Here is a 537,392-nt window from a genome sequence, read left to right on the forward strand (position 1 = left end):
GGGATTACAGGCATGAGCCACCACACCCGGCTAAGTTTTTGTATTTTTAGTAGAGATGGGGTTTTGCTATGTTGGCCAGGCTGGTCTCTAACTCCTGTCCTCAAGTGATCCACTTGCCTTGGCCTCCCAAAGTGCTGTGATTACAAGCGTGAGCCACTGCACCTGGCCTACACATCCTTTATATCAGAAAAATGTATAACAAACACATATTCTTTTTTCCAGAGAGCTGGCTGTTAAACATTTACCGGCACCCCACAGCTCCCCATCCACCTTCACCTTATGTTGACTGCCCTATCAGTTTTAATTTCTGTCTAGGTTCCCTCTCCTCAGTTCTGATCACACTTCATATTCCAGGCCATTGCCTTTACAGCAACACTTCAATGTCAATGCGATTGCATTTGGCAAAAGATCATGTGCGTGTCTTGGCTCTGCACAGCATCCTTCCCCGGGCTTGACTAGGCTGCAGTGACCCCCCAGGTCTCTGGCTGAGTTCCTATCACTGGAGAGAGCTCTTCCAAGACTCAGCCATTGCTTCCAAGTGTTGGGCTCTAGAATTTTTGACTAAATTTTAAAATAGTTGTACAAATGTCATATCATATTTTTTCCCCAGAAGGAGCTGCCAACTGTATATTCTCTAGCCTTGGGAATTCTTATGTTTGATGCTTTAACTTTTTGAGAATGCTGAGTTCTGAACAGTGCGTGATGAGTTTGCCTTATATGAGTGTTTTTGAGATTGAGCAGAGTCTGCTTAGCCCACATATGCAAATACTTGCTGGTGTGAAGTGGTAATTTATAAGACCATTTTTTTCCCACTGGGCCAATATGGCTTTGTCAAATTATTCCAACAGTGAAGTCTCATGGGCCATGGTAAGAAATAATTTCTCTACTGACCACAGTTGAGAAATCCTAAAGAAATGACGAAGATGGGCAGGAATAATCAGAGTTATCTCAATAGCCTCCTCCTCTGCATTAAATTTAGCAAAGATCATTGCTTTAGACAACCCAAACCTCTTTATTTGATTCTTTTTACACAGATTGATTTCCAAGATCATACATCCTCATGCTCAGCCCCAGAAAACTGATTGCGTTGGTGTTTTTAGAATTAATTTATGGGCCTCTAGGGGCCTTCAACACTGTCTCCTTTGCTCAGGTAACACAGGAACTGGCTGAGATTTTGCAGCAGACAGATGTTGTCTGGAACATAAAACAAAATGTCTATGCTACAAAACAAACGCAAGGTTTGAACAAACAGAGCATACATTATTTTTACCATATGCACAGCATGGGGGAATGAGGTAGCTTCATCTAGCTTTGGACCAGAAGCATTTTATTTTTTATTTTTATTTTTATTTTCATTTTTTTTTTTTTTGAGACAGAGTCTTACTCTGTCGTCTAGGCTGGAGTGCAGTGGTGCGATCTCGGCTCACTGCAACCTCCCCTCCCGGGTTCAAGCAATTCTCCCTGCCTCAGCCTCCTGAGTAGCTGGGATTATAGGCATGCGCCACCATGCCTGGATAATTTTTATATTTTTAGTAGAGATGGGCTTTCGCCATGTTGGCCAGGCTGGTCTCGAACTCCTGACCTTAGGTGATCCACCTGCCTCAGCCTCCCAAATTGTTGGGATAACAGATGTGAGCCACTGTGCCCAGCCAGCATTTTATTTTTGTTTGAAATTATTATATTAGCTCAGAATCATTTACTTTTCAAGAATAGTGTATATGAATCACCTTAGAGATCAATTTGGAGCATAATTGAACATTTTGAATACATTCATGCCCCTTAGAGATACTTGGTAGATACGAATTTAACTCCCTTTTTCCCTCAATCTAAAATTTCATAGAGAACCTGAAGACCAGAAGGAGGGTAAAGTGTTGCTAATTTTTATCTTGTCTTAGTGATTGAACTAAGATGAACAAAACTCAAAATGCACCACAAGCTGTAAGATAAATACCTGGGAGAATAGAGTTTCAAAAAGAGAATTCTTGCAACAGTGTCATCAAGAAAATTAGCCTGATTGTAAATATTACCTATTGAATCCGTCCTTATGTAACTTTGTTAATCACACAAAGAGCCACACATCCATATTCAGAAGCTAAAAAGAGAAAACAGCATATGGCTGACAAAAGGCGTGTACCCAGTGCAAGATTTTTCAAAGAGCACGTTCCCAGCAAACACAATGTCCTGCTAGCAGTTCCAAAAGTCTTAAAGTAAGGCATCCTGGGGTCCAGGGCCAGGGAGCTGCAGGGGTGGACCCTCCACCTGCCTTGGCTCTCCAGGGTGGGAGGCCGCTGGCCTCTTTCCAACTTGCCCTGAATTCTTGCATCTTCCCTCGTTGCTTAGCTCCACTCAGCGTAGAGGTGGCTAACCCCAGGACCTGCTGACGCTTGTCAAATACGTCACTACCTATTATCCATTCTCATGAGGGAGAAATTTCCAGCACTTATTGCAGGGATAGGAAGTTAACAAACTGGCAGGTGAATGAACCTGCTGATTATGTGCTAAAAATCAGTATTTTTTGTTCCTCTTCTCGCATTTCTCATCTTATACTGACATGATACAAGGGTATGTCAGGGAATGGGTTTTCTGCCACTTCTCTGCCAGTTACAAACTGTGATTCAGAATCTGTCCCCTACACATATGAGAGCTCAGTTTCCTCTTTTGTGAAATGAAGAGGTAGGATTAAAGGATCCCTGGGGACCATCCCAGCTCTAACAACTCAGGAACTGGGGCTGCACCTCACACCTTAGAGGAGAATTCCTTTAGGGGGATTAAAAGCAGCCCAGACATGTGGTCTCTACAGTAAGAACAATGAAAATGCTCATTTCAGAACCCGAACCCCCCTCCTGATGAATTTTCACTCTCCTGTCAGGCCAGCACACAGCATTTTCATAGGGGCCCTTCCTCCCTAGAGCACCTTCACTCCCTCATCCAATTACGTTTGCTTCATATCTAAGTTCAATTAAAATAATTAAAGCAGCTAGCAGATAGTTGATGAGGAGGAAAGACATGGAAAATTTCCTGGAAGAATTCTTTAAGGGGTAATATAAAAGACCAAGGACTGTGGAAAGTAGAATTTTTCTTACTGGGATTCCCCAGTCTGGGAGCCCATGCACTTCCCAGAGGTTTCCCGTGATTTTTATGGGTGCCACAAGGAAATTAACCAAGCAAGGATGCCCAGTTACTTCTCTATGCAAACGAAGAGCAGCTCATGCAAAAATAGCCATACCCCACTGTTCCAGTTATCCATGGCTGCCTAGAAAGCTAACCCAAAATATACTGGCTTCCAACAGCAACCTTTTATTTTATTTCCCAATTATGTGTATCAGGAATTCAGTCTGAGCATGGCTGGGCGATTTGTCCATTCTACATGTCAGCCACAGAGGTCATTTAGTAACTGCTGGATGAACTGGTCTGGAGAGCCCAAGATAGCTCATCCTGTGTGTCTGCTGCCTTTCCGGGGATGGCTGAAAGGCTGAGCTCACCTGGAGCACCCGGGCCCTGGTGGCTTAACTCTAATAGTCAAATCCTATTTGAATTTTCTCTTTGCTACTTAGCCCAACCTCTCCCTACTTCTCCTCATTTTTGTTTTTGTATTTATAATAAATATTTTGATGTCTATCCTAGTCTGCTTGGGCTGTATAACAAAAGTAGTATATCATGGGGGACGTAACAGCAAACATCTATTTCTCACAGTACTGGAGGTTGAGAAGTCCAAGATCAGGGTGCCAGCAGATTTGGTGTTTAATTTGAGCTTACCTCCAGGTTTGCATCCTCACATATTTCAGAGAAAGATCATCTCTCTAGTCTCTTCTTTATGAGGGCACTAATGTCATCTCATCAGAAGACTCTGCTCTTATGCCCAAAGGCCCCAGCTCCTAATACTGTCACACTGGGGATTAGGCTCCAACATGTGAATGAGGGGCAGATGGTACAAACATTCAGGCCACAGCAGGTGTTCTTTTTATCACAAAGTACTACATGCTTACTGTAGAGAATTAAAAATAAAGAAAATACAAGGAAGAAAATGACTCATACTGCCACAATCTAGAAATAACCACAAGTAACGTCTTTCCATTCTTTCTTCTGTGTTCATGTATTTAGATTTCAAGTTTAGATGATATTTAGTTCATGTCTTGCTTTTAAAATAAACAGTCAATGACTATTTTCTTAAGTGATCAAATATCCCTTGCAAATACTGTCATCATTATTATTATTATTATTTTGAGATAGGGTCTTGCTGTGCCATCCAGGCTGGAGTGCAGTGGCACCAGCATGGCTCACCACAGCCTTGAACTCCTAGGCTGAAGTGTTTTCTCCGCCTCAGCCTCCTGAGTAGCTGGAACTATAGGTGCATGTCACCATACCCAATTAGTTATTTAAATTTTTAGTAGAGACAAGGTCTTGCTATGTTGCTGGTGCTGAACTCCTGGACTGGTGCTGAACTCCTGGACTCAAGCGATCCTCCTGCCTCAACCTCCCAAAAAGCTGGGATTACAGGCATGAGCCATCATGCCCAGCTGCAAATGTTATTTTTTAATGCTCACATACTACTTCATTACATGGAGTGCCATAATTTATTTATCAGTTTCCTAATTGTAGTACACTTAGATTGTTTACAAGTGCTGGCTTGGGTAAGTAATACTCTGAACACTTACACATCAAATTTTGTTCACATTTTAAATTATTTCTTTAAGGGAGATTCTGATAAGTAGAATTCCTGGATGAATCCTCCCACCTTGAAAGTCTTCCTTCTTTTGACTTGTGAGTCACTTTTCCTCCAGGATCCTATTATCTTAGATAAATGCTTCCTAACATAAGCCTTCATGTTTTCTTCTGCATATGGCTGGTTGTTAAAGCCATGAAACCTGGTAAGATGTGCCAAGAGGGTTTAAAACTCTAAAAAAAGCAATAAAAAGATGGTTTTCAAATGGCAAAAATGTGTTTATAATAAACCCAAAGAAGTAAACACAAAAGTTAGTAAAGACTAAAAGTTCAATAAAATGTCTGGTTATGAGAGCTATCTCCAAATTTCAGTTCCATACCAAAAAAAGAAAATATAATTAAAATATGATGATGTTTTTAAAAGCAGGCAAAAATATAAAATGCTTGGGAACTGACCTAATGCAACTGGAGCAAAATACCATGTTCCTTAAAGGAGAGAGAAATACAGTAAACATGATAATTCTCTCCAGTTACATGTCAGAGTTTTAACACTATTCCAGTTAAAATTCTAATAGCTTACTTTATCGAACTTAATATAATAAATCTAAAATTCATTCAGAAAAATAAGGAGAATATTGATGCAAAGAACAGTGAGATACAACTAGCTTTACCTGAAATTGATTTTATTATAATGCTGAAGTTGGCAAAATGATATGACTGGTGAACATTTTGTAAGTAATGGAAGTACTTGCAAAGAAAAGCTCTCGGGGGTCATTTTTGACAAACTCAGATCAGGAGACAGCCTATTCTATTTGTCCCTGTTAAATGAGAAAACATGTTATTTCATGATCTGGAAAGTTCTGGATATTGTCATACCTCTGGGTCCTGGGGAGGCACAGCTACTCACTTTCAGGCAAGTGGGGTATGTACAAAATGGATAAAAACCTTCCTGCGGACCTTCCCTCTGGTGATGGGGAATCCTGTTTAACTCAGGTAGCAGCATCTAAAGCAGTGTTGGTGACTAGCTCAGTGTCTGAGGCTTTGAGTTCCAAGATAAAGTGGCCGCTATCCCCCAGGAAAAGGTGGAGATTAGCAAAGAGGTTTGTAGAACAACATTTCTTAGGAGCTCAGGAAGGTAGAAAACAGGGATCTGTCTGTGGGTAACAAGTGGGCCTCAGAGGAAAGTCACGCAACTGCAGTCCAAGTTCACAATGTTTCTACATTATGCCTCTTAAGACATTTCAGGGGTAACCATGAACCTCAAGGACAACTCTGGTGGTAGAGCTATGGCTGGAAGAGGAGCTGGCCATCACTAACCAAGACCGTCAAAGAAGCCACAGGCCTACCAGTTGTCTTCCTGGAGAATTTGAGGGCAGGTGAGTGCCAGGTTTTTGGGAACCAGGTTGGATCACACCCAAGTTGATCCCAGCAATAACCTGTGTCTACCAGAGGGCAGAACATCACTCTATCTATTTTCTTTACTGTTTCAAAAGGGAGAGAAAAGTGGAGAAAATACACTCTATACCCTTCCCTATCATAACAGACATCTTTAAAAAAGGAACAGCTTCACCTGTAATCATAGCACATATTTTAGGAGACCTACATTTCTTTAAGTGTCAGATGTATTCTTAACACTGTGTGTGCAAACACATTTTTATAAGAGGGCATTTTCTTTTAAATACACACAGAAGAGCTGACTATATAAGGGAACGCTACGGTGAAACCATTTGTAAAGCAAATAATCACTTCCTGAATAAATCTGTCTCTAAGTCTGTATTTTCATATTTTATATCAGATTTGACTAAAGGAAGTGCTCTCTACAAATGTATCCTCTGTTCAAATTAGAATTTATCTGTATCCATGCAACCTTCAGAATATAATTTCCATAATAAGTCACCAAATGCATATGACAGTCCAACTCCATCAATAACTTTAGCTCTTTTTTGCCTTTTATTTATACTTTAGAAGATACAGGTATCTGTCTTGGTTAGTCCAGGCTGCTATAACAAAGTACCACAGTCTGGGTGGCTTAAAACAACAGAAAATTATTTCTTACAGTTCTAGAGGCTGGGAAGTCCAAAACCAGGTGCCAGCATGGTTGGTTTCTTGTGACGGCCACTTTTCAAGTTACAGACTGCCAATTTCTTGTTGGATCCTCACATAGCAAGAAAGAGAATTAACAGAGCTCTTGGGGGTCATTTTCATAAGGGCACTAATCCCATTCGTGAGGGTTTTACCCTCATGTCCTAATCACCTCCCAAAGGCCCCACCTCCTAATACCATCACCTTGGCAGTCAGGACTTCAAGATATGAGTTATAGGGAATGTAAGCATTCAGTCTATAGTAATATCTTATTATACAGAGAGGTATGTTTTGCTTCTTTGTAAAACCTTAGGACTTCATCCACAAAAGAAGGATGCAAATGGCCATTAATATGTGAAAAGAAGCTCAGTCTCACTAGTAATCAGAAAATGCAAATTAGCCAAAACCATGTACCATTTTTACTCATCATACTAGCAAGATATTCATAATATCCAATATTGAACAAGCTATGCAGAAAGTGTATAAATTGTAACAGACTTTTTTTGGAGGACAATTTGATAGTATTGGTAAATGTTTTAAATACACATACCTTCTGACCCAGCAATTTCACTTCTATGAATTTTCCCTACAAACATGCTTGTGCGGGTGCACAAAGATGCACGTATAAGCATGTTCATTCTGGCACAGTTTGCAAAAACAAAAAAGCTGGGGCAACAAACATGTCTCATAGTAGAAAACTGGTTAAGGAAATAATGTCCAGGCTGGGCACGGGGGCTCATGCTTGTAATCCTAGCACTTTGGTAGGCCGAGGTGGGCGGATCCCTTGAGGCCAGAAGTTTGAGACCAGCCTGCCCAACATGACAAAACCCTATCTCTACTAAAAACACAAAAATTAGCTGGGCATGATGGCACATGCCTGTAGTCCCAGCTACTTGAGAGGCTGAGGCACAAGAATCACTTGAACCCGGGAGGCAGAGGTTGCAGTGAACCAAGATTATGCCACTGCACTGCAGCCTGGGTGATGCAGTGAGCCTCTGTCTCAAATAATAATAATAATAAATTATATCCATGCTACAGAATACTATCCAAAAGTTATAAAGAACATGATAAAGGCAAATGTACTGATATGCCAAGATTTTCAGGACACAGTTTTTTTAAAAAAGCAGGTTGCAAAGCAATGTTTATAGTCTATCTGGTTTATCAAAAAAAGAATGAAAAATCAAAACACTAAAATTATATAAGAAATACAGGCAGGGCGCAGTGGCTCACGCCTGTAATCCTAGCACTTTGAGAGGCTTAGGCCAGTGGATCACTTGAAGTAAGGAGTTTGAGACCAGCCTAGCCAACATGGCAAAACCCCATCTCTACTAAAAATACAAAAATTAGCCAGGCATGGTGGCATGTGCCTGTAATCCCAGCAACTCAGGAGGCTGAGGCACGAGAATCACTTTAACCTGCGAGGTGGAGGTTGCAGTGAGCTGAGATCATGCCACTGCATTCTAACCTGGGCAACAGAGTGAGACTCCATCTCAAAAAAAATAAAAATTAAAAAAAGAAAGAAATACAGGTGATGGACAGATAGATACAGTTAAATGTAAACACATATTAAGAGGCTGATAGGAATATGTCTTAAAATGCGAAGTGGTTAACCTTTGAAGACTGAGTGGAATGAAAAAAGCAGAACTATACTTTTTAATTCCATCTTTTATGTTGCTTGATTTCTCACAAAGGGCCTATATTTATGTCACAGTATATAATTGCATAAATTTTAATTTATATAAAATTTAGGACATTTGTTATATAATATGTAAAAGGGAAAAAAATCACTACTAAAATACATGCTAGGTGATATACATACTAGGTGGAAAATACTAGAAACCCTCTCCTTGCACCAGATTCTTTCTCATTATTGTAGGAAAGCTAATCTTCAGTTCTGGGAACCTTGCAGGAATTCTGTGCACTAAAGTTCCCAGGGAAAGAGAATGCTCTTTTTCATCTTTACTGTTCCATTACCTTAAGAAAAATGAGCCCCAGAGGATTGTACTCTTGCATACCTGGGGAGGCTTCCTGCCAACTGAGCAGGGTTTCCAGGTAAGAAAGGGCATTGGCTGGATGTAGGAGAGGGCAGAGAGCTTCTCTCTACTAGAACCCTCAAATGGTGTTGGGGAAACTGTTCAGTAGGCTGGACATGGGTTAAAGAGAGAATCATTGACCTTTTTTACTTCTTCATCCCCCTTTCCAACTTCCTTCCTACTTTGCAGTCCATCGATTTCCAACTTCTCCCTGTTCTTTCCCATGCCTAGTTTTCTCACAAACTCAAAGTGAAAGCCTTGCCCAGCCAAGCCTTGCGCTTGAGGACCTACCTTCCCCACCCTCCCCTCCATCATTTTTCTTCCCTCATTTACTACTAGTGTAAAGGGATTTCCTATCAGGGTGCTTTAGCTAATCTAACAAGCCAATTCATGCTTAGATGTATGGATTTGAGCAGAGACAGCCTCCCGTACCTCTACCTCCATATTTACTTAAGAATCACATTTGGCTGCCCATCAACGGTAGATTGAATAAAGAAAATGTGGTACATATACAACATGGAATACTATGCAGCCATAAAAAGAACAAAATCATGTTCTTTGCAGCAACATGAATACAGCTGAAGGACATTATCCTAAGAGAATTAATGTAGAAAAGGAAAACCAAGCTGGGCATTGTGGCTCAAGCCTGTTATCCCAGCACTGTGGGAGGCCAAGGCAGGCAGATCACTTGAGGTCAGGAGTTCGAGACTAGCCTGGTCGACTTGGTGAAACCCCTTCTCTACTAAAAATACAAAAATTAGCCAGGCATGGTGGCACGTGCTTGTAATCCCAGCCACTAGGGAGTCTGAGGCAGGAGAATCGCTTGAACCCGAGAGGTGGAGGTTGCAGTGAGCCGAGATTGCACCACTGCACTCCACCTGGGTGACAGAGTGAGACTCTATCTCAAAAAAAAAAAAAAAAAAAAAAAAAGAAACAGGAAACCAAATATTGCATATTCTCACTTATAAGTGGGAGGTAAACATTGGGTACACACGGGCATAAATACGGGAACGATAGACCCTGGGGACTACTAGAGGGAGGAAAGAAAGGCAGGTGGGGGCAAAAGTTGAAAAACTATTAGATACTATGCTCACTACCTGGGCAATGGAGTCAACCATAACCCAAACTTCAGCATCGTGCAATATACCCATGTAACAAACCTGCACATGCACCCTGGAATCTAAAATAAGTTGAAATTATTAAAAAAAAAAAAAGACACCCTTGGCATTAAGGTATTGGAAACATGGAGAGTGAGAATCTAAAGCAATAGACCTGCCCCACATGCCGGAATTGGGGTGTTCTCTGGGATGACCTGGCTATCCCTGAGATCCTGTCGGAGAAGGAGAGAATCTGCTCCACCTTTCAAGTCATGTGATAGCAGAAAGACCACTTTCCAAGGACCAAACTCACAACCAAGTTCCTGCATTTCAAGGTCAAGTCTTTTTTCTTGGGGCACATCAGTCTCATCACTTCTTCAATGAAGAGGATTAGGCCAGATAATCACCTCTAGCTCTTATGTCTCATCATTTTATTATTTTTTTAATCTTTTTTTCTTCCTGACAGCATAGGAAAGATCATTTAGCCATTAGACCGTTTAGCATAGGAAAGACCATTTGCTGTGGGAGGGAGTATAGTGTGATGGTTAACTACCTAGGTTCAAATCCCATCCCTTCCCTTACTAGCTATGTGTCTTGGGCAGGTTCTTTGACCTCTCTGAATTTCAGCTGCCCCATCTATATAATGCAGCTAAGAAAGTCATCCACTTCCTGAAACTGTGGAGAGCTGAAAGACAGAAGGAACGCATCGCAGCATCTAGAACCAAAGAAAATCTCTGTGCTCTTGGATACAGCAGTAAGGATACACATCTCAGGATTGAATCATTTTAAATAGTTATACTTAGATAATATTTCACCATTAATAAAAGCATGCACACAAGCCCAAGCTCATTAGATTCCTTAAATAACACTTTGAGGATGTGGGCAGGCATGAGCATCTCCATGACATGAGTAAGACAACCAAAGCTCAGGGTGTTAGCTAGTGTCAAATGCTGGGAGGTTGTGAAGTTAGAACACAGAAATGTCATTCATTGTTCATTTATTCAAAACATGTGAGGGCCCACTGTCTGTTGGACAGTGTGCTACATATAGGAGTAGAAAGATGAGTAAGGCCAGGTTACAGGAGGAGGTAACAGCTTTCCATGGCAGATCTACAAGGGTAAGCCTGTTACAGTGCAAGAGCTGGACTTTGGAATCACCTGTCCCCTGCCTGAATCCTGGATCCAGCACTTAGTAGGGTATTACTGGGGCAAGTTACTAACAGCTCACTGCCTCAGTTTCCCCATCTTTAAGGTGCAGACATGATGTTTACTTGAGGCTCAGCAATGCAAGAGTGTTGTGAGACAATTTTGCTTGTTGACATGCAAAAGTACTTCCCAACAATATCATCATGATGAATTCACCATCGTCCAGGTTAGAGTCTTCAGCATGGAAATCTTCAATCCCTGGTTTTCTCGGCAGTGTGAGGTCCAGTTCTTAGGGGAGTCCTCATAATTAGCCAATCCTATGGAGACTGATGGTGAACTTCCTTGGTAACTCATAATTCATGATGACAAATAAAATGACATATATCTAAAAATACTCAAGTCCATGATGAAGAGTGCATGGTCCCCCACAGGCAAACCAAAACTAAAAACAAATGAGCTACGGGAACTGAGTGCTTAATGGCATCAGATCTATTTACTAAATATGTTTATCTCCACAATAGAGAAGTTGCTTCCCAGTGGCACACCCAGATGCTTCATGGAAGGACACAACTCTGGGGTGGTGCTGGGTTCAGACTGGCATGGTATCCACACTTCTCCTGATGCTAGCTTTCTCTAGGCCCTCTGTTAACTCGTCCCGCTTCTGATGGACACATTTTTTTCCCCTTTGCTATGTCAACACCATCACTATGATCTCATCCATCAGTTATATTACTAAGCAAGAAAAGAGACTGTGTCTTCTAAACAATTCAAATCAGACCTGGTACCTCTTCCACACAACAGTTCCTTAGGTGTTTCTGCAAACTCTAAGAGTGCATTCAGATGATGACCTTTCCCCATCACCCCCCTAGGAGGCAGAAACACTGAACAGAAGCTACCAAAGTGGCCAGACATGGTCCAAAGCTTTCACAGCTGGGAGTTCTGAGAGTTGGAGCAGAGACTTTGCAGCCAGGGGAGATGATATATTAACATATATCTGAGTATTGATATATTTGAATTTTTCGAATCCCAGAATGTAAAGGGTTCACTATGCGTTTGCATTCCCTCTTCCATGTATAAAACCAGATCTGCCCAAGATAATATTTATTTTAACACATCATTTGGTAATATCTGTTCCATTTCATTATCTATGTTGAATGAAAAGGTTATGTCATTTGGACTTGAGCCTGAGCAGAGAGCGCCCTGTCATTATAAGGCTGTAAAAACAACCTCCTCTTCCTCCTCTCCACGCTGTGTTCCCTGGACATCTACCTGTTCCAGGTTTAAGTTCTGGGGTAGGTCAGTGACATCTGAGAAGAGAGACTTCAGGGTGCCTCTTTCCCTCTTGTTAAGCAGAGCATGGTATAAATACCTCAGCAGCATTCTGGACTAAAGCTCTGTCAAAACAACTGCTACTGAGTAGTTTAATTTGTGAAAGGAAATCTTATTTGGAAAAATAAAGTTCTTAGTTCCTTGCAATATTCTTACACTGCGGTAGGGCTCAGAAGGCTGGAGAAAGCACTTCGAGATCTAAAACCCAGCCCCGTTATTAGTAATTCACTTGCTTTAGGACATGTGGGAGATAATGCGTTCCTTGGCTTTTGGGTCCAGGTAGGCAGCTCTGCCAGCAACAACTTGGAAACACTTTGGAGCTGAGTGCTTTGTGGGCTGTGGCAGGGTGGTAAGGAGGCTGCCCTCCTGCCGAAGCTGCGAGGGCAGTTGGAAAGGCGCTTCTTTTGTCTGGTAAAAGCAAATTTCCAGGCTTAGCTAAGCATGTTGTGCAACCTAGCCCCACTGAATGCCTATGGGAATGCTCTAAGATGCCCAGTGAGCATTTCTTTATGCAACAGTCCATTTTCATTTTCAACGTAAGACTCTTTTGAGCCCAGTTCTTGTATCTAAAGGTCATATGGTGTCAGGGCCATGAGGTTGGGTGGGGCCTATGGGTCACAGGTTAAAATCTAGAGTGGGTTCCGGTGCACTCTCAGTATATTCTATGCCAGACTATGGAAATGAACCCTCTACAACAGGAGACACCATTACTTAGTAAATGCACATGTAAAATAATCAGATAATCTGTGAGTCATCAACATTTATTCAATTGTTAGTGGTAATAGAGAAGAACAATACCATAACTCACTTATTTTGGACACTAAGGTATCCAACAAACACTTTTCATTAGTTGATTATTATACAAATCAGTGGCTGATAATAGAAATTCACTCATCATTTATCTTTAGGCTAGGATTGCATGATGTGATAGCCTCCCACAGTTGGCGTGCCTTCTTTTTTTTGAGACAAAGTTTCACTCTGTCGCCCAGGCTGGAGTGCAATGGCACAATCTTGGCTCACTGCAACCTCTGCCTCCTGGGTTCTCCTGCCTCAGCCTCCCGAGTAGCTGGGATTACAGGCATGTGCCACCATGCCTGGCTAATTTTTTGTATTTTTAGTGCAGATGGGGTTTCACCATGTTGGCCAGGCTGGTCTCAAACTCCTGACCTCAAGTGATCCACCTGCTTCAGCCTCCCAAAGTGTTGGGATTACAGGCATGAGCCACCATGCCTGGCTGGTATGCTCTTTTAAAAAAAATTTTTATTTTTAATTTTTGCAGGTACATAGTAGGTGTATATATTTATGGGGTGCATAGATGTTTTGATACAGGCATGCAATGCATAATAACCTCATCATGGAAGATGGGGCATCCATCCCCTCAAGCATTTATCCTTTGTGTTGTCCAGGCTGGAGTGCAGTGGCGTGATCTTGGCTCACTGCAACCTCCGCCTCCCAGGTTCAAGCGATTCTCCTACCTCAGCCTTCCGAGTAGCTGGGATTACAGGCGCGTGCCACCATGCCTGGCTAATTTTTTGTATTTCTAGTAGAGACAGGGTTTCACCGTGTTAGCCAGGATAGTCTCTATCTCCTGACTTCATGATCTGCCTGATTCAGCCTCCCGAAGTGCTGGGATTACAGGCATGAACCACTGACCCGGCTGGTGTGCCCTTTTAAAAAGTATTTTGCTCAGGCTGTTGCTGAATGAGCTCGCATTTCTCAGGATGGTACACACAAATTAATGGCATAGAAAAGTGGCCAGGAAGTGTGCTGCATCTGAAGAGGAATCGAGTTTGAGAGTAACCTTTCTACAGCATGTGTTGTACAAAGTCCTCATGGCTCCACCCGGGGGATGCTCAGAGAGCCCTTCTCCGCACAACATTTCTTAGACTGCCTTCCTGCCAATACCCCAGGGCAGAAGCAGCTGGTTTTTTCACCCATTCAGCCTGCATTATTGTAGCACTTTGATTCCAAAACACAAAAAAAGTCTTTCACATATTTCTTTTTATTGATTCCCCCAACAAGCAAGTAAAAGATGTGAAGTCACATATCACTGTCCATCAAGAGACAGTGGTCACTGATTAATGGATCAGTCCAAGGCCAGTGCTGTCCACGTGTCTATCCATGCCCCCCCTTGAAGGGCAGGATTGAAATCATGCTCCTCTAGTTTTTAGACATCTAGCCAGAGGAGGGAAGAGGGCCCAGAACCTTAACATTCAACTCAGACTTCACCAGGACCATGGGAAGCCCAAGCCCTTCTGAGAAGCTTCCCTGAGCCCTTTGACCTCCCTGATGTCTCCTTTTCATGGTCTCCTACTGCACTTAGTACTCTGCACCCCTTCTCAGATGGTGACTTCAGTCTCATCCTGTTCTGTACCGTTTTCACGAGTGTTTGTCTTCATTCAGCCATGGGATACAACGTTAGATTGGGTGGTCAGACCTTTCTGAAGGGTTGACATTGGGTTGATCCTTCAGTGATTAATATCACCAATTGGGATCCTTAGGAAACAGACTCTGGAATGGAGATTAGCACACAGGAGGTTCTCAGGGAGTGCTTGTGGGATCAGCGCCCGTGGAATGGAGAAGAAGGAAGTGGCATTGGGCAGAGGGAGAAGTTGAGCCATAAAGGCCTCAGCCAACCCCGCAGGGGGCTCTGGAGCTGAGATAGCCTTTAAGAGTTGCCCTGAGTTGAGGCAAGGGGACAGGCACATGCCCATGAGATAATCAGTCACTGGATGGTGGCTCCTCCAAAAAGGAAGCATGACCTTGGGAGGGGCATCTCTCTTTGGCAGAGGCAATGCCAGAAGGCGGCTCACAGCTGAGGGCTGTCTACCGGCAACACTTTGAGCATCTGGGGGAACAAGTTCTTCATTTCTGCAGAGGAATCTCAGCACTGTGATATAGCAACCACAGCAACGAAACACAAACGTATAAAGGAAAAGTATTCCAGGTAGAGGAAACAGCAAATACAAAAGCCCTATGTTGGGACAAAAGGAACTTTCCATCCACCCTCTGAAGGTTTGCTCTCTGAAATAGACTTGATTTTAGACAGATGAACAGGAGAAAAGACATACAAATTTATTAACATGCAAGTGCACATAAGCCACACAACGTATGAAACTCAAAGAATGGCCAGATGTTTGAAGTTTAAATATCTTCTTCACAGGGGAGAGGGAAGGGAGGATATAGGCAATTTTAGAGGAAGAGCAAATGATTTTTAGGGGAGATGAATGGGCTTGAATAATAGGCAATAGCGTGGGCTCTGGCTATGGAGTCTACTCTAGTCTTTCTTCCTGCAAAGATATCCGGTTGATGAGATATCTGGGGAAGGAATTCCCAATAATTGGATATCTTCTGGAGGATCTGGCATTTAGGTAGATAGGGGAACTTTAGGGAGAACCTCCTATCCCTACCATATTTGCTGCTTCTCAGACGCACTCAATTTGAAGTCCAAAGTGGTATATTTGACATATTTTGGGGTATCTATTTTTGTCTTTTTTTTTTCATTTAGGAAGAGGGTCTTGCTCTGTTGCCCAGGCTGGAGTGCAGTGGCCCCATAACAACTCACTGCAGCTTCAAATTCCCAGGCTCAAGCAATCCTCCCGCATCAGCCTCCCAAAGTGCTGGGATTACAGGCATGAGCCACCGCACCTGGCCTGGGGTATCATTTTCTAAACCCCAACACTACAACAAGAGTCAGCTTGGCATGTGCAAGCAATGGGAAGAAAAAATACAAATCCATCAATAGGAATGTCATAAAAGGGAATGAAGAGAAGGCAGGAGCTGATTGTCCGTGAGTTCAGTATTTATTCTAGTAGCAGTGGGGAGTTTTTTGGGGGGTTTTAAGCTGAAGAGTAACAGGATTTATTTATACTTTCAAAGATTGCCGTGGCTGCTATATGTGGGCCATAGAGGTGAGTGTACAGCGGGGAGACAGCAAGGCACAGTTGTAGCAGTCACGGTATGAGGCTACAGTAACTTGGATGAGGGTTATAGTGGTGAAGCTGATGAGGAGTGGCTGAATTCAGGATTTATCTTAGGGGATAGAGCCAATAGGACTTGCTGATGGGTTGAATGTAGGATATGAGAGGGAAAGAGAACTAAAGATTACTCCTAGGTTTGTAGCCTGCCCAACTGGGGAGCTGGCTGGAGCATTAGCTAAGATGGGGAAAACTGGGAAAGAAAGAGTCCGGGTGTGGGTATGTGTGGAACGGAAGGAAGATAGAGGGGAAAAGAAGGGTTCAGGATTGTTTTGAACATGGGAAGTCTGAGATTCCTGTCTTAGTTTTTGTTCCCAGAGACAAATTCTGAGACAAGAGTTTGACTGCCAGTTTATTTCAATAGTTTATTGCATTTATTGTTATGCAAACAATATGGCAATAAACTTGGATCCTTGGAGGGATCCAAGGAAACACAGATTGGGTGATGTGGAAGTAAGACAGAGTAAAGAGAGCAGGCAACAAGGGGTGACTTTATTTAAAAAGACACCAGTGTATATACCAGTGGAGCTTAATACTGCTGGAGAACTCTGGGAAACAGTATAGAGCATGTGCCTAACAGTGGTTCCCTGGGAAATGTAAGGAGGCTGGGGTAATTATCAACCACTCCTGTCAGTGCTCCGGGATTAATTGATTCCTTGGGGTGATTGATTCCTTGGCACTTCTGCCATGTAGGCTGGAGCACAGCAGGCTCTGACAGCCAGAGGACATCCCAGGCAAAGAGGCAGGGCCTGGCAACTAGGAGGCAGGGCCTGGCAACTAGAAGCCAGGCTGGTGGGCACTGAGATGGCAAGGGCTGAAGGGATACTGGTGGGCAAGAAGAGTTTCATAGTCAAGGCCTGATTAGGACACCAGATAACACAAGGAGAGGGGCTGGTATTCAGGGAGGTCAAGTGCAAGGGCCAATATCACAGTTCAGTCTGGAGTCACAAGGAAAAGACAAGCAGTAGGTGAGGCAGCAGTTAGATCAGAGTGATGCCCATGGACAGAGCTTATGGGCACTGGCACATCTTTTGAAGACCCTGCGTCAATATTAAGAGTGGGCATCTCCGGTTCTAGAATCTCAGTGGATTGATTGAGATTGGGTGCATCATCCAAGGATGTCAGAGTTGCTTCTGCGGGGAACTTGCCTAAAGACTGATTAGGTGACTTTTCGAGGCTGCCTACAAACCTGAGCTTCTATGAGTTCCTCTTTTACAAATGCAGAAATTGTGGTGCAAGAAAGATATGAAAAACCCTTAGACTCTAAAAGTGTGCTGATGCCCCTAGCTAAAGAACACTGCACACATGAAAGTTCATCTCAGTGACTTTTTCCACAAAGGAAGTGTGAATATTTTATCAATATTCATGAAAAATAATTTTGTAAGGTAAGCATGTCAAAATATGTCAAACCCGAAGGTCACATTTTCCAGAATTCTTTTTGTCCCATATTATGTTTCAATGCAGCATCATCTTTCTGTCCAGCATAAGTGCCCCAGGCAATGGTAATCATTTCATTACTTAATTGAAGTCCTAATAATATTAGGATCTACTGTCAAATGTGGTCCTGTCTTCATTACAACCATAAATAAATGGAAGTGTTGGACTTTTCCTACAAGAATAGTTGAATTTAACTTCTCAATCTTTTTCTTTTTCTTTCTTTCTTTCTTTCTCTTTCTTTCTTTTTTTTTGAGATAGAGTCTTGCTCTGTCACCTAGGCTGGGGTGCAGTGGCATTATCTCAGCTCACTGCAACCTCTGCCTCCTGGATTAAAGTGATTCTCCTGCCTCAGCCTTCTGAGTAGCTGGGACTACAGGCATGTGCCACCACACCCAGCTAATTTTTGTGTTTTTAGTAGAGATGGGGCTTTTCTATGTTGGCCAGGCTGGTCTTGAACTCCTGAGTTCAGGCGATCTGCCCACATTGGCCTCCCAAAGCTTTGGGATTACACGTGTGAGCCACCGTGCCCGGCCAAACTTCTCAATGTTTCATTTCCCACCCCAGGTCATCCTACCTTTTTGAGCTGGTAACCAAATTCAAGGCATGAAGGTTTTTTAACCAAAAAGAGCAAAAACTTTGCAATTTAAATATAATCAGCCTCTCATTTGGGAGATACTCTGCAAACATCTTCATGACACTCTGGGACAGCCGCTATTGTCCTCTTGGCTGCAATCCCTACACTTAGCAATTCATACTTGTGTCCTTTCATGGTTGTTTGGCTTAGCTTTACTCTTAAAAATTGTTTATGGGCCAGGCACGGTGGCTCATGCCTATAATCCCAGCAGCTTGGGAGGCCAAGGCAGGAGGACCACTTGAGCCCAGGAGTTTGAGACCAGCCTGGGCAACACAGTGAGACCCTGTATCTACAAAAAAAATTGAAATAATTAGCTAGGCATGGAGGCGCATGCCTGTAATCTAACTACTTGGGAGGCTGAGACAGGAGAATCACTTGAGCTCAGGAGGTTGAGGCTACAGTGAACTATGATCATGCCACTGCACTCCAGCCTGGACAACAGAGAAAGACCCTGTCTTTGAAAGAAAAAAAAAAAGTGTTTATGATCCTCCCCAAATAGACTCCATCCTTTCATTTCTCACTGAACTCCCAGACAGAGGTTCTTAACCTGAAGCTCATGAGTCCTGCGAATTTATGAAACAGCTCCAAAGACTCCACAGATACCTCGAAATTATAGAAAATTTGATCTAGCTTTGCATTTGAGCCTCTCCAGGGTAAAAGTCTTTCTACAGCTTCTCAAAGGAATAGGTAACCTAAAACCAGGCAAAACAAAACAAACAAACAAAAAACACCCCAAAACTTTGCTGTTTTAAAATCCCCATTTTAAAAAAGGTTATGTAAAAATAATTTTTCTTTTTTCATTTTGTTTTCCTCTTTAAACCAGCTCTCCAGAGCCTCAGCCAGGCTGCCTCATCATCAAATCATTCTGAAATAGCTTCCACAAACCTTCCCCTTGTATTCATACCAAATAGCTCTCAGCTATACTCCAAACCCATGCAATGAGGCAGAAAATTACATCCCTCCCCCTCTGATTCTTAAAGTGGTTAATTTTTTTCCTGGAATGGACATTATTAAGATTTCAAATTTGTTCTCATTGCTTTATAAACTGTAACCATCGATCCAGCTCTAATAAAGTTGTCCCAGTGAGTTAATCATGCTAGGGAACAGAAAAACTCAGGGACAATCAGAATCACAGCCAGAAGGGGGCAATCTTTCTCACGTCATACCTAAGACTGCAGCTCCTGTCAGGCTGCGTGTTCATGTGCAAGGCACCACAGGCCCCGTGGTGCCTGCTCACCAGCTCATCTTGGTGCCAGCTCACCAGGTCACGTGCTGACTTTACCAGTACATGTATGCTAATTAGTTATCATCCAATTGTTTGCCTTCCTAAAGGAATGAGGGCATCATCTCCTAGAATTTGTCTTCTAAGCTCTTCTCTTGACCCCGGAAAGAAATAGCGGATGTCATTGTTTTAGGGTGTTTCATTTTTGGAACACGAATTGCAGATGGGTTCGTAGTTGGCCAAGAGGAGCCAGGCCAAGAAGTTTGGCTATTTTGTCAAAGGCAATGACAAGCCACTGAAGGTTTTAAGCAGAAAAGAATTACAGATTTGCATTTGAGAAGTATCAGTTTGGAGAACAAATTAGGGAGGCATAAGATTTGGAGGCACAGAAGCCAGGCAGAAGGCTGTTTTTCAGGCTAGAAAAGTGGTAGTCTGTTGTAGGTTATATGCAATAGATTTGGAGAGAATGGGTTAGATGCAGGGATGTTTATGAAATGGGAATTGACTGGCTTACTCTGGAGGGGATGCGAAGGGAGGCAGAAAGGAGTCACAGATGACATCTTTATTTGTAGATTGGGTTGGGGTAGATGGTGGTGTCAATTAATGAGATAGGAAAACTAGAGAAGGAGCGGTTTATTTATGGGGGAAAAAAGATATGAGGAATTGAACTTGGGACATGCTGATCTGGAGGTGCCTAGAAAACCATTCAAGAAAAAGTGTCCTACAGACAATTGGAGATGCAAAGCTTGGAGCTAGGGGAGAGGTCTGGGCTAGAAACACAGGCCCATCCCCTCCATGGAGATGGTAATTGACATCATAAGAGTGAAGATTACTCAGGGGTAGGGATGATGAAGACAGAACAGGGTCCGGGAGGGAACGCTGAGGAAGACCAATATGAAGACATGGATGAACAAAGAGGGGACTAGAAAGAAGTCAGCATGGGACTGGAAAGAAGTCAGCAGAAAGATGTGTTATCACACAGGTGAGCCTTGAGGACATTACACTAAGTGAAAAGCCAGGCCAGTCACAAAAGGATAAATACTGTATGAGTCCACTCATAGGAGGCATCTAGAACAGTCAAACTCATAGAAAGTAGAGGCCAGTTGCGGCGGCTCATGCCTGTAATCCCAGCACTTTGGGAGATCAAGATTGAGAATCACTTGAGGCCAAGAGTTCAAGACCAGCCTAGGCAACATAGTGAGACCCCCATCTCTGCCAAAAACAAAAACTAAAAACCTTAGCCAGGTGTAGTAGTGCATGCCTGTAGTCTCAGCTACTCAGGAAGCTGAGGCAGGAGGATTGCTTGAGGCAGGAGGATTGTTTGAGGTTGCAGTGAACTGTGATCACACCACTGCACTTCAGCATGAGCAACACAGGGAGACCCAGTCTTGGAAAAAAGAAACAGAAAGTAGAATGGTGGCTGCCAGAGGCTGGGGGCAGCAGGGAATGGGGTATTGAGTTTCAATTTTGCAAGATAAAAAGAGTTCTGGAGACACATGGTGGTGATGGGTTATGGACACACAGCAGTGGGGATGTATGGAATGCCACTGGTCTGTGCACTTAAAGACGGTTATGATAATAAGTTTTATGTTTTGTGTATTTTACAACCTTTTAAAGATAAAAAGTGTGTGCTATTGTGGGAGCCAAGATAACAGAGCATTTAGGGGGATGCAGTGTAGTCAGGAAGCATGCCAAAAGGCCAAGTGTGATTAGAACTAAAACATGTTTATTTATTAATACTTTACCAATGTGGTGACCACTAATGTTCTTTGAAAAAGTAGTTTTGTAGGCATGGGGAGACAGAAGTCAGGTTTCTATGGATTATAGACTAGAGGATTTCGAGTCAAGTTGGCCTTGGAAGTTCAGGACTTAAGGTCCTCTTCTTTGCTGCAACATAACAAAACATAAAAACATATAAAAACAAATGAAAATATAAAAACAAGCAAAAATATAAAAATAGGCCAGTATAAATAGCACATACACACTTGCTGCAATAAAGCCAAGCTACAAAGGGTTTCCTGACTGCTCTTAAATATTCTCAACAGCATTATGGGGCAGTATTTCCTTGTCCTCAATACAAGACCTGGGCCTGTGGTGAAGTCAACTGTGAAAGGGGAGTGAGAGGAAATGAGAGAGGGAGAGGGAGAGAGAGGGAGAGAGAGAGAGAGAGAGGGAGAAATAAGCCAAAATTCTAAAACATATAAAAACAATTAAGAAAGGCATCCAACAAAATCAACAGTCAAAAGATAAATTCATTCTACATGATTGCAGTAATAAAATATTATTAAACTATTTTAAAAATATATATATTTTTAAGATCTACAGAGTAATAAATGAAGAACTTACATACCTAATAGAAATTTTAGCAGGCAATAAAAGGAATAATGAAGAGAATTGTGAAAGGAAATAACAAGAAATATTTGAAGAGAAGATGGCTGAGAATGTTCCATCACCACAAATAAGTCCTTAGATCAAAAGTATTCTCCCCATGCCAGAAGGTTAAATAAAAATAAAACCACACCTAGAAATAACATAATGAAACAGCTGAATAAAAATTCCAGAGAGAAAATCTTAGAAGCTACCAGAGAGAAATAGCAGTCAGACTAGCTAAAAGGGAATAGGAATTAAACAGCCCCATATGTTTCTCATCAGCAATAACAGAAGCTAGAAGACCATGAGGTGGTGTCTTCAAAGTGTTGAGGGTAATATAAATGATTTTTCAAGTTATTATTCAAGAAGGAGGACAAAACTAAGACAGCAGGAATGCAGCAGCCACCAACATTCCCTATTAAAGGAGGCACCTCAGCAGAGAACGTTGTGAACCCAAAATAACAGTGTGGGAAACAACACACAATTGTGTAGACAGACATCAATAAAATAGTTCAGAAAATCATTGTTTTAAAATTTATCTTTCAGGTTTTAAAAAGGTGGAATTAAAACTCTAGAAACAATTACAAATATGTATAAGAAGGTTCATAGCAATTTTATTCATAGTGGCTAAAACCCAGAAACAAGACAGGTGTATATTAATAGGTGAATGGAAAAATAACTTGTGATATATTCATACAATAAAATATTACTTAGCAAAAAGTATACAAAAAGACTGATAGGTGAATTAATATGAACAAATTTTGCAGAAATGCTGAATGAAAAAAGCCAGACCTAAAAGTGCACATCAATACTCCATTATTTCATTTATACAAAGTTCAAGAACAGGCAAAATGAATTCATGGTGTCAACACAAGGGTTATACTTAGAAGGGGAATATTTGTTGGGATGGATTACAGGAAGTCTGTGGAGTAACATAAATGTTGTATATCCTGGATTACAGGAAATCTGTGGAGTAATGTAAATGTTGTATATCCTTTTATTTATTTATTTTTTCTTTTTGGGAGACAGGGTCTCATTTAGAATGGAGTGCAGTGGCATGATCACAGCTTACTGCAACCTCGATCTCCTGAGTTCAAATGACTCTCTGGCCTCAGTCTCCCAAGTAGTTGGGACTACAGGCATGTGCCACCTCGCCTGGCTAATTATTATTATTTTAAAATTTTCTGTAGAGACAGCGTCTTGCTATGTTGCCCAGGCTGGCTTCAAACTCTTGGATTCAAGTGTTCCTCCCACTTTGGCCTTCCAACTTGCTGGGATTACAGGCGTGCCCAGCCTGTACCTTGATTTTTATAGTTCATTGAGCTGTATGCTGAATATTTATGCACTTTATTTTATGTAAATTGTAGCTGACTTTTTAAAAAACCTGCCAGCATTATAAAAATTGTGGGAGAAATAATGGGTACAGTCAGTAAAAGTTGTACAATTGATCATTTTAAACTCATGATCCCTAATAATCAAATAGTGGGAAGTAATTATGATGAAAGAGCTAATGATGTAAGGAGGAGAAGAAAATGCAAACAAACAAACAAACAAACCTTTCACTTTCATTCATATCTTCAGAAGATAAGAAAGGATGTTGTGTATGTGAAGCAAGGTCATGGATGCTAAACATAAACAACATTTTGAAAACAACAAAAAAAGAATTGTTAGAAATTAAAAATATAATTTTAAAAACTTCAAGCAAAGTATTGGAGAATAAAATAAAAGTCATTTCCTGGAAATCAGAAAAAAAGGACAAAGACAAAAATAGGGAAAAATATAACAAAATTAGAGGATCCATTTAAGAGATCTAACATCTGAATTAGGCATTCTTAACCTGGGGTCCCGAGACTCCTAAAACGTCTGTGGAATGAGTTCATTCATAAACCCATATGGTAAAATAATACATCTTTATTTTCCCTAACCTCTAACAAATATATAATATTTCCTCTTTTAAATGTCCAGGCAGCCATGTGTGGTAGCTCATGCTTATAATACCAACACTTTGGGAGGCTGAGGTGGAAGGATCCCTTGAGCCCAGGAGTTCAAGACCACCCTGGGCAACATAGCAAGACCTCATCTCTACAAAACATAAAAACATTAGTCAGGCGTGGTGCTGTCCTTGTAGTCCCAGGTACTTGGGAGCCTGAAGTGGAAGGGTCACTTGAGCCCAGGAGTTCAAGGCTGCAGTGAGCTAAAATGCCACCACTGCACTTCAGCCTGGGAGACAGAGCAAGACCCTGTCTCTAAACAATAAATAAAAATAAGTAAGCTGGGCGCAGTTGGTCATGCCTGTAATCCCAGCACTTTGGGAGGCCAAGGAGTGTAGATCACTTGAGGTCAGAAGTTTGAAACCAGCCTGGCCAACGTGGTGAAACCCCATCTCTACTAAAAATAAGCCAGGTTTGGTAGCATATGCCTGTAATCCCAGCTACTTGGGAGACTGAGGCAGGAGAATCGCTTGAACCCGGGGCAGGGGAGGTTGCAGTGAGCCGAGATCTCACCATTGCACTCCAGCCTAGACGACAGAATGAGACTCCATCTTAAAAAACAAAAACAAACAAACAAACAAAACAGTAAGTAAATATGTAAGCAACAAAGCACAACTTTACTGCAACTTTGTCACCAATAGAAATCATAGGTATTTTACAATCATATTGCAGTTGTTACAGATATCTTAAAATTAGTTTGCATTCAACTTTATTTAAAAATGGTAGTTTATTAAATTTGCTATTGTCTTATTATTTAAAAACATATATAACTATAATGAATTTATTTCTTTTTTATTTTTATTTTTAAAAATTTATTTCTTAATGTTGTGTCAACTGTACTTCAAAAGAAAGTGTTTGTCTTTGTAATCCTATGCATTTTATTTTGTGCATCTAAGAATATTATTGTGAGAAGGGGCTCATGATACAAAAACAAGAGCATTTGATCTGAAAAATATAAGTTCCAGAAGGAAAGTAAGCTCTCAGAGACAACTAATTTAAAAAATGAAAGAAGAAAAATATTTTTAGACTGAAGAATATGAATTTCCAGATTGAATGGGGCTGCCCTGTGCTCAGCACAATAAATGAGAAAGATCCACCTCAAGAGCTAGAATCGTGAACTTGCAGTACCTGTGTGATCAAGTAAAGACCCCAGAAATCTTCCAAAGAGGAAACAAAGTGATATATAAAGCACTGGGAAACATGAGGCCATCAGACTTCTCCTCGGCAGTATTGGAAGTCAGAAGACAATGAAGCAAAGCCTCTGAAATTCTAAAGGAAATAATTTCCAATTCAGAATTTTATATGCAGCCAAATTATCTATCTTAATTGAAAGTGAGTGTTGTTAACAGAAAAACTTCAGCAGAATAAAATTTAAAAGAGTTTAATTGAGCAAAGAACAATTCGCAAACTGGGCAGCCTCCGGAGCCAGGGTGAGCTCAGAGACTCCAGCACAGCCACGTAGTGGAAGAAGATTTATAGACGGAAAAAAGGAAAGTGAATTACAGAAAAAGGAAGTGAGGTACAGAAACAGCCAGGCTGGTTACAGCTCGATGTTTGCCTTACTTGGACATGGTTTGAATAGCTGGCCACATTTGATTGGCCAAAACTCAATGATTGGCACAAAAGTAGATTACAGTCTGTTTACACTTACAGTTAGGCTATAGATCACCACGTATGGAGAAACCTTTAGGCTGAATTTAAAATACGTAAGAAGGCAGTTTTAGTCTAAACTTGATTTAACACTGTAGAATAAAAAAAATTTCAGATAATCCAGGAGTCAGGAAATATGTCTCTTGTGAAAACATTGAAGCTTTTGCCCCAGCAAAATGAAAGAAGAAATCACAAAAGTGCAGACATGGGATTCAGCAAATGGGTAATCCAACATGGGGAAGAAGAGAAACAAATTCCCAGGGTTATGGTGAAGGGTTGTACCAGATCAACATCTGTACAGCAGACCTAGAGCGCAGGCAAGAGGATGGAGGATGTGTACAAAACAAATGCAAGTGATCATTTATTTGATGTGTTTCAACATATTGGGAGATTTCATCCCTGGAAGAAATTTGAGGATAAACAGCTACTTTTAAAATAAAACAAGGCTGGGTGTGGTGGCTCATGCCTGTAATCCCAGCACTTTGGGAGGCCGAGGCAGATGGATCACAATTTCAGGAGTTCAAGACCAGCCTGGCCAAGATGGTGAAACCCTGTCTCTACTAAAAATACTAAATTTAGCTGGGCGTGGTGGCAGGTGCCTGTAATCCCAGGAACTCAGGAGGCTGAGGCAGAGAATTACTTGAACCCGGGAGGTGGAGGTTGCAGTGAGCCAAGATCACTCCACTGCACTCCAGCCTGAGCAACAGAGTGAGACTGTCTCTAAATAAATAAATAAATCAAACAAACCAAAAAAAATGAGAAAAAATTGAAAGTTGTAGTTTTAAAAATAATTTAGAAATATGGAGGTTAAATACCCAAAGAAACAGCTAGAAGAGTGATTGATTATTACCTTTGGGAGAATGGAATAGAACAAGATTTCTCAACTTTGCTGCTATCAATATTTTAAAGTGGATAAATCTTTGTAGTTGGGGGGCTGTCCTATCTTTGGCCTCTGTCCATCATATGGCAGTATGTCCCCTACTCCCAGTCGTGACAATCAAAAATGTCTCCAGACATTACAAATGTCCGGGCAGGGGATTGGGGAAGGCAAAATCACCCCTGGTTGAGAACTATTAGAAAAGGAGATAAGGAAGAGGAGTGTTTTGGTTATAAGCCTACTTGATTCTTTAAGTTATGTTCATGTACCACTGTGATAAAACTAAAAATTAAATTTAAAGTCAATAGCATTCACAGAGATTAATGATAATTGATTAGAAAATATAATTTTAAGATAATACTGTTGACAATAGCAACAAAACTGTAAGGTACCTCAGAATAAATCTCGAACAAAAATGAACAAGACCATAATGAAAAGAATTATGCCCATCATTAACTGAAACAAGAAAGCCTGAATCAGTGAAGATGTGGTGTGTTCATGTATGAGAAGACAGAACTTCATAAAGAAGGATACTTTTCCAAACTCAATTATATATTAAATTGAGTTCTAATAATAATTTCCACAGGATTTTTGCTGGATTTGACAAGCCAAATTTAAAAATTCATAAGAAAGAGAAAAGCGTCAGGAATATGGAACTAATGAAAGGGAATAGAGAGATGATTTCACTCATATGGGGAACTTGGTCAGCAGCAGAGGTGGAATTACAAATCCTTGGAGAACGGATAGCCTGTTCAATAAATGGCCTGGGAGAATCAGCTATCCATATAAAAAAGTAAAGTGGGGTCCCTATCATATACAGAAATCAATTCCAGCTATATCAAAAGCCTAAATCTGAAAAGCAAATTGTAGATAAAGATATAGGAGAATATCTTAAGAGACAAAAACACCCAGCCTGGCCAACATGGTGAAACCCCATGTCTACCAAAAATACAAAAATTAGCTGGGCAGGGTGGCACATGCCTGTAGTCCCAGCTACTCAGGAGGCTAAGGCACGAGAATCGCTTGAACCCAGGAGGTGAAGGTTGCAGTGAGCTGAGATCACACCACTGCACTCCAGCCTGGGTGACAGAGTGAGACTCAGTCTCAAAAAAAAAAAAAAAAAAAAAGAAAAGAAAAAAGAAACAAAAACACAAATTTTAATGGAAATTATCTGTAAATTTGACTAATTTGAAATTTTAAATTTCTTATAACCAAGGACACCAAACATAACATAGAAAAGACAAGGTGCAGCCAGGAGAGGTGGCTCCCACCTGTAATCCCAGCACTTTGGGAGGCTGAGGCGGGCGGATCACCTGAGGTCAGGAGTTCGAGAACAGCCTGGCCAACATGGTGAAACCTTGTCTCTACTAAAAAAAAAAAAAAAAAATACAAAAATTAGCCAGGCATGGTGGCATGCACCTGTAATCCCAGCTACTCCAGAGGCTGAGGCAGGAGACTCGCTTGAACCCGGGAGGCAGAGGTTGCAGTGAGCTGAGACTGAGCCACTACACTCAGTTTGGGCGACAGAGTGAGACTAGTCTCAGAAAAAAGAAAAAGAAAAGATAAGGTGCTCTGAAAGAAGACACCTGAATGCATAGAAGTGACACAGGGTTATTATTCAGTATATTTAAGAACTTTTACCAATCAATAAGATAAGGATAAACTTAATTGAAAAGAAGGTAAAGGAGTAAGCAAGTAATTCTAAAAACAGGAAATGTGCGTAGTCAGTAAGCATATGGAATGGTGCTTATTCTCATTGGTCAACAGGAAAAAGCAAATTAAAATACCAGTAATCTACCATTTCATACTTATCAGAGCCTTGATTTTGTTTTGATATTAATTATCTCTCCTAGTCTCAGATAAATCATGGTTCTGGGAAAGATTTTCTCATGCAAAAAAAAAAAAAAAAAAAAAAATAGATATCCAGGCTGGGGTTTCATGCTAAAAAAAAAAAGAATAAATAAATAAAAAAGATATCCAGGCCGGGCTCAGTGGCTCATGCCTATTATCCTAGCACTTTGGAAGGCTGAGGCGGGTGGATCACCTGAAGTCAGGAGTTCGAGACCAGCCTGGCCAACATGGTGAAACCCTGCATCTACTAAAAGTACAAAAATTAGCTGGGTGTCGTGGTAGGCACCTGTAATCCCAGCTACTCGGGAGGCTGAGATGGGAGAATTGCTTGAACCTGGGAGGCGGAGGTTGCAATGAGCCAAGATTGTGCCACTGCACTCCAGCCGGGGCAACAGAGCAAGACTCCCTCTAAAAAAAATTAAAAATAAAAAAACAGATATCTAGTGATATGGTTTGGGTCTGTGTCCCTGCCCAAATCTCGTGTCAAATTGTGTTCCCCAGTGTTGGAGGTGGGGCCTGGTGGGAGGTTACTGGATCATGGGGGCAGATTTCCCCCTTGCTGTTCTCGTGAGAGTGAGTGAGTTCTCACAAGATCTGGTTGTTTAAAAGTGTGTAGCACCTCCCTGCTTTCTCTTTCCCTCCTGCTCCAGCTGTGTAGGATGTGCCAGCTTCCCCTCAACTTCCAGAATGATTCTAAGTTTCCTGAGGCCTCCCCAGTCATGCTTCCTGGTGGGCCTGTGGAATCATGAGCCAATTAAACCTCTTTTCTCCAAAAATTGCCCAGTCTCAGGTATTTCTGTACAGCAGTGCAAGAGCAAACTAATACGTCCAGGGAAGTAACAGTTTTGTACATGTTCAGGTCTCACAGTGTTGCCTGGAACTATAGCAGCCATCTTATGAGTGTGGGTAGAGTGGGTTTGAAGTGAAGACACTGACGATGAGATAGAAGAACTGTGGAAGAAACGTGGTCCTTAATGACATCGTTCAGCTTCGGAATTAACCAGGCCTGGGACTGCCCAACAAGATTGCATGTGTTGCAGGTGTGTGTGTGTGTGTGAGAGAGAGAGAGAGAGAGAAAGAGAGAAACAAGAAACAATTTCCTCTTTGTTGAAGACATTTTGAGTTGGGTTTTCTAATACCACAAGGCATTGTTTAAAGCAACATTTCTTTCTTTTCTTTTTTTTTTTTTTTTTTTTGAGACAGAGTTTTGCTCTGTCACCCAGGCTGGAGTGCAGTGGCGCGATCTCCACTCACTGCAAGCTCCACCTCCCGGGTTCACGCCATTCTCCTGCCTCAGCCTCCCAAGTAGCTGGGACTACAGGCGCCCGCCACCATGCCTGGCTAATTTTTTGTATTTTTAGTAGAGACGGGGTTTCACCGTATTAGCCAGGATGGTCTCGATCTTCTGACCTTGTGATCCGCCCACCTCGGCCTCCCAAAGTGCTGTGATTACAGGCGTGAGCCACCGCGCCCAGCCCCCTAAATCAACATTTCTAATACCACACGGCAACGTTTTAATCATCCTAAGTGTTCCTGATGCTACACTGTGAACTGCTCAAGATAAGGAAAGCACCTTGTTCATCATTATTCTCTGCACTTCACACAGTGCTCAGCAGATGCTAAAAAATTATTTATTGAATAAAGGAGAGAATGCTCAGACTGGCTCTAGAAAATATTGTAAAGTAAGTGAATTTTCTTGGTATTTCTTTCTTGGTCCCCTCTTCTCCTTCATCACTCCACACCCACATCCTCCCACCACACCCACAAGGGCCCCGCAAATTCTTCTCATGCAAAATGACAGGAGAAAAAAATCTTCCTTCTTTCTCTATGCCCCTTATTAAAAACACACCTCTTTTATTCCCATTCCCTTAGCCCCATTCATTGCAAAGTTAATATTGCTAATTTAATAACACCAAAATTAATTTCTTAGATTCCTTGTGAGATCACATTTCCATTTTTGCAGCTACCTGCAAAACCCCTCAACCAAACAAGAAGCCCATGGTGGGCAGATGGAACTCAATGGCAAAGTGAGTGGGTGAGATGTTGAGGGGTTTCAGGGTCTTCTTCTAGCACCTCCTAGCATCCACCATAGAGGCAATCTTGCCTCTCACTGGCCGCCTTCCTATAGAACCCATCCCAGCTGAAGCTCATGAACCAGGGAGTGACACAGGCATCTCCACCAGAACCAGGTGGAGGAGGGAGTCAGGCAGCACTCACACTGCACCCAGGGGTGGAACGCTAGTATGTGAAGAGAGGAACATGAAATCCATTATTCACCGCAACTGGGCCAGCATTTGAACTGTGGCTAGCCTGTTGCCCAACTCCAGGTGGCGCCACTCACGGGGAGTTTTATTTCTAGAAGAGCCCTTCCCAGAAAACAGGGCATGTACGGTGCCCGCTGGAGTTGTGTGAGGATACCCTACTAGTTTGGATTCAACAAACAATTGAGATGAACATGGTGCCTAGAGACAATCTCTCTTCTGTTGGTAAGTGGGCGAACTCTCCGGAACCTTCCAATGCAGCCTCTTGCCCAACAGTCTTTTTGTGGTGTGGCAGTAGAGAAATGAAAGCCATACAGGTGGAGAGCAGAGACCAGAGGCAGGAAACATCCCTCTAAGGCAGTGTTCTCAGCCTGGCTGCATACTGGAATCACCTGGGAAGCCTTCAAAAATACTGGTGCCTGGATGTGATGTAATTGGTCTGGGGTGGGGTTGGGGGCAGCCTGGCCAGCCAGGATCTTGACACACTCTCAGGTGCACCAGTGAGTGGCTAGCGTTACCTCCACTGTTCCAAGTCTACTTCAGTAGGCACCCCAACTCCCACCTACCCCAAACCTTGTCTTGCACCAGAAGTGTTTTTACTGTCACGTGAGTTTATGCTTTTTAATACTTCATGCTCATTAGTGAATCTAGTAGATAACAAGCACTCCTGTAGCACAAATTAATGCTGTTTGTCCATTTTTTGACAGGAAGAAACCCAGCACTGAGAATGTAGGTGTTTATGTTTGGGATTTATAGCGTGCCTTTCTTCTTTGGTGGTTATTTTGATTCTTAAAGTGAAAATGTTCTTTCTGCCTATTCCCTGAGGACAGAGCAAGAAGATAAGAATTTGAGTACTGTAAAAGGATATGGTAAACACTGAAAAGGACTTTGAAAGTTGAAATTGTTAAACATTGAAATGGATTATCTTAGGAAAGTGTGGATCTTATTTTGTAGGGACCTTTATTTGGTATAGTTTCAGCTGTGCATATTTAAGGCAAGAGAATTAACAAAACAATCGCGTAAATTTTTCCAAATCTGTGACTTGAAGGATGCTACATACAGCTTCCACTGCCCTTCGCGTTTCTCTCTGAAACACATTTAGTAAGCAGAAGTCCATATGCATGTGTATGTGTATTCACATAGGCCTGGATGTGCTTTTAATCCCGCAAGTATAGCTATCTACAGTGAATTCAGCATCTTTTCCTCAGGATGATGCCTTTACATCATGGGTGTCCAACCTTTTATGTTTCAAAACAGATTAACAAAATCCTAGCAGGGCACAGTGGTTCATACTTGTAATCCCAGCACTTTGGGAGGCCGAGGCAGGCAGCTCACTTGAGCTCAGGAGTTCGAGACTAGCCTGGGCAACATGGCAAAACACAGTCTCTATGAAAAATACAAAAAATTAGCTGGGCATTGTGGCGTGCGCCTGTGGTCCCAGCTACTCGGGAGGCTGAGGTGGAAGGATCCCTTGAGCCTGGGAGGCGGAGGTTGCAGTGAGCAGAGATCATGCAACTGCACTTCAGCCTGGGTGACAGAGTGAGACCCCATCTCAAAAAAAAAAAAAAAAGAAAAGAAAAGAAAAACAACCGAAATCCTGTACAAACTGCACACAACAGATACATTTAATTGAGTTAATTTTTATGTATAATAAAGGCAACCAATAAATAGATTAAGGCTGGTTTGATGAACATGAAACACCTTATCTTTTTCTTCAAAAATAATGACAAACTTACTAAAAGTTGCAAAAAGTAAAATAGCATAGAGAATTCTGGTATATCCTTTACTCAGATTTGCTTATTGTAAACATTTTACTCACTTGCTTTAGCATTTGTGTGCACTGTGTGTGTGTCTTTCTCTACACACACAAAGAGTATTTTTCGAAGGATTTGTGACTAGGTTACATATGTCATGACCGTTTACCCCTAAATACTTCAGTGTGTATTTCCTAAAGGTAGAGATATTTTATTATGTGACCATAGTACAGTTACTAACTTGATAAATTTACATTGATTTAATAGTCTACCATCCTTGTTCCAATTCTGTCAGTTAACCTAATATGTCCTTTATGACATTTCCCCACTCCACTATAGGATCCATTCTGGAGCCAGTTATTTCATTTCATTTTTATGTCTCTTCAGCCTCCTTTTGTCTGGAGCATTTCCATAGTCTGTCTGTCTCTTATGCCATTAACATCTTTAAAGAATATAGTCCTCCCTCTGCCTCTCTCTCTTTTTTTTTTTCTTAAAAAAAGAACATTCAATTTTTATTTTATTATTTAGTTAATTTATGTATTATTATTTATTTATTTTGAGATAGGATATTGCTCTCTCCCAGGCTGGAGCGCAGTGGCATGAACATGGCTTACTGTAGCCATGACCTTCCCAGCTCAAGTGATCCTCCCACCTCAGCCTCCCAAGTCACTGGGACTGCAGGCATGTGCCACCACACCCAGCTACTTTTTCTATTTCCTGTAGAGATGGGGTCTCAGTATGTTGCCCAGGCTGATCTCAAACTCCTGGGCTCAAGTGATCCTCTTGCCTCAGCCTCCCAAAGTGCTGGGATTACAGGTGTAAGCCACCAAGCCCGGCTGACTTTTTTTCTGCAATAGGACAGTCTTCACCGTGTGTTTGTCTGTTGTTTGCTTCCGTGTGATGAGGTTAAGGTTCTGTACCCTCAGCCAGAATGCACAGGTGCTGTGGGGTCCTTCTCAGAGCATCACATCTTGAGGTACATCTGATGCCCTCATCGGATGCCTGTCTGCCCCTTGTTGGGAATGTTAATTTTGAGCACTCGGTCTAGGTGTTTCCTAATTTTTCCATTATAGAATGACTGCTTTCTTCCTCCCCTTGTAAGTAAGATGCTATCTCTGGGGAGAAACTTTAAGACTATACAAACACTCTGCTCCTCATCAAGATGTCCACCTAGACTTAGCATCCATTCATGATTCTCACCTGTTCCAATTTTTACCTAACATTTGCAAAATGAGGATGTTTTAGCTCCAGCACCCTTTCCACATTTATCAGTTCGTCTGTAGCCCTGATAAACAAGACAGCCCTCCCTCATCGCCTGTCTGTCTGCCTATCTATCTATCTATCTATCTATCTAAATTCATGAATTCGTATTTTTAAATCATTTGTACATGATTTTCATGCTAAATCATTTTGGTGCTCAGATTGTACCAGCTTTGGCTAGGGGAGCCCCTTCAAACTGGCTCACATGTCCCCCTGCTCTGCCTCATCCTTGATTGGAGCATTTCCTTACATTATGGCCTAGAGGACTATCTCAGGCCAGTACTGCCCTTAAACCCAGGCGAGCTCCTGGTCCAGCATCTCAGGAGACTGAGTGCTTTAAAACCACAATCCTCATAATTTTCAAAGTCCTCCTCTGGCTCCTGGCACTCACCAGGGCCAGCAGTTTCACCTGGTTAGGGTGCCCTGTCTCCCCTTTGGGGTACTTCTCTAACTTCACTCTCTCCTCTCCTTATTTCTTTCATGGGGTCACTCAAGATTGGGCAACCAGAATGTGCTGACACGCTTATTTGGGGTGATTCTCATTCATTTGGACCCAGGATTCATTCAGAGATTTGGGCTACCTGCTGTCTTGGCTCTTGGACTTGAGCCCCTATGTGCCTGGGGATCAGGACCCACCCGTCCATGTTCTGCTCTACAGCACGTGGGCCTCACCATTTCAGCCAAGGGCTGGTGAGACCCTTGCTCTGTTCTCAGAGTTGGCCAAACTGCAAGGCCTAGGGGAAAAGTCTTATAAGGCTGCCCTCACTTCTGACACTATTTGCAAGTTTAGGGTGTCCTAAAACCACCCTCAGTTCTAATGATTCACTAAAAGGGCTCACCAAACTTATTGAAAGCCGTTATACTCGGTTGTGGTTTATAAAGAGGAAAAGGCACAGATTATCATCAGCCAAGGGGAGCGACATGCAGGCGTCATCTGGGAGGGGTTTGAATGCAGAGCCCTGGCTGTCCCCTCCCCATGGAGTCATGGACAGTGCTGCCTTCCCTTGGCCGCAGTGTGTGCCAATAAAGACTGAGAATTTCCAGCCACGGAGACTCGCCCTGGGCCTTGGGTGCCCACAGCTTTTACTGGGGCTCGTGCCTATAAGACTGACCTTTAGTCTCCAGCTTTTCCCAGAGGTCAGGCTAATACGTTTAGTCTACGTTTAGTCTCCAGTCCCTCCAGAGATTAGGACTGATATGGAGAAGCCCAAAGTCTCTCTCATAAATTACATATTTGGACTGTCTGGCAGTCAAAGCACCCAGGCAAACACAAATACTCCCTTCGGGCAGGACGTTCCAGGGTGATCCTGGAGATCACTTCCCAGTAGCTGACGGCAAAGGCCAGATTTCAACTTGGGTAAGGTCAATTCTCCTTCCATTCTGTCCTCTCTTGCCGTCTGGTAAGTCTGAAGCTGTCATAGAAGAGAGATCGGCATTTCCTGCATAAGTGACACTGCCCTTCTCACACCACCCATGAGCCTCTCGTGTTTCCTTCGTGCTGTTGGTGGTCTCTGCAAGGCAAGGGTGCAGCCAATATTGAAAGAGTGCAAAGTCCAGGAATGCAGTGATTCAGGCCTACGGAGGTCAAGAAAAGACATGGTTGGAAGACAAGCCATTCTACTTTTAGGCTATAAAAGTCAGATGGTAAATTTAACATGTGCAGAATGCAAGTAGTAGTTTACATTTTTCTGCATCCTTTAGGCATTTGAGAACATCATCAACAAAGCACAGAACAACTTTTGATTGAGTCACTGGAAGCCAACATTCATAGGTGGCTCAGTGGATGATACAACATCCAATGTGAGTAAATGGTACCAGGGAACTGCAGAGGCAAGAGCTCTATCGTTTCAATACTAACAGGATATGAAGAACCATGGCATTATGAGTAGTAAGAGTTGCTCCCTTTTCTCTGGTACAAATTTAGCCAAGGATGGCACTTTTGACAATACAGAACTCGAAGAGACAGTGCCTGGACCCTAGGAAGGATCTTCATGGGTACAGTTTGAACAATGAACGTAGGTAGGAAGCTCTTCTCTGTCAGTCTAAAGACATTACTATCCCTTACCTGATCTCATGAATTTTGCAATACATTTTTAATCAAATATTTTATATAGACAGAGAGTTTACAGAAACTATTTGCATGGTGTCCCACACATGTGGGGGTAGCTGCATTCTTGACCCATCTTGTACTCCAGTCCTGGAATCAGGCTTTTCTCCATGACGCCTAGTTCGTGCTATCAGAGACCAACCTCTAGGTATTGGGCGAACTTGGTGAACACAAAACTTTGAACTTAGGAGTCATAGTTAATATGACCACATGATCATTGTGGTCTTATATCATTGTCTGTAATGAATAATTGTCATTTTGGGCAGTCTAGCATGTGACCTTCTCTTCCTCCTGCTAGTACCGCAGCTGCTGTGGGGTGTCCCTGTTGTGTACAGTTAGAGGTAGGTGGTGACTCTATCACTATGGGAATGAACGGGGCTACATGCTCCTTCTCCTTACTGTAACAGACTGTCTAACAGACTCTCCTCACTCTAACAGCCATAGCCAATTGGTAGCTTTCCCTTAGGAATTTCAGGGTTGAGCCAGTATCACAGAAATGTGGGTGACAGGAGGTGAACCCAGTGGCAATCGTGTGCAGTAGAATTGTTGCTTGTGTTCCTACTGCCTCACCCTCTGAGCCCGTTTGGTTTCTGACCATTTCCCGAGATTCTTTTCATCTACTACCTGTTGATTTTCTAAGCCCCCAGTATTAATGCAATAAATGTCCAAAATCTTTTTGCGTAAGACAGTACTGGTTTTGTTCCTTAAAACAATGAATCCTATCTGAATCAGCATACTGTTTATTTCTGGGTTTTGGTTTTCGTTTTCGTTTTGGTTCTGTCTTTGCTGTTTGGTATCAAGAATATCTCTATTCACTTAGTTGAATGTTTGCAAGTGGTAATAATTTAACAGCTTGTCTTGCAATCTCAGGATGTACTTCAAGTCCTCCCGAAGCTTAAGAGTAGAGTTATAGGAAATTTCCATTTCAAAGTCAAAGCACGTAGAGTATCTACCAACAGCTCAGAATCCTTAACTAGTGATTGTTTAATTTTGAGGGTGTTAATAAACAGCTTTCCCAGCCACTTAAAATTTTTTCTGTTTTTAGAAAATACTTTCCAAATACATCTTATAACAATACGAAATGTTCCATGGCATAAATAAAAATAAGTTCAAAAATCTCATTGCTCATTTCTGACACATGTATTCAAAGTTTCAAAACAGCCATGTTTATTTTGCTTTGCAAAAGAAACTTTAATTAAGTTAATTTAAACCAAAAGAAGTTTTAAACAAAATGAAGGGATAAACTTCATGTCATTTTCCTCATTGGTGCATTATCTGCATTTGTAAGCATAGTAATAAAGAGACTGAGGTCAGCACCAAACAGATTAGCCTTTTGGCACAGGTAACACATTGCAGTCTCCATTATTTATGTACATTTGTATGCGTCACATTGTCGTATATATGTATGTGTTTTTACAGTTCTAAAAAATAGTTATTAAAAAAATGGAAAAGGCCGGGTGCGGTGGTTCACACCTGTAATCCCAGCACTTTGGGAGACCGAGGTGGGCGGATCACCTGAGGTCAAGAGTTTGAGACTAGCCTGGCCAACTTGGTGAAACCCTGTCTCTACTAAAAATACAAAAATTAGCCAGGCATGGTTGTGGGTGCCTGTAATCCCAGCTATTCAGGAGGCTGAGGCAGGAGAATCACTTGAGCCTGGGAGGCAGAGGTTGCAGTGAGCAGAGATTGTGCCACTGCACTCCAGCCTGGGTGACAAGAGTGAAACTCCGTCTCAAAAAAAAAAAAAAAAACAGAAAAACAAACAAACAAAAAACAAATAAAATTAAAATTAAAATTAAAATAAATTATAAAATGGAAAAAATAATATTTGAATTATTGGCTTCCATGCAGAATCCTTAAAAATCTGCTGGAAACCACATCCCTGCTGGTAATGTTCTGCTTCTCCTGTTTAATTTTTTAAATTGTGCTATTCTAGGCTTGGAGAAAGTCCCACTTCCTTGCTGACATCTTCTCTATGCCCAGGCTAGAGGGAGCCTTCTCTCTTTAATAATCTCTTAAAGTGATTATTTTCCTTTCATGGCAGAAAAAGAGGCAAGACATGCCCTTCTCTGACTGTTCATCATTTTGACTTGTGATGTGTTTATTTTACTTTATTATCAACTACGTATATGCCTTGTTTTCCCAAATTAAAATGCATTTTATGCTCCTCAAAGGCATGAGCCAGGCCCTATACAAATATTTGCCACTTGATCGGTATTAAATTCTACCTTTGCCTTTCAGACCCATTTTTATCTACTTAATACTGTGTTTTCCAAACATGTCTCCTGCTACCTTTTACCAATTTTGCCTTCTCTTCATACCACGTGTGCTATTTTTACTAGACACCTTTTTATTGCAAATAAACTCATTTTTTAATCTAAATTAATTCATTTAAAAGGAAGCTTTCAATAAATGGAAAACCAATATTGTTTGCCACAGATGCAAGGTAACACAAAAATCAATATATTAAAAAATAAGCACAACAACACTGTTACTTATTGAACTCTAGCCAGCTACTGTTGCCTTTGGTGTTTGGGCCTAAGGGAAAAAGGGAGATCAGAGAGTGTTACAGAAATTCTTCCTTAGCTAATCAGAGAGGTTTGGAAAGAGCATTGGAAAGGGAATACCTTTCTTTCTCAGCATGGGATTCAATGTTATCTGCATTATCCACACCTAACTCAGACTGCCCTGGTATTATGGGTGGCAGATACTCAATGAAAAGCACTCAGAGAAGATGAGCTCTCGGAGCCTGAGAAACCTGTCCTCTACTCAGCATTCTTGCTTTGCGCATCTACACAACTCATTCTCCAAGAGCTTCCCTGCTCTCCCTTGCATATATCATCATGATCTGGGCCTTATTTTTCTTTTCTTTTCTTTTCTTTTTTCTCAGCTCACTGCAACCTCCAACTCCCTGGTTCAAGCCATTCTCCTGCCTCAGCCTCCCGAGTAGGTGGGACTACAGGTGCACGCCAACACGCCTGGCTAATTTTTGTATTTTTAGTAGAGATGGGGTTTCACCATGTCGGCCAGGGTGGTCTCCATCTCCTGACCTTGTGATCCACCCACCTCGGCCTCCCAAAGTGCTGGGATTACAGGCATGGGCCACCGTGCCCCGTCACTTTTCTTATCTACAAAATAAGAGAATTCTACTGGATGCCCTTTCCAGTGGCTTCCAGCCCTGACCTTATCAGGGTCTGTAATCACAAGATCATTGGGGTTAAGCATTCCAGACCCCTGTTTACCACTAACCATCCAGCATTAGATCACTTGCCAGTGTTCATCACTGAAGCTGGATTGGTGGCTCATTCTTCTAATCCCAGCTACTCAGGAGGCTGAGGCAGGAGGATCGCTTGATCCTAGGAGTTTGAAGCTGCAGTGAGCTATGATCATAAATGTCACCCTCCAGCCTGGGTAACAGAAACAGTATTCAGCACTGACTCACTCATTTTCACCGTGGAAGATAACACTATCCTGTCCTTTCCTGAAGGACCAAAGTTAAACACCAGAGAGATCCTTTTTCCTTATGACAGGCAAAGTGCTCAGGGAATATAGTGAGGTTTGAGCTTGGCTCTACCCCCAGAATTGCCACTGTTCTCCCAAGTACCAATGACTTCTGACACTCTGCACATTTAATTTCCATAAAGGGAAGGGAATCACAGACAAGCTAAATATATTTTAGCGTGTAATCCCAGTTTAAGTTAGTTAAACGGCAACTGAGCTATAAAATTTTGCTGAAATCATTAGAGAGATATATATATATATATTTTGAGACAGAGTCTCACTCTGTTGTCCAGGTTGGAGTGCAGTGGCATGATCACAGCTCACTGCCACCTCCACCTACCATGCTCAAGCGATCCTCCCACCTCTGCCTCCTGAGTAGCTGGGACTACAGGTGAGTGCCACCAATTCCAGCTAGTTTGTCTTTTTTTGTATTTTTTATAGCAACAGGGTTTCTCCATGTTGCCCAGGTTGGTCTTGAACTCCTGGGCTCAAGCCATTTGTCGGCCCTGGCCTGCCAAAGTGCTAGCATTACAGGTGAGAGCCACCACACCTGTCCACCAGAAATAATTTTTAAAAAACAGAATGTTAGGGACCAGTAGGATGAGTGGGAGTAAGAATATGTGGATTGTATTGCTGCTGGTCCTCCCCACTTCTGGCAACATGAACTTCTCGAAGTGCCAGCTTCCTTATCCTTCCTTGAGGGATTTGGGCTTTGCTAGAAGATTTTCATTTTCTCTCCTAGCAATTACCTTAAATATTTACAGAAACTCTTGGATCTGAGAAAAAAACTTAGGAATCAAATTTGTATTTGGTCCTGAAACCACTAAGTAATACAAAATGCAAATAGGAGTTAAGATTTGGAAACTGGCCTTTATAGAGCACTTCAAAAAAAATCTTATGGGATTTACATTTTAAAAATGAGAATTTCTTATAAAATGAGAGAATAGTCAGGCACAGTGGCTCACACCTATCATCCCAGCACTTTGGGAAGCCAAAGGGGGGAGGATCACTTGAGCCCAGGTGTTCAAGACCAGCCTAGGCAACATAGACCTTGTCTCTATAATTTTTTTAAAAAAAAAAAGAAAAATGAGAGAATATATACTTCTTCAACATGATTCATATTAATATATAAAGTTATCATTTTAATGTAATGTTATTTCCAAACAAATATCTCATATTTCATTCCAAGCAATATTAATGATAAAAATGTTTGCCTGCAAATATGTATTGAAAAACCATTGACTGACAAAATATTGACAACATATAATACTTAATTAAGCCTGTAAGCTTGTTTGAGAATGTGTCATATTTCAAAACTGAACAGTTAGGCCAAGTCACCTGGTGAGTCTTTTGTTTCTTTAAAATTCAGCCATGATACAAGGGTTACCTACAGAATTTAGAGACAAACTCCAAAACTAGCATGCTCATCATCCTAGGAACATTGTCATGTTTCAGCAAGAAGCAAACCCCTGGAACTCTTACACTAAACAAGCTTCTGGTGACAGGTGAAGCTGGGGTTTCTCTTTAGCCACTCCTACCATTATGGGAGCTGCAAGTCCAGGCTTGTACTGGCGAATCTCATGTTACAATCATTATTCAAGAAGGTGGTTAGAAAAGAGCAGAGAGTATGGTTTTATCTAAGTAAAATTTGTTCCTGCACAGGAACAACCTCAGGTCCACCTAAGAAATGAAACAGCCATTTTTTTTTCAACAGACTTTTCTTTTTTGTGTGAACCCAAACTAAGACAATCCTCTGTTCTTTCTTGTAGCCATCAAGCCAATTAATTAGAGCCAAAAAACTGATAAGAACTCTGTGTACTTTCTCTCCACTTGAAGGAAACCATACAAAAATATGTACAATTCACTCAGACCAGCGGTGGGTAGAAATTTCTTTGCTCTCTGTATACCAACAAGGTTTGCTAAGCAAACTAATAAGGTAAACAGCACAGAGGAAGGAGAAGGGGAAGAAATATTAACTACTACGAGAAGCAACTTTTAACCACTTTAAAGCACGTTCAAACCATCTACTTCCTTAAGAAATCACTAGCACACCGATGTCTTTGTTCATTAAAGGAGATGAATTATGGAATTATTATTCTAATTACTAAAGAACTCTTCCCTTTACCAAAAATTTATGCAAAGTTCCTAGAGAGACATGACATTTGAATGGAATTCAAGTTATCAACTTTGAGCTATACACAATGGATGGTGAATCTAGTTTAGATACTGAGTGACAGGCTCATACATTTTAGATGAGATGGCAAATTGCCATTCGGGATATTAAAAAGCTTCTAGAAATGATACAATGTCTGGGATTTCCTTCAAAGTAATCTGGTGGGAAGGAGAGGTGGAAAGAAGGGGATATTTAAAGATAAATAAGATTGGCCATGAGTTGATCAACACTGAAGCTGATGATGAATACTTGAGGGCTCATTATACTATACTCGATATTTCTAAAAATTGTCCACAAGAAAACATTTAGAAATGAAAGAAAGAATGAAAGAAAGAAAGAAAGAAAGAGAAAAGAAAAGAAAGAAGGAAGGAAGGAAGGAAGAAAGAAAGATGAAAGAGAAAGAAAGAAAGAAAGAAAGAAAAAGAAATAAGGAGAAGGAAAAAGAAAGAAAGAGAAAGAAAAAGAAAGAAAGAGACTGAGAACCATGGCTCATGCCCATAATCCTAGCACTTTGGGAGGCCAAGGTGGGAGGATCCCTTGGAGCCAAGAGTTTGAGACCAGCCTCAGCAATGTAGTGAGACCTTGTCTCTATCAAAAAAATAAATAAATAAAATTTAAAATTAGGCAGGTGTGGTGATGTGCACCTTTAGTGCCAGCTACTTGGGAGGTGAGGTAGGAGGATCACTTTTCCAGGCTGCAGTGAGCTGTGATTGTGCTACTGCTCTTCAGCCTGGGTGACAGAGCAAGACCTTGTCTCTGAAAAGGAAAGGAAGGAAAATAACCCACAGAGGGCAAATAGACAAGTGGTCAGGAAACTGGTAGGGATTGCAGGGATGCAGGCAGTGCTATGGCTAAAGGGAAAGCTCGGGGAAGAGGGAGTAGAAGGCCAGCAGGGCAGGTGTGGGCCTGTCTGGGGTCCTCTCCTTGTGTTGCAGCTTGCATTTTTGTCTCTCCATAGCAGCAGGAAGGAACAGAAAATGCCTGCCAGAGCCTGCCCTGGGTCAAATTCTGATGAAGGCAAAAGCTGCCTGCAGTGCTCCCAATATGCTCAGCCTCTGCCTCTACCTCCCCACCAGCAATGCCGTGTTTTCCTCCACGCACACCTCGAGCACACCGCTTTATCAAACCCCATTCAGAAACACTCTGTGTTCCCAGCACTGATGTTTTTAAAAAACGGTGACAGTGACTTCCTCATTTGCATTTCGTGTTTATGACCTTCTCCTGTTGGCTTGACATATAGACATGGGGCACGGTAGGAAGGCAGATTAGAGCAGTGCTGATATTACAATGAGAGAGCAAAGACGAAGAAGAGATCGCATTCAGCTTCTGGCATTTAAAAGAGGATTTTGCCCAGAGATCTAGTGTGACAAGCCAGCTTTGTTGAGATTTAAAAGCTATGTAATTATGATTCACAGTTTCTTTTTATCTCCTCCCAGAGACTATCAAGAGCCAGGCCTGGCCACCTGCACTGTGGAGTTTTAGGTTAGAGATGGCCCCATTCAGCCCAGGGGAATGCAGGAGAACAAAGGAGCCAGGCAAATGCAGAGGGGAAGGCAGGCACTCAGGTTCTCATCTTCCCTCCCTGCCCCCTCAAGGAGTCAGTTGGAGGCAGCTTTGGAAATATCTACAAATGTGCTAAAAAGCTGGAAGGCAGAGAGGCATCTGTCCTGCCTCCTGTCCATGGCTCTAGGCTGCCTCTCTCCACCAAGTTGGAGGTAGCTCCATCAAAGTGGAAGCAGCAGTACAATAGGACTAAGCAGATGTAGGAAGGATGGCGTTCCACGTGGTGAACCTGGAAGGTCCCACCTGTATCTGAGGCTTTAGGGAACTCAGAAGACAGCTGGCATGAGGCTCAGTGGCTGGCCACAGGCCTTGCAATGGCCAGGGGTGAGGGGACCTCCTAGCCAAGGTCAGGTGGAGGAGGCAGCAGAAACTCAGCCAGGTCCATGGTGAAGGTAAAAGGAGAAGTTAGGCTTGGCTGAATCATAGGCATCAAGCAACCAGCCTGGATGAAGCTGAGACAGCAGTGGGTCAGTTCCCAGAGCCGTGATGGCCAGCAGACAGGCAGAAGCAGGGGAGCAAGGAGCAGAGGCTGGGGGAGTTGGGGGGTTCCACCCATATCCACCTCCTTTCCCCAGCACCTCAAGGGTTTCTGATCCAAACATGAAGTACCTTCTTGGAAAGAAAAAGAAGGGAGAGGGAGGAGAGCAAGGGGGATGGAAGAGAAGACAAAGGAGGAAAGGGAAATGGAAGAGAGAAAGGAATGTTTCTGTGATGCTCATCATTTTTATATAAAGAAGCTGTTACAATTATTGCATCATACTTAGATCAACAGATTAATCTGGAGCTGTTAATTTTTTCTGTTATGCAGTAAGTGGGTCTCTTGAGGAAGACCGTACATGTTACATTTTATCTGAACATCTGGGTGTAGCTTCGGTGACTTTGGGATCCTGCACATAGATTTTCTGTGAATTTGAGTGCAGTTGTTGGCCCTTGCAGACATTTCAGCTTTTATAACTGAGGAAAGAACAGCTGTGACCCCTGGGGCCCCAGACACCCTGCTCTTGCTAACTATCTCCTCTGGGGTACAGGGTGCTGTGTCTCACCGTTACAGCCCCCCAGGAATAGACTAACTACCCACCACACATGCCACTGATGCAACTCTAGCATCCCCTTTGTCTGGATCTCACCTACTGACCCTTCATCCTCAATGGATGTAAAGGCTCCCCCTTACAGTGACCATGTCACAGCTAACATGGACTGCCACCTGCAAAGTGTCAGTCATAGGACCAAATGCTTTGTAACATCATCATCATCACTTTTAATCCTCACATTTACCTTAGGTACCAATAATATCAACATTTTCCAAATGGGGAAATTAAGGCTTAGAGAATTTAAACAGCTTGACCCCAAGTAGGAAGTGACAGAGCTGGGCTTTGAACCCAGGTCATTCGGCTTTAGATCCCATAACTGTTAGCAGCTTCCACAGGCTATGCTGCCACTAGGCCAACTTGGGGCTTAGGTCAGCCAGTGGCTCTGTCTTCCTGTGCTTGGAACCCAGGCTCGGGCAGCCCCTTTGTCCAGGAACACGACCTGCTGCCCACCCAGCTGCTCTCTTGTCCCACAGCACTTGTTGTGGAGGTCCCTGCACGGCCTTCCATGATACCCCTTCTTCTTCACCTCACATGCGTCACTCAGACCTCTGACATCACCTCCTTGTTGGTAGAGCTTTCTGTGACTCCTCATGGCAGCAAGTCATTCCCTCCTGCATGTTCCCTTGCCACTGAGCCTGTAGGCAGTGCATTTCCCATGGAAACATAATGGCATATTTATAGGCCAGTCACCTGAGCTGAACTAGGAGCTCCTCGCGGGCAGGTGAATGCCATCTTCATCTGTGAGTTTCTAGACTGGAGAGGATGCGGCAGAAACCATGGGCTGCTTTGCTTAAGGCTCATCCAACCCCTGACCAGCTTATCTTTCAGTACAGCAGAGGCCAAGAAGCAGAAAATGACAGGTGAAGCCAGGTCCCCATGTGTAATTTAGTTCCTGCCAATCAAATGCATTCGTGCGAGACTGATTACAGACTGAGCTTTGATGGGCAAAAGGCAAGGGGCAAGGCATTCATTTTGCTGGAGTGGATCTTGGTTTTTAAACTGTCACAGCAATCTCCTCAGTCAGACAGATCTATATAATGTGTAGTCTATTTATATTTGTAATGAAAACAAAGAATAAATGTAATAAAACTGCCCTCTTAAAGGTTGTTTGTTAATAACCTCCAAGACTCAATTTCAATTTCCATCCACTTGGCCTGTTAACCATGACTCTCTCACTTTTTCAAAGATACTAGGCTTTGCATTGCCTCATATTTAGATCAGAAATTCTTTTAAATTTGTCAAGGATTCCAGCTGTTAGAAAGAGAGTGGGAAACAGCAATGGAGAAAGACAATGTAATCAAAAGGAAGGATTACTGCTGGGCAGCAAAATCCAAAAATGTCCACTGAAAGATTGGGCATGGTTGCTTATGCCTGTAATCCCAGCATTTCAGAGGCCGAGGTGGGAGGATCACTTGAGGCCAGAAGTTTGAGACCAGCATGGGCAACATAGGGAGACATTGTCTCTACAACAAAAACTAAAGAGCTAGCTGGACATAGTGGCACACGCCTGTAGTCCCAGCTACATGGGAGGCTGAGACAGAAGGATTGCTTGAGCCCAAGAGGTCAAGACTACAGTGAGCTATGATCTTGCCACTTGCATTCCAGCCTGGAAGACTGAATGATATCATGTCTCAAAAAAAAAAAAAAAAAGAAAAGAAAAGAAAAAGAAATCCACTGAATCCCTCAAATCAAACCAAAGAGGCAGGAATCCAGGCTTGTATGCAGCACTCAGCCTTATCTTTTACTTGTATATTCTTTATTACGTATCTCTCCACTTCTAGGATTCTGTGCATCTACAATATCTCTGATGTACCAGAAAACTGTAAAATGCACCAGGAAAGCCCCTTTGGGGAGCAGAGTGAAGAGTGAGTAGGAAGCCCTGGTAGAATTTTACCAGCGAGGCAAAGGGAGGCTCAGTGATTGATTGCAGATCTAGTGAGTTGGCAGCCAAACCTCAGGCAAGTCTCCTGACACCTGCTCCATTGTTCCTTTACTGTGTTCTTTATAATTGAATTCTCAGTAAGAGTTGACAATGGCCATAGCAGGTACACCAGAACCAAAAAGCTGAGTCTCATGAAATCCTGCCCAGCTCCAGGAGCAGTCAGATGGGGACTGGGAATGATAGAGGATGAAAAGTTTTTCATCACAAGGGTTTTGGTGCATCGTGATGGGCAGTGGTGCGGAGGACGCATCAACAGTTGAACAAAACTTAGTTTAAGAATTGTGTAGGCTGAAAGTGATTGGTCCTTGACAGTGCTTTACCCACTGCTAAAAATAAAGTCTTAATTTTGAGGTGGTGCCAACAGTTTGCTCCACTAGGATGGCAGGGAGCTTCCTTTGGTTTAAATATTTACTTTGCATTTTCAGCATCACTCTCAGCCTTACTGTAGCAGGCAACAACTTAGTGGGTGTTTGAAGATGACAATGCCCCACGCTCAGCCCTTCTTTAGCGTTAATGGACAAGAGCAAGCTGTATGGCTTCTTAAATAAAACAGCAGCCTTCTGTGACCTCTCTTTTCTCAGGCAGCACCAACTCAATTATTCACTCAGAACTGCAAGGAACATTTCAGACTTTATTCAAGTATTCATCATCCACCCCCACCCCCACAAATGATATAAAGGGAAAATAATCAAAGACATTTAAATAATCACAATTTTTAAAAGTATAAAGCAGAACAGACAGTTTTATTTTAGATCTTAAGTGAAAGTGGATTAAGGTTTTCCTTAGAAAACATCTATTGGAGAATTTCAGATGAATTTCAGTTTTGCCACCTGGTGTCGAATCCTGCTTTTTAAACCTTGTCTCTGCAGAGTCACCCCTTTTTCTCCAGTCCCACTCTCACTGCTATTGGTCTGACCCTGTATGTCTGTGATTGGATAGACAGCAACTGTCCCTAGGAAAGGCGTAGCATGGGAAAGTGTGGATGTCTCAGTGTCCCTCCTGAGATTCACTCTATGACAACGACTGCATAGCCACCATCATGGCCAAACCGCACCCATCCTGCAACACCCAGCCTCTTTCCAGGCCCTCCTGTCAGCACTGGGGCTGCCCGTTCTCCGTTCATGGCTTCCCCATTGCCTGGGTCTTTGCTCCAAGGTCTTTGCTTTTCTTACCAAGGGCTTTGCTTTTCTTAGGTGCATCTACATTTTAAAAGCAGGATTCTTATCCAAAGGAATAAAAGGGAACTATCCAGAAATGTATTGAATTATAGAAGTAATGAGTTGGTATAAAAACAAAAGTTCAAATGTTGTAGGAGGCTCTTGTATAAAAATAAAATGCCCTCCTCCCTTTGCCCCTCCCAGTCTCACACCTTAGGCAGCTATTAATACTTTTGACCATTTTTTTTGTTTGTTTTTGACCTGCCCATGGAGCTGGGCAGGATTTCATGAGACTCAGCTTTTTGGTTCTGGGGCACCTGCTATGGCCATTGTCAACTCTTACTGAGAAGTCAATTATAAAGAACACAGTAAAGGAACAATGGAGCAGGTGTCAGGAGACTTGCCTGAGGTTTGGCTGCCAACTCACTAGATCTCCAATCAATCACTGAGCCTCCCTTTATACATATCCCTTATACAATATCATAATTGTATAATATAAATATAAGTAATAACTCTAAATAATATGATATGCCCTATTTCTTGATTTCTCTCTTTAAATAGTATCTATCCACTTTTTACCATGAAACTGAAGAGTTTGGTTCATCTTCTCCCTTTTCCTTCCCTCGTTAAATTTTTGTTTATTATATTTTTATCTCTAGGTCCTTCTATGAGTCAACTATAAAAATAAATAAAGACCAATCACATGAGAAAAGCAAAGGCTATTTATTCTGAGCTTGCTGTAGCAAGGGAGTCAGCCACCCACCGTCACTTACATTTTGGCAGAGACTCAAAGGCAGGCAGAGGAGTAGGAAAGCTTTAGATTAGAGAATAAGAAAGGCTTCAGCTACGGTCGGATTGAAGGCTGCTGGCATGTGGAAGCTATAGGTGGACTAAGTAGAAGTAGGGTATCCTATGTGATTAGTTAGGGGTGCGTATTTGGCTTCCTCTGGTTGGTCCTAAGTTGGAAGCAGGGATAAAAATTTGGGAAGCTGTCAGTTATTAAACAAGTCCTGGCCATTTGGGGCTGACTTAGGCTGGCTGGGTTGTTTATGGTAGAAAAGGGCATTGGTTTCCTAGGCAGGTTGCTGCAGATTGTGGGTCAAAGTTCATCTACATATACATGGCCTGGCCATTGCCTGCTTGGATATTCAGTCTCTCACAACTTCATAACTTTAAACAATAGAGTTAAACTTCTATTTCGTGATCTTCCAAATGTAAACAGTGTTTCTTTCTCCCCATTCTGTAAGATGCCCACCCCCACCACCAGCTGATCTCCCTCCCTCTACCTCCCAGCTTCTTCTAGCCATACCATTATTTTTATGTATGAAAAGTTGTAATCATACTATCCCTTTGGCATGTGTAAATATTCCATCATGTGTCTATAGGTCAATTTTGAAAAGCAAGAGCCAGTAAGCAGCATTTACAATATCATAATTGTATACTATAAACATAAGTAATAACAATTTTTTAAATTTTATTTTATTTTAAGTTCTGGGACACACATGCAGGACCTGCGGGTTTGTTACATAGGTAAATGTTTCACGGTGGCTTGCTGCACCTATCAACCCATCACCTAGGCATTAAGCCCTGCATGTGTTAGTAATAAGATAATTAAATGATGTAAGTATGATTTACTAGTTGAAAAAAGTAATGAGATTTCATCCATAATTGAACTTAGTGAAAGTAATTTTATGTCTGTAAGCCTGTACCACTGGAAGTATAATATTTTAAACATCAGTGTAAAATTGGTTCTCCTTTATTATACATTTTTTTTCTCAAAGGCCTACATGTCAGATAAACTTTCTTGGTCTTGAATATCTGAAAATGTCAGTGTTTCTATTTCACATCTGATTGACAGTCTGGCTGGATACTTAATTCTAAGTTCCAGGTGTATGACTTTGAAGACATTGCTTAGTTGACATCTACTATCCAACATTGTGGATCAAGTCATCTGATATCAATCTGATTTTCATTTTTTTATAAGTAATTCATGTTTTTCTTTCTAGAAGCTCTCAGGATTGTCTTTTTATCCTGTTATTCTCGAATTTCAAGTGGATGTATCCTATGGACTAAATATTTGTGTCCACCAACCTCACCCCAAGTTCACATGTGGGAACCCTAATGCCCAATGGGACACAATTTGGACATAGTATTTGGGAGGTAATTAGGTCTTGCAGGTAGAGTCCTCCTTAGCGGATTAAGGCCCTTATTAGAAAAGACGTCAGAGAGCTTGCTCCCCTGCTCTCTGCCGTCTGCCATGTGAGGAATCAGCGAGAAGGCAACTGTCTATGAACTAGAAGGAAGGCCTTCGCCAGGAGCTGACCATGCTGGCACCCTAAGCTCAGACTTCAAGAACTGTGAGAAATACATGTTTGTTTTTTAAGCCACCCAGTCTTTGGTATTCAATTATAGCCTCCCAAATTGGCAAAGACAAGATGTCTAGGAAATTAATTTGGATAAAGCCCTGAAATCCTCCTACCAGTTATTCCACCTGTGACTGAGGTTGGCTCTCTCACCAGCATTGCTATAATCTCTTCCCCTCAGACAAGGAATCTTCAGATATTAATTGGCAAGCTTGTCTTCTAACCCCACGCTTCGACTATGCCAATCCTATTTTAAGTAACTCTTTGAGAGACAGCTTGTTATATCAGAAGGAGAACCCTGTGTGATCTTGAGGGAAGGTTATTCAACCTCCCAAAACCTCAATTTTATTATCCATTGGATCAGCAGTCCCAACCTTTTTGGCACCAGGGCCTGGTTTTGTGGAAGACAATTTTTCCACCGATGGGATGGCAAGGGAATAATGGTTCGTGGATGAAACTGTTCCAACTCAGATCATCAGGCTTTAAGTTAGATTCTCATGAGGAGCACGTAACCTAGATTCCTCGCATGTGCAGTTCACAATAGGGTTCGAGCTCCTATGAGACTCTAATGCTGCTGCTGATCTCTCAGGAGGCAGAGCTCAGGCGGTAATGCTTGCTCACCCCACTGCTCACCTCCTGCTATGCAGACAGGTTCCTAACAGACCACGGACCAGGGGCTGGAACTCCTGTGTTAGATGGACATAACAGTACTACCTCTTAAGATGTTTGTGAAGCATAAATTAGAGTAAAATTTGAATACAACTCACCTACCACAAATGATGGGAATTATTAGGAGCTAACGAAGTGAGACAACAAATATATATATATATAAAGATTGTAACTGTGGTGTGTGTGTGTGTGTGTGTGTGTGTAATAAATGTTTGTAAACTACCATCATATAACCATTCCCCAAAAATGTACTTATAAGAAGAAAACCTGGCCTTCTCCCTACATAAATGGAAGAAAACTTAAATACAGCATTTTTAAAGTGTAGAAGAAGCTTATTAGGGTGGTTTTCAAAAACATAAATGAGGCCAGGCTTGGTGGCTCATGCTTGAAATCCCAGCATTTTGGGAGGCCAAGATGGGAGGATTGCTTGAGCCCAGGAGGTCAAGGCGGCTGTGAGCCATGATAGCACCACTGCACTCCAGCCTGGGTAACGAAGCAAGACTGTCTCAAACACACACACACACACACACAAAGATTGTGGAGCTCCAAAGTAGATATAAATGGACAACAGAACCACATAAAGGCTAAGCTGCAGAAACTACTCTTTGGGCCAAGTGTGAGCAGATAGTGTCTGGGAGGGTGTGTGGATCCTCTCTGGGAAAAAACAAGTGCAAGAAGATGAGGGAAGGGGGTGTTGAGAAAGAAAGTGGCCTGGGAGAGCAATAACAACTTCTAAGCTGACAACAGCTAAGATAGGGAACATAGCATGTTTGTGTATGCATGTGTGTGTGTGTTTATCAGTATGTCCCAGGCCATGTCAAGGGAGGAGAGAAAGAAAATAGCAATGAAAGGAGAATGCAGTAAAATAAATGATGGCGGATAAAATATGAAATAGATTTGGTGTTTTTGAAACATCATCAACAAAAAAAAATGACTAGTTGCCTCTAAACATTTTGTGTAAAGGAACATTTTCAGGCCAGGCACAGTGGTCCAAGCCTGTAATCTCAACAATTTGAGAGGCTGAGGTGGGCAGATCACCTGAGGTCAGGAGTTCGAGACCAACCTGGCCAACATGGTGAAACCCCATCTCTACTAAAAATACAAAATTAGCCAGGCGTGGTGGCACATGCCTGTAATCCTAGCTACTTGGGAGACTGAGGCAGGAGAATCGCTTGAATCTGGGAGGCAGAGGTTGCAATGAACCGAGATCACACCACTGCACTCCAGCCTGGGCAACAGAGTGAGACTGTCAAAAAAAAAAAAAAAGGAACATTTTCAGCATATACAGAATTATAGAAAACAGTTCACCGCATATATTCACCACTCAGCTTCAAAAACTATCAACTCACGTCCTGTGTCAGCCATCATCCAATATTTGGTCTTTTGTGACTGGTTTCTTTTACTTAATTTAATGTTATTGAGGTTCATCCATATCGTAGCTTGTATCTGCATTTTATTCCATTTTAATTGGTGAATAGTATTCCATTGTATGGAGCTACCAAATTCTGTTTATCCATTCATCACTTGATAGATCTTGATAGATCTTTGGGCTGCGCCTGGTGTTTGGCTATTGTGAATAATGCTGCTATGCACATTCATGTCTAAGTCTTTCCTGTGGACATATGTTTTCATTTCTCTTGGGTGGATTTTTTGGGTGGATTCTTGGGTAGATTTGTTGAGTATGTTTGTGTTTAACATTTCAACAAGCTGTCACGCTGTTTTCCAAAGTGACTGTACTCTTCAATATTCCTGCCAGCCATCTATGAGGGTTGTAGTTTCTCTCTGTGCACTTTGCATTCTCTCTTTTATTGTAGCCATCCTAGAGCATGCAAAGTGGTATCTCCATGTGGTTTTAATTTTCATGTTTCTAATAACCAATGATGTTGAGCGTATCTTAATGTGCTGATTAGCCATTCCTAGGCTGTCCTTGGTGAAATGTTCACTCAAGGATTTGGGCCATTTTAATTGGGTTGATTGTCTTCTTATTGAGTTATAGAAGTTCTTTTTAGATTCTTGATACAAGTCCTTTGTCAGATATATGATTTGCAAATATTTTCTCCCAGCCAGCGGTCCATTTTCTTCATATTTTTTGAAGTCATAGTTTTTAAATTTATTCAACTTAAATTTATCAATTTTTTTATGGCTCATGCTTGTAATGCTGAATCCAAGGATCCTTTGCCTAAAGCAAAGTCACAAAGATTTCCTCCTATGTTTTTTCTAGAATTTTTTACTTTTAGCTTTTACATTTTGGGCTATTATCCTTTGTGTATGATGGAGGTACTTTTTTGTTGTTGTTGTTGGCATATGGATATATAATTATGCCATTTGCTGAAAAGAAATCCCATGGAAATGTTTTGACACCTTTGTCAAAAATCAATCAACCATAAATGCCACAAATGCAAGGATTTATTTCCAGACTCTAATCTGTTTCATTGACCTATTTGTCTGTCTTTACATAAATACCACACTGTCTTAATTAACAGGACTTTGTAGTAACTTTTGAAATGGGGCAGTATAGCCGGGCACGGTGGGTCAAGCCTGTAATCCCAGCACTTTGGGAGGCCGAGGCGGGCAGATCATGAGGTCAGGAGTTCAAGATCAGCGTGGCCAATACGGTGAAACGCTGTCTCTACTAAAAATACAAAAATTAGCCAGGCGTGGTGGCAGACACCTGTAATCTCAGCTACTCGGGAGGCTGAGGCAGGAGAATTGTTTGAACCCGGGAGGCAGAGGTTGCAGTGAGCCGAGATCACGCCATTGCACTCCAGCCTGGGCAACAGAGCAAGATTCCGACTCAAAAAAAAAGAAAAAAGAAATAGAGTACTAGAAGTCCTCTAATATTTTTTTTTTCCAAAATTGTTGTTTTGTGATAAAGTGATCATTTATACCAGAATTTCAACTTGCTTTTAAAATTTGGATGCCTTCTCTGAGACAAGCACTGTGTCTATCATGATTGTAATTCAGTCTATTACCTCAGGCAGAGACATGCATGTTCACAAATAGCACAACCCTGGTTCAGCCCTAAAGTTCAAGTGCGCACAAGTCATACATACGAGATGCCATGGCAGACAGGGCTAAGAACAACTCAATCTGCTGGAGTTCGTTTCAGGAGACTTCACATAGGAGACGGTGGCTGAGAGGGGCCTTGAAAAATGGGTCAGCTTCATTAAGATGAGCTGAAGAAACTGATCCAGGGCTGAGAAGGAAATGGGTAGAGGTAGCAGGGCTTGAAAGCAGATCAGAGAGGGGTAATTTTGGAGAAGTGGCTAGAGGGAGAGCACAAGGCTGGAAAAGTGAGGTGCGCACCTCAGGCTCAGAAACCTCAGGCAATATTTGGAGCAGCTGAGGGAAGCAGGGGCCCAGGGGGGTGAAAAGGCAGCCAGGTCATTTTCCTGCTCTATGCAAAGGATACAGTCTTGCCAGGTGCAGTGGCTCATGCTTATAATCCCAGCACTTTGGAAGACTGAGGTGGGAGGATTGCTTGAGCCCAGGAGTTCAAGACCAGCCTGGGCAACGTAGTAAGACTCCATCTCTACAAAAAAATAAGAAAATTCACCAGGTATAGTGGCACATGCCTGTAGTCCCAGCTACTTGGGAGGCTGAGGCAGGAGGATCTCTTGAGCCCAAGATTTGGAGGCTGCAGTGAGCTATGATCACCTCACTGCACTCCAGTCTGGGTGACAGGGTGAGACACTGTCAAAAAAAAAAACAAACAAACAAACAAAAAAAACCCACAGTCTTTGCCCCTAACCCTGTTCAATCCTCTCAAAGAACACACTATTCTGGTAGGAAGGGTATGAGGAGGGAGTGTGAGCCACCCACACAAATCTTCTGCTCCTACAGGAAGAATAAATAAAATCCTACCGATGTGAGTCACCAATACCATCTTCAGCCATAAATGACAAAGCATTTTTATTGTTCTTTACCCTGCATGCTTGAAACCTGGAAGGTCTGAGGATTAACACGAGCCACTGTCCTGCCTGAGCAGAGGATGATCTTTGCACCACCCTGGCAACTCCTGTTAAAGCCTCAAAGCTTATGCCCTTTTCTTGCTCCTTTTCCAAGTTGGATGGGTATTTTTAAAAACTTGCCTTTGCCTCTAGAGCCTTCCTATCAACCACTGGTATGGGCCAAAATGACCACCATAAATGTGATGTCTCCTTTTTTGCTAAATTTTCAGACTCTAATCTAAAATGGAATTGATTTGTGTAATGTCTGAACCCTTGAGACTATTTCTGCTTGGAATGGAAATTGACTCCATTCATGTTTCAGGAATGGCAGGCTCCTAGAAATCCAACAGCGTCTTCATCATAGATTCCTGCCAACATTGTTCTGCCTAATAAATACGAACCCAGGCACTGGAGACCATTGATCCCCATTTCAGCCTTCTGAGAGTCTCAGAACATATGCACAAGCAAAGCACCAACAACCTGGTGGCTCTGGGTGCATTGTGTTGAGAAGGGATTTGAGTGAGATGTGTAGGGAGAGGAAGTGGGGCAATGCCAGAGAAATCCTTTCTCCATTTTTATCAGATGTGCTACCTTTTGCTCCCTTGGAGATTCTAAGTAGATATAGTTAAGAATTTTTGAGTGTCAAGAGTTATTGATACACATGGTCAATTGGCCAACACACAGCCATGCCAACCTCTCTCTCTCATGAGTGACATCCTGTAGCAAAGCTGAAAAAGTGAGATCCTTCCTTACCAAGCCTTCCTTGCAGCTGAAGACAGCTATGTGACCCAGTTCTAGCCAATGAGATATAAGAAGAAGGGTGACAGAATCTTTTGCAAAAATGTTTTCTTTACAGATGAAAGAAAAGAGGCATTTGAGGAAAAGTTATTTTATTGTTAGTTCGTGCCCCTCTCCCACTACTTCCTGTCTCGGAATTCTGTTGCAATGTCTGAAGCTGTAGTAGCCATTCTGTAATCATGAGGCCTCAAGCACAAAGATGAAAAACCAGCACACAGAAGATGGTGGAGGAGGAAAGATAGAAAGAGCCCCACTCTTTGACGCCATCCCTGAGCTGCTAGTCCTGCGCTGGTCTGGATTCCTCCAGACTTCTTGTTTGGTCAAATAACAAGATGCCATCATTGTTTAAGCCATGGTTAACAGAGTTTTCTATGGCTGGCAGCCAAATATGTTCAAGATAGTGTAGATTCTACTACTTTCTCTCCCCTAACCTCTGGAAGTTGCCTTTACTTACACTAAAATGTACAGAACTCTCCTGGTTCCTGCCCAGAAAATCAATTTAGTAAAAAGAGTGGCTGGACTTCCAGTAAAATGCCGTAGCAATAGATGACTATTAGATGGATGATGATATAGTGATGGTAGTGGGAAGGGCAGGTGCATGGCTCAGGGCCTCTGTGTGATAAGCAGCCCCTGCCTTGCCCTGACTGCTTCATGAGAGATACAGGAAGACCAGTATTTTCTTTTTCTTGGTTCCTGTCTGGTTAATGAGTGGGTTTAATAGTGACTACCCAGAAACATATACCCCATGCAGAGCTGAAGATCAATATTACTAGAGGGAAGGGAAGAGGAGTGAAGAAGGAAGGGAGGAGACAAGGCAAGTAGGAAGGACAGGGGGAGGGAGGAAGGAAGGTGATAGATTCAATACAAAATTGAAGATATGGGGGACAGCAGGGGATAGAAGAGTTCCGGAGTAACAAACAATACCAGGATTAAAATCAGAAGCTGAGGAGCAAAATTTGGTTGATGTGGTAGTTGAAAGTAGCCACATGAAGGGGCAGGAGGGCTGTCTGAAGTGAAATTTGTCCTGCGGGGTTTGAGGATGAGAATAAAACAATGTCTTTTTTTTTTTTTTTTTTAAACAGAGTCTTGCTCTGTCACCCAAGCTGGAGTGCAGTGACATAATCACAGCTCACTGCAACCTCTGCCTCCCAGGTTTAATCAATTCTCGTGCCTCAGCCTCCCAAGTAGCTGGGATTACAGGCATGCACCACCACGCCCAGCTAATTTTTGTATTTTTAGTAGAGATGGAGTTTTGCCACGTTGGCCAGGCTGGTCTTGAACTCCTGACCTCAGGTGATCCGCCCACCTCAGCATCCCAGAGTGCTGGGATTACAGGTGTGAGCCACTGTGCCCAGCCTAAAACAGTGTCTTGGAAATTAGTTCACAAAATCTTATTTCTTCAGGGTTCAAGGGCTTTGAAGACAAAAGCTCTAGCTTGTTTGGGAATAAGGCAGGCAGAACCAGAGGAAACAAATACCCTAAGAGAAAGTCAGCAGGCAAAATCTAAGCTCAGGAAGGAGCAGCAGTCCAGGAGAGCAAGTGCCTGCGAGGTGCACAGCTAGCAGGGTGTCCCCCAGAGTCTCAGCCATAGTGCCTCCCCCACCTGTGTTTGGAGGGTGAATGGGTGGGTAATAGTGCAGCACCAGGAAAGGCAAAGTGCAAGCGGAGTTACAAACAATGAGGTCAATGATTCGGAGCTAAGGAGAAGACACTGAAAAGTAAAATAGCATTAACTGTGTCAGCGGCAGGCCAAGAGGGAGCTTTGGGGAGGGAGCCTGGCACTTCAATAGTCCCCATCACTTTGTTTTTGTTTTTTTGTTTTTTGTTTTTTTTTGAGACAGCGTTTTGCTCTGTCACCCAGGCTGGAGTGCAGTGGCGCAATCTCAGCTCACTGCAACCTCTGCCTCCTGAATTCAAGCGATTCTCATGCCTCAGCCTCCCGTGTAGCTGAGACTACAGGCACCCACAACCAAGCCCAACTAATTTTTGTATTTTTAGTAGAGGCGGGGTTTCACCATGTTAGCCAGGCTGGTCTCAAACTCCTGACCTCCTGACCTCAGGTGATCTGCCCTCCTCAGTCTCCCAAAGTGCTGTGATTACAGGCATGAGCCACCATGCCTGGCCACTTTGTTTTGATATGGACAATTGATTGATGTCTCATGTCATGTAAGATGATCTATATATTCAGTGTCCAACCTTGAGGCACAGCTGGTTTTCTTGGAGCAACCTGTATTCCAACCTGTATGCCAGAGCTTCCATAACAAAACTCCACAGACTGGATGGCTTAAACAACAGAAATAAACTTTCTCACTGTTCTGGAGGCTGCAAGTTCAAGAGTAAGGTGTCAGCCAGTTTGGTTTCTTCTGAGATCACTCTCCTTGGCTTGCAGATGACCACTTTCTTGCTGTGTCCTCACATGCTCTTTCCTCTGTGCACACACATGTCTGTGTCCTAACTTTTTCTTCTTACAAGGTCACCAGTTGTGTTGGACCAGTTGAGGTCACCATGTGACCTCATTTTACCTTAATGACCTCTGGAAAAGCCCTATCTACAAACCTAGTCACATTCTGAGGTAGTGGGGGTCAGGAATTCAACATGTGAACTGGGGCAGGACACAATTCAACCCGTAACACCCCTGTAACAAATTGCCACAAACAGTGTCTTAAAGCAACACAAATTATTCTCTTACAGTCCTGGAGAACTGTATTAGTCTGTTTTCATGCTGCTGATAAAGACATACCCAAGACTGGGCAATTTACGAAAGAAAGAGGTTTATTGGACTTACAGTTCCATATGGCTGGGGAGGCCTTACAATCATGGCAGAAGGCAAAAAGGAGCAAGTCACATCTTACATGGATGGCGGCAGGGAAAGAAAGAGAGCTTGTGCAGGGAAACTCTCATTTTTAAAACCATCAGATCTTGTGAGACTTACTCACTATCAGGAGAACAGCACAGGAAAGACCCACCCTCATGATTCATTTATCTCTCACTGCATCCTTCCCACAATTATGGAATTATGGGAGCTACAAGATGAGATTTGGGTGGGGACACAGAGCCGAACCATATCAAGGACAGATGTCCAAAATCAGTTTCACCGAGCCAAAATCAAGGTGTCAGCAGGGCTGCATTGCTTCTGCAGGCTCTCAGGGAGATCTGCTTCCTGGATTTTTCCAGCTTTGAGAAGCCTCCTGCATTATTTGGCCTGGGATCCTTCCTCCATTTTTTAAGCCAGCAGTGGTTGGTCAAGTTTTTCTCACTCCATGTTACTCTAACACTCCTATTCTGTAGTCAAATCTCCCTCTGCCTCTCTCATTTAAGGACACTTGTAAATACATTTAAGGCCCACCCAGAGAACCCAACATAATCTGCCCACCTCAAAATCCATAATTTAATCCCATCAGCAAACTCCTTTTTGCCATAAAATAACATATTCACAAATTCTGAGGATTCAGAAATGAACACTTTTGGAGGCCATTATTCAGCCTATCATGTGTCATAAATCCACATCTGCCCCCAACACCCCACAGCCAATCTACTTCCTTCCCCTAAGGACCATCCACACCTTCCAAAGCTGCCACTGGCTATGTTCTTGTGGACTGACCCAAATGAGGACCTTCAGAACGTGGCAGCCAAAGAGATCATGTTTAAAGCAGAGAGGTGTGGGTCCAATGACTCGGATGTTTCATTAAACCTCATTTGGCACTGTGCACACTGTAGCTGTACCCCTGAGTTAGCCTGGTGACACCAGAGCTGGTGTCACTGGTGCTTTCCCAATCACAAAGACAAGAATCTGATGAGTGTGTGTCATGTTCTGGGGGAGTGGGGCTGAGACTAGTTAATAAACTCGATTCCTCTAGTTCTGTAATCCCCATACACCTTGCAAATTAAGTGGTTTAAGGAACTCCTTTAGGTCCCTGGAGCCCACTAAATGGAACTCTCCTGAGGACCCCAGCAATTAAAAAGTAATGAGGAAAAACAGTGAGGACAGGGGGGTTTGCTTGTCCCTAAAGAATCAGTCACTCAGCTCAGCAGTCGAGCAGTCACAATGGAACACCAAGAATGTAGCACTTTGCTGAGTCAGCATCCGCAAATCTGAGCTGAGTTGCTTCTCCAGCAAAGACCAGTTCCCAGGGTCCATCCATCCACACACTTGTTTCAGGCCCTCATTCCTAGGTGTGCCCAGGACCAAGGGCAAACCACGTGGAATGATCCTATATGCATTTTTATGTTGATGAAATTGGGTGAAAATGAGAGAAGACTGGGAGATGCTGAAGGTAGAGGAATAGGCCCGTTTGCTTTTCTTTGATGATAAAGAACTTTTGAAACCAAATGTATATATATAACCCCCCCCGTATTTTTTAAAAAGTCTCACCTAAGAGATACCTATGATCTTTTTCTATTTTAAAATATTTTAAGCATTCAGAAAATTTTAGAGAATTGATTATTAAACACAGGTACATTCAGTCCAGCTGTCAAACCTTAACATTTTTGCCATATATAATTCATATATCTCTTCTTTTTAATAAATAAAATATAACAGAAGATTTTTAGAGTAGTTAAACTATTCTATATGATCCTATACTAATGGATACATGTCATGATGCATTTGCCAAAACCCATTGAATGTATGACACTAAGACTGAATGCTAATGTGAATTATGGACTTTGGATGATAATGACGAGTCAGTGTAGATTCATCAGTTACAACAAATGCACTACTCTGGGGCAGGATGTAGATAGTAGAGAAGGCTGTGAGTACATGGGGGCAGGGAATATATGGGAAATCTCTGTACCTTCTACTCAATTGTTCCGTGAACCTAAAAATACTCAAAAATAAACTTTATTTAAAATATACATATAGACCAGTCATCGTGGCTCACACCTATAATTCGAGCACTTTGGGAGGCCAAGGCAGGTGGATCACTTGATCTCAGGAGTTGGAGGCTGCAGTAAGCTAAGATCATGCCACTGCACTCCAGCCTGGGCAACAGAGTGAGGCCCTTTTTCAAAAAAAAAAATAATAAGATAAAATAAAATTATATATATATATGTTTATATAGTACACACACACACATAAGACAGTTGAAGTACCTTATGTACCTTTCTATAATATATTCCCCCAGAAGTATTTGAATTTGAGGTTTATTATCCCATTTTTGTCTTTATAATTTTATCTTATGTATAAATATCTCTAAAGAATTAATTGTATATATAGTTTTGCATATTGTTAACTTTGTTTCAATGGCATACTGTGTGTATTCCTCTAAAACTCACTTTTATTGTTCAAAATTTGAAATGTAATAATGTTGATTTTTTCGTTTATCTTTAACAGTGATACAGCAAACAGTGATACAGTACTTCACTGTATGACAAAACAACAGCTTATTTATCCACGTACCTATTGAGAGAAATCTAGCTTGTTTCTAGCTTTTGTGCTATCGCCAACCACGCTGCAAATAACAATGTTGTACATTTCTGCTTATGCTCTTAGGTGCTAGCTTCTCCGACATAGACTCTTAGGAGTGGAAATGCTGGGTTGTAGGAAATGCACATCTTCATCATTAAAGATGTGACCAAACTCCTTTTCAAAGTGATTGTACCAATTTACAGTCCCACTACCAGTACATGATAATCACCATTGCTCCACCAATTCACCGACACTTGATGTTGGCATTCATTTTACTATTTGCCAATCTGTTCAAAATAGAATGGCAGTTGGTTTTAACAACCATTACGTTGGGTATCAGTGAGAGTGAGCATCATTGCATGTATGTATTGGCCATTCATGTTTCTTCTGTGAATTTCCTGTTCTTGTCCTTCGACCATTTTTCCCCATTGGGTTGTTTTCCTTTTTCTTATTGATTTGTAGGAGTTCTTTATATAATTTGGATATTAATCCTGTATTAATTACATTCATTTTAAATATTGTATTCTATTTTAAGGCTTGTCTCTTAATTTTATTGGTCCTTTGTTGCACAGAAGCTTTATCTTTTTATGCATTGAATTTTATCAGCATTTAAAATGTTTATTTATTTATTTATTTTTAATAATAGAGGTGGGGGTCTTACTATATTGTCCAGGCTGATTTTGAACGTCTGGCCTCAAGTGATCATCTTGCCTCAGCCTCCCAAAGGGCTGGGATTACAGGCATGAGCCACCTCGCCCAGCCATGTTTATATTTTTTAAGGATTATTTAAGAAAGCCCTCTTGGTTAGCATATCTTAATGATGTTCTTTTAATTTTGAAATGATTTTTACTTTTTTCATTTAGATGTTAATCTCCTTGGATTGATTTTGGTGTAGGGTTAGGGACCTAATTGTATTACTTTCCTTAAGGAAAACCAACAGTCTCAGCATCATTTATTAATTTTAAAAAATATTTCTCCAGTACTCTTTATTAATTTTTTAAAATCTCCCAATTACTTTAATGCACTGTCTCTGCCATTTATCAAGTGGCCAGAGCGAGCCTATTTCCATGCTGATTCTGTTCCGTTGGTCTATTTGCCCGTCCCTGCCATCACGTCTTCTATTTATTGCTGTGGCTTTTTAGCTGATAGAGCAAATCTCTCTACCTTGTTCTTCTACATCTGTCTTTCTTTTTTTGACCCTTGCTTTTCCAAATAAATTTTGGAGTTGGTTTGTTAAGTTCCAGAGAGAGAAAAATTCTCTGTTGGGATTTTAAAATTAATTTGGGGAAATTTATCAATAAATTGGGGGAAATGTGATACCTGTACAATACTGAGTCTTTGCCATACTATCTTACTCTTTAATTTTAAATTTTCTTTTTATTAACATGAGTCCATAATCCTTATCTGAAGCTCTTAGGGTAAGTGTGTTTCAGAATTCGAAATTTTCAGATTTAAAAAAGGCAAAAGGCAATATTATCTCTGTATAATATGTTACATATTATCTCCCAGTGTCAATGCTATTTACAATTTTCCTCTTATTTTGTTTGAGCACATTCTCAGGTATAGTGCTGTGCAATAGAAGTTCTTCAGTGATAGAAATGTTCTATATTTGCACAATCAAATCAATGCTCAGGCTGGGCACAGCGCTCACACCTGTAATCCCAACACTCTTGGAGGCCCAGGTGGGTGAATCATTTGAGCTTAGAAGTTCGAGATCAGCCTGACCAAAATGGTGAAACCCCATCTCTGCTAAAAATACAAAAATTAGCTGGGCATGGTGGCATGCACATGTAATCCCAGCTACTCTGGAGACTGAGGCACGAGAATCTCTTGAACACAGGAGGTGGAGGCTGCAGTGAGCCAAGATCTCACCACTACACTCCAACCTGGGCAACAGAGCAAGGCTGTCTCAAAACATAAACATAAACATAAAAATAAAAATTGATGCTCACTAGCCACATATGGCTATGGAGCATTTGAAATGTGGGTAATGTAACTAAGGAATAAAATTTTAAATTGTATTGAACTGTAATAAATGTAAATTTAAATAAGCATCTGTGGCAAATGCCTACCATATTAGACAGCACAGCACTAGTAGTTTCCAGAGAAAGGGTTCATGGGAGGGAATGTTTTGAGTCCTTACACTCCAAAAATACATTTTTTCTACCCTCACACTTAATTGATGGTTTGGCTGAGAATAAAATTCTAGGTTAAAAAATAATTTTACCTTAAAATTGTGAAGGTATTGCTTCATATCTCCCTAGCTTCCAGTATTGCTTTTTGCTTTTTTTTTTTTTTTTGACAGGGTCTCTGTCACCCCCAGGCTGGAGTACAATGGTGTGATCACAGCTGGCTGCAGCCAGGAACTCTTGGGCTCAAGTGATCCTCCTGCCTCAGCCACTGGAGTAGCTAGGACCACACCACAGGTGCATGCCACCACACTCAGCTAACTTTTCTAATTTTTCTGTAGAGATGGGGATCTTGCTATGTTGCCCAGGCTGATCTCAAACTCCTGGGCTCAAACATATCTCCCACCTTGGCCTCCTAGAGTGCTGGGATTACAAGCATAAGCCACTGTGCCCCGCCTAGTATTACTTTTGAGAAGTCAAAAGAACATCCTAATTCCCTGTTTCAGGATTGTGATCTGCTTTTGCCCTCTGAAAGTTTTAAGGTTTTATCTTTGTCCCAAGTATTTTTGGGCTTCCTGAAGCCATGCTTTGTTGTGGGTTTATTCTTATTCAGTGTCCAGGGCATTTGGTGGGCCTTTTCAATCTGGAAATTCATATCCTTCAGTTCTGAGAAATTTCCTTGAATTATCTCATTGATTATTTCTTTCCTTTGTTATTTTCTGTTCTCTTTCTCTAGAACTTCTGTTATTCAAATGGTGGACATTCTGTACCAATCTTCTAATTTTCTTATATTTTTCTCCTCTTTCCATCTATTTGTTTTTACTCTGCTTCCTGGCAAATTTTTCAGGTATATTTTCCCAGACTTTCTATTGAGTCTTAAATTTGTGTCTTCATATTTTTAATTTCTAACTGGTATTATTTTTGTTCCCCAAGAGCTCTCTTTTTATAACATTTTTTCTTATTTCATGGTTGCAATATTTTCTTACCTCTCTAAGAATATTGGTAGATTTTTAAATGTTTTCTCTACCTGTTTCCTCCTTTTCTGTTCATCTGCATTGGTGTCTATACATCTAGCTTGAGGCTTTCCTTGACAGCTGGTAATCCTTGGTTGTCAACTCATATACATAAGAGTTGGGCAAGGAAATGTTCTTAGAAAGCTCTGAGTATGTGTCTGGGGTTTGTCACCCATTAACCTCAATGTGGAATGATCTGGCTAAACCATTTAGTTGGGAAACCTGATGTCATCTGTATCTTTAGGTGTTTCCTCCTTGCCTGTTGAGATTCTTCACAGCCGATGGTTCCAATCTCCTGCCAGGGAGGCATTGGCCTGGCCGCCATTTTTCTGTTACTCCAGAGAAGAATGTGGACAGAAGGTTTCAGCATCCAGTGTATACGGCTTACTAAGTCCTCCCTCCCCTTTCCAGTTCGACACTTCTGTACTTCCTCCAGAGACTATCTTCAGTGGAAAAACCTTGAATCTTCTGCCAGAGTGAGGGGATCATAGGGGAAGATCTATGGATCTGATTGCTTTTTTTTTCTTTTCCTTTTGAGACAGGCTGTCACTTTGTTGCCCAGGCTGGAGTGTGGTGATGCAACCATGGCTCACTGCAGCCTCCACCTCCTAGGCTCAAGCAATCCTCCCATCTCACCCTCCTGAGTTCCTAGGACCACAGGCATATGCCATCATGCCTGGACAATTTTTTAAACTTTTTTGTAGAGATGGAGTCTCACCAACTTGCCCAGGTTGGTCTCAAGCTGCTGGGCTCAAGTGATCCTGCGACCTCGGCCTCTCAAAGTGCTGGGATTACAGGTGTGAGCCACCATGCCTGGACACTGATTTTTAAACAGCCTTTCAGATAAACCTCCTTACTTTAGCAATCTTTTTTTATTCCATATCATCAAAGGTGCCTGATGCCACCAATTTTGGGGTCATTGGGTCATTTCTTCTGTGTTACAGATCAGGTCTCAATTTTCTCCACTGCCAGCTTTGAATTCAGTTTTTTGTTTTGTTTTGAGACAGTCTTTCTCTGTTGCCCAGGCTGGAGGGCAGTGGCACGATCTTGGCTCACTGCAACCTCCACCTCCCAGGTTCAAGAGTGAATTCAGTTTTTTTGGCTCTGCTAAGCCGCTTTATAAGCATTTCTCCAATTTTCAAAATTTGGAAATTTTTATCTTCTGTTGTTATCTGTTATCTTCTCTTCAATGCTCTTCATCCTTATGGGTTTATGTCTTCAGAAAACAGTCTCTTTATTGCCATTTTTGTGAAGTTTTGAGAGGAAGAAAAAGTCAATGCATTTGTTTCCCATTTTGTAAATGCCAGATGGCAAACCAGTTTCCTTTCTTCCTCCGCCCTGCAAAATTGGCTGATTCCAAAGCACAGCGTCTTTAAATGCACAAACATTATTATTAAACAGCTACAATGGGTCAGTCCTGTGCTTGTCACTAATCAGGGACAAATGAATAGACATTGAATAAAAGGTTGCTGCCACATGAAAGTTCTAAAGCAAGACATTTAAGCTGACTGTCTGGAGTCTCCTGGCTCCTGAGGTCCCCCTGACTCCTGTCCACTATCCTATGTGGCCATGATTAGCTCTTCTGGGATAGCAGCCTGTTCCAGATTCTAGGCTGGTAGGGATCAAACACATTTGATCTAAATCTTATGAGCACTCTGCTCTGACCAAGTGCTCCAATGAAAAAGTATAGACTTTTAATTCTTGCTCACCACAAATATTTCCCACAAACATCAAATGAAAGAAAAGGGCAGAAGCAAAGTATGTTAAATATAAGTCTATTGAGTCACTCTCATTAGTCACCCTGTTTTGTTTTGTTTTTTTCATTTAAAACCCTATTGAAGTGAACTGAGTCGTTCTTAACCAAGGTAAGCCATAGGGTCCTAAGGACCCATTGTGTGTAATTCATATGAAATATTGACGATTCACTTGTTGAAATGGCATATTCAATGTGATATAAAATATAAATGAATCTGAAACTAGATGGATTGCTGCAGACTGTAGGCCACTCTGAATGGGTGCTTTTTGTCTGAAGTTTATTTTTAATATATTTTACTATATATCAAGCAGTATTTAAGCACTTTACGAATATTGTACTACCTGATTCAATCTCTGTAACATTATGAGAGAAGTACAACCAGTATCCTCATTTTACATATTTAAAAAACCAGGCCCAGAAAGGTTAAGTAACTGCTCAAGGTCACACAATTAGTAAAAGAAAGAGCTGGCTGGGTGCAGTGGCTCATGCCTGTAATCCCAGCACTTTAGGAGGCTGTGAGATGTGAGGCTCACTTGAGGCCAGGAGTTTGAGACCAGGCTGGGCAACGTAGAGAGACCCTGTCTCTACAAAATAATTTAAAAATCAGCTGGGCATGGTTGCACATGTGTGTAGTCTCAGCTTCTCAGGAGGCTGAGGTGGGAGGATCGCCTGAGCCCAGGAATTGGAAGCTGCAGTGAGTCATGATCATGCCACTGCACTCCAGCCAGATGATAGAGACCCTGTCTCTATAAAATAAAATAAAATAAAATAAAATAAAATAAAATAAAATAAAATGAAAGAGCTGAGATTCAAACCTTAGCAGTCTAACTCCAAAGCCTAGAAATGTATGGACTCTTATGTGCATTACTCTAAGCTAATAGTTCTCAACTGGGGACAATTTTGTCCCCCAGGGAATCTTTGGCAATGTCTGGAGAAATTTTTGGTTGTCACAACTTGGGGGAGGGGATTCTGCTTGCATCTAGTGGGTAGATACCAGAAATGCTGCTAAACATCCTATAATGCCCAGGATAGTTCCCCACAACAAAGTGTCTGGCCCAAATGTCAGTAGCGCCAAGGATGGGAGAGCATGCTTGTGTGCTAGTCACTGATGCTCTTCTCCCAGTTTTACAAGTTCTTCCTCCAGGCATATGGTATAATTTGCATTTCTTAAAGTTGGTGTAGGCATATATCTTGCTTTGGCCAATGTAAAGTTGCCGCACTTCTAGACAAAAATTTTAAAAGCCAGGGCATAACACCATGTATCCTTTTTTTTACTTTGGTCACTTTGGAAGTCTTAGAAATACAGAGATGAGACTTCCCTCTGCCTTCGTCCTTGTGTGAGGATAAAGCAGAACAGAACCTTAAGAATGACCCATGACAGAAGCTTCCTGAACTATAAATACTGTTTGTACTAATAGTTTTAAACCATTGAGATTTGGAATTGTTTCTGCAGCATAACTCAGGCTACCCCAACTGATGAGGACTCCATCCTCATATAAGTACATCTGTCCCTGTCTCATGTAACCTGACTGAGGTCTTTCTACTCATTTCCCAGGTTCCTCACAAAGGTGAATGATTTCCTGCTGTAAAGCCTGTGAGGCATCATTTTTCCAATTAGGAGTGTTGCTTTGTCATTGGACTGCATATATCTAGATACCATGATGATAATGGACTTGCTTCCCTTTTAATTTCATGGTAAGCCTCTGACAGAAGTTGCATAGTAGTTGTTGTCATAACAACCATGCAACTCAGATTTTCCAAATTAAAGCACACACTTGCTAGTCTCACTATACCTCAACTAGCTCTGGTGAGGTCAGAATTATTAACATCATCAAACCTAGGATTACATGAACCTTAAATCCCGGGAGGTGTGGGCAGCCATTAGTCACAGTATTCAACTTTATTCACAAATTTTCTTGATACTTAAGAAATCTAAGTGTTCTGGCTGGTTGCAGTAGCTCATGCCTGTAATCCCAGCACTTTGGGAGGCCAAGGCGGGTGGATTGCCTGAGGTCAGGAGTTCGAGACCGGCCTGGCCAACATGGTAAAACCCTATCTCTATTAAAAATACAAAAAATTTAACCAGGTATGGTGACACACCTGTAATCCCAACTACTCGGGAGGCTGAGGCAGGGAAATGGCTTGAACCTGGGAGGTGGAGGTTGCAGTGAGCCAAGATTGCACCACTGCACTCCAGCCTGGGTGACAGGGCAAGACTCTATCTCAAAAAAAAAAAAAAAAAAAGAAAGAAAGAAAGGAAACCTAAGTGTTCTGACTTTACAATTTGTAGACCTTACTTCATATATCAAATTATTCTACCTAGTGATGAACTGGAATTTCACTGGAATTTCACCCAGTATGATTGATGTGATATGAATTTATGGCAAGCTGACAACATAAATTAATAAATAATCCACGTAACAGTTTATTGTTTCAACTAATGAAAAATCTGGATACTCAATGTAAAATGTATCTAGATTATAAAATTGATATCAAATGGATATACAAGATTTGTGGAATGCAGTAGCCATGGAGAGATAGCCGAAGAAAAAGACCATTGCTACTACCGCTCCATGGAAAAAAAAGCTTCTGCCAGGAGTATCTCATTAAGGTCCTTAAAATGCCAGTCTTCTCCTCCCTCCAACCTCTACATAATTTTGTCATACTGTTCTTCTAGTTTGAAATGCCATCTTGTCTCCTCTCCTCTCACCCAAATCCAGCAAATCCCTCCTTAATGTCAACTTCACATTTCTCCTCTTCTGTGAAGCCTTCTAAGCCAATACTACAACCTTTCCTTTCTTAGCATTTATAATATGGACCATGTATTTTACACTGGACTGTAAGTTCTTTAAGGGAAGAGGTCTTTGCATACAAATCTTTAATTTCCACACAGCAAGATAACTTATATTCATTCATTCAACAGATTGAGCATTTATATACTGAGTTAGACCCAGCCTGACAAAGGCACTGACATGGAGGAGCTCATGGTCTAATGGGGATAACAGGTATGGAGATGCATAAATACATTATGGCAAGTATATAAAAGAGCTAAGGCTGTCTTGTGGCTGCCTGAATTTTACTTGTGTTCCATGCATGGTTCTGTTGGATCAAGGTGGGAAGAGCATACAAAGTATGGGACACACAGGGAAGCCTGACACACATAACTAAGGGGTCCTGAAGCCAAAAAGCAAGAGCTGATCAGTGTCAAGACGATAAAAGCCATCATCAAAAGTCACAGAAAGTCAAGGAAATACACCAGGAAAGGCAGGTCAAGGTGGAAGCAGGTCTGGGAGCTTACCTATACCTGTTCCAGTTACCGTGGCTGCATAACAAATTACTTTCAAAATTTAGTGACTTCAAACAATAAATTTAATTTTGCTCATGAGTCTGCAATTCAGACATGGCTTAGTGGGGGTAGCTTGTCTCTGCTCTGCTCAACGTCATATGAGAGGATTTGAAGGCTGGGAACTGGAATCATCTGAAGGCCCATTTACAAGCCTAGTGGTTGATGCTGCAGAGACTCAAACAGCTGGGGGCTAGAACAGCTTGGACTCCTGGAGCTGTCTCTTTGTCGCAATGTGGCCTTTCCAGTGTGGTCTCTCCAGCATGGCACCATCAGGGTAGCCAGGTGTTTTGGTTCCCTATTACTGCGCAGCAAATCACCATAAACTCAGTGGCTTAAACCATGCACACTCATGTCACAGGTCCCATGGGTCAAGCATAAGCCATATCTTTTTTTTTTTTTTTTTTTTTGAGACAGAGTCTCACTCTGTTGCCCAGGCTGGAGTGCAGTGGCACGATCTCGGCTCACTCCGCCTCCTGGGTTCAGGCCATTCTCCTGCCTCAGCCTCCCAAGTAGCTGGGACTACTGGCACCCGCCACCATGCCCAGCTAATTTTTTTGTATTTTTTAGTAGAGACAGGGTTTCACTGTGTTAGCCAGGATGGTCTCAATCTCCTGACCTCGTCATCCGCCCACCTCGGCCTCCCAAAGTGCTGGGATTACAGGCATGAGCCACCACACCCGGCCAGCTTAAGCCATATCTTTTAACTGGATCTTCTGCTTAGGATCTCACAAGGCTGCCATTAAGGTATTGGCTGGGCTGCATTCTCATTTGGAGACTCAAATGGGGGAAACCTGCTTCTAAGCTTTTTCTGGTGTTTGGCAGAATTCATTTCCTTGTGTTGTAAGAGTGAAAGGCCCAGCTTTTGGCTGGTTGTCAGCATGCTCAGCTTCTGCCCAGATTCAAGGGAATGGACTACAGATCTCACCTTTCAGTGGAAGGCGTATCCATCATGATACAGGAAAAGCATATGGGAGTGGGAATCTACTGGTTTAGTTACCTCTGGAAAAGACAATCAGTCACTGTTTGCCCTTTGGCCACAACAATTCACATCACTCCCACATACAAAATACATTTATTTCCTCTCCCTCCATCTTTGATTTGTCTACCAAGATATGGTTCAAGGGAGTGCTACTATAAGTCAAGTGGAAAAGTTTTACTACTACAATCTGGGAGAAAACACTTCAAAAAGAGGATTTTTCACCTGAGTTGAATTCAGTTAGTGCTATATAGGAAGGAGTTTGTTAAACGGGTGATATTCACTTTAACACCATTGTTTCTAAGGTCTGGTATTGCTCTCTGCTTTATTTGTGTCTGTTTTATCTCCCTGACAAGACTATACACTTTTAGAAAATAGAGACACTGTATTTTGTGTCTTCTGTACTCCTTGAGTAGTGCTAGTCCCAAGGGAGAGACTCAGCTCATTCCTACAAAATACATAAATTCCCTGAGGCCCCAGTATATAAATTACTGCCAATCCTTGGAAAAGTCTAACTTGAAAAGGCCTCTATTTACCAAGTCCATGAATCACAACAGCCCTGTACATCAAGAAATGCAGTGTGATTTTTGAGGTGTCTGTATGTCCAATGAAATTTCTTCCTTTTTGAATGTCTCCACAAGGAGTAGAAGGAAAAAAGACAAACATAACAAGGAATTTGACTGTGCTCACACAACATTTGGATAGCTGAGGGGAAGGTTTAGTCTTGCAAAATGTCTTCAAGGGCCTCCTTCCTCCCATCCCACCCCATCCCCAGTGGAGATAATTTGTAGTTTGAGGCGTTGAGCTGGTGAGGTGACTTAAAGAACAATTCCATTTCTTCATTGTATAGAAATATCTTAAAAGGGATGTTTAGAGTCTTAGATATCTTTAAAGAAGATTTCAAATAAAAGCTAACCAACCCTGAGCAGAGCTTTGATGAAAAAATTTTCCCAGCTGCCTTAGTGGCTTACGCCTGTAATCCCAGCACTTTAGGAGGCTAAGACAGGAGGATTGCTTGAGCCCAGGAGTTTGATATAAGCCTGGGCAACATGGCAGAACCCCATCTCTACAAAAAATACAAAAATTAATGAGGTGTGGTAGTGTGCATCTATAGTCCCAGCTACTCGGGAGGCTGAGGTGGGAGGATCACTTGAGCCCAGGAGGTCAAGGCTGCAGTGAGCCAAGGTAGCACGGCTGCACTCCATCCAGCCTGGGTGACAGAGCAAGATCTTGTCTCAAAAAAAAGTTTTTTTCCTCAATGCATCCTACCTTCTCACTTGTGTTATTTTTTTTAAAACTCACCTCTCCCCAAAGTCACCTCTTCCCAGACCATTCCAAAATACCCTTCTGGCTGGACGCAGTGGCTCACACCTGTAATCCCAGAATTTCGGAAGTTCGAGGTGGGAGGATTGCTTGAGGCCAGGAGCCTGGCCAACGTAGTGAGATCCTGTCTCTACAAAGAAAAAAAAATAAAGTTAGCCAGGCTTGGTGGTGCACACCTGTGGTCCTAGCTACTCCTGAGGCTGAGACAAGAGGATTGCTTCATCCCAGGAGTTCAAGGCTGCAGTGAGCTATGATTGCACCACTGTACTCCAACTGGGGCAACAGAGTAAGATTCCATCTCTAAAACAAAAACCAAAACAATCAAAATACTCTCCTGTATTTAACCATAAGTTCTCTTCTTTCTTCCTCTTAAATATGTACAATCTACAGTAAGGAAAGAACTTGAATTTTATTCAGGTGAAAGTGGGAATGACTGCAAATTGCCCAAAGCTAGATTCTCAAACTCAAGAGTGTCTAAGAATCATCTAGGCAGCTTGGTAAAAATCACAGGTCCCTGACCCTACCCCAAACCCCTGAAGGAGAATGTGTGCATGAAGGAGCTGAGGAATATGTGTTTGTTGTTGTTGTTGTTGTTTTTGAGATGGAGTCTCGCTCTGTTGCCCAGGCTGGAGTGCAGTGGCACGATATCAGCTCACTGCAACCTCCACCTCCTTGGTTCAAGTGATTCTCCTGCCTCAGCCTCCCGAGTAGCTTGGATTACAGGTGTGCAACACCACATTCAGCTAATTTTTGTATTTTTAGTAGAAACAGGTTTCACCATGTTGGCCAGGCTGGTTTCAAACTCCTGACCTCAAGTGATCTGCCTGCCTTGGCCTCCCAAAGTGCAGGGATTACAGGCGTGAGCCACAGCACCCAACCAGGAAAATGTGTTTTTAATGAGCACTGATCTAGAGGCAGTCTTGTTCTCTGTGTTTTCTCAGGGTCACCACTAAGTCTGAGGGGAGCAGCTTCCAATGCTCGCATAGCTAATTTTCTTTTCCCTCCTCCACACCCCAAGTTTGCCTATGAGAAGAACAGAAAACAAAGGGTAGAACTAATTGACAAGGATCCTTCCTGCTCTAACATCTATGATTCTTTTAATTATATCTGCCCACAATTCCCAGATGTTCATAGTCTCCCCAAAAGAAGGGATTTTTCTCTTGAAACCAAGCTAGACAGCTGCAAATATGTTCTAAATTTCACAGGCCCTGTTCCCTATGGAAACACTTCTGATTAAACCCAATTCCCAATTAGAATTAAAATTTAGCATTAGAGATTGAAATGAAAACTAAAGAGGGTGATCTCAAAGCTGCTAATTTTTCTTCCCTCCCAGGGTCCTTAACACCATTGCGGTTTTGCTAATAACATAAGGATGTAGTAGTATCCTTTACTAATAACATCATCTTAAATCCTGGGTAATCTTGGCCCTATAAGCGTCCAGCGGATAAAAACACTTTTCACTTCCCCTGTGGTCAATAGCTTCTGTGCTGTCCACTATAGACCCATGTGTTATAGCTCCTGGACAATCTCATTGACAGCACTGACCTCAATGGATCTGACTGTTTCCTATTAGTCCTGTGGTACAACAGCTCATTCATTCATTCACTGTGCCAATTATTCAAAGGATGATGACGGAAGGCTGGAATAGCAGATACGTCTCTGTTCTTCAGGAGTTCATAAGTTCTCTATCCGTAAGGATAGGGGGCATGGTTGGGGACCCACTCCTTTCATCATGGGTAAAGATCGGGGACAAATGAGAAAGGAAAACCAGCTTCAAGAAATTCATTAACTGTTTCCATTTATTATATGGATCATTAGTACTAAAATAGACTTAGAGCATCAATCTCATCATTTTGCAGATGATGAAACTGAGACTCAGAGAGATGGAGTAATTTGCCCAATATTACACAGCACGTGTCTGCAGCCTCCTAATTCAGGACTCCTTCTGCTATAGCAACAGGCTAACAGAAGCCAATAATTGGCTTATATTTTCCAGCTGTTTTCATCAAAATCTTCCTGGTTACCCAAAGGGAAAAATGGCTTTCTATATTTTGTGGTAGGTCATTCTAGAAAAGAAAGATGCTAATCATCACCAACCATAAAACAAGAAAGTAATAAGCCTTCCAGATTATCTCTTCCAACCATTCTCCTATAGATCTGGACCATGAGGCCTAGAGGGCTGGAGCTTCAGCTCTCAAGGCTATGTGGCAGAGGCAGAGAGATTGGAATCCAGGATCCCAGTCCCTAGCAAATGACCACTACCACACTGCTGCATCTCTGAAAAATATATCTTGGTGTTGACCCAAATTATATTTTAAAACTTTGTCACATTTTTTAAATGTCTGTGTGTGTATGCCAGTGATTGCACAATCAATGCTGTGCTTTGATCTGTCACACTTCGGTCCTTAGTGCTGGTACATATCTCAATGGTGACAGGAGGGACATTCAAGGAAAAAATGACTCAAAGATGCTTTAAAGTTTCCTAAGAAGATGCTCTATATATGAATCCCTTTAGCATTATTTCAGAACTCAAGAACCTTTAGCAGATTTCATATTTAATATAATGTCACCACTAGTTCAAAATCTATATATAATAAGATAGAAAAGGGCACCACCAGTGCTGAAAATGTCACATTGAAGAGAACAATGAAGAACACACAACCATCTACAGCCTTCTCACTCAGCACAGTCAGGAACCAACAGCACTGGCACCACCAGGAGCTTGTTGGAAATGCAAAATCTTGGGTTCACCCCAGACCTGCTGAATCAAATCTTTATTTTCACAAGATCCCGGGGGACTTGCATGCAGGTAAGGTTTGAGAAGCACAGGTCTAAGGTATTTCTCTATCAATGAATGGAGCAATGGGTAGAGCAGATGAGAGGCCCAGAAACTTGGAGTTCTGGTGTTCCTTGCATGGCCGTTGAAAACTGTCCCTAACCTCTCTGGGTAGCAGCTTCCTCAAGTATAAACTGAGGCTCTGGTTGAAAAGGCTGTTGTCATAAGCTGCTGGCACAGAGCTTTTTTCAGTCCCAATTGTGTAGGACAGCTTGTGTGATGAGAATTGAATGACATGCATATCACACATTTGGTATACTCAATGAACGCTATTAATAAAATTGTGAATCACAAATGTTACTCCCAGCTCAGCGAAGAAAAGGTATGCATGTCATGATTCATTGAATGGGGCAGCCTACATCTACTTTGCCTCCTGAGAATATCCTGAGCGTCAGGCCAGTGTTGGCTTCGCAGGAATCCTGACTCAGGTTTTGAAAGCAAAATTGTTGCTGTTAAAAAGGTGACATGGGATTTTTCTGTTTCCTCATTACATTGTTTTAGTTTCTCCCTGCCTGAAGCTTCTTTAATCTGTAGGCTTTGGGCACCACCTTTAAAGTTTTGACTCACATTATCTATCCCAAAGTAAATAATGACTAAAGTGGTGGCAAAGTCAACACATTCTTTGAAAGACAATGAATCTGGGTGTTGAATGAAATCAGACGCCAGGAATATATACATTATTGTTACAATGCTATTACACAACAGGCCTTAGAAGAACTCCCTTTCTCCAGGTAACAACTACCCCCATACCAGTTACTCTGGGTGAGGAAAGGCATCTATGTTTGCCAAGGACTAAGGAATATTTGACTTCATGAATCAATAACTATTCTCAAAGCTGCTATTGACCTCTGATCTGCAAATCTGTCAGCAAAGAGAGATTATGGTAACTATACTGCTAGTAAAATGCAAACCTGTTGGTTAAACATTTGCTGAAAGCCCTGCTAGTGACCCCTGTTAACGTGAACCAAATTTGGCCACGTGTTCTTGCAATGTTCTGGAACATCAGAGAAAAATAACTGCATGACCCAACACAACTTATCTCCTAGAGAGCTAAGAGATTTCTCTGGGCCAGAAGCGTTGGCAGGGATCATTCCTTTCTCAGTCTCTCTCTTCTACCACTGGGCCCGAGGTAGTGGGATCTGTTAGGAGGTTTTTGAATAATAATGACTGTTCTTAATCCTTCTGAAGATTCTCAAAATTAATTTCTTCTCAAGAGTGCTTCTACCCCATACAAAGAAAAGGTGCAAGAATGTTTTTTCTTATTCCTTCATCTCCCTCAATGCCTATCATAGTGTTTGGCACACAGTAGGTCTTAAATACTTTAAAAATGAACAAAGTGTTCTTTCCACTGTGCTCCACCTATACATTGTACAACCGTCTACTTGAACACTTACCATACTGAATTATGTGGTTTATTTATATGGTTATTTCACTTTTTTATTTTTATTTTTTGAAATAGATTCTTGCTCTGTCACCCACACTGGAGTGCAGTGGCACGATTATAGATCACTGTAATTGCAAACTCCTGGGCTTAAGTGATCCTCCCACCTCAGCCTCCCAAAGTGTTGGGATTACAGGTATGAGCCACCATGCCCAGACAGCTATTAACCTTTCTGTGTTATGTCTTTCAAAAGAAAGATTATTTGTCCTATTCATCATTGTTTCTCCATCACTTGTTACAGAACCCAAGGGTTGTGGGCTTGGTTCATCCTTTCTGAGGAAGTGGGGTAGCAGATGATAGCAAGATAACCCTGGTTTATAAATACCTTAGTGATGGACTTAACAATCTCTTCTTTAAAAATATAAGTGCGATAAGACCTTGACTAAAAGAGTAAGGTTCAGAATTTCCTCATAAAAGGTTCAGCTACACGTTAAAAGGAGAATTGGATTCCAAAGTTTAAAGTGATTTTATGAAAGACTTTATTAATATTTTCTGTGTTCACTGAAGGAAAATGAGCAGCTGAGAGCGTACTAAATAAGAAGATACCAATGATGCATTACACATCTTTAATTAGTACTAATGCATGCTATGTAATTAATCCAATTTAGCATCCCTTCTCCACTAGAAACATCTCTCTTCCCTGCAGTCTCCACAGAATGGTATAAATGTGTCCTGATTTACTGCAAATAAGGTGTTTCACTTCCTCACAGTGGTTCCCTGTCATGCAAATGCTTGCTACTTTCTGTTCTTATGAGCTGGGGCTGGTACCCTGGGTCACCTACAGAAGACCCAGATGATTTGGGGTAACTTTGGTTTCCTCTAGTTGGCCTAGCTCAGAAGACATTTCTCAAGTTCCTTTTCCAAGATTATGCAGATTCAACTCCATCCCTGCTAACTTAAAAGTCCAACTACAGAGGCCACCTGTTCCCTACTCATATCTCAGCTCCTACCTCGTAATAGACACCAGAGTACACTCCAACTTCTGGCCTCATTTTCCTTCAATATAGTTAGCCCCACATAAATGCCCTTCTTTATTTTCTACCACTAGTTCCCATTCTAAGAGTTGTAAATGATCTCAGCTCAAATTGCCCCTCTTTTGTAATATTTCAAGTTGGGCTATTAACCAACCACCATCCCTTGTTCTCTAAAACCCAGGCAATATAACATGACAGTTGATGATATAGTGAATTGCTCATTTGACCAGAGACTTGAGATAATACAGTATACAAAGTTGAGCAGAGACTATCTTTTGGATATAGTAGTTTAAAAAATCACTTCCATGCTTCAGAATGAAAAGCAATGTGCATATTGCGTTACATACTCTGCTAAGTTAAAAAAGAAGATGAAATTCCCTTTTCCACCCCAAAACGTATTCAGGAAGGATGAGAAAAGAACAAAAATGACTATAGAAGAAGACAATGGCAGAGTCTAGATCGAGGACTAAAATTGGCTATAATCAATCTCACATGAAACAAAAACGAATGTATGTTAATTGTTTCTTAGGAGCATGACATTTTGGAGAAAAATCTGGAAATCTGACCTTTGGCAGAAAAGATGAAAAACTGATCTAACACCATTTTTCTTTGAGAAAAGCTCTTCTCTACACTATATCTGAAGAGCAAAACTTGAACTCGTCTATGTCAGGGCCAGGGCTGTGACTAGCCATATAATATTTCTGTGGGAATTTTTTTTTAAAAAATTGCTTTCTTTCCTCCAGCCACATGCAACCCCTCACCAGGCATGTGGCCTGCTAAATTGAATACAAGCCACATTTTAGCCCCTTTATCCCCTCAGCCAAAAACCTTTGAGCAGTGACTAAACTGCACCATCTTTCATAACAACCCTCATTAACATCCTACTCAAATTCTTTCAATGGTTTGTTACTGCTCTCAAGGTAAAATTCAGGTTTCATATTGCAGCCCCAATCTCACTCTCCTCTCTTCTGGAACTCTGATAGACAAATGTGAGACTTTTTAATTCTGTCTTTTGTATCTTGTTATGCCCCTTTTATATTTTTCATCTCATGTGCTGCATTCTGCATAATTTCTCCAGCCCTGTCTTCCAGTTCATTAATTCTCTCATCAGCCGTGCCTAATTTAAAACCCACTGAGTTTTAAATTTCAATCATTTAATTTTTTATCTCTGTAAATTCCAATTTTAAAATCTGCTGTATCATTTTTATTATTTTCTATACCCTGAAAATATTTTCCAGCTTGTCTATTTGTTTGTTTATCTGTTTCTGAAGTAGTAGGCTTAGTATTGTAAGAAATATTTTTTTTTCCTTTTTTTTCTTTTCTTTGAGACAGGATCTTGCTCTGTTGCTCAGGCTGAAGTGCAGTGGCATGATCACAACTCACTGCAACCTCAACCTCCCTGGACTCAAGTGATCCTCCCACCTCAGCCTCATGAGTAGCTGGGACTACAGGGGAGCACCACCATGCCCAGCTAATTTTTTAGTTTTCTGTAGAGAGAGGGTTTCACCAATGTTGCCCAGGCTGGTATCAAACTTCTGGGCTCAAGCAATCCACTCGCCTTTGACTTCCAAAGTGCTGGGATTACAGGCATGAGTCACCATGCCTGGCCTTAGGTAATTTCAATATCTAAAATTTTGTGGGTCTGTTCTGCTGTGGGTTTCTTGTTTTTCTTTTTAGTGTTTATTCATTCATTAATTAATTACTGTGAGCTATGCATTTTCCTTAGAAAATTATTTGAGGGAATTGCTTGAGGCCTCAGATGAAGGTGGGGTTCTCTGATATTTACATTTGCTTCTGTCAGGTTCCTGAAACTATTACCACTCTGGGACAACTCTAAAATAAGTTTATAGCTTGAGGTTTTCTGGACTGCCTGGGTGATGTGAATTTGGGCTGCAAACCCACGAGAAGACTTGTTTTCCATTATAGTGTCCTTGGGCCAGAGGATTGATTCCTCCTGATGTGCTCAGGTCCAAGAAGACTTTCCTGGAAGGCAAGGCTATTTCTGGTTCATCATTAAACATGAAAGGTATAGTCCTTTAAGACCTCAAGGTTGTGTGTGGAAGATCTTAGATTATTTGCTTGAGCAAACCCTGGGCTTTGTTTTTTGTGCTCCTTCATCCAAGGGACCTTGACAACTGAAGTTCAGTTTCAGAAAGCACTCTCCATGCTCTATATATTTTGGAGGGTTTCTCCCTTTATGTGGATTTTTTTTAATTTTCATAATTGAGATTTTATTGGTTGAGGATCAGTACAGACATTTCAATTTGTACACAATTCTTAACATACGTAACAAAATTCTAAAAAGCCATGTATTGTAATTAATTCTTTTTTAAAGTTATTCCAGTGACTTTCCAGCTTAAAATTTGGAAGCAAATTTTCCTTAAGAGGCTATCAAGTACCGGTATCTTCACATGTTGGTCAGCTGTTACATACGGCCCACCTGAATAGCACATACGGCCACAACTGAATAGCACGTACACTACATATTCATATTTGTAATCTTTCACAGCACAGTAACAAAGTTATCAGGAAAACAGGACTACCACAACCAAAGATGTTACAGAGTGCACACAATTCTGACAGGGAGAGCCATGATCAGAGTGGTTTTCTTTAGGAAACAATTCTACTAAAAAACAACATGGGAATAGAAGTAATTTAAAATGTTCAAGACATTAAATGCAGGACTGACTCCATATTGCCATTTAATATGCTTTGTATTATAGGATATAAAAACTAACCCCACATCTATGGAACGTTAAGCTGACACCCGAGACAGTCAGAGCCTCCCATAATTCAATATCCCACACTATTTTCTGGTTGTACCAAAAAATAAACAACCAGCAAATGATTTCAACTCTTAAAAAAAAGCATTTACACTTAAAAAATGGGATGAAGTGGAATTTCCTCCTTCTTAAAAATGTTTCGGCCAGGCGCGGTGGCTCACGCCTGTAATCCCAGCACTTTGGGAGGCCGAGGCAGGCGGATCACCTAAGGTCTGGAGTTTGAGACCAGCCTGACCAATATGGAGAAATCCCGTCTCTACAAAAAATACAAAATTAGCTGGGCGTGGTGGCGCATGCCTGTAATCCCAGCTACTCCGGAGGCTGAGGCAGGAGAATGGCTTGAACCCGGCAGGCGGAGGTTGCTGTGAGCCGAGATCGCACCATTGCACTCCGGCCTGGGCAACAAGAGTGAAACTCCATCTCAAAAAAAAAAAAAAGTTTCTAGAGCTACTAAACTACTTGCATTTACAAAACAGTTGATAAAAATATTCCTCTGGATTGTACAAGAAGGGAGACAGGGACCACTGATAAGACATGGTATATGGTATTAATCAGACTTGGCTTCTTTCTCTCCTGCTTCATTAGAGGCCGGACTCTCCTCAGTTTTCGTTTCCCTGTTTTCTGCAGGTAAATCTTCTTTAGTTTCTTGGTTAGCCACTTCGGCCTGTTTTCCCTTTGCTGCCCTTTTCCCTTTTGTCTGCACTTTTTTGTCTGAAGATTTATCCTTCGCTGCTGCCTTTTTCGGCTTTGCTTCCACTTTTGCAGGAGGTTTAGCTGACAACCGCGCTGCTCTCCTCTTGGGCTCTTCCTTGGCGGCCCCCACCCCCTTTATGTAGATTTTTAAACTAACTCAATAATGCTAGCTGGGCCTGGCACAGTGGCTCATGCCTGTAATCCCAGCAGTTTGGGAGGCCGAGGTGGGCAGATCACCTGAAGTCAGGAGTTTGAGACCAACCTGGCCAACATGGTGAAACCCCATCTCTACTAAAAATACAAAAATTAGCCAGGTGTAGTGGTGGATGCCTGTAATCCCAACTACTCGGGAGGCTGAGGCAGGAGAATCGCTTGAACCCGGGAGGCGGTGATTACAGTGAGCCAAGATCGTGCCACTATACTCCAGCCTGGACGACAGAGCGATACTCCTTCTCAAAAAGAAAGAAAGAAAAAGAAAAGAAAATAATAAAATAAATGCTAGCTGCAATTATTTCTACTATCTTTTTTTGGTTACTCACGAAAATAGTCTACTTTTAAAAAGCACGGGATAAAAAAAGAGGGGGCTAGAGACTATCTGGAACAGTAAAGTATGTCGATGTTTTAGCTTTTCTTTTTTCTGAAAATGTGTGTGATGTGTTTAGATGAGAACCAGAAAAAGGCTTTTCACTGTGTCTGTACAGTTATTCTTTTCATTCCATGGGGTGTTACTTTAGCACTTAACTAGAGAAAATGTACACACAGTTATAGAAAGAGCTCAGGGCTCCTCATAGCCCATCAGATTCCACCATTTGATTTACACTGAGTGAAATGGAGTATAAACATTTATAAAAGTCACCAGAGCAAAGGAATAAAGTGTCCTGAGGAGCACCAGGAAAGGAATCAACGTTTTAGACTGGAAATATGCTCACCAAGTATCTGGGGAGTAAAATGCAAACCACAGTATGTGCAGTTTGGAAATATTGTATTTGTTTTATACATCAGCCTTTACACAGGTCTCCCAAACTCGCAGACCTAGGCTTTAGTTGATTTCCACTCATACAGGCCTTACTCATCATCATTTCAAATGTTGCCATCACTATATATATTACCATCTTCCACTATGGCTCATATATCATGCTGCCTGGATCAGGGATGTTGTAGAAGTGAGTTTGCTCCTCCAGTGGATTTCAGGCCAACTTTTCCTATCTCATGTCTAAAGCCAAAAAAAAGAAATAATGTTATAAAAATGGGTAACACTTCCCTATACTGATGCTGCAGTATGGTGGTTATACACATGAAAGAAAAAAAGCTGCAATGAAACAAAACAAAAAAAAATGAAAACCTGTTTTGTTCCTAGTGGGATAATGCCCCTGTGCTGTGTCAGCCAGCCATGGCATAACTGCCAATGTGCTGTCAGTCACATCTGCAGGGAGAAAGAGCAAGCCTGTGTTTATTTGCATGACTTGGTTATTTTTTAAGTCTCCCCAGGTTATTGTAACATGCTGGAAAGGCTGAGAACTGCTAACATAAACTCTCATTATTGTGGAGTAAATTTTAATAGCCCTTAGACTTGACAAATCACGTTTCTAGCTGATAATAGGAGAGATATTATTATCCCCAACTTACAGATAGCGAAGCCAAGGCTCAAATTATTTAAAGGCCTATTAGGGCTTAAGATTAATCACTGCTTAAGTACCAAATGAAATAAATGCCTTTGAGGAGAGCACACTTCCTCAACTTTTCCTTCATCTTAAATAAAGGACCCTGGAATCAGATATGCCTAGAATAGGGAAGGACTTCAGTTGTAATGAGGAAACTGGGAATCAGAGAGCCAGAGCTTATCTTGCCCATCTCTATGTTCCCTGCACTCCCTCATCCATGAACTCAATAAATATTTGATAAACTAAATGAAATGAGGTGACCAAGGTCACACAGCCCCCACACCTAGCTTCCAGTCTCCAATGGCGCTATACCTGCTCCATACCTGCTCCCCCTGCAGAGGTTATCTGTCCCTGTGTAGCTGTGGAGAACACACCTCTTACCTTGTGTGGGTGAGTCAAGGTTTCAAATGGTCTGTCTCTTTCTTCCCAAAGTACACTTGTTTTGCTTTTCCAGCATGTGCAATGATTTTTTTTATTCCAAAACTATGGTAGCTGTCCACGACAGAAATACCTGTCGCTAAGTCAGGGTCTAGAGTCCCCAAACATCACCCTCTCCTTCCATTATAACACTTTTTAAATGTATAAGAAAAGCAAGCTGGCTCATACCTGTAATCCCAGAACTTTGGGAGGCTAAGGTGAGAAGATCGCTTGAGCCCAGGAGTTCGAGGCCAGCCTGGGCAACATAGCAAGACCTCATCTCTACAAAAATATCAAAAAATTAGCTGAGCATGATGGTGCATGCCTGTAGTCCCAGCTACTCAGGAGGCTGGGTGGGAGAATAGCTTGAGCCCAGCAGATTGAGGCTGCAGGAAGCCAGGATTGCACCGCTGCACTCCAGCCTGGGCAACAGAGTGAGACCCTGGCTCTAAAATAAACAAATAAATGAAAATTAAAAAAAAAAAAAAAGTAAAGAAAGTTCATAAATGCTCTTGGTTTTGTGCAGGAATTGTTTACTCATTCACACGGGGACCTGTCACTGCACCAGTTACAAAAAGCCATGACCCGGAATATCTCTGAGGTTTTCTCATGTACCGTCAACTTTCTGGTTTCTTATGAGTTGTGCTTCTCCCCAGGTTTCACATGTTATTCTGTTTCTCCAGCCCTGTCTGTGGACAATGTTATCTCTCATTCACACTTTTGGGCCCTTAGGCACTGTGCAACCTCAACCACTGCCTCCTCCCATACCTGCCACTGCATTCATCCCCAACCCGGTCCACCTAGTTCACCTCGGAAGGTGGTGGGAGTGAAGCTGGCCTGGGGTTTTCACTGTGGTAGACTGGGGGGGGTGGGGGTCTCTGCAATTTGGGCCACAGAAAGAGTGAGGGATGGGGCAGACGGAGACCAAAGATGAGGAGAGAGACGGAGACTGTTTCCTGAGCTGTGAGGAGCTGCCTGGACTTTGGGAATGTAAGAAGAGCTAGAATATTCTGTTGCTGTTGTCCTTGAGTGCAGTGCCCTGGGTCGGGGAGCCATGGGGAGGTCATAGGTCTGGATGACCATGCCACCATCAACTAGAGAAGAGCCAGCCTATCAAGGAACCCAAAAGAAAGTGGATTAGCAGGCTGTGCAGACAGACCAGTCTTGAAGAGAGGGAGGTCTCTCAACACTGAGATGGCATTCACAGGCAGTGCGTGTCCCGTCACTCACCCTCCAACGCAAACTCCCAGAAGATGACCACTGCCTTGGTGCTGGGCACACGAGCTCAGAATGTATGGGGGATGTATGTGGCATGGAGTGCAGACACTCTATTGTATAGACTCGGAGACAAAAACAATCACGGTGTGGACTGCATTAGGAGTAGGGAGTCAGGCTTGCTTGGGTTCTAATCCTGGCCATGTGACCTCGAGCTAGCTCCTAAATTTCTCCAGGCCTCAGTTTCCTTCTCTGTAAAATACTGCCTACTGTAGGCCGGGCGCAGTGGCTCATGCCTGTAGTCCCAGCACTTTGGGAGACCGAGGCAGGCAGATCACGAGGTCAGGAGTTTGAGACCAGCTTGGCCAACATAGTGAAACCCCGTCTCTACTAAAAATACAAAAAATTAGCTAGACGTGGTGGCGGGCACTTGTAATCCCAGCTACTTGGGAGGCTGAGGCAGGAGAATCACTTGAAGCCGGGAGGCGGAGGTTGCAGTGAGCCGAGATCGTGCCTCTGCACTCCAGCCCCAGGGACAGTGTGAGACTCCATCTCAAAAAAAAAAAAAAAAAAAAAAAAAACAACAACAACAAACTGCCTACTGTAGAGGGTGATTGCTGCTGCTACGATTTTATACAAAAATATATTAAATTCCCCAGGTATAGATTTTTGTATTTGGTACTAAGATAAACAAAAGAGATTTACCAAAAAAAACACATTCTGTGCATGTAACAAATACTCACATGTACCCCATAAATAAGTAAAATATTATATATCAATTAAAAAAAGACAAAGTACGTGTTCTTTCACTGGCATTTTGTTATCTGGAAATCCATAATAGAATATGAAGATATTTACTATTAACTATAACCCTTAAGAATACTTTCTGCCAGGTGTGTTGTCTCATGCCTCTAATCCCAGCACTTTGGGAGGCCAAGGTAATAGGATCACTTGAGATCAGGAGTTCAAGAGCAGCCTGGTCAACATAGTGAGACCCCATCTCTACAAAAAATTTAAAAAATTAGCCAGGCATGGTGGCACATGCCTGTAGTCTCAGCTACTCAGGAGGCTAAGGTGGGAGGATCACTTGAGCCCAGGAGGTCAAAGTTGCAGTGAGGCATAATTGCACGACTGCATGCCAGCCTGGGTAACAGAGCAAAGCCCTATCTCAAAAAAACACAAAAAACAAAAAAAAAACTTTCTGAATTGTCAATATAAAGAGTAATGTATTCAGTATAATTTACTAAGGGTTATATTTCTACTGAATTCTCATTTTTAGAAAATTAATAATTTGAATGTGTTTTCTAATGTCTTTCTGCTCATCTAAGTGTTTAATTAACCAGAAAGTCAAATTTTGGAGCTGTGCTGAAGCATTCATAGTTGCACATGTGATATCATGTCCTAAATAAGTAAAAAATTGAGTGGGAGCAAGAAATGGTGTCAGACCAGGGATTCTGGTCATCTCCCTGGAAGACTTACTGTGTGCTGTGGCTTTGTGACTGACGGGTTGTGTGTACGTATGTGTGAGTTGCTTAAGCTAGGATTCAGGAGATACTAATAAAATCCATTCAAAATGACCTTACAGTTACTAAATTTTAGAAGTAAGAGCTAAAACCCATAAATTTCAGGCACAATGGAGACTAATAAAATTTTGTAATATTTTTTATTTTACTACTTCAAAACACCCTTTACTAACATGAGCTAATTAATCCTAAAATGACCCCTACATGAAGTTTACTATTATGATCTCTATTTCCTGCTGGGAGAGTGGAAGATAGAGTGATTAAATGATATATTTAATTAGGATTCAGGGATTTTTTATACTAGTCCACAATTTTAACTAACAATAAGAAAATTATTTCGGTTTAAAAAAAGTTGTCGAATAACCTTTTTGACCATTATTATCTCAGAATGACCTGATCATAAAAAGAATTCTAGCGTTTTCTTGTCTTAATAAAAAACTGTTGTCATGGAAATATTTCAGATCCCTCCATCCTCCAATTGGCTGGATCTGAACAGTACACAAACAAGCAGATTAACTGAGGCTCAGTGAAGTCTTTTACGGTGGAAGTAAGGTCTGGAACCAGCTGTATTACAAGCCTTTCCAAAGTCCATCTCCCGGGATAGGGAAGAGAGAATAAAAGAACTCTGTTGGAGGCTCGGCTGCACTCTCTAACAATGGCTTCTTATCCCAACTGACTAAGTTCTCTCACTCTATCTAAATCAAATACACTAAATCAATTACTGCTTCTTGTGCAGAAGTCTTATCTATTTTGATTGGCAAATAAAAATGAAGTTGTTTACTAGGAAAGCTGTGGTATGACAACATTTTCCAGGCAGTTTGGGCCTGGGGTTTGCATTTAATTTAATCAAGTGAATTTGTGAACTGATAGTGCCATTCATTTCAGTCAGGTTGGGGGACCTGACCAATGCATGATTTTATATTTACAACAAAAATATTCTCCTTCATTCCTTCAATACAGGAACTCTGCATCAAATCGCTTTCCGTGAATTTGTTTCCATGCAGTGGTGTGGAAGAGCAATTATAAAATTAATTCAGAGCAGGAATGTTTTATATCCTGAATGAAGAAGAAAGGGGAGATTGGAGGTGCTACCTTAATGTGTGCCTGGATCCATCATTCCTGAACATGCTGCTGTTTTATTTCATTCTGATGTGGTGTTTCTCCCAGCTCCTAAGCTCCTTTTGGCATATATCTTTTTGCAGAACTGGAAAAAACTTGAAATGAGAAAAAATGAGTTGTGGCTGTTTTTTGTTTTGGGTTTTGTTTTGGTAGAAATGAGGTTTTAGCATATTTCCCAAGCTAGTCTGGAACTCCTGAGCTCAAGGGATCCGCCGGCCTCAGCCTCCCAAAGCACTGGGATTACAGGCATGAGCCACCACACCCAGCCTAAGAAATGGGTTTTGTTTTGAGATTTCCACAACCACGCTAGAAGTGGCTGACATCCTGGGAGTGAGTGTGGAAACTTCAAGATTGGCTTTTGAGACCCTGAGTCTATGACGTGTATCCGGTGCTTCTTATGTTTCAATGCTCGCTTGTGTGGGAAGACAAGATATGAGACAAAAAGACACACATAGCTGCAGGCACACACATACATGTGTATACATATTGCTGGTTTAGAAGGCCTTGAGCCTTTGGGAGACTGAGGCCAGAGGATCACTTGAGCCCAGGAGTTTGAAACCAGCTTGTGCAACATAGTGAAATCCAATCTTTACAAAAAATCATTTAAAAATTAGCTGGGCAAGGTGGTGCACAGCTGTTGTCCCAGCTACTTGTGAGGCTAAGGTAGGGGGATCTCTTGAGCCTGGGAGATGGAGGCTGCAGTGATCTATGATCACGCCACTGCACTACAGCCTAGGCAAGATCTTGGTTTTTTTTTTTTTAAAAAAAAGAAGAAAGCAGCCTGGAGTAACATAGGAAAAGGGTTATATTAATTCTTCAAGAGAGAGACAAGGACAGTTTGTCTAAACTTGGAGCACTTATAACTAATACGATAAATCATTCATATAATTTCCTTTATAATGCTGGAGTTGAAGAACTAGAACAAATTGCTCATCTTATGAGGCAGGCTGGTGGTGAATCAAGCCAGTATTCTGCCAGCAGCATGAAGGGGGTATGTCATGGGACGTCATAATTACCCTCATGCTAAAACCTCAAAAGGTTAAAGGGCCCTAAGTGAAATCTCCAACACCTTGTGGCTCTTAATAAGTGTTTGCTGTAATGATAAATGATAAAAGCTCTCTCTAAATCTGTTGCTCACTGACTTAGCTAAACTTTTCCTAATTTATTTTTATGCTGAGGCTTTTATCTGGGACTAAGTTTCATAAGCTTGCAGTCCGTGGTGTAAAGTATAAAATGATTTATTTTAAGCTTCTTCAAAGGATGTTCTCAAATTTGGGCATTCCAGAATTTAATGAACAGACGGCCTGTCCCTCATCTGTGTTTATGATTGGATAGGCTTGCTTTATTTTAACCTGATAAACCTGGAGACTCATCATTTTCAAGGGTTAGTCTCATGTGAAAACATATCTATATCAAGCTTTTACACAATGCAGTTATTACATTTTGGGGAATGTGGTTGTATGTGCATTACTAAGTATATCCTAAAGTCTACTGAGTATTTGGAATTTATAGATACAGTCAGCCTTCAGAAATATCATCTAATTTATTCACATATCCACTTTGTGAGGCAGGAAAAGATAGGCTTATGTGAGTATCTTCATTTTCCTTACTGAAGTGGGAAATTCATCCTGGAGGAAGGATCTACATGAGAGAGACATTCATTGCCTCCAAGTGAGTATCTTTGAGTCATAGAAGAGTTATTTGCCTTGAGGGGCCTTATATTGACTGAGAAAGGGGGGTGGGGGGATGAGGCATGCTGACTTGAAGCAAGACAAAGACAATAAGCTCATTTACTTTCGTGATCTTCAGGCCTGTTTTGCTGCCGAGAGAGTACATCAGAATACTGTTTGGAAGCCCCCTTAATAAATGCAAACTGGATCAGAATTTCAGAATGACATTTGCACACATCAGTTGCCAACATAATATTCACTTATTGCATGATAATTTAATAGGTGACTCCTATGTACAAGGCAGAAGCTCTAAGCCGGGGCAGCAGTGGGAAACTTAATCTCCACAGTCCCTGCCTCCTGGAGCTTACACACTGGTGTTCCAGGGCAAAACAAAAACTAGTATATATATGCAGCTTAATCTCTACGCAAAGGGGTTCTTCTTTAATGACTGCCAGTTTGCCCCTGTAATCCCAGCAATTTGGGAAGCCAAGCCAGGAGGATCACTGAGGCCAGCAGTTTGAGACCAGCCTGGGCAACATAATTAGTGAGACCCCTGCCTCTACAAAATATATATATTTTTTAAATTAGCAAAGTATGTTGGCTCATGCCTGTTGTCTCGGCTACTCAGGAGATTGAGGTAGGAGGATTACTTGAATCCAGGAGTTTGAGAGCAGCTTTGTCAACATAGCGACTCTCTAGCTCTACAAAAAATTTAAAAAATTAGCCAGGCATGGTGGTGCACACCTGTAGTCTCAGGTGGGAGGATCGCTTGAGCCCAGGAGGTTGAGGCTGCAGTGAACTGAGATCATGCCACTACACTGAAGCCTGGGTGACATAGTGAGATCCTGTCCCATAAAAGGACAGAAAAAAAAAAAAAAAAAAACCCTGCCCCTCTGTGGTCTGATCTAAGGCCAACCCATTCCCTTAACAATCTCAATTGGGAGATCCTGGGAGAGAAGAAGAGGTGGGGCCAGCAGGGCATGTGTTTATACCATGTGGCTAAATGCTGCCTCTCCCACACTCTCTCCTCGAACTCTACTCTTCATTTTTCTACTGGCAAACAAGACCAAGGACATCTCGAGTAACTCCTTGAGTCCATTAGAGCAGGCCAGAAGAGCTCAGAATCCAGGATTCCACGAGCACATGATCACGGAGGGTGGGTGGGGAAGCTATATCTGTGTTTCCTCTTTTGAGAAACTAAAGGAATTGTGATAAGAGATGAACCAGGACACTGTCAATAGCGTAAGGGAGAAAGGTACAAAGAGAAGATAAAAATCACGGGAATTTTTGTGGGGGATAAGGAAGGAGAAGTATCTAGAAGGATTCCTTGCTTTCCATACAACTATAAAATAATGGAACTGATTCATAAGGAAACAGGTTTTGGGTATGGAAAATGCTTGATTTATTCTGGCTATGTTTGCATTCACATGGAAATGTCTAATGAATGTTGATATATGAGTCTGGAGCTTCTAAGAAAACTTGAGCTGGAGATTACAAATTGGAGATCTCATACTTCTTCCTTCTCCCTACCGAACTTCTATGATACCAGCCATTTATGGTTTTTTTTCTATCTCAGTGGCCACTGCTTTTCATTTTCTTTCATGAATGCATCTTCTAACACCTTCATTTACATATTCTTCAGGCACCAAAACCCTTCAAACCCATCTATCCAAAAGTAAACCAAATCATCCTCCACACCACTCCCAGGCCACTACTACTAGCCATCTACTGCTTCCATGCTCCCTGTCTCAAGAACGACATAATTATCTGCTTAGCCAGCAGATCCAGAAAACTGGAAAGGGTCCTCATTCTTCCTTCTCTCTTGTCTCCAACTAGCTCTTTACTCTTGAGAGGCTACCACTCAGGTTACCTTTCAGATATTTCCTCCTCTTTCTGGATCTTTTATAGCAACCTTAGTTCAAAGTCCTTACCTGGGTCACTGCATCAGTCTATTGCTTTCACTGTCTTCAGCAGTGATCTTTCTAAAATGCAAATAGAATCTTATCACACTGATATTGCCTTCTTAGGTAGGTCATTCCCATGTGGTGGTAAAGATGACCACCAGTAACACTAGTCTTGCAACCTATGTCATCATCTTTGGAACCTCAGTGGAAAAACCAAGCCATTTAAACTGTATTCCAGTAAAAAGTCCAGCGTATGACTCTTACTGACCCACTTGGGTCATGTGCCCATTCCTGAACCCATCACTGTGGCTGGGGGTCTGGAGCTCTGATTGGCCATCCTTGGGTCCAGTACCTTTCTTGAGGGAATGGAGTCAGCCCCATCCAAATCAAATGGATGGAGAGAGAGGAAGGGTTGTCTCCCTCTAAATAAAGAGCAATCTGGCTATAGAAGGAATAATGAATGAAGGGTGGGCCCAAATCACAGATGTTTCAAAAATCTTTTATTTCAGTTTTAAGAAAACCATTTCCTACATGTCTACCCTAATAGAGTCACATATGGCTCCTAAATTAGGCTTCTCATTCAGACTCTATGTCTCTGATTATGCTACTTGTTCTGTCTGGAGTTCATTTGGGGGATAGGTGGGTGGGAGAGAGAGGATAATTTCAGTTGAGGACATACTGAATTTGAGATATCCAGGAGTGGCTATGTGGTCAGTTAGATAGATACATACACACTGACTTGGAGGTCTGGGACAGAGATATATATTTCAGAGTCTTTGGTGAAGAGATAGTGGTTAAAGGCAGAAGAGAGAAGATTCTCACAGGAGATATATAAAAGGTAGGAAGAGAGAAGAATCTAGCAATGAGGTCCTCAGAGTTCATTGGACAGAGGAGAAGAGTCTATGATGGAAACTGAATAGAAGAAGCCAAAAGGGTAGAAGGGAAAGCAGGCAAGTGTGGCATCAGTGAGTGTAGGGAATACAATAGAAAGTTTCCAAAGAAAAGAGATATCTGTGGTGGATACCATTAAGAAAACAAATCAAATAAATAGTAAAAAGCATCCCTTGGCTGAAGTGGCATATATATCTTCATTGAAGTTAATGAAAGAAATGTCAGTGGAGTATGAGAACGAGACTGGAGGCCTGAAGGGATAAATGGTAGTGAGGAAGTGTAGACAGCAAGTGTAGACATTCGATCGTGAAGAGAAGAAGCAAAATAAGGTGATTATTAGAAGAGGATGTGAAGTCCAAAGAGGGCTTTTTACAATTTATTTTTTTAGGTTGGAAGTACATATCTTTGTTTTTACTTTTTTAAAACTTAATCTTTGCAAATTAGGGAGGCACAGCCTTCCGTGTGAAATTAAGGTGAGTTCCCAGGTTAGAAGAACATTTGAATGCTGATGGAAAGGATCCAGTGGGCAAGAGAGAGGATGCCTGGGAGAGAATGTGTTCTAGGCTTCCTTGGAATGACTAATCTCTAATAGGAAAAGGACAAAAAAGGAAAGAGGAGGACAGGGTGTGGATGAGGATGCTTTCTGGGTGTGTCTGTGGAGATCTGTGTGAAGGTTTCTGTTTTCTCCTGGAACTAGGAAGCAGAGTGAACCGTTGAGAGTGCAGAGAAGGGGAGGGAGCTGAGGACAATGGAAGCCCAGGTGAAGTTGGTGCCTGGGAACTCAAAGTGGGTGGAAACTGCTGAAATCCTTTACTTTCTTCAGTGAGTCTCAGCTATGCAGATTCAAGCTTGGATAAAGCAGAAACAGTAGAGGACAGAGGGAAGGGCTGTTTGGGAGTAATTTCAAGAGAAAGACTGGAACGTGAGACTGTGGTATGAAAGCTGGACAAGAAAGGTGGTGAAGTTAAAACCAAGAGGTCTCAAAATTAGGAGAAAATGGAGGGGATTGTGCTTTTGATGAAATCAAAGACCATGTAACACTGGTTGGGCCATGAGGAGTCTGTGGTGAGTAAGCTGAGTTTGGGCCAGGCACAGTGGCTCATGCCTGTAATCCCAGCACTTTGGGAGGCCGAGGCAGGCGGATCACAAGGTCAGAAGGTTGAGACCAGTCTGGCCAACATACTGAAACTCCGTTTCTACTAAAAATACAAAAAATTAGCCAGATGTGGTGGTGTGCACCTGTAATCTCAGCTACTCAGGAGGCTGAGGCAGAAGAATCGCATGAATCGGGGAGGCGGAGGTTGCAGTGAGCTGAGATTGTGCCATTGCACTCCAGCCTGGGCGACAGTGTGAGACTCTGTCTCTAAATAAATAAATAAATAAATAAATCCCTGAGTTTGAAGGTAGGGCAGTTTGGAGTGTTGATAAGGTCCAGGGCATAGAGAAAGAGAGAGAAGGTCACTAAATATGAGGTCAAGGACCCGAGAAGCCAGGAAGGTGGGTAGGAATCTGGGCAACTGTTCATTATACCATAGGTGGATTCTGTGCCAGAAGTTGAGGTCGATAGAACCTCATGGTGAACCAAGTACCAGTTTTCACTCAGTATAGCTGTGTTGAGGGAGGGGGATCTGTGGATGCCAGTGGCAAGAAAGAAAAAGCATACATAACATGAGTCTCCAAGAAGTACTTTACAGTGTCAAACAAACTTTAATGATAAAATTAAAGAAAGGAAATGAATTTTCAACGCGCTGCAGTTTTAATATAGGGTAATCAATGCTATAAAATAACAGACAATTTCTGATTAAAAACATTTTTTTAGAAACAAGTGTTCTAGCCTGGAGTGCAGTGGCTATTCACAGGCTAAATCATAGCACTCTGTAGCCTGAAACTCCTGGGCTCAAGTGACCCTTCTACTTCAGCCTCCCAAGTAGCTGGGACTACAGGTGCACATCACCACACTTGGATAAGATATCTGAGTTTTTAAAAAGTATGTGAGTGTGCATGATTATGAGAAATTTCTGCTATCAAAAAGCATAGGAGTTTTGCTGGGCACAGTTGTTCACACCTGCAATCCCAGCACTTTTTGAGGCTGAGGCAGGTGGATTACTTGAGCTCAGGAGTTCGAGACCAGCCTGGGCAACATTGTGAGACCCCCATCTCTACTAAAACACCAAAAATTAGCCAGACATGGTGGCATGTGCCTGGAGTCCCAGCTACTCAGGAGGCTGAGGCAGGAGAATCTCTTGAACCTGGGAGGAGGAGGTTCCAGTGAGCCAAGATGGCACCACTGCACTCCAGCCTGGGTGACAGAGGGTGATTCTGTCTCAAAAAACAAGCAAACAAAAAATAGGAGTTTTGTTTGTTGCATATTAATTCGAGTTGAGGCTTCAATTAGCAGATCTTGGGGACCATACAGAATAAGAGGCCATTAGCTAGCAGGGCTTACTGGAATGATCTATGAAAAGGTAACAAGGCCATTTCCCCAGGCTCAGTTTCAACCATGGGAAACAGAAGATGTCTCTAGCCATGATCCAAAGATGTCTGGTTTTAGGATAAAGGGAAAGAGAGGAGGAGGTATTATATTTGTAACAATTTATAGCAGTAGTTGGTCTTAGAAGTCTTCATGCTGAAACAGGTGGGGAGAATGTATTATTATAGAAGCCTTCATATTGGCTGGGCATGATGGCTCATACCTGTAATCCCAGTGCTTCGGGAGGCCAAGGCCAGAGGATCATTTGAGGCCAGGAGTTCAAGACCAGCTTGAGCAACATAGTGAGACCCTGTCTCTCTCTTTTTTTATTTTTTAAAAAAAAAAAGAAGTTTTCATACTGAAACAGGTGGAACCCTCCAGAAAAATCAGACTTTCTTAGCCATCACAGCCTTTTGGTGCCCAGAAATTTGCTTTCATTTGGATGCTTTTGCCCATCTTCAAAAATTCTAAGATTGAGCAGGTGGCCTGGGTGGACAAGGCCAGTGGAAGCGTCTCTGCCTCTCCCAAAATGCTTCTAAGGCCATTACTCTCCTTCCAATAAGCAATACTCGCTGCTTCCTGGCAGATCTTCATTACAGCTGGCCCCAGGGAATTCCAGAGGCAACCATGCTGGGGAAAGCAAAGGCTGAGCTCCCTGGGCATGAAACAGCACTGAAAGCTTTTTGTCCTAGTACAGGCGTGAGTCCTGATGTTTTTATTGCACCTTTACAGTTCAGAATTCACTTTCTAGAACTCCTGCTTTGTTTCCTGAGGATGGACTTCAGATTCCCTTAAAATCTAGTAGATACATTGGAAAACACAAAGCAAATTATAATGCAGCCCCTAAATTAATTCGATATATTGCTATGAGTCATTGGATATGAAGGATTAAGAAACATTGACAGCTTCTTCCATCTGATACCCTGAGATAAGGAGGCTCATGGTGCCTAATATCTTACATATTTTATGTAGAATGTGATATCTGGACAAATGCAATAATCTCTTCCTATTGTCTCATTCTCAGGGGTCTCATCCCGGACTGGGCATCTGTTGCCCTTGTGTGTTCAGTGCCCTCATTTTATCTGGAGACCTTTTCTTTCCTCATGCTATATGGTCCCTGTGGGGCTGTCAGCTACTCTACCCTGTTCTCTTCTCCCCTGTGCACAGGGGTGGGCCTGTGACCCAGTCTACACCTTCCTTGTTTGGTAGAATAGTCTGGGAGGAACCAGTTCTTCCCAGCACCCCCTGCTTTATTAAGGTGTAATTGACAAAAACTAGGTTTTGTTTAGTTCTTTTTTTTTTTTTTTCAAGGAGTGGGTGTAGCTTGGGATGCAAGCAGTCTCCTTATTTACTATATAGAAAGAACCAGACTGCAGAATGAAGCCAAGCAGAAACACACAGAGCTGAGAGACAGAGTCCTAATGATATCAGCTGTACTTCTAGACTCAGCCATGCTTTTCCACTTGTATACAAATGGTAGCCCAGGATAAACATGGTTCTGCACTTTGCTTTTTAAAAATTATTATTTAACTTGATATACCCTCAAGATTACTCCACATCAGTGTAGAGGGAACGTCCTCATGGAGTTACACAGTGCTTCACTGTCTGGCTATACCAATAATTGATTCAACTACTTCTCTATTATTGGTGAGCATTTAGGATTGTTTCCAATCTTTTGATATTTCAAATGCACATGTCACTTCATATTTTGCCAGTGCAGATAGTCTTAGACGTGGGATTGCTGGATTAATGAGGAAATACCAGTGTAATTTCCTAGACACAGACAAATGTCTCCTCACAGGGGTTGCTTTGCATTCTCACCAGTGATGTGTCTTGTTTCCCCCATGAATTTGCCAACTAAGTATGTTGTCAAACCTTTGGCTTTTTTTAATCTCCTGTATTTTAATCCTGTTCTCTTAAGTTTTGCCCTTCTTGAAAAGGCAGAGAAGCGGCTCAGCTCCAGCCATAGTACCACCATGATAAGACGGGAGCACTCCCCGGGAATATGTTCAAGAGACATTGGTGAACAGAATCTAGAGTCTATGGAGGAATAATCTCTGTTGGGATCAAATTTTGACATAGTCAGTGATACTGAAAGAATAGTTCATAGAACTAGAAGATTATTATTCCGAAAGGGGTAGGAGTGGAGGGCGGACAGTGAGCATGATGGGGGTTGCATTGGGGGATGGGCGCTGGAAAAATTGTAAGGAAAAACATAGGATGTTTGTTTGCCACTATTAGCTGAAGGAGTTGGTTTTGTTATCTCAACTGCGAACTCATAAATTGTGAAGCCGCTACTGATCATTAAAGAGAATTTCCACTATGTGAATCCCCTTTCTCTTTTCCAATATGCACCCCCACCCACCCCTGGCACACACACAGCAGAAAGCGAATTCAACATTGTTGGAGACATCTTTGGAATTGCTAGTTGAGTCATTTAATAACTTTTTCTGGGTCTTCCTGCTTTCAAACAAACCATAAATGTAGAGAAAATCATCTAGAAGCATGCTTTGAAATTTCATTAGTGGAGTACTAAAAGAGTTCTAAAATGAGAAGACACATTGGTCACTTTTTAAATTAAGTAGAGAGTTTTCAGACTACTAAAGACATTGTTATTTTAAAAATAAATAATCACTAAACTTGTCAACATTGTTTATTAAAGCCGCTGTTTTAGAATGTCTACCCTAGAGTTGAAGGACATCATTTATTTTGCTTTTTGGAAAATAAAAATGCAAAGAAAGTAGAAAAAAAACCCAAATCATTTCCCTTATCTTGCAAAAATTGAACTCAAATAATTGAGCATTTCTGTGGCATCTAGAAAAGTATAGACTAAAATTTGCCATCACACTTCTTGTAATTGGTTGAATAATGGCCTCCAAAGATATCCAGGTCTTCATCCTTGGAACCTGTGAATGTTATTATGTGGCAAAGGAGAGTTTGTATATGTAATTAAAGATCTTGAGGTGACAGGGTATCCTAGATTATGTGGGTGGATTCCAAATATAATCACGTGTCCTTATTAGAAGGAGGCAGAAAGAGATTTGACTGTAGACAGAAGAAAGAAGGTGATAGCATGACCTCAGCAGAGAGAGGGCTCTGAAGATGGTACCAGCTTTAAGGTGCAGGGAGGGGCTGTTAGCCAGGGAATACAAGGAACCCAGCTCTAGAAGGCAAGGACACTGACTCTCCCCTCCAGAGAGGGCCTTGTACCTTGGCCTGGTGACATTAATTTTGACCTTCTGGGCTCCGGATGTGCAAAAGAAAAAAGTTCTGTTCTTTTATGCCACCAAATGTGTGGTAATATGTTACAGGGGCCAGCCATATGAACCAATTAATGCTTTTCCCAATATCTAGGAAACAGGAACTTGATGTTTGATTTTAAAGTTCAGTACATGTGTTAATGGGGATGAAGTAGAATGTAAACGTATGATAAAAAAATAAGAAGAAGAACAAAAAAAACACACAAATTTTAGGCCAGACACTGTGGCTAACACCTATAATCCCAGCACTTTGGGAGGCTGAGGCGGGTGGATCACTTGACGTCAGGAGTTGGAGGTCAGCCTGGCCAACATGGTCAAAACCCATCTCTACTAAAAATACAAAAATTAGCCAGGCGTGGTGGTGCATGCCTGTAGTCTCAGCTACTTGGGAGGCTGAGGCGGGAGAATCGCTTGAATCCAGGAGGCAAAGGTTGCAGTGAGCCAAGATCATGCCACTGCACTCCAGCCTGGGCAACAGGGTGAGACTCTGTCTAAAAAAAAAAAACAACCAACCAACAAAAAACAAATTTGGCTGTGCTTCTTTTAGGAAAAAAGACTTAACTGCATTAAATCTCAAATGCATCATTAGTAAAGAGCGGCAACTGAGTTTCCTTGGCTGGCATTGTGGTGATCTAGCTATACTGAAGGGTCTCCCTGTTATAAGCCAACCCAATTTTTTAAATGTGTTGCTAGGCTTGCAGTTCATAAGGGAATTCATCCCTTAAGGTCCCATATATTAGTCAGCTATGGCTGTGATAATGATGTACAGCAAAAATCTCAAAATCTCAATGTCTACAACAGTAAGCATTTATTTCTAATTTGCATTGCATGTTGGCAGCTGTTAAGCGGGATAACCCTGCTCCAGGCTCCAGGTCAGGTTCAGGTCTGTTTCATGGTGGTTCTCATTGATACTTAAGGAGCAATGCTCATCTAGGATGTGATGTTCTCATCGTGGAGGGCAGGAGCACAAAAGAGGTCGCAGAATCTGGCAAACCTCTTATGATGTCTGTTTTGAAGTGGCCACACTGCCATTTCTGCTAAGATTCTATTGGCCAAAGTAGGTGCAATATCACTGGGGCAGGGACATTTTACTGGGGGTGAGGAAGTAAATATTTGCCAAATAGTAATATGGTCTATCATACTCCTCTAACCTGAAAAAAGTTAGCTAAAACCAAAGAATGATGCAGTAAAGCAGCAAGTAAATGCTATTAATATATCAATATTGCAGTTGAAGGGAGACTAACCCTTTGGCTGGTGGCTGAACCTGAGACTTCTGCACTAAATTGAGACTCTTAAATGGGGCTAAAGTGGTCCTAGAGTGGTAGAGTCCCCTGCTTCTTAGCAGAAATAAACACAAATCCATTTTGGATTCCCATAGACTAAGACTAACCAAATAAAATCGCAACCAAATGAATTCCCAATCAATACACATGGAATGAAGTTACTATGAGTAAGAGTCAGCAGAAACAATGGAAGACACACCCCAAGCTTTTAGATACGAGAATTAACAAAATATAAAATAATTAGTTATGAAATGTTTAATGAAATAAAATTTGGAGACATAAAATAAGAAACTCAAGAATTGAGAGGCTGATTTGAAAAAGAATTAAATAAAACTTTTATTTATTTATAATTCATTAATTAAATTTTTTGAGACACTCAGGCTAGAGTGTAGTGGTGTGATCATAGCTCAGACAACCTCAAACTCCCGCGCTCAAATGATCCTCCTGCCTCAGCCTTCTGAGTAGCTGGGACTATAGGCATGCACCACCACACCTGGCTAAAAACCTTTAGATACAATTACCGAGTCTAATTGTTGTATTAAAAAAACTCAACTGATGGGCCAAACAGAAGATTAGACTAAACTAAATATTTATTTAGCAAAGTAGACGAGAGGTTTGAAGAAATCACCCAGAGTGCAGCAGACAGGGAAACAGAATATGAAAAAAGTTAAGAGATACAGAGAATAGAATGAGAATATCTAACATATAATTAATTGGAGCCCTAGAAGAACAGAATATAGACAATGGAGAAAACAGGATATATGAATAGATTAGTAGCTGAGCATTTTCCAGAAATAAGATTTAAATCTGAGATAGAAAAAACACAAAGTACATTAGGCAGGATGGAGAAAAGGAAAGCCACACGTAGACAAATTATGGAAAGTTTAGAACACTGAAAACAAAAAGCAGCTAAAGATAAGGCAAATGACTTAAAAGGGACAATAATTAGACTAAGAGCTTACTGTTTATCATCAACAATGGAAGCCAGAAATCAGAGGGATAACATCTTCAGAGTGCTGAGAATTAAGCAACATTATACCTGGGATAAGACTACCCTTTTTTTTTTTTTTCTGAAGGGTTGTTCTGTCCCGAAGAACTCTCCCAAAATAAACTGATTATAAACCTGAGACTTCAGAGTAATAGGGGTTGGGTAAAACCAATCAAGGACACTAATCACATTAAGAACATTTATTTACATCCAGCCACGTTCCACAACAGCTTTGAGTCTATTTCTAATATATAATTTCACCCTCTCTCATGGATGTGGATAGACATTTTCAGGTAAACAAAAACTGCAAGTTTATTACCAGTGGACCTTTACTAAAGGAATTTAAAAGGATGTTCCTAGGAAGAAGGAAAATGATTCCAAAGGAACATCTAAGAAGCAACAAGGAATCCTTAGAAAAGAAACGGCAAAACATTTTGGTAATGCTAGAAGAACTTGTATAATATAATAATAATATCTAATATGGTGGTTTTAAAAAAAAGACAGGAGCCAGGCAGGGTGGCTCACACCTGTAATCCCAAAATTTTGGGAGGCTGAAGCAGGAGGATTGCTTGAAGCCAGGAGTTTGAGACCAGCCTGGGCAACATAGCAAGACCTTGTCTCTACAAAATTTTTCTTAAAAATAAAGAAAAAACTAAAAAAAAAAAGACAGAGCAAGACTGGTCCTTGATCAAAATAGTTTTTTAAGCTTCATGTTCAGATAGGGGATTAAGATATGAACTTCTGGTTTGTTACATTAGGCATTGTTAAAAAAAAAAAACTTCAGGCATATTAAATTTAACAGATTTTAACTGAGCAAAGAACAGTTTGAGAATCCAGCAACACTGCGCTTCCCTGGAACGAGAATAGGTTCAGAGACCCTGATGCTGCTGTGTGGCCAAAGATGGTTTATGGACAGAAAATGGGAAGTGACTTACAGAAAACAGAAGTGAGGTACAGAAATAGCTGAATTGGTTACTGCTCAGTGTTTGCCTTATTTGAACACAATTTGAAGAGTTGGCCTCTTTGATTGGCCGAAAGTCAGTGATTGATACAAGAGTAAGTTACAGTCTGTTTACACCTCTAGTTAGGTTATAGTTCATTTTGTATGAAGAAACCTTTAGGCTGTTAAACTTAATTTAACAGCATGCATGTAAAATGTCAAGTGTAACCGGTAAAAGAACAGAAATGCAGTGATTAACATCCCAACCCATCCCAAGTGAGGAAATAAATGCAGTAAGAAAACAAAGAACACTATCATTACTCAATCAGAAGACTAATTAAAAGGCATGAAAAAGTACGTAGTAAAAATGTGAAAACAAAGCCAGGTATTTTAGAAATGATGATTTTTAAAAGGTAAATCGCTATTAGTAATAAACTAATAAACTATATTTTATTAGTTTTAGAGCTCTAGAATAAATAGCACATAGTTATTCAAAATGTATTTAAAAAGCTTAGCTATTGATATGATTTGGATGTTTGTCCCCTCCAAATCTCTTGTTGAAATGTGATTTGCAATGTTGGAGGTGGGGCCTGTTGGGAGGTGACTGGATCATGACGGCAGGTCCCTCATGAACGGCTTAGCACCATCCCCTTGGTGATGAGTGAGTTCTAGCTCAGTTAGTTCATGTGAGATCTGGTTGTTTAAAAGTGTGTGGCACCTCCCAACCCACTCTTGCTCTCTCTCTCACCATGTGAAGTGATGGCTGCCCATCGCCTTCCACCAATGATTGTGAGCTTCCTGAGGCCTCCCCAGAAGCAAATGCCAGCACCATGCTTCCTGTACAGCCCACAGAACCATGAGCCCATTAAACCTCTTTTCTTTATAAATTACCCAGCCTCAGGTCTTTCTTTTCTTTCTTTCCCTTCTTTCTCTTCCTTTCTTTTTCTTTCTTTTTTCAGGGTCTGGCCTCTTTTGCCCAGACTGGAGTGCAGTGGTGCGATCTTGGCACACCTCAGCCTCAACCTCCCAGGCTCAAGAGATCCTCCTGCCTCAGCTCCTTGAGTAGCTGAGACTACAGGCACAAGCCACCAGGCCCAGCTAATTCTTGTATTTTTTGTTTTTAGAGATGAGGTCTCACTTTGTTGCCCAGCTGGTCTCGAACTCCTGGACTCAAGGGATCTCTCCACCTCAGCCTCCCAAAGTGTTGGGATTACAGGTGTGAGCCACTGTGCTTGGCCTCAGGCATTTCTTCATTAATAGCATTGCAAGAATGGCCTAATATAGCTATTTTTATACAAAAAGATGAGCTATTTACAAGACATTCTTTGCTACCCACCTCTATATTTGTCAGAAATTTGAAGCATAATATAGCTTTCTTACATGATCATAAAGGCTTAAATTTGTTACATTTCTGTGTGTCAAGGAATGGTGCTGGGTTCCAAGATGATGCCAGTTTTTACAGGTTCGTGGCCATCTTCAAAATGTCTGCTTAATAGGTCTTCTTTTTAAAGAAGACAAATCATCACTGAAAATTGAAGAGAAAAATTGAGTGTTATTTATATGAAACTTAAACATGTGACATTATGTATTCTTCTTCTTTGGGTACTTCCCAGATGTGATTATGATCTACATAGTTTTGCTAAGACAATTCAATAATTTGTAAAGAGGCTTAGCATTAAAATGTTGCCTATTTGTGATTACCCATTGTACTTTAAAATTGTTCCTGCTAATTTTTCATTTCTAATGATCCAAGTGAAGAGTATTTGCCAAACACCCACAGTATCAAATCTAAGATGCTAAAGGCAGCCTGCAAAGGGAACAAAGGGAAATGAATTCTAGAGGAGACTCTACAAGTTAAGGTTCTATGTAATTGTTGGGTAGATGCAAAACGGACTGGAGGAAACATTGCTTTTGATACACACCTGCTGAATAGTTTCTTTTAAGGGTTGTCCTCCTTCACCCCCAAAGAAATTGGATTACTAGGCCAGGCACGGTGGCTCATGCCTGTAATCCCAGCACTTTGGGAGGCCGAGGCGGGCGGATCACGAGGTCAGGAGATTGAGACCTTCCTGACTAACACGGTGAAACCCCATCTCTACTAAAAATACAAAAATTAGCCAGGCATGGTGGCGGTCTCCTGTAGTCCCACCTGCTTGGGAGGCTGAGGCAGGAGAATGGCGTGAACCCAGGAGGCAGAGCTTGCAGTGAGCCGAGATCATGCCACTGCACTCCAGCCTGGGCAGCAGAGCGAGACTCCATCTCAAAAAAAAAAAAAAAAAAAAAAAAAAAAGAAATTGGATTACTAATCTGAGACTTCAGAGTAGATGATGGGTAAACTGATTGATGATGCTAGTCTCCTAAGTATGTTTGTTTACATTCTACCTCACTCCACAAAAGATTTGAGTGTATTTATAACACGTAATTTCCTCTAAGTTGAAAAAAAAAAAAAGAATGAAAAAACAGAGTGGTGGAAAATATATACAGAAAAGGAATATAGGCTGGGCTCAGTAGCTCATGCCTGTAATCCTAACACTTTGGGAGGCCAAGGCGGGAGGATCACTTGAAGCCTAGAATTCGAGACCAGCCTGGGCAAGGGAAACCCCATCTCTACAAAAAATAAAAAACCTTAGCCAGGTACAGTGGTGTGCTCCTGTAGTCCCAGCTACTTGGGAGGCTGAGGTGGGAGGATCACTTGAGTCCTGGAGTTTGAGGGTACAGTGTGCTGTGATCACGCCACTGTTCTCCAGTCTGGACAACAGAGCAAGACCTTGTCTCTCGGGGAAAAAGGAAAAGAAAAAAGAAAAAAAAAAGAATAGTAATATAAATCTAGGCCAGATGTCTCTAAACTTGGCAGTGGTGCATTAGGATCACCTGGGGAACTTTTAAAGCTCCTGATGCCCACGTGGCACCCTGTACTAATTAAATCATAATGCCTGGGAGTGGGAGGCAGAGAGGAGTAGTAGTAAAAGTTCCCAAATGTTTCTATGTATAGCAAAATTTGGAAACTAAGCTGATGTTCTCAGCCTTAAATGCACATTAGCATCACCTGGGAGGCTGTTGCAACTACTGATGTCAGAATCCATTAAATCGTAGTCTCTGATGCTGGTTACTGGGCACTTAGTCTATTTGAAAGCTCCCCAGGTGATTGCAATGTACATGCAGAGTAGAGAACCAGAGCACTGGGGGAAAGTTGGTATATAGTTACAAAAGGGATTTTTTTTTTTTTTTAATGGGTTCTTTTATGGCTTAAGACCATGAAACTGGTTCTGAGATTCCTGGTGGCCAAAGCAGATAGAAAAACACAGTCAGTTTTAATAATTTTGGTCATCTGCCATGCAAAAGCTTACCAGTTTCTTGAAAGCAAAAGAGCTTTTCTTCATAGATCTGAAATAAATGTCTAGTAGATTAGTCTTCTCACAGAGGATGTTGATGTCATGGATCACGATTTTATAAACACCCCACAATAAGTGACATATGGCAAGTTGCATATTATAGTTCCTAATAACTATCCCTCAGGGAAAGACAAGGACATGACCCCGAGTGCAGGGCTATAGGCTGTTGCGGTGGGTGTGTGGGAGTAGATGATAAAGGACAGGAAGAGAAATTGCCACACCCCTTTACAGTTTCCAGATAACATAGCTTTACCCAAAGGCGAAGTCTGGAATTGTGTACCTCCAGGATGTGGAAGGCATGTCCTGTGTAATTAGAAATTATAATTTTCTATCAGCATATTTTAAGAATTATTTATTTATGTATTTATTTATTTAGAGACACAGGGTCTTGCTCTGTCATCCAGGCTGGAGTGCAGTGGCACGATCATAGCTCATTGTAACCTTGAACTTCTGGGCTCAAGTGAACCTCTAGCCTCAGCCTCCTGAGTAGCTAGGACTATGGGCCCGTGCCACCACACCTGGCTAATTTTTTAATTTTTTTTTTTTTTTTTGTAGAGACAGGGGTCTTGCTATATTGCCCAGGCTGGTCTCGAACTCCTGGCCTCAAATGATCCTCCTGCCTCTGCCTCCCAAAATGCTAGCATTATTATTCAATTCCTTTATAATATAAACTGTACAAATTTTACAAAGGCTTGGCTAGTGAGGGTAGGTAGAGAAGCACTGACTCCTATCCATGAGTGTCACAGGCTAGGGGAAGGGCATCTGAGAATGCGTGTGTGTGTGTGTGTGTGAGAGAGAGAGAGTGTGCACGTGTACCTTTTGTTTATCAAAAGACTTTAGGGTTTTTTTTTTGGGGGGGGGGACGGAGTCTCGCTCTGTGGTCCAGGCTGGAGTGCAGTGGCACAGTCTCGGCTCACTGCAACCTCCGCCTCCCAGGTTCAAGGGATTCTTATGCCTCAGCCTCCTCGAGTAGCTGGGATTACAGGCGCCCGCCACCACGCCCGGGTAATTTTTGTATTTTTAGTAGAGATGGAGTTTCACCATACTGCCCAGGCTGGTCTTGAACTCCCGATCTTATGATCCGCCCGCCTCAGCCTCCCAAAGTGCTGGGATTACAGGTGTGAGCCACCGTGCCCGGCCTAAAGACTCGAGGTTTGAAAGGGTTGAAAAACCTCAGTATTGAAAGAGTGGACAGAAATCTGACTTTTAAATAGTCCTCCATAAATAGTTCTCATTGGGGGTTTTGTGGCCTGTAAGTACTGTGGACCTGATGGCTCAAGACTTCTAGAGAAGGCTTCTGAGTAGGATGTTGACTCCATGGGGCTAAGTCGTCAAAGGAAACCCATTCTACGGCACAAGTTTTAAGCCAGTCATGCTGCGGGGAGGCAAAGGAGAGCTTAAGGTAGCATGAGTGGGCTCTTTTGAAAACGAACTAGCAGACCGAACAGCAGATATTTAGTTATGTAGCTGGCAACGAGGAATATGATTCTTTCAGGTCACGCGAGTTCTCTCTTAACTTCCTTGAATGAAAATCCTAAATGCATCCTGGTAATACCCAAGTAGGCACTTTGACGTTTCCTTTTCAAAGGCAAATGGAATGTTCTGCGTCTGTTTTCTTTTTGAACTCACAACTGCACTTAACATCTAAATTTAAGGAAAGGCTTCCGAAAAAGTCTACTGACGAATTTCTTTCACTTATTTAAAGTAGTCTCTTGCAGTCCTATAAATCGGAAGGATTAAATGAACTGCTTGCTAGAGAAACAGTAGCTGGGAGGTGGGAAGAATCCTACGGTGGCTAATAAGACGTCTCGATCATTTGCATATGCAAAGAATAACCTTAAGCTTGAGTTTGATATTTCACGTTGCGGCTCACAAATGAACTGCCTTTTATTCAAAGAACCATGCTGTCTGTTTTCGCATGGGTGGGTGTGTACTCGGGGCGGGCGCTATGTTGGTTTTGTTCCCTGCAAGGTTGACACAGGCAATGGCGACTTGCGGCCACACTGGGGCAGCCTCTCCTCGGCTGGCAGCCGGGCCGGGCGGCTCGCTCCCGGGAGCTGACAATGTAGCCAAGTCCTGCTCGCCGGGGCCGCAAAGAATTTAAAGGGGTCTAGAAACATCCATCTTTTCCCCTTTTCACAGTTAACAACGAGCTCAGGGCTCTTGGTAAAAAGACCACCGGGAGGAAGAAACGCTCAGGGCGTTTTTGTTATTGTTCGCAAAATCCTCTATCGCCCCCAAACGTCCAGCCCGCCCCCTCCCTAAAGCGGAGGGAACCCGGGAGAGGAGGGAGGGTCGGCGGCGCCAGCCAAGCGCGCCAGTACACGCCCCTGCGGGCCCACCCCGCGGCCGGGTGACCCCTGCCGCGCCGCGCTGGAGGCCGCGGGCCGGGGTAGGCGTGGGGCTGAACTCCACCACCCCCACAGCCCGCGGCCCGCTCCCCAGCCCGGCCTGTGATTGGCTTGGGGGGCGCGTGCGCCCGCCCCGGCGAGCGGGGACGGTCCCCTCGCGGCGCCGGTGGGAGGAGGCGGAGGAGGGGGCGGAGAGAGCGGGGGCCCGGACGGCGCTAGCGAGGAGGCTGGCGAGCTGGGTCCCCGGTAGTGCAGAGGAGGCTCGGAGAGGGGCGGAGAGGGGCGGCGAGCGGCGGGGTGGGAGGGAGGCGCGGGTCGCGGGGAGGGAAAGCCCGGCCGGGTCTGCGCCGCCGCCGCGCGCAGGGAGAGGCGCCGGGGCTGCCGCCCGGTGCTCGGCGCGCTCTCGGGAGCCGCCGGCCCGCTGGTCCCGCAGCCTTCCGGGAGGAAGCGGCGCCGGCAGCGGCCGGGGCGCGCTCTCGGGCAACCTCACCTGCCGGCGCCCGGCCGCTTCCCCGGCAGGGCGTGCGCAGGGTAGGGTGCGGGACCGGGAGGACCTGGAGGCAGAGGGGAGAACCGGCCGTCCGCGCCGCAGCACAGCCGCTGGGAGCGCCTCGGACCCCGCGCGGGGCGCCGGCTCCATGGCGACCGGGCTCGGGGAGCCGGTCTATGGACTTTCCGAAGACGAGGTGAGTGGCACCCCCTTCCTGCCCGGGACTCCCCGGGGAGTTCCTGTCCCGCGCCGGCAGGGGGAGGGGAAAGGGGCCGTCCCTGGGGTGCTCGTGCCCAGCGTCTGCAGGGGAGCCCCAAAGCGGGAGCGCCCCGGAGCGGGATCGAGGGGAGCTTGGGTCCTTCCGCACCCCCCACCCTCCTCAAGCCGAGCTCATTGTTTGTAAATAAAGCGGCGCGACGCCCTTGGAGCTGGGGGTTCACTCCGCAGCTCCTCGCTTTTGGGAGGAGAGGGAGGGGGCACGCGTGCCTGTCTTCCCTCTTCCTCTCCAAGCAGCGTCTCCCGGGGCTGTTGGGCAACTTTCCGCCTCTCGCCCCTGCAGCCCGGGAGTCCATGATGCATGTCACGTCTGGGTCGCGCGGCTGGAGACCCGGGACTGCGGAGAAGCCGGATCGTTTCCCCCTGGAACTTTCTCTCTCATGATTGTGTGGATCAGCAGGCGCTCAGAAGCCTGTGCGTGCTTATCCCGGCGGGAATGGGGGACACGCTGCGCGTGTCCCTCCCCTCGTTTTGCAAAGTCTACGGCCAGGATTGTGGATTTCCGAGCCTCGGTGGGGGAGGTGTTCAAGGCTGGTGGCAGGTGCTCCTGGAAACTTGGGGAGGAAGCTTGCAGCCCTGCCATTTTTTCCTCCCGAGGATTCAAAGCCCGGCACCTCCGGGGTGGGTGGGGAGAGGAAAGCTTAATTGATCTCTTTTATTAATAAAGCGAAAGAATAAGCCACGCCTCCCAGGCGGTCGGTTTCACTGGAAAGGGCTTTGTTTTTACCTTCTCTCTCTCTTCTGTGTCTCCCACTCCCCCCATTTGAAACAATCCTGCTAAATCACTGCCTAGTCCTCTCTCGACCAGCCACGCTCGGCTCTTATTGGTATGTTGCTCTGCCAAAAAGGGGGGTGGGACGCTTGTCGCGGGCGCGGCGTGACAGGCAGGCTGGATGGAGCAGGTAGAAGTGGTTTGCCATCTGGCCGGGTGCGCGCTCAGGTCTGGCTCCCCTTTCGAGAGGTGAATTTACAACCCAAGAAGCATTACTCAGCAGGGAGGTATTTCCTATCCTGGTTGTGCATTTCATGAAAAGTTGATGCCTGGAAATTCAGGCGTTCTCGATTTCTCTTTCTTCCCCTCCCTCCTTTCTTTTCAGAGGTTCCCTCTTTCTCTCGTGATGGGGGTGGGGTTGGAAGAAAGGCTATTATCTGAGACAGGCTCGCGTTATGGCTCCGCTTTCTGCAGCTCTCTTACCCTGGCATGGTGTGTGTGTGCCTGTGTGCTACGTAAGTGTGGAATGAAAGGTATTTTGGGGTGGGAAGGGTGTTTGGGGTATGAATTTTTTTCTTAGCGGTGCTAGGCAAAGCTTGATGTATTTATTTGATCAAAGAATGATCACAGTGCAAATAATATGTGATTTGTGTGTTTATTTTGCCCCGCTGTGCTTTTGTAAAATAATTTCCCGTTTTGTGTAACTACCTGGGGATAGGTGAAAGTAGCATTGTTTCATTGACCCAGGGGGATTCTCCTCTCCCTCCTAGCTTCTCTCTTTGAGGAGCTTTCCCTTGCATCCTCTACTTCTCCATTTAATTAGTGGCAGTAGAGGGCAGGCCCTGAGTTGCAGAGACACGGACATTCCTAAACAAAGGGGCTGCTTTGGTTGACGTATTGTGGGGGGTGGGGGGTGAGGACAGCTGCATTTCATTCTAGGTTCTTTTAAAAAATGTTTTAATAACATGATTGTTTGTAAAAGCTCCCCCGAAAAAACGATTTTAAGAGTGTTTTGGGAAGTGCAACTGGATAAATGAAACACGTTAATGTCACTGTTGTTTGTGCTTTATTTACATTGGCAGTGAGTGTCAGAATCTACCTAGAGCACATCTTGCCACTTTTGTCCACAGGAGTCACTACTAATCATCATAACTGGTGTCTAGTGTGAAAGTGAAGCTTGGAATGTAAACAGAGTCCGAGTGTGTGTTGGCATGTGACTGGATTCACTCCTGCATGTTGCTAGAAGGGAATTTGGGGCTGTATAGGAAATAGCAAGAGGTGATGAAGACACCTTTTATTATCTATTTATTGCCATGTCGCTGGTAGTATTTAGTTCCACACACATTGTATTTCACAAGATGAGTCTCATCCGTCTTGCTTTTTCAACTTTCTCCTACCAGTGAAAAAATAAGCCAGGGCAGTTTTGATGACTTCACATTTCATTGGTATTTGTTTTTCATGGGCAGTTTCATGCTGTCAGGTTGCCCTTCAGAGAATCAGGGAATGCCTCGTAGAATATTAACGACAAATTGTTGAATTTGCACAGCTTGTTTTGTCTCCCTGAATTAGTATGTGTAAGAAAAACCAATGGAAGATTTTAGCAGGCTCTGAAAGTAGAATGCCCGCTGAAGCAAACGGCAGGGTTGTTCTTCCAAGGCGTATTAAATATGGGTACACTTCAGTTTGCAGACTTGGTGTGCTGCAGAATATCACATATGAAGATATTTTGACCGCTATTTAGAAGAGTGACCTCATAAACCTTTTAGCAAAGTAGACACACATACCTACCACATTTCTTAAAAGTAGATTTGTATTTTGATTTGAGATTGATGAAAAGCATGGTATGTTTGGAGTGCACTTAGTTATGTCCCATCTCATAAAGACTGTTGAGCTCTCTGCACTGCTGATGATGAAGCTTTGCATGAACCCAGAAAACGGGGATGCCAAAGCAGAGGGCTTAGGTGCTGTTCCTTGCATCATCAGCAGAGGTCTGTCCACTTTGTAGAAGGTAAGGGGTTGAGATGTGGGCTTTGCTTGTGTGAATGTATGTGCTATTTAATTTTTGCTGTGTGTTTCAGGCGGAGGTTTCTCTGGTGAGTTATAATTCGTATTTACCCTGATTTAAATCATGTCACTTTAGGTAGCCAGATTCAAAACCATCAGATGAAGGACTTTTGGTGTTAGAGGGATTAGCATTTAACAAAACTGATTCATGGCCCAAGATCAGATTTGGTTTGGAATCAGAACACTTTGGACTAGTTTCTGCATCTGGCTTGAGTCCTTGTGGATTTTATTTATTTATTTATTTATTTTTGGCAATCTGTAGTGCATTTTGGCATAGTTTACTTATGAATGTTACCGCTAACTTTCTGAAGTCTTTTATTCCATTTTAGAAAGGTATCATTTATTGAAAAGATTTTTCTACTGAACAAAATACTGGGATTGAATGGCAGCTTTTTATCACATTAGATATGACATTAAGTAATTTTGTTAGTAGTTAAAATGAAGCAAATGGCATAGAAATGAGGGCCAGGCTGACATAGGATAAATGGCACCTTCTCTCCTTATCCTGTACAAACATGGATAGTTGGCTACTTTTGAATGCCTCTTCTATACCAATGGTAAAAATCCGGCTTAATTGGGGCCACATTCTAGCCTAGTCCACAATCAGTGGCTTGCATTATGTCCTTTGAGATGTGGCAGATCTGCTTATAGGTGCCGGTCACCACAGCTCCCTGCTGGCTTGGGGGTCTTTCTACTCATTTGCATATAATTATCTACTTCTTAATCAACCATTAAGGTTAACTTTTGGCATGGATCCTGTATGTTTTTCACTTTAAGATGCTGTCACTTTTAAGATGCGCCATGAGAGCAAAGTGCTCAGCCTTGTGCACATACTATGTCATTTAATTCTCATGAGAACTGTGTGAGGTAGGCTGTGATTTACAGATGAGGAATGAAAGCTCAAAGAGGTTACGTGACCTGCATAAGGACACAAAACAAGTTAAGTTATGGAGCCAGGTATTTTGAATAGAAAGGCCTAGTTTTTAACATGCTGAATAATCTTCCCTTTCTGACAAATGCCTTGAAAGGTCTTAATATCTAGATTATTTAAGATAGTGTAAGAGAAATAAACACCACTGGTTGCAAACTGATGGCTGCTGGGCCAGATTTGACCAGGAACCCTGCTTAATGTGGTCTCTAGAGTGTTTTAAAGCTTGGAAATTTCATGAAAATGGTAAAAATCTGGCTTAATTGGGGCCACATTCTAATCTAGTTACAGTCAGTGGCTGGCATTATGTCTTTTGAGATGTGGCAGCTAGTTGTGCTATGGTTGCAGTCACCACTACTTTGTTGTCTTAGGGGTCTTTCTACTCGTTTACATGTAATTATCCACTTCATAACAAACCTTTAAGGTTAACCTTTGGCGTGGATACCATATTTCTTTCACTTTAAGATGCTGTCACTTTTAAGATTTGCCATTATTTCATGTACGAGGAAGAAAAAATTGCTGTCAAGTTATGACATACTGTCCATCTTATGAAGCATCCTTATTTCAGAGAAGTTGAAATATGAGAACAAGGATGTTTTAGAATTGATGAATTACAGTGACTAGAAACCTGGGAAAACTCCATGCCATCAATTTCAATATCCCCAATCATTCAGTACTTTTAAGTCAACGAGTAGTCAGATTTCTGCTTTTCTGTGTTTGAGAAAAGTGCTAGGAAAAGAGAAGTGCTCTTAAATAGGTATTAGCAAAGAAGGAACTGGGGGCCTAGATGATAACCAACTGGATAGCCATCTGTAAGTGATTAAGAATAGTTGTTAGTTTTAAAAAAGTGGCTTGTGTGTATTTTCAAGAGATTACTTGGGAAACCCTATGTGCCATCTTTGCAGCTGTGCAAAATGGTGAGGACAAGATTGCTTTCAAAAATTGTGGTTTAGATTTTGCTTGGATCTCAAGGTGAATGCTGACAGGCCGTTTTCTGAAGAGAGGGAAGGCTTGCCCAGTCATGCCAAGTCCAGGTGCCTGTGTCAGGCCTAGATGCTGGATGGTAGACTGCATACCCAGGACATATAGGTAATGTTTGAGAAACAAATGTTAAAAGGAGCTAGTTTTCATGGTGACATTTAAAATCAGTTTTTAGAATTCATGAATATAACGTGTTGTTTTAAAATTTGATTATAGGGACCGGGTGCAGTGATCACTCCTGTAATCCTAGCATTTTGGGAGGCTGAGGCAGGTGAATCACTTGAGTTCAGGAGTTTGAGGCCAGGCTGGGCAACATGGTGAAACCCCGTCTCTACAAAAAATAGAAAAGTTAGCCAAACATGGCGGCACGTGCCTGTAGTCCCAGCTACTTGGGAGGCTGAGGTGGAAGGATCACTTAAACCCGGAGGCAGAGGTTGCAGTGAGCCAAGATCATGCCACTGCACTCTAGCCTGGGCGACAGAGTGAGACCCTGTCTCCAAAAAAAAAAAAAAAAAAAAAAAAAAGACTAATGAAAAGAATTTATTTTCTGCAAGGATGTAGTGTCTGTGGAATTTGTAGACATTGACATTTTAATTTTCATTATATTTAGTTTTATTAAATCAGAATGTTATGATTGTTTATTTCATTATTGAACATCAGTTTCCTTAATTTAAGGAATAAAAATAATTTTGCTCAGGCCAGACATAGTGTCTCACATCTGTAATCCCAGCACGTTGGAGGCCAAGACTGGTGGATTACTTGAGGTCAGGAGTTTGAGACCAGCCTGGCCAACATGGTGAAACCCTGTCTCTACAAAAAAAAAAAAAAAAAAAAAAAATAATTAATTAATTAATTAAAAAAAGAAAAAAAAATTAGCTGAGTGTGGTGGTGGACACCTGTAATCCCAGCTACTCTGGAGGCTGAGGCAGAATAGCTTGAACCCTGGAGGCAGAGATTGCAGTGAGCCGAGATCGCACCACTGCACTCCAGACTGGATGACAGAGTGAGACACTGTCACAATAATAACAGGCTGGGGCAGTGGCTCATGCCTGTAATCCCAGCACTTTGGGAGGCTGAGGCTGGAGGATCACCTGAGGTCAGGAGTTTGAGACCAGCCTGGCCAACATGGTGAAACTCTGTCTTTACTAAAAATACAAAAATTAGCTGGGCTTGGTGGCAGGCAACTGTAATCCCAGTTACTTGGGAGGCTGAGGCAGGAGAATTGCTTGAACCTGGGAGGCAGAGGTTGCAGTGAGACAAGTTTGGGCCATTGCAGTCCAGCCTGGGCAACAAGAGCAAAACTAAAAATAAAAAATAAAAAAAGAATAGTAATAGTTTTGCTCAAAGGGTGAGGACAGTGACAAATGGTGATCCTCAGATGACTGTAGTTTCTTTACCATTACAGAATGCAATTCAAATGAAAACCATTGCATGGTACTCAGGCGTTTCTTCAATGCAGTGTGTGCCCACATCACCAGGAAGCTTACTTGGGAAAGTTTGTTTTGGGATTCTGGAGTACCCCAAGAAAAATGAATAATCTTGGGGGGCCGAGGTGGACAGATTGCTTGAGCCCAGGAGTTTGAGACCAGCCTGGGCAACGTGGTGAAACCCCACCTCTACAAAAAATACAAAAACTTAGCTGCGTGTGGTGGCACGCACCTGTGGTCCCGGCTGCTGGGGAGGCTGAGGTGGGAGGATGGCTTGAGCCTAGGAGGTTGAGGCTGCAGTGAGCCATGATCATGCCACTGCACTCCAGCCTGGGTGACAGAGCAAGACACTGTCTCAGAAAACAAAGGCAAACAAATAAAGATCACCCCAAAGAAGAACTCCCAACATATTAAGTCATTACCCTTCAAATGGATGAATTGTGTTGTGTATGAATTACATCTGAATAAAACTGTTTAAAAATATTAAGAACGATTGAGTGTGACATTATTGCAGCAGTACATTGGAGTTTCTGCTAAATTACTTTTGCATTCATTTCAAAAGGAAGCAACTATGCCCATTGCTAATTTAATAACCTGTTTGCTTGTGCAGTGTTTAAAATGGCATCATGAAAACATGGCAATGTGTGATAGATTAAGAGCCAATTAAATTTTTTATTTTGAGTTACAAGATCTGTATTAAACAGATTTTATTGTTGCCCTTGAATTTCCAGTCTTAGATGAGTAGCAGCCGTGAAAAAAAGAGATCCTAACTTAAGAGTGTTCAAGCTTTTTGATGTTGCAGGTATTTGAATAAGTGGGTCTGTCTTACTGAAATATTTGTTAACTAGCAATAAAGCAAACTATATGTTGATCTTTTGGTAGTCCATGCTAAGGAGGATTAGAATAATATATAAATAATATAATGGTAATAAGTATTAGGGCAGGAGGATTAAAGAAGGGTAGGAGAAGTGTGACAAAATGTTACTTTCTGTTTTTACATTGTTTCTCTTCCAGGTCACAAATGTATTTCAAATGTATTTCATTTTCAGACTATAGGTGGCAATGTTTGTGCTGTTCACTGTTTAATGTTACTGTTGGCTTGGGTGTTGCTTGTTGCTGGAATATGGAAATGAGAGCATAATTTAGAGTTGAGAATAAAAAAAAAAACTAGATTGAGAAAACTAGAAACTAGATTTAGATTTAGTAGAGACTTTCTAAATAGTCCTAGTTCTGCTGTGTAGACCCTTCTGTAACTTTCTGTTACTGACTCTGAGAAGGAGCTGATAATTATCACAACTACTGGTGTTTGATTAGTAGAGACATTCTTGATCCCTGATGCAAGACTGTGGCTGAAGTTTTAGCAGGGCGTTTGGTGGTTGGCAGTGTGAAGATCTGGGCCTCTTGTTTCATGAATAATAGAATCTCACTGTGGTTGTAATATTTTGTTTTGAACCCGAGTGCTGATTATTGTAATGCCTTTAGGTGAGAAAAGCCTTATTATATAAGTGTATCTGGGATAACTAGCTAAAATTTGACACTCCAGTCAACTTTTTGTCCCTGACTTAAGTCCTGCATTGATTCAAAATGCACCAAGTTAAATGGCAAGGCTCTCAGATTCCCTTGCTGTCATCAAATTCAGTGTTTGGTGACTTCTTGGCAGGCAGACATCTACCAAGAGATTTTGTATTCTTTTTATACCTCCTATTCACTGAAAGAAAAGGGCCATTCAAAAGTGAGTTTTTCTTTTTTTTTTTTTAAGTTTAAAAAGCTGTGATGTGGCTGCCCATGGTGTCTCATGCCTATAATCCTAGCACTTTGGGAGGCCAAGGCAGGCAGATCACTTCAGGCCAGGAGTTCAAGACCAGCCTGACCAACATGGCAAAACCCTGTTTCTACTAAAAATACAAAAATTAGCTGGGCGTCATGGCATGCCCCTGTAATCCCAGCTACTTGGGAGCCTGAAGCAGGAGAATCACTTGAACCTGGGAGATGGAGGTTGTGGTGAGCCGAGATTGCACCTCTGCACTCCAGCCTGGGTGACAGAGTGAGACTCTGTCTCAAAAAAAAGCTGTGATGTGAAATCTGTCCTGTGAAGGTGGAACTTGGAAGGGCTTGTAAGGATGGTGGTCCCATGAAGAGAATGAACAAACCGAGGGAACTGTCCTCTTGCTGGTTTGGGTGATGTCCCATCACCTGTCACTTTGTTTGGGCTGCAGTGGACCAATGGTTTCCCAGGCACACTGAAGTGACATGTAGATGGATTGCTTGAGTGGCTCCGGCGTGTTTCCACCTCCTGTCTACCAGGCAGAGACTGTGTTCCCTGTTTTGAGGGGACCCAGAGGTGCAGTGACAAGGGCCTGATTTGTATCTCCACCCCCTGGTCTTGCCTGTGTTAACAATTTTTTTTTTCTTTCCAGATGGAGTCTCACTCTGTCACCCAGGCTGGAGTGCAGTGGTGTGATCTCAGCTCACTGCAAGCTCTGCCTCCCGGGTTCACGCCATTCACCTGCCTCAGCCTCCCAAGTAGCTGGGACTATAGGTGCCCACCACCGTGCCTGGCTAATTTTTTTGTATTTTTAGTAGAGACGGGGTTTCACCATGTTAGGCAGGATGGTCTCGAACTCCTGACCTTGTGATCTTCCCGCCTCAGCCTCCCAAAGTGCTGGGATTACAGGCGTGAGCCACCATGCCCAGCCAACAATTTTTACATTCTAATTAATTTCCAGTTTCCAACCTGACTCAAGGCTTAGCTCTTGGTCTCCTTGGGTGCAATTTTGGATCATGTCTTATAATGTGTATTTAAAAGCGTGTTGTAAAGCTGGAATTCCCATTGTGTGTAAATGCTGAGATTGTTGTAATAGTGAGAAGTGCACTTGGGAACCATGGCCAACACTTCCCTAGCTGACCGGAGGTTGCACTGAGTTGCCCCCGTTGAACATCTGTTATGAATGAATGTTGGAAAATGCAAAGCCAATCTTTTTTTTTTTTTTACCTGACCTATGTGATGTTAAGTTTTAGTTTTATGTTTTGGCAAGTGAGTGTTGGATGTCACTAATGTGAGGAGGCCGGTGAGGGCAGACTTTGGGTCAGAGGTAATGTAGGAGATGAAGACCCTTTCTATTAATTTTTCTTGTTTAATTGAAGATGTTCGTGTTGAATGGGTTTTATTTACATGTGTAAGTTCTTTTTTTCTTAATGCTGGAAGTTACTTTGGTTTTTCAGAAAATGCAAGTAACCCTAAACTATTTAGAGAATTACTTTGCTTAGTAAGCACTCAGTACTATTTAGTAATGGGGAAAAAATGTGTTTGTGTCCCACAGTGTGACAGGCTCCACAGACTTACTTATGAATCTCCTAACTACCCTGAGAACCTGAAGAATGGGACTTTGTGGAGAGTCTTCTGCTTTCTTTGCTAGTCTCTATTTTTCCTTCTCAGTTATTAAGTGAGTTGTCTTTGGGTGTCCTCATCATGCTGACTTCATCTTGCCCAGTTTGTTTTGGGTAGAGGAAGGAGTGCAAGGTTAAAAGAAAAAGCAAAGCCTGTACAACATGGTGAGACCCCATGCCTGTGGTCCCAGCTACTTGAGAGGCCCAGGTGGAAAGATCATTTGAGCACCGGAGTTCAGGGCTGCGGTGAGTAATGATCACCGCACTCCAGTCTGGGCAACAGAATGAGACCTCATTTCAAAAGAAAAAGAAAAAGCAAGACTGAATCAGTTCACTTCGTATTATCCTTCTTGCTCTCATTCCTTTTGTGCTTCATGCATTGTGTGTGACAATTGGATGCAGCCGTAATTATTGTCAGTAACTTGGTTTTTAAGCTTCATACTGTATTTCCTCCTCACTTGTTAACACTAGAAGATAAATGAACTTGGCTCTTGGATTGAACTACATCTACAAGGAGCTGAACTTCCCATGTTGACTTTGAATTCTAGAGTATGCTTATGCTGATTCTTGAGAAATTGGTATGTGCTGTGCCTTTGGAATTGATACCTTAATTTTCAGTGAATATTATTGGTATTATTATTAAAGAGAACACTTTAAGCCAGGAGTAAGAGCTTTTCCTCTTTTTGAGAAGTGAGGTATAGAAGAGTATACTGCAGCTGTGGGAGTGATGGGTGGGGTGGGGCAGTGTTGAAGAATATTTAATACCATGAAGATGTCCCCAGTATAATATTAAATAGAAAAAGTAGGTTATAAGACATTGGATCCAGTAGAATCCTATTGTGGGTAAAAGTGTTTATATGTAGAGAAAATGACTAGGGGCTGGGCACAGTGGCTCACGCCTGTAATCTGAACCACTTTGGGAGATAGAGGTGGGAGGATCACTTGAACCCAGGAGTTCAAGACCAGCCTGGGCAACATAGTGAGACTCTGTCTCTATAAAACAAGAAAAAAGAAAAACTGACTAGGGATATATTCCAGCATGTTAGTGGAGGTTATCTTTGAGCAAAGGGGATTATAGGTAATTTTTTATTGTCTTGTGTTTTGCTTACATGTATTTTCTATATTTCTACAATAAACTTTTTTTTTCTTAATATAAAAGTAAGTTTAAAAGTGAGTTTAAAAATCCCTGAAAGGCATGTACTTCAAGCTTCAAGTGAAAGTTATAGTACTTGTTCAGCACAAATACTGATACAGTGTTTGTTCAGTGGAACACTTATTTAGGGTCTGCCTTGTGTTTTGTATCCAAGGAATTACAAGGTCATTTTCATGTTGGGAGCTCACCACTACGTTGGGAGTTGGAGAGATACAGCAAGGATTATTTTAAGGAAAAAATGACTGGTAAATTGTATTTTTTTTTCCTCACTTGCAGTTTGCAAAATAGGTGTTTCATTTCTCTCCACTGTGGACACTTGAAGTTTGAATTTCCATCCTTCTGTGCACTCCAGTTGCGTGAAAGTAATGTACATTGCTAGTTGTGTTTTGGGTTCTCTGAAATTTTTTGTGTGTGCTATGGAAATTGTCTCTTGTGATCAGACTCAAAGCCATTTCTCCTTATTTTTGTTTCCTTAGGGTTTGAGTTAGAGACCTTTTCATTACCCTATAAGATGTTGAAGAGTTTTAGATTTCAAAGTGATAGCTATGCATAGCTGTACTCACTTGTGAGCCGTCAGCTCTTCATTGTTTCTTTCTTTTTTTTTTTTTTTTTTTTTTTTTTTTACATTTTTTTTTTCTTTTATTATTATTATTATTATTATTATACTTTAGGTTTTATGGTACATGTGCACAATGTGCAGGTAAGTTACATATGTATACATGTGCCATGCTGGTACGCTGCACCCACCAACTCGTCATCTAGCATTAGGTATATCTCCCAATGCTATCCCTCCCCCCTCCCCCCACCCCACAACAGTCCCCAGAGTGTGATGTTCCCCTTCCTGTGTCCATGTGTTCTCATTGTTCAATTCCCACCTATGAGTGAGAATATGCGGTGTTTGGTTTTTTGTTCTTGCGATAGTTTACTGAGAATGATGATTTCCAATTTCATCCATGTCCCTACAAAGGACGTGAACTCATCATTTTTTATGGCTGCATAGTATTCCATGGTGTATATGTGCCACATTTTCTTAATCCAGTCTATCATTGTTGGACATTTGGGTTGGTTCCAAGTCTTTGCTATTGTGAATAATGCCGCAATAAACATACGTGTGCATGTGTCTTTATAGCAGCATGATTTATAGTCCTTTGGGTATATACCCAGTAATGGGATGGCTGGGTCGAATGGAATTTCTAGTTCTAGATCCCTGAGGAATCGCCACACTGACTTCCACAATGGTTGAACTAGTTTACAGTCCCACCAACAGTGTAAAAGTGTTCCTATTTCTCCACATCCTCTCCAGCACCTGTTGTTTCCTGACTTTTTAATGATTGCCATTCTAACTGGTGTGAGATGGTATCTCATTGTGGTTTTGATTTGCATTTCTCTGATAGCCAGTGATGGTGAGCATTTTTTCATGTGTTTTTTGGCTGCATCAATGTCTTCTTTTGAGAAGTGTCTGTTCATGTCCTTTGCCCACTTTTTGATGGGGTTGTTTGTTTTTTTCTTGTAAATTTGTTGGAGTTCATTGTAGATTCTGGATATTAGCCCTTTGTCAGATGAGTAGGTTGCGAAAATTTTCTCCCATTTTGTAGGTTGCCTGTTCACTCTGATGGTAGTTTCTTTTGCTGTGCAGAAGCTCTTGAGTTTAATTAGATCCCATTTGTCAATTTTGGCTTTTGTTGCCATTGCTTTTGGTGTTTTAGACATGAAGTCCTTGCCCATGCCTATGTCCTGAATGGTAATGCCTAGGTTTTCTTCTAGGGTTTTTATGGTTTTAGGTCTAACATTTAAGTCTTCAACTGACTTGTAATATCCAGCCACCGTTGGGTGTGACCTAGAGTATATCTCTTCCCAAACAGAAGGGTGGAGTTGACAAACACCGTGTTACTTTTAATCAGAGACTTGTCCTTGTCCCCCTTCCCCCAGCCTTTTAATAATTCTGAATTCATGTTGCAGTTGATATGTGTTTAAAGTGTTGGTAGGTTTCTTGTACTCACACCATCCTCCTCCACTCCCCTCACCCCCAAAAAGTGACAGCTGACAGTTGATGGCGTCTTAGAATTGTGAGGCTTGAGTTGGTCCGTCTCAATTAGTGTTTTATGGTGGCCCATAAATTGTGAAAGATAATTGATGGTTGTCATGGGAACTAGTTGTGTTTTTCAGCTATGATGTCTCAATTAGGAAATGTTCACCTAGACAGTAAGGAAATGGGCCAGCTCAGGGATGTCTTCAGGAACCAGGTTCATTGTTTTTTCTGCTTTCCCTTCTGCAGCCTGGCTCTTTCCAGGGCTTCTTGGTCCTAGGCTGGCTGTCACTGACAGAGCTATGCCTTTTTTTATTTTTTTTACTTTTTTTCAAGACAGTCTCGCTCTGTCGCCCAAGCAAGAGTGCAGTGACACCATCTTGGTTCACTGCAACCTCTGCCTCCTGGATTTAAGCGATTCTCCTGCCCCAGCCTCCCGAGTAGCTGGGACTACAGGCATGTACCACCACACCCAGCTAATTTTTTTATTTTTAATGGAGATGGGGTCTCACCATGTTGGCCAGGCTGGTCTTGAGCTCCTGACCTCAAGTGATCTACCTGCCTCTGCCTCCCAAAGTGCTGGGACTACAGGTGTGAGCCACTGTGCCCAGCCATAGCTACACCCTCTTTTTTTTTTTTTTTTTAAAACTATGTACTTGTAAAGGAAAGAGAATAGCCTCCTCTGCCTTAAATCTTCCCTGTGTCTCAGGGCCTACAGAGGCTGAGGTCTGTTCATCCTGCAACCAGTCACCATGGCAAGGAGGAGATTGAATTACCTTTTTTTCCTTACCTCTTGCGGTGGGGGTAAAGTCAGGTATGGCGACCCTGCATTCCACACCTTGGATAATCCGTCCATCTTCAGAAATGCCCCTGGCTTCGTGAAACGCACATGCTTCCTTTCTCCAGTGAGGCAACCCGAATATGCATCTAAATATTGCAAGGATCTCTGGGTAATATTACACCTGAAAGGAGGTTTTTTTTTTTTTTTTTTAATTATCTGGTGATTTATCACTAAATAGGCTATGTCTCTCAAAACATTGAACCTACAATGGGCCAGAAAGAACAGGATGACTACAATGAAACTTCTATTTGGAGAAAGGGAAAATAAGACACTCACAGGGGGGTAGCTGGCTGAACAGGAACAGCTGGGAGCATTTGCTTTGGTCAGCCGGTCTGGCAGCTTGCCTCTGCTGAAGTCCGTCCAGGGTGAGACTCTCCCTTGGTCATTGTCCTCTGTAGCTGCACCTGGATGGGGTAGGCACTGGCAAAGCTCCTTTTCTTGGGTGCTACTTGGCATTAGTCTGGGGCTTCAGGATTGGTTGTCTTGGGGTTGAATAGCCACAGGCTTGTTCCAGCCTTACTGAGAATGTCTTTGGCAAAACTGCTCCCAGGAAAACTCAGGCTCTGAGCTTTGTGTCTAGTCAATTCCATGGGCTGGTAATGGCAGCTGGTGATCTTACCTAGGTGAGGTCTCTGGTTCTGGGAATTCCTGGGTCTTAACAGTAAGTCCCACAGCCCTGCTAATCCCCACCACATCTGCCTTGAGGCAATTTAAAAATAGCCTAGAATGAAGAGGCGTACAGTTTGGGTCTAACAGACGACAGGGGCAGTTTAACCCACTCTGCTTTTGCTCTCTGGTGTATCAAGAATGAGCAAATTCCCCACACTGGGATTGTGGACTCTGAGTACCCACTTCCCTTCACTCAGCCATTCCAATTTCTTAAAGCAATTTTTTAAAAATGGTGGTAAGGCCGGCCATGGTGGCTGACGCCTGTAATCCCAGCACTTTGGGAGTCCGAGGCAGGTGGATCACGAGGTCAGGAGGTGGAGACGATCCTGGCCAACATGGTGAAACCCCGTCTCTACTAAAAATACAAAAATTAGCTGGGTGTGGTGGCACGTGCCTGTAATCCCAGCTACTCGGGAGGCTAAGGCAGGAGAATCACTTGAACCTGAGAGGCGGAGATTGCAGTGAGCCAAGATTGCGCCACTGCACTCCAGCCTGGCGACAGAGCAAGACTCCATCTCAAAAAGGCGGTAAAATACACATGACAAAATTGACTCTCTTAGCCACATTAAAGTGTATGGTTTGGTGGCATTATTACATGCATGCACACTGTTGGGCAGCCATAACCCCCGTCTAGCCATGGAACTCTTTCATCCTGCAAAACTGGAAATGTCGTACTCGTGAACCAGTACCTCCCCATTCCCAGCCATTCCAGTTTCTTGTAGCACATCCTCTCTTTGATACAAAATCTTTGATAGGGTTTTGATTGCACGCAACAGCAGTTGAATCTGATGAATTCAACAGAGAAGGAATTAACTGAAGGAATTTGGGATAGCACTGGAGTACTTGTCACACTGGAGTGACAGGCCTGGACAGGGGTCAAGGACCAATGAAGCCTGGGCATCCAGAATCACAGCTGTTAGTGTGTTTTATTATTTTTATTTAAGAGTCAGCTCAGAGGTCACTGTTCAAAGCTGGGCACTCTGTGTCTCCAACTATCCCTCTTCACATCCCAGACTCAATAGCACCTTCCTGCATAGTTACTTCTACTGAATACTTCACTGACAGCAATGAAGGATTGTTTGTTTATGTGCCTGTCTCATATAGATTAGGTACCTCTTCAGAGCCACAGCCACATCCCAATGATTTATCTCCAGTCCCAAGCACCGAATCAGACCCCTTGACTGTTTACTCCTTTCAGGTGATGATCTCAGGTTAGACAATCATGAGGTCAGTTGGTCAAAGCAAAAACATCTTTTTAAATGTCTTTTTGAATTCTAATTTGTTTATGCAATATAGATTACTCCTCTTATTTTCTTTTTCTTTTTTTTTTTCCTTAAGAGATGGGATCTCAGTATGTTGGCCAGGCTGGCTTCTAACTCCTGGGCTCAGCGGTTTCTCCCACCTTGGTTTCCTAAAGTTCGGGGATGACATGTGTGAGCCACCACACTCAGCCCCTCCTCCTATTTTCTAGTCTGTATCATTACTGAGAATTTTACTCTTTATTCTCTTTCCTCAAATTCTAAGTGAAAAGACTTCTCTCTAGGCCCCAAGAGAGGCAAATGTCTTCCACAGAAGAAGGTCGCAGACCCATGTTTGATTGCTTTATAACATATTTTCCCCCCAGAGGCTCTTAAAAGGACAAAGAACGTGTTGAAACTGCCCCTGTCAATACCAGAGCATCTGCTTGAAACCAGTGTTTCTTTTGTGACTCCAGGATCCATGCTTCCTGGCTAAGAAGGGCAGTGTCCTCTTTGCCCAGGTGTTAAACCACAACACACCTGGAAAACTGAGATGTCGCTCCTCCCCTGGAGTGACAGCAGTGTTAGGAAGTTTGGAATCTGCCAACCCACCTCATCCTGTCCGTGAAGTTGTCACTTGGCTAGGTGTTGATGTAAATGTGCTGCAGAAACAAACTCACCTCTTGTGGGACATGGTGACTCTGGTTAGTAACAATGTATTCTTCAAAATTGCCAAGACAGTAGATTTTAAATGTTCTTCGTATGCAAACTTGGTAAGTATGTGGGGTAATGCATAGGTTAACTAGCTCGAATTAACCATTCCACAGTGTGTACATATTTCAAAATAACATGTACATGATAAACAGATACAATTTTCATCAGTTAAAATAAACATTTAGAAAAATTAACATAAATCCTCCCAATAGCCCTTTGAGGTAGGTGCTGTCATTTTATAGGTGGGGAAACTGAGGTACAAGGAGGTTAAATAACTTGCCCAGGGTCACAGAACTACTTAGTAAGTGGCTGAGCCAGGACTTGAACAAGCAGTCCGGTTGTAGACACCCTGAGTGGAACCATCACGCTGTGGTGTGTCCGGGAGTGCTTCAGGCAGGGGTTGGTTGGGAGTGGGGTTGGGATGGGGAAGGCACAGCTGAGGCCAGACCGTAAAAGCCAAAGGAAGAAGTGGCTGGATGTGAACAGCTTTGTGGGCCTCATCAAGGAGCTGGGACTATATTGTTTGAGGCACCTTGAGAAACCTGTTGAGATCTGGGCTTTTCTTATTAATTAGTCAGTATGTTGCCCAGACTGGTCTCAAACCCCTGGCCTCAGGTAATCCTCCCATCTCAGCCTTCTGAGTCGCTGGGATTACAGGTGCAAGCCGTTGGGCCTGGCAATCTGGGCTTTTCTAAAGCTCACCGTGCAGCTTTGGGGAGATTGGATTTGAGTTGGACAACCCTAGGCAGTTGCAAAGCTGTCCAGGCAGAAATGGTGGTGATGACGGTGAAAATGAGCCAGGGGATATGGCAGGAGGTATTTAGGAGGCAGATTCCATTGGATTTGGTCACTGATTGATTAGGTACAAAAAAAGGGAGGTGTCTGGAATAATCCCTAGGTTTCTTCAGACGACTAGGTAGATGGGAGGAGGGGAAGAAGCCTATCTCTATTAAATACTTAGTACAGTGGCTGTAAACTGGGGCCTGTCTTGCACCCTTCCTTCTCCCGTAAGGGACATTTGGCAATGCCTGGAGACTTTTTTGAGACGGAGTTTTGCTCTTGTTGCGCAGGCTGGAGTGCAATGGTGTGATCTCAGCTCACTACAACCTCCGCCTCCTGGGTTCAAGCGATTCTCCTGCCTCAGCCTCATGAGTAGCTGGGGTTACAGGTGCCTGCCACCACACCCAGCTAATTGTTGTATTTTTTAATAGAAATGAGGTTTCACCACGTTCGTCAAGCTGGTCTCAAACTCCTGACGTCAAGTGATCCACCGGTCTCAGCCTCCCAAAGTGCTGGGATTACAGGCGTGAGCCACTGTGCCCATCCGCCTGGAGACATTTTTGATTGTCACAACTTAGGAGATGCCTCTGACATCTAGAAGGTGGAGGCCAGAGATGCAGCAGAACATCTTACACGGCACAGTACAGCTCCCACAACGATCATCTTGCCCCAAATGCTGCCGAGGTTGAGAAACCCTGCTGTAGTGTAGTATCAGTTTTACATGGTTATCTAATTGGATCCATGAGCCAGTCATGTTAGATCATAAATATGATTTTTCCTGTTTTTCAGATAAAAAACTGAGACTTAAACAGGATGGGTCACTTGGCCAAAGCTCTGCAGCTAGTAAGTGTTAGAGCCAGAATTTGAACGCAAGTCTTCCAGATGTCAAAATCTACTCCTTCTGTTTACCCTGCTGCTTCGTGTCTCACAGTGATGCCAAGGGAGATGCACATTGGACTGTGGGTTTTTTTTTTTTCTTTCTGTCATGGTGGTTCCAGACTAGAGGAGGCAGGAAGGAAGGTGGTTATTTATAGTCAGCTGTGCATAGGATCGATTTTTTTCAATCCTGAAGGACTTGCAGCAGGTAGTTCAAAGAAATCTCCTTTAGACATTGGCTTTCCCTTGCAGTTATAAATATGGGAACATTTACCATCTTTTGCTTTAAAATATACTGTTATAATTAAGATAAGGTAAAATGCAAAACTTACAACTTAAAAACTTTATTCCCTGTGCATATGAACTATGGCAAGCTTCTCAAATTAATTACTATCCCTTTGGGAAGGGATAAGAGGCAAAAGGGAATTTGGAAGATCGTGTAGGACCACTGTGGATTTAGAGGTAGCTGAACTATTAAAAATATTTTGATTTGCTAGAGGTAAGGAGCCCTTTTGAGAATTAGTTTGTTTTAGTCGAGAATGATTAGAGGGCTAAAATGATATATAGCTCTAAATAGGAAGGTTTCTAATTCTTTTGGCTACTGTCCACTTTTACTGGTTATTGTCCAGTTCTGGGAAGACTCTGCATGTATGTAGCAGCCTCCCTCGGCTATCCATGATATTAGAGCTCTAGGGACAGAGTTCTCCCAGTTGAACTCTTCTTAATGTCTCATTATTGGTATTTTCAAAGTTAAATGTGTATTTTAAGATAGTCTTTGGATGGTGTTCCAAAGAAGGCTGCTTTGTTGAGATTGAGATATTTGTTTTGCAGTTGTGGTTTCTCTTTGTAAAAAGAAGTCTTTGTGTCAGTCCCAGGTCTTATTTTTCGCTTGATCACCCAGTACATGGGTGCACTTGGTCTGTTGGGACGATCTGGTGAGTGTGAGGTCTCTGTACTTCACCTGTGGAGTCTGTTGTCCTGAAAGGTGCTGGCTCAGGTGGTGGTGCTTTGAGGGGAACTTGTTTGCTGCACTTTCCAGTCTGCTGGAAAATAGATGCTTAGAGGGGCATTTCAGGGTGGAATCTGATCATGGAGTTTGGTAAGCAAACAGGGCCTCAAGCTTTATGTTGTGAGAGAGAAATACTGAGTTTATGTTTTAATTATGGCACAGACTAATACAAAATCGGATGAAAAATGGAGAAAAAGAGAGCTTAAAACTTTGCTGTTTGTTGCTGTCATCTAAATGTAGTTGGTAGCCAGCCTAGATGGGACTACAGCATGGCACTAAAGCGCGGCTGCTGCTTTTCAGATCCCATGTTCATATTCACATGTGTACAGCATGAAAGTACCAATAGAAAATTTTGACAAAGTAATTGAAGGGTTAGGCCCGGCACGATGGCTCACGCCTGTAATCCCAGCACTTTGGGAGGCCCAGGCAGGCGGATCACGAGGTCAGGAGATCAAGACCATCTTGGCTAACATGGTGAAACCCCGTCTCTGCTAAAAATATAAAAAATTAGCCGGGCCTTGTGATGGGCGCCTGTAGTCCCAGCTACTCAGGAGGCTGAGGCAGGAAAATGGCATGAACCCGGGAGGCGGAGCTTGCAGTGAGCCGAGATTGCGCCACTGCACTCCAGCCTGGGCGACAGAGCGAGACTCCATCTCAAAAAAAAAAAAAAAAAAAAAAATCAAAGGGTTGATAATTTTATTTATTTATTTTTATTTCTATTTTTTTGAGACAGTATCTCACTCTGTTGCCCAGGCTAGAGTGCAGTGGCGTTATCATGGTTCACTGCAGCCTTGGCCTCCCAAGTCCAAGCGATCCTCCCACCACAGCCTCCCAAGCAGCTGGGACTACAGGCACTTGCCACCATGCCCGGCTAATTTTTTATTTTTGTTTTTTGTAGAGACAAGTTCGTGCTGTGTTGCCCAGGCTGGTCTCGAATTCCTGGGCTCAGGCAGTCATCCTGCCTCAGCTTCCCAAATTCCTGGATTTATTGTCATGAGCTACCACACCTGGCCAGGGTCAGTAAGTTAAAAGATACCTTCTAAACTCAGCCCAATATTGAAGAGTAAACATAAAAATACATGTTTTGTCTATTGTACTGTTACTGTTACTCAATGCTTAACTAATTGTGCTTATGTTTTTTTCTTCGCCAAAATTTCTCTTCAAGGAGCATGTTATTCTAATATTGCTTTTCTTGGGAAGAACAATTAGTCATGAGATAGTACAGCTTTTTTTTTTTTTTTTTTTTTGAGACAGATTCTCACTCTGTCGCCCAGGCTGGAGTGCAGTGGCATGATCTCGGCTCACTGCAACCTCCACCTCCCGGGTTCAAGCGATTCTCCTGCCTCAGCCTCCTGAGTAGCTGGGACTACAGGCACTCGCCACCATGCCTGGCTAATTTTTGTATTTTTCATAGAGATGGGGTTTCACCATATTGGCCAAGCTTGTCTTGAACTCCTGACCTTGTAATCCGCCTGCCTCGGCCTCCCAAAGTGCTGGGATTACAGGCGTGAGCCACTGCGCCCAGCCATAGTGCAGTATTTTTAAGCTTGGGTAAGGTAGACCGCCTTTAGAGAAAAAACATCAGTGAGAAGCCATGTTGCCTTATTTTTACTATAATGTTTCTTTTTTTTTTTTTTTTTTTGAGATGGAGTCTCGCTCTGTCGTCCAGGCTGGAGTGCAGTGGTGCGATCTCGGCTCACTGCAAGCTTCGCCTCCCAGGTTCACGCCATTCTCCTGCCTCAGCCTCCTGAGTAGCTGGGACTACAGGCGCCCGCCACCACGCCCAGCTAATTTTTTATATTTTTAGTAGAGACGGGGTTTCACCGTGTTAGCCAGGATGGTCTCGATCTCCTGACCTCGTGATCCACCCGTCTCGGCCTCCCAAAGTGCTGGGATTACAGGCGTGAGCCACCATGCCTGGCCCAATGTTTCTTAAAATACATCCAAACTTAAAAAGATGTTTATAGCTGGTATATCACCATAGCCATCACTATAACACTGTAACATGCAAATTTGTTACAAATCTAATTCTCAAATGAATACCATTCAAATTAATAGCATGATTTTAATGTGACAGGTGATGCTATTTTATTAAAACTCTATCTATCATCTGTGCTCAGGAAGTCGTGGCTGCTAGGGTAAGTTTTCCTTTCCTAACCAATTATGTGCCAGTTGGTGGTAACATAACACCGTTTTCATTTCCTTTATTCAGACTTCTTTTGTACTATGTATTAGAGCATGAACACATCTTTGACCTAAAGTTATGTTAGCTGGAGACACAGCAGAACTACTGTTGTCATCTTGATCCTGAATACAAGGACTGATCGAAGCCCCAGAAATCATGGGGAAGTACTCATTTACATAAAGTGGTCATGTAGATGATCTAAAATATGTCCATTAGTGTATTAAGATCATAACTGCCTAAAGCTTCCTGTGCCAGGAGTGGTCTTAGCTCTCAAAGAAATCATAGTCTGGCCGGGCATGATGACTTATCCCTCTCATCTCAGCACTTTGGGAGGCGAAAGGATTGCTTGAGGCCAGGAGTTTGAGACCAGCCTGGGCAACATAGCTTGATCCCATTTCTTAAAAAATGGAAGTGATATCCATGGAGGGAAACCTTCCTGCTGTAGTGGAGCCTCTTGAGATGGCACATGTATTTTGCTCACAGGTGCTATCAATACATAGCTCTGATTCTTCAGAATATAAATGACTATCACCTGACCCCAATACTGTATCTGTATTGAGATTGTTCATTATATCTAAAACATCTTGTGCATTTTTTGCTGTTTAATCATGCACAGACCTTGTCTTTACTTTCAAAGACAGTTTGGTACTGAAAATTGCTCTGGTAAATTAACACTATTTAATCTCTGCTCTTTCCAATCTTTAGCAGTGTTTTTTTCATTGTCACCATCAGATGACCTTGCTGAGCTTCCAAGTGGCAATTGCTTTTGTTGCATTTTTTAAAGGCAAACAAAAATCAATTATTATTGGCTCTAGAGTGCCTGGCGAGGTGGAGCTCAGTTCTTTGTGCATTGCGCACTGTGCTGCTGGTGTCTCAGCTGCCGTGCTTATGGTTGCATTACTTTCCCATCTAGCTTTGGTATTCTTGCCTTTAAAAATTTCTTTTTCCATTTGCTTTTCTTAGCCAGCGATGACAGTAAAATAAGGAACGACCTATTTATTGTTTTAAGAGATACGCTGGATGGTGCCCAGGCAGATGAGCAGTGCCATTCAAGGTAGCCTCTTGGTAGACTGCATTTACTCTTAATCGGGTGCCTGTGGGTCAGTGCATTTCTTGGTCATCCTTACTCTGTCAAAGCTGCCTTGTTAGCCAGGCTACTAGCCATACTAGTCTCATTACCTTACGATAACACCTCATTCAAATGGCCTTAACGAAGTTGAACACTTATCTTAGTCACTATGGTTGGCTTTGAACCTTTTCTAGAAGTTAAGTTTATTCCCTGGGAAAAAACATGTTTGCCATCACACAGAGTGCTAGGTGTACTGGGAACCCGGCTTCAAAGGCAACTACTCCAGTAGGGAAGGTTGAGGAGGGTATTGAATGATAGCTCACTGCTTAAATAAGTGTTTAGAGTCCCAAGGTGTATGTAATGGCATATGAAATGCCTAGTGTTTAAAGAATATTCAGAAATAATCAGTCATACTCTTTAATATTCATATCTCATAGAGTTAGCATCAGGAAGGAAACTTGGTAGATTAAATAAAATAGCAGAAATTACTGCTGAATTTTTGTACAATAGAAATGTATGCACATTTTTCTCCCCTAGTAGTCACTTAAGTTGCATATCCATTTCCTGTTACATCTCATGACATTTTTTGGGTAAACTGTCTTTGGAAGCGTCCATTTGCATAGAAGTTAGGTGGTTCTGAGTTTAACTTTGGACACATTTCTAGGCACAAGGAAATTAAATAACTGGCTGAGTGAGAGTGATCTCATTGAATGCTGAGGCTTGTTTGGGAATTGGGTTTATTTTTGTGAAATTTGTAAATTTAGATCCACTCTGTATTAGTCTTTTTTTTTTTTTTTTTTTTTTTTTTTTTTCCGACGGAGTCTCTCTCTTTCACCCAGGCTGAAGTGCAGTGGCATGATCTCAGCTTACTGCCACCATGCCAGGCTAACTTTTGTATTTTTAGTAGAGACGGGGTTTCAACCATGTTGGCCAGGCTGGTCTTGAACGCCTGACCTCATGTTCCACTCACCTCGGCCTCCCAAACTGCTAGGATTACAAGCATGAGCCATCGCGCCTGGCCAAGTCTGTTTTTACACTCCTATAAAGACATACATGAGACTGCGTAATTTATAAAGAAAAGAGGTTTAATTGGCTCACGGTTCTGCTTCTGGGGAGGCCTCAGGAAACTTACAGTCATGAGGGAAGGTGAAGAGGAAGCAAGCATGTCTTACATGGAAGAATCAGGAGGAAGAGGGGTGGGGTGCCACATATTTTTAAATAACCAAACACAGACTCACTATCACGAGAGCAACACTGAGGGGCAAAATCCACCCCCATCATCTCATCTCCTTGTACCAGGCCCCTCCTCCAACACTGGGGATTACAATTCCGCATGAGATTTGGGTTGGGACACAAATCTAAACCATATAACCCTCATACACACATATTGTAATTCAGAATTTGTCATTTTAAAAATAATTTTTTAATATTAGCTTATCAATTTAAATGTTTCCAGCCCCGAACTCTCAAAGTGAACTTTAATGAGTGTTGATTTTTGCCAAGAAAGATCAACAGCAGAAGAAAGGAGAAGTATAACAAAACTTAGCTCCACAGGAGCAAACTGGAGAATTGGAGTACTGGTTTATGATTTTGATCAGTTAAGCAGAATGCAGTCGTAGTTTAAACAAGACTGGATAAAAGTCCAAATGCAAATACCATCCTTACAAGTGTTTGAATTTAATTTTGTCAACGTACATACATATATCTAGTACCATAGTGACCTCAGGCTTTGAAGAATGAAAAGCAAAAGGAATGATTTAGAGTCCTGATCCAACCACTCAGCTAGCTGATATCCTTTTGCTATTTTCATTTAAGGGGTTATCAGGGAATGAGCTAATTTGACATTTTCTGCTTAAAGCAATGGTTGGGGCTGGGTTGGGGTGGAGAGAGCTGCTCTAAGGAGGTGGTATGGGGGGCCTACGAGGACACACTTGGGTTACCTGGTACATCTGCAGTTCCCATGGAATTGGGTCTCACAACTGAGAAATGGAAGTGTGAGCTAGGAAGAGGAGTAGCTTAAAGGGGACTTTGCCACACTTTTAGTGCTTCTGTAGCTGCACACATGTTGTTCTTTGTAATGTATGATTTGTGTCCCAGTGGAGCACTTGAGGAGTGGGAGCTGGAGAAAGGAATGTTGTACAGTGTCGTGCAAATGTGGGTGAGATGAGGTGATCTGGGAAGCTGGCAGTCTTAGTTGGCCCAGGAATGCCAGGACCTGAGATGACAGCTGCTGGTGGCAGCGGGGAATGCAGGTGTATCTGTGTCGAAGTTGGGAATTGGACTTTGAAGGGCGGGGACTTCCAGAAGGTGAAATGGGATTGCACTGTTTGGGAGTAGGGGTACAGATTTTTTTGTTTGCTTTTGAGATAAGGTCTCCCTCTGTCACCCAGGCTGGAGTGCAGCTGTGTGATCATAGCTCATTGCAGCCTCAACCTCCTAGGCTCAAGCAATCCTCCTTCCTCAGCCTCCTGAGTAGCTGGGACTACCGACATGTGCCACTACACTCAGTGATTTTTTTTTTTCTTAGAGATGAGGTATTGCTATGTTGCCCAGACTGATCTTGAACTCCTAGAATTCTTTTTTTTTTTTTTTTTTTTTTTTTTTGAGACAGAGTCTTGCTCTGTTGTCCAGGCTGGAGTGCAGTGGCGCGATCTTGGCTCATTGCAAGCTTTGCCTCCCGGGTTCAAGCCATTCTCCTGCCTCAGCCTCCCGAGCAGCTGGGACTACAGGCGCCTGCCACCACGCCCGACTAATTTTTTGTATTTTTAGTAGAGACGGGGTTTCACCGTGTTAGCCAGGATGGTCTCGATCTCCTGACCCCGTGATCCACCCGCCTCGGCCTCCCAAAGTGCTGGGATTACAGGCGTGAGCCACCGCTCCCGGCCAAACTCCTAGAATTCTTAAACATTAAGGACAGAAACATCTCTGTTCTAAATCATGATTTGCTTTTAGTCTCAGCAGATGGAAAAATGATTTACTTGCAAAGTGAGAGAGCTAGATGAGGAAGGAAAGAATATGATTTTTACCACTCAGAGAAAAAAGTGAGCATTTCTCTACTGTCTTGGGTTGGTTATTTTCCATTGATTCAAAATTGCTCTGCAGGAGACATAGGAGAGGCTTGAGAGATGTCAGTGGGTGGCCATGGCCCAGCCTTGACCCTGAGTGGGTGGGAATACTCTGTTAATGGGGCAAAGCGGACCCTCCAGGTCCTTCATGCTCCTTTTGAAAAGAAGGGTTCCTGGCCAGACACCGTGGCTTACGCCTGTAATCCCAGCACTTTGGGAGGCTGAGGCAGGCAGATCATTTGAGGTCAGGAGTTCAAGATCAGCCTGGCCAACATGGCAAAACCCCGTCTCTACTAAAAATATAAAAATTAGCCGGGTTTGATGATGTGCACCTGTAGTCCCAGCTACTCCAGAGGCTGAGGCACGAGAATCGCTTGAACCTGGGAGGTGGAGGTTGCAGTGAGCCAAGACTGCACCTCGGTGCTCCAGCCTGGGTGACAGAGCGAGACTCTGTCTCCAAAAAAAAAAAAGGAAAGAAAATATATGTTTCCCTGTGGTTCCCTGTTATACCCTCTTCTCTTGAATAGTTCATCAGAAGGGACAACCAGCTCCTCATGCCCTTCCTCAGCAAGTGTCAGCAGTGTGTGAGTGCAGTTGATAAAGCTTGATTTCCACAACTCTGCAAGTAGCTGAGCTCTACCAGTGTTAGAACTGAAATTGAGGTTATCTCACCAGGAACCAACTTTCAGATGTTGAAGCCAGTAGAAATTTAGTAATGTGGGAAACTGATAACTAAAAGTATTCCAGGTTCTAATTATTTTGTCAGCTCAGTTTTAGGGAGCAGTCCTAGGGATTCCCCTGGAAGAAAGTTTGGCTGGATAGAGGGCAGTGATTGTGAATTTTCTAGATCCTTTGTGGACTGCTTCTGTTGTTAAAAAAGCAGCAGTCTCTCAGCACACCAATGGGAAGTGTTAATGCTGTAACTGAGTGACACTGATACTGAGTTTAAAGTAATTGTAAATATCCCACTGAAATTTCACTCCCAAGTACAGATTAGGGCCTTGGAATTCTGGATAGTGGATTAAGGACATCTGAAAATCTGCTTCATAAAAGCAATGAGAACATTGGCAAAACCTATTTATTTCAAGTTTTTCAGGACCATGGAAATTAGTTAAAGATTTATAGCAATCTGAGGAATGATTGTTTAAGAAAACACTGGGATCTCAGTAGGAACAGTGAACCTTGTGTTTTAACCTACTGCAATCCCATTCCCCGCCCCTGACCGCCTCCTTGGTGGCCTTGAAAACCAGCCGCCTCGCAGCCATGGCCGCTGTGAAACTCAGAAGTCTGTGAAACCACTGGAAGGGACAGAACAGAACTGGAGCTCTTCAAGGACCATCCTCAAAGAAATGTCACAATTCGATCATTTGGCAGCTTGCTTAAAAGGGCCTTTCTGAGGGCTTTGTCTTTGTTTCACCCAACACAGCTCAGCTCACATTGTGCAAACAGCTCTACCCACTGAGCATTTGTTGAAAACAATCAGTGGTAGTTGTTTAATCACAGCTGTCTGAGGTGGTGTTGCTAATTGAGGCCAAGTGGCTGACCAAAAAAATTTTATTTTTAATTAAAAAAAAAATTTATTTTTTTGAGACAGGGTCTCTGTCACCTAGGCTGGAGTGCAGTGGTGTAATCGTGACTCACTGCAGCCTCAACCTCCTGAGTTTAAGTGATTGATCGTCCCACCTCAGCTTCCCAAGTAGGTGGGACCATAGATATGTGCCACCATGCCCAGCTAATCTTTTAATTTTTTTTGTAGAGATGGAGTCTCCCTATGTTACCCAGGCTCAAACAGTTTTTTTAAAATGGAGAATGAAATGTTCCCTGAGGACTTCAAAAAGCTCCAACATATTCCTGGGAATCTAGAAGGCTCTGAGCATCCTGAGAAGGCTCTACATTCTCTGCTGTGGCTGATCTTGAGGCTTTATGCAAGCCTCAAGGAAGACTAAAGTAGAATTATAAACCATTCAGCAGAGTGTTGAAGGCATGCCCCAATACCCACACCCACACACCCTCTCACCTACCCACCCACCCACCCTTAGTAAAGGCTGGAAAATTTATTAGTTCAAGGCATGTAAGGAAATCTCTGTCCAGTTACTAGCGAACCACTAAACTAAGAGTCTTCAGTGGCCATACATGGCAAGCAAAAAACAAAACAAACAGACTTTATAGAATTAGTTCCTGAAAATCACTAATCAGCAACAAAACAAACCCTGGGATGCGGGAAGAATTTGATTTTTAGAATTGATACATTGTATTACATAAAATTTCTAGTCTTTGACAAAAATTAGAAGCTATCTGAAGAAACAGGAAGATATGTCCCATATACAGGTTAAAAACAAAAAAATACACACCTCAGTTTCTGCCTAGTTTCTAGGATAGAAACTGTCCTTGATGAAGCGCAGATGTTGGGCATACATAAAACTTAAGTCACTATGAAAGTTATGTTCAAATAACTGTAGGAAAGCATGTCTAAAGAATCACGTGAAAATATGCTTGTGAGGTTGAAGCCAGGAGGATTGCTTGAGCCTGGGAGTTTGAAGCTGCAGTGAGCATGGCCACTGTACTCCAGTCTGGGTGACAGAGCAAGACTCTGTCTCTTAAAAAAAAATTGGGTGACCAAACAGAGAATGGGAATAAAGAAGTAGAGATTATTAAAAAAAGAGCCAATAGAAATTCTGGAGTCATAAACTCTAGTAACTGAAATGAAGAATTCACTGGAGGGGCTTAGCAGGTATGAACTGGCAGAAGAATCAGTGAACTGGAAGACAGGTCATTTGAGATAGTTCAGTCTGAACAGCAAAAATAAAAGAATAGAAAAATGAACAAAGCCTTAGAGACCTGTGTAACATCATCAACCATACCCATAATTGGAGTCCCAGAAGAGGGAAGATGTAAAGGGAAAAAGAAGGTATACTGTGAATAGTTGTGTATTTGTTCTCATGCCGCTAATAAAGACATACCTGGGACTGAGTAATTTATAAAGGAAAGAGGTTTAATTGACTTACAGTTTCACATGGCTGGGGAGGCCTCGCAACCATGGCAGAAGGCGAATGAGGTGCAAAGTCATGTCTTACATGGCAGCAGGCAAGAATAGGAGTTGTGCCGGGGAACTCCCATTTATAAAACCATCAGATCTCATGAGACTTATTCACTAGCATGAAAACAGTATGGGAGAAACTGCCCTCATGATTCAGTTATCTCCACCTTATCCTGCCCTTGACATGTGGGGATTACAATTCAAGGTGAGATTTGGGTGGGGACACAGAGCCAAACCATATCAAGTTGTACACCAACAAATTAGATAACCTAAATGAATTTATACAAATTCATGTAGATGCAAATGGCCATAACTGACTAAAGAATTTGAAAATCTGAATAGGCCAATAACAGGTAAAGAGATTGAAATAGCAATCAGGAAACCTTCCACCAAAAAATACTGGGTCCACATGGTTTACTGGGTAAATTCACTGGGTGAATTCTACCGAGTATTATTATCAACTCTTTCAAAATTTTATAATTAACCTGATACCAAACTAAAGACATCACAAGAAAACTATGGAACAATATCCCTTATAAATACAGAGGCCAAAATCCTCAGTGCAATGCTAGCTTTCCTCCCATTCTCACTACTTGTATTCTGTCATAAAAAAAGGACTGTACACCATGACAAAGTGGAATTTATCCCAGGGATGAAAACTTGGTTCACCATACCAAAACCACTCAGTGTAATCTTTCATGTTAATAGAATGAAAGACAAAAACCACATGATCATCTCAGTAAATGCAGAAAAATCATTTGATAATATTCAGTACTTTTTCTTGATGAAAACAATCAACTAGTAATAGAAGGAAAATTCTACAATTTGATAAAGACTGTCTATGAAAAACTCACAGTTAACATCATACTTCGTGGTGAAAAATTGCATGCTTTCTCCTAAGATTATGAGTGACACAAGGATAGTCATTCTCACCACTTCTATTTAGCATTGTACTGGAGATTCCATCTGGGGCAATTAGTAAAAATAAAATAGTAATATAAATAAAAGCATTGAGATTGTAATGGAGATTGGAATAGAACTATAACTAGAAAACTATCTGTAGTTACAGTTGACATGATCTTGTATATAGAAAATCCTAAGGCACACACACTCACAAATCTTGAACTAATAATTGAGTTTACAAGCTTGTACATCGAAGAACACTGAAGCATCCAGAAATGAAATTAATAAAACAATTCCATGATACGGTAGTATCAAAAATAATAAAATACTTGGGAATAAGTTTAATAAGTTTATGATTTGTACACAAACTATAAAACACTCTTGAAGGAAAGTAAAGAAGACCTAAAAAACAAAAGAAAGGACATTCCATGTTCACGGATTAGAAGACTTACATTGTTAATATGGCTAATACTCCCCAAATTGAGCTGCATATGGAGTGTAATACCTACAAAATCCCAGCTGGCTTTTCTTTTTTCTCAGAAATTAACAAGTTTATTTTAAAACTCACATGGAAATGCAAGGGACCCAGAATAACCAAAACAACCTTGAAAAAGAACAAAGCTGGAAGACTCACACTTCTCAATTTCAAAGCTTTGCTACAAATCCACAGTTATCAAGACAGTGTGGTACTACTATATGGACAGCCATAGAGATCAATGGAATTGAATTGAGAGTCCAGAAATAGACCGTTACCTTTACAGTCAGTTGTGTTTTTGACAGGGGTGTTAGGACATAAATGGATAAAGAAGATATGGTATATCCACACAGTGGGATATTATTCGGCCATTAAACAACTAAGCTCAGATAAATGCATGGATGAACCTTGAAAACGTATGGTAGGTGAAAGAAGTAAGACACAAAAGGCCACACGTTTATTTGAAAATTCTGGAATAAGCAAATTCAGAGACAAGAAATAGATGAGTATTAATATTTGTTGGAGGCTGGTGGGAGGGGAGAATAGGGTGTGATGGTAATGGGTATAGAGTTTCCTTTGGGGTGATGAAAATTTTCTGTGATTAGCTAATGGTGATAGATGCATAGTTTTGGAGACACATTAAAATCAATGAATTATACATTTCAGAGGGGCAGACTTTATGGTATATGAAATCTCAATAAAACTTATTTAAAAACAATATACAGTTAAGAGCACATCCAGATACACCTAAGGTATTAGTAAAGCGGTGCATTAAGCTGAAATATCTGGCTTGTGCAAACTTGGGGCATTTGTACCTTATGTAGAATTCCAAAATCTGCTTAGGATTTTCCCTGTCCACTGGACTGCCACTGGCAGGGTCTGCTTCCCTGTTCCTGGATTGAGGGAGCAGCATTGGGGCATCCCTCAATTCCTGAATGAGGAAGTTAGTTAAAAGGGCAATGTGAGCTGTAGGGCCACACTCATCTTATCTAACAGGTAAGCCTAAGTTTCCATTGATGGCAGACCTATCAGATGTTTCCTCCCCATTCTCACTACTTGTATTCTGTCATTTTGCTCTTATCCTCCCAAAATCATGCTAAGATATATATATATATATATGTATATATATATATGTGTATATATATGTGTATATATATATGTGTATATATATATGTGTGTATATATATATATGTGTATATATATATATATATATATATATTTTTTTTAAGAAGAGTCTCACTCTGTCCCAGGTTGGAATGCAGTGACATTCCAATTGCAGGTTGCTCACTGCAACCTCTGCCTCCCAGGTTCAAGCAATTCTCCTGCCTCAGCTTCCTGAGTAGCTGGGATTACAGGTGCATGCTACCACGCCTGGCTAATTTTTTGTATTTTTAATAGAGTTGGGGTTTCACCATGTGAGCCAGGATGGTTTCCATCTCCTGACCTTGTGATCCTCCTGCCTCAGCCTCCCAAAGTGCCGGGTTACAGGCGTGAGGCAGTATGTCTGGCCGCTAATAATTTTTAAAATAAGTGACACAATGAAGAACACAGCCATAGAGATGATCTTGGGCAATTTGAGGGTATCAAAAAGTATCTGCCTGATTGATGGCTTGAGACACTAAAAATGAGTAAATGATTACAAAGTAAGGAATGGTAATTTGTTTTGAAGAATAAAACAGATTCTCGTCTCTGGTGGTTGAGGGATACAACTGATGCTGTATATTAAGACAAGAAGATGAAGCCCAAATGGCAGGGAAATGGAAGAGAAGATACAGGGGTATCTAGGCACAGGGTTGGCTGTGAAAGTTTTAATATGTAGAAGATGATAGGCTCAAAGGGAGAGGATGGTGGAAAATACAAAAGAGGCATTGATAATTCAGGAGTGTGGAGTGTGAGAGAAGCTTCTCCATAGGTGAAGAGTTGGGTGGACAGTGGTTGTTAGGTCAAAATAACAATGATAATAACCTAGCCAAATATGTCAGATACCTGTTTGGGTTCATCTTACGCACCATTCTCTTGGGAGGGAGTGTGCTTTGAACAGATCCAATTTATGATGGAGTTTTAGGACCAGAGAGCATTGTAGTAGCAGAGACTTCTTGTCCTAGAGAGCAAAAGGGAAGTCATTTTTTAGTTAGTTAGTTAGTTTGTTTTTTTAGACAGAGTCTTGCTCTGTCGCTTTCGCCTCCCAGATGTTCAAACAGTTCTCCCGCCTCAGCCTCCTGAGTAGCTGGGATTACAGGCGCACACCACCATGCCCGGCTACTTTTTGTATTTTTTTAGTAAAGATGGGGTTTCTCCATGTTGTCCAGGCTGGTCTCGAACTCCTGACCTTGTGATCCACCCTCAGCCCCACAAAGTGCTGGGATTACAGGCGTGAGCCACCGCACCCAGCCTTAATTTGTTTCTGAGGGTTTTGCTCGCTTCATCACCCAGGCTGGAGTGCAGTGGTGTGATCATAGCTCACTGCATCCTCAAACTTCTGGGATCAAGGGATCCTCTCACTTCAGCCTCCTAAAATAATGGGATTACAGGTGTGAGCCACTGCATCTAGCTGGGAAGTACTTTTAAGAGTATTTTTTTCAGGCTGGGTGTGGCGCCTCATGATTGTAATCCAAGCGGTTTGGAAGGCTGAGGCGGGAGGGTCACTTGAGAAAAGGAGTTTGAGACCAGCCTGGGCTAACATAGCAAGACCCCCATCCCGACAAAATTTTTTTTTAAAATTAGCTGGTGGTGGTGGTGCGCACTGGTAGTCCCAGCTACTCGGGAGTGAGGCAGGAAGATTGCTTGAGCCCAAGAAATTGAGGCTGCAGTGAACCATGATTGCACCACTGCACTCCAGCCTGAGTGACAGGGCGAGACCCCTCCAGATGATAGCTGGAGATCATGTTATTTTCTTACTGATTTTCCCCCAGTTTAGCAATACAAAGTGATCGTTAGGTTGGCACAAAGCACGATGGAAAATAACCATTGTTGGCATCAAGAGAAATCTCACACCACTTGATAAATATCGTGAACTAGATTACTAAAGAGTGATTTCCCTGGATTGCTTGAACCAGGGCTCAGTGAAAATGTTGCTGTTTGCTTTTTTTGTGCTCAGGATTTTTTGGTTAATTGAGAAGCCTACAAATATGCAAGCTAGAAGGTGTTGTATTTTGGGGTTAAGTCAGACTGTAGCAGGATGTTAGTAATTTGAGTTGTATAAACTAATCTGGGGAGGCAGGGTGAGTAGTTAATGTCACATGAAGAGCAAACCCTTGACTTCATTCATAATATATAATAGAACACCTTCCTTTCTAAAACTGGGTGCAGTAAAGGATAAAAGAACCTTTAGTAGCTGATGAGAGATTCTGCCTCAGGCTTGGGTCTATTAACCAGAAAAACTGAAACAAAATTAGGCAAGGTGGTAAGTTTTGCTTTCTTTTAGTGGAATATTAGGATATACAGCAAATGGTAGCAGGACCACATTGGGAAAAGGGCCAAAAGACTTTTTAAAAATCTTTTTTGAGGTTTGGATCCATTTTCTTTTATTTTTGGACTTACCTTTGAGTAATGGGTAAACTGAGAGCTCAGTGAGGTGAGCCTGTGTCTTTCAGCGGGCGGGCAGGCTGGAGTTGGAACTCTGTTTCAGTGGTTTTCAAATCCTGCTGATCCTCAGAATGGCTCCAGTTCCCCCACCCCTAATGCTTTATTATGAAAAATTTCAAGCCTGCAGAAAAAGTAAAGAATGTACAGTGAGCACCCATATACCAACCACATGGATTCTACAATGAACATTTTAACATACCTGCTTTTTTTTTTTTTTGAGATGGAGTCTTGCTGTCACCCAGGCTGGAGTGCAGTGGTATGATCTCAGCTCACTGCAACCTCTGCCTCCTGGATTCAAGCAATTCTTCTACCTCAGCCTCCTGAGTAGCTGGGACTACAGGTGCACGCCACTATACCCAGCTAATTTTGTGTATTTTTAGTAGAGACGGGGTTTTGCTAACAGGCCAGGCTGGTCTTGAACTCCTGACCTCAGGTAATCTGCCTGCCTCAGCCTCCCAGAGTGCTGGGATTACAGGCATGAGCCACCATATGCGGCCTCATACCTGCTTTTTATTTGTTGTTTTTTTTTGAGACAGGGTCTCACTTTGTCACTCAGTTTGGAGTGCAGTGGTGTGATCTCTGCAGCCTTGACCTCCTGGACTCAAGTGATCCTCTGGCCTCAGCTTCTTGAGTAGCTGGAGCTACAGGCATGTGCTACCATGCCCAGCTAATTTTTGTATTTTTTATAGAGATGGGCTTATGCCATGTTGCCCAGGCTGGCCTGGAATTCCTGAGTTCAAGCAATCTACCCACCTTGGCCTCCCAAAGTACTGGAATCTCTTTTTTTTGAATACGTTTCAAAGTATGTGATAGACATCGGTACAGTACAGTCCTAAACACTGAGTGTGCGCGTCGTTAACTACAGTTTAATATTTGTTTTGTTTCTGGATCTTTTCCAGGGATTTTTTTCAAGATTAAATTCCAAGCGCCATCATAGAGTTTCTGAGTTAGAAGGATGGGGCAGGCCCAGGAATCAGTACTTTGAAAAGCTCCCAAGTGCTTCCTATGATGCATCGGGTTTGGGATCTTCTGCCCCAGGGAGTGCTTCCTGGTTACTTCATAGCTAATCCTCACCTAAAATGCAGAGGTGGGCGGTTAACTTTAATCTGACCATAGAGCTCCATTTTTGGTTTTCTTGGAATCTTTTGTTTAAAACAGTAGTTCTCAACCAGGGGCAGTTTTGTGCCTCGAGAGACATTGGACAATGTCTGGGATAGTTTGGTTATCACACCAGGGGCATCTAGTGATGAGAGATCAGGGATGCTGCTGAGCATCCTGTAATGCACCGGACAGCCCCACAGGATGGGGAGTTATCTGGACCGAAATGCCAATAGTGCTGAGGCTGAGAAACGTATTTTTTTTTTAGCCTAAAAGAAAATTGCTTGCTCCAGATGACTCCAGACAAACCAAAAATAAAAATAAAAAGTAAAAAATAAAATGACAACATGAAATGAATTTTTAAGAGCCAAATGAGACCTTTAGAGACAATCTCATCACTGCCTACCTGGTTTCCGTCAAATACAGATTTATGCTCCAGAAAGTACCTAATTTATTAAAATAAGCTGATTTCTAAAAGCTTGTTAGGTGGTCAGTAATCTCAAACTTTGAGTGAATTTACTTGAAAAGGTAATGTTGCTGGTGGCCTTTAGCTTCTTTTAATATATCTTAAATATTATATCAAAGATAAATAGAACATGATGCTTTGGGATGAATGTAATGAATGAAAAGCAGGATTCTTTTGCAGGTAGCTGTGTTCCAGGCCCTGTCTTGCAGGGTGGCAGGGATGTGCTGAGCTGGGTGAGGGGGGGCCGCAGAGGGCTTCTCTCAGTAGTTGCTCCGTGTAGAATTTTCTGAGTGTCTTGGGAGAATGGGGGCATTTTTCACGAAGGTCTCACTTGACTCCACAATGAATGGCTTTACCTGTCTCTTGATTAAGATGCATTTCTAGTAATGCTCTGACTACTTAGTCCACGTTTTACCAGTTTTTAGGAAAACAATATGTACAATGGAACAGAAAGACAGCTTAAAAAAATAAAGGGCAGGTCTTTTCTTGAGGTGAAAGTGATGTGGGGAGCCAGTGGGTGACAGGATTTGCTCTGGCCCTCCGAGGGAGGAGGAAAATGAAGGTGAAAAGTGGTATTGGTCAGTCCATTTCCTGCTTGGTTGATTTCAGGGACCTGATGAGACAATATGGTGGTGAAAACAGACTGCTGGATTGCAATGGGTGGAGCTGGGCTTAGTCTCTGTATGGGTGTCAGTTCACTTCACACCTGTCATTGAGGAAAAATAATACCTGTATGGCTGTTGGAAGATTAAATGAGACTATGAACGGGAACTGTGTGGATAAAATGTACCAGGCACTCCCAGTGCCAGAAGGTGTTCTTGTTACTTCTGGGTGTGGCGATGTGCGAAGACACCCGTGCCTGCGGGGTGTGTGTGAGCTGCAGATAACCAGCAGGTCCTGCTGATGAGGCAACCTTCTTGGGAGTCTTGGCTCAGTTCCGGGGTTTAATTATGATGTATCCTTGGGCAAGTGGCTTAATGTCTCTGATTGTAATTTCCTTCATTTTTTCATATCTAAAATGAAAGAGGTACTTGGATATTCCTAAGGGTTCATCTTTAGGATTCTGTACTTCTGGTGTGGAGCTTTCTGGAAAAAGGCTTCTGGGAATCTGAAATGGCAGAAGTGATAGGCATGGTAACAGCAGTGTGCATACGCTTCCTCAGTAGTTTTAGGTAACAAACACTCACAGTGTACTTACTGCCCCTGAGATCTTAAAAAGTCTCACTTTCAACTTTCACAACACCCTATAACTTAGGTAACTGCTATTATCCCTGGTATGCAGATGGGGAAACTGAGCCTCAGAGAGGTTGGTGATTTGCCCCAAGTCATAGCTGGGAAGTGGCAGACCTCGATGGGATGCAGGCACCCTGCCCTCTGGGCTCTGAACGCTTGGCCACCTCCCCGCATGCACCACATGGGCTGTGGAGTTGGAGGCATTTGTGGGCTTCAAGAATGAAGAATTGGTGGGGAGTGTGTGTGAGGAACTGGAGGGATCATTTCCCTGGGACTGGGATTGTGGAGGTTTTGATTTTGCTTTTCCCTTTTTAAACTGGGTGAGGTATGAGCATGGGAACTCTGTATGGAATGTGTCATTGGAGAGGGACAGCAGGGACAATGAAGGTAGTCCCCAAGAAAGTATGAGGAACTGGCATTCAGTGCTCATGCAGAATTCTCTTTGTTTTAATAATAATACAAATCATAACATTAATGTTATTTTTAGAGGCAGAGTCTCACTCTGTTGCCCAGGCTGGGGGGCAGTGGCACAATCATAGCTCACTGTAGCCTTGAACTCCTGGGCTCAAGCCATCCTCTCACCTCCCTCAGCCTCCTGAGTAGTTGCCATGCGTAACACCATGCCTTGCTAAGTTTTAAATTTTTTGTAGAGACCGGGTCTCACTGTCTTGCCCAGGCTGGTCTCGAACTCCTGGCCTCAAGCAGTCTTCCCACCACAGCCTCCCAAAGTGCTGGGATTAAAGGTGTGAGCCACCGCACCCTGCCTAGGATTCTCTGTAGATGGGGAGCCCACCTGGGTGAGAGGCCAGACACCTGGCTCCGGCATATGCACAGCAGTTTCACATGAGCGTCTCTTACTCAGGTTTCAGAGTTCTGGTAAAAGCTTTAGGTTTGACATCCACCCTTTGAGGTTTTTGGTTCTCACATGTTTGATAACCTGAAGCTTGTGGGTTTGATACGGGCAGTAAAGTGGGATTATTTCTGTTAGAGATCCTTATTCCCTAGAGACTTTTCTGGTCTGGAAAGGTGAGAGGCTATATATTCATTAGCTGGAACCACCATGTGGATCATTTGTTGGAAAAACTCTTGGGAAGAAGACAGATATTGCTATAGAGAGCGGGGCCAGATGAGCGAGAAGGCAAATGTACTTCATTCCTGTACCTGCAGGCTTATTAGGGACGGATGCCCCCAGGCTGGAATGTGTAGCTTCACTTGACTGCTCTAAATAAGGAGCAAGAGGGTGGTGTGCGTGTTAACCATCAAGATTAAGCAAGCAAGAAAAAGACAAAAGAAAGCCATCATTTAGTAACTGGTGGAGTGAGTTGGAGCCTGGGAGCTGCCCCGAGACAACAGTTGATCTTCCTCAAACCCTAGCAGGAAGTGAGGGCAACAGTTCCCCAAAGCAGCCCCTTCAAGCTCTTAAAGAAAGCAGTTTCACTGGGAGTGGGGAGAGGTAGAATTGGGAGGTGGTAGAGGGCTGGGGGTATGAAATGTGAGGGGCAGAGTCCTCAGCATCGGAGCTCCAGAAATAAAAAGTTGTCTGGGTCTTTGAAAGGCTCCTATATGATAATGTTACAGTAACAGTGTTCTCTGCTACTTTCAATGAATAAAAAACCTAGGGTTTCTCAGCTATATTGTGCGTTAAGGGACATTTGTGGTCTAGTTTTGGCACTTCCATTTCTGTTTGGGAACATGCATTCCAAGTTTTAGACAACTAGCTTCCAAATGAAATTTTGGAACACCACCTATTTTTTTTTTTTTTTTTGAGATGAAGTCATGCTCTGTCGCCCAGGCTGGAGTGCAGCGGTGCCATCTCGGCTCACTGCAAGCTCTGCCTCCTGGGTTCGTGTCATTCTCCTGCCTCAGCCTCCCGAGCAGCTGGGACTACAGGTGCCTGCCACCACGCCTAATTTTTTGTATTTTTAGTAGAGACGGGGTTTCACCGTGTTAGCCAGGAAGGTCTCGATCTCCTGACCTCGTGATCCACCTGCCTTGGCCTCCCAAAGTGCTAGGATTACAGGTGTGAGCCACCTCGCCCAGCTGGAACACCACCCATTTTTTAAAGCAGAGAATTTATTGTTATTTGCAGAAAAGGACGTTTGAACACTTTAGGAAATCTGGATGCTGGAATTAACTCGGTCAAAACAAAGCAAAACACACAGAATCTCATATCTTTTCCTGCCCTGATGCTGAACTGCAGCCTTGATTTATGTTTTGTTTTTCCACTTTTGTTTCTGAACCTATGTGGTACAGGCTGAACCCTTGTCCCTGCTTCAGAGCACTTACCTTAATTATTGTAGAAAAAAATTAAGAGTTGGCTGACTCTGTTCTGAACTTTCTGGTTTTTTTCCAGGCAGTTTCTCCATAACAAATGCGTTTTGCATAGAATTGAAATTGCCTATTTACCTCAATGACACCATCCTAATAGTTGGTGGTAACTACCTAATCTAATAATCTCTCATTGTGTGTGATAGGGCTATTTATTGTATTTAGAGTGAAATAATGCATTTTTTTTTCATTTTAGAAAGGAATGGTACAGGAAATGATTGTAATCCAGGACTAAATATACAGTTTGCAGTCTTTGTATTCTAATTGCTTTCTAATGAATATATAGATTATATATATATATATATATTTTTTTTTGAGATGGAGTCTTCCTCTTGTCGCCCAGACTGGAGTGCAATGGCACGATCTCAGCTCACTTCAACCCCCGCCTCCCGGGTTCAAGCAATTCTCCTGCCTCAGCCTCCCAAGTAGCTGGGATTACAGGAGACTGCCACAATGCCCGGCTAATTTTTGTATTTTTAGTAGAGACGGGGTTTCACCATGTTGGCCAGGCTGGGCTCGAACTTCTGACCTCGTGATCCACCTGCCTCTGCCTCCCAAAGTGTTGGGATTACAGGCCTTCTAATAAATATTCTTTTACACATCGAGGTAGTACTGTTTATGCATTTTGTATGCTGCCTCTTAAATCTGTAAGCATTTTCTTTTTTTTTCAAGTCCCATCTACTTGAGCGTCTGAGGCAGGAGAATTGCTTGAACCTGGGAAGCGGAGGTTGCAGTGAGTGGAGGTTGCAGTGAGCTGAGATCACACCACTGCCCTCTGGCCTGGGTGACAAGAGCAAGACTCCATCTCAAAAAAAAAAAAAAAAAAAAAAAGCTTTGGTAAATATTGTACATGATTGCAAAGCGTCCCATCGTGTGGATGTTCACTTAGTTATTTGATACATATTTTTGTGTTCTTGGGCTGTTTCTGATATTTCTGTATTACAAATAAGGTGATGGGAAGCAGTTTTATTCATCAATCATTCTTTTTAAATGTCCCTTCCTATCAGTTTCTGTTAATCAGTCAAAAGCATATACATTCTTAGCAGGAACTTAAATTCTTAGTAGGGATTTTAACAGGTTAAGATTTCTAAGGGTGGAGAGGGTACCTGTTTTGTTAACCTGTGGCTTAATATCAGTTAATACCAGTAAAGGCTCAATAAATGTTTATTGACTGAATGAACAGAAAAGATCAGTGATCATAAAGAATTGCCCAGTTAGTGGTATATATACGAGAAGTGCTGCAGTGGTTCACACTAACATGATAGTAACTAATTGTGTAATGATTTGGCACGAGGTACTGATCTAAATGATTTATACATTGTTGCATGGGATTTTGGAAGGGGAGGGAGTATACCTCTAAATTAGTTCATGCTATGGGATGGAAGTAAGACTTTAAATTTAGGTGGGCTCAAAAAACAGAAACAAACCAGGGGCCGGGTACAGTGGCTCACACCTGTAATCCCAGCACTTTGGGAGTCTGAGGCGGGTGGATCACGAGGTCAGGAGATCGAGACCATCCTGGCTAACACAGTGAAACCTCGTCTCTACTAAAAAATACAAAAAAATTAGCTGGGCGTGGTGGCAGGTGCCTGTAGTCCCAGCTACTCAGGAGGCTGAGGCAGGAGAATGGCATGAACTCGGGAGGCGGAGCTTGCAGTGAGCAGAGATTGCACCACTGCACTCCAGCCTGGGCAACAGAGCGAGACTCCGTCTCAAAAAACAAACAACAACAACAACAACAACAACAAAAACAGAAAAAAATCAAATGTTTGTCAGCTGATGAGTGGATAAACAAAATGTGGTATATCCATACAATGGAATGCTATGCTATGCTGCCATAAAAGGGCATGAAACATTCATACATGTTGCAATATGGATGAACCTGCCACTCAAGTAGCTGGGACTACAGACGTGTTCCACCATGCCCAGCTAATTTTTGTGTTCTTAGTAGAGATGGGGTTTCACCATGTTGACCGGGCTGATCTTGAACTCCTGACCTCAGGTGATCCACCTGCCTCAGTCCCTCAAAGTGCTAGGATTACAGGCGTGAGCCAGTGCGCCCGGCCCAAAGCTTTTTTTTAAGAAAAGAAAATGCTTATAGATTTAAGAGGCAGCATACAAAATGCATAAACCTGGAAAACATTATGGGAACTGAACGAATCCAGGCACAAAAGACCACATATTGTGTGATTCCACATATTCCACATATTGTGTGATTATATGGTATGTTTGGAACAGGCAAATCCACAGAGATGGAAAGTAGATTAGTGGTTGCATAGGGCTGGAAGAGGAAGGAAACAAGGACTAACTGCTGATGGGTACAGGACTTTTTTTTCCTCAAGTGATGAAATATTCTTAGATTATGAGGATGCTTGTACGACTCTGTGGATATACTCAAAACTATTTAATTGTATACTGTAAATGGGTAAATTGTGTATAAATTATATCTAAATAAAACCATGAAAAATTGGATGAGGTTTAGCATTGTAGAAGGAAAGATGGGGGTGGTACCGTGTTAGTTTTTTAGGCCTGCCATAGCAAAACACCACACACTGGGTGGCTTAAACAATAGCCATTTATTTTCTCACAGTTCTGGAGACTAGAAGTCCAAAATCAAGGTGTCAGCAGGTTTGGTTTTCCCTGAAGCCTCTCTCCTTGGCTTGCAGATGGCCACCTGGCCACCTTCTCACTATGTCTTGTGGGTTTTGTTTGTTTGTTTGTTTTGTTTTGTTTTTTTGAGACATGGTCTTCCTCTGTCACCTAGGCTGGAATGCAGTGGTATGATCGTGGCTCATTGCAGCCTCAACTTCCTGGGCTCAAGAGATCCTCCCACCCCAGCCTCCAGAGTAGCTGGGACTACAGGTGTGTGCCCCAATGCCTAGCTAAGTTTTGTAATTTTGGTAGAGACTGGGTCTTCCTATGTTGCCCAGCCTGGTCTTGAATTCCCGGGCTCAAGTGATCTTCCCACCTCAGCCCCCCAACATGTTAGGATTGCAGGTGTGAGCCACTGTGCCCAGCCTTGTCTTGTCTTTGGGCACAAATATCCACTGGTGTCTCATTGCGTGTCCACATTCCCTCATCAGCCGTATTGGATTAGAGCCCAGCGTAATGGCCTCATTTTAACTTAATCACTTCTTTAAAGTCCTGGTCTCCAAATACAGTCCCATTCTGAGGTACCAAAGGTTAAGGCTCCAATGTGAATTCTGGGGGAACATGGTCCAACCCAATGAGAACAATGGTTATCTGTTGGGAGTGAGGACTGATATGAGTGGAGATGCATCGGTAAAGATGCGTGGGCCACAGATGTGACGCAGCAGGAGGTGTGCACAGAGGTATGGGATGGGGTCAGTGTGGAGGGCCATGTGCCAGGCAGCAGTGTGGACTTGGTCCTCTACTCAGTGTAGGGGGATCATTCTGGGGGCTGAACCGAGGGTGACACTGTAAAACCATGCTTCAGGAAAATTCATCTCTGTGCCCTGCAGGATGGACTGAGGAGGGAAGAGGCTGAGGGAAATGAGTGTGCAAGATAATGAGGCTATCCCACGGAAAGTAAAAGGATTGGAGGCCTTGCAAAAGCAAAGCGAACCCAAGCTTCAGAATGGAGGCATCTGAGATGATGTCACAGTTTTGAACCTTATTTGTAGAAGAAAGAGGGTGAAATGGGGAAATTAGATAAATGAAAATATAGGTCCCATTGTTGGTAAGATACATGAAGTGTCATTGATTCTGTATTTAGTGTGCTTTTCTTTATTTTAAACAGCTTTCATAGCTCACTTCCAAACTATATTTTTGCAACCAATTCTTTTTCCTCTCTATTAAAAGGAGAATCTTTTATTTTACACTAATTAACTGCTGATTCTCCTAAGAGAGTTTTCAGGAACCTAAACCTCAGAGTTAGATGGAGACAAGTGTCTTTGTTAATCATTTATGTGAGGTCAGATTGTACAATTTGTAACAGATTTTACAGCTGGTTCCTTGATTAAGGGATGGGTAGGATTCCTACTAATTATTATTTTGAGTTTTACTTTGTTTTTAACCATTGAAACTTGGGGGATGTACTCTTTGGTTTGGGTAGATTTTACTTATAGATATTGAAGTTTGAGTTGTTGAATTTCATACATATTTTATTTTGACTTTTATTCCTTTAAAACATTTGACTCTAACTCCATTGAGCTCTGTAGAACATCTGTTATCCAGATCTTTTGCCAGAATATAGAGCCTTGATTGGACACCTTGCCAGCTAATTTAAAGCTTCCCGAGATGCAGAATACTGTGTAAAATGTCCTACCTGTTGTGTCAGAAGGGAGAAAATAAGACGAGATTTTCATATTTGCTTGTAGATCCATAAGAAACTTGGGAAGAATTCCTAAGAAACTAGCAGTAGTGGTTCCCTGCAGGGTGGGGGCTCTGGATGTGGGGGTGGCAGGGGATGGGAGAGACTGGCAGGTTGAGGAGCAGGGTGAGAGGGATGTTTTTATGGTGTACATTCTGATATATATATTTTGAACTATTTGAATGTATTAGTCATGTAGGAAAACAAACCTTTACTTTCCAAAAATATTAGGGAAAAACTTTCAAGTCTCTCGTTTTTAGCCTTTTTGTTGTTCTGATATTTCCACACAGGACAGACGGTAACATGCCTGATATATTTTAAGTACAAGCAAGGCTGTAAGTTGCCTTACTTGATTTTCTTCACTATTTTCTATTCAAAAAAGTATTTTTGAATCCAAGGGAATTAGAGGAATAATCTTGAAATGATAATGTTTTGGGGGAAAAGTATATTATTAATATATTAGTTATCTAATGTTGTGTAACAAATTGCCTCAAAATTTAGCATATGAAAACAATAAGCATTCATTATGTCACACATTTGTTCTTTCTTTTCAGTGAAAGTTAACCTGTTTCCATCTGAATAGATTTCTCACTCTGTATCCTGCCAGTAATCATTTTGTACTGTTTCTGTGCCTTTCAGTCCAAGAGTCCAACCTGATGAGGTTCTGCTTGTGTAATTCTTTTAAAACCATTGTGGATGTCCTATAAATCTCACTGGAGTTTACTTTTTAAACATTGGACTTCTGTGGAGACTGCTGAGGGACAACACTCTTACTTCGTAGGGCCTTTGGTTTGCCAGAATTGTTCTCTGAGCCATTGCTTTGGATTTTTTCCTGACTTCTTAACAAAGGATTTTATAGGTAGGACCTTCAACACTCTGGAAATTGCCTTAGCTACATCAGCCATCTCCTTAGGTACATTTTCCATCTCCCACATTGTAGCAGGCAACAGGATTGCTAAACTTTCCATCAGGAAATAACAAAGATCTCCTTTTCCAGTTTCCAGTAACATTTTCCTCTCTACACCATCATCCACAGCCTCCTGAAAGGCCCTCCAGGTTCTAGCTTTTCCAGGGCTCTTCAGGGGTTTTCTAACTCTCTTTTTACAGTCTTTCCAGCTCCTGCCCATTGCCACATTCCAAAGTCACTCACACATTTTAGGAAGTTTTCTTTTTTTCTTTTAGCAAGCATACCAATTCCAGTTACCAGAATCTGTTAGTTTTTGTTATATGTTGCTGCAGTACAGATTGCCTCAAAGCTTAGTGGCTGAAAACAAGGAACATTACTGGCCAGGCACAGTGGCTCATGTCTGTAATCCCAGCACTTTGAGAGGCCGAGGTGGGTGGATCACCTGAGGTTGGGAGTTCGAGACCATCCTGACCAACATGGAGAAACCCCATCTCTACTAAAAATACAAAATTAGCCGGGTGTGGTGGCACATGCCTGTAATCCCAGCTACTCGGGAGGCTGAGGCAGGAGAATCTCTTGAACCTGGGAGGCGGAGGTTGCGGTGAGCCGAGATCGCACCATTGCACTCCAGCCTGGACAACAAGAGTGAAACTCCATTTCAAAACAAACAAACAAACCAAACAAAAATGAACATTTACTGTCATACACACTTCCTGGGGGTCAGGGATCCCAGAGTGTCTCCGCTGGGTCAGTATGTCTCAGGGTCTCCTGAGGCTGCAGTCATTATGCCCGCTAGGGTTTGGGTGGGACTGGAGCACCTGCTTCCAAGTTGCCTCACTCACATACCTGGCAAGTTAGTGCCGTTGCTGGCAGGAAGCCTGCTTTTCTTGCCAGGTGGACTTCTCTGAGGGATGCATGAATGCCTTCACTACAGGGCAGCTGACTTCACTCAGGACACATGATTCAGGAGACCAGGGGAAAGCTGCAGTGTCATTTTATCACATAATCCCAGAAGTAACACTCTGTCATTTCTGCAGTATCCTGTAGGTTACACGACAGCATTATTCATTGTGAGAGGCGACTACATGAGGGTGAGTCCAGGAGGCAAGAATTATCGGGGGCTATCATGGAGGTTTGATAACATAATTGGTAAGAAATTCAGATACACCTCAGACTTGATTGTGGCATACCAGTGTGTTGTAAAACTTGTGAGAATGGCTTACCTTAGAAAGACAAGCAGTCCATCCAGTGTCTTATTCTTATGTTAAGTTGGGATTGCTATTTTGTTACCCTTGGGCCTCTATATACAAAGCCTCTCATGGTAATAGATCTAAGTGGGTTGAACTTCAGTATTATGTATATGCCCTCTGCTTTTATTAGTAGATTTTACTTTCATGAAAGGAACATATAAACTTCATTATTGCATTTTTGTATAAATGCAGCTGGGGACATGGTTTTATTACTCAATGTCCATTTTGTAAATATTTAGAGAACTTTTTTTTTGCATCATAAATCAGTATAAATAGAAGCTTGGTTTCCGTTGTTGCCCTGGCTATGAGGAAGCTGAGAGTGAAATTTGTCATTCAAGTGTGGCAGTTATGTTGATCTTACTGACTGGCATATTTATATTCTCCTTCACTTGATATTTTGCTATGAGATGTTCCAGTTTACTTGTGGGAAAAAAAGCCAGGTGTTCTTGAACTCAACAAATATTTATTGAATTCCACTTGCTGGCCAGACACCATTCCATGTGCCCCGGATATGGCACTGGACGGATAGATAAGGTCCCCACTCGCTTACAGCTTCCAACCTGGTCGTAAGAAAATACCTTAGCTTTTGCTCCATAATGTGGAAGAATTGGCGTCAGAGAAAACCTAATTCATGTGTATCACCTTTCTACCCATTCAAGTTTTATTTCATAATTTTTTTTTTTTTTTGAGATGGAGTCTTGCTCTGTCACCCAGGCTGGAGTACAGTGGCACAATCTCAGCTCAGTGCAACTTTTGCCTCCTGGGTTCAAGTGATTCTCCTGCCTCAGCCTCCCGAGTAGGTAGGATTACAGGTGCATGCCACCACGCTTGACTAATTTTTTGTATTTTTAGTAGAGATGGGGTTTCATCATGTTGCCCAGCCTGGTCTTGAACTCCTGACCTGAGGTGATCCACCTGCCTTGGACTTCCAAAGTGCTGGGATTACAGGCGTGAACCACCATGCCTGGCCATATTTCATAATTCTATCTTTCCATAGAAAGAATTGGCTGGGGCAAATATAACTAATGTGAGTTACTGATTTCAGAGGAAGCTTTTGGAAGTGGTTGATAGGCACTGAATGGGTTGGAGTGATGAGTGGTTTAAAATAACACTTGAACTTTTGGATTCAAATGGTTTCAAATGCATCTCAGAAAAGTGAAAGGTGAATGGGAGAGCTACATCCATTGAGAGCAAGGGCTCGTCAGCTATGGCTGTGGCTTAAACTAAGCAGATATTCTTTCTGGCATTTCTACAGGCCAGAAACCTAAGATCAAGGTGTCATGAGGGTTGATTTCTCTGAGGCTCCCAGATAGTCATCTTCTCCCTGTGTCTTCATGGGGTCTTTATTCAGTGTCTGTGTCCAAACTTCCTTTTCCTTTTTTTTTTTTTTTTTTTTTTTGAGACGGAGCCTCACTCTGTTGCCCAGGCTGGAGTGCAGTAGTGCTATCTCAGCTCACTGCAACCTCCATCTCCCGAGCTCAAGTGACTCTCCTGCCTCAGCCTCCCGAGTAGCTGGGATTACAGGCATGCGCCACCATGCCTGGCTAATTTTTGTAATTTTAGTAGAGACGGAGTTTCACCATGTTGGTCAGGCTGGTCTTGAACTTCTGACCTCACGATCTGCTCACCTTATCCTCCCAAAGTGCTGGGATTACAGGCATAAGCCACCATGCCCAGCCCAAACTTCCTTTTCTTAGAGGGTGGGCTTTATCTGTGGTTCTTAGTCAGCCTCACCTTCATTCTTCTTCCTTTTGGTGTTACGGTCTTGCTTACTGCTTTGGGGATGGATTTGTTGAAACTATATGTGACTGGTTTAGGGACCCAGTAGGAGGTTTTACTGTAAGTGTAAATTAACATGTGCCTTGGGGGGACCTTAAAAGTTTTTGTCATTGGGCCATGAGATCTGAGTGCAGCTGGTAGAACCTCCTTGTTTTCTTGGGTATGAGAACTCCTGGGCTTTTGTTGGTTCCTTCCGTTTTCTCTGGTGTATTACCGTTTCACATCACAGTGATATTATCCAGATAACACCCATGATTTGTTTTTAATGGAGTTTCTCTCTGTTGCCCAGGCTGGAGTGCAGTGGTGCAATCTTGGCTCACTGCAACCTTCACCTCCTGGTTCAAGCGATTCTCCTGCCTCAGCCTCCCAAATAGCTGGGACTACAGGTTGGTGCCACCACGCCTGGCTAATTTTTGTATTTTTAGTAGAGACGGGGATTCGCCATGTTGGCCAGACTGGTCTTGAATTCCTGACCTCAGTTGATCCACCCACCTTGGCCTCCCAAAGTGCTGGGATTACAGGCGTGAGCCAATGCACCTGGCCACACCTGTGATTTATTTTATTTCATTTGAGATTTCAGACTTTGTCGCTTGTTCTTTCTGTAGAAGTTTTTTCATAGAAGTATGTTGTTTCAAAAGCAACCTTCAAATAGTAGACTTAGCTTGGATGAGAATCTAAAAGTCTTTGAGTCCAACAACCAAGCAGGTCCCCTGTCCAGGAAGTGCCTTATAGCTGATGTTTGAGTATCCCTCCGGATGGGAACTCACTACCTCCTGAAGCACCTTACTTCACCCTTGGCATAGTAACAGAGATTAAAATGTCCTTCCTTAATTTGAGGTGGAATCTGCCTTTTTGTCCATTTTACACACACTAACCTTCCTTCTACCATACAAGCTGAGAGGGAGCCGGGCTGAGCCTGTGTCTCCACAACAACTTTTCTCAGACCTCCTGCTGCCACCTACCATGTACTTGTTCTTCACTGGCTAGGTTCCAGTTGCTCTGTATCTTTCCTAAAGTGTGGTGACCAGAATTTGGCACAGTGAGGGAAGGTTCCAGAGCCCTTTAGTGTTATTGGGGGCACAGAACTTGGGCTTTGGAGTCGCTCAGATCTTGAGTTGATATGCACTTCTTTGTCCTTGGGCAAATGATTGAGCCTTCTTGGACTCTCAGTTCCTCATTAATAAAATGAAGATGAAACGAGATGAGATGGACTGTGCACATTTCCTGATGGGGGCTGGTATGTGCTGGTGCCCAGTGCATAGTGGCTGCTGGCAGAATGGTGAATCGCCAGTACCTGCTCCCTTCACTGAGTGCTTGCTCTGTGCCTGGCACCATTTCTCAGGGCTTTACATTGACTTACTCTTTTGATTTTCACTCCAGCCTAGAGCATAAGTATTTGCTTTATCTCCATCTTATAGATGAGGTATTTGATTCTCAAAACGGTTTCATAGCTTGCCCATGTCTAGCAGCTAGTAAAAGGAGGAGCCAGAGTTTTCATTTAGGTGGGAGTCCTCTAGAACCTGCTTTCTTAACTGCTGTGCTGTGATCTGCACTGTGGCATGAGAGTTTGTCTTAATGTAAATGCACATGTAATAGCATTATTCACATTGCCTGAGACCGTGGAAGTTCCTTTGGCAACCAGATGCCACAGGGGACTCATTTCATGCTTTTAGAAGACTCGAGCCGCTACATGCCCTGGGAACTGTGTTGCTTCCCCACTGGCCCTCACTCTTGCTTTTGTAAGGGATGTCACATTCAGCCATTAAGTGTCATCTCTGGAAGTCATGACTCGGTTATTCCACATATTAGGTTTTCTTTGTAGCTTTGTGTCAACTCCAAGCCAGGTAAATAAGTCCTGGAAGAACCAAGTTACAGATGTGAGTAAAAGAGGGGATGGCAGGGGGCAGAAGTCAGGGCAGGCCCTGTGACTTGCCACCAGCATCCTCCCTTCGGGGGAGGTCCTTTCATCTTGGCGCTAGCTGGAGGAATTGGCAACGTCAGAGATAAAGGTGTAGATGCACCAGCTGAACGTCTTGCTCTGTTTCCCATTTTACGTGTAAGATAGGTGATGGCATGCTGCATTCAGATCCCTATGTGTGTATTTGGGATTTGGGGTGGGGGATTGTGTGTAGAAGGCAGGAAAGATTGCCCAGCAACTCTCATTTGAATTGAGGGTGGAAGCAGTTCTCGGGCACAGTATGCCAAAGCCCAGGGCATCCAAGGGACAGCAGAGATCACAGATGCTGAACGGATGGGGAAGGAGCACTAGGCAGGGCATTTCTGATGAGACTTTGATTTGGGAGGTACGAAAGTTGTATGAGGAATGTTGATAAACTGCTTAGAGTGAATGGAGATGGGTAGGAATCACCGCCATTCACATACTGGCTCTGCAAGCCACTAAGCACAGCTCTGCACCTGCTCTTATGGAGGAGAAGACAAGCAGAAGAGAATGTTCTGATCTAGAAGAGTTCGTGTAAGAGCATGAAGGCAACAGCACTTGAGATGTGGTGCACATGAGCAAAATTTCAGTTTATGTGGAATTTAAGATTCACAGATTAAAAGGTAAAATTCTCTCCCTGGTACCAAAAAAAAAAAAAAAAAAAAAAAAAAAAATCATCCATGTATTCCCTCTCTCTCTCTCTCTCTTTTTTTTTTTTTTTTTTTTTTTTTTTGAGGTGGAGTCTTACTCTGTCCCCCAGGCTGGAGTGCAGTCGTGCGATCTCGGCTCACTGCAAGCTCTGCCTCCCAAGTTCACACCATTCTCCTGCCTCAGCCTCCCGAGTAGCTGGGACTACAGGTGCCCGCCATCACGGCATGGGGTATTCCCTCTCTTGACTGATATTTCAGCAGTATGTGGACAGATTCTTTTTTAAGGTAAATGACCAGGGGCTTGTAATATGAGTGTCACTTAGGCAACAGGACATTTCAATGAAATGGTGATGGAAATAGGTTCTTTTTGTAGATTGTGAACTCTTGGGAGCATGGATTTTGCTAAATATACTGATTTTTAAATTTTTTTGACATCTAGCATGGTGCATTCCACATAGGAGTTTTTCAAGAAGTACTCATTTCACAGGCATCTTGAATGATAGATGTTTGGTCAGAAATGCACAAGACAGTGTATTAATCACTCATTCAGCCTCTCAAGCTATCATAGTTGGTTAGTAATAACATTTCAAAATTATATTTGTCCCTTAGGCTAGCAGAGAATACTATTTAACAGGTTTTTCTTGAAAAGCAGGAGTAGCGAACTAGAGTTGTCTCTAGGTGGGGTAAATAAAACATCTCCCACCCCACCCAAATTAAAGCTGAATACCTTCAATTCACTACTGTGCGCATATTCATGTTTCATGCTGAACGATTCACTTGAAACTTTCTCACGGAAAGAAGTGTGATACATTTGGTGGTAGTCTTATATTTGCTACGTGCTCATGTGTTGTCTGATGATAGAATGCAGCGGTCAAATATTGCACAATTTACGCCAGAGGAGGAGAATTCCCATCAACTCTCCAACCATCATAAATACTTTATTCCACACAATAAGGAAATTGAACTTTTCAGAAGAATGATATAGAACACCTAAAATGGGTTAAACTTGAAGGAATTATACTGTCCATTGTAAAATTGGAGCCACTCTTGAAAAATTGCTGCATGCCCCACTGAATGCTAGAGCAGGACATGCAGTCCCAGCTCCAGGGGCTTCCAGAGTGATTGAGGCAGGGCTGTGGGCTACTTTCCTGAAGGCTGACTCCTTTCTTTCCTCATTACACTGCCACAGATGGTGGCAGATACAGCATGGATTGGCATAAGTCACTCTCCACTACCTGCAGAATAAAGGCCCAATTTCCTAGTGCAGCTTGCAAAGTCCTTCTCATCTGCCACCTTCCTGCCTTTGTGATTTCTCCTCCTGGGACTCCTGCACCCTTTTTTTTTTTTTAATTTTTCTTTTCTTTTTTTTTGAGATAGGGTCTCAATCTGTTGCCCAGGCTGGAGTGTGGTGGCGCAATCATAGCTTATTGCAGGCTTGACCTCCTGGGCTCATATGATCCTCTTGCTACAGCCTCCCAGATAGCTGGGACCACAGGCACACGCCACCCCGCCTGGCTAATTTTTTGTATTTTTTTTATAGAGACGGGATTTCTCCATGTTGCCCAGACTGGTCTCGAGCTCCCGGGCTCAAGCGATCTGCACGCCTCAGCCTCTTACAGTGTTGGGATTACAGGCGTGAGCCACTGCACCCGGCCACTCCTGCACCCTTACCTTTCGCCGCCCTGGCCGGCTGGACGACTGCACCCATTTCACCTGGCATTCTTGTGCCTGACTGTGCTCTAGCCATTTCCTGTGTCTGGAATACCCCCATTCTCCTGTGCTCAGCCCTGTGGACTGTGCTTATTCGTAATCACACCTCAGAGCCCTTCCCCTTCTCCGTGGACTCCACCCCTGCTGTGTAGACGGCCCCAACATCATTTTGCTGAGTGGAGTGCCACTGCAAGGCGTGGCATGGAGGAGCCTGACTGCATAGGTGGCGGCACCTTGAGGGCCTTATGGACCCGGCAGTTGAGGGTATGGGCTAGAAGACAGATGATTCCAAATTACGGCTAAGAAATAGGTAGCCTGTACGGGTTGATTGCCGTGAATGCCTCTAGAAAGCGCACTTTAAAAAAAAAACAAAGAAGGGATTTCCCTGTTCATGGCCTATGAGTTTAAAAACAAGCACCCCATGTCATTAGCCCTTTGCTTACCACTGAGTTGCTGACACATTAGAGGATCTAGATATGTGTCTGAGATTTTGGATGCCTATTGATTGTGTATTCACTTAGACTTTGGTGCTTTTCTAGATGTTTCACAAGTTAAGATGTTGTTAAGAGGTTCTCATTGTTTTATTCCTATGTTCTTTCCTTCCACTCCCAACTCACTCTGATGTCACTCATCTGGGTTCTTCTGCTCCTGCCTGGGCTGCTTGTCCAGTAGTATTTATTGAGCTGCACACTGTGCTTGGCACCCAGGGCCATAGAGGCAGGCAAAGAGGGGGGACATTTATTCAGCAGATTCTTACTGAGGGTATGGGTGCCAGGTGCTCGCTCTGGGAAGGTGCAAATGAAATGGATGATGGCTGAGCCTGAAGAATTCCCGGGGTGAACAGATGGGGGGAAGCCAGTTCGGGCAGAGGGAGCGGCAAAAGCTGCTGCTTAAAGTCGTTGCTCCCACCGCATGAGGAATAATTGGATCTGTCTGCAGCAGAGAGAGGCAGTGAGAGACACACTGAGGCCTGGACAGGCGGATGGGACTGGAATGCAGAGGGGCCTTGCAGGGCTCAGACGGGGCCAAAGGGCAGAGAGGCAGGGCATAGAGAGAAGCTGTGGCCACCTTGCTGGGTCCCATGGAATCCTCGCCCATCGGGGTCGTGGGCATCGATCGACACTGTGGAGCTTGAAATCTCACCAGTTGGAAACATGTCTGCCAGCCCTGTAATCATTTCCATAGTTTCTTCTGGTTCTTTTCATGAATATTTTCCAATATTTTTATTTGAGCATAAATAAAAGGTGTGCCTATATACTTAAATTTCTGCCAGAAAGCTTTGACTTCCATGATCTAGAGCAAGCTTGTGCAACCACAAGCAGGTAACGTGCAGCCCAGGATGGCCTTGAATGTGGCCCAACACAAATTCGTAAGCGTTCTTAAAACATTATGAGCCTTTTGTGTGATTTCTTTTTTTTTTAAACTCATCAGCTGTCATTGGTGTTAGTGTATTTTATGTGTGGCCCAAGACAATTCTTCTTCTTCCAATGTGGCCCAGGGAAGCCAAAAGATTGGACACCCCTGATTTAGAGTTTTAGGACTTAGGTTTTGGGAATGCCAAATGTTTACATGGAAAGGCTCATCCATTAGGATGAGCATGCTTTTCCTCATGAACTCATTGGTAGAACCTAATGTTAGTGTGTGGCTCTTTTCCTTTATTATTTTCTTCTGTACAGGGTACTTTATAACCAATAGCTGTTTCTGAAAATATGGGAAAACTATTTTTGAATATTGAATCAATTACATTTTCAGGGTAGTTTGATAAAAGGCATTCTGTGGTCATCTTTATCTAAAACGAATCCTCCTGGCCTTAGTGTGATTATTTTATTTTATTTTATTTTATTTTATTTATTTTTTATTTTATTTTATTTTATTTTATTTTATCTTATTATTTTAATTTTATTTTACTTTATTTTATTTTATAGACAGAGTCTTGCTCTGTCACCCAGGCTGGAGCACAGTGGTGCAATCTCGGCTCACTGCAACCTCCACCTCCCAGATTCAAGCAATTCTCCTGCCTCAGCTTCCTGAGTAGCTGGGATCACAGGCATGTACCACAATGCCCGGCTAATTTTTGTATTTTTAGTAGAGATGGGGTTTCGCCATGTTGGCCAGGCTAATCTTAAACTCTTGACCTTAGATGATCCACCCACCTCAGCCTCCCAAAGTGCTGGGATTACAGGCATGAGCCACCCCACCTGGCCTTAGTGTGATTTTGTATTTTATGTTATGAGTTTTGTTTTAAAAAAAGAACATCAGTAAGTTCAGAAACCAACTCCATGCTTATTTGCTGTAATGAATTTTTCCGTTACATTGGAAAACCACAGTTCTATCTGCCCAGAAGACCCATACATAAATCACAGAATGCAGTGTGTTGGAATGTGAAATCTTTTCAGCCTTGCAGAATCTTTATCATTGTGCTAAATTGCCATGTTGAAGAATGGCAGGTGGCAGTTAGAACTTATGGCTTTCTATTTATTTTCTATCTATTTTGCATTAGCCAGTTAAGGTTCTGATCTTCAGAGCATTAAAGTCAGTGCTTCATACAATTTCACATCAAACTGTGGCATTGCAAGAGGCAAACGATTTGGAAATCTTCCTTAAATTACAAAAAGAAAAAAAAAGTCAATGCATGAAGATTGTTTTGTTCCCAAGACTTATGACACAGCCCTCCAGTTCTGTGGCTTTTCATTCTGATGGGAAGGAAATGAGACCATTGTAAATGACTGTTCAGAATAATAGTGCCAGCTCCATGCCAAGTGCTGTTAAGAACATGGAGAGAGCATTCGAGTGTTTGCCTCTGAATCTTTGCCCAGGCCATAGTTCGCAGTTGGCCAGCAGGCTGCAAGGGCCATTCCAAGTGGGAGAAGCATTCCATCCCTGGGACAAGTAAACAGAGAACCTAAAACAAACACATGTTTAGTTGAAGTGATACAGCACCAGGCAAAGTGTTCTACTTTTAACGAGTGAAGGACATCAGAAACAAAGGATCAGAGCCCCCACATTGCATTCTCAACTAATTGTAGCACTAAGGCAGGAATCCTTGGCTCTTTAGCTGGAGTGAGTCAGAGAGTATATCATGCCTCATCTAAAGTTTAAAGTTAATTGAGCCCAAGGCCCTTAACTTCTGAATAGACACACACTGTAACCAGATATATAGATGGAGTGGGAAGATGTAAATGGTTTCAAATGCCAGCCTGGTGTAGTTGCATGCTGGAGGGAACTTAAAGGAAACAGTGAGAAGTATTAAAAAACTGTAGTTGACCAGGTATGGTGGCTCATGCTTATAATCCCAGCACTTTGGGAGACTGAGGCTGGAGGATCACTTGAACCCAGGAGTTCAAGACCGGCCTGGACAACATAGCTAGACCCCATCTCTATAAAAAATAAAAAATTAGCTGGACGTGGTAGTGCACCTATAGTCCCAGCAACTTAGGAGGTGGAGGTGGGAGGATCGCTTGAGGCTGGGAGGTCAAGGCTGCAGTGAGCCGTGATCACACCATTGCACTCCAGCCTGAGCGACAGAGTGAGATTCTGTCTCAAAATAGCAACAACAACAAAAACCAAAAGTATAGTTGCAGAGAATGGCTTTCCCTGCTTAGTTTTATCCAGATGACTGTTGGAATAGTGGCGAAGAATCTGACAAGTGGCAGAATGCAGGGCCATGGGAAGGGGGAGAGTTCATGCCTAAGGTCGGCTGAGCAGAGGAGACTTGGAGAACTGAGAGGGGATCCCTCTCCTGTGTTTGTTGGGAGGGACAGAGCCTGTTGCCCAGCCTGCAGGTGTGGGAGGGACCCCTGCAAGAAGTCCCTTTGGTCACCCTCTTCAGGCCCCACATTGCCTGATGAGGTTCAGACTCCCAGGCCTATGAAGGGTAATAAGGCCCGTCTGTTCCTGCCTTCACTTTTCTTCTATCAGTTTCTAAGCACTCTTAACCTCCGGGCCTTTGATCGTGGAGCGCCATGATACGGTGGCGTTGTCCTGAGTGGTTAGAGGTGTGAATTCTCGAGGCCAACTGCCTGGGTTTGAATCCTTGCTTGGCCACCTTCCAGCTGTGTGACCTCTCTATGCCTCAGTTTCCTCATCCATATGATAGGAATAGTGGCAGTACCTATTTCATGGTGTTATTGAGCTGTACAGATGCTAGCTGCTGCCATCATCATTGTCATTTCCTCATATCTTTTAGACCCAAACTCTCACACTTTCCAGAATTATTTCTGGAGCCCCCCAAAAGGAATTGGTCTCTTTTATTCTAGATTCCCTAAGAGGCACAGAAGGATACTAGGGTGAGAAGATAGTGGTGGCTCACAGTCATCACTCTGTACTTACTAGGTTTGAAAATGTATCAAATTGCTGATGTCTCTGAGCACCAGTTTCCCAATGTGTTAAAGAAGGATGGCAATACCCAACCCATCTCACAGGGTTTCGTCAGTAAATGCTAAACCATGTGGTAAGCAAATGTTCTCAGTGAGCACCAGGTCACTATTATTATGTTACTTGTCATGGCAAGTTTTACTTGCCACCTTGTATTATAGTTGTGATGACTTTTTTCTAGCCCCACACTGGGACACATGAAATGACAGAGTTAAATGAACTCATTTGTAGATATTTGAAAATTGTAATAATCTTTGAATATCTGTACCTGTTTGTGTCCAGATTCTGGTTATTTTGACTTCCTTATAGCCCAATGCCTTTTTTTTTTTTTTTTTTTTTGGAGACAAGTTTTTTCTCTTGCACAGGCTGAAGTGCAGTGGTGCCATCATAGCTCACTGCAACCCTGAACTCCTGGGCTCAAGCGAATCCCAGTGCCTTATAAGCAGGCTTCCTCAAGGCCTATTGTCTTATTCATCTGTATTTTCCTTTTAGCATCTAGGTCAGTGCCTTGCTTGTAATGGGCATTTGGCAAATATTTGTTGAATGTATTTATCATTACTTAGTAATAAATACTAAACTATTTTTTAATGGGAAAATAGGCAGGTTTGGGTTCTCATGCACATGACCCACATTTGTCAAATGTCTGCTGTGTACCAGCCAGCAGCTTTCTTCCTGTAGTGCTATTTCCTTTTAGAGTGGGATAGTGATATTTCAGTTCATCTGATGACCATTTAGGCCAATCACGTGTTAATGGGAATTGAATGCATGCATTAAACATAACACCAGCGGGTGCTGTCCACATTAAAACCAGGAGGTCTGCTTCATTGGTTCTTGAGTATATTGAAAGAGTTGGAAATCTGACCTGGGCATTTCAGGTAGACTCTAAGGGGTGTAAGACGGACCTTTGCTTTAGAGACTTAGAATTGATGTGAGTGACTGGCAGGGACTGCTTTAGTGCCCAGACCTTTAGTAGCACACACACAATATAGGAAAACTCTTCAAGGAAAACCAGCCCCAAATAAGAGAGTAGGTAATGTTCTACTTCTCTTGCTTTATTTATATTCTGCTTGCTTTACAGAATAATCTGAGATAGCTAATAATCAAAGTGCAGGCCCCCCAAAATGAAAGTGATTATCATAGAACCAGAAAAGAAGGGATAAAACACTGATTTCAAGGACTCCTGAAGCCAATGGCAGCTCTGAGTTTCCTGGCAGCCAAGACAAAGATAGAAGCATGCTGGGATGATGCATCCTCGGGCTCGGTAAAGGAAGCGCAGGACCTGCCTGCTGCTGTGGGCTCAGGGAAATGGGTGCTGTTTTCCCTGTCTGGAGTGGGGAGGAGCGCTTGTCTGTGGTAGGGTGAGGAGGACCACTTCCTTGGGCTGTCAGTCATTAAGGCCCCTTAACATCATGGCCGATTCTGAAATTACCTCTGAAAGTTGAGATTTATGTTAGACTGTAGCTCTCAAGCCAGTTCCCTTAAAGGCCAGAGTAATGACAGTGTAATTTACTTGCCACATGCTTGAGAGAGACAATTGGTGGTTAAGGGACTTTCCCAAGGTGACAACTTGTTTTAGCAAACAGATCCAGAGGACAGTTCCTTTCCACTGGTCCGTGTATGCCTTTTGAACGCCAAGACCTTATCCTAAACTCAAGTTTCACGAATAGGATTAAAATACTCTTTGGGGACCTTTCTTACGTTGAGAACAGAGGTTGGGCCACAGCTTGGCTAAAGTATTCCAGATCTCTCTTCTGAGCAAGAGATTTTGACTTTTTCATAAACCAGGCTCTCTCTTATAGTGGGCAAGGCCTTAAAAACAAACAAACAAACCTGCAAAACCTGAGGAAACATCTTCCTCCTACGCACTTAGCTGATGCAGGCGTTGATGGAAATGGATATTGGAGTGGGAGGCTCCTTTTAGGGGGCAGAAAAGAAAGAATGTTTTCATTTTTAATTAAAAAAAAATTTTTTTTTGAGACAAGGTCTTGCTCTGCCACCCAGGCTGGAGTGCAGTGGCGTGAATATGGCTCACTGCAGCCTTGACCTCCTTGCTCAAGTGACCCTCTAGCCTTGGCCTCCCGAGTAGCCGGGACGACAGGTGCACACCACCATGTCTGGCTAATTTTTGTATTTTTTGTAGAGATGAGGTCTCGCTGTGTTGCCCAGGCTGATCTCAAAGTCCTGGGCTCAAGGGATCCTCCCTCCTTTGCCTCCCAAAGTGCTGGGATTATAGACGTGAGCCACCGTGCCTGGATGAAAAAGAAATAACTTGATTATGGGTTATGGAAGTTTAGCAGTGGCTTCAAAAAATGTCAGCAGGGAATGGATGTCTTTTTCTTTCAGATGAAATTTCAGTATTCGACTGATACAGCCAACCAGCAGAAGGAAAACTACTAAGTAGAAAGACTTAGATAAGTGGAATCAAACATCTCTGGGCTTAAAAGGAGCATCACTCCTGGCATATTCAGCGTGGCCCAGCTGTGTTTCTCTGAGGGCGATGTCCTCCTCAGGGTCTGTGAATGGCTGAACTCAGAACAAGGCTTTTGCAATCTGCGCCTTCTGAATACAGTTTTTGTTCTGTTGATTTAATTTGCATTTGGTGTCTGGAGTGCCTGGTCATGGAAAGAGCCCGTTCTTTGTTTTGGGTAATGAGGGCTGAGGTTTCCAATAAGTATTTCTCGGTTCTGTCCGTGTCGAGTGTCATTTGAGTAGCAAGTGACTGTTGCTCATTGCACTGGGCCTGCGAGCCTCCATTTGCACATTAGATTTTTGCATACCCTGCAATTAGTAAATTACAGAATGACATCATGAAATAGAAAACTGTATTCCCAGATGGAAATGCTTTCCGTATTCTATGCATTTTTATTCAAAGGCAGATGCATTTGTAAACCTCTTTGGATGGTTGTTCTGCCCTTGTCAGTTACTTCATAGCAAATGTCAACTGTAAACCAAGAGAGAGAATGAACCAGGATGGAGAACTTTTTTTTGTTTAATTGTGTCATGTTGGGTGCTTTTTGGAAAGTGGGTGAATTATTCATGATGAAATGAATGGGGGTATTATTTTAAGTTAGTATAGAAGCAAATGGTTCACAACCCATTTATTAAGACCCTAATGCTGATGTGGCTACCAAGAAGCTTTACCAGCAAGGGCCAATGTGTTGTCTTCCTTGGTTGGTTAGTTTTTCTACATCCACTTAACTCCTAGCCTAATTTTATCTCTTTTTTTCTCTGTTTTTCTTTCCCTAAATGTTTTTTTAAGCTCTGATAAATCATTTTGAATTAAGGTCGGGTATGCATTTCCTTTCTTCTCATCTTCTTCCCCCTCCATGACTGCCTGCATTTGAATACATTTCCATTGTGTGAGAGGCAGTAATGGTACAGAAGGGTGGGGGGTGGTGACTGCTTGGTGAGCTGTGGCTCACATGTCTTCAGAGACACAGGGCCTAGGAAGACTGATTAAAAATCAACTTTTAACTACTATAACGGCTCACTTTCCTGAAACTTGTTATGCTGTAACCCCACCTATTGAAGACATAATCAGAACCAGAAAGTGAACAAAATTGACCCTGGAAATATGTGGCAAAAATTCTGTGCAATAAGTATGATAACACTTTTCTTTCAGTGAATTCTCTCTTAGGGCCCACTCACAGAACCAATTTTGACATCAAATTTTCTTCCTTTTCAAAATACAGTTAACCCTCACCCCCATCTGCAGGTTCTCTCTCTGCAGATTCAACCAACTGCAGATTGAAGATATTCAGAAATTTAGAAAAATGAAAAATAACAATATAACAAAAAGTAATGCAAATAATGCAGTATAACATCTATTTATGTAGCACTTGTGTTGTATTAGGTATTATATGTAATCTAGAGATGATTTAAAGTATATGAGAGGGTGTGTGTAGGTTATATGCAAATCCTATACACCTGAGGATACTAAAATTCACAGAGACTTGAGGATCTGTGAATTTTAGTATCCTCAGGTGTCCTGGGACTACTCCACCATCAATACTGAGGGACAACTGTATATAATATAAAATAAATAAAATATGTACTGTAAAATTGTAATCTTGAAAGTTTGATCCTGTGGCAGTTGCTATTTTCAGGCAGCTCAGCCTTTGTTTGCATGCTCAAAACCAGCTTGTGATTTGGTTTCTAAGATCACGGCTGGCTTATTTTCTGTGCTGGCTTATCATGACAGTGGCTCGGTGTTATGGACACAGTGAGCATTTGGTGTCGATACTCCCAGAATGAACTGAGTAGAATGGACAGGAGACTGACCTTTGTCTATTTGTCTGTGTAGCAGTAATGCCACTAACTTGTTGCAATGCCCTTTATCCTCAAACTATTTGCTATATATAGTAATGCTTAAATTACATATATTATATATAACATATACATATTATATATGTGGATATATATTATATATTATAATTATATATTATAATATTATATATATTATTATATATATTATATATTATATATTTATATTATATATTATATATAATATAATATATTATATATAATATATGTAATATATATATAATATATTATATATAATATATATTATATATAATATATATTATATATATTACATATATTATATATAATTATATATTATAATATTATATATATTATAATATAATTATATATTATAATTATAATTATATATTATAATTATATATTATATATAATTATATATTATATATAGATGGTTCTGACTTTGCACAGTTCTGATATGCATGAATTGCAATTACCATGATTTAAATAATACCAGTTCCCCAACAACTCTAGTCAAATCTCAGTTACCCCCGTGTGTTAATTGAGTAATTGCATGAAGTACACAAGCTTGCTGCTAGTGCTTCAGTATACAACTCACCATGTAAATAACAGATGCATATCAGAATCCGTGGCCAATCACAGCACTTCTTTCAAAGCCCATGGGTGATTGGTCAGTGCACATGTTCCTTAGTTCATGTACAGAGTGTGTAGTTCTGTGGCCTTCTTGGCTATTGGGGATAAACCAGTGTGACATTTTACAAAAATATCAAAAATTGAGAGGGAATTGGTGAACAAAGATAAAAGTGCAGCAAAGAAGCTGAAAGTGATAATGCTAGAAGTGAAACCAAAACCTACATGGAATTATAGAAGAAATAGCTGACTGTGGGAATATTGGCAGTACAGCTGTTGGAGAGACTGCCTGCGCAGTCCGAGGAGGAGAACGCAGGTTTACCCACATAAACAGGGAAAGTGGTTGTGAAGAACAGAATAAAGCTGTCCTAGAGGACATGACTTTGGCAAAACAAACAAACTTCGCATTAAAGGATCTCTCAGAACCATTTCCCAGCATAGAAAATGCAAAGGATGAAATGTATGCTTATTCAAACTTATGGCTCCTAGCAGCACTGTTCACAATAGTGGAAGGGTAGAAACAGCCCAGTTATCCATCAGTGGGTGAATAGATTAACAAATGGATGAATAGATTAAAAAATAGATTGTGGTATATCCACACACTGGAATATTGATTTAAAAAGGGACGAAGTACTGATACCTGCTACAATGCGGATGAACCTCAAAGATACCATGCTAAGTGAAAGAAGCCAGATACAAAGGTCACGTATTATACGGTTCTATTTATATGAACTATCTTGGTAAATCCGTAGAGAAAGAACACAGATTTGTGGTTTGGTTTCTAAGATCACAGCAAGCTTATTTCTAAGATCGGGGCTGGGGTGCTGTAGGGAAATGAGGAACAACTGCTTAATGGATGTGGAGATTCCTTCTGGGGTGACAGAAAATGTTTTGCAACCACATGGACATGGTGGTTGTATGACATTGTGAATGTACTAAATGCGCTTGATTGTTTACTTTAAAATGGTTATGTTATATGAATTTCACCTCGATTTTAAAAATATGACATTTCACCAAGTCATAGAAAAGATGCTTCGCTTGTATACGTTATGTGACAAAAAGATAAGCACTTTTAAACATTTCTTGGTAAGTTTTTTTTTCCAGGGTTTCAAATGGCAATGTGCTGAATATTTCACTATTTTTCACTTCCTTGTACATTTATAACTGACAGTAATAGAGTTTTTAATGCTTTGACAAAATTTTTAAGAAGTCACAGAACAATTGCATTTTTTCCCTTTCATCACTAGCATTGTTTTGTACAGTTTCAGCTTCTATGGACATTTTTATGGTTTCATACTGAGTACTGCCTGTGCACATATATTTCACTACACCCCCCCCACCAACCCCTCCACCCCCCAAACACATCCCATACCCATTACAGCACATTGTTGCAGGGAGGATTCTGAGATGCATCTTCTACAATAGAAAAAGGGGTGCTGGGCTTGCTGTGAAAAAGCAGAGGAAGTTAGAGGTGGGATATTAGCGGTGAAGTTGGTAGAACCTCAGCTACTTCTAGGGAAGAGGGAAGGTAAAGTCAGCAGGTATTAGGGACCAGGGGGAGCCTGTAACTTATAAGGTATGGTAAATATCAGAGCAGCTTGTGGGACTGGCTAGCAGCTGTGTGGCCAGTAGCTGGAAGAACCAGTGGTCTGGACATGTCCTAGTTTCGAGAAATCTGTCGGCAAGGAGAGCGCTAGGACTGAAGGTACGATGCCTGAAGCCCAGAAATTCATAATGGGCTGTGACAGTGCTGTTTCACTTGAGCTCGTTGGATGCTTTCGAGGATTCAATCCATATCTCCCTGTTCTCCCTGCATTTTGACACAGGCCGTGCTTGCATGGCAGTTGGGTTAGTGTATTCCCCTCTCCACCAGAGACTTGGGAGGGTAGGGGAGTGTGCCTTAGTCATTCTCGAGGCTCCTGTGCCTGGCAGTGCCTAGCAACGGCTTAATAAATACTTGTTAATGAACCTAATTATTACGACATTAAGATTTTAATCTAAATTTTCTAAATGACTATGGGAATCTGTTTATTTTTGCTTAGGATCATTGGTAATGTTTTCTGGCCAAAGCTGCTTTTTTGTCTGAGCTGTGTGTTTATTTTTCATTCCCATCTCTTATTTATATTGTGAAAATGATTTAGGAAAAATAGGTATGGCTCATGGTCTGATATCACGAGTCAATGTGTTGTTGTGAAGCCAACTCCACACATAACGGTTCAAGCCCTCTGACTACATCTTAGTTTTACTCCAGATTTTCTCCATCAATGTTGCTTGTATTTTTCAGTGGCACTTTTTGGAAGGAAAGAATACAAAAGCCAGCCCACAAAAGATCACTGGGTGGGGGTCATAGTCTGTGATGGTGACTGAATTATCTGGTAAAGCATATTTTTGCCGTTTCCAGGGGCCAGGCTTCAGCATAATGAGATTCCAGAAATTGTTTTGAAAAAAGAAACCTTAGGTTACCCAGCAGCTAAATGATTACTGCATCAGCTAGCAGCTCCGGAATGGCCATTTGGCCCTGTAGAAAGATCATTCTTGGGCAGGCTGTTGATGTGGAGAGTGAGAGGAGCAGCCGTTCTTTCACTTGAGGCCCCATCTGGGTAGCAGATGGTCCCCAGCTAGGCATGAGCCCTGTATGGGGACATCCGTGCTGCCCAGGATCCTGGGACACTGCCCAGATCAACTGTCAGGCTGGAAGCCTGTGTCCAGAACTGTAGATGGCATTCACTTTGGGTTGTGGAAGTTGGTTTGTACCTACTCTTAAGTCTTGCCACTTCAACTCCAGCTCAGGCTTTTTAACCCTAGTAGAAGCTTTCTTATCTGTAGGTATTTAAGATAAGTTTGAACCTACTGCTCTGTGGGAAGGTACCGAAAAAGCCAAAAGCTGCAGCTGCTGGGGAGCTTACAGGCTCCCCCTTGTTGAGAGTCTCCCGAGTGCTAGGCCCTGTGGGTTTAAGGGAGACCCTGCAGTGGTCAAAAGGCTGCCTGGTGAGGGGGGGCCGGTTCCCATACTTCTCTGATGTGACTTTGGGCAAGCCACTTGCCTCCTGGTGCTTCTCTTTTGTCATCTGTTAAAGGGGCTAGTGAAGGACCCTTCTCATAGGGTTGTTATGAAGATTAAATGAGAGGATGTGGAGAAATAGGAACACTTTTACACTGTTGGTGGGACTGTAAACTAGTTCAACCCTTGTGGAAGTCGGTGTGGCGATTCCTCAGGGATCTAGAACTAGAAATTCCATTTGACCCAGCCATCCCATTACTAGGTATATACCCAAAGGACTATAAATCATGCTGCTATAAAGACACATGCACACGTATGTTTATTGCGGCATTATTCACAATAGCAAAGACTTGGAACCAACCCAAATGTCCAACAATGATAGACTGGATTAAGAAAATGTGGCACATATACACCATGGAATACTATGCAGCCATAAAAAATGATGAGTTCATGTCCTTTGTAGGGACATGGATGAAATTGGAAATCATCATTCTCAGTAAACTATCGCAAGGACAAAAAACCAAACACCACATATTCTCACTCATAGGTGGGAACTGAACAATGAGAACACATGGACACAGGAAGGGGAACATCACACTTCGGGGACTGTTGTGGGGTGGGAGGAGGGGGGAGGGATAGCATTGGGAGATATACCTAATGCTAGATGACGAGTTAGTGGGTGCAGCGCACCAGCATGGCACATGTATACATATGTAACTTACCTGCACATTGCGCACATGTACCGTAAAACCTAAAGTATAATAATAATAATAATAATAATTAAAAAAAGTATGCAGAGTGCTAAGAACAGTGCCTGGCAGATGATTAAAAAAATTGTTACACAAATACAGTACAATAACATTTTTGGTCACATTTAATTCTCAAAGCAATCATGCAGAACGGGCAGTTGTCATACCTATTTTGCATGAGGGACTCAACCACTCGCCCAAAGTCACAGTGCTAGAAAGGACTTGAGCCAGGATCTGAACCTGTCCCCTGAAATGTTCACCTGCTTTGCTTCTTGACACGGCAGGAGAATGATGAGGAAGTGGGTTAGTCTGCTGGGGCTGCTATAACAACTGCAGATGGGGTGGCCAAAACCACAGACATTTATTTATTTTTTTAATATAATCTTGGATGTTGGAAGTCGAAGATCAAAGTATTGACAGGCATGGGTTCTTCTGAGGCCTCCCTCCTTGGCTTGCAATTGGTCACCTTCTTCACATGGTCCTTCTGTGTGTGACTGTGTCCAAATTTCCTTTTTTTTTTTTTTTGTGAAGTATTTATTGATGATTCTTGGGTGTTTCTCGGAGAGGGGGATATGGGAGGGTCATAGGATAATAGTGGAGAGAAGGTCAGGAGATAAACACATGAACAAAGGTCTCTGGTTTTCCTAGGCAGAGGTCCCTGCAGCCTTCTGCAGTGTTTGTGCCCCTGGGTACTTGAGATTAGGGAGTGGTGATGACTCTTAAAGAGCATGCTGCCTTCAAGCATCTGTTTAACAAAGCACATCTTGCACCGCCCTTAATCCATTTAACCCTGAGTTGACACAGCACATGTTTCAGAGAGCACGGGGCTGGGGGAAAGGCCATAGATCAACAGCATCCCAAGGCAGAAGAATTTCTCCTAGTCAGAACAAACTGGAGTCTCCTATGCCCACCTCTTTCTACACAGACACAGCAACAATCTGATCTCTCCTTCCTTTCCCCACACTTCCCCCCCTTCTTTTCAACAAAACCGCCATCGTCCTCATGGCCCGCTCCCGATGGTCGCTGTCTCTCCAGAGCTGTTGGGTACACCTCCCAGATGGGGCGGCCGGGCAGAGGCGCTCCTCACTTCCCAGACAGGGCGGCCGGGCAGAGGCGCTCCTCACTTCCCAGATGGGGCCGCCGGGCAGAGGTGCTCCTCACTTCCCAGACGGGGCGGCCAGGCAGAGATGCTCCTCACTTCCTAGACGGGGTGGCGGCGGGGCAGAGGCTGTAATCTTAGCACTTTAGGAGGCCAAGGCAGGCGGCTGGGCGGTGGAGGTTGTAGTGAGCCGAGATCACGCCACTGCACTCCAGCCTGAGCAACATTGAGCATTGAGTGAGCGAGATTCCGTCTGCAATCCCAGCACCTCAGGAGGCCGAGGCGGGCAGATCACTGGAGGCCAGGAGCTGGAGACCAGCCCAGTCAACAGAGCGAAACCCCCTGTCCACCAAAAATACAAAAACCAGTCAGGCGTGGCGGTGCGCGCCGGCAATCACAGGCACTCGGCAGGCCGAAGCAGGAGAATCACAGGAGCCCGAGGCAGGGGAGGTTGCAGCGAGCCGAGATCACAGCAGTACAGTCCAGCTTTGGCAACAGAGGGAGACCGAAAAAAGAAGGAGAGGGAGACCGAAGAAAGGGGAGAGGGAGAGCCCAAATTTCCTTTTTATAAGGACACAGCCATATTGGATTAGGCCCACCCTCTTGACCTCATCTTAACTTATTTACTCCTTTAAAAACCCTGACTCCTTATACAGTCACACTCCAAGGTACTGGGGATTAGGATTTCAATGTATGAATTTTGGAGGTGAGAGGACACAATTCAGCCAATACCAGTAAATGATTAGTAATCAAACACAGAGATTGAATACCCAGATATTAAGGATTGGAATGAAGCCAGAATTTGTAAGGACTAGAACTGATGGAGGCACGTGCTTGGTCTGGGTGATTTTTGAAAATGATTTTCAGGCCAGGTGAGGTGGCTCATTCCTGTAATCCCAGCACTTTTGGAGGCCGAGGCTGGCAGATCACTTGAGGCCAGGAGTTTGAGACTAGTCTGGGTAACATGGCGAAATCCTGTCTCTACAAAAATTACAAAATATCAGCCAGAAGTGGTGGCTTGTGCCTGTAGGCCCAGCTCCTCTGGAGGCTGAGGTGGGAGGATCACTGGAGCCAGGGAGGTCAAGGCTGCAGTGAGCAAAGATCTGTGCCTCTGCACCCCAAGCTGGACAACAGAGCAAGACCCTGTCTCCAGAAAAAAAAAAAAAAAAAGGCTTTCAGCAGAGTCAGTCATGGACAAAAAGGAAAGGACTTTTTTCCTCCCATGCAGCCTTAACCTCCCAGGCTCATATGATCCTCCCACTCCAGCCTCCCAAGTAATTGGGACTACAGGTACGCATGCCACTATGCCCAGCTAATTTTTTGTGTATTTTTAGTAAAGATGGGGTTTTGCCACCTTGCCTCTGCTGGTTGTGAACTCCTGGGCTCAAGCAATCCTCCTGCCTTAGCCTCCCAAAGTACTGGGATTACAGGCATGAGCCACTGCACCCAGCTGGAAAGGACTTTTTGTGCGGTGAGAGGAGGATCCTCAGGATACGGAGATCTGGGATCCGCAGACCCATTGTGGGATGCACATTGATTTAGTTAGATCTTGAGTAAAGAGATACTGTGTTAGCTGACTGCATGATAAACGTTAGCCTGAGAAATCAGTATGTTATTTTGATAGGCATTTGAGTCATTTATTGAACTAAAAGCTATGGGGTGCCTCATGTACTAGGCACGAAATCACAGTACAGTTCTTATAGGGGGAGAGATCATTTGGGTCTCAGATTCCTAAAAGTAGCTTTTAACTCCAAAATTGTTTTAATCTGTGTTTGTAGAGGAACATCATGAAAATATTTTGAAATTAAACTTCTTAAGTATACCTTAATTTTATATTGTTATTATTTTATCTCATTTTTATTTTTATTTTTTGGGACAAGTTTCACTGTGTCGCCCAGGCTGGAGTGCAGTGGTGCGATCTCAGCTCACTGCAATCTCCGCCTCCTGGGTTCAAGTGATTCTTGTATCTCAGCCTCCTGAGTAGCTGGGATTATAGGCATCCGCCCAGCTAATTTTTGTATTTTTAGTAGAGACAGGGTTTCACCATGTTGGCCAGGCTGGTCTCAAACTCCTGAGCTCAGGTGATCCACCCACCTCGGCCCCCCCAAAGTGTTGCGATTACAGCCATGAGCCACCGTGCCCAGCCTACTGTTATTGTTTTAATTAGCAAATTTTGGTATAATAGAGACTGGATTTTGACTTAAGGCTATCTGGGTTTAAATCCTGGCTCTGTCACTTAATAGCTTTGTCAGATATACCATATGACATAAATAGGCAGAGCTTTCATCTTATCACCTGTGAAAAGTGGATAACTGTACACATCACATTGGGTTGCCTCATGCAGTAATGGATGTGGAGGTTCTGTCCAGCATTGTGTCTTTCCCAGGATAGGCACTTGTGATAATGCTATGCAAGAAAGTAGAAAGTTGAAAGTGGATAGTTAAAAGTGGAGGCAAATTAAGGGACTTCTTAAAATATTTTTATTTAATAGAAAACAATATATAGCAAGAAAATTTGGATCAATTCTTTCATGCATTCAACAATTGAAGTCTGAGAACCAGCCATGGTTAGGTGCTCCGAATTAGAATAAGGCAAGGCCCCTGCCCTCATTGAGCTTCCAGGCAGGCGGGAAGCCCAGGAGGGCGTGATAAGTGCTGCCATTCAGTTGTGTTCAGGTTGTCATGCAGGTATTGAAGAGGGCTACTTTTGGATTTATGCCCGCGGAAGAGTTTCACAGTTTCTGAATTTGTGCCCCAAGATGGGAGCAGGCACTTGCATTAACATTTGAATTAATCACCCAGAGAAGAGTGGAAAAGTTATTTCAGGCAATGGTAACAGCATGTGCAGAAGTCTAGAGGGATGGGAGAGGCCACATGGCATGGTTGGAAAATAGCAGCTCAGGAATCCATTTGCTGTGGGGGTGGTAAGTGGAGGACTAGATTTGTGAAAGGGGACAGATCACACAGGCTTTGGGAACCACTAGAAGTTTTTTTTTTTTTTTTTTTTTTTTTTTTGAGATGGAGTCTCACTCCATCACCCAGGCCGGAGTGCAGTGGCACGATCTCAGCTCACTCAACCTCTGCCCCCTGGGTACAAGCAACCCTCCTGCCTCAGCCTCCCAAGTAGCTGGGATTACAGGTGCCTGCCACCACACCTGGCTAATTTTGTATTTTTAGTGGAGACGGGGTTTCGCCATGTTGGCCAGGCTGGTCTCTAACTCCTGACCTCGTGATCCGCCTGCCTTGGCCTCCCAAAGTGCTAGGATTACAGGCATGAGCCACCACACCTGGCTGACTAGGAGATTTTTAAGCAGGGAAGCGATTTGATGATATTTACGGTTTTAGGAAGACCAAACTGACAGCAGCTTGGAGGCTGATTTGGAAAGGAGGCAGAGTGGAAGGCAGGGTTGTTGAGGGGGAATGTTTTAGAAAGACTTTGTGATGATTCTGCTGAGACTGAGGTTCTGAACTTGGGCTGCCCTGCAGCAGCCCAGGAGGACAGATTGCAGAGCTTTGAGATAGTTCGCATCAAGATGGGTGCATCTGGGGTGGGCATGACTGGGTTTCTAGCTTGGGTGTCCAAGTGGATAAATAGCCTTTCATATGGAGGCTGAGAGCCATGGGAGTCAATCCACATGGGATGGAAGGATGGAGAATGCCAGCTCCTCTTTAAAGACTTGGCCCTGAAGAATAGAGCTTGCAATTTGGTATCTAGGGTGGTCGTTAAGATCGTTCGCACAGGTTTGGGTCTTTAATCTCCAGAATAGAGGGTGGGATGCTCCCTGCTCCATAGAGCCCAGGTCATCATGTGACCACCTGTGACTAATTAGGCAGTGAGCTGATGAGATTCGTGTGGCTCTTGAGCTAAGCATTTGAAGCTAGGGTGAGACTCTCTGGCCCTCATTATCTCAAGCTGTGGTGCTTGGCATGTCCCAGAAGGTAGCCGTGCTGTGGACCTCAGTCCCCGAGGGAGCACTGTGCCACCTCCACCCATGATGGACCTGCCCTGAGAGAGAAGCCTTTGTTTTAGGCTCTTTAAGGTGACATGGGGATTTTGGTGGTGTTTTTCTAGCCTAATCTAGCCCTTCCTGACTCAAGTTTTTGTGTAAGAGACCACACCTTGCTCATTTTCTTTTCCTTAGCTACAAATCAGTTTTGAACTTACTCTTTTTCAGTATATGCCTGTGCATGTGTGTGCCTTTGTGCGCAGGCAGACAAATATAGCTAGGACCAAAAGCATTTCTGCTGTTACCATTATCCCTTTGTCCAAGGTATTTTTTAATGAATTAAATGTCAGAAACACACACGCTTTCTTAAAAAAGCAGCTTTATTGAGATATAATTCACAGACCTTATAATTCACCCATTTACAGTGTATAATTCAATTACTTTTATTATATTCAACGTTGTGCAACCATCATTATGATGTTAATTTTTTTGTTTGTTCCTTTTATTGAGACAGAGTCTCACTGTCGCCCAGGCTGGAATGGAGTGGCACAATCTCGGCTTACTGCAACCTCTGCCTCCTGCGTTCAAGCAATTCTCCTGGCTCAGCCTCCCAAGTAGCTGGGACTACAGGCTCATGCCACTATACCCAGCTAGTTTTTGTATTTTTAGTAGAGACAGGCTTTCATCATATTGGTCAGGCTGGTCTTGAACTCCTGACCTCAGGTGATCCACCTGCCTTGGCCCCCGAAAGTGCTGGGATTACAGGTGTGAGCCACTGTGCCTGGCTGATGTTAATATTTTTATTACCCATAAAAGGAAGCCTGTACGATATAACCATCACCCCCCAATTCTCCCACACATCCCTCTCCACATCCCTAGGCAGCCTCTAAACTACTTTGTGTCTCTACATTTTGCCTATTCTGGACATTTCATGTAAACTGAGTCATGGCATGTATGGTCGTTTGTGACTGGCTTCTTTCAGTTAGTGGAGTGTTTTCCAGGGTCATCAATGTTATAGCAGGTATCAGCACTTCATTCCTTTTTATTGGTCAAATACTAGTCTATTGTATGGGATACATTGCGTTATAAAACCATATGGTTTCTAGAGATGGAAGCCATGCTGACCCCTGGGGAGTTTTGTTTATCCATTTATCAGTTGATGAACATTTGGGTTGTTTCTGCTTTTTGCTGCTATGAACCTCTATGTAGTACATTCTTGTACAGGTTTTGGGTGAATATGTTTTCATTTCTCTTGGGTTTGTACCTAGGAATGGAACTGCCAGATGGTTTTCCAAAGCAGCTCACTATTTGACATTCCCCCCGAGCAGTGTCTGAGGGTTCCAGTGTATCTGCATCCTCAACAACACACATTGTCTGTCCGGTGATAGCCATCCTACTGGGTGTCCCTGTTGTTTTATGTCATTTAACATCAAACTTAGATCACATTTCTGCATTACTGACTTTGCATATACCGTCCCTGACTTGCAACTTATGCTGTCATTAACTTGTGTAGATTTATCCATGTTTGGCTGTTTATGAGAATTTGTCCATGTCAACATGTATGTTTTATAAGGACATTCTTACCTTCCATTAGCAGACCTACATTCTCAATTTAAGATTTGATATTTTTGATATTTTTTGTCAGTTGAATCAACTGACAAGTTTAGTGGCTTAAACTTTCAAGCTTAAACTGAAATGACAATCTTGTTTTAGACCAAAAATTACATCCTATCTCTTCTCTTAATTGAGGAACTTAAGTGGTGGTTCCTATTTGTCTTTACTTTTTATTTATTTATTTATTTTTGCCTACTTCAGTTTGGTTGGTAAACTATCAGATGTATTTTCAGTATGTATATATAAATAGATTTGTTTTTATTTTATTATTATTATTTTTTGAGACAGAGTCTCACTCTGATGCGTAGGCTGGAGTGCAGTGGTGTGATCTCGGTTCACTGCAACCTCCACCTCCTGGGTTCAAGTGATTCTCTTGCCTCAGCCTCCCAAGTAGCTGGAATTACAGGCATGTGCCACCATGCGCAGCTAATTTTTTGTATTTTTAGTAGAGATGGGGTTTCACCACGTTGGCCAAGCTTGTCTTGAACTCCTGAGCTTAGGTGATCTGCCTGCCTTGGCCTCCCAAAGTGCTGGGATTACAGGCATGAGCCACCACGCCTGGCCCATTATATATACATTTTTAATATAATGTGAAACCATGTAGTTTCTACTGTAGACTGAATGTTTGCATCCTAACCCCCAATGGGATGGTATTAGGAGGTGGGGCCTTTGGACGTGATTAGGTCCTGAGGGTAGAGCCCTCATGAATGGGATTAGTGCCCTTATAAGAAGAGGCCAAGTGAGCTTGTTTGCTCCTTCTACCATGTGAGGATACAGCAAAGAAGGTGCTTTCTGTGAACCAGGAAGTGGCCCTAGTCAGACACTGAATCTGCCAGCACCTTGATCTTGGACTTCCCAGCCTCCAGACCTGTGAGAAATAAGTTTCGGTTATTTATAAGCCACGCAGTCTATGATAGTTTGTTAGAGGAACCCAAACTTAAAGGCAGCTTCTAAAGGGGAGCAATGCTGACCTCTCTGTAGTTTACATATTTGGTCAACACACTTTATTGAGTGATGAGTCTGAGTTTCATGCTTGATTGATGATCATTGGTGACAGAGTAGACAAGGTCCCTGCTTCATGGAGTCTGTGGTCTAGTTGGGGCAATAGACCTTTAATGAATCAAGGCAGATGTGATTACAGATTGAACAAGGGCTGTAGAAGGAAAGGGATTTCCAAGAGAGAATGAGGGGCTTCTCAAGTTGAGTTTGACTTTCTCTTTGGTGGGGGATGTGTCAGGAAGGACCTTTTTGAAGCAGGAAAAATCTTCAGCTGAGACCTAAAGGAAGGGGAGGAGCTTGCCTGGGAAGGACCCTGTGGTGGCTGGAGGGGGTTTCCCAGGCGGGGACACTCTGGCAGATTAGAGGAACTGAAATAAAGTCTGTATTGGAGTGCAGAGACTGCCAGAAGAGGGGCCCATAGAGGCCAAAGTAGGAGGGCCGTATGGACAAGCCGATAATTGGGCATTATTCAGGGTGGGATGATATGTCATTGAAGGGTTTTAGCAGAGGGGAGGCATTATCCAAAAAAAAAAAAAAAAAAAAAAAGCAAAACCCACTGTAGTTGCTGTGTGGCAGATGGATTGGGATTGGGGGCGTGGGGTTGGTGGCAAGAATAGACGCAGGGGGACAAGTTATGAACTGAGACTGGGACCTCATGGGTCTTCCTGCCAAGACCCAGATGGCTGGGGGTGGGGGCTGCAGCTGGGGACATGGGCCTTTAGTGCCCACGTTTTCTGTCCTCTGTCCCCTGTGAAGGTATGTGCACCCTCATACCAGCTGCAGGGCACTTTGGCTCGCTTGTGTTGCTGGGAGAGATCTCCTTTAATGTTTTTTTGTGTGTTTTTAAAATATGAACGTAGCCCCTGGTAGAGACAAGGCAGAAACCACTTTTGAGCTTTTAGGGCCATGCATTCTTAAACAACTCTTTGAGTGACCCTTCCTTCATTACAGTTTATCAACTAAATTAGAAAACGTGCTTTCACAAGTTTCTAGTACTTGGGCAAATTTGTTATTTACGCTCAAGATGAAGTGTTGCTTCTAGTGACAGTTTTGCTGTTGGGCAGTATTTGTAGGGTAAAGGTGTTTTTGCTTTTGGAATCTACTGGGAGATTAAAAAATATATATATATATACACACACACACACACACACACACACACACAGGGGATCTCAAACTCTTGGCCTCCAGCAGTCAGGAGATTTTTTAAAACCTTTATCTTTTACCCTCTTGCTTTTTAAAATCCAGTATGTCTTAGTATAGCACTTGACATACATGGGCAGAAGTCATTCTGGAACGTGAAGATGGGAGCATGGACTTTCTGGAGCATCCCAGGTGGGGTTCCTGTGGCTGCTGTAACGCAGGACCACAGACCAGTGGCTGCATACAGCACAGATTTGCTATTATATCTCATAGTCTTGTAGGGTAGAGTCTAACATGGGCTAAACTCAAGGTGTCGCCAGGGCTGTGTTCCTCCTGGAGGCTCTAGGAGAGGATCCCCTTGCCTTTCCCAGTTTCTGCAGGACATCTACCAGCCTCAGCTCATTGTCCCCTCCCTGCATTTGCAAAGCCAGCAGAGTAGCATCTCTGTGGCCATTCCCACATGGTCACATCTCCTCCTGGGATGCTCTCCTGCCTCCCTTTGCACTTTCAGGAGCCCTTGTGATTCCATTGTGTCCATCTGGATAATCCAGGATAATCTCCCTATTTTAAGGTCTGCTGATTAGTAACTTTAATTCCATCTGCAGCCTTAATCCCCCCTTTTCTGTGTAACCTGACCTAGTCACAGGTTCTGGGGATTAGGACTTGGGCATCTTGGGGGACCGTCATTTCACCTGTGGCAGTGGTAGGCTAAACCTTAGACGTCTGATATTGTGAACCTGGCTCGCTGGCCTTTGTCTTCTTGCCGACTCCTATTGGTATTTGCTTGAGATGTTTTTCTTTTCTTTTTCATTCTTTTTTCTTTTCTTTTTTTTTTTTTTTTTTTTTGGTTCTGGGCCCACAGTAGGTGCTTTAGAATCATACAGTCCAGTTGCCTTCTGGGAATCCACTGTAGTAAGTGGTAGAGGTTTTTAAAGCAGTCCTAGGGGAGACGCAATTCCCTGCTTACGTTCAAGTTTTTCAGGAAGACAAGTCTGTTCAGGAAACATAGGAGGTTAGTTGCATTTTCCTCATTGATGCAGGATATTAAAATATTCAGAGGGAACCCAGGAGTCCTCTCAAGATGAGTTTAAATTTCTCATACTTGTAGAAGTTGTTGAGAAATACTGGATTCTAATTTCCAGAACTCTGGTGGGGAAGGAGCCTGTGAACCTGGTCTGAATTGAGAATGGGGATTGAGGAATTTTGGACTTTTGAAAGATTGACTCACTCTCTCCTGTTAGTTCTGTTGAACTGCTGCCTAAATGGAGGGAATGTGCATCCTATCTTGTGTTGTGTGGCAATGCAGTGGGGACACTTGGGACATGAGCCAATCATTGACAGAGGGGAGCACTTCCAGGAATATTATTAATACAGAGTTAGTTTTAACTTCACCTTTTGTGCAAACTTGACATTATAGATCTTGGAATAGGATTATTTTTCCCTTGCTAAGAGGTTAGCAAAATCAGTACAGTGTGTCTATTTGACAGGCCCTAGAAAACACTCTACATTTGTTAACTTTAAATTTGGGTTGGAAATTGATGTTGTTAGAGGAGCAAGGCATGTTTAGGCCTGATGATTTTTGGATAGCTTGACCAAACCCAGTACAGCCAACTTTTCCCCAAAACTACTGTGTCCTTCTCAGTGGTTCCCGTGCCTGTGCAAGGACCCAGCGCACACCCCAGTGTGCCTCTTTGGGCTCTGGCTAACTTAGGCTGACATCCTGATCGAATGCAGTGACCACCTGGTCGTTTGATTACAGTGCTTCTTCCAGACAGCACGCTCAGAATTGCGTTTCTTACTTCCAGTCTTCTTGCCCTGTAAGCATTTTCTGTGAGTCACCAAATCAACCATAAAATCATTTAATTTTATGGAAGTGGAAAATCAGACTTATTAAAATACTGTCTTTTTGTTTTAAAGCTCAGAGGTATAGAGATCCATGAATTTTTTTCCATCTCTTCTCATAATGTGGTTTTGGTTTAGCTGCGGTTCTTCCAGGTGCAGATTTCTGAGCCCTCTGCAGATCTGCTGCATCAGAATTTATGGCTTGGGTCTTAGGAATTTGCAATTTAAAATAACCCCTTCAGGTGCGTCTAATGCAGCCTAAATTTGGGGCCAGCTCATGGGTTGTAAACTGTACTGCCCTATACAATAGTAGCACAGTTCTAGGCTCAAGGGACTCAAGGGTGTCCAGTAAGTACAGTTCACCAGAGAAATAACAAAAGCATTTGCAGAGGGAGACCAGAACATCATCTTTGTTAGTGCAAAGGCTTAACATAGGGGAATGTGGCTTCTATGTCCAGGCCAGTGGGCTTCCTAACACAGAAGATGGAATTAGGCAGACTTAACATCCCCCATGTCCACCCCAGTGAGTGCCAGCATGAGCTTGAGCTGCTCTTCACACTGATGGTCCATCCTTTGGACTGATCTCCTCATGGAGGATACAATACAGCAAGGGGCAGGGGCTTGGCTTGGCACAGCCAGTTCTTTACCCAAACTCCTGCCAACGCTGGCCCTTCTTTCTTACGCTGGTTGGAGTGTGTGAGGGTGGGAGAGGCAGGAGGAATATGCTGGACAGAGCTTCTTCCATCTAGAAGGGAAATTTCAGGAGTAAGAAAGCAGCAGCTCCTAACATACCTAGGAGAAAGCAAGTGCTTAGTAAACAGTTGAGGAATGAACTAAGAATTTTCAGACAGATTTTCCTCTTCTGGAGCATTTGCAGAATCTTCTCTTTGCTCGAGTGCTTTGTTTTTTACAGATTCATTTAAGGTCATGGTTCCAGACACTAATGTAAATCAGCACGTATATTATTGAAGAAGTAGAATACCTCCAGGGCCAGTTGCCTTGGAGCAGGAAAAACAGTTCATCCTCATTACTATCCATAATAATTTATGTTCAAGATAATATACAATCAATTTACTTTTTATCATATTCGAATTTGATTTGAGCACACTTTTGAGTTTGGATGTCAGCCACATTGCTTCTGTGTGTTAATCTTTATTTACGGGAATAAATGGGAAGCAGTCAGCCATTTTTTATTCTTTATTGGGGAACCACATTATAGTGGAAAAGGTAAAATTATAAGCTAATGAGACCAGAGGTCTGTATGTATGAAAACCATCCCCATCGCTTCACAGTTGTCTTTGAACCAGTTTCCCTGGGATTGTTTGAAATGTAGCAAATGTGGCTCACGGTTACCCCAACAGGGCTAGAGCAATAGGAGGAGGTGTGGGCACCTGTATACATTTGTGTTGAAAAAGGTACCCAGGCTATTCTGAGGTCCTTTCCTTCCCCCAGCCTGGTTTCTGGGCCTCCCTGGAGTCTCTCTTTCTGGCACTTGCGTTCTGGAATCGCTTATCAGCCTGGACTCCTTCAGCAGCAGCTGCCACAGTGTCTTTGTAGTCATACCACACACCTATATACTCCATGACATGGAGTATATAGAATGTTTCCCGTCTTCCTTGTCAGTGCTGTCAGGAGAAGCTTCCCCTCTCCTAACCTCTGGGTAGTGGCTGTCTCTGCTTTATTCAGGCATTGCTTTCGTTTTTTAGAACAGCTGCTCCAGTATGCTTAGTGTGAATGACAGCCCAGCAGAAGGAATGGACTTGACGCTGGAGCCTGCACCACGCCACATTTCTTTGTCCCCTCAAGATGATTTAACTAGCTCCCTTCACTTTTCCTTCATGCAATAGCCCCAGAAGCTCGGCTGGCATTGCCAAGTTGTTAGAGTGAACCTTAACCTGTGTATGACTCAGAATTCACATCTGCTGTGTCAGTGAACACACAGATCTCTTTGTGAACACATGGTTATCGAGATGCACATGCTCTTACGTATCCTGCCGGATTCTGGTAAGGCGCTGCTTGCGCAGTAAGCACTTGTCAGGTGCTTATGATGCCTGTGACGTGAGGCTGTGGATGCAGAATTTGTGGTCTGAACATTTATGAGTAGATAAAAATGGAAACTGAAATTGGTGAAGCAGACTTGTGGCTTTTCCTATTTTCTCATCTCATTTATGGACATAACTAGAAGCTCTGCTTCATCAATGATTGTGTTAAAACAATTTGTTTACAAAATCCTATTTATTAAAATAAAAATCTTAAGAACTGCGCTGCTGCTTTTCAGTGCTCGCCACTCTAGGAACCTGTATTCCTCCTCCTCTTCATCCTCCCTTTTCTTTTTTGTTTTGTTGTTGTTGTTGTTTGTGTGTGTGTGTGTCTGTGTGTGTGTGGCGGGGTGGCGGGGGGTGTTGCCAAATCTTTTGCACTGAATCTTTGAAGATGTCCTGAAATACTTATCAAATCACTAGAGCAAAGAGAAGCCCATCTGATTTCTTCATCTCCCAGCTGAGGAAGGACACACTTTTCTCCCTCTCTCCAGTGAAGGCCCCTGTGTCCCAGGGGTGGGGGAGCTGACGTCACACTCAGTGCTGACATTTCTTGTTCCCTGGGTGGGTGCTGATTCCAGATCCTCTTCAGTCCCCCAAGCTGAACTGGGTTTCTCTTGAAGGTCCTAACCTCAGCTCACACCACCTGCTACTACCTTTCTGGGTCTTGGATTTTGTTCTTACCCAGGCCCCGGGGTCATCCTAAAGGCTCTTGATAGCCCTGTGGCTGTGCTTGCTAATACACTGTCCTCATCTTTTGTCAGCGAAGTAAATCCAATAATGTTTCGTTCTCTTTAATCCAAGCCAGTCTTCATTGAAAACGCTTCACTTCTAAGCTCTCAGGCTCTGCAGTCTGCCCTCTCAAACCTTACCCCTCATGCCCCACCTTCCCTTTGTCCCCTTCTTTCCCTTCAGTTCCAGTCATTCTCATGGGGCATGGGGAGTGGAAGCCTGGGAGGGCTTTGCTGAAGTCCAGTTGCCTGCTTAGTTTCCTAAGGGCCAGAGCAATGGGGGAGGTGGGAGAGGTGTAGGCACCTGTATACATTTGTGTTGAAAAAGGTACCCAGGCTATTCTGAGGTCCTTTTCTGCCCCCAGCCTGGTTTCTGGGCCTCCCTGGAGTCTCTCTTTCTGGCATTTGTGTTCTGGAATTGCTTATCAGCCTGGACTCCTTCAGCAGCAGCTGCCACAGTGCCTTTGTAGTCACACTACACACCTTTACCCCGATCCACTGACCTGCTGTCCCGGATGGCCCTGGTGTGTTCTCTCTGTTCCTAGCTGCAGAAATTGCTGGTGAATGTCACCAAGCTAAGCGGTGTAGCTTTATAACAAGTGGATTCAGCTAGCTGGGGCTGGATGACTGAGAGTTTGCAGCCCCTGCTGGACCCTGTGTAACTGTCCATTTCTCCTAGCTATTGGTTTCGCCCAGTGGTTTTCAATTTTGGCTGTACATTAGAATCACCTGGGGGAGGTTTAAAACCCTACCTCTGTCCCCATGCCCTGGGGCTCACACCCAGAAATGCTGACTTCATTGGTCGGGGGCTGGCAGGCCTGGACATTGGCGGTTTGCTTAGAAGCTGCCTGGGTGGTTCTCATAGCAGCCAGGGTCAAGCACCACGGCCTGTTCTTATCTGGCTCCCCAGGCCCCCTTTAATCTCCCTCTGCAGCAGGTTGGCACACATCGCATTGTGAAGCGAGCCATCTGATAATCTTCCTTAATCATCTTTGAAGATCTGCCTGTTGATCCTTTAAGGAAGAAGTCTCCTTGCCAGGACTGGCCTTTCCAGTCTCTGGATCCCTTCTTGCTTTCTCTCTTCAGAACCCATGAAACCTCTCTGGCTGCCTTGACGTCAGCCAGATTGGACTGCCCAAATAGAAAGGTGGAAATCCATGTCGAGGCCAGACAGCAAGGATGGAGAGAGGCAGGGGGTGAAATGAAACGCACCAGGAGGAGTAAAGACAAGGCCTTCCGATGTCAGCCAAGAGCAGGTGTGGATTAGGCAGTCCTAAGTTTGAGTCCTGGTTCTGCTATTCATTGGCCAATTGTATTCTCCCTCCCTCTACGATGAGGTTAATTACAGTTACCTCACTGGGTTTTGTGAGGATGGAATGAGGTAACAAAACATAAAATACTATCAGTACAATGCCCAGCCCATAATGAGTATTCAGCAAATGTTAACCCTTTAAAAAATGTCACGGCCGGGCGCAGTGGCTCGTACCTGTAATCCCAGCACTGTGGGAGGCTGAGGCGGGCGGATCACGAGATCAGGAGATCGAGACCATCCTGGCTAACACAGTGAAACCCCGTCTCTACTAAAAATACAAAAAAATTAGCCAGGCGTGGTGGCGGGAGCCTGTAGTCCCAGCTACTCGGGAGGTTGAGGCAGGAGAATGGCGTGAACCTGGGAGGTGGAGCTTGCAGTGAGCCAAAATTGCACCACTGCACTCCAGCCTGGGTGACAGAGTGAGACTCCATCTCAAAAAAAAAAAAAGTCCCTTTCTACCTTCAAATTCAGGAAAATTTTCTTTAGTCCAACAGATGTAATCCCCCTTTACTCCCCCATCCCCACTAGTATCTTTATGTACTCGGGTGACTATTACCATATTCTGCTTGGACTGTTTTTATAAATTGCAGATAATTTGAAGATATGGACTTAGGTAGGTTTTTAGATTTATAATAATTAAGTGATGTTTTTCTATCAAGTGATGAAAATATCAACAGATATTTGTTAAAATTTAATTTAGCCAAAGGAAGACATGCCGTTTCAGCAATATGATCTAAGTAAAAGTATCTTCTCTTTTTTTTTGGTGGGGAGAAAAGAGAGTAGAATGATATTAGTAAGATAGAGAATTGATGACCAAACTGTAACTGCTAGCATTTTAGTAGAGGACACAACGAAGAAAGGATTCTCACGTGTGTTATTAGGATCTTGGATGAGAGTGGGCTGTTATTTTAACTTTGGCCCCTGTTATTGGAGCAAATTACTCTTTGGGGGCCCTGTTTTCCTCAGGAACTACCTATGGAATTCAGTGAGATGGATTTTAGAACCCTTCTGAATGCTGCTGGTTTGGAGATTCTGTCTGTAGCAAGTTTTGTTCAGTTGTTAATCTTTCTTTCTTTTCTTTCATTCTTTTTTTTTTTTTTTTTTTTTTTGACAGGGTCTGTCTATCACCCAGGCTGGCCAGTGGTGTGGCCCTGGCTCACTGCAGGCTCAAGCGATCCTCCCACTTCAACTGCCCAAGTAGCTGGAACCACAGGCGAGTTCCACTACAGCTGGCTAATTAACAAAAATTTTTTTTGTAGAGATGAGGTCTCACTGTGTTGCCCAGGCTGGTCTCAAACTCCTGGGCTCAAGTCATCATCCTGTGTTGGCTTTCGGAAGTGCTGGGATTGCAGGCATGAGCCACCACACCTGGCCAACTATATGTTTTCTATGTTTTGTATATTTTCTGATTTGTAATGTATTTTAAAATTATCCCAATAATATATGAATGCAATCTTGAAAAATACTCAGCATAGCCTTTAGGCTAAAAAGTGGATGTCTGCCATTTCTCTGCCTTGGCCCATTCCCTTCCCGTGTCTTATTTTCCCTGTTACCAGGTTGGTGTGAAGCCTTTGAGACCTTTCTCTCTGTACACCCGTATATGTGTTTTTTCTATGTTTTTATAGTATTGTTTCATTTAAAAAATAAACTAGGTTTTTGAACTTGAGAAATTTCAGCTCGTTCTGCTCAGAGCTTTGTTTTATTAAAATCAGTGCCTGGGAGTTGCTCAAGTCTTTGGGCTGTGTCGCCCTCTAGTGGTAGCCCTTTGGCTTACAGCTGCCATTCAGCCCTAGGGCTGAGGTGGAAGTGATGGTTTTGTGCCCACAGCCTGATGGCAGGGTTGGCAGTCTTTAATTGCTGACAAGTGTCTAAAACGCAATCTAGGCTGGGTGCTGTGGCTCACGCCTGTAATCCCAGCACTTTGGGAGGCCAAGGCGGGTGGATCACCTGAGGTCAGGAGTTCGAGACCAGTCTGGCCAACACGCTGAAACCCCGTCTCTACTAAAAATACAAAAATTAGCCGGGCATGGTGGCTGTGCCTGTAATTCCAGCTACTCAGGAGGCTGAGGCAGGAGAATCACTTGAACCCAGGAGGCGGAGGTTCCAGCGAGCTGAAATTGCACCATTGCACTCCAGCCTGGGCAACAAGAGCAAAATTCTGTCTAAAATAAAATAAAATAAAATATAAAAATCTAGTGAGCCGTGGAGTGGTGTTTGCCTTGCTACCTCCAGCTTGCCCTTTTTAAGAGACTTAAAATGTGTGGTAACTTTTCAAATGATGTGTATTTAGATACTGCTGAGTTAATGAGGCTGCTGTACGTGGCTGATTTATTGTTTGCGTTCAAAGCAGTTGTCAAGTGGTGTCCACCCATCCCACTGATGGATTTTTTTTTTCTTTTTTCCTTTTTTTTTTTTTTTGAGACAGAGTCTTGCTCTGTTGCCCAGACTGGAGTGCAATGGCATGATCTCAGCTCACTGCAGTGTCTGCCTCCCAAGTTCAAGCGATTCTCCTGCCTCAGCCCCCTGAGTAGCTGGGATTACAGGTGTGTGCCACCACACCTGGCTCATTTTTGTATTTTTAGCAGAGATGGAGTTTCACCATGATGTTCAGGCTAGTCTCGAACTCCTGACCTCAAGTGATCCACCCACCTCAGCCTCCCAGAGTGCTGGGATTGCAGGTGTGAGCCACTGCACCTGGCCCCACTGACTCTTTTTATCTATTATACTGTTCTTGCCTCTGTGCCTTTTGGGTTCCCTGTCATGGCAGCATGCTTACATCCTCCACCGTCTCTGAATGTTCCTGCACCTTCTCTTTCTAATGGAAGCCTGGCTGGCCCTTGAAGACACCACCAACCCTGCTGGTCTCTTCACAGAGTACCCACACAGCAACCTGGCCTGTCCATTCTTAACCTCTTCTGGTTCAGCTGCCTTTCTGTACCTCATTTTAGTGACCCTTTTTAGATCTCGTCCAGGTTAGCCTCCAGAACCCTGATCTCAGGCACCCCACTCTGCGATCTTCCGTTCCTAGCCTTCTCACTTGAAATCGTCTTGGAAATCCTGGGCTTTGCCAATCTGTGGGCCCACCACCTTTTCACACCCTTTTTGGTGCCCGCAGGGGACTTTGCTGTAGCCTGAACCTCATGGTCCCTTCCTGTAAACAGCCAAACTGCTTTGTACTCCCTGAGGAGACCCCAGCCCCAGTTGGACACCCCACTCTGGTTAAACCCACTTTCACAATTATTCCAAAACTGCCAGCTGGACTTGCATCTCTTCAGATCGGCTGTCATCACTCATTGTATCAGGAATCTTATTACACTTTTGCAGCAGTTTCATCGGTTCAGAGAAAACTCTTTCATACCTTCTGCTCATCAGTTCTCCACACCTCCCATCATTCTCCTAGCTGATGACTTTGCTACTTGTCTCATTGAGGAAAGAAGCCATTCGGTCAGTGAGATCCCCTGTCTCGCCTCCGCCTTTCCACCTACTGCCACGGAGGCTTCCCCAGCTCCTGTCTCACTCAGGCCCCTCACCACCCTCAAGGCATCTTCTTCCTGCTTCCCAAGGATGTCACTCCTGCAGTTAACCCTTTTTCCTCCTGCATTATTCGTTTCTTCCTTTCTTCCGCATCCTTCCAAATAGCATAAAAACAGGCCTTATGACGTTTCTCTTTAAAAATGTCCTCACCAGTGCCATGTCCCTCTTGGCCACTGCCCCTGTTGTGCCTCACTCCGTAGAAAGAAGTGACCTGTAGAGACTAGATCCTGCCCTCTCTAGCGCCTGCCTTCCGATTGCCCCTTCCAGTCTGGTAACTGTGCCCGTCCTTTCCTTCTCCAATGACCGAGTGACAAGCTATCCCTTTTGAGAGTGCCAGAGGGTGTTCCCCAGGTGGGAGGCCGGATGTCAGTGCCAGCTGTGCTGTCCTGGGTGAGCCTGTTAGGGACCACATCTGGTCAGACTCGTGTGTGGCCTGCCCTCATCTTCCTCCGCCTGCGGTGCCTTCGAGAGCATTGACTCCACGAAGCCCGATTTCTGTGTGGCACGTTTTCTGCTCCTCCTCAGCTTCCCTGATGGTTCCTCCTTGGTCTCCCTCTAGCTACTCCTCTGCTTCTCCGCCTCCAAGTGCTGCGGGCTCTGGGGTTCTGCCCCACGCTCTGTCTCCCTTCTGTGCTCTGTCTCCATCCAGCCCAAACCTTCCAGCACTCTCTGTAAGTGGAATCTCACCTTGATGCTGCCAGCCCAGCCTCCTCACCTCCGTGCTCCATCTTCAGAGAGTCACCTCTCTGTCTGGCCTTTCCGCTTGAGGACCAAGATGATTCTCAGCCTTAACGTGGCCCACATGGAGCCGCTGCTCTTCCTGCCCAGATCTGCCCTCACCACCACATCCCGCCCACGGTCACTAACGGCACCAGCTCTTACCCGGTTTCTCATTAAAAAAACAAGTGTATCGTCTTCCCTCACATTCTTTATTCAATAATAACCACAAACATTTATTGAGTGCTTGCTATGTGCCTGACACCATTCTAAGCATTTGAAAAAGAGTGTATTAACCTGCATGAGGAAGGCTATTAAAACTTATGTAATTAATTAATTAATGGATGGATGTGTGGATGAATGAATGGCAGGGTCTCACACTGTCACCCAAGCTGGAGTGCAGTAGTACAATCATAGCTCACTGCAGCCTCAGACTCCTGGGTTCAGGCAGTCCTCCCACCTCACCCTTTTGAGTAGCAGGGACTACAGGTGCTTGCCACCAGCTGATTTATTAAAAAACATTTTGAGAGATGGGGTGTCATGATGTTGCCAAAGCTGGTCTCGAACTCATGGCCTCAAGCGATCCTCCCACTTTGACTTATAGAGTGTGGGAATTAGAGGTGTGAGGCATCGCGCCTGGCCTGTAATAACCCATTTTGTGAATGAGAAAGGTCAGGCACAGAGAAGTTAAATAATTTGCTCACAGAAATTTCCTGTGTTGCAGCTGAGATTTAAATCCAAGCAATGTGATTGTAAGCCTGGGCTCTTAACTGTAACACTGTCATCTTCCTCCCACCAGGAGGGGTGTGTGTGTATGTTTTCTGAATCTGACCAGTTGAGTCAGGCTTTCATGTGGTTCTCTCCGACCACCCCCTTCTTCGTTCACCTCCAGTCTTTTGGAACAGTCAGAGCTATGTGTTCATGGTAGAAATGAAATCACATCAGGTCCTCAGTGGCGCATCACATTTAGAACTAAAGCTCACCCTGGCCTCATGCCTCTGAGCCCTTATATGATCTCAAGTCACCACCCCACTGCCAGCCTCTCCACTCTTCTCTGTGCCTCATGCAGCCCAGGAAATATAATGCGGACCACAAATGCCAGCCACCTATGTATGTACGGTAACTTTTCTAGTAGTCCCATTAAAAAGAAAACAGGTGAAATGAATTTTAATGCATTTTAGTTAACTCATGATATCAAAAATATTTCAACATGTAATCAGTATTCACATAAAGATTAATCAAGTATTTAACGGTCTTTTCTTTTGATCTAGGGTCTTGGAAGTTTGACCTACCACCTCTCAATTCAGCCAGCCACATCTGCAGTACTTGGCAGCTGTTTGTGGCTACCTCATGGACAGGGCAGGTCCCGCCACCCGGGCATCCGTCTGCCTGGCGCACACACCAAACGGGTTCCGGTCTGGGGAAGTTGGCATCTGCTGTTGTTCCTTTTGGTCAGAACGCCCTTTCCCTGCATCCTCGCGGGGCTGACTCCCTTTAGCCTTGGAGGGGACCATTGCTCCGAGAGGCCTGAACACTCCGGCTGCAGCTTTCTCCCCAGTCATTGTTGAGATAGAATTCACATCTCTTACAATTCACCCATTTAATGGGTGATGCAATGCAATGGCTTTTAGTATATTCACACACATGTGCAGATATCACCATAGCCAATTTTAGAAAATTTTCTTCAGCCGAAAGAGAAACCTTGTATCCTTTAGCTATGATTTTGTGATTCCCTATTCCCCCGAGCCCCTGGAGAACCCTATCTTTCTGTCTCTGTAGGTGTGCTGATTCTGAATATTTTGCATAAATGGAATCATACTAGGGGGTCTTTTGCTTGGGGCCCCTTTCATGTGGCATGTTTTCATGGCCCGTCCTGTGTGATAGCATGCATCAGTACTTCATTCCTTTTCATGGCAGATAATAGCCCATTGTATGGATAGACCACCTATTTTTTTAAAAAGTCCATTCATCAATTCATGAGCATTTGGTTTGTTTCTACTTTTTGGTAGAATGATGCCGCCATGAACACTTGTGTGCAAGTTTTTGTGTGGACATAGGCTTAGGAGTGGAATAACCATGGAGTTACGGTAACTCTACATTTCAGCATTTGAGAGGCTGCTGGCCTGTTTTTCATCTGCACCATTTGCGTTCCCACCAGCATCGATTGGGAGCTCTAGTCTCTCCATATCCTCCCCCAGCAGTCGGTTACCCTTTTCTGTCGCCTCTGTGGCACTTTCTAAAACATGAAATTAGCTTATTTCTTTGCAGGTGTCTATTGCACCTCCCAGGAATGTCAGTTCCCCGTGGACTCTCACTCTGCCTTGGTCACCCCCACCCCAGCACCCAGGGTGCACCCATGCCCGGCTAATTTTTTTTGTTTGTTTTGTTTTGTTTTGCTTTGCTTTGCTTTGCTTTGTTTTGTTTTGTTTGAGACAGGGTCTCAATCTGTCGCCCAGGCTGGAGTGCAATGGCACGATCTTGGCTCACTGCAACCTCCACCTCCGGGGTTCTAGCGATTCTCCTGCCTCAGCCTCCCGAGTGGCTGGGACTACAGGCATCTGCCACTGCACCCGACTCATTTTTGTATTTTTAGTAGAGATGGGGTTTCACCACATTGGCCAGGCTGGTCTCTAACTCCTGGCCTCAGGTGATCCACCCGCCTCGTCCTCTCAACGTGCTCATTTATTTATTTTAGCATCCCTTGTTGTGCCTGGTTGTAAAGTTCTTCTTATCCCAGGAAACTTAATAGGTCAAAGAACCCTCCCCTTGAGGCAGTTTGGATGGGGCTGGCTGGGAATTGGTATGTCCAGCTGCCCATATTGTGGTCTCTGAGTCAATTATACAGGCATCTCAGCAACTTGAAGTTTTGAGTCCAAAAACAACAGATTCCATACCATAAACAGTGCAGAGTAAATCCTGTCCCTTGTCCCTCTTCCATTGGATACCCTTGTTTATGTTCTCTCTGGCAACTGCCTGTAGCAGGGACGGATGCTGGAAATCCTGGCGGGGCCACGTCTTTCTATGTTTTGTAGGCAGCTATGGCTGAATGGTGCTTGCTGTTTCTGTGTAAATGTTGGGATTTTTAAAAGCCCTTCCCCGCTTAATGCATTGTGGTTGAGCAGCACATTTAAATGCCTGAAGCATAAGATGAAGTCTCTTGGATGTAGAGGGCAGTGGTGGTTTTTATTTTTCCTGGTTGAACTTGGCCTTTGGATTGCTGACTGCGATCTCACTGTACTGTTAATGATTTTCTACCTACAGTAACCTGCTGTGCTGAGCACATCAAATACAGTGCGGTTAGTTCCAAGCTATGAAGCGCCTGTCACGCATGTATAACAGGCAGACCTCATTAGGAGGGGGCCTTGCATAGGGGTCACATTTTCCAGCATTTGTTTTCAAAATGGAAATCCAGATCACACATTTGAGATTAAAATTTAAAAAGCGGCCTGTGCTTTATCGTTTTCCTTAACTTACATGCCTGCTGGTCCAGCCCAGATTGCTGATAGAGGAAGCCCTGAGAAAGTTGCCCAGCCAGTTGCCGGTGCTTCAAGACACAAAGGGCTGACTGAGGCATCCGTGGCTACCCTGGGCTGCTGCTGCTCAGCCTGCTTAGGTCTCGTCTGTTCTCAGTTATCAGTGGTGTGAGAAAAACACAACAGTGGATTCAGAAGGAGAAACCAAGTCATCTGCATTTGGCCTCAGTGTGTTGACTGCCCTGAAATTTGAGTACAGATGTGTTCATGTCCTGGGATTAGATAAAAAGAGAGGAAACACACAGTGTATTCTTATGGTCTGTCATTTCAGTTGGCCATCTCTGCCCCTCTGTTCTGGAAGCTTCTCCACTAAAATAGAGTGCCCAACTTGGTTTTCTACTTACTTTCTGGCCCATCTTGAGTTGGAGGAATCATGTGTTTCAGAACTCTTGCTGGTGGTGGTGGGGGATCAACAAATGATTTCATTAAGCTGTGTGTTCTTAATAAACTTTGGGAAGATTTGTCGCAGAGAAACTCAGATAGGGACCTTGTGATCTCAGCAGTCGTGGGTTTATCTTGTCCACACGCATGGCTTCATTGGGATTTGGTTGGTTGCGATCCAGTGGAACTGTGGCGGTGTTGGGTTCTGTTGGGGTTTGGTTGTGAGCGGAACTGTGGTGTTGGGCTCTGTTGGGGTTTGGTTGTGATCTAGCGGAACTGTGGCAGTGTTGGGCTCTGGAGTTTGGTTGTGATCTAGCGGAACTGTGGCAGCGTTGGGCTCTGTTGGAATTTGGCTGTGCTCTAGCGGAACTGTGGCAGTGTTGGGCTCTGTTGGGGTTTGGCTGTGATCTAGCGGAACTGTGGCGGTGTTGGGCTCTGTTGGGGTTTGGTTGACTGTGATCTAGCGGAACTGTGGCTGTGTTGGGCTCTGTTGGAATTTGGCTATGATATAGCGGAACTGTGGTGGTGTTGGGCTCTGTTGGGGTTTGGTTGACTGTGATCTAGCAGAACTGTGGCGGTGTTGGGCTCTGTTGGGGTTTGGCTGTGATCTAGCAGAACTGTGGCGGTGTTGGGCTCTCGATTTGGTTGGCTGTGATCTAGCGGAACTGTGGCAGTGTTGGGCTCTGGATTTGGTTGGTTGTGATCTAGCGGAACTGTGGCGGTGTTGGGCTCTGTTGGGGTTTGGCTGTGATCTAGCAGAACTGTGGCAGTGTTGGGCTCTGGATTTGGTTGATTGTGATCTAGCGGAACTGTGGCGGTGTTGGGCTCTGGATTTGATTGGTTGTGATCTAGCAGAATGTGGCAGTGTTGGGCTCTGTTGGGATTTGGTTGGTTGTGATCTAGCGGAACTCTGGTGGTGTTGGGCTCTGTTGGGGTTTGGTTCTGATCTAGCGGAACTGTGGCGGTGTTGGGCTCTGTTGGGGTTTGGCTGTGATCTAGCAGAACTGTGGCGGTGTTGGGCTCTGTTGGGGTTTGGCTGTGATCTAGTGAACTGTGGCGGTGTTGGGCTCTGTTGGGGTTTGGCTGTGATCTAGCAAACTGTGGCGGTGTTGGGCTCTGTTGGGGTTTGGCTGTGATCTAGCGGAACTGTGGCGGTGTTGGGCTCTGTTGGGGTTTGGCTGTGATCTAGCGAACTGTGGCGGTGTTGGGCTCTGTTGGGGTTTGGCTGTGATCTAGCGGAACTGTGGAGGTGTTGGGCTCTGTTGGGGTTTGATTGTGATCTAGCGGAACTGTGGCGGTGTTGGGCTCTGTTGGGATTTGGTTGGTTGTGATCTAGCAGAACTGTGGCGGTTTTGGGCTGTGTTGGGGTTTGGTTGGTTGTGATCTAGTGGAACTGTGGTGGTATTGGGCTCTGTTGGGGTTTGGTTGTGATCTAGTGGAACTGTGGTGGTGGATAGCAGGAGCTGCTGCTGCTTGTGCTCTTCAAAGTTGGATTTTGTGTTATTCTGCATGCAGATGCTTCTTGGAATCTTGCGTTGCTGTATGCCTGTATACCTGGAAAGTTGTGGGAAGAACAATGTAGGATTTTGAAACAATTTTCTCAACAAGTTTGATTATTTCATTTGAGACATGTTCTGGTGTAAATATATTCTGAAAAGGTGAGATCAAACATCCACTTTTTACTCTAAAGCAGGTCCCCTTTCCCCTCTCTGCTAGTGCATTCTCTTTCCTTTACAGCTCTTTCTCCTCCTTTCTGAAGCAGAGGAATTAAGCCGAAGTAACTCAGAAAGTGCCAGCGTTAACCCCAGGGGACGGAAACCACAAACCCAGGGCTGAGGGATTGAGTTTTTAAGTTCTGTTATTCTCCATCAGTGCGTTCAGTGTTTTGAACTTACCCTGACTGGTATTATCACTTGAAAGTTGTTGTTATTGTTGTTTTGATGGTAGTAGTGGTGGTTTTTTGCCACCCACAGGAGAGAGGCGATTAGAAGAAAAAGACCAGTGGAGTTTCGTTGGGATTAATTAAATGTGGGGCTGCCACACGGGAATGGATCCAAGGGCTGCTGTATTTAAATAACTTACTTATTTTGCAGAGGTGAATTTAACCTAACATGTACTACAGTGATGGAATAAACCTTTTCCTGTTTGGAATATCACAAAAGGCACTTCAATAATTGCGGATCTTCCTTTGAACCCTCCTATTGTCAGGTGGGGTAGTGGTACGGTTCCTTGTTCCAGAATGCTCTTAGCAAGTTCATTAATCTGTCACATACCCCAGTTTCCTCATTCACAAGGTGGCATAATAATAGAACATAGAGTTGCCATGAAGTTTAATGAGTTAATGAATGTATGATGCTTGGCAAATGGTAGGGGTTCAAGCCAACCCTCGTTGCCTTTCTGAGCTTAGTGGGCCTTGGACCTGCTGAGGACTTTGAACTGAGCATTCCGTGTTATTCTCTTTTTTGTTTTTTTAAGGGGATGAGAGTGTGTGTGATAGAGTTGAGTTCATGACAATATTTTGTTTAAGAAAATTGTCAAAACAGAGTTCAAATGCAATGGATGGAAAGTGATTTTTAACATGTAGGGTAACTAGAGATTTGAGATCAGACAAATCGATTAGGAGATCACCAAACCCAAATAGAGAATGTGAGTTAACTCATACTTAGGAGATGAATGCTGGCTTTGAAGACCATAGCATGCATTCTCAAACCAGATGGAGAGGACTCTTTTCTCTGCAGATTTCAGTTATTCATGGTGTTAAATAGCTTCTCTTCTCTTACTTGCCTGGCATGTGGAACTGAGTAAATTCTGTCAAAAGAACTCACTGAAGGAATGTGTAACAGCTGGGAATTGGATGTCTTTTCAGATTTGGAAGAGCCTGTGTTTTGACTCTGATGGAATTCTTATGGTTTAATATTCTTAAATATTACTGTTTAACATTTCGACGTTTTTGAGGACAGGGATAATTAGAAGAATGCACTTATAAGTTTCTATGCCAACTATTTCCACTGCTCCCCTGTTTACATGGTCCCAGGGTTTATACAGGGCTCTCTGTAGCCCCACAATGAATCTTGCCCCAGTAAGTGGTCTCTCACCTCCCTTCTATAGATGAGGTTGGAGCTCAGAAGAACTTAGAGAAACTTGTGCATAGTTATTATGCCAGATTTAGCAGCTGGAACAGGACTGGAACCTAAATCTTTTTTCTTTAGATAATATGTTCTTTGCATTAATTAGTTTGTGGGTTTTTTTGGGAGGCGAGAAATATGTGTAAATAAGAAGTAAAACTCCTAAATTGCAAGTTGATTTTTTTTCTTAATATAGTAATAAGTATAATGCAGCAAACATATCATTTCCCCTCCATGCTTGCTAGACTGGCTTATGTGCACATCATGATGATAATGAAGGAGCTAACATAGCAAGCACTCACTCTGTGCTCATTCATAAGGTGGCATAATAATAGGACACAGAGTTGCCATGAAGTTTAGTGAGTTAATGAATGTATGGCGCTTGGCAAATGGTAGATGCTCAAGCCAGTCCTAGTTGCCTTTCTGAGCTTAGGAATCATGGAATCATGCTCTAAAAACTTTATGAGTATGAGCTCCCTTCATCCTCATAACAACTCTAGGAGATAGGCGTTACTTTATGTCCATTGTAGGGATGAGAATGTGAGGTATGAAAGGAAGTGAGCTTAATATTCTTTATTTTTATTTTTTATTTTTATTTTTTGAGATGGAGTCTTGCTCACTGGCCCAGGCTGGAGTGCAGAGGCATGATCCTGGCTCACCGCAACCTCCATCTCCTGGGTTTGAGTGATTCTCCTGCCTCAGCCTCTCGAGTAGCTGGGACTACAGGCGCGTGCTACAATGCCCAGCTATTTTTTGTATTTTTAGTAGAGATGGGGTTTCACCATGTTGGCCAGGCTGGTCTCGAACTCCTGGCCTCAGGTGATCTGTCCGCCTCGGGCTCCCAAAGTGCTGGCATTACAGGCATGAGCTACTGCACCTGGCCTAATATTCTTAATTTGGCTGTCGGTTGTCACCCAAATCAATTAAAGCAATTCCATTTCCTAAGTGAAAATCAGAATTTCCTTTCTTTTTTTCCCTTCTATTTTTTCTTTTAATCTCTTTTTTTTTTCTTTTGTCTTCAAGCAATTTTCTTTCTTTCTTTTTTTTTTTTTTTGATATTCAGGGAACCTGAGGCGAATGAAGGGGAGGAACCTGGGAGCTACTGACTGTGATTACAGTGGATATTCACAAAGGAAGACCTTTAGTACAGTGTGAAGTAGTGAGGGTAAGAGTGATAGAGTAGGAGGGATTTAAGTAAAACCTTTCAGGTCTAAGGTCAATGGAAAGCAAAGGAACATTCTAGAAGGACATTAGATTTTCCTTAGAGTGACATTAGAGTTTCTATAATTGGACTATACCCTTTCGTGCCTCAAATCAAGGGTTTCACATTTTCTTTTTTTTTTTTTTTTTGGAATTGCCTGCTCATGTATTTCCATCTCCTTAAAGGCAAGGGCTGGCGGCCTTATGTGGCTGATACTAGCCTCCATGGCATCAGCCTGTCCAGTGGAAGTCCTGAAACAGTACACGATGAATGGATAAATGAATGAACAAATGAAATGAATGAGGGAAGAAATGAATATTGTGCTTCCAGAACAAGGAGAGAAGGGACGATGATGTGGCAAATTGGCCCAACATCTTAAGATCTGTATTGACTTTGGCCTCATGTGGTAGTTTAGTGATACTCTCTTTTACTCAGGGAATGTGCCTTTTAAGCTGTGGTCTGTGGTCAATGTGTGTGCACATCTCTGAGAGTCCTGGCTGTGTTGTGTTTGTGACGGCTCCCATGTGTGGTTTGCCCTTGTATCTAATTGTAAATTACCCTTGACATGTAGGTCACCTGACCGTGTATGGAGAGAGAAAAATCACTTTCTTCTTCTCTACAAGCTATGTGAGTGCAGACTGAAGTTCCCAGTTGTGATCTCAGGCAGCCTGCAGAAACTAACCTTTGGCATACTTGGCCACAGCCAGCTTCTTTCTAGTAAATTCCCACTGGTTCTTGGCTTTTCTTGTAGAATTAACACATTTGCAAAGTTTTCTTCATTGGTATTCCTGGTACGTGGACTGGAATATTCTTCATCCCTTGATTTGTGGGATCGTTTTGTCTTTGGGCCACACTTGTCATGGGAGGAAAGTCACAGCCAGACTGGGTATGGAAAGAATGGAAGTGTGTCTCCTGCAGGGAGAGCCCAGGTTATTGAGACGGTCTTGGCCCGTGTTTCTTGAAGAAGACATTGGGTTTTGTTTTGCTCATTGATGGCCATACCTTGTGTAGTTGGCCAGGAAGCTGAACGCTTGCTCCCCCTTGTGGCTAAATACAGGTAGTTCTGCTGGCAAACCCAGTGGTCAATTACTGCATCTACTAAGGAATAAGAAGATTATAAATGTAAATTCAGCTTGAAACTTTTTGTGGCTTAGAGGTAAAGCAAGAAAATAATTAAGATAACAACTCACATGCTGAGGGTGTTTCATGTGTTATTATTGTGGATGTTAATAACAATTTTGGCTCTCTGTGGGAAGCCATTTCCTTCATTTAATCAGTTGGCAAAGAAAGTACATCAGGGAAGATTGTTCACCCTGAGCCGAGAAAGTGGAGTTTCAAGTAAGAACCCTGCTCCGCGTCCTGCCACTGAGTTGAGAGCATCTGTTTGATTTAGCTACTGATAAAGTGTTTTTAATTACAAATTGTCTGCTTGCTTGGGGACTGACACAAACACTTGTTTTGTTTACAAAGTGCCTTCTCTCCCCAGTGTTGGGTTTGGAGTAGAGCAAGAGTAACACAGAGGTTGCAGTCAGTGTCTTCAAGTGATTTTCATTTTGTTTGATATGCGGGGAACCTGACACTAATGAAAGGGAGGAACCCAGGAGCTACTGACTGTGACTACAGTGGATATTCACAAAAGAAAGACCGTCAGTACAGTTCCAAGTAGTGAGAGGTTGATGGAGTAGGACATATTTAAGTAAAACTTAACAGGTTTAAGGTCAGAGAAAAGTGAAGCAACATTCTAGAAGGAACCAGAAAAGCCGAGCAAGTCAGGCACTGAGATCTTGGGATTGAGAGGAGATGCCGGTTCAGACCCAGCACTGTTCTGGAACTTCCTTTTGGGTACTCTTTTTTTGTTTCATCGACTCCTTTAAAAGGTACAATCCAGAACTGAACGTGTCATTCCACAAGTGGCCCAACCAGTGTTGTATACACTGACTGGACAGGTTTTGCCACTAAAATGGAATAATAGTCTGGTTTTCCTAATTCCAAGAAAGGAAAATCAAGGAATAGATACATTTTTTAAAAAAGCATTTAAAGAATTTCTCCTGTAGACATTATCTTAAACTTTTGGTCCCTGCCATTGTATGTGTATCTTGAATCCAAGGGTAATACGATATGCAGTCTGGCAAAAGCAATCATTTTAAATGATTGAGCAATATTTAGTGACTTTCAAAAAGCAGAGATCACAACTTGGCTACCATAGAAGCTCCACCATGATGGGCGCAGGGTTTCCTCAAGGCTGGAAGTTGTGTTCTGGTTATCTTGTGAGAGAAATGCATCCTGTGTGATTTATGTGGATTCATTTATTCTTATAGGAAATTAGATAAAAACCATACTGTAAGGCCCAACCCATCTAAAAAGACAATAGAAATGAGTTCTGTGTGTTTTTCAGCAGGGCCTCATGGGCACCACTCATAAGTCCAGAATGTCTTGCAAGAACAGGAAGTTTCTGGAGGGCAGTGGAGAAGGGGAGTGAGGGCTCAGCTCCGTGAGGTCGAGGTGGGTGTGAGGACCAGCACCAGTGGGGAGTGGGTCTATTAGCTGGGAAAGGCCCTAAGGGTAAGGAAGAGAAGCTTGTGTTTGAGAGGATAACAGGGAGGAAAAGTCTCCGAGCCCAGAGTGTGTATTCGCTGCCTGCTCTTCGGAGGCAACCGCTTCCACCTCTGTTGACTGATTCTTTCAACTCTTATCCTCCAGTCTCCAAAACCTGATTGTGGTGCAGCTACTTGAATTTTCAAACTTGATTTCCATTTTAGAAGTTAAAGATTTGCTTTTTTTCCACCCACACACCCTGTCCCTACCACATCAAATACAGGTCTCTCATACTGTTGGTCAGCTCCATTTTCTCATACTGTTGGTCAGCTCCGTTTTCCGTGTTGACCTCTGATACTCTGTAAACGCTCATGACACATGAGCTGGGTGGTTCATATACCACCATTACTTTTCCTGCCCAACTTTGTCTTTTTCTTCCTTGTATTTTATTTGTAAAGATTCCCCAGCTCATCCCCAGTTGTGTCAGCCTCTTTTCAGTGTGCTCAGACCCATTAGGTATAAGGCCTGTCTGTGTTCCTGAGGAAGTCTGGCCCAGAGCCATCCAGGTGTTCTGACCTGGGCAAGGGCCCCGGGTCTGCCATCATCCAGCCTGTGCTCTCCTGCCGCCCCACTGAAGACTTCCTTCACCTCTCTTGGATGTTGGGGTTTCTCTTTGACGGCTCCTCTTTTTCTGGGTTTCTGATGTTTTCTGGTTGAGTGGTGCTATTTTGTTCTAACCTATTTTTATTTCATTAAATACATAGGATCCACTAAATGGATTTCATACCCACGGGTTGTATGATTTGCACTTTGAAAGGCACTGGGCTAGATGACCACTTTGAGTGATGCTGAGGCATTGCTGGGTGACTTCCTTCTTTCCTTCTTCCCTCCCCTCCTCCTCTTCCCTCCCCTCCTCCTCTTCCCTCCCCTCCTCCTCTTCCCTCCCCTCCTCCTCTTCCCTCCCCTCCTCCTCTTCCCTCCCCTCCTCCTCTTCCCTCCCCTCCTCCTCTTCCCTCCCCTCCTCCTCTTCCCTCCCCTCCTCCTCTTCCTTCATGAAGCATGTGCACAGGTGCATCCCTGATGTTTGATCAGATATGGCCTGAAAGACAAGCCATTTTAGTTAGTTTTGGATACATTACGAAGTAATGTGGGAAGTAAGCATCCTCACCTGTGTCTCTTCCCTCCTTGGCTGAGGGACAGTGTCCTAATCAGCTCCAGCTGCTATGACAGTACCACAGGCTGGGTGGCTTAAACAAAAAAACATTTAATACTCACAGTTTTGGAGGCTGGGAAGTCCATGATCAAAGTGCTGGCAGATCTGGTCTGGTGGGGACCTGCTTCGTGGTCTGCAGATGGCAGTCACCTTGTTGTATCCTTACATAATGAGAGAGAAAGCAAGCTCCGTTGTGCCTTCTGTAAGAGCACTAATTTCATTCACGAGGGCACCATCCTCATGACCTGATCACCTCGTAAAGGCTCCACCTCCCAGTACCACCGTCTTGGGGATTAGGATTTCAACACATGAATTTTAGGGGGAAACAAACATTCAGTCCCTGACAGGGTTAGGCACTGTGTGGCTGGCAATCACCAGGATGCCTGGAGCCCTGCCAGGACCACTCTGGTTCATTTCAGCCACGCTGGAGGAATCATCCAGCCTAAGGCCCATGCCTGGGCATTCTGGGTCCTCAGTGATTTGCCTTTATTTTACCTAATATAATCCTTCAAACGAAAATGCTCGTACTTATTTTTGATCACTTAATATGCTTGGCCATTTAACAATACAGATTAAACTTGTGTTATTCTGTTAGAAAACCGAGAGATTGTTTCCTATAGGCTTTGACTGCATGCATAGTCTAGGGCTGGACTGAGGAGGAGAGGATAATTTGGCCACAGTAGGATTCCTTATTATCTGTCTCTTCCCTCCTAACCCCTCCCCCGACCCCCGCCCCATACAGGAGACCCTCAGATACATTTCTGTCAGTACCCTCAGTTATATATTTTGGGAGATGTAGTACTTAATGAACTAAAACTCTATTTTGCTGGCAGGGAAAAAGTTGGGCTGATACAATCAAGATAATCCTATCAACTTTAGGATTATTAGGAATGTTGATAATCCTATCAACATTCTATCAACTCTGTAATCAGAAAAATATATTTAAAATAATGCATGTTTATTAAAAATAACCAAACAAAATACAGAAAAAAGCAAAGTAAAAATTGACAAACCCCTAACTGCGGTGTTGGTGGTTAGGGACAGAAGAAGGGTGGAAGATGTCTTTTGTCTGTGTTACATGATTACAACAAAAGTCACTCTTCATTCTGGTAGAGCCACAGAGATCTGGCTGAGTGGAGGCAGCTGTGCCCAAGGAGCCTGACTTCGGATCAGCTGTGTTCATCCTTGCTAACCTCCCAAAGGGAGGAAGCTCAGGAAACCACCGTTGAACCCCCTAAAAGGGGAGGGTGGCTACAGCTGAGCAGATGGGGGCAGGCAGGAGTGGAGAGAGGCGAGGATGGTGAGTCAGGCAGGTGAGATGGGGGCTTTGTAGGTTATGTTAAGGCTCCTAGACTTAGCATTTCGAGCAGGGATGTGACCTGATCAGATTTATATTTTGCTTGCACTGCTGATGGACATTGGTTCAGTGCTCATTGTACTGGAAGGGTCAAGAATAGAGGCAGGGACCCAAATTTAGGGGGCTTCCCAGGGAATCCAGGGGAGAGGTGTTGTGGCCTGGACTAGGCTTGGAACATCCAGAAGGGGACTGGAGCAATGACATACCTATACCTAGTCCCAGAGGGCCCCAATCTAGCTAAGGACAGAGTGTGCAGTCTTGCAGCTGCTGGGCTGATGACATGGTGGGGAGTGTATACCTGGGAAATTCTGGTGCAGAGATGAAGGAAATGCTCAAGGCTCCACCTATGAATTTGCCCCGTGATTAAAATCATACTTCCTAAGGTTTATATAAGCCCTCTGTTTGCCCCACAAAGGGCCACTAGCACAAGGAAATACATAATGTGTTCTCTTGTCATTTTATAAAAATGTAGACTGGTGCTGCCTGCTGTGAAAATGCCAATCAGGTTGCTTCCTTCATAGTAATCAGTGGATTCTTTTGTCCATTTCTGAGTGGAGGATTAGCCCTCTGTTTGCCCCACAAAGGGCCACCAGCACGAGGAAATACATAGTGTGTCCCCTTGTCATTTTACAAAAATGTAGACTGGTGCTGCCTGCTGTGAAAATGCCAATCAGGTTGCTTCCTTTATAGTAATCAGTGGATTCTTTTGTCCATGTCTGAGTGGAGGATTCCTTTCCATAACGTGGTGTATTTTCAGTGTTTCTCTCAGGGGAGGAGTGCCTTTCTGGTGTCATCTGTCCTGTTGGTAGCAGAGTTCTGCTGCTGAATTAAACCTTTGTGTCGGCCTTGGCCACTCGCACAGCTCTGCTGGAGGTAAAGCCGGTGGAGTGGCCTTGTGGCATTTGCTCCGAGTTGTTGCTCATTTTTCTGAGATTATCAGAGGCCTTAGAGGAAGCATTGCGGATTTCATTATGCTCTGATAACTATCATGTTGTCGATTATATGGTTCTGATAGGAGTGATGGGGGATGGTGGGGTTTTGTGAGTTGACAGACGTGGGTCTGAGACCCAGCTCTCCAGTCAGAAGCCGGCGCCAGGCCTGTTTCTCTTCTTCGAGTTTTAGTGTCCTCAGGTGGAGGGGAGGATAATATTAATAACATGTTCCTAATGTGGCTTCACTGGGCTGGCCACGCCATGGGCACCCAGCACGGGGTGGCTGCCTTGGTTTGTGTTAACCATCAGCGAGGTTGGAAAGCTCCCTCCTTACTGGTGTTGGAGGTCATTACCTGGCGGAGGATGTGGTAGATAAAGCACCTTTTATTGTCCCTACACAAGGCAACTATGGGGTAACACAATGTAAGTTATTCAGATTAGAGAAAATATGAACTCTTGCTACAGTGTTACTGCAGACAGGAAAATATGGTTTGTCAGGATGACATTAAAAAAAAGTCATTTTGAGTTACAGAATAAAATCAAACAAAATTCCTTTGATCACCAGGGCTGGGATGGAAATAAGGCAAAATGTTGACTCCTTTGAAAGACAATTTTTTTTTTTTTTTTTAAACTTTGATGATGGTTTACTCTGGTCTAGTCATTCCTACTCCTATTCTGAAAGCAAGCTTCGAATTCCTGATTGTGTACAGGATTGTGTACAAACAATCAGGAATTCATCATTCATATGAAGAAGTTCTGTTTTTCCCTCTAGACTAGTGTCATGAATATTTTTATGTATGTATATGTTATGTGACTAGTGTTAGGAATGCATGTATTATATATGTGCATGCATCTCATTTACATTGAATGTAGCTAAAAGGAATATTTGAAAAGTATCCCTTGCCTGTCTCCAATTTCTACATTGCAAGTTAAAAATGGGAAATAATCTTAGAACCCATGCCTGTGGTTCATAAGCCTGGCTCAGCTCTTGCGTTCCCAGCTACTGTCTGATGAAACTCACAGGAGCTGTGAAAACAACGCTGTTTGTTTTGTGAAAGCCAAGTAGGAGCTTAGGGTCATGGCAAGCTTCAGAGAAATGTGAAGGAGCAGGCACTGTGGGTTTTGTCTACCCCAACCCCCGACCACCATCGCCTTCCAAAATTTTTTTATTTATTTCTTTTTTTCTTTTTTTCTTTTTTTTGATACCGAGTCTCACTCTGTCACCCAGGCTGGAGTGCAGTGGCGCGATCTCAGCTCACTACAAGCTCCGTCTCCCGGGTTCATGCCATTCTCCTGCCTCAGCCTCCTGAGTAGCTGGGACTACAGGTGCCCGCCACCATGCTCAGCTAATTTTTTTGTATTTTTAGTGGAGATGGGATTTCACTGTGTTAGCCAGTATGGTCTCGATCTTTTGACATCGTCATCCACCCGCCTCAGCCTCCCAAAGTGCTGGGATTACAGGCATGAGCCGCCATGCCCAGCCCCAAAATTTCTAATTGAATTTTAACCTTCCACTTTTAAGTTCTGATCCTGATTTATAAAAACCTATGTAATTTTCTTCATCTTTCAGAAGGAATGTCTTGTATCTTCCTATGGGGGTGTTGGGGGAGCTGATATTGACAGAGATCCTCTGATATTTCATAGCCTGGCAAATAGGCTCAAACATGTTCCAGACCTCAGAGGATTGCTGAGGATAGCTTTCTACTTAAGCTAGATAAAAGAAGTTTTGGGAATCTTACCTTGCACTCTGTTTTGTAGAAACAACTGTGTTTAATATATTTCTCATTACTGGCTGAATGACCTGTATGTGTTCAGGAGATCTCTCTATTTTTTACCATTTTAATGCCACATATTTAATGATTATTCAGGCCCAGACTATGAAGACTCTGGAAATGAGAATTTTATTTCCTATCTCCTGTGCTATAACAAAAGCAGCTTAAAAATTGCAGTTTATAGACCTCACCTTTTATCATTTTTTTCAGATGTTTAAATATTAATATTAAGGGTCTTTATCTCAGTTGTTTGTTGTTTATCAAGTCATCAGTATCTGGATGCTGGCAGGGTCCTTAGCAATGGAGGGAGGGAGAGGGGGTCCAGCCTGCATAATTGGATCAGTGTTGAACCTGTCCCACCTGTGGGGAAGAGGCAGCATGCGGAGCAGACAGGTGCCTGTTGCAGGTCAGGAGAGCTGGCCCCAAGTCCTGACTTGGAGGGAAATGGTACATATTGATATCCTTTAGTGCCAGGTACTGGCCTAGCTAGTTTATATGCATCGCTCAAGCCCCCTGGCATCACTGGCATCACTTCAAGGTAGACAACAAAGGGAATGCACATCATATCCCTGTTCACTGGCGTTCACTGGTAGGGAAACTGAGGCTTAATAATGTGCCCAGGTACACACAGCTGATAAGTAACCCTGCACCCTCGATCTCACAGCATGATGTTGGAATCCACCTCATTAGACAGAGCTCAGCTGCCTATTCTCTCAAAAACGTTGAGTTGTATCAGCTACAGTGTCTGTAGTATTCCTAGACATTTCTGTGATTCTCATAAGTGTCTTTGAAAGGGGGCCATTTAGTTTATTTCTGCATTTCTCCCTTATCTGCTGAAATGCCCGCAGGCTCTGGGACAAGCTATAAAACTGTCCGTGTTATGCTGTGTTGCAAACCCGTGCCAGTAATGATGCAGTGCTATTTAAAGATAAGAAAGCAAGCTCACAGAGGGAGAGTGCAGCAGGATGTTTATGTTCCAGAAGCATAAACACATGACCTGTGCCCATCCCGTGTTCTGCGTCCACGTCCCCAGAGAGACCGTGGATGGGATGGTGCAAGAAACCATCAGGAAGCAGAGTTAATCCTTCCTGCGGGTGGTCCCTGTGAAGAAGACACAGCGGCCGGTGGTGTGACAGGCCACAGCTGTCGAAGGAAGGGAGAAGAGAGGGACTGAGGGCCAGCAATAGGGTTTTGCAGCTACATGCTAGGTTGTCTCACATCTAGGAAAGAGAATGTTCATATTATATAGAAATGGGCATTTTCCCTGTGGCCTGATATGAGGTATCCAGAATATTCCTTTAGGTATTATTAAGTCATAGATTTCTGTTTTGATAGAAACAGCAGGTGGTTCAGTTAGTATTTTTGTTGTTGTAATGGTAGCTCAGATCTCTTTTGTTTCTGTTCTCTTTGGCCAAGACAGAAAACATTCTGCCACACACATTGCTTCATGACTCTAGTTATGTATTGAGAGCAGCATTTAAAAAAAAAAAGTCCAATTTAGTCCATTAGGCCATTCTTGCATTGGTGTAAAGAAACACCTGAGACTGGGTAATTTATAAAGAAAAGAAATTTAATTGGCTCTGCACACTGTACCGGATGATACAGGTTACATGATGCTGACATCTGCTCAGCTACTGGGGAGGCCTCAGGAAGCTTCTAGTCGTGGTGGAAGATGAAGGGGGAGCAGGCATCTCACGTGGCCAGAGAAGGAGCAAGGGGTTGCGTCACATACTTTTAAACAACCAGATCTCATGAGAACTCACCATTGCCAGAACAGCACCAAGCCATGAGGGATCCGCCCCCATGACCCAAACACTTCCCACCAAGCCCCACCTCCAACACCGGGGATTATTGTCAACATGAGATTTCGGGGACAAACATCCAAACTATGTCATAGCCTTAAGGGGATCTTACCTCTTTGAAGCATTGTAGAGTTCAGAGAGTAGGACATTCTGTCTACTGTATTTTAAAATACTAAATGTTCTGATTATAAAAGTCAGTCCTGAAAAAAAAAACAAACCTGACACCATAGAAGAAGATAAGGAACAAAATAAAAATTACCCACAGTCTCCCTCGTGTGTACCGCACAGTTCATGTTTTAGTATGTCTACACACCATTTAATGCAGGTGGACAGACTCAGAGGCAGGTGTGCCTTGCTATTGCTATGTCTACAGCACCTGGCAGAGTCCCTGGTACAGCATAACTGCTAAGCAGTTGGGTGCTGAGTAAATATTAATACATGTGCATGTGGTACCAGTCAGGGCCCCACAGAGGGACCTCATGCGAGGAGTTGCTCCACAGGTGTGGAGGATGAAAGAACAAGTTGGGGCCACCCTGAGAGAGCCCAGAGACAAGCTCTGCAGGAAGCAGGCACCACCACCGGGCTGGGTGACCTGAGCCCAGGAGCCCAGAGGACGCCCTCCGCTGCTGATGCTACCTCTGCAGTGGGACGACATCGGACCCCACTGCTGATGCTGGGATGGTGCTTCCCCTCCCCCTGAGGCTCTCCTACCAGGGCCCCCTCTCATCAGGCCCCAGCTGGAAGCCAGCTGGAAAGGGAGTCGGGGAAGTTTCATTTGTAGGGTCCAAGTGCCAAGGGGCAGACAAGGGAAGGGTGGATTAGCAGCTAAGAAGATAGTAAATAACCAGACTACATGACAGTCTGAAGAATCAAATCTGGAATCAAATTATACTTTGCTCTAATGTATTTTACTGTGAATAATATACCATGGGTATCTTCCTTGCATGATAGATACAGCTCCACATAATTTTTCTCAATGAAACGGATTCTGGAGTAGGCAACGTTTTCCTCTTTTGTAAAATACACCAAATTGTGAGGATTGAATGAGATAATGTCAAAGTATTAGTACTTTACCCTAGCTGATTGACAGTATCCAGTGATAGTGATAATAAGGGTAATTACTACTCTAGCCAATTTTATCAAACCTATGGATGTTTAAGGAACTGGGGTTTTTTTTTTTTTTTCTCCCTTGATGAATACTCCTGTAAATACATCTTTGCCTGCTTGTCTGAGTCTTTCTGTGGGTTTTTAGAAGTGGATTACTTGCAACAAAGTCTCCACTACTTAAGGCTCTTTGTATATTTTGTCAAACTGTGCTCTAGAAATACATCAATTTCCAGTCTTGCTTCTCTCAGACCACCTGTCCCTCACATTTTCACCAGTTCTGGGTCTTGTTATTCTTTTTACTCTTTGTCAATCAGGTGATTGAAAAATATACATTTTTTTAAATTAGCATTTATTAGTGAGCTTGAGGATGTTTTTCACAGAGTCACTTGGAAACAGTTCTGCTTCGTGAACAAGACCTTGGGGCCACATACTGGCTTGTTCACCTGGATGCATTTTCTCAGTCTCTCTCAGAATCATTTTTCTCCCTGAAAAATGGGATTAAAAGTATTAATAGTAGTGCCCATCTCACAGAGTCATTGCGAGGATTGAAGAGAGGATGCATAGAGGTATTGAATCAGTGCTGGGCTCTGGTAGATGTTCAGCTAGCCCTAGAGCTTATTAGGCATTTGATGTGCTGATCCTCAGGAAGGTGGGCGGGAGAGACCTGGACACAGAAAAGGAGCTCTGGAGTTGAGGTTTCCAGAGATGAGGCGGTGCGTGGTGGCCCAGTCCAGCATGGCTCTGGATGTGAGCACAACATGGGCAGAGATGTCTGGGGCTCAGGGAGTCATTTGTGGATTGAGGGTGCTATGTGGGTGTGGACCACATGATCCAGGATGATGCGGGATTTGGGCCGGGGAGGAAGATGGCAACCCAGGTTCCATGCCATCTTTAAAGAGGGGATGGTTACTAGGGTGTCCAGCAACCAGCCAAGTGGCCTGTAGATAATAAGGAGGGCTCTTCATGACATGGAGGCTGAGGTGGAAAGTCCCAGAGTAGGGTTCAGCCCTGGCCCTGAAAAGTGCTGGAGAACCTGTAGCCTCCTGGAAGCTGTGCTGTGTGCAGAGCCAAGCTTCAGTGTGACAAGGAATGATGGGAACAATTTGGAGATGGGAACAATTTGGAGAAGAATGAAGACTTGGTGCAGTGGCTAGGGAGGCAGGCAGGGTGAGGATGTGGAAGGGTGCAGAGCTGCTCAAGGTCAGCTTGCTGAGCCTGCGGTGTGGTCACTTGCTCCACACTCAGAAGGGCCCTGTGTTTGATTTAATGCTCTTTTCTCACCATCTTGAAATTCTTGATAATTTTTTGAACAAGGGATCCATGTTTGCGTTGGGCCTGGAAATTACGTCGCTGGTGCTGAGGGGATGTGCAGAGCAGAGGTGGGCGGAGAACTGACGAGAAGGACACGTGGGTAAGGGTGGGATGAGCTGGCCTCAGGACGCCGAGCAGAGCTCATGTAAAGGTGTTGGGCCCAGGATGCGTTCTCAGGCTGGGGTGGGAGGCCTGATGATGGCAGATTTGTCTGGGTTACAAATAGAATATGTAGTAGGGTGGTTCATAGCTTTGTATGTCTGTGTGTGCATTGGTAAGTTTTTATTTTGAAACTAAAATTATTTGAAAATTAGAGAAAGGCTGTGAGAGTGCGGTTGAGCTGGCGTTGGTTCTGGAACAGGATTTCCCAATGCAGGTGGCACTGATAACTATGTGTCTTGGATCATTCTTTGTTGTGGGGGCTGTCCTGTGCCACATGGGATGTTCCCTGCACCTCTGGCCTCTGCCTACTAGATGCTGGGGGCACTTTCCCTGGTGTAATATTAAAAAAATCTCTCCACGTTGCCACATTTGGGGGGCAGAATCACCCCACTCCCCAAATTGAGAAGCAGCGTTATTGGAACACAGTGTCCTGCATTCTGTCTAGCCTCTGCTGCTTAGAGCTACTTGAGCTTGGAGAAGATACTTGTTCTCTCTCCTAAGCTTCACTGTCCCTTTCTGTACATTGTCAGGACGGCTGTTAATACCACTGCTCTGAATGTGCTCAGTTTTGCGTAAACAGCAGCTAATGTTAAAATTTTAATCTCTGCTAATATAAGAGGCATCAAAGTACATGCGAGTTCAGTTTGCATATGGTGAGGAGGGAGACGGCCTCATGTTGTATGTGTATATTTGCCGATTCTGTTTTGTGGGGTAGATTCCTCTTGTCTTTTGTTCAGTTGTCTCATTCTGTTTTCTGTTGGGGCTTTGAATACCCTTTTCATGCCTGTGACCTCTCTTTACTGTGTCTTTTCTTCTCTGCCAGCAAATCTCATCCATTCTTCCGGAGCACCTCACTGTCCCCCGAAGCCCCAGTGACTGCTCTGTCCACAGGGCTTGGTTTCTGTGCCCCGGCTCTGCAATGCAGTGCGGAAGGGGCCGGGCTCGGAATGGGGTTGCTGGTCAGGCCATGTGCCCAGGGGAAGGACACAGGACCCAAGGAGTCCACCCCTCTCTCCCCGCCTTTTTTTTTTTTTTTTTTCGGTCACTGAAATATTTTCTTTCCAATTCTACTAGTCCTGCTAGAGCTGCCATAACAAAATACGCAATTGGTGACTTCAACAACAGAAATTGATTCCACACAGTTCTTTTTTTTTTTTTTTTTTTTTTTTTTTTCTTCTTGAGATGGAGTCTTGCTCTGTCTCCCAGGCAGGAATGCAGTGGTGTGATCTTGGCTCACTGCAACCTCTGCCTCCCAGATTTGAGCAATTCTCCTGCCTCAGCCTCCCAAGTAGCTGAGACTACAGGCACATGCCACTGTGTCTGGCTACTTTTTATATTTTTTGGTAGAGATGGGCTTTCACCATGTTGGTCAGGCTGGTCTCGAACTCCTGACCTCAAGTTATCTGCCTGCCTCAGCCTCCCAAAGTGCTGGGATTACAGGCGTGAGCTACTTCGCCTGGCCATGATCCTGCACAGTTCTGAAGGCCAGAAGCCAAGATCAGGAGACCGGTGAATTGTTTCTCCCGAGGCCTCTGTTCTTGGCTTGCAGGTGGCCCCTTGCTGTGCCCTCACATGGCCTTAGCTCTGCGTACGCCCGAAGCCCCAGTGTCTCTCTGTGTGTCCAAATTTCCTCTTCTTAGAAGGACGCCGGTCATACTGGATTAGGGCCTACCCGTATGACCTCATTTTACCTTAATAACCTCTTTCAAGTTTCTGTCTCCAAGTACAGTCACATTCAGGGGGCTAGAGCCTCAACATAGAAGTTTTGGGAGGGAGACACACTTCTACCCATAACACCAATGTCATATTAAGCTTTGTGGGAGAATAGACCAATATGTGGTAGATTCTAGAATCTTTTCTTAGAAGAAAAGTGAATCTGTATATTTGATACTTTACGATTTCCTTATTTGCTGTAAGCAGTTGGTAAGAATTTCAGTGTCGCTTGGCTGAATGATACACTACTGGTGCCTCCAGACTTATGAGGAGCCTAATATTTTTGTCTTCATTGAAACAATGCAGATCCTGGGTTTTGGAGATGCTCACAGCCAGCTGTCTGATTACATAAACTGAAAGTGGCAGAGAGGAAGCTTTTGCATGGGGAAAACATGAAATATACAAGGGTTCCTTTAAGACAGAGTGTACTTCTGAACGTTTACTGAAGGTGGAGGGCCCTGGACAACTGATGTTATCTTATGTGGCGTTGTCTGGGTCAGATTCATTGCATTTCCTGAAGAGGTAACTCGGCAGTCCTGGGAGAGGCTGGACCTTGGTGTCCAGGTGGCAGGTTCATAAGACACCTGTGATTTGATGTGAGCCGGTCACAGAGAAAGCCATTTCCAGAGAGGAACAACCGTGTAGTCTGCTTTCCTGGGAGTCAAGTTAAAACTGCTCTCCTGTGACCTTGTCACCTGGCAGTGGAAAGTTACCCTTGGCTGCAGCCACAACTTCTGCATACTCTTCAGAACTTGCTCTGCCCTTGAGTTTTCCAGCTTTCCTTTAATGCACTAAACCTTTAATATTGTATTCTCCTAAAGGAGACGTCTCGCATTTGAGCAAGTAACACTCGGTAAGACTTTGCTTGGTGGGGGAGGAGGTTTTACCTTCCTGTGGCATTCTGAAGCTCTGCACATCCACCCATAGCCATGATTGTGTTATATGACCTCAAGATGCTGCAGCTGTTAATTCATCTTTAACATAATTGACCTGATTACTTCTTTCTTGAAGGATTTTGTTCAAACCTCAGGGTTTATTTAGGAACAAGTCTAACCAGGCCTGATTGGTTTTCCTAAGTGGAGATACAGCTTTGGGAAATAAATTAAGAAAATGAATGGATTGAAAATATAGGAACACTGTGACAGTTGTGAATTTTTCTTATTGAGGGGAAAAAAATGGGTATCCGTGAATATTTCTTTTACACTATATAGTGAAAAATGACACTCTACTGTGGATGGTAATTTATTTCTGTGTAATTGCCTGAGTAAGGCTTTTTCTGATATTGAATACTGAGTAGAACTGTTAGGTTATTTTTGGAAGAATTATGGATTTTCTCTTAGATTTTAGAATATTTTGTGTTTGCCTGTTAAGAGAATTTGATGAAGATTTCAATGTAATTAACCAAATAAAATGGCATTCTGTATCCTGGGAAGGGGCGATGTCTTTCAGTTCTAAAGTCAATGCATCATTTACCTCCTGTCTCTCTTGCTGGCTGAGCCATCAACCCTTCTGTTTTTGATCAATGTTGTTGTTATTGTTTTGAGACGGAGTTTCACTCTTGTTGCCTAGGCTGGAGTGCAATCTTGGCCCACCGCAACCTCTGCCTCCCGAGTTCAAGCAATTCTCCTGCCTCAGCCTCCTGAGTAGCTGGGACTACAGGCATGTGCCACCACACCTGGCTAATTTTAGTAGACACGGGGTTTCTCCATGTTGGTCAGGCTGGTCTCGAACTCCCGACCTCAGGTGATCCGCCTGCGTTGGCCTTCCAAAGTGCTAGGATTACAGGCGTGAGCCACCGCACCCGGCCTGTTTTTGATAAATTTTAAACTTCTGGTTTGAAACTTTTGTTTCCTGTGCTTAAAAGGAGACAGTTAAAAGCACTGTGATTTGGACCGACAGAATGTGTTTTAGATGTTAGATAGATCTAACTTTGAATATTTATTTGCAGAGAAGTAGCAGGGAAGACTAGGAATGACTTTTTCTTAGGAGGTGCTATGCATTCCTTCAGGTGACTGACCCCTTTGTGAGCTATAGTGGTCAGTCCCAGGATGGCCCACACTTGTTGGCTGTCTTTGCCATGGTGGCTGTGGTTGGTGGGTACCCAACCAAGGGTTTTCCATACTGGGGGCCTTGATCCAGTGGGAGCGGGTCGTACCATGACCCCCTTCTCCTGTGATCTTGCCTCACTGGCCCAGGTAAATTGGTGGACGTCCTTGACTCCTCCACCTCCAAAAGGACTTTGAACTTTGACACTGTTGGGAGTTTAGGCTACACCTCAACCGGGCAGAGATTGGGACCTAACCTACTTTTAAAAGCCCTCTACAGGGGATTTCATAATTTTCCTGAGTGTTAGGTTCTGGTGACTAACAACCTTGACTTTTTGGAGCCCTTCCTTTGCCAAACATGCATTCCTCAGGTGCTCACTTAAAATGATTCTTCACAATATGCCTATAGACGGGTCTGCCTGGTACAGCATCCTGGAGTGGGGTCAAGGGAAAGAAATGTGCTGCTTCTGCCACAGACAGACCATGCATGGGAAGAAACTATTTGAGAATGGCTCTCTAAGGGACTGGTCGGCCTTGTCTGCCCACTCCCTGTACCTTTCTTTGTTCTGTTTCTTTCTCTTCAGTGTTGGTCCATTTTCCTTTTTTCACTGTTGGGTGTTAGCATGTCATTACTCTTATCTCCATATATTTGGATGTTTCCTGCATCATGGTGAGCTTCAGTAGGTCATGGATGAGTTAGTTGTTCTCATTCCAAAATGTAAATTTCTGGTGTTTAGGAGGTGCTCAATAAAGCTTGAGAAAGATGAAGGTGAGAGCCCAGAACTAGTATAAAAATACGGATACCACCATAGCATGGTAATTAAAGGGGTGATTGTGAAGATGAGGTAGCTGTGCCTGGACGTGTGTGTGTGTGTTGCCTGGAGAAGGCTTACCAGTGGTGCTGGACATATGAGGTCTCAGGGTGTTAATAGTAACTTAATTGACTGAATTTGGAAATAATCTATGGGGTTAGAGAGCAAGGAGGTAGCTGTGTAAGAGGATGGGGTGGTGTGGGCAATGGAGCTCAAGGGCTCAAGGTGCAGGCCTGGACTGATGGCCACCAGGACCACCCCAGTGGCTTCAGGGTCAGGACAGGAAGGGAATGTGATTATTGCAGCAGGTAGTAGGGCAGTATGAGTGTATTATTCATATATGTTTGATGAAATGGAACATCAAATAATATATCCCATAGGATAGAAAGGCACAGTTAGTGAGTTTGGGTTAAAAATTTGATGAGATAAAGTGGTTGTACCTCCTATGAAAACAATTTAATTTCTTATTATGAAAGCATTACTCATGTTCTTCAGAAAAATTAAAAAAAAAAAACAACTCCGTCATTATAGACAATTGTACTCAAGATGAAAACACCCTGTACTGTCACAACCCTGAAGCACCTCTGTTAATGTGTGTTTGTCTTCTCACAGGGTGATTCTTGATCAGAGTTACTGAAACAGCAAGGCTTGGGAACAAGAGGCATGAGAGCAACACTCAGGACCTGTTCAGTTTTCTGCACAGTTCCAGGTGCTCTTCCAGCATTGCTGGCTCCGAGAGAGTCAAATATTCAGAGCTTGCATGCTGGGGAGGAAAGGGGTTAGGGTGGAGATACAGATCTGGGAGATCTACAGATATGGATCATCTGCATTTGGAAATTTTGTTTGCCCTTCTCACACATTTCCATCCAAGTTTTCTTTGGGGAAGAGGGGATCCCTGCAGAGGAGTCCAGTTGCAAAGGTGAAATCTTAAAAATGTATGTAAATAGCATCTTTCATTCCATGATACTTGTTTGTTTGAATAGAACATTGTTAAATTTTATTGTGCTTCAGAATCATCTGGGTGCTTACAAACAGATTGCTGGACTCTGGTTCTGGAGATTCGGATTCTGGAAGTCTGAAGTGGGGCTTGGGAATCTCTATTTCTTCCAGGTTGCCAGGTGATGCTGATGCTGGTAGTCGGGAGTCCGTACTTTGAGACCCACTCTTCTACCTACCAAGACTTCCGAAAAATTGGTACTCTGGGAAGATGCCCTGTGCCAGTCCTGTGGCTTCTTAGGCACCTCTTCCAGCATAGACTCTTGCAGAGAACCTAGTACCTGTCTAGTGTGGGAAATCTCATGACAGGCGTCAACATTCCGTGACGGTTGACAGCCACCTATGGGGTGGCTGATGCCTTTTCTGTGTCTTCAGGGTTTTGAGGGAAGGAGAGTCTAAATGAGTGGTTCCAGGTTGTGGGAAGAGCCTGGCTTTGATGTTCAGACACCTGGCCTCAGGCTGCATCGCCCATACTTCCTGTGGAATGGTTATCATGAGTCTGTTGTCCTGTAGGTGAATCATTGATTCCTATCTCTGCATAACCTCTCATTTGATGACAATTTTTTTTTTTTAAATGACTCTTGGAAACAGAACATGCACTTTGTGGAGGGACCTACAGTACAGCAGAAACTTTGTGGAAGGATACAAAATGTGAGGGACTGTAGTCGAAGAGATCTAAATTGGAAGTGGGAAGAGATTGACATTTTTTTTTTTTTTTTTAAAGACAGAGTCTTGCCCTGTGGCCCAGGCTAGAGTGCAGTGGCACAATTTGGGCTCACTGCAACCTCTGCCTCCCGGGTTCCAGCGATTCTCCTGCCTCAGCCTCCCAAGTAGCTGGGATTACATGCGTGAGCCACCAGGCCCAGCTAATTTTTCTATTTTTAGTAGATATGGGGTTTCACCATGTTGGCCAGGCTGGTCTCGCAAACTCCTGACTTCAGGTGATCCGCTTTGTGTCTCTTAGGGAGCATGTTTGAAACGTCAAAGGAAAACCAAGTCTGTTAGCTTTGTGAAACTTTTTTTTTTTTTTTTTTTTTTTTTTGAGACGGAGTCTCGCTCTGTTGCCCAGGCTGGAGTGCAGTGGTGCAATCTCAGCTCACTGCAAGCTCTGCCTCCTGGGTTCACGCCATTCTCCTGCCTCAGCCTCCCGAGTAGCTGGGACTACAGGCGCCCACAACCACGCCCGGCTAATTTTTTTGGAATTTTTAGTAGAGACGGGGTTTCACTGTGTCAGCCAGGATGGTCTCGATCTCCTGGCCTTGTAATCCGCTAGACTTGGCCTCCAAAGTGCTGGGATTACAGGCCTGAGCCACCGGGATGGCCTGAAATATTGTTAAAACCAAGTACCCTTGTGAAACATTGTTATGAAAACCAAGCACCTTTGTGAAACATTGTTACAAAAACCAAGTACCTTTGTGAAACATTGTTACAAAAACCAAGTACCTTTGTGAAACATTGTTAAAACCAAGTACCAAGTGTGTGGCATTAAAGTCAAACATTAATTTCAAGTTACAGAAAGAAATAGCACTGAGTAGAGGTTGATCGATAAAAAATGAATAAAATATGCAGCAGAAACTCCTTAAAAATAATGTGAGAAATGGACATGTGACATGGGCGTTTAAAAAGTCTGTAAGGCCAAGAAGAGTTTCCTAAAAGGAACACTGTGCCTAGGCACTCCTGGCTTTGCAGGATTCCCTGGTAACCGAGCTCAGGCATCCTGCAGAGTGAGTACTGCTCAGATAGAACCTTCCGCCTCTTTGGGGTAGAATTCAATTTCAAAGAGAGAGAACTGTGGGGTGAGAAAGGAAGACTGGGATCCAAGGGGCCAAACTAGTGACAGTGACTGCTGTCACAAAGGGTGACGAGGACAATACCTGCTGAGCCCAAACCACCCTTTGGACCCAGTGAACCTCAAAAGTTGCTTCCAGTGCAGGAGTAGTTAAGCTCAACTGTTTTACAATATCCAGTTATTTGGCTGGGTGTGATGGCTCACACCCACATTCCCAGCACTTTGGGAGGCCAAAGTGGGTGGATTACCTGAGCTCAGGAGTTCGAGACCAGCCTGGGCAACATGGCAAAACCCCGTCTCTACTAAAATACAAAAAATTAGCCGGGTGTGATGGCAGGCGCCTGTAATCTCAGCTACTTGGGAGGCCGAGGCACGAGAATCGCTTGAACCCAGGAGGCGGAGGTTGTAGTGATCCAAGATACGCCATTGCACTCCAGCCTGAGCGACAAGAGTGAGACTTCATCTCTAAATCAATAAATAAATAGCAAAACAATCCAGTTATTCCTCAAATATTTATGAGTATCTCTTAATGTTTGATACTATTGTGACATGAGAAAAATGTGTTTGTATATGTAAATAGAAAAACAAAAGTAATGTGGAAGCGATTACATCTGTCATTTTGGAACTCCTTCCTCCCATATTAAGTCCATATTATGACAATTCAAAAATAATCAAACTTCATAAGATATTACCTGTGACAGGAATAAGTATTTAAAAATGTATTTTAGATGACCTTTTAGAAATCTAGTCCATGGACACAATCTAGCATCATGCAATTGCCTTCAAAAAGAATATTCTAATGTTCTTGTTTGTTTTCTTTTTCCTCTCAAAGTGTTCTGTTGAAAATAACCCAACATTTGTCATTTTAGTTTTGATATTACTTAGTTATACATCCCTTTTGAAGCAGTACCCACCCACATAGTAATTGCGACTATCTTGTGTTTTGAAAAAAAAAGCGAGACAATTTGACTTTGATAGTTTTAAGTTAAAAAAAAAAAATGCTCCAAGTTAGACTCAGATGAAATCCTTTGATCTTAGGTATTTTATGAGGAAACTGGAAAAAATAATTTCACAAATTTCTATTTTGCTTTATAAAAATTTTATGATTCATAATACAAGGAAAATCCAGTAAGCTAAGGAGTTTTTCAGTTGTTTATCTTGCTAATGAGTTTTTGATATGAGTTATTTCTTTGCAGTAAGGTGGCATGGATGTGTGATGAGGCTGAGCTGAAAAGTTAAATCTCATAATGGACATTTGCACGCTTTAAGGAAGTAAAGCTGTCAAAGCATGATTATGGCCAAGATGAGGCCAGTGGTGTGTTTGTCTCCTAAATGTGAAGCCAGCAATCTCGACGGTTTGTCTGAGGTATGCAGGTGCCTGGTAGATAAATTAGGGTGAGCATCATTCATGGTGTGTGGTCAGCTACAGGCCTTCAGCCACAGGATGACAGAAGGGAAGTGAGGAATCAGGGATGGGTTTGAACTGCGGCGTTGCTTTGGGAGTCTCTAGACATGATCAGTTGCCCATGTACTGTTCTACTTGTCACCCTCAGGATCTACTGTCCTGTGGTTGAAGCCTGCAGCTCTCCCAAGATGGTGGCGCTGGGCTTCCTGACTTCTCGATGTCTAATGAGGCGGTGGAATGCTACTTGCAGCCCCACTGCAGGCCAGGTTTATCTCTCCTCTGTCTTCCCAGCTGGTAATTTGGTTTCTCAGTGCTGTTTTGGTTGCACTTTTGTGGAGGATTCAAGCTGGTCCTTAGCCACTCCTTGAACCGGAAACCTCTTTTACTTTCTTATGTAGTTCTTCCCTTCCTGTTTTTATATCTAAAACTGGTCCAGTGACCAGCCCATTGTAGTGGAAGTGTTGATGTTCTTCCTAAAAGGAATTTTAAACATCTCTTGGAGAGTGGTTTAGCCACCATAAATTGTTTTGGGACTTCGGATATCCCCTTCCCCAAATGCTATCTAGAGATGCTTTAATTTCATTTCAATTGGTTATTGCATCCCTGATATTTTGAAACTGTTGTGAGTAGAAAACATTCTGTTTATGAACAGTCTGCTTTTCACTATGACATAGATGGGAATTGTAATTATTCCTGTGCTTTGTCTTAGAGAAGTTACATACATGCATCAAGTGTTGTGTGATCTTGTGCAGTTCTTCTTAGATTGAGTTTTTGGCGCCTCGTGTGCAGGCCTTCTGAAATCACAACATCCCTGAGTTGGGAAGGAACTTCAGGGGCCATCTGGTTCATTATCCTATCCCCCACCGCCTCCTATGCCCCACATTTCTGGCAGCCTACGAGCCTTTGGTCCCTCCCCAGTGCTACCTGGCCAGCTCTCAGCCTCAGGAGGCCACCTGCCTGTGTTTGACCTGGGTTAATGACCGCCAGTTCCTTTCCCTTAATACGACTCATCTGCTCTCCTGCATGCTTGCTCCTTGGGTGAGAGCTGCCCTCTGCAACCTCATAACGGAAAATGACTAGCCTTCTGCCACCTCCTCCTCCTTCCCATGAAAGAATCTGGTCTTTTCTATCTCTCTATTATTTTTAAAACCAGATTAGGTTGGTAGTGGTGGCTCACACCTGTAAAAATCCCAGCACCTTGGGAGGCAGAGGTGGGCAGATCTCTTGAGCCCCAGGAGTTTGAGACCAACTTGGTCAACATGGGGAAATCTCTACCAAAAAAAATACAGGAAAAAAAAAAATAGCTGGGTATGGTAGCACACACCTGTAGTCCCAGCTACTTGGGAGGCTAAGGTGGGAGGATTGCTTGAGGCTGGGAGGTCAAAGCTGCAGTGAGCCTTAATCACTCCAGTGCACTCCAGCCTGGGCAACAGTGAGACCTTGTCTCAAAAAAAAAAAAAAAAAAAAGAAAAATAAGAAAAAGAAACCAGATTAAACATTCCTAAGTCATTCTTTTTGTGACTTTTGCCTGTTTATTAACTATCCTGGCTACTTAAAATGAATTTTTGAGTTATGAATACATGTAGATGGTTTTAAATTCAAAGAAGTCTCTTTTTTCTCAGTCACTTCCATCCCCAGCCAAACACTTCTTATCCCCAGAGTCAGCCAGTGATACCAGTTTGTTGTGTCCATGCAGTTTGCTTTCTGCATTTACATAAGCAAATATTCGTACATACACACACACCCTTTCTATCTTATGGAAAGGCTAGCATATCCTCCAGAATGTTCTCTCTAGTCTATGAGTCTGTCTTTAATTTTCAAACCTATACATACAGAACACCATCATTCTTTCTTAAGGTTACATAGTGTTCTACAGTATGGAATTTGTCTTATTTACTTAAAGCAAAACCACAACCTCCCTCTTTAATCATGCCCCCTAGGTTTGCACATAATGTTGTCCCAGGGCGGAGTATGATGACATTACTTGCTCTGGACTTTTGGTAACACAGGTGGTTTATACTGTCGTGTTGTTGAGTCATAATGAATTAGAGGTAAAATAAAACCTGAAAGATTTCTTCCCCTGCTCTTGACATTCTCATTGTCATGTTTCTTGCTTCCTGTGTTGTTTCGGGCATCTGAGTGTACATACCACTGTAAAACCCCATCCTGTGGGACTTGGCCCACCACGCAGTCTGATGAGATCTTTCAGGATTCTAATTTAGTCATCTGACATTTTATCCAGTTGTGTAGATCAGCTACAGATTGGATTAGCCTGCCATCAATGTCCTCATCCAGATTTTCCTGGCTCAGAACGTTGCACAGAATGCAGCTAATAATAGGGCCCCATGACATAACCCTCTGACACTTTCCTGGAGTTTTCTGATGATTACACTTTGTGTTTTTAGTTTTGCTTTTATATACACACATATATATATCTCCTCATTCTGTTGCCCAGGCTGGAGTGCAGTGGTGTGATCTCAGCTCACTGCAACCTCCACCTCCTCGGTTCAAGCGATTCTCCTGCCTCAGCCTCCCAGGTAGCTGGGACTACAGGCACATGCCACTGCCCCCGGCTAATTTTTTTGTATTTTTATTATTATTTTGAGAAGGAGTCTTGCTCTGTCACTCAAGCTGGAGTGCAGTGGCATGATCTCAGCTCACTGACACGGCCGCCTCCTGGGTTCATGTGATTCTCCTGCCTCAGCCTCCCAAGTAGCTGGGTTTACAGGCACATGCCACCACCCCCGACTCATTCGTTTTGTATTTTTAGTAGAGATGGGGTTTCGCCATTTTGGCCAGGCTGGTCTCTAACTCCTGACTTTAGGTGATCCGCCCAGCTCAGCCTCCGAAAGTGCTGGGATTACTGGCATGAACCACTGTGTCCGGCCCGATGATTACACTTTGGATAAGAGTTAGCAGTTGGGCGCGGTAACCCACCCAGCCTTACCATTAATTCATCTTCACATGATCATCTTGTTTAGAATAAACAGGAGCATACTATTGGTGTTGCTGGCTGGTTGGCTGAAGTTTACGTACCCTGTGCAGGCAGCATATCTGAAGCTACTAACCTTATCAAAAAAGGAAATAAGTTTGTCTGCATGTCTTATTCTTAGTGAAACTTAGCTGTAGATTATTCTCCTTTTCTAAATGCTCACAAACTATTTAGTAATTCTCTCTACAACTTTGGTTTGGATTGATGTCATATATTCACTTCCCTTAAAATTATTTGAGTGCCCAGCTCTTTGCCGGAGTCTAGGAAGTCCGCATTGAGCAGGATGAGGGATTGCTGTGTGGCTCTCTGGCCAGGAACGGTTGCACATACCCCTTTATCCTTGTCACTCCCTGTGACCTGCCCTGGCTCTGCCCTCTGAGAGCACCATCTCTGGGTGTGACAGCTAATTTTAAAGGCAATGACAGTAAAGGGCAAGAAGAGAGCCATAGGGTACTGTGGAGCTTGTTGGAGGAAGACTTAACTGGTCCAGGAGCCCTGGAAAGACTTCAGATAATGTGATACTTAGGCTGATCCCTAAAGGACAAGTAGGAGATCTGAGCAAAATTAGCAAATTAGTAGTTCTGGTGGAGGAAAGAACTGTCATACGCTCCGTCTGTATAATTTGCAGAATCCTTTCTTTCAGAGTTGGGACTTTTTCCCATCTCTGATCTTTGTAATTCCTCTGAGATGACCAGCAGTTTCTCTCAGTCATTGCAGAGTGTGACAGATGGCAGAATCAGTTGTAGAGCTTGGATATTGGGCCATCCTGATTCCTCAATATTTTAGGGCCTTGGTTCTCCTAGTCACTTTCTTCTAGTGGCCAGTGTTAGTGCAGGGGGCGTCACACTGTAGCTCAAGCGTGGATACTTATTTAGCAAGAACATCATATCTACCCAGGAATGAGAAATAGTTATCTTATGAGGATTGGGCTAGTAGTAGCAAATAAGGTATTGGTAGGAATGAAGCAAGAACTTATCTGTAAATGCATGGCTGAAACATTTGGGAACATCCAGAGTTCCAGTGGAGGTGATCCACAGGAGGCAGGGTTGGGATTTGTTCGCTGTCTGCAGAGGAGAAACCTTGTCAGTTCTGTGGCACTGTCAGGACAGAGCCTGGGAATGGAAGGGGAATGGCAGCCTAGAGCATAGGAAATAGAAGCCCAGAGAGGATTCTGTTTGGCAGTGCCCTTCGAAGGCCTGTCCAGGCTCCGGGAACTCCAGCACCCGGGAGCCAGCAGCAGGAAGTCTCCCTGTTTGCGGAGATGGGCACAGCATGTGTTTGAATAATCAAGCTCAGCCCTGGTTCTGAGTGCATGCTCCCCATGCAGCCTGCTGATTGGTTATAATTTGCCTACAGAGTGAAAATGCTAGTCATTGGTCCTGAGCCCCCAAATCCGTAAAACAGGCCATTTTCTCATTTTAAAATTTACAACTCGTCACTTGTCTTGGGTTTCTTAAGAGTTTTGTCCAGGCCAGGTGTGGTGGCTCACACCTATAATCCCAGCACTTTAGGAGGCTGAGGCAGGCGGATCATTTGAGGCCAGGAGTTTGAGACCAGCCTGGCTGACATGGTGAAACCCCATCTCTACTAAAAATACAAAAATTACCTGGGTGTGGTGGCACAGGCCTGTAATCTCAGCTACTTGGGAGGCTGAGGCAGGAGAATTGCATGAACCTGGGAGGCGGAGGTTGCAGTGACTTGAGATCATGCCACTGCACTCCAGCCTGGGCAACAGAGTGAGACTCTGTCTCAAACAAAAAAAGTAGGAGGGGAGGAGAACTTTGTTCTTGTGTGTCTTTAAGATGCTAGAAGCTATTCTGAGCTTACCTAGTGAGATCCAGATATGAAGCAACAGAACTCACCCCAGAGAATGCCTTCTTGGGGGCCTTTGGCAGCTCCTACCTTGTGAAATCTAGACCTCATCTAGTCCAAACTACACTTCCCATCCAGAAACCCAGACTTGACTTTATTGAGAGAGGTCAGGGTTATGACTGCCATGAAAAAATCTAGAATTTTAGATCCTGAGCTATAATTCTTGGCTTTCAACAGAGTGCCATTGTTTATATGATCATTTTTAGAACTATACACACCCGATAATGCTTGTCTTTGTGATCTTGGTGGAATTTAAAAATGTTTCCTGTCTTATGATTTAGAGATTCAGAACAAAAGAACCATTGATAAGTGGATTCTTTGAAGACCTTTTTATGGGCATTTTACCAGCTATTCTGGTAAAAGGAGAGTTTTTAATTAGTGGAAGAGAGTGACTGTGTCCTTCAAGCTCGAACTCTTCCCAGCTTATTTATTTCATGGGCCCTGCTCAATGACAGCCTCCTCCCCTCCCCATAATCATTGAATTACTGCAGATTCTTGGCATGTGAAGATCAAACATTTTTGATTGAGAGTCACTCTAAAAATCTGTCGACACGTGGAAGAATTTGCATTTTGGCTGAGATGCACACTTGAGTCATGGTAGATGTGAGTCTCCTGGGGGTGAGCATGTCCGTGACTATGAAACTGATCCCAGCCTCCACCCACAAGTGACCCTGAACCCGCCACACCCCATAAACCCACCTGCTTACCCGCCTCTTCTTCAGTGATGGCTTTTATGGGTGAAATGATGGCGGAATAGTGGTATCTGCCAAGAACGTGGGAAAAACACCTCAAGTGCCGTGGCCCTGCTCTATTCACAAGTCAGAGACAGAGGCATCCGATGTCATTGAAAGAAAGAAATGTCATGCCAGCACTTTTAAGGCATGGATCAAAACACCCCTTCACACGCGTGTGGTTCAGTGCAGGCCATGTGGAATCAGCACTGGAATGGACAGAAACCACTTGGGGCCTGAACGCAGTGCCCTTGGCATTGGTCTCCTATAGCGGGAGGGTGTGGTCACGGCTCTCTGCCAGTCCCTCACTCGACAGATGTCCTTGTTAGAAGGCCTCCTTCTTCCCTATGAATCACAGTTGGCTTCTCCCATAGGGCATCCTTGGGGCCTGATGGATCTCCACAGGGCCCCCAGAGGGAGTTTTCTAGGTGGTCGGCCACTACCGTTCCTTCAGCTGTTCTCCTTTAACTGAATTTTAGTTTCTTTTTCCTACCAGCTCTTCCTCGCTGAATATCTTCCAGTTCTCTTACAGGGACTGGGAGCCCTTGTTGGGATTTTCTGTCTCCTTGCTTCCTGAGTACTCTACCTGGTAATGCTGTGCAAGCTTTGCAACCTTGTTAGGATGCCAGCCTGTGCTGGACTCATCAGAGACTCCCAGATCTTTGTCACACTCTATCAAGCCACCTTCCCTACAGTTTATTTGCACAATGATTTTTAAAATGTCTTTGCAAGAATATATTTCTGCACTATTCAGTATTTGCTTTATTAGGCTTCATATTAAGTGCCTATTAATTGATAGGCACTTAATTTGCATGCCAGTCTTTAATATTACAGGTGAAATATTGATGCTAGAGCATGTGGTTATAATGAAGCCTGTATCATTTCCAGACAGTCATTTCCTGTGTCACTGTAACTACTTCGCTGGAGTGACACTGTCGCTGAATTCCATAGTGTTCTCAATTGTTCTCAATTCCATAGTGTTCTCATGTGTTCTCAGTTGTAATTGGGTGAAGTATAGGGGTCCCTCCCCTTCCTCTTTTCCTGCCTTCTTTCTTTCCTTTCACAAGGGGTTATTCAAATCCTGCTGCACTCTTTATTGTGTTAGTGCCCTTAGAGTGGGGTTTTGCTGTAGAACTTTCTGGATTATGGAATTGTTCTCTATCTGCACTGTCTAATACAGTGCCCGCTGGGAATGGGGTGGTGATTGAATACTCAGAATGTAGCTAGTGTGACCAAGGAATGGAATTTTAATTTTAATTGATTTTAATTACGTTTAAACAGCCTCACATGGCTAGTGGATACTTTATTGGACAGTGCAGCCTCAGGGTCTAGTTGAGGAAATAAGACTTAACCTGTGAGAGAGAGAGAGATAAAAAAAAGACTGTATTGCCTCATTACTTAAGTGCCAGAATACATGGTTGGTCTGAAGGCAGTCACATAGCCAGGCCTCCTACACTGGGTGTCTATGTCTGATCTCTCGATACTGAGCTCTGGTTTCTGACTTCTAACTGCCCTGTGGGCCCACTGGGAAGACAACCTCAAATCCAAGAAACCCCTATTCCTTTATTTCCCTTAGCCTAAGACCCACCACTCCTCTTTATTTTCTACCAGCTAATAGCAGCAGCCCCCACTAACAACAAAACTGCAAACTTGAGCGCATTCCTTCTCTCTGGCCCTGTAAAACCAGTCTGTCACCCAGCCACATTCTTCCCCCAGCAGGAGCATTGGAGCCAGTCCCTTGTCCTCCGTGCTTATCTGCCAGATGGTGGAGAAGATCATGTAATTAGCATCCCTGTCCTCTCCCTTTCACGTGCCCTCTGTGCTGTCATCCAGGGTGATGGCACCCCTGAGCCACCACTCATCTGGTTACTGTGTTTGCCCTGCATCCTGCAGAGGATGGAGCCAGGTGCAGGCCACACTCAGTTCTTGCACCTGCCCCTGCTTCCCTGGCACACCAGCTCCTCCCAGGACATCAACTTTCTCTTCTCCTCCCTCCTCTTTTCCATTCTTGAAGGCCTGGCCCAAATGTTCACTCATCCGTGGCTTTCTCCAACTTCCCCACCTTTCTCCCTCTCCCCACCCCTTGTGTGTATGTTAATTTCTTCCTTCTCCAAGTTCCTGAAGAATATTACTCATCACATTATTGAACGTTATTGTTGTGGTTACTCGCCTTATACATAATAGAAAGTAAATCTTGGAGGCTTGAACTCTGTGTGATTGAGTCATTATTCCTTGTATGTTTTCAGCACAGGGCAGGCACTTTGGGTTGAGTCACTGTGTGGACTCAGAGCAATGGGGAATAGATGTTGGATGGGCAGGCACCAATTGGAAGAAAAGAATAGGGTCCCTGTGCAGAGCACAGGCTGTTCTTACAGCAGCAGTGAAGCTGCTTGTGGTGAGCCTTCAGTGGCAGGCCAGGCAGTTTTAATTAGATTCATTTGTTCCTAGGGAGATCTCACCAGAGCAGTGGAGAGGGACATTTTAAGAAGATTGGACTAATATGGTAGCAAGCAAATTTGGATGCAGAGACATTGCCTCACACCACCACCAGCTATACAGAGCATGGCACATAATAGGTACTCAATAGGTTCTGAAAGAATGAACAAATGAGCTTAAGCCAACTGGTGTTGGACCATCCTGCCATTAGCAATAACATGCATTGAGGCTGTGGAGTAGAGAACAGTTGTGAATTTAGAGTTATTTCAGTGGCACATGTAAGTATCTCAGCATCTCTTGATTGTCATTCTTTTTGGATTTTTTTAAAATTTCATACTTATAAATGATCATGTATCTTAAGTTTTCTGAAGTAGCCTTGGTTTCACATTTTGACTGTATTTATTATGGTATCAGGTTCCATATTTCTTAAAAGTAATACTGCTGCTGCACTTATATTGAACAAGTCACCAAGCTCTGTTAATTTTGCCTGAAAAATGCCACTGCTTTGACATGATAGAAAACACAGGCAATAGTCTTTATTTCTCACTGCTGTTTTTTTCGTATTTTGAAGAATCACCCTAATACATAGGAAAATCTCGACTTAGCAAAGAGATAAATGAGACTCTAATTATTGCATTGGGTTTTTCACAATGTATGTTAGTTATCTATTGCTACATAACAAATTAGTTTTAGAGTTAGCAGCTTATAAAGCAACAAATATTTATTATCTCACAGTTTCTGTGGGTCAGTAAATCAAAAGTGGCTTAACTGGGTGGTTCTGACATGTGCCTTTGCACAGTGACTGGCATGTAGCAGGCAAGGGTCTCTTATGAGCGTGAGTCAGGATGTCAGCCAAGGCTGCTGTCATCTGAAGGCTTGACTGGAACAGAAGGACCCATTTCAAAAATGAGTCACTCACATGGCTGGAGGCAAGAGGCCTCAGTTCCTTATCACAGAGATTGCTCCTTGGGGCTGACTGAGTGTCTGCACATCATAGCAACAGCTGGCTTTCCCCAGAGTGAATGATCCAAAAGAGAGGTGGAAGCCTAATGTCTTTATGACCTAATCTCCAAAGTCACACACTGTCACCTCTTCCATATTCTATTAGAAAGGCGTCACTAAATCAGATACCCATGGGAAATTACCCACCTCATGAAGAAAGAAATATCGAGAATTTGTGGACCTGTTTCATAACCACACAGCATCATTTCTTGAAGGTAGAGTCACCTTGAGCATTTAAATTAGGGTTCTGCTCTAGAAGTCTATCCCTTTACTTTTCCCCATTTGTTAACCCTTTTTCTACTTGGCATAATAGCCATTACCCAGTAGAAGTTGAGAGATTTAGGTTGCACAGAATCCCACAATCTTTTCAGAAACTCATATCCTTAGGGTGTCTGCTTGTTGACAGCATTGTAGAATTGAAACTTGACCACGTGTTATGTGTTGGGCTGCCAGTGGTGATCAGATGACGGTGAGTAGTCCGTTGAGTTAGGGCTGTTTGCCTCTGTCGGTGTCATCTGGGTTTGAACTGGACGTGCCGTCCTGGTGGGCTGCTTTCATTTCCACCCTGGGTCTTTGTTCTCACTACTCACGTCTTATGCCTCTGTTCCACCGCTGTGTAAGAGGCAACTGTGCACACACCTTGCCTCTGCCATTGACTGTAAGCTCCTGAGAGAGAGAGAATGTGTCTGGTTCAGTTTTGTGGCCCTCCTTTTTGCTAGCACAATGCATTGAACGTAGCATCATTCTGCATTTTTTTGAGTGTATAATTAGATGGTCAATGTGGAGAACTCAGAGGGATTTTAGGAGGGGGTGGCAGCAATATAAGGTTGTGGGGCCCAACATTAAGAGAGGGAAAGGTGTAGCGGGCAGGCGTTGGTGTGGGGAGGGAGAAAGTGAAGAGGACGCAAACTGGCAAGAGTTGGAAGTGACAGGAAGGTGTGTGGGGCGGGGATGGGATAAGACAGTGTGTGAGATTTTTAAAAAAATGCAGGCAGGGGAGGGATGAGTAGGCAGAGCACCAAGGATTTTTAGACAGTGGAAATACTCTGTATGATACTATAATGGTGGATACATGTCATGTCATTATACATTTATCCAAACTCACGGAGTGTACAACATCAAGAGTGAGCCCTAAGGTAAATGATGGGCTTCAGGTGATTTCGATGTGTGAGTTGTAACAGGGATACTACTCTGGAGCAGGATGTTGATCATGGGGGAGGCTGTGAGTGTGTTGCGGTAGGGGGTACGTAGGAAATCTCCGTGCCTTCTGCTCAATTTTGCTGTGACCCTAAAACGCTCTAAAAAGAGTAGTCTTAAAAATGCATGAAGTAGGATCCTGTCTCAGGACTGGGGCAAGAGCAGGTAGGAATGGAAAGAGTGACTGTGGCTGCTGTGTAGCAGGCACACAATGGGCATGGTCCATATGCTGGCTTAGTTATTTTTTAAAGCAACTAAAGTTAAGTAATATATATATAACTTACATATTTACGTGATCCAAAAAACGTTAGTCATCTGTTTTAATCCAGAGAGTGTTTACCCTAAGCCTGCAAATGTGATGGGTAATAGCTAGAACTAGAAAAGTACTTTAGAATATGGAAGGTAAATACATGAATTAATTTAGGTAAGAGTGACAAAACAGTGGAAGTCTCTGACTTAGAACTTATTGTCCGCTTGGACAGCTGGCGTACGTGATCCTGGGGTCACAGTGGCTCCCTGTGCAGGAAGAACACTATTTCCCAGCTCAGATATCATCTTTTTAGAAGAGTACTTTTTAGGAGAGTAGCTGCCATTGTGGAAAATGAGGATAGAAAATAACAGGTTACCTCCTTAAAACAAACTCATAGGAGAAATGGTAAATTCCAGTATCTTGAGTTTTGAGTTGGAACTTGAAATTTATTTTACCACAAGAACACTGTTGATGGATTATGTATTATATAGACTTTGTGGGTGGCCATGGGAATCTAGTAACTGCTTATGCACAGTTTATATGAGTAGGGCTGCTGGATTTCCAGATGACGCTCTCGCAACTGAACCTTCAGATTACCACCTGTTTCTCAGTTTGGACACTATTTATTAGTGTGCTGCTGTCACTTATGACTCGGGCACCTTATCTTGTTTTATGTCTTGATGAAGAATTAGAAAATTCAGTGTAAAAGAAAAACATACGTAAAGCTTATAGAATCACCCCGTTACACAATAACAATGCAGAACAATAGATTAATAACAGGAAGAGATGCTGAAACTTCTCTTCAACCTAGTTTCTACTCTGCTGTTTCTTCTCTGCATTGTACAGCCAATCTATGAATAATATTTTCATTGTCTAAGCAAAGCCACCTTAGCTAAATATTTAATTCTACTGGAGTCATAAACAGGGTTCAAAATATCACACGTAGATTTTATGAAAGTAATAAAATGCTTCAGAAAGTACAGTGGCTCAGCCTGGGGCCACCGCATCTGATAATTCGGTTACACACCTTGTCATGTGCTTCCTAAAAGAATGACGATGGCTGTTTATCTGTGTTTAAGCTTGTCATTTTGAGGAAACAAAGATAAGACATTTTTGCTGTGTCTCTAAAATGCATGTGTAAACTATTTTTATAGAGTAATGCTTCAGAGAGGAGTAAAATTTCCTGCAACAGGTGCTTGTAAACAGCAATTGCTCAGTAAAGGTGACCTCCCAGCTGTTGCCTACATGTTACATAAGAGAACCCCTTCATGTCTTCCATATTTGCAGCTCTGTACCTTTGTGAGTCACCTAAAAAATAACTCATAGGGTTGTTTATCTTTCTTTCTTTTTTTTTTTTCTTTGAGACAGGGTCTCACTCTGTCACCGAGGCTGGAGTGCAGTGGTGTGATCTCGGCTCACTGCAACCTCTGCCTCCTGGGTTCAAGCGATTCTCTTGCCTCCATTCTCCTGCGTCAGCCTCCTGAGTAGCTGGGACTACTGGCATGCATCACCACATCCAGCTAGTTTTATATTTTTAGTAGAGACAGGGTTTTCACCATGTTGGTCAGGCTGGTCTTGAACTCCTGACCTCAAGTGATCCACCCATCTTGGCCTCCCAAAGTGCTGGGATTACAGGCATGAGCCACCGTGCCCGGCAGGTTTGTTTTTCTTATGACAAAATCAAGCCTGGATGGTGTCGTTAACAATGAAGTTAAAATTTTTCTTTTGCTTTCCTTAATACTTCCTTTTTTTTTTTTTTTTTTAACAAAAGTCTGGTTTCTAAACCAAAATATTTAATGCTTCAAAAGGAAAAAAATGCAAGTAAGTCCAAAGAAATGATTCATCTTCCAGAGGTAATTACTACTAACATCAACCTTTCCAGGTCTTTTTCTATGCAGCTATATCATTGAAATTTTTTTAAAAATGAGATTACATTATACTGGAGGGTAGACTGCTATAATAGCTTTTGGTTTTGGATGGGAATAAACAGAAAAAGTCTCATCTCCAGTTCATTTCTGGGGAGGGTCAGGAGGTGGGGGGTGCTTGGCTCTACTCCCTTCATATGGTTTTCCCCTCTTTATCTCCAGGATCTTCCCCATTTCACGGAGAGACATGGATGAGAATGAAGGCTGCTGAGTGGGAGGGGCTTATGGGGCCAGTTTGGAAGAGGACTCATACCTTTTGGCCACATTCCATTGGCCAGAACTTAGTCACATGACTGCACCTAACTGCAAGGAAGACTGGGAAATGTATTCAAGTTGCATGTCCAGGTAGAAAAGGGACACTTTTCTGTGGAACAGCTAGCATGTTTGTAACTCAATTTTATAAACCATTTTGAAACTTTTTTTAAAAGAAGCTTATTTCAGACACATTTTTATATGCTGGATCTGCTCACCTCTCCATCTCTATTTTATTAAAAGTTCTTGCCAGAATCTCTGTCCAATTGTTCTCCCTCCTTCTGCCCTGTTCCCTCACAGCAGCCACAGTGGTTCTTTCAAAGACTGAAGCTACATTTTGTCACTCGCCTGCTTAAAACTTTACAGTGCTTCTCCCCCAATGGTCGGGATAATGTCCACCCTCTCCTGAGGCTGGCCTCTGGGGTCCTTGACCCCATCAGGTCCCACGGTGCCCTGCATGGACTCTGCCATCCTTCACCAGCTTCCCCCCATCACACGGGGCTTGCTGTCAGCCCTTCCTGCAACTCCCAGCCCCGCCGCACCACTCGGCCTCCTTCCTTCAGGCTCCAGCTCTAGTGTCTTTTCGCCAAAGAAGACTTTCCTGATCTCTCAGCCATAAATGTTCCTCTCCCCAGTTGCTTTTTCCCTCTCCCTCTACTCAGTTGCTTTTGTTTAACTGTCATATTGTCTTTGGAGCACTTGCCACCATCAGAAATTACCTTGCATTATGTATTTATAGTCTGTCTTCTGCCTACTAGATGGTGGGTTGCTTGAGGCAGGAACTCTGTCTTGTTTACATCTCTATCTCCAGATAACGTGTCTGGCACATGATGGGTACTCAGTAAATACTTGTGGAATAAAGAAATGTCATTACAGGTTCTCTATGCATTAAAATTTTTTAGAAATGGGGTGTTGCAGCTGGGTGCAGTGGCTCACGCCTGTAATCCCAGCACTTTGGGAGGCTGAGGCTGGTGTATCACCTGAGGTCAGGAGTTCAAGACCAGCCTGGGCAACATGGTGAAACCCCATCTCTGCTAAAAATACAAAAATTAGCTGGGCGTGGTGGCACACACCTGTAATCTCAGCTACTCGGGAGACTGAAGCAGAAGAATCACTTGAACCTGGGAGGTGGAGGTTGCAGTGAGCTGAGATCCCACCACTGTACTCCAGCCTGGGTGACAGAGTGAGACTCTGTCTCAAAAAAAAAAAAAGAAAGAAAGAAAGAAATGGGGTGTTGCTATGTTGCCCAGGCTAGAGTGCAGTAGCTTTCCACAGGTGTGATCATAGCACACTGCAGCCTTGAGCTCCTGGACTCAAGTGATCCTCCTGCTTCAGCCCCTCCCCGAGTAGCTGGTACTATAGGTACTTCAGGTTTTGAAGCATGTGTAAAAAATACTCTAGCAGTAACATCATTTGAGCTGAGCAGGCCATAGAGGCATCAGATGATTAGGAGCAGGGTACAACTTGTTGTGAGAACCAGAAAAGAGCCTTGGCCTACATAACATCCTGTGCTAAAGAAAGAACCCTGACTCCCAGCCTGTGAGTGTTCCAGAGATGGGCAGAGCAGTCCCTGCAGCGCTTCAGGGAACAGGGAAGAGCAGCTAACCCCTGATGCTTCTGTAAGCGCTTTGGGATGCCCTTTGCTATAGTAGGGTATTGTCTTAGTTATCCCTGACTTGCCTGATGTTACTTTACATCCCTTAATCCTTTCATGAAGACTGGCAAGCACATTCAGTCCTGCCAACCTTGAAAGCAGGCCATGTTTGAAAGAACATTGGCACAAACGAGTTGAGAACATCTTCTTTACCACATTCATGTTCTTTACCGTATTATGAGGACACTGTGCTTGCCACATGGGCAGTCTTGGGCATATGTGGTTGGATGGACAGTTGGGTAGATGGAAGACTCCTGGAGTGTGAAGTATCTCAAGGATATGTGTCCATTGCATGGATGTAGTTTGATCTATGCAGCTAATTGACAAAGATCCACATCCTGTACCCTCCATGTTCTATTTTTACCCTGCCATTGTTCTCGTCGACATTCTGTAATCACCGAGGTTTTCTTGCCCTCACCTAGGTCTTGACTAAACATGTTGGGTAGATGAATTTCATATTACTTCTTTCTTGCGCTGTCAGCCATCGTGTTCTTGGGGACTCCATCCTGAGCCTTTTTTTTTTTTTTTTTTTTTTTTTGAGACAGAGTCTCAAAAACAATGAAGGCAGGTGACTGGTGAGGAGAGTTCCAGCCGCTGCATTCTCCCTCAGTCCTCTGTGCTGTCGCCCTTGGTGACCCCTAGATTTCAGTGCCCCTGCCTGACACTGAAGTCCCTCTATAAAGAAGCCCCTTTCTAGCTAGCTAGCTGTTCCATCCTGCACACTCCCACGGAAGCCTTTTGCTGCCATTAGTAAGCATGCCTCTATTTTCTCACCTGTGATTGATCATGCATGATTGAGTTTTGTCTATTAAAGCAATTGATAAGTTACTAAAATGGCACCAAAAGAAATTAGAAAAAAATTGTTGCAAATGTCTGTGAAATCTTTTAAAAAACTGTTGTACTTAGAAGTGCCTCAAGTGACTAATGGAGACTTAGGACTCTGAGTGGTGTCACAAGGAACCTTATGCACAGGGACACTGACATTAGCCTGTACTGGCACCCAGGCTGGAGTGCAGTGGTGTGATCTCGGCTCACTGAAAGCTCCACCTCCCAGGTTCAGCAATTCTCCTGCCTCAGCCTCCTGAGTAGCTGGGATTACAGGTGCATGCCACCATGTCTGGCTAAATTTTGTATTTTTAGTAGAGACAGGGTTTCACCATGTTGGCCAGGCTGGTCTCAAACTCCTGTCCTCATGATCCACCTGCCTCAGCCTCCCGAAGTGCTGGGATTACAGGCATGAGCCACCATGCCTGGCCCCTGAGCCATTTTTTTATTCTTACTCTTAGGCTAGGTTTCTGCAGACCTTGGTTATAACTGCCAGCTCTACATTGATAACTGCTGAGTCTCTAACTCAGACCAGATGTTTCTCCTCGTTTAGTGATACATGTTTTCCATCCAATTGCTTCATAGACACATTGGACACAGTGCTCTATTTCAATTTATGTTGACAGTTCATGACCCAAACTGGAAACCTGAGTTATCCTGGACTTCTGCCTACCACCTTCTCCTAAGCCATCTCACCTGTCCTAAATGTCATAGCCCTTAACTAGTTCTCTAAGCTGTCATAGGGTCCTGTACTGCTGGGCTGCTTGTTGCCTTCAATAGAGCCTGGAGCATATTCATGTCTGTATTTCAAGGCCCCGGGCATAAGAGCTTCTTAGGAAATATTGGAATGAATGAAGAAATGATGAATAAATGAACAAATGAACAGTTGATTGATTTCCAAGACACTTTGGGGTGGTTTCCATTTAGAATGGTTTTTATTTCTTTTTACCGGAACTAAGGAACTGTTTTTGCTTGTTGATGCCAACATTTTAAAAGCACTATAATTTTGAAATGTTTTACCACATTAAATTCTTTTCTATTGCAGGTCACATACAAATATGTCAACTTCAAAGGAAGAATTATTTGTTGTATTTATGCAAACTTGTGGCACTTGGACATTTATCTAGATGGTTTTTTGTGTGTGATTGTGTTCTTGGTACAGCTGGAAAATCTAACTTTAAATGGCAGGAGTAATTGATCTTAATGACTTACTTTGAATTAAACTTGTGCTTAATTAACTTGGATGTTGTAAGTTTCTAGAGTCACAGACTTTTAGAGCTGGAATATTGCTTTTTGAACTTCAGTGTAAGGAAGAATTGCTTATGCTTGAATTGATTTGTTCTGTATCCCAATACTGGACTGAGTAGAAATCAATTACTTTAATATTGGATGAGAGAGTGATTGATTGAGGATCAGGTTTTTAACCTCCTTTTTTGTTCTCCTTCTCACAGGGAGAGTCCCGTATTCTCAGAGTAAAAGTTGTTTCTGGAATTGATCTCGCCAAAAAGGACATCTTTGGAGCCAGGTATGTTGGCTTTGTTTTTATTTCTGTGGACTTCTGAAAAATGACAAGCAGTTTTCAAATTCAGGCACACATCAGAATCACCTGGAGGACTTCTTAAGACAAAGCTGGCTGGGCCCCACCTGCAGGGATTCTGATTTAGTAAGTGATGCTGGTCCAGCTGGTTCCAGGACCACATTTTGCACAGGGATTCTGGACTTAGCATCACAACAGTAGTTAACAGGCTTGTTCTTCACATGGGCTAATTTCATGAGATTAGCTTCTGGTGTTGTATTCTCAGTAGAAAAATACAGTTTGGGACTATGGCTCTGCTTATTTTAATACTTTAAAGATATTTCTAACTTAGGGAAACATAAAAGTGTCATTTTGTTTCTAGGAGAACTGGATATTCTTGACATGTATAATCTGAATTAAGAGATTTGATGATTTGGGGCAAATGTGGTGATTTCTGTGGCATTTCTAGAAGTACCAGCAGGAAAGCAGCCAGATGTTTCTGTGTGTTTCAGCTTTTTTATTTTCAGTATTGCACTTGATATTCCTGTATCTTTAAATCAGCCCTTTTGTTCCTATTGGCTGTCAGCAATGTGTTGCATGAAGTTATTGGACTGGGAGCAGGGTGAGGGTGGAGCCACCTGACACTAGAATTTAACCAGATTTTGGAGACCAAAAATCTTTTGAACTTGAAACCTAGAATGGACATGAGTGATGTTCTAGTCCAACTTTTCCGTTTTATGGTTGACAAAGCTTAAATCCAGAAAGGTTAAACTACCCGCACAGGTCACGTGGGCCAGTGATGTTTGAGGAGTGACAGGAACACTCCTCCTGCCTCTACACAGTACGTTTTCCTTTGTGGCATGGTGGCCTGAAAAAACTGTGGGGTTTAACAATGAAGGCAGGTGACTGGTGAGGAGAGTTCCAGCCACTGGATTCTCCCTGTCAGTCCCCTGTGCTGTGGCCCTTGGTGACCCCTAGATTTCAGTGCCCCTGCCTGACACTGGAGTCCCTCTATAAAGAAGCCCCTCTCTAGCTAGCTAGCTGTTCCATCCCGCATACCCCCACAGAAGCCTTTTGCTGCCATTAGTAAGCACGCCTCTATTTTCTCACCTGTGATAGATCATGCATGATTGAGTTGTCTATTAAAGCAATTGTTAAGTTACTAAGATGGCACCAAAAGATATTAGAAAAAAATTGTTGAAAATGTCAATGAAATCTTTTAAAAAACTATTGTACTTAGAAGTGCCTCAGGTGACTAACAGAGGCTTAGGACTCTGAGTGGTGTCACAGGGAACCTTATGCACAGGGACACTGACATCAGCCTGTGCTGCTGGTAATGTCAGAGTGAAGCAAATCCCACCTGAAGGCACTCTCTTGCTTGACCGTGAAGTCACACTGAGTGGTTCACCATGTGCCTGCACTCATGCAAGGATAAGCCGGGTCTCTAGGCATGGGCAGAAGCATCCCTGCTTCCCTTCTCTTCCCTTTCAGAGCAGCACTTTCAGCCATTTCCATGAGTCTGGGCTCTTGGTACCCAGCTGAAATACTGTTTCCTGAAACTCACAAATTTGCTTTCTACCAAAGCCTACCTTATGCCCTGCCTTTCCATGAAGCCTGTCAAGAAAATTCCAAGAAAGAAAATTTGATATTCCTATATCAAAGCGTGTGTCTTTCCTCACCTAATCCCTCTTAGCTGCCACAGTAGGTGCAGTGTCATTTTAGCTTTTGCAGATGCATTACCTGGTGGTTTCCTAGTATTTCTTTTACTTGCCTCTATTACTAGATTAGAAATTTACTGGGGACAGACATCTTTTTAATATCTTTCTCCTACTACTTAACATATAGAGCATCAAGGGAAAAAAAACAAAAATTATCTTTTAAAAATGTAAACATTTGCATGCCGACCGGTAGTGGATTGTGCTCTTATGTTAAAAATATGTATTCTCACTCTTTCCAATGAAATCTGTAGTGCTGAAGGAGGAAGCTGGATTTAGAAAATTTTAGTGATTTCTTTTTAAGCTTGATTGGGTTTTTATTTTGTTTTATCCAAACCCTTCCATTAAAAAAAAAAATTTATTCACATTGTATTTCTAAGCCAGTTAAGTAGATTTAAGGTTGAATTTGTAGTGGAATTAGGCTCCAAATCTTAGAAGAGCAAATTTGTACCTTGAATTTTTACTGTTTAGATAGTAACAGGCAGGGTCATTTCTAAGGGACATGGTGGAAAGGAATATTCATTATATTAATTAGAAAGATAAATCGTATTGTGGCAAAGTGGACCAAGTGCCAGAAAACGCATCAGAAACTCTGAACCCTGGTTCTGGTCTTCATTTTCCTAGACTGATAAGTAGGTGCACACATCCCTGCTTTCCTCCCTCCTCTGAAGTACTGTAGTTCTTCAGGGACGCATTTGCCAGTGTCTGAGATGCAAGTGTGAGGTGGCAGTGTGGGTTAATGCCATCTTGGCATCTCACTCTGGAGTGGCACTGCTTATTGCCTTAAAATTTTGCCAGATGACCTGCATTCTCCCTCCACGCTATCTTGAGCAAATCCCTTAAAACCACTCATGCCACCGTATATTAGTGTACAAGAAGGGTAACAGTTTCTTTGTAACTGGCATGTGGGGAAGAACCCCAAAGTGACTTCCATTGGCAGCAGCTCTGTCGTGTTTTAAGGTAGCAGTCACCGGGCAGAGGTTTGGTAGTGTCCTCTCTGGCAGCCACCATCTCCTTCAGAGCCCTGGGCCACCGGCAGGCCTTTTCTCCAAGTCTCTTCCCTGAGTATCCCCCCACCTCTGTGCCTGATCAGACACCTCATTCTCCCTCGGCAGCAAGAAGGCTGGGTAGGCATTGGAGCCCTTGCTGTAGACAGGATAATGGGTGGAAGAGGAAGGGCGTTTTCATGAGAGGCATTTCAGAGCCTTTCAAGTGGTAGAAATCCTGTAGACAATGATGTGTTTAAAATCAGGGATTTGCATCTCTGGGACTCCAAATCCTTTGTTTCCAAGGGAGGTTCCCTGGGCCACTTGGCCTGAGGTTGGGAAGGGGTCGGTGGTTGGGGGGCAGAATGTGATGCTTGGGGTTGCAGGATGGTCAGGGGTGGGTGATGGCAGGAGGAGTGGAGCATGTCGTCTCTCCTTGCCCTTCCGAGGTGGTGATGGAAGCTGCCTACAGCTCCAGCTCAGAGGCCGCGGGTTTCTGGGGCCCTAGGTGTGGGGCCTCCCTCCTAGCTGGAGGTGGCCCCTTCCCCCTTGAGGGGCCTGTGCCTGAGATGCTCTCGTCCTTTTCGGCTGTCTCTGCCCCAGTCCAGTACTTAGGATCCGAGATCATTTTCAGCTCCTTCCAGCCAAGTCTCACTTTATTAAAGGAGCCTTTGTTCGGAGCAGATTGGATAACCGAGCTGCGACTCCACTTGAACATCTGAGCAGCTGGCCCACGTGGGAAACAGCAATGGCAGAGAAAGATGCTTCCCTTTGGGCCATACCTTGAGGACAAAAAAGGGCAGTCATATAATCTGTCATCTAAACTGGGACGCTTTTGTCTGGAATGAATGCGACATTGAATGGGACGTCCGGACATAAGCTGTAAATTGAGACTACAGTCACCCTAGGTCAGAGACATCCAGCCTTTATTATCCATATCATGGGGAAAAAAAAAATGGAATGTGATTTTTTTTCCCCCAAAACAGCTTAAAAAATAATGCTAAGCAAAAGAAAAAAAAATAAAAAGCACCTTTTAAAAAAGCAGGCCTCACGTAAAATGCCGCTAAGACATCAAAAGAGAAGTAAAACCCTGCTCAAAACGCCCACGTGGGGCGGCCACAGCTCACCCTTGTGTGCCTGTGTCCCGTTTCTGCTGTCCCCTTTCCCAAGGACGTACCCTGCCCTAACCTCACCCCAATCTGGTGACTCCTCCAGTGGCCCATCCTATGTTCACCAGCTGAGTCCTCATCTCCTCCCGTCACACAGGCTGCTGCTCTGTCCCCCAGCAGGCCTCTCCCTGTCTCTGGGGTACCCATGACCTCTGGGAAGTGCTGTGCATAGCTCTATCAGTGAGGTTGACTTGTTGTTTTATACTTCGAATTGTTTCTTTCTCCTGAAATTAGATTTTTTTCTCCTCTGATGACTAGGATTCTATTTTATTTATTTATTTTTATTTTCCAGGACCTATTATAGCACATAGCACCTAACAGGTCCTCAGGAAGTATTTACCAAAAGATTGCATGAAGTGAGCCCGTTCTTCCTCCCTCTCTCCTTCCCTCCCTTTCCCACCCCTTCACTGGAAACTCACAGTCACTAAATATGCCATGAAGTAGCTGCCTTTTGCCTTTGCCTGTGTTTTCCCCTCTGCCTGGCATCTGCTCACATCCTTTCTGGCAGCTGCCCTCTCATCTGTCAGGGCCCAGTTTGGGTGGCAACACTCCTGCTGAGGCCCCTGCTCCCCTCATCAGCCCAGCCCAAGAGGACAGAACACTGCTGCCCCCCTCATCAGCCCAGCCCAAGAGGACAGAACACTGCTGCCCCCCTCATCAGCCCAGCCCAAGAGGACAGAACACTGCTGCCCCCCTCATCACCCCAGCCCAAGAGGACAGAACACTGCTGCCCGCCTCATCACCCCAGCCCAAGAGGACAGAACACTGCTGCCCGCCTCATCACCCCAGCCCAAGGAGATAGAACACTGCTGCTCCTGGGGCTGTAGCGGGTCTACAAGTTCCCTCCTCCTACGGCCCCTTGTCTTAGCGGACTTGGGCAGCTCAGAGGCTCCAGCCCTGTCTTATTGCTGTTTGCAGGTCCAGAAATCTTGGCACATGACCGTTGCCTGGTAAACTGCCTTGAATTCATTGAGTGGAACACAATATGGTGTGCTGTGGCACCTGATGGCCAGCCTGGAGGAAGGGGTACTTTTTTCTCATTGTCATGGAGGTCCCATTGGCTCTTCAAGCATCTCTCCCAAGCATCTGGGAGAGGTGCTTATTTCTCATTCTCACAAAGGCTCTTTGTGGACCAGCACAGGAGGCCTGCCTAGGGGTTGGATGAAAAGTGAGCATAGAGAGAGGAGGTTAAGGGAAGCAAGCTCAAGACTGCGCTCAGAGAAAAGAATCTGGGGGAGTCAGTGGGATGGCAGTCAAGGAATGGTCTCCATTTGATACTGATGTTTGTGCAGAATGACTACTTTATACCCTACAGAAGGAGCACACTCTCTTCTTGTGGTGGGTCCCAGAAATTTCTACTTTGGGGGTACATGAAGCCCAGCTGGGATTGGGCACAGAAGGTTGTGGCTTTGCACCTGACCCTCACCTTAGGGGTCAGGACAGAGCCAAGGACACAAGTGATGAGTTAGGGAGGACACAGGCACCATGGAGTGCCTTGGCCATCCTTCTGTAGAGGAGAGGTACAGGTGGCGAGGCAGGCACCAAGCAGCCGCTGATAGGGTCAGGAACCAAGGCAGGTCCAGGAAACAGAGGCCAAAACAGCAGCAGGAACCTCAGGCTCAGCAGACCACTGACTCTTCTGGATGTCTTTTAGACACTCTGTGGTGGGGCAGGGACAAGTCCTTGGTATTTGGCCATGGTGAAGTGTGCAGTTAGGGTAGGTGAGTCGTGCTTTCTTAACATGGGTGTAAGGAAGGAAGGTAATGAGTTTCAGCAGCTCATGTTTCTTGAGCACTTGCTATGTGCCAGATGTGGTTTGAACTGTTTACATGGGAGCTCATTGGGTCCTCCCAGCAAAGTCCTATGCAGCAGGCACTGTTGTTCTTTTTGCAGATAAAGAAACTGAGGCAAGAAAGGTTTAGTAAGTTGTAGAGCTAGGTATTGAGCCAGGGCCTAACCTCTTAATAGAAGTTAGTTAGAGGCTGTTACTTGAGTGCTCACAGGTTGGCTGGCAATGTGTATGGAACCCAATGTAATGTCATTAGATTCTGCCTAAATTTTGTGAAGAGGGGATTTCCATTTGATAGGTAAGAAAATTGAGAGGTTACCATCAGCCCGAGATCAAACAAGGATATAGGGAGTGGTGGGACCCATTAAGTTCAGATTTATGTGACTTCTGATGCTATGCTCAGTGATAGATCTCTTCTTGAGGATAAAAGTTTGAGAATTGAATGGGACTGGATGACTATTAGGGTTCCTCCAAAACCCTGAGATTTCTTTTTTTGAGGGGTACCTTTTTGTGTTAGCAGATTTAAAGAGCTGGCCATTGTATTTGATGGCAGCTGAGTAAGCCTTTTGAATTGGAGTATCATCAACTATTATTAGATTTAGAATAGGTATATTTTGCTAAGTAAGATCTTAAAGTTTTTCTTTTAAACTTAGGATAGCTTTTCAAATTTCAAACTATTCTTTTTCAGTAAGCTCAAGACATTTAACCTTTTGTCATAGGCTTAAAGCAGTCATTAAATAGGGTCATTTTAATGCAACTTTTTAAACCTAACTCCCCTCCCTTTTTCTCTTTAATTGTGATCAGTGGCTTCATTTGAGGTTACCTAGGATGCATTTGAGACTATAAAGCTGCTTTCTTGAAACTTAGCAATGTTGGCTGAGACAAACCAACTGTTGAATCTCATACTTTCATAAAGAAGGTTGCAAGACATTCATTCACAGTTGCTCCTTTATTGTGTGTGATGAGCCATTGGCATCAAACCTGATTGGGTTGCTATCAGTTTTTCTTTTGGGAGCTGGTGACTTGAAATTTAAAACTCACGTGGGCTCAAGGGTATTGGAGGGACATGGCAGAAAGTCCTTCTGCCGCCTAGTGATTGAGAGTGATGGGGTCCTAACTCTGTGTAAGGATAGCTCTTTGACACAGCTTACCTCAGTCCCCTTTCCCTAGGTTTAAGTTGTTAGCATTTTGCTGTATTTGCTCCATCTCTTTTTTCCCTGAAGTATACAAAAGTGAATTACAGACATCATGACGTTTAGTTCCTAAATACTTCAGCCCAAACCTCTAAAAAACAAGAACATATTTCTATATAACTGTAGTACTGTTCTCACAAAATTAAGACTAATTGCCTAATGGACTCTATTACCTGATCCATTATCTGAATTTCCCCAGCTGACCCTAAAATGCCTTTTACAGCTGGACTGTTTAAACCAGAATTCAATTGAGAATTCTGTATTGCATTTAATTGGTAGGTCTGTTAAGACTCTCTTAACCTAGAATAGTGATAAAAGCTTTTTACTCTTGGTCTCTTTGCAAACTGGGGACCCCCAGCCAGCAACACTCCACCTGGGTCTCACTCTACCATGCTGGGGTGCCCCAGCTCACCTGTGTTATAGCTTGTACCCGTGTTCAGTGGTTCCCGAGTTCTTGCATGGCACCCAAGGAGAATGAGGATATGCTGGACATTGAGGGGTAGGAGGGCAGAGGAGAATTTTACTGAGCAACGGAATAGCTCTTGGTGGAGAGGGGCTGCAGTCAGGTGCTTCTCTCCTTCCCATGTGGCTGGGCCCAGGGCTTTTTATGGGCTCAGAATAGGGGAGGGGCAGGCTGCAGGTAGTATTGGAAAAGGCAACATTTGATTCATTAAAAGGTATTGTTCAGAAAGAATCAATCAGGAAAGGGTGGGAAAACAGGAACAGAAGTTCTCATTCTGGGTTGTGGGTTTCATCTGGGACCAGCAGTCCAGTCTTTCAGCCTTCAGGCTGTTTTTGGCTCAAAGGTGGGGTTTCATCAGGGACCCGCCCCTATCTGCCGAGGCATTTGGCTGCTTCCTATCACTATCAATAGTCCCTCCCCTTCAATGACTTGTAGGAAGGTTGTGTTTCACTTACCACATTCCATCGTGTCCTGGTGGCATCATCAATGAATGAATGTGTTCTTTTCCCCGTGTTTCTTGTACGTACTGTATATTAGAAGTTGGACTAAAGGCTTGATCAAATTTGAGGCAGGAATGGGTGAGGCTGCATGCGACTGGAGGGACACAATGACTGGTTCTGCCATAATCAGTGATTGAAATTGATCCCTGGGTTAATATGGGGGCAGTCTCATCCCTCCACTGTCAAAAATTAACATTTTTTTTCTCCAGGTGACCAGCAAGTAATGAGGGGAGGGGCTGTTTTGGTACTGTATACCTGCAGATTTTAAATATTGATTTACTTTACTTCCAAAGGATTGGAAATTTTGTTTTTTTCTTTCTTTGCCCTTCTTTGAAAACATTGTATAAAGTAAATCTCCTTCTTTTACTAATGGAGAAACTTCTGAAAGAGGCTGAATATACGTTGAAGTACCTTTGCTCAACTGTAAGCCCTTCTGGATCAGAGGTCAGACCAAAGTTTGCAGACAGTTGGTCCCTGTGGACCAGACTGAATCCACACATGAGTTTATTTGGCCTGTGGAGCACTGAAACAAAAAAATACAAATCCTGAGCCAACGTTTGGGAGATCCTATATTATAATACAAATCCAGATTTCCAGGTTTCTGGAAGGTCTTGGCAATCTAGCCACACTGAGCCTGCATCTGTGCGAGGCTGCATGGCTAGAGGTGTGTGCTGGGCACGCCCATTAGGTGGGACTGCGCCCTTTTGGCCACCAGGGACCGTACACCTCCTGTTGTTTTCATGGGGCTGGTTTCCCTTGCTGACAACGTGGCCATGACGTCCCTCGAGGTACAGGCCGGCATTTGGACTCTGCACTGTTTCTTTGTTAGCATTTAGAACTGACTTCTCCTCTTCCTCCCCCATTGAGGAGCAGCACCTTACTCTGTGCAGAGTCTGTCTGTGATCTGCAGGCTCTTTGCAGAGCTACATTTCCCTCCGGAGGCCTTGCCAAGTAGCCTTCGCTGTCTAGGGCATTGCTGAGAATCACAACATCAACACTAATGGCCCTTGGGCCAAAAAGTGTTTGTCTTAAAATCCCTGCACCAAATAGCTTGTGCAGTACTCCTGTGAGAGCCCCAGAGGATCTAACTCTTAGGCTGTTTGTTCTAGTTGTATTCCTTCCCACCCCCCAAACCGAAATGACATTAAAGAATAGTAACTCTCTCCCGCAAATATAGATAAAAACCTCTTTATTCCCTAACAACCACACAACTGTTTACATTTTTGTGTTTACCTCCTAGTCTTTAAGTATATGAATGCATGCAACGTCCTTTAAAAATATGTCAGTCCTAGCCTCCACACAACCCAGCCCACCAGGTTTCCCAGAGGGAAGCATTGAAAATGGCAGATGGGTAAATGCACAGGGCTGGCAAATCTCCATTCGGCGGGAGGCTTGCTATGCTATATAGCCAGCGCCACAATAATGGATCTTCCTAATGATCTGGAATCACTGAGCAAAGACTGTGCCATGTTCAGTATACACTAAGTGAGCATGCAGGGAATATATGATCAGTTTACAAACATTTCCACATAAGCTTTTTTCTCTCTCCCACTCCAGTTTTGGTAAATAAAAGAGCAAACTTGACTGCTCTCTCTCTCTTCTCTCACTCTCTCACTCTCCCCTGTCTCCCTCCCTCTCCCTCTCTGTCCCTGTCCCTCTCTCCTCCCTCCCTCATTCACTCTGTCTTCCTCTCTCTCTCTCTCTCTCCTCCTCCTTCCTTCCTTGCTTCATTTCCCCCCTCATCTCTCTCTTCCCCACCCTTTTTAAAAAGAGACAGGAGTCTTGCTCTGTTGCACAGGTTAGAGTGCAGTGGTGCAGTCGTAGCTCACTGTAACCTCAAACTCCTGAGCTCAAGCAGTCGTCCTGCCTCAGCCTCCCCAGCAGCTGGGAGTACAGGCACACTACCATGCCCAGCTAATCTTTAAAAATTTTTATAGAGATGTTGTCTTGCTGTGTTGCCCAGGCGGGTCTCAAACTCCTGACCTCAAGTGACCCTCCCGCCTTGGCCTCTTGAAGTGCTGGAATTACAGGTGCAAACCACTGTGCCCAGCCAGACAGGTCACTTTTCTGTACCATTCCCTGATGTTGTGAGATTAGTGAGAGTCTCTACTGCGGAACCTTGTTCACGTTGCCCTGACTCGATGCGTGGATATTTGCTGTTACCAAAGTCACCTCTGCTTTACCAAATGTTTTCACAGAGTGGAAGGAAAACCACAAGACTTCTTGCCCTCGTTTTCTTCAGTCTAGAATGATGCTGGGGTCACTGAGTCTGTAGGGCAGAGAATCTGATGTGTTTTTTAGGAAGTGGAAGGTGTCTGACACATAGTAGATGTTTGACAAATTTTGTTAATCTGGTCAGAGTGGAGCCTGAGAAAATTAAATTAAAAAGCTGCTGAGGAGTGCTGAGGTCGCATTTTGACATAGATAGAAAGGCACCAATAGGGCCAAAAATACGAGGCCAGTCCTAGGGCTGTCGAAGTTTGGATCCCCTGCCTGACATTGTGTCCTGAGCCCCTGGCCCCTTCCTTCACCTCTCCCTGAGCCACCGGCCCCTCCTCATTCCTTCCTCTCCTTTATCTTCCTCTGTCTTTGCCTGTGCCCCCACTCCCATGGCCTGACTCTGGAGTCTTTGTCTTAATGCATTCTGTTTGTCTCACTGTCTTGCTCTGTTTTCCTTTTCTTGTGGGGAGGAAGGGTAGAAAGAGTGTAAGAAGCTAAAGTATGAGGAAGGGAAGGTTGCCAACTTGAGATGAGTCAGAAATGAAAGCAGTTCTCAATGTGTAAGACAATGAGGAAAATATTTATTTTACAAAAATTGAACAACCAACCAAGCCTTCAGGAACACAGCCAGAAGGTGCTGTGTAGGGAGAGGTGTGCATTAGGATGCTGGAGCGTGGCTGCCGGCGTCCCCACCCCAGGAGGAAGGGACTCGTTTCTCTGAACCTTGTTAATGGTTCTCCCCATTGTAGACAGTGAGGACTGGCTCTCCACCCCATCCTCAGTGGGTACAGCTCTGGGGAGGCCGTGAGGCTGGTGATCTTGGGGCCTACTATGTATCTGTGTTATTGAAGGTAACAATGTCCCTTCTACCCAAAAGTCATGCTTTTAAAAATGCACAATCTTGAATCCGTTTGGGAAGCATCTTTGGAACTCCAGAATGTTGTCTTTCTCAGATATGTATTGCCTATGTTGTATTACTTCATTTGCTAAGAAGCATTGTCATCGACTTTATAAAATTATTGAATAATTCTATTTGGGGGAGAAGCCTGGAAGCTAAGATTTTAAAGGTTATTTATAAGTTAAGTGAACTGGCAAATTCTTAAATGGTAAATAAAACCTTTCCTACATGCTATAGGTAGTTATCTAAATCAGGGCCTAGCAAGCTTTTTTATTTATTTTCCTACAAAAAGCCAGATACTAAGTAGTTGAGGCTTTGCAGGACTTATGGTCTCTGACATAGCACTAAAGCAGCCTTAGGCAATATATAAACAAAGGGGCATGTGTGTGAGCTGATGGTCCACGAGCTGCAGTTTGCCAACTTCTGATGTTATAAGCCATTGATTTTCTACAACATATATATTTAGAACTGGGAGTGTCAGTGTTATTTTGTCATGGTTTCCAGATGAAACTCTTTCACAGAGCTGCTGGCTGGTCAATGACAGACTAATTCTGCTAGTATTGACTTTCTGGGCCAGGGAATGGGGTTCCTAGATAGTGCAGTAGCTTTTTATTTATTTTCTTTTCCATTCAAGGGCAACATGCTTAAAATACAGCATATGAAGCTTTTGGATATCCACTGTAAATTTTAAGTTCTAAAAATGAATGCAATTGTAAAATGTTTTTGCCTTAGAGAAGATACTCTCACTGCTTTGTGTTATAAATACATGAAAAATAATGATGAATTAAATGCATACAAGCAGATGCAGACATAATTTAGATTAGTGTATTGCAATTAAAATATTGCCCACTTTTGCTACGGAATATTCGTTGGACTTATGACCTTAGTGTAAGTAATGTTTAATAAGGAATCTGCAGTGTGTAACTCCTCCGTAAATTATTAAAAGGATTGGCATTCCTACTGTATAATATCAACACAAGGGATAGAAAATATGCCTGGATTCTTAATGAATGTGTGCTAACATTCCGTCTGGCATAGGAATGTGTAGTAAATACACTTCAAGGCTTGTTTGCATTTTTATCCGTCATTGTTATAGGCACGTTATTGTGTGTCTCCTATTGAAGAACTGATTGATCATTGTTTAAGCTTCTGTGACTTTTAGATGCTTAAAACTAGGCATTCGTGGTGGGACAGTAGAGAAACATTTGGAAGAAATACTGCATTTCATGTTTGGGAGTGGCTGGTAGAAAAATCAAACTAGGCTAGTCTTACAGCTTTATCACAGTTTTGTTTTTTTTCCTAGTAGGAAAATGATAGTATTGGTTGTATATTATCTCAAAACACTCTCTCTGACACTGACTTGAATCACCTGGGAGTTCATTGAGAACAGGGATTTTAACTTGGTTAGGTGATTTTAAACATTATTTAGCAAATCTGGAAAACAAAAGAGAAATTTTCAAATATCTTTCTTCCAGGGTGGTGCACTGGCTCTCTGGAGTGTGATTTCGTCTTCTCTTGTTATTACATATGTTGTCAAACCGTCATGTTCTTGAAATGAGACTTCAACCACTAGTGGGGCCATATAATTCAGGATCTTTTGTTTGTCCTTACATAGTTTCTTGGCCTGGAATGTCAAAATATCAGAAGCTGTTGTTTCTCTGGAATCATCTGTCTCCGTGATGGCCTCGCCATCTGTACAGTCATCCAAGCCAGGGACCCAAGAGTTGTCCTTTGCTCTCTCATCCTTCCGGCTGCTGTGTCTGGCTTTCAGTGTTTGTGTAGAGCAGGGGTCTCCAACTCCTGTGGCGTGTTAGGAAGGGGGCTGCACAGCAGGAGGTGAGCCATGGGTGGGTGGGCAAAACTTCCTCTGTATTTACAGCTGCTCCCCATCATTCACATTGCTACCTGAGCTCCACTTCCTGTCGGATCAGCCACCAGCATTAGATTCTCATAGGAGCGTGAACCCTATTGTGGAACTTTGCATGTGAGGGATCTAGGTTGCACACTCCTTATGAGAATCTAATGCCTGATGATCTGTCACTGTCCCCCATCACCCCTAGATGGGACCGTCTAGTTGCAGGAAAACAAGCTCAGGGCTCCTACTGATTCTATATTATGATGAGTTGTATAATTATTTCATTATCTATTACAATGTAATAATAATAGAAATAAAGTGTACCGTAAATGTAATGCCCTTGAATCATCTCCAAACCATCCACCCCACTCCCCCAACCCCCAAACCAGCCTGGAGAAAAATTGTCTTCCACCAAACCAGTCCCTGGTGCCAAAAAGGTTGGGGACGGACCACTGGTGTAGAGGACTCCTCAAGCAGCGTCCATATCTGCCCTATTCTCTCTATCCCTCCACCTAGGTATAGAGTTCTATCTCTAAGACACAGACGACCATGTTCCTGCCCGGGCAAACACTTCAGTGATTGTGCATTGCCCTGGGTGAACGGGGGCACAGAGGTCTTTGTGACGCCCTGCAACGCATCCCTCTCCGAGCCGCGGTGCGCTCTTCCTCCTCTGTGCCTTGCCGGTGCCCAGAACCGCCCCCTTCTCCCTCTTTGCACAACTGCCTTGCTCTCGTCCTTTCTCAGGCCAGTGCTGCTGATCTGTGTGTGTGACCCGGGTGCGCAGTCCTTGGCTCTGTGCCGGGCCCTTTGCAGGTCTCTGTGATAGCACTTAGCACATGGCGCTAAGATTCTCCCTGACAGGCCTTCAGCGCCACAAGGGCCAGCACCGAGTCCTGCACATCCTGCTCTAGTCCCACATTGGCCCAGGGGCACTGAGCTGAGGACAGCTCCCTGCTCCCTTTCTGTGCTTGGCCAACTCCAGCGCCCGTTCTTCTGCCCCTCCTCGGCTCTGCCACCCCACCCCTTGGCTGAATCTCTCCTCCTCTTGTGCTTGTTCTCCAGGTGACTTATTCAGGCCCATATTTTCATTACCCTCGCATTTCATTAATTTTCTCATTTATTTTGTTCTGTAGGTTTAAGACATTCTTTAAAACATGCAGGTTCTGAATTTTAATAATATAAAAGTCCTCTATGAGTGCCCATCACATTGCTTTTCTGTCCTCCCTACGTTAAAGTTAGCACTGATGCCGTTATGTTTAAGGAAAGCCTTTTGCAGAGGGGCTCTGCCCATGTAAGTTCATTAGAGGGCAGGTGTGCAGCCTCTGTCACCTGAAGACCTCTTGACTGTCTGTTCTTGCTCTGGCTCTATCGAGGTGTATTGGGGGGTTACGGCACCCTCTGGTGGCCATATTGTCAGGTGCATTTTTGTTCTAGCTAAATAAAATGATACAGGAATCAAATAGTCGATTGGAGTTCTTTTTCAGAGGACATCGTTAATTCACATTTTGTGTGTTTCAGCAGGTATTTAAGTCATTCTCAAATAGTGACACTTACGCAGAGGAGAAAAAGATTTTATTTAAGTAATTTCTACTTTTTACATAGCTAGTTTTAAAGTAGATAATACATAGTCTTAAACTTTGTTTCCCCTTTATTTCTTTCTTTTCTGTCAGAGAATTTCTTAAACTTGTAGAATCATCCAAATAAAATGCCAGTCACTAAAAAGGAATAATTAACCAATAGTGGGAAAAAATTAAATTCTTCAAATGAAGAGTACTGTATTCATTTCATATAGTCCCAGAGATAAAATGTTTAGGATTCATTTTTAGTTTTAAATGTTTAGTTATGAACCAGAACTTCAACACTCTTCCAAGTTTCTTTAAGAAAGGAATTTATCTATCTATGAATTAATTAATTAGCAGGGTCTCTCTGTGTCACCAAGACTGGAGTGCAGTGGTGCAGCTGTAGCTCACTACAGCCTTGAACTCCTGGGCCCAGGCAACCTTCCTACTTTAGACTCCCAAATAGCTAGGACCATAGGTGCATGCAACCATGCCCAGCTAATTTTTTTTTTTTTCAATTTTTCTGTAGATACAGGGATCTCGCTGTATTGCCCAGGCTGGTCTTGAACTCCTCAAGGCCTCAAGCGATCCTTCTGTCTTGGCCTAAGAAAGGAATTCCTCATATAGAAAAATATTGTTATATAAATAGTTGCCTATATCCATGCTATTTATGGTAACAGCTAAGGTTCATCTCAAAAGGATTTGTATTTGGCTTTGGAATAAAAAGAAATTTCCCCTTTCATAGGGTTCTGAGATTGCAGGAGTTTTTAGTATTATTAAAAAGTTAATGGAACAATCTGTGATGTGAAAGAGACTCAGAAGAGGCTAGAGAGGTCTTTAACACATTTTTTTTTGTATTGTCATCCCTTCCCTATAGCTAACTTTGTAGATGGCATTGTTTTTCAGACTGATGATTGTGACACCCTCAACCATGGTAGCAACAATTTTTAATTTAAATTTTTTAAAATGCAAGGTTGGGTGATTTTCTCTCTGGATGCTTGAGTTTTGTTTTTGATAAAAATTCTACCAGGGGCAGGGGAAAGAGTCCATTAAGTCTTGGTGCAAGAAACCTGGGCAGATTGCCTAAGTGGATATGTGTAGCAAAGAACTGAAAACAGAGTAGGGGGTGCTGAACACACCCACAGAGGAAACTGCGAGGGGGAATGTATCTGCTCATTTTGTAATAAAGTCCTTCCTTTCCTTTAACATCTCTTAATGTTACAAATACTAACAAAAACCATGCATGCCTTCAGTGGGACAGAAAATGAGGGAGGCACTCAGGGAGAAAAAGTGTCAGTTGAGATGATGTTAAAATAAAGTTTATTTTCTTTGCAGTTGCAGACATTAAGATTTATTCTCAGGGCTCTTAGGACAGTTCCTGCAGCTCTCTCTGGTGACCTAGGCATTGATACCTTTTTTTTTTTTTTCTTTTTTGAGATGGAATCTTGCTCTGTCGCCCAGGCTGGAGTGCAGTGGCGCAATCTCAGTTCACTGCAGCCTCAGCCTCCCAGGTAGCTGGGACTACAGGCGCCTGCCACTACACCCAGCTAATTTTTGTATTTTTAGTAGAGATGGGGTTTCACCATGTTGCCCAGACTGGTCTCAAACTCCTGACCTCAAGTGATCTGCCCACCTCGGCCTCCCAAAGTGCTGGGATTACAGGCGTGAGCCACTGCGCCTGGCCTGTGCCTTGGTTTCTCAGATATTTCTTTCAGCCCTTGTAGTGTTGTATGCACTATGCAGGGAGGTCCTGACTGCTCAGAGCTTAAATTCTGCATTCCTTTATTTCAAGTGTTTGGCCAACTGCAGAGGAAGGTACCTTGAAAGATACTCCCTCTTCTCCCTCACTGCTGGGTCCCCTGTCATAGGAGACCTGGCCTGAGGAGGCTTCTTCCTGGTAACCTGGGTTGTCACTGGGACCACATCTTCCCATAGGAGTAATGCTCCAGGTTGTATGGGAGAAGCGTCTGACAGCAGTAACTTCAGCACACCCTGAGAATGACCCTTATGGCAGACATACCTGACAGCAGTCACTGAAGAAATGAGGGTTGCCACATGGAGGTTGCTGGGAGGAGGGTGGTAAGTGAAGGTGCTGTATAAGCTGCGTGCTTTTTACAAGCAGTTGAAGTTCTGCTGTCCAGCCCAGTGCCACTGGGCCACCCTGCAAATAAGTTCTTCCAAATAAACCCTGTGCCTTGTTTGTTAGCTCTGGGTCTCTTCTTTGGACTCTTCGACTTGGTGCTGTCCTTGTTGAAGTTAATACGGGTTTGGCACAACACAGGAGTAGACGGTTTCCTGTACTCTGTCAGCCGTGCTTGCTACAAACATTTGCCCAGAGAGTGGCATTTGTGCTAGTTCTTAAAGTGTTTCTTGAGCTGCACATTCACAGGCCATGTCCTCTTTCAACCTGCTCTCTGGCTAGGTAGAACAAACACTCTCCACCTGGGCTCTGAGCCAGCTGCTCACCTGCAGCACCCCCCTCCTTGGAGATAGCTTTTCATGTTGCATCTTACCGAGTTGATTGAGTATTCACTTCGAAGCTCCATGCTGCACGCACGGGCCTGTAAATAGCTTTTTCCTGCTCTTGTGGGTGTCATTTCAGATTGTTTCATCAGATTTCAGTTACCCAAGTTTTTACTGGGTTCACCGTAAGTTTGCAAAAAAGACTTTTTGTTATCCTGAACATTGCAGGTGGAAACATGATTAATTTTGAATTATTTTTGTTTAACTTCTACCCTCTTTCCTATTTACAGCCTATTTTGTTCATTTTAACTTCTGCTATTAAGACTTCTAAGGCCAGGCATGGTGGCTCACACCTGTAATCCCAGCACTTTGGGAGGCCGAGGCGGGCGGATCATGAGGTCAGGAGATCGAGACCATCCTGGCTAACACGGTGAAACCCCATCTCTACTAAAAATACAAAAAATTAGCCAGGCGTGGTGGCGGGCACCTGTAGTCCCAGCTACTCAGGAGGCTGAGGCAGGAGAATGGCGTGAACGCAGGAGGTGGAGCTTGCAGTGAGCCGAGATGGCACCACTGCACTCCAGCCTGGGCGACAGAGCGAGACTCCATCTCAAAAAAAAAAAAAAAAAAAAAAAAAGAAAAGAAAGTATTCTCCTAAGTGCTGCTCACCCTTTTTCCCAAACAGGACCTAACCCTGCAAGGGAGAGCGAATTAGGCCATTTGTTTACAGTTTCATCAGCACCAGGCATGCACGGCGTTAGTCATGGTCCTTGCTCTCAAGGCACTGTACTTGTAGCAGCAGTATGGTGCAAATGTGCAGTTGAACAGCAGGCACAGGTTCCTGGTTAGCATTTAGTGCCACAGGAATGACAGGGAGGTCTTAATTGTGATCGGACCGTGGGAGCTGGATTACCCCAGACTGTAGCTCACTTCCCTGTAAGCTTTTGGTAGGGAGCTTGGAATTAGCACCATTAGTAGAACCAGATTTCAAAGGGAATGATACCTGTTCCGTATGAAACACTTTAAAACTCCCGATGTCCACGTCTTTAAAAAAGAGGCTTAAAGCAGTTTCATTTCATCAACCCCAAATTGGAGAAGCTATGAATGACCAGACTGATGAATATGTCTTAAAATATATGTATATTATATCAAGTGTAAAAACAGACAAGCAGGAACATACTGCCGGTTTCTATCACAGCTACCCTTAAACTATCATTGGAGGGCAATTAAGTGGGTACAACCTCTAGCTATTTGGAAATATGTATAAAAATGACAAATGCTTGGTTGGGCACTGTGGCTCACACCTGTAATCCCAACACTTTGGGAGGCCTAGGTGGATGGATCACCTGAAGTCAGGAGTTCAAGACCAGCCTGGCCAACATAGTGAAACCCCATCTCTACTAAAAATACAAAATTAGCCGGGTGTGGTGGTGCATGCCTGTAATCCCAGCTACTCAGGAGGCTGAGGCAGGAGAATCACCTGAACCCAGGAGGCAGAGGTTACAGTGAGCCAAGATCGCGCCGTTGCACTCCAGGCTGAGCAAAAAGAGCAAAACTGTCTCAAAAAAAAATTAAAATTAAAATTAAAAGGTAAAATAAAATAAAATGATGAATGCCTGTACTCTTAGACCCAGCACTCCCAGTTCTGCCAGTTCGTGCCGCAGATACATATGCACACGTACAGAGAAGGATGCAGCAGATACATATGCACACATGTACAGAGAAGGATACGTATGCACACGCGCACAGAGGAGGATACATATGCACACGCGTGCAGAGAAGGATGCATACGCACACGCGTACAGAGAAGGATGCACAAGAACATGCATTCCCTAGCTGACAGTCACAGATTAGAAACAACAGAAAAGGGTCCATTAAACAACAGTTTGAACCTGTGTTGAGACATCAGCATCCCTTCTCCTTCTCTCCCCACCTCCCTCTGCCCTCTGCAGGTTTTATTCTCAGCCTGATTTTCTCCATTGGATGTCAGCCCTAGGCTGGCATTTGCAGAGAGAGAGATGGTGGCTCCTGCAGAGCTTACGGCCTGTATTTTACTGGGCTGTGTTGAGTTACCCCTGATGTGAGCAGGAGAATGGGATGTTCTGTAAATTGGCCTCTAGCCCATCGTGAATTCATTTTTTTTTTATAATATGTGAGTCACACTCCCTTCTGTCTTCATTTCCTTTTCACACTCCCAGCAGATCATTCTCTCTATTCTGATTCGCATTTTATAGATGAAGCAGCAGAGGCTGAGACCTACTGTATTTTGAGACACTGTAGCTTTATATGGCATAATTAAATCATAGTCATCAATCAATCTTAGGAGGTAAGGATTATTATTGGCATTTTCCAGATAAGAAAAATGGAGGATGAGAAAGGTTAGGCATCTTGCTTAAGTCACAGCAGACTTAAGTGCCGGAGTTGGAGCTGCATTCCAGTGTGCTTGCATAGGCTCTCTTCTCATGCTCACTGCACGCCAGTCACCTGGTATGCTGAGGCCCTGCCTCCAGGCCTTCTGATTCAGCTGGTCTGCAGCCCTGGCATTTCCAGCTTCTCAGGTGATTGGAATGAAAGCCAGAGCTGGGAGCCACTGGTCTACACCACCAGTAAATGATGGGGTTCTCACTTGATCATTTAATTAAGAATCTTGGTTTTCTGCTTTCAGTCTGAGAACTCTTGTTCATGCTCTCAGGCATGTCTTCACGCAGGAAAGTGATCTTTGAAATTAATAGGTGCTTGGGAAGCCTTTAAGCAGCAGGCAGTGGAGAAGGCCACTCAGTAGGAAGGGCCGGGCATGAAGCCTAGTGCACAGGCTTTTCAAGACCCCACGGAGGGTCTTCAGAAAAATGGGTTTCCTTTGTCTCCGTGGCTTCCAGTCTTTGTTGGCCAGCAGTTGTCTGCTTCAAATGAGCTGGCTCTAGAGGGGCCTGGAGAACCCAGAAAAACTTTGTGACAACCTGACAAGTTTGTGTTAATCTTCTGGGCATTGGCTTTCTGCACTTACTGCTCACTGAATCACTGAACTAGGCAGGTGGGGGACTGAAGGGCAGGGAATGGGTAAGAAGGGCAGCCTTTGGAAGGAAAATCAGCAGAGGGCGGGGACCGGGGAAGAAGGAGTAAGAAGGGAAACCCTTTTCTTAGGTTCTTATAAATCAGAAGAGCAATAAAGAAAAAATTTAAATCTAAAAAATACATGATTAGGATTTAAATCCAGTATGCTTCATTACATATAAACCTTTGACTTAGTATTTTCTGTAGTAGATGAAAATAGGACTTTTTTCGTTTCCCTTCTCTTCACATGGTATTGAGTTTTTTTGTGTTCTGAACACATTTTAGGATTAATTATGAAAATCAAATTACCAGATACTTGAAATATAAAATTAGTAATATTCAAAGACGATTAAATGCAAGATTTCCTTTTCTCATAAAAAAAGAAGCAGATGGAACTTGTATTCTGAAAGCAAATATGGAAATCACATTAAAAATCAGAAAATCCTCACCACTGCCCCCCACCCCCATGTGCATTTCATTTCTTTTTGGTCTGAGTTCAAGGGAGAGAGAATATGAATGTGCTGCTAGCTCAGGAAGCTTCAGTTCTTGCTTTCTAAAGAGCTGGGAATGTGCTTGAGTCTATGTTATCTCTTGTTTGCATTTTTCGCTACTATGCCTCCATTTAATCCAGGGGAAACTTCATGGTAGGGATGTGAGATGTATTTTGAGGGCTAAAAGAAAGGAGTTTGAACAAAAGCAGGACAGTGCTCAGAATGTGGAAGCAAAGAGTCCTTCCAAGGGAATGTGCGGTCAAGGCCTCCGTTCAGCGATAGTCCAGTTGAGACCAGGACCTGTGCCTGACGCCCAGGCCAACCCACAGGACGGTCCTCCAGCACCTCATTTCTCCTTTCATCAGACACCTCTTCACTGGCCTACTGGGAGAAAACAGAGATGAGTGAAAATGTGCATACAGAACGTAGGGCTCAAAGGGACCCTAGTACCAGTGGTTCTCAAGCCTGTCCCGGCATTAGCGTCACCTGGGAGCTCCAAAAACATATTGCTGCCAAGACTCGGTCCAGAGCAAGTGACTTCCTTGGCCTGGAGTGAGATGTGGGTGACCAGGGTCAGGAACCACTGAGTGGGTCCACCTCTGCAGACCGGGAAACTGAGAGTCTGGGAGGCTGCTTGTTCCCTCAAGGACCTGAAGTTACATGGGGAGGCAGGACTAGGCTTGGGGCTCCTAATTCTGTCCTGGCCTGTATTCCAGTGTGCCATGGGGCACGTCCAATTTGAATCTGGCCCCGGTGCACTCTCAAGCCCTGTGTTGCTCTGGTCCCACAGCTTCTGCCCTTGACTTTCCATATAACAGCGCATTGGTGGCCAGGGCTTTGCACTAACCTACCTGCCTCCAACATTGTTTTTGAATGATGGAAGCTAAGCAGATGCATATTAATACCTGCATTATGGAGAAGACTGTCTCTTCGCAAGTAATCTGTAGTTGTTAGTCTTGAAAGTGGGTTAATTCATTGTCTTTCTAGTGAAAGTGATTGCATGGCCTAATAGTCTTCCAGTCAGTCTGTGTGGCAAGGTAGAAGCCAGGAGTGGATTCTCAGCTCCTGTTGAGTGCTGCTGTCCTAAATCAGAGATCTCTCCCAGGCCGCTTTGTCCTGATCAGGATTTTGAACCAAGACCTTTTCTTCATCTGTCTCAGGTGCCCTCATCATGGGCTTTGCGATCCCCTGACAGCTCAGAAAGCCTTCATCCTCATCCGATATCTGGTGAACAGCTGACACCTCCTGGGAATCTTTAAAATTGTTCTCTAAAGAAACCATTCTGCTGCAAGTGCCTATTTTTAGACTTTATAAAGCCCACGTCAGGTTGTCGCTGCCTTTCTCTGTCTGCTAAGCCTGCTGTTTGAAAGGCAGCAACAGGATCTTTTGTCTTTAAAAGTTCAGCCCCATCTGGTGCATTCCCCACTTGAACTCCATAGCCCTGGTGTGCTCTGGGGTACATCTCTTCCAAAACCCAAACCACAGGCAGTGACCTTTACACCCCAGGAGTTGAAATAATACACCTGGAGGAAGAAAATGACTTACAAACAATGAGCCTAGAGTATAAATGGCTATGTTTTAAAACCCTCGATTTGCCTTGGGCATATTTAACCTGTACAGCTAGACTTTTGTGAGTTTTGGGCTCTCTAGGGGGCTGTCCAAGTTCAGAACAAGTGCATCTGCTGGCAGCCAGCTTAAGGAGTTAGCAGCCCTCAAGTCCAGTAACGAACGTGTAAATCAGAATTCAGGTGTGTTGAGGTGGGACCTTGCACACATCCTGGTCAGCCCGGGGTGATTTCCTCTCTGGCCAGTGATTTTGGCTTTTTTCTTTACATGAACTCGTCTGTTGTAACTAATGGTCACTGAGTGACTTCAGAGGTAGTGATAGCTCATAGTGAAGCCCATGACCCACAGCGGTGGGCACACCTCAATCCCTTCTCCTTTTCCTCCATCCCCGCCTTTCTCTCCTTACTTCATCCCTTCCTCTTTCCACATTGGGTCATCCAGCAGAAGTCAAGTGTCTTATATTTCATATCTTTATTGAATAAGAGTTTTGCGATTCATGTTATTAAAGTAGGTAAATGGAATCTCTTATGTGGAATTCTCTAAAAAAGAATCAAAACTCCAGTCAAACCAAACCAAGTATTCGAAATCGTTTTTAGGGAAAAAAGATATAATTAGAAAAGACTGGAGAGGGTATGCAAACTATTAACATTATGTTAGGGTGGTAGGAGTATAAGTTATATTTGCTTTTTCTGATTTTCTAAATTTTCTTCAATTAACATATTGTCCAAAGTATCAAATATATAGAAAGAAGAGTGTGCGTGCCTGTTGATCTAGCAAACACACTTCATTCAAAGAAGCTCTTCCTAAGGAAGTATTGAAGTTATATTTTATCCTTATATATCCAAAGAGAGTATGCGTGTATCATATACCTAAAGAGTTAGCTATTAAGATGAAGCATTGCTTATAATGAAAAAGTTGAAGCACCCTAAATTAGCTTAATAATGGTATATCTTTATAATGGAATAGTATAAAGCCATTAGAAATGATGTTGCAGATAAGTATTTAATGTTATGGAAACATTTTATAACATAGAATGAAAAGTAAGCTGTAGATTGGGTTGTATAATTTGATCTCATCTTAGGAAACACATAATACAGAAATATAGATGAAGGTCTGAAAGGGTATTAATGCCCTAATGTATTAGTAGCATAACCTCAGAGAAGCAGGCTCATGAGTGTTTATTTTCTTTTATTCTAACTAAGTATGTATATGTGTAAGTGTGTCTGTATACAGGATATGTATATACACTTTTCTTGTGAAGAATCTATTGCATTTACTACTGGAAGGGTTTATTTTAGATTTAGATATTAAAGTTACCTCTTTGAGTGAGAACCTATGATTTATACTTCTTAGTTTACCTTTTACCTCCATTATATAAATCTGTCTTTTTCTACCATCAAATAGAAGATGTAACAGTGATAAAAAAGGCTGGGTATGGTGGCTTACACCTAAAATCCCAGCACTTTAGGAGGCCAGGGGTTCAAGACCATCCTGAACATAGTGAGTGACATAGTGAGACCCCATACCTACAGATTTTTAAAAGGTTAGCCAGACGTGGTGGCATGTGCCTGTAGCCCCAGCTACTCAGGAAGCTGAGGTGGGAAGATTGCTTGAGCCTGGGAGGTCAAGGCCGCAGTGAGTCATGAATATACCACTGCCCTTCAGCCTGGGTGGCACAGTGAGACTCTGTCTCTAAAAATATAATATTTTAAGAAAGAAAAAACAAAAACTAGTGATAAAAAGAACTTATAACAAACTGATTTTTAAGTGGACTGTTGATAATTATAATGGCTGAGATTTTTAATTGCCATTTGTATCAATGAATAACGCCCCTGTCACCACATTTTCTGGTGTGTTTGGTGTGTCTGGTTCCTATAGGAGAGACAGTAATGCTATTTGACATGCTTTATTGCTGATTAGAAGCCTAATCTCTGTAATGGGAAGCTCAGTAATGAAGCTTGTTCAGAATTGTGTTACAGTCGGTTAATGAAGCTCTGAGATCAAGGGCCTGGCTTTCGATGGCCCCTATTTCAGAATCCAGAGGTTTGTTTCTATTTATTTGGGTTTTGCAGCTAAGTTCCCTGGACTGAGGTGATCTGAAGGTTAGCTCTGCTATAATAGGTAAATTGCTAAGAAAAACATTGGCCTTGGTATGTACAACTTAAAATTTTATTGGTGAGATAGTCTTCTTACAAAACAATCACATTAAGCTAGAACTTGGTGTATAACCAGCATATATACTCCTGCCACCTTCAGTGTGTAACCAAAGTTGTAAATTGCATGCACAGATAACAGGCATATAATTGGTGATTTCAGAAAAGTTATACCTGGTGGGCAGTGAGAGGTGAGCCCTGATCTGGGAAACCCCAGTGCTTCAAGGGGAAGCAATCTGGGAAACTCCAATGCTGGGATTGGGATTCAATCTGGGAAACCCCATTGCTGACAAGGTACATGGTACAAGCTTGATAAAAACTTGCTTAATGTCACACTTGTAATCTCAACACTTTGGGAGGCTGAGGTAGCTGGATTACTTGAGTTCAGGAGTTCGAGACCAGTCTGGGTAACACGATGAAACCCCATCTCTACAAAAAATACAAAAATTAGCCTGGTGTGGTGGCACGCACCGGTAGTCCCAGCTGCTTGGGAGGCTGAGGTGGGAGAATGGCTTGAGCATGAGAGTTGGAGGTTGCAGCGAGCTGAGATTGCCCCATTGCACTCCAGCCTGAGCTACAGAAAATAATAATAATTTTTAAAAACTTAATGATGATAGCATTTGAGTTGGCTTTTCAATCCTGGTTTCCTAAATATGTGAGCCTGGACCATTAAACTGTGTGACAAGGAGCTGTCATCTTAACATACAGACATTAAATGCATTGTTCAAGATCAGAAATGATTTCTTGGTTCTGAGGCACGATTGACTGTGTGTAAGGTGCCATCGTTAATTTGGTAACAAGGGGAGACAGTGGCAGGGAAGTTCCTTTTGCCTGTCTTGTGATAGGCTTCCTATTTTCTCAAAGGTTAAGATATTAAATTATCTTAAGTAAAGAAGGTATTTAAGGGCATCATTAGGGTTAGTTCTCAGGTCTCTTGACTCCTAGCTTCTCTAGTTTAGTGATTCATGTTAGCCTTTCAACAGTTTACCACTCACTTTAATGGTTTTTACTAGCTGTCTTGACATGCTTTTCACTGCTTATATGGTCGGTTTCCTACCTAGCTGAATGCAGGCATCTGTGCTGTCTGCTGGGTTCGCTGATGGTGATGCAGCCCACAGGTACTTGTCTCTTTCTTTCAGGGGAGTTCAGCAACCATCTATTTATGTTGAAAGGCACTGTACTGGGAGAAGAAGAACACGGAGTTCTAGGCCTCCAGGAATTTATCATCACTTGCTGATTTGAGCTGAGCCTGGCACTTGAACATGGGCCATAGATTTGCAGATGTAAAAAAAAAAAAAAAAAAAAGAAAGAAAGAAAGAAAAGGATCCTTTAATGTATAGACTTGTCTTTCTGCCTGCTTTCTTCACTTCTGATCATTTTAAACAACTGATATCCTAGTTTGATGTGATCACGTTCCAACACAGCACAACAGCCTGTATGGTTTGGGGCATGCACCTGTGGCAGTTGCAAAGGTGTTTATAGTGAAGTGGCTAAGAGGAGAGTAAGGCCAGTGTATAGGGTGTGGATGAGGTCAGATGTCAGACTGTATTTCATGATTTAAGTCATTTTATTTATCAGCTATTTCTTTGGAATATTTTATATATGAGAATGTACATCTGATTGGAAGACAGAAGGTACTGAAATTTACCTCTTGAATTACTCTGGTATAAAATTAAACTAAATACCAATCATATACTTAATTTCACAGACTTGCAAATAATGTACTGGGGTAATGGAAGTAAGATACAGGACCTTTTATGTGGTATGAAGTTCTGTGATAATTCCTATCTTCCTTAGTACCTAAAAGAGGCACCCTCTCCTGTCATACTGCAAACAGATGTCACTACTATGTGTAGACACATTTGCCAGCTGTGGCACAGCTGGTCACCCAGGCGTCATCACAGCTGCCTGTAAAACCCAGATTTATTCTCTTCCCCCTAGATCTTTTTTAGAAATTACTGGTATCATTTTAGAGAGTATCCCAGTGACACTGCTTAAATAATGAATTTTCCAATTTCTTCTTTTTCCACAGCCTTCACGTCGTCTGGTAAATATTCCCCTCAGGTTGGCATCTGCTTCTGAGACCCTGCTGGACCTAGATATATTCACCAGGGATGGGTGAAGGCTTTGGAAGAGTGAAGTGGTTAGGAACATTTCTTCCGATATCTCCTGCTCATTGTTTTTGACCTCCCTGATTTCCAATATATTCTGTACTCTAGCCACACAGAACAGCTTGCCTGAGCCCAGCTAAGTCTTGCTCACTGGTCAGGGACCAGCTCAAAGGCTGTCCCTTTTTTGATTTATTTCCTGGGTCTTCACCTGGCTTCTTCCTGGCACTCAGTGGAGATGCCTGCCCCATGCTTTTCAGTAGCGTTGGCTCTTAGCTGTTCCATTCTGGGGAAGGATTGGTTGTTTTCCTTTTCTCCATGTGTGTTGTGAATTTCGTTCTGTGTCACCGCATCACGTGAGGTGGGTAGGGAAGAGAACTTTTACGCTCCCCGCTGTCGTTAGTGGCCTGATTATGAGTCTGTGGGAAAGAATTAAGGTTGGAAAGAAGATCTGGTGGGAAAGAACAAGAGTTTGTCCTTGAGCAGCCAAACTAAGCTGTGAGAACGTTAATGTAATAAAGCAGGAATTCTAATGGGCTGCCTGCTACAGAGGAGATGGAAGATGGTGTAGGGCTCATGACTGTAAAATGCAGGAGCCACCAGCAGATGGTGATGCGGCCTCTCGGCCCAGGTGGGACTCTGCATCTCCCCCTCCCATGGACAGTCACTTGATAAGTGTTGGGCCGGTCACCCATGCCCTGGTCGTTCTTATCTTATCGAAGAGTGCTAATATAAGTAAGCTGTAAATTCCCATTGTAAGAAATAATTGCCTTTTAAAAGGGAGTATTCAAGAATAAGACCTTTTGGCTCAAAAAAGCCTTTATTTTCCTCAACACTCTTGGCTCTTAAAAGGGGCCTATTCTTGGCCTTGAAATGGGAATTTACACAGAACTTTAAACAGAAGAAACTCCCTCTGCCTTGGGCTGCAACTTCTTGTCCCTGGCAGGGTTTGGGCTGCGGGGTCATGGGATCTGTTTCTTTGACCATTGTATGCAAAAATGATTTTCAAATTGGCCTCCCTAATCTGTTGGAGACATTAGTTAAAAAAAAAAAAAAATGAGAGTAAAGAGGAAAATATTTTGCTATTGGGTATGCACTGGATCCATTTTTAAACTGAGAGAAGGTGAAAGGGGTGACTGGTTGATTTTGGATAATACTTTTAGAGCCACGGGGAACTGTGAAAGGCAAGAAAATGTAAAAAAAAAAAAAAGCACATTGATTGCAGGACCTGTGGTCCAAAAGCAGCACGTGAAGGAGGTTTCAAGGCTGTTTCTACAAACAAGAACGCCAAAGGTGGCATAGGACAAGAAGCTTGCTGGATGTCACGAAGCTAGGGGAGATGGGATCCAAAGCTAGTTTTGGCTGATGAAAATACAGGCTCATGCCCTGTATGTGAGGACAGTGGGACAGTTATTTAAACAGAAGTATCTAGAGGAGTTTCCTTATTGCCTTGAATATATTCCTTTTTAACATTGCTATGGACATTTAGGAAAAGATGCCACTGATATTCCAAAAGGGGCATTCCATACACCTGAGAGGGATCCCTGAGGCTCCAGGGTCACCTGGGCCAAGCCAGGTATACACATGTCTCATGGCAAGTTGGCTGTTATCATAACGTCCCTGATGTTGTTTTGCTGCAAGGGCAGCATTGTGGGGCTGTGGTTTGAATTGCTTTTTTGTGTCTCTTGAATACACGAAGTTCCTCCTATAGTCATTGGCTCTGCTGCCTCTGATGAGGCACTTCCGTGTTCCCCACATTTGAATTTGCTCCCGATTCGAGAGAGGCAGTCATCCGCGGCAGCAGCTTCCAACTCAGACAGGCTTAAGCCGCACGAGGGTGCCTGGGTGGGTGGCTGCGAGAGGCCCTACCTGGGCGGGAGCGGCTGCAGAGCCCTGTCCACACGGTGCCTCCCCAGCACGACACCTCCCGCTCCAGGCTGTTGGTTACCTGGCCGGGAGCTGGCGGAGACAAGGATTTCTCCTCGCCGCCCTTGCTGTTGTTAGGGGAAACAGACCATCTGCATCTAGACCTGCCTGCCTCTCCGCTCCCCACTTCAGACGAGCTCTTCCTGCCTGGAATCTGGTAAGTGCCACCGAAGGTTCCATTCCCTTTATTACTCTATTGGTGCCCACAGCATCAGGAGAAGGTTCTCTTACCGTGAATCCATTAGCTTTAACCCAAATGTGCAGGATTAGGGGGATTATTTGAACTTGCTTGCTTTCTTTTTAAAATGTCCATTAGACATTTTTTGCATGCTTCAAAATCAAAAGGCGGCACAGTGAAAACATTTTAATTATTTATGTATTTAACCTGTATCATCTTGTTTGCAACCTCTTTTCTTCAGGGTGGTGCAGTCAAAAATTACACAGATATTGCTCTGTTGCCTCTCCCCCCTTTTATGAATAAATTACTGCGTTTGTCATCACTGTGTTCCTGAAATGTCAAAAATAGACACTGTAAAGGCATCTGTCATGCAGAGTTCAGAAATTTTCAAATTTCTGAGTTCAAAACCTCAGGTGAAGCGAGGACAGATCTTTTATTTAAAATTTGATTCTTTGTAAGCTTCACTGTGAAATAAGTTCAATTTAGAGCATAGTTAATGCAATCAGCCAGCTCATGATGGGACAACATACTTCTCTATTGTTTTAGATTCACCTCCTGGGATACACACACTTTCTCATTTGTTTTATAACCTTTACAGGAAATACCTGGGGATGAGTCACATGACCCCTAACTTGAGTTTTTACATGTATTCACACAGATTAAATGATTTTGCTCTTATATGGATAAACATGCAGTTAGGAACTTTAAAAAATTGTAAATGAGGTGCCTAATCATTACTCATTGTCTTTTACCACATTCTTCAGCCCTCAAACATACAAACTGTTATTCCCTTTAAGAGAAAATAAAACTGGCACTTATGTTTTCCTTTACTCTAAGTTAAAGACTACCCATGTTATGTGCCATTAAAAAAGACGTAGAAATTAATCTGTCTTTTTCTTTGACCTAATCTTACTAGCAGGGATATTGGGGCTCTACTTTTCTGTTCTCTCTCTCTTTTTTTTTTTTTTTTTTTTTAACATCAGCCACAGGTAATACTCTCCGGTAAACATATAACTTGAGGAAAATTGAATTAGGTTAATGCTGGAATAGAAAACCAGGGCAGTGCCTGCTCTTTTTGGATAATTCTATATAAACAATGAGAAAGTCTCAGGCTGCCTTAGTTAGACAAAGGCTGAGACAGGAGCTCCTGATGATTTTTATGAGGGGGAAGAGGAGATGGTGAGGAGGAGGGCACCGAGCATGTGCAGCAACTTGAAGCATGTCAGAAAGAACATTTGCCAGAAATCTTCAAAACCGTGGCAGCTGGTAATGTGTGAAATTGAACTTCTGACCCTGTTTGCTTGATGGCGACTTCTCGTTGTGCTTGAGAATTGTGTGGCATTGGGTCCCTGGATGTGGGAGGAACAGCAAAGTGGTTTAGTGAATAGGGAAGGAAGTGCCTTCCTTTTTGGGTGGGACTTGCCATGATAGAGCCTGGGCCGTCACCTTAAAAGGAGATGTTTCTATTGAGAGATGGAAAATTGGCAAGACAAATGCCATAAACCTTAACCTGTTTATAATTCGTTACCTGTAAGCTGCTTTGCACGCAAGGTGATGGTTCTACTTCATAAGGGACAAGGAAGAACAGCACATAAACCTGATTGAATGGAGTATAGCTGTGGGTGGGAGCAGCTTTACAAGAAGGAAACGGGGCCCCCTCCTGAGACGCCCCCATTTGCTTCTGCTCCTTCCTTGCCATTGACATGCCCTTCTCCTGAAATTACCCACACCTGTGTTTGGCAACAAGCGGCTGCCCCTTGATCCAGATGTATTTTTCAACTTGTGAACTCTCACCTCTTGCCAAGGGACCCAAATACCTGGTTAATGATCTTTAATGTAAATGATCTTTTGCCTTGATTAACACTGAGCTGGGTTAGTATGCACAGGCCGAGCTCCATGGTCCTCCCATGTGATCCCTTCCCTGCCAGTCACCTGCCCACCTGTAGAAACTGGGCATGGCCAGTTTTCTCTTTATGTGCTCTCTTTGCCTTGGATGGAATTTGGGCTGAGACTGATGAGGTGGAACCAAAGCTGTTCAGCAGAAGAAAGCAACCACAGAGCAGCCTGTTGGGTGGAGGGCTTGAGGGTTCCTAAAATCCGAGGACTTTCTGGTAAGCCTTTCCCCTGAGCCTGCTTGAGGGAAGGCGCTGCCCCACACACTCTCTAGTGGGTGGGGCTGGGGGTGGCAGTGGCTGATCAAAGGCTCTCACCTGCAAGTGATAACAGCCTGGGTCTCTTTGGCACCGACCTGCCTTCTTCACCTTTCTGCTCGGACACCCCTTGGCATCCCTACATAAAGGAAAGAGCTGTCTGGTTGGCCTAGTAGCTGTAGGGCAGGTAAAGTTAGCCCTTTCTTCTGACCTAGATATGTGATGGTGGTATTTCTACATGTTTATGTCGAGACCTTTACAAAGATGAAAGAAAAGCTTTCAGAGCTGCAGAAATGAGAGGTGGCCCTTTTTAAAAAATTTATTTTAAGAAACAACTTTTAAAACCACTTTTTAAAAAATTGGATGGCACCATCCTGCAGCCTATCAGATTTCCCTTGAGAACTGTGGATTATTGGCTTATTCCTTGCTACTTCCAATCCCAAATTAAGCAGAGTGACATGTAAGAAGCTGGGGACATCAGCCTAAAGCGTTTATCAGGTATGTCCTTCCCAACTGGATTTTTTCTACTCCCTGGCCCTAATTTTGTTTTAGGGAATGGGGCCTATTTTAATTGCTGGTGGCAAAAGAATCCCTGGGCAGTGTTTCCATGGTCCTCTAAGGTGGAGTGTGGGGGAGCTGGGGGACACACAGTGGTCATGGGTTATCCGTCTTGGCCTCTTTCCCAGACCAAGTTCTGCCTCACGCTTATTGGTTTGGCTGCTAGTTATAGAATCTGACGTTTACCTTAGAATCCTAGGATGGAAAGGGTTAAGAATGATTTCTAATTTGAATTCCTTGTTTCTAGGGAGTTATTAAACCTATACATTACATTTATTATTTTACAAAGCACTAATTCATAATAGTTGACAGGAACAACTATGATTCGGCTTCTTTGGTTTTTTTTTGTTTGTTTGTTTGAGATGGAGTTTCGCTCTGTCACCCAGGTCTGGAGTGCAGTGGCGCAATCTCCGCTCACGGCAACCTCTGCCTCCCAGGTTCAAGCAATTCTCCTGCCTCAGCCTCCCAAGTAGCTGGGATTACAGGTGCCAGGTAATGTTTGTATTTTTAGTAGAGACGGGGTTTTGCCATGTTGGCCAGGCTGGTCTCGAGCTCCTGACCTCAGGTGATCTGCCTGCCTCAGTTTCCCAAAGTGCTGGGATTACAGGCATGAGCCACCACGTCCGGCCTTCTTTGGTTTTCATACTGATTATATTTTCTAAGACAAATACTCATTTATATAGTCTAATAAAAGGTTTTTAAAAATAGTTGTTTAATCCACGTTGACATCTTCTTACATTGCGATAGAAATTTTGTTATATTTATCCATACGATGAATTGCTTAAAGCCAGTGGTTCTTAACCAGTGGCAGTTTTGCCTTCTCCCCCACAAGGGACATTTGACAGTATCTGGGGACATTTTTCATTGTCATATTCGAGGGACTGGGGTGTGAAGCTGGCAAGCATCTAGTGGGTAGAGGCCTGGGTGCTGCTCCACTTTCTACACTGCACAGGATGGCACCTGACACACAGCCTAAAGCGTCGGTACTGGTTGACCATATACGAAATGCTGTGGAAGACCAGGTGCAGTGGCTCATGCTTGTAATCCCAGCACTTTAGGAGGCTGGGGCATGAGGATTGCTTGAGCCCAGAAGTTTGAGACCATGTTTAAGTTTAAGTTCATTTAAGTTCTCTGAAGTGGTGATTCTGACGCTATATAGATGAAGGTTGGTTTGTTGAAGAGCTGACTCTGGTATTTCATCCAACATCTGCATTTTTCTTTAGCTAAGGATGCCTTGAGAAACATTTTAGTCTCTTAGGCCTGAATTTGTTATTAGCTTAATAGCTTTCCTATGGTTGAATTTAAATGGAAAGAAAATTGCATCTTGCAACAGGAAAAAGAACATTAGAACATTAGGGAAAAACTGAGGAAATGGAAATAAAGTGTGAAATTTTGTTAATAATAAGTCAACCTTGATGCATTAATTGTGAGACATGTCCTGAACCAATGTAGATCTTAATAATAGGGGAAACTGGCTTCAGGGTACATGGAGACTCTATCTTATCTTTATAATAATTCTCTAAGTCTGAAACAAAAAAGTTTATTAAAAAAGCACAAACAAAATTGCTGCCATTTTGTTAACAGCTATAGTAGTCAATCTTACTGTTTTCTTTTTCTTTGAAATAGGCTGCTGCAAAGTTATGTTCTTTGTTATCTCGGCTCCCTGCTCAGGGTAGCCATGAAATGGCTCTTTCAAAAATGTGCCCAGATAATTTTGAACCATTTCAAACCATATTATGTGATTTTAATTTATTTTCCATTGCATTCACTAACTCATTTCTGAGTGATGTATTTAAAAGACTAGACAGAATTTTCAGGTTTAAAAAGTTACATTAACAGAAAATGTATTTGTAGGTGCCAGTTGAAGTACTGTCAACTGGAAATGCCACCAGCAACGTGCTAGTTGGACAATGGGACTTGTCCCATTTTTTGCTGGGTGACAGCTATCACTGTCTCAGGGAGGCTGGTGCCATTTAATGCCTCTGATAATCAGAATAAGTAATTGTGGCCTCTGGGTCCGTAAAGCCACAAAATACATATGCAGGCCTATTTTAATTAATGATAAGTCATGAAATACACTGTTTTCGTATTAAGATAACGTGGATACGTTATGGAACGAAGTTAAAAATTAGCATGAATTTTTAATGTACTACTGGAGATTGTTGGCTTTAGGTTCGTGAACCCCATTCCTGCCCCATACTCCTGTTAGTGGGGCTACCAGAGGGGCCAGTATGAAAAGCACTGGACTTTCAGATGAAAGAACTTGAGCTGGAATCAATTTGAGTCACTTACCTTCGCTACAGGTGGGCAGAGTAGTCACCCTACAATTTTGTTGTAAAAACAGAATGAGATAATACAGAATGTATTTGAATACTGTGAGGTCTGTACAGATGCTGAATCTATTACTTTGCAGTAGGAGTCTGGTGTGGCCCCACATCCCCACCTTCTTACCTACTTATATCTTAGATCTTATATATAGATACTCACTTTTGGTGGACTAAGGTTGTCTTTGTTGCAAACCTGGACTCTCTTGTATTCTTGCTCAGTGTGTGTATGTTAATGTTAGATAAAGAAGATTAGGCTGGTGCATTGGCTTACACCTGTAATCCCAGCACTTCGGGAGGCCAAGGCGGGCAGATCACTTGAGGTCAGGAGTTCGAGGCCACCCTGGCCAACATGGTGAAACCTCATCTCTACTAAAAATACAAAAATTAGCCAGGCATGGTGGTGCCTGCCTGTAATCCCAGCTACTTGGGAAGCTGAGGCAGGAGAATTGCTTGAACCCAGGAAGCAGAGATTGCAGTGAGCCGAGATCACGCCACTGCACTCCAGCTTGGGTGACAGAGTGTGATCCTGTCTCAAAAAAAAAAAAACCAGAAGATTATTTGGAAAGCTATTTTTAAATTATTCTTCAAACATACACTAAAATTGAGAAGATAACATGAGAACCAACAGCATAATGAAACCCCATCACTCAGCCTCAACCGTTGTTAACAGTTTGCTATCTTTATTACTACTGAAGGCAGTTAAATATTTCTTGGCAGTCCTTTTTTATTTAGCATATGTCATCAGGGATGACAATAAAAACAGGTTTCAAAGTCAGGTGAAATAATGTTTCTCTATGTGAGTTCACCACTAACTTGATACATAGTTTATGTTTATGTTCTTATTACGTTCTTGTATTAAGGCCACCTTCCATCCCTGTCACCTTATAGGTAACTGTCTTTATTTGTTCTGGGGTTATCCCTCCTCCATTGCCCTTTTTGGAAAGAGTATGGATATATTTGTATTTTTTCTTACTCATAAAGCAGCACATGGTACCTACTGTTCTGAGCCCTGGTTTTCTTTTTTTCACTTAGCGTTGTATATTGGAACTCACTCAATGTCAGTATACAGAGAATTCCCTTGTCTTTTTATAACTCTGTGCTATACACTGACGGAAGTTCATTCAGTCAGTCCTCTATTGATGGACACTTGAGTTATTCTCAGATTTATCCATTGTTTTGCAAAAATAGCCCTGGGCATATGTCATTTGGTATTTTTGTCGAGGCATTCCAATAAAAATAAGTAAATTCTTCCTGTCTCGCCTTGAAGATGTGCAGCTCCTCAGTAACCTTTTATTCTCTAAAGCTCTGTCCTCATCTTTAATCTCTGATTTAAGAGGTGCAGCTCTTCAGGCCATAAACCTTTCTTCCTGCCTCAATTTTTTAAAGCTACAAAGGAACCTAAGAGATCCCTTGTGTTTTACAGCTAAAGGACCTGAGAGCAGGAAACAAAGGGAGAGCTGGAAGCCCAGGTCTCCTGTTCACTGCCTGGCAGATGATATTCTTTCTGTTAAACTCTCTTTTCCTCTGCCTATTATTGGCCAGGCTGTCCTCCAGGACAGTGCTTGCCAAAGTGTGGTCCATGGGCAGCAGCATCCCTGGAGCTCATCAGAAATGCAAGATGTCAGGCCTGCCCCAGAGGGGCGGAGATAGAATCTACCAATTACTGGATTCCCTGGGTGACTCATGCACAATCAGGTTGGAGAAGCCCTGGACTGGTGGCTTTCTCCAGAGGAGCATACAACAGCAGTTTGCAAACAGGGATGGTGCAGTTCCTTTTCAACACGTGGATTTGCACTTCCTCCTGGTGCACTCCTGCAGCCTGCCTGTCCTGTTCCACACCAGCCTCCCCCTGGAAGGGGTTCAGACTTGATCCTTTGGGTGGTAGCATCTTTCTTGGATAGCATAGCCATCCATTCCTGCTGCATACATTCAACACAGCCTTCATCCTTTTCCATTTATCTCTGATACGTCATACTCCTTTTGTTTGACAAGTGCCCTTGCTTTATTCATTTTCTCATCATTGATGTTAAGGGCCTATTGTGCTTGCTAGTATATACGCCACCACGTAAGAGTTACTAGTTCAATTTATTTGTTTTACTGCTGCTGTGAGGTGTGTCCATGTGTGCACATCTACCTGTGTTAATAACTGATAACATTGGGCCTCAGTGCATACTTTTTTTTTTTAAGAGACAAGGTTTTACTTCATCACCCAGGCTGAAGGACTGAGACACACTTGTAGCTCACTGCAGCCTCGAGCTCCTGGGCTCAAGTGATCCTCCCACCTTAACCTCCTAAGTAGCTGGGACTACAGGCGCACACCACCACACCAGCTAATTTTTTTATTTTTTGTAGAGACGGATTCTTACTGTGTTGCCCAGGCTGGTCTAGAACTCCTGGCTTCAAGCCATCCTACCACCTCAGCCTTCCAAAGTGCTGGGATGATAGGTGTGAGCCGCCGCACCTGGCCCTCAATGCATACTTAGATATACTTAAATAAAAACTTAATTGCAAATTACTTCTTAAATTATCCACAAACTGACTTGGCAGTAAAAGTGACTACAAGTAGTGAAACCACTGTCATAATAAAATAAAATTCTTTATTGTTAGATTTAGTATTTCTAATCTCTTACATTTCAGTTTTGGAAGGTAAATTTTTGGGAAGTGGTGGTAATAATCTAAGTACGTCTAGATTCAGTGATGAGAGCTAGTACACTGTAGGAAAGATTTTAGCATAACAATATGGAATGTTGGTAAATGTGTAGGGGTTTTCTTTTTAAAGACAGCTTTTTATACAAAGAAACAGATGATCTTTTTTTTTTTTTCTAAACTATGTTAGCTATACCCAAATTAGTAAATGTTAAAATAACCATGACTGGTAAAAACATTTTGCAATTTTTTTTTTTACTTTTTATATAATTAAATGAAATTCTCCATTTGGTAGTTGATCTCTCAGATAAATTAAGTCTTGCCAGACTGTCTGAGAGGACTAGTGAATCAGACCCTAAAAACTTGTAGCATTTGAAAAATAACAACTGTGTACTGCAATTTATAAGGGCATAATTAGAGAAAGTTTTTCAGCCTGAAGATTTTTACTAATCTTATCCCCCTGGTTTTAGAGAACCCAGTTCAATCCAACTGCTGTGAAAAAGCCACTGCTTTTAGCCACAGAAAATAACCAGTTTCATAGAATGACGTATAATAAAAATTCAACCATTTTGACTCCAAAAACCTAGCTGGCCAGGCATGGTGGCTCACGCCTGTAATCTCAGCACTTTGTGAGGCCAAGGCAGGCAGATCATTTGAGGCCAGGAGTTTGAGACCTGCCTGGCCAACATGGTGAAACCCCGTCTCTACTAAAAATACAAAAATTACCCAGACATGTTGGTGTGCACCTGTAATCCCAGTTACTCGGGAGGCTGAGGCAGGAGAATTGCTTGAACCTGGGAGCAGAGGTTGCAGTGAGCCAAGATTGCACCACTGCACTCCAGCCTGGGCGACAGAGAGAGACTCCTTCTCAAAAAAAAAAAAAAAAAAAAAAGGCCTAGCTGACTTTATCATACATCTGTCTGTACTTTGTAGGCACAAATACATTTACAAAATAATTAGTGGTGATTTACTTATTCACAATAAGCAGTTATTTTGCTTTTGGTGTATATGTGACAAGCTGGTTATGTGGAGTGCATAAAGGAGTAAAGTAAGTCCCTTGACTTCAAGATGCTTACAGTCTAATAGAAACCTTGAAATTTCCACTGGGCAAGGTTTTCTTGGGATTGCTTCAACCAAATGAAGGAGCAGGCATCTAAGTAAATGAAAATCACTTTCGTCACTTTCCTTCCCATTATGTTAACTGGTGACAGGTCATGACGCATGGGAATTGCTTATGTTTCTGAGCTTTAGTCTTGTAAAAATAAGTTTAGATAGTCCATCATGTTCGTCACATTAGACACTCATTACATAAAAGTTTTTATATGTATTGTAGATCTTTCTGAAGGTCATCTATGTGAATGTTTAAAAAAGAAGCAAGAAGGTGCTATAAAAAGCACTAGAGGTCAAATGGTTTGCGAGACAAAATGAAACTCTCCAACTCTGAAATCCAACAGAGTATGATGAAGAAAGGGAAAAAGTAGATCAAAAAATGGCAGGGGAGGAACTCGGCATCATACCAGTGATAAAGCAGAATGTGGATCAGATCCAGACATCCAGTAGTCTGTGAGCATCTCCATATGGGATGTTTGGGTTGAGAGTTCAACCCATCAGATACATTTTATCCATAACCATAAGATATTCTAAGATCAACCAAGTAGAGTAAGCAATGTAGAATCAATTAAAGGTATCATCTTTATTATGTCCTATTTGTGTTTCCTGCTTTTGAGGTTCTTAGTCCTTTTACTTAACTCCTGATGAACTAATATAGTTTTGTGGTCACCAGCTTCTAGCTAGTACAGGCAAAGTTGTGGGTTGGTAGGAGAATGAGCAGTAAAGCCATGAACTAACATGCCAAGTAGTCTGTTGTGTTCACAAATGTCCAAAAGAATAACAGAGATTAAAGAAAGGTAAATATAGCCACCTGGCAAAAATATTTACCCTTTTTAAAATGATGGAAGTTATATATAGAAGAAATGTTTTTGGTAAAAATATTTGAAAGTTTGTTTTATAATCATAAGTAGCTTGGGCTATTTTGACTAGAGGGGTGTGTGTGTATGTGTATGTGTGTGTGTGGTTGGCAGGGAGAGAAGGAGGGAGGCAGGCAGCTGGTAGGGACTGTGGAGTGTGTCAGTTGGGCGAGGGAAATGAGATGATTAAGTTAGTAAGAATAGAAAACATGTAGGAAGGCGGATCTTGAAATTTCAGGGCTATTCATTAGTCATTAGTTGAAGATTTCACAGAGAAATGGTAGAAACCATCAGTAATTAAGAAATAGAATTATCGTTAAAAAAAAAAAAAAAAAAAACTGTCCCAAACCCTTTCCCTGGCATTCTGGTAGAATATAGTTTTGGTCTAACCCAGGTCCCCTCTCATTTCCTTTCACATCCCCTTGGTTTTAGCCACGCTAGACTGTCTGGGTTGTCTGTATGTGTTCTGATGTTTGTTTTCCTCTGTGCCGTTCTTCCAGCCTCAGAATCCTAGTGTCCTTGTGCCTCCTTCTGCATATGTCTGGACTTTGCTTAGCTGATGAGACCCACTTAAGATACCACCTTCTGTACAATGGCTTCCTTAATTCCTTTAATTCCTCTTAATTGCAATAAAGCTATTTGCAGAGGAATGAAAGATGCTCCCCTTTGCGCTGGGTACAGGATGCACTGAAACTTTCAGCATGGGGCGCGGTGGCTCACGCCTGTAATTCCAGCACTTTGGGAGGCTGAGGCGGGCGGATCACCTGAGGTCAGGAGTTTGGGACCAGCCTGACCAACATGGTGAAACCCTGTCTCTACTAAAAATACAAAAATTAGCCAGGCATGGTGGTATATGCCTATAATTCCAGCTACTTGGGAGGCTGAGGAAGGAGAATCTATTGAACCCGGGAGATGGAGGTTGCAGTGAGCTGAGATCGCACCACTGCACTCCAGTCTGGGTGACATAGCGAGACTCCATCTCAAAACAACAACAACAACAACAAAAACCCGCAAACTTTCAGCATGAGAGTAGCTTGGTTCAGCCCAGCAACATCGGTTTGAAGATTATACCAAGTTTTCCAGTCAAATGTAACCAGTTATGGATCTGTGTTTGCACAGGGTCTGAACCTCCCCTCCTCAGGTATAAGCTCTTAGAGGACAGCCTGCTGCTTAAGGTGCAGGAGAATTCGTCTTTGCCGGACATGGTAATATATCCATAGAGAGTAAGAGAAGAGAAATCCGTAGATGTGAGAAGTAACAGAATTGCTGGCTGAGGTTGGAGGCATTAAGTGTGTGGGTGTTTGTGGGAGGCATAGTGGTCTCCTGTTCCTTGACCTCATTGGGCAAATATTACAGCACGAACATACAGGTAGGAATCAATTGCATTCCCACCTGGGTACCCTCATAGGCAATTGGGGTACACCACTTGCTACAGTGTGATGGAATAAGGGACGATCCAAAGGCACTCAGTTCTCCCACCCATCCTGTGCACAAGAAAAAGCCTTTTAATTGTGTCTCCCCTGTTGTCCTTTGCATTGTGAAAATGCATATTAGTTCTCCCATCCACTCTTTTCTCTTTAAGCTTTAGCATACGGTTGTTTGCCAAGAATGGAATCAGATAGAATATTTTCACCAGGAAGTGAAATTTAAAGTGCTTGAAAAAGATACAAGGATATCTGGAAGTTCCAACCGGTGCCGTTTTATATTTTAACCATGACAAGTAGCTGTATATCATGGAACTTTGGAAAACAGAGATCGTTCCATTTATTTTTCACAGATGAAAACCAGAGTACTGTGTGGGGGTCAGGCAGAGGGAAGTCAACCAAATACCTTATTTTAGAGTTTTGTTTTTTTTTTTCTGGGAAATTGGAAACAGTGCTTGTTTATAGCCAATGCAGGGTCCTTGAAACTCTCCTACTTACAGTTCTGGAGTTGTAGTTTCCTCCCTGAAGAATGGGTTAAGGCAGGTAGGGTAATGTACATAGATGGGAGTGAGGGTGGATGGCCTACAGGGTTGTTAACCTCTAGTGCAACAGGAATATATGAAGGTACTTGGGCTGGCGGTCCTGTGCAGAACCAGCCAGTGGATTCTAAGAGACTTGATAGCTGAGGGTCCCTGGGCCCTGTTCTACCTTTTTAAAATTTCTATGACTTAGTAGCGGCAGTACCGTGCCCATCCCCCAGTGATGTTTGGGGTATAGTTACACCCTTGGCCGTGCCTCTGCACTCGCTCACGTGTGTCGTCTGACATCTGGCTCTTGACCAGGAGCTGAGGTTGCTTAAGTAGGATCCAGGTCAGGTTTTTTGTTCATGGAAGGTGGAATTTTAGATCTTTCCCCCCAAAAGTTGACATAACTTAAAGAGAAGGGAGGTATATTAAGACCAGCCTGGCCAACATGGTGAAACCCTGCCTCTACTAAAAATACAAAAATAGCTGGCATGGTGGTGAGTACCTGTGTAGTCCCACCTGCTCAGGAGGCTGAGGCAGAGAATCGCTTGAACCCAGGGGGCAGAGGTTGCAGTAAGCCAAGGTCACACCACTGTACTCCAGCCTGGGTGACAGAGTGAGACTCTGTCTCAACAACAACAACAACAACAACAAAGAGCAGAGTGGTATTATTTCCTCACTGGTCTCAGAGGCCCTTGGGAACATTAAATGGTTCCTACTACCAAAGAGTTCCTGTTCTAATGGGGGTTTAATATAATAGTAACATTTTATTCACTGGGATTCACTCGGGGGAAAGTATTCAGGAACAAAGTGAAAAAATTAAATATAGGACATATGAACATTGTCATTTTGGTTCTAGTTCTTACAAGGGCTTATGGTAGCAACCCAAATAGAAGTATTTGCTCTAACTAACAGATAAATTATTAGCACTTTGGTTGTTTACATATGAGTCAGAGCATCTAAAATTTGTTCCCATAAGTAGGTTGAGCCTCCTTCTCAGCCTGTTGTCATAGGGTCTAAAAATGGAAACGTGAGTCCAAACTCTTTCCAGATCATAAAAATAATTCTGAATTAGTAGAGCATAAATGAATGTGATTTTATTCAAGTGTCATTTTCAAGTTCCCCAGGCCAGGTTGAGACCTTTTAAGTCATCTGAAATTCCCTGTAGGGAGGATTAAGAAAATAGTAGCAGCTTTGCTTCTGGCCTTAGACAGTTTTCTAATGAGGTCAGAGCCTCTCACCCTGGGAGAAGCAGATTCACTTTGCCCCTTCAGCATTGGTTTTTGAGAATTGCTGTCTGAAGCTATTGCATAGACAAGGTCACTTTTTAAGGGTAGACTTCTGAACCTGGAGAAGGAGTGGGTTCTGAATGACTGGCTCTTCTGATTAACAGAGCTGTATATCAAGCTGTGCTGAAAATACTCCTCAAATATATTAGGCCACATTTATGCATGAGTAAGCTCACTGTCGTGACATGGGAGTGAATCTTTGCTGATTCAAGATCCTGGGGTGCCTTCGCTTTGGAACACTGATTCTACATATTTAATAGCAGCTTTAAAATTAGGCTAAATGTAGTCTGACTGCAGGATTCATTCCGGTGGGAATTTTTTTGTTTGTTCGTTAGTTTTTTAAGCATGAATATGAACCCAGACATTTTTCCCAAAATGTGAAATGAAGAGTGAAAACCTAACAATGGGATAAGAAAGATGATAGATAAGAGATTATAGTTCAAACTCAGCCTGCACTCAGGAAATGGAAGCAATTCCTCCCCCTCCTCCTGCCCCCCTCCTCCTCCTCCACCTCCTCCTCCTCCCTCTCCTCCTCCTCCTCCACTACTTCCTCCTCCTCCCCCTCCTCCCCCTCCTCCTCCACCTCCTCCTCGTCCTCCACCTCCATCTCCTCTCCATCCTCCTCCTCTACCTCCTCCTCCCTCTCCTCCTCATCCTCTACCTCCTTCTCCTCCACCATCTCCATCTGCTCCTCCTCCTCCACCCCCATCTGCTCCTCCCCCTCCCCCTCCCCCCTCCCCCTCCTCCTCCTCCCCCTCCACCTCTTCCTCCCCCCTCCTCCCCCACCCCCTCCTTCTCAACTTCCACCTCCCCCTCCTCCTCAACCTCCACCTCCCCCTCCTCCTCATCATCCTCCCCCTCCCCCTCCTCCCCCTCCTCCTCCCCCTCCTCCTCCTCCCCCCTCATCCTCCTCCCCCCTCATCCTCCACCCCCTCCTCCTCCTCCACCCCCTCCTCCTCCTCCACCTCCGCCTCCTCCTCCACCTCCGCCTCCTCCTCAACCTCCGCCTCCTCCTCAACCTCCGCCTCCTCCTCATCCTGCACCTCTACCTCCTCCTCCCCCTCCCCCTCCCCCTCCTCCACCTCTACCTCCTCCCCCTCCACCTCCTCCTCCCCCTCCACCTCCTCCTCCCCCTCCACCTCCCCCTGCTCCTCCCCCTCCTCCCCCTCCTCCTCCTCCTCCCCCTCCACCTCCCCCTGCTCCTCCCCCTCCTCCTCCACCCCCTCCTCCTCCTCCACCCCCTCCTCCTCCTCCACCTCCGCCTCCTCCTCCACCTCTGCCTCCTCCTCCTCCTGCACCTCTACCTCCTCCTCCCCCTCCCCCTCCTCCTCCCCCTTCCCCTCCACCTCCTCCCCCTCCACCTCCTCCTCCCCCTCCACCTCCTCCTCCCCCTCCACCTCCACCTCCTCCTCCTCCACCTCCTCTTCCCCCTCTACCTCCACCTCCTCCTCCCCTTCCACCTCCTCCCCCCCTCCTCAACCTCTGCCTCCACCTCCTCCTCCTCATCCTCCACCTCCACCTCCTCCTCCCCCTGCTCCTTCCCCTCCTCCTCCTCCACCTCCTCCGCCTCCTCCCTCTCCACCTCCTCCTCCCCCTCTTCCACCTCCTCCTCCCCCTCCTCCTCATCATCCTCCACCTCCACCTCCTCATCATCATCCTCCACCTCCACCTCCCCCTGTTCCTCCCCCTCCTCCTCCACCTCCTCCTCCTCATCCTCCACCCCCTCCTCCTCCTCCACCTCCGCCTCCACCTCCTCCTCATCCTGCACCTCCACCTCCCCCTCCCCCTCCTCCCCCTCCCCCTTCCCCTCTTCCCCCTCCCCCTTCTCCTCCTCCTCCTCTCCCTCCTCCTCATCCTCCACCTGCTCCTCCTCATCCACCTCCACCTCCTCCTCCACCTCCTCCTTCTCCACCTCCACATCCTCCTCATCCTCCACTTCCACATCCTCCTCATCCTCCACCTCCACCTCCTCCTCATCCTCCACCTCCACCTCCTCCTCTTCCTCCACCTCCACATCCTCCTCATCCTCCACCTCCACCTCCTCTTCCACCTCGTCCTCCCCCTCCCCCTCCTCCACCTCCTCCACCTCCTCCTCCTCCTCCTCCTCCTTCCCTTCCTCCTCCTCCTCCACGTCCACCTCCTCCACTTCCTCCTCCACCTCCTCTTCCTCTTCCTCCTCCACCTCCTCCTCCTCCTCTCCCTCCTCCTGCCCCCCTCCTCCTCCTCCACCTCCTACTGCCCCCCTCCTCCTCTTCCACCTCCTCCTCCTCCACCTCCCCCACCTTTACCTCCTCCTCCTCCTCCTTCTGCACACCCCACCCCTGCCCCCACTAGGGACAGTTTACTCTTCCCCCTCCTCTCTTAGAATGCCAACAACTAGCCTGTTAGTTCCATTGCTTACTTGCCTTGTGACTCATAACCTTTTCATCTTGGGTATTTTTCTTTCTTGGTCTTTGTAAAAATTCTAAGCATCGTAGAGCATATCACCTGGAGAAAAGACCTACTTTCATTATTTAATAAAGGTAAAAAGTAAAGAATTGAGTCTGCATCCTAAGAAATTAGAAAAAGATCAACTAAGTAGACAAAAAAATATAAAAACTAGGATGGAGGAATTAGGAGATGATAAGATTTAAAAGTTATGTAAATCCAATAGCTGGTTATTTGAAATGACCAATAAAGTAAACTCTCATTATCCTAACTCAGGAACAGAAAGAAATCATTCTAACTTAGAACTAGATAATAGGAATGAGAGGCTGGGCATGATGGCTCACACCTGTAATTCCAGCACTTTGGGAGGCCAAGGCGGGCGGATCACCTGAGGTCGGGAGTTTGAGACTAGCCTGACCAACATGGAGAAACCCGTCCGTACTAAAAAAATACAAATTTGGCTGGGCGTGGTGACGTATGCCTGTAATCTCAGCTACTCAGGAGGTGAGGCAGGAGAATTGCCCGAACCTGGGAGGCGGAGGTTGTGGTGAGCCAAGAGCACTCCATTGAACTCCAGCCTGGGCAACAAAAGCGAAACTTCGTCTCAACATCAACAACAAAAAAGAAATAAATAGATAATAGGAATGAGAAAGGAGACACAGGAGGTATCAATAGACTTTATAAGAAAACATTACATGCAGCCCTGTGGCAACACATTTGAAAATATAGGGCTGACTTCTTAGGAAAATACAAATTACCAAAGTTGATCCAGGAAGCATGGAAAAGTTGAATAGACCAATTACTATAGAAGAGATAGGAAAGATGATTAAAAGTTACCATTGAGAAAGGCACCAGGAATCCATGGATTTCCAGCTGAGGTTTTGTTTGTTTGTTTGTTTTTGGAGATTGAGTTTCGCTCTTGTTGCCCAGGCTGGAGTGCAATGGTGCGATCTTGGCTCACCGCAACCTCCGCCTCCCAGGTTCAAATGATTCTCCTGCCTCAGCCTCCCAAGTAGCTGGGATTACAGGCATGTGCCATCATGCCTGGCTAATTTTATATTTTTAGTAGAGACAGGGTTTCTCCATGTTGGTCACACTGGCTTGAAAAAATAGAAAATGTGAGTGTTATTTTTACTCTTCTAGGACATAGTAAAACATGGAAAGGTTCCCAGTTCATTTTATAAAACCATCAAAATTTTAATTTAAAAATCTTATGAATTAAAAAAATAAAAATAAAGATCAATATTATTTATGAAAGTAAATGTAGAAATTTAACATAATTTATTAACAAATAGACTCTTGAGAGTGCATCAAAATGCGAATGCACTATAATCAATAGTTATTTTCCAGTAACACCAGGGTGATTAACTATTAGGAACTCATCACTATCATCAATTGTTACGCAATCATATTGAAGGAGAGGAATATATGAATAAGTCAGTAGAGGCTAGAAACCTATCTGAAAAAGTTTAGTAGCCGTTCCTAATATAGTACAATCTGAGAAAGCGAACTAGGAATAAAAATAAATTACTTAAACATAAAGGCCATATGTATGTACACAAACACACACACACACCACAGCAGATATTTCCTAAAAGACAAAACACTAAAGCTATTCAATTAAAATTAGGAGTGAGAGAAGAATCTTACCTTTTACAATTAGTATTTAATATTATCTTAGAGGTTCTTGTGAGTGGAGTAAGACAATGAAATGGTCATATGTCTAGAAATCACAAGAGCATCTAGTAAAATCAACAGAAACAATTGTCAAGGAAGCTGGATAAAAAGTAGGTCTCTAGAAATTATCTTTTCTGTGTTTTGAAGATAAGCACCTAGAAATGGAAGTTAAGTATTTCTTTCACAATAGCAGCAGATAACCTAGGAAGATATTGTACTAATACCTGTAACCTTCTTAGTCAAGAATGTGAAATATAATCTAGAGAAATTAAAACACGTAATGCCTGAATATATCTTATTACAAAATTAATAAGTAAATTTCTTGTGATTCCAGTTAGAATTTCTAAAGTGGTGGGTTTTCTTTTTAATTGAATAAAATAGTCCTGAAGTCTTTATAGAAGAATAAATACATACTACCTGAGAGGAGCCAAGACAAATATGGAAAAGAAAACCGGCGAGGGCAGATTTGGCTTACAAGTAATGACAACATGCTAAGAATAAGAAGTCTTCGTGATCAAAGCAATGTGGTATTGATCCAGAATTACATAAATAGTTCAGTGGAACAGACTAGAGAATCTAGGACTGTGTCTCATTAAGAGAGAGAATATATAACAAGACGATAGTTCAGCACTGTTGAGGATGGTACTGGCATAACCAGTTCTTTATCTGGAGAGGGGGTTGGGGGAACAGCACAGACCTCTACCTTATAATCAGTAATAAATCCCGGAATCTTCAAACACTTAAATGTAAACAAGCAATTCAACTTTTACAAGAAAATATAAGAACCTATTTTGTATAATCTTGGAGTGAGGAAGAATGTTTAAGCAAAATTTGATACACACAAGCTATAAAAAGAGACACACTTTGAACATATATTTTATTTTTATTTGTTTATTTTTTGAGACGGTCTCACTCTGTCAGGCTGGAGTGCAGTGGCGCGATCAGGGCTCACTGCAGCCTTGACCTCCCAGACTCAGGTGATTCTCCCACCTCAGCCTCCCATGTAGCTGAGACTACAGGCAAGACTCACTGTATTAGTTCTCATACTGCTAATAAAGACATACCTGAGACTGGGCAATTTAGAAAGGAAAGAGGTTTCACAGTTTCACATGGCTGGGGAGGACTCACAATCATGGGTGAAGGTGAATGAGGAGCAAAGTCCCATCTTACGTGGTGGCAGGCAACAGAGTGTGTGCAGGGGAACTCCCCTTTATAACCATCAGATCACACAAGATGTATTCACTATCATGAGAACAGCATGGGAAAAACCTGCGTCTGTGATTCAGTTACCTCCCACTGGGTCCCTCCCATGACACGTGGGGATTATTACAGTTCAAGGTGAGATCTGTGTGGGGACACAGAGCTAAACCATATCAGCTACCATGCCTAGCTAATTTTTTGTGGAGATGAGGTTTCACCATACTGCTCAGGCTGGTCTTGAACTCCTGTTCTCAAGTGATCTGCCCACCTCAGCCTCCCAAAGTGCTGGGATTAACAGGCATGAGCTACCACGCCTAGCCTGAATATATATTTTAATATATTTTTAAACTTTTCTGTGGCAAAAGATATGTGATTAAGTCATAGATCAAGAAGGGATATTTGAAACAGACATGGGGTTACTGTCTATAACAAGAAACTTACAAATTGTTAAGAAAACCAGAGAGGAAAAATGGACAAAGAATGTTAATATAGAATACACAGATAACAAATGCAGACAGCCAGCAAACCTATGAAAAATAGTTCGTTTTTGCTAGGGAAATGCAGATTAAACAACGAGACCTTACTTTAAACCCATCAGATTGGTAAAAATAGAGAAAAATAACACTTTTTGATAGCAAGGCTGTAATAGAAGTGGTAAGTGGTATTATTTCTCATAATACTGATGGAAATGTGAATTATGGCCTTATTTGAAAAGCAGATGGGCAATGTATATTAAAATGAAAAACTATTATACCTTTCTTCTAAGCAACCTTTGTCCTCGGTTATCTGTCTTTTAGAAATAAAAGTGTGTGCAAAGTCATATGATGTATAAGGATGTTTATTGTACCGTTATAGTGGCAAAATACTGAAAATATGAAAACCCATCGGTTGAAAAACGGCCAATTTATGGACTATTTATACCATGTAATATTATGAGAGAACTAGAGCTGTATCAGAGTTGGCTTTGGAGGAGTTTCTATGAGAACTTGATGAATGAGAAGCAATGTGTAGAAAAATATATAATATCCAGTTGTAAAAGACACATTCCTCCTGTGCCCATATGTGTAAATGTGTGAGTGTGGAGAACAGGATGAAAATGCTCATTCTGTATGTTAAGCAGGGAGTGGGGTGGAGGTTAATGTGGAATGGTGGGAGAATGGGGTGGCAGGGATTTCCAAGTCACCCACCAGTGATGAGTGTTAACCACATCCCATTTTTTTCCTATGAAGGAAGCTGCAATGCTGTGGTTTGAGGTTAAACATGCTGGCTCCTTCTCTTAGGTCTTGATTTGGTTTTTGTTGTTGTTCTTGTTTTTTAATTCTAGTCTGTTCTTGTTTTGCTGCGCTGATATCCTCTTAGATTTTACGAGCATATTAATTGTGCGTATTGAACATTCTTCTTTGGTTTATTCTGAGACCCCATTTGCCTGCCCCTTTGGCATCATTGGCGGTTCTTGGTGGTCTACTGGTCTTCCGGTTTGTGCCTCCCAGTTGCCCCTTTTTCACTGGAATGTGCCAGGTTGAAGCAATATGTAGGGCCTGGTGGGATGGGCCAGGAGGTGGCCTTTCAGGTGTGGCTCCTGCATGGCCCTGCTTGCTCTCTTAAGCTGCCTGCACTTCAGTCTTAGGACCACATTCCTGCTTTGGCCACATGAAGTGCAAGGTAGCAATGGGAAAAGCAGAGAGGAAATGAAGCTTCCTGATAAATCACCTGATTGCTGCCCCAGGGTTAGTCACTCTAGCCCCTTGGATCTCTTGACTCCATCTCTTGACTTGTTTCTTTTGAATTTCCGGCATCTGGAGAATACTAGTACAGCAGCAGTCCCCTGGTTTTGTTTTTCTTTCAACCCAAGCCCATCCCATATCTGTTCATTTGACAATACTGTGTCTTATTTTCCCAAGATTCTTATGACTGTGATATTTAGTCTGAATCAGAGAAAGAGAGAGAGAGAAATGTACACTCAGAGGGCCACTTGGATGGAAACTTTTGTTGATCTTTCCAAGCCTTAGTGGGATCATCTGTAGAGCAGAGATAATAACAGTGCCTATCTGCTACTGTTAGGGTTACTGCGAAGATTAAAATAGGTGGTGCTCTTAAAAGACTTACAACAGTGCTGTCGTATAGTAAGGATTCCATAAACATTAGCTGCTCTGGTTTTTTTTGTGTGCGTGTGTGTGTATGTGTGTGTTTTTTGTTGTTGTTTTAAACGGGATCATGCTGGAAATACTAGATTGCAACAGAGTTTTGGGGCTTTTTCTCTAATTAATAGATCTAGGATGTTTTCTGAGGCTTGTCATGTTTTTAAAACTCTGTGGTATTTCTTTTTCTTTCTTTCTTTCTTTTTTTTTTTTTTTTTTTGTTGTTGTTGTTGTTGTTGAGACAGAGTCTCACTCTGTCACCCAGGCTGGAGTGCAGTGGTGCCATCTCAGCTCGCTGCAACCTCTGCCTCCCAGGTTCAAGTGATTCTCCTTCCTCAGCCTCCTGAGTAGCTGGGACTATAGGCATGTACCACCATGCCTGGCTAATTTTTGTATTTTTAGTAGAGACAGGGTTTCACCATGTTGACCAGGCTGGTCTTCAACTCCTGACCTCAAGTGATCCGTCTGCCTTGGCTTCCCAAAGTGCTAGGATTACAGGCGTGAGCCACCGCACCCAGCCTGGTGTTTCTTGATATATCTATGTGTGAGAATTTCTGTAGCTAAATTCCCATAGTTGAATTCCTGGATCAAAGGACGAGAACATTTACAATGTTCATAGATGTTGGGAAATTGCCTTCTGTAGTACTGCACTAGTTTCCACTGGCTGTAGTGGTTGATGAGAGCACCAGTTTTTCCCTAGTTCAATATTAACCCATTTTATCAGTCTTTTCATCTTTGACATTATGGAAGGTAAAAACATCTCATTTTATGTCTTCAGTCAGTGAGGCCAAGTATCTCTTCATGTATTTATATTTCCATTTTTATCCAGTGCCAACTCACATCCTTCTGTCAATTTTTCCTTTGACCTATTAATTTTTCATTGATAAGAATTCTTTGTAAAATGGGCAGTTTAACTCCCCATCTGTCATATGTTTTTTCTCATTTGATTTATTGTATATCTTGTATAGCACCTTTTAATTTTAACATTGTGTTTTTAAGTGTCTTTTCTATGTTGACTTGGAAAGCTAACAACTACTTACAGCATAATTTCCTTCTGTTAAAAACAAGAAGGGATTTCCCCACTCTAATTGTGAAGATTATACATTTTTCTAAGTCTGAAAAAAAAAGAGGAAAAAACAGAAAAAAACAACAGAAAGAACATCAGTCACTCTTAATATTTTGGCATTTTCCTTTTAGTTGTTTTTTAGGAGAGAATGTATATTTATACTTAGCATCATAACATAGATATAGTCTATTTTGGTGATTTATTCCAATATGTAATATATAAGTTTCTGAATGTACAATATCCTATTTATCATATCTATTAAGTTTGTTTCCAGTTTTTCATTTAAGAGAGAAAGGTACTAGGAATATCTTTGTGCAAAACAAGAATTTTTTTTTTTTTTTTTTTTTTAGTCGTATTCTGTTCCTATGATACCTCCCTGGAAATGGGATTCCTAAATCAAGGAATATTAGGATTTAAATACTTTTGGTATAGATTACCAATTTGCTTTCCTAAAGTGTGGTACTAGTTTATGTTGCAATCAGCACAAAGACTCACTGCGCTATCATCAGAAGAGAAGAGAGCTGCCCTGAAGATTTGGGGGAGGAGTATTCCTAGAGAGGCGTGTGAAAGTGAGTTTGAGAGGTTTGAGAAGTAGCCAGGAGGTCAGTGGGGCTGGGGAAGGGAGAGAGTTCATGGGGAAGGGCTGGAGATGAAGGTAAAGGAGCCATGGCTCTTTAGGGCTGTGTGGGTGCTGGGGAATTTGCATTTCCTGCTTAAGGTTGTAGTAAGTCAGCCTGGAGAGTTGCAGGAAAGGAGTGGCTTGATGTGATTTATTATTGCAAGTGAGAGTGGCCCAGAAGCCAGTTAGGAGGCTGTTGCAGAGGCCTAAGTGAGAGAGGATGGTTTAAACACCAAAATGGTAACATCCAGAATGGAGAGGAGGAGATGGTGGGGGATTAAATTTGGGGATGGAGCACTTAGGATCTGTTGATTGACTGGATGTGTAAGAGAGAAAGGGAAGAGCAGAACTGAGGAAATGTCCTCTTGAACTGGCTGGGGGCCACTGAGATGGGACAGATGCGCTGGGGAGCAGTGCAGAGATGGAATCACTGCTCCTTTTAGGTCTAAGGCATCCCTTAGATCTTCAAGTGGAGGTGTGAAGATGATGGTAAAGGAGAATGGAGCTCAAAAGAGGGGCCAGAGTCATTTCCATTTAGATGGTCTTTACAGCCTAAGGAACTGGAAGATTTCCCTAAGGTTGAGGTCTTCCTTTCCTGTGAAAATGTGATCAGGATCCTAAGTAACAGCCCTAAAAATTAAACATTAGGAATACAAGGTTTCATAAATTAGGAACTGTCTATAGCTGCCAGGTTCTAAATGCTTTGAGGATATAAATCTTTGGGTCTTTCCAAATGCTTTGAGCAGAAGAGGTACATCGTAATGTGTTTACTGAATGGCATTTAAAGATGCAGGAGACCTTTCCCCCTTCTTGATGAAACAATTTGCCTTTCAGATGTTTTGTTATAGTGAGTTGATTGTAGGACCTTATGAAGCATGTAAACCACACATTTGTAAGGCATTGGAAGAAAAAGCTAACGCGAGTTAGGAGGGATTTCAGACCATGTGAGGAAATTCAAGCCTATGTTGTTATCACCAAACCTTGCCTGTGTTATGTAAAGATTTTTGCCTGTGTCATGTTATCTTTGTTTTGTTCAATTTATTCCTCCCCCTCCAAGTGTCCTAGTTTCTCCTCTACTGTAGCTGGTTTTGAACAAAATAGAGAAACTTGGGTCTCCCCCACCCTCAGCATCTGAATTCTTCTCATTTGGTTACTCACCGTGTTAAAATAAGTGATATAGTACATTCTTGGCAGTTTGTTTATTTTTAATTTTATTTTTTATGGAGATAGGGTCTCGCTCTGTCACCCAGGAGTGTGGTGCCATGGTGCGATTGCAGCTCACTGCAGCATTATAACTCTTGGGCTCAAGTGATCCTCCTGTCTTAGCCCCCCGAGTAGCTGGTATTACAGGTCCGTGCCACCATGCCCAGCTAATCTTAGCAATTTTTAAATAACATTTTTTCTGACTATAACAGATTTAGATATTGGAAAAGATAAAACATAAAACATTGATCTGCCTGTAGAGCCAAATAGCCACAGGGATATAAATTGGTTACCATTTAACTTTATTTCCATCTATATTTGGCTATATTTATATTTATGTATATGGAAATAGTTTATGAATTTGGAATCATACTATGATATTTTTTAGAATGATGCTTTTTAAACTATTTTATGGTAAGCATTTTATGATAGCTTGTAATGTTATTTTTAAAAACATACTTTTCGAAGGCTGCAGAGTATGGATAAATTCATGATGACTTTTTAGAGGAAAACATCAAGATGATCTCACTAACAAATCCTAAGATTAAAAACAAGAGCAAACAAAATACAAAAACTAAACCATCTTTGGAATACTATGAAATTCAGATTTTATGTTCTTAATAAAATCCTGTTTTGAATGAAATCAGTCTTCATGCTTTTCTTATTGCTTTTGGCTATGTTGCCTACAGTGGAATTAACTGTTTTTATATACTTCCTTTGCTTTGCATTGAAACAAGCTGATCCATTGTGACCCTCTGTGGTATTTCATAAAACCACACCCTAAAAACCGCCCAGTCTTTTAAGTGCAGTCAACAGTATTGAGCAATTTTTTGGGTAATATTGTCGGAAGTGTTAGGTGCCATCCAACAATGGCTTATTGCTTACATTTAAGTGTAAGTAATATACAATTAAAGGAACGTCATGACTTTTTAACTTCATTTTGAAATTTGAGTTTAGAAAAAATTCCAAGGGAAATGAGCAAGAATGAAAGCATCCTCTCCTACTGCCAGACTGCTGGGAAACCCACCCCTGGTCTTCCCAGGTGTCTCTTCAGTGACCTTGTTGGTCGGTGAGGGCTGTGGAAAGTTCTAGGGAGGCTGCTCATCCCTCCTCTCCTTTTGCTCATTGCATTCTGCCCAGATTATAAAACTGAAGTGTCTGTCTTAAGACGCCAGCAGCTTTTTCTTCATCAAATCCAGACACATCGAATCCCCCACAACCAAGAATTACCCAGCCACAAAATGTCAGTAGTACCCCGGTAAAAGAACGCTGGTTTTAGACTTAGTCTCAGAACCTGGCCATCTTCCATGGGTTATCCCGATATCTGCATCCTTGTCTCTTTTCACTACAGCCTGGTGATCATGGTGGCAGTTTTCATTTTGGGACACTGGTAAGGTTAGAATAGCTTCAGGCTTCCTCAGTGAATAGTATTGTGGAGGCAGGAGTGGTAACACTGGGTTGGAGCTGGTGTGAGGGTTGAGTCCACTGTGTAGCCTCTGTCCTTAGATCATGGCGCTGCTTTGATTGGGCCCTAATTTTCTCCTCTAGACAAAAGGAATTGAACTAAGACTTCCAGCATTCCCTCCAGGCTTGACATTTTTTCATTTGGTGCTGATGGTCACTGACTATTTTCCAGTTACATTTTAGTGCAAGTTTGGCAGAAGCTGATTTCTCTGGGTTAGGGAAAATGACATAGTGGCAGGGAGGTGGATGTACACTATTTGTTTGATCAGTTTGCCTAGAATGGAAGTGGCAGAATTGGAATTGGAAAGATCAAATGTAGCCTTTTTTTCCCTTCCAGAATGAGGTTTTTCTATGCATTTTTTTGAGGCAGAACCTCATGGGACAAGGCAAAAGTGAGCATACTCAAGTGAAGTATGTGGTTATGGGGGAATGGTTATTAGAAATGTCAATTGTCTCAATTTTTTAATATTAATTTTCAGAGGGAGACAATTGTGTAATTAGTGTTGTAATTGTTTGCCAGGGCTGTCATAACAAAGTAGCACAGACTGGGTGGCTCAACTACCACGAATTTGTTTTCTCAGGGCTCTGGATGTCCGGAGCCTGCGATGAAGCAGGGTTGGCTTCTTCTGCAGCCTCTCTTCTTGACTTGCAGATGGCTCCTCTGGGTCTTCCCAGGTCATCTGTGTACCTGTCTGTGTCCTAATCTCCTGTTCATATAAGGGCACAGTCATATTGGATTGGGACCCACCTACTAACCTCCTTTTAACTTAATTACCTCTTTAAGTACCCTCTCTCTAAATACAGTCACCATCTGAAGTATTAAAGACTTCAACATGGGAATTTTGGGCAAATACAATTAAGCCCATCACAATCAGGTAACATTTGGTAGGACGTGTAGATGCTTTTTATCTTTAAGGGAATAGGCAAATCGTTAAAAATAAATAAATAAAAACTTGTTCAACTTGTTTAGGTACATTTTCTTATAGTGTATTGTGGTTCTTTTTTTAACCTTCCAGCTAGTGTGTAAATTGGAAACATTGTAGCTTAATTTGATAGTTTTAGACATAATCAAAGATGATGGAAATCCTGTTCTTAAATTTAGTCTATTCAGCAACTTGTGTATCCTCAACTGCTGAAGACTAAAAACTTGAGATGTTCCTCTTGTTTTAAGAATTTGACTGAAAATGGGCTGGGCACGATGGCTCATGCCTGTAATCCCAGCACTTTGGGAGGCCGAGATGGGTGGATCACTTGAGGCCAGGAGTTCCAGACCAGCCTTGGCAACATGGCAAAACCCCCAAAATACAAAAGTTAGTGGAGCGTGGTGGCTCACACTTGTGGTCCCAGCTATTCAGAAGGCTGAGGCACAAGAATTGCTTGAACCCCAGAGGCAGAGACTGTAGAGAGATCGTGCCACTGCACTCCAGCCTGGGTGACAGAGTGAGACCCTGTCTTAAAAAAAAAAAAAGACTGAGAATGGTTGGCACTGTCCCCCTGTCTCCAGGAGGGTGAATGTTTCTAGTTGAACCCTGGTGCCCACTTGCTCCTTTAAGCCTTCAGCAATCCTCCCAGCCTCGAGGGGTGATCCGTTCATCTTCCCCCCACCTCTGGAAATCCCAGTGTTTGAACGCTGGGGGGAACTGCAAGTCTAGTTTACAGGGTTTCTTAGCTGACATGCCAGGAACACTTCATGAGTGAGCATGCCACCAAATTTGAGTGCATATAGAAAGTTAGCTGTTTGCTACAACTGGAGACACTTCCTATTAGAGCCACGTCTGCCAGGGTGGAGGGCTGCATCGGTTGGAGAGTAGGGTGTGACTTCTTCCAGCAAGAGGAAAGAGAAGTAGCATAGTGCCCGTTGCAGGGAGAGAGTACATGTTTGACTTGCTCTTGGAATTTCCATAGAGTAAGGGTGTTCAGGTTGCCAGACTACCCCTCAAACGAGGACATGGTGCTGCTGGGTCCCAGGGTAGAGCTCCGCTGGCACCTTCAGGGCCCTGATTTATACCTAAGGGCACTCAACTGGAATCTGAAAACTGGGATGCACAGTAGAGACTGCGGATTTACAGGGCGGGACTGGTTCTTATCTGACTGTTGATTCTTTTTGGGGCTGTAGTTTGTATCATAGTTATTTTTGTTCCTGCTTTTTTCCCTTCTTCAAGACAATAAGCTTTTGGAGGGCCAGAAAGTTGTGTTCCCATCTGTCGAATGTGGGGCCTCGAAGGCCAGAACCTCAGAATGTAGAAGCTGAGTTAGTTTGTGGAAGGGTGAAGGGCTGACCTCTACTGTTGGAAATGCCAAAATCTCTGATCTGGCTTTAAATAAGCAAAACAGCCCCGCCAGACATAGAGTCATCCACAAAACCTCATGACCTCTGTTATTGCCCATCCTGTGTGGTAAGCCCACTGAGAACGTCACTTGAAGATGCTGCAGGAACAACTGCAGGGAACCTGGAGATAAGGCCCCAGGTGATGATGTAAGCTAATTGCTGAGCTGGGTGGAGCTACTTAACCTTATGGTGGGGGTGGAGCTTGACACAACTCCCTTTTCCACCAACAAGCATTTCTTTCTACCTGTCATTGAAGTGAATCATCAGTATAAGTAGCGAGCTGGGCGCATTCCTTCTCAGTTGTGTTAAAACTTGCTGGTATTCCCCCGGTATCAGCAGAGGTGTGTACGGACACTGCTTTAAAACTGGGAAGGAGGAAGACGAGGCCAGGGAGCCAGAGGGTCACCGAGGTAGATTTCCAGCAGCACTAGCCCAGCTGAACACTTTCCAGCCTTGTTTTTCATCAGCTTTGAGGAAAAGTATAGGTAAGAACAAAGACACCACTGTATGTTTGCTATATGAATGCATAACATCTGTTCTTGGTGTGAGTTTGATGTTGGTTTAATACTGTTTTTATGTCAGTGGCATAGTTCTAGCACATACCAAGATTTTCAATTTTAAATGCTTTTTGGTGTTCGCAGTTAGCTGTAATTGGTCAATTTTACTCTCCTTATGCATAAAAAGAATGATAGGCAAAGAATGAGCCTTGAAAAGAATTGGAATCTGAATTCTGATCCCCTATTCTTTGCTTCTTATCTTTCTTGACTGTTTAGAAAAATGTACAGCTTTTCTTCCAAAAACCAAAGCAATAATACTTTTATTTTTGAAAATAATGGAAAATAGAGACCGCTGAAGTTCTATGAATGCTGTTTTCTGTTTTAGAAATCACAGGTTGAGGAGGAAAGAATTGTGTTTTCCTTCCTGTTCTGTTTCGAGTCTCAGTATTTCTGACTTAGAAACCTCCTGGAGAAGAGGAAGATAACAGCTCTACTTGGTTTCAAGTGAAATACCATCTTAGGTCATAAAATAGTTTGCTTGGAGAATAATTCATGGCTTATATCTGAATTTTTGGTTGGTAGCAACAGAAATCTTTCTCTTCCTCAGTATGAGTAATTTGGCTTATATGATTTAGACTAAATTTTATTATATTTTTTGTTTGAGAAAACAAAAGTCAAAGCCCAGAACACATTCAACTGAGTTTTTCCCTCAGGTTTTCTATCATTTTCCCACCCTTCCTACTCATACATGTGAATATGCTGAATGATTAACACGTGATTTTTGTTTCTTTACTGTCTCATTTCATGGTGATTGATAAACTGTTAGTTAACTGGCTATAGTGTATTCATACGTTGGCAAAGCTTGAAATAAATTTGAGTGCAGGCCACACCTTCGTATTAATGAGCCGGGTTACTTTCAGTAAAGTATTTCTGATGTCATTAAGTGTTAAGATGGCTGGAATTCTAAAGACAATAAAAATGTATCAACAATATGAAATATCAAAGCCTACAGTCAAATCTGAGTTATTCTTTAGTACTGATTTCATAGCTATTCTTTAATATTTATTCTTTAATACTTATTTCACATTGAAAAGTACTTTACACATGTTTGAATGAGATATTGCCAGTGAAAGAAACAAAAGGAAGCAAATAACTCTATAAGGGAAGAGGGATTTTAAAGTATGTCTGTGCTGGCCCCAGGCTGGTGAGGGAGTTTCATTAGCAACGACGAGGAAGAGAAAGAATGGCCACAGTGGTGAGTGCTGACCTTTTTTTTTTTTTTTTTTTAACTTTTTTAATGTCTGTAAGGAGTACAAGGTGAACTTTAATTCTTGTGGGAATCTAGTAAGATGGAAGTCAAGAAGAGAGGAAGAAATGCTTTTTATTTAGTTAAGAGGAAGTAAACATCTGTATTAGTTGCAGATGTTATGCCTTAACCTTTTTCATTCCTATCGTTTTTATGAAAATTTGCCTTTTTAAATTAAATGAAGGTTTTTTGGAGTCCTATATTGCAACTAAATGTTGATTTAAAATGACACATTTGGGACATTTTCTTGGCACTGTGGAATATAATGAAAATATATAAAATGAAGGTAGGTATGAAATTATATGAATTTTGCTACTTGAGTGTAGAAGTTTTATTCTAAAGTGGTTTGTTTAGTGGATGTGGTGATGGTGGGGGGCTCTATGTACTTATTAAGGCAAGTGATGGGACAGGAGCTTTTGTGGTCTTGACGGTTCTGTTGGGATGGGAGGGTTGTTCGGGATTTTTATGTTTCATTCCAGGCAATGTTTATTTTTTCAACCTGTACTTCTTAGGGTTTTACCAAGTCAATTTTCATGTGAAGCCATTTTCATATCGTTTCTTTCACCTTGATGGAAATCTTTTCCTTCTTATGTGCTTTGAGTTAAATATGATGTAATGTGCTAGTAACATAGACGGGGCTTTCCTTTCTACAGGTGGGCTTGAAGTGAGCCTGCCACTCGCTCACCTTGAATCACGGAGGTTTCAGAGGCCATTGGCCTTCAGGGCAATGGCAGAAGCACGTGTTCTCAGCTGTTTTCTGAGTCTATCTTGACTGCGTTCCCAGTGTCCCAGAATTCGCCAAGGGTCACTCGACACACCCTCATCTACAGTAAACATTTGTGCTTCCTCTGTGCCTGGCCAGGTTTTCTCAGTACCCAGGAGCACAGGTGGGCAGTGGGATGTGGGCAGGCGGTACCCAGATTCCCTCCCACAGGGGCCACAGGGAGCACTTGGGCGCTTCCTGCCGAGACCCCCCTGCCCTTCAGACTAAGTGGAAACAGAGATCTGGGAGTCCAGTGGACTCAGTGGAGTTTCATAGAATACATGGAAAATGCACCGCTTTCAGTGATGTAAGCTGTCTTGTTCACTTCACGATTACTCATCTGGCCTGCAGCAGGCAAGAGGATCACATGCAATTATAAACAGCCTCCTCTGACTAAGGTCAGTGACTGGAAACCCTGTCACGTTATCAGAGGTCATTTGGTCATAGATTCTTGGGCAGAAGCCATTGAGAGTCCTGGGGGTGTGATCTTTGAGCCTTTGCCAGTGCTGGGGTTTGACTCCTTTTAGCTCAATTAACTGGGTCCAGGAGTTTATTTTGGTCGAGATCTGCCATGCTAAGTTGACAGGCTTGAGACTGGAAGCAAGTCTCTAACTTCATTAGAGGAAATGGCGTGGCAGGCTTTAAGGCATTTTGATGTACTCCACTTTTTCTCTCTTGCCCTGTTTTGTTGAGGTTTTCAGGGCCATAATTGTACCTGAGGTTAATCAGTGAGTGATCTGTCTGAAAGGAATTTGTTCTCTTTGGGCACCGTCCTGTGTGGTATTACATTTGTGTAACTATTTAGCTTAACTCATTCAAAAGGCTATTTAAGTCACTTGTCCTGTTCATTACTTGAAAACAAGTTTTCTCTTTATTCTTTTAGTCAGTTACCAAATATTTCCTAAGTGTCTCTTGTGCTAGACATTGAGGGGCACTCCTTCTCCCTTTCACTTGTCTGTTTTTGTTGAGCTACATTTTTTCCTTAAGGCCGATTGTTCTTTTCCTCTTACTTTTGTTTTCACTTGATTTGTTTATTTATATTTAAATATGTACTTTAACAGTCTTGAAGTATTGGTCTGAGTGAGGATGGTGATCAGATTGGGAAAATGCCCCTTAATTTTGGTTTAAAAAAATTAATTTTCTTTAAATTATTTGTTTATTGATAAGGGCCACCCACTCCAGGTGAGTGGTTTCACTGTGTGTATGGCAGAGGAATGCTCTGTGTCTGAAAAAAAAAGTAACTTAGCTTGAAATATTCTGAAAGCTGAAGAGTACAAATGTCAGAGAGAAAGGGTATTGGAGGGGAAGAGAATGAGAAGACAAGACACAGTCAGGGCCCTGTCACCCGTGTGGAACTGCAGGTCCCTGAAGAGATGATGCATTTATCCCTTTTTAGAGATATTGCCATTAAAATTTGATCTTGAGCATGACACAGAACTGAAAGCTTTGATGACAAAGCCAGCATCTCAGTTTAGCAATAACCAGGTTAGGGAAAAAACCCCAGAAACTCAACAGTGAGATGCAGCTCAGCAACGTGGGCAGGGAACCCACTGTCCTGCCTTAGGCAGGGAGCAGCCTTAGCCGCTTCATCTGCCTGATCCTTGGTTTTATCCGCTTCACAATTAAATTTCCTTTTTGTTATGCTTGTGCACATCTATATTTGGCTTTGCTTCTTATTTTTTAAGAGAGGGGAGAAGTGTGGGCAAAGTAAAATACAGCTTGCAAGCTCCCAAATGGCAAATGCACCAGTTAGAGTCTAAGTGGCCTCCCAACCTTAAGGTGAAATTCATTTATTCAGCAAATATGTACCAAGCCCCTCAGGGGCCACTGCTCAAGATACCAGTGCAAATAGAAGAGGCCAAGGGCACATTATTAGGTCCCGAGCCAGCGGCCTGCACAGGCATCTGTGACAACCTACCTCTCTGCTTGCAGGGAGCTTCAGCCTGGTGGAGGAGACCCAAAATTGCCAAGTCAACTGATAATAGAATTAGCAGTAGTGTTGGGGGACATAAAGAAATCAGGGTAAGGCCATCACAATTACATGGGTGGATGATCTTTTATAAAACAGCACAGTTTTGTTTTCTTCTGCCATGGTATCTCCTAACATTTTCCAGTGTGTCTACTTTTGGTTAATATGGAAGTTGTGGCTCACACTAGGTTAGTGGTTAAAAGAAAACAAGAAAACCAACTTTTAGAAATCTTTAAAAATATCATTATCGTAGAAAGCTATAAACGCTTATATATAGAAGGGTAAGTGGCCATTGATCTTGGAGCAGAATGAATGGATATTTCCTGGAAAAAAATATTTCCACTCATCAAAGACATTCAAGTCTCTTCTCATCTAATCAATATTGGAAACTAGGAATATCCACACCTATGGAATATCCTCAGAGAGAATTAATTATTCTGCCCTCTAAGAGGTATAGTAGTTTAGACTTACAAGTAAAGGCCTGAACTTGAGGCTGTACCATTGAAGGTAAAAGTGCCCTTTATCTCCCAGCTTTGTTATTTGCCAAATGCATTTGTGTTAAATTAAGTGACCTCCAATAGCAGAGCTCTATGTTTTCTCCCCTGACCCCCAAGTCAAAATTGATTATAGTAATCCATCAAACCAGGCCTGGCAAATGATATTTTACAACTATAGGATAAATACTGAGGGGGAGGGATGAATGTGAACACATATGCAGAGCAACACAGTCACGAGACCGTTCTATTACTTCCTAAATTTCTTAAAGTTTGCACCACTGAGAATAAAGCTGTGTTTTCTGAGCTTCTCAAGTGAGCAGGGGCATGAGTTCCTGTGCTGTGCCTGGGGACAGGGAAGGCTTTGGGACCTACTGTGGTCTTAAGTCTGAGCAGTGCTAATAGCCTCGGCTCACCACGTGCTGGGTACTGTGCTAGAGGGTGTACAAACCTCTCATCTCATTTGGCCTCACTGCTACAGCTGATAGAGATGTGTTTTTAGTTGCACATGGCAGAGCTAGAAAACAAACCAGGGTGTGTCAGACTCCAGAGCACATGCCCTCTGTGATGCCACTGTGTTACCCTAGATCAAGTCAACCAAGGCATCCGTTAAAAAAAAATCTGATCTTTGTCAAATATGCAATTGTTATATTTTTGTTAGAGTCTGTCTCTCCAGTGAGCAATATTAATTTCCTTCAAGCGGCTACTCACAGATTCCACAAAATCAGAAAGCTGCCTACCCTGCAGCCCGTATCAGCCTCCACGTCCCCACATCAGTCGTCCTTGCTGTGCTTCTTGTCTCTTTAGTTTTTATCATCTTCTAACACTGTGAACTTTAGTAATTTATTCTGGATTGTTTGCTACCTGTCTCCTCTTGGTGAAATGTAGGCTCACAGAGGTAGAGCATTTTGTCTGTTTTCTTCCCTGGCATATCTCAGGTGCCTAAAACAACCATGCCAGACATGTAGTGGTGCCAGTGACAATTTGTTGAATGAAGAAATGGGAGAAAAAAGCAGATCCCGGAGCCTTAGGAGGGTCTGTGTAAGGGAGTCTCCAGGTAGTCTTCCTGGGGGTGTCCTGAAGGACCTCACGATCCTGATTTTGGTCAGTGTGGAGGCTGTGGTTTCTTCTGAGCTGTCAGTATTTGGAGGTGAGTTGTCTGCAGGTCACCTCATCCCACCTTTACGCATTAGTAAAATGGAATTCGCTGGGTGGTTCTTAGGACTGTGCGGTCAGTCTAATTACCAGACGTCCCTGCATGCTCTGTCTAAGGGCTGGAGTCTGCTTTCCTTGCTTCTCTTCTAGAAAGAGGTCTGTCTACAAGGGATTAGCCTTGTGAAGTTCCTACTGTTGTTCATTGACCCAGTGAGTGTTTTACCCACTGTGGGTTTTTCCTACCTAATTGCCCCTCTGGTTTTCAGTGTTCAACATGCTGCAGTTACATGTTCTGCTGTGGTTTTACTTAGCTTAATCCTTTATTAATTGTCTCTTGTTCAAACTCCCTAAGAGCAGATTATCCTTCTCTTTCAGCTTCTGCTCCATTGCTATTGAACTTTTTTTCAGTCGTGACATCAAAAAAATAACCAAGTGTGAGTCTGATAATAGCAAGGCTATTTTATTTCTATCCAGTTTACCCCAAATTTGAGCAGTATTACACCTTAAAATAATAGAGCTGGCTCTTGCCCAGCATGTGAAAAGTGTATGCTTCATGATAGACAGATATTTTCCGGTATCTACTTACCATAAATCTCAAGATTTACCCTACCCCACTCCAGCCATTACCCCCATTTCCCATTTGCCTAACTACCCTAGGGCCATCTCAGTGCCCTGTAAAGGAATCTTTGTTGCAGACCCACTGTGTGACTGGAATGTGATGCACACAAGTGACCAAGGCATGGCCCTGTTCGCAAGGAGCTTCCAGACCAATAGCAGAAATGGACACATAAGTAAACAACTGCGCTACTGATACGCTTCTGCCAACAAGAGTGGAGCTTGAGGGCCAGGAAGCCTTCCCAGAGGCACTGGAGCTTGTTTTAACGTTATGCGCATGCCAGGTGGGGGCAGGACATTTCTAGCAGAGGAGAAAGCATGCTGTGCTCTGAGAACTAAAACTCATAGTTACTCCACTTGGCGACATGTATAAGGCACATGGAATAGGGCCAGAGCTGGGCAGACCGTGTATGCCACAACAGTTCATTGTAGGTTAAAAAGAACCAGTGCAGAGTGGGTGAGGCATAGGCTATTTGATAATAATTTGGCTGCATTGACAAGATATGGAAAAGGCGAGGTTGGGACTTTCCGTGAATTTTATCCTCAAGGTGCTTAATCAGTGAGGTTGGGATGGCTGGAGGGGGCCCTCATTTGCTTGCCTGGTGCTCAAGCCTGAGGTCCTGGCCTTTAATAGTCAGGGAGGTATGTGTGGAGGCAGGGTGTGAGCACCCTCCAAGGAAAACTGCAGTGTGAAAAGAGGCCCAGGATGAGCATTGGGGAGTATCCACATATAACTTGATATTCCTAAGGTCTCAGTTCTTTATGGGAGAGCCCGCGCACTCTTCCACACTTGGAATTCTTTGCAAAGTGATTGGTATTTGAGCTTCTTTAGAGTCCTGCTACTCCCACCAGCTGTACTGGCATCACCAGGGAGCTTGTTAGAAATGCAGGTTCTTGAGGCACAGCTCACACCTACCCAATCAGACTACATTTTAACCAGATCCCAGGCAATCCTTGTGCACGTGAAGTGCTAGAACACTGTTCTGCGGTAAAACGACTTTGCTAACCATGGAAGAGGATGATTTTTTTCCCTTTTCCTTTGGTGTTTTTTATAGGACCTATTTACCTTTTAGAATTTTTTCAGAATTATGGACTGCAGAATAGTCAATGTCATTAGCAATTAATTAGTGATATTTGGCTAGAATACGTAGTTGTCTCCACACAAATGCCATTTCTTACATTGAGATGGCACATGTCTGGTTAGGGTTTGGGCTCATTTGTAAGGAGCCACGCTGCAGGCAGGCATGCTCCCGGGACATTAGTTGCTCAGGTTTCAAACTGCTGCCCCAGCATAGCAGATGGCATGGTGACAAAGTCCCTGTGCACCCTCACATTGCCTGCGGTGATCTATCACACATTTTGTCCCCTAATGACCTAGCTGGGGGGGAGCTCATGTCTCTGTTTGTGCTAATGCTTGCTGTATCCCCAAGTGGCAGTACTTAATATAATTGTCATTGCTCTTTAATATTATCTCATTCCATGTCAGCTGCACAAAAATTTGAGGTTAATTACAATGAATGTTTTCTCAATCCTTATTATTGAGAGCTGTTTAATAGTTTATTTGGTATGTGAAGATTCATATCTAGATTGAGGCTTATACAACCTCATTTAAAGACAGCTTTTTCAGCTGGGCGCGGTGGCTCATGCCTGTAAGCCCAACACTTTGGGAGGCTGAGGTGGGTGGATCATGAGGTCAGGAGATCAAGACTATCCTGGCCAATATGGTGCAACCCCATCTCTACTAAAAATACAAAAATTAGCTGGGCGTGGTGGCGGGTACCTGTAGTCCCAGCTACTCGGAGGCTGAGGCAAGAGAATTGCTTGAACCCGGGAGGCGGAGGTTGCAGTGAGCCGAGATCGTGCCACTGCATTCCAGCCTGGGCGACAGAGTGAGACTGTCTCAAAAAAACAAAAACAAACAAAAAAAAAAGGAAAGCTTTTTCAGGTTGGAAAATATCAACAGCAGACATGAAAAAGCATGAAAAATGACACTAAGAATGTAAGCAACTGGAAACAAAAATTATAATGGTGCATAGTGAGCTGAAGATCTATATTTAAATGTGAACTCCCCTTTCAGTTTATAAGTGATTACTAACAGCCTCATCAGGGTTTCTGGAATTAAATGTTTTATTATTTCCTCCAAAAGTTAGTCCTCAAATATTAGTATTTCTTGTGTTCTTTTGATTTGAATATTTGTTTTTAACACACAAGGATATCAACTCTATAAGTCAGTTAATATGTTCATGCTTTTAGTTAATGAAAAGTGGCTCATGATTTCAGTTTTTGGTATCAGGTAATGTTGCGGAAGTGAGGTTCACTGTGAAGCTTCTTTTTTTTTTTTTTTTAATCATTTTGTTGTTTCTTTAAGTGTATGTGAGCTTATAACTCGAGACACTATGTGAAATGACCCTGTGTCTCCTACATTATAGAAAAGAGGAAAATGAGGCAAGTTCAAGAAAATTAGATTTATGTGGAAAATAAATTCTGCATCTAGTTATTCATTATCAGGTATGAGATTACAGGCATGAGCCACTGTGCCTGGTGACCTCATTTGAACTCGATTACCTCTGTGAAGACCCTGTTTCCGAAGAAGGTCAACATTGTGAGGTGCCATTGTCAGGTATGAGGTAAACACACTGAGAATACCACATTTTGGCAACTCAGACAAGACTATTTTCCAAACATGTAACCCTGGGAAGAAGGTAACCTATCATAGTGTGTGTTAAGAAGTCAAGCAACCAAGAAATGTTAATTGAAGGCCCATTTTGTACAAGGTTGCATGGAAAAGACACACTAGCATAAGACATGGACAATGGCCCCGAGTGACGTGCAGCCAGTTTAGGCGAATTAAGATTTACTTACTTGAAAAGGGACAAACAAGTCTGGACGCGGTGACTCATACCTGTAATTCCAACACTGTGGGAGGTGGAGGCAGGAGGATCCCTTGAGGCCAGGAGTTCGCAACCAGCCTGGGCAACGTGGGAAAACCCCTGTCTCTACAAAAATTAAAAAAAATTAGCCATGTGTGGCAGCATGCCCATAGTCCCAGCTACTCACAGGGGCTGAGGTGGGAGAATTGCTTGAGCCCAGGAGATCCAGGCTGCAGAGATTGCGCCACTGCAGCCTGGGTGGCAGAGCGAGACCCTATCTCAAAAAAAAAAAAAAAAAAAAAAAGAGCAGAAAAGGAACAAACAACAGACACAAGATTCCATGGAAAAGGGAGTGGTCTAAAGTATTCAGACTGTAGGAATTCAGAGAGTGGAGAGGCTGGCTATTATGGGGGTGCTTCATCCTGGGCAGGTGAGGGAAAGGAGGTGCTGGCTGCCTGAAGCCTGGAAGAATCAAAGATTTCCAAGGGCATGGGGGGAAAGCATGAAGGATGAGTGAATAGACACCAGGGCTGAGCACCCTGAAAACTGTGAAGCTACTAGATTGACCTGTTTGGAAAACCAAACAGACGTGGCTGTTATTGACAAGTGGTTTTGTTTTTGTTTTGAGACAGAGTCTCACTCGGTCACCCAGGCTGTAGTGCTGTGGCTTGATCTTGGCTCCCTGCAACCTCCGCCTCCGAGGTTCAAGTAGTTCTCCTACCCCAGCCTCCCAAGTAGCTGGGATTACAGGCATGAGCCACCATGTCCGGCTAATTTTTTGTATTTTTAGTAGAGATGGGGCTTCACCATGTTGGCCAGGCTGGTCTCAAACTCCTGAGCTCAGATGATCCACTTGCCTTGGCCTCCCAAGGTGCTGGGATTACAGGCGTGAGCCACTGTGCCTGGCCAACAAGTGGTTTAAATTGGATTCTCCATTTCCCACCTAATACAAAGTCTGAAGCATAGGGCAGAAGTAAGGGAAGGACCCTGTGTTCTGCTGGTTAAATATAACAGAGGTCTGACTCCATGGCTATTATAGGACAGGTGCATTTTGTTCTATGTAAATTATCTTAATGTGTCCCCTGTGCCTTTACCCCATGATTATTTAGCACTTTTTTCTCCAGGGTCACAGGGACAGGGAGAAACATACACCCGTAAAACAATGTCATCTAGAGGCAAAAACTTGTAATGCTCAAGCATGTGCCCTGACGAGGTGGGGCAGGGTGTGTAGGAACAACACTCTACTAATTATTACAGAGCTTGCTCTGCACTCTCTGTAGAAGTCCTTCAATATCCTGTCTAACACACAAAGTAACTTAAGAGAGGATTTTTAAAAATCAAAATGCCCTCAGATTTGTATTGGATTTAACCAGGCTGAGATCCTTGAGATCCAAGTATAATAACGTGTCCTTTTTGGATGAATCAGATACAAGGAAAAATCTCCAGTGTGTGTCCAGCTTTAGAGATGTAGTAATAGATTCCAGAGTTCACGCTGGTGGGCCAGCCAAGACTTTTAATGCTGATGTGGGCTTCATTCTTTCTATAAACTCACTTTCTTCTTGATAGTGCATGGGCCCAGGGGTTCCAAACATGGGTACCTGCCATAATTGATCTGTGTAACTGGAGAAAATACATATCCTATGGCACCCATGTGTCAGGATATAGGGGCATCAGCGTAATGTAGCCCTTTTTCTGTTGATTATAGTTTTTTCTTTCTGTGATCACACAATTGTTTCATCCTCGCTTTAAAAATTTCATTTTAAGAAGTGCAGCACTCAGAATAACAGAAAAGTCAGGTGTCTGGTGGTTTGTTTGCACATTTAATAGACTTGAAGATAAAATCTCTAAACATTTATTTTTCAAGTTGTTTTTCTGAGAGTTGAGGGGAAACTTTTGTCCTTTGGTCTCCCTGAGGAATTCTAGGATTTCACAGGTAGGCGTGTGTTTTGGACTGCAGGCTGAACGTGGTTGGCAGGGTGGCATGAGGAGGGCACATATTTTAAGCGTTCTTAGGGCAGATCCGCAATCCTTTACCTGCCATTCCTAACTAAGTCCAAAAAGCCCTGAAAACCAAAGATATCTTTGTAGGTTTGTAGGAAATTGATTTGAGAGTATTCTAGGCATCTTGTATAACACTTCATTCAATGCTTTGTGCCTCTTGCTGCACAGATATTAACATTCACTTATGGGCCCTGCCCCAGCCCCTACTGGGGATGCTATGCAATAATTGGAATAATCAAAAAAATAAATTAATAATAATAATAATAATTGGAATAAGCACTGAGTCATTGTGTTAGTCCGTTTTCACGCTGCTGGTAAAGACATACCCAAGACTGGGTCATTTATAGAGAAAAAGAGGTTTAATGTACTCAGTTCCACATGGCTGGGGAGGCGTCACAATCTTGGTAGAAGGCAAAAGGCACACCTTACATGGCAGCAGACAAGAGACAAATGAAAGCCAAGGGAAAGGGGAAACCCCGTATAAAATCATCAGATCTCTTGAGACTTATTCACTATCACAAGAACGGCGAAAACTGCCCCCATGATTCAATTATCTCCCACTGGGTCCCTCCCACAACACGTGGGAATTATAGGAGCTACAATTTAAGATGATGTTGGGTGGGAACACAGCCAAACCATATCAGTCATCTTTCTAAAGTGAGACAAAAAGTCAGAATTCTGTAACACATTTGTTCCCAAGGGTTTCCAAAAAAGGCTGGCTTTAATGGAGTATTAGTTTGCTAGGCTTCCCATGACAAAGCACTATGAACTAGGTGGCTAACAACAGAAATTTATTTTCTATCAGTTTTGGAGTCCAGAAGTCTGAAATTAAGAGTCAGCAGGATTCTGCTGTCTCTGAGCCCTATGGGAATATCCTTTCTGGCTCTTCTAGTTTGTGATGTTTGCCAGCAGTGCTCTGTGTTCCTTGGCCTGTAAATGACCATCTTCTCGTTGTGTCTTCACATTGTCTTTCCTCTGTGCCTGTTTGTTTCTGTGTCTACCTTTCCCCTGTTCGTAAGAACACCAGTCATATTGGATCAGAGCTCAACCTAACAACCTCATTTCTTTCTTTCTTTCTCTTTCTTTCTCTTTCTTTCCTTCTTTCTTCCTTCCTTCCTTCCTTTCTTCCTTCCTTCCTTCCCTCTTTCTTTCTTTCCTTCCTTCCTTCCTTTCTTCCTTTCTCCCTTCCTCCCTCCCTCCCTTCCTTCTTTCTTTTAAAAATATTTTTTTCTTTTTTTTCCCCTTCCTTCCTCCCTCCCTTCCCACCTTCTCCTTCCCCTTCTTCCCTTTCCCCCTTCCTCCCTCCTTCTCTCCCTGCCTCCCTCCTTCCCTCCCTCAGGGTCTTGCTCTGTCACCTAGGCTGGAGTACAGTGGCATGATCATGGCTCACTGCAGCCTCAACCTCCCTGGCCTAAGCAATCCTTTCACCTCAGCCTCTTGAGTAGCTGGGACCATGGGTGTGTGCCACCATGCCTGGCTAAGTTTTAAAAAAAATTTCATAGAGATAGGGTCTCACTATGTTGCCCAGGCTGGCTTTGAACTCCTGAGCTCAAGGGATCCTCCTATCTCAGCCTCCCAAAGGGGCGAGATTACAGGCATGAGCCACTGTGCCTGGTGACCTCATTTGAACTTGATTACCTCTGTGAAGACCCTGTTTCCAGAGAAGGTCACATTCTGAAATACTGGAGGAACATAGTTCCCCATCTTATAAGATAGAGTATGGGTCAAGACGAGCTGCTCCATTCTTTGTTTGTGTTCAGGCCAGTGCCAAGTTCAAGATCTTTGCCTCAGGGCTTTCCTGGTACCCCTGGGAATGTGTATCAGCAGCAGCTGTGTCACTGAATGGGTGTCACCTGGGGGGCTGCCTGTTCAGACATTAGAAGCTGCCACATCCCCTGTTAACTCCACATGAGGGAGGAATCCCTTCCCTCTGACAATTTTGCCTGTGAGAATCAAGTCAGATTTTGCAGTGAGAACTGAGCTGAGTGTAGAATAAGTTCCCAAGATACTTCTGGCACCGTTGTTACTCCCCCACCGAGAAGCCCAGAATGTTCCCAGGTGTGTTCAAAGATTGTACAGGAAGGGCTTAGGACAGTGCTCGGCTCATATAAACACTCAGTGGCAAAGAGGTTGATGCTTAAGTACACAGGAAGTGTTTACCAGTGCACATAATTGTACACCAGTGAGCTCCACCATGCAATTTACCGTCTGTCCGGTACATTGACCCTGTGAGGCCCACTCTCGGTGTGGCACTGCTAACAGGTTTTATTGTTGCTTACTTATTTGAAAAGTGTCTCCCTTGGCTAGACCTTTGTCCTGAGCACTGGACACACATAGGTGCTCAGCAGCGTCCCTCTCTGCAATGCAGAAGGGATACCGTGTGCCTCTGCATGTCCGCTCTAGTCCTGGCATCCCAGGAGCATACGGCGACGGTGGAAGTGAAGTGCAAGCAGAGTCCTGGGAACCAATGTCTGCCAGAATTAATTAAAAGTAAGCATCTTTTTTTCCCTGGTTAGTTAATCCAGGCTGAATTCCCTGAGTAGTTCCTGCCGTGAGAACTTGCTCTCTTTTTCAGTTAGACACAGCTCAGTGTTGCCTCCACTTTGACATCACGTTCATAGTTGCTGTGCTTGGCCAGAACTGTTTTCAATCGCAAGGACATGGGTGAGACTGGTCAAGGAATTGACTTTCAGGGTTCCAAGGGAATAAATTAGTTCAGAAGTCTGTCCCCATACTTGTTTTCCAGTGCAATCTGTGTCTCTGTGGGTGTTTTTATATTAAGGCTATGTACTTTATAAACTGGAGATAGAAGGAGCCAATTTATTATAAAAAGAATAAAATATAATTAAACAATTAAAAGTATGTCTTTATAGCCGGGTGTGGTGGCTCCCATCTGTAATCCCAGCTACTTGGGAGGCTGAGGCAGGAGAATCGCTTGAACCTGGGAGGCGGAGGCTGCAGTGAACCGAGATTGTGCCACTGCACTCCAGCCTGGGTGAGAGAGTGAGACTCCATTTCAAAAATAAATAAAAATTAAAAATAAACATATGTCTTTGGCCAAGTGTAGTGGCTCACACCTGTAATCCCAGCAGTTTGGAAGGCAGAGGCAGGAAGATCGCCTGAGGCTAGGAGTTTGAGACCAACCTGGGCAACATAGTAACCTCGTCTCTACAAAAAATTTTTAAAAATTAGCCAGGCATAGTGGTGTGTGTCTATAGTCCCAGCTACTTAGGAGGCTGAGGTGGGAGGATCGCTTGAGCCCAGGAGGTCAAGGCTGCAGTGAGCCATGATCTTGCCACTGCACTCCAGCCTGGGTGACAGAGCAAGACCCTGTCTCAAAAAAAAAAGAAAAAAAAAAGAAACTGTTTTATGAAGTACTGGGTGGGTTAACGTTTCTTCTTCTACCCATGAGGGAAGTAGGTGGGCTGTTCTGGTCACTCAGTGTCCTCCCAGACTCACTCATGAGAGGATGTACTCACTGACTGAGGTGATCTTGTCTTGGACTTTTTTTCTTTGCCTCCTGGTCTCACAGCCATTCCTTTTTTATACATCCATGAAAGGGAGACTGTAAGATCCTCCTTGCCAAGGTTGTTGTAGGGATGAGCAGTGATGTCTCTGAGGCACCAGGCATGGTGCTGGCACCCAGAAGCTGCTTAATGATCCTGGAAGTTACGACCATTGCTCATAGTTTTTCCTACGGTTCAGATCATCCTTAAATAATCATCATTGGCTAGGCGCTGCGGCTCACGCCTGTAATCCCAGCACTTTGGAAGGCCAAGGTGGTTGGATCACTTGAGCTCGGGAGTTCAAGACTAGCCTGACCAACATAGAGAAACCCCGTCTCTACTAAAAATACAAAATTAGCCCGGCGTGGTGGCACATGACTATAATCCCAGCTACTCGGGAGGCTGAGGCAGGAGAATAGCTTGAACCTGGGAGGCAGAGGTTGTGGTAGCCAAGATCATGCCATTGCACTCCAACCTGGGCACCAAGAGCAAAACTCCATCTCAAATTACAATAATAATAACAACAATAATAATTGTCATTTATCAGCTTCTTTGAGCTCTTAATATATATATCGCCACCTTTCACAAAGGCAGAATCTGCATTGGAAACACCATTGTCTGAGTTTGGTTCCTCTGGAGGAGGGGTAGACGGCCTCTTTGTGGGCAGGGTCTATGTCTGTTTACCTCTATTCCTCGCCCCCCACTTTGGTGCCCACCACAGTCCCTTGTGTGTGGTGGACTCTCCTTGACTATCTGAGGAATAAAATCAATTGTGAAACAGTTTCCAAAAAGGGAACAGTTTTTGTTTCCCCATTTCCGTATAGCCTTATCAGTTGCTGTCTCTCTTGGCTCTATTATTAACAGCATAAAAGAAAGAGCTGTTTTCTTAACCTCTGGTAGTTGCACATATGTGGAGAAAAGGCATAAGAGAATATGCTGGCAATAAAGACAAGTCACAGATTGTCCTTTTCTTTGGTGACTGAATGGTTATTTCAGTAATTTATAGGTGAAATTTTCCTTTTTGTGACTTCCACTGAACAACATTTTTACTACCAAAAGATAAGGGAACAAAATTTTTTAACAAACTATTTAAGCTTCAATATTTAAATATTTTTATTAGTCACCACATATTAATAAAATAAATATTTTTATTAGCACATATTTTATTAGTCAACACATGTATGCACAGCTCTGATGATCTCTATGTAGATGCCTATATAGATAGCTATATAGATATCATCAGAGCTGTGTATATATGTGTTAGAGGTAGATGCACATACACTTGTTCCTGGCTCCCAGGGGTCTCTGTGACCCAAGGTTGGGACGCTCAAGTGACTAGTTATGGATGGCAAGGGCGGCTGCAAGGCCAGAGTTGGTCCTGGCTAGAGATTTCAAGACTTGAGTGGCTGGGAAGGTTTTAGAAAGCAGATAAACCACTAAACAACAAAACCTTCATAATGGAAGTATCCAAAAGTGTGTTCTTCCGGCAGCTTCAGAGACTATGCCTGAGCAATAAAGTTTTAATATCTTTTTCAGCTGCATAGGTGAAGAATGCATTTGACTGTAATCTAACCCATTAATCTCTTATATTTGCTGGAAAATTGTACATATTTAAGAGTAGTGGTTCATTGCCAGGATTGGTGATGAGTGATGTATTTTAAAGTATGCTTCATGCCTTTCAGTAAATCTTGGGCTGAAAGATATGTACGTTTTGTTTTCAAAATTTTTCAGTAGTCATCTATTTAAGTCAATTTTCTGGGCAAACAAAATATTTGAAGCCCTTTAGGGTTTGTTATTGAGATGTAGGCTGGCCATGAAATTACAGGGTTCAGTACCTCATTGAAGTGTATATGTAACTATTATTAGTTTTTTGATAACTTTTTTATACTCATAAAAGTAGTACTTGCTTACAGTAGAAACTTAATAAAAAACATAAATGAAAAAATAATTTGTAAACATCATATAGCGAGAATGACTATTAATATTTTAGCCTTCTTTTCCTTACTTTCATATATATATGTATATTTGAATTAGTCACATTTTTAGATCCTGCTTGTTCCTTAATGTTATACCATGATTTTCTCTCATTTTAAAAGATTATCAGAAAACATGATTTTAGTGGTTTATAATATTCTAGTATATGATTGTACCATAATTTATTTAATTGCTTCCCAATTATTGGACTGGAAGTTTGCTTCTAATTTTTTCTTATTATATATGATGCTGTAATGAGTATCTTTTACCAGTAAATATTTACCTGCCTCTCTGATTACTTCTTTGGGATTAATCCTTAGAAATAAATTTGATGAATCAAAGGGCATCAACCGTTTGAATGCTTCTGATACTTCTGCCATGTTGTTTCCCAGAAAAGATATAATAATTATTCCTTCCAGTAGTAGAGTATTAAATGTCTGCCTCTCTTTAGAAAGTATTACCTTTTTTCAATCTTTGACAATTTGTTAGATAAAAACTTCAGTTTCAATATTATTGCATGTATTCATGGATATTTTTCTTCTCACACATTATAGATTTTTTCTATATTGTTTATAAATGTTTTATAAGTGTTATTACTTTATTGAGGATATAAGTTATTATGTAACACTTGATGGTAACAGTAAAAGTGGAAAAGAATAAGGAAACCTTCAACAAAACAAGTTGTCATTAACAAAAAGTGTTTTGCAATGCAACTTTCTGTGGGTTAGCTAAATCTTTAGTGTGTCAGGTAGTCGAAAGAAATTTGCTATATAGTGCTGTGAAATATGCTGCATCCATGAGCCCTCTGCTCTTTGCCCATAGGGAGCAAAGACACAATCTTTTTGCAAGCTGTCCCAGTGCCATATTGAGCATCTTCTTTTTACAGCAAAGAATTATTGCTTCCTTTGGTTAAGGTTGGGACGCCCCTCAAGAGGCACACTTGAAAAATGAAGACCTTTCTCGTTGTTCTTCTGATATCCAGGTATCTTGGAAGAACACCTCTATAGCAGGTAGACAAGGCAGGGTGTCATTGCAATCTGGCTGCAGACTGAATGTAATCCCCCTTGACATTTTGCCCCTTGGAGGCAACTCCTGCTCTCCCCTCTCCCCTTACGACCCTGCCCCCTTAAAATATGTGGAGCTCAGCAAAGACTATTTATTCTGATAAAAATGAGCAAATAATAGGTGTGAAAGAACATGGAACACTTCAGTGAATCAAATGGAGAGGATTAAGCATTACCCCAATAATGATCGGTCAGGATGACTGTCCTTGTGGAGTGTGTCCCTGAAGGGTTGAGCAATGGAGCAAACCCAGAAAATCTCATTCTCAACTCTCCCTGACAGATGACCTCGTCTGCACTGTCTTTTGCTTTATGGTGATGAAGGCGGAACAAGACCCTTGAATAAGATTTCCATCTCTGAATTCTTTAAACCCACTTGAGATCAGTGCAGGCCTGCCGTCTCTCTATTAGAACTGGAGCAGAGGCCCAGAAGAGAGAACTGAATTTTCAGCACTGGATTCTATGTTGAGAATGAAAGAGACAATAATTGAAAAGCTTTTCTCTCGGAAATTTTGCAAAATCAGAGTGGATTTTTGACCAGGATTTCTTGGTGACCTCTCCTGAGAGAGCAGGTGCCTGAGGATTTCCTGCTGAGTATCTTGGCATCTGTCAGACTCCTTATGACTTCATTTTAGTTCAAGGAGTCTGTTTCCTAGCCATTGATTTCATGCACAGTTCCTGGCATGTCTCATATCTCTAAGGTGATGTCACCCTTGTATTTTTTTTTTTCAGATGTAATCTTTTATGTGACAGTGAGGTGTCTTACTTGTGAGTGAACAGCTAGAACCTCCCAAGTGGTTTTTCTTTTGGATTTTGTTTACTCAGTGAAAAATACTGAGGAACCTGAGATCCTTCAGGGTACATTTTGGTGTCTGCCCAACCTTGACGTGGATTTGGAGGCCAGGCTCAATGCTCAAACTTCTTGTTGGAATAGCACTAAATCATTAGGATCCCCTGAGGACAGACAGTTCAGGCCATCATTATTTGGTAGGCCCTTGCACACTTACACACAAATGCATCATCATGAACATGGAGCAGAAGATTCTAGGGCCCTGTGTGTAATGGCATAATTTGTCAAGAGGCCCGAGACCTGGAGTTGGCATGGATTCCCTCTCCTCCTAACCCACCTACCTGTTACATTCAGTTGGCCACCTTGTTCTTTTGAGTCCACCTTTGGATGAGTAGTCAATCCTTTCTGATTTTTGCCACCTCTGCATTCAGAGCTTTCTTAATTCTTTGGCGCAGAGGCCTTCCAATGGGTCTCACTGCCTGCTGTCTTATCTCCTTCTAATGAATATGATCATGATTTTTCTGTGTTTAGACAACTCCACAACGAGGACGATGATGGCGGCAGCTAACATTTATGTATGTATGTATGTATGTATTTAGAGACGGATTCTGACTCTGTCACCCAGGTGCAGTGGTGCAATCTCGGCTCACTGCAACCTCCGCCTCCTGGATTCAAGCGATTCAGTAGCTGGGACTACAGATGCACGCCACCACACCCAGCTAATTTTTGTATTTTTAGTAGAGACGAGGTTTTACCATGTTGGCCAGGCTGGTCTGCAACTCCTGACCTCAAGTGATCTGCCCACCCTGGCCTTCCAAAGTACTGAGATTATAGGCACCTGCCTCCACACCCAGCCAGCCGCTAACATTTATTAAGTGCTCACTATACTCCTGTCAAGCACTATTATAATTTGTCTTTCCAACAGCCTTTTTATAAGGGAAGTACTACTGTTATACCCATTACATAGATGGCAAAACTGAGGCACAGAGAGGCTATGTAAGTTTTCCAAAGTCATATACTAATTGATGAAGACCCAGGGTTTGAGCTCTGCAGGAATGGCCGACTCCTTGTGGTTTGAGCCTGGGCTGTCTCTCCAGCTGCCTTTTCTCCCTGAGCCCTCCTGACTGCAGCCATGCCAGACTTTTTAATGTTCGGAACCCCAGCTCCAGCCTATCACTGGACCTCTGCCTGTGATCTTTCCACCTCATGCCTCCCAGTTCTATGTCTGCCTTCAGACTCCTATCTGGCAGTGGTATCTGGATAGACCAGTGCATAGAAATCACATGAGACACTCAATAAATGTAGACTCCTAGGTCCTGACCCTGGAGATTCTGATTACCAGGTCTGGAGTGGGGCCAGGTACCTGGATTTGCATGGGAAGGTCAGGGACCACTGCTGCTGACTGCTGTTTTCCCGGGTGCTTGGCACACTCTGTCACAATCATGTTTTCATTTCTCTGTGTTCCATTCAACTGGGTAGGAACAGTGTCTTTTGTTTCTGGAACCTGTCTCTTTTCTTGGCCTATAGTAGGCACTCAGGAAATAGAAGGTTGCTTGAATCCTAGTACCAGTTTACTGTCTCCTTAGAAAGGCTGAAAGGTAGAATGTGATGTCTAAGCAGCTTCACTAAGGAGAGAAAACAAAAAGTTTGCAAAACAGAATTTGCCTTCTAATCTACATGTTCTTGCATAGCATTGAGCTTCCTAGAGAGTCATATTCATGCTAGCCCTGAGTTGTATCAACAGCAGCCACTAGAACGGTAACTTGATGCCAAGAGTGAATTCTGGTGAGCTTCATTGTGAGTAAGATTCCCAGTTTGATCATCTCTACCCAGATCCCTTGGGACCTCCACACTGTATGAATAATGAGGAGGCGTGGAATATGTAGCATGCTGCAGTTGGCCGGCACCCAGTGTGTACTGTGAGGTAACCAGTGTCAAATCAGTCATTGTAGCAGGAGTTGGGAGTCAAAAGGAGCAACAGAAAATCTCACACGTCTCCTAAGAGAGGAAGCAAAGAACAGTTACCTTGGCTGTCATTTATGGGGCATTTGTATTGTATGTTTGGAATGGTGCTGGGTACTAGTATTAAGACATGATTTTCTCTGGTCTTTGCAAAAACTGCCCGAGTTAGGAATTGTCATTTCCATTTCATTCATGAGCAGGCTGAAGTTAAGAGTGGTTAAGTACCAGCTGAAAGGGAGGAGGAGCCTGAGAGCAATCTGGGCACCCGTTTTCCCCCTCCTCTTATTTATGAATAAATGAATCAGACAGGGTCTCACTCTGTCCGGGTCTCACTCTGTCGCCCATCCTGGAGTGCAGTGGCACGATCTAGGCTCACTGCAGCCTCCACCTCCCAGGCTCAAGCAGTCCTCGCACCTCAGCCTCTGTAGTGGCTGTGACTACAGGTGCATGCCCCACACACAGCTACATTTTTTTGTATTTTTTTGTAGAGATGGGGTTTCGCCATGTTGCCCAGGCTGATCTTGAACCCCCGGGCTCAAGCGATCTGCCTGCCTCAGCCTCCCAAATGGTTGGGACTACAGGCGTGAGCCACTGCGCCTAACCCTCTCCTCCCCTTGAGCTTACATCCTACTGTCCTGTAGCCAGCTCCAAGACGTTGGCCTTTGGTTCTCTCTTCAGGCTGAACTCTCTTTCAGGAAGTTTCCTAGTCGATCTTTCATAGAGTTGATCATACCTTAGTACCTACCTGGATGAGCACTCAAGATGTTACGTATTCCCAGCTGACTTCTTTATTACTGCTGGAAGATATGGTGTCCCACACCTAAGTATCCCACCCACAGTCCCCAGCTGCATGTGTCAATTATTGTGAGCTATTCAAGGGATACAGACTGAGGTAAATGAACCACCAGTGGAAGAATGTGGATGTTCTGTTACAGGAAATGCTTAGCTCTTTATTGCAGTTATATAATAGCCGGCAATCATGATAGCTGAGGGGCATAAAAATGAGAGATAGCAGCAGAGTTTATGGTATTCTTTGTAACTGTGGATTCTGTATGTGCGTGTGTGTGCACGTGTGTTCTGCATGCATCTCCACGGCACATTATCTGGAGGTAACATGATCATCAGGCCTTGAGCTCTTTTATAAGCAATAGATTGTGGCTGGAAATTGAAAATTTAGTTTCTGTAGCTAGAAAATACTCTTTTCAAATGCCATCTAGAACAGTAGTTCTCTGAGTGTCGTTCCTGGATCAGGAGCCTTGGCATCACTGGGAACATGCTAGGAATGCAGATTCTTGGGTTCTACCCCGGATTGAATTCAGATTTGGGAGCGGGGCCCAGTTATCTGTGTTTTAATCACCCCCTCACCCAGGTGAATCTGATATGCTAAAGCCTGGGCCTCACTCCCTTGGAAAGTGACGCCTGATTCATCTGCCAGCCCATGGGTACCCATTAGGAAGATGCTTATGGGACCTTTGACCTGGGCTAGGTGCCAGCTCTTGATCTATCTTTTTCTAAGGCTGAGGATGCCTTAGAAGGAGAAGTAGGTGCATCTGCTTAGATGTTATTTAACCAAATAAAGGTTTACAGTTTACAGAAAAGAGGCAAGATTAACTAATACCTTCCAAACCATAACGTTAAAAATAAAAAATATTTACTCATAATGGAGTATAACTGAACAAATCATGTTGCTAACTTTTTTAGGATATGTTTTGTAGCTTCCGTTAAGATACATCTTATGGGTAATAAATACACACGTGTACACACACGTGTACTAACAATATTTTTCAGACTTTTGATTTGTTTTTTAGATATTGAGTATAGCCTTGTTAATACCAAACTTTTATCATACTTCCTTGTGAAAGGATTTCATGGCATATTTATTATTTGAAATATCAAATAGAAATCAGTACGGTCTCAGCATTTTAAGATACTTGATGTAATCTTTGGAAATATCTTAGACATTGCAAAAAAAGGGTTAATAGTCATAGTATAGCCACTAATGGGCAGTTCTGACATTACATAAAGTTAATCTGATGAATTGATAGCAATCAGTTTTTGGCTATACATAACTAGATAAGTGAGAATTTAGAGATTGAATACATGAGAGCCCTTTTTATGATTTTCAGGATCTCAAGTATGAAGCAAAATAAATTCTTCTATACCCTAAATTCTTGCACAGTGATATTTTGATTAGGTTTGAGCTACCCCAGGGCTAGCAATACTTGAAAGTGTGACTAGACTTAACCTCTTAGTAGATAGTCCGCAGTAATCCTTTGAAATATACATCTTGCTAAAAGTTCATTTCCCAAGGAAATAATGATTAAAGATAATGTGATGTGTACAAGGAATTCTGGGACTTGTAGTCAGGAAACCTGAACTTTAATCTAGACTACTCAAATTTATAACTTTAGGCAAATCTTTCTTGACTTTCTAGGCTTTAGTTTTCTAGGGTTTTGTTTTGTTTTTGTCTTTTTTTGGGGGGGAGGGTGTTGAGACAGAGTCTTGCTCTGTAGCCCAGGCTGGAGTGCAGTAGTGTGATCTTGGCTCACCACAACCTCTGTCTCCCAGATTCAGGCGATTCTTCTGCCTCAGCCTCCTCAGTAGCTGGGATTACAGGCACCTGCCACCATGCCCAGCTACTTTTTGTGTTTTTAGTAGAGACGGGGTTTCACCAGGTTGGCCAGGCTGGTCTTGAACTCCTGACCTCAGATGATCCACCCGCCTCTGCCTCTGAAAATGTTGGGATTACAGGTGTGAGCCACCTCGCCCAGCCTTGATTTGGTTTTTAATCTGTAAAATGGTAGCTGTTGGGTCACATAAACAATGGCTCTTTTACCTCCACTAATTACCTAGACGCTAGAAATAAGAATATGGATAAGACCTAAACCAAATTTCTAGCTACATTTTGTAAAGTCTGAACAAAATCTGTGTGCCTTTTAATCTTTCTTGTAATCTTTTCAGACCCTGTCTTTAAAATTATATATATTTTTAGCTTCTAAGTAAACATTATTGGCACTGGTTTTGATAGGAACTTTACTCCAAGTGTATTGACTTAGTAGACGTGTTAAAAAGGTTATTGCTTAGTTTGTGGAAATAATACAAGCTGAGACTTTAACTGATATTTGTATTTTCATTTAGGTTCCACTGTTCTCTCTTTTGAATGAAAAGTATAATCCTATTAAATCTGAAATATTTTCTTACAGTGATCCGTACGTGAAACTTTCATTGTACGTAGCGGATGAGAATAGAGAACTTGCTTTGGTCCAGACAAAAACAATTAAAAAGGTAGGTTGTCGATCTTTAACCAAATGTCATTTAAGTCATAATTTAATCTAATTATGCACAGTCATGTGCTGCGTAACGCCTTTTTGGTCAAGGATGGACTACTTACACAGTGATAGTCCCATGAGATTATAATGGAGCTGCCATATACAAGTGCATCACTTTTTATCTTTTTTTTTTTTTGAGATGGAGTCTCACTCTGTCGCCCAGGCTGGAGTGCAATGGCGTGTTCTCAGCTCACTGCAACCTCCGCCTCCTGGGTTCAAGTGATTCTCCTGCCTCACCCTCCCAAAAAGCAGGGATTACAGGCAACTGTCACCATGCCTGGCTTTTTTTTTTTTTTTTTTTTTTTTTTTTTTTGTATTTTTAGTAGAGACGGGGTTTCACCATGTTGGCGAGACTGGCCTTGAACTCCTGACTTCAGGTGATCCACCTGTCTTGGCCTCCCAAAGTGCTGAGATTACAGGTGTGAGCCACTGTGCCCAGCCCACTTTTTGTCTTTTATGCTGTATTTTCATTTTAAGTGTCTTTCAGTATTAAATCTAGAAGTTTTCCAAGACTTTTCAATACTAACCCAAGATAGTGATTCAGGTTTTTACTTAAATGCCTACAAAAACAGTATCCTGAAAATGTCATAAGTTGTAACATTTTTTTCTTGCACAGAATACAGCAAAAACAAGGATTTGTTTTTGTCTTTGTGTATTTCACAAAGAAACTTAAAGTAATTTAAAATACATTTAATGAAATGGAGCTGTTTGTGGAATTGGTAGGCACACGAGGAATAGTTTAACTTGAAACAACTATTTCTAAAGGAAGCAAAATACTTGGTTAGCTACATGAAAATAGAGAAAATGTATTAATAATAAAGCTATATATGTATGTATATATCTTATTTTCCTAATTTTTATGTACATGATTTCATTAAAAATTTGTTTCCATAAGTACGTCTTTTAGTTATTTATTTATTTAGTTTGAGATGGAGTGTCACTCTGTCACCCAAGCTGGAGTGCAGTGGCATAATCTCGGCTCACCGCAACCTTTGCCTCCCGGGTTCAAGTGATGCTCCTGCCTCAGCTTCCTGAGTAGCTGGGATTACAAGTGTGCACCACTATGCCCAGCTGATTTTTGTATTTTTAGTAGATGTGGGATTTTGCCATGTTGACCAGGCTGGTCTGGAACTGCTGACCTCAGGTGATCCACCCACCTTAGCCTCCCAAAGTGCTGGGAATACAGATGTGAGCCACTGTGCCTGGCCAATACGTATGTCTTAATTTGCCTATCTCCATGTATTTATAGACATATGTAATATATATGTATGTATGTAAATATTTTTTACCCTATATTTGGAGGCTTTATTGAAGATGCATGTTCTCTATTAAAAATACTTGGCTGGGTGCGGTGGCTCATGGCTGTAATTCTAGCACTTTTGGAGGCCGAGGCTGGCAGATCAATTGAGCCTGGGAGGTTGAGGTTGCAGTGAGCCATAATCACGCCACTGCACTCCAGCCTGGGTGACAGAATGAGAACCTGTCTCAAAAAAACCCAAAAAACAAAACAAACCCCTTTCATCTGTGCTTTAGTATTATTTATGGGTTACTATGATTTTTTTCCTTACCTCCTTTAGAGGCGGGTGCTTAGATAGTCTAACACTTTGCTGAACATTTTCTGGACAGCATGAGTGCTTTAAAAAATTGTAACTGTCTCGCTGCCACGCAGGCACCCAGGATGCAGCCAGGTCCTTTTGTGTAAGGAACCATAACTGCAGCGTGTCCTCCACTTGGCATTGGGACTGGCATTAAAAATCTGTTTTGCAAACAGGAGCCAGTATTTTGATTAGCAGGGAGGATGCCTGCGAGGGACGGAGGCCATTGTTCCCTGTGTTAGGCGTTGTTGCTGGTTCAGTTTCTAGGCGAGTGGGGGCTGTCTAGGAGGCTCACCAGGAAGGCAGCTGGGAAACTTGGTCGCCTGCTGGATATGGAGCCAGGACCAACGCCGGCGACTGGGGCTATTGCAATGTATTTCCTTCCAAAGGGAGGTCCTCCTTCTCCCTCCCTTTCCACGGTCGAGGGAGTAGCTCTGTAGCTGGGTTTGCTCTCCTTCTTCTGCTGCCCGCCTCCTGGTTCGTATGCCTCTGCTGCGTTCTGGTGCGAGAACTGCCGTCATCCTGCTCTCCTTGCTGTGTTGTGACTGGTTCTTCCTTCGTTTTGTGCTCTCATGTCTTGTTGCTTTCCTCGCCTGTCATTTCCCATGTGCATTTCCATGAAGCTGCCCTCCGGGACTGCAGCCGGAGGCAGGCCAGGCCTGCTGCTCCACTCCCCTCCTCTTGCTCATTACCATCCTTGGCTTCATTCACATGGGAGAAAAGTATGAACCCCATTATTTAGGATTGAATTCACTGTGGAGTTGTGGGTGGGGAAAGTGCTGAATTTTTAAAAACGCCGGTTCAGTGTTGTGTGAGCTCTGTGTTTCCTATTTTTATGTTGCACTCTATTGATTTTTTTTCATCTCCCTGAACTGATCTATTAAAGGAAATAGATTGATAAATATCATTTTGACTAAAAATACCTGTCGCTGTTGGTGAAGTGATGATTTTTTTTACATACAATTTTTAAGAGCTGTGTTTAAGAGGCTTATGCGTGTGCAGATGCATGAACACACATGTACAGTCCTCCTTCCTAGAACATGCTTCCTCTTAGTTTGGGGGGATATCTGAGGACAAAAGTATCCTTGCCATCTCCTTGTGAGATGTACATTTAAGTAGATTGATAGAAAGATGAACAGATGGATGAATGGAGAGGAAGACTGAAGAATAAGTAGACAAGTATTTTTTAACCTGGTTATTTTTGGAGAAAAAAATAGTTCACTTTTGGTTTACATTTGGTCTTTTTTTTTTCCTTGTTATAAAATCTGATCCTCAGTATTGCTCTCTATAAAATGTTAAATTTCAATATTTATATGAACAATGAACACATTCAACTTTCCCCCACCTGCTTCATTACTCTGCAAAACAGATTTGTAGCAGGGAGAGGGAAGTCAACAAAGTTCATTTCCTTCTTGGTAGAATAATCATATCAATGCTAATTTCTTGAAGAAATTTTTTATATTTTCACGATGACTCTTTCCAGGCCTCTGATGTTTTTCCTTCTGGTGATAGAAGCAGTTTAAAGTTTCATATCTATGAAGCATCTGTTTCATAAATACATTCCCTCCCCCTCCAGTTTGGTTTATACGCTAGTCTCAAATAATTGACTAAATGCTTCTCTTAGCTTTTTTTAATCAAAAAAATGTTTATGCAAATATGTAGACTGTATTGTACTAGTAACTGCTAATGTTTGAAAGACTAAAAGATACTACAAGATAATTTCTCTTCCAGACGCTGAACCCAAAATGGAATGAAGAATTTTATTTCAGGGTAAGTTTTTCATTGTTTGGTAATAATTGTTATTGGTACGTCTAGGTCGATTATCACAGTCAATTCATCTTGAGGAAAAGCTCTTACATGTTTAATGAGAAATTCCTTTTAGGATGGAAAATAGGCAGCCTCCTAATGTATCCCAAATTTTGAAAGACTAGAAGTAGTGGTCACAGAATCCAGACTTGTTTCATTGGGGAGTGTTTTGGAGAAGTCAAAAGAAAATTACCCAAACACCATGTTTCATCTTTTGAATTCAAACCTTTCTTTAAGAAATAAGATAAAATATCATTTATGAGAGTAGTTTAATTCTATGAGACGGGTTATGAAGTATTTTAGAGAGAGTAAAATAGTAGAGGCAACATGATTAAAAAGAAACATAAAAATTACCAATTATATTCTAGTTAGGGAGGAAAATTTTGGTAACCGAAATACTCAGTGCATATATATGTGTATAATATAAAATTACTTCTGGAATCTAAATACAACAGAATTAGGTAAGATTTCCTCAACCTTTTATATTTAATATTCAGAATAGCTATATGTCGAAATGACTGAAATATGTGAATTAGCAGAGATTTCTGCTTATTGAACATTTGTGGTTGTTGCTGTGTTTTACTACTGACATTTTGGAAATATTAGACTGCTTAGCTATTTAATTGAAAGAAAGGGCTTTCTCTTCAAAACGAAGGTATCTTAATTGTATAGCTGTGATATTAAAAACTGCTTACCTCCAGAAATAATCCAGGTCTTCTGATTAGTGCAGATTTCCAAAGGCCAATATTGCCATGAGGCCCATTATAATTGGTCCTGATTTCTTCCTCTCAATCACAATAGTATTTTTTGTGCTCCAAACTTGGACTACTACATACAGCATCTGCTTTCCATTATGCTCATAGCTGAAATATGGCACTGATATTTTCATACTTGGTAAAATCCTATGTACAGCCTCCACCAGATGTATTTGAAATTACCCTGTGGAGGACTGAAAAGCTAATAGGAGCTGATAGATGCTGTTGGCCTTTAGTTAACTCTGAAATATAGCTTTCCACTTGTGAACCTCCAAAGTGTTTAGACTTCTTTCAGTGGAACACTGGCCACAGTTACATAAATGTTAATACATCCCATACTTTTTTCAGCTAATCTTGGCAGTAGGCACATTTAAGTTCTATTTTTGTTAGTTTTTCTTAAGGTTTTTTTGTTTGTTTTGTTTTGTTTTGTTTTGTTTTTTGAGATGGAGTCTCGCTCTGTCACCAGGCTGGAGTGCAGTGGCACAATCTCAGCTCATTGCAACCTCTGCCTCCCAGGTTCAAGTGATTCTCCTGCCTCAACCTCCTGAGTAGCTGGGACTATAGGCCCGTACCACCACGCCCGGCTCATTTTTGTATTTTTAGTAGAGACGAGGTTTCACCACGTTGGCCAGGATGGTCTCAATCTCCTGACCTCGTGATCTGCCCGCCTTGGCCTCCCAAAGTGCTGGGATTACAAGTTCTTAAGGTCTTTATATTTCTTCATTTTACAAATCTTTATTGAGGGCCTATTATGTGCCAGCTCCTGCCTGTAGCCTGTGGTTGCATTGGTAAGCAGTGTGACCCTTCATAGAGCTTCTAAACAGACAGCAAACCCCATCTGCTTGTTCTGTCGCTAGGCTGCAGGCAGACCACGGGACCAGAAGCACAAGCTGAGCTCTCTGTGCTTGTATGGTCAAGTGTTATTTCATGCATTCCCCTCCATGAAGCAGCCAGGGCCTAGGTCACCTCTCTGGCTTTACCATTTAGAGCCTTTGTGACCCTGGAAGGGCCACCTGAAGACTCTCAATCTCCCTGGGATCCTTATCTCTCACATAGGAGAGAGAATCCTTACCTGGAAGGGTTGTTTCAAGGATTTGCATGCGATGCTGTAAATGAGAACATGTAGCTCTATGTCACACACATGGTTGGTGCTTAGTAAATGATACCTGAGTTTGGAGGATGATATGGGCCATTTTGGTGAGGTTTTGGTAAAGAAAAGGAAGCAAAAAGATATAGAAAGCCCAGTAGCTCTGTCATTGCCTCACAGTTCCAGGTGTCTCTCATGGTTCACAGCCTAGGCTCTGGAGACAGGCAGCATAGACCTAGTGCAGGTCCTGGTTGCCCTACACATTCGCTGTGGGCTCTTGGGCAAGTTACTTCACTGGACCTCAGGGTCTTGGCTCCTCATTTATAAAATTGCGTGATAGTTATACATCATAGGATTGCTGTGAAGATTAAATGAGATCATGGATTGTTGATATTTAATAACAAGACAGTGCCTAAAAAATAAGTGCACAGGCTGGGCACAGTGGCTCATGCCTGTAATCCCAGCACTTTGAGAGGCCAAGTCATGCAGATAGCTTGAGCCCAGGAATTCAAAACCAGCCTGGGGAACATGGTGAAACGTCATCTGTACAAAAAAACACAAAAATCAGCCAGGCATAGTCCAAGCTACTCAGGAGAGTGAGGCAGGAGGATCAATTGAGCCTGGGAAGTTGAGGCTGCAGTGAGCCATGATCATGCCACTGCAGTCCAGCCTGGGCAACAGAACAAGACCCTGTCTGTCTCTGTCTCTGTCTGTCTCTCTGTTTGTGTGTGTGTTTGTGTGTGTCTCTCCACACACACACACACACACACAGATACACTCGTAAGCTATTACAATCTTCTTCATTATTTTTATCATTACTATTACTGCTATCAGGCCTAATAAATATCCTCAGGCATAGACATTTTTTGATCTACAGTCATGAGAATGCCTTGTATAGAGGTTAGGAACTCTTTAAAGCTATTTACAACTATCCTTTCTTATTTTAGAAAAACAGCTAAGAGCCTTTTCTTCATTTGCTATGCCTAAATTCGGAGCAGAATAATATAGAAATCAGTAATAGGAAATTTGATTTAGTACACATAGAATTTCCAGAACAGTAGGATAATTGTTCATATTATACAATTGAGTTGGGCGCATTGTAAAGCAGTATGTTATTCTTTCTGTTCCTTACGTCACTGTTCAAATGATTCCTGCTCGTTTAACAAATACTATTTATGTTCCTTATAGGTAAACCCATCTAATCACAGACTCCTATTTGAAGTATTTGACGAAAATAGACTGGTAAGTAGATGCCTGTATTTGAATTTTGCTTCATTTTTTTATTAACTGGATTTTCAGAGCAGCGTCTTTAAAACTTTGTGTTTATGTTGTACTTATTACAGTATATGTGCCCAAAAAGAAGACTGTTTTTGTCCCACTACTAGTTTGATGTTCAAAATCCTAACAAATACTTTTATGTTGCTAGGATAAAAAATGTATTTGTATGTGTGTGTATTTTTATTGCAGTTAATGTTAACGAAAGCCACTGGTGATAGTATCAGCCCATATGCTCATGCTCTAACGTTGGGAATACAGAACGGTAGGCAGATCTCTAAAGAGGCCATCAGGAATGTAAACAAACTTTGCTCGGTTTTTAAATGAAAGCCAGGCCATAATACTGGGATGCATTCAGTAGGAAATCTATGGTAATTCTCTCAGGGAAAATAACAATCTAATTAACAACGTATAGCAAAAAGTGAACCTACATTTAGCAGGTAAAGTCAAGCTGTATTTTAAAAGTGGTTGCTTTCTCAAGAGAGAACCTTAGAAAGTACCTTTAAAGAAACAAAGATATGCCTGAGGCATATAACAGATATAAACTAACATTTTATATATAGATTGATGTATATATAATATGTTTATAAAGATCGATACATACATAACTGAAATAATTATGATTTCATTTTATTATTTTTATTTTAATTTTTTTTAGAGAAAGGGTCTCCCTCTATCGCCCGGGTTGGAGTGCAGTGGTAGCTCACTGTAACCTCAAACCCTTGGGCTCAAGCAGGCCTCCAGGATAGCTAGGACCACAGGCATGAGCCACCATGCCTGGCCAGATTTCATTTTAGAAGTGGAATTTTTGAAGCACATTTTGGTTTCTTAACTAACTAAAACATGTACATCAAGTAGCTGTGAACCAGGTGTTCCAATTATGAAAATGAACACTATCATGTTAAGTCCTTAAGGTACCTTCAGAAGTGACACTATAATTCAGTGCAGTCAGTCATTCTCAAATTTACCTTCCCTGAAACTTGTATGGTATGTTGACTGGTTAAAAGGTGTTAAGAATCCTTTCTGCAGAATTCAATTGAAACTTCAGATTTTTAATAGCTGGATGTTAATAGAATATTTGAACTGGAGGAGCCTTATACAATAACTCATTTAACTCCTGTTATTATAGATGAGAAGAACCAGGTCTAGAGCCTTTACATAAACACATCAGTCAGTGGAGGTGCCAGGGTCTGACCTGCTGGCCTCCTAAGTCCCAGCCCAGTGGTAGTTTGGGGATGTGTTGAATCTCATATGATTGGTATTATTCTCCAAAAGAGAAAACTAACAGATTCTGGCCTACCGTCCTAGTATCTTTTCCATTAAAGTATGGGATGTTGGGTGATGAACAGTCGTACAGTGTAACTAAACCACTTTTGTTGTATGCATAAAAGTACTTTCTTGTGAGATTGGATGAGAGATTCTGCTGAGGGTGCAGTTCTTGTCTCTCCATCTCTCATCCAGTGAGGACCAAGTGAGTTAGGCAGTATTCAGTAGTGTAGCAGTACGTTCATTGAGACATGGGTGGTCTGTAGACTAATCCTTATTCTGCAATTACTGAGTATAATATCTCTTGTTTAACATGAGGAAAGGGTCAAATTTGAGGAAAAATGGCCCTTGTTTGATGTGTTTTAGTTCATTATTTTCTTCTATTAAGAGAAATTTACTGTTAAAAAATTGTTTCCCATTTCCGTATCTGAAATAATGACTGTAGTTGAGGTGATCTTGCCCTGGGTCTGAAATTATACTTCCAAACCAAAAAGGACTTTGAATACAAAACTTTTAAGAAATCTTGTATGAATACAAGCTGTATCTGAAAAATTGTGTTTTATAATATTGATGCCTAGTTTTGCCCCAGGCCATCTGCAGTGTGGTTACTATGCAAAGAATGCTGGTGTTGCTGTTTTTTTTTTTTTTCTTTGTTGGCAATTAACCGAGCAGAGACAATATGTGGCTATGGTAGTACTTGGAAGTTCTAGCATTACACAGACTAGCTTCCATTTCTCTCATAGAGGTCATTTTTGGCATTTAAAACACATGCTTTTAGAAAACATATTTGGATGTATGTAAACACAGGGTTAATCCACCACACCCTGGATGCTAGAGCTGTTGACAAAGTCATGCTTTGCAGATTTTAAAATAAACTTTTTGTTACTCTTACAGCTTGGTATTTTCCCCTCCTATTTTTTTTTTACCCCCTCTAAATAAACCTCTTTGTTAAATAATTGATGTTTCTGGATCATAGAAAATAGTAAGTTTAAAATACAGAATATTTCCAAGCTAACTACAAATCTGATGACAGTTTTTTGAGTGTGCACTTTTCCTTTTATTTCTTAGGTCCTTTTTGGTCCTTTGCAAACATAGCAAGATTCCATATTTGTGTCCCAACTGTGGTAATATTGCTGACTTCTTACTGGAAAACAGTCAGCTCTAGGCAGCATTTCTTTTGTATGGTATTTAAGTTAAATTATTACCAAAAAAAAAAAAAAAAAAAAAAGCCCACATGCACTCCCTTCTTCAATTTTCCTTTTGTTTTTTGTTGTTTGTTTTTTGGTTGATGTTTTCTTTCCTACGTGGCATATGGGAGACAATGTTTTCTCCAGCTGGGCTCCTTTTCTCTTTGAAAAGGAGACACTTTGGTGTCTGCCAGTCATATGTGAGCTACACACACGTATACACCTTTTAAATGAAAAATGCTGGATAGCAGGAGGCCTCTGCTTGGCCAACTGGTTGTGTAGCAAGTCGGGCCCCCTCCCCTCCACTTAGCTATTTCGTTACTTGTAGATCCTGGTCTAATTATTTAGCATTAAACGGACACTAACTCTGTAGGGTGTGTAATCGTATTTATAGTACTGTTTTATTAGTTTGCATTCCATCCTGGTAGTGTAGTGATGTCATAAATAACAGAAACATGGTATCCGATGCTTGGGAAGGGGTTTACCCGGTGGCCAAGCCATATTTTACTTGTCATTATTCCGTGTGGTGGAAGGTGGAGAAATACCGTGTGTGCTGTTAAACATGCCAGGTCCCTGCACTGGTTAGACAGAGTCTCAGTGCTGTGCTCCGTTGGGAAAGAAATGCCCTGCGAATGTGATGTGGTTTAGATTTATAGCAGCGTGGCTTGCAGTGTGTTTGCTGCCTTAGTCAGCTGTGAGAGCGCCCTGCTGGGGCCACTCCTTTCTGATGGAAAAGCAGCAGCTGGGAAGGTGCTGTTTCAGGCTCTTGCTGTTTAAAAAAAAAGAGCGAGTGGGGGAAAACTCCGCTAAGTCCAGAAGCTGGCATTGGAGGGGGAGAGCGCGGTCATGTGGTTCTGGCCACCCTACCCTCTGTCACAGTGTGGATGAGAGCTTTTTGCTCTTATCCAATCATGCCTGGAATGCCGCTTGCCACTTGGGTTATTTCTGCTATCTGTCGCTCCCGGTGCCGCAGTGCTAACAGTTTGGCAGATGGGACACTTTTTCTTGGAGTTTGTGTCTTCGGTTTGTGACTTCTGGCAGTGCCAGGCCTGTTGTTGCCGCTTGCCCTCGCCCTCCTGGCCCCCCTGGTCACCATGGCCCATCGGCTTCGGTTTCATTTTGGCTCTGGTCGCAGCAACACAGCCCCCGAATCAGAGATCCTAGACCAGGAGAGAGAAGACGACTTCTTCATGGCATTCCACACCCTACCGCGGAGAAGCAGCCCGCACCCCTTCGCCCAGAATGGAGGGGAGGACGGCGGCGGAGGCCTGCAGGGAGGCGTGGGCGCGCTTAAGCGGAGCTCGTCCATGTTCATCCCGCAGCTCCTGACCAGCATCGACGCCCGCCCCACGTGCAGCTCCTCCGTGCAGATCTCCCTGCAGCGCAAGGCCGTGGACGGGGCCACGGACGGCTGCGGGCCGCCCGAGGGCCCCGACGATGGGCCTCCGTGCGCCACGCCCGACCCCGGGGACCAGGCCTCCGCCACTGCCACCACGAGGGCCTCGCCCCAGAGTGGCTCCCGGGAGCCCTCGCCGAGGGACACCCCCGGGAGCTCCCCTCCGAGGGCAGCCCGGGACCCGGGAATCCAGGTCAACGGCACGTGCGGCCGCCGCGTGCGGTGCTCCGGCCCCGTGGACTGCGGGGAGGAGGCCGCCCCGGGCCTGCGCATCCAGCACCGCGCCTCCAGCGCCGACGTGCGCCAGGTGAGGCTGCTGCCCCTGGGCCCCGATGGCCAGGGCAGCCCGGCCGCGGCAGAGCCCAGGCGCTGGTCCCTGCAGCACGTTCCAGATGCTTCTGGAAGCTCCGGGAAGCGGTGTTTTGTCTTCCAGTTGCAGCAGCCCCAACAAGGCGCTCCGGGGCCAGGCAGCGACCTCAACTTTGGCTTCACGGGCACAAAGGGGGACAGGTTGGTGAGGTATCCCCGCATTCGGCTGGAGAGGAGCACCTCGTACCCCACGCAGCCCCGAAGCGAGCGAGGGAGCCCCACGGAAGATCGGGGAGCCCCGGAGGCACCGCCTCGGGCTGGCAGGATGGCTCCCGAAATCCGGCGGACGAACTCCGCGGAGAGGACTCCGCAGGGCCAGGGGTGCACATTTAAGATCAGGCAGGATCAGAACGCGGGGCAGCAGCATTTTAGAATTCTTGTCACCCGGGGGCCGGAAGAAGCTCCCCAGAATCCCGAGGAGAAAAGCGCCAAAAACCCTGTTTCCACGGGCGCTGACACCACGGTAAGTTCACGGCGTGTTTACATGTGTTTACTGATTTCAACCTCGATGCTTACTCTGCGGAGTAACCAAAATAAAACCTCATCCTTTGTTCCGGGAGTTTCCCTGCTTCAGGCCAGTGGATCTGAATTTTTGGCCGAGTTCTGGCACGATGATTTGTGGTCCAGTGTTTGGTGCGCAAAACACCATTTCTGCAGATGTCTTCTGTAGGTCCTCAAAGTCAAAGAACTTTGTCTGTTTGGGAAATCCAAGCAGAATACCTTCCCCCTGCTTTTATTTTTCTGAATAGAAGAATTTCGAATAAAATTTATTACTTTAATCTGCCAAAAAACAAGTCAGTGCCCCAACGTGCTGATGTTAGAATTGCATTTAAAAAGCTGCTTGCAAGTATAGCCTGTGACAACACTTCAAAAATAATCAGTTCTCGGAAAGGTGAGGATATTGCAAAGGACCTGAGTTTCGTCTCTTAATAGTTAAAATAGGTGAACGTAAAGTTTAGTGGAATTTGATTATCTGTCATGGCCTTTTTGCTGTAGGAGGTCAGGTCAGTCGTTGTTATATAATTTGCTTTGTTTTTTGTCCCATTAAGTAATACTGAACGAGAGTAGGGTCACTTGTGGGATAGTGACATTACTATCCCACAAGTGACACTGCTAAGATACTAACAGATGAGTTTTTAAAGCATATTGTGTTGTGGCCCAAGGCTAGGGGAAACTGATGGGGACGCGTTAATGGTCAGATGGCATGGCGTGCAATTTAACACTGCGCACTTGAGTGTCCAAGCCGAGGATGCTGTATATAGAATTGTAAGTACCCTGTCTCCAGCTGTGGAGAAATAGACGCCTTAGAACAGATTCTGGCCTTCCTGTTTCTCTGTTCCTGATCGCTCCCTTTCAGTGAAATGGAGTAGAGAGAGACAGCTGCACGCTCCATCGACCAGGCATATGATGACTCTGCAGCTTTCGTGGTTTAGAGTGGGATGAAAAGTTTAATCAGTTTGGTTTCTTTCACTAGTAATCACTAGCCAGTGAGTGCTTTCTCTTAAAGAACAAGCTCCTTATATTTTGAATTGAATATTTTTTCTCCTGAATTTCGTGTGACTGCCAGTTTGAGGATATGATTAGTAAATGTCTGGGGGACTTTCTGTTTGGATTTCACTTGTGAATTGTGATTTTGAAAAGTGGGTGTCTGAGTATTACTCTAGAATTGTATTGTCTTTTATTGCTTTGTGTTCAGAAATACGTTTCGTCTTTCAAGTAAACTTTATCACTCCTCCATCATTGGTTTTCATCATTTTGAAGATACAGTCAGATGCTTAATGAAAATTTATTTGTCTGCTTCTCTTTCCTTTCATGTATCTCTTTCTTTCATTATCTCAAACTCTTCTATTGGGAAATGGCTAAGTGCTTTGCCTTGGTCTGAACCTATACCATGTATTACACAATGGTACAAATTTTGACAGAGTTTTGATATTATAGTAGCCTTTAACCCCCACCCCAACAAATTACCATCATGACAGTTGTAGGCTTTGTTCGGCAACACAATTCCATGCTGAACTTGGACCACTTACCACATGAAGATTGACAAAAATATATTTCCTAAAGTTTGATAACTATTCAATTATATTACCAAAAACTGAAATCACTTTGCAGTTCAGATGTGGAGGACAAAGGGATTCATACAATTAAACTCAAAGTTCAAACCTATTTGGTTTGAACTTTCAAATGTAATTAGAAAACAAATCAAATAAACTAAAACTTATGTGTACCTTGCTTAAAAGGGCTATTCTAACTTAAAAGGACTATGTAGTGAAAAACAAGTTTCTACACATTTGGAGAATATAAATTCTGGAATAAAGAGCTCTTCTTGGAGAGTAAGTTCCAACTAGTGAACAGTAGTTTGCATTTTCATATGTATGTATTTTTGTACACATACATAAATTAGTACGTGGTTAGTAAGCTGGTTTTCTTTTAAGCAAAACGATTTTTCTTTAAAAAACAAAACCAAAACTGGTCACATAACAAAACCGCCTGCTCCATTCAGCAACTTTGTATGCATTTCATATGGACAGGGGTGTTAAGTTTAGGCAGCAGCTGCCACTGCCTTACTTATCTTGAAGGAAAACATTCACTTGGGCGTCTACAGTCTGGCTGCCACCAAGCTTTTTTGGCGTTTCAAATATCCACTGCTTTGGTCTGAAGGACATTACATTATTAAGTTTACATGAAAAATTAGCTAGAATCTGTTGCATTTTGGTGGTGGAATGATATGGAAAGTCTTCCTAGATTTGGGAATACCACTCAGGATTCATTTGACAGTGTGCTCATATTTCATAAGCTATACTTTAGACCTTATTACAAGATTAAGTTGTTGAGTACTTTTATCTGCGCCTCCCAAACATCCTGCTGTGACTAAATCTAAAATGTAACATGACTCCAAAAAATGTTAACCAACTAAATTATTAGAAAAAATACAGGGGAAACCCTTGTGATGAAAAGTTTTCCATCTGATCTATCGCTGTCAGTAGACAAGAATTCATTCGTATAGTCATCAATTATAATCAGTTAAAAATTTTCAGAATTGTTAGAATTTACCAATTCAGGCTGTGGCAGTCATTAGCAGTCATTTAGTGAGTAACTTAGTTATTTTCTTATAAATTAGCTTTTGGGTTATTTGGTTCTGAGCCTCTTAACTGCATTAGAGTTATTCTGAGGAAGTTGGACCAACATTTACCAGCATTTGTGCCCCCTTTGTATGCTATTTTGTGCATAATAACTGTGAAACTCTGCATTTTACAAGCTTGAGGAGCCAGTTTTCTAATCTCATTGGTGTTATGAAGTACTCAAGGTCTACTGTGTATATAACATTACACCTGTTACTTGGAAAGTTTCAGGGACTATCTCAGTGTCTTGCTGACACAGTTTGTAATGTAAACGGAGGAAGGAGGGCCCACCCGGACAAAAGCAGTAATTCTAACACCTACTGCATATGCTATTGGAGAAGAGAGCATTCTTTCAGCTCAAGCTCTCTGGACTTTCCTCTGTGTCCTCTCAGTGGACACATACTTCACAGGAGTAGTGTAGTAATCTCTTGTGATTAAAAATTTCTTTTATTGAACAACAAAGGAATATCCAAATTCTTTTCATTTGGGGAAACTTTGAGTCTCTTTTACAGAAGATGTTTTTAATATACGGCCATTTTTTGACATTAATATTAGTTGATGTCTGTTTTTACCCTAAAAATAACTCAAGTATCCAATGTATTAACCACCCCTTTATTTTAAAACATAACAACACAGGAGGCTAAGGTGGGAGGATTGCTTGAGCCTGGTAGTTTTGAGATTACTTAGTTTCTGCCACTGCTCTACAGCCTGGGCAACAGAACGAGACCTTGTCTCAAAAAAATAAAAATAAAACATAATATTGTAATGGATAAGAAAAACAAGTAACATTCTTTTCATTGACTTGGTTTCTGATTGGATTCTATCAACTTTCTTTCTTCTCTCATGTATAGTAATGCTCTCTCTTAATGTGGTCTTAGAATAAACCAATATATGTCTTAAAATGTCACCTGTTTTCAGGAATGTTTTGAAAAGTTGGATAGGCAGTGCACAAGGTTGACACCGATATGTTTGTAAACAGAAACTGTACATGGCTTGCAGCATAGCTCATTTTTCTGTAGCACTTCACAATTTGAAGAATGCTTTGTTTATTTCACTTAATGTGTATGGCTGTCCCATTGTGGAGGCATTATCTCATTTGCCCCTCCCATGTGAGATAGTGTTATTTCACTGTTTCAGATAAAAGGATGGATACCGTTGTTAGGTGTAATAACATTATGTGTATATCATAGTGTATACTATGATATCACTTTGTGCACCTATAATGGGAATGTGTATTTATGTGTGTGTGTATATTTGCACAATTCAAAAGTATATGTTAAGCCAAAAAGCAGTTTAATGCTTCCTGTGATGTGACAGTTTTGTTGAAAAGTTTAGAAGTGGTAACTTCATTTGGTGTCTTGCAGCACTGGCCTGAAGGTGAGAGAAGGTTTCTTTGGGGACCCAAAGAGCCATCCTCTGCAGTTCACTAGCTTTTGATCCTGGAGTACTTAGACTCCCTCTCTAAGCCTATTCCTCATCAGTAAATTTGAGGATAAAAATGTCCAGCTCGTAGGTTCATAGTTAGGTTTAAATGAAAGTGTCCATGATTCATGAACCAGGTATCTGTAATATACAAGTCTTTCCCCTAGGAGGTTAATTAGGTTAATTGTGAACAGCCATTTTTTGATCAGCATGGCATTTAACACAAGGACAACATGCATTTATGGCATACCTGAAAATGTTTAATAAATAGCTTTGATGCTGTTTCTGTTGTCATCTCATCTTTCCTAAGTATTTGTCCCTAACACCAAATGCAGTCTTGGAAAAGAATTGCTTCCTGAACTGTGCATTATAGAAAAGGACTCGTAAGTATTGTGTTGATTTTGAAGTCTTACTGTGTTGATTTTGAAGTCTTATAACATTTTGGCTTGCATTTCTAGCATATTTTTTACCATGTCATTTTGCTTTAATATTTCCAGTGATTGAGTCTACTGTTACTTTGGTATAGACTGAGGCTTTTGAGAAACAATATAGTGTTATATCTACAAAATTTCCACATTGTATGACTTTAAAATGAGGGAGATATTTGGGAGTATGTCTTATTTTAAGATACTGTCTTTTAGGGAGTTTTTGTAAATGGTGCAGCTGCTTCTCTTGGCTGAGCCTGGTGATAGAATTCCTAGTCATTGAAATAAATCTCTAATTTTATAATACATATTGATAAGAAACTTGCTATCTTTTCATAAAAGTTCACAGTACCAGAAGAAATTTACTTTATGTAAAAACTACCTTAAAATGTAATAAATGTTGGATAGTTGAATGGTTTCTGGATAGTTGATGAATATTTCTGTATAGTTGAGGCGAATCTAAATGGTAATGCTGCTTGTGCAACTTGCAATGATCTAGCACATTTTTTAATAAAAATAATTACCTGCATATTACTGTGGGCGATACAGGTTAGCTATCCTAAATACGTTTTTACCTTTTTAACTCTTAATTATATTAAGCCATTTGCAAGAATGGGAAAAAGCAGGAAATTCATAGGTGGTGTTGAAATTGCTGATTCTACACATAGGTACCAGAATGTCTACGTTTCCTCTGTAAATGTCAAAGGAAACTTTGGAAACCCACCTCACAGTTGGCTGGTGATTATTCGGACAGGTTATCATCCTGTCTGCAATCTTCTAGTTCTCTTAGTTCATGCCAAGCAGCATGATAGTCCATGTCCTGCACGAGGGAGAGCACCAAAACAGCCTTCACCTGCTGCGTATGCCCCACTCTGAATCAAAAATTAAGAAGGCCAAAGGACGGAATGTGTTAAATATTAGCAAAAGCAGGTATTGCAGAATGTCTATACATTTCTGGGCAGGTGGAGATTATTGAAAGATTTTTAGAAATAATCTTCACTCACCACATTCCAGTGCCAGGCCCTGGACTTTTGTCTCTATTTGTGATAAAATGTTTTTAAGAAATGCTGGCTGGGCACTGAGGCTCATGTCTGTAATCCCAGCACTTCCAGAGGCTGAGGCAGGTAGATCCCTTGAGCCCAGGACTTTGAGACCAGCCTGAGCAACATGGCGAAGCCTCATCTCTACAAAAAATACAAAAGCTAGCCAGGCGTGGTGGCCTGTGTCTCTAGTCCCAGCTACTTGAGAGGCTGAGGCGGGAGGATCTCTTGAACCCGGGAGGCGGAGGTTGCAGTGAGCTGAGATCGTGCCACTGCACTCCAGCCTGGGCGACAGAGTGAAACTCTGTCTCATTAAAAAAAAAAAAAGAAAAAGAAATAATCTTCTCTTAGTGAGCCTGATGAATGCATAATGTTCTCACTGGAGTTCTCCTTTGGAATCTCTTGATTATTCCGCTGTGGCTTCCTTGGGCCAACTAGGATACAGAGGAGAATAAATGAGTAACTCAGTGAGACAGGTGGCCTGATGTGAGTGGGCCTGAAAGTTAGCCCCTGATGTCCTGGCTGGTTTCATGCCGTGTCCCAAACGGGCACTTTCCTGGTCTCTAGGCATCACCATGTTTTGACAGGAAGCTTAGTTTCTTTCAGGATGGAGGATGGAATCGATTGTGTTTCAAGAAGCCTGTTTTTTATGCCCTGACAATTTTACAACCGTGGACTGTTCTGACACTTTTGAGTACAGTGATTAAATCTCTGTGAAGGGACAGGTCATGAAATCAAATAAAAAGACAGATCATAAATTGAGCTGGAAGGGGGCCCTCCTCTCTCTGATTTGACTTGTTGCTACACTTTAGTATTCGGAAACTTTGTATTGGTTCCCTTAAGTGCCTGCACAACCTCCCTATTTCTGGAAACCATTCAGTGTTTGTTTTAATGTTAAGCATTATGCCATGTATCCAGTAAGCAGAGCAGAGTAAATTCCTCCAGGTAGCAAGAGACTGGAATTTCCCCCAGGCAGATCAGCTTTTCACAGGTTCCTAGAGTTTACACAGCCTTCTTTTGTAACTTAATTTTTGTAGATCACAGTGAGTCAGGTGACTTTTACTTCCTTGTATAATAACTTTGAGGAGCCTACTTTCAACCCACATCATCATTCATTATCTTGCTTACTTCTTTCTTGGGGGTTAGATGGGCTGGGGTTGTTATTAAGCATGTTAAATACTTTGAAATTCAAATCGTTTCTGATAGATTTAGTTTCTCTTCTATTGGTCAGTCGAGAGCTGGTAGACTTTTAAAATACATTTAATGACTCACACATGTCATAACTCATCCATTTCCTTGGCATTTTCAAGCGTGATAATAAATCCTACTTCTTGGGCTTTTTTTTTTTTTTTTCTCTCTCTCTCATGTTCTTTTCAAATGCATGGTTAGGTAGTTACCTCATGAAGGAAAACAACTGTTTTGGTCCAGATTTTAAAAATTGAGTCGAATAGAAAAGGTGGGGTGGAACCAGAAATACTGAAATATAGTAATGTATATTAAGCTCCAACCAAACAATTTAGCACTTCTTCAAATCCAGGAGGTTTTCTGGCTAGGAGTTACATTGCAGAACTAACATGACTCTTAAACTTTGTAAGGAATTTGTCACAGTTGAACACTGGAAACTACCAGCATACCTCTGGGCTTCTTTTGTGTGGTCTTCCTCATGAGTTAAAATGCCGTAAGCATAGTATCTGTTCCATAGGACCTTACTGATTATGCTTTTCCACTTGAATAAAAGAGATATTAAGTTGTAATAAAACTTTAAATATTTTAATTTAGTTTGAATATTTAAGTTCAATTAACCTCTTACTACAGTAATTATCTTTTTTGCTAACTTCTTACTACAGTAATTATCTGCCTTTATAAAATCCAGAAACGCTGTTATACACATTAGCACACATTATTAGGTGCCCAAATGCCAAGGCTAAGGACACAGCAATGCTAAGGACACAGTGTGCCTCAGGCCTGCCTGCACCCTCGGTTGAAATTATATTAGCAAGAGAAGCTCCTGCATTCTGCAGTATGGCATTTTTCTCCAGCTAATGTATGCAGGGGTCATTTTTAAATTTTAGATTCACAGGTTTACAGAGCTGTGAGTTGCCTTGGAAATTATGCAGACCAGTTCCTTTAATTTTAAAGATGAGGAAAGTGAGAGCTTTACTTTTTAAAAATTGATATATAATAGTTGTACCTGTTTATGGGGGTACATGTGATATTTTGTTAACATGCATACAGTGTGTAATGATCAAATCATTACATACTGAAATATTTGAAATATCTGTCACTGCAGACATTTGTGGCATCTGTGTGTTGAGAACATTCCAAATCTTCTAGCTGTTTTGAAATGTATAGTAACTTCTTATTAACTGTCGTGCTGAGGACATGGACTACTGTGCTCTTGAACACTAGAACTTACTCCTTCATCTGACCGTATTTTCGTACCCATTTACCAACCCTGAGAGCTTTACTTTTTCTGTAATAGAGAATATTATTTTTCTCTCTTGAGTATGAAATAATTATTTTTGAATAATCACTGCACATGAAGCCCTATCCTTCTTGATGTTGGAAATATAAATACTTAGGGAGCTTGGTTTATAGAGCTTTCAGTTTCACAAACAGGTGGGACAGCTGAGGTGAGACCTACCTAGCGGAGGAAGCCTTACTCCTGATAGCAGGCACTAAACAAGGCATTGGGTGACAGATTGCTTATGCACAGGCTGGGAGGGACAGGAACTGTGTCATGGAGGGGCAAGACTGGAACTAGATGCTGAAAAGTGACCAGATTTGTCTCGGGCCAGTGGGAGGGGCCTCATTGAAAGACTGAAGGTAGATGTGCCTCCCAGGGATGTGGTGGTCATATTGGCTCCAAATTGCCTTGTTCGTGATTAGCAGGTTTCAGCAAATTATTTTTCATGTGAAACATTGCTGAAGATTTCTTGGGTGTGGCTGTCATCCCAAACAATTCCTCTCTTTTCCATCAAATGTGGAGTTGGATGAATTCCTTCTTTGCTGGCCTGCCTTCCACAAAGCTGTTCTCTGAACACCTGCCAGGCCATGCTGAGGACAAGGAAATACCAAGGCACAGTTTCTGCCATTTAATGGTGGTAGCAGAGACCCAGGAGTGCAATGGATTATTGTCACTTTCATTATAACATCATAGTATAGGATCATAACTGGAACAGAGAGGATGAAGCTTTCTTTTGGGGAATTGAGGGAGGGAGACAGGGTCTTGCTCTGTTGCCCAGGTTGGAGTACGGTGGCGTTAAGATGGCTCACTGCCACCTTCACCTCCCAGGCTCAAGTGATCCTCCCACCTCAGACTCCCAAGTAGCTGGACCACAGGTATATGTCAACACACGCAGCTAATTTTTTAATTTTTGTAGAGATGGGGGTCTCACTATGTTGCCCAGGCTGGTCTCAAACCCCTGGCCTCAAGCAGTCCTCCTGCCTTGGCCTCCCAAAGTGCTGGGATTACAGGCATGAGCCACTGTATCCAACTAAGTAGGCTTTATTTATGGAGTTTATAAAGAAACTGTTTATATATACAGTGGAGAATTTATCCTGAAGAAAAACTAAAGAAATGAATATTTTAAATACGTCTCTGCATTTCTTTTTGTTGGATATGACATTTATGTAAGAAAGATGTTAATCTGTATGATATGAGACATGTTAACTACGTATGGTACATATATTTAAATATTATATGTACTTAGATTTAGCAACAAAAAAGGAAATATAAACCATATTTCCACCATTTGAACAAATCGTATTCAATTATATGCGCATATAACCATTTGAAAAAATTATAATGTTGATCGGATCTACAACCTAAACCAAGTGCCAAATTAAATTGGATAAATAATTTCATATAAAATGTTTCACATCATAGAATAAGCAGTGAAAATTGAGTATCAGATCTGTGAAGGATGATACATTTCTAACCTTAGAAGCAGAAAAGGAAATCACAGAAGTTGGATAGATTCAGCCATATAAAAGTATTAAATTTCTGAACCATGAAAAAAAATAACTAAAATGAGGGAAACACCAGATGTTTTTCTTAGTGATTCATGTAAGTTCTCATATGTATATCTTTTCAGTGTCTAATTATGTGCCTATTTTGGCCAGTGGGTTTGTATCTCTGTAGTAAAGTTTTAGTAAATACTGGAGAAATACTGAGGTTCCCCCACTCCAACTCTTTCACTCCATTGCGAAGTAGGTCTTGTAAGTGAATCACACAAAGGGATTAACAAGAAAGACAGAAATGTCCAGCTCCCAAGTTCTTCATTATACTGTTGTGTTATGCCAATAGAAAATATAATATATCAAATTGGAGAACTTGTGGTTGAAAATAATATACGCCAATTGCTGGTGGCAGTATTCATGGATGTGACTTTGGAGTGATTTTTAAACACTTAAGTATTTTTAAATGATAAGACCAATTATAGGTACTAAGATTCTTGTGTTTTGAAGTGTTCGAGTTAATCCAGATAAAGTTACAAATCTAAGCAGACACCTTATTAAGAGATCATTATTCTCTGCTTTTAAAGTGGACTTGCTTTCTATATAGTTATGAAGAACAGATAGATAGGAATGTTTTAAGATTCCTGGCTACTATTAAAATAATCTGGTGACTACAGTTGTATCTGGGTCTAAGGCATTAGACTTTTTGGAAAATGGATGCTTTTAATCTTTCCCTCCGTATATTTGTCACCCAGAATTTTAAAATTTGGAAATTTCATTCATTCAGTCCAGATAGAGAATTGATCAATTGGCAATTGGAAATTTCTTTCATTCAGTCCAGATAGAGAATTTATCAATTGGCAATTTTATTATTTTTCGCTTATGAAAAACTCTAGGGTTACAAGAATATGCTCCTGAAGTTAACATGATTACTTTTAAAATGTCTCAATTCTAATGGTTAGGTATTAGTCCTCTGAGTTCCGATTGCCCCTTAACTTGGATCTTAATTTACAATTTACAGAAAATTGTTCATATTTCATATTTTAAAATCATGTACTCTAAAACCCTATTATACTTGAAATGAAGACCTGTTATGTTATACTAGAATCTCTCATGAAAATGTAACAGTTCCCAAGGAACTTTGTTTCTCTCTCCATGGACAACACTGGCTACTACTGGATGGAGGGCCAGGCAGGAGTTGAGAGGCCTTTGCAGAAGTGCATGTTGCCTTAGTATGTGGCAGATCCTGGTCCCTGGCCTATGCTGTTTCCCTCCACACCCTTTCATTTCTCCGAATACCAGGAAAGATCGTGGATTGTCTCGGGAGTTAGTCTCCCCCTTAGTACTTATCCTGTCATTTTCATGTTGCAATGCCTAGAAAATGGGAGGTTTTTCTTCTCCTTAAGGAAGTGTTATTTCAAGATGCTTTCTGCTGCCTGTGTCATGCCAGGGCGTGGGTGGATATATTTTTGCACTTTTGCACCAGCGAGTCTGCTTCTGATTTGCAGATTGCATGTATTATAAGGCGTATTGTCCATTGATGAATAATGTGTGAGCATTAAAGCAAAGCTGATACATAGCTTTTAAAATAGCTCATTTATCCTGCAAGCTTCACCCCCATAGAGAGGCAGGCCCTTCAGAAGCGTTTTCCAGGAGCAAGGTTTTTGCATGTTTCCCTCAGTTTTGGAGGTCGTCGTTTTTTGCCCCTACTGTAGGGGCCAAGGGAAAATTTGCTCTGCGCCTTCTGATGGTCCCCTGAAAAATCAACTGTCAAAAGCCCGATTAATAGGAGAAATGGCATACAACTTTATTAACGTGCATGCAGATTGATTACCCCAACCCCCCAATGGGATTCAGAAGCTTCTATACCATCCTGAGGTTGTAGGAAGAATGGGGCCCAGAGCCTGACCAAAAACAGGGTATGGTGGTCAATCAGGTTATGGTGGCAAGAAAGATTCTTGGAGGGAGAGAAGAGGAGGCCTGGCTAGCAGAGGTAGCCCTGTTGTGTAGATGAAACCTCCTAGGTAGCAGCCCTCACAGAGAAGAGAAGGCAGATGTTTCTTTCAGACCTTTAAAGGTGTCAGACTCTCAGTGAATCTTCCCTAGATCTGGACAAGGGAGGGCCTTAGAGAAAGATGGCCTCCCATCAGTGCAGTTTCCTCCCCAGGTGCAAATCTCCCCCCACAGACCTGACCTCTGAACAGCCATTCACAGTGTATCAAAGAGGTATATTTTGGGGTGAAATATTTTTATTCCCTTCACCCCATAGTTTATCATGTGTTTCCTTGATGGGCTGAGGGCTTGACGGATGAGCAGATAGACAGACACAATCTTAGTTCATGGAAAAGGCAAGAATAGAGATGGGTAGTGGAGAGTTTTTAAGTTGCTGCTGATGAAATAGACACTCCTTTGTCTCAGCTACTGAAAATTTTCTTTAGAACGTGGATTTAAATAAAGAAATAGGCATCATGCTTTGTAATGAAGTCCTGTGGTCATCGTACGTGGTCACAGTCAGTTTATCGTCAGGCTTCTTTAAGCTGACCAGTTAAGGTTTCTGCAGAGGTTCTGAGTTTGAGGGAGGAGAGGAAGTCCTCGGGGAGGAGGGGAGCCTTCTATGGGAGACAGTGCTCCTGGGAGCATTCTTTCAATCTGATAGCCACGCAAGGGTGATGACAAGGTATGGCCTTCAGTGACTCAGAGCCTCCTCCCTTCCCAAGCCTCAGGCCTGAAAGTCTGATGATCCTCCCTGGCAGAAACCTCACTGGGGATTGTTTTTTCCTTTTGAACAGGTTTCTTACTTTGCCTAATATGTTCCAATCTTCTGTCAGTGGCCAGGTGACATCTGTTGGAATGCTGATGTGTGTTGCCAAGCAAAACAGATGCAGGAAGACTTGCCCGAAGTGAGGGAAGAGAGGAAGGAAAGGGAGGAAAAGTGGGAAGTAGAGTGTGTTGGCTGGGGAGATGTGATCGAGCAGTATTTATCTATAGAACAGATATCAAAGATTGGATAAATCATGGCTTAAAACTCTCAGAAAAGCATTCTAGGTTCTTGCAAATCTTTGCAAGGCTACTGAATGGCTCATTTTTGATTTCCCACCCTGCATTCAGAGTGGTGTTTAAATGGCTCACTGCAGCAAAAAGGATTAGGTATTACCCTTGTGCTCAACACAAGTCTGTGGTCAGCAGATTTTTTACTTTATCCTAGTTTATTGATATTTCTGTCAGTGAACAGGTTTAACTCTTAATGGAATAGAATCTACCAAGAATAATGCAGACTGGATAAAAAGAATCTCACTGATTTTGATTATTTAGCACATTAAAGGGGACCGCTGGCCAGAAGTAGATGGATTGCTTGGGGTAGGAGGGCATAGTACCCAGGTGGTACTGCAGGGGTTCTGATTTTCAGTCAGGGTTGAGAATAACTGATTTAAGAAGTTAATGCTACTGACAGCCTAAACCTGGGTTTCCTTGATAACCTTTGGTGTAAATACTGATTTAATGCATTTTTTTCTCACCCACTTTTCCTTCATCACCCCAAATCCATATTGTGTTCACATGGTTCCTCTTTCTAGAGGTGGGAGATGTCCTTTTATGGCTCAGAGGTCCACAAAATACCTTGCTTCCATTCAAGCAAGGTTGTAAAATACCTATGCATTAAGAGCAGTCCAGTTGAATATTTGCAAAGCGTATATAAAAGAGCTTGTCTCCTAAAATAACTGAAATGAAAGGATTAATTTTCTCAGTTTCCTACTGCAAGAAGTGAGTAAAAGTGGAATTCCAATTCTAGCCATGGCAGGACCAGTCTATCCTGTTATGTCTTGTGTGCCATTACCACTTTTCTCCAGGTAACTAAAGTATCTCTCTGCTGTAAATATTAACTGAGTGCATTTTTGTGGCTTTTCATAACTCCACTTCTTGAAAGTGTTGGCCAGTTGTCAAATTTTCATGAATTTCAGAGAAGTGGGTAATAGGTGGTATTTAAAGCAAAGTAGTAAAGAGGAAAAGGACTGAAAAGGTAACCTGGGTCAACTCATTTTTTAGGGCACACAGAAGTGTGGTAGCAGAGCCTGGACATCAGGTGGCCTGAAGCCCCAACCACCAGCTCCCCCAGCACAGGAGAGTGCAAACTGTAGCTCAGTCTTGGCCATCTGGGGTCTTCTGCAAATGAACTGCCCATAGTCTGGCCAACAGTTCACACTGTTGTGTTGCTGTCTTTCATTCTCTTAAGTAGAGCGTTCTGAACATATCTGAACAATTTTTTGACATACTGTTACTCTCCTAGCCACAGGTTATTTTATGACCTAGTCATTCTTTACATAAATAAACATTTATCAACAGTGTTGTCTGGGCCTAATAAGGTATATAGCATGCTTTGTTTCTGCATTAAAGTTCTTAGACCGCCATGATCTTGAGATGTTTGCTGCTTATTGTTTCTTTCTGATTTCTATTATCAGTTACCACTTCTTGTGGCTCCAAGGATAGAGGCCAATTCCCTCTTCTAATTTGCTGCTTCTCATCTGCTTAAAGTTTAGGTGTTTAGTCAAGCTCACTAGCATTGTTTATAAAGGAAGAATAAATAGGTTGAGAGTGAGGACTTAGGGTAGTTACCTTTTTAATAATGTATATGATCTGTCTTTGGTCTTTCTCTCTCATATCTCTGCTGATTTTACTCTCATCCTCCTGGAACATCTCTGGAATCAGATAGATTTTTGTAAGACTTGGATGTAAGAATTCAGTGGGATAATATATGCCAGCTGTTTAGCCTAGTGCTCGGCACATGTTAATGCTTAATAAATATTAGCTCTTCTTATTATTGTTTTTTCCCTGAAAGAGAAAATCTTAATTCTTCACAGATGTTCAGGAATTGGATATGTAGCAACCCTATCCACTGAATTAATATCAGCAAACACATTTTTAATTCATCTTGATTTTTATCTTCATCTGGATTATGCCTTTATCCCTTTAGGGTTAATGAGTTTCCTACTGTACTGTTATGGAAGAACCCTGAAAAAAAAAATCAATAAAATGTATCCTTAAAAAAGATTTTATGATTCACTTGACTACCAGGTGTCAGCAACTTTTATTTTTATTACTTTAAGTTAGAAGGACTTTGAAGGCGTTCATGGTTTATTCTCTTCTTTTTTAAAGGCCAAACCAAGATCACTTTTTGGTAACGGCTACCTTTCCTCTGAATGTATTTCTCAAAAAGTTCTTTCTGGTTTTTATTAAACCCAAACAGTTGTTATAATTTAAAAGTTACCCTTTTAGAGTGAGATTAGCTAGAAAAGAAATAAAGGATTATTTTAAGTAACTCAGCAAGTAACCTTTTCCAAGAAGCTTAGATTATAAATTAACAAAAACCAAATCATAAACCATGATGTATGGTTGATTGTGGGTTAAGAATTTTATCAACAGTTTTGCTGTTGTATGTACCAGTCGTATATTTTACTACTGAGTAGGAGAAAAGTCTAAAAATCGAGTGAGTAGTTTTTCCCTAGCTGATTATCATGTTTGTTTGATCATTATATTAAAGTGCACCTTTTATTTTTCATTTTGTATGTTTTCCCAACTTAATAATGAATGTGCTTTTCTCTAATCTAATCTCTGAATTTCAGGAGTCTATTAATAAAGTATGTGTAAAGAATTAGTTGCTAATTTTGGATGTGGCTGAAATGAGATTGTCAGCAAATTACAACTTCAAGCCTAGGACTGCAGTGTTATGGATTGCACCTCATCCTTGGTTATTGAAGATATATTCAAATTTTATGAAAAATAGAAAAACCTTATTACTTCTGAATTTTTCCACAGGTTAGACTTTCCTTATACTTTTAAGATAGTAAAAGTGTTATTATATAAGATCATGGAAAGTTTGTCTTTCCAGACCTATTTTATGTTCAGATTTTACAATATTAAATTCATAAGATAATAGTAGAGACTAGAAAACAAATCCTCACTGATAATGAATTTCCTCACTGAGTAGTAAATACAAATGAATATTTATTTGTAAACCTGGGTGAGTAAGTAATAGCTGTTCAGTGATATTGATGGAAGGAAATTAATATTATTTAATCCAAAGGCCGGGCGTAGTGACTCACACCTGTAATCTCAGCGCTTTGAGAGGCCGAGGCAGATAGATCGTTTAAGCTCAGGAATTCAAGACCAGTCTGGGCAACATGACAAAACCTCGTCTCTACAAAAAATGCACAAATTGGCCATCATGTGCCTCTAGTCCCAGCTATTCAGGAGGTAGGAGGATCACCTGAGCTTGGGGAAACTGAGGCTGCAGTGAGCTGTGATTACACCACTGTACTCCAGCCTGGGTGACAGAGCGAGACCCTGTCTCAAAGAAAAAAAAAAAATTTAATCCCGACCTTCCTCCAAAAAAGAATAAATTAAGTCCAGAAAGTTTGGTGATTCACTTGCTGTTGCCGCCTTTATAAACATAAAAGTCAGTAAGGCTGAGGGACACTTCTGAATTCCTTCTGCTGTCCAGGTACTGTGCCAAGTTCTAGAGATGCAAGTAGTACATAAGACAGGTGTGGCCTCTGCCCTTGTGGAGACTGCAGACCGTGGCTCTTTTTTATGAATGGTAGAGACACTCATAAGTCAAATACCTACATATTTTCATGAATGTGCCAAAGGAGGCAAACAGGAAGCTGAGACAGGAAATCATGGGGAGGCCTACTTGAAGAGAGGTAAGGAAACCCCCCCATCAAGAGTGGCCTGTAAGCTGAGGCCTGGGAAGGACCCCTGTGGGCATGGCCAGTGGAACTGTGGCGGAAGCAGCCGCTCACCCAAAGGTCCTGCACTGGGAAGAGAGTCAGAGATGCTGGAGGATCAGAAAGGGATCATCCAAGTGAGTGGAGGAGACAGTGGTCCAGATGAGCTTAGGGGAAAGCAGGGGCCCCTGGATTGTTCACGTTGTAGAACACAGTCACGCATCTGATATATAAATAGCATGGAGATACCCTCAGTAGATGCAAAACTCAAATGAGCTCAGCTGCTCTGAAGCCTGGGAAAAGTCAGCAATTTTTAAAATTATGACGCATCCACATTTTCACAGGAAAAACAAAGACTAGTATCTAACATCTCCTTTGGTATTCACAGAGGATCTCTCTCTCTCTCGTTGTTACTCTTACAAATGATAGGAGGCCACTTTGGTTTTCCAAATTCTGTGCCAGATATCTTGCCTTTCCTGAGATATAGACACAGTAGAGTCAGGAGTGTGTGTGAGGGTGTGCAGACTTCTTTTTATGTCTTTAGAATCCTTCTTCACTTTTGAATCATTTGATCCAGGAGTTTAAGGCCTTTTCATTTGGTTCATTTGTTGAACATAAGTAACTGTGTTCATTATGCAGGCACTGTGTCATTGTTGACAATTTGGTGTTGTAGATTAAGGCATCATGACCATGTAACAAGTTGGGCAAATGCACTTATCCATTCAGTGAGCTCTAACCTACAAGGTGTTTTGCTTCAGACCAAAATGGTAGACTGCAGAACCTTCGGCGTGGATTTTAGGTCTATCTTTAAAACCATAGGTAGAGATTATATCTGTGTGTTCTTCTTTAATTAAAAATGGGAAAATGATGTGACAGAGCAAAGATGGCCATGGATCCTTTTTATCCCTCTCCCATCCACACAGAGAGTTTATTTCCCCTCCCCTGGAGTCCAGGCTGGCCTTATGGTTGCCTTGAGGTGATGCTGGGCCCTTTCTACGTGTAGCCTTTCAAAGGACTGGCAGCTTTCACTTCCTTTTGGAAAAGATTGCTTTAGGGATCCAGCTGCCACCTGAAGGCCCTGAAGTGAGCCGCGTAGAGAGAAGTTCCAGCTTTCTAGCTATCTCCAAGTGTCAGGCAGGTGAGTGAAGCCATCTTGGATGTTCCAGCCCATCACCATCCAACTATAGTCACATAAGAGGCCACTGATCGGCCCAGTCAGTCTCCACATTCCTGAGAGCTAGTAAGTGCTGTCGTGTTGAGCTCTGAAGTTGTAGACTAGTTTGTTAATGACATATAACCAAAAGAGAGAGTGTCCTTAACATTTAGTCCTGGGAGGTTTGAACTTTGCCTCCTCCTGTAGGTGAGCTCCCTGGAGTGTGGGATGAAGGAGTGCTTGGCCCAGTTGTTTTCCCAGAAGCTGGAGGAGGACAGCCATGCACAGGATGTGTAGACCAAACAGTTCAGGGATGCACTTGGCTTAGACAGCTGATAAACAGCTGCAGTGCCCCCAAGGGAGTTGAAAGAGTGGGTGTTTTGTTGTCAGGAGTAGAATTATTCCACTTGAAGGACAGAAGATTTGTAGTTTAAGGAAATTCACCATATTCTTAAAAGTTGCAGAAAGAGAAGAGTTCTTAGCCTAGGCCTGCACCAAGATCCAGTTCTTTTTAATCTGATTTAATAGGTGGATGACGAAGGACTTGTTCCCAATAATAAAGAATAGTTCAATAGGAGGTTGGTAGTCTTAATTGTCCTCCTTGTCGAATCCTAGTGAATTTCACATCAGATATTGTGTCCTGTGAGGCTCTATCACCTTAGCACTTGGTAATAAGTTTTTATGTAGTAGGTGCTCAATAAATGGTTGAGTTTCTATAATAATTTGATTTCTGTAGCATCTGATTTAACTAAGTTTGCTATAAAACGAAATCTGCTATTGTATTCAACATCACAATAAGCAGTATCAGTTGTAAATCATACCTACATACAGTTAACCCTTGAACAAAGTGGAGGTTGGGGTGTCAACATCCTAACACATAGTTGAAAATCTTTTGACTCCCCCACAATTTAACTAGTAATAGCCTACTGTTGACAGAAGCCTTACTGATAACTTAAACAGTTGATTAGCATATATATTTTATGTTATAAAAATTAAATACTGTATTCTCATAATTAAACTAGAGAAAACATGTTAAAAATCATAAGAAAGAGAAAATATATTTGCTATTTATTAAGTGGAAATGGATCATTGTAAAGTCTCCATCCTCACTGTCCTCACATTGAGTAAGCTGAGGAGGAAGAGGAGGGGTTGGTCTTGCTGTCACGGGTGACAGAGGTAGAAGAAAATCCTTGTATAATAAGTGAGCTCATGCAGTTCAAACTCATCTTGTTCAAGGGTCAACTGTACTTGAATGGATTTTTTCCCTGTCATGATTAACCACCCACACACATCTTACTAGACCAAAAAAGAAAACTTGACAAGCAAATAATCTCCCATTTCTTGGGTCATTTGGAGAGATAACACAGGCCAGGTTATATGTCCTGAAAGATGAGAATGTGTGAGGTCCCCAGAGAGTCTGATATGAGGCCTTCTTCCAGGGAGTAGTGGTCTGCTGCTGCACCAGCCTGCCCCCTGCCATGCCCTGACTCACCTGTACATGATGGGTGCTGCTGATGCCCAGGCTTCATGGCTGAGCATGGCCCCCTTAGCACCCCTTACCTGTTACCCAACGGAGATTTGTGGGTCGGAGGCATTTCAATTGAAGAAGGATGGAATGGCTGAGGGCAGGAAAACTTAACAAGCAGGAAGTCTGCACCCTGGCCGCACATGAGAATCCCCTACGGGCATTGAAGGTAGGGGGAGCATTGAAGGTAGGGAGCAGTCAGGTCCCATTTCCTAAGCGGCTCTGCAGGCCTCTAAGCTTGTCAGTCATCTTTCTGGTGCTGTGTGGACTAGTGCCAGCAGGAACAACTGGATGGTTTTAAGTCTTTGGCCTCTTCTGACACTTTTTAAACCAAACGTTTTATTAAATTCTCATTCAAGTTAATAGCAAAAAAATATTACTACTGGTTTCATGTTTAGGTCTCATTCGCAGTTTTTAAAACAACCTAACGGAGTATAGTAAATACATAAAGTACTCGATTTAATGTTCATTTTCTTTTTCGGGTTTTTTTTTTTTTTTTTTTTTTTTTTTGGTTTTTTTCCAAGACGGAGTCTCACTTTGTCGCCCAGGCTGGAGTGCAGTGGCGCCGTCTCAGCTCACTGCGAGCTCTGCCTCCCAGGTTCAAGTGATTCTCCTGCCTCAGCCTCCTGAGTAGCTGGGATTACAGGCACCTGCCACTACACCCGGCTAATTTTTGTATTTTTGGTAGAGATGGGTTTTCGCCATGTTGGCCGGGCTGGTCTTGAACTCCTGACCTCGGGTAATCTGCCCACCTCGGCCTTTCAAAGTGCTGGAATTACAGGTGTGAGCCACCGCGCCCAGCCCTAGTGTTCATTTTCTGACAAGTTCTATGAAACCTGGTGACTTAACTTTTCTGAATCTGTTTCCTTATTTGTAAAATGACAATACTTGCAGTAGAGTTCATGTAAGGAATTAATGAGGGTAACTTTAAGATCTTTGTAAATGCTAATTGTTTTACAATTGTGGTCCGCTATAATATTATTATTATTATTATTATTATTATTATTATTGTTATTATTATTAATAAAATGCTTACTAGGCGAAGTTAATAGCTTCCACCCATTCCCAAACTACTTAAGGAGGATTTTAAGCTGGAAACAGTTAAGGAAAGCCGCATGATGCCATGAGCAAAGCCTTCCATCTGAACTTGGGATATTGCAGGGTCTGTAGTTGCTGGAATGCCTGTGTCCCTGGTTACGAGCTTTGATATAATTGTGCTAAGGCATTTTGGTGGAGTGGACCGTGTCCTGCTGTTGATCAAACATTTCTGTGTAGAGAGACTTTGTTTTTCTCTTGGGGAGTATTTATTTTTTAGTGCCAGGCTCCGGGTTGGCTGTGCTACCCTTGGCTTTTCAGTGCCAGACATATAGCCATGTCAGAATGGGGACTGCATGGCAGGTCTCAGGAAGAACGGCCGAGGAAGAGGAGAAAAGGGACTTGGCTGTGGATGGGGAATCCTGTGTATCTTGGCTTCTCTGAGCCAGCTGTGCCTCAGAACTTTGATTTGATCTTTGTACCCCATGGGTCCTGCCAGGTGAGGGGCACAATGGAGAAGAGAAAAAAAAAATGCTCTGCTGAAAACATAAGCAACAAATAAAATAGAGGATAGTAATCCTAGGATAATCCCCAAGGCAGCAGAGAAAGGCAGGCTCTGGCTTGCAGGTCAGGAGCTCTCTTCCTGTGGGCAGGAGGGAGGGTGGTATAGTCCCAGATGAGAGCGTAGCAGGTTGTTTAGAGCCTGGTAGCAGTGAAAAGAAGTGTCTACCAGGCATCTTGTGCATGTGGTAGATCTTGACTTGTAATTGTGGCAGTCTCCCCCAGGCCCCTCGGCAGCTAGGTGACAGTTGCCTGCTAGTTCATGGGTCACCTTCTCACCCTCTGGCTTGCTTCTCAGTGGGTGTAAATGGGGCAATTAAAACCTGTGGTTTTAGACTTTGCTCCAAAGACTGTTTCTGGAGCAATGTCTGGGGTTCCACAGACATTGACCTGAAATCTATTTTTATTATTTTTAACATTTACCAACTATGAAGACACTGTACATTTAAAGATATAAAATGTATCATATTAAAATAAAATAGCCTGTATGTTTTACATTTTGAGATTCTGTTTATGCTGTTTTTTAAAGAAGTTAGAAATGCATTGGCATGTTCTGCTAGCTTATTTTTAACTACTTCTACATTGTTGTAATATCGTAATGGGTCAGACTGACTAGGCTATGGTCAGAAATTGCTTATCAGTGTTTTATACATACCCAAGGGATTCCAACACAGGGTGTCCGTGGTCCTCTTTGAGGAAACTTTGTCTAAAAGATATTGGATGATGCCTCATTAAAAACTGCCTCAGAAATATTTTCTCCTGAACTTGTTTTCACCTTCCGTGTCATTGAGAAATATCCAAGATTCCTTCCTTTTTACAATTTAAAAAAAAAAAAAAAAGGTGAAGCATGTCCATAATCCCATGCAGTCCTTTGATAGAATTAAACTTCAGATAGGCATAAGAGATTCAGATAGGCTTTCTCTCCACTGGAAATGCATGCCTTTCACAATCAACAGTGTATAGTGTAGTCTTTTCTGAAGTTGGGGTCTGACCCTTCGGCATGGCCAGCGCTATCTGAAGATCAGAAACCCTGGAAGCCCCTTGTCTCTTTTTCATCTTCCACATCTGTCTGGCGGCCAGGCCCTGCCCCTCCTGCCTCTTCGCTGCCACTGCTGTGGCCAGCCTCTTATTCGGAGGAGTTTCCTACCTGGTTAGACACTTAACCACCTCCAGACGGACCCCTTCTAATCCACATCCCACATTATGGCTCAAAAGTGTGGATTTTACAGATCTTATCCTCTCCTGTTCTGCCCAAACCCCATACGGTCCTCCATTACCAATCAGGTGAATCGACTTGCATTTCCCAGCATGTCCCCACACCCACAAACACTCCATGATACTGGACCCGTCCCTGCCTTTATTCCCTGTGGCCCCTGTGTGCAGGAGCCTTCTCTCCCCTTTCTATCAGTCCCTTATGTACAGGCCTTCAGCCCCCTCATTCTGCCCTGTTCCTACCTCCATCATTGTGCCATTTATGTTTGCATGTCTGTCTTCTCTGTCATATCTATCTCAAACTAGGCTGAAAATTTTTTGAAGATGGAGATTTTCAGAACAAAATTGTTGACACAGTTATATATTTGACTGATTATACTTTTATTTTTATTTATTTTTTTATTTTTTTTTGAGATAGAGTCTCACTCTGTTGCCCAGGCTGGAGTGCAGTGGTGCAGTCTCAGCTCACTGCCACCTCTGTCTCCCGGGTTCAAGCGATTCTCCTGCCTCAGCCTTCCAAGTAGCCAGGATTACAGGCATGTGCCACCACATCCAGCTAATTTTTTTTGTATTATAGTAGAGATGGGGTTTTGCTGTGTTGGCCAGGCTGGTCTCGAACTCCTGGCCTCAAGTGATCCACCCACCTTGGCCTCCCAAAGTGCTGGGATTACAGGCATGAACCACCGTGCCTGGCCGATTATACTTTTTTAATGTGTTAGTTAAGATGAGAGAGTCCAAAATGATACAGCCCCTGCCCCCACAGAGCTTCCAGTCTAGTGAGAGAGGCAGGTACCAAAAAGATAATGCACATGACAGAATGGACTGAACTAAGTAGTGGTAGAGGTTCAAACGAATAGGAAGACATAAATGGATAAAAGCTATGGATTCTCAGAATTGAGGATGCTGAAAGGCTGCATAGGATGAAAGGTGTGACCAAGGGTCCTGAAAAAGGCATAGGATTTATACTTGCAAAGAAGGGCATTTCCAGCAAGAAGGCTTGGAAATGAGAAAATCTCAGGAGAATAGGCCCATGTTAGAAATTCGGTACACGATTGAGAGGAAAAGAAGGGCCACTGGGGAAGTGTGTTGAAGCAGGTATGCAGATGTTCTTCCCTATGCAGTGGTGTCAGTAAGATTTTTTGTTGGTGTGAGGTCTGGGATCTGTTTGTAAGCCGTCTGAGAGCTGAGACTTTGCATTGATCACCTTTTTGTTGCACATGCTCTGTGATGTAATTGGCATTGCATGATTTGACAAGAATGTGTTTTATGCTCTAAATCAGGAGTTAGCAAACTTTCTGTAAAGGGCCAGATAGAAATATTTTGGCCTCTATTTAGTCCGTTCTGAATGTACATTAGACACAAGTTTCTAAAGTACATTCACAAATAAGCATTATACACTTAGTTGTAACATACACAGATGTTGAGCAGAGAAAAAGCTCTCTGATTTTTGTGGTTCCTGCTCTAAGCCAGGCTAAGTGGTGTTGTCAGGGTTCCAACTCCTTCCATCCCTGAAGCACACTCAGCAAACCATCTAGTTTATAAGCCACAGTGTGCTAGTAGGTGCTGTGTGTATTTTTTTTCGGGGGGAGGAGGTATTTGTTTTGTTTTTGAGATGGGGTCTCACTGTGTTTCCCAGGCTGGTCTCAGACTCCTGGGCTGAAGTGACCCTTCTGCCTCGGCCTCCTGAGCAGCCACTGCACCTGGCTGCATCGCTTTTAAAGGTAGATGATGCCTCTGGCCTTTCCCATTGCCTCTGGGTGTGTGGCCCATGCCACTGTCCAGTCCATTCCACTGTCCGGTCCATGCCACTGTCCAGCCCATGCCACTATCTGTGTGTTCCGTGCCACTGTCCACCTGTGTAGGGAAGAGAGCACCAGGGGCTGGCCTGGTTGGGAGAGCTTTCTGGGCGGGCAGGGGTTGAGAGGCCCATTTGAGCTGGACTTTGAATAAAAAGAAAGGAAAGCCATGGAGCAGACCGGGCGAGGGTGGGTGGGAAGACCAGATGTGGCAGGGATTTAGGAGGCAGAGCGAGCACAAGCCTGTGCATATTGGTGGGTTCTGTAGACTTGTCTGTTGTGCGGTGGATTCATGGAGCCTGTCGAGGAAGCTACCTGTGTGCTTCCACTAGGAAAGCACGGCCACACAGAGAAGATGAGGGACAGAGAAGCAGTACTGTGGGGAATTCGGAGTGAGGGCTGAATCTGAGAAATATTATTTCAAAATTATGTTAAATACATTATGTTTTGCTGTCTCCAACTATCATTACTATGTTCACTGTAGAAAAATTAAGAAAGCCAGTATGGCATATAGTCCCATAACCAAGAAATTCATTCATTGTGACCTATTTGAGGGTCATTTAAAAATGACCAATGTAATTTGGTAAAAGATTAATCAACAAAATGACTTATTTCATAATTAATTACTTTCAACTAATGTGACGTTTCTCAAACTCTGCAGTATTTTCTTTTCTTCTTTTCTTTTCTTTTTTTGTTTCCTGAGACAAATCTCACTCTGTTGCCCAGGCTGGAGTGCAGTGGCATGCGATCATGGCTCACTGCAGCCTTGAACTCCGGGGCTCAAGCAATCCTCCCTCCTCAGCCTCCTGAGTAGCTTGGACTACAGGCAGGCACCACCATACCCAGCTAATCTTTTATTTTTTGTAGGGAAGGTGTCTCACTATGTTGCCCAAGCAGGTCTTGAACTCCTGAGCTCAAGCAGTCATCCTGCCCTGGCCTCCCAAACTGCTGGGATTACAAGTGTAAGCTGCTGTGCCCAGCCTGTATTTTCAAGTCTCTCTCCTTTTTTTTTTCAACTGGAAAGGATAGCTGTGATGGAAATGGAAGACTTCCAACAGAATACCTTAGTTAGCATAATTGTGTAGTACAGGATCTGAAAACCTGTTGAAGTGGATGGCCTTTTGTTATGGTTCTGTGTCTTTCTGCCCACCTTTGGCACAGTTCTCACCATATTTTCTGTCAACTGCTACCACATGGTCCCCTTCTTTATGTTATAAAGTCTCTTAATTATTAGGTAATTATTCATTGTCCTCGCTCTCCACGCCGACCAAACAATACTAACAAAAGCACGGTATTACAAATGAGTCAATAACAACTTCCCTAACCTTATGGCAGCTGTTTTGGAGGAAAAAGAAAAAAGAAAAAAAAAACTGCCTTTTTTTTTTCCTTAATGCGTTACATCTGGTTAATCAGTACAGTTTTAAAACTGTAAAATGTTGGCTGGGCGCGGTGGCTCACGCCTGTAATTCCAGCACTTTGGGAAGCCGAGGCAGGCAGATCACGAGGTCAGGAGATCGAGACCATCCTGGCTAACACTGTGAAAGCCCGTCTCTACTAAAAATACAAAAAATTGGCCAGGCGTGGTGGCAGTCGCCTGTAGTCCCAGCTACTCGGGAGGCTGAGGCAGGAGAATGGCATGAACCCGGGAGGCGGAGCTTGCAGTGAGCCAAGATCGCGCCACCGCACTCCAGCTGGGCGACAGAGCGAGACTCCATCTCAAAAAAAAAAAAAAAAAACCACAAAGCAAACAAAAAAACTATAAAGTGTTTAATAAACATATTTTTAAATTAAAAGGTAAGGTTGTATCTAGCTATTTATACAGCTATTTTTAAAAGTCAGGTTGGCAAAGGTCTCTCTGAATTTCACAAAATATCCGCGTGAGTGGTGCATAGTTTGTGCTGGCTTCTTTCCATTTGTTCGTTGTGTTTATGGTAACCAGGAGCATTTTCTGATTTGATTAAAATGCTGTCATTAGCTGGTAAATGCAGTCCAGTAAATGCAGTCATGTCACCTCAGAGGAGGACCAAGAAGGAGCTCTTTCTAGAAAGCGAGGGATCGAATTACTCCTCATCCTCGTATCTACTTATCTGATTTTAAGACACCACTGAAATATATACTGCGAGCAATTTAAATGAATGCAGTAATTGATTGCAAAACATGTTTGTAATATCAGTGACTGAAATTAAATAAAAGAGAAGTCAGTACCTTTTTGGATCAATCCAGTTGATCTAAAAATAAAAAGTAGACATCCACTGAATGGCTGAGTAAATGAACAAATGAATTTTGGCTTATGTCAGTGAGTTGGCCTGACTGGGCCTTGATCTACATAGCTTCTCTTGCACATCTTCTTGCCCCAGTTGAGTTTGAGTGTTTTTAGTAGGCAGGGTAAAGTAGCGGTATGGATGGGTATAACATTCTACATTTAGTTTTGCTACTGTATATGAGCTCGTGAAATGGACTTCCCTTTCCTAATAATATAGAAAAAAGAAAAACCTAAGGAAATATAGAGAACACATTCAATTTGGGAAATTCCCATCTGTATCAGTCAAGGATAGGTTAGATCGTGTTGATCAGGCTGCATAACAAACCACATCTCAGTGAACTGGCCCACGAAGGGTGATTTTCTTGCTCACAATACACAATGTGTGTCAGCAGGAGAGCAGAATTCTCTGTCGTCACCAAGAGTCCCCAGGATGATGACAGCTAATCCCATTGTGCCTTCACCATCACTGCCATAGGTGAAAGGAACGTGGTAAATTGCACACTGCGTTATTTATTTATTTATTTATTTGAGACAGAGTCTCCCTCTGTCACCCAGGCTGGAGCGCAGTGGTGTGATCTCTGCTCACTGCAACCTCCACCTCCCGGGTTCAAGCGATTCTCCTGCCTCAGCCTCCTGAGTAGCTGGGATTACAGGTGCATGCCACCACACCTGGCTAATTTCTGTATTTTTAGTAGAGACGGGGTGTCATTATGTTGGTCAGGCTGGTCTCAAACTCCTGACCTCAGGTGATCCACCCGCCTCGCCTCCCAAAGTGCTGGGATTACAGGCGTGAGCCACTGCGCCCAGCCCACACACTGCCCTTTTAAAGCCTGTGTTCGAAAGTGGCACACATCACTGCCGCTCATATTTTACTGGCCAAAGCAAGTCACGTGGCCATGCCATTTCAGATTGGGAAGTACATTTTTACCATTGCCCAGAGGAGGAGAGAGATATGCTGTATTTGAGAACAGCCCTAAAGACTAGAATGCTATCCCTTAGTCCATCTTAATGATCCTGAGGCTTTGTGGTAATTAAAAAATCCTTACTCTTAAAAAAAAAGGCAGTTAGTCTTGAAGCCAGCTGCTGGTGCTACACAACACACCCGTGTCTTGTGAGGAATCCCTTTTGAAAAGGTAACTTACCTGGCCACCCCATTATTGCTCATTGCTACAGGTTGAATTGTGTCCCCCCAAAAAGATATAAAATCCTATCAGTACCTCTGAATGTGCACTTATATGAAAATAGGGTCTTTGCAGACCCTCTTGCAGATGGAGTCAAGATGAGGCCATGAATGTGGACCCTAATCTGACTGGTAGCCTTATAAAAAAGGGAAAATTTAGGCTCAGAAACAGACATGCACACTGGGGGAATGCCATGGAAAGATGAAGGCAGAGATCAGGTGATGCTTCTACAAGGCAGGGAACTCCAAAGATTGCTAGGAGGCTCCAGAAGGCAGGGGAGACCATGGAATCTCCCTCAGCCTCCAGAAGGAACCACCCTGCCCATATCTTGATCTTGGATTTCCAGCCTCCAGAAGTTTTAAACAATCAATTTCTGTTGTTTAAGCTACTCAAGTTTGTGGTACTTTGTTACAGCAGTTTTAGCAAACTAATATGCTAATCAATATATATTTTTATCATCTTCTTTGGGCCTAGCAAGGAGAACCACTTGGGAAATTGAAACAAGGACCCCCTCGGGAAAGTTTGGTGAAATCCTGGCCAGCATGATATCTAATGCTGATTGCAGTGAAATTGAGTACTGTTGTTGATTTTTTTTTCCTCGAAGTAGCTTTTGGAAGTGAAGAGTAAAGTGTGTTAGTGGGAACTCAGTATTAGCAAGAAGAGAAATAAGGGACTGTGCTAGCAAAATGAATAATCTGTTTTTATATTATGACACTGTGTCAGGTGGTTATCAAGATACACTTTTTGTGAGACAAAAAGCTTTGTGGGGCTGGAGTTGCTTTTGATGGTGGTGGCAGAGGGAGAGTTATATGAATAGAAGTACTGGTAACTTCTGGTAGTATCTTCATTGCATGTGGGTACACCCAGTCTTATGGGCAACCTGATTTTATATAATCCTGTTCTTTTCAGTAAATTTTGTATATCAAATATTTAATCTTACTTCTTTGAAAAACTTTTTAGATAAGTGATGTTTGCAAACTGAAGCATATTGAACCATATATCTGGATTTTTTTTTTTTTTTTGTAAAACCCATTTTTACACCATGGCCATAGAGAATGGTCCCATGGGCACTATCAGGAGTGATGTCATTAACCCCACAGGGCTGTGTGGAAAGCAGATGGCTGGGACTGCTGTATGGTTGGGACAAGGCAGTGGTGCACACGGGCCAGCTCCTGTACTTTCCTGTTTGTGGCTCTCGTGGGGCACTCCTGCTCCTTCTCTCCCTGTCCTCATCCATGATACATACTCTCTCTCATCTACGTGCTCATAAATTTCAGCAGCAAGAACTGCATAATTTTTAAAATTCTGAGTAGATGCTTCCAGCAAAGGATTTCCTAACTGATCACTGCCAGAGAAGGAGGTACTAAATAGTTGCCGAGTTACATGCTTTTTTCCCCAAATGAAGTACTTCCCCTGCTACTGCTTGTAAAGCCCAGATTGTGTGTGTGCGCAGAACCCACATCTGGTGCTGGAAGCCTAAGGACTAGTGAGTGGTCATGTGGTTTATGGCCCCTATAAAGGGACCCATTCTAAAAGTCTCCAAGAAGCTAGCTCCACAATGAGATGACGTGCGTGTGTGTGTGTGTGTGTGTGTGTTTGAGAGAGGTTCTTGCTCTGTCGCCCAGGCTGGAGTGCAGTGGTGTGATCTCGACTCACTGCAACCTCCCAGATTCAAGTGATTTTCCTGCCTTAGCCTCCCGAGTAGCTGGGATTACAGGCATGTGCCACCATACAGAATTCAGATTCCTCTCCTACCCCTAGTCTGATGCCCTTTCGTTAGCTATACAAAGGCGGTTGAGTTTCAGGTTAGGCTTATTATCATTTAAACTATAAACTAAATATCCACCAAAGCTAGCCCAGCCTAAGCCCAGGAATAATCAAGGCAGCTTGAAACCTAAAAGCAAGAGGAGGCTGGGTTAGATCAGCTCACTGTATAATTTTTGCAAAGGCGGTTTTATTGAAACCTGTTCTTTTTTGAAAGCTGGCTCGTTCTAACATTCAAATGCTTTTGATCAACCTATTTTATGGGAGCAGAATATTGAAATTAAAGTAAATATTAGATGAACTTTATAGCCAGTTGTTTTCCTCATTCTTCAACTCTTTACAAATCTTATTTAAACAACATGTTCAGCAAGCTGTTATCTTGCTTACACAACGAATAGAACATTATGTTCTAAGGTACAGTTTGCTCACCTATGAAAAGAATTTAACCTCTTTTCTAAGTAGCTATACACAATTTTCATACCTTAAGTTCTTATTTAGACACATTTCAGAATATTAGAGCATTTTGCAAGTAGATGCACGTTCTTACCCAATGTCAGTGTTTATAGACAGACACTCACCATGGGTATATTTAAGTCTAGGGTGGTAAAGAATATAAATGTCATTTATTAAAACCTGAACATAGCCAACTATGAATTATTTGTGTTAATGTAAACGTCGAATGAGCACTGCAAACATTTGATGTTTGAATATTTGCCTGTAGAAGTACAGTACTATGTTCTATAGAATGTAAGTAGATGCCACCCCAGTCCTCAAGGTTTCAGTGAGGTCATCATTGTATCAATAAAGGTGCCAATTTAAGATGTTAACTGGACATTGGAAAAAATTTGCTGTCCTATTCTCAAGGATGAGTCTTATATAAAGTGTTTTTAAAATATTTTATTGAAACTGCCATGTTCTTTTCAATTTTGGTAGCTCCCCTGCATTTAATTTAGTCATAAGCGTCTGTATTAATGGGTGTGTTCAGTGTGAAGGCATCCTGTGAAGACAATAAATTATATTATACTTATCCAGTCTGCACTCTTTATCATGTTGATAAAGTGGCCCTTACCAGTAAGAAAAACTGTTTCAGAATGTGTAAGAGTAAGTCTGTCTCAGCTGACTGAGGGCTTCATCATGTTCATGATAATCCCAGCAGCTTGAAATGTCAAACTGGTAGCTGATCCATAGCACACAGTAGTGCTAATTGAGATAGGTTGGTGTGGATAATTGAATTTAATTGAATATTAAACACCAGTAAGTGCTATGCTAGATATTGGGACCACAGTGATGAAGATGACATTATCCTGACCCGGGAGGCGCTCCTTATGTGCATAAACTGCATTTGGAAATTTTCATGATTTGAGAGTCATCTATGGTTGCCAGTAGAGATTTTCCCAGAAGGCCAAGGATATATGGGGACATTTGATTGTTCTTTGACCATAATTATATAACTTTTTATTTGCCCAGAATGAACAACTGCAGGGTAACATTTACACAAAAGGAATTTAGTGTGCTTAGAGTGCTGATAATACTTGAGAAACTAGGAGAGCTATTTTAAAGCACTTTTCTTTTTCTTTTTTTTTTTTCAATTTTTTTTTTCAAATTTTTTTTTTTTTTTTTTTTTTTTTGCTGGGCTCTTAGAATTTGACATTGTTCAACTTTAACTTTGTCCTCATTTAACTTTATCCTGCTAAGGAGCTAAAAGGTCCATATGATCAAAAAGGCAGCTCTCAACCCAGCACGAAATTCCAAGCTCATTCATTTCTGTTTACCTACTGCCAAATAATTCAGACAACTGCATACTTGCTTTACAGACGAATAGAGGACAGCATGTTGTTCAATAATTGTAGTTGAAAAAGTATATGTAAGATACATCCACAAGAAGAAAGATAGAGGAGCGTACCGTTTGTCTTCTAGTATAGGCTCCCTGCCCATGGGGACCACAGAGTAGAATTATGGGGGGTGCCTTAGAGACCAGCCTCCCTCAGGATCACGAGTTCACCTCGGCACCACAGCTCTGGGCAACATGGAATTAGACAAATTAAAGTAGTTAAGTTCTGACTTCATAGAGCAGAATCTAAACTTTTGTTCATACTGCTTTTGTGTTCTTGGGCCATCTGAAAACCTTTTCTGTATAAATATTTCTGCAATATGCGGTCTTACAGAGGTCTTATCACACATATTTCCCTTTGCTTCCTTATGTATCATATTTTTTCAAGAAGAAGACATTCAACTTTAGAGACAATGGAATCATTGTGTTGTGGCTTTAATTCAGGTCATTGTCCTTTTGTGAGTTGCACGTGTGCGCGTGCCTGTGTGTTTTGCTTGGAGGAATAGTGAATAAGCGAGTAGCAGAGTCCATTTGTTTTTTCTAACAGAGGGTGGGGCAGATTCTGTCACAACCGTTAAAGAAAAAAAATAAGATACCAGCAATAATGATAATCAGTCATTCATATGTAATCGTGTGTAGTTCATACTTCAGATTCATATACTGCTGAGCACGATCTTGAATGTTACAGGAAGCAAGCTTTAAAGTCAAGTTACAGTAGAACTTTGCTAATTCATGCCTGACTAATTTGCCCACCCAGTAGTTCCCACTGAAATCTTGCCATTCCTCTACCAACTTTCAGAAAAATTTGATAGCAGGCTGTGGAGAAGGCTCATGTTACTTCTTGTGTTAAGGTGTAAACAAAAAAGAGAGCACAAAATACATCCATCAGACCACATGAAGTGAAGAGAGAGAAAACATCTGCTGAAAAGCCGGATTCTCTGTTTTTTTCCTGCTTTTTAATTGTAATCTGTCTTTGTTTATGCACCCCATAGAAACATGCATAAGTAACCCTGAGTAGTCTCTTAGTTTAAGAAAACCTATTATAAAATTTCTTGTTGTAAAATAAAATTCTAAAAGGAATAAGTTGTGGACATATAAGTATCAGACAGTTTATGTAAGACTTTACATAGGATGCAAGGTAGGCTGTAATATGATTTGGTAATTGTTTTATGGGGGAATTTTGTTTTGTATAGCGAAAAAGAACAGTGAGTGATTTAACTGAATTTTATAGTTTAATATTATTGTTGTTGTTGTTTTCACAAAAATCTTTGGTTTGCTATTGCAAAATGAAGGAGAAAGGAAATTTTGGTTAATGTTAACTTTATTTCCAAAACCATGTGATGGGTGCTGACCAAATGTGTCTCAATAGTGCCATTGAGGGTTGTTGCCTTTTTTTTTCTTTGAGGTGCTAAGTGAAATGTGTTTTGAACCTTCAATGTTCACTATGCAACGTTCTTTGCATTACAGGTAGATACTGCAAACTTGCTTTGAAAAAACTAAAAAGTTCAAATAACTAATGGTTCATATTTCTTCCAGTTAGTAAATATCACGACAAGGTATTATAGTCATCCCATGTTCTCAGTATAGATTCAGCTTCATTTCTTACACCACACACCCAGAGGCATAAATGGAAGTACACAGACAAAAGGAAAGGCCTGAGTTTAAATGTAGTTATCATGTTCAGTGTTCAATATTTTATTCTGAGAATTTAAGTGTTTCTACTGCAGTACCATGAAGTCAATCTGCATATCACTTTAACTAGATCACTTATAAAAATAAATGAATAAATGACCAGTGATGGTTCAGTGACAAGAGTGCCAGATGAGTCGTGAGTGTTTTCACAAGTAAATTTGATAATAAACTGCTAAGTTTACTGTATACGCTGTGTATAAATTAGCTCAGATTCAAGGTTTTTGCTCTAACAACTGAACGCTCAGTTGCATCTTTAAACTTTTTGTTGCGTGAGAGGGGCTGAGGGGCAGGTGGGAGGAAGTCAGCCTGCAGGTGGGAGGTTTCTGTCTCAGGATTGCTGATACCCCTGCGTGCTGCTGGGGTGCAGCCTTGGAGTATATGGCCTATGAGACATGGCATGTCTGATTTGATGGAAAAAGCAGCGGAGAACCAGTGAACCAAGCTATTCTGTGTATTGACTTTTTAATATGTTTACTATAAGAATCTGCTTTTTAAAGTACTTTTAAATAAGGTTATAAACATAAGTATGTTTTGGACACAGCCTGCAGCAAGCATGCCTCTCGAGGTGTAAGATGAGTCAGCTACACATGCTCAGGGGCCCGTTCCACCAGCCACAGTAGCTGCAGAGGGTGAGAGCAACTGAAGCAAGAGAAGCTCTTAGTAATTAGGGGAAGGAAGCCTCCACTTGACACCTCATCACCACCAAGTATTTATTGAGTGTCTTTGGTGTCCAAGGCAGGAGAATGTCTTCTATGGATTCTACATACTTTAGGGTTACCAGAGTTATAAAATCCCTTGAAATCTATATGCACAAATTGTAAATATGTATGCAGCTTTTTATAAGTGTTCAAATTCTGCCTTAATTGCGCTCAAGAATCAGGGTCTCACCCCAGCATTGTATACCATTGATAGTCATGATTTCCTTAGTGAAATTAAGTAAATTGACTTTCAGAGACTTTATTTCTTATTCATCATGTCCCCATGTAGCCATGAAAAAATGATATGTTTAATATTCATCTATTTGTATGATTAAAATATCCATAAGTACTGACTATTCAATGATCAGATATTTTACTATAAATTAATATCATTATAAACTCCTAGACATTAGACTTCAGACATTCAGAGCCCACTTGATGCTTGGCACAAAGCAGGCACCAAATACATATTTATAGAATGAATGAACAAATGAAGGAAGAAACAAAGAAATGACTAATGCACCAACCATTTATCAGGAAGTTTAACAGGGAAATTCAACAACCAGATTTGTTTTGCTAATCTTATTAAAGTGCAACGTGTTTGTTGTAAAAATAGATCCACATTCGTCATTGAACTGGACAGTCTAAAATAGATCCAAACCCATTGTTTGATTATACTTCACAAATGTAAGGTAAAATAGATGATACTATCTGTCATTTGCTTGATGCTATTGGTAAATCTCACTCTTGGCAAATGTGAAGCAGTTACCAGCATAAAAGCTTGGAGGTTACTCCGAATGTATATAAACAACAGTGGCTAGGCTCACAACTGGGAGAGCATCTAAAAATAGGTAGGCGATCCCTTATCTCGTTGCATTGAAAATTGTGTTTATATGAAGTGATATTATTAGAAATGATGTGTGAGAAAAGAATTTCTGCAATGTCTCCTACAAATTAGAGTGAGAAAATGTATCTCTATGCAGCTTTGAAGCAAAGGATTATTATTGCTGGACTGTGGACCAAAATTTTAGTCAAGTTTTTTTTTTTTTTAATGAAAAGAAACTGTTCATTTATGCAGACGTACAACTTTATGTCCTATAGAGACTTGTCATCTGCTCATAAAGTTAGCACCCTATTTTTCCCCTGGATGTCCACTGAGAAACCCACTGGTGTGATGGTCACTGAAAACGAGAGTTGTGTCAGAATGCCCTAAAATCTTAGTGGCTTAACACATTCCCAGATTTATTTCTCATTCACATTACCCGTCAACATAGGTTGGCAGGCATTCGGATCTACAGGGTCACACAGAGAACCAGGCCGACTGACCCACATGGTCACACAGAGAACCAGGCCAACCGACCCACATGGTCACACAGACAACCAGGCCGACCGACCCACGTGGTCACACAGAGAACCAGGCCGACTGACCCATGTGGTCACACAGGCTGACTGAAGTTTTCGCTGGAGCTTTTCACAGCCCCCACTTGGAGGTGAGACAGGTCACCTTTTCTCATTAGCCAAAACTAGTAAGATGGCCTTCCCTGACCACAAGGATACTGCAAAGTGTAGTCATCTTTTCTCTGTGCCTGGAGAGGAGAGAGAAGTGAAAATTGGCGGGCAATATTTCTATTTTAAAAGTGGTTAGAGTGTAGTGCAATGAATCTAGCACCATTGGTTCAGTTTTAAATGGACTGATTCCATTTGTCTAATTCTGTGTCAGTTGGCTGTTTTCTGATCCCTGAGAATAATTTAGTCTGGCTGATTCCCCCGCTGTACCAATTGCCTGGCACACGACAAATGCATTTTTGCCTGTAAGACAATCTTTGTCTAGGAAAGACAGCCCTAATTTTTATGTCTTGTATTTTCCAGTAAGCTAATCTGGAGTATCAGTTTTTAAGACTGATACACAATTAGATGAAACTAATTAAGGACAAAACATTTGCCACTTTTAACTGTTGATAAGTGAAACTGGGATTCCCCCCGACCCCATCGATACAGTGAACATTTGCCAGCAGCTGGTAATGGCTAGTATAAAAATGTATTCAATTTTTGCTTTCCTTCTTCTCCCTCCAGCCTTCCAGCCACCCTCTTCCCAAACATTTATGCTCATTTAGAGAAAAGCAACCCCAGTTCTCTTACCTGGGATATCACCAGTATAAAAAGCACATTCGTATAAATTATCTGGCCTTTAATTACCTGTAACCCGGTAGGAAACCCCCTGGGAAAAGTACCACAAAAGAACACAGCTCTGGGGGTCTGTGAGAGGCACCCAGTTGACACCCCTAAAGGACAGAGCGAGCACTCAAACGCACAGCTTTGGGTGCCCTCCGAGGCGTGCAGGAGGGACTGGCTGGTAGCAGTGGGTATCAACCATGGAAGTTCACGGAAGATTAAACCGCAAGTTCCCACGCAAGGCCAAGTGGCTGCCAGGACTCCTTGGAGGCGCTGACCCTGAGTGGTCCTTCCACCTCAGCGTCCACTCTCACTGCTGCCTCTGTGGATTCCCCTTTCCCTCCAAGTAGAGACAGATGCCTCAAGGTGCTCCCCACCCCAGCCAGATTGTCCTCTCCTGGGTGGCATTTTCCTTTCTACTCTCTGGAGCTTTCACCACCCCACTGGGCATAACTCTCCACAGGCTCCCCTGGGAGGGGTGCCCCCACCTCACCCGCCGCCTCACTTCTCAGCCCCTCTTCCCATCCAAGGGATCCATGGGCCGCCCCCACCCTAGTCATGGTCTCGCTCCTCTACTCTCTCGTAGTACTTTATTTTTACATTGCTCCTGGCTCACATTACACTCTTTTATCTTGTATTTATAGATGGTTCTATATATGTCTCCTTTTGCATCCTTTTCTCAAAGCTCCTGTGAGGCCAGGGATGGTTTTATGCCTTTTCTCATCCCCTTATGTTCTAGTATAATGCTTTACACTTGATTAAATTCTCATCAGATGTTGAATGAATGAGCTTATTATGCATTACTTCTTAGTACAAAGAAATATTTGGAACGTAAGCTCTGAAATGTTGATATTCTGTGGATGTTTGGATTACATACAATGTCCTAAATAAACACTTGCCTGTTAAGTAGAAGTCAGTCTGGAAAGTGATACCTTTAGATCCATAAAATGTTTATAAGGCACATGAATGGACAACCACGTTGTTTTTTTGCTCTTTTGTATGTTTAGGTTACTGACAGCCCAAAATACATTAGCTTGTCTTTGGGCTAGGATGTACCTAAAGTTGTATTTTTCTCTCACGTCATTTTCCTGGGTTTTTAATCATATCCAACTTTGTAATGTCCAACAATTTGAGATTAATTCCTCAAACTTGTCGAATAATACAAGAGGAAACTTGTATAATACAGAGCAAACTTGGTTGGTGAGTAGCTGCTACAGCCCATACATGGATTTGTTTCTTCAGGTGGGGGGATAATTGTATCCATGGACTCTTCTTCATTAACTGACGGATCAAATTATTTTATGAAGCTATGATGAGAAATGGCTTGTGTTCTTGGGAAAATCAATGCCAATGTAGTTAATGCACCAGTCTAGCTGGTTTTTAATTTAAAGAACAAATTATCTTCTGGAATAGTAATAAATCCCCCTTTGGAACAGCAAGAAGACATCAGCTGTTGGATATGGGATAATTACCATATGTTTCGATGTCGTAAAAAGGCACAGCAATTTTAATAACCCCGGTTGTGTACAAGAAAGCTCTTGCTTCTGAAGAATCCATCAACCATGCGCTATGATCATGTAATAATAAACTGCTGTTTACTTAATGCTGTTTTTATTTGAAGTTTTAATTAACATAACCTAGTCTTTGCAAAACATCTGATTACCTTTGACTCATATGTTTTCTGGTGTATAATAATGGGTTCTCATGAGTTGTTTATTTTATAAGATCTCCTGTTTACTCAGAGTAAGGAAAATCTTTTTTGAGGTAAGGTCTTGCTCAGGCTGGAATGAGTGGTGCAGTCTCAACTCACTGCAGCCTCTATCTCTTGGGCTCAAGCAATCCTCCCACCTCAGCTTCCCAAGTAGCTGGGACCACAGGCACATGCCACCATGCCTGACTAATTATTGTATGTTTTGTGGAGATAGATTCTCACTATGTTGCCCAGGCTGATCTCGAACTCCTGGGCTCAAGTGATCCTTCCACCTTGGCTTCCCAAAGTTCTGGGATTACAGTCGTGAACCACCATGTCCAACCAGGAAATTTTGGTATTAGGAAGTTTCCCACATACCATTTGTCTTTGGTGCCGTGAACACCTATTTTGTCTAATTTTTATACCAACCTTTCACTTTGGCACGTGGGAAATCTGATAATGAATCAATATCACGGAAATACACATCACACTTTCTACTTGCTGCTTTCTTCCAAAATAAACCCAAGGATTCCCCTTTTCCACCACCAACTTAATTTAGATAACCAAGATAAATGAGAAGGTTTTCGCACTCCATGGTGGGATTTCTTATCAAGGCTATTGAATTTGGTTTGGCACTAATTTTGGTATCCATGTGTTTTTAGAGTAAGTTGTAGCTAGGGTGGTGGGGTGATGGGGAGACTCTCACTGAATGGCTCTAAATTCAGTATTTTATTCTTTAACCAAGCAGCTGTTCACACACATTTCTTAGGAAGTGGCTAAATAAAAATATGGCAGCCCTGGAATGAACAGAAACTGTTGCTCTTTCAAAAACCAGCAGCTACAAATAGTGATTTTTCTTCCACAAATACTTGTTTTTCTGTGACATTCTCATTGGTTTTATTCAGTTAAACTCCCAGACCATGTTGATTTTTTTGCCTTTTATTTTTTGAGCATATAGGTAAAAGGAGTTGAGTGATTTTTTCTGGTTTTTTTTTTTTTTAATTTTTTTGTAGAGACAGGGGTCTTGCTATGTTGCCCAGGCTGGTCTTGAACTCCCGGCCTCAGGCAATCCTCCTGCCTCAGCCTTCCAAAGTGTACCCAGTCTCAAGTTTTTTTCACATTATATATTTGTGTCTTTCTGTTTTTAACTAGTGGTCTCCATTATTTAGGCCATATTAAAATAACAATAAAAACACAGCAGATACAACAGAATTCATTTGGTTGGCCACTGGAGCTTTTTTTCCTTTTTCTTTTTAAATTGACTTTATTTTTTTTGGAGCAGTTTTAGGTTCAGAGCATAATTGAGAGGAAGGCACAAAAATTTCCCATGTATTTCTCCCACACAGGCACAGCCTCCCTCATCATTAGCATCCCCAACCAGAGTGGTATGTTTGTTACAGTTGATGGGCCGACATTGACACATCATCACCTAAAGTCCGTAGTTTGCACTAGGGTTCTCTCTTGGTGTTGTACATGCTGTGGGTTTGGACAAATGTATAATGACATGTATTCACTATTATAGTGTCATACAGAATAATTTCACTGCCCTAAAAATCCTCTGTGCTTCATCTGTTCATCCCTCCCATGCCCCTAAACCTTGGCAACCACTCATCCTTTTACTGATTTTTACAGTTCTGCCTCTTCCGGGATATCATGCAGCTGGTGGAATAATGCAGTGTGTAGCCTTTTCATAGTGGCTTCTTTTACTTAGTGATATGCATTTAAGGTTCCTCTGTGCCTCTTCATGGCCTGATAGCTCATTTCTTTTTAGTGCTGGGATAATATTCCACTGTCTGGAAATGCCACCGCTTAGTCAGTCATTCATCTACTGAAGGACATCTGGGTTGCTCCCAACTTTTGGCAATTATGAATAAAGCTGCTATGGGCTTTTAAAAAAATAGTTTAAATGACATATCAATACTTTAATATTTAAAATATCTCAGTGATCATATAGCCTCAGAAAGCACAGTTTTCTGAGCTGGGTGTCACGTTGAGTGGTGTTAGAGTGCCATGCTGCGTGCTTAGGTGCTATGCTGTGAGGAAGGATGATAGGAGCAGATTCTGTAATCACACAGCCACACACAGCTGCACTTTGGCACCCAGGGCAGGCAAATAAAAAGGGGGCAAGATTTTTTTAGGGGAGATTCCTGGCAGATAGAGATTTTCTTCAGAATGTACAGATTTATTTTTGGGAGGTGGTTAGGGGCGACAGTTGTTTTAAGCAGAGTTTTGAAGGAGTTTGGTTTGGTGAGTGAAACAGTATTTCATTTTTGATTGCCTTTGTTTTTCCAGCAGGAAAGCTACTCCTGGTGTGTGGGCACAGACCAAAAGGATTTGGGCAAGACAGAGAGAGCTTATGTGTGCCCCCAGACTGGAGTTATACCACAGTTGTCAGATCACTTTGCAGCAGACCTTCAGACAGTCTCCTAATCTCTCTTGGGGAATTTGAGTTTGACCCACAGGTAGCATTTTTGATTTTGGTGGTACCCAGATGTTTATAAGGAACCTCAAGACACTATTAGGAAGGAGATTGCCCCATGCAATTCAGCCTTGCAAGAGCTTCCTGGATGATCCAGGGACAAGGTATCTATCACTTAGCTCTCCAGGTCTTTTCTTCCTAAAGCAGGCTTTGGAGCAAAGCCTGATTGGTCTTTGCCTATGACTGAGTTTCCCAGGGCTGCTGTACCAAACTACTACCAAGTTCAGCTTAAAACAGCAGGCATTTATCCTCTGACAGTTTTGGAGGCTGCTTCAAAGTAGGTGTCACTGGACTGAAGTCAGGATGTCCGCAGGGCTGCACTCCCTCCAGAGCCTCTAGGAACGCATCTGCCCCTTGCTTCCTCCAGCTTCTGGGGGCTGCCAGCAGGCTCCGGCCTCTGCCTCTGGGGCTGCCTTGCCTCCTCTGCTGTGTCAGATCTCCTTCTGCATCTCTCTTACAAGGACGCTTATGGGCCGGGCGCGGTGGCTCACACCTGTAATCCCAGCACTTTGGGAGGCCGAGGCAGGTGGATCACCTGAGATCAGGAGTTTGAGACCAGCCTGGCCAACATGGTGAAACCCTGTCTCTACTAAAAATACAAAAATTACCCAGGTGTGGTGGTACGCGCCTATAATTCCAGCTATTCGGGAGGCTGAGGCAGGAGAAGGGCTTGAACCTGGGAGGTGGAGGTTGCGGTGAGCTGAGATCATGCCACTGCACTCCAGCCTGGGCAATAGGGCAAGACTCTGTCTCAAAAAAAAAAAAAAAAAAAAGTTAAATGAGTGTGTTGGCACTCCCGTGTAATCCCAGCTACTTGGGAGGCTGAGGCACAAGAATTGCTTGAACCCAGGAGTTGGAGGTTGCAGTGAGCCGAGATCACACCACTGCACTCCACCCTATGCAATAGAGTGAGACTCTGTCTCAAAGTAAATAAATAAATAAAAATAAATAAGGACACTTGTGACTGCATTTAGAGCCCAGGACAATCCCCCATCTCAGGACCCTTCATTTAATCACATCTGCAAAGGCATTTTCATGTAAGGTAACATTGACAAGTTTTAGGGGTCAGGACCTAATAAATTTTGTGGGCCAGTATTTAGCCTACTGTCTCCCAGTTTCAACAAGGGTGGGGCAGCTTATGGACGAGAGTGTCAAAAAATTCAGATTCTGTCCTACAGGGATCATCTTACCCTGCAGCTGAGTTGAGTGATTATTGAGAACATACTACGTGTTGATGCTGTTGCTTAGCACTGTGGGAGATACAGAGATACATAAAACTCTGCTTACCCTGAGATTGCTTGTGGTTTTGTTGGAAGAGAAGACGTGTGTGTAAAATTAGTCATAAGAGAAAGGTCGTGTTTGATCCTGAGAGCCAGATAGTGGTACCAGCAGTGGGCATCCAAGCCCGTATCTCCCAAATATTAGATTTTGTAGTCTGAAAACTGGCCCACAGATTTATTAGGTCCTGACCCCTGGAACTTGTCAACGTTGCCTTACATGAAAATGCCTCTGCAGATGTGATTAAATGAAGGGTCCCGGTATGGGGGGTTGTCCTGGATGAGCTGAGTGGGCCCTAAACGCAGTCACAAGTGTCCTTGTAAGCCTCTGCCGTACCTGTTCTCTTGATAGGCATCTCTGTGTGCTGGAACATTTGACCAGAGAGAGATTTCGGTGATCATATCCATATTTGACTGTTTCCTATTCCATAATTTGTCTCTGTCTCTGAGTCTTTTCCCGGGAGCCCCCTCTTACAAGTGCACCTTTCTGTGTTTATTCTTCCCTGTTGTGCTTGGATGATCCCTTTTTCTATTCTTCAGTGGCTTTTTCTCCAATAAAATAGCAATTTAAATTCTTGAAGGGAAACAATTAAATAATAATGTCTCTGGGTTAACAAGTATGATTAGAGTCATCTAAATCAGTGATACTCCATGAGAATAAAATCAAGGAGACTTAAATTTACAGTAGATGAATCTATGATAATATGCTGTACCGTTTTGGGTAATTTAAATTTATGCTAGTTCACTCTGTCTACATGAATGTCATATCTTAGTGTAAATTATGGAAATATCCCTATAAAAGAAAATTTTTTTTCTGTATATGTTTTAAGGGAACCTGAATTTCTTTGGGTTGTAATGCATGATACTGGTAGTATTCTGGGAATACCTGATGTTCAGCTTATCCCTGGAACCCTGGTTATCTTAGTAAAATATGCAGCAACAATATAGAAGACAATCCTGAATTTTCCACTGCACAGTTAGGGCTTGATTCACGGTATGACTTGGGCAAATTACTTAACTTTTTGAAACCACACTTTTCTGATTTTCAAAATAGGACTAATAATGGTTTCTGCCTTAGGATTATTAAGATGATTAAATGAAATAATGCATGTGCAGTGTTTAGAACATTGCTTTAAAGTTTGTCTTTTCCTTCTCTCTCCCCTTTTTTCCTTAAAAAAAAAAAAACATGTTTGTGGGCTGGGTGAGTTTATGGGCTCCCTTTAGTGCAGCACTTCTAAGTAATCACTGTTCCCTCTGGTTCATTCCGTTGAGCACATGATGACAAACATTTCTGGGGATATCATGTCACCTTGGATATAGAACAGTCTCCTAAATTACATTTTATATGACAATGTCTCACTGTATTTTTGTCCTCTTGAATTGTAGCATAGTATATTATTTCTTGCAGCAAAAAGCAAAATTAAATAAATAAGTGATTAAGTTGCTGGCTGTAGGTGATACTGATTCATGACATGACTGAGGATTACTTAGCCATCACATTGAATTGATGACAGTTGCCTTCTAAATATTATCTTTAGTCACATCCCTCGAATGTTTGCAGTGACTTTCACTCCTCAACTAGAATATGCACATTTACATACACATGTGATAAGGCTGAGGAAGGCTTGTGGCTCAGCACAATTTGGTCTTGTATGCACAGTAATCATTCTGGAGTTTATGATTCTGTTTTATTAGAAATTCTCACTTGAATTTCAAGAGAATAAAAGAGGATTCCTCCTACACAAAGCTGCTAATTGTTTGCACACTGTGTGCATCCCACATGATAAGCAGTTTGAGAAGGTGCCACATCAGTGCCTTTATCCAAGTGTCACCTCCTGTCTGCAGTTCCCTTAGCAGGGTGAAGGGAGAGAGATGCAAAGACTGAGCTTGGCTGAAACAAATGTATTTTTGTCCCCTTGACTTCTTGAATTGCAGCATAGCATATAAATAACATTGGTATATTTCTTGGCTGCTAGACAACAAGGTATTTCTTTGACAGATTGATGCCTGAAAAGAAAAATACAGTATGTGCTAATGAATCAAAACATTTTTTAGTACCTTTGTGTATACTAAATGTATTTTAGTTTCTATTTGGAGCTAGTTGCCATTTACTGTGGGTTTGAAATGCCCTAAGTTATCTTCTATAGATGGGTAGAATCAATTTACCCACACATTGACAGCTTTTACAGATAGGTCCTGTAACAGATATAATTAAGTTAAATTTCATAAATAGATAGGCAGTCTCCTCCCCAGTCCTGGTCCCTTTGGGAGGTGAATTGGGGTTGGGGTGTTGGAGAGTTTCAAAAAGGCTCTCTGGTGTCTTTTTTTAAAAATAAGATTTTAAGAGTTTCAGGGTCAGCTGTTCTCAGTTTTTCTCAAGATGGTATCCAAAGTAAGGCTCAAATTTATAATTTATCCTCCAAATGCTTAAATGGTCCATTTTTGATCTGCCAGATATTACAATGACTAGCTCCCCAAGGAACGATCAAGAATGTGCCAATGTTTGGGCAAGATTTTTATCTAGCAAAAAGAAAAAAACCATAAGAATTGGAGGTTTTACTTTGAAAAGTAAAATCAGCCACGTCCATGACTTAAGAGACTGTACATGTTGTCATGGGTAAGAATTTAGATCTTGGCTCCACTGCTTACTCACAGTGTACCCTGGACGAGTTACTAGGCCTTTCTGTGTTTTACTATGCTCTTTTGTAACACAGGGATAGATAGCATCTACCTTATAAGGTTGTTGTGAGGATTAAGTGAACTAACTTGTGCAAAGCTCTTAGAATAGTGCTGGGCACAGAGTGGTGAGTGCCTTGTATATGCTAATAGTTGTTGATTTATAGCTTAAAATTAATTGTGTGATGCAAATAGGAGGGTTACCACCCCAAGCTTAAATGGAAGTTTTGCAGCACTTTGCACTCTTGAGGATGTATCTGGGTTTAATACTACCTTCCATCTAGTGCACCAGTCTTCTCCCAGGCTCATCCTCCCGAACACCTCTCAGTGTTATCCCCACTTTGCAAATGCAGTAGCTGGGCTCACAGAAGTTAAATAACTACACCAAGTCACCATCCAAAAAGGTGCAGGGCCAGGAATAGAGCGAAAGACAGAATACGGAGCCATGGTCTTTTTGCTGTCTTTCTCAGCACTCAGTTCTCAGAATTACTCAGGAATGAGAGCAGAGAAACTCTGTATAGGCCATGCTTGGAGTTTTTTTGCACATGGCAGTCAGAGAATCCCAGCTCAGTTCAGTGCAGTATTACCGAATTCCAGTATATGCTGGGCTCTGTTAGGTGCAAGGGGTTCCAGGATGAATGAGTCTGTGGCCCAGTGGACGAGGTTTGCCCCTGTGTGCAGCTCTGTCTGCTTTGCTAGATTTGCTCCTCAGATTCTAAATTGAAAGTATGTGCATATTGCTTGATTTACAGATTATTAGAGAATTTTTTTCAGTTAAACTTTGTCCAAAATAGACACTAAGGGCAAAGGAAACTGGTATTTTTACAGCAGGGTGTATCTCATAAGCTCTGAGAACTGTACACGTATAAAGAATCTTTGAATTGCCGAGTCTTAGCCCCACATTTTATACAGCACAGAAATATAGCACAGAAAGCTTAGGTGATTTCCCTGGGGTTCCATAGTGTGTTAGGCACCAGGTTCCTTTAACTCTCTCAGTACTCTTTCCTTTCAACTATGGAAGAGCTGAAATGATTAAATCAATAAAAGAATGACAACTTACAGAGCTCATTAAAGTGTCTGAATATATCAGTTTAGCCCAGAGTATCTGAACTCCTGGGCCATTGCTATTCACTGACTCCTTCTCCTCCTCATGTTCTAGTAAAATTCAGCCCATGAATATAGTCATTAGAAGTTGAATTTTAATGAAATTGGGCACTTTGATCAATGGGAAGGTTAGAAGTTATGTGGGAATCATCTATATAGTTTATAGCTGTGACTATGTAGGCCAGCTCCTAAGTGCCCCCTGCAATGTGTCACTCTCTCTGGTTTTCTTTCCAGGGAGGTACCCTGTAGAATAACAGTTTAATTTACCTCTCAGACATCTGCTGTCTTTCAGACCTTATGCTAGTTTTGTGCATATCTTCATGATTCCTCTAATAATGCATTGGATTATAAACTATTATCTCCACTTGAGAGACGCTCAGAGAGGCTAGGGAGCTTACTCAGGGTCAGAGGGAGTGCAGCTGAACAGTTCTGCCAGGGTCCCTGTGATTGTTGGAGCAGCCTGTGCTTTTCAAGCAGTTGTCTGTGAATCATACGATAGAAACGTGTTGGGTATTTCTGCAGCCTTAGTTCTAGCCATTGAAATATCATGGAGTTGAATGCAGAATACCCATTAATGTTTAGGATGACCAAGAAACTGTGCCCAGGCCCCAAGCCCAGCCCTGTCATCAGAGGTGAGTTACCACTGGTGCCATGCCCTTTGGTTCCCTACAGGCGCCTTATAGAGGTGCCCACCCGTGTGCGCTTGGAAGTGTGATGGAACGCATCACGTCCCCTTGTTGCCCCTGCCCCAGTGATGGAGGATTCACTAAGAACTTCAGCATAGTGAGAGAATGTAACTGAAGCTCCTGGGTTAGTGCTGCTTGGTGTCCCAGTTACTTTGTAGATTTCAGAATCTTTTGTTGTCTAGCCTGAGGATTACTGTTGATGACACAATTTTCTTTGGGATTATAGGCTTCATGTTTCATACAACCGGCATATACATAAATGGCCTCTTAAGTGTATCATGTCTATACATTGGTGAATAGCTTCCCACTAGATAATGTTTTAAAGGGGAAAAAAAGAAGTCATTTCTAAAATCCCAAGAGAGTGTCCCCGTTTTGAGGTTAGAGCAAGTTTTTTAGCCTTATTTAGTCTTGCATCTTGCTCCTTATGCTACCTTTCATTGCTTCATGAAGTTATTTTTTGAGGGACTCTTTCTAACATTCCATCCCACTTTTTAAAGCTCTTTCATATACTTTGTCCTCACAGAATAGAACAGGGTTTCTCAAATTGCACACACTGAACTCTGCAACACAACAGTTCCTTCATTGGAGACCAGATGAATTGAACCACTGGCTTTCTGAAAATAACTGTATGCTTTCCAGTTGGCCAGCCTTGGCAGAGACCCACTGCTCCTCCTATTTCTCAACAGTCAATTTAAAATATTCACCAACAGTAGCTTAATAACATTCGATAGTAACTTGCAGCAGCCTTTCATATACCCTGACATCTGAGATATGTACCAGTTTATGAAATAGAATGTGCAGATGGTCTTAGCCCCGTTTTCCAGATGAGGACCCTCGTCCAGGGAAGGATTGGTGCCCATTTAGCTAGCTCTTTCCCAACAAGCAACAGTACCCAAGGCTCCATGCCCCAGGCCTGGGAGGACCCCTCCCACGGCGTACTTCAGATCTCCACCTGTAAGTTTGAACACATGCATCGAGGTGATGTACTTCTTGGAGATAGTGCTTTCCTTGTCTCTTCTACCTTGTAGTCATCAGTAGAGGGCATGCAGTGCAACAGAAGCAGGTTTCAGGACTGGGACTAGGGTGAGGCAAGAGAGGCATCAGAGTGCAAAAGTGAAGTAGACACCTGCCGTCAGCACTGGGCAGCCCTGCTCCTGGGGCCTTACTTGACTCATCCTGGTGGGTTTTCCAAATGGCAGGGGTGCACAACCACTTCTTGCAAGCATGGGCACTTGAATTGTAGCCCATGTACACAGTGATTCTTGGAAAAAGTCCTGAGTCATGAATGGAACTTTTCTCTCCCAGGTTGATCTTGTGTTTTGAGACATAAAGAATCAAAGGTCGGTGTCTAGGATGCTCATTCTTATTGTCTTTGGTAGTTTGATTGTTGAAGGCTTTTGACACGACATTGAAGTGAATATTTGGGGCATTTTGCTCCTCTGGGCTTTTCTCTAAAGCACCCTCACATTTAAATCCCTTTCGTGTTCCTGGGCTTTCCTGGCTTTGATGCTAGCCCCACTGTGTGTTCCCATTTATAGCCCTATGTAGCCTGTCTCCTTATTCTGGAAACTGTGTAACTTTTGCTCTTGATCTTAAACACAACTCAGTCTTGCAAGGAGCTCTGCCTTTGGTCTCAGCTTCTTGGGTATTTCCCTGGCAGCCACATAGTGAACTATGTCACACTCTCTGTTTTACCCATTAGTAAGGAAATACTCTGGTACATGGAGCTTTGCTTGCTGATCTTTTTCTAAGTACTCTGGGGGCAAAAGGAAAAGCAGCTAGAGGATAAGGACATAACTTTCTTCAAATTAAGCCATCCTGACCCGTGGTAGAGATTAGCCACTAAGAAATAGTGGAAACAAATAACTCTTTCACTCTTGAGTGTTAGTGTGGAAGAGATTCTGGTTCAAATCCTAGTCCTGCCACTTCCTAGTTACAGAAACTTACATTACTTTTCTTTTGATGTTTCAAGGAGATAGGAGTTAAAAATGAACACCAGATTACGAGAACATTCTTATAGAGTTGCCCAAAGATGGAATGGACACCTTCCAGAGTGGAGGGGAGTAGGATTGAACAGTAGTCCTCAACTGGGAGCACTTCTTCCCCCTGCCCCCACACCTGCCTCCCAGGGACGTTTGACAGTTTTGGATTGCACAAAACTGAGGGGTGAGAGTTGCTGCTATATCTAGTGAGCAGAAGCCAGAGAAGCTTCCAAATACCTTATGAAGCATAGGACAGCCCTCGCAGAAAGAATTATCTAGCTCCAAATGTTAATGATGCTGACTTTGAGATACCCTAGTCAGCAGTAACATTTATTGGCCAGGGGCAGTGGCTTATACCTGTAATCCCAGCACTTTGGGAAGCCGAGGTGGGAGGATCACTTAAGCCCAGGACTTTGAGACCACCTGGACAAGACCCTGTCTCTACAAAAAAAAAAACAATAGCCTGACGTGGTAGTACATGCCTGTAGTCTTAGCTACTCAGGAGGCTGAAGTTGGAGGATTGCTTGGACCCAGGAGTTTGAGGCTACAGTGAGCTATGTTTGCGACACTGCACTTCAGCCTGGGCAACATAACAAGACTCTGTCTCAATTAAAAAAGAAAGAAAGAACATTTGTTGAATCTAATTTTCCCATTTAATATCAATGACTGTGCAAGATAAAGTGGTTTTTATCCTCACTTTGGATGAGATTGGCCTTTGGTGATTGAGAAACCTTCCTTTGGTTGTTCAGCTACTTCTAGATAGACATGGAATTTTAAACTAGCCATCTATGTGTCCAAAACCCATCCGCTTTCCACAAACCCATTATGTAGTTAGCTCCCCATCACTGATGATGTTCAGAGCTAAGCAGGGTGAGCAACCACCTGAAAGAGGGGATGGATGAGGATACAAGCCTAAGATGTATGTTGCACTAAATGACTTTTGAGGTCCCTCCTAAGGATCACATTCTCTGGTTCTATTTTGAAATCGGATTTGTCTTTTTAGCCCCAGTGTTAAGAGTGGCAGCCAGATATCCCTTGGCCATGACCAGTGAAATCCCTGTGCTTTGTGCACCTGTGAATCTTACTCCTATTAATATCCCAGCCCTATCAGGCCAGAGAGCTGGGGTTCCAAACAGGGACAGCCAGAAATGCACCATCTTCTGCATCCCATCTGCATTCCGGGCCCAGGCAGTTATTTTTACCTCCATATGTAAATGGGCCCAGCGATTTCTCATTTAGGAGAACAGCAGAGGCACAAGTGAGGAGAGCTGGAGAAGGAGGGGAACCTATCATATACTCTGAGATTGCAATTTAGTATCAGTTTGCTGATCAATGTCACTCCACTAGTTTAATAAGTAATTATAGTTTCTCTTTTGTGAACAAGGAAAACGGGTAGCTTCACCCAGTGGTTGTCAGCCCTGGCCAAAAATTAGAATAAGATGGAGGGCTTTTAAATCACACCTACAACTGAGCCCCTCCACCAGAAATTTAATTTTCTGAGGTGAGGCCTGGGTACAGTGATTTGAGAACTTTGCAGGGATTCCAGTGTCTAAGCAGCCTGGGCACCTCTGGTTAACGGCACACCTCAGTGATGCGCATTCTGCTCCAGTACCTGCTGGTGTTACTCTGTCATAAAGAGACTAGAAAAAGAGTGAGTTGGGCCCTATTTCTCAGCGTGTCTTCAGTGGATTGTAGGGAGAAGGAGGCCCATACTCTGTGCCTAAACGAGCACCTGCTAGACTCCGAAATCTTGTTAATGGAAGTTTCTCCTCATCCTTGGACATCCTTGTTTTGTATGGTATACTTTCAAAATACATATAATCTTTGGCTTAATTTGTTTTACAAAGCTTTGAAGTTTTCCTCTCCACACTTTTCTCATCAACCTGGTGTGTGGAAAGAAGGAATTTTTCTTTTCCATTGCTGTCATCTAAAATTGTTATGTGGTGTCGGATGGGGAGGGGAGGGAGCCGGGGGACTTAGCTTTAACTACTTAGAAGTTTTCAGGGAAATGTTTTTATAACAACCTAGTTAATGGTTTGACTTTATGATAGATTCTGTTCCTTCATTATTTTGTTCTCCAGTGGCTTTTATACCCAGCAAAGTGGGCCATGGTGTATGATTCCAGAAGGGTGAGGAGTACGTCTTTCTTTGGAAAGGCAGGGATGGAGGGTTGTGATTTAGAAAGCGGAAGGAGGAAAGGAGAGCCACAGAAGGCAAGCACTATTCTCATGCCAGATCGGTTTCAAGGAAGAGGACATATGGAAGGATCTAGAAAATGATTTCTCTAGAATTGTCCATGTCCAAGTTCCCTGGAATGTCTTTGTATATCCCCAGAGCTATGCATTCTCCAGTTTGAAGAGCTCTGCTTTAAAAGATATCAGGGGTGGGGGGGATGAGGGGGGTGAAGTAAAAGAATAAAAACTATTCAGTTCCATTTGTTTTCTCTTTCAAGCTTATACATTACTCATTTCATTTTTATATTAAAATATAGATGAGGGAAGAAGGGCACATGGCAAGATTTGGCAAGTGTAATCCATGAGGGGATATGGAGTTGGGGATGGCAACATAGTGTACTAGGATTTTTGAGGAGGGATTCGGGGAGCCTGTTCGTGTTTTCCTTACAACTCTGGTACATGAAGTACAGGTTCTGCATCATGATGGAAGACTGCCTGGGATCATGTTTGGGCCACTCCCTGCTAGCTCTGTGACCTTGGGCAAGTTTCTTTCTTCTTCTTCTTCTTTTTTTTTTTTTTGATTATTTGAAATGGAATTTTGCTCTTGTCGCCCAGGCCAGAGTGCAATGGTGCGATCTCAGCTCACTGTAGCCTCTGCCTTTTGGGTTCAAGCAATTCTCATGCCTCAGCCTCCCAAGTAGCTGAGATTACAGGCACCCGCCACCATGCCCGGCTAATTTTTGTATTTTTAGTAAAGACCGGGTTTCACCATGTTGTCCAGGCTGTTCTCGAACTCCTGACCTCAGGTGATTCACCCACCACGGCTTCCCAAAGTGCTGGGATTACAGGTGTGAGCCACCATGCCCAGGCAAGTTTCTTAACCTCCTTATAGCAGTGTCTGGCACATGATAGATGAGCTACAGATTGGCTTGTTATTCCTTGCAATCTTGAGTTTCTCCCCAGAGTAAAGCTGGAGCTTTTCCCCCCGCCAACTTTGATGGAGTCCACTGGGCAGAGATGTGATTTCAGCCAAAATATGGCTAAAGGAGGAAAGGATCTGAGACAGCCAGGTGGAAAGGGCTCCCTGGGAGAGCCTCTGACAGACCTGCACACTGGGAGGAGTGCGCACTGGCGTGGAGCCTTGGGAAGTTGGAGCCATTTGCAGCAGGGAGGAGCCTGGCCTCTCGTCTTCTTGGGTGGTACCTAGGATTCAGTCTGCAAGGCAGGAAGCACGCTAGCAGGACTCCAGCTTTGCGGAGAGTTCCTGCTTTCCTTTTTTTCCTTTTTGTCCAATAAATCCCATTTCTCTCACCCTTTAAATTGTGAGCCTAATTTTTCGTGGTCATGTGACAAGGACCCCTTTTTAGCTGAACTAAGGAAAAGTCCTGCAGCAGATCTAACTAGGATGCCAATGCCTACATTGAGGCTGTTTAATGGAGAGTTTATGGAAAGTTAGCTAGTGTCTTTGCGTAAACCTGTATGACTCTAGTTCAGAGTCTTCAGTAATTACAATTCAAGAATAAAACCACACGGCACTTCTATTCCCGTGTAATTTGTTGTTGCTGGCTTGTGACATTCCATATATCCCAGCTATGAAACAGCCAGGCAGTGGGATGGACTGTGAGGTTCAGATGCCTAGAGATTTGTGAGGAAGAGCTTTTAGCAATAAATATGAAAATGAAATCAAAGTAAAAGCTGGCATTGAACCCCTGGTGTACTTAGGCTTACTTTTACCCAAATCCAAATCATTTCTTGACACTGCATGGTTACTAAGAGTGTCTGTCATTCAGTATTTCAGATTAAGATCTGTTCTTTAGTAGCTAAGTTCAGAGAAAAAATATAGGATCTAGAAGTATCATTGCTATTTTTTCCTTGATATGTTTAATCTGGTATTAAAATTGCTTGCAGAAGATTTGATTTTAAAAAAGTAGAAAAGAGACACTTATCCTGGTAAAATTATCCTGAAATCTTAAGAAATTAAGACAAATTGCGCCATAAAACCAGAAGCACAAAATTAAACAATATTATATTAAGAGAACCCAGTGACACATTTTCCTTCTAAATTAACTTTAAAATTAACTTTTAAATTAAGTTCAATCTCATATCAGTTTGCTTTGTAAGAAGTAGAATATATGTACATGTTTGCCTTATTTTTAGCATATTATATTCATTAAAATGTTTTAGTTTATTCAGCAAATATATTTAGCATTTCTTTCACAAGAAAGACAGTGGAGGAACAATTAATAACAGGACCCCATTAATACCTGGGGGGTTTCTACATCTGCATTTTTTTGCAAAAATAGAATAGCCTTATAAGAAGCTGTCAGTGGCATTTGTGCAGCTGGACAGCTTTGGAGCAGATGTAACAGTAACTGTGATGCCAGGCCGTGCCCCAGAACCTGTAAGCATGACAAGCTCTGGCTTCTTCCCTCCTTTGAAAAGGTACAACATTGAAGAGGCAGTCGTTTCCCCTAGATCTGTAACCAAGCACACCTGGTGAAAGGGGAAGACATCTCTTCACAGAGAGGAGAATAAAGGTAGTGACCGTCAGGGTGACAGGCAGCATGGACTGTTGCCACCTGTGCTGCAGACAGCTTCAGTGCCTGGATGGTGGTACAGCTGGTTCTGCGCTCAGTACGAGTCTCAGGCAGTGGTCTGGCTGCGCCTCCCTTGGGCTGCTTCTTCCTCCACTGTCCTCCACATTTGCTTTGTGTCCACGTCAAGTCAGTAATGTTGGTCTGCAGCTCCCATCCCTCCTGATGGGCACTGCACTGAGGCATTAGTGGGCATTACCTGATGCCGTCATCACCCAGTGAACAAACACCTGCTGACAAGAAGCGTCCCTGAGCGGAACCCTTCTGCGGGGACACTACACCTTCCGTGTCCTGAGTGGGCCGCACCCTCTTGGTGCTCAACTGGGTGACTTCGCGCTGTCCTCAGCGCTGTCCTCGGTGCTCTCTCTCCAGTCAGCTCTCCTGCTCAGGCACCTTTTTGGGACACAGTCCTTGCCAGTTATTCTCTGTTTAATGTCCTCATGTGTCTTCACTTGCCCTGGGAGACTGTCGTCTTGAGAGAGCAAGCCATATGGGACCCTGAGGCCTGGCCTCAGTTTCCCTCCCCCCCACTGCCCATGGGGACACGCCTCATCAGTGGCATGGACCTTTTGGTCAGCGAGCCCTCTGCTGGATGCTCCCGTGCTGGCCACTCCTGTCCTGTTTGCTCTGTCCTCCCTGCAAACTCCTCCCTCAGGACCCTGCTTGAAGTTATGACCTGCACAGTCATCCCTGGCCTACCCTTGGCACAATCTGTCACTCCCTCAAGGTGTCCCTGCAGCATTCTGCTCATGCCTCTGCTACGTGGCAGAACTCTGTTGTCCTATCCTGTCCAGAGCTCCAAAGCCCCCAGACCCTGTGGCTGCTGAGCACTTGAACCATGGACAGTCCAGGTGAGGATGTGCGGGGAGAGATGCCTCCTGCCTGTGGCTGAGCCCTGCCTGAAGGAGCTGATGAAAAAAAGCTCCTAAGCACAACAGTGCTGCTCACCTGGGCATCTAGTTGGCAGAGTCCTATCCCAGTGTTCGCACCCCCAGTTTCCTGGGTCTTAAGTTCAGATTATCAAGTGCTCCTATTGCAAAAAAAAATGGTAATTCTTGTGCCCCTTAGTTGACCCCGCACCTGGGATATGCTTATACTTGGAGTGGGGCAGAGAACTGAGTGTTCTTGAACCACTTCCACCCAACCAGAGGGAGGTGGGGACATCAGGTACACCTCATCCCCTGATGTTGCAGCCGAGTACCTGGAGTCACCAGGACTCCCTCTGAGCCCACAAAGGAGTGTCTTCTCACCACCCCGATTATACTGGTCTAGTTATGCTTTGGGGTTAAAGCAAGGCTGCTATTGCAGGGCTGCTGCAATCCTTGCAAGCACAGTTGTTCTTTGCTTGCGCTTGCTCTCGCTCTCTCTCTCTCTGACTTCAGTTTAACTTTTTAAACTTCAGTAATAAGTGTTCCTCAAAATAGATGGTCTTCCTGGTTATAGGTACAGCCAGCAGGGTTGAGTTCTGCTGCCTTCCAGCATGGTTTTCCTGGGGCCTGTAAAAGTCCTGCAAATTTGCTCTGACACTCTGTTGACATGGAGGTCTTGTTTGTTGTTATAAAAAAGGACCAGTGTCTCTAGGACACATCTTACTGTGTAAAACTGAATGGCAGATTTTGTCCCTTACTTCTTAAAAACTAAATGGCAGAGGAGCTGGCCATGTAAAAGCCCTGTGTGGGTTTACCAAAAAGTACTTGAATTTTGTTTGGGTTTTGTGTTCTGGTGCATACGAAGTGAATTTTGGTAGGAGTATATGCATTCAGAGAATATGTCATCACACTTTTTTCTTTATTTGAGTGCCACTTGGCTCTTATTTGATTAAGGTAATTTCAGTGACATATTTTGAAGCAATTCACCTTGAAAGGCAGAGGCACCGCCCAGGTGCAGAAACCTTCCTTGGGTTATGCAACCCCCAGCGTGGGTGGAACCGCACTCACACTTTACCTCTTCCTGAACCACAGCCCTGCTCTGACTGCGTGATAGAAACTGATGTGCCTGACAAGTGGAAGGAGGAAAAGGAACATTCTTCCTTCCTTTTCTCTGTAATGCCAAAGCTGGTGTCATGCTTTACTGAGGGCCTCTGTCAGCACTGGGGCCGGCCAATGGAGCAGCTGATGGGGTAGCTGCACTCGCTAGTCCTCTGGGAAAGCCCAGGTTGTTTTTCTGGCTTAGTGTTAGAAGCAGCTGTGATGTTTACCTCGATCTGTAACATACAAAGATCTGATCATATGCTGTCTTTGCTTACATTCTATTATTGTCTGACTTATGTTCCAAATTCTTTACAATTCTCTTCTATTTGTCTTAAGAAACTCTAAACCTTTTTTTTTTTTTTTTTGGAAATCACTGCTTAATGATTTTGAGGATGAAACCCCAGACAGTTGGTAATAGTGGGTGGTTTTCATTTTCTGTAGTTGAGTGGCTTTCTAATTCTTTCGATGGCACACAAAAAGAAATTAACCTTAGGTCACAACTTAGTACACACATTTATATATGCATGAAACTAAGATGAGTTCCTCAAACTAGCACATACCTGTGTTTTATGTAAGGCACTGATATTTTCTGTTCTATATTATGCTTAACTTTAAAAAATACTTCCTGTGTACCATTTGTGGGATTGTAACTCACAACTTAAAAAATATTACCTTGATGCGTAGCTCCAGGAATACACATGGTTCATTTTACCAAGAATCACCAATTCTTTTGCTCTGTTACCCCGGCTGGAGTGTGGTAGCACGATCATAGCTCCTTGCACCCTCAACCCCCTGGGCTCCCAGCTGGGGGTCTTTAGGACCCCAGCGTGACCTGTGGGTAGCCCTTCCTTCCTTTATTGCTTTTGTTTCTGCATAGTCAGATGCTCTCCCTTTGAGCTTCCATGTGAAGTTCACTGTGCACCCAGCCCTGCTACCACCGCCTCTGTCTTGAAAGGAATAGGGTGGGGTGGTCATTGGTGTATAGTAAGATTCGAATCACATCCTTCAAGTACAGTTCTACCCTAAAGATAAGAGTCCCTGTGGTTTTTGTTGTTGTTGTTGTTGTTTGAATGGATGTGTTCTTTGAGAAATTGAGTCTTGAGTATTTTGTGAGGACATCTAAGCCTGGCGTCCACGTCAGTGCTGACAGCTTTGACCTAGTGTGCACTCCCATCTGGGGAAATGCCCACAGGCTATAATCTCTTTCACTGGAGCAATTATAATAGCCCCCGGGCTTCAGGTCCTGGTGGCATCCACCCTTGGTGGCAGCATACCCCTCTGCATGAACAGAGCGCCCACTTGTCCCCTCCTTCTTACTTAATAGTGATTTTTAAAGGGGGGGGGTGGCAGTCCTGAATGTAGTTCATCAGTATTTACCGCACAAGCTCTAAAAGAGACAGTGTTTTATTTGTATATTTATTTAACTTTTCCAATATCGGAATATGAATTTTTGTTTCACCTGATAGGACACGTTTCAGGGACTCCATTCTACATTGTGATTTCACAGGAAAAATATTTGATGGCTCATTAGAAGGGAGCATTTATTATTTTGTTACTAAAAGGCACATTTTCAACCTTGAGAATTGGATGGCAGGTAATGGCATGGAAATTGACAGCATTTTACCACTTAAAAATAACCACAAGAAATACCAGTGTTCACCGAATGAGTTGAAGTTAATTTGGTTTTGTAGGCTATTGTAGTTAAGTTGATGCTTGATGGAAATAATTTCGTATTGGAAATCATTAAAAATTGATTTGATTAATGCTTTTATAATGTTGGTATGAGATGTTGCACTGTGGTGGTGATGACCTAAGGGTGCTGTGATGGCCTCAAACGTTGTCCCTCCAGGGTGCACAGGCAGGATCCCGCACACTAGCACACCTCCCAGTTCCTCTTACCATCAAACAGAGGTGTTCCTTCAACATGCCTGCTCCTCCCCGTGGCATAAAGGCACCAGGAGGTCCTCTGATCCCCTGTTAGATCTCCTCTGCGGTGTTGAAGACATTTTTTGTTTGTTTGTTTTTGGGATGGAGTCTTGCCCTGTCTCCCAGGCTGGAGTGCAAGTGACGGCGATCTCAACTCCCTGCAACCTCCGCCCCCCGGGTTCAAGCGATTCTCCTGCCTCAACCTCCCAAGTAGCTGGGACTACAGGCATGAGCCACCACACCCGGCTAATTCTGTATTTTTAGTAGAGATGGGATTTCACCATATTGGCCAGGGTGATCTTGAACTCCTGACCTCGAGTGATCTGCCCCCCTCAGCCTTCCAAAGTGCTAAGATTACAGGCGTGAGCCACTGTGCCTGGCCATTTTTGTTTTTAATCGGTGTAGTGTCCCTAACCTAAATATTTTCCATGGCCTGAACTTTCTGTAATTTTAGCAACAATGGGATGCTTTGAAACCTAGATCTCTCAGCCAACTACATCTTCCATTGACTGGTGAAACACTAGTTTAAGCCAATTCATTTTGACCATGTGCATTTCTGTACTTGATCCCTATTTTATTTCAAAAATAATTTCCATCTCTATTCATGTAAACTAATAAGAGCCTTCTGTTTCCTTTAATGGCAAATTGTCTCATCTTTCACTGTTTTAAAACATTTTTTTAACATACTGAGAAAACGTGATAAAAGGTATAAGTGCAGTTTCCTGGCTTTGCAGTACCTCAGGGAATTCGGTAAAATGTATTCCATTTGAGGAAAGGAACGGTTGGAGTAGGAGGTAGTGTAAAGATAACATAGCAAATAAGCATTTTACCAGAACCCTCTGAAGTCTCATCAGACTGTGCCATCATCAGAGTCCCTCCCTTCTCATCTACACCGTTTAAAGCCAGCATCCAGTGGGAAGCCCAGAGCTGGTACTGCCTTGCTTTCCTGCCAGTTGCTGACATATGGCACACAGTGTCAGTTAAGGGCACAGGCTGATGGGCATCTTGGCCACATACCTCTCTGGTTTCCCATCTGTAAAATGGGCACAATCGTTGTACCTGCCTCTGAAGGTTGTTGCGAGGACTAGACGCAGCCTTGGCACAGAGCCCACAGAGAGTGAGCACTGTGTAAAGACTGGCTGCCAGCCGTTAGTACTGGGTGCCTGTCTTTTGGTGTCTGGGCAAAGTTTTAACCTGTTTTGTCAGTTTAGAACTCAGATGTCTCCCTGGCAAAACAACATGGGTATGTAGATATTTTGTGAAGTTTTGTTGAAATGCACTTAGGTTAATGATTCATGGGCAGCCTTTCAAAGCTATCAGGCTGTGAAACAGCTTTGAATAAGATTGTCTTGTCCTTCTGCTGATTGTCTTTTCCTTCCCATGTTAGCAGCCATAGCAGGAGGAGGCGAGGTAGCAAGTGGCCACACTACTCTGCTCACATTAAGCAGACAATTTATGGTCAACATTCAGTGAATTTCTTTTTTTTATAGTACAGTTTACTGATATTTATATTAGCTTTAAAATTATAGCAAAATCAGGCCAGGCATGGTGACTCACGCCTGTAATCCTAGCACTTTGGGAGGTCGAGGCGGGCAGATCATTGGAGGTCAGATGTTCGAGACTAGCCTGGCCAACGTGGTGAAACCCCATCTCTGCTAAAAATACAAAAATTAGCTGGGCGTGGTGGTGTGTGCCTGTAGTCCCAATTACTCAGTAAGCTGAGGCAGGAGAATCGCTTGAACCCAGGAGGCGGAGGTTGTAGTGAGCTGAGATTGCACCACTGCACTCCAGCCTGGGCGACAGAGCAAGAGACTCTGTCTCAAAAAAAAAAAAAAAAATAGTGAAATCAGCCAAATAGAGAACTAACAGGCATACTGCCTAACTCCTTGTGTAACTGTCATTGGTGTGAGTCACTGGGGCAGCGTGATTAGGTCTGTGAGCTGGATAGCAAGACTGTCATTATTCTCAAGGCCTTCTGCTGACTGCTGCTCTTGGTAAGACATACAGAATCTATGGGCACCTCCTCTTACCGCTTTATGCTAGATGAGGCGTCTCCACATTGAGTTGTAGCAGATACAGCTAAGAAAGTAAAAGAAATGAAAATCTCATCAAAAGGATTGGGCCTAGTCTCATTCTTCATGCATACCCAAACCGTGGTAACTTTGGTTTTTTTTATTATCCAGTATGGATTGTTTAGAGGAGACAGATGGCTTTCCAGTTCATCAAATTTTTTCAATTATCTAAATGGAATTCCTACGCTTGGAGCAGGTCATTTCAATAAATCTCATTCATATTTACCTGCTGCTTCCTTCTAAATGGAAGAGAATGTTTTTCAAGTACACTTGAAAAGTAGCATCTGTAAATTAGAAACTTTCTCTGTAAACTAGCAGAGTAGAAATAAGAGGCCAGGATTCAGCACTAGGTAGGCTGGATTCCTTCTTGGGTGGCTCAAGCTAGCTTTGGGGCTGGTCTGATCACATCTAAAGAACTGCCCAGCTTTTACGCATTTTGAATGTGGTGGAACCAGCTGCATATTTTTTTTTTTATATGAGAGCGGCAAATAGTCATTGTGTTCCAGTTTGCTTCTCGGGTCATCTAAACATCAGAGGCCATGCCACAAGCACCATAACTGAGGGATATAGTGTGACTGTGGTCTGTCGGACACCCTGTGGTCCAGGCCAGTGACCTCTGAAGCTGAATCATGACTTCCCAGATGACTCCCAGAGCCTGAGAGGGGACTAGTGCGTGTCTCCAAATGATTTTCACCTGGGCGTCTTTGAAGTCGGGAGAGATACGTGCAGTATGGTAGATGTGGAGAGGGAGAGGCATGGTGTGTCCAAAAATTAGCAGGACCTGATCCATAAACGTGAATTCTGAAGCAGTGCACTTACTAGATTAAAAAAACAGTGTACTTACTGGATTTAAAAAGTGTGTGTATTTTTTTGTGAGATGCAGTTTGTAAGATACATTGATAACTAGGCCATATACTTTTTCCATTGGCTCTCAGCTCTCAAGAAGCTCTTTAGTTTTTAGCATTGGATCAGTAAACACTTATTAAAATGTTCCCAGCATTTGTTTGCCATCTTCTCTTTCAGCTGGGCCCAGCTGCGCCCTCAAACCCTCTGTGGCCCTGCCTGTCTCTTCCCTGACTGATCATGTTCTCCCAGCTTCTACAGAGGCTTCCATAGCATTGTGCTTGGTAGCAGACACCAGACAGAATCTCAGCCAGCTCAGTCCAGGCGCACGGGCTCCTAGTCTCCCGGGGTGTGGTTACTCATGTCTCCTCGGGGCCTTCCGCCCTCCACATTCCAGTGCCAGGCCCTGGACCTTTGTCTCTGTTCATGATAAAACATTTTTAGGAAATGCTGACGCTCAGTGAAGGAATGGAAACACTAACTCTTTGTTCTCTTCCTAACAGACACGAGACGACTTCCTGGGCCAGGTGGACGTGCCCCTTAGTCACCTTCCGGTAAGGACAGTCTCATGTTTGATGCTTCGTGCTGGGGGTTTCTAATTGTTTGTAGTCAGCGTATTTTCAGAGTGGTATTTCTTCACCACAGTGGAGAAGGCTGAAATGAAGCATGTGTGCTGTGGCCCTAGTCCTTTCTGGGAAGTGGTCCTTTCAAGGGGATGGAGGAGAAGCTGGCTGTAAGAGTAGTCAAGGGTGCCTGAGTCGTGCACTTGCGTTCCCATCCACCAGCTCCCTCTCTTTTCTGCACTTCAGCTGCTCCACCTTTGTGTATCACATCTTACAAAACAGACACCTCCTTCACTCAGGCCTCCCTTCTTGTCACTTACTGTCTCTGCATCCTCCGGGTCCTATCAGATGTTTGCGCTCTTTGTCTGGAACCGCACATGCCGTTTCTCTTGGATACCTCTACACAAACTATAATAGCATTTCCCAGATTTTGGTGTCTGGCTTTCTCAGGCAGCATGGTGACAAAAGAAGAGCCTGTTCATTCTGAGTGAACTTGTCAGCTGGGAACACCCACCCTCGCTGGAACACGCAGAGTTAGCATGTGTGGCGCTGCCATTTCTCTCTGCTCAAAGTAGCGGAGCAGTCGAGGCTGTTGACTAGTGACAGGCATTAGGGCTGTCACCGGAAACAGGAGGAAGGGCAGACAGAATGTGTAGGTAGGACCTGGAGGCCTTGAAAAAGGTGGATCCCCATCTCCTATTCCAGCTTCAGTTTTCCGGCTTGTCCCAGCCTTCCTCCTGGCCTTCTTCCCTGGGCAGCACGACGTGATAGAAGTAGCAGCTAAGAGAGGAAAGGCGAATGTTTCTGCCTTACAAGGGCATTGTGTTATTTTTTTAAATGCTTTGTGTGAGCAAGTAGCATAAATAGTCTATAAAGTAAAGTGACTTAATCCCCTAGCATAAGCTTCCTGCTGTGTGGAAATTATGGCTGTTTCCATATGTTAAATACCGAGAAAGATTGTATCTTACCAAGGAAGCTTTGAAGATGTGTTGTGAAGGAAGGTGATAGCAAGTAATTTACTCTTACTCACTCAAGGGAGCTGTTAAGGAAGAAAGGTTGCAAGGTTCCAAAGGACTGGAAGTGAAAGTGATATTCTTAAAATATCTTGTTTGTTTCTTTATAAAACTCTGAAGCTCCAGGGTGCCACGGGAGGGGCCTGCCCGGGGCTTCTGCGTGAGACCTACTCCATGAGCCATCAGAAACCTGACTACTCTTCTCAGGTCACATTGGGAGGATGTGACTGTTTCACCTTTTGTGAGGAAAGACCTTGTATCCTTCTACATTGGGAGGTCTTCTGTGTATGTTCTTCAGACTGAAGCTGCAATCCTGTCACGCTTTTAGACAGTGTTGGTTGATGGGCCAGCTCTTTTATGGACGTCTCCAGCTACCCTTTCCCTAATGTAAAAACCATATCTTGGCCAAGGGAAATTATTTTCTGAGAGGCAAATATTCTAATATTCTCTAAGAGGCAAAAGTGACATATCTAAAAATCTTGCTCCGACATGCTCTTTTTTGAATGAGTGAGCAGCACTTGGTCTTGAAAGGTTGAGTAGGGCTCCCAGAAAGTAGAAAAAGGTTCCTCCTCTGAAACCAAGTCAGTAGAAAGAATAGTTTAGCTTTGGATTCTGAGCGGAGGCAGGATCTTCAGTGAGCCCTCAAAGAAGGAAGCGGTGCGGAGGCGCAGGGCAGGAATAGAAGCCAGCCGATTACAGAGGGTAGAGCCTTGAATGCCCAGAGAGGACCGAGTGCCCCTAGTTACTCGTGTGCCCAGAGAGTAACTTGCAGTGGCGTGTTTCACCTCCATACTTCCAACTGACTAGCTGTTTGCAGCCAACTATGGTCAGGGAGATGGACCACAAAGAAAACAAAAGGAGAGGCATGAAGGTATATTCTTTATTCATGTGGCGGTAGAACCCAAGTTGCATGTTCTGAATGCACGTGGCTTTTGAATCCAGGATTTCAGGTGCTCTCGTGTGTATGTTTGGTCATGTGTATAGGATGCTCATGGGGAAATTACAGTGGCATTCTATTTTGTGTGATAGCACACAGGTGTGAGTGTGGAGAGGGTGGGAGCATATGAGTGTATTTTGTGGAGTGAATTATGGATGCTATGTTCTTGATTAGTATATGACCATTGTCAAGGTGGATTATTTACAGTCTATGGATTCAAAATTTGTCAAAACCACCAAATTTTAGATGAAATAGACCAGGCACAGTGGCTCATGCCTATAATCCCAGCACTTTGGGAGGCCAAGGCAGGAGGATCGCTTGAGTCCAGGAGTTCAAGACCAGCCTGGGAAACATGGCAAGACCTGGTCTCTATAGAGAAACTTAAAGATTAACCCAGCATGGTAGCACATGCCTGTTGTCCCAACTATTTGGAAGGCTGAGGTGGGAGGATCGCTTGAGCATGGGAGGTCATTACTACACTGAGCCATGGTTGTACCACTGCACTCTAGCCTTGGAGACAGAGCAAGCTCTCCTTTTGCTTTTACATTGAGAGACCAAGAGCAAACTTAGCTGTAACTGTACCATCGTTGACTTTTTTCAACTGCCGTTTTCACATTTGTCTGTTAAATTCAGTGCATCGTTGTCTAAAAGTTCATATGATATTTGATAACTTGTATCTATTAATTATTTAGAGATAAAGAGAACTCCGAGATCTGTATTAACAGTGTGAGATTTCTGGCAGGTGTCTTCCTGTTGCGTCTGCCTCTTGACTTGTCAGCTCTGTCTCCCCTTCCCCTGGAGCCCTCAGTAACCCACCTTTGCCCAGCCACAAAATCTCTTCGTCCCTGGGAAAGGCAGTGGGGCAGAGAGAGCTATTTTAAAACATTTAAGTTTTTCTAAATCCCAGTCATGTGCCACTTAAGACAACCATGGCGCACTCTGGAATTTAAATTTTCCTAGATGAGGCATTTTCAGGGTGGTGGTATTATTTGATGCCCTGCCTGTACTTGGAGGTAGCTCAGCTGATCAACATCTTGTGTTTATGGCTCTTGTGTTTATGGCTGGTAGCAGGTAGCAGGCTGATGGTTCCCTCTCATGAGTGCAGAATTCAAAATCATGGAGTTTGGAGGGACTTCAGAGACACTGATTCACTCCCAGTATTTTCCAGGTGGAAAAGCCTGGGCCCAGAGAGGGAGGGGACTTGCCCAACAATAAGCAGGTCATTGGTGGTGCTGGATCTGACCCTGGGTGTCCAGCATCGTTGTGAGCCTGTGATGTGGTCAACGGTGTGGGCATGGAATGGATTCGCCCAAGGCTTAGGTGCTTGCAATGGTTGCATCCAGGTTTCAAGTCTAGAGACCCAGCAGGGCCCTCTCCTTCCATTTGTCTGCAGAATCCTTTATCTCACTCCATTCCGTAGTGAGTGCACCTAGGCTGAAAGCAACTACTCTCTTTTAAGATGAAAGTAGTGTGTATCCAGATTTTCTTCTGAATGCTTTTACCCTGGAACGGGGGCAGCATTGTGGCTATTGTGGCTAATAGCACTGTTTGCAGCAGTTTAAGATGGCTTTCCACCAGGAACATCCTCAAAGCCATCCTGGGAGTCTCCACTCAGCTCTGCTCCAGGGAACAGGATCAGATTGGAACCTGGATGAATGCCAAGAAGAATCTTGTAGTTATCTATAAGATTATCTTCTAATTCAGGCTAGAGAATTTCAATGAACGTGAACTTTCATTTTAATGCCCTACCTGTTACTGCTTGGCATTGAGTTGGCAGTACTGACAAATGATATGAACGTGTAGAATTGGCCAATGAACAGGGCCAGTGTTTGCTGAGTGTGCCAGGTGCCCTTGAGAACTTAATAGAAACCAACTCAGTTGATTGGTTTGATCCTCACAACAGCCCTGTAAGTTATGGTTACTGCCCCATTTTGTAGATGAGGACACTGAGGCCAAGAGAGATAAGGAACTTACCCTTAGCCACTCGGCTCTGTAAGTAACAAAGCCAGGACGCAAACCTAGGAGATCTGCCTTTTGACCTGTGTGGTATCAGTCATTTAAGCTGCATAGGGTATGGACAGACTCAGGTTCAGAGTCCCTCTGAGCTCCGTGGTTTTCCCTCTTCACTCTCTTGCATGTTCTCTGCTGCTCCTGGATTGCTCATGCCCACTGGTGATCCTGTAGGCTTTGTCATACTGTTTGATTTCCTATGTTTAAACTGTCCTTTCTCCCAATTCTCCACCTCTCAAAGCCTTCCCATCACCCTGTACTGAACTCCACATCCAAAACCATTTTGATTTCCAAGTCAGAGTCTGTCTCTTCCCTGTACCCCAAGTCTCACAGAATGTGACCTCTCTGTGTCAGTGAATTTGTTCTGCCTTAGCTTCTAGTGGATTGTTGACACGATGGCTCTTCCCTTGTAATTGTAACCATAAGGGCTGCTATACCATGTTGTATCCACATGTCGTTCACATAATATTGCTCTCAAATTATTTGTTGGTTGGCAGGGCATGGTGGCTTGTACCTGTAATCCCAGCACTTTGGGGGGCCAAGGCAGGAGGATGTCTTGAGCTCAGGAGTTTGAGACCAGCCTGGGCAACATAGGAAGACCCCCATGTCTATAAAAAATAAAAATATTAGCCAGGCATAGTGGCACACACCTGTAGTCCCAGCTACTTGGGAGGCTGAGGTGGGAGGATCACTTGAGCCCAGGAGGTTGAGGCTGCAGTGAGCTGTGATTATGCCCCTGTACTCCAGCCTGGACAGCAGAAGACCCTGTCTCTAAATTAAATAAATAAATGTCGGTTTAATAAATGAAAAAAGGAAGGAAAATCAGCATTTTCCATTTATTTCCTTATATATATTTACAAACCTTTTGGTAGAAAATATTTTCAAAGTGTATGTTTATTATTGCCTCATAAGAACAGTCTAGAAAATATAATTTACTTCATTCAATGATAGTGAATTTTGAGAGCCTCCATAGTTTACTACAGATCAGATGAATTGAGTGCTTACGTGAGTACCTGCTTGGTGCCAGGCAATGTTCTTGGCACCAGTGATCCAATGGTGAGCAAATTCAAGTCTCTGTTCTCATGGGCTTACATTTTGGAAGTGATGGATGATAAACTAGTACGTCAACAAATGAACAGATACTTTCAGACAGTGATATGAGAAAGATACAGCAGAACGACAGGATGGGGGGTGATAAGGGTGGCTGATGGTGGGAACTCTAAAGGATGCGACCTGGGATCTCCCACTTGGATGGCAAAGTGGAAACAGCCATGCCATCCAGAGTCAGCTGTCCAGCAGAGGGACTTACCTGTACATGGGCCCTACCGCAGAACATATAATCTGCATCCGTGGCAGATGAGGACAGGATGGTTGGGAGTACAAGGAAGGAAGAGAGAGACTGATTCTGAATGAGGTTAAAGGTGATTCAAAGCCAGATTATAGTTGGTCTTCTAAGTCATAGGAAAGAATTTTCAGTTTATTATGAGAGGAGTAGGAACCCATTGAGAGTTTAAAGCAGAGAATGACATAAACAGATAACATTTCAAATAGCAGCACATACGTACATACACGTGTGTGCATGCCCGCACACACAAACCTGATACAATAAATCACTGGACTGTGGTTTATCTCTTGCCATAAAAGTATTTGAAATTGTGTTTAATTGAAGGGTCTAGGTATTTGAGGTTTTACTGCATATATAGTATTTAAAGATTAATGAAATAGTCACACTTATTTATCCATTTTCCTGCTTTGGTAGGAACTTCACAACGAACTTTGCACAATCAAATGAACACTGATTTCTTTAAAAATGAACAAATACTCCACTTGTACTCATAGCTTCATGAACTAAACCTCAGCAGAAGGTTGATCGGTGCTGCTTCCTGGGGTGATCTCTGTGCAGGAGATAGTCTTTCAATTCTCTTAGGCCGATGATGTGAGATTTTAATGCAAAAAACAAAGTTTCCCTCAAAGATTAAATCTTGTATATTCTTCTGTTTACTCCACTCGTATGTGTCTCGAGTCACAGGCATATAGCAAGGCACCGGTGACCGCTGGTTCTCCGAAGTTAATCAGCTCTGTGAGACTGAGGCCACACCCTGCAGTTAGAAATTTTACTTGGCAATGACAGCTGTAATTTTGTCATTTGTCTGTGGCTGGGGCTGGCTCCTAAAACCCGGTGTGGATAGTGACATCTAGTGGATCTCTAGTAGATCAGTTCCGTGGACTGTCAGGTACCAAGTGAAGAAACACATTCAGCGGTGCCACATTCTGAAATTCAAAATATATTCTCTGTAATCCAGTTGGCTGTATCTAAAACATGAAATTATTAGGAATATTAAAATTTAATTTATTGTTTTTTCTCCACAGACAGAAGATCCAACCATGGAGCGACCCTATACATTTAAGGACTTTCTCCTCAGACCAAGAAGGTGAGGCTTGTGGGTATGGGTGGATGGGGATGCCTGCCCTGCGTGCTATAGGTATAGGAGGGGATGCCTGCCCTGTGTGCTGTGGATGTGGGTGGGTGGGGATGCCTGCCCTGCGTGCTGTGGATATGGGTGGGTGGGGATGCCTGCCCTGCATGCTGTAGGTATAGGTGGGGATGCCTGCCCTGTGTGCTGTGGATGTGGGTGGGTGGGGATGCCTGCCCTGCGTGCTGTGGATATGGGTGGGTGGGGATGCCTGCCCTGCATGCTGTAGGTATAGGTGGGGATGCCTGCCCTGTGTGCTGTGGATGTGGGTGGGTGGGAGTGCCTGCCCTGCGTGCTGTGGGTATGGGTGGGTGGGGATGCCTGCTCTGCATGCTGTAGGTATAGGTGGGGATGCCTGCCCTGTGTGCTGTGGATGTGGGTGGGTGGGGATGCCTGCCCTGCGTGCTGTGGATATGGGTGGGTGGGGATGCCTGCCCTGCATGCTGTAGGTATAGGTGGGGATGCCTGCCCTGTGTGCTGTGGATGTGGGTGGGTGGGAGTGCCTGCCCTGCATGCTGTGGGTGTGGGTGGGTGGGGATGCCTGCCCTGTGTGCTGTGGGTATAGGTGGGAGTGCCTGCCCTGCGTGCTGTGGGTATAGGTGGGTGGGGATGCCTGCCCTGCATGCTGTGGGTGTGGGTGGGTGGGGATGCCTGCCCTGCGTGCTGTGGGTATAGGTGGGGATGCCTGCCCTGCGTGCTGTGGGTGTGGGTGGGAATGCCTGCCCTGCGTGCTGTGGGTATAGGTGGGTGGGGATGCCTGCCCTTCATGCTGTGGGTGTGGGTGGGTGGGGATGCCTGCCCTGTGTGCTGTGGTGGTTGGCTTTTGCTAAAGATGATTTTAAGTGTCCTTTGAAGTCACACCCCTTCTAACCAATTTTCTTCCCTTATGCGTGCAGTCATAAGTCTCGAGTTAAGGGATTTTTGCGATTGAAAATGGCCTATATGCCGAAAAATGGAGGCCAAGAGGAAGAAAACAGTGAGCAGAGGGATGACATGGAGGTACGTAGAGGGCGTTAGGCCTCTCTCCTTGCCTTGAGATCAGATTCATGTTTTGCTTTCAAACGTTATAATTGAAGGAAATAAAAGTTTAGAAAGCTTAAATATAAAAAAAGTACATATGTCCACAAATTGGTCATTGATAGTCTACCAGTGCAGTTATTTGTTTTGGTTAAAGATGAACTTTTTATGTTACAACACCAATCCTCGGAGAGATTTCTCTTTAGACAATGCCATGCTTATTCCCCAGTGTTAGCCGCACAGCTCTGTGAAAGTCTCCTCACACATAGAATTCTATTATTGCTATGGACTTGCACCTCTTTGTAAATTCTTTTTAGCCATTGAAGTCGCTTCAAAGTGGGTGAAGGAATTCAGAAAATCACTTTTTTTCAAGTTTCTTACTCATTTGGCCACAGGTGACAGCCTGCAGTAGAAATACCATTCTGCAATGAGCTGACCAGAGGAATGTCCCTTTTTTCCTTCCTGACAGAGCCACCCATATTTACCTTGTCAAAGACTGATGCTGTGGGTCCTATCGTACCTTTTCAGCACACACCTCGGCCAGTGCTGTTTTGTTAGACAAATTCTCGTATTCTCAAAGTGTCCATTAAACGAGACCTCTCTAGGGCTTATTCTCACATCTGTTTGCAGCTGTTGCATATATGTGATATGTGAATAACGTGTTGTGGAGAAGTTACCCGAACACTCCTCCACCTGAGAGATCATATTTCCAGGCATTATTTCATTTACGAGCCTTCATCTCTCTATATACATGAAGAGGAATAATGTGGGTGGTAGAAATTTATGAATGTTAACATTTCATAAGCACATCAACAGATTTTCATCTCAAATCCAAGGAATTTTTTACACTCTTCTTGCCTTCCAACTGCAGTAACCAGTGAATTACTTAATTTTCCAGTGATTTTAGCAGAGGATGTTAGGAAGGGAATACGTAATGCCTAAAATATGTGCTGTAAAAATGGAACTCGAATTTTGGTACCATGAAACCTGTTGGTGTGGACACAGCCAGTGTAGAGGGACTGAGTAGAAAGCATCAGCTTCCAGACTCCTGGCTCCTGCGGTTGTTCGGGATGCAAAGAGGAGGCTTCTCTCTCAAAGCCCGCCTCCCTGGGGAGCAACAGGGCTCCGGGCCTCTGGTCCCCTGTGCCATGAGTTCTGTTAGAACACAGGTGCAGCGCAGCTCATCTTCCCTGCTCCCTTTACCTCATAGAGGTGTTGAAAAGATGGCAGCTGTAATGTGACCCGCATCATTGGCAGGGCTTTGTACAGCCTTGGAGGCCCTCAAGTCAAAATAACAAACATGACGTATGGAAAGAGTATGGTGTGACTTAAGTAGTGTCACTGACTGTGCAGATCCAAATTGTGTTGTCCTGCAATGTAGTCATCTTAGAGGGCAGCACAATTAATTGGCCATTACTCAGAAGATTTTTGAGGCCTTTCTAAAATTGATATATATACATATTTTTGGCCTTCAATTGGGAATTTACTCCAATGTGGCCCCGAAGCCATGGCTAGAGCCAGAGAGCCCCAGAGCAAGAAGAAGGGCATGCAGGGCACGCTGTGATGACCTCTTCCTCACAGCCGAAGAACCAACCTCATAATCGTCCCTTTAACTTTATTCCGCAGCATGGATGGGAAGTTGTTGACTCAAATGACTCGGCTTCTCAGCACCAAGAGGAACTTCCTCCTCCTCCTCTGCCTCCCGGGTGGGAAGAAAAAGTGGACAATTTAGGCCGAACTTACTATGTCAACCACAACAACCGGACCACTCAGTGGCACCGACCAAGCCTGATGTGAGTACCGTGTGATGGTCAGGAACACGTGCACTGCACAGCTAGGGACAAATATGGCAGCCCTCTGGGACAAGGCTGGGAAATAAATCATACGTCAATAAGAGCAGATGGTGGTGTGGTACCAGATTCCTCTCCATTTACGTAAAGCACGCAAGAGCAGTCAGAACTTGTATATTGTAAGCGAATGCCTTGAGTCACATGCTGCTGTTTTCAATATGAGCTGATTTATTTTCTATGTCTTCTTTTATGTTGATTCCTGAAATACAAAGCAGAGGTTGCTTTTCTTAGGCTTATCTTACGTTTGTTGATTATATTGTTTTCTTCTTCACCTTTCTCTCCCAACTGACCCAGAACAGAACCAGCAAGCAAATTGGCTTTGCAATTTTCTGTTTTCTCTAAGTTTTTGGATTTTTACTCTCTTCAATGCATTGATTTGGAAACCTCAAATTTTTTTTTTCTTTAAGGATATTTTAGCCCCTTAATATAATCAGAAACACATGGGAGAGTTGCAAAATCAGAATGAGTAATTACTGTGTATTTTAATCCCTCACCAGCCTCAGGGATGCAGTAAACCAATTCCTGTTTTGTTCCCTCAGCAATTTGTGGTTTGATTGATAGCAGATAAACACTGGTTAAAACTCATGGACTTTAAAAATGGTTTTGTAGCAGCTTGTTTTTAAATCATTCTGTACAGCAAGATCTAAGTCTATTGATAATACATCGAAGGGCAAAAAGAAAGTCTTAAGGAAAAGGAATTTTATCCTAGAAATTATGAGCTGCCTAGCAGCCAAGACAAGGAGGAAATTATCAATGAACTATACAACTTTCAGCATGTAATAAAAGCAAGTCTACTGAGTAGTATAATTTTCTTATCTACTTGAACTATGAAAGAAATTGTCTAATGATACATTTTAGACAACAAGCAGTATGAGGTATCATGTTCTTAAAAACCTTTTATCTTTAGAAATTGCAAAGATACTCTACATATGACTGTGGGTGGGGAGGGTGGCCAAGTTTTCTGGTCTAGGTTTTGTTTAATTTAGAGATAAAGCTTGCAGAATCTGGAGCAACGAATAGCCTGTCTTCCCTGAACCCCCAGGTGGGTTCTTGTGAATGTCAGCTGTTGGTGATCAGCTTTAGACTACCCAGCATGGGCATTAGCTCAGGACAGCAAAATGGTCTCGGGACAGCAAAAATATCAGAGCAGCTGGGTAATGCTGAACTATCTTTTGTTAAAATGTTTTCTCATGGAAATAGCTTGGTTGATTCTTTTTGTTGTTTATATTATTGCTTACTGTTTCCTTTTGATTAATGCCCATAGCTATTAGAATTATTGTAATCCATTGTAGCTATTTGTAGTAAAAATGAATTTGGACCCACCTTGGGCTTGGTTACATGTAGTGACCAGAAGAATCTTGGTAGCAATATCCTAAGCAAAGCACCATTATCTACCTTTGCTCAACAGCATGAGAAAGGAGTCCCTGAAAACGTAGACCCTCATGCGACCTCTGCAGAAAAGTGGCCAGGAGCAACTCACAAAGGAAAAAATCCTGATAGCTAATATGTACATGGAAAAATATTCAACTTCTTAAATAAGGATCATGCAGATTGGAGTTTGTATTTTGGGGACAAATAGGGATAATTGCTACTTTCTCTACCTCACAGAGTTGTGAAACTAACGAGGGAATTCTTGAGAAAACACTTCATACATTTTTAAATATATACTATTTTTTTGATGGCTCCGCAGGTGTAGACGTGTCCCCACACTCATCAAGAGGTGTACGTTAAACATGAACAGCTTTTTAATGTGTTGATTAGACCTCAATAAAGTGATTTAAAAGAGAAACCATCTTTGGTGGCAGTGTCCCAGAAACCAAAACAAAAGGTATAATTTGCTGGCTCTTCACTAGTCTGGAGCAACAAGGGGAAAATGCAGTTCTTTTTCTGTTGTTGTTTGAGACAGAGTCACTCTATTACCCACAGTGGCACCATCTCGGCTCGCTGCAACCTCCGCCTCCCGGGTGCAAGCGATTCTCCTGCCTCGGCCTCCTGAGTAGCTGGGATTGCAGGCGCCCGCCACCATGCCCAGCTGATGTTTGTATTTTTGTGAAGATGGGGTTTCACCGGGTTGGTCAAGCTGGTTTCAAACTCCTGACCTCAGGTGATCCGCCCACCTCAGCCTCCCAAAGTGCTAGGATTACAGGTATGACCCACCACGCCCGGCCGAAAAATGCAGTTCTTAATCCAAGTTCGGGTTCACATGTAGTTTTGGGAGAAGGCAGAGGCGCAACTGCCCCATCAGGGAGGCAGCAATGCCAAAGGGAGAGGCTGAGCCAGGAAGGACACAGCAGAACTTGGCGGAACCTGAGGAGCGCCTCCTTCCAATAGGCATAACTTCTAGAAGGCAAGAAGAAAGTTAGTTAAGGAAAAAGTTTCCACCACAACCTCTACTGGCAGGCCCTTTATTGGGGTACAGTATAAGTTCATTTCAGAATGTGTGAGAAAACTTTAAAATTTGTGTTTTAGAAAGAGTCTATAATGAGTGTTCTTGATAAGTACTGTATTTCAATTAGTCTGAAATAAAGATTTCAACTTTTGAGATACTGATTTGTGACATAATTTTTGTTAATGGGATATGCTGTCTTATTGAAAGTATCTGTGAGAATTTTCCCTGAAAAACTTTTTGGCATTTAAACTTGTACACTAAAAGCCTCTGACTAGTATTTCCCCCAAAGTATGATTGCCTGTAATTTACTGCACAAAAAAAAAAAAAAAAAAAAAAAGTTTTCTTTTTTCTTTTTCCTTTTTTTTTTTTTTTTTGTTTTGAGATGGAATCTCACTCTGCTGCCCTGGCTGGAGTAGTACAGTGGCACGATCTCTCAGCTCACCGCAACCTCCGCCTCCCGGGCTCAAGTGATTCTCCTGCCTCAGCCTCCTGAGTAGCTGGGACTACAGGCATGCGTCACCACACTCGGCTAATTTTTGTATTTTTAGTAGAGGCGGGGTTTCACCGTGTTGGCCAGGTGCGTCTTGAGCTCCTGACCTCAAGTGATCCACCCGCCTTGGCCTCCCAAAGTGCTGGGATTACAGGCATGGGCCACCATGCCTAGCCCAAAAAAGTTTTCCAAATTGAATCAAAACTTTTAGATCCTGAATTGAGAGCATCACATGATAAAAAATAGGGTATGATGTTTCGGTGTTCTTGAGACCCCGGCTGACTTGAGAGGTTATCTCCTGATGTTATTAGGATTTTTAAAGTAGGGTAAAGGAGGTAAATGCAGTGTCACGATTTTGAGATTCTGTCAAAATGAGCTAGAAAGCAGCTGAAAAAAATTCATGTTGGATCAGGTGTACTTTCCTCCAGATGACAGCTTTGAATTTGTCCCTTTTGTAGTCTTTGGTCAAATTGCTGGTGACCAAAAGTAGCTGCCTTGTCATTGCTGGACTTCTAGAAGGATTGGGACTGCCCAGCTGCTTTGTGAACTCGCCTGTCACCTCTGCTTCCAGAGGCCTGACTTGTCACTGTGGCAAATGGGCAGAGGACTTTGATTTCTGTTTTTTATTAAACACTAAGGTATATTTTGAAATATATGCCTGAAAGATGCTCAAAATGGTGTGACTAATGCATTTTAAAACGCATTTATTTGATTGAAATGAACCATAACCTATACTTTAGCCATAATATGGTGAGAGAATTCTCACATTGGATGACCAGCTAGTTGTCAGTGTTTGACGCTGACACTTTAGTGGGCATCTGGCCCTCCGTGAGCATTGGACTGTCATGAAGGGCCCGATCTCAACCGCTTCCCTTCTTCTCTTTCCCCCTTTCCTGCATGCTTAGGGACGTGTCCTCGGAGTCGGACAATAACATCAGACAGATCAACCAGGAGGCAGCGCACCGGCGCTTCCGCTCCCGCAGGCACATCAGCGAAGACTTGGAGCCCGAGCCCTCGGAGGGTGGGGATGTCCCCGAGGTACGATGTCCCCAGAATGCTGCAAAGCCTGGCAGCTCCTTCTTCCTATGTTCTCCAGCTTGATTTTATATCATAATTTCTTCTCTCAGTAAACGTTGTTGAGAATGTAAAGATTACAGTGACGCAGGGAATTAATTACCATCTGAATATTAATTTGAAAGTGCCTATAAAAGCCGTATTTGACAAGTATATGTGGCTCTATATTATAGAAATGGGAATAACATTATTTTTATTTTTATTTTTATTTTTTTGAAGACAGTGTCTTGCTCTGTCACCCAGGCTAGAGTGCAGTGGTGCAATCTCGGCTCACTGCAACCTCCGCCTCCTGGGTTCAAGCAATTCTTCTGTCTCAGCCTCCTGAGTAGCTGGGATTACAGGCACGCATCACCACACCCGGCTAATTTTTGTATTTTTAGTAGAAATGGAATTTCACCATGTTGGCTAGGATGGTCTCAATCTCCTGACCTCATGATCCGCCTGCTGCCTCAGCCTCCTAAAGTGCTGGGATTATAGGTGCACGCCATCACAACGGCTAATTTTTTTTTTTTTTTTTTGTATTTTTAGTAGAGACGGGTTTCACCATGTTGGCCAGGCTGGTCTTGAACTCCTGACCTCATGATCCACCTGCCTTGGCCTCCCAATGTGCTTAGATTACAGGCGTGAGCCACTGTGTCCAGCCCACATTATTTTTCAGTATGAAAATCTTAAGATATTTTTACTTTGTAATTTATTTTTCACTGGGGTCTAACAATGTCTCATTAAATGACAACTTGTTTTTATCATAATTGAGCTATTGAATGAGCCCTGTAACTTGTTTGGGTATCATATGCATATTTTTATTGAGTCACTTTGACACTTGGAAGAGATTTATTACCATGAAAATATAAATTTAGGTGAATAGAAATGTGTAATTTTCCCTTTAAATAGTTATGGTATGTTACTTAAAACATTATGAATTAAACAACAAATTAGCCATAATCTTCCATGCTATCTTACCAGCTCTGTTTACGTACTAAAAATCCATTCTTCTTAGACATTGTGTTAGGAAGATCATTCAGAATGCAGTGATTCGACTTGGAAAAGCAAAAGTAATGATTCCGTAACACATTCACTCTAAGTTATTTTATACCATTGTTTAATTACAGCGTATAGCTCCTATGCTGCTCTCACGGTGAATCTTCAGTGGTTAAAAGTAAAAGAAAATCCATGACAATTGTTTATAAACTCCAGAGAAGTGTGTGTATGTGTTTGTTTTTTTGCCCACACATACAGTAACAAGTGCTGGAAATCAGTCACTGTTCAGAGAGGCAGTGTTATAAAGTGGTTAAGAGCACAGCCTCTGTCTGGAACCAGGCCTCTTTGATTCACATCATGGCCCTACCACTTGCTAGATGTTACCTTGGGCAAGTTATTCTCTGTGCCTCAGTTTCCTCATCTGTTAATTGGGGGAGTTATCTTCCTCGTGATTATTGTGAAGGTTGTGTGCCTCATGAGAAGCGCTTAGTAGGTGTTAATTATAGTTATCACTGTGCTATTGTCGTTACATGGTTTCGTTGGGGAGCTGGGTGGATCCCTACTTCCTAGTGTTTACCCCAGTGTCTCCTTCTCTGAAAGCCTTGGGAGACCATTTCAGAGGAAGTGAATATCGCTGGAGACTCTCTGGGTCTGGCTCTGCCCCCACCACCAGCCTCCCCAGGATCTCGGACCAGCCCTCAGGAGCTGTCAGAGGAACTGAGCAGAAGGCTTCAGATCACTCCAGACTCCAATGGGGAGCAGTTCAGCTCTTTGATTGTAAGTAGTGGCCTTGTTTGAAAGAAAAGCTGAGCAATGTTTCATTGTTTTTTGTTGCTTTAGGAGAATCTCTTATGTAAATAGTGACCAGTGGTCTTCCAGCTCCCAGCTAACTCTGACAATTTTCCAAAGTTCCTCCTTCCCTAGGAGAAGCAGGACTATACTAAAATTAGCCCAAGCAGGTGAGAATCTTTCTTGATTTGGAAGGCAGCTTTGCTCACCCCTATACCACTCACACTTCCTTGGTTTATAAAGAACTCAAAGAAGTAAAACTCCATGATGTCTGTAATTATTAGCTTTAACCTTGTAGAATTCCATTCCCAGCCAAAAGGCTCATGAAAATAGTACCTTTATCACAAAGGTAGTATTTCACAGTAACAATTAAAAGCCATCAGGCCTAATCAGTCCTCTTAAGTCATATTCTGCAGGATTTATCATTCTCATTTCACTGATAAGGGCACAATGCTTAAGTGGCTCATCGAAGACAAGGTTTGAATGGGAGATAGAAGACGTCTCCTAAGTCCCAGAGTATGAACCCTTGAGAAATGTTGTGAAATTGTGACACTGTCATCAAGGTAGCATTTTAACTTCGGCTCTCAACCATCAGAAACATACTTTCTAGAAGCTTCAGATGGGCCCAATGGCTGAGCCCAATGGAATCAGTCACAAAGACTTCCATGTTTGACAATACAAAACTGTGCAGAAATAACTTATAGAAAATCCCTGCTTGTGCATAGAATTAAGAGCAAATGAAGTCTCAGTGTTTCTCAAGAAACTGAACTTAAAAATGTACAATAGTAAATGATGGTAGTCACTCCACTGAAAATGGCATCCTAAAAAAAATAGTCATTACTATGAGCATAACAAACATAAATGATAGCACCGCATACAATGTAAAAGCAAGTAAGTACTCACAAAATTGTTACTTTTTGGTTATGGTGTTTTAATTTTAAAAGACACTATAGGCCTCTATTACATGAGTTGCATTTATAATTAGTTAATGTGATTTCACATTGAAATTCTGTGACTTTTTCAAAAAGAGATGTGTTGCCAAGATGAAAATGTAGTACTAAATGGACAGGATAAAAGAAATTGCATATATATGGGATATTTGAACTGATAAAACTGTTGTTATAGAAACAACATAAACAATGAAGCCTTGAATTTAAAACCTATAAAACCAAGGAGGTACCACAGAATCCACGGCAGTAACACACCTTTAGTAAACCAAATAAACATCGTAATTTTCTTCAGCATTAATCATAAGTTAGCAATTCTAGTTCTTTGAATGGGGAGCTCCTGCATTTAATTATTCTAGATGTGTGAAATATCCTTAAGACCCAAATACAATATTGTATTATTTTCACATCGTGTTCACTGTTAAATGAGAGTCAAATAGGATATTTGCTTATCAGGATTACCCTGTATTCAAGGACAAGAACATGAGCTTTGGCTGGGCGCGGTGGCTCATGCTTGTAATCCCAGCACTTTGAGAGGCTGAAGCAGGTGGATCACCTGAGGTCAGGAGTTCAAGACCAGCCTGACCAGCATGGTGAAACCCCATCTCTACTAAAACTGCAAAATTTAGCCGGGTGTGGTGGGGTGCACTTGTAGTTCCAGCTACTTAGGAGGCCGAGGCGCAAAAATTTCTTGAACCCAGGAGGCGGAGGTTGCTGTGAGCCGAGATCACGCCACTGCACTCCAGCCTGAGCAACAGAGTGACACTTTTATTAAAGACTGATTCTTTCACAGTAACCAATGTGGGAAGATGTGAATTGTCCCCCATCCCTACCACAGAGTCTTCTTTTACCATTTACTTATCACAAAATATTAAAAATGAGTAAATACTAGAAACTGATACCATGGATAAACTTGCGGATAAGGAGACTCTGGCTTCTGTGTGTGACCTGCTGCTAATCTTCATTCATGTCAGTTAGGCTCCATTTAGCCACATAGACTAATACAAACAAGTGAGAGGAATATTAGACACTACACACTACATCTTTTTTTTTTTTTTTTTTTTTGAGCTTGATCTCACTATTTTTAATCATTCCTGTCTTTACTACTTGAAGTCCACTTAGAAGCTAAAATTGGCTGAGCACGGAGGCTCACACCTGTAATCCCAGTACTTTGGGAGGCTGAGGTGGGTGAATAACCTGAGGTCAGGAGGTCGAGACCAGCCTGACCAATATGGTGAAACCCCATCTCTACTAAAAATACAAAAAAATAGCCAGGTGTGGTGGTGGGGCTTGTAGTCCCAGCTACTCGGGAGGCTGAGACAGAATCGCTGGAACCTGGGAGGCAGAGGTTGCAGTGAGCTGAGATCACACCACTGCACTCCAGCCTGGGCAATAGAACAAAACTCCATCTCAAAAAAAAAAAAAAGCAGCAGCAGCAGCAGCTAAAATTATAAATACCAGATCTTTCAGAAGTAGGCCAGGATGATGTCTGACCTCCTCTGAATATAGGATGCAACTGACTCTTTTTCAATTGTAATAATAAATATTGGGTAGCCACATATCACTGTTTCTTCCTCTTTTTTCCTCTATTCACATCACATTAAAATTTACCCTGAGGGTGCATCTTAAAGCAAACTACAAGACTGCTAGCTTCTTTCTGTTTGTAAAGCAGCATTAGAGTGTTGCAGAGTCCTGTTGAGTCTCCTTTCTGAAAGTTTTGGTCTCCTCTTATTTTTGGCACTAATTCTAAGTACCAATCAAAATTCCAGTCTGCTTAACTGAGAATTAAAGTGGAAGATGACTTTTTCAAGGATGACTGTCCTTGCTCTGAAAAGATGTTTCATTTAATTACCTTCTAATATCGAAGAGCGGTGAATATGGTTGAGTGATATATTTGTTAAACCAATGAAAGTTGCTTTTAAGAATATATTTCTTGATGCTTCCTGTCTTTTCCTCTCCTTCCAGCAAAGAGAACCCTCCTCAAGGTTGAGGTCATGCAGTGTCACCGACGCAGTTGCAGAACAGGGCCATCTACCACCGGTAACCCATGCTAATTTCCAGTCATCAGTTGACTTTTTGGGCTTTCATTTACAATCATCTGGGCTGCTGCAAAAAGAGTTTTTCCTGTGTAAATTTATTTACCATATAAATGAGATGTTTTTAAATTTCCTGGCAAATTGCCCTAGGAAAGTGGATTTCCAATACAGAGACTTGTTACTGCCACCCGTCTCTAAAATGCTGGAACCTTCATTGCTTTAGTTTTTCACCCAAATTTATACCAATTTTGATTTGCTCACTTAAACTTCTTGGTACATTAGTTAGTAATTCCTTTTACTTTATTGAGTTACTATAGATTTGCTCCAGTGATCTGTACTTTGAAAACACATCGAGTCCCTTTAACCAGGAAGAACTCTTCTGGGCGACCATCCACATGTTCCTTTCCCTTCCTAATGACCCACAGAGCCTCTGTGCCTTCTCTTTAAAGGCAGCTCTGCTCACCAGGAATTGGCTATAATTCTTTCCAACTCTCTCATCATTTTAATAGCTATCAGCAAATGTAGAAGTGTAGGGGATTTTGTAACATCTGATGTATGTAAAAAGAAATATTCAAGTTGGAAGGCAGACTAGAACTGCCTTGAGAGATGTTTGATGTACACATTAAAAATAAGAAATTTTACATACATTTGTTTCTTCTTTTGGAGGTGAAAATATGTGGTTTTAATGTGTTCAATTTGATATTTTACCTTGACAGTTTTTGTCTGTTGCTACAAAACCTTGATCATTTTTAAGACTAATAATGTATTATGTATGAATTTGAAGGGGGGAAAAGTACATTTAAGGTTTTTGAAATCACAGTGTCTTCCCTCTCATGTATGTTTTTTCTTGACTTCAAAGGATATTTTGGCCTAGGTTTTAATTTTTTATGTTTGAGAAAAAATTAATGAGTATACTAGTCAAGGAAGCAGTCAAAATAATAGAGTCATTTGTGACTTACTGGAGAGACTTAATAATAAGCTTGATAAGAGCGTCTTTTCTGGGATGGTTTCAGTACAGGGCCCCCAAAAACAAAACAATCAACTGAGATGGACTGGTAGGATCCTTCTCAACCTCATGATCTGTGATTTTCCTTGAACGAATGGCACTTTCTCTCCTTTTCAAAATCGATGTAATTTTATTTCCCAAAGAACTCACTCTCCTGGAAACTGGTGATTCCTCCCTCTTTCTTTGTACTTTCTGATGCTGTAAACTCACTGATCACCAGTGGCCTCTTGAGTTTTGAGTGTTTGCAGATTTCAGAATCTGCTAATTATTTGACAATGACAGGCAAAACCCGACCAGCTTTCCATTTTTCTCTAAGGCAGCTCACTCTTTTGAGGTTGTCATTGTTTACCCAGGTCAAGGATAAGCCACTTCGGGTGGCATAGGGGTCACGCTTCCTTTGTGCTACTGGTCATCAGCGACTGCTGGCTTTGTCTGGACAGGGTGGGTTTCAGGGATTCTGATCTCATGTCACCTGCCTTACAGTGCTGCCACAGCAGTGGTCCCTGATTCAGACAGCAGTGGATCATCCCCTAAGTGCATTTCACTGATGTAAATTATCATTCACAGCCCAGTGCCCCAGCTGGGAGAGCGCGTTCATCAACTGTCACGGGTGGTGAGGAACCAACGGTAATGATCCACTTTATCAGACATCAATGGCAAGAGGCTGTGGGGCAGTTTTAATATTTCGTGTAGTGGTGAATATACGCTCTTTTTAAAAATAAGATTAGCTCCTTTGTGCTACAGAGCTGCACACGTTTCTTATTTTGAGCTTCTCATTTGGGGATTGTTTAAAGGTACTGGGTAAAATAGAATGATTTTTTTAGTCCCACATAATTTTAATAGGAATACTATCAGGCTTCGGTTAAGTGCATTTAACTTGACCATTGACCATTTAGAAGATATTTTTGACTTTTAGTGTTTGTACTCCTGATAAGTTTTTCCGTTTCATTAGAATGCTTGTTAAAATAATTTGGTTGGAAGATCATCAGAGAAGCCATAGGAATTGCATGAGACTGTGTGTGTGATTCCTGGGTGTGCCCAGGGCTGTTCTCTTTTCTGTATCTCCCCTACCACATTTTTAACAGGAGGTTAGACTTCTCTTGTCCCCAGAATGCACCAGTGACCCTTTCTCTGCCACCAGGGGCTCTCCTCACACAATGAACAAGTTTCCATCATTCCAAGGGAGCATAATTAGGATATATAAGTGATCTAGAAAAATTGATGTTTCTCTAAGCCAACCATTCTTATTTAAATTAACCATTATTAAATTCTAATAATTTAATTAAATAATTAAATTATTTAATTTAAATAATTTAAAATTATTTTAAATAATTTATGGTATTCCTGTTTGTGGGTGACTTTGATTTGTATTTTAATTGCCTGTTTTCTACTTGATCCCTAAAATTAGGCTAGCTTATAGTTTATACTTCGCACTACAATAGCTGTTTAAAGAATTTCCTGGCCGGGCACGGTGGCTCACGCCTGTAATCCCAGCACTTTGGGAGGCTGAGGCAGGTGGATCACGAGGTCAGGAGATCGAGACCATCCTGGCTAACACAGTGAAACTCCATCTCTACTAAAAATACAAAAAATTAGCTGGGCGTGGTGGTGAGCGCCTGTAGTCCCAGCTACTCGGGAGGCTGAGGCAGGAGAATGGCGTGAACCCGGGAGGCAGAGCTTGTGGTGAGCCGAGATCTTGCCACTGCACTCCAGCCTGGGCGACAGAGCAAGACTCTGTCTCAAAAAAAAAAAAATTTCCTTACTGTTTCACCTGTGTTGTATTTTGCTGTAACTGCTCATTACTTGTGGATAACTTTACGTATACAGTTGCTGATTTTCTAAAAGATGTTGGTGACTTCAATTTAATGCTCAGCATTGTACAGAGGAAAATCAAACTGGCAACAATCAGCCCCAGAACACTCAGCTCAGGTTAAGGTATTGAGCTACAGTGGTTTACATGAGTCATGTGTTGAGTGAGGCAGCCTCCAGTAGGATTCCAGAAATTCTACATGAACTATTTCCCACTGTGCACTTGTAATTTCTGTGGGAGTAGTGGAGCTTCGAGGGGGACAAGATCATTTTATTTTAGTAGAATTCAGTGCTGATGAACATCATCTGTATATCACCTATTTTTGTGTTTTGTTGGCCTTGCAACCTGCATGTAGCTTTGGAGTGTTGTGATAACTGATGTAGTAAATGAAGTAGGAATGGAATCATTGCAGTACCAGGCTCCATGGCAAGGGTCACCTGGCAGGACAAGGTGACCCCTCAGAATGAGATCCCGGGTGGCATGTTAGACTGCCCTTTTCTTGCCTTCTTGCCTGCACTCTCCCTTCCCTGTCACGGAGTTTCAGCACGGGTTGGGTTTTTGCTTTCCACAGGCTTGGCAATATTCATTCCTAAGTGTTTCATCTACTCTGGTAGAGTAGATAGATCTCCCTACCTAGTTAGGTTTGAAAGGATCACATCTGTTTCTCTTCTACTGTATCCTGCATGTTTCTCTTCCACATCGTTTGTCATGAATGCCCTTGACTTCCTGTCTTGCAATTCTGTCTCCCCACCCCATGTTTCCCTCTTTGGCATCCCCTCTGTTCCTCTGCACGTCACTCACACTGAAGTATATTGTCCTGGGCTGGAGCCATCGTGGGATTATATCATCTCACTGCCCCTGTGCTCTCACAGACATACGGCTGTGTACACATAGGTACACATTGTGCCACTTTATTTTATTTTTTTAAAATGGGATGTCATATATACATTACTCAGCAACTTGATTTTTTTTTTTAACTTATGGTCATTCTTCTGGGACATGTTAATAATTACATAATATTCAGTGATGTGAAGGCACTACAATGTTAATTTCCCAACATTCAAGGACTCTGCTCCCCCTACCCCGCCCTTTCAACTCCATACGCTGTGCTGAAGTAACCGTCCTGGTATAGCTTTCTTTCTATGATAGTGCTTTCATTCCTGTAGTCTAATAAACAGGCCCTGATTCTCAGCCAAGAAACCACAGCCCTTTGATTTATGGCAAATAAACACACAGTGGTGTCACTTTCTGGCAGACTAAGCCAGGGCCCTCCCCATGAGAAACAAGGAGAAGGATAACACAGTCCTTTCGGTCTTTGTTGTATATATTCTAAAAATACACGAGGCCACCAGTACTGGGTTGGTGCAAGTCTTGGCAAATCTGTGATGGTCAGCGTCGAAGTGGTTATTTTTAAAAGCATATTGAAACTTCTGCAGTTTATAATTGTGTTCTTTATTTTAATGAAAGAAACAGAGCCACTAGGAAGTTCTAGCTAATGGCTTTTGGGCATCACAAAGCAGTAGTGTATTCAGTCTACGAAGAAAAGCTGTGAAATATTAAACTAAGTCGCAGTTTCTGACTGTTTTGATTACTTTTTTGTTAAGCTAGCGTGGAACATGCTCACAAGCATAGAACAGCAGAAGGCTGGTTTTGGCTTCATGGTGGGCCCTTCCATGGCCTGTCTGTAGAAGCTGAGTCCTGCCCCCTCAACTAGCCATGCAGGGTGGGAGGCAGTGTGAGTTACAAATGGAATCATCAGCACAGGTTGTTCTATGTGGTCATTTGGAGAGAACACTGTAAAGAAACATTTCCAAATTGCCCTCTCACATAAATGTAACTAAATTACAGGTTGCCAGTTCAGTTCTCAATAGAAGAGAGAATGAGCATTTTAATCAAATTCAGTGTTCTGTACTACACTCCTAATTTTCCCCAAACTGATTAGTGCTGTTCACTGTGGCTGTATGAAAGTAACCTGTATGGCCGGGTGCAGTGGCTCACACCGGTAATCCCAGCACTTTGGGAGGCTGAAGCGGGTGGATCAACTGAAGTCAGCAGTTCAAGACCAGCCTGACCAACATGGTGAAACCCTGCCTCTACTAAAAATACAAAAATTAGCTGGGCATAGTGGCGCATGCCTATAATCCCAGCTACTCAGGAGGCTGAGGCAGGAGAATCGCTTGAACATGGGAGGCGGAGGTTGGTGTGAGCCAAGATTGCGCCACTGTGCTCCAGCCTGGGCGAAAAGGAAAAAACAAAGTAACCTGGTTGCTAGAATTCATACAGCTTTAGGATTCAGTTCTGAAATGATCTATGACACATCCATGTGCTTTCAGTTTATCAGTTGCCTCCTAAATGTCCTTTCCAGAGATTCAGTAACTGCAAAAATATCCTTAAGGTTTCCAGAGCTGAGTATTCCAGGGGCGGGGCCGGGGGGAGGGGGGAGTTATGGGAAGGAAGGGGCCTGGGAGAGGGGGAAGTGGATCACCAGAACGGCTGAAGGGGAGGGCTCTGGGCAGAGGGACCTGAGAATGTAACACATTCCATTTAGTGTTTCATTGATTGTATAAACAATAGTAGGTCAAAACTTGAAAGCACATACTTTGCCAGAGATACTAATTGACCAGGAACTTAGGTTCCAACTTAGCTCAGCAGGGGAGTCCACTGAAGTGCCCGGATCCACGTAGCTCTTTGTGTTGGCATCACTGCTAGAGGAGGAGGGGAGGAAGGAGCTTCACTCAGGCTGCGTGCTGATTCATTGATGTTTAATATTCATGAAAGGATTAAGTCAGTGTTGATGTTTCTTCTGCTCCTGCTGAGTTTCCACACCTGGATCCAGAATGCTCTATGATCTGAGTCTTTGTGTCTTTATAAACTATCTTTAGGGAGCTTTAGGACTTTATCTCGGGAAATATTAAGGAAATGGTTGCTGCATTTTTAGCAGAAAGTTTTCTTACACATAATCTAAAATCAGCTGCTTCATGATCTTACCCAGGTGACCTTTCTCTGAATTGTGCTTTTAAGCTTGTGAGGTTAACATATTGCTTCTCTGTGGATGGGGTTTCCAAATTACCCGGCAGCATCCTTGTTGGTGCTTTCTCTAATTTAAGATCCTGGAGTCCACCAAGGAACTCCAAGTGACCATCTTCACCAAGACACATTGTTGGTAGTGCAGGGAAAAGGTGGCATAAGCACAGGAAGAAGTTGGGTTCAGAGGAAATTTGTATCCTCAGCCTAATAGCAAGAAAACGACACCTGCTAAAATATCTGGAGGGACAGGAGCAGATCCTGGCTAGAGAAGGGAGTACTCTAAAAGAAGCAGCTTCCTTTTGTAACACATGAGAGGTTATTCCTAAGGCATGGGCTCCTATACTGTTAGATTCTCCTAGGAGCCGTGGTATAGCTGTGGTCGGCTTCTGGTTTCTGAGCTTTACCCCACTTAGAGCTCTTTCACAGGCACAGATACTACATGCATCGCCTATGCATTCAAGCCCTCCTGGGACAGCCCTGATCTCCAGCATCTGTCCCAGTGCCTCCGTACATCATCAACACATCCTTGTTTTTCAGTGTTTCTCCATCCACATTGCATTTCTTAGACTGCTTCTCAGAGATCTTCTTGTGATCAAATGTGGACTGTCTAAATACAGTCACTCTACGCTGGACAGGTCTCTAAACCCAAAAACTGCTGAGCTGTGTTCGCCTTCAAAGAAACACACTCCTATCAGCGGACTTGGGTGCACACAGCCTCGGGTGTGAGGCTGGGTGCTGGGAGACTTCCTGAGCTGAGGCACACAGATGTCCTGGGTGGTCCTCCAGATTATATGCTACTGCGTGACCGTCAGTATCCTAGAGAAGGGGCTGTGTTGGGATTTTAATATTTTGCCCCAAAAGCTACAGTGTAAGGGTCCTAAGCTGATGGAGGAATTTAGGACTAAGCTAGAAGAGCACCCCATGGGAGCTACATCGAGGAGAAACTCAGAGCATCCCTCTCAAACACAGTGACACTGGACAGTTTGAGATACCTTTAAGCTCTACCTGGTTTGGCAGTGGAATTTAGTAGCTGGAATAGATGATAATGTTTTTCCCTTTACCTATGATCACCTTAGCAGCAACTCTTTACGTTTAAGACTACGGGGTCTTAGAACAAAGTTCTGTAAGAATTTGGACTCTGCAACTGTATGGGGTTCATTTCACAGTAGATTTGAAGCTATTGGAAATCTATTGCTATTTTCCAGACACTTGTGTTTTTTGTATAAATAGAACTAATTAACTTTGTCTAGAGAAAATAATTATCTGGGTGTACCTTACTTTATTAAACTGATCAGAAAACAAATGCAAGGTATTAAATAATAATGATTTCTTGCACAAACAGCCATCAGTGGCCTATGTACATACCACGCCGGGTCTGCCTTCAGGCTGGGAAGAAAGAAAAGATGCTAAGGGGCGCACATACTATGTCAATCATAACAATCGAACCACAACTTGGACTCGACCTATCATGCAGGTACGAAGATCACCATCCAACTTAAAACCGCAAGCCATAGAAGCCGAAATGTACATGACCGACCTCCTTTCCTGGTGTTTATGTATTGTTCTGAAAGACCCATATTTGTAAAAGCTTTCTCACAAAGAAAATGCATTACTTTAAATACAATAATAGCCTAAGGAAGAATTTGCTTTTCAAATCAGTTTATCACTGAATATATTTTTAAAATGTGACGTGAAAGATATTTTCAAAGTAAGAGCCTATTGCAGTGTGTAGCTTCTTCCCTGCCTGGCCCCCACTCTAATCCGAGGCTAGTTTTTATGCTGGGCTAGTGATTCATTTTTATTTCCCTTGAATGTGTTTCCTCATCCTTTCCCCCATCATTATGTTTAATTATTTCCTCCATGCTTTAAATAGGCCAGACCTCTTATTATTGCTGTTTGCGTTGTTGTTTGGGTTCGCGCTCCTAATCACACACACAGGGAGATCCTCCTATGAAGCTAACTTGTTTTTGCCTCCAAAATAGCTTGCAGAAGATGGTGCATCCGGATCAGCCACAAACAGTAACAACCATCTAATCGAGCCTCAGATCCGCCGGCCTCGTAGCCTCAGCTCGCCAACAGTAACTTTATCTGCCCCGCTGGAGGTGAGATGGCTACCTCATCTAACTGGACTCACTCTGTCCTGTGACTCCCATTCTTTCTTCTCTCTTAACTCTGCCTTCAGTTTCGCAGCCACCTCCTCTCTCTGATCAGTCATTGTGTTGGTGGTGAAGGGTGTTCTTGTGCAGCCTTTCTACCTGCTTCTCTGTCTTGCCCAGTTAACATTCCTGGACTCTCACCTGATTCTCATTCTCATTTGGCTAAGGCCGTGGTGACTTGTGCTGGACGTGGGCACTCTCTTTTCAGGACTTCCACCATTCTTGTTGTGTTTCGCTTCTTTTTGCCTATTACCTCATTAGAATTGCATAATCCCTCTTTCAAATACCAAGTGCTGATATTGAGTTTTTAAACATAGCTATTGCTTTGATCATTTGTTTTTCTTTCAACTGTAGGGTCTTTCATTCTATGGGCATACATGTTTCTGATGCATATTTGCATCTCTGCATCATGGCTGGGCATCTGCTTGTGCTCTCTGTCATGTTTGTATTGTTTTGGTGCCATCCTTTAACATCACAAATGTCAGAGTTAGAGAAGCCAAAGAGCAAATGTTTGAGGTCCTAAGCTTGACTGTGTCTTAGAGACAGCTGTGGGCTTCTCCACGCCCTGGGTCCAGATGCTGATAAGTGGGAATGGATGCTGTCTCTTCCACACTCTGATATGAATGTCATGGGTAACAACTGTGAGATTCCAGATCGTTGTCTTTATTGATGTAGCTTTTTTCTTTTTTGTGCTCTAAAACTTGCCGATCTGTTCTTCATTAGACTGTGAGCTCATTAAGAGCAAGGGCACGTTTTTTTCCACTCTGTAAAATCTCCATCCATAACGCTTAGTACAGAACAGTATTTTTGGTACATACTGAGTAGCTACCAAAGGATGGTGGTTATAAATACTTCATATTGTTGTGTGTTTATCCAACAGAGAAAATGTAAAGTTAGATTGATTTAAAAGTAAATGAATGACAGAAAACAGGTTTTGGGGATCTCCCCTCTTGTCCATCTCCAAAGAGAAGCCTTCTACAGTACCCAGGTACATTTTGGCACATTGGAATCGCACATGCTAAAGAGTTCTAATCCTCATTGTTATTCCTTAGGGTGCCAAGGACTCACCCGTACGTCGGGCTGTGAAAGACACCCTTTCCAACCCACAGTCCCCACAGCCATCACCTTACAACTCCCCCAAACCACAACACAAAGTCACACAGAGCTTCTTGCCACCCGGCTGGGAAATGAGGATAGCGCCAAACGGCCGGCCCTTCTTCATTGATCATAACACAAAGACTACAACCTGGGTAAGGCTGCTGCTTTTATTTGGCTCCGTTTTCATCATGAAGTCTGGCATTAATTCCTTGATTTCCTTACTCAGTGTTTGTAGTTCTTGCAGAGGAATTGGATTGACTGTAAAGGGTGTCTCCAGAGGGTCTCTTCAGTCTGCATCTGGCCCCTGCACAAATGGGCGGGTGGGAGTGGGTGGGCGCAGGCTGGTAGCTGTCTTTGGTATTGGTGCTGGGACTGCCTTTTCTCCTGGGAAGCTCTAGTTTAGACAGTTCACCATGCTGGATGGAAAGCTACTGCTCTGTGCTGTTAAGATTTTGTTAATTGATCCCGTCTCACAAAGTAATCTCACTAGGAGTTATAATCATTTTCAAATAATTTTTTCTTTTGTCAGTTTCTTTTAGCACTTTCATTGGCATTACCCACCTTCTTTTGATTTGTCACTTTAGTTTTTACTGTTCACATCAGATCAGTATTCACACGTCTGAGGTACATTTTCATGCCCTTGATCATGGGGTAGGGGATGTACTGAGTGACTTTGGTTGTAAATCTGATAGCTCCTTTTTGTGATCATTTTGTCAAATTGATTTTTCTTACCATGCAACTCTTTCATGTACTCCTGAATTGTACCCAAGAAAGAATCTGTACATTGTATTATCTTGAGCAAAATGAGATTAATCAAAGGCGAATATGCATATCTTTGTATTTCTCTGTCAGTTCTTTATTTCTTTAGCTGAATCGGTGGTTTTTTCAGTGTAGTATATGGTTCTTTTAAAAGTCAGCTGGTATTTTTCTGCTGTATAATCTCTATACCTGTAATTAAACTGAAATTGGTTCCCTTATTTCTGGCTATTTTTGATGCTGCAGATGGTTTTTCTTCCTGTTATGTCCCCATTGAATTGTCTAGCTAGAGTTAACTCAGAGTTTAACTTGGTCCTACTATGATCTGTGCTACTTGCTCAAAACTGATGTTATGGGACTGCTGGTTGAGTTTTGTCATTGGCCCTAGCTGTTTGGTCTTGGACCAACAATAAACATATACCATTAATTCTGATTCTAGTGGTGGACATTAAGTGTGTCCCTTTGATAGACCAGCAGCCTTATATTCAAGAACAAGCCCTGCTCAAGGGGATTTGGGCTGTCATTTTATGCCTTGCCCATTGTGTGGTATCAGTTCAGTCCAGCAGGTCTAGAGGGTGTGCTCCTAGAATCCTTTGAACCGTGGGACATTGTGTCTTCAAGGGCATTCTTGGCATTTGGGTCAGGGACATTTGTCCCTTCAGTTGCAGACCATTTAACAAACTTGGCTCCTGCCACCAGGTGCTAATGGTCACCATTACCCCCACCCCAACGTAGTGACGACCAGAAATGCCCTACAGATTTCAAAACAGCCCTAAGTGAGAAACACTCTAAGAGCTCTTTCTATTTTGAAGTAAGGGAATGGCCTGCCAAGAGAATTTCTCATTTAGATCTGGTAACATTCATTTGGTAAACTGATAACTGCTTCTAAGGCATATAATACCATGTAGGTTTGACTCCCCTACTAGTCTGAAGATAATGTTACAGATTTGCAGGCAAGCCAAGAGTAAGAGACAGGCAGCTCGTTGGAAAATATAGTAATGGAGTTCTTTTTTTAATGTCTTTTTCCTTATTACCATGGAACCCCTGGCTGTCCTGCCAGTGTTCTCATTTACTGTAGCACTGCTGTAATTTCAAGTCCTTAGCCAGAAACAGGCTCTAGAAATAAGGGCTAACGAATATAAAAGTAGATGGATTAGCATAAGGAGCCACTGTGGCTTGCCAACATAAGCTATGATTTTAGTAATTTCAACTAGCTTGTTAATCAAATCCCCTAACCTTTTCACAGCCTTTCAAGCCACAACAGCAGTGTAATTGCAGCTGGGCAGATTGTATTTTAAATTAAACAGCACTGGCTTTATTTATTGCTTGCAACATTGCTGAATGAAACCCATTTTTAATTTCCAGTTGTCCCTTTTTACCCAGATACTTGTTATTGACTAATTTACTGATTTAAAATTATAATCTGTTAGAACAACATTTTGTTGCTGCTGCTAGTGTGGGAAATCCTCAAGGTAACAACTGGAAATTCCACAAGTTACTCCCCTTCTTAAGCAAATTCAGATGTGCTGACACAGCTGCGTTATGGCTTCTAAACAAAGGCCTAGGCAGGATTCTCCCTGCGGAAGACACACTCTAAATTGCCTGTTCATTTTGACAAAAGATGAAGAGCCGGAGGGAAGCGTGAAAATAATTTGCAGCTTAAAAATCTGTTTTGAGTTGCTTTTAGGGTTTGCTTTGTTTTTTATTTTTGAAAGAGGAAGAGAACAAATGAGAGAACAGCATAGCTATTCTTAGATTTGAGCATTAGAATAGAAAAAGGAAAAAAAAACTGGTAGGACAGGTTGAAAGTGACGAAAATAACACTCCTTCCCCCATCAGCCTGGGCACTGTTGATTCTTACACCAACCAGAAGCCTGAAAAGTATCGGGACATTTCCCCTCTATACATTGAGAAATTTAAAAATTTATTGAAATATATCATGAAACATGACCTTTTACACACACACAGATATTGAAGGCAGTATGCCATCAGTATTTGGATAAAGTTTGGCCTCATTCTCTTTTTTTTATTATTATTTTTTTATTTTTGAGACGGAGTCTCACTCTTGCCCAGGCTGGAGTGTAACAGCGCAATCTCAGCTCACTGCAACCTCTGTCTCCTGGGTTCAAGCGATTCTCTTGCCTCAGCCTCCTGAGTAGCTGGGATTACAGGTACACGCCACCACACCAGCTAATTTTTGTATTTTTTTTTTTTTTTTTTAGTACAGACGGGGTTTCACCATGTTGGCCAGGCTGGTCTCGAACTCCTGACCTCAAGTGATCCTGCCGCCTCGGCCTCCCAAAGTGCTGGGATTATGGGCATGAGACACCCTGCCGGGCCAAGTTTAGCCTCATTCAAACAAACAAACAAAGATTGGCTTTGTTCCCTACCTGGGTCAGGCCTTTCAGGGAATGCATGCCGGAGACCAGGGGCTTGGGAGGGATGTACCAAGGAGGGATGTTCCATCCTCAGCAGCTCAGAACACATGTATACGGGTTGAGTATCCCTAGTTTAAAGATTCAAAATCCAAAATGATCCAAAGTCTGAAACCTTGTGAGCACTGACATGACACTCAAGCAATAAATGCTTATTGGAGCATTTCAGATTCTCAGATTAGGGATGCTGAACCAGTAAGTATAACTGCAAATATTTTGAAATTCAAAGCTCTTCTGTCCCAAGCATTATGGGTGAGGGATGCTCAACGCATATTAGTGTATTTGTGCCTTTCACAGGATGAAGCATCGGCTTATTTTTGTAGCAAGGAAGATTACACCCTAGTTAAGTTGCAGGTTTGTTTTCCATCCAAGTTCAAACTAATGAAACTTATTACTCTAGGCGTGGTTGCTGGTCTCTTCCAAGATGGAAAAGATAAAGAAAAAAAGGCACATTTTTTAAAATCCCTGTGTTTTATGTATTTTGAATTAGGAAAGCCCTTTTTAAAAAGGTACTGCTCTTTGCATCCTGTTTAGAAACACTTTGAACTTGATGGAGGGAAGCAATTTTATATTACACATGAAAGAGTTCCCGTATGAAACTGAAGAAAGGAAGAAACAGCCAAGCACACTTTATGCATTGGATCATTTATTTTCATCGCATCAGAGACCTCATTAGTATTCCACTTTGTCATCAGTTCTGAAGTTGTCCATAGCTAATAGAGAGCCTTGACCGCCACTTCACGTGCCCTGGCAACTAAGGAGAGATGCCTGCCTCCTTGAGTGGCTTGGTGGGAGTCAGGGTTCGGGGGTGACCACTAGCCTTAGCCCTCAGAGCTGATTCATGGAAGCTGCTGCCATTATTTTTATTATTTTTGATAAAATAATATTATAAGCCTCAAGGCCTCTGGCCCTCACAGTCTATGAAGTCTAGGTTTCCATGCAAGGCCACTTTAGCAGACCTTTGAAATTCGGTTGACTTTATACTTCATGCTCTTCCCCTCACTGCCTCCCTGACACTTTTCTCTAATTTCAGCTTCTTTTTGCCCACCCCCACCCCCCCTCCTCCCCACCTTTAAATCACCAGGCTTTTACCAATAGGGCTGATTGTCTTTCACAGTAGCCTACATGTGATTCCAAGGTCAGGCTGGCCTTGTGTGTGGCATTCAGAAGCCCTGCCCTCTTTCATGTAATAGTAGTCCTCAGCTTTCTCTAAACCTGGCATGGTCATAGGCTAGGTGGAAGCCCAAGGGTCCCCCGCTGGTTGTGGCGTTACCTGGTCCAGATCAGAGTTAGCATTGAGTGGGTAGCTTTTGAGAAATTCAGTGCTTTCAGTTTTTCCTGTCTGTAGTTAACCAGTCACAAATGTTTACCAGATTATCAGTTTCTTGGACCTTCTCAATCCTAAATCAGCTTAGCATATTTCTTTATGTTCTGTGTATGTCAGTGTACTGCAGAATACTGGATTATTTTGTGCCTCTGCTTAGCCTTTTAAAAAAATATATTGGGTTCAGGGTCAGTATGCATCACAAACTGCTAACAGGATTTCTTTTTTCATTTAAAAGTTCGCCTAGCTAGCAAGAAGCAAAGGTTGATTTTTGTTGTTCATGGTCTTTTTTGATTCTTGCCAGTTCCCAAGATCTATGATTATGATTCAGTGATACTATGACTTACACAGTTGACTTGGGAAGCAGAAAAATCTAGTAATTTGGCAGCAGCAAAGGCCCTATTGTAAAATTGAATGAAGCTGATATCAAATGTCTTCACAGTTTACTTTTTTTAATCTTAAGCTTATTTGGTTGATAGTGTGTTTTTTTGAGTGTAAAGATATGGATTCTCCTTTTTATGTTTTTGGAGGCAAGACTCACTGTGTCACCCAGGTTGGAGTACAATGGCACAATCACAGTTTACGGCTCACTGCAGCATCGACCTCCTTGGCTCAGGTGATCCTCCCACCTCAGCCTTTCAGGTAGCTAAGGCAGGCATGCACCACCACACTCAGCTAACTTTTTGTGTTTTTTGCAGAGATATGGTTTTGCTTTGTTGCCCAGGATGGTCTCGAACTCCTGGGCTCAAGCAGTCCTCCCGCCTTGGCCTCCCAAAGTGCTGAGATTACAAGTGTGAGCCACCGCATCTGGCCTTACACTGCATTTCTTTTTCTTTTTCTTTTTTTTCTTTTTTTTTTTTTTTTTTTTTTTTTTGAGATGGAGTCTCACTCTGTTGCCCAGCCTGGAGTTCAGTGGCACAATCTCGGCTCACTGCAACCTCTACCTTCCAGGTTCAAGCAATTGTCCTACCTCAGCCTCCCGAGTAGCTGGAACTACAGGCACACACCACACCCGGGTAATTTTTGTATTTTTAGTAGGAACGGAGTTTCACCATGTTGGCCAGGCTGGTCTCAAACTCCTGACCTCCTCAGCCTCCCAAAGTGCTGGGATTACAGGCATGAGCCATCGTGCCGGGCCTACACTGCATTTTAACTGGGTCTACATAAGTGAGAGTCAGCTCCTGGACTCTGGGTCATAATCTTTGGGCAACTTCTTGTTCTCTCTGAAACTCCATTTCCTCATCTAAAGAAACAGACCATGTGCCCAACCTCCTACCAAGGGTCTGTTGCAAGATCTTACATCTGACCATGCCTCGTAAATCATGCAGCCTGACCCAGGATGTCACAGTACATATTTCTCTTTTGTTGATTCTCTGTGGTATCTTATGAAGCTTATGCTTTAAGAAAAAAATTTTGTAAACTTTTAAATATTAAGACATAAATGAGAACTTAATCTGCAGAACTTGGTCAAGAATCTCAGCAAAGTCGTATCATAACTTTGTGAGTTTGCCTGATGAAGGCGACTCTCCCTGGAGTAGCCATGTGACTTCACAGACCAGATTCACATTCTCTGCTGAGTTCAGAAGGAGTGGAGGGGAACACAAGTATTGGAGGCGGGTATGGCAGGGAGGCCTATTCCCTAATGTGTTAGGCTGGCTACCCTCACCAGGAGCTCGGGACCCATGGAGAGATTTCAAAACCATTGTCCCCACTCCCTCTTTGTGCCACATTCACTGGCACCTTCCATTCTGGTTTCCCTAGTAACATCACTGCTGGGACTCTCTTCCCCTTCCCCTTCTCAAGGTTTCAGGGAAATGGTTAACCTTTCATGTAAATATTCTTACTCTCCTCTTTCTACCAAGCACAAGAAGGAAGAGTACAGTCTGTCTGGAGAGACAGTCAGCCAGGCTTCCTGTACAAAGCAGAGATGGGACCCATCTAACGCTCCAGGCATGGACAGCCTGGTTGCCTTGAAACAAACAGCTCAAGAAGAAAAGCACCCAGTAACTGCACACAGATACTTCCACTTAGCATCTACTGTCTTACATTTTTCTTGCAGGAAGATCCACGTTTGAAATTTCCAGTACATATGCGGTCAAAGACATCTTTAAACCCCAATGACCTTGGCCCCCTTCCTGTGAGTACACTGGAGACACATGGAATGGTCTGAATATGTGTGTTCCTTTGTCCACTCAATGTTGATGGAGAGGCCCTGTGGACCTTCTCTGTCTCCAGGCTTTGTGGATCTCATTGGTTTGTGTTTCTTAACAGAATTGGGTGTTTAGCTGAATTGTAATCGTACATTATAGTTCATATGATATCCAGTACTTGTGAAAGAGGTTTCTGAATTGCTAGCTTCTAGCAGAAGATAGACCTTGTACACAGGATGTTCAAGAGACATTCTCTGCAGGTGACAGTTTAAGTGGCACTCATTTATTTTGTAACTTAGCAACCACTGAGTTCCAGTCATATTGCTGATTAAGTCATCAGAACAAAAATAATGAAAATAGTATGGGAGAAGAAGGTCTAATTAATCATAGAAAGTTTCTATAAGTCATTTAACTTGCAGATTTTTAAAGTTTTTTTCTCCCTTGTTGGTGACGGCTAAGTAGGAGTTGAGCTATATACTTAAAATTGGATTTTGAATGAAACCTTCACATACATCCTCCTCAACAACTCACTCTCAGTTTGAAAAAGCCGTAGGGGGTGACAGGGCAGTGGTTGGACTCCAAGGCTATTTTTAAATGGGAATTTTTGTTGTTGTTTTCCAAATGTAAGAACCTTTTTGTTGCCTGGTATATTAGGGCAACATTTGAGGCTGCAAAGGTTAAGGCTCAATCATTATTCATTAGGTTATACAGGTATCCCACAACAAATCTGTTTGGTTCCTGGGTTCAAATAGAAAGAACCAGAGAGTGAGTTTAGAAAACAAAAGAAAGCATTTTTTTCTGAATCTGTTGGATTCCTGAGGTTCAGATAGCAAATATGGATAGTTCAGATAATGAGGGCATACCAGCTTATCTTGACAAAATTCTCCAAATCTGTTTAGTTCCTGAGCTTGACTAGCAAAAGTTCGTGGCAGATAATACCAATATTAGATCATCAACTGCCTGGACAACACAAATACAGTTAACCATGTCTAACATTTTTATATTAACCCCCTCTTCCTTTCCTTTAGTACTCAGTATTTATTTAATTAAATGGTACTCAACTTCAAATTCCACTGTTCCATGGAATGCTCCAGTTTCCCTTTGAAGCTTTTGAGCTAGCAGCCCATTTCCGGTTCTTCATACAGTCAGCGCATCTGAGACCTGAGCATGTGATAAAGCATGTTGCTAGACAGTGTCAAGAGTTAACTTGAAATGTTCATATTTAGTTCACGCTCAATGCATAAATGTACCCTAGCAGAAAAGAGTACAAAGGTGTCCTATAGTTTTTAAATGTTGCCTTTGATTTTGGAACTCCTAGCTAATGTTTATATTTTCTCTCTCCCTTCCTTCCCCGGATACTAGCCTGGCTGGGAAGAAAGAATTCACTTGGATGGCCGAACGTTTTATATTGATCATAGTAAGTAGGCGCTGTTATGGACACACAGGTGTTGTGGGTTAGAGGGAAGGAGTAATTCAAACATCATAGTGAAAGCTTTGTCATTTTACTCTTCATCTAGGCAGCCAGGTGTTATGTGGAGAAAATGATACCAGAGAATCAGTGCCTTCATACGGTACTGTGCATTCACCCCAAGTTTGTTTAAGTAGCCCATCAAACTTTCACCCAATCTGATCTTGTGACTTATTAACGTGTTTTTTTTTTTAATTTTTAAACCACATTTTGATTGTTGATCCCTTGACTTTTGCACATTTAATAAATACACTCTGGTAATAGAAAATAAGATTAGAAATGATAATTTAGTCAAAAATCTGTGAACAGTGCTTGAAGCAGCATGTAAGTTTTTTAGACACTGCCTTCAAGGGTCCTATGGCAGGATGCCCGCTCTGACCTTATTTTCTATTCACGGCATGTTGCACCCACAACACTAATATATATGTATTTTCTGGAATTTGTAGTATATTTGCTATAGACATTTGCTCCAGCACCTATGAATAAATGTGTGGTTTCTCGTTCCAACTAAAAGTTCAACTAATAAAAGTTTGCTTTTTAGCCAGTGGGATTTTTTTTTCTCATTCTTTTTGGAGGTGCCATGTTCTTCATGGAATCATATTTCTATGTCCCTTAAATTTTCTGAAAAAGTATATTAAAAAGAAGCCTTCAAATAGATGTAAAGTTTCAACCATGAGTGCAATTTGGTAGTATCTTGGTCTTTGCTTTCATTTGGTTCATGAACAGAAAGTCCCACCAGGTTTCCCTGGCTTCACAATTTCATAACTAAACAAAAGCATGTTGATGAGCCACCTGCTGAGAAGTCTGGCCACAAGTAATCCTCACACGTGTAGGACTGGTCACTATCTTATAGGCATAGTACGTTTTTCAGATGTTACTAGGAGGCAGAGACATTGTGAACAGAATTTCACTTTCAGGCCCTGGGGGTTGAGGGCTTATTATAAATGGAATTAAGCAGTTTACAATTCAACTGAAAGTAGAAGTCCTAGGTATATTTAGAAGGGTGGGCTACCCTTTGTTTAAACCAGATATTTCAAGGTGCAGAGACTTAGTTTTTGTCTTTTATCAAAAAATGGGCAGATTTGCCAACTGTCCAGAATTTCATAGTAAGCATAAAGTATTTTTCCTGCTTTCATGTATGTGTGTACCCTACTTTTCTCCTTATATACTATTTATTTATTATTTTACTCTTAAGAGAATTTACTAAAATGAGAGAGAGGCCACCCCTCTTTTTCCCATGAAAAACAAAATAATAGTTTCCGGCTTGGTGCAGTGGCTTACGCCTGTAATCCCAGCACTTTGGGAGGCCGAGGTGGGAGGATCAGTTGAGTTCAGGAGTTCGGGATTAGCCTGGCCAATGTGATGAAACCCCGTCTCTACTAAAAATACAAGTAAAAACTAGCTGGGTGTGGTGGCGTGCACCTGCAATCCCAGCTACTCGGATGGCTGAGGCAGGAGAATCACTTGAATCTGGGAGGTGGAGGTTGCAGTGAGACAAGATCATACCACTGCATTCCAGCCTGGGCGACAGAGGAGACTGTCTCAAAAAAAAAGAAAAGTTTCCTTTATAGTATTTTTTATACATCACAATCCCAGTTTTAAGACAGGTGTGAATAATACTGATCATTTTACTAAAACAGGTCTTTACTGGTAACACATCTTGGTCTGTGACACATGGAGAGCATTGCACACAATATTGTGACGGTTTTCTGGCTGGAGATGTGATGCTTAGGTCAACCTAAAAAGAGTGTTGTGAATGTGTTTAGTATACTACAAGGAGCCAAAAACAGAAAAACACAATTACAAAGGACTGTCCTAGCGTGCGTTAAAATAGTAAAAATCACCGACTATTTCACTTGTGGTGTCATAGACCTAGTATAATATATAGCAGATGCTTGATACATGGTGACTTGAAATCAGGTTCATGGAGGATCAGCGGTGAAGCTCTTAGGAAGTTGTTGTGCTTGATCAGAAAGTGAAGTGAACTCACTTGAGGAGCAGTAAGTGCCCCCCCTCCGGCCCCCCACCCCCACCGGCCTGAGGCCAGCCCAACTCCGGCTTACTGGAAGGTGGAAGAAGGTAACTACCTGCTAGATGCCTGGGCTTTTCCATACTCCTGATCAGTTCTGCAGTTACTCCAGCGCTCTGCCCAAACATTTCCTCATTTCACTTGACTAGAACAGCACCCCCGAGGCTCCATTATACTCTCTACAGAGCTTGATGCAACTAAGCTGTGCCAATATGATATTTGTGGCCATTGACTTGGAGATTAAGATTTATTTTGCCTTTGCACAACCATATTGAAAGATTCTGTTAAAGAGATATGGCATAAATTAAGTGACCAAAAACCATTTAAGAAAAGGATTTGTTTACGAGTGCCTCCTTAGCTGTTCATGCTACGTTTCTACCATCTCTCCATAATTCATCAAGGTTTACTCAATGGAAAGCTGTAGAGCAGTACACGTCAATGAAACAGTTCAAGTCATTTGCCTTTCCACAAAATTCAGTCTGTGAAAACTGCAGAATACCTATCTTTTGAAGAGGCTTCATCAGGCTGACACATACATTCCAAATGGGTTGAATTACCTGGAAGATAACATTTAGGAATGTCCTTTCCATCAGAATAAAGCCTCTTTTTCTAAACAATCTTCTAGCAAAACTCAGCATCTGATTTTGCTGTCATAATGCCTACAGGACAGGAACCAGGTTATGCCTGCATATGCCACAATGCTGTGAATGCTGTCATCTTGTAAATTGCTTAGAGTCATCTTGTCTTCCAGCATACCTGGCACGTGGGTCCACATGGAATTACAGATGAGATGACGAGATGCACTTGTCTTTTCAATAATTAATTATTTCTGGTTTGTAAGTTTTTCCTGAGAAGTTAGACATTTTCAGGATTAACAATACTCAGCCATCTTAAAGATTTAATTTCAAAAGCAACGAATAATCGAGACTAACCTCTTTAGACTCCTTGATTCCTTTGGTTGCTGTCTATGGAATGGCTCCTGGCTCTTGGGCCTGGGGTGGGAGGTTAAAGGAAGGTCTTAAACTGAATCTCTACATCTTGTAGGAATGATGTCATTCTTCTTAAAGACCAGACAGGCCCAGCAGCTGAGTAATTGGCCACAGGTATCCTATCTACAACATTAGAAGAGAAAATTGAATTCCAGTGATTTTGTAAAGTCCTATTTTAGTCTTTCCTGTCAACAGTCTTACTAGACCTGTTCATCGTGGCTAAACTGAGTTTCTTATCCTTCCACTTCCTTCTTGTCCTTTTATTTGAAATATATCTCAAAGAGGAAAAGCAAGTTTAAACTCCAAAGTTCTTTAAAAAAAAAAAAAAAAAAGGATAACTGGCTACCCCATCTTTTCATACATTGACCATACTTCACTGAAGAATTCTTTATCATAACCATGTAGAAACTTGTGTTGTTCCAAAAGCTTAGGCTCTTTTTAAAGGGACTTTGTTTTCACCATCAGCTTCATTCAGTCATTAAAAAGATAATGCACTAAGTTCCTGTTACCTGCTGGGACTGGTCTTAAGTGGTAGAGAGGTGGTTGCAAAGATGAATAACACACAGTCCCTGTCCCTGGGGAGGTTAGGTCCAATGGGAAGTAGCAGGGGATATTTCAGGTGTTAGAGGGGTGAATCAGTTGTTACACAGAAACAGAAGAGGCAAGGACTGCATCTGCTTGGGAGGTGGTTGGGCACAGGGATGGGGCCCTGAGGGAATGGGTCACTTTTTAGATGGATGACAAGCACTGGGTAGAATTGAGGCAGGCAAAGCCCCAGGAAGAGTGATCCTAGGATGCGTGGAGGTGTGTGAATATGTGCAGATGCTGCCACGTTCCGAGAAACGCAGCATTGCTCCAAACAGCTAGTGTGCCGCAGGGGCGCACAGGCCAAGCCAAAGGGTATCTGCCAGGTGTGGGGACTCGGGCTCAAGCCACAGGCAGTGGGGAGCTCCCAGGGGATTTCCCAGAGGGGAGGGATGGGGTCGAAATCGTTCTTTAGAGAGATCCTTTTGGCAGAGCTGTAGAAGATGTCTTGAACCGGGGTTAGGGGGTGAGACAATTCCCAGTGATGCCCAGAGAACAGTCCAGGGAAAAAAAAATGAGCCCTCTAGCAAGAAGCTTATCAGGGTTAGAGAGGGTTGGTCCGGGACCACCAGAGTGACACGGCTAGGTTCCTGACTGGGACAGTGAGTGGATTGTGATACTGCACATTGGAATGCAAGGTCACGTTACCAGTTTTGGTGTTGGGTGATCAGAGGTTTGGTTTTGGTAGAGTTAAGCTGAAGTAGTTATGGGAAACCCAGATGCAGATGTCCAGGATGGAGCTTGAAGTTCAGGTCTGGTCTGAGGACTTGCGAATCCCCATGAGTCAGGAGTTGTTCATTTATTTTCTGCTTTGATGACAATATCCATTGATATGGTTATAATCCAAGTTGGTGTTTTAAGGCACAGTTTTTACTCAGCTGTATTCTGTTTCCTTTATTTGGTTTTCTTTTCTCTTGTTTTCCATCACAATAGCAACTTTTACTTTCCAAAGTCTTCTGTGAAAGGTAAGGGATCCAAAAATGCCTTTTGCTTCCATCAAGATTCTCTCAAACAGTTGAGATTTTTCATGTAAATTTTCTGCCAGCATGAAAACAAAAGGTTCTAGAATCATCACTTGCTTTGGTAGCTTTTTTTTTTTTTTTTTTAGCTTTTCCTCTGCTTTTATTAAAATAATAATAAGACTTTTTAAAATTCCTGATATGGTCATTAAAACAGAATTCACTAATTATTCTTATCAGCTCACTTACAGTGTATACAGAAAATAAACAGAATCAATATTCTTCCCCCACACTCCCCCGCCCCGGTCCCCAAGACAGGTGCAGATCGGGCTGGAGTATGGTGGCACCATCATAGCTCACTGCAGCCTCCCCCTGGGCTCAAGCGATCTTCCCACCTCAGCCTCCCAAGTAGCTAGGACTACAGGCGTACACCACCACACCTGGCTAATTTTTTTTTTTAACCTTTTGTAGAGATGGGTCCTCACTATGTTTCCCAGGTTGGGCCCAAACTCCTGGCTTCAAGTGATCCTCCTACCTCAGCCCCCCAAAGTATTGGGATTACAGGCATGAGCCACTGCTCCTGGCCACCCTTTACTTTTCAAATAATTTTCTTCTTCTTTTTTTTTATTTTTTTTATTTTTTACTAACCTAGATATCCAAAAACTCCGGAGAACCTACTCTCCCCTAGTGTGCCCCACCCCCTGTAACTTTCATGTGAGTCCATTGCACTCTCCCTCCCTCCACTCCACCCTAGTACACACACAGGAATCCATAAGGTCTTTTTAATTATGCACAGTTACAAACACCAAGTGATCTAAGGCAGCTATTGTGTATTATCACCTACACAAGTAATGGTATAGATAGCATTGAACAATCTTGTGCACATTAACTCACTTGGAAGAAAGCAAACCACCTTTTGCCAGCGTGACCAAACAGAAACCATGCTCTGTAATCTTCCTCTGCTGTATCTAATTCTCTTTTTTGGACTGCCTAAGCTGCTTTGATTTTTGTGTGCCTATGAGTGACGCATGTAATAGATGATTCATTTGTTCAATGCAGGATTCTTAATTGAAAGCAGTTTTTCAACACCATAAGTAAAGAGAAAAGTATTAGAAATGAGAAAAAAATCCTGTGTGTGTTTGTTAGCCTTTTGGGAAACTAAGACTTTTTAAATGCTTTTTTTCAATTAAATGAAAATCAAGATCAAGTTATAAATCCTTAAAAGAACAGGGGTTTATAATTCCCATTTTAGCAAGTTATTTGCCCAAAACAGTATGAATAGATGGTTTCTCTTTAGTTGTGCATTTTTGATTGAGTGTTTTTAACTAAACAGTATGTGAGGGGGGTTGCCGTATAGAGCGTAGTTACCTGCTAACTCTGAAATACTAATTTGTCTTTAGAACACAGGGTGGGGGACTGGACAGCTTTTGAAGAATCCAGAAATACTTCCTTCCGAAACTTTCTTTACATAGAATAGATTTGAACTAATGTTCTGATTTTTTTTTTTTTTTTTAACATTTTCAGATAGCAAAATTACTCAGTGGGAAGACCCAAGACTGCAGAACCCAGCTATTACTGGTCCGGTCAGTATTTTCAAATTCTGCCTCTTCAGTATAAGATTTTGGTTACATGTTTATGTGTTTCTTGTGTATTACTGATAACGGTGATGTCAAGGGACAATGGTGATTGAGTAGTTGACTAGAAACGGAGCACTTTGCTGCCATCTCCTTCTTACTGAAGTTTCCAGGTGAGGTACAGCTGCATGTGCCTTTTCAGATGGATTTCATTATAAAGGAAAACAGCTTGATAACGACAGCAGAATTAAACATTTTTCTTCTCCTTTATAAAAGGGTGGACTATAAGTATAGTCAAAATTTCCTCCCTTCCTTTTTATATGAAGCAAAACCAAGCCCTGTCTTCATAAAGTGTTATCATTTCTTTAGGCCAGGAGTAGTAAATGCATGCCAATAAGTTTAAATCTTTTACAACTTTCAAAAATCTGTGGAAGTTTGGGTGAGATTGTAGCTAAGTTCAGGAGCTGGCAGAGTTAAGAGTTTTGAACTCTGCCGACCCACAGTGTTCTCATGGTCCCCTCATATATGCCGGGTGGAAAAAGAATCAATTCTGATGCAGGCGTGATGACCTCTTAAAACACCGTAGCACACTGTGTTCATAAGGCAGTGTGAGAACCCCACTCCCTGAAGCATCAGGAGACATTTGGTATCTCACACTTGTTAACAAGTCTGTAGAATGGGACCACACTCATCAGCAGAGAGCACACCACCAGCTTTTGTCAGTGGCTATATGAGTGCAGGGAGGTAATTTGGAATTACAGGAGTTGTACTGCGATCAGCAGAAGATTGCAAATTTGGGATTCTTAGACTAGAGGAGCAAAAGGAACTGAAGTTTGTTATATCACATGCTGAGCTAAGAGGCCAGTAGGTAGATTTAAAATTCCAATTTCATGGCTTTAATCTGATTCCATTCAAATTATGTTTTGAATTAGTAAGATACGTCCATTTGAAAACTTTAAAGAGACTACACTGCAAATGTGCCCCGGTAACTGACTCCTGTTAGTTACTTGTTGGATTTGTTCAGTCATTTGGGTACTATTTCCTAGGCAAAGTGCCCAGTAATACCTGGGTAAAAACAGTCCATTTTTTTCTCTATGCGGCTTAAACACTGCCTTACTCTGATGCTTCCTTTTGATATATATATTTGCAGTCACAGTTGTTTATTAGAATATTATTTTCTCTTCTACATCATTAGAACAAGGTAAATTCAAGAAACTATTCTTTTTAAGTGACAAGACTTTTGACATAACTTTGAAGCCTTTTCAAATATTTTTATCACTTATCAATTACTGGCCGTCACTCAAACACTGCTAGTCCTTATTAAATCTTATGAAAATTGCTTAGCATCATAAAGCCAAGTAGATTTGCCCCCAAGAAAGAGCTCTCTGTTTTCTATTAATAAAAGAGCCTTGTTTATTCCTTCAGTTTTTTTTATTAGTATTCATTATATTGCTTTCAGTAGGAGAATCCGTATTTAGGTAATTATCAACTTAGTGTAGACATTCGGCCTTTGTTGTCATTCAGTTCTAAATATTTGGCAATTTTCATTTGATTTTTCTTCTTGGCTTATAAATTATTTAAAATATGCTTTTTAGTTTCTAAGAGTATGGGAGGGTTGTGCCTATTCTTTTTTTATTGATTTCTAATTTTATTGCATTATGGTCAGATAATATTGTCTATAGAATATTTATTATTGGATGTTTATTTAAAACTTCATTGGAAGCCTGATCATTTTTTGTAAATGTTCTTTTTCTTTTTAAAAAAGAATGTGTATTGTGTCTTTGGTTGAATATAGAGTTCTTTATGTGTCCATTAGGTCAAGCCTATGGTGTTCAAATTATCTACATTCTCATTGCTGTTTTGCTATTGGATCTAATCAAGATAGTTTTGTCAGTCTCTGTGGTGATTGTTGCCCTGTCGATGTTGTCTGAGGTGTATATAACTACATTCTCTTTCTCTCTGTTCGTATTTGCTGTTTAGCATATCTTTTCTCTCGTGCGATATTTTATCTTCTTTCTTGCCTTTTGTTCAATTGATAGAGTACTCTCTATTTTATTTTCTCTATGTGCTTGCAGGCTGTACTTTCTATTTGTATTCTTATAGCTCTCACATTAAACTGTGTAACCAACATACTTGACTTAGGGTTAAAATGAATCACCGTCTACTCTCCTTAACATCAGGACCTCAGGGAACTTGAATGCCATTCTTCCCACTCCCATTTGCCACGTCATTGTTGGGTGGAATTTTAAAACTACCTTGCTTTAAACTTTCCTAATAGTCAAATAGTCATTAATATGTTTTATCTTTTTTCTCCCTACTGTCCAAACTGATTTAATTTTACCAAATGTAGACAAATTCCTTTGCCCACCATTGGTTCGCCCACCATTGGTTCTTCTATCCATTTTTTTTCTAGGGTGAGTTAGTGAAGTCTAGTCCAGTTTATGGTTCTTACTGTGTGATCTGCTGACCAGAGTATCAGTATCGCCTGAGAGCTTGTTAGAAATGCAAGTTTTCAGGTCCTACCCCAGACCTACTGAATCAGCACCTCTGGGGGTGGGACACCAGTCTTTGTTTTAACTGCTCTCCCAGGGATTCCGGTGCCCCCTCAGGTTTGAGCACTTCTGCCCAGCAGCACTGCCAGTGACAGTCTGAGAGTGGTAATATCTCTTAGTCTTTGACTCAAAAGGTCTCATTTGACCTCTCTATTGAAAGTTCAGCTGATGACAGAAATCTTGGTTAAATTATTTTCCCTCAGTGCTTTGGAGATTCTCCGGCATGTCTTCTGGCCTCTGTAAATGATGATAACAGGTTTGCTGTCAATCTCATTGTCGTTTCTGTGTAGATAAACGGCTCTGTTCTCTGGTGATTTTGAATTTTTATTTGTGTCTTAGATGTTTTACAGTTTCACTATCATCATGTACCTATGTGTGGAGTTCTCTTCATTTATCTTGCTTTGGACTCAGGCTTCTTCAGTATGGGGATTGTGTCTTTCCTCTGTTCTGGAAAATTCTCAGCTATTATTTCTTAACATATTGCATTTTTCCGATTCTCTCTAAGTATCTGTTTCTGTAACTCCTGTTGGACATTTACTTCTCTTTCACATTGTCTGCTTTATCTCTTAACTTTTGTGTTTTCTGTCTCTCACTGCTGTATTGTGAGTTATTACTTAGCTCTTCCAGTTAATTCTTTAAGCTTTTTTTGTAATCTCTTTATCAGTTCATTGTGTTTATTATTTCAGTGACTAAATTTAATTGCTCAAAGTTTTATTTGGTCGTTTAAAATTTGCTTTTGTCTTCATAGTTATTCTGTCCTGTTCTCTTTATCTCTTTATTTATTTTTAATACTTTCATCTCTTTATTATTTTTAAGATATTTATTTCTTAGCCTCTTTCAGATTATTCTATTATCTCTGGTCCTAGGATCATTAAATCTCCCACTATGTCTATAGACTCTCCTTAAGAGTGTAGATTATTGCCTAGTTCAGTTTATAATTTGTGTGTGTGTGTGTGTGTGTGTGTGTGTACATGCATGCAAGAGGGAGAGAGAGAGCATGAGCAAGCTCATTTTTTTTTTCCTATGAGGCTTTTGTAAGTCCTGACCTGTATTTACTGTTAACTTCTTAGCTTGGGTTCATGCACCCCCAGTCAGTATAACTGTGGACCTCATACCCACTTTGGCACAGGCTTGGAGTATGGATTTATTACAGGTCTGTTTCTTTTTGTTTTTCTCCCATTTATGGTCCTGGACAGAAGGTAAGCTTCCTTGCAACTTCCCTGGTCCGGTGGGTAGAGTTTTCTTGTCCCCTTTCCAGATGTTAGGTTTTAAACAATGACTGTTCTTTCTCCATGTAGACCAAAGGCCAAGTTCTATGTCCCCATGGGAGATTAAAACCCAAGCCCCTATGTCTAGGTCCAGTGCCCACTGATTTCTCTAATTGTGAGTCTTTCTGCTTACCTAGTACCTAGAGTTTCTCTTACCAAGTTTTAAAAATATCAGTTCTAAGTAGGCCTAGCGTTTCTACATATTTTTAGGGAAAGGGGACCCTTTCTGTGGCAGCTCAGTGTTCAGCATTCCTGTAAGTTAGCATGCTCTGTGTATAGCAAGTATCACTAGTAATAGCATTTAGTAAGTGCTGTTCGCACATGCTGCTGTCATGAACACTATCTCATGTTGTGTTAACACTTTCATTTTTCCAAGAACTTTATAGTCAGCTGATTTGAAACTCACAGCTGTCCCCTCAGAAAGGCAGGGCAAATGTTGTTATTTCCAATTTGTCAGAAGCTCAGAAAGCTTATTCTGTTGCTGACAGTCCTTGCAAGGGTCGGAATCAGGACTGGAGCCCCAGATGCGCTGGTGTCACTGATGTCCCCATGCCGGGCATGAGCTCTTCTGTGCAAGGAGCTCCAGTGTCACCTGGACAGTGATGATGTGAAAACATTTAGAACCGACTTACACAATAAGGCAGATTTTCATTCTGTACCCAAAACAGGAACACAGATTTAATGCAGAGCAAAAGGGCTTTAATCAACAGAAATGTTCATTTTTCACGTAGACCTATTTTACAAGCTAACTTGTAAGCCAGAAAATGACATTCCAGATTTTCAAGTGAGAACAAGTGATTTAGTCCAATAAAAAAAAAAAAAAATGTATGTGTAATCTCTTCAGAAGCTGCACTGGAAGGATGTTTGTCCTGGTACGTTGTTGGAAAGTTTTCAGGAAGAGAATGTAAAAACTTGCTCTTCTTATTCTATCATGAGAACTACCTCTGGAGAGAAAAGATAATGAGTACAAGAGGAAGACAGTGATTTTTTCAGCTTTCACGCATCATTCCCCAGAAGGAGAAAGGCCTGAAATATCTCAACATTTCCACCCACACCTCCTCAGCCCCTGCCAGGAGACAGAGCAGGCAAGGGAACGGGCATCATAGGCTGGGGGCCACATGTTGAAATCTGCTCCTTGGGGAATTTGTCATTTAAGACAGTCGAACTTGCATACACAGTGATGACTGTTTAAGCTTTTTTTCCAACATTTTCAGGAGTAGGGGGAACTGTGATGTAACAGTGATGTTTGGAGAACCCTCACGAATACAGGAACAAACAAAAAATAGTTGCTGGGAATCACAGACTTTCAGAAATAGAAGAGCTGAGTCACGTTTGTTCATCCAGTCAAATCCTTCCACTTAACAGTGAAGAAACTCCTTAGTAGAGAGGATGTGATGCAGAGCCAGCTGATGAGAGTCTACCCAAGAGTGCAGGCCTTCTAACGCTGGCAGGAGTGGAAGGAAGTCACTTTTTTAGTTCCTATGGCGTCATTTTTTTCCTCATGGCACTACCACGGTTTATTCATTGATTTCGTATTGCCTGTTGCTCTCAACAGCTTGTGAGCTCCAGGAGGGAACTGGGAAAGCTACCTTTGGTTTATGTACTGTTATTTTTCTGGCACCTAAAATGCTTTGCACAGAGTAGGTGCTCAAGAAGTATCGGTTGAATGGATGAGAATGAACACCAGAAAGTGAGAAATAAACTAGAGAGGAAATCTTAGTTTGTGATGGGATATACTGTTGGTAGAGCAGAAAACATGATCTCTTTATTGGCTTATGTCGGAACATTGTATTCCTTTTCTTATTTTGGTAGTTGTCCAGGTATTAACAAATTTATACCTTACCTAGACTCAGAATTGCTATGTGGTTTCATCAGACTAAACACTGCCTAAAATAAATAGGATGTGAGGTCAAATCTGTTGTTCAGTGGAAAATCAAAGAAGACTGGCTTAAAAACTAAGAAAAGACCATAGGCAGTATAAATTGTCTATAGATTGCTCCTAAGCTGTATAAAGATGATGTATTTATTGCTCTGGAATTACAGAGCAAAACACTGACATGCTCATTTTCTGGAAGAGTGGTTGTTTGTTTTGTTTTGGGTTAGTTTTTTATATAAACATGTCTTAAAACTATAAAGGAGGGAAGTTCATATTCTTCATTTCTTCTCTTTCTGGTCAAGATAAGTATGGTGAAAGTGTAAGGTTTGGAGTCTGGAGATATTACACTAAGGATCAGTATATTTTATTAACTTAGGCCAAAATGATAACAGCAGAAGTATTCTCTGCTGAAATTCATACTAGTGGCTAAAAAGCAATGAGTTGTTTTCGAGGCTGTCATAGTTAATGTCTGTGTATATGCAAAACCCAATCCTTTTTGCTCATAAAAATATCGTAAGCTTTTTCAGTAGCCAAAACTCAGGGCCCTGACTCTAAGATATTGTAAGCTACTTTACAACATAGCAAATAAAGATTATTTAAATGACTACATTAACATGTTACTCCTTTGCCTGAAGAGATATCACAACTTTTGAATGACTATAGTTAACTCAATTCCTGAGCCCTCAACTGTGGTACTATCACTCTATTTCATAGATAAAGCATTTGAGATTTAAAGAAATCCTTGCCCAAGACCACTAAATATTAAGGGACAAACCTTCTGACTCCTAAATTGAGGATTTTTTGAGAATGCCATCTGCCTAATTTTATATTCCTTGATAGGAGTGTCAGTTCACTTCCCTTTCTGCTCGTTGTATTTCCCCACAAAAATTCGTTAAACCATAATTAGACTTTTCAAAATGCCAGCATAGGTCATTCTGGGTTGTATGTTAGAAGTATTTAGCCAATAGCTCTTACCTAAACCACAGCAAAAAAGAAAAACAGAAACACCCTGACTCATATTCTGACAAAAGTCACTTGGAAAGCATGTTTAGTTTGTGTAGCGTACCCCAAATGGTTTCTCAAATAGCAGTATAGCTGTTTTCAGGGGTGAAAGCTGCATTCAAAGCTGATTAGCCCTCATCAGTTCTAGGACTTTCCCCTGTGTTGTGTAGACATTATCTAATTTTTCCATGGATAATCTGAGAAGTGAGAATTTACGGTTTATGATTCATGAAATTCTCTTGAATGTTGCCTCAGTATACATAAAATTTCAAGTGTATTGTTTGCATTATCTGTATTTATAAATTTATCTTCCAGGCTGTTCCTTACTCCAGAGAATTTAAGCAGAAATATGACTACTTCAGGAAGAAATTAAAGAAACCTGTGAGTAATCATGCCTTCCAAAAATGCTTTGTGTTAGTCATTTGTAAGTTACCACAGTTACTTCAGTGAGAACAACTTGGTTGTTACTTTTATATGAATGCTAAAAATATTACCTTTTCTCACTGCACTTTGATCCTCCTGGTTCTAAAATCTGAATTTTCTTTTTAACAGAAATGGTGAGTGAAAATTAACTCAGTATTACGTATCAAATCACCTGAAGGGTAATTTCCTTATGTAATACATAAAAAGACAGGAATGATTTTTATGGGATATAAAATAATTTGGAACCCTAGTCACAAAATCTGGGGAAGCCTATTCAATTATGCACAGTTATCATATTTAATAAACCTGGATCCCAGTTAGAAAAATGTTCAAGTCCTTCCTTGTAAATGCAAAAGCTTAGTTTCAACTACAGTATAATATGAAGTTATATTTAATTATAATAATTGGCAGTATTATGTCCAAATGTAATTTTCTGCTTATAATTATCCCTGGTAGTTTAAAACCTAGAAACTCTAAAAATTTTTATGGGCAATGTTTTAAATTATAACATTACATTTTCTAATGACACACCATCCCCAAATTGTTCAACATTGCATCTTCTGTTTTACTTTCCAATTCCTCCTCAGCAGTTTTCTCTTCCATTTTCTCCATCACTATGGTTACACCTCTAGGGAAGGGAGAGAAGCGACTGCAGCTCAGACCCCCTCCAGTGGCCTGGGCTCCATTGCCATCTCTCCCTGCCTCCTCCCCTCAGCTGGTTCCTCCTGCCTGTGAACATCTCTGAATGGGGCACAATGTCTGCTCTCATTTAGGGGTTTTGGTCTCTGTTCCAAAGTCCTGATTCAAGAGCTTGCAGATAACTGCTATTGAAATGATTCTTTGCCTTCAAAACTCAAATGATCACTGAAAATTCCACAGTTTTCTTTGTGAGTCACGTCCCCTGGTAATGATGATGACTGTGGTCATCACCCAGTCTCACTCTATGGCTCTCACATAGCAGTGTCTGCTACCCGGAAACCATCTCTGCAGATTCATTCTTACAGCCAGACCAAGGCTGGACCACCTCTTTGCAGGAGGCAGTTGCCACAACCTTGGTCAAGTGTTTTGTTATTTTCATGTCAGCGGACCATGCTTTGGGCTGCTTTCCCCACACTTGGCATAATCAGGATCCCACTCCCCCTGGCAACAAAATGGACTTGAGGCACCGTGGATTATATCTACCACCTGGCGGCCCTGCCAGAGTTGAGCATGGATGGGCCCAACCTGGCCAGGTGGAGATTATTATAGGTTTTGACTACCTGGGCTAAAGTCTCTTGAGTGAAGCAACAGATACAGTTGACTGCCTTTCAGTTGCCCTATGCTGGAGAAGTGCCCACAGTTGTTTATTAAAGGGGGCAAGGAGGATGTTCTCCTTCGCAGCAGAGTTCTGACTTTCCTGAGCATCGCTAGTGGATGTCATGTGTCACATCGTGACACAGCGAGGCATTCCGTCTGCAAGGGAAAACCCCTAAAGGAGAGAATCTCAGTTGGAGCCATTTGTCATTGCCTGTTTCTTTGAGGACTGCCAACTTTTCTACCATTTGTTGTTGTTTTTATTAGAAAACAAAGTGTGTATTTACTGTATGATTATGTGTTTTCTTTTGTCTTTTGTATAGGCCGATATCCCCAATAGGTTTGAAATGAAACTTCATAGAAATAACATATTTGAAGAGTCCTATCGGAGAATTATGTCTGTGAAAAGACCAGATGTCCTAAAAGCTAGACTGTGGATTGAGTTTGAATCAGAGAAAGGTCTTGACTATGGGGGTGTGGCCAGAGAATGGTTCTTCTTACTGTCCAAAGAGATGTTCAACCCCTACTATGGCCTCTTTGAGTACTCTGCCACGTAAGTATATGGCCACACCCAGAGTGGGTCCCTCACTGAGACAGTTGTATGAATTTAAACAGAATGAAAGGATAAGCAGCTCACGAGTTCGAGATGCATTAACTCTGCTGAGTTTATTCTCTCCTCACCCGATAGCCCCTTGCAAGTGTAGAACAGGTTCTGACTCTACCTGATGGAATAGTGTACTCTGAACATCTAACATTGATTTTTTTCCTTGTCTATTGGGTTCATGGAGTTGAAATTGAAAATGTGGATAATTATGGTAAGGAACAGGAGGTGATTTTCATTTGCAGTGTTCAAGAGGAGGACTTGTCAGTGTTAGAATTCAAAAACAAAGGAGGTGTTTTTTGAACAAGAGTCGTTTCTGAGGTCTCTGTGTAAAGGCAAAGTGTAAGGACTTTGAGGACCTAGGACCATGGCCTGCTCCTGTAAGGAAAGAACCAGGTTTCCCCTTGCATTAGGATTTCATCATTGCCAGGCTTGGAAACTGAAGCAGACTAAATTGCTTTCTGAGCAATTAAACATTGGCTATTTCCAGGCAAGCCATTCCTCCTTCAGACTCTGAATCCTCCAAGGGTTGGGTGGCACCCAAGCCCCCAGTAGAATAGTCATTGACCTTGCTGAAGGGCATTTGTCATCACTCCAGCCCTGGGCTCTAAGGGGACGTGGTTTCCCCCACGTCTCCCACCTGGTACCAATCTCCTGGGGGCTCATTTGGAAGGCAACCTCAGTACATTGTTCTCGGTTGCTCTAGCCAAGAATTGCCCAATTGATTTGTTGTTATTGTTACTGAGTCCCGTAAGAAAGCCCACTATGTACAATTTATCCAGCTGTTGAAAGTGGAGGTCAGGGTGGGGAGAGACAAGATCTTTACCTCTCCTCCACATTTTCAAAGATACCCCCACCGGAGGAATCTGTCTGTGATCCCAGTTTGAAAACTACTGATCCGCATGATTGTGAACCAAGCAAGGTCATTTGGACAAATCTAAACATTTGCAGGTTTGCATCATTGAGAGAGCCATATCCTATTCCTAATCCCCTTGAGGCCTTTTCAGAGCAAAGTAGTGGTCAGAAGACAGACCAAGGGTTGGGCCCATAGCAAACATCTTATGGCCAAGCCAAAAGCCTCTGGAAGGAATTAAACTTCCTTCATCACAGAGACGACCTAAAGTACTCACATCTTTGGGAATCTCTACACAGCCCCTTTATTATGTGGAGCTTCTCATCTCCCCAAGATATTTGGCTGAACCATATGAAATAGACACTTTGTAGGTCAAAAACAGTCAAACATCAGCAGTTTCTTATGGTTTAATGAACTTTAGAGTGCACATGCGTCAGCCTCCATGGTGGGTCATGGTTGAGCATGTGGTAAGTCAGGTCCTCTAGCCCACACCTTTTCCCACTAGGTACAGAATGCTAGCAAGCACACTGTAAAAGTTGAGTGACAGGTGGCAAAGAAATATGCAAAATCTTGCATTTGAAAGTGTGATTGGGCTTTTCTTCTCTTTCTCCTCAAAAGGGACAACTACACCCTTCAGATCAACCCTAATTCAGGCCTCTGTAATGAGGATCATTTGTCCTATTTCACTTTTATTGGAAGAGTTGCTGGTCTGGCCGTATTTCATGGGAAGCTCTTAGATGGTAAGTCTTGAAGTAATAAAAATAGGTCAGTGCTGCTTGCGGTTCGCTGGTAGGTGTCTTATCTTTCGCATCATGGGTTTTTAAGCAAAAGCTTCACTGGTTTACTCATAAAGTATTTTTATGTTTTGCCCATAATGGATGTGCTTTTCTCTGGTAGCTTATTTTGGGCACTGAAGACATAGTGTCTACACACAGTTAAAAACAAAAGTTTTTTTTAACTTTAGTGTAAAACACAGAACATTATGTATTTATACATTTGTATGTTTTCTGGAATAACTTTAGTGAAAGCAAGATTTGATAACAGATGGAAAAACTAATTGAAAAGTTAATTAAAATGATCTCATCCATCTAATATCCTGTGATTATTGCATTTGTCCCCAAATTATTTTTTTAATTTGAAGGGACTAAATAATTTCAAAATAATGTTACCGCTCAGCTAAGACATTAACCCTGAAACAAATAACACAAAATAATTTCATTCTTATTTAAAGCATATAAATCATGGAAGAATTTCAAGGTACCTTGAAAGTTAGAAGTCAAACCCTCTACCTGGCAGTATCTATAGGCTTAGAGACTTCTAAAAGATTTGGCCAATTCAAAATAGTGTCCTTAAGAAAACACTACAGAAATCATCAGTGAGGAAAAAGCATTAGAAATATTTTTTAAGAGCTTGGAGGTAGAGTGCTTGAGGCTGGGAAGAGGGAGAGTAGGATTTGAGATTGACATTGCAGTAACTTATAAGAAAGATATTTCCAAGGGAACTGTGTTCATTGCATTTATGGAGCCTTAGCTATTCTAATAAATAATTTATATACCCTCTGTACTTTTCCCATGAATATGTTTTTACTGTTAATTGGTAGCTGATATTGATGCTCTGATTTTAGTGCTTTATTTGGTAGGAGGGCGACAGTAAACACTTTTTTTCCTCTAGAAGGAAACTAAACCACACACTCTTTCCATGTATGTATAGTGTGAATATATTTTAATTTCCAGCTTTGGAGTCATGCCATAGATTATTTCAGCCTGTCACATTCACTGCAGCTTTCTCAGAAGGTCAGTTTAGTGACCGTATGCAAGTGAGAAGATGCTATTAGTTGCTACAGCATCTTTAATACTCTCTATAACAGGGGGTAATAGAGAAGCATAAGATATGATCCTGACCTTAGTCAGCTTATGTTTTAGTCGGGGGGAAAAGAGATGAGAACAAAACCAGAAGAATCACAGTGATAGTGTCTGAGCAGAAGGGAATGCATTGAGTCCTCAGAGGAGAAAGTGACTTGGCTGGAGGCTCGGGGTTTCTTTCCCAGGATGAGCTGCACCTCGGAGGTGGGGTAGCATTTGAGCATTCAAAGGCTGGGGTCATTTCAGATGAGTGAGGACCGGCCCAGAGTCAAGGCTCTGTGGAAGAAGATGGGCGGAAGCAAGAACCACTCAGGGTCTCAAGGAGCCGGCTAAAGTGACCCCCACAAGAGTGATCACGATATAAACCTAGAATTGCACATTTAAGAGTCCAATTGCACATAGATGGGCCTAGTCAGCAGTGTCTTCAAATTTCCCACAGATGGGAATGTCCCTGTCGGCAGGGCTCATTCTGCACATCTGTCCACTGCTCCCCCTGGTCGGCTTCATGTTTTTACTTCCCCAGACACTGGAGTCTATTGGAGCCTGTATAGGGCCACACTGAGCCAGGGAGAGTTGGCCTGTACTGTAGAGGGTGGGTGCCTGGTAGGGGGATGAAGGAGCAGAAGCAGGAGCCTGGGGTGCCAGGTCTGGTGGGGTCAGGGCCCCCTGTGAGGAGGTGCGTGATGCCTTTGGATCAGGTGAAATGGAGGCACCTGCAGGACGCCTGAATGGTGGGAGGCCGACCTCGCTGCTGTTGCCTCCCTGAGGCCTCTGCCGTCCCTCCCCGGGAGGTTGCACAGGCCCTCTCCAGGGCCTTCCCCATTTCCAGCCTGCCCCCTTTCTGTGCCTTCTCCCCATCACTGCCCAAGCAATGATAACAGAAGACAGATGGAATTTCACCTGGCCTTTCACTGACTCCCCACTGCCCTCAGAGAGCACCCCAACTCTCCAGCACCCCATGTGGGCTGTGCACTGCCGGCCCCTTCTTTGGCCTGTCTACCCACCCTGGGAAACTTCTGGCAAGTCCCCAGGCTTGTTCTTCTGCTTAGTGTGCCCTTTTCTCCCCCAATTCCTGTGCCTGATTTGCACTGCGGACTCTGCTTGACCTTGAAGCTCATCTGTCACCTCCCAGAGGCCTTTCTGGCCCTGCTCTGCTGCGCTGTCTCGCTTAGCACAGCTGCCCTCCTCATGCCACTCTCCCCCTGATCTCGCCTCCTCGTTTGTGCTGTACTGCAGAAGGCCCTTGGTTACTCCGTCCTGGTTTGTCATTTACATTGAAAGCAGGTTAATCTTTTCTTTCATGCTCTGATACATAGCAGTGTCAAAGACCTGAAACTAAACCCAGTGTTTACCGTATTTTAGGTTTCTTCATTAGACCATTTTACAAGATGATGTTGGGAAAGCAGATAACCCTGAATGACATGGAATCTGTGGTAAGTAAATGCACGTCACACACTGGCCATCACCAGGCACTTGTGTGTTATGGGAAGGTATTGGAGAGCCATATTTGTAGTCTCAGCCACTTTTATGGATGTTGCATTCCATGTGAACAACAGGAGACATTTAATTGTTTGAAAAGTTCATTGATCTAATTCTTGTAATAAGCAAATCATTGTTCACATTTCCTGGGACCATGGTACCTAGGGTGGATACATCCAAATCCCAGTTGCCTCTGCTTACCCGGCACAGGACTCGTTTGAACCTACTAAATCCAAGAGACAGCTGAAGATCTATGGCAGCCTGTGTTTTCTATAAAAACTGCTGCTACTGAATGTTTAGAACTTCATCCGCTCTCCCTCTGTTTCCTGACCTCATAAAAATGGCAGAGGCAAAGGTCAAAACAATAGGAAGAATATCAGGCAGACATCCTAGACATGGATGAGTGACGCCACAGCTCAGGCAAGTGAACACTTGAGACGTTCTCCAAGTAGTGATTTGGGTTTTCGTGTTGCATTTAACATTAATTTTACCTAGACAGACCATTTTAGAGTTGGAAGGATTTTATTTTTTATTTATTTATTTTATTTATTTATTTATTTTTATTTTTGAGACGAAGTCTTGCTCTGTCGCCCAGGCTAGAGTGCAGTGGCGTGATCTCGGCTCACTGCAACCTCCGCCTCGCGGATTCAAGCGATTCCCCTGCCTCAGCCTCTCGGATAGCTGGGATTACAGGCACACGCCACCATGCCCGGCTAATTTTTTTTTTTTTTTTCCTATTTTGGTAGAGACGAGGTTTCACTATGTTGGCCAGTATGGTCTCGATCTCCTGACCTCATGATCCTCCTTCCTCATCCTCCCAAAGTGCTGGGATTACAGGTGTGAGCCACTGCACCTGGCCAGGATTTTCTATAAAACAAAAATTGATGTTCTTTTTATAATATACCTCCGCTTCTGTTTTTCTTTTAATGTACCTATTCCCCACATCTACCTCCAGAGTGTATGGGTGTTTGCCCACATGCCAGTACACACACAGGGCCACTGGGAAGCGCGTTTGTCCACTTGGGGTATTTGCAGCTCATTCGTGTTTGCTCACTTGAGTTAAAAAGCCTCTGCATGACGTCACCTGGCTGTGATACCAACTGTATCTTGGGCACAGTTGGGTAGATGAGCTGTGTCCTTGGCCCTGACCAGCGCTGATTCAGTGTTTCTGTTACTCCTCATTGTATGAAAGGAGAGGAAGAGGCCAGCAGTGCCCTTGAACCCACTGCTGGTTTGCCAGTCATGGTGGGTTGGGATGCACACCCGTGATTCCAGTCACCACTTTCACCTTGTATTTGTGCTTTCTGCTTTCGTTACTGTATGATGAAGCAGCTAAGAGCGTAGGAATTTCTCTTAATGTCTAACTTTATACCACATGCTGACAGTTAGTGCCTAAAATACAGTGCATGTATTATTTTTACCCTCTTCACAGCCCGTCGTGTCCCCAGCAGGAGAGACCATGGAGGGACCAGGGACAGGCGCTTAGGCCTGTGACTGCTCCTCTGGATTCTGAAACCAGAGCAGCCACCCTTTTTGCTGACATTAACCTGGAGAGTGATCAAAGCACAGGAAAGGGGATAACTTAAAACTATTGGTATTTACTTAGTTGGAACATTATTTTACTTATTTTTTTTTTAGAGATAGAATCTTATTCTGTTTGCCAGGCTGGAGTACAGTGGCACAACCATAGTTCACTGCAGCCTCCATCCCCTGGCACAAGTGATCCTCCTGTCTCAGCCTCCCAAGTAGCTAGGACCACAGGCACACACCACCATGCCTAGCTAATTTCTTATTTTTTTTGTAGACATGGCATCTTGCTATGCTGCTTAGGCTGGTCTTGAACTCCAAGCCTCAAGCCCTCCTCCTGCCTCAGCCTCCCAAAGCTGAGGATTACAGGATTATAGGCATGAGCCACCAAGCCCAGTCTAGAACATTCTTTATCCTTCCTATTTTCCTCACTTTCACTCTTTTTTTAAACTTTATTTATCTTTTATAGAGACAAGGTCTCACTATGTTGCCCAGGCGGGTCTCTAACTCCTGGGCTCAAGTGATCCTCCCACCTTGGCCTCCCAAAGTGCTGGAATTACAGCAATGATATTTTCACTCTGAAAAGATAGAAAGTATATTGACCAGCCTGGCCAATATGGGGAAACCCCATCTGTACTAAAAATACAAAAGTTAGCCAGGTGTGATGGCACACGCCCATAATCCTAGCTACTCAGGAGGCTGAGGTGGGGGAATCACTAGAACCTGGGAGGCAAAGATTGTAGTGAGCCAAGGTCATGCCATTGCACTCCAGCCTGGGTGACAAGAGTGAAACTCCATCTCAAAAAAAAAAAAAAGAAAAGATAAAAGAAAGTATACTGTTGTCTGTATGTTAAATTTTGTAGACCAGTACAGCAGCTCCATCCACCATCCAGAGTAGGTACCTTCCACTGTGCATCACCAAGGACAGGATTTAACTGCAAGCCCATTACAACTAAAGCAGTTTGTTTGTTTATATTTTAAATTAAAGAGGAAGGTTTGGTTTAGGTGGAGCAGGAAACATTGCATTAGTAACGTATTTCTTGAGCATTCTGCACAGAATTACATTAGAATGTAATTATTTAAAGAAGTCAAACACGTTTGTATTTTGGGGAAAAAAAATGCTGAATTTTCACTCCTGTGTCATCCTGAAGGATAGTGAGTATTACAACTCTTTGAAATGGATCCTGGAGAATGACCCTACTGAGCTCGACCTCATGTTCTGCATAGATGAAGAAAACTTTGGACAGGTACGTGTGGGTAACCCTGGGAACTCTTCTTTAGCTTTCAAGGGGCATTTTCTTCTTGACAGGCTGTAACACAACTTTGCTGGACAATCAGAAACAACCAGCAGGAGCTGCAGGTGTTAATTTTCATCTCATTGTAGCAGCACCTTCTTGTCATGCTAGGAAGCCACACTCCAATTACAACCATTTCTCTCTTCCAGCAAAGTTACAGAAATTCCAAGAGGCCTTGGGGGCATGAACCAGCACCTCTTCTAATCCAAAGCAAATGTGAATGTTTCATTTGTGCCTCAGTTTTAGAATTTAGGTACTTTAAAAAATAGTGCTATTGTTGACTTAGCAATGTAAATACATGACCAGGAGTGGGTGATGTTGGAAGGGCCATTGGTTTTTCTCTCTGTCTTATAGTTCTGTTGTCATGGCGACATTTGTCTTGTGGGGCTCAGCATGGCAGGCTCAGGTTTTTTCTACCATTCCGTCTGCTTTGCCCCCACGCTGTTATTCAGGCTGGATTCATCCTCAAAGTCAATTTCAGACTGGTCAGCAGGGATTTGGATGGGCCACTAAAAGTTTATTTCAAAGATAAAGTTGCCTGCTTGGAATAATTCTCATCATGCTAAGGATCTATACGATGTATTTGTCTCAAATCTGAAGCCTTTGCTTCATCTGCCACTCAGTAATAATGGTGCAGCTTGGGAGGTGTTCTCAAGATATTCTCTGACCCTGGTACCTGTCCTTCCGCAAAAGCCCAGAGGTATTTCCCATCTCTCAGACTAAATCTCCATGGCTATGAAATTAATTAGACCATAGAACTCATTGTAATGGTTGCCCTCTGAAAAATGAAATAGACGTGTTCTTTATTGCTAGATGTCAAAGATTGCTAGAGAATCTTCGAGAAAAGAAGCTGATGCCACTAGAGGATTTAATAACTGAGGGTAAAAATTGTTGGATAAGAAAATAATCACATTAATATCAAAATCACTTGTTATTCCCATGTCCTGTGTTTGAGCCAGGGAATTTCAGTCTCCAGTGTGAGTCCTGGTGTGGATGGAACTTGGGGAGTCCATAGTGCCCTTCAGTGGCTGGGTGAGGCTCAGAGAAGGACTTCAGGCACCAGAGGCAAGAGACCTTGTGGCTTAATGTAAATGATCAAGTCCTTTAAAAATCTCCTTTTGTGCCCCCTCCCCACTGCCCCCCCTTTCCCAGCCTCCTCCCCACCCTGCAGTGTTGTGCTTTATGCCTAAGAATCCTCACAGACAGGCGGACACTGTTCTCCTGCATGGGGACCTTGTGATGGGGCAGGGAGGAGTCTTTTCAGCTGCTGCCCCTCTGGTCTCCAGCAGCCACCCCAGGACCAAGAGCACTGGGTGTCTCCGGCCCTGTCTGCCTCCTTCCTCTGCTGCCTTTGACAAGAATGGCTCACTCCCTGCAGAGACATCTGCAAGGCACAGTGCCTTTCACTCCGAGCTCTCACCCCTCCCCGCTGGTCTCCAGTCCCCTGGAAGTGCTTGCTCCTCTGCTGGCCCTGTGAATGCAGGTGTCACCCTGCCAGCTGTCCTGCACCCACTGCCTTTTTGTCTCACCCTTGCTATCTGAATGTTCTAATCCTGCCCGTGGTTCCAGCTGCATCTGTCTGTGCTTACCACCAGCCTCTTATCTCAGGCCCACGTCTGCCTTCCAGCCTCCAGAATTCCCAGGTCTAATGGCCTCCTCAACTGCTTCTCCTGAGAGGCTCACGGGTCCCAGTGCTAAAGCCACTTTTTCCTCCCCAGCCCCCACATCGGTTATGGTCTCAGTACCACCATTGTCCCCTCCCACCTGACACTTGGGCATCCCCTCAGAATCTCCCTCTCTCCTCATGCCGTCTCCCCTCCTCATGCCATCTCCCCGTGCCCAGGCTTGCTGTGCCCTGTGACTCCCCGTCCTTGGCACGTCCCTGTCTGTGCACTCCCCTAGCCCTGCCCCGATCACTTCTTGACTGCTGTTCTCACAGCCTCCTGTTGGCCGCCCCCTTTCCTGCTTTGCTGCTCTCTAATGCCCCACTAGCTGTGAGCCCCTTATGGACTATTTCTGAAACGCAGCCCTGAAAATGTCCTTCTTCTACTTGGCCATCTTGTGACCTTCAGCATAAATGAAAACTGTTAGCAGGGCGTATGACCCCTCATAATCCAGACCTACCCACCTCTGGCATTACCCTCTGACACCTCCTTCCTGTCAACCTGTCAACAGTGTGCCTTCAAGGGTTTCCCCAGAGATGCCTCAGTGCCATGCTGCTGGCTCGACACTGCCCACTCTGTACCGATGCATTCTCGTTCTCTCTCCTATCACCTCTTTCCCTGCCATCCTCGAGGTATTGACTGATGAGCTGTGCGCTGTACGCCCCGTGAGGTCTTCTGGGTCTCTCCAGTGCTCAGCGTGTAGTTGATGCCTACCAAGTGCTTATTGAGCAAACGAATGAGGAGTGCTAACCTGGCTTATTAAAAATATGAATAAGGTGGCAAGTAATAGAAATCCTAAGTGTGAGAAAACAAAATCAGTTGAGTCTTGGTGGCTTTTTTTAAAAAGCCGGACCTATTAAAGGGTCTTAAACTGCCAATTTTCAAACGATTAGACATGGTTAGTCACCCTGGAAGTATTTTCCTTTCATTTTTAACATATGAAGGAAGGAGTGGAAGTAAAGAACCAAGGAAGACTGAAAACCAGTCTTGTGTGTCAAATGCATTAAAAAAGTCTTTTTGTGGATCCATTCATAGAAAACCATATGACCAAATTAACCCAATTCAGAAAACTATTAACAATGCCACAGTCAGAAGGAAATGATCTGGGAAACCTCCCTAATTACATTTAAATGTAATTGTTTCCACCTCATAAATGAAAATCAAACACAGGGTGTTGGAGTTTTTAAGCAGGCCTCTAATAAAGCTTCTGATGATCGTTCAGGCCAGATCTTCATTAAAAACAGTTCTCAGACTTCCTCGTTTAATATTGTGAATTCTTCTTCTGACTTTTGGGTAGGATCAAGTAGAGTAATGCATTAATCAAAACAGACCCATGAGATGAGTAAGGAAAGAATTAGGAGGTGCCCAGTTTGTTGAATTACTGCCTTGCCTTTTTGAGAGAGCTATCCTGATTAACAGGGAACTCACGTATTTATTTTGCACTCTGGGAAGGAATTTAGAGCAAGTTAAACAGCTGCATATGGATCTCATCTCCCATATCCAGTCCATCAGTGAGTTGTTCACACACCTCCCAAACCTTTCTCACTTCTATGCATTCTCCCAATCTCTTCTCTCACTCACACCCAAGTCCAAGCTCCCATCTTCCCCACTAGACCCCCGACTGGTCTCTACATCCAATTTGGCTTCCTATAATGGCAGAGTGGTCTTTTTGGAATATAAAAATGAGCATGTCATTCCTCTGCCAGAAACCTTCAGGTGTCTCCCCTGCCCTTGAGATAAAGACCCCAACCTTACTTTGTCCCACAAGGTCCTGCGTGGCCTGGCTCTCCCTGCTCCTCCTCCAGACTCACTGTGAATCACAGGCCCCACTGGGCTTGTCCAACACAAGCCCTGTCCTGCCTCAGGCCCTCTGCTTTCTCTTCCATCTGTTGGGAGCATACTCCCTCCCAGTCTCAGTTCAGATGTCCCTTCATCAGGGAAGCCAGTCCTTGACCCAGACCCTATGCATCTTCCATGCCTGCCCTGTGGCGTGTACCACAGACGACTTTGCATTTGTCTGAGTACGTTTGTGTTTAGTGCCTGTCTCTCCTGCTCAGCTTCCTCCCGATGATGGCAGCTGCATGCCTGCCCTGTGGCTCACTCACTGTGGTGTACTTCCCACAAGCACTTTGCCTGGTGCATGGTGGGTACTTGTAGTTGTTGATGTGGAAATCTAGGCGTTAGCATGATGCCCGGACAAGCCTCTCACCTCTTTGGCCCTCTGCAAAACTGTTGACTCTGACCTAGAAGGAAGCCCATTCCTCCCCAATGCCAAACAGTGAATTCACTTCCACAGTGGGGCAAAGCGAGTGCAGTTGTCATGGGGTGGAACAGACATGCAGTCAGCCTTCCATGGTGTTCCAACCTTCTTTTTTTTTAATTTCACAGTTAGAAATATCAGACCATGAAGTTTGGTAGCTGTTCCTTCATGTATTTCACAGTTAGAAATATCAGACCATGAAGTTTGGTAGCTGTTCCTTCATGTAATGAAGCTGCAGCTGTTGCCATTATTTTGCAATTTGTTTTCTTTCTGATTGGTAAGAATCTGGGGCTGCTGGTTTCTGGGGCCTAATATGAAAGTTTCCACTGAAGAAATGTCAGTATTTGAACTATGATCCTGTGCCAAGCAGGAAGAATATGCCGTACCCTCATTCACTGCTGTGCACACATACCTGCCCCCACCAGGAGGAGGGGCCCTTTTAGGGCTGTAACAAGTGAAAATTCTTTATTGCAAGTTCAGCAGAGCAACGTCTGATTTGGTTATGGGTTTGTTTGTTTGTTTTTTGAGACAGAGTCTCGCTCTGTCGCCCAGGCTGTAGTGCAGTGGCAGAATATCGGCTCACTGCAACCTCTGCCTCCTACTTTCAAGCAATTCTCATGCCTCAGCCTGCTGAGTAGCTGAGACTACAGGTGCATGCCACCATGCCCGGCTAATTTTTGTATTTTTGGTGGAGACAGGACTTCATCATATTGGCCAGGCTGGTCTCAAACTCCTGGCCTGATTTGATTGTTTTGAAGAGGTGCCAGAAGTTTCAAGAGGCTGTGCAGTAGTTGGAGGGAGAGCATGGGCAGCAGCCATATAGGAAGGTTCTTTAGGATCAGGTCGAGCCAGTCTCCATAGGAATGATTACCCAAAGGGAACAAGGAGGAGATCATCTCAGACATTAAAGTGGTTTGTGGCCCTCCCAAAAGCCACAGCACACACCACAGGTGTATTGTGGATCTCTCTGTTAAGATTTCATGGAGAGAGGTGGGCCACTGGCAGAAAGAATCTAAAAAGGCTCTTTAGGGGGTGATAATGAATTAAAAGGTGGGGAAACACTTGGGGGAAGGTGGTGAGTGAAAAGGCAGAAATGGTCAATATGAGGGAGAGGGCAGAGCATGTCCTGGCCGAAGCCAGAAGGAGCCAGACCAAGAGCCCAGAGCTAGAGGTGGCTCCCAGGAGGGCTGAGGCCCTGGCCTTTTCAGGCCAGTCAGGGACACAGAGGGATGGCACCTGGGGAGACGGGAAGTAGGAAGGCTGGCATGGACTCACTGCCTCCCTGCTGTCGGTAGTTGCACTTCTGGAGAGGCTGGGGAGGATGAGGAAGGCCTGGTTGGAGGAGTGATGGGGGTGCAGGGTGCTGACTGCCCCTGAGGCCATGCCCTGCAGGATTTGTGAGCACCCATCAGTGGGCGTTTGCCCAGCAGTGCTCCGTTTCCAAGAATGGAGTCTGACAAGCAGACAAGCCTTGCTCCACCCGAGTCCAGCATATTCCATATGATCCAAGCTGTTTCTCAGCAGCTTCCCAGGCAGCGCAAAGCATCTGTGGAGGGTCAGGGAGATGTGTGGGAATCGGGTTGTTAACTGGCCAAGGCAGGGAGTCCCCCAGAAGTTCCTCTGATCTCTGTGAGGAAGAGAGCCAAGTTTATGCTGGGGCCAGTAGACTTAAAGAGGAATTTTTCTACTGCAGTGTTTTCCCACGAGCTCTTGCTGAGCGCCTGCTGTGGCTGGGCATTGTGTTCCTTGTGTGGGGTCCTCCAGGAGCCCAGGCACAGGAGGGCGATGGCCCAGAAAGCGCTGGGAGGGCGGGGTGTGCGTTTTGTGGCTGAAGGTGGCAAGAATCCACCCCACAGAGGAGGATCTGCAGACTGCTCACCAGGGAGCAGGGCCCCTGGGTGCCAGCACCAGCTCCATCTGCAGTTCGCTGTTTCTCCTTGGTCACTTTGCTGGATCTCTGCCTCCTCCGGGATGCTGTCCACCCTCATGACGGGGGCCAGGGCGCTGCCGCAGCACCTGTAGGAGATGCACGGGGCGGAGAGCAGCCCCTGTGTGACGCTGCCTCGCCTTCTCCTGCTTAGGGCTGACACTGTCACGGTGCCACCCGGCGTTCGGTGCTAAGGACATACAGTCCCTCCCCTCCTGTGGTGGCAACAGCTGATGTTAAGAAGGGACAAATTTGGGGGAAAGGAGAACATAGGCTGTAGTTAGAGCAATGGTGAGACAGGAATGGAGGCCCGCGGGCGAGACAGGAATGGAGGTACCCGGAGGCGAGCATTAGAGTCAGATAGCCTGGGCGTGGTCCCTGCTTCTCCAGCCCCCATGGAGCCTCGTGCCCAACCAGCAAGGACTCGGGGGCACCGGCCAGTGGCAGTAAGGCAGTGTGGTGGGCTGGACGATATGCCTGCACTGCAGGAGACGGTCTCATGATCAGCCCCCAACAGCCAGTCTCAAAAGTGGAATTTGAAGAGTGGTCATTGCTTCTCATGAAAGTGTCGCCTGTAACGAACCCTAGAGGGATGCATTTCCATACCACTGAGGGCTCGAGCCGGGAGGCACGGAGATCTGGGGGCGTGACCCCTAACCTAGTAGCTTAGGGAGCAGAATTACAAACCCCTCATACTGTGCCCATCCTTGGGCCGTCTCCTCACTCCCCCACAGAGAAACCCAGGGTCAGAATCAACCATGAGACTTGACGGCTGCCCACAGGATGATTTACTGCTGTGACCTCATTTAGCATGGGTTAGTATGGGCCCATTTTTTCTTTTCTTTCAAAATTATTAGTTTATTTAATTATAAAATATTAACCTCCATAATAAAAATATGTAAATAAATGTCACGTTCCCAGTATCTCAAGAAAACTCAGGATTAAAATTTTTATTTATATTTTCCAGAATTATTCTCTGTAAGCACAAACACAGATTTTTTTTACAGAAGTGGAATTCTCTGCATACCGTTTTCTTTTTTATTATTTTTATTTATTTATTTATTTATTTTGAGACAGAGTCTCACTCTGTTGCCCAGGCTGGAGTGCAATGGCATGATCTCCGTTCAGTGCTACCTCTGCCCCCCGGGTTCAAGCGATTCTCCTGCTCGAGCCTCCTGAGTAGCTGGGATTACAGGCGTGAGCCACCACTCCCAGCTAATTTTTGTATTTTAGTAGAGATGGGTTTTACCGTGTTGGCCATGCTGGTCTCGAACTCCTGACCTCGTGATCTGCCCACCTCGGCCTCCCAAATTTTTTTTATTATACTTTAAGTTTTGGGATACATGTGCAGAACGTGCAGGTTTGTTATGTAGGTATACACATGCCATGGTGGTTTGCTGCACCCATCAACCTGTCATCTACATTAGGTATTTCTCTTAATGCTGTCCCTCCCCTAGCCCCCCACCCCCTGACAGGCCCTGGTGTGTGATGTTCCCCTCCCTGTGTCCATGAGTTCTCATCCTTCAACTCCCACTTATGAGTGAAGCTGGAAACCATCATTTTCAGCAAACTAACACAGGAACAGAAAACTGTTTTCAAATTAATATATCACACATATCTTTTCATGTTACTAAATATCAGTCTATAACATTCTAATGACTATGCTGAATTTTACTTTGTAGACGTGCCATATATTTTTAACCATGCCCTGTTGGTAGACGTTTAGGCTATTTTAGTATTTTCTATATAAACATATAATTCTGTATAACCCTGGAATACTCACATATATACATAATATATATAACATACAAATGTATAATCTGGAATATACATTTTGTGTACTTGACTAATTTTTTCCCATTGCTATAAACTCCAAAAGAGAAATTACTGTGAGAAGGGATATATAATTTTAAAATTGTGATGCCTATTGCCAAATTATAATATCTTCAGAAAAAGATTGAACCAATTAGACTCCCACCCACAGTGAAGATGAGAACCAGTTCTCTGCACTCGGCAACACTGGCTTATTTTCTCTCTCATCCCTGGGTGCTGCTTTTGGAGGAAGCAGAGTGTTTTCCTCCTTAGCCCTCCCCTCCCCACTTTGTCTGTGGCCGACCCTCTCATTCAGTAGCTCTCTGGAAGTTACAACTTTCAGGCAACACCAAGGAAGGCTCTGTGATCAAAGAAAGAGGGCTGGATGAATGCTGGAAGGAGTGTATTACAGGGATTGTGGATGCTTATCTACTTCACCTCCTTCCCTTTCCCTGTGCGAGGGGAAAGGATGGGAGGAAAGATTTGGCTTGAGTGTAGCCGAGCTGTACCGAAAGCGTTCTCAATACCAACGCCTGGGCTGGGATTTATTAACTTGTCATCGATGTGGATCTGATAAGAAAACTCTTACTGAAGGATCAACAAGGCAGTCTGGGGAGGAATAAATGGGGAAAAGAAAAAAAGCCAACCTGGGTTTATTAACACGTAGAACAAAAGGTATGGATGAGCACTGTCCACGCACCTCTGAGAACCAGCCACGAACTGGCAGAGTTTCACTGTAGAAACATCCCCACCCCACCCCCAAGTGGAAACTGTTTGGCATCCTCCATCCCCAACACGGCCTGTACGGGGCAGGAGCAGATGACCCCTGGGAGAAAATGGGATGCACTGGGAGGATGGCAGCTGGAAAGGGAAATGGAGAAATGAAAGATGTCAGCAAAACCGGAAACGCAGCAACGGGATTAAAATTCACATTGGGCACAGTGAAGAGTTCAGTTGAGTTTGCAGAAATGGAAAGCGTAGTGGAAAAATGAGATTCCTTCCTGAATAAAGAGAAAAAGAGAATGTCGAGGGACTGGATGGATGATGAATGTGTTTTATGTTGAAAAGCCGTCTCAGTGTGAATGGGAACAAGAGCCAGTGCGTGGAGAAGCCGCATAAGAGACACAGGTGCGACTGCTCAGGTCAGAGGGGCTCAGGATATCCTGGGTGCAGGTGGCAGGACCAAGGAACCCCTGGAGGTGGCCTCTGCCAGGGCATAGAGTGCATCACAACATGGAACCTCCGTCCCTCCTGGGTACCACCCTGAAAACCCTCTCCCCTGGCTTGGTTTACTCTATAATGCAACCAGCAGGCAGAGGAAAAAAGACTTAGAGGGAACCCCACCAAAATAGTGGCATGGCTTTCTTTCAGTAGGAGAGGTGTAGGTGGTATATTTTTCCACCTTTTTGTCCCCAAAATGAGAAAAAAACATTTTATTTTAAACTAGTAGGCCTCTCTGCCTTCCCTCACACTGGTTACTGTGATATGTGGCCTTATGGTAAGCTAGGTCTGGGTCAGGGCATAGGAGAAAGGGCTGCCCTGATTGCAGCGGCTTTTTTCATGATCGTGGGTGGCGCTAAGGGAGGAAGCTTCAGAGCAGATGAGTGAGGAGAAGGCGTCCGATGCAAATAAATGTCTTCAAAAACCAGATAAATCTGTCTCTTCAGCCTGGATCCTTAAGCTTCTTTCTTGTCTTTAAGTTTCTGTTTGCATTTTTGAAAGAAATACCATGCATCCTTTTTTATGACTAGAAAATATAATTTTCAGAAACAGAATGCATTAGAATTTGGATTTCTGGAGTCTTGATGGGGTACCCTTTTCTTTTCTCTGTTAAACATAATTAGTTTCCTGATAAATGAATAGCACATGAAAAAATGTTGCTCTTCATTATTGCTAATATATGAAGAATAATTAAAAGTCATAAATAACCATAAAACAATTTGCCTTTAATGATAGCATCTTTAACTGTGTAACATCCTAGCAAAAAAGCCTCGTTGGACATTCTCTTGTGCACAGAGCCTATTTGCCGGGAAATATTTCTGAATACATGTTGTCTTCCTTTTATAGTAAGACATTGTCACTCAATAATAATATGCAAGATAACTTCGTGATAATAATTGTCGTTTTGTCTTTGTAATTACAGACATATCAAGTGGATTTGAAGCCCAATGGGTCAGAAATAATGGTCACAAATGAAAACAAAAGGGAATATATCGAGTATGTATACACATATTTACTGCCTTTTCTTTGAATAAATTGGAAAGCATGTTTGGTCACTGTCTCTTGCTGAAACAGCTCATGCATTTATTATGCACATGAGTTTATTGGTCAGTTTTCAACAACATAAGTTCTTCTCTAGCTTGGGCTAATGGGAAGTTGAATATGGGATGGAAAGTCTGTCTTGTATCATGACTCCATTGAGCTGCCCTATAAAGGAGCAGAGGAGGGAGAAAAGGTCTATATTATTGAGTAATATGGCAGATACTCTTTTGGCATATGTGGATATCAACTAAGATTTAGAATTGCAACAGAGGACCACGGTGTCGGTGACCAGCAGGGCAAAATTAGGAACCAACAAAAAAAAAATATTTTGTCTCTCTCCCAACTTCTTTTCCATAATAGAAATGTATAGAAATAGTTAAAATGGATAGGAAGAATTCAGCATGTGCAATCCTAAGGAATTCTTTCTGGTATTTGTAATATTCTTAACTCAACCTCAGCCTCAGTGGAACAAAACGTTGAGTCTTTTTGGAAGTCTAGCTGTTAAGTGATTCTAAGACATTTGTACCAGGCAGAAGTTTTTTCTCTGTTGGGCACGTTACGTTTTCTTTTTTAGTGTATGTGTGTGCTTCAAATGCATAACTCTGGGATCTTCCAAGGAGATGCCCTGGTGCAGGGGTGAGGTGAGCACTGCAGTGTGTGGTTCCTGGCACCTGGTTTCTGCTCTCTTGTGGGTCGCCGCAGTGGCCTGAATTCCTCGTTTGCATTCAGTGCTTCGTTTCAACAGGCTAGGCTCCCTCCTTTCTTCTCATTTGGAATTGGTCAGAGGTCTTGAATTCAGACAGCTCTTGCATTGACTGTGGGTCTTAGCACCTTTCAATGGGATCTGCAAAGAAAAACCTACTGTCCTTCCTAATTAGGAAGAAACGGAGCGTGTTAGAGTCTCTACTCAGAGATCCCGGCAAGGAGTGGAACTATTACATGGCAGACTTTTTTCCACCCTCAAGTTGAAAGCTTGTTATGCTGAATACATAGACTAGAAATAAGATACCTCAGTTCTTACCTGGCCACATTAATTGGCACTCTTGTTCTGAATATGAACAATCTTAGCTGATGACACCCTGGCAGACACCATTGTCTTCCTTCAGAAAGTACAGACTGTGAGTGGGGTTTAAAAAATATTCTAGCTCAGGGTGACCCAGGTCTCAAGTCTGAGGACTCTGACGTGCGTGGTATGTGTGTTGCATCATTCTTTGCAGTTAATTCTTTTAGGGTTCAAATGTGGTGGGAGTCAGGGCCAGGCAGTGTTCCAGCTAGCTTTACTTTTAAAAGTATAATTGAAATCGCCAACTGCTCCCTGATACCTCTGCACCCCTGGTGCCAGAAGAATGCTGTTGAGCTGTTCATTGTAACCCAGGAGGTGCCGCCTGAGAGGCTGCACAGTGGTTGTGCTGCAGTCTGGTCCTCAGGGCCATTACCATGGTTACAGTGTACCACCCCAGTGTACCCCTTCAGTGTACCATTCTGAAGGTGAGAGCCCTTCAGAATGATGGAATGCCTCAGATGACATCCAGAGTGCATTTGCCTCGTGATCAATTATGCTGTGCATTAAACACTGTCGCAGGGAACTTGGTTTTGGTGAACTTCAGTTGCATAGGGAGGTCTTACCATTCATCCTCTAAATTTTGGCATTAAATTATGAGTGCAAATCATTTTGCTGATAAAGCTTATATGTTATTGTTGAATATTAGCACATTGGATACTAGAATGAAATATTAGGTAACTAAATGCATTGTCCTGAGTACTCTTTACAAATACATATACATATATGTGGGTGTGTATACAGGTGTGTGCATCTTATACACGTATACCTGTGTGTTCATACCCCATGAACTTTTCCCTTTTCTCCATGTTGTCACATTTTAAAGCAGTTAAAGCATTTAAAGCATTTTAAAGCAGTTAAGCATTTAAAGCAGTTTAGGTCAGCCATACCTTGATGTGGGGGAAGTTAATTACTCTTTTGAAATCTCCAGTGAGATTTTAGGTTTCTCACGGGTGTTCCAGGGAGTCTTGAAAGAAGCCGTGAATAAACTAAACAGTGGGGGCACAGAGGAGACCCTCCCCTCTGCTCTGCTGTCGCGGATGGAGGAGAAGCACTCCCTGTTGCGGAGAAAGCAGTGAGCGCTAGTGATGATGGAGGTGGTTCAATATTGTCCTCTTTTCTCCTGCAGCTTAGTCATCCAGTGGAGATTTGTGAACAGGGTCCAGAAGCAGATGAACGCCTTCTTGGAGGTAAGCCATGCTGGCCAGGGTTCTCTGCCATGTGCCTCTGGTCCCGGGTCGATGGGGGATTGCGCTTCTCCTTTAGCTGGTGTGGCGGAGCTGATCAGAGACAGAGGCGAGGCTGGGGGACCCTGCAGGAAGGCTGGGATCGCACAGCTCACACCACTGGCCAGTCTCCAGCACAAAAGTGTTCAGCCGCCGTGCCACCACCTCTTTTTCCTTTTCACGGGTTCTCCTGCTTGACTTCTCTTATTTTTACATTTGTCCTGTTTTTAAAGAGGACGTTTTACAAACTTGGTCTAGAACCATTGTCTTGGAGTTTCAGGCGGTACCCGAGAGAAGGCTGCCTTTTGCTGCAGTGACAGGTTCTAAGAAGCCCGAGGGCTCAGAGCTGAATGATGAAGCACAGTCCCCACAGTGCCTGGCCACCCCTCCCTCCCTGGATCACTGCTGCCTGGGCATTATTTATTTATTTATTTATTTTGAGACAGATTCTCACTCTGTCGCCCAGGCTGGAGTGCAGTGGCACGGTCTCGGCTCACTGCAGCCTCTGCCTCCCGGGTTCAAGCAATTCTCCTGCCTCAGCCTCCCGAGTAGCTGGGACTACAGACACGCGCCACCACGCCTGGCTAATTTTTGTATTTTTAGTAGAGACAGGGTTTCACCATGTTGGCCAGGATGGTCTTGATCTCCTGACCTCATGATCCACCTGCCCCGGCCTCCCAAAGTTCTGGGATTACAGGCATGAGCTGCCGCGCCCAGCCCTGGGCATTTTTTTTTTAATCCCCTGCCCTTTTTCTTTGTGGCATAATTCATTGCAGGTTCTCTTCTTTACAGATACATGGAAAACACATTTTCTTAAGCTGAGTTTTTATTTATTTTATACCCAGCCACCTCATGACAGCTTTTACCCTGTTACGGAGCAAAGCGGGCACTGCCCAGATCGAACTTTTAATATCAGGGATGCTCCCAGGCCCCTAGCAGAGGGTGAGGGATTCATCATTTTAAACTATATTCTAATTGGACCAAAAGTGAAATTCTTTCTTAAATCTGATAGTTACCTCAAAGATCACACAGGAAACAGCCTCGCGTCCACGTGACTGATTTTCTCTGCACTGAGGCAGAGCTCTCGTGGGGCGATGCTTTCCCTTCGCTCAGGCACCTACACAGGATGCGTGAAGCCCAGGCAGCACACTCAGAAACAACTCGGGGCCTTAGGGACTTAAAATGGGAGGACAGACTGGCAGGTCTCACTCTTTATTTATATAAGAAATCCCAGGAAGCAGATTCCTGTGCCCTACCGCAGGCGGTCCACACCTTCAGAAACGCGGCTTTCGCAGCGTGCAGGGCCCAGCAGAGTTGAGCTCGTCCTAGATCACGCCACAGTTAGTGGTACCTGGGAACTGGAGCATGGTTTTCTGTATGCACAGCCTCTGCACCCATCACCTGCCTCCCTCTGTGTTTCTTCTCCATGCCTTCAGCATGTTATGTTTAAGCGTGTCTCTTACACATCTGTGGCCTGTGCATTTTAGGACGCACTGACTCACAGCAGTGTTATAAATGGCTTTTGGAATCCACTTGCCTACAGTATCCCGTATTTTCATCAGGTTTCAGAAATTACTCCACTACTTGAATCTTCTAGATTCTACGATTTTTTGAAACTTTTATATTGTGACTGTGCTGTTTTTACTGGAACTATAGTTACCTGATACTGTCACTGACGTAGGAATCATCAGGAGAGATTATATTTTTTTCTGGCTAACCAGAAAAGTTTGTTTTTCCTGTGAAATTTTTTTTTTTGAAGGCAATAGGTGTTAAAGATGATTTTTTTTTCCTTTCAGGGATTCACAGAACTACTTCCTATTGATTTGATTAAAATTTTTGATGAAAATGAGCTGGAGGTTTGTATTATAAACATTATTTTATGTAAAGTGGATTTTTTTAATTATCTCTCATTACTTTACAAGTCATATTTTAATATTCTTGGATCCATAATGTCCTAGAGAATAACTTTAGATGAATTCTATTACATGTCTGTTATGGGGCTTATTTGCCAATGTGGTTCTATTACATGTCTCTTATGGGGCTTGTTTGCCAATGTAGGAGTAAGGAACAGCAAAAATAATCAGCTGTAGTTGCCTTGCCCATCAGAGGGCAGTTCTGGAACATGCCTAGTAAGTAGAGGCCACTGAGCGTAGCTGGGATCATGGCCCTACGCACCAGGCGAGGCAAATCGCCACGACAAGTAGAAACAAGGTTTGCAGTAGCCCTCTGGACAGCAGAAACCTGCTTACACTACCAGACTGGCCAAGTATCCTCTGCTGCATCCCCATCCACCCCCACCGTGGCAGCCAAATGGGGGTCTTGGCCACAAGGTGGCCGTAAGCATCTACTTGTGTCTGTAGAACAGGCGTCTCATTGAACTTGAAGTGGTTTATGTTGAGTGAGGAAAAATATCAGAAGGCAACAAGGTAGTAGCAAAAGGTAGTTTAATGATTGTCTAGTTCAGCTTCTTGGTGTTAACATAGATGAGCAACAGCCATTTTAAAAACAAAGGAATATCTCGCCCTTTGTTGTGTCGAGAGAAACAGGAGAAAAACTGTCTGTTGAGAAGCCGTTGGTGGGACTCGGACATTTGCCCCGTCCATATCCAGTGAGCGTTTCCCATAGACTGGCTTTCTATACTTTTATCTCAAAACAGAAAATTCAAGATCGATGATGTTTATAGAAATCATGTACCTCAAGCCTGTCCTCTGATAGGTGGGAAACTGAGGCAGAGAGCAGCTGGATTTACCCAGCAAGGTTTTGGCCCAGTCAGGCCTGGGAACTTTATTTCCAGACTTCTGGCTTAGTTCTGTTTCCATTTCATTCTGGTACCTTTGCAGGAATATCTTCCATTCGTCCACAGGAAACCTCCCCTGATGGAGAGTTGCATAATAGGAACAGCAAACCTTAGACTAAATGCTAAATCGAAGACCCAGTTATGCCTTAGCATATGTCTGCCGTTCTTAGGCCTCTGGGCAGATGAGGTGATTTGTCATCACTGGAATTGACCAACCTGGAGGAGAGTCATAAGCACTAATTCTTTTGTGGGTAGGGAGATGCTTTCAGATATTCAGAGGAATAACCTCTCAGGAGGAGAGGCAGCCAGGGTAATGCACCGATGCTGCTGGAGCATGAGAAAATCCACGGGTCCCATGCGTAAGACTAGAGGGGTAGGGAGGACGACTGTGGCATTTTTATATCCGATATGACATGCCGTGGCTTACGCAGGGTTCGAACTGAGCCACCCTTGTGACTGCTGCCTCTGTGATCTGCTGTGGCAGGTGGAGCCTGGAACACGTGTCTGCCTTCCTCTGTTGTTATGATTTGGTAGCTTACCTTCGCGGCACAGTGACCACATGCCGGCACTGAGGGTGGTCATTTCTCAGTGTGTGATCTCGCAGCTTTCACATCCTGCTTTTACATCTCGTAAATTTTCTTTCTAGTTGCTCATGTGCGGCCTCGGTGATGTGGACGTGAATGACTGGAGACAGCATTCTATTTACAAGAATGGCTACTGCCCAAACCACCCCGTCATTCAGTGGTTCTGGAAGGTAACTCCGGGGCCCAGCCCTACCCGGTGTCCTCCACCTGAGGCAGGACTGAGGGCTGTGTGGCAACCTCCATTGTGGTCTGACTTCAGGACTGATGCTGGCTTTGGGGTCTGTTAGAGCTTGGACTGCTGTGGGAGGGAAGAGGCAAACTGAGCCACAGCCCCGTGGCGGCTCCTCTGTAACTGTAAGAGACAGCTAGACTTGAATGAAGTTGGTCCCTACAAAAGCACACTGGCCTTCCTTGACCACCTTGTGAAGGTGACTTTTATTTGAGGGACTGGTCCTCCAATGTGTAAATAGAAATGGGGGGCTTCTCAGGGCAGAAACAGGCTTCAGGGATGGCTTTGCAAGATGCCACTTTCTGTTAAGAAGTCGTTTTCTCAATTTTTAAAATACATTCCAACAAATATTTTGATCTGTGTATCTTTCAACCAAAGATAACACAACATTTGATTTATTATCTTAGGGCCACTGTTTGTATCCTGTTCAGCTTAGGAGGGAAGTAAAATAGGAATGGGTTAGTCCAAGGGAGATATAGTAAACAAACTTAAAAAAAAAAAACAGTTATCCCCAAAAAGGCTGATTATTTACTTCACCCCAAAAAGGAATCATTTAACTTTTTCAAATTTATTTTTATTTATTTATTTATTTTAAAGATGAGGTCTCACTATGTTGCCCAGGCTGGTTTCAAATTCTTGGGCTTAAGCAGTCCTCCTACCTCGGCCCCTCAAAGTGCTGGGATTACAGGCGTGAGCCACCATGCCGGCCTTTTTCACATTTCTAAATGCCCTTTATTACTATTTAAAATGCCAACAGGAACACAGAGATAAAAAAGCAGAGTCTTCAAAGCCTAGTCCAGGTCTCACTTGGCTTGTTTTAGATGTTTGCCTACAGCAGTCCAAGTGGCATTACCAGTAAAGCCACCTGGATTCCCATAATAATGCAGATATGTAAGATACACAGATTGTTTTAGAACCCCATCTTTGCCTTTGTTTTTTGTTTTGTTTTTGTTTTGTTTCATTTCATTTTATAAAATGATGTCTTCTAGGGAACGTGTCTACAATCTGAAATCCCATCTCATAACCTGGCTTCCCCTTGTGATGACAAATCTTAAATACTGTATATTTATAATTGGCTTAGGGGGAACTGGAAAGCCTTGAACACAGAAACATGAGCTCGGTGCCATCAGAGAGTTTGCTTTTTATATCACTTATTTTGGCCTATTGGCAGAAGAAGAAAGAGACGGACGTTGTGATCACTCAGTCTCTTAGATTAGAGAGGCCAGCTAGTATTGTGGCCATAAAAAAAACTACTCAGTTTTCAGAGTCAACTGTCTAGGTCTTACACTGCAATATAAATAAGATTAAGTTCTGCTGCCCGCATGACAGCAGCATGTGCCATGGGTCACATGGGGGTATAATGACCTTCTGCCTCTGTTCATAGGCTGTGCTACTCATGGACGCCGAAAAGCGTATCCGGTTACTGCAGTTTGTCACAGGGACATCGCGAGTACCTATGAATGGATTTGCCGAACTTTATGGTGAGCAGGATACCATGAGATTCAGTTGTCCTCCTGGGAATTTCCAGCCAGGCATGAACTCTGGCCCAAGAACCCTGCCGCCAGGCCTCTGCAGAAGGCTAAGTTTCAGGACAGTGTGCCATGCATAGGTTCCATGAAAGTTCAATGAAAGTACTGCTATCTATACTTTATATAGATAACATGGTGCATCTACCTCAAGGGATTGGGGGGCAGTTTGTGAAGAGATCCATAAGGCTGCTTTTTTTTTTTCCTAGTTTAGTTTTTTAGTAAATCGTTAAAAACCAGGTTTTGCAGGGTCATTTATGTGGTCATAAACTGAGGTATAAAGTCACCTCCAGTAGGCAGAATTTTTCAGTGTTTACCATAAATTTAAAAATCACTCTGTACTTTGCATATTGAAGGTCACATTTCATTTGCCCTCCCACCCGCAAAACTAGTTTGAAGTTTAAATTTCCAGGGTCCAGCTGAGAGGCCGTAGCTGCCTACCTTTCCACGTAACTGTTGTGTTTGTTAATCTTGGTGCAGTTCCATTCTGGAGACTATGCAGAGTCTTTCTGTGAGGTTGTGCAGACCTCTGGCTTCCCTCAACATTAAATATCAATGTTGCAGCAGAAGAGAGTGTCTTGGGCCTCACCCCTGGGGGCAAACCCTGCCCTGACAGTAGCTGGACTGCAGACCACACCATAGCTTCATTCTTCTGCCCTAAGCCATCTTAGCATTTCTTTTTCTTTTCTTGTCTAGGTTCCAATGGTCCTCAGCTGTTTACAATAGAGCAGTGGGGCAGTCCTGAGAAACTGCCCAGAGCTCACACATGGTGAGTGACAAAAACACATGCATGTCAACAGCAATATTTGAACTGCTTAGCTGGGTATGGTGCTGGGCTCGAGGCTATTGAATGCTCTGTTTCCTGTCTGTAAGTAGCTTAGAGAATTAAAGGACAGTGCTGTGGATGAAAATAGAAATTGTACAATAGTGCTAATAAGATGTAATACACTCAGTGTGTTTGGCATATAAAGGGCTCAGGCCTCCCTGCCGTGGGGAATGTCTCCTCTGAGCCCAGTCCTTCCCTCATTATTCTAGGTAATGGAGCTTTCACTGTTCACCATACATAGATAAAGCAGCTCTCAACCTCTAAAAACACATTGGGTTTTTACTCCAATCTTAAATTGGTTGAGAAGTTAGGACAAAATACCCTGTAGAAACATCCTTTTTCAAAGGCCTTCTATGCCCATAAATAACCCGTAATTCCCTGGAATTGAGCAGTAACGTGACTGTGGTCGGAGGAGAGTAAGAGGGCTGACACGTGGCCGGGGATGCCCAGGCTTGGAGCGTGGCTCCCCTCAGAAGGCCCTCTCAGGAGGCACAGTGAGGCAGAAGGGTCCCAGTTGTTTTTTGAAGAGTTGCATGAAACCCAGCACAAATGCAGACTGGATGGGATCGATTTCTTGAAGCCGGGTTCAGGGAGCTCTTGCTAACTCAAACTCCCAAGTCCCTCGTGTTGGTTTTTCTGCAAAGTCCTTTATTTCTTGTTCCTGAGGAAGCAGCAGAAGTGGGCCTTCTGGAAAACGGTGAGCAGCGTAGCCGTGTGTTTCTCATGCAGCAGGGGCTGCAAAGCCTGCTCTGGCCATACTGAGCTAACATAAGCAACTGAACACTCCCTGCAGGAAACGCCCTCCCTTAATCTAGAAGTGCTGGCCAGGAGACAATTCTCATGAAAATACGTTGGCGAAAAATTGGCTGTGAAAGGTTTTTCACTTCTGTCAGATTGCCTTGCCTCACCAGAAAGGTGTTTTTTTTTCCATTCATCCATTCACGTGACTCTCCAGATGGAATGAACATGGTCATTGCCTGTCAGAGCCTTGAAAGCAAGCTGACTCCAGCCTAAGATTGATGAATATTCAGAGCAGTCATTGTCCATGGTTCTCTGGCTTTCTTCTAAGGAAAGAATGTTTGAGTAGTTCAGAGCTTTTCTCCAAATGGTGTCCAAGTCATATGTGGTTTTCTGGGTTCTACTGGCCTCCATATGAAGGCACCAGCATTGAGCCAAGCCCCAGGACTGTGGGTGGTGATGCGAAACTCAAGCTCATAATACTAACCAGGATGAAGATTAGGAAAAGTGAAATTATTGGGCACAGCCATCATCTGTGGTCAGGTACTGCTTAATCTTTATGGCAGCTGTATGAGATATGTTATTCCCTTGGGCTGTCAGAAGGCTGGCCCAGGGCTCACCTGAGTCACAGATTCCCAGATCACAGGATTTGAACTCAGATCTACTAGAATTAGAGCCTGCACCCTTAACTACTACACCAGATACACTGCCTCTGTTGATATACCCACTTTCTTTTTAGACTTTTCCAAGGAAACCAAATTAGTGAACCAATTTCATGTTGATTCAGCCCATGTTTCTCCGTGACTTCAAGGACACATATCTTACTATTGAACTGTCTTTTTTATTTCGGAGCCCACATGATTCTGCCACAAGTAGAACTTCCCAGATAAGACCTCTGAACTCAGTGGTTCTCAACCTCAGCTGCATGTTGGAACCATCTAGAGAGCTTTAAAGAAATCACTGATGCCTGGGATTTGGACTTCATTGGTCTGGTGTGTGACCCAGGCAGTGGGATTTTCAAAGCTCCCCAGATGATTTTTATAGGCTGGCAGGGTGGAGAATTCACAGCTCTTCCCTGGGAAGGGCAAAGGTCCACCTACAGGAAGGGAACAGCCCAGCTGACTCTTACCAGAACTTATTTTCCTCTTTGTGTGTCATGGAAATAAAGCAACTGTGTAGTTTTCCTAATGATGTTCTCCCCAGACTAACGTGACCCGGATGGAGAGGACTGGCAGTTACAAGCAACACTGGCTAGCATGAGTGGGGCTGTTCTGCTGTTTCTTCTAAATGGCTTTCCTCCCTACCTAACCCTGACTGTATTTTGACGTAGGAAACAGAAACTTCACTGGCTGTTTCATGGCAACTGTTCTGCCGTAAAATTTTGCCATACATAGGTTTAATTCCTTCCATGTTTTATGATACACAATTAAAGTTCAAAATAAAAATCTGATTTCCTAGGAGAGCAGAAGCTGAAGGATCTGGTTCTCTGTGATGAGGGTACCTTTCATTAAGCTTTCCAATGGTGATTATTGAGTGTCTGACATTCAAAGGACTTCATTTCATTGTTCCATAAAAGGTCACTACTCAGACATTTAAAATTACTCTTCATTAAGAATCACAGGCCCACCTGCCCTTTTAGGTAGACTCTAAAGCAAACAAAAATCATCTCGTTAAGCCCATGCATCTTCCACATGAGGACGCTGAAGCCCTGTGAGGACAATGAGCTCCTTAAGGTCACCCAGCTCATTAGTGCAGACCAAAGCCAGGTCCGTGTGTCCTGACCTCTGAAATGATAGGAACTCACACTCACCAAGCACTCTGTTCATTCCGGGGATGGTGCTCAGCACTTGATGTGATTGACTCATACCATCATCACAGCGGTCCTAAGAGGTGGGTGATGTTATGACCCACTTTTTTACAGATAACACTGAGATGCAAAGCGGTGAAGCGTTAAGCCGCATGATTCAGAACCTCAGATCTTGACATCCCGTCTTTGCCTCTCTCTTCATCATGCCAGTGTTTCTCAAACCTGAATAATCTGTGGACCTTTTTTAAAGGGAAAAAATGGTCACAGATCCTCAAGAATGGGCCTGAGACCCCCATAGGGATTGCAGGCCCAGGACTGTGAAACCCCAGCTGAAAAGCCTGAAGCCACTTTCCATGAAAGGCTCTTTTAAATGCCATCTGTAGATGTGAAGTCCTGTCTTTATCAATATGATAATAGAAAGTTAAAAGCCTGTATTAGTACTTACTCTTTTAGGATTTCTGGGTTTCTGAGAACCCCAGTTTGAGAAGCACAGTGTTATTCTCTGTCTTTTAGTGTTTGGTGGCTGTTAGAGAATCCAAGGGGAACTCAGTGGGACTTATTCAATATTTAGGGGTTGTTAAACGGCCCTCTACAGTATTTGTTTCTTTTCTGTTGCTGTGACAATGGTTAGCTTTTAGTATATGTGCAGGTGCTGCCAAAGCGAGCACGTGAATGGTTAGCTTTTAAAACCTAAGAAGCTACTTTGCTCATTCTTGGAATCACACATCAATACCTGGAGGGGGCAGTTTTAAACACAGACAGTGTGAGCACTCGCGGCAGAGGCAGCACAAGTGCACTTCAAGAGCTGGGCTTTGGAGCACCCCAGGGCTGTACCTGACCCTGTGTGACCTTGGGCAAGTTACCTAACCTTGCTGTGTCTCAAGCTCCTCCTCTGTGAAATAGGGATGAAGCATTACCTGCCTTACAAGGTGATTGCCAGGGTTCATAACATTGCGACAAGGCTGATGGGGCATGGTGAGCACTCCGTGAACATGAGCTCTTATGTCATAATGAGCTGTGGCAAGTGTGCATGCCATTTTCATGACAGATACACATCAGCAACCACCCCCCAACACATACACACATACACACACACACACAGGTGCAGGTTCTGTGGCTGAAGGCTCTGGTCTTGAGCCCCATGTAGACATTCAGTAAATGTTGAAAGGTGTTAACACTGATACCATCTCTTGAGTAATTGAGCCGTTGCTGTATGCCAGGCCCACTGATCTGATCCACTTGGCACTCATATGTGCAGTTTCCCCATGTCACAGAAGCCCAGAGGCCATCCATTTGTCTGAAAACCCTCACTATTGCCAGGGTGATTTGCAGCCCCCACCCCCACCTGAAGCCTCCAGATATGTAGGGACTTTTTCTAAATGCAACTTTGCATAGCAAATGTCAATTTTGCCTGACTTTGATCAGAGGAGGTAGCTTAGCACTGGTGTTCCCGAGCCCCGGACAGCCTGGGTTCTGTTTGTGGGTCTGCCGTTTGACAAAGACTGTGACCTCAGGAACCTTGCCCTATGTCTCTGCTCCAGGAGCTCCTGTGCAGAATGGAGATAACATGACCTGCTTCATAGGGTTGTGATGAAAATGAAGTGAGTTAATGGAAAAGCACTTGGCTTGAGGCCTAGTGTGGAATAAGTAATAGTATTAGAGATAGACACAGTCTTAATTTGTGGGTAACTCCAAAAGCATCAACTCTGTGTTCCAAGGGTTTGGAAATCTTGCCAGTTACTTTGCTTTTCATGTTTCCCTTCCCACCAGGATTCCTCCAAGATCTGCATCTGACTATAGCAAAGGTTTCATGGACCATTTGAAAATGTTCTTTCTCTGTAAATTACAAGAGCTTATTTAGTGTAGATGTTTCATAGCTAGAGGTTTTTGGGGGTTTTTTCTCCAGGTAATCAAAATTGTTGGTTAAGGCTTTTTTATTCTCTTACTGAAACCCCATGCCCATTAACCAGATCGAGGAAGTGCTGTTGTGGCTTTTCACCTACACTTTTTATTCCTTTTGCAGCTTTAATCGCCTTGACTTACCTCCATATGAAACCTTTGAAGATTTACGAGAGAAACTTCTCATGGCCGTGGAAAATGCTCAAGGATTTGAAGGGGTGGATTAAGCACCGTCTGCCTCGGGGGTGGTTGTTCTTCAGGCAAGTTCTGCTTGCACTTTTGCATTTGCCTAACAGACTTTTGCAGAGATGATGGCAGAGAGCAGCTGCAGGCATGGTCCCTGGAGCCGAGCCTTCACCACGCACTCGTCCAAGTTCGGATGCGGGAACCTGGTCCCAGCTTGAGTTCCTGCATTTCCCACCACAAATTATCAACTGGTTGATGTGTACACTAATTACATTTCAGGAGGACTTATGCTATTTATGTTGTGCCTCTGCAGGCAAAGCCCTTAATAAATATTTTACATCCTTTCTAATGACAATGAATGGAATTAATCACTCTACAGGTATAGTATTACAACTCATGTTTACTTTTTAAAATGATTTAGACCGATTTTCAGATTTTATTTCATTATGATTAAAGATGTCTCATGTACTTGGAAAAGTGAGCATTTTTTTTTTTTTTGTATTTCACTTTCATACCAGGCTTAATGTCAATGACATTTTTATTTTTGAAGTACTCTGACACCTCCACCCTCTACTTTATTAGAATTGGAAGGCAAATTTTTGTCCAAAAACCTTCTACAGACAAGTACTTTGAGAGAATTTCCAATATAATATTAGACATAATGATAATTTTTTCCATACTCAGAATGAAAAACTGGATATTACCTTTTTGTTTTGGGGTTTTTTGTACAAATTTAGCTAATAGCTACAGGCTGAGAGAATTGTAACATAGCATGACAAATTTTGTGTTGACTTGAAAGGAATCACACCATTATTCCTTAGAAGTAATTACATGTGCTCTAACACATTTGAGACAGGGTTGGACTCCCATTTCTCATCAGAGAAATTAGTTAACCCTTCCTGGCACTGTACAGTCATCTTTTATTCTATTTCCTCTTTGCTGTTTGTAGTAGAGACATTTTGAATGAAACTTGGCACTGCTTGATTCAAAACTGTGGAAACCAGATCTGTTTAGTCTCCTGTTTGTATGCGTTTGCTAATGGTAGCTAAATAACCAGTTTTTGTTGTAAATGCACCAATTCTGAAGGCACTTTATGTACTACACGGAGGTCATATCTGGTTTTGTTTTTATTTTTTTATCATGAACATTAAATGTGATGATGATTTCTTTTCCCTGCACACATCTTTCCGGTGCAATATCTATCAATTGTGAATCTGGCTGCTGGTGTATAAAAACCTGGATGTAAAGCTGAGCCTACACAGACCTGTCCTCACCAACTGTTTTGTGATTTCTCCTCAACTACAAAGATTTATTTAATGTACACTTAATCTAACTGAGTTTTGTTACCAGTGACCTGTTGCATGCTTCGATACCGTGTACTGCCTGAGTTGTGTCTGTTGTGTGCTAGATTAAAAGTGAGACAGAGACTTGACTTGATCCTCTGAGCTCAACCTGTTGAGCTGGTAGTGGCAGAGGACTGAGGGTACCTGCACAGTTTGATTCTTTTCCACGTGTAAGTCTCCATTGCAGAATTGTCGTGCTTTGAGAAAACACCTGAGGCAGTGTGGGAGTTGAACAACCCCGCTGTCCTTTTTAACCTGTGTTGTCCTAGACCCTGTCGGGGCAGTTAGGGGACACTAGAGATTTGATCTCATGTCAGTCATCAATAGGACAAAAAAGTTGTGGTTTGGGGAGGTCTGTTTGTTACATAAAAAGGACCTTTCGGTGTAAGAAATTGCCGTTTTTACCCTGCCCTGGCTGGCGTGTGAGAAGCCATGGAAGGTTGTGGTTGTAAATGAGTTGTCTAAAGGGGTGCAGAGGCCTGAGGGTTCTAAAAGAAGGTAGATTTCTACAGAGCTGAGTGTTGGTTCCTTTTTCTTATTGGTTGAAAAATACCTGGTAGTGATCAGAAAACTTAGATGCTATGTAACTAAAAAAAAAAAAAATCCTGCTTATGAGTTTTGACTATTGGTGAGACGTTTCCCCTACAGTTAACATGACAAATGTCTCAGTGGCAAAAATCTCCTTTTTGTAAGCCCCCATAGTCTAGACGCAGTTTTCTTTTTAAGAATCATGCCAGAGCCTGAGTCGAGCAGTACGCTTTCTTGGTTTTTGAGAGTAATTGTGTAATTGTAGAGGGAGAAATCCAATTCTAACCTAAGAACTGGGATTCTTCTGTCATCTTGTAAACTGTATATTGAAAAAAACAGAATAGTCACTAAATGCATATTAAGTCAAGTATTAGAAAGTATAAAAGAAAAATAATTCTGACAATTTCTAAGCCAGAAGCAAACAAGAATTACTGAAATCTATTCCATGAATACTTGGAAGGCAGTAATTGTGAGTGACACCTCAGTTCATCAACTCCTTAATAATATCAGCTTAATTTTAATGACAACTAAATATTGCTGAAGTCAGGATTTAGTATTTTTTTAAAAAGCAAAACAAGGTTCGGTAGTCCTCAGCAATTCTCCAAGTTTCTCTCTTTGCCTAAAATGGTCATAGATCTTGATTTCTCTGAATCGTAATGACCACGCCCAGTCATCTTCACAGCATAATTGCAGGTGGCAGTAAAGACAGTGTGCTGGGTAAGGAGCAGTTACTGGGTCATTCCATGGGCCCCGACCTGCCCAGCGAGTAGCCCTGCGGGAGAGAGGGCAGTGTTGCCTATCCCAGAGGTCCCAGCAGCCACACTGCTCTGCAGGCCAGACTCTCTTTATAGCCAGAGAAATCACCTTAATGCAGTCTCTTTAGTTGTCTGCTGAAGCTGTAGTTATTATGGGCCACTTACATGAGGCTGAGAAGTACGTGCCGGAGCTCACACACTGCCTGTTGCGGGTCTCTTAACATCAGTTATCACGGCTGCCTGTGGGTCCCGGGTATTTCCATTCCTGCCCCTTGTTGGCCCAAGGAAGGATGTGGAAAGAGCGCCTGGCGGGATGAAGGTCCAACAGCCTGTGCCTCTCCACTGCTGGCCCCGGAGCCGGCAGCAGTGAGGCATTCATTGTCTGTGTTGCGGTATATTCCCAGCTTTGGTGCTCTTTTCCTTTTTTGCCTGAAATGTTTGTGCTTCTCTGTAGCCAGTCCTCTAACAAATCACAAGAACAAAGGTAAGACACTTGGTTTTTGTTTCCAGGACCCTTTAGAAGGTGACATCAGATATTCCCTAAATTCAGACAAGGAGGGATACAGAGCGACTTGGCATGTATTATTTCTCCCATGTAAGGGCAAAGGGACAGATTATTATTAATATTTCTGAGACAGAGTCTCACTCTGTAGCTCAGGCTGGAGTGCAGCGGCTCAATCTCAGCTCACCACAACCTCTGCCTCCTGGCTTCAAGCGATTCTTCTGCCTCAGCCTCCTCGAATAGCTGGGATTACAGGCACCCACCACCATGCCTGGCTAATTTTGTATTTTCACCATGCTGGCCAGGCTGGTCTTGAACTCCTGACCTCAGGTGATCCTCCCGCCTCAGCCTTCCAAAGTGCTGGGGTTACAGTCATGAGCCACCGCACCCGGCCTCACAGTGACAGATTCTGAGAAACAGCGTGCAAAACATTTGAACCATTTTCTACATCTCCCATTGTTGCATAGACAGTGTGCACCGCTGCTATCTTGCCAGATCCACACTGGTCCTCTCGAAAGCCAGGTTCATACACAGCAACTTTTTAATTATTCTAACAGTTACCCATTAACAGTCGACTCCTGTATTTCTAAGAGTCTTGTACTGACCTCTGAAATTTAAAAATGTATAAAGAGAGCCTGGGTTGATCAGTTCTGCAGCCCCTACCCACTGTGCTAGTTCTCCTCTTTCTTCTCTCTCCTCCTTACCCTGCCCCTGCACCCCTGTACTTAAGGTGGGAGGTGCTGTCTGGTATCATTTTCTGCCTTGCCTGTAGGGGGTGCCGCTGTGCAGGGTAACTGCCTGCCTGGTCCCTTCCTGACCTTCCCCAGCCCCGAAGATCACACACTACCTCTGTCATTCAGGCATTGGGGTACATCCTGATAAGTCATGTCAGAACTGCCAATTTCAGGACTGAGATGTGTTTTTAAAAAATCCTTATAAACTCCACTTTGTACTTTAGATTTTAAAACTGGGGAAAAAATGTGATATTCTTTGGACCACTTTTTTAATTTATATAAGCCTTAATGAACAGTGTCTATACATTTGCATACGCACACCCCCACCCCAGAGTGTTCTCAGTATGTCAGAGAAAGTGCCGTAGCATTAGGACGGGAGCTTGGAGAACGTTTTCTAGAAAAGGGTTAGCTTCCTGTTGGCATGAAATTGTCCAAGCAAACCTCTCATTAAACATCTGTTGTTTGTTAAAAATGTTCCACTCAAAGCAACGCATGTTTCAAAGGCATGTCTTTCTGTTCGTTGGTTTTCTGTGTGTAAGGAGTAGCATTGCTGTTGGCGCCTAACCTCGCGTGCACTGCATTCTCAACCCCGTACCAGTGCATCGGAACCCTTCCTCATGACCATAACTCTGTGTCTACAGATATCTGTGTTCCTATGTAAGCCAGTTTTCCCCTTTTACTCAGACTAATTTCACCTAGATTGTCACGGTTTCCTTCATGTTAGCTTTGCGTGACTTTGTTCTTCCTTTACTACTCTGTATGTAATATATATACATATATACGTACATATGCTGTCCAAATATATTTGTATATATTTGTATAGCATTTTTACACCTTTATTGAGTAATCTGGTTTCGAAAGGGGGTAAGAGTTTAGTCCCTTCTACAGTTTTCTCCAAGCTGTGTCCTGCGAATTTCGACCCTTGGAGCCTGAGAAAACCTTAGGAAGATGATGTTAATTTGCTGTCATTTCTTAATTCAGGATCTATCATCAAATGAAACATGAAAAAAAACAGTGACTTTTAAGGTGAAAAGAGTTTCAAGCATTCCAAATAAATTCTCAATGTTTCATAACTTTTTATTATAAACCCACCTCCTAATAGGAAGCCAAGTACTATTTGATACAGTGGTAAAAACCAAACTACCTTGAATTTTTTTTAAGGCAACTTATGAATAATGCTCATTTTCACAATCAGTATAGCTTTAAAATATGGTTGAATTTGATACACACAGGAAGTTTTCTTGAAGAACAATCCTTTCGCTTTTCTTTTTTCTTGAGAGATCTAAAGAGAAACTGTAGATTGTTTTCCTGACAGCAAAAGACTAATGTGACAAAATGAAGTCATTGTAAAGAAGCGATGCAACTTGTCAAATATTTAATAAAGAATTATGGAAGCTGGAACATTTTCTACATCAAGTATTATGGGTTGTTTGATTTAAAGCTTCTTTGTGAATGCACCATCTTAATTGTTTCAGAGGGGTTTAAATGCCTGCAGATTGATAGTATGTTCATTTCCTTCATCTCCCTGAAAGCTCCGCACTTTTAAAAACATTAAGGTCTGGCAGGGCACAGTGGCTCATGCCTGTAATCCCAGCACTTTGGGAGGCTGAGGTGGGCGGATCACTGAGGTTAGGCGTTCGAGACCAGCCTGACCAACATGGTGAAACCCCATCTCTACTAAAAATACAAAATATATATATATATTAGCCAGACGTGGTGGCGCATGCCTGTAATCCCAGCTACTCAGGAGGCTGAGGCAGGAGAATCGCTTGAACCCGGGAGGCAGAGGCTTCAGTGAGCCGAGAGTGAGCCGAGATTGTGCCATTGCATGCACTCCAGCCTGGGCGACAGAGCGAGACTCTGTTTCAAAAAAAAAAAAAGTCTGCCCAAAACACATGGCTTAAGCCTACTAAAAGGATGCACATTTATTCTTAGCTGTTTTGTTCTTTTATTAAACTTGAGAATTACTGATTTTACATAATATTTGTATAGTCCATGTTAGTCTGTTCCTCAAAAGGCATCCTTGTATACCTAGCCCTCAACTTGTGTGAGAGTTAATGAGACTCAATGAATCCCCAAGTTGGTTCTCAGAAAGGTGCTGTCAAAATCCCGACCGTGTGTCACTGCCCTGTGCAAAGCCAGTGGCATTTTTCCTCATGCCATTTCATTCCGCTCAGATCATCTCAGACTCCTGGAGAATTTTCCCTTTTTCTTTAGTACTGAGCTTCCTCTTGATGTGCTTAACCCATCCCCTCGGGGCAGAGGAGATAGCGGGGAAGCAGGACATCATTTAGTCTTTGGTTTCTTGCGGCTTGTCTTTTTCCATCAACAGTAGATGGCATCTTGCCAGGAAGCTGTCCGCAGCACCTGGAATTCCTGCCTCCTCCTCCAGAGTTATGAGTACACATGAGAGGCACAATTGGACAGAGCCACTGTGAATATTTATATGTTCTTTCTTAAAACCACACATGGTGGAACGAATTACATCAATGACACAGTCGCTAGATTAATAGGCTTTTAACCTGCTCTGAAGTCCAAGACTCATTAGGCGCTTGTGAGATGGTGAAGCCCCTGGTAAAAGTGTTTGCGGTGAGCATGGGTATCCTGTATTCTGACACTAGCTTTCTCGGGGTTGGCTCTCAGAGCCATGTTCAAAGGGGTTCCTGAGGTAAGAACGCAGAAGCCTCTTTCTGGGAGAGAACACTTCTCAAAACAGCTTCCAGAGAGCTCAGGCTGTAGAATCTCTAAGGAATCATTTATAGGACTTGAATTGGGCTGGAAAAAATTTGAGCATGAGTTTACTTAAGACCCAAGACACAAGTCCTACGGTAAGTAGGCCGCAGTGCCCAGCTGTGACCCAGTGGGGGCTCAAGAGGGCAAGAAGGGAGAGTCCCTGTTGGGAACCTTTTAGGGCTGACCTTAGGCCAGACTGGGAAAAAGGTCAGTCTCCCCAGTTAGCCTGTTGCTGTGTTCCTTCCTGCCCAGCCCCCTTCACAGTGCTCCGTGCTGCTCATGTGCCTCCTCCCCTTTCCTCTGCAAAGTTCCCAGCTGGGCTGCAAGTCTCGGGTACCTGGAGTGTTGACAGCGCAGAGCCCTCCCGTCACCTCCAGGCAGAATGGCCCTCACTTCACAGGGGCCTCCTGGGGACAAGGCGTCCTGAGCCCTCAGTGCTTCCGAGTGAAGGTCAGAGACTGTCCCTGTGTCACGTTCTCCCAGGCCCACTCAAAGCACGAAGTCCCACAAGGGGTTGTGGCTCTTCCAGGTCCTCTGCTGGTCTTACTGCCTTGGTGTTTGAACTGACTGCAATAACTTCATCCTTTTCTCGGCCAGGTGCCCCCAGAAACTACCTTTTCAGACATGCCCTTTTACCAGGGCTCCAGGCCCCCTCCCTCGCAGTTCTGCGGCCTTGCTGCACAGTTCCCCATTGGAATCGTGAAGGGAGACCGTGTTTCCTCCACACGTTTTTGCCCACTCCCCACATCAGTTCTTGGAGTAAGCCTTTTTTCCTCTCCAAGGAAAGGGCTTACTTGCAGACAAATTAGTTTGGAAGTATGGTACTAGAGCAAGCACACCCCCAAATTGAGCAGACTGAATAGGGCCCAGAGGATGGGTGAGAGCCACATTCCTGTGATTAAAGGCAGATTTGGGTGGTGTCTAAGCAATACCCTTCCTAGGGAGTTTTAAATACTGTTGCTAGAATCAGGGAGTTGAGTTCTCAATCCTGTTTGGCCTTATCCAGACTGAGTACCAAGGCTAAAGGCAGAAGGTTCTGCGCTGCAGAGTGCCCAGGTGTCAGCGGCTCAAATCACGTGATCACAGAATATGTGGCCCTGCAGGGCCGGCCTTGCTTTGTCTAACGCTGTCCTTTTCCACGTGAGTCCCAGGGTTCTTGCCCTTGATCAATTCAGATATGACCAGTACTGTGGGCCTGGAGGGCCAGGTTTTGTTCTCATTTGTGGCCTTGGACTCTGCTGGGGCAGCGCTGCCTCCCCTGTACAGACCCAGAACAGCTGCCCCTGTGGGTGCTTCTCCCAGCTAGAAACCTGAGGGCTGATGGGCGAAGGTGGTTGGCTTCCGACTGCCCCCGTGGGCCATGGAAGCGGGCGGGACCTCATTCACCCCACCACCTCCACCGAGGGGCTTGTCTGCAGCAGAGGGGCTACTCAACATTGAGCTCAGGAAGGGAGGCCAGGAAGCCGCACAAACGGCCCAGCTTGGGCAGTTGGGGGCAGCCGGGAATGGACAGACCACCCTGGCCTGGAGGTAACCCCAGCAGAGTTCCATCCTTCCGCTTCTCAGTTCAGGCAGAAAACCCAGGTTTTCCGAAGAAATCTGCAAGCACATTAAGCTGGTCTCTCCTTTAAAAAAAGTGCAAGGATGGAGACAGTCCTACCTGTCCTGAGCAGGATGGGCCCTGTGCCAAGGGGCCAGGCAGTAGCAGGCTGGCACTGTAGGTGGGGAAGGGGCCAAGGATCCCCAAGAGAAGTTGACAGCAAGACAATTTAAAGAGCATAAGTAGGCCAGGCGCAGTGGCTCACACCTGTAATGCCAGCACTTTGGGAGGCCAAGGTGGGCGGATCACCTGAGAGGTCAGGAGTTCGAGACCAGCCTGGCCAACATGGTGAAACCCTGTGTCTACTAAAAATACAAAAATTAGCCAGGCGTGGTGGCATGCGCCTGTAATCTCAGCTACTCGGGAGGCTGAGGCAGGAGAATCGCTTAAACCCGGGAGGCTGAAGTTGCAGCGAGCCAAGATTGCATCACTGCACTCCAGCCTGGGTGACAGAGCAAGAGACTGTCTCAAAAAATAAAAAAATAAAGAGCATAATCAACCTCCTGTAACACATCATCCCGGCATGGGAGTATATCTTGGCAAACATCCGCAAGAAATTTTGTCTTTCAGGACAGGGACCAGAGCCCACCATGCCCTCTGGGTTATGCTTTGTCTTCCTCAAAATTGAGGAGAAGCCCTTGAGCTGGAGCAAGACCCAAAAGCTGGAGCAAAAAAGCAGTAGATGGGAATTAGGGCCCTCACACCCCGGAGCCTGCTATGCTCTCCAGTCCTCAATCTTCGAACAGTGAAGCCCAAGATGTGGAGCTGGGGGAGGTGGCCCTGAAGGCCGAGACAAGCCTGCACTCCACAGGTATGGACCCAGGACTGCCCACACCTGTTAGATGGGCACAAACGGGGCCTTCGCTGCCCGGCACCAATCTCCTCTTGCACTGGGGCCCTGTTTCCATGCAGTGCCAGGGGCTTCAATCATTAGCTCTTTCAGTGTAATTTGCCTCTTTTGGTTTAAAATAGTCTTTGGGGGATAAATATTCAATTTCTAGATTAAACTCCTTGTTGAGGCTCTTTCCTCCAGAGGTCCCTGGTGGATCCTCATGGGACAGGCTGAGGCGGGCTCTCTTCTCGGGCCTAGGGTGTCATCTTTTTTGTCCCCTGAATGGGGTTGCAAGTACTCCAGGGCCATCCTCCAGGGACATCTTGCTGGCCTCTGTGATGCTCACCCGAGCCCCAGCTGGTCGGTCAGCCCTGAGGCTCTCAGCCATGGGGTCACCCTGCCCTCGCCACAGCCCCCCTTTGTGGCACTCCAGCAGGGCCCTCAGCCCTTTCTGCCTCTCTGAGCTGCTCACACGCACCTGAGTGAGCAGCCTCCAACCCACCTGCCAGAGCCTCCCACGGGGCTGGGAAATATCTAGAGGCACCCAAAAGAAAAGGGAAAGAGTTGGGAACAATAAGCCCAGCTGCTGTGGAGAGTTTATCTTCAGCCTTAAGCATCTTTTTACAGAGTGAATTTCCCCTGGGGACAGTGGTCTTCCTGCCATCTGCCAAGCTGGGGTCTTCAGTTTACTCTCTTATAATATTTCCACACCAGTCTAAAGAGGTAGATATTATTAGCACCAATTTACATACAAGGAGACAGACTAGGAGGTTAGGAGACTCGCAGACTGGTTCTCTGAACCCAGGTTGTCTGGCTCAAAGGCATCATTTAACCACCAACTCTACTGCTCACTCACTGCCCCTCCATCAAAACCTCCTGTCTGAGAAACCAGAGTGTCAAGACAGAAGAAATCATCAATAACACTGAAGGCAGCACACTAAAAGGGAGAAAAAAGACTGGGAATTGGTCGTTAGATGTGACCACCTGGAGATCTGCCATCCTACTGCCCACACATCCTGAAGAATAATAAACTCATTCATACTAAGATGTGAATGACTGATAGGCTACACACATGACCCTTCCAGAAGAATTTTTATTTTAACAAATACCAAATGTGATGCTTGGTTTATATCAAAAGGAATAAAGGTCAAAATTATGGCATTTATGTCCCAGCAAATTGGGGAGGTTTTTTTTTGTTTTTTGTTTGTTGTTTTATTTTTGTTTTTTTTGGTTTTTTTTTTTTTTTTTTTTTTGAGACGGGGTCTGGCTCTGTCGCCCAGGCTGGAGTGCAGTGGTGTGATCTCGGCTCACTGCAAGCTCCGCCTCCCAGGTTCATGCCATTCTCCTGCCTCAGCCTCCCAAGTAGCTGGGACTACAGGCACCTGCCTCTATGCCCGGCTAATTTTCTGTATTTTTAGTAGAGACAGGGTTTCACCGTGTTAGCCAGGATGGTCTTGATCTCCTGACCTCATGATCCACCCGCCTCGGCCTCCCAAAGTGCTGGGATTACAGGCGTGAGCCACTGCGCCCAGCCAGGGAGGTTTTTGAGGGTAGGGGGACTACTTAAGTTTACAAAATCCACTGACGCCAGTGGAATATGGGACACCAGCACAGTGGGAAAAGACCGCCTGATCTCTGGGACAGCCCCAGTTTCAGCACTTAAAAGACACTGCACTGTCTTTCTGGCTGCCACAGGACAGAACCCCCTGCCTCCCTCCAGCCTTCCCCACACCACAAACATGCATCTCATATTTTCCAGGGACCTTCCAGGGACAACATAAACTTCCCTTCATCCAACAGAATTGAAGGGCTGAAGGGACCAGAGACTGAGGACTGGGTTTTCTACTCCCAGGAACTCCTTGATGGAGCTCTGAGATGCTGAATTTTTTAAAGAGTTTCTGTTATTAAAGGATTTTAGATATTAAATTGTAACATACAGTCATGCACCACATAAAGACATTTCAGTCAGCAATGGACTCCCATATACGATGGTGGTCCCGTGAGATGATAATGGAGCTGAAAAATTCCTGTTGCCTACTCATATTGCCTAGTGACATCATAGCCTTTGCAACACATCACCCTTTCTATGTTTAGCTACGTTTAGATGCACAAACCCTTACCATTGTGTTACAGTTGCCTGAACAGAACAGTCACATGCTGTACAGGTTTGTAGCCTCGGAGCAATAGGCTGGACCATATAGCCTAGGTGTGTAGCAGGCTATGCCATCCAGGTTTGTGTGAGTACACTCTGATGTTTGCACAATGATGAAATCGCATAACAACGCATTTCTCAGAATGTGTCCCAGTTGTTAAGCAACACATGAACATGACTGTGTTTAATATTGTTTATAGCAGAAAGTTTGAGTTTGGGATTTGTCTTTTGAATTCTAGTTATGTAGCTCTCTTAGCAATTCTAAGACTCTGCCGCTAGGGTCATCACCCTCCCTCACAACCCCTCTCACCATGACCTCGACCCCCATCCTGGCCCCCTCTTGCCTTCTCTGCATTCTATATTTACTTAGAAGATCCTTGCTTGTTCATCAGTTGAGATTGTCGGGGGACATGCCCTCCACAATGTAATGAGTTGTTTAAACAACAGTCAGGCCTTTGAACCCCAGGCTCCAGTTAAAAAGTAACAGGCTAGATACCGAATCAATAGGAGGCAAATATTAGCTACGGAGGCTGAGAGAGACTGAGTTGGGAAACGCTGCTGGTGACATGCAAAGAGCAATGGCCATACCCACCTGAGGTCCAGGAAGCCCTGGGAGCCCCATGACCTTCGGCCTGTCATTGTCCTGCTCTACATGTTGAACATTGAAGCCACCAGCCCTTAATTAGCTTCTAGACCTCCCTCGGTCTGGACTTCTGCAATATCCCACTAAATGGTGTCCACTTGATTTTTCCCCTTCCCAGCCATCTTACACTCATGTGAGCCTGCTTCCAGCAAAGCTCTGATCTTGTCAATCTTCTGCTGGAAAATTTTCCATGACTCCCCATTGCATTCCTGACTGGTGCTCAAGGGCATCTACCTGCTCATCGGGACGTGTGGGCAGTGGGATGGCAGATCTCCAGGTGGTCACATCTAACCACCAATTCCCAGTCTTCTTTCTCCCCTGTAGTGTGCTGCCTTCAGTGTTATCAATGATTTCTTCTGTCTTGATACTGTGTCTTTGGTTTCCATGACATTTCAATCTTCTGGTTACTCTCTCCCTCTTAAAATACTCCTGCTATTTTTTCTCCTCCCCTAAAGATAGGTGTTCCCCAATAATTTGTTCTTGGTGAGCTCTCTCTCTCTCTCTCTCTGTCTCTTTCTCCTTTTCCTCCTCCTCCTCCTCTCACAGCTTAAGTTAGTACCTCCATGTGGACGATTCCCAAGTCTATCTCTAGCCCCAGCTTCTCTCCAGACCCTCGTCTCCCAAAAGCCTAATGGACTCATCATAGGACATTCCTCAAGTCACCCAAACTCTAAATGTCCCAATCTGAACTCACACTCCTTTTAAACCTCTCCTCCTCCGTATTTCCAAATCTCTGGGAGTTGTTCTCTTGTATCTTCCAGGCATCCACATTGGAACTTCCTCAGTGACCTTTCACATGGTTTTGCTCCCTAGGTTGAAAGAGTGACAAAGTTCAGTTTTCTATTCATGCATTCACTCATTCCTTCAGCAAATATGCATTGAGTGCCTGCCATGTACCAAGCACTCGTAGGGGTTAGGAATACAGCAATTAAAACAAAAGAAAGATCACTTTCATCATGAGATATTTATATGTTTCTCATTTAGTTGCCTCCACTAGAATATGTAAGTACAATATATGATGTGTTAAATGTTGATGAAGCCAGGGGAAAAAATAAAGCAGACAAAGGATCCAGGTAGTATGGGAGGGTGCAATTTTGGATGGGATGAGTCAGGGTGACGAGTGCCAGGAGGTGAGTGAGCGAGCCATGAGGCTTTGGGCAGAGAAATAGCAAATCCAGAGGTCTTAAGGAGGAACAGGAAACAAGATAGAGCCCCTTTGGGACTATACCAAGGTGAGCCATCTGTTAGCCAAGTGAAGGGTCAAGTAGAAAGTGGAAAGAACATGGACGTCAAGGAGGTCCAGGCTGGAGCTAAAGGATCATCAGCGTGTACATGGTCTTTAAAGCTGTGACGCTGAAAAGGAGGGGTCCAAGGACAGGAGCATGAGATGGATCCAGGAAAGGAGGAGTGGCCAGAGAGGCGACAGGAAAACCAAGAGACAGTGGTGACCCTGGAGAGATTTGGCTGGGAGGAGAGAGTTTATTTATGAAGAAGGACAGACCAAGTGTGGTATGGCCTGCTGGTAGGTCAGCAAGATGAGGACTGAGAAGCGACCACTGAAATTATCAATGTGGATGTCATTGGTGGCCTTAATAGGAGAGACTTTGCTGGAATTTGGGGGCAAATGCCTCACTAGAGGAAGAAGGGGAGGAGGAACTGGAGACAGGAACACCCATCACAGCTCAAGCATCTGGATTCTCACCTTCATTTCCACCCCCTCTCCACCTTGCTTGCCTCTGTAACTGCTGCCCAAGTTATGACAATAATGTCCTGACTGTACCTCCCACTTGCTCCCTTCCCAGTTCCCAGTCCAGTTTGCACTGGTGCAGCCCAACTCCAATATCTACATTCTCCTGCAGAAACCCTTCAAAGGCTTGCCTGTACTGACCAATGAAAATGAAACTAAAATCTACACTCCTTATGAGCAAGGGCATTCAAGGGCAGGCTCCTAACTCACCTTTTCTCTATGCTCCTATAGTCACATCAAGGGAACCGTTCCATCCCCATGCAGCCTTTGCATTGCTACCTTCTCGCCTTTGCTCCCACCACTCTCTCTACTCAGAGTGACCTTCCCATACATCCAAATCTAGCCAACCTTCAGGGCCCATCTCAAATGTCACCTCCTCCATGAAGCCCTGCCTGATTCACCTCACCAAATGAAGTTCCAACCCTCCTCTGAGTTTACAGCACTTTGTCCCTTTCTGTCTCTTATTGTGGTTATTAGTATGACTATCTCCATCCTATACATCACCCAAAGCACCTGAAAGCGTGGGGCTAAATCAATGCTCTCTGTACCTTGGATGCTCAATAAAACTGGATTACAGTAAACTAGATGGTGCTGGGGAATGGGAGGGGGATGTTTCTGGCTATAGGGAGGTTTGGGGTTGTCTGTGGATTTCTGTTTGAGGATCTTTGCTGTTTCCTGCCTGTGTGTGTTCCTGAATAAACAGTCAGACACTGGCCAGGCTGCCGAGGATTGCCCACCTCACAACCCTGATGGAGGGGCCGGGTTGACTGTAAGACAGTCATTTGGGGCTGGGAGTCTGAGGGAGACCGAGTTGGGAAACACTTGCTGCTGGTGACATGCAAAGAGCAATGGCCATACCCACCTGAGGTCCAGGAAGCCCTGGGAGCCCCATGACCTTGGGCCTATCATTGTCCTGCTCTACAGGTGATTACAGAGGCTCACATCTGTAATCCCAGCACTTTGGGAGGCCAAGGTGGGAGTATCACCTGAGCCCAGCAGTTCAAGACCAGCCTGGGCAACATAGTGAGAGCCCCCCATCTCTACAAAAAAATTTTAAAAACTAACAAATTAGCCAGGCATGGTGGTACTTGCTTGTAGTCCCAGCTATTCCAGAGGCTGAGGCAGGAGGATTGCTCAAGCCCAGGAGTTGGAGGCTGCAGTGGGTCATGATCACACCACTGCACTCCAGCTGAGGGACAGAGCACGACCTTGTTTCTAAACACAAAAGTCAGGTAGAGTCTCTGGCAAGAGTGCAAAAGGGGAGGCAATGTGACAGTCGTGAAGACACTGAAACTGCAGGAAATGACCTGAGACAGTCACGCTGCCTTGGCCTGAGTGTGTTGGTGCCTGTCGGCCCTCCGACATTGAAAAGGTTTCCTGAAAAGTAGCAAATGAATGAGCTGCCTTTTTTGCTCTGCCTCTCATACTTGCAGACACAATTTCTAAGCCTCCTGGTCTCAGCAACAATTTAGTTCTCCAGAGATGCCAGTTTCCCTGGAGGCCTCCAGGTATCTGTGCCACACTTGGTTGTCTACGCAGAGGTGCCTGGCAAATGACTCCTGGTGGCTGCTTAGCAATCTTTAGGTTTTCACTGAGGACACGATTAAGGGACCTAGTGTTTGGGAAAGGAGGCAGCCCCGGAGAAGGTGAGCCTGCCCTGCTTCTTGGTGTGGGACTGAGAAGCTGCAAATGAGAATAACAGCCTCCACTTGAGATCTTCACAGCTCAGAATGGCGGGAACATTTCAGGAACTCACAGGTAGATTTCCCAAAGATCATGAGCAGAAAGCACCCAAAATGTATGGAGGGAACAGTTGCAAAATGGTTGATGGGTCCCAACTCATGTTTATTTGTCTTTCCTGGGATTTTTTAAATAGGAAAATTTCACCTCAAAATCAAGTTTTCTGACCTCGAAGGGCAGAAGATGGATGTAAAAACAACAACAACAAAACTTAGAAGGCCTGGCATCCGTCAGCTGGAGCTGAATAGGGGCTTCCCGCTTTAGAAGGGGCATGGACCTCCCAGTTAGCCACACTGCCCGTCACTCCCTGTTATCACTTCTGGCCCACGTCACTCATTATCTGCCTGGCCTATGCAAGTGTTTGAGTTTGCAACCTCTCTACCTGGTCATAGGAAATTAGGATCAAATTAGGAATGTTAAGTTATCCAAATAATCATCCCATTTCTCTTAGAATGTGGCTGTTCCCTCTCCTTGTTGCAATACATCCTAAGGGCCTGGGGCCTATTAACTCATACATCAGGCACTCAACTTCTTATAACTTTCTGAGTCTCCCCATCCCCCTTCTTCTAATAGCTCATTTGGGCTGGGTGCTTCCAAGGTACCTTTCCCAGTTTCCTGTCCTGGAGTTCTTGCCTTCCTCCATCCTAGAAAGGCTGGGCCTAATGGAGAATTTCCCCCTTTTGATATTGGATGAGTCTAGCTTTATCATACATAAGGAGAAGAAAAAGAGGATCTTAGAGATGAAGTCTTCAACTCATTCTCCCAGTCTCAGAAAATTCTTTTATCAAAGACATTCTAATGCCCTAGAAATTCTTCCTCTTTTTCAAAACCCTGCCCAAATAGCTGTTTAAAAACATCATTTTCCCAGAGAGTCCTATTTACCCCAATTGGGAACAGCCTACCCAAATTGCACTCCTGGTTCTAAGGAGGAGACACAAAACAGCCATGTGAAATTAATTCCACAAATCCTACACGAAGATTATGGGGTGGGGGTGGGGAATATGACACAGAATGGGGAAGACAGATGCAGTTTCTTCTGCAAGAAAGAATTCATTCATTCAAGAAACAATCGTTGATCATTGTTTGCACCAAGGATTGTGCTAAATCCATGGTCTTTGCTATTAGGATTTTCATTTAATGTCAAGAAAGAAACTAATCAGAGTAAAAGGTGCCACAGATGCGGGATTCAAAAGTCTTCGGTCTAGATGTGTTATGTAATGCAGGTTTGTTTATTTTTGCTATAGGAAAGTGATACATTTTATATGCCATCCATTATGTAACATCCTCAGCAGAGTCTTGGGCAGCACCTTGTCAGCAAACCCATTAATATTTCTACAGCAAACATATGAAGAGTCACACTAAGTGGAATAAATAAAGACTATCAATAGCTGCATGTCAGTTCAGGTCAGGTTTTTGCCATCACATATGGTTCTTGCCACAAATCAGGTTGCTTCACATTTACAAAAAATGAGTCTTGGAACATCAGACAAGGGCTTGTGTCCGTTCCCAGAAGTTCAGGTCCAGGTAAAGAAGGGTTCATGGAGGAGACGTTGCTCAAGCTGAAACTTGAAAGATCAACTGGACAAGATGCAGAAGAACTTTCCAGGCCGATGAGCCACAACACACAAGACCACAATCTGCAAGGATTCTAGCAACCCACCGGGCAACTACGGCCGATCCTGAGGGACACAGGGTCCTGCTGCTCCCAGAGGGTGGGGGGTATCCAGGTGCAACAGTGACCAGGTGGTACTGACTACCTGTGTCAGCGTCACACAACTCTGGGCCCTCACCATTAGCATCCAGGGAACCAAGTCCTGCAAATTGCATTTAAACAAGTTCTCCAGATTTATCCCTGCTAAAGTTTGAGAACCACCAATTTATTTAACACATCTTAAGTGTCACGCATTGTTCTACATTGTTTTAGAAATATGAGCACATTTAATCCTCCTAACAGCCTTACTAGGTAGATGGAGAAATTAAGATACCGAGAGGATTAAAAAACTCATCCAAGATCACAAAGCTGTGAGAGATAGACCAGGAGGTCTGGTTGCAGTGTTTATGCTTTTAACCTGAATGCTGCCTTTGTACTGCTTCGGGCACCCATCCCAAGTGACAGCCTCCCTCCACCTGCAGCCACAGTGAACCTGGGGCCTTGCTTCCTCTGCAGTCCCGGCTGTGTTCCCTGAAGGTGCAGATCCAGCCCCATGCGCCCCGATCCACATGGACCAGGATCCCTATACAGAGCAGTCCTCAGGAGAAGGAGTGAAAGTTTGATCTTTCACCCCTGGGGTTGGAAGCGACAGAGAGAGGTTGACAAGAGTTTGTGATAAGCCTGTTAGCCTTGGGTTCAAAGCCCATGTTGCTCTCCTTTTTATCTATGTTGTTGATATCTGATTCAATAGCTTTTGTTTGAGGAGGAAAAGCCAGAAAGCAGGGGCAGGGGGTTGGAGTCTGCTGACCGGATGGTCAGGCCTGGAGAGCAGTGTGCTCTCTTCTTGTGTCAATTCCAAAAGGCAGGGTTTGGAAACAAAGTCAACAGAGAGCTTTTCTTCATCTCCACATAAACAGCCGTTCAGCAGTGTTTGGGGAGTTGGGCAATGCTAGATGGGGTTGGGTCAGGGGAGAAGTCAACTTTGACTTATAGGTCTCTAGGCTGGCCTGGGTTTCCGTGTTTCTATCAGCTTGCCTCCAGCTCATGTCAAAAAGAAAATGTTCCAGGCTTTTGTGTAGCCCCACCCACCTGCCATGGAATTAGTACAGGCATGGGAGAATGTTCTGGAACATCCTGTCTTCTACACTCACCCTGGGTACCTACCATTGGTGTGCGAAAACTCCTCTCACCAAGCAACCTCTTTTTGATGGCCCCAGAGTTCTTTCTTGCTCAAGGACAACTGCTTTCTAGCGTAAGCCAATTCTGAAAGGACTGGAATTGGGCCCAGGGTGAGGGGTAGGTATAGCAACCATCTACTCTGAGAATTTTAAAAATAGAGAGGGAACATTAGAGATTATTTGCTCCAAACCCCTTGCTTCACAGATGAGGAAACTAAAACTGTGAAAGGAGAGATTTCTTGCCCAAATTACCCAGTTAGCAAATAGTGGGGATAAATCGAAGCCCACTCACCCAACCTCCAGTACAGTACCATGGTGGGTTGAGTTTTTCCCATCACACTATTTGACCTCTTATCATTTGTCTTCAGAACTTTGCAGTTCATATTCTTAGTCATCCATTGAACCTCTCCTTCATTCATTCTGGAGTTTCCTCTAGAGCCAAGCAATAGACTAGAACCTGGGAGGAACTGATAGCAGGATCCACTCCTTCCTTGGAGAGGCCCCGGAGGGGGTGCCTCACCCCTCCTTCCCCCCTCCCTTCAGAGCTCTCTCCTGGCTTTGGAGGGAAGGGAGCAGAGGTGTCTGAGCCCTGTCACAATCCTCATGTCCCCTCATCTGTCACCCATGAAGGCAGCTCCCAGCAAAAGCCTTTGCCAACTGAAGCCACTGAAGTAAAAAGAATGACCTCTGCCATGAGCACCCCTAAAGGAGAAGAAGCAAATGGGTTGAGTAAGTTACAGAATCTAAAGCAGGTACAGATGGGAGCCAGTTCAGTGGGAAGAGCTTTTCCTTTAAGAGGACCAGAACTCACAATGAGTTCAGTCGCAGCTCTACTAATAGGGCTTTCATTGATCTGCTGAGCATGTGATGTGCTGTCAGAAAGCCCCAGACAGCTTCCTGAATCACTGAGAGGGTTTCCGAGAGTCAATGGAACAAAAAATTAGAAAAGGAATGGTGTTCTGTTGAGATTCTTGCACCCCTTGAAATTTAATCTGTCATTCAAAACGATTCACTCACCGACAAGAGAAACTAAAAATATTTAAGCATGACATTTGCCTCCATTAAATAGTCATTTTGTCATACATGGCTGGAAATTGAGTTTTCTGAAAGATCATTGGGAATTGTCTGCCTCTGCTGCTGGGTATTTGTGGCTTCAAAATGAACTCGAGCGTGGGGGATGCCCACATGTGCAGAACTGATCTCAGAACTAAGTCCAAGCTATCAATTCATGCATTAGGTTGGTGCAAAAGTAATCGCGGTTTTTGACATTAAAAGTAATCTGAAAAACCGTGATTACTTCTGCACCAACCTAATATTAGCAGCAGCAATTGGATTCAACTACTTTGACAAAAATGCAAAGGGCCTGGTGGTTGTGCCTGCCCTCAGCCTGCTCCAGGGAGGGCACCATCCTGTCCCTCCATGAGTGAAGCTGCTCTATTCCAAGCTCTGGAAAGTAACTGAGCCATTGAGTTTGCCTCTAGGTGATTCAGGTGCATCAGGTTTCACAGATGGTATCACCCAGGACCCATCTGTGAATTTAGAGACCCTCATTCTGTTAGTCAAACCCACGGTGTTTCCAACCCAGGTCCATTTCACAGGCAAGGGCTGACCCTCCCACTCTATAATACAAGCCCCTAAACAACATGGGTCCAAGGATCCAGAACTTGACCTGAAAGGGAATAGGCAGAAGGATTCTGCCCCCAAAGGATGGGATAGGAGGAGGAAGCCACCAAAAGGACAAGAGCGAGGTGCTGGAAGAGAGGCCCTATCTGGAGAGTGCAGAGAACACCTGTCCCCCAGGGTGGGGTGGGCCTGACCCTCACGAACCATGCTGAGACAGCTGAGCCCAGACCCCCAACAAGGCAGGGCAGCCTGGCTATTGGGCACGCAAATTCAAAAGAGTTTGAGTTTGAGGGCAGAACAACAGTCTTCAAGAGGCAGAGGATGTGTTCAAACTATGAAAATATGAGGCTCAACTCTGAATAATGTATCCCCAAATTGATTCAAACAAGAGACAAGCTCAAGGTCTACGTGGGAAGCTGCCTGGCAGCACTGTTTTTGAACTAGCAAGAGACTGAACCAATCCGAGGAACAGTTTAAACCAAGGATGGTACCTTTTTAGAGCCGGTTGCCATGGCACCTGGAAGGAGTTGATTGAGAAGTCTCAATCCATGCAGTGTAAATATAAAGTTTCTTTTCTGCCCCCTGAATTGCCTTTGTGACTCCTAATTTGCCTTTCAACTGCCTTGTGTCTAATCTCTCTTGACTGTCCTTTAATGACAACTTGGGCAGATCCTGCAACTTTCTGTAGTTGGAGTATGTCCAGTTCTCTGTAAATTCCAAACTTGTTAATGTTCAAAAGCCTCCCCTCCCCAGCAGCTGCTGAGGGGTGGCCTGTGCTGAGCTCTGAGGTCTCTCCTAATGTTGGGAGCAAAGAAGGAAGCCATATGGCTGAGTTCTTCCACTTGCTGGTGGCCTGTCGGAGGCAGGAGCTCCCTGGTATCTGCTTTAGCGAGGAAGATTCTGTGGGATCCTGGTGGTCTCTGAGGTGGCGGGTGTGGCTTTCATGGGAGCAGTGTTCAGCTCCACCCCAGGCCCTCTGTCACTGGGGACCTGCCACAGGAAGGGGCTTTGTCCCCTTTTGGTCCAGCCTGGGGAATGCCAGCTCCCGGGGCCCACTTTCGGCACTCCTGGAGCACTCTGGAAAAGCTCCAGTAGGTCCTCTTGGTAGTGCTGAGGCCCCAGAACTGGGATGGCAGGGCCGTCTCTGGCTTCCCAGCCGTAGCGTCCTACACCCCACAGATCCCCTCTGCCCTCTAGCACAGGCAGCCAGCGGGTACCCAGCCTCTATAGTCACACAAGCTTCCTCTTGGCTGTCTCACTGCCCTTCTTCCATGGCATGCCCTCACATGGACCCTCGATTCCGTGGCTCAGCGAGCATCAGGCTGAAGGCCCGCTGTCTCCCCTTCCAGCAAGCTCCACAAGTGACTCTCCAGGATCCCTTTCCCATCCACCTACATGACAGGAAGCTTTTTGGGAGGAAAGGAAGTCACTTCTCCCCAGGCAGACAGAAGTCCCCAAGGCTGACTTTCCACCTCCTCCCAGGCCTAGTGTGCTCCCCACAGAAACCTGCCTGGGTGGTTGATGCATAAGGAAGGTTTCCAAGGCCTCTTATTTGCGGAGGCGACAGCGGCCTCAGGTCAGGGCTCTCTGTAGAATGCAGGAACACCTAGCATCTTTTGTTTACATCATCGACCCTTGGCTGTAATTCCAGAACAAGTGGAAAAGTCCCACCTCACATCCTATTACTCATCCAAAAATAAAGAATAAAGGAACTCTACGTGTACTGACACAAAATGACCTCAACAATAGATTGTGAAATTTTAAAAGCCAGGTTTGGAACACCATATGTAATGGCCCCAGTTTGTAGGAAAATGTAGGCTACAGTCTACACATATGTGTCCATGGTCGTAGTCTGTTTCTGAAAAGGCACAGGAAATGGGTAACAGTGGCTGCTTTGTGGGATGGGGTCTGGGGTCCCACTTTTCACTTTGGTCCTTCTCTCTGCCTTTCCAGCTTGTTATCTCTGCTGGTGCCTGATCTGAACCCTCCATCGAAAGAAGCCTAATTAGAGTTGCCTTTACATCCATGAAGCAAAGGCAAGGAATGGGTGATAGAGGAAAAAGGTGGCGTATGTGAAGCAAAGGGAGAAGGGCCTTGGTGCCCACAAAGGAAACAAAGACGTATTACTTTTATTAAATTTACTAGCCAGGCACAATCTGCTTCCAAAGAGGATGAGAGGCAGCTTACCATAAAAGGCACCAGTGGCTTATTAGTCTAAAAACAGGAAAAAGAACAGCCAATGGAAAAGTAGTGAGGCGAGGGGATAATTGTTTCCATAACAAAGGCACAGACTTTGCTCTTCCACCCTCATGCAAAGCACTTGCTCGCACACTGTCTCATTTCAACGTCACCGCCACTTAAGGAGGTGCTATGATCAACCCCACTTTGCAGATGGGGAAACTTCAGTCAGAAGCTGCCTTGGTCAGTGTAGGTGGCACAGGGAACCAGCCTCCATTTTTTTTTAATTCCAAGTGTGATTCTTTTTTCTGCATATGCTCCCAGAAGTCTAGTGCCCTAGATAATAATAATAATAATGGTACTTTTGTACGTGCATATGAGAAGCCCCTGACATGTGTACCATCTCAATCCATCCTGTCACCAACTGTTGCTCTTAGTCCTGTTGGCACCTTCATTCTACAGAAGGGGAAACAGGCTCAGAGATGTTGAGTGACTTTGACAGGGTCACAGAATTTGAGATTGGTTGAGCAAGAATTGAGTCCTGGGTTCATAGCTCCACCTCCCTGCCCTGAAGGGGCCAGCACACCCTTTGGCCCACCAGAGAATTCTGCCTAGTGACAAGTACCGTGACCACTGGCTCAGCATCCTCTCTGAAGTTTCTGACTTCCAATGCTGCAAGCTGAAATGCAAAAGGGAGAATTTAAGTTTAAAACAAAATAGCTCTGACAGAGTGAAGTCTTCAGATGTGGAATTTACTTCTAAGATAAATAGTAAAACCCTACATTGCAGCATGGGAAAGAAGGAGGTTCCCTGAAAGTTTCATCAGATAACGAAGTATCTCACTTCAATAGCTCAGTATATTACATAGAACACTCTCCTAGTTTTTCTTCCCAATCACATGGGCTTGTCCCACCTATTACACAAATGTGAGAATAAACCATGAGCATCTTGAGACCTGGCTTTACATCCTTCATCTACATTTTTCAACAGCCCAGGACAAGGCCTGGCAAACAAGGGCCTCAAAAATGTTGGATAGATGAATGTATGGAGGAATGGATGCATGGTTGAATGGATGGATAGATGGATGGATGGACGCATGGACGGATGGAATGGATAAATGGATGGATGGATGGATGGATGGATGGATGGATGGATGGATGGATGGATGGATGGATGGATGGATGCATGGATGGATGGATGCATGGATGAGTGGACGCATGGATGGATGAATGAATGGATGCATGGATGGATGGATGGATGGGTGGATGGATGGATGGAGGCATGAATGGATGGATGCATGGATGGATGGATGCTTTGATGGATGGATGCATGGATGGAGGGATGGATGCATGGATGGGTGGACACATGGATGGATGAATGAATGGATGCAAGGATGGATGTATGGATGCATGGATGGACGGATGCATGGATGAATGGATGCATGGATGTGTGGATGCATGGATGTATGGATGAATGGGTGCATGGATGAATGGATGCATAGATGGATGGATGCATGGATGAATGGATGCATGGATGTGTGGGTGCATGGATGAATGATTGCATGAATGAATGGATGCATGGATGAATGGGTGCATGGATGAATGGATGCATGGATGGGTGTATTCATGGATGTGTGGATGTATAGATGTATGGATGAATGGGTGTGTGGATGAATGGATGCATAAATGGATGCATGAATAGGTGGATGCATGGATGGATGCATGGATGAGTGGACGCATGGATGGATGAATGAATGGATGCATGGATGGATGGATGGATGGATGGATGGATGGATGGATGGAGACATGAATGGATGGATGCATGGATGGATGGATGCTTGGATGGATGGATGCATGGATGGAGGGATGGATGCATGGATGGGTAGACGCATGGATGGATGAATGAATGGATGCAAGGATGGATGTATGGATGCATGGATGGACGGATGAATGGATGAATGGATGCATGGATGTGTGGATGCATGGATGAATGGATGCATGGATGTGTGGATGCATGGATGTATGGATGAATGGGTGCATGGATGAATGGATGCATAGATGGATGGATGCATGGATGAATGGATGCATGGATGTGTGGGTGCATGGATGAATGATTGCATGAATGAATGGATGCATGGATGAATGGGTGCATGGATGAATGGATGCATGGATGGGTGTATTCATGGATGTGTGGATGTATAGATGTATGGATGAATGGGTGTGTGGATGAATGGATGCATAAATGGATGCATGAATAGGTGGATGCATGGATGGATGCATGGATGGGTGGATGCATGGATAGATGGATGCATGGATGAATGGATGGATGGACAGACAGATGGACAGGTAAATGGGTGTATGGATGAGTAAATGAATAAATTTTTTTCTGCATGCCCACTTCTATATAAGCCTCGTTGGGAATATAGCATCAACCCCTTGAGTGCTCTGGGTACCCTCACCTATCATAAAAGCTTTGAGATTTTCCTCCCTGTTATGCCCTTAGGGAGCTGCCAAGTTTAAAAGAAATCCAGTTGCCAAAAACTAAAGATAAATCCTCTGCTTTCTTTATTCTTAAAAGTGTTAACCTCTTCCTGGTTAATGACCCCTCTGGTCCATGAGATTGCAGGGATCCTAACTATTTGGCTTACTCTTGTATCTCCAGCACCTAGCAGAATGACTGGAACACAAGAGACACCCAATCAATAGTTACTCAATGAATGAATGCACTCACGTCAATCTCCCATTAAGGACCTCCTCCTTCACCTGCTTATCCACTCTGGCTCACCAATTACAGAGAACATCAGAGGTCATCAGCGAGGTGGAATCTATTCGCTATGGTTCAACTTTGTCTCCCAAACTGCATGGTAAGCATCTCCTACTTCTGATGTACCCCTTGCAGCACAGGACAGCACTGGAAGCATAGCTGATGACAAATACATGCTTGTAAGTAGCATGATTGGCCTCCCTACTGGCCTTAGAGGCACTGAATCAAGTGGTTATAAACCCACCTGTACATGTAAAGCAGCCCTTGCTCTTTTCATGAGCCCTGGCTCCTCACCCCACCTCTGTTTAAGAGCTCTGGATGTCTCTGTTCTCGTGTGTTTGTGTATTGACGTCTGTTCTCTTTCTGGCTGTTGCTCATATAAAATCTATTTATTTCCTTTACTAGTGACCACTAAACATTATTGAGTATTGTGCCTATCCAAAAAGAATGGACTATCACTCCCAATATATGTATATGTTTACTTATAAGTTATACAGATGTTTAAATATATTGTACACATTAACATCACATATAAGATATAGATACTAAAAAGGATTAAATAAATACTGAGGTTCTAACACTTTCTTCCGGCACCACAGAAGACCCCCTGCATCCCTCCAGGAGAGCTTAGAACCCATCTGGAGACTCCTGGCCAAGACTCCAGGAACGCCACTCACTTAGCTCCGTTTGCGGGACACTTGTGCCTGCGGAAGATGAGGAAGATAATAGCAATAAAAACAACATTAAAAGCAGCTGCCATTTCTTAAGTATTTATTATGAGCCAGGCATTGGGCTAAGACTTTTAAGCCACTTATTCTCATTTAAGTGGGTACTGTCATATTTCATAATATATATTATATATAAATATATATAATAAATATATACTTCATAATATATTCATAGATTGTAGCTTACTTACCTATATGGTGTGGAAAATGGCAATGTTTGAGAATCCTCATATTTCTTTTTTTTGCCACTGAGATGGTATTTTAACTTCTGTCTTTCTCCATCTACAAATTTCATCCACAGTTCAGCGCCTACTGATGCAGGGGTTGGGGTGCGGGATAGAACTGGCACTGAACTTGGAATCAAAAGATGTGGACTTGAATCCCAATCCGGCTCCTCAGGAGTTAAGCAAGCCTCCTGAAAGCATTTCATGTTAGTGATGTCACTCTTCTCATCTGTAAAATGGGAATACTTTTAGGTAGTTTGCATTGCTATCATGAGGATTTATGAAAGGAAATGCTGCAAAGCATTAAACCCGTGTGTGGCAGAGCATTCCATCCACCCCACAATCACCTGAGCCGTGACATGCAAGAGTACCCATGTGAGGGTGTGCAAAGTGAGGCGGGAGAAGCCTCTTGGAGAAACTCTACTTTTCTCTGGCTGATCTGGGGTCTTCCTGGCTTCAACCAGTGTCCCTTTCACCCATCATGCCCAAGGGCAAAGTACTATCAGGTTCTGGGATTGCCTTCTCTAGTGTCTATCAGCTATGGCTACCAGTTGTCCTCTACAGGGAATGTCCTTCTTTTGACCTGAAATGTCAGCTCTTCCTTCATTTTTCCTTCCTCATTCTTCTTCCAGAATCAAAGAGGAGACATAATGTTCCTTGTACAAAACACCAAATCTTGTCCTTGTCCTTGTCCTTGCTATTACTCAAGCCTAATGGAGAAGCAGTTCCGTGTGGGCAATATTAGCAATGATGGCTGATTTGTTTTCTTTTGAGACAGGATCTCACTTTGTAACCCAGGCTGGAGTTCAGTGGCGTGATCATGACTCACAGCAGCCTCAACCACTCCAGTCTCAGGTGATCCTCCCACCTCAGCCTCCCGAGTAGCTGGGACTACAGGTGCTCAGCTAATTTTTTTTTGTGTTTTTTGTAGAGATGGGGTCTTGCCATGGTGCCCAGGCTGGTCTGGAACTCCTGGGCTTATGTGACCCACCTGCCTCAGCCTCCTAAAGTGCTAGGATTACAGGTGTAAGCCACCACGCCTGGCCAATGGCTGATCTTTGAGGCCCTAGAGAACAACGTAGATGAAATTTGTACATGGAGAAAGACAGAAGTTAAAATACCATCTCAGTGGCAAAAAAAAAAAAAAAGAAATATGAGGATTTTCAAACATTGCCATTTTTCTGCACCATATAGGTAAGTAAGCTACAATATATGAATATATATAATTATATTATGAAATATTATAGGAAGCATGAAGTTGCGGAGGAAGCATTGCACTTCATCTTTCATTCACAGGTTCATTCATCCTTTCAGCTCCAAGTCAGGTGCTGGGCAGATCCATGAAATAACAAAAGTATCTCTTCCTCATCACTCCATGGTCAAAGCTTTAGAACCTGCCCAGGGAGCTGGGCTATGTCTGAAAGTTTAAAGAACCTGGTGGAGGACAGAGCTGCATGGCCCAGGACAGCTCCCCACGTATAAGCCGGGAGGCAGATGTCCATCCAGGGGGGTCTGAGGGAGGGCCTCTGTGCCAAGGCCTCATCTCCAAAGGCCCCTGATAAAATTCCAGTATGCTGGCTGAGAGTGTGGCCCGCGAATAGATTAGCACTTTAATATGAGCTAACTTATCATAGTCCCAGCAGGAGAACAGAATGGAAAAGGACCAGAAAGCAAATCAAGTAAGCTTTCGTATACTTATTTTTTTGGATTGGTATTATACTAACATGGTTCAAAATTGAAATTATACAAAGGAGTACAGTGAGAGGTGTCCATACCACTTCCAAACTCCAGGTCGCCCATTTCCTTTCTCACGGCAACTACCATGAGCAGTTTCTCAGATGTCCTTCCAGACAAATAAGAACAGTTTGCTGTCCTTCTTGTTGTTTTTTTTTTACTGAAATGGAATTGTGTTATACATGCTGCTGGGTATCCTGCTTCTTTCATTTCATAGAAATTTGAGAATGTTCTGTGTGTTTTTAAAAGTATAATAGATCCTTGAGATTGTTTCATTGGTGTGTAACAAAAAAAAAAAACCCACACATTTCACATTATTTTTGTTTATTTGATCTTTTTTCTTTTTTTTTTTTTCATTTCACATTATTTTTTAATGGCTCCAGAATGTTTATGAGTATACCTTATGCTATTTGGCCAGTATCTTTCGAGTAGATATCTGATGTGTTTCCAATCTCTTGCTGTATAAGCAATACTGCAATTTTGCACACATTTGTACAACAAATTCTTAAAGGAGGAATTGTGTGTCAAAAGATATAGACATTTGTAGTTTTAATAGATATTACCAAATTGTCTTGCAATTTGTATACATCTACACTTCCATTGTCAGTATATGAACATGCCTGCTCCTCACACTGTTGCCAACACGGTGTTAAGCTAGTAAATTTTGAAAATGGGCAAAAGGCAGGCCAGGCGCAGTGGCTCAAGCCTATGCCACTTTGGGAGGCCGAGGCAGGCAGATCATGAGGTCAGGAGATCGAGACCATTCTGGCTAACATGGTGAAACCCCGTCTCTACTAAAAATAAAAAAAATTAGCTGGGCATTGTGGCATGCATCTGTAGTCCCAGCTACTTGGGAGGCTGAAGCAAGAGAATCGCTTGAACCAGGGAGGTGGAAATTGCAGTGAGCCGAGATGGCGCCACTGCACTCCCACCTGGGCGACAGAGCAAGACTCCATCTCAGAAAAAAAAAAAAAGAAAGAAAGAAAAAGAAAAAAAGAAAGAAAATGAGCAAAAGGCAAGAAGGTCCCCAGTATAGGGTGGTTAGGTCCTGCTCCATGTCCTGTGGAGGCTTGTGGTGCCTGGGGAGAAGTTAAAGGCCCTGGAGGTTGCCCTGGAGGAGAAGTCTGGCTGCCTAATGGAGATGAAAAACTCAGACCAGCTCCACCTGCTTCTTGATCCTGCCAGAGCAAAACCAACAAAATAACTGACAATCCACAATCGCTTTGGGGTAGGTGCCAGGATATCCCTGCATCTTGCTCTGGGGAGGTAAAATCCAAATGTGTGTCTGAACCCAAATGCACAAAGGCGATTAATTGCCCCAATTTGCTGATCTTCATGCACTAGTGGCCTCTGGATTGGCTGGTATACAGTGCATGGGGGGACAGCCATAATTAGTTCTCTCTCTGCAGGCAGGGATTTGGTTTCTCCAACAAGATGGTGAAGTGTGAGAAAGGAGGGCTCCACCTTTGCCCACTCCCTCCTCTCACTCTTTCATGCAAGGGTGATCTGAATAACTGGGGCCTCCAGTAACGGCCTCTGACTTCTGTCTTTTGGTCTTTTGGTCAGTAGAAGACAGGCTCTTCTTTAGCTTTCTGAGGACAAGGCTAGTCTTCTTTGGGGCTTAGATAGCAGTGTGAATGTCAGAGGCTAAACCTAGCCCCCTTTCCCTTATCTTTGTTATCTGCTGGTTTCTCCTAAGGGATAGGCAGATATGGTGACCCTATCTCCCCAGCACTCTCGGTACAGAACCAAAAGCACAGATAACCCTAAATACCACAAATGAATGGAAGAAAAGCCACATTTGTTTTTAAAGACCAAGAAAATGAAACTATAAGAAAGTTAACGGAAAATGTAGGTAAAAAACCTTTAAGGTGGGGAGAGATTTTTTTTTAAGCATAGAGCAATAGAATAAGTGACAAAGTAAGCAATTGACAGATATAATTACACATACACACATATTTAACCTCTTAAAATTAAAAGACAATGAGTTTGGAAATTATTTGCAACAAAAACATGTATCATTAATATATCCTTAATATAAACAAGCATAATATGTCCTAATATAAAAAGAGCTTTTAGACATTAGTTAGAAAAAAATACTAAACTCTCAGTAGAAAAATGGGCAAAAACATGAAAAGATAATTCAAAAAAGAAAGCTGGAGTGCAGTGGCATGATCTTGGCTCACTGCAACCTCCGCCTCCCAGGTTCAAGTGATTCTCATACCTCAGCCTCCCGCATAGCTGGGATTACAGGCATGTACCACTACACCCAGCTAATTTTTGTATTTTTAGTAGAGACATGGTTTTGCCATGTTGGCCAGGCTGGTCACAAACTCCTGACCTCAAGTGATCCGCCCACCTCGGCCTCCCAAAGTGCTGGGATTACAGGCATGAGTCACTGTGTCCAGGTGCCAATAAACATTTTTAAAGGTACAGTTTTAGTGGTAATAAAAGAAATGAATGATAAAGCGAGATGCCACTTTTGTTTATCAAATAGGAAGATATTAAAAAGATATAATAGGTTGGGCACAGTGGCTCATGCCTACAGTCCCAGCACTTTGGGAGGCTGAGGTGGGAGGATCACTTCAGCCCAGGAATTCAAGACCAGCCTAGAGAGACACTGCCTCTACCAAATTAAAAAATAAAAGTAGCCCAGCATGGTGGTGTGCACCTGTAGTACCAGCTACTTGGGAGGCTGAGCAGGGAGGATCATTGAGCCCAGCAAGTTGAGGCTGTATTGAGCTATGACTGCACCACTGCACTCCAGCCTGGGTGACAGAGCAAGACTCTGTCTCAAAATAATGATAATAATCATAATAATAACAACCTAGCAAGGGTGCAATGTGGAGCACATCATTGATTAAAGTACAAATCAGTATTGATTTTTTTCCATAGCAACTTATATATACACACATACACATCAATATATGCTCATAAATATATATATTCTTTTCATATAAAATGAAGAAGCGACTAGAAGGAAACACCACCGTAGTGACTGTAAGAACAGTGTAAGTGATTGTGATTGCTCCTACTTTCTTCTAAGCTTCCAGAAATCAGAATAAAATACTTTCAAAATAGGAAATATTAAAAAGCATTTCAAAGCAAATAAAAAGTCGTGTATGCCAGCAGCCCCACAAAGAGAGGTTTTGAGTGCCATGCTATATTTTGAGTACAGCTGCTCAAAGCACATTGAAGGAATTTCTCACCCAAAAAAAAAAAAAAAAAAGATTATGGGGGATTCTACTTCCTTTTCTAGAAATGTGTAGAGATTTCCCCCATAACAGTGAAAACTTTGCTGTGAATTACTCTCTTTTGGATTAGGAGGACCTAAGGCCCAGAATTTGAAGGAAGTGGGTTTAGTCTTGGAAATCCCAACGTGGAGTTTCTCTATCTTGGAGTCAAGAAAACCCAGCTGTGACCTCCAGGCCTGGAATGTATGAGACTCCCAATGCCACTGCCATGACTGACTGTCCCATGGACACCAGCAGCCACAGAGTTCACTCACTAAGGCGTCGTCTTCTCCTCCACCATAATGATGGCTCAGCCACTCTCTCTGTCTGGTTCTGCCCCCACTGCCAACCGCCCAATCCCTGGCATGTTTCAACATTCAAACCCCCGGGAGAGAAAGGACCTGACTGGTTCAGCTAGTCATCACCATCCAAACTAAGTGTTCTCACAAACCACTCTTCAATACAAACATTAGCCAATCACCTGGAGCTACAGGAACTGAATGAGACCACTGGGGAGGGCTCCTTTCTTTCCAGAAAGGGACTAAGATGGTTTCCCTCAAAAGAGATTGGAGACATGAGAGGTACACTAGCCCATGTATACAAAGAGTGGCTGGGTCCTACATGGAGACCATGGCTTAAGGACCTTTCCCCTAGGGTGTGGGAGTCCTTGAGCAAATTACTTAGCTTCTCTTCTGGAAGTTTCTACTTTCTCATTGATAAAGTGAGAATCTTAATTAAGCCTTTTTCATAGTATTATGAGGATTTAATGGGTAATGTACATTCAGCACTTATCACAATGCCTGCACATATGAGGCACACACTAAACCCTAACAGTTCTCATTATATAATGTGTGTGAGCAGGAAGCAGGCTGAGTCGGTTGCGTCAACCAAACCTACCAGCAGATAGGGATGCAAGTTTTATTCACTGTCTCCTAAAATGTGTTCATTTTCTCCTCCAGATCTTTGCTAACACCTAGACAGGGCGAAATATAGCTGATACTCTGAAAAATGTTTTTTAAAGTGAGAATCTGCATTATCTCTGAATGAGTGATAGCTCACTCAGAAGCAGCATATTCTCTGAATTTAACAGGTCTCAAGTCCATCTCATCCCTGCTATTATTACCAACTATTATTGGTAATACTTGCTGTTATTAGCAACTATTGATGGTAGTCCTATTATTCTTGGTAATATTATTGTTGGACTCTTTCTCTATGGTTCAGTCAGGGCTGAATTCCAATAATTAGCTAATAGTCAGCAAACACTAGCATCTTTCCAGACCAATAAACATTATTTTGACATTCTAATAGTAATAAGGATGCACTTATCACACATATATTTTTAAATATGTGAAAACAAAGTCCAGACTGGGTGTAGTGGCTCACACCTACAATCCCAATGCTTTGGAAGGCCAAGGTGGGAGGATTGCTTGAGCCTAGGCGTTCAAGACCAGCCTGGGCAACATAGCAAGATCCCATTTCTCTAAAAAATTTAAAACTTAATGGATCATCAAGGGACACATCTGCAGTCTCAGCTACTCAGGAGGCAGAGGATGGAGGCTCACTTGAGCCCAGGAGTTAGAGATTACAGTGAGCTGTGATTACACTACTGCATTCCAGCCTAGGGGACAGAGCGAGACTCTGTCTCTAACAAACAAACAAAAACAACAACAACAAAAACAACGGGCTGGGCACAGTGGCTCATACCTGTAATCCCAGCGCTTTGGGAAACTGAGGCGGGCAGATTGCTTGAGGCCAAGAGTTCAAGAACAACCTAGACAACAGCGAAATCCCGTCTCTACTAAAAAAAAAAAAAATTAGCCAGGCATGGTGGTGCGTACCTGTAAACCCAACTACTCTGGAGGCTGAGGCGGGAGAATTGCTTGAGCCCTGGAGGCAGAGGTTGCAGTGAGCCTGGATTACACCACTGTACTCCAACCTGGAAGAAAGGGTGAGACTTTGTCTCAAAAAAATAAATAAATAAATAAATGCCGGGCTTGGTGGCTCACGCCTGTAATCCCAGCACTTTGGGAGGCCAAGATGGGTGGATCACCTGAGGTCAGGAGTTCGAGACCAGCCTGGCCAACACGGAGAAACTCTGTCTCTACTAAAAATACAAAAATTAGCCGGGCGTGGTGCCGCACTCCTGTAATCCCAGGAGGCTACTCAGGAGCTCAGGAGGCTGAGGCAGGAGAATTGCTGGAATCTGGGAGGCAGAGGTTGTAGTGAGCCAAAATCACGCCACTGCACTCCAGCCTGGGTGACACAGCGAGACTCTGTCTCAAAAATAAATAAAATAAAATAAAATAAAACATAAAGAAAAGAAAGTCCTGCACACAAATGCAGCTTATAGATCAGTATCAGGTGCTAATGGTTAACACACTGATGATGTTGAGTATTGACATGTTTATTTGGAATCATATTTTATTATTTTAGCAAGGGTTATAATTTATCTTCTAATCAAGCTATTTAAATGGCTTTCTGCATTCTGCCAAAATATTTCCTAAAATTCCACCAGTACAAATTAAGTCCTTTGTGTTCATATTTACCCATCCAGAGGCTCCTCTTTCAAAATGCCTAAAGAAGGGAGAGCGTGATGTTTCTAGGTCTTAAAACTCAAACCCTCTGTAACCAAACTTATCTTCTACTTTAAACCAGCTTTTCTCCAGCATCTACCAAGTAGAAGCAATGAAATCCAGAAACCATGGCCTGCCCATCTTTCTCACTCCCTCTTCATCCTCTGCAACCAAGCCCTGAAACGCACCCACTGCCCCTCCTTCCTTCCTGTCACCTTCCCCACCCCCACATCTGCTAATTACTGCCCCGTGGCAGTCAGGGAGAGCCTCCTGAAACACAAATGTAGTCGTGGTGCTCCCCTGCTTAAACATATTCCGTGCTTCTCACTGCTCCCAGGACAGAGTCCGACCTGCAGTGTGGCCCGCCGGGACTTGTACGAGCTCTCCCAGCGTCTCAGCCCAGCTGTGTGTTGTACACTTCCCACTCCAGCCCCACACTCCAGTGTTATCAGCTGCTCTGTCTCCCATGCCACGCTCTCTCATTGCAGGCCTCTGGCATCTTGTTTCCTCCTCCTAGGACACAGCCTCCCTCTCTTTTCACAGGCTGGCTTCTACCTCCTTCCTTGTCTTGGCTCAGGCAACACTTCCTACAGGAAGCCTTCTTAGATCTTCAAGTGCCTTGCTATGTGCTCCCATAGTATTTATCACATGGTCACTAACGCCTCTTTATACTTCACTTGTATTTCTCTCTCTCAGCGGGTTAGGGATTACATCAATTTCATTCATGAGTATCTCCAGAACTTAGAATGGTACCTTGACCATAGTAGGCACGCAATTACTATTGAATGATTAACACATTAACAACCTTTGTCCTAGACTAGTAGTTCTTAACTATAATGAACTGTTGTCAAAAAAAAAAAAAAAAAAAAACTGCAGACTTCCCCACATAATAGCAGGTTATACTTTTAAAATCAATTGATTAAGAAAATGCATAATGATCAAAAGTTATATTGAATTCAATATAACACTGAAATAAATTTATATTTTATCAATGGTAACAGTACCCATATATATTCAAAGGCTTGGTACACAAGTGGAATTTTCAGGCCCTTGCAGTCTGTCTGAGGTGCCCCTCCCCCATGGTGCAGCCTGCAGGGAATGAGGTTCTAAGGTGGGAGAGAGCCTTAAAGGGCCAGGGCCTCTGCTTTTCCTAATTCACAATTTTGCCTAGCGATGGACCTGTATTTGAGGACTAATGAAAACCAAGAATGACACTGAAAAGGGGAATAAGAATGTAATTAGTATCTGGAAAGTAAATTCGTTTTCCCAGAACACATGGGTTTTATTCTAGTGGCTAGCCAGTGTTAAAAACTAATGCTGATGCAGGAAATTAGTCATCCTCGTGTACCCCAATTCCTGGGAATGGAGGGATGCCCAGGAGCCTGGAGGGAATAGGGGCTGTAGGCTGTATTCTTACAGAGTATGGGGTTCTCACGACTGGTGTTCAGACCTGTGGATCTTTTTCATTTCTTTTCACTTTGGGCCCTCACCCCCCCACCAACAAACTCACATTGCAAGGCAGCTCAGAATGGAAGCTGTGCCAGCTGGTGTGGCCTTTTTGAAAGAGAGCTCACAAGAGGCACCCATGAACCCCCATCTAACCTTTCTACCAGCTCTCCTGTCCCACCGTGGTCATCGCTCACGTGGACTTTGCTAAAGCCTCTTCACTTCCACTCTTACCCTTCTCCACCCTCCTCTTCTCACTGATCCTTTCAGAATACAAATAACACCCTTCAATAGCTCTTGGGATAAAGATGGAAACCCCACCCCCACCTTTGTCCCCAAGGTCCCACAGCATAGCACCTTCCCTACCACATGGTCTCATCGCGGGCCTTCTCCCACTCTGCATCTGCTCCAACCACACAGACTCACCTTCGGTTCCCCATTTCAGGCCTTCACAGATGCTGTCCCCTCTACCAGATATATCTCCAGCCCTGTCCCTTTGCCTAGACAATTCCTATCCCTCATCCAGAGCTCAGGCCTAACCACACTTCTTGGAGGAATCTTTTCGTGATTCCAGTACTAGCTCAGGCCCCCTCATTGTATCCACCTAGCACCCCAGGCACCTATACCACAGCACTCCCCACTGATCTGGCTCCTTACCAGGATCAAGTTAAAGCTCCCCTAACTCCCACTCAGTCTGGCCTCTGGACTGTCAAGCGTCAAAGCCCTCTGCCTCCAAGTGGAGATCATTTGTTGGTGCTTACAGCTTCACCATGACCTTTAACATCAAGCCAGCCAGGCTTTGAGCAGAAATTCTAGTCCTTTGATGTCTCGCTGCACTTGTCCTCAGCTTTGGGAGGAGACACAAAGTCTTCCTGCGTCTGTTGCTAGGGTCAGAGGCTGTGGAGCTCTGCTTCTGGTCATGCTCCCAAGCAATGAAAGAACAGTAAGAGAAAACCCCAAATGCAAAAGCCTACCCTCCCCACCTCCCAACTACTAGCCCACTCCTCAAAGAAACTACCAGCAATTACGTTGTTTGTATCTCTCAAGGAAAAAAAAGAAAAAGTATGCTATTCCCACCAGATAAGTACATGTACAAATAAACATATGCACATAAGTGTGTATTCAATTTTCTTTTCTTTTCTATCTTTCTTTCTTTCTTTTTTTTTTTTTTTTTTTTTTTTTTGACAGAGTCTTGCTCTGCTGCCCAGGCTTCAGTGCAGTGGTGTGATCTCACCTCACTGCAACCTCCACCTCCCGGACTGAAGTGATTCTTCTGCCTCAGCCTCCTGAGTAGCTGGGATTACAGGCACAAGCCACCATGCCCAGCTAATTTTTGTATTTTTAGTAGAGACGGGGTTTCACCATGTTGGCCAGGCTAGTCTCAAATTCCTGACCTCGTGATTCACCCACCTCAGCCTCCCAAAGTGTTGGGATTACAGGTGTTAGCCGCCGTGTCCAGCCTAATTTTTTATTTATATCCAGTGTATTCTGATATATTTTTGACTTGGAAGTCATGGGGTTAATCATCATCCTTCACCCCAATTCCTGATCTTGTCTTTTTCTTTTTCTGTTTAAATATCGGCACAGTATTACATTGGATGGCTGTATTATTTACTTAACCAGTCTACCATACAAATATTTAGTTTGTTTCAGTTTTCTCTTACAAACAATGTGGTAATGAATATTCTTATGTACATGTTTAGTGTACTATTGTGAATATATGTATAAATTCTCAGTAACGGAATTGCTGGGTCAAGAGGAATGCACATTTCCAATTTTGCTAGGTATTGTCAAATTGTTCATTTAAAAGTAGACCACTACCACTTCTGGTAATGTTGATAGTGTTGAAGAGTGGCAGATCGCCCACAGCAGGGCCAATACCAAATATCAACAAGCTTCTAAGTTTCACTTATCTGTTAACTAAGAATCGATATCTCATCTACATTTACATAATTAGGAGTGAAGTTAACTATGTTTTCATGTGTTTATTTTTCTGTAAACTTCACATTCATATCCTTTCCAGATTTCCATCTTGAATTATTCAATGTGATTGCGTTCTCTATTGCTAATTTTTCCTTGGATTTTTTTGTTTTTGTCTTTTGACTTTATTTATTTGAATCATCTAATGTTCAGAATTTTTTTTTTTTTTTTTTTTTTAGACAGAGTCTCACTTTGTTGCTCAGGGGCTGGAGTGTAGTGGCTCGATCTCGACTCACTGCAACCTCCGCCTCCCAGGTTCAAGTGATTCTCCTGCCTCAGCCTCCCAAGTAGCTGGGATTACAGGTGCCTGCCACCATACCCAGATACTTTTTTGTATTTTATTAGTAGAGAGAGGGTTTCACCATGTTGGCCATGCAGGTCTCTAACTCCTGACCTCATGATTCGCCTGCCTCGGCCTCCCAAAGTGCTGGGATTACAGGCGTGAGCCACTGAGCTCAGCACAGAAATTCTTGATTTTAGGCTTTGCATGCTTAAGAATGCATTCCCTGGCCCAAAATTATATCCATTTTAAAATCTATTTTAAAGTTCTACACAATTGCCACAGGCTGTCTTGAAGATTAAGCTGAATTTCTACAGCCCCTAACCCCCATTGAGACATCATAGCTTCAACAAAATGCTGACAGTTGATCTGCCTCTTGTCAGTCCTAGCTGAAATTTCCCCCTACTCACAAATTCAGCCAAAAAAAAAGCCAATATACTTGAGGTTAATTAACCGATTTTCCCCCCTGGTTCCAAAGTTATTGCCTGGGTTATTGATTTTTTTTTTAACATCTTTATACAATCTGGATTGAAGAAGACATCCCATCAATTCAGACATCCAGTTCTAATTAAAATCTTGCTCTTAAAACATGAGAATCTATTTGAATGCTTTTTCTAAAGCTTTCAGACACAATGATTTCCTTGGTTGCCTTTGGCCTTCTGTGTGCAGCACCATCAGCTGACCTATTCCTAAGAGTAGCTGGGATTTTTCTGATGGCTTATGAACTAGTTTATACTTTATGTGTGTGTGGTGCAGGGGAGGGATGAGCAAAATGGGGGTGAGCTGCACAGGTGACTATTAAAGGGAACTGCAGCAGTGTAAGCCTGAAGAAATTCAGTATTTCTAAAACTCCCAATGTCATGGGACTTCTCTCCATGATTTTTAAGTAGGAGTACTTGGAGTTTTGCTGTTTATAACCCTGTCACATAAATCAGCCCGTTGCTGTTTTACATAGCAATACTCAGGGGAATCAGGTAATATTGTTGGCAACTTTTTATGCAGACAAATGGAGGCTCAAGAGCTGAAGGGCTCAGTCCAAGGTTGTATAGTTAGGTAGAGCTGAGCTGGGGTGTAATTCTCTGTCTTCTAACTCAGTCTACTGTTCCTTCCCCAGGTCTCACTATCCTACTTGGTTGACATCGCTTTTCATGTAATAAAAGAGCTAAGATCGAATGCAATACTTTCTTTTTTGAGACAGGGTCTGGCTCTTTTGCCCAGGCTGGAGTGCAGTGGCAAAATCTCTGCTCACTGCAACCTCTGACTCCCAGGCTCAAGTGATTCTCCTGCCTCACCCTCCTGAGTAGCTGGGACTACAGGCGCATGGCACCACGACTGGCTAATTTTTGTATTTTTTGTAGAGACGGGATCTCATTACGTCACCCAGGCTGGTCTAGAACTCCTGAGCTCAAGTGATCTGCCTGCCTCAGCCCCCAAAGTGCTAGGATTATAGGCATGAGCCATTGTGCCCGGCCAAATGCAGTACTTTTATCAAAATAATCAACTGTTCAAAGAATGTTGTAATTATAAGGAAGTTGACCTTTAAACTCCAAAATGAGCTGAGCTAGGTCAGTGTATTAGCAGAGCATCTTGCACACTCCTGGGATACAATGGGGACAGGGTTCCAAATAAAATGCAGGATATCTAGTCAAATTTACATTTCAAATAAACAATGAATAATTTTTAGCATAAGTTTGCCTCAAGTATTGCAAATATTGCATGGGACATACTTATACTAAAAAATTTATTTTATTTTACATATTTTTTGAACCGAGGTCTCACTCTGTCACCCAGGCTGGAGCGCAGTTGCATGATCACAGCTCACTGAAGGGACATTCCAGGCTCAAGCGATCCTCCTACCACAGCCACTCGAATAGCTGGGACCACAGGTGTGTGCCACTTCACCTGGCTAATTTTTTTTTTTTAATTTTTTGTAGAGACGAGGTTGTGCTATGTTGCCCAGACTGGTCTTGATGTCCTGGACTGAAGAGATCCTCCTGCCTCAGCTTCCTAATGTGCCAGGATTACAGGTGTGAGCCACCACACCCAGCCAAAAAGTTCTTTGTCATTTATTTGAAATGAATATTTAACTGGTATCCAGTATTTTCATTTGCTGTTAGGGTGTTGCAAAAGTAATTGTGGTTTTTGCCATTACTTTCAAAGGCAATTTGGAAATCCTAACTGTAGGATTTAATAAATTCCTCTTCAAAGGTTTTAGCCTGTAAATTGTTAAATACAATGAGTTCTGAGATCCTCTCCAAAGAACCAATGTATGATGTTTAGCTCCCCTGTTCTTTGTTCTTCATTTTAAAGTTTAACTCCCTTGTTCTCTTCATCTCCTTGCCCCTAGTTTCAGTAAGCAACCCCCTCCTAGCCCCAATCATCTGCTGTGTCCTGAGTCACCCCTGGTCACCTGCTCCCTCCTGAGTCACCCCTGGTTTCCTGCTCTGACCTGAGTCATCCTGAGTCACCTGTTCTGTGACCGTCCTTCCGGCCAAACTACTCACCCCGCCACTCCGGCTCATACCCCTGCTGTCTTTAAAATAGCCCATCGGAATTAGCTTAGACTGTGCAGTCCAACCCTAGCCAATAGGCAAACAATACAGCCTTAGGGGCTATGTGGGTCAGAGATAAAAACCCCTTCCCCTCCCTTGTTCAGGTGTGCTCTCACCACTGCTCCATCTGCAAGGTGCACCCTTCTATAGAAGTCAAATTGCCTGCTGAGAAAATTAAATTTTATGCTTGAGTGCTATGTGCCAGGGATATGGATTTCATGTATATGTCTCATTGAATACGTACCATAGTCATGGAAGGTAAGTATTATTACCTGAACTTTACAAATTAGGAAACTTAGGCTCAAGTTCACCCATGAAGGAAGGGGCAGAAACAGGATTCAAACTCCAGGTTCTATGGCTACAAACCTCCTTTTCTTATCTACTACTCATGGTGCATTTCTCTGAACAAAGACCTCTGACTACCATCTATCCTTATCTTTCCAATTCTTCTACTTTTGTTTTATTCCTGTTCCTAGGGCTGGCCTCCTCTGTCCCCTTCCAACCTATATACCACGTAGACCATCAAAGAGCTGCTGCATGGTCCTCCCCTTGTCTCCTGTGTGACTCCCACCATCCTGTAACCTTTTGTCTTCCATAACTCCCTGGGTCTCCCATAACCCCCTGCATCTCCCATAATCTTCTGTGCCTCTCACTAGTCCCTGGCCTACAGTAGGGCATTCTGCTGGTCTGACTCTCATGATCCCCTTTGCTTCCCACAATCCCCTGTGCCACCCATGATCCTCTGTGCCTCCCACAATCTCCTATATCCACAGTTAGCATATAGTGTCCCCTAAGTACCCCCTTGGGTCCACTGGTTCTCCATGGCTGACTGAATTAGCCCTTCTCCTTAGCCTGGCCACCAAGGGACAATGGGACCTGTGCTAGTGAACTCCTGGGTAGGGGCTAAGCTCAGAACTGGGTTCTAGGACTGTCTTCAGTAGAGGCATGGCTGAGGTGCTGTCTCAGTCCCTGCTCTGTCACCAAGTCCCATCTCTGGCATTCACTGTCTTGTTTGTGTGTGTATTTCTCAAACACACCATGAGTGAATGATTCTGAAGTCTTATCTCCTCAATCCCATGCTGAGCTCCTTTGGGCCTTGCCCCTTGTCTGATGTGAGCAGTCAGCAGCATCTATGTCTTGTGCTCAGTGTAAACATTGCCAGACTGGAATTGTGTCTTAACCACACTAATCCCCCGGCTTGACATTTGGAACTTAGGAGGTGATGCAGAAATTGAAGTGGGGCAAGAGTAAAAGAGGGAAAAAGGGGACAGCATGCTACTCTCTCAGGAGTCAGGTGTGACCTTAAGACCATTGATCAAAGACCTAGTTTGGCATCTGGCTCAGTAAATTCCAGAGGAATAGGTGGCTGTATGATGGAAGACAAACTGCATGCCGATTCTATTCTCTACCAGAGTCTAAAACAAAAGTGAAACAGAAAGCAGTTGCTCCCAGGACAGAAAGCAAGTTAATTAAGTTGATGTTCAAACAATTATTTATACTAAACACTTTTAATTCAGGATAAAACTTGGTTGACTCTATCAGTGGCTAAGTGTGCAGGTAGGGGACATTGAAGAGGAAATGACAAGTGTACAGAAAGTTTTGTTGGAAGGAGCTATTGGACAGATCTGGGGGGTACCCAGGTTGGAGGGGAGTGCAGTAAATGCCTCCCCGTGTAAGACAATGGGGGGAAGGCAGTGGCATGGGGGACAAGGAGACAAGGGGAAGAAAGTGACCTGCACCAGAAGATGGGGGAGTGCTTCTTGAGAGAACTCTCCATCAAAGTGGGGACTATGAGAATCACACTCAGAGGGACGGGCACACAAGCCCCAATGCATCAGAGAAACAATACCCAAGACTTACACCTGAACTTCCCAGCCTAACACTGGACTTACAGGAAGACAGAAGGAACATTATTACAGCGACCAAATGACTCAGAATTTCCTGCCAAGTCCCATTTCAAAAACACTAAGCAAAGAGCTATGTTGCTTTGTGAATTATTTCACAGAGCTGACCTCAGCCTGCAAGAAAATTACAGCAGAGACCACCAACTTGGGGTGTGTTTGAGATTGTCCAGAGTAGGTTGTTCCTTTAAACCTTAAACATCCTAGACGATTTTGAGATTATCCTGAAAAGCCTCATGAGGCTCCTGGGGAGGCTGGGGAGTGGGGAGGGGGAATTTTGTGATGCTAGCCCAAGTCCTGGTAGAGAGCTACCTAGGATAGAGCATGAACAAATGAATGAATGTATCCACTAAGTCCTTTCTTCAAGTGGCTTTTCACAAAATGACTTTGCTTTTTCCAATTGAGGTCTCTGATGATCAGGTAAGAGGGGATACAGTCAGAATTCCTTTATTTTAAAAAATTTGTATTTTAGAGACAGGGTCTCTCACTCATCACCCAGGCTGGAGTGCAATGGTATGATCATAACTCACTACAGTCTCAGACTCCCGGGCTCAAACAATCTTCCTTCCTCAGTCTCCAGAGTAGCTGGGACTACAGGCACTCACCACCATGCCCAGCCCAGAATTCCTTTTACTTTTAATTTCATAGAGATGAGGTCTCACTATGTTACCTAGGCTGGTCTTAAACTCCTGGGCTCAAGTGATCCTCCTGCCTCAGCCTCCCAAAGTGCTGGATTACAGGCGTGAACCACCCTACCCAGGCCAGAATTCCTTTAAAGTCATGAAGAGTTAGAAGAAGAACTAAGATTGGCCCCTCTCTTCTGAGGAACTGTGGGCTGTGGCTGAATCTTTGGCCTGGGCGTTGGGTCTTGGTGTGTGAAGGACTCCGTATTCACAAGGTAGCTCTCCCTTCTCCTTCTCAGGACAGGAGGCCCAGAGTCTTGCTGCTACAGAGGTCTGTTCTCACGGGTCCTGCACAAGCTCTGGCAGAGACCTGCTCTCTCATTCTGTGTTCTTATGCTCACTTTGAGCAAAAATGCTCAAGGTGATAAGATGGTGATTTGTAGAGCACAATGATAGAACACCTGGGGAAAGAACATGGACAAGTTGGAAGAGGAGCGACTCTAAAGTTTGGCAATGGAGCGCAGAGTTTTGAACAGGATCCTCTTGGAAGAGTGAGCTCCTGGGCATTGGAGCCTGGCTTCCTTAGCATGTATGTGGCAGGGAGAGCTGCAGAGGGCACTGAGTTGCCTTTAGAAAAGTGTCCTTCAAGTCCTGGCTTGACACATGGTACAAGCTGTGCCTTTGACCTGTTTCTTTATTTTAAAATTGAAATAAGAATAATCAAAGATGTTTTCAGGATTTAATAACACTTAGTAGTGTTTACCCTGGGCTTGGCACTATTCTAAGTTTATGTATATTAATTCATATAATCCTCATAGTGACCTTAGGAAGCAGGTACTACTATTAACATAAATTTATAAATGGAGGCACAAATAGGTTAAGTACCTTGTTCAAGTTCCTACAACTAGTGAGTGGGAGAGCTGGGGTCTGAACCTAGGCAGTCTAGCTCCAAGGTCTATGCTGTTAACAACTAGCCAGTTGTTTGTCAAATATAAAGGGGGGCAGAGAGTAAGAGGCATTCAAATTATATTTCATTCATTTTCAAACAAATAATTTTCCCCACATTTTAACATCTCTATAATCTGCATACGGGTTTTCGCCATGTTAGCCAGGCTGGTCTCAAAATCCTGACCATAAATGATGTGCCCGCCTCAGCCTCCCAAAGTGCTGGGATTACAGGCATGAGCCACCGCACCTGGCCAGTTTACTTTTTAACCTTCTCTCCTTTCTTCTCAAATCCTCCCTCCATGGGGATTGCTTAATCACACTATCTGGAGTCTTTCCCCAAACCTCGCTATCTGCTTCTCTGCTTTTCTTTATTTTGTGGATTGATTGTCTGCTCCTTCTGGATGTGAGCTCTAGGAGGGAAGGCATTTTAGTCTGGTTGTGTTTCTTATTTGTTAGTTTTGCTGCTGTACACCCGGTATCTAGAATAGATATCAGACACCTCAGACATGGTGGCCCCCAACAAATAGTCCTTCCATGAATGAAAGAATGAGGAATGAGGACTCATTGGAGATTCTTGCTTGGTGTTTAAAGAAGGTTCACTCTGAGATTATTTGCTCATCCTTAGAAGCAGGATGCCGTGGAGAGAAGAAGGCGAGGTGGAAGGTCCACGGGCCTGCATTCTAGGCCTTCGCTCATTAGAAATCGAAGGGCAGTGACCAATCTCTGGAAAAACTATGACAGAAGAATAACATTTGACAGAATGCCAGAGAGCATCTAGATAAATTTTGTCAATTAAAAAAATGAGGGAAGAAAAAAACAAATGCAAGCACAAATTTCGACTAAATCCTAGGTGTAAAAGAAAAACTGCTATTAAAGAGAATTGGGGGATAATTGGGACATTTGAAACTAAGCTCAATGGACCAAGCATGGTGGCTCACACCTGTAATCCCAGCACTTTAGGAGGCCGAGGCAGGTGGATCACCTGAGGCCAGGAGTTCGAGACCAGCCTGGCCAACATGGGGAAACCCTGTCTCTACTAAAAAATACAAAAATTAGCCAGGCATGGTGGTGTGCACCTGTAATCCCAGCTACTTGGGACATTGAGGCAGGAGAATCACTTGAACCTGAAGGAAGAGGTTACAGTGAGCCAAGATCGCGCCACTGCCCTCCAGCCTGGGTGACAGAGCGAGACTCTGTCTCAAGGCAAAAAAAGAGAAAAACGAAATAAGCTAAATAGTAGGTGCTATTAGAGAATTACTGTAAACTTAGCTCTGATAATGGTACTCAGGTTAAGTAGAATACTCCTAAATTCTTTGAGGATGTGTGCTGAAGTGTTTAGGGGAGAAATATCACCATGTGCACAATTTATTTTCAACTGCCTTCTGAGAGTGGGCACCGCTCACTCATATGATGACTCTCTCCCATGATCACTGCAATCAAGCCCCTGCCCCTATGCACCACCAGTTCTGGGCCTGTCTCCAGCCATAAGAAGAGGAACTTTTGTGGGAGAAGGTGATGCATGTGTGAATGCAGAGATGAAACCAAGACTCGCTGTCAACATTCTGTTTTCACTTGGGTCCTGGCTTGTGACATTGAGTTGAAAGTAATTTTGATTCTCTTAATAACAAATCTGAGGCTGCAGCAACCCAGCTTCCTTCCAGCCCCACTGGGCTTGGCATGGTCCCTGCACATGGCAAATTAGGATCCTTTGTTCTCTTTACTGGTAAATAACCCGTTAGTCTGTACAGTCCATGCCCTTTGTTATTTCTCTATATCCAACTTTGTTTTTTTCTATTTACTTAATTCTTATTTTTAGAGACAGTGGCCTTGCTATGTTGTCCAGGCTGGACTCAAACTCCTGGGCTCAAGGGACCCTCTTGCCTCAGTCTCCTGAGCCAGTCATGATTAAAGATGAATTCATCTCCTGTTTGAGATGAATTAAGGTTTGAGAGCAAATGACAAGCAAGTATTCTCAGCTTTGCTACACAGAGAGGAAACTAAAGCCTCAGAAATATGAAGTTATTTTTGTCCAAAGGCAAAAATCCAAATGACAAAGAGTTTTGAATGAAACCCAGGATCCCCAGTCCCCAAACTTCAGCATTCCTCATGGCAAAAGTCTGGCGTTCTTCATTGGAACTGATCACTTTTTTTTTTTTTTTCCATTTAACAAAGCCTGCAGCTCATGGCAGGAAGATGAGAAAACCATGGAGCAAATCACCCACAATGATTGGAGCCTGCTTCCAGCTGCAGCTAGTGGAGAGTTACCTGATTTTGTTTTTCACTGTTGGTGAAGCCCAGTTTCGCAGCCGGTATCTGAATATACACATTAGAGATTTAGACATTCTAAATTAGACTTCAACCTTCCAAGATTCACATCTACCTTATTTTTTAAAAAGGCACTCATCTTTATTTCTTAAAAAATAAAAAATCACAGACAGAGTCTTATTCTAGTGCCGAGGCTGCAGTGCAGTGGCACGATCTCAGCTTACTGCAACCGCCACCTCCCAGGCTCAAGCAATCCTCCTGCCTCAGCCTCCCAAGTAGCTGGGACTACAGGTACATGCCACCATGTCCAGCTAATTTTTGTAGCTTTTGTAGAGACAGGACCTTGCTATGTTGCTCAGGCTGGTCTCAAACTCCTGAGCTCAATCAATCTGCCCATCTCGGCCCACCAAAGTGCTGGGATTTTAGGTGTGAGCCACTGTGCCTGGCCAAAAAATCACTTTTATAGGCAGCTGAGGTAGAGTTGTGTGATTTGCCAGAAGTTTGATAAACATTCATCCTTTCTCTGAAATTCAGAATCCTCGCAAGTACCGTGGCTGGGAATGTAAAGAAAATCATCTGAAAGCTGAACATTTGTCTTCATCCTGGTTTTCTAGATGAAGGGAAAACCATCTCAGCAAAAATGCTGACGAAAGTGACCTGGAAAATGTGAGACGAGGCCTGGGGGTGGGAGGGGTTTATCCTGCCCTTTGAAAGAATGTCTTTGAAAGAATGTCTTTCTTTCAAAGGGCAGGACAACGGGGAGCCCTAAGGAATCTGTTTCACTTTAAAGAAGAAAAAACAACAGTTTTTTCTTCTTTAAAAAGGCACTCACCTTTATTTCTTAAAAAATGAAAAGTCACTTTTTTTTTCTTTCCCAGACAGAGTCTTATTCTAGTGCCCAAGCTGAAAAAAAGCGCTGTGCACTTTTCAGAAATTCTTTTCAGAATTAGGATGGCCGAAAACAGGAGAAACAACTTTAAAAGTGCACAGCAAGTTTGCAAAGGCAGTGCCAACACTGCAGCGCCAGAAATGTGACCATAAAAAAAAATCCCATTGACACCATATTTATCCACCAACGCTGGGGAGCACAGGGCTTTGGCGATTTCCAGAGGACCCTCGGGATGTTTTTCTCGCCTCGGGGTGCACTGTTTGGGCTCTTCCCATAGGAACTGAAGGCCAGTCCCTCAGCCCTGTAGGAGGGCCCTGTCTTCTGTAGGGCCAAGGGTGCAGGATCTCTCAGGTGGTCATAGGCAACCTGAAGGAACTTAGTCCCCCCAGGACCCTAAGGAGCATGCCAGGAACAAACAGTGGTGCCCACTCACTGGGCCCATTTCTTGAGTTCAGCTCTTCGTCAAGAAAAAAAAAGGCCATTAGTATATTTTGTTTTTCATTTTTACCTGAAAAGAAATATGACAACAGGAAGTATGACACTAGCAGGATGACAATACCTGCTAGTGAAATTAAGGCCACCCAGCTCCTCAGATCATCATCAACTGGAATGACCAGACCTCACTTCAGCTTGCATTTGTGTTTACTAGAGAGAGCAATGAGGAGTTTCCTTTTAAAGATTAAGAAGGCAAAATAGCAATGTGGTGAAACCTCATCTCTACAAAAAAGTACAAAAATTAGCCAGGTGTGGGCACCTGTAATCCCAGCTACTGGGAAGACTGAGGCAAGGGGATTCCTTGAGCCCAGAAGGTCGAGGCTGCAGTGAGCTGTGATCGTGTCACTAGACTCCAGCCTGGGTGACAGAGTGAGACCCTGCCCCCCCCCCCAAAAAAAAAAAAGAAAAGAAAAGAAAGGAAAGGAAGGAATGAAGGAATGAGAGACAGAGAGAGAAAGAAAGAGACAGATTGAGAAAGCTGAAAGAAAGAGGAAAGAAAGGAAGGAAGGAAGGAAAAGAAAGAAAGAAAAACAAAATAACAAAATGACCTGAGAAGGAAAAGAAATAATCAGAGACATTAAAAATAATCGCTGGCGGCTGGGCCTGGTGGCTCTTGCCTGTAATCCCAGCACTTTGGGAGGCCAAGGCGGGAGAATCACCTGAGGTCAGGAGTTTGGGACCAGCCTAATCAATACGGTGAAACCCCGTCTCTACTAAAAATACAAAAATTAGCTGGGCGTGGTGGCGGGCACCTGTAGTGTCAGCTACTCAGGAGGCTGAGGCAAGAGAATCACTTGAATCCGGGAGGTGGAGGTTGCAGTGAGCCGAGATCGCGCCACTGCACTCCAGCCCAGGCAACTGAGTGAGACTCCATTTCAAAAAGATAAGTAAATAAAAAATAAAAAGCAATAATAATAGCCGACAACAGAATACAGCTAGGCCGAGCGGCAGCCCCCTCTGCTGTCTGTGCGGCTGGCGTGTTGCCTGCTTCACTGCCTGACTGTGGGTTGTTTGTCTTGGTCCCTGTGGCATTACCAGAGCTTAGCAGATAAGGAGGAGCTTCATACATAATTGTTGGCATGAACAAAGGAATGCATGTTTAACTACGTCAGAAATGACCAGTTCAAGAGGAGAATGAGATTGGCTTCCAAATATTGGTTAAGAGCTCTACGTAGCATGAGCCAAGGATCTATTGAACTTAGTAGGCTCCTGTGACTGGTGACTCTTCTGTCTCTAGAAATCTGGGGAGGTGACCAGGTCATACATGGCAGTCTTCCCATGAGGAAAGTTAAACTGGTTGGAACTTGGGGTTCTGAGGGGAAGATGTATTCACCAGGTGACCTGCCTTCTCTGCCTCGGTGGCCTCCATGGCTGCCTGCTGGCCGCACACCCCCACTCAGCAGAGGAATGGACTTTCCAGTCCTGCTGAGTGTGTTTGACCAAAGGTGGTGCTGACTTAGTGGCCTAAGGTCGTGCCCTGCCTCCCCCACTGAATCGATAAATAATGCGACTTATCAGAAAGAGAAAGAATTGTTTACTTTTAAACCCTGGATCCCATAAAGGGAGAGGGGAGAGGCCTAAAGCCACAGAAGCTGTGGAAGGCGCCATCCTGCCTGTCACAGGAGGGGCCCTGGACTGAGAGGACCGGAGCTGACTGGGGGTAAGTGCGGCTCTCCCCACTTACCGACCCCCCTGAGTGATCAGGCTGTTCTTTGGGGTGGCCGCTGACTGAGAAATGACGGGAGGCTGCTGACTCTGGTGTTGAAAAAGATGCCACCCAGCGCCTGAGCAACAGGAGGTGTTGAACACACCGTAACTTTGTCTTCCATGATTATTCTGTTTCCTCAGAAAGCTTGAGGAAAACTGGAGACTTTCTTTAGAGAGAGTAACAGATGGTTTCCGTTTAAAGAAAAATAACAAAATGGCTTAAGGAGGAAAAGAAATGATCACCTTGCAGGGGGAGAGAGGATGAGGCTGGGGAGGAGCTAAGGGCTCAGGGACGGTGTGGGGTTTTATTTCTGCCCTTGGAGTGGCTGGACATTAAGCCAGTTCTTGTTTTTACGATGGCCTGATTGAGCAATAACACCAAACCTTCAAACAAAATGCCGGCATTAGAGTCATTCCTTTGGCATGCCTCTGTCCAAGTCATATTGTTCCCTCGACAGCACTAAAAATAGCTGGACACTTGTGCAGAGATGAGATGGTTCCTTAGGAATCCCCAAGCCTCAGCAATTCTCTTTAAAAAGAGTCCATGGAGGCCCCAACTTGGCTAAAAATGTACCCAGTGATTCCTTCTTCACCACTGGTTGGTGAGAAACACAGGCGATTATAGGTGCATGAATAGGGAACTTTCCAGATTTCCCTTCTAGACGGATTTCAATGAGGAAAGAAATGCTGCTTTGCTCCCTGTTGACAAGAACATTCTATTTTAAAATTTCCACGCACTTTCAAAATGACAAGACTCAGAAGTATAATACTGACTTCCTTTGTCATGTAGACTAACAGCCTAAAAGAATCAAATGGATGCATTTAACACATCTATTTTAAATGGCAGTAAACGTGGATTCAGAGTAAGAAGCATCTCCATTTCTTTCACTTTTTAAGAAATCTTTTTTTTTTTTTGGTACTGATGGGTTAGGTTTGCAGCAAGGTGACACTTCACAGTCCCCAAAGCACCCAAACCCCTATGGGGTTGGCCCTAGAATGATCTTAGCCCCTGGGAACAACATATTAAAGCAAAGACAAGCTGCTTGTGCCCAGATCTGACCTGAGAAAGTGAGTGTTGCGATATTCCTGGTACTTGTGAATCTAAGACGTCATGCTGGGAGCTGTGGTGCATACAGAATGCGTACAGAGTGGTGAATTTGCTGGAGGGTCTGGCTTTGTAAAGACTTCCTCTTTAATGAGCTTTCTTTCTCACTTATGAAAAGAATTGCAGGGCATTAAAAGAGGAGCAAACCAAATCTAGCCTGTTTTTCATACTCACGCATCCAGTGGGAAAGCTGCGTTCTGAATTGGCCACAGCAGCTAGAGATGCCTAGAGGTTTCATCACGGTTGGGAAGACGAGGGCAGGAAGATGACAGCACACAGAAATTTCGTGTGTGTGTTTTCTTTAGAAATGGGATCTCAAACAACTGGGCTCAAGGGATCCTCCTGCCTAAGACTCCTGAGTAGCTGAGACTCCAGGAGAAATTTAGTATTAATAGACAGCCATTCAGGAATGGCTAGCACTCAACCTTTCTCAGGGAGATCTCAGGAAGTAAGGCATAAAGAGAGATGGTGGGAGATTTATGTGGATGGGATCGGGGCCCAGGGAAGCTAAACAGAATCCCTCAAGGCCTTTTCTACACTGTAGAAAATTGAGCTGGCATTTGGACAAGTCATCCTGATTAATATCCAACATCTTTGCCTTAAGCATTATTTTTTCAAAGGAAATAACGTGTTAATACTTCCCAACCAGTGTATAATGTTTCTATTTGTTATTAGCTCATACTATTTAAGTTCAGTTGTTAAATGTGAAAATACTAGAACATTAAAAATCTGCAGAATGAGAAATTATTATGCGAATTTTTTAAATATTCAAAAGTGGATCCTGGCATTAACCACTTTTAATTTATTTTACTAATGATATATTATTGGATGACTTTTTTTTAAAAAAAAGAAAACCTGCTTGCTTGTTTAAACTGCTTTGTAAATTGACAGTTTAACCACTTCTGCAGAAACAAAGAAGTAATAAAATATGATGGCCATTTTAGCAATGTTTAAAAATTGCTCACAAGACAGAAAATGATTGGCATTCAATATGTGTTTAGTGATTGATGCAATAATACTGTAAAATTATTGTACTGCATAATAAAGTATTTCACTAACAATTTGCTAAAAAATTAGCCTAAGGCCTGCCACTCAGCACACCACTAACTTTTCAAGCTTGTGACAAATTGTACATGAGTAGGGTGGGTTCCAACCTTCCCAATTTCAGGAGAGTATTTTGCAAGAAGGAATTTGTATTGAGAGTCCAGAAAGAAAATTGCTTAAAATTTTTTAAATCCTCATTTTTCTCATTAAAAAAGTGCCACATGAATCATAAATTAACAAATGCACACAAAAGGAGAAAATAAGAAGAACTATAATTTCTCTACTGAAAGATAACCATGGTTAACATTTGATGTTTTGGCCTCAGGCATGTATGCCTTTTTTCACAGAAGGGACTCATACTGTGTATATTGTTTTATAAACTGTTTTTTAATTCAATAACATATCTTGAATTTCCAAGTCTACCAGACTTTTCTACAGAATCAATTTAAATAATTATGGTCTATCATAAATATATTACTCTTCTCCTATAGCTGGACATTTAGGTTGTTTCCAATGTTTACCCTTATAAACAATGCCACTGTGAGCAACCTTATAGGTAAATCTTTCTACAAATTTTTGACATTTTCCTGGAGATAGATTTCTGGGCCATAGAAATCGACGTTGATTTGGGGTGGGGGGAGTTGGTAAGATTTACCTGTAAAGGTTGATTTCAGGAGTGGGGAGTTGGTAAGATTTACCTGTAATGCATTAACTTCCTCATCTCTTTTCATCTTCCATCTGTTCCTTCCCTTTTCTGTCTTTTGCAGATTATTCAAAGCCAAAAGCCAACAGAGCCCCCATGGAGAAGTGGAGGATGCTCAGATGCTACTATGGAGCCCTGAGAAGTGAAATGGGCCCAAGCCCTTGCCCAGGATAGAGCGCTCCAAGCGTGTCCTCCAGGGACCCTTTTAACCAGTGAATTGTTCACCTCTCACTGTTTCTTCCCAACGGAGCTAAGAGACTTCTAGAGCCTCTTGTGATGGTCAGCGATAGCCCTGGTATGACCAGGAGGTGGGGATTTCTGTTCTAGGTCCCTCAGCAAAGACTAAGCAGGACAAGCCTGGCTACTGTGTTAGGAGGAGCTGCAGGGAAAGGGAAGGACAAGATGGGCCACCACATGCCTGCGTCCACTGCTGGGCCACACCCAGAGTGCTGGGGGTTTGTGGCAGCGACTGGGGCCACCTAGAATAGTTCTAGAGTTCATAGTCATTCTCTCTGAGTCACGGAAAACTGCCCAGGAGGCAAGTCCCACCTAAGAGAGTATGTCTAGCCATTGGCATGGCCTGCTGCCTTGCAAATGACCACATTTCATGAAAGAAAGCCAGGGCCACAGACAGGAACCAAAGGAAATCAGTCACTTAGGGGAAGATAACGAATCCACAAAGGGAAAAAGGGAAAGAAAAAAAAGAGGCAACTTCAACACTCCAACCCCATGGGAGCAGAATGACTTTCAGCTTTCACAGGGGGATAATCACTGCAAGTCTAGCTTGAAGAGGGTGATTTCATGATCTACATGAGAATAAGGCGCTTTTTTTTTTTTTTCCTGAAAAATACAGGATTCATTTACAGCTGTTAAAGATGGGCCAGTTTTAGGGCTAAAGCAAGACTCTGGTCGGATGTTAACAACTCAGTTATCCTGGGGAAAAAATAACTGGCTCCCAACCCTTTACCTTTTCAGCATTTTCAGGAAAAGAAGGAGTAGGTAAAATGCTTTATTTCCTCTCATTCTCCACGGTGGGCAGGAGTTCACATAACAATTAGAAACCATTTTTAACAGGAAAGCCAAGTAAATCCTGTAGGGATTTATTCAGAGCTCCCTTTTTGCTAGAAAATGGATATCATGAACTAAAAATGGACTCGTTTCCTCTCTCCATCTTCCTCCCTTTCTTCTCTCCCCTCATCTCCCACCCACTGCTATGGTGGAAAATGACTGTGGTCAAGAAGAATGAACATTTGAGCAAGACTGGATGCCTTTATATCCAATAGATGCATAGAGAGTAGATCACAACACATCTAACTGCTGTATCCCCATATAAAATAATTTGAATTTTCCTAGACTGCAGAATTGATCACGTTTACTGATGATGGATTGGGAAGAAGGTGAGGAGGTGAGAGTTGGAGAGTATCCATTCATTCGGCCAGATTATTCTCATTTATAATGTGATCTTCCACTAAGTATTTCTTTCCAGAAATCTATTCCCTCTAGAGATTCTCTCTCAGCCATTTTAGAAAATTGTTGCAAAGAGTTCCTGTCCGTTTTCACAGGAAGTTTTTGCAGAAGGGGTTTACTGGGTGGCAGTGGAACACAGGCAGTGGACCCCTTTACTACTCTACTGTTCCAGAACACAGAAGCCTTTCATCTGTGAGTCTTCAGCTCTTCTCATTGCTCAAGATGCTTGCACCCGTGATGCTTCTTTTCTCTGCTCAGGTCACAATATGTGGAGCTGACAAGGTTCCCCTATTATCAGTGACAATGGTGGAATGTGGAGGTGAAGTTATCACCTTCGTGGCTACAGATTCTCCTTAGCAGAGCTGTGGAGTGTGACAATGGTGTTTGTGTCTAAACTATCAAACGCCATTATCACACTAAATAGCTACTGCTAGGCAATCCTTCCCTCGATGAGTGTGTCTTGGCATCGTTTGCTTTGAGCAAGAAGGTTCATCTGATATCAGTGTTCCCAATCTTGTGTACTTACTGAATAAAGTCTGGTTCTCTTGCCCTCATAACCAATATGATTAGCTGCACCCTGCCTCTCACATGCTGTTGTTACATACCTTAGCAGGTGATTAATTTTCTTGTTTTCCCAAGTCAATAAAAAGATTGCAGACCAGGCACGGTGGCTCATGCCTGAAATCCCAGCACTTTGGGAGGCCAAGACAGGCAGATCACTTGAGCTCAGGAGTTCAAGTCCAGCCTGGGCAGCATGGTAAAACCGTGTCTCTACAAAAACTACAAAAATTAGCCAGGCATGGTGGCATGTGCCTGTAATCCCAGCTACTTGAGAGGCTGAGGTGGGAGGATCAATCGAGCCCATGAGGTCGAGGCTGTAGTGAGCTGTGATGGCACCACTGCACTCCAGCCTGTGTGACAGAGCAAGATCCTGTCTCAAAAAATGAAAATAAAAAGATTGCAGAGTCCCTCAGAGCCCCCAACACAAGGCCAGGCACCAGGTAATCATTCAACCCATGCTTATAGAGTTAAAATGAATAGTTAGGAAAGTGTTAGACGCAGAAGGCTAAGACTGGGCTAAATCTATGTTATGCGGACCACAAGCTTATAGGTACAAAATTAAGGTGTGTGGGTCCTTCTCTTTTCATCATTAAAAAATCCAACTTTCTAATAAACTTACACATGGCTTCACTGAACTTTCAGAAATTCTAGAACATGTTTGATTTCTACTGATTTCAATCAATTACTAGGCTGATTAATGAATTCGTACACTAGCTCTTTCTTCCTCTTGCATCAGAGAATTACCATCAGAAAATTGTTTATGAAGCATGTGTGAGCTGCCATGGCAAATCTGGGACCAATGCAGTTTCTGGGACAGTTGGTCCAGCCAGGTGCTCTGGTTTGGCACCCATTCTGTCTCTGAGAGGTGTCTAAAATCAGGAGTAGGTTTCGTTTGTGCCAGATTAAAGCTTCCCTCCCCAGGCTTGGCTGAATGAAGTAGTACATGTTTAATCAAATAGACAGGGTTAGATCAACCATCAGAAACAAATTCAATCATTCAACCATTCACTTATGAAATAAATATGTGTAGAGGCTACTGTGTGCCTGACACTGTCCTAGGCATTGAGGACACTTTTAAATTAAATGTGTCTGATTTTATTTCCAGAGATGGGCATCCACTGGCTCACGTTATATTTCGGGACCATTGTAATTGTTCCAGATGGGAGCCAAATGAGGAAAACTTTGCGAAATAATTCTGAGTCCCTTGCTGGAAAGCCTCACCTGAATGCAGCCCACACGTTTATGATACACTACAAAGGCTTCACGGTCATGAGATGCCTCTGTCCAAAGAAGAAGAGGAAGGGCACCCCTGCCTGCCCCGCATCTCTTACCACCTCTCATTTCTTCCCTCCTGGCACCATCTACTGTCAAGAGCAGAATCAGACTCCCTGAAATAACTGAGACACTGACATTCCTTTTTGTGTGTATTTTTTTGGCGAAGGCTCTAATTGAACAGGCATTAATAGAGGGCTCTACTGTTATACAGATCATGCTCATGCACACTGTATTAGTCTGTTTTCATGCCGCTGACAAAGACATACCCGAGACTGGGAAAAAAAAGAGGTTTAATTGGACTTATAGTTCCACATGGCTAGGGAGACCTCAGAATCATGGCGGGAGATGAAAGGCACTTCTTACATGGCAGCAGCAATAGAAAATGAGGAAACAGCCAAAGTGGAAACCCCTGATAAACCCATCAGATATCGTGAGACTTATTCACTATCATGAGAATAGCATGGGAAAGACCGACCCCCATTATTCAATTATCTTTCCCTGGGTCCCTCCCACAGCACATGGGAATTCTGGGCGATACAATTGAAGCTGAGATCTGGATGGGGACTCAGCCAAACCATATCACACGCCATTTCATTTGATCCATACAACACGGGGCAAAGATGATGGGTTTGAGAAACAGAGTCTAAAGGGTTCTGGAATCATCTGGTCCTCCAACCACAGCTCAATATGGATCTCTTAAGTCTAAAGTTCTGTCCTTTACCTGCAGCCTTCTTTGGCCTAGTTATTGTGTGAAATCTCACGCTTCACAGTCGAATCTGTGTAGAAGCTGGGTTAATCATGTCAGTATGCGATCAATATCCTCATCTCCCCATCTGCTTTGTCAGTGGATTCTGAGGGAAAACCTGTAAATTAGAGAGGGATGAGCCATATAAGAATGTCTCCTTGTGAGTGTTCATCGTGCAGAGAAAGCTGAAAATTGCAAAACCCCGTAATCATGAAATGAAAGAGAAGGAACATCTAAGTGGTAGCTTTGGGGTCAGGAAGAGGGTAGACAAACTGCCCCAACACCAAGCAGCCATCTACATGACCCAGCCACCTGATGTGGCACCAAATGACCTAGAGTCTTGAGGTTCTGAACTGTTCCCAGACTCGGGGACAATGTGAGGACTGGGTCTTCCATACTCCTTTTCACTCCCACTCACCCTGAGATTTTTCTCAGGTGGAATTAAACAGGGAACCAAGTGAATAGCATTCTGTGTCTTTTCTGCTAGGTTGGCTCATTTAATGGCTTATTATGATTGCTGCCTAGATTCGTTTTGCATTCGGGATTGGAGACCTGTCATTTCTGTAGATCTCTAAGGAACACACACAGAAGGCAAAGCTTCCCTCTCCCCTTTCCACCTCTAATTACAATCCTGCTGCTCCAAATCTCTGATGATGGCATCCTTCCCCAGACCAGCTTTTATCTCCCCTTCCCTCCCCGGGATGATTACTGCCAGTCATTTCCAATAAAGCATTCCTGGGGACAGCTACTGACTCTGAATATGGTTTGCAAGATGAAAGGGTTCACTTGGATGTGCAGTTAAAAATCACACTCGTGCTGGGGAGGCAGCAGAGAACACAGTCACCTTGACATGTTTTCTTCCCTGGGAGACAAGCCACTTGAGTCTAGCTTTGCTTTGTGGATCACACCACGGAGTCCTGATGAATCCTTTCATCTTAGTAAAATGTGTACTTTGAATGTGAAAGTTGCCACTTGCAGCCTGTTCAGCCCCAGAGGAAGTTTTGCGAAATAACATAGCAGTTAGCATGTATCAACGGCTTATCTACATATTTTTCTGAACTCTTCTTAAACCTATATTTTCTGATTCAATACTTCATTGAATCAGAAGACAAAGGAATGCTAGAACTGGAAAGCAGTCTACTCTTTGTTCTGATGAGGAAATCGAAGCCTAGGTCTTCTAGAATTTACTGGACAGGTCCACGTTCACAGTCCGCTCCCCTGCCTCATCAGCCATTCCCTGAGCAGACACGGGTTGTATGTTTCTATGTGCCAGGTGTTCTACTGGGATCTGGGGATCCAAAGAAGAATGAGATCAGGTCCTTTCCCTGAGCTATTCTCAATGTAGGTGTTGGACAGAGGCTTAAACAAAGACATGTATGCCTCCGCGTACTAGATGCCGGCACAGAGGCAGGGACAGCGTACCAAGAGGCTTTACTTATGCCCTTCTTTTCTTTCCAGGTGAAGAAACAGCGAGTCTTTGATGTTATGATCCTTTTTGTTACTGTTGGGAAAACATTCCTTCTGGTTTATTTTGGTGATTCAACTTCCAACAAGTTATGGATAAAAGGCGTTTCTTTGTTTTGGGAGACAACGCTGTCATAGCATTGTCTCCCAACATCTTCCTGCTTTCACTTTGCCACTTGCCAGCATAATGAGCAGCTCAGCATCTGTTGAGGGACTTGGGAGTGGATGGTACACTTTCCAGGAATGTTGTGGAGAATTTTAATTTCTCCAAGGATCTGGCAGAAATGTTAGCTGGTTGTTCTTCACAATGCAGGCTGGGTTAATGCTGTTTCCTCCATTGCTGCCTCACACAAAGCCTCCTCCAAGGTCACCTCACTGCTCTTCAGCTTCCCCTCCTTTGAGACAGGCTCAGGAAAGCCGCTCAGTGTAAATCTGTGGCGGAAGCCCCCAGGCCTTGTGAAGAGGTAGCAGAATGGGGGCATCTGCTTTCTTCTCTTCGATATCCAAGTTTCTAAAAGGAAGAAAAGGGAGAATTACAAAGCACATGCAAGCTCACAAAAATGTAGATGGCTACTGAGGATCCTAAGGGGCCTGATCACAATTCCTCCCTTAATTTAGGGAGCCAAGTGCTTCCTAATGTGCTCTGGAAAAAAGATGTGACACAAATATGCACTTACGATATCTAAACACTGTGCAAAGGATGCAAAAATGAATCAGACTCTGGCATTCAATCCTGCACGCATTCATTTACTCAATCAACATTCAATTCTGCATTCCTACTGTGTGCCAGGCATTATGCTAGTCACTGAGAATTCACAGAGGTGATGCTCTCCCCAGAACCTAGTTGCTTCCAGCTCACTGAGGACACACACAGGCAAATGAGTCATGGCTGGGTTGAGCTGCAGGTTCTTTGAAGTAGGTATGGGGTGTACCATGGGACTCAAAGGAAGAAAACACCATCTATGGTTTGTGAGAAAGGCATGAATAATACTAAGAGGTGAGCACTCTGGCACTTATGGTGACCCTGGCAGCCCTCCAGTGAAGGAGAACTTTGTGACCTTGGCAAGCAAAGTGTAAAAGTTTTCACTTTGACAGAGGTTGAGTTACATTCAAGTTTCTAAAGCATTCCCCAGCAATTCCCTCCAGACAGCAACTGAGCTATGAATCTGGAATTTATTTGGTAGGGACTTTTCTCTCTCAAAAATGCAGCCAAACACCAAAGAAAAAGATCACCTTTTAAATAAAAGAAGCACATTGTACTATTTGGCAAGTGACTGGGGGCAGGTGTGTGTGTCTGTGTGTTAATGCACATGTATGTGAAGAATTTTAATTTCTCAAAGGAGCTGGGTAAGATGCCCTTAATGTTTCATTCATCTGGGACTGTCTCTTCTTTTTCTTTTTTTCAACCAGGGAAAAGCCAATGCTGACCTGCAGCTGGGGCTGAAGTGAGCATTCTCCTATTTACCTTTGGGCCTGAAGCTATACTTTCCTTGGGAGACTGCCCTCTGTACTAGGCTAGGCCCACACACACCATCACATCAATGGTTCAACAGGGTTTTAGGCTTGCTCCCGAAGTATTCCAAACGGATTGAATAAAGGGCTTCCCCTGATAGCAAAATCCAGCTTTAATTCTGATAAAGTGCTTTTTTTTTTTTAGACAAGGTTTCGCTCTGTTGCCCAGGCTGGAGTGCAGTGGTACAATCTTGGCTCACTGTGGCCTTGACCTAATTCAGGCTCAAGCTATCCTCTTACCCCAGCCTCCTAAGTAGCTGGGACTAAGGGCATGTACCACAAGTCTGACTAATTTTTAAATTTTGTAGAGACAGGGTCTCACCGTGTTGTCTAGGCTTGTCTTGAACTCCTGGGCTTAAGTGATCCGCCCATCTCAGCCTCCCAAAGTGCTGAGATTACAGTTGTGAGCCACCACGCCTGGCCAAAGTACATTTTTAAAGGCTTGAGGTGAGAGGGAAAGGAGTGGAAGTGATTGTTCCGTTGAGTGTCTATTGACCCATTAAATACACCAGATAAGAACTAATCTTGTTCTACCCAGAGAACAAGTCTCTTCCTTTTCACTTTTTGGCACATTAAGCGCAGTCAAGAGCTAATTAAAGTCCTTCCCGTTTCTCAGGGCTGCCTGTCTTCCCTATGGCACATCCTGTTCTGTTTTTTGGCTTGGCTTCCAATTGCAGCTGGATACGAAGAAGTCAGAGGTGATCTCCCACTCGTTTGGATGTGCCAGCTACTATTTTTCTAAATTTCTAGTCCCTCTCATGAGCACTGACAATCTGTGCCTGAGATTTTTCTGGTCTCTGCATAAGTTCAGGATATTTCATATGGGGCCTCTGCTCAGCAATTAGTGGATAATATTACTGGGTTGGGTGAAACATGGACACAGGAGCTGTACGTGTCCCCAAGGAAGGAGCTCCAAATAGTCACCCCAAAATGCGGATGGTATATTAGGAAATTTTGTTTGCAAGAGGCAATTTTTTTCTTAGATTACCTCAAATAATTCATTCTCAAGACAGTATTTCTTAAATATCTGCTACATACAAGGCACTGAGCTGGGGTAAGCTTTTTAGAAGGGGCCACATGGCAGGGGGAGAGAAATCACGTGGAAACTCACAAATAGTCATAAGGCAGGACCTTGTGGAAAATGCACAGGCAGTCAGGATTCAGGAGCACGTTAGAGATGGGGGCATCTGGTCACCCCAAAGCTGCAGCAATCAAGCTGGCCTCCACCGCGATGGTGATTCATTTGCTCCATTTCTCCGTTCTTTCTGCTACCCTAGCTGCCTCCATCCTTGTCGACTATTTCTGCTCACTCTACTGCTGCCTACTCGTGTCCTCTGCTAATCCTGGGGTCCATGGCCCCTGCTGCCTCATGGCCTCTGCCTGCCTCCTTTTGGTGTCCTTTCAGTTTCTTCTTATGAAATCCTAGCCTCCCTGGTAGCCAGGATTACAGGCTCAACACCATGCCTGGTCAGTGTTTTGATTTTTTGTATAGATGGGGTCTCATTGTGTTGCCCAGGCTAGTCTTGAACTCCTGGCCTCAAGCAATCCTCCTGCCTCAGCCTTCCAAAGCCCTGGGATTACAGGCATGAGCCACTGGAGCCCATTTTTAAAACCTAAATTAGATTATGTCACTCTCCTGCTGAAAATCTTTTAATGGTTCCCAGCTCACTGGGAATAAAATTCAAGGATCCCTTCATCCTCTGAGACAGACCTCACCCCCTCCTGTTCCTCTTGCTCACCCCATGCCACCCTCATCCCTGCAGTTCCTCAAACATGCAGAGCGCATTCCTGCCTCGGGACCTTCGTACATGCTGTTCCCTTTATCTGGACCGTTTTCCCAGATACACGCATGCCACTTCAGTCATGTTTCTATTCAAAGTTTTCCTTTCACAGAAGCCTTCCCCATCATTGTAGCACTTTTTGCCTCCTGACGTCACTTCTTAGACTATTTTCTGTCTCTACACTAGTAGGTCAGACATAAGAGGACAAGGATGTTGCTGTATCCCCAGCTTACAGAACAGTGCCAATCACAATATTTGTTGGATAAATGAATGGCTGGAAACGGCAGGAATTTTTTGCATGTCTCCAGGCTATGTCCCCAGTCATTGGACCATATTATTGTTAATCAATATTTCATTTTAGCCAATATCCATCCTGTTACAATTATGTGGCTGTCTGTCTCTGTCACCAGCTGGCCTTGTTTCCTGCCAAACACCTTGCCCTTAATTGTCTCAACAGCTGCCCTGTGCATTTCTCATGCCAGATACCAGCCTGAAATGCTGCCATTTCTCTGCCTGAAAAATCCTCAGGATGATTCTTCAAACCCCTGAAATGGACAATGACATTTCATGCACAGGTGTACTTTTCTAGGGGGAGGGTCCAGAGCCATCACCCAATTTGCAAGAGGGTCCTCCACCCTCTGAAGGCTGAGGAGCTCTGATTTTAAGCAACAGTAGTCCATTCGCCTAAACCATGCTAAGCTTTCTATCTGTGTGGCAGGCCCTCTTGGGGCGCCTTCCACTGGCTGATACCTTGTGATGCCTCTGTTCTTCATACCTGAGCTGGTTTCACCAGGATGCTCTCTGTGCATCTCTGGAAGTTTCCTCTCTTAGGCCACATTCTGAAATCTTAAGCAAAATACCACACTTCCCTACAGCGAGCAGGGTCCCTAGTGGCTGCCCCCACGCGGCTGTTTTATTCCTAGCAGTGAAATGGGCTGGGTCGAACCCCCTGCAACTGAAGCAGCATCATTTGTCTGGGGTAATACCCGAAGTTGGTTGTCTCATGCCAAGGAAATCGAAGACGCGGACACACACAGAGTGGCTTTAAGAGCGGAGTGTTTATCAGGCAAAAGAGAAAACCTCCCCCGTGCAGAGGGAGGGGGTTTCTGAATGCGTCTCCCGGGTTTGGGGCAAGATGCTGAGAGGTGACAACGTGCTGGCAGCCCTAGCAGCCCTCACTCGCTCTGGGCGCCTCCTCTGCCTGGGCGCCCACTCTGGCGGCGCTTGAGGGGCCCTTCAGCCCGCCGCTGCACCGTGGGAGCACCTTCCTGGGCTGGCGGAGGCTGGAGCCGGCTCCCTCGGCTTGCAGGGAGGTGTGGAGGGAGAGTCAGGGGCAGTAACCGGGGCTGCCCACGAAGCTTGCGGGCCAGCTAGAGTTCCGGGTGGGCGTGAGCTTGGTGGCCCCACACTCAGGGCCGCAGGCCAGCCCCGCCAGCCCCGGGCAGTGAGGAGCTTAGCACCCGGGCCAGCAGCTGCGGAGGGTGCGCCGGGTCCCCCAGCAGTGCTGGCCTACAGGCACTGGGCTCGATTTCTCACTGGGCCTTAGCTGCCTCCCCATGGGGCAGGGCTCGGGACCTGCAGCCTGCCATGCCTAAGGCTGCCCCCGCCCCCGCCCCCACCATGGGCTCCTGTGCGGCCTAGGAGTGCCACCCCCTGCTCCAGGGCACCCGGTCCCATCCACTGCCAAAGGGCTGAGGAGTGTGGGCGCACGGCACAGGACTGGCAGGCAGCTCCACCTGTGCCCCAATGCCGGATCCACTGGGTGAAGCCAGCTGGGCTCCTGAGTCTAGTGGGGACTTGGAGAACCTTTATGTCTAGCTAAGGGATTGTAAATACACCAATCAGCACCCTGTCAAAATGGACCAATAGGCTCTCTGTAAAACAGACCAATCAGCTCTCTGTAAAATGGACCAATCAGCAGGATGTGGGTGGGGCAGATAAGGGAATAAAAGCAGGCTGCCCCCCTCTCCCCCCCAGCTGACGGTGGTAACCCGCTAAGGTGTCCTTATAGAGTCTGGAAGTTTTATTCTTTTGCTCTTTGCTGTAAATCGTACTGTTCACTGTTGGGGTTCATACTGCTTTTATGAGCTGTAACACTCACTGGGAAGGTCTGTAGCTTCTCTCTTGAGGCCAGAGAGACTATGAACCCACCAGAAGGAAGAAACTCTGGACACGCCACCTTTAAGAACTATAACACTGCGAGGGTCTGCGGCTTCATTCTTGAGGTCAGCGAGACCAAGAACCCACTAATTCTGGACACAATGCTGTTGGTTTTATAAATGAGCTTGAGGAGGCGGTGTCTGATTTACATAGGGTGTAGTGGGTTGGTTGGACCAGGTGTGCCACTTACACGGGGCACCAAGAGGCTGGCCATCCCACCCTAATCTTTTATTACGTAAATGAGGTATTAACCTGGCCAGCATCATATTGACTGCACACATGGTGCCAAAGAAAAGGGAAGAGGAAAATTCCGTGTTGAATATGCCTGGTGTCCAGGTATTCCTTTTCTATTGGCATAGCTGCTGGCGTCACCTGTGTGGGCTTCCAGCTTGCTTATCTGGGCTTGCAGCTTGAGTTTTCAGGCTGTTTTTATGAAGAGGAAAGACTTACCAAGGACTCCCTTACCCTCATTAACTGCCTAAATAATTTCTTTTTAGCTCCTGTGTCACAGAGACGTTTTTCTGGGAAGAGCTGCCTGCCAGCTCCCGACAGAATGGCGTCAAGTGCATCATTCTTAATGAACCCAAGGCTTGGTTTACTATTCGGTGAGGTGTCTGTGCTGCGAGATTCATTTCCTGCTAAGGTCCTCTGCTCATTTCTCAAAAGTCGTTCAGGTGAGGCTGCTCAACTGGGGAGACTCGGGGTTCTCCTTTTACTCTGAGGAAATGTCAGAAGTCTGTCCTTTCTAAAAGTCACTGGCAGGGAGGAAGCTTGGACAGTGCCATTGCCTCAGCTTTGAGAGGATTTTCCTTTCCAGGAGGAGAATCATTCCAAGAAGCTCACCTGCAAACACAGCTGCTGGCCTTTAAGTGATGTGTGGAGGGTTAGGAAGAGGAAGGCCAGGGCAGAGTTGGGGTTCCAGTTGGGAAATATGAGGAAGGATATAACTAAGCTTCTGGCAGGAGAGGTCAGCTGTGGGCTGTCTTCAGGTTCCAAGGGACCTAGCCAGGAAGGGGTGCCCCTGGGCCTTTTTGGCTAGACCATCCCTGCTCATCCTCCCCTGCAGCAGAAGCCCAACCTGCCCCAAGCCACCCTCTTTCCTTCACGCAAGAGAATTCTTACTGCATACCCACCGCGTGCAGGGTCCTGGGCCTATGGAGATAAAATGTGTTTCTGTCTTTAGGAGACTAGAGATTCAGCTAGGTAATTACACCCAAATGTGAGGAGATGGAAGTGCCAGGGGCCCTGAGGGCAGAGACTTGGGGGCCCAAAGGAAGACTTCTTGGAGGAGGTGACATCTAAGTGGAGACTTGCAAGACAAGTGGAAATTCCTATATTTAGACACAAAGGAGGGAAGAGTTCTGGCCTAAGTTTCTGAAGTGCCACTGCCTAAAATTCATTTAAAAGGGAACAAGTTTTTTGCTGTTTTTAATAGCAGGTAAACAGTAAAGCAAAGCAAACAGTCCTTGAGACCTAGAGGAGGGCGGAAGAGCGGGACAAGAACACAGAAGGAAGCAGTGGAAGGCAAAAAAAAAAAACAACAAAAAAAAACCACCCCACAACCCCAGATCGGTGACCAGTAGCACCAGCAGCACCTGGGGGGGGGGGGGGGGGGGGGCGCGGTGCTGTGAAAAATGCAGATTACCTGGCCCACCCCAGACCCATTAAATCAGAAGCTGCGGGGATGGGGCCTGCAACCTGTGTGTTAACAAACCCTCCAGGTGATTCTGATGCCTACTCAAGTTTAGAGCTGCTGGGCGGTAAGCCTGGGGCACGGCAGTTCTCATTAGTGTTTAATGAGAGTGATGAGGGAATCAATTAGCCAATGACTCTGCCTTGGAAAAGAGAAGCAGTGTGTTCTCAGCCTTGGCTGCACATTAGAAGCACCCTGAGAGCTTTTAAAAATCCCAAGGCCTGGGCCATGCCCCAGACCAATTACATAAGATTCTCCAAGGGGGACCCAGGCACTGACATGTTGAAAGCACATCAGGTGATTCTAATGTACAACCAACACTGAGCACCACTGCAGTAAGACATTGGGTTGGGAACAGTGGCTCACACCTGTAATCCCAGCACTTTGGGAGGTCGAGGCAGGTAGGTCACTTGAGGTTAGAAGTTCGAGACCAGCCTGGCCAATATGGTGAAACCCCATCTCTACTAAAAATACAAAAAATTAGCCAGACATGGTGGGGCATGCCTGTAATTCCAGCTACTTGGGAGGCTGAGGCAGGAGAATCGCTTGAACTCAGGAGGTGGAGGTTGCAGTGAGCCGAAATCGTGCCATTGCATTCCAGCTTGGGCAACAGAGCAAGACTGTCTCAATAAACAAAGAATTAGCCTGATGTGGTGGCTACTATGCATTTGTAGTCCCAGCTACTCGAGAGGCTGAGATGGGAGGATTGCTTGAGCCCAGGGACGTTGAGGCTGGAGTGAGCCATGATCACACTACTGCACTCTAGTCTGGGTGACAGAGGAGACCTTGTCTCAAAAAAAAAAAAAAAAAAAAAAAAAAGCATCAGCAATACGCTCTGTTTTGAATGGCTTAGATAACTCTATTTTATTTTTTGAAGTATATAGTTCAATAGCTTTTGGGGTACAATTGGTTTTTAGTGATGAATGAATTGTATAGTGGTAAAGTCTGAGATTTTAGCACAACCATCACCTGAGTAGCATACATTGTACCCAATATGTAGTTTTTTTCTCCCTCACCCTCCCACCCTCCTCCTGAGTCTCCAAAGTCTGTTATATCACTCTGTATGCCTTTGCTTACCCATAGCTTAGCTCCCACTTATTAGTGAGAACATATGGTATTTGGTTTTCCACTCCTGAGTTACTTCACTTAGAATAATGGCCTCCAGCTCCATCCAGGTTGCTGCAAAAGTCATTGTATTTCATTCTTTATGGCTGAGTAGTATTCCTTGGTGTATATATACCACATTTTCTTTATCTTTGGTTGATGGGCACTTAGGTTGGTTCCATATCTTTGCAATTATGAATTGTATGGCAATCAACATACGTGTGCAGGTGTCTTTTTTATATAGTGACTTCTTTTCCTTTGGGTAGATACCCAGTAGTGGGATTGCTGGATCAAATGGTAGATCTACTTTTAGAGAACTTTATTTTAAACAAGAATGGCATACGTAGAGGTCCATATCAAGTAACAAGTGATTTAGACAAAATAGAGCTTCTTTTTTTATATCCTGTAATAAAAAATCTGAAGGCTGAGAGCCTAGAACTGGAACAGCAGCCTCACAATGTCTTCAGCAATCCAGGCTCCTTCTAGATGGCAATTCTAGAAGGGTGGCCGCCAGTCACAATGTAACTATTAGAGCTATCACATTCATGTCCCAGGAAGGAAAAACTTCAAGAATGAGGGACAAAAAGAGTAGCTGCTCTCTTGTTTAATCTTCTCTAAGGAATGCTCCTGGAAGCCCCAACCAGAGAGTTATGCTGAGATCTCATTGGTCAGGACTGACGCATGACTACCCTCAGCTGCAAGGGAGTCTGGGAAATGCAGTATTATAACTGAGCACCTTGCCATTGAGGGGAATATTGGGTTCTGTTATTAAGGAAGAAGTGGGAAATGGATACTGGATAGAGAGAATGAAGATTGGGTAAGTAGCCATCAGTCCATTTCCATATTAGTCAGGGTTCTCCAGAGAAACAGAACCAATAAGATATTTCTATAAATAGATGTATTATAAGGCATTGCTTACATGATTATGGAGGCTGAGAAGTCCTACAGTCTTCTGTCTGCAAGCTGGAGACCCAGGACAGCAAGTTGCATAGTTCGAAGGCCTGAGAGGTGAAGAGCCAATGGGGTCAATTCTAATCTGATCTGAAGGCCTCAGAATCGGGGGTGCTGAAGCTTGACATCCCAGCTCACCCAGTCAGACAGAAAGGGAATCTTACCTTCTTCCACCTTTTTGTTCTATTCAGGCCCTCAGTGGTTTGGACAAGGCCCACCCACACTGGGGAGGGCCAACTGCTTTCCTCAGTTCACCAACTCAAATGCTAACCTCTTCCATGAACAGCTTTACAGACACACCAGAAATAATGTTTAAGCAGATACATGGGCATCCTGTGGCCCCATCAAGTTGACACACAAAATCAACCATCACAGTGTCACAAAAATCTTCTTTGGATGTTCATGGATGAATGATTTAGCGGGGTTTGTGCTACAGAACCATATTAGACTCAAAACTAGGAGAGAACTTTCCCAGAAAGCTGTAGGGCATTTAATTAATAAAACCTGCTGTGTCTACACTTTCCTTCTTTGACTGGGTAGTGGGGTTGGGTAGAGAGGGTGGTTAGGATAAGTAGGGGTGGCAGAGACACAGAAAGAGACTAATCGGAGAAGTCACCAGGATTCTGAGAGAGGGTTTGAAGTTATAATGAGGTGGGCAGTTTTTTCAAGGTTTCACTGTGCATCAGTGAATTGGGGAGTAGAATCTGGAGAGAACAGAGATCTGCTGTGACAAGGAGGAATTTTTTTCTGCAAATAGTGAGTGGAAGGTTAATCAGGACTCTTTGGGTCATATGGAATAGAAACCCAACTTCAACTAGATTTAGCAAAAAAGAAATTTATTGTCTAACCTAATTGAATAGTATGAGGAGTATGTAGAATTCAGGCATGGCTGGATCTAGGTGAAAGAACCTCCAAGCTGTGGCTTCAGTTATCACCTCTCAGGTGATCCTTGGTTCAGAAGAGCCCTTAGGCAATTTGCTGTGTTCCCTGTCTGTGCTTTTGTGGCCCGTCATGGTGAGCAAGTCCACTGGAATTCTCAGGTAACAGGGAATAGAGAGACACATAATATCAATGTTTTCATGTGAGCATAATACCCTTATTTAAGGGAGGCAGTAGTGAGGGATGTTCATTTCCTACATATCAGGCAAGACCAGCTGGATTCATACGGTGCAGGACTATTTTTCTTCCCTTACTCTCTGTGGTCTCTTCTCTGATTGAAGCAGCTAATGTGATTTGTTAGCCGTTATTGATTTTTTTTTTTTTTTTTTAATCGAAGTCTCACTGTGTCACCCAGGCTGGAGTGCAGTGGTGCCATCTCGGCTCACTGCAACCTCTGCCTCCCGGATTCAAGTGATTCTCCTGCCTCAGCCTCCTGAGAAGCTGAGAATACAGGTGCATGCCACCATGCCTGGCTAATTTTTTTTTAAAAATATTTTTGATAGAGATGGGGTTTCCCCATGTTGGCCAGGCTGGTCTTGAACTCCTGACGTCAAGTGATCCACCTGCCTCAGCCTCCCAAAGTGCTGAGATTACAGGCATGAGTCACCACGCCTGGCCTGTTGTTGATTTTTATATGTTAAAAAAATAGAATTAAATATTTTCAGCAGTGTATCCACTGATGGGACACCCAGACATGGAGAAACTCTAAAGATAGGCTTCTGGAGAGAGGAAAACAACGCATCGTCTAGCAGGCTTTCCGCACATCTCTCGTTTTGGCTAATGGTTCCAGGCAGCTATTTTGGTGGTGTTTGTCCTGTTTTCGTTCTTTTCATCTTATAGGTACCCACAGCATATCAGGGCCTCAATGGGGCAACAGCAATGAATATATGAATAAACAAGCAATAATCCTGGCCCTGAAAGGCAACTTATAGCTCATATGCTCGCCAATATCTGTGTGGGCTTTCCTCCCGCAGAGCTGAGGCAGCCTGACTGCCCCACCAGGACTGGCATCTCTTTGCTGAAGGCTTGCTTTGGCTTCCAGAAGCCTCTCTGCCTATGCACAGGTGGCAAAAGTGCCAGATCCCCCTCTGGTGATGGACAGGAGTCAGCGCATAGAGCCTCACTCCTGGGGAAAAACCGTCAGATGCATGCTCTTTGATGGCATGCACGGGTCCCAGGGGCCCACCATGGTAACAGCCCCCCTAGGCGCTGCTGGCTGCCTGCTCTCTCTTCCCCACCTACTGTGCTTCCTAGGATCACCTCCCAAATAGCTGGCATGCAAACCCTTGTCAGCGGCTCTGCTTCTGAGGGAACCCAATCCAGGACAACCCCAGATGTCTTCTGGAGACCCCATGCATGAACAGCATGGAGGCACCATAATCAAAGCATGCCCGGGGCATGGGCAGGGGAGCATGGAGAAGGGGACCCGAGAAGGGGGCTGGAGAAAGAGATGTGACCTGGGGCAAAGCGAAGGCAGGGCATTCCTGGTGGATGCAATTGCAAGAGCAGGGCTGTGAAGGGCTGAAATGGTGCTTGAGGCAAGATGATGGCTTGGAATTGTGTTATTTGTGATTTTCTTTTTTCCCTCTTTCTCATATAAAGTGCTCTGGGACTGGAGAGCAGAGATATGATGTAGCCTTGAGGAGCAATGGATAGTAGGCGTGGAAAAGACAGCACAAAACAAAGAGCAGAAGGTTTTAAATTATGTTTCCCAAAACAGGCTTCTTGGAATCAAGGATGAAGCAGAGCACAGAAGCTTCTCTTCCTGCCCAGAGGGGAGACACAGGAGGGTCACAGGGCCAGGCGCAGCACAGAGCATGGGGAAAGGGTAGGACATTGGAACCCTTGGTGTGGGGATGCTGGCACACCCTGGAGGACTGGGTGGTTGCTGTGGAGTGTTTGTTAGAATTTTATTGTAATCACGGCTTTTGCAATGAAAAGTAATGGCAAAAACCGCAATTACTTTTGCACCAACCTAATAGAAGCTACATTAGCTGTTTACCTGGGCACTGAGGGGTGATACTTCCATGGCAGTTTGACTGCTCAGGCCCATGGAGTGTCCAGGAGAGGATGTCCAGACGCCTCCCCCCCCCCCACCACCACCATGCTGAGCCTGGGCCCCTTCCAGTGCCACATGTGGCCCTCCCCTTCCAGTAGCCAAGGTGGTAATCCTCTTCCTCAGAGCTGCATTCAGGGTATGAGAGGCCCTGGATGGTGGTGGAAACCCTCCCACACCCAGACCCCAACACAGGCTAAATCTGAAGAGTGCTGATAAGGTTTGGCTGTGTCCCCACCCAAATCTCATCTTGAATTATAGCTCCCATAATTGCCACATATTGTAGGTGGGACCCAGTGGGAGATAACTGAATCATGGGGGTAGTTTTCCCCTACTGTTCTCATAGTTGTCGATAAGTCTCAGGCGATCTGATGGTTTTATAAGGGAAAACCCCTTTCACTCGGTTTTCACTCTTTGCCAGCCGCCATGTAAGATGTGCCTTTTTTCTTCCCTCACCTTCCGCCATGAGTGTGAGGCCTCCCCAGTCACGTGGAACTGTGAATCCATTAAACCTCCTTTTCTTTATAACTGACCCAGTCTCAAGTATGTCTTTACTGGTAGCATGAAAACAGACTAATACAAGTGCCAACCTGTCTGGGCAAGAAGCCAGCTCTGTACAAGGTGGGGGAAATGACAACTCACAATATGGGGAGAAAGTAATGACCTTTGAATCACCCCCTCATGCTATGCACCGAGGCCTGCTCATTGTATGTGAACCTATAGATGATATAAATATATGCATATATGTTACATAAAAGCTCTGAGATTCACTTTTTAGTTGTCTGAGCATGAATGTGACAATTCAATTGAGCTGCTCCACAATAAGGATGAAAGGATAAAATTAGAACCAATTAAAGTTACTTGATGAAACATCTCATAAGCACCATAGAAAATTCCATGTTAAGTAATAGGGTGACCTGACATGTGAAGTCTCGCTGTCTCATCCCCAGTGCAGAGAAAAAAAATGGGCTGGAGCTCTGAGGCCTGCGAGGTCGGTGGCCAGCTTGAGGATAGGGACAGTAGAACCCTAGGAAAAAGGAGAGGTCGGCAAAGGTGGATGGGGGAGTCTCTTTTGGTTATCCCCTCCTGTGCTTTGATATTTTTCCCAGAGGTTCCTGGGGCTTATCTTTGGGGTGTATCACCAAAAATATCCTTCCTAGAAGATAGAGTGATGGATAAGACACCCAAGAGTCAGAAGATGTGATTTCTGGTGCTGGCTTGGCCACTGAGTCATGAACAACTCCTGGTAAACTCACTGAACATCTCTGCATGGAGTTCCCTCATTTGGAAAAGCAGAATTAAGATGTCTGAATTACTCTCCTGAATTATTGTCAAGCTTTAACTGCTTAATCCATGTTTTTTTTTTTTTTTTTTTTTTTTTTTTGAGACAGAGTCTTGCTCTGTTGCCCAGGCTGGAGTGCAGTGGCGTGATCTTGGCTCACTGCAACCTCTGCCTCCGGGGTTCAAGTGATCCTTATTCCTCAGTCTCTGGAGTAGCCGGGATTACAGGCATGTGCCACCACGCCAGGCTATTTTTTGTATTTTTAGTAAAGACTGGCTTTCACCATGTTAGCCAGGCTGGTCTCGAACTCCTTACCTCAGGTGATCCGACTGCCTCACCCTCCCAAAGTTCTGGGATTACAGGTCTGAGCCACCTCACCCGGCCTTAATCCACATTTGGAAGAATTAACAGCTCCTTACAAATGGAGGAGGCCAGCGGTACATTATCAACATCAACATCTCCACCTCCACCACCCTTAGGGCCATGCTCTGTGATAATCTATGGGAAGAGATGCAGGAGTGATCCTCCCTAGCAAGTCTGCATCCCAAGAGGCATATTTCTTGAGATGCAACATTTCCACCCAGAAGTTTGACTTTCTGGGTTTGTGACCAAAGGATAAAGAGTGTTTTGTGACAGGTGAGCATTTTGGTGCCCTGACCTCAAATCACATAGGCAGCAGTTTATTGTACCCATGAGCAGGCCTGGATCTGCAAGGAATGTACTTCCTCACATTTAAAACGTGATGTTTCCATTTCTTTGTATCACTTGCATTTTGGCAGAACTGGACATTGCAGGAAAATAAGTTTGAATGTAGGTTTCTTCCCTGGAATGCTTTGCATTTAAATAACTGCTTTAGGCTGGGCACGGTGTCTCACGTCTGTAATTCCAGCACTTTGGGAGGCTGAGGCGGGCAGATCACCTGAGGTCCAGAGTTTAAGACCAGCTTGGCCAACATGGGGAAACCCCGTCTCTACTAAAAATACAAATTTTCCAGGTGTGGTGGTGCATGCCTGTAACCCCAGCTACTCAGGAGGCTGAGGCACAAGAATCGCTTGAACCTGGGAGGCAGAGGTTGCAGTGAGCCGAGATTGCACCACTGCACTCCAGCCTGGGAACAGAAAGATACCCTGTCTCTAAATAAATAAAAACTAAATAACTGCCTTAGTTATTCCTTTTCCAGAATTTTTGACCTGGGGTTCTTCCTTGGTGACTTGGTCAAGGATAAGAACTTAAATGGAGGTATCCGCATGTGAGTTGTACTGGTCGCTTATGCCAGCAAATCTCAGGGAAAGATTGGTGAAGATGGAGACAATACTTCTGTAAGCTTTGGCCATAGCTACGTGCAACCTGAATATAAGCAAGGGGGTCCACATGGGCCAGTCCCCTGTATAGAATTGCACCAAATTCTAGCACCTAATATGATTAAAAATCATTCCAAAATCTCTATGTCCAGGTTACATCCCAGACCAATTCAATCAGAAGCTCTGGGGTGAGACCTAGTATCATTTTCTTTTCTGTTTTAAGTTTTTGAGACAGGGTCTTGTTCTGTCACACATGCTAGGGTGCATAGCTCACTGAAGCCTCGAACTCCTGTGCTCAAGTGATTCTCCTGCCTCAGCTTCCTGAGTAACTGGGACTACAGGCACACACCACCATGCCTGGCTAATGTTTTGATTTTTTGTAGAGATGGGATCTTGCTATGCTGCCCAGGCTGGTCTCGAACTCCTGGCCTCAAATGATCTGCCTTCCTTGACCTCCCAAAGTGTTAGCCACCATGCCCGACCCTGGCATCATTATTTTCTGACACTCTCTGATAGTCTAATGCCCAGCTAAGATTTAGAAAGATTGATTTAGTGGGTTGAGGAGGGAAGGGCTGTTTGAGAAAGTGACATTTGAATGGAGATATAAAAGATAAGGAGAGAACCAAGAAAAAAGTTTCTGGAAAAATGCCAAAAGGTACAAACTGAGAGGCTTATTCCAGTAATTCAATGAAATTCAATGAAAAATGCCATATTTGCCTCTTACACTTTTTTTTCTTTTTGAGACTGGGTCTCGCTCTGTTGTCCAGGCTGGAGTGCAGTGGTGTGATCTCAGCTCCCTGTAGCTTCGACCTCTCGAGCTCAAGCCATCCTCCCACCTCAGCCTCCTGAGTAACTGGGACTACAAACACATGCCACCATGCCTGGCTGTTTTTTCTATGTTTTGTAGAGACGGGGTCTTACCATGTTGCCCAGGCTGATCTTGAACTCCTGGGCTCAAGTGATCTACCTGTCTTGGCCTCCCAAAGTGCTGGGATTGCAGGTGTGAGCCACCATGCCTGGCCTAAAACTTCTTATTCTTTAGGTAATACTGGCCTAAGGACCAAAGATAATGCCCAGTATCCCCAGACCTGACGGCGAGCCTCACTTCATGATTCAAACTGACCAGGAGGATCTTTCTAAGGAGGAGCCTCCTCTTCCTCCAGGATATTTAAAATAGGGCTTGGTGGAAGAGAATTTTGCTTGATCAGGGTTTTCAGGATGCCACTTGCTACATAAAATGAATATACAGGGCATTGGGGGCTCTAGGAGGTGAAATTGCTAGGGCGGAGAAGAAGGTAGGGGCAAGTAGATTCATCTCATTAAGTTCTCCTGTGTGAGGCAGTTTTTCTTCCTCGTCTCAAGTCCACCGCTGGGAGGGAGAGAGGAGGAAGGTAATTCATGGACACAGAACCACAGCAAGGGATTTGTTTGATTTATTGATTTCCTGTAACACAGACTTAGAAACAATAGTAAAGACTGCATTGATCTTCAAGACTATATCATGAGGCACTATTAGCAAGATGTGCAAATACAGACAAAAGTGATAACAAGCCAAAACTCTCTCCTGGGAAGCCATAACAGTGCCAAGGGAACCAACTTTTTAGAGTGAAAATTTCTGTTGATTGTTAGAAACGTCTGAGGCTACCTGCAAACAGTGGCTCCCACAGTTGAAATGCATCTGCCTGACAGAGATACCTG

General features: G+C 43.2%; 2 protein-coding genes and 1 long non-coding RNA gene across 19 annotated transcripts; 2 read left to right on the plus strand and 1 right to left on the minus strand.

Moving 5' to 3' along the window:
- Window positions 1-79,477: 79,477 nt before the first annotated feature.
- Window positions 79,478-81,605, minus strand: LOC129018787 (non-histone chromosomal protein HMG-14-like). The gene is made up of 2 exons (XM_054460643.1): window positions 81,597-81,605; window positions 79,478-79,756 (listed from the first exon to the last, which is right to left on the minus strand). The coding sequence occupies exons 1-2, from the start codon at window positions 81,603-81,605 to the stop codon at window positions 79,478-79,480; spliced, it is 288 nt and encodes a 95-aa protein (XP_054316618.1).
- Window positions 81,606-104,899: 23,294 nt separating this feature from the next.
- NEDD4L (NEDD4 like E3 ubiquitin protein ligase) lies at window positions 104,900-469,534 on the plus strand. 17 transcript variants are annotated; one of them, XM_063653750.1, is made up of 34 exons: window positions 104,997-105,393; window positions 234,077-234,150; window positions 260,245-260,259; window positions 262,257-262,403; window positions 313,599-313,680; window positions 317,051-317,089; window positions 320,156-320,209; window positions 384,008-384,058; window positions 390,398-390,459; window positions 391,398-391,500; window positions 393,145-393,311; window positions 397,153-397,285; window positions 398,900-399,076; window positions 402,001-402,075; window positions 403,645-403,704; window positions 409,257-409,388; window positions 409,897-410,016; window positions 411,123-411,320; window positions 417,743-417,820; window positions 419,196-419,250; window positions 419,351-419,404; window positions 425,388-425,446; window positions 432,451-432,516; window positions 434,175-434,404; window positions 435,924-436,045; window positions 438,530-438,600; window positions 441,325-441,420; window positions 451,275-451,348; window positions 453,583-453,643; window positions 455,476-455,535; window positions 457,123-457,230; window positions 458,674-458,770; window positions 459,512-459,584; window positions 464,210-469,534. In XM_063653750.1, exons 1-34 carry the CDS (start codon window positions 105,346-105,348, stop codon window positions 464,310-464,312), a joined length of 3,144 nt encoding a protein of 1,047 aa, XP_063509820.1. In that variant the 5' UTR covers window positions 104,997-105,345; the 3' UTR covers window positions 464,313-469,534. The 17 variants fall into 17 exon arrangements, with proteins under 17 accessions (XP_054316535.1, XP_054316537.1, XP_063509820.1 ...); XM_063653749.1 differs by lacking the exon at window positions 104,997-105,393 and adding an exon at window positions 106,384-106,700; XM_063653751.1 differs by lacking the exons at window positions 104,997-105,393; window positions 419,351-419,404 and adding an exon at window positions 106,388-106,700.
- Window positions 469,535-512,413: 42,879 nt separating this feature from the next.
- Window positions 512,414-518,845, plus strand: LOC129018871 (uncharacterized). Its single transcript, XR_008495446.2, has 3 exons — window positions 512,414-512,504; window positions 515,468-515,698; window positions 518,537-518,845. It is a non-coding gene; the product is annotated as an uncharacterized LOC129018871 (long non-coding RNA).
- The last annotated feature ends 18,547 nt before the right edge of the window (window positions 518,846-537,392 follow it).

The sequence above is a fragment of the Pongo pygmaeus genome, chromosome 17 (genome assembly GCF_028885625.2).
Source record: "Pongo pygmaeus isolate AG05252 chromosome 17, NHGRI_mPonPyg2-v2.0_pri, whole genome shotgun sequence".
Classification (NCBI taxonomy): domain Eukaryota; kingdom Metazoa; phylum Chordata; class Mammalia; order Primates; family Hominidae; genus Pongo; species Pongo pygmaeus.

Coding starts and splice junctions, on each gene's coding strand:
- NEDD4L (XM_063653748.1), top strand. CDS start 323,790: ATGGCCCATCGGCTTCGGTTTCATTTTGGCTCTGGTCGCAGCAACACA. Junction 390,460..391,397: donor TTTCTCCTCAGACCAAGAAG/GTGAGGCTTGTG, acceptor TTATGCGTGCAG/TCATAAGTCTCGAGTTAAGG. Junction 409,389..409,896: donor GGACTCGACCTATCATGCAG/GTACGAAGATCA, acceptor CCTCCAAAATAG/CTTGCAGAAGATGGTGCATC.